Here is a 539,752-nt window from a genome sequence, read left to right as displayed (position 1 = left end):
TTTTTTAAAAAATTTTTTATAAAAAATATCCACCCACGTAGACTCCAACCATGTTATACAATCAATGGCTCACAATGTCATCACAAAGTTGTGTATTTTCCACCATGATCATTTTTAGACCATTTATATTACTCCAGAAAAAGAAATTAAAATAAAAAAAGAACTCATACATCCCATACCACTTACCCCTCACTCTCATTAACCCACAGTATTTAAAAATATATATTTTTATTGACAAATCTTTACGCACATACATTCCATAGACCCATAGTATTTCAGTCTACCCATTTTCTACCCTTAATCTTCTCCTTATTATTTATTTATTTTTTATCCTTATCATTATTATTATTATTTTTGTTCATCTGTCTGGATAAGCATCAGACACAGGCTTTCACAATCACACAGTCACATTGTAAAAGCTATATCATTATACAATCTTCTTCAAGAATCAAGGCTACTGAAACACAGTTCACTGGTTTCAGGTCCTTCCCTCTAGCCACTCCACTATACCATAAACTAAAAAGGGATATCTATATAATGCATAAGAATAACCTCCAGTATAACCTCTCAACTCTGTTTGAAATCTCTCAGCCACTGAGACTTTATTTTGTCTCACTTCTCTCTTCTCCTTTTTGGTCTAGAAAGCTTTCTCATTCCATGAAGCTGGGTCCCAGCTCATCCTCAGGAGTCAGGTCCCACATTGCCAGAGAAATTTATACCCCCTGGGAGTCATGTCCCATGTGGGGGGTAAGGGAAGGGCAGTGAGTTCACCTGCCAAGTTGGCTTAGAGAGAAAGGCCACATCTGAGCAACAAAAGAGGTTCTCTGGGGATGACTCAGGCAAAATTAAAAGTAGGCTTTTCTTCTTCTTTGTAGGAATGAGCTTTGTAGGGGTGAGCCCCAAGATTGAGGGCTAAGCTTTTTGAATTTGTTGTCCCCACTGCTTGCAAGGATATTAGGAATTCCCCAGATAGGGAAGTTGGATATTTCCTCCTTTATCCCAAGTCCCCCAAGTGGACTTTGGAAATACTTTATTATTCTCTGCCCAGATTACTCTGGATATACTGGGGGCATCACACTAACCTGTATAAGCCAACAAGATCTCATATGCTATTCAAGAGTCCATGTAATTATGGTGTTCAAGTAAACTGACCATACAAGTTAAATTAGATATTGTGCTACCAAAAATATAAATTGTGCATCAAATAAACATCTCTCACTTTGGTTTCTCATAGAGGTTCAAATGTGAAAATATGGGTCATATCATCCTTTATCTGGTATTCTGATTTACCTTAGTCCTATACAGATCAACTTCATTCATTTCTCTAAACAAAGTCTGATCACTTTTTCAGCTTTTAAACAATTGCTAAGTAGGGTAATGCTGACTTTCATAGCTTCAGTGCTCTAACTCTGAGTCTCAGGGGTCATTTAAATACCTGAAGTTTCAGAGAAATACCAGGTTATATACAAATAGCTCAGTATCTCAGAATTTAGAAATACCAGTTACAACTCTTAAATATATGTGACTGCTATTAAGTGCTTACAATCTATGAACATCTACAATAGGCCCCAACCTGATAACCCGTGCTCTTGACTTCAATTCTCTCTTTGCATATTATAGTTCATCCAAACTAATAAGGCATGATAGTATTTGTGTTTTTGTTTCAACATTTTATTCAACATACAGTTAGGGATTTGTGTGTGTGTGTGGGGGGGAGGTTGTTTGTTTTTCCATGGGCAGGCACTGGGAATCAAACCCAGGTCTCTGGCATGGCAGGTGAGAACTCTGCCACTGAGCCACCGTCGCACTGCCTTCAACATATGGTTCTTACAGTTCATTTACCTCGTTGCATGCCTCACAACTTCATTCCTTTTTGTTTTTATTTTAGAAAATAGTTTATTCTTGCTTATGTTAGGGAGCCAATATAGGCTTGATTTAATACAAGGCAGCTAATGTTATATTGCTGAAGTAAAGTTATAAAGATAACAGATCAAATATACAAACTTTTGAACACCCTTAGGAAAAGAAAAAAATTTTTTCACTCGGCAACCCCTTTCCCCAGATATGTCATGGCCCATTTCCTTAGTTTATTCAGGTCTCTTCCCCATTATTTGATTACCAGAGAAGAATTCCCTGTCAGATAAATGTACAACAATATATCCTTTATCCTGCTTTATTTTTCTTCATAATATTAGCCGACTTTGTCATTTTTTAACATTTATTTGTTTATTTTCTGTTTTTGACCGCAGAATGTCTGAGCCATGAAACAAGATATTTTATACATTTTTTTTCCCATTGTTGTTTATCCAATGCCTATGACAATGTCTACCCCAAAGTAGGAGCTTGAAAAAAAACCTAAGTGAATAAACCTTGTCATTTTTTGTGAGGAAAGAAAGGAGCTAAGAGTTTTAAAGACTCAGAATGCTTACTGTGAGAATGACAACTAAAATAAAACAAGCATCCATATTAGTGGTACATTAAATATATATATATTCATGTAATTTTATAAATTTATATAATTTGTATATATTTAAATATATATATATATATAAAATAGTCTCAAAAGACACCTAATAAACAGGGGTCTAGATTGTAAGCTTTTAGAGCAGACCCATTAAGTCCAGAGTGGTGATTATTATATCTGGATTTTGAGAGGCTATTTTATATATATATAACCTGATATTTAGAGGTAAGAATGAAACCAAACAGGTTGGGTTTTCAGAACATAATGTCTATATTTTAGAACCACACTTACTCTTTGAGACCAATGGAAAAAAGGTTTATTTAATCTGGAAGTGAAATTTTCTGTAGTGCATAATCTAATTCAACCTATCTGTATAGCTCATTTGAACAATTGAGACACAAGGAGCACTGAATAAAAAAGAAATCCTTTAATCCTGTATAGATTATTGTAATTCGTGGATACAACCTAGACTATATTAATCAGATAATCAAAAAGTATTGACAAAGTCCCCTGAGAGAGGGGAGAAAGAATATGGAACTATTAAACCTTACCACCAGGGAATCCCCTGATACTGTGTCAAACTTTAGGGACACCCAAATCAATAGGCCATGCTCTTGATCATGAGGCTTACACTTGTGAAGCTTATGTGGGTAGCAGAGAAGCTTAGACTACCTTTAGGCATGCCTAAGAGTTACTTCTGGAGAACCTCTGTTGTTGCTCAGATGTGGCTTCAGTCTCTCTAAGCCCAACTCTGCAAGTGAAATCATTGCCCTCACCCCTATGTGGGACATGACACCCAGGGGTGAAAGTCTCACTGGCAATGTGGGAGATCACTCCCAGGGATGAATCCAGACCTGGCACTGAGAGATCAACAATTCCATCCTGACCGAAAGGGGGAAAAGAAGTGTAATTAATAAAGTATCAGTGGCAGAGAGAGTTCAAATAGAGTCGAGAGGCTACTCTGGAGGTTGCTCTTACGCAAGCTTCAGGTGGACCTTGCTACCTATCATAACCTGCCAACCCCCAACCAGGACCATTCCAGCCAATCCTAAAGAACACCTAGGGCAATTTATAAGATTCCACAGGGGTTCCAGGCACTAGAGTAAGTTGCCAGAAACCTACAACCTCCAGATGGGTCCCTGGTCCAGATAGGTCCTGACAGCTAGCCCAGCCTCTCCAGAACATCAGGTAGTTCCATCTCCCTACCCCATATTAATGACAAACCCTTCCAATATCAAAAATTTAGAATTGCCATAGCCCAAACAACCCTAAGGAGAGGTATGGAAATATCAAAGGTGATGGTGGAGTTGTACAGTGAAGATAGGACTTAACAAATGAATATGAATGCTGAATCATTAAATTGATATCTCTTTTAGTCTCCAGTATTTTAGAGTAGCTAGAAGTAAAAACCTAAAATTGTGAAATTATAACCCATGTAAAAGTCTGAAATATGTTCTACAAATAATTGTGGTGCTATGCTTTGAAATTTATAGCTTTTTGTATATATGTTATCGTTCACAAAAAGAGAAGAAAAAAAGTCAATTGTGATGATAAAAAAATATTTAAGCCCTCTAACCGCCTATATTCTGGAGCACCTAGAAGAAAAAATATGAGAGGATAGTATGGTAGCCCATGACAAACTCTGGGATCTGTCCTGTAACCACTTGTTGAAGAGTACTTTGAAAACTATTGCTTTTTTATTTCTTTGCTTTGTATATACGTTATACTATACAATAAAAAAAGTTAAAAAAAAAAAAAAAAGAGAGAGAGTGAGAGACCTACCTAACACATATACTCATAATACTTTAGCAATTTAAATTTTTTTGTAAATTGATTTCTTGTTAAAAAATAAAGCTTTTTATTTATAATTCTTCACATTTGTCAATAGATAGTTTGAAGATGACACATTGGTATTTCTTTATAATAGTAAATAGAATCAATGAAAGTAATTCTTCCATTTTATACTGAAGTAATTTGGCTATGGATATTGCATAAACTGAAGCCAAGTAGCCCACCCTTTGTCGTATTTGTACCTTCTGCCATTCATCAGAGAAGTAGCTTTAAGCAGAATTTTAGCATCCCTCGGCATACCTCTGTCTCTTTCTCTGTCACACACACACACACACACACACACACACACACACACATAGACATATGCACTCACAAAGAAGCATGTTTCCCAAGGCTTAGAAAAAAAGGGAGTGAAAAAGTCAGATTATAAATGTATCATTCCTATTCTTAGAGTTTATAATTTAATATTCAAAAACAGTGATATATCGGCTTATAGGACATTCTGTACAACTTCTTTTGTATAAGTGCTTGCACATTTTCATGCCATTCCTATTTTGTATCTGTATCTCTGTTCTTAAGTGAAGTGTTGCTTCACTTCATGGTTGCATTTCCTTTTGTTTCTATTTATGATTATTCTATTTCAAATTTTGATTTTTTTTCCAATGGAGTCACACTGGATGCACTTTATTCCTCTAACAATGCACTGTGACCACATGTGTGACTTACTATCTACTGAGCAAGCTCCCTAGAGACTCAGCACCTGGAGGCTGAACAAAAAGCCCCTCTGGCAGCCCTCCAATTTTGATTTTAAAAGTATTCTCAAGCATAAGCATTCTGATTTATACTTACTTTATATTTTGTATGAGGTAAAGCCATGTCATTTACTCAGGACAAGAGTTTAATAACTAGAATTGAAATAAACTCCCTACTTTCCCAAACCCCTCATTTCCCCATCCCATCATTTGAGAGCTTGATATTCTTCATCTGTAGCTGAATGCAAAGCTTCTCCAAGTCTTAATAACATTAGAAGAGTGGATGGAGGAATACTAGGATGGCATGGGTCCTTCTGTACCCGTGAGCCTTAAATTCTCCAGGTTTCTTGAAGACTTTATTTAGTCTACAGCCAGTTAGCTTCATGGGTAAGATTTGTCTAAGCAGTGGTTTCCATAGATTGACTGTTCACACATCCAGTAGGCTGCTGTGGTCCACCATGTTGATGGGTGTGCTGGAATGATGTAAACACTGTAAATACTGACAGTGTCAGCAGGTGCTCTTGTTGGTAGCTCTAGCAAAGGCCTGCATCATCAGGGCCCGTGGATAACAGGGTTGTCCATGACTATGAGATAGTCTTGCAAAACTTAGAGCTCCTTTGAGGAGGAGATAACCATGAGGAGGGATTCTGTGAAGATAGTGAGATTGTCCATGTCTTTTAGTATGTTGGAGTCTCTCTTGACTCAAGAAAGGCCGAAAGGTCCAGAAAACCTGTCAGCTGGGAAGGGAACAGCAACATCTGCTGGCTTTCTCCCCTGGCTTCTCATTTCTTAAGGATTCCCCAGGGGTGTTCTTCTTTTACATCTTCAAAGATCTCTGGATGTGTGCCTCTCTCAGCTCTGTTGGTTCTAATTACCTTCCTTTTTGTGGCTGCTCAGCAGTCCATTGTATGTAAACACCACAGTTCCCCCTTCCATTCCTCAGTCATTGTACCCTTAAACCACCTCAATCCATGGTGAATCACAAACACTGCCACCATAACACCAGTGTGCAAATGTCCATTCCTGTCCCCACTCTCAGTTCGTCCAACATATACTGAGCAACGGGGTTGCAGGATCATATGGCAACCCCACCCCTAGCCTCCTGTAGAACCACCACACTGCCCTCCAAGGGACTGCACCTCTCAGCTTCCCCACCAATAGTAAACAGTTACATCTCTTTCTCCACACTTTCTCTAACACGTGTTTCTTTCTGTTCATTTTTTTAACATGGGCAGGTACCGGGAATCGAACCCGGGTCTCCAGTATGGCAGGTGAGAACTCTACCTGCTAAGCCACCATGGCCCGCAATCTCTGTTCATTTTTTAAACAATTTTTTTCACACATCATGCAATCCAGCCTAAGTAAACAGATATGCCTTCACCACCATAATCTATGAAGACATAGATTTCCTTTTCCTTCACAAAATGAACAAAAAGAAGAAATCAAAAGTCTGAAAAAACAAATCTCAGAACTTATTGGAATGAAAGGCACAATAGAAGAGATAATTTAAAAAAATGGAAACCTACAATGCTAGATTTCAAGAGGCAGAAGGTAGGATTAGTGAACTGGAGTACAGGACATCTGAAACTCAACAAGCAAAAGAAAATATAGGGGAAAGAATGAAAAAATATGAGCAGGGACTCAGGGAACTACTGAATGACAACATGAAGCACACCAATATATGTGTTGTTGGTGTCCCCAAAGGAGAAGAGAAGGAAAAAGGTGGAGAAAGACTAATGGAGGAAATTATCACTGAAAATTTCCCAACTCTTATGAAAGACTTAAAATTACAGATCCAAGAAGTGCAGCATACCCCAAACAGAATAGAACCAAATAGACGTTCTCCAAGACACTTACAAATCAGAATGTTAGATGTCAAAGAGAAAGAAAGAATTTTGAAAGCAGCAAGAGAAAAGCAATCCATCACATACAAGGGGAGCCGAATAAGACTATGCATAGAGTTCTTAGCAGAAACCATGGAGAAGAGAAGACAGTGGTATGATATATTTAAGATTCTAAAAGAGAAAAACTGCCAACCAAGAATTTTAAATCCAGCAAAATTGTCCTTCAAAAATGAGAGGCAAATTAAAACATTTTCAGACAAAAAAAATCACTGAGAGAATTTGTGACCAAGAGACCAGCTCTGCAAGAAATACTAAAGGGAGCACTACAGACAGATAGGAAAAGACAGGAGAGAGAGATGTGGAGAGGGTAGAAATGAAGACTATCAGTAAAGGTAAAAAGAGAAAAAAAATTAGATGTGGCATATAAAATCCAAAAGGCAAAATGGTAGAAGAAAGTACTGCCCTTACAGTAATAACACCAAATGTTAATGGATTAAACTCCCCAATCAAGACACATAGACTGGCAGAATGGATTACAAAACAGGACCCATCTATATACTGTCTACAGGAGACATATTTTAGACCCAAGGACAAACATAGGTTAAAAGTGAAAGGTTGGGAAAAGATATTTCATGCAAACACCAATCAGAAAAGAGCAGGAGTAGCTATACTAATATCCAACAAATTAAACTTCAAGTGTAAAACGAAAGAGACAAAGAAGGACACTGTGTATTGATAAAAGGAACAATTCAATAAGAAGATATAACAATCATAAATATTTATGCACTGAGCCAGAATGCTCTAAAATACATAAGGCAAACACTGAAAAGAGAAATAGACACATCTACCTTCACAAAGAATCTATATCCCCATGCTCCATGCTTGTTGACATTTTAAAACTAATTGTTGAAAAGAGAGAAAGTTCAATGTCCCTGGCCATTAGAGAAATGCAAATCAAAACCACAATGAGATATCATCTCACACCCACCAGAATGGCCATTATCAACAAAACAGAAAATGACAAGTGCTGGAGAGGATGTGGAGAAAGAGGCACACTTATTCACTGTTGGTGGGAATGTCAAATGGTGCAACCACTGTGGAAAGCAGTTTGGCGGTTCCTCAAAAAGATGAAAATAGAATTGCCATATGACCCAGCAATACCATTGCTAGGTATCTATTCAGAGTACTTAAGGGCAAAGACACAAACGGACATTTGCACACCGATGTTTATAGCAGCATTATTTACAATTGCAAGGAGATGGAAACAGCCAAAATGTCCATCAACAGAGGAGTGGCTAAACAAACTGTGGTATATACATACGATGGAATATTATGCAGCTCTAAGACAGGATAAACTTATGAAGAATGTAACAACATGGATGGACCTTGAGAACATTATGCTGAGTGAGACTAGCCAAAAACTAAAGGACAAATACTGTATGGTCTCACTGATATGAACTGACATTAGTGAATAAACTTGGAATATGTCGCTGGTAACAGAGACCATCAGGAGATAGAAATAGGGTAATATAGGGGGTAATTGGAGCTGAAGGGATACAGACTGTGCAACAGGACTGGATACAAAAACTCAGAAATAGACAGCACAATACTACCTAACTGTAATGTAATTATGTTAAAACACTGAATGAAGCTGCATGTGAGAATGATAGAGGGAGGAGGGCTGGGGACATAAATGAAATCAGAAAAAAAGATAGATGTTAAAGATCGAGATGGTATAATCTAGGAATGCCTAGAGTGTATAATAACAGTGAAATGTACAATTTGCAAATTTTAAAAATGTTTTTGCATGAGGAAAAACAAAGGAATGTCACTATTGCAGGGTGCTGAAAATAGATGATAATTAATACTTTAAAATGTCACCTTATGTGTGAGACTAAAGCAAAAAATGTTTATTTGTTACAAAATTTATATTTTGACTAGAGCATTTCCTAATGTAACTCATGTAGATAGTTTGATTGAATGTCATAAATACTTGGAATCTCAGGTAGCACATGAGATTTTGTTGGTTTGTCCAGAGTGATGCCCCGATGAATCCCAGCATGATTTGATCAGTGACTAGGAAAGTATTTGCAAGCCCCCTTCGGGGAATGGTGAGAGTGGGGAGAAATTCAACTTCCCCAAATTGAATTCTTGATATTCTCACAAGCAGTGTGGACAACCAAAGCTATAGGCTGAGCCCCCAGTGTTGGGGTTTGTTCACATGAAACTTAACCCCACAAAGGATAGGTCAAGTCTACTTAAAATTTAGGCCTAAGAGTCACCCCCAAGAGAGGCTTATTTGTTGCTCAGATGTGGCCTCTCTCTCCAGCCAACATGACAAGCAGTCTCACCACCCTCCCCCTCTCTGCGTGGGACATGACTCCCAGGGGTGTGGACCTTCCTGGCAACGTGAGACAGAGATCCTGGAATGAGCTGAGACTCAGCATCAAAGGACTGAGAAAAACCCTAGAATGAGCTGAGAATTAACATCAAGGGATTGAGAGAAACTTCTCGACCAAAGGGGGAAGAGTGAAATGAGACTAAGTGTCAATGGCTGAGAGATTCCCAACAGAGTCAAGAGGTTATCCTGGAGGTTATTCTTATGCATTAAGTAGCTATCACCTTGTTGTTCAAGATGTAGCGGAGAGACTGGAGGGAACTGCCTGAAAATGTAGAGCTGTGTTCCAGTAGCCATGTTTCTTGATGATGATTGAACAATGATATAGCTTTCACAATGAGACTCTGTGAATGTGAAAACCTTATGTCTGATGCTCCTTTTAGCTACTATATCAACAGAAGAGTAGAACATACAGAATAAAAATAAATAATAAGGGGAACAAATGCTAAAATAAATTCAGTTTGAAATGCTAGTGGTAAATGAAAGCGAGGGGTAAGGGGTATGGTATGTATAATCTTTTTTTTCTCTATTATCATTTTATTTCTTTTCCTGTTGTGTTTTTATTTCTTTTTCTAAATCGATGCAAATGTACTAAGAAATGATGAATATGCAACTATGTGATGATATTAAGAATTACTGATTTATATGTAGAATGGAATGATATCTTAATGTTTTGTTTGTTAATTTTTTTAATTAATAAAAAAATTAAAATAAATAAATAGATAAAGCCTTAATGTCTGTTCAAAAAAAAGAAAAGAGAGAAAGTTGACTATCCCAACACCCAGAGACAACAGATCTATTTTCTGCCAGTGCTGTGGTAATGTGTTCTGAGTGGGGGCAGTGGTTAGGAGGTGGTCCATGAACAGTGATGAAGAGGAGGGCAGAGCAGGAGAAATGTCAAGCCTTGGTATTATAAATCTGATAGCCTTGAGATAACAACCCCTCCCTTTCCAGAGAAGAGACTATTAAATATCGGGAGTGAAGGCACCTGTGTTTAAGTTCCGGTTCAGCAAGCCAAGCCAGTCCCATCACCTCCATGGGCCTCAATTTCCCATCTCTGGAATGAGATGTATTGGAATAACCACTGGGTTTTTTTTCCAGGTTTCAAACTTGGACAGTTCTGATCTAAAGCTGGCATGTGGACTTATTTGTTCAAAACCAAACTACTTTCTCTTATTTTCTTTAATAGCAAGTGAAGGGAAGTCGAGCCGAACCTTCCATCCCTATCAGACAACATCTCCTATTCCCCCTTCCCTCCTGTCCCCGTTGGCTTTGGAACAGCACTGGACAGTGGGAAGTTCCGCCCTGGCATTGGCTCTCACAGTCCCGGTCCTGCTTCTGGGGACCCACTGCAAATGCCGAGAGAGTGCTGGCCAAGCCTGGCACGTGAGATGTAATCAATAGAGCGTAGCGGTCATTAGGATGGCCCTGCCAACCGTTCCAGCCCTGGAAGGAAATGCCCTGCAGACCAGGCTGCCTTCTGGAGCCTTGACAGTCTCTGTTACCCTTTCCTCACTTCCAAAAGGAGCCAGTAGTGGTCCCAGGGGGGAGTAACTTGCCCAAGCAGGGCTTCGCTGGGGCAAACAACGCAGGGGTCCTGGTGCATGGCCACTCCTGGGTAGTGTGGAAGCCCAGTCCCCTCAGCCCCACCCTGCCCTGCCCTCTCCTCACCCTGGAAGAGGATTCACTTCTCCGCGCAGCTACTTCTTCGGGCCTCCATCTGCTGACTCTCCCTTCAGGGCCTCGTGCCAAGCCCTGAGGTCTGAGCTCTGTGAGGAGGTCTGTGCAGTGTGCTTTCAGGTATGCTCCCATCCCCTAAACAGGCCCCCCCCCCTCCCCGCTCACTTTTCATGCAACCCCAAAGGTGGACATTCTTCTCTGAGACTTTCTTGAGTAAAAACATGTTAAACCTTCTCAGGCACAGGGAGTAAAGTGGGAAAGATTCAGCAAAGCCCTTTCCCTAAAGCAAGCTTCTGTGGGTGAAGGAAGAACTCACGTCCAGGAAGTAGCTAGGTGTGGGCTGGAGGGGAGCTAGGAGGGGACACAAGCCCCAGAAAAGGTTTCCTGACACCCTCTGCCTCACGGCTATGCCCAAGGCCAGATCTGAGTGTGCTCTTGAGATTTTGAGAGAGAAAAACAGGGTATATGTTAATGCTCCTCCTTTGTCAATTAAAAACTCAGAAGTTTTTAGTGTGCCAAAGGAAGGTGGGATTCCAGCATCACACAGAACGGAGAGAGCATGGACTTTGTGATGAAACAAATGTGGGCCTTACATAATATGTTACCACTTCAATATGTGATGCTGGGCAAGTTAAGTCACTTTCCTAAATCTCACTTCCCTCACCCCCCACCCCGACGTCAAATGGCTTTAGGAGAAAACGAGAGACTGTGTTATAAGTGTGTAGTTCAGTGTGGGCACAAATAGGCTCGCTGGATGCTGGCCTCCTTTCTTCCTTCTCTCTCCTCCCTCTCCTCTTTTTCTTCCCCTGTCCTTCCTTCACTGACAGTGAATCATTCAGGGACATTTAGTTGAAAGCAACAGACGCTGACTGCAGCTCACTTAACAACAACAAAAAATATATATATATGGAGTTTACTGGGTAATTTACCAAAACAAAAGAAAATGTGAACACATGAGCCTGGAGAAGGAAAGGAACAAGAGACACCACAGGGATGAGTCAGGTGCTCAATGTTTTGGGGGTCGAGTATCAGAATGACTTTGTGTCATGAGCCTCCCATCAATGGGTCGCTCTGCACAAGATTCTCAGGGGAGAGCATCTGACTGACCAAGCTCAGGTCACAAGCCCAATCAAGGCCCTGGCACTGGGATTGACAGTATCTTCAGGATACATGGAATGGGGAAAATATAGCTCCCCAAAGGAAATCAGGGAGAAGAGGTGCTGCTGGTAAAAAAAAAAAAAAAAAAGAAGTGAAGAAAAGCAGCTATTAGGCTCCACAGATGGTATTTTCTGCACAGCTGACAAACTGTAGAATGTTCTTTGAATTTAGAACAGAGCAGGTTTCCAACATCGGAAGGGCAAAGAAAAAGCTAGAACTTAAGTTTGCTGCAGTCTCATTCTAAAGTGTGGGTGGCAACAGAGCAATGGAAAGCTCAGTGAATATAGAGCCCCGAGGCTTAGGGTCAAATCCCAGCTCTAGTAAGTATAGTAAATATTAAGTAAAAGTAAAGCAGGTTGCTTTAGTTTGGCTCCACTTTCTTCATCTGTAGTATGGGTTGATCCTTACAGGTTTGGGATGAGGCCTGAATGGAAGAAAAAAAGGCATGTGACAGTGTGCTTTTAAAAAATGATTTAAAAAACAAATTGTAACCTGTACTAAGAGACAGAGGTAAGGCTTATTGTTTGTTAGATCACTGAATCCAGAACCTGGGAACTCAACCCATATTTGCAGTATCTTAAATTAAATCATTACTGGTGACTTTACCTGCTGTTGAGAATGAAATCCCCTGGGAATTAGGGATATTCTCCTTCAGTCTTGGTTATATTGGAAGAATTTTAGAGGGGTCCAGAGTGAATAAGTAGCTGATCATGGAGTTCTATTAGAACTCTTAGAAGCCCAGGTTGTCCTTGGGAGACTGGGGTGCAGTGGGATGGGGAATGAAGAAGGAAGAGTCAATCCAGACTAGAAAACTCTCTTTTCTCTCTGTCTCAAAGCACTGGGCTTATAGCAGGGACTCTTTTTTTTTTTTAATGCAATTCTATTGAGATGTAATCACATACCATATAATCGTTTAAGGTATATAATCAGTGGTTCACCGTATTAGCATATAGTTGTGCATTCATCATCACAATCTATTTCTGAACATTTTCATTACTCCAAAGACAATGAAAATAAAATAAAAAAGAACACCCAATATATCTCATACCCCGTATCCCTCCCACTATTATTTATTTATTGCCTTCATTTTCTTACTCATCTGTCCATACACTGGAAAAAGAGAGTGTCAGTCATAAGGTTTTCATAATCACATGGTCATACTCAAGAGCTATATAGTTATACAATCATCTTCAAGAATCAAGAACCATGATGCAGAAATTCCAAGAAATGATAATGATGATGAATATGCAACTATGTGATGATATTGTGAATTACTGATTATGTGTATAGAACGGAATGACCACATGTTAAGAATGTTTGTGTTTGTTGTTATATATATACTTTTTAATTTAAAAATTTAATTAAAAAAAAGAATCAAGGGTCATATACTCAACACTGCCCTGCAAAGGCCTGTGCGTTCAAAGGTAGAGGTCTCCAAAGCAGCTCATGATGACTTATGGCCACAGGCTGTAGCTAATGAAGAATTTCAGTTAAAACACATAGCATGGTCTACAGCTTGAGCAAGTGCTGGCCTTTTTCAGGCTATTGATACTCACTGTCACTAACAGTAGGATTGTTTTTGAATTTGGGGAAGTTTTAGAATTGTAGGAAGAGCAAAGGTTAATTCATGTACTGGTCCTTTTCTTTTAATGTCAAGGCTTAACAATTGTAGGAATTGGAACTAGACAGCTAGACGTCCATTTCATTTTTAGTTTTAAAATTCATGCAGCTTTAACATAATAAACTTTTTAAAGTATCTCATAAAAAAAAAAGAATCAAGGGCACTGGATTAGATTTCAACAGTTTCAGGTATTTCCCTCTAGCTATTCTAATATACTAGAAACTGAAAAGGAATATCTATATAATGCATAAGAATAACCTCCTAGGCTGAGCATCCAGTCTTGGGTTTTGTTCATATGAAACTTAACCCCACAAAGGATAGGTCAAGTCTACTTAAAATTTAGGCCTAAGAGTCACCCCCAAGAGAGCCTCTTTTGTTGCTCAGATGTGGCCTCTCTCTCCAGCCAACACAACAAAGCAGACTTACCACCCTCCCCATCTACGTGGGACATGACTCCCAGGGGTGTGGACCTTCCTGGCAACATGGGACAGAAATCCTGGAATGAGCTGAGACTCAGCATCAAGGGATTGAGAAAACCTTCTTGACCAAAAGGGAGAAGAGTGAAATGAGACTAAGTGTCAGTGGCTGAGAGATTCCAAACAGAGTCGAGAGGTTAGCATGGAGGTTATTCTTAGGCATTAAGTAAATATCACCTTGTTATTCAAGATGTAGTGGAGAGGCTGGAGGGAACTGCCTGAAAATGTAGAGCTGTGTTCCAGTAGCCATGTTTCTTGATGATGACTGAATAATGATATAGCTTTCACAATGTGACTGTGTGATTGTGAAAACCTTGTGTCTGATGCTCCTTTTATCTACCATGTCAACAGACAAGTAGAACATATGGAATAAAAATAAATAATAGGGGGAACAAATGTTAAAATAAATTTAGTTTGAAATGCTAGTGATCCATGAAAGCGAGGGGTAAGGGGTATGGTATGTATAATCTTTTTTTTTTCTCTATTATCGTTTTATTTCTTTTTCTGTTGTCTTTTTGTTTCTTTTTCTGAATTGATGCAAATGTTCTAAGAAATGATGAATATGCAACTATGTGATGATATTGAGAATTACTGATTATATATATAGAACGGAATGATATGTTAATGTTTGTTCTTAATTTTTAAATTAATAAATAAATAAATTTTAAAAAAAAGAATAACCTCCAGAATAAACCCCCCTACTCTATTTGAAATCTCTCAGTCTTTGTTCCATTTCTCTTCCCCCTTTTGGTTAAGAAGTCTCTCTTAATGCCAGGGCCAGACTCATTGCTAGGAGTTCTGTCCCATGTTATCATGGAGATTTACACCCCTGGGAGTCAAGTCCCACACAGAGGGGAGGGCAGTGAGTTCACCTGCCAAGTTGGCTTAGAGAGAGAGGCCACTTCAGAGAAACAAAAGAGGTTCTCTGGGGGTGACTCTTAGGCATAATTATAAATAGGCTTAGCTTCTCCTCTGTAGGAATAAGTTTCATAAGGGCGAGCCCCAAGATCGAGGGCTTGGCCGATTAAATTTGTAGTCCCCAGTGCTTGTGAGAACATCAGACCTTCCCCTGGTGGGCAAGTTTAATATTTCCACATTTTCCTCCAGTTCCTCAAAGGAACTTAGCATTTATTTGCAAACTACTCTATCAGGGTAGATACAGTAGCAAGCTCTCATTCCCTCTTCTGCGTTCCATGTAATTATGTTTTTTAAATAAACTGTTCAGGCAGGTTAAATTAATGTGCTACCAAAAATATAAACTTTGCACCAAATAAGCTTCTCTTCCTTTGGTCTCACACAGAAGTTGATGTTTCAAATACAGTCAATATCATTCTTTACCCTGTATTCTAATTTACTTTAGTCCTACCTAGATCAGCTATCTCTAATTGAAGTCTGATCTCTTTTTCAGCTTTTTAAACAGTTGCTGTATGGAGTAATGCTGACTTTCATAGCTGGAGAATCTAGCTCTGAATCTCAGGTGTCACACAGATACCCGAAGTTCCAGGGAATGACCAGGTTATACACAAATAGCTCAGTATCTCAGCATTTAGAAGTAGCAGTTGCAAATCAGGGGAACAGATGTGACTGTTGTAAGAGCTTAGAATCTAGGAATTAGGCTTTACAATAAGCCTTCCCCTGATAACTTATACTCTCAAATTCAATTAGCACATTATAGTTAAATCCATATTAGTGAGGCATTATAATATCTGTCTCTTCTTTTCTGGCTTATTTCACTCACTTACTTTCCTCAGTGTTCCTTCCCCTAATCATATGCCTCACAACTTCATTCCTTCCTGCAGTTGCTCAATATTCCATTGTACGTATACACCACAGTTTGCCGTTGTGTTCATCAGTTGATGTGCCCTTAAGCCACTTTCATCCACTGAAAATTGTGAATACTGCCGCCATAAACACCAGTGTGCAAATCTTATTTATGTCCTTATTTCTTCCAGTTCTTCCAAATATATACCTAATAACGGAGTTACAGGATCATGTGGTACCCCTATACTTAGCCTCCTGTGGAACCACCACACTGCCCTCAAGAGGGCCTGCATCATTCTGTTTCCCTACCAACAGTGAATAGGTACATCTCTCTCTCCACATTTTCTCCAGCACTTGTACCTTTCCGCTTATTTTTAAACTGTTTCATTCACGCACCATAAAATCTATCCTAAGTAAACAATCAATAGTTCCCACTATATTCACGTAGTTTTGCATTGGCCCCCACAATCTATATGAGGACATCTCCATTTCTTCTGCAAAGAAAGAAGAGAAAAATGAATAAAAATAAAATAAAACAAAAAGGAGAAACCACAATAACACCAAGAATCCCACACCCCTCCCTTACATCCCCCTTTTACTGATATTTAGCTTTGGTATATTGCCTTTGTTACATTTGCCAGAAGCAGATTACAATGTTACTGATAGCTATAGACCGTAGTTTGCATGGATTGTATTTTTTCGGTATACCATTCAATTTTCAACACCTTGCAATGGTGACATTCATTCATTCTCCCTCATGTAAAAAAATTTTGTATTTGTATATTTAATCACCATCATTGCCCACTCTAGGTTTCTCTAAATTATGCAGTCCCAGCTTTATCTTATATCTTTTCTTCTGGTGTCATACATGCCCCTAGCCTTCCTCTTTCAACCAGGCTCACACTCAGCTTTACTTACAATATTGTGCTACCATCAGATAGTGTTGTGCTATCCATGTCTGGATCTTTACAGTCAATCCTGTTGAACATGAACTTTCTGTACTCCTTCAGCATCAACTACCCAATCTCTACCCTCTTTTTATCTTCTGATAACCTGTGTTCTTGATTTTAATTCTCAGTGTTTGCTCATTAATGCTATTTCATGTTAGTGAGACCATACAGTATTTGTCCTTTTGTTTCTGGCTAATTTTACTCAACATAATGTCCTCAGGGTTCATCCACATTGTTGCAGGTGTTATGACTTTATTTTGATATATCATATCATATTTTTCTCTCTCTCTTTTTACCCTCATCAATAGTCTTCATTTCTACACTCTTCTCCAGACCTCTCTCTCTCGTGTCTTCCTATATCCCTGAAGTGCTCCATTAGTATTTCTTGTAGAGCAGGGTTCTTGTTCACAAACTCTCTCTGTGTCTGTTTGTCTGAAAATGTTTTAAACTTTCCCTCATTTTTGAAGGACAGTTTTGCCTGATGTAGAGTTCTTGGTTGGCAATTTTTCTCTTTCAGTATCTTAAATATATCATACCACTGTCTTCTCGCCTCCATGATTTCATAGCAGCAGTTCTTTTTTTGCTCTTCTTTTTATTGAGAAATCTCCACACACATACAGTCCAACAATATTCTATATCAGTGGCTCACAATATCATCACATGGTTGTATATTCTTCACCATGATCATTTTAAGAACATTTATAGCAGTGGTTCTTAATCTTTTTGGTGATGTGGTACCCTGTGGCAGTCTGGTGAAACTTATGGCCCCTTCTTAGAATATTTTTAAATGTGTAAAATAAAATGCAGAATAGTATAAAGAAAATCAATAACTGAAATATAGTTATAAAAATATTTTAAAGGACAATTTAGAATACAATAATTGATGTGCTTCCTTATTGACACTTAAATTAACAAAATCTAGCAGTGGACATAATAAGTGCAGAGTTTTGAAAAAAAATGAGAAGTTTAATCCATCTGTTACGCCAACAAAGAATTATAATGTGATATGAAAATAACTGTGATTTCTATTAGCGAGAAAGTCGCAAGTACCGCTAATACTGCTGAGGTTTAGAGTTCAGGTAGAGGTCATCGATAAGAAATATGTCATTTTAAAAATCACCTTCAAGTGTATAACCCCCCTGATTTCCTCTACAGATCCAGATAGAAAATTTCTGGGCCCAAACACTTGCCAGGAGACCCCAGTGGCTTGGAGAGCAGACTCTCGCCTGCCAAAAGTCCTGGCCTGTTTCGCCTGGGGGAGGGGTCACCTCTGTTCTTGGAAGCTTGTCTTCTCACGTGTCACATCCCTAACAGCCAGTGCTCCTAAAACCCTCAGGCATGAGAAGGGACTCCCCCTGCCTCAGGCTGACCACAAATAAGACTCAAAACCTGGCTTCCAGTCCAGGAATCTGACCTGAAGCACTGTTGGACGTTGCGCGCTGGTTCCACGTGAAGGGTGTGGGTGTGAAGGGCTGGGGAAAAGGCTTTTACCCAATAAAATCGTTCTTTTACTTAATTCTTCTTTTGGAAGGCTTTCTTACTCTCATTACAAAAGTCAAAATACTCAATGAAGAAAATTTGGAGAACACAGAAAAACAAACACAAAATCTCCCAAGTCCCCATAATAACACTAGTAATATTTTAGAATGTGTTCTTTGGTTTTTCAATCAATACAGACATATATGTATATTTGCTTCAAAAACAAGCTCATACTATTAAAGCATTTTATCTTTTTTCCTTCAACAATATACTGTATATGCTTTCCTAGGTCCACAAATACTCCTCCCCGATGTAATTTATAATACCTTAGTGACATTTCATTGTCCGCAAGTTTGAAAATGTTATTTATCATGCTCTATAGAGTATTTAGTGTGCTTCCAGTATTTCACTAGTACAACTAGTACCACTTGTAGTTATCCTTTTACATCGTGATTTTCTTTTTTGATTGCTTCCTAGGATAAATTCCTCAATGGAATTGCTGGATCAAAGTGAAGGAAGGTACTTGAAATGACCTGTCCAGTTGTACTTGTAAAGTTTATTCCATTGTATGCCCCCCTCCCAGGAATGTTTGTGTGTCCCTATCCTCATATGCATGCTTCTTTTATGAATTGCCTATTCATACTTTATTGTCTATTGGGAGATTCATCTTCTAACTGGTATGAAAACTTCCTCAGTAAAAAGTGTTTCTCCTTATCTGTTACATGTATTGCAAATATCTTTCCCAATTTCTTATTTATTTTTCTAGTTTTGGTCATGGTGCTTTTTTTTTAGGATAGTTCAAAGTTTTGGGTGGTCAGAGCTATTAATTTGTAAGGCAAAGGGGCAGTCCTTCCCATTTTGCATTCATGCCTGGCAAGTTTGTATTGATATTTGAACCTCATATTTGTTCCCAATGGCAGCTGGGATCTCTTCTGTCTTCTCCCAGGTAGGTGATGTTCCTCCCTGTGTCTCCATCCTGGAGCTTAGCCAGGTTAAAGACACTCTCCCCACTCCCACTGCCCTAGGTCAACAACCTCAAGTTCAAATCCCCGCTTGGCAAAGATGATTCTGCTGATGTTATCAATGTTCAGGTCAGCTCCAGGAGTTCAGAGCATGTCCACCCACAGACAGCTCTGTAGCAAGTGTGGTCAAGAACAGTTCCCAGATAATCCACTGGGAACCCTGTTCCAGGCCCCAGTTTCAGGATTAACCAGTCCTCTCAGAACTCTGCCCGCGGCTCTCAGTACACTGGACTGTTCTCAAGGCCTTTCCCTGGAGCAGCTGTGTTATGAGAAAAGAAGGAAGGAAGGAAGGGAGGAAGAGGGGAAGAAAAGGTGCAATGCCTGAGTACCTAATGTATGGCAAGTGCCTTCACTCAAGTGTTTCCTTTTCAGTCTCAACAACCTTGGAATTTTTCTCCCTATTTAGGGATAAAGAAACTGAGACTCAGAGGTTGAATTATTAGCCCCAAGTCACTCAGCTAGTAAGGGGAGAACGTGGGTTTGAAACTACATTCTGTTTCAGCCTCCCAGTTTAGTGGCTGCTTACCCTAAGGCCTTGAGGCTTAAGCTATTTCTTTAGCCTGGAGAAGAATGGACCAAGGAATCTCATTCACACTAGAATGCAAATGGCTGATATAGGTGAACAGTATTCTTTCCCAGGAGGCTCTAAGGCATGGAATCTCTCTGTCTCACACACAGTCAGTTATGCCCTAGGATGGCCCTGGGCTTCAGAGAGTGGTTTAATTGATCTCTTTCTTTAGGGAATTTCCCCCAAAGCTGAGATGTTTCCCTCCTAGTCTCATTGGAATTCCTAAGACCTAGCTCCCTACTTTAGAGCCTAGCTCCCTGATCCCTCTGCCTGGTTGACCCTTAGGTCAGAGAAGAGATCAAGGCAAGGATTTGGCAACGCTGGGGCTTGCTCTGCCCTCTGATCTCCCAGCTTGATTTGTGGCCTCTGTGATACTTTAGGGATGGGGAAAGGCAGATGTTTGGTTTGGGGTGTGTGTGGGGGGTACGGGGAGGTGAGGATTCCTTTGCCAGCCTCATGCTGATGAGCATAACTTAAAGGTACCTGATTCCACAGGGTGAGGCCCTGGTGTTAACTGAATGGTAAGGGAATGAAAGCAAAGGACCCCTTCAAAGAACTATGGAGCTCTCAGGGGCTGCTGCAATGGGCTGCTGCAATGGAAATTGTCCCTCTCAAGTTCTCCAACTTTGAGGAAAAGGTGGAACCAGGCCTTGGATTCTGACAGTCTGGATTTGATCCTGGCTCTGCCACTGACCACTGAGTGCTTTGAGGGAAGTGACTTAATCTCAGAGTCTCGGCTTCTCCATCATAAATTGGGAACTACCTTAATAATGGTCAGCTTTGAGGACAGAAAGAGACAATGCATTGAAAGAGTCTAGCAACTCAGGTAGCAAGTTCAATAACTGGTAGTGGCTGTGTAACCGAGAAATTAGGATTTAAGGGATGATTTGATTACTTAATTATTATATAGATATTCTTTTTTGCTTTCTGGTATGTTGGAGTAGACAGAGGGGAATGCCTGAAATCCCTAAACGATACTTCAGCTGCCCTGGTATCTGAAATTATTGTAAAAAGCTGTTATCTTGTGCCTTTGTGATTGTAAGAGCTTTTACTTCCTTTACCCTGACATTTTCTTTTTTGGCGGGGAGGGAGCGGGTGCACGGTCTGGGAATCAAACCCGGGTCTCCCACATGGAAGTGAGTATTCTACCACTGAACCACTTGTGAACTCCCTGACAGTTTCTTAAAAGTAACTTGTAGGGCAAAGGCCCTAATGCTAACGAAGAATTTGGGTATTATTGTGCTGTCCATTTTTGAGTTCTTGTATCTAGTCCTGTTGCACAGTCTGTGTCCCTTCAGCTTCAATTACCCATTGTCTTACCCTGTTTCTAACTCCTGCTGAACTCTGTTACCAATGACATATTTCAAGTTTATTCTCGAATGTCCGTTCACATCAGTGGGACCATACAGTATTTGTCCTTTAGTTTTTGGCTAGACTCACTCAGCATAATGTTCTCTAGGTCCATCCATGTTATTACATGTTTCATAAATTTATCTTGTCTTAAAGCTGCATAATATTCCATCGTACGTATATACCACAGTTTGTTTAGCCATTCTTCTGTTGATGGACATTTTGGCTGTTTCCATCTCTTTGCAATTGTAAATAACGCTGCTATAAACATTGGTGTGCAAATGTCCATTTGTGTCTTTGCCCTTAAGTCCTTTGAGTAGATACCTAGCAATGGTATTGCTGGGTCGTATGGCAATTCTATATTTAGCTTTTTGAGGAACCGCCAAACTGCCTTCCACAGTGGTTGCACCATTTGACATTCCCACCAACAGTGGATAAGTGTGCCTCTTTCTCCGCATCCTCTCCAGCACTTGTCATTTTCTGTTTTGTTGATAATGGCCATTCTGGTGGGTGTGAGATGATATCTCATTGTGGTTTTGATTTGCATTTCTCTAATGGCCAGGGACATTGAGCATCTCTTCATGTGCCTCTTGGCCATCCGTATTTCCTCTTCTGGTAGGTGTCTGTTCAAGTCTTTTTCCCATTTTGTAATTGGGTTGGCTGTCTTTTTGTTGTTGAGTTGAACAATCTCTTTATAAATTCTGGATACTAGACCTTTATCTGATATGTCATTTCCAAATATTAGCTCCCATTGTGTAGGTTGTCTTTCTACTTTCTTGATGAAGTTCTTCGATGCACAAAAGTGTTTAATTTTGAGGAGCTCCCATTTATTTCTTTCTTTCTTCAGTGCTCTTGCTTTAGGTTTAAGGTCCATAAAACCGCCTCCAGTGGTAAGATTCATAAGATATCTCCCAACATTTTCCTCTAACTGTTTTATGGTCTTAGACCTAATGTTTAGATCTTTGATCCATTTTGAGTTAACTTTTGTATAAGGTGTGAGATACGGGTCTTCTTTCATTCTTTTACATATGGATATCCAGTTCTCTAGGCACCATTTATTGAAGAGACTGTTCTGTCCCAGGTAAGTTGGCTTGACTGCCTTATCAAAGATCAAATGTCCATAGATGAGAGGGTCTATATCTGAGCACTCTATTCGATTCCATTGGTCGATATATCTATCTTTATGCCAATACCATGCTGTTTTGACCACTGTGGCTTCATAATATGCCTTAAAGTCCGGCATTGCTAGACCTCCAGCTTCGTTTTTTTTCCTCAAGATGTTTTTAGCAATTCGGGGCACCCTGCCCTTCCAGATAAATTTGCTTATTGGTTTTTCTAATTCTGAAAAATAAGTTGTTGGGATTTTGATTGGTATTGCATTGAATCTATAGATCAGTTTAGGTAGGATTGACATCTTAATTATATTTAGTCTTCTAATCCATGAACACGGTGTGCCCTTCCATCTATTTAGGTCTTCTCTGATTTCTTTTAGCAGTTTTTTGTAGTTTTCTTCATATAGGTTTTTTGTCTCTTTGGTTCAGTTTATTCCTAGGTATTTTATTCTTTTAGTTGCGATTGTAAATGGGATTCGTTTCTTGATTTCCCCCTCAGCTTGTTCATTACTAGTGTATAGAAAAGCTACAGATTTTTGAATGTTGATCTTGTAGCCTGCTACTTTGCTTATTCATTTATTAGCTCTAGTAATTTTGTTAAGGATTTTTCTGGATTTTCTACGTATAGTATCATATCGTCTGCAAACAGTGATAGTTTTATTTCTTCCTTTCCAATTTTGATGCCTCGTATTTCTTTTTCTTGTCTAATTGCTGTGGGTAGAACTTCCAGCACAATGTTAAATAATAGTGGTGGTAGTGGACATCCTTGTCTTATTCCTGATCTTAGGGGGAAAGTTTTCAGTTTTTCCCCATTGAGGATGATATTAGCTGTGCGTTTTTCATATATGCCCTCTATCATTTTAAGGAAGTTCCCTTGTATTCCTATCTTTTGAAGTGTTTTCAACAGGAAACGATGTTGAATCTTGTCAAATGCCTTCTCTGCATCAATTGAGATGATCATGTGATGTTTCTGCTTTGATTTGTTGATGTGGTGTATTACATTAATTGATTTTCTTATGTTGAACCATCCTTGCATACCTGGGATGAATCCTACTTGGTCATGATGTATAATTCTTTTAATGTGTTGTTGGATACGATTTGCTAGAATTTTATTGAGGATTTTTGCATCTGTATTCATTAGAGAGATTGGTCTGTAGTTTTCTTTTTTTGTAATATCTTTGCCTGGTTTTGGCATGAGGGTGATGTTGGCTTCATAGAACGAATTAGGTAGTTTTCCCTCCACTTCGATTATGTTGAAGAGTTTGAGGAGAGTTGGTACTAATTCTTTCTGGAATGTTTGATAGAATTCACATGTGAAGCCGTCTGGTCCTGGACTTTTCTTTTTAGGGAGCTTCTGAATGACTAATTCAATCTCTTTACTTGTGATTGGTTTGTTGAGGTCATCTATTTCTTCTTGAGTCAAAGTTGGTTGTTCATGTCTTTCCAGGAACCCGTCCATTTCATCTAAATTGTTGTATTTATTAGCGTAAAGTTGTTCATAATATCCTGTTATTACCGCCTTTATTTCTGTGAGGTCAGTAGTTATGTCTCCTCTTCCATTTCTGATCTTATTTATTTGCATCCTCTCTCTTCTTCTTTTTGTCAATCTTGCTAAGGGCCCATCAATCTTATTGATTTTCTCATAGAACCAACTTCTGGTCTTATTGATTTTCTCTATTGTTTTCATGTTTTCAATTTCATTTATTTCTGCTCTAATCTTTGTTTTTTCTTTCCTTTTGCTTGCTTTGGGATTAGTTTGCTGTTCTTTCTCCAGTTCTTCCAAGTGGACAGTTAATTCCTGCATTTTTGCCTTTTCTTCTTTTCTGATAAAGGCATTTAGGGCAATAAATTTCTCTCTTAGCACTGCCTTTGCTGCGTCCCATAAGTTTTGATATGTTGTGTCTTCATTTTCATTCGCTTCTAGGTATTTACTAATTTCTCTTGCAATTTCTTCTTTGACCCAGTTGTTGTTTAAGAGTGTGTTGTTGAGCCTCCATGTATTTGTGAATTTTCTGGCCCTCCACCTATTATTGATTTCCAACTTCATTCCTTTATGATCCGAGAAAGTGTTGTGTATGATTTCAATCTTTTTAAATTTGTTAAGACTTGCTTTGTGACCCAGCATATGGTCTATCTTTGAGAATGATCCATGAGCACTGGAGAAAAAGGTGTATCCTGCTGTTGTGGGATGTAATGTCCTATAAATGTCTGTTAAGTCAAGCTCATTTATAGTAATATTCAGATTCTCTATTTCTTTATTGATCCTCTGTCTAGATGTTCTGTCCATTGATGAGAGTGGGGAATTGAAGTCTCCAACTATTATGGTATATGTGTCTATTTCCCTTTTCAGTGTTTGCAGTGTATTCCCCACGTATTTTGGGGCATTCTGGTTCGGTGCGTAAATATTTATGATTGTTATGTCTTCTTGTTTAATTGTTCCTTTTATTAGTATATAGTGTCCTTCTTTGTCTCTTTTAACTGTTTTACATTTGAAGTCTAATTTGTTGGATATTAGTATAGCCACTCCTGCTCTTTTCTGGTTGTTATTTGCATGAAATATCTTTTCCCAACCTTTCACTTTCAACCTATATTTATCTTTGGGTCTAAGATGTGTTTCCTGTAGACAGCATATAGAAGGATCCTGTTTTTCAATCCATTCTGCCAGTCTATGTCTTTTGGTTGGGGAATTCAGTCCATTAACATTTAGAGTTATTACTGTTTGGATAATATTTTCCTCTAACATTTTGCCTTTTGTATTATATATATCATATCTGACTTTCCTTCTTTCTACACTCTTCTCCATGCCTCTCTCTTCTGTCTTTTTGTATGTGACTCTAGTACTCCCTTAGTATTTCTTGCAGAGCTGGTCTCTTGGTCACAAATTCTCTCAGTGACTTTTTGTCTGAGAGTGTTTTAATTTCTCCCTCATTTTTGAAGGACAATTTTGCTGGATATAGGAGTCTTGGTTGGCAGTTTTTCTCTTTTAGTAACTTAAATATATCATCCCACTGTCTTCTAGCTTCCATGGTTTCTGCTGAGAAATCTACACATAGTCTTATTGGGTTTCCCTTGTATGTGATGGATTGCTTCTCTCTCCCTGCTTTCAAGATCCTCTCTTTCTCTTTGACCTCTGACATTCTAACTAGTAAGTGTCTTGGGGAACGCCTATTTGGGTCTAATCTCTTTGGGGTGTGCTGTACTTCTTGGATCTGTAATTTTAGGTCTTTCATAAGAGTTGGGAAATTTTCAGTGATAATTTCTTCCATTAGTTATTCTCCTCCTTTTCCCTTCTTTCTCCTTCTGGGACACCCACAACACGTATATTTGTGCGGTTCACATTGTCCTTGAGTTCCCTGATACCCTGTTAAAATTTTTCCATTCTTTTCCGGATAGTTTCTGTTTCTTTTTGGAATTCAGATGTTCCATCCTCCAAATCACTAATTCTATCTTCTGTCTCTTTAAATCTATCATTGTAGGTATCCATTGTTTTTTCCATCTTTTCTACTTTATCCTTCACTTCCATAAGCTCTGTGATTTGTTTTTTCAGTTTTTCTATTTCTTATTTATGTTCAGCCCATGTCTTCTTCATGTCCTCCCTCAATTTATCGATTTCGTTTTTGAAGAGGTTTTCCATTTCTGTTTGTATATTCAGCATTAGTTGTTTCAGCTCCTGTATCTCATTTGAACTATTGGTTTGTTCCTTTGACTGGGCCATATTTTCAGTTTTCTGAGCGTGATCCGTTATCTTCTGCTGGCGTCTGGGCATTTAGTCAGATTTCCCTGGGTGTTGGATCCCACAGGTTGAAAGATTTTTCTGTGAAATCTCTGTGTTCTGTTTTTCTTATCCTGCCCAGTAGGTGGCGCTCGTGGCACACGTTTGTCTACGGGATCCACCAGTGAAAGTTGCTGTGGGTCCTTTAACTCTGGAAAATTCTTGCCGTAGGGGAGGTTCGGCAGCCGAAGTGTCTTGGAAGAGTGCCAGCCGGCCCAGGGTTCCGAACGCGGGGAGGGTTGCCGGCCACCGCAGCACGGGAGAGCGTCTGGCCGAATTACCTAGTCGGCCCGGGGCGCCGAGCGTGGCGGGAGGGCGCCAGGTGTCGCAGCCCGGGAGAGTGCACCGTTCCCAGCCGGACCGGGGAGTCACGTGTTTGGAAGGGATCCCCCGGTCACTGTTCTCCGCAGTCTGGGGATTTCCGACCGAACTCTCTCAGTTGGTCCGGGGGGCCTCGCGTGGTGGGGGCGCCAGCCACCGCGGCCCAAGGGGACAGTCAGCCATTAACTAGTTCCAGCCCTTACATTTGTAAATTGTATCAGCTAGACTCTGTTATGAAAAAGATAACTCCTTTGCACTTACAAAATGATAATACTGTCTCCTTTTCTGCTTAGAATTTCCTATTTGAAATTATAATGACCTCATCTCCCCTCATTAAAACCTATAAAAACCTTGAACCCCAAAAACTCGGGGAGACAGATTTTGGGCCTCTAGGCCATCTGCTCTCCTACAAGGTGCCTAGTAATAAATTCTTTCTCTCTTTGAAACCCCGGTGTCTCAGGAATTGGTTATTGAGTGTATCAGGGAAAAGAATCCATGGCCTTTGCCTGGTAACAGCTGCCCACAGAGCCGTGTTGGAGTCAGGTGGAAAGAATGCTGAGATCAACCAGCTCTGTCTGCACAGAGTGAGACGTGGAGAACAGAGGCACAGGCAGGACCTGTTAGCCATGCCTGGCCTGGCACAGAGTAGGTCTTAGATAACTCAGACTGCCGCACCCCTGGAAAGTCGCTTCCCTGCATGTGCCTGGATGTCCCAGGTCCTTCACTGCTCCAGGCCACGAAACCACTAAGCCTCTAATAGTCAGGCTGGGTGTGAAGTTCAAGTGCCCTTCGCTGAGGCTCAGGGTTCTCAGGTCCAGTGTGGGAGATTCTGGCCCCATGGGAGCAGCTGTCTAAAGAGGATCCCTCTTCTCTGCTGACTCTGAGCTGTTGCGAGCCTAGTCCTTTGGGTGGTGCATCCTGGGATGCACCCCAGGCTTCTGTTGCCATATTCCCCACAGCTTTCCTGGGGCCTGGTGGGGGTGCTGACCCCAGGGAGCCTAACCCTACCTGTGGAAAGCTGTCCTGCCCCAGGGAAGAGTGAACCCACTGTCCTCAGACCTTGGTGAAAAGCAGCCTTGGCAACAGGAATCCTGGGGGAGAGAGAATGTGCCTGGTACTCTCCTGTGGATTCAACCTGCATCTCACTGCCAAGGATGAGGGCACTGACTGCTCCCTGCTACCAAGAATAAGATCAGAAAAGCTGGGCTGGGGCAAGGAGTCCAGAGACCTGGGGTCTAGCTCTGCCTCCACCACTAATTCTCCATGCAAACTTGGTAATATGTTACCAAGTATGTGTCAGACCCTGTGCAAGATGCTTTACACACTAAAAAATTATTTCCATTTTTTAGTGAGCAACTGGCCTGGAGAGGCTCTGTGAATTTCCCACGATTGCACAATGGGAATTTCAATTTATTTCTCTCTGGTTCTAAAACTGGTTCTTTCTTTTCCCTCTGTCTTTCTTCTTGGGATCTCTTACTTCTTTCTCTTTCTAAAAAGGGGCTAGACTTGATGAAGGGAAGAAGCAGGAAGGAAGCCACTCAACTAAATGGGCCTATCCGCACCCCCCACCAACCACAAGTTTATTGTCATTGACATCAGAGCTCCTAGGCTGAACCGTTTCCATTTCCCCTGCTCTGGGCTCCTCATGATTGCATCTGTTCTGAGGCTTCTAGCTCCCCAGTGGTCCCATCTATGCTGATTGACCTTCCCTCTCACCTCTTCCACTCCCCCTAGTCCACCCAGTGTGAGCTGCTTTTATTCTTCCTTCTTTCTCTTCCCTTCCCTTCCTTGCTTTTACCAGCTGGGGCCCAAAAATCGAGTTAAGGAGGAAAAGACAACCTACAAACAAAGAGCTTTCTCCAAGGAAACCCTGATCACAGGCGCAGCTGTGGCTGGAATCTACTTTCCACAAACTTTCAGGGATTCTGTAAGGTCTACTTTCTCTACCTGAAGTTCCCCAAACCCAGGCTCTTTCTCCCTGCTGCCACTCTTTGCTTGGAGAGTGACGACCAGCATGTCCTGTTTCTTCTGTGTGGCCTGGAGGACACTGACCCATGCTGACTCCCCACGTTTCCACAGAACTTTCCCTTTTGTTTTACTTTGCTGGATTCTGACCACAGCCCTGCATTCTTGGGAGGGAAAGGGTTCAGTGGGCACATAGTTCCGTGACCATCTGGTAGATAAGAAAACTGAGGACACACAACTAGTTGAAGGCACTTCTCCCACCTGGCCCTTTGCTTAGATGAGTGACTGGAAACTCTGATCTGGTCATTCACCAACCTCCATGGTGTTCTCCTGGTGACGCTATCTGGGGTTGGCATGCAACTTGGCTCCCAGGGTTTCCCAGGTTTATAGCAGAGGCTCCAAGGCTGGCTTTTTTTTTTAATTTATTATTTCTTTTTTGTGAAAAATGACATATAGACAAAAAAATCAATAAATTTCAAAGCACAGCACAACTATTAGTTGTAGAATGGATTTTAGAGTTTGGTATGGGTTACAATTCCACAATTTTAGGCTTTTACTTCTAGCTGCCCTAAGATACTGGAAACTAAAAGAAATACCAATTTAATGATTCAGCAATCATATTTGTTTGTTAAACCCTACCTTCTCTGTATAACTCCACCATCACCTTTGATCTTTCTATCCCACTCTTTAAGGGTATTTGGGCTATGGCCATTCTAACTTTTTCATGTTGGAAGAGGTTGTTGATAATATGGGGTAGGGAGATGGAACTAGCTGATGTTCTGGAGAGGCTGGACCCTCTAGATTTCAGGACTTATCTGGTCCAGGGACCCATTTGGAGGTTGTAGGTGTCTACAAAGTTACCCTAGTGCATAAAACCTTTGTAGAATCTTATATATTGCCCTAGGTGTCCTTTAGGATTGGCTGGAATGGTTTTGGTTGGGATTTGGCAAGTTATGATAGGTAGCAATGTCGAACTGAAGCTTGCGTAAAGTGACCTCCAGAGTAGCCTCTCAATTCTATTCGTATTCTCTCTGCTACTGATACTTTATTAGCCAAGGTTGGCTGTTTTGCAGGAATTGAAGCTACCCTCTGCAGCATTCCCAAACCTGCCAATAGGGATGCCCAGCAGCTTTGTTTCTTCCCCATATGGAATTGGAAATCCGATGGCTTACCAAGGGTTCTGTCAGAAAATACTTCCCTTCTTGATCACTTGCCCTTACTTCCTCTCACCCCGCCCCATGGTGGAAACAACTACCCATCCCCCAGGATGCATGCAGATAAAGGTTGGCAGTGGGCGCCTTAAGCCAGGGCTTTGCCACAGCCCTCGGATCAGGTGAATCAGGGAAACCAAACACTCCTGTTTTTCCAGATAAGATAAAGGTTTCACTTGTTGGGAAAGGAGCTGACCTTACCAGGTGCCAAAAATGCTAATGAGGGCCCCAGAGAGAATCCACCTGGTGGAAAGAGCACTGAACTTGGAGTCACCCCGGGCTCTGCTGATTCCCAGAGGTGTGGCCTTGGGCAAATCGGGTTGCCTCTCTGAGCCTGCCTTGTTGCTGAGAGGGTAATAAAGCAACCCTGCAATGCTCACAGCCTTAGAAAGATGCTCATAATTTATTGGCATAAAGAACAGGAAAAGGTAGGTACATAGGCAACCATTAGTGGGAAATACAGAAAAATAATTGACCGCCATATACTACACGCTAACAGAGCTTAACTGGGTGATCGAATCATGGGCATTTTACATTTCCTCCTTTTTACTTACCTACATTTTCTAATTTTTTATCTATCAGCTATTGCCACAATAATGCTACATAACAGACCAGCCCAAAACTCAGGGGCATTTGATACAAGGATTTATTCTCACGCCCACAGGTCTGCAGACCAACTGCGGTTTGGCTGATCTAGGCTGGGTATGGTGAGTTTGCTCTGGTTTAGGCTGTAGGTTGGCTGGGTCTGGCTCCTCACTGCAGGGCAGGCTCAGATCTGCTACCTGTGTCCTCATTCTGGGGCTCTGGCTAAAGTAGGTGGCAGCTATCCTGTCCTTGCTTCTCATACCAGATGTAGAGCCCAAGAGACAAACAAGCCAAACTGTCTGAGCACATACAAAGTCTCTGCTTACAATATTTCATTAATTAAAGCAAGTCACATGGCCAAGCCCAACATCAAAAGGACAGAGAAGTGGAAGGGGAATGAATATAAACTGAATAATATCCTAATTTATCACCTATTACTTTTATAGGTAAGTTTACTTTCAAAATACATGCTGTACTTTGTGAAATGTATTCATATCACCCACTAGAGAGAATCCTGTGGACTCTCCAACAATGAGACAGTGGAGGCATTTTATAATCTCATTGTTAAAAGGTGGATAAAGGTTAAAGGAATAGGCTGATTGTCTCTTTCACCATCCTCTGTTCCTTTAAGACAACCAGACACTTTCATTTATGATACAGCCTGTGTTGGTTTGAAAGGAAGTGTGCCCCCTAAGAAAAGCCATGTTTTAATATAAGTCCCATTTCATAATGTAGAATAATCCCTATTCAATACTGTAGATTTGAAACTATAATGAGATCATCTCCCTAGGTGATGTGATTTAGTCAAGAATGGTTGTTTAACTGGATTAGGGGATGACATGTCTCCACCCATTTGAGTGGGTCTTGATTGGTTTATTGGAGTCCTATAAAAGAGGAAATATTTTGGAGATTCAGAGAGATTCAGAGAGAGCAACACTACAAAGCAGAGAGTCTACCAGCCAGCGACCTTTGGAGATAAAGAAGGAAGACACCTCCCGGGGAGCTTCATGAAACCAGAAGCCAGGAGAGAAAGCTAGCAGATGATGCTGTGTTCACCATGTGCCCTTCCAGCTGAGAGAGAAACCCTGAACTTTATCAGCCTTCTTGAACCAAGGTATCTTTCCCTGGATGCCTTTGGACATTTCTATAGACTTGTTTTAATTGGGACATTTTCTCGGCCTTAGAACTGTAAACTGGCAACTCATTAAATTCCCCTTGTTAAAAGCCATTCCATTTCTGGTATATTGCATTCCAGCAGCTAGCAAACTAGAACACAGCCCAAAAAGGAAGGCAGAAAACACCAACTGGCTCATGGCCAATTATAGCCAAAGAAAAGACCCTCGCTCATTCCCATCCAAATTCCTCTGAATCTACTTCCTGCTGACTTCCTTTCTCTTGTCTTCTCTTATTTCATTCAGTCATTCATTCATATATTTCTTCAGACTCTATTATGTGCTAGCACTCTTCTGGTCATGGGATTTTGCTGGTGAACAAGGAAAGCATCAATGAACAAGGAAATATTTATTCTTATAAGGTTTACATTCCAGTGGGGAGGTGAGGCAATTGCCAGGTGAGGGGAGAAATGCTACTAAACCAGATAATATCAGGTAATGTGAACAATAAGAAGTAAATAAAATAGAGTAGTGCTTCAGAGAAAATGTTTGATAGTGAGGCCAGAGAAAGCTTCCCTTAGAAGGCGCTGTTGGAAGTTTTTGGAAGGTACCTCTTAGGACCTGACATTTGTATCTGAACTCTCCAACTCTTGACTCTTAATCCTTCTCAAGAACTTGACTTAGATTTTTCTCACCAGCTTGCCCCCCATTTTGCCCTGCCTTCAAGGTTTCTCCTTTCCTGTCTTTCAGGACCCAAGCCAGCCTTCCACTGCCTACTGGTACCCCAGTCAATTCAGCCAGTCCTCAACAAGGAGGACACCCAGAAAACCCTGTTAGACCAAGTCAAAACTTACTGAGCTCCTATTGTACACCAAACCAGCATGCATTTATTGAGCCCATTCTGTAAACCAAACCAATAGGCATTTATAGAGCAACTATTTTGTGCCAAACCAGTAGGTATTTTCATAGCATCTATTGGATACCAGACAACCATTTGTTGAGTGTTTACTGCATATCCAAGCCAACAAGTGTTTATTTACTGTATGCCTGGAATGGAGGAGAACAAAAAGTACTAGCTATTGCTTTCTAGGAAATTGTAATGAGTTGTGGAGACAAGTGTCACATGAATGCTGACCATTAGCTATAAGAGGCAGGACCTAATAAAGTACTATGTTGTACAGAACAGCCTCTAAGCCCTTTGACAGCTAAGTATCAGTCTGGGCTGGGGTAGTCACAGAAGGTTTCTTGGAGGAGGTGAGACTTGAATAGGTTTTAGAGGATAGCTAGGATTTAAACAAAAAAGAAAGGTAGGGACTGTGTGCCTCTTTGAAGCTATTATGTACCCCAGAAAAGCCATGTCCTTTAATCCTCATTCAATATTGCTGGGTGGAAGCTTTTTAATCGTTTCCATGGAGATGTGACCCACCCAATCGTGGTAACCTTTTATTAGTTGGTTTCCAGGGAGATGTGTCTCTACCTATTCAAGGTGGGGCTGCTTACTGCAGCTCTTTAAGATGAAAGCATTTTGCAAAACGCTTTAGTGCCAACAGAGTCCCTACAGCCAGAGACCTATGGAGATGAAGAAGGAAAACATCCCAAGGGGAGCCTTATGAAGCAAGAAGACTGGAGAGAAAACTAGAAGATGTTGCCATGTGCCTTTCCACCTGACAGAGGTGTTCTAGACCCGTCAGCCTTTCTTGAATCAAGGTATCGTTCCCTGGATGCCTTAGGACATTTTCATGGCCTTAGAACTATACACTTGCAATGTAATAAATTCTCCTTTTTAAAAACCATTCCATTTTCAGTATGTTGCATTCTGACAGCTTTTACAAACTAAAACAGACTGGGTGGCATGGTCTAGACATTGAGTGACCAAGGGCTAAAGTCAGCTGGCTGATGTCAGAGTGGGCACCCCTGGAGAAAGGTGTTGGTAATACTCTAGATTGATAAGGGCGTAACAACCATAAATAGTGTCCTCAGGATATCCAAGTACAGTCTATTTCTATTTGAGTCTATTTTTAATATGGGTGTCCTCTCGCCTCCTAACACAGGGGTATTTAAAAGCAATCACATTCATCTCCTCTGCCTGGAGCCTTGAGAAAGCAGCCAAGGCTATTTAGAATTCACTGGATTTGAGGGGTGAGCTCATTGGTCTAATGATATACTCTGATTTCTGGAAACTAAGTCATAGAAAATCTGAATTTTTAAATAATTCCATTAAGATTAATCACCTTTCACACTAAAAGTATTTACCTAGTACCTACTCGGTATAGGCTGGGAGAAAAAAGGAGTAAGCTACAGATTCAGGATTCTTTTAGCTAATGAATTCCTCCACCCCATGAATGTAATACTTGATTAAAATTGGGGAAAGAGCCTGTTTAATCAGCTTTTCAGGAAATTTCCTCTTTCCTCTATCTAGGGGTATCAATACCATCTGTAGGATTATTTCATTATTTATTTATTTTTCAGATTACAAGAAGTGTGCAAAGCTCAGGAGCCTTTGAATATTGTCATTGCAAGGGGATTGTTTAGACCTTGGACAAGATTAGAACTGACACTGAGAGGCAAGTGTAAAATAGGCTTGGAGATTCATTTTGAGAGGAAAATAAACCCACACAGGCTTTCTTCTCTATTGGAGTCCTGGGTAAAAGTGAGAAGCAGCAGGCAGGCACAAAGATTAATCTGCAATGACGGAATCAGCCAGTCATTCCCTTTGGAAGGAAGTGAGTGAGCTGCAGGAGGAGAGAAAACTAAGGAGCGCTTTCCTGTGCGTATTTAAAGAAAACCAGCAGCCAAGTTCCACATTATTCCTGGCTGCTTCTAATCGTGGCAGGAGGCACATGATGCAGAGTGAGTCTGGGTTGGTTTAAGCCCAGCCAGCCATTCCCCAGTTGTGTGACTATGTTAATCCAGGTCTTCTGAGATGCAGAAGCTAAGATAAGTTAGATGTGCAAGAGGGAAAATGCTTGTGTGGAGAAATGGAGAAAGAGCTGGACAGGTTGGAAGAGCCATCAGACCTCAATGCATGAGCGAAGGAGAGAGGGAAGGAAGGAAGGTTGGGGAGAAGTACTCTAGACTGCAATGCAGTTCTAAGAAAGCTCAGCAATACCATTGGGTGTTTTGAGCTAAAGCCTTCCATCAGCAGAGTCCTCTGACTTCCAGGAACAGGCCTGCCCTTGTATTCCTGTTCAGTCACTGTTTGGGACCAGCATGGAGGAAGTGTGGCCACAGAGCAAGCGCTTTGGGTGAGTTTTCTCACCTCTCTGAGCCTTGGTTTCCTCAACTGTAAAGTGAAAATTAATGTAAAGATTAAATAAAATAGCATATTTGAAGCTTCCAGAATGGAGTCAAGTTCCCAGTAAATATTCAATGGACATAAATTCCCTTCATACCCTTTCCATATCTGTGGTAGTTTGAGCTGTTATGTGCCCCTAGAAAAGGCCATGTTCTTTTAATCCATTCATATGGACCTTTTGATTAGGTTATCTCAATGAAGATGTGACTCACCTCATTCAAGGTGGGTCTTAATTCCCTTTCTGGAATCCTTCATAAGAGAATAAAATACATGCAGAAGCAGAGATGTGAAATTAAGAGAAGCTCACAGAAAAAAGCCCCAGAGAAGTTTAAAAAAAAAAAAAAGAAAGAAAGCCACAGAGAGAGAAGCCAGAAGCTGAAGCAACAAACCCAAGAGAGAATGGTGACCAGCAGACGCCACCATGTGCCTTGCTCTCTGACAGAGGAGCCCAAGCTCACTGGTAACTAGTCTTCAGAAAAGGTATCGTCCTGTTGATGCCTTGAGGTAGGACGTGTCCACGGTCTAAGAATTGTAAATTGTAAGTTAATAAATACGATTGTAAAAGCCAACTTATTTCTGATATGTTGCATTTTGTCAGCTTTAGCAAACTAAAACAATATCCCATCCTGAGGAAACTGAGCTCAGCTGCATGACCTCCATCCCTCAGCCTGTCCACCAGTCATGTCCACTGCACTCCCATCAACCATACAACAGGGAGGCATGTCTGTGTGCCCCAAAGTCCAGGGCCTAGGACTTGTGTTTTAGTTGACAGGCCCTTGAGTCTTTGTAGGAATGACACAGGATCCCATCCTTGTGCTGAGGGGAGGAGGGAGACCCCAAATAAGAGATATCACTCTTACTTAGGGGAGACTCTAGCCTAGTTGGTGGTTCATAGCCCCTCAGAACCACCCTTAGGGGGGACTCTCAGGCCATGTCTATCCAAAGTACTTTGGGCTGCAGTGTACACTGGCTGCTGCCACAGGACTAGTGGACTTCTTCCCTCAGAGGGAAGCCTTTCAGAACGGCTGTGTAACGTAGTCCCCTGCCCACTCTTTGGACCTCACCTTCTTTCACGCTCTGTGGGCTCTATGCTCCTGCCATGCTGCATATTCTCTCTCTCCATCCCCTAAATCCAGGCCTTTGTCCACAGTCAATGGCCTTCCCTTTCCCTCATCCTCTCAGTGAACATCTTCTTCCCCATCCAGCTCGGATGTCTCTTCTCTAGTCAGCGTTCCCTGACCTACTCTTCCTGCTCCTTATTCACCTCTTTGTACCCCATTTCCACATCTGGAAATGGGGGTGGTGATGACAGCACTGCCATAGCTAATCACAGTGTAGTGGTGAGAATTAAATGCAAGAATGATAAAAGCACATTATACCGTGTGAGTGCTGTAGAAACAGGCATTGTTGTCTGTGGTGGCCGTGCATGTGGCAGACAGTGGCCTACACACCACACTGTATGGGGCACACCGGACACTCGGCTGCTGTGTTGTGGGAGGTGGGAGCCCACAGCAGCAACCTGGGAAGATGGAGACCTGCTTGTGTCACCGTTGCTGACAGGCTGTATGTTCCTGAGTCAACCCTTATTCTCTCTGCATCTCATTTTCTCCCTTTTTTTTCAGTTGGAAGTGGCCACCCAAGGCCTTCCCAGGGGCCCTAGCTTGGCTCAGAGGCCCAGGTTCCTTGGTGTGGCCTGAGCTTTGGGGCCCTGCCCAGCTTCCCAACTTCGGGGCTGGCTTCGCAAGCTGGACAGCTCCTGGGGACAGGAGGACAAGGCCGGGCTTCCTACTCTCAGCATCTGGACAGCACCTGGGGACGGGAGGACAAGACTAGAACTGGTACCAGCTTGGGGCTCCAGGGCAGGGTGTAGGGCATTAGTGAGCTTCCTCCCAGAGGAGAAGGGTGGACACCAGCAGGGAGGAGCTCCAAGGGGCAGCCTCTAGCCCTTTAGCGGATTGGGGGTTTGACAAGAATCTTCAGGGCCAAGATCACCAACCAGACCTCATCAGTTAGAGTCTGATGCCTCAATTGGCCCTAATCCAGATAGGATTCTCATTTGTACTATAAAAGAAAATGTTTCCACTGTGCATGTTCTGAGTGTTGTTAGCAATCAGGGGCTCCATCCCACACACAGCAGCTTTGTCAGATCTTGGACTACAGGAAGTTTTTTCAAAAGTCCTTTAGTGTTCCTTTGATGCTAGATCCCGTAATTGGATCTTAGGTTTTAAAGGCTTGGCATTTCCACTGTGAGTCATAATTGTTCATTGACATAACTAATTTTATTGCCTAACCTATTTATAGTCCCAAGAAGATAACATGATAATGCATTTCATGAACATTTTTAAAATTACACTTATTTAAACAGATTCTATATTGCACACTGTTTTGTTAGGGCATTCATCCATTTACCCATCTATCAAATGTTCATCTATATCTCCTGTGTGCTGGGAACTGTGCCCCACAACCACACTGCAAGGCAGGGATCATTAGCCCCTTTTCACAAATGAGGCACATGGGGCCCAGAGAGTGTCTTGCTAAGGCCACAAAATAAGTGCCTTAACCAGGCTATCTCTAATTAAGACCTTGAAATCCTAATTGTGTCAAACTTCACTCCTCTTGCCTCCTCAGCCTCACAGCTCCCCACCCCAGTAATCCCCACACCTTCCCACTGTTTTGAATGAGAAAATATTGGGGGAGTTATGATTTGGTATATGGGGCTGTGGAAGTCTATTGCCCAGAGTCAATTATTCTTTCATGTTTTCATTCATTCTTTCAACACAAATCAGTGAGAACTGGCTAAACAGAGACACTTGACTTCAGCCCAGAGACATATAGGTCCTAGTAACTCACATGCCAGGATGCCTAGTGGCTCAATACTAAGTCGCTCTTACCCTGAGGAAGGGGGAGTAAAGAAAGAGAACCAATAACAGGGGCTGGCCAGTGTTGTAGGAGAGGCCCCAAAGGAATGAGAAGGAGGAGATTCCACCAATCTGAAATCAACTCTGAACTCAGGGCAGGAAGAGGAAAAGTCATCATTTCAAAAGCCCCTCTGCTCCCACTAATCTCATGAACTGTAGATTACAATGTTTTACACAGTGGCAAGACAGGGTATAAAACTATATCCTTGGAAGAAAGCATTGCAATGAGTGGAAACAGAGGCACTAATGTTGGCACAAATCAAATCCTGGGCAGTCTCTCAGACAAATAGTTTGATCTCTTCTTGCCTTTGTTTCTTTTATCTAGGAAAGAGAGAGATGCTCCTCATCTCTCAGGGCTATTGAGCATAATAAATGAGACGGCATGTATAAAGCTCTCAGTACAGTGCCTGGCATGTGGCAGCCACTTGCAAATTGGTATCTCAATTCTGTGGGGTCAATGTTTGGAGCAACTGATTCAGAGCAAAGGGGATTCAAAATTTGGGTCAAGAATTTAAGGGTTCACATAGGCTAGAGATGAGTCTTTGCAAAGGCACCCTCTTTTCTCCAAAGGTGAAGATAAGATCCCACATGCCATCATGGAATTGGTCTAAATGGAAGTGAGGAGCTCTAATTTGAGAACAGTGATAGACCTGTCATGGGCCAATGCCAGTGCTAATGATGACTGCAAAGGGTGGTGGTTTAAGTGAACATGTTTTGGTTGGGTACTTTAGGCTAAAGAAAACTAATACAATGAGGGAAATGCCATGGTGGACAGAAGCGTGGGCTTAGAGCCAGAAAACCAGATTCAAATCCCATCTTGACCTTCCAACAAGCTTTGAGCCCCTGGACAAATCACCAAATGTCCTATCTTGTTTATGAGAATGATGGTCTTTAGTATTTGCCTCCTCTCTTTCATAGAACTGTTGTCAGAAAGAAGTAGTATAATGTAGAGGAGAGCGCTTTGCAATATAGTGTGATAAACTGGTTAGGACAAGATATTTACATTTCTGTTAGAGCAACTATCAAAAATGCGCATTCATTCAGGCCTTCTACAGCTGTTTTCTAACCTGTAAAATTTCAGTAGGAGATAGATACAAAAAAGAAATGGTATCCACTAAAAGTTAAGAGTGATTCTACCAGTAAACAGGAAGCAGGAGGGTGGGACCACTCTTCTTCCTACAGTCCTTGAAGAGCTATTGGACTCTTTAAACAATGTGCATTTCGCAAAAGTAAATTCAAATTTACTTTTTTGAAGTCTGAGAAAAGAGAAAATATAAAATATTCCTGATTCATTTTTCAAATGATCCTTATTTTCTCTCTATTCTGAGTCATTGACATGTTCTATAATAAAATTGACCTTGGTCAATGAAAAAGAAGAAAATAAAAGAAAGGAAAAGAAAACAATCCCTACCCTCGTGTAGTTCATGTTTCCTGGAAAGACTCCCAGGTCTCTACCTCTGGTGGCTGGGTGGGTGAAAAGGTTGTCAACGAGATGGGACATGGGAAGAGCAGATGGTTAGGAGGGTATGCTAAGTTACATTTTAGAGGTGGTTCTTTTGAGATACTTATGAAATGATGATCAGGCAGGGGAGGACTTGAGGCTGGAGCTCAGATGAGAGGTCTAGCCTGGTGGTAGTAACATATGGATGGTCCTAAATCCAAGGGAGATAGGGAGACCATCCAGGGCAAGCAAGTACAGTGGGAAGAAGGCTTGAGAATGAACTCAAGAAACTCAGCATGTAAGAGAAGGGCAGAGTGAGAGAGACAGAGGACTGGTCAGGGAGTTGGGAGAGCCAGAAGAGTGGTTTGTTATGGAAGCCATGAAAAAGTCAGGTCTAGAAATTAAGGAAGATTGGTCAACGGTATCCAACACAGCTGCTTACTTAGAGGATTTGGCTAGAGGCTTAGCAGGTGGCAGCCCTAGGCTGCCAGGAAGGGGCAGGAGTCTTTTGTTAAGGTAAGTAGCAGGGAGACAGACCCAGTTTTCCTTCTCCACTGAAGGAAAAGACTCCTGACTTTAGCTGCCTTAATAAGCGTGAGTCTTGGTAACTTGGAGCCTGAGGCCAGTTGGATTGCACGGGGGTGAGGGTTTGTTGAGCTCTCAGAGAACCACACCAAGAAGAAGGAATTTCCTGGGGTTAGGGAATAGAGGAATTCAGGCTATAGAGGCTTCTTATAGAGTGCTTTGTACTCCGTCAGTGGATTCCGTTGACAAATGCTCTGAACCTAGGCTTTGAGGACATCCCAGTGAAGTGACTGAACGGAGGCTAGGGAATTTTTGAGAACTGCACTAAATTCAGGCTGCAAGGACTCACAGGCAACTCACTGAATTCAGGCAGAGGGGCTTTTGGGAGGTGTATTGACTCTGACAGTGAGAATGGCCAGAGGAGGCTGCTGGACTCTTCTTGGGGACTGCATTAAATTCAAATTATGGGGATTCTTGGAGAGATCAGTGAACTCAGCTAAGGATGCTTCTTGGGGAATTAACTGAACTCACCTGGCAAGGCCTGGAACTTTGCCTGCAGATTCAGAATCCACATGGCTTCCCCCGCCACACAAACCCAGACATTCGGGACCTCAGACAGACATAGACACACAGTCACTCACAGTCTCACCCCCTGACCCCCTTTACGCGCGCGTACACACACACACACACACACACACACACACACACACACACTGGCTTTTCAGGCCCCTCTCCTGGTCCTTCCACATTTTCCTCAATTCTAAACATTGGAGTATCCAAGGCACAGACCTCTCCTCCTCTTGTTTACACCCGAGGTGATCTCATCCAGCCTCATGACTTTACATCCCATCTGTTCTCTAATAATTCTTAAGTTTATAGCACCATTCCAGACCTCTTACCTCAATTCCAGACTCATTCTTATCCAATCACCTGCTTGACATGCCCACACGATTGCTAACAGGTATCTCAAACTCAGCATGTCCAAAACCAAGCTTCTGTTCTTTCTTCCCAAACTTGTTCCTCCTGCCGTCTGCCCCATCTGAATAAATGACAATGCATTCTTCTAATTGCCCAGGTCAAAAAAAAAAAAAAAAAAAAAGAGCCACTTTATCACACATCTGGGATTCCTTCTTTCCCACATCCAATCCATCAGCAAATCCTGTTTCTTCCTATAAAATATGTTCAGAATCCAACCTCATTTCACCATCTCCACCACTTCTCCCCTTGTCTAAGCCAACATTAACTCACCCGGGTTATTGCACTAGCCTCCTGGGTTATTGATATAGGTTTCCTTGTCTCTTTTCTTGGCCCCCTCTAGTTTATTTTCGACACAGCAGCCAGAGGGATCTTTGCAAAATATAACCCAGATCTGTTCAAAACCCACCAGTGGGAATTTAAATGTAACCACTATAAATGGTTAAAATGGGAAAATTTAAGTTATTTAGACACACACACACACACACACACACACACACACACACACATATTACCAAACTAAATTAAAAAAAAACTTACCAGTTATCCCCATCTCAGAGGAAAAGCCAAAGTCCTAACCTTGAGCTTCAATGCCCACATGATTCTGCTCCTCTACTTTTCCCTTCCCTTCCTCATCTCATATCACTTTGTTTCACCATCCACTCTAATCCACTCTAACCATCCTTCCTCTTTCCTGGTTCTTGACCGTGCCAAGGCCCCTCCATCTCAGGATCTGCTTTTGTACTTGCTATTCCCTCTACCAGAAAGCCTCTTTCCTCAGATATCTACATGGCTTACTCCATCACTGTTCTCAGATCCCTGCTCAAATGTCACATCACCAGAGATACATTCCCTGGTCATCTAGATAAAAGAGCACCATCCTTCTGGACACTTCTATCCAATTGTCCGTTTTATTTTCTCTGTAGCTTTTATCATCATCTGGCGCACTGCATATTTATTGCTTGTTTGTTCTTTGTCTGGCCCCCTCCACTAGAATGGAAACTTCAGGAAGGCAAAGACTATGTCCCCAGATGCTAGAATAGTGCCTGGTAAATAATGGGTGCTCAATAAATATGTGTTGAATGAATGAATGAATGAACTCGGAACCAAGTAGATACTTGCTGACTTCAATGGAACTGGACTCCACTCTTGACCTTTGTGGGTCCCTGGACCCTGCTATCTTCCTTTCCAGGTATTCTAAGAATGAAGAAAGCATTTTCTAAATCAGCTATCAAGGTTGTTAGATAGAAAAATCTAAGGGATGGAGTTAGGACCTCTAGAACACTGTGGAGTGCTTGAAGTATGACAGCTGAACGGGTAACAGAACCTATACTGGTTATGTCTAGACTGGTAACAAATACTACTTTGCATATGTAACATGGAGGCATGGTTGAGTGAAATAAGCCAGACACAAAGAGACAAATATTGCATGGTTTCTCTTATATGAAATACTTAGATTAAGCATATTCAGAGAGACAGAGAACAGAAGAGTGGTCACCAGGGGTGGGGGCGGGTGATGGGGAATTATTGCTTAATGGGTATGAGTTTCTACCTGGGGTGATGAAAATAGTCTGGAAATAGAAGTGGTGAAAATTAAACAAAATTGTCAATGTACTTCATATCACAGAATTATTCACTTAAAATTGGTTAAGATGATTTTTATGTTATGTCTATTTTGTCACAATTAAAATACTAACCAATTAAAACAAACAAAACACAAAGGCATATTAAGAAAGAGAATTGGTTAGACAAGTGATGGCTGAACCCAGAAACCACTGGGGAGAGAGATAGGGACCAACCCTACGTCCAGGTTCCATGGCCCGGGTGAGAAAGCATCTGAAGGGAAGGATAGGTTTGTGCTATTCATTCAGTGGCCTTTTGCTTCCTAACTCACTCAACATCACCGTGACCAATTCACAGCTGGCATTTAGTTATGAAAACATAACTGATGAAAACATATCAGAGAAATCATGACCCTTCAAGTTTGTCTCAAACACGGGTTTATCTCAAACTATGGGCAAATTTCCCTAGCGTAAAAGCAGGATACAGAGACTGAAACAAATGGCATGTGGCAAGTGACAGCAATTGATGGATGCACTGAAACAAGCATTCCACTTCCTCTCTGGAGACAGTGAAATTGCTGTTACCTTTACAAATGTAATTTGGTTGTTCGTGTCAAAGTGTTTTTACCTACCTAGTCCTGGTAATTCTACTTCTTAGAATCTATCCTAAAGAAATTGTTCACAAATTGAGAAACAGTTGCATGCATGTTTGCTGCCTCATTGTGTATAAAAGTTTAAAGATGGAAACATCCTAAACGTCCACCTCAAAGTCTAACATTAAGGGACTGGTTAAACAAATGACAGCACAACCATTCAGTGATATATTGTGCAGCCTTTGCTAATGATTATCATAGCAGCACAAGAAAGAGCTTGTAATACGTCTCAAGTGAAAAAAGTCAGATACAAAATGATATAATTAAAACTGTGAAAAACTGTAAATAGTAAAAAAGATAAAAAAAGAGTTACAGAAAGATCTTATTAGTGATTGTGATAGAAGAATTGTAGGTCATTTTTTCCTTCTTTTTATACATGTTCTAAGTTTTTAATTTTGTAGTTACATAACTTATTGAATAATGGTCCTTCAAAAATGCCATGTCCTAATCCTTGGAACCTCTGTTACTTTACATGGCAAAAGTGAGCCTGCGGTCCTGGGCCCCTAGTAGGGTGGCTGCTGGCCCCAGAGAAGTCCAGCAGCAAAGAGGTGGTTTGGAGAAGAGACAGCTACATCTTCCCTGGCACCACAAATATTTAGTCAGAACTCTTGGTTGCAGCTTATAGTAACCCAAGTCACAACTTAAGTGAAAAAAGTATATTTGTTGGTTCAAAAAATGGAAAGTCTAAGAGTATGTTGACTTTTCGAATAGCTAGATTCATGTGCTTAAATAATGTTGTTGGGACCCTATATCTCTCCATGACTTGGCTTTGCTTCTTTCTGTGTAGCTTCATTCTCCAGGGGGTTCTCTTCATGTAGTGGAAAGAATGGTTAACAGCGTAGTGAGGCTTCTGTGGTACTTTATAGCTTTCAATCCCAGAGGAAGGCACATATCACATATCATGCTGAGACACTGGCCTTGTATGGATCACATGTCCACTGCCTGGTTGAATCACTGTGGGTGAGGGAAAGAGGCACCATGATTGTCTGGGCCTGGGTCATGTGCCCATTGACGGAGCCAGGGATTGGGAGGAACAATACGATTTCCATGCAGTCAGAAGGAAGGGCAGCTCCTTGACTGGAAAAGAAGGGTGTTGAGTATAGGAACCATTCTTTATCCATATTTTATGTCACAAAAAATTTGTGTATTACTCCTTAGTCTTCATAATTCTCATTTTAATGGATTAAGAATTGCTAAATCATCATGCTTGCATAGCCATTGTTAACTATTTGTGGCTACTTAGTTTTTAAAATTCTTCTATTATAAATAATGCTGTAATGAACATCTTTGTGTATATAACTTTCTCTATAGTTTAATTATTTCTGTAAGATAGATTCCCTGAAGACAGGTTGCTGAGTTAAAGGTGAGAATAATGATTCATTTTGTCAAATTGCTTTCCAGAGGGTTGCACCAATGTACAAGGAATGGCAGAGCCTCTGAGGCTGAGATGTAGAGTTGAACTCGCTATTGGGCCTTGCAAACTTAGGTGGGTTGAAAGAGTATCACAAACTGGTGTGTCCTGAGGCTATGATTAAAGCAACAAACAGGAGATATACTTACCCTGTTTAAAACGGAGATAATGGTCAAATTTGCGTGTAGTTAGGAAGATGTAAATTAGAGCAGTTAAGATACCGTTTTTCATTCATCAAATTGGCAAAGCTTGAAAAGACTGAAAATATGCAGAGCTTGTGAGACTGGAGGAACAGGCACCTTCAATTCAGATGATAGATGAATTATTACAACTTTTTGGGAAAGAAATTCGGCCATAGAAATTAAAAATTTTCAATACATATAGACTTTGATCTCAGAATGCCATTCTTGTGAATCTGTCCCATAAGATGAAAGAACCAGATCTGTTTCTTGATGGTGCCAGTTTTGTCTGCTTTCACAAGTTACAGTTTCCTGCATGAATGAGGACCATCATGAGTCTTTGGCCTTCTCTCTACAAGGTGCCATGGTGATCTTTGAAACAACAAAGCATTTAATGTAGACTATGGCAGAGACAGTTGTTTCCAATAGCTATTTTCCCCTTCTTCCTTTTGGTAATAGAGACCACATCACCCAGCCTCACTTACAGCTAAGTGTTGAATTTGATTAAGTTTTGGCCAATCAAATGTGAGTGATGTCTGTAACTTCTGCAGGTGGGCTACTCAAACTTGCTCATCTGGACACTTTGCACTTTGAGAGATACTAGTAAATATCTGCTATCTCCTAAACTGAGAAGATACAAGATTCAGGACCACAGGATGGCTGCTTTCTGCCAAAGGAACACAGAAACAGGGAGAGGTGGTTTGTAGAGAGAAGAGAATGGAGCAGATGCAAGACAAAAGAGACAACATGAGATCCCAGGGTACCTCAGAGCAATTACTCTTGTCCTTGAGTCCTTTTACTAAGTTGCCCATTTTTCAGCTATTTGCAGGAAAAAGCACCTTTCCAAAGAGAGTCCTCCAGAATAATCCTTTCTATTTAATTTGATAGCCAATAAGATGTGGCAGGAAAATTTATTGAGATGTTATGTTTTGCTTTTGTTGCTATGGAAGAATTAGAAAGAAAAACAACCATTTGTTTATTTATTCTTGGGATTTTCCCTCCTTGTTCTGTAAAGGTAGTCAGGCCCTGGGTTTCCTGTCTCAGAGGTAGTTTGGGCTGCACAATCAAGAGCAGAAGTTACGAAAGGCAGCCTGCTGTCCTAGGTTTGGTTTCCAAAAGTTTGAGCTTCTGGGGAGGATTATTGTGTGGGCACAAAGGAAGTATTTTAGGGTGGGGTAAATGGAAGCAGTGAGAGTGAAGGGAGAATCGTTGTGATAGGAAGGGGCTAATCATTTGTGAATTCTGTGGTTTGGGGGATGTGTACCCTAACCTGGCTAGTCCCAGGGAGATGACAGGATCTCAGAGGGGATGAACGCCCTGGTACATCTAGAGACACTGGACTTTAGGTCTCAAAGTGGCCACAAGATTGTTTAGTAGGAGACGGAAGAGTCTACCTCCATGTTTACCATGTTTACTGCTAGAAACAAAAGCTTTGTGTGGAATTTTGAATTTATGAGACAGCCACTTACCGATTTCAAGAGACTGGTAGGTTTGGAAGATGAACAGGTCAGTGGTTACCAGAGACTGGCAGCCAGAGGAGACTTCCCTAATATCTTGCTGGGCATGAAGCCTTTGGGGCCTTTGAATAACCGAGGGTAAACCAGTGTTCTAGTTTTTATCCATGAGGATTCACAGGTAGATAGTTTATTTGGGAGGTGATCCTAAGAAACACCAGAAGTGGAGTGAGGACTTGAGACAGAAAAAAGCGGATAACCAAAAAAGGATGTATTAAGCCAGTTGCTGAACTTAATTGCACTGGGGAACTCTGGAAGTCAATGGAAAACACACATTTCTGAGTTATACCACCTGAGGTTTCGGAGGATCGAGGCATTTATAATACCAGTCCAGTTAATATTTGTTGAAGTTGCTCCCAGGGACCATTGGCCCTCAGGCTCTTCCATCTGCTTTGCACTAGAGCTGAGCAGGCTCCAACTGCCAGAGAGAACCCTGGAGCAGGCAGAAGTCAGGCTGGTTTGAACAACACTTGGTAGCCCCATCAGTCACCAGAAGTCTCTGCTAGGTGGGAAAGGAGTCCAAATAATGACTGAACTTAAATTTCCCACCCTACCAACAGGTTAGGGGACCCAAATCAGATTTTATTTGAATAAATAAATATAAATAAATAGGGCATCTTATTCTTATCCTCAAGTTTGTAGAGTGAGATTGCTCGTGTAGGCTGATGATCGGGGCTCCTTACACTTCCATCGTCTCCACTAGACTTTAAGCATTTCGAGGTCTGGGGAGTCTTGTTCATCGTTGGGTCCCCCCACTCCTTTATCTGTACTATGCCTTGTGTACTGTAGGACTGTGTCATTGTGTTTGGAATGAAACAGACTTTTACATAATATTATTTCACTAAAACTTCTCCTTATAGGACTCATGCCCTTGTTAAAACTTTGAAGAGTTCCTTTCTTCCTGTCTTAAAAGAAATGTAAGTTCCCTGGAAACCACAGATGCTTTTTTCCCTGAGGCTCTCAAAGCACTTCTTAATTAAGCTGCCGAACATCCGGTAGATCAGAAACCTATGGATTTCATTTTCTTTTATCACAGTTTTTATAGATGCTGTTAAAGTAAAGCAGTAACTATGTGCCTTTTTCCTTAGGCAAGGCTGGTATGATGTGGTATGGTGTGCAGAGCTTCTTAAAGCAAAAATGACTGACTCCAATATCAAGGAGAGATCACAGGTACAAATCAGAGCTGACACAAATACTGATGTGAACATTTATGGATCGCTATTCCCTTTAGGTGTCTGATCCCAGGCTCACACCCATACCCTCCAGGGAAGGGACACATCACTGCCTGAGGGAAGAAGTGAGGATCAATGTTCCAGAAGCCTCATTTTTCTAGTAGAATCTTCATTTCTTTCTTCTCCAGGAAGTTCTGCGTTCTCTGTGTTTGTCATCATCTGCCTGCCAACTGCTGGTACCAGATTCTTTGTTTCAGCAGGTAGCTCCAGTAGGTATCTCCTGGAGGATCTCCACAGCTCCAGGAGATGCTATCATAGATCCCTCTGAGATTTAGCTGGGTGTGGCCATGTGAGTAAAGTTGTGACCAATGAGATGTGAATGAAAGAGATGTTTGCTACTTCCAGGTCACGTCCTTGGGGGAAAAAAAGCTGTTTATCCTCCATTTCCTCTTTCCCTCTTCTCACCAGCTGGGAAATGGCAACAATTAAAGCCTCGGATCTAGGTATGAAAGCCATGTCTTGAGGTTGGCAGAAATCACCAGCCCTGTGTCATCTATGTTTAGACTGTCAATCAAGAAAAAAGCAAACTCTTATATCTTAATCATATATTAGGGATTTCTTTTTTAATGCAACTTAGCCTGTATCCCATACACTGGCCTTCTTCTTCTTTTTTTTTTTTTTCTATTACACTGTTTCCATTTGGAAACCATGCCTCTCTCCTCCTATGTCAATCACAGTATCTCACCCAACATATTACAGGGGTGATCCTCCCATCTGGATCTGATCATTAAAATAGCCCATCACCCTCTTAACAATGACTGGTTAAAATGAGCATATGACCTATGCAAAGTCAATCAGAATCCTTCCCTGAGTTTTGATACATGGATCCTGAGAGAGATTTGGCTCCTTTTGGGATCAAGAGTTATTCGGTAACAAGGAAGTTACCAAAGATTCTAAGGTCATCCCAGAAGGACTCAGGAGCCAACTTGAAGAGGCTCCCCAGTGGACAAAAATGGGGCAATTTGAACCTCAATAATAAATATGTTTAAATTCATGGATTCATAATGATATTAAAAAAGAATTAGTCACCTTTGAAGGTATATCAGAAGACTGGGTAAAGGATGATATCCTTCACATTTTGGAAACTTCAAATTCTGTGGGAGACTAAAGGGAGAGATTCTTATTTGGTGCAAAATTTATATTTTGGGTGGTGTACTTCCTAATTTAACTTGTATGGTCAGTTTAGTTGAACACCATAAGTACAGGGACTCTTGAATAGGGTGTGAGATTTTGTTGGTTTGCCCAGGTTAATGTGTTGCCCTGATAAATCCCAGAGTGATTTGAGCAGTGAATAAAGACGTATTTGCAAAGTCCCCTTGGGGGAATGGGGAGAAAGGTGGAAATGTTCAACCTCACTATTTGGAGAATTTCTGATATTCTCACAAGCAGTGGAGACAACCAAATCAATAGGCTGAGCCCTTGATCTTGGGGTTTGTCCCTATGAAACTTATTCCTGCAAAGGATAGGTTAAACTTACTTAAAATTAGGCCTAAGAGTCACCCCCAAAGAACCTCTTTTGTTGCTCGGATGTGGCCTCTCTCTCCAAGCCAACTTAGCAGGTGAACTTACTGCCCTCCCTCCTATGTGGGACATGACTTCCAGGGGTATAAATTTCCCTGGCATCGTGGGACAGAAAGCCCAGGATAAGCCAGGACCCAACATCAAGAGATTGAGAAAACCTTCTTGACCAAAAGGGGGAAGAAAAAAATGAGACAAAATAAAGTTTCAGTGCTGAGATATTTCAGAGTTGAGAGGTTATCCTGGAGGTTATTCTTATGCATTATATAGATACCCCTTTTTAGTTTATGATGTATTGGAGTGGCTAGAGGGGAGTACCTGAAACTGTTGAGCTGTGTTCCAGTAGCCTAGATTCTTGAAGACGACCATATAAAGATATAACAATTACAGTGTGAATGTGTGATTGTGAAACCCTGTGTTTGATACTCCTCATATCCAGGGTATGGACAGATGAGTAAAAAGTATGGATAAATAAATAAATAAATAAATAAACAATAGGGGAGACAAAGGGTAAAATAAATTGGGTCGATGCAAACACTAGTGGTCAATCAAAGGGAGGATTAAGGCTGTGGTTTTTTGAGTATTTTTCTTTTTTCTTTTTATCTCTTTTTCTGGAGTGATACAGATGTTCTAAAAAATAATCATGGTGATGAATACACAACTATGTGACGATGTTGTGAGCCACTGATTGTACACCATGTATAGAATGTATATGTGTGACGATTCCTTAATTAAAAAAATATATAATAAAATTTGCCATTAAAAAAAAGAATTAGTCACCTTTGGAGGATAAAAGGGAACTAATTCATCTTGAAGACTAATAGATGAAGGGAAAGAATCAAATGTTTTTCCTGACTGTCCTATATGAACTACACAATTGGGTAACCAACTAGTAATGAGGGGAAGTGTCTCTTTATAAAAGTATACCAACTAGTAAATTAAAATTAAAAAGATAGAATTAACTTCTATCAAGGGTCTGCAAACTTCTTCTGTAAATGTTCAAAGAGTAAATATTTTAGACTTTGTGGGTCTTATGGTCTCTGCCTCAGCTACTGGACTCTGCCATTATAGTGTCCAGCAGTCAAGGAAAATACATAAATGAATGGGCATAACTGTGTTCCAGTAAAACTTTATATTTATAGAAACAAGGGGAGTCTGGTAGATTTGGCCTATAGGCTATAGTTTCCAGCCTCTGAATTAGAAAATCATTTGTTATTAATATTGTTGCATGCCTCCCAGGAAGTCTAATTTAGAATGCAAACTATTTTAACTAGAGGAATGGGCACATGAACCCTTTACAATCCACTATCAAGATGGTGAAGAGTAGGAGAGGACAGATACATTTTGATAAGAAGACTGTCCTTGGGAAAAAATCTAAGCCCTCAGCAGCCAGAAGATGGTATTTAAGGTAAAGGCATGAGGTAGTTTTGAGCTGTTACGTACCCCAGAAAAGGCCATGTTCTTTTAATCCATTCCTGTGGGTGTAGGTGGGACCCTTAGGTCAATTGAGATGTAACCCACCCAATTCAAGGTTTGTCTTAATCCTTTACTGGAGTCCTTTTGAAAGGATAAAAGACAGAAAAAGCCCAGAGAGCTTAGAGGGAAATACTGAGAGAGCTTGGAGAGAAGAGCACCAAAGATGCTAAGAGAGAACCCACTAAAGCTCATAGAGGAGGCCACTGGAACCAGTAACTGAAAGCAGTGAAACCTGGGCATGAAGGGCCAGTAGATGCCAGCAATGTGCTTTGCTATCTGACAGAGAAACCCTGGATGTCAGCAGCCTTTCTTCAGAGAAGGTATTTTCCTTTGATGCCTTAATTTGGACATTTTCACAGCTAAGAATTGTAAATTTTAAGTTAATAAATCCCCACTGTAAAAGCCAATCCATTTCTGGTATATTGCATTCTGGCCACTTTAACAAACTGAAACGGAGGTGGGGGGAGATGACAATGGAGAAAAGTAGGGGAAAGAGAAGTGGCTATTATTTCATCAGTTTTCTCAGATATCAGTAGTACCTCGTGTCTTGACTATCTCTCCTTGGTAAGGAAATGGGACTTATTTTGTGTTGCAGCCTTTGAAGTCAGACAAAATTGTGTTTGAATCCCAGCTTGCTACTTATTAGCTAGTGACCTGCACCAAGTCACTTCTAAATTCTCAGCCTCAGTTTTTTTATCTATATAATGCAGAGAAGATATCTACATTCCTGGGGAGTAAATGAGATTAATATATATAAAAGTGCTCATCAGAGTGTCCAAACACATTGATTTTTCTCACTGAATGTTCCTGTCTTTGGTTAAATAAGCTCAGCCATTAGACAACATTCACATCAAAAAGATGAGATACTTCAAATGGCCCTTTAGATAAACTTTATAGGTGGGCTTTTGGGGGGGAAGTTAAAAAAAAAAACAAAACACTAGCCCATTTCCATTAATTTAACATTTCACAGCCACATTTCTTAATCTCTTACCTTCTATTTGTAATATTTTGCATCATGACCTATTTTAGTCCCTTCCAAGTCAGACCCTAACTCCTGGCTGTATGTCAGAGACAGGGAGTCATAGAGTTCTTACCTTCCATTTGTTATTGTTTTTGTTTTCTTAAAGCATTAGCCTTGAAGCCCAAGGCAATCAGGAAATATAGGGACTTTCATTTTCTGGACAATAGGCAATAAAAAATAATGATATATTAAATGCTGGTTGGGTGGCAGGCAACTGAGCTGTACATTTTACATGGGTTCTTTCATCTTTACAAGAACCCCTTAAGTAAAGATTATATCTCAGATTTATAGACCCCTATTGGGTTGTTTTGAGGATTAAATGAAATAATGTTTGAAAAGTGCTTAGAACAGCGAGACTCAATAGATGTTATCTGCCATTATTACTATTACTTTTTTTCAATGAGGAAATTGAGGCTTATGTTGGTTTGGTTGAGATGACTGCCCAAAGTCAGCCAGCTGGACAGTAGAAGAACCAGACTGGATCCCAAGTCTTGCTGTCCTTAAAGCCAATGTGAGAGATCCACTATATTTCACAACATCTTAATTGAAATGACAAAGTATTCATCAATTTGAACATGACTTAAAATTTTCAGCCCTATTTTACCACAATAGTCCAGCAAATTCCACCAAAGTTTTGGGCCAACACATTTCCTCCTTTTTCTGATATGCAACTTGATCGAGACTAACTTCAGGTCTTACCAACTCTATGTGCACAGCCTTGTAGGTCTCTACTGCCTCTTCTGACTCAGCTCCTGCTTTTTCTCATATTGTTAGCAAGCACAATGTTGCTATGTTATGACCTGCCTCTTACCTTGGCTGCCTGAGATTGGTCTAGAGATGCACTCTGACCCAAGCTTGGTAATCAGCATTTTCTCCCAGGATTTTTAAAATTGGAATTGAGAATGTTAGTTCTTTTCTAGTAGTGGGAGTAGCAAGATGTAGAACTTGGGGTGGGAAGGTGCCACATTTCCAGCTTTGTGAAGGAAGCCAGTTTGTTTTGCGAGAAACGTAAGTCAATAAAGCAAGAGAAGCAAAGGAGAAAGAGAGTTCTGGTAGTACTGAAGTTCCTGGTTCCAGAAGTTTCTGAAAACTTGACGCATCATTGTCCTCCCCTGGGTTGACTGTCAACCCCTTTTTTTGGATTCTTTCAGCTAATTCCTCTCCCCAACTTCTGCCTATGCAAGTTCAGGTTGGGTTTCTGTCACTTGCAACCAAGAAACCTGGATAACATAAGCACCACATAGCCACAGGTAAGTTAGTCTGTCTGCTGATCTTGAGCACACTTTTGTTTATGCTGTTCCTTATGCCTTGAATATTCTCTATTTCTACATGTCCAAAACCAAACAATCTTAGATCCCTATTTCTTTTTAACTGTTCCTAGTCCAACCTGCTGGAATTCAACTAGCTCTCTTTTAAGCAACTTAGTCCTTCAAAAGAGGAAAAGAGGATATCTCTGTTATTGTACTCAGAACTTTCTAATTTGTGTTATAATTATTTATATGTGCATTAAGTCTGCTATTGTCTTTCCAGAACAAAGATACGCCTTATTCATTCTGTTCCCACTGCACTGCCACAGTGTCTGGCATGGATAGCACTGTTAAAAAGTTAGTTCCCGTTCTTTTCTCATTCTCCCCGTTTTTCCCCCTGCAGCAACATTCCATTCCCTCCTGCTGAGTGAGAAAATGCTCATCTGTGTCTGCCCCAGGCATTTGTGTTTTGATGAAGAAATACCAACAAACAGTTGTAAAAATAATTTATTTAAAATGGTTTATTCATTGCAGGCTTAAGGAACAGCAAATGTGGGAAGTTGTTAATACTACTTAGGGGGTGGGTTGTTCTGTCATATATGATGCTTCCTTTAGAATATGGATATAAAATGTGAACTCTATAAGGTTTCCTTCAGCAAAAGGGACTCTATTTCCAAAAGAACTACCTGCCAATCTTGTGATTCTAATTTTAGTATCCCTGGTTCCCTTCACACTCCTTGGCAGATCAATTATCCTTTAGTAAGAAATGAAATAACAAATGCGTTCTTATATGTAGATACATTTAATAAGAATTCTGGGCAACTTTTATGATTTGGACGTTAGTGTTTTGAGAATGCATTATTATTAGAATGTGTAAACATTATTTTTAGCTGTCAGTACCCCTCGCAAACCCTATGACCTGCAAGAAGTTCTCTTTGCCCTGCAATCTCTCTTTTTTCTTCTGAGTTCTGGAAATATTTATTTTTCTGCATAGCCTCTTAGCTTGTATCACACTGCTTTTGTTGATGGCTATCTTTTGTGCAAGTCCTTGTCTTCCGGAATTAATTTTAATTGATCTTTGGGGTCCGGTCAGTTTCAAATTCTACTTGTATCAAGAAAAAATAATAACGGTTTCACTGTTTAAAGGATAGCATAGTCCAGAGGACCTACTAAAACACCTACCATAGACCTATAAACATCAAGTTACAATAAACATATTGCCTTTCCTTGGTGCGCCAGTTTGAATTGGTTGTGTATCCCAGAAAAGTCATGTCCTTTAGTCTTGACTCAATATTGCTGGGTAGGATATTCTTTATTGTTTCCACGGAGATGTGACCCATCTAATTGTAGGTGGTAACCTTTGCTTAGATCATTTCCATGTCTCCACCCATTCAAGATGGGGTTGCTTACTGGAGCCCTTAAAGAGGGAACCATTTCAGAAAAAGCTTCAGAGTCACCAGAACCGACAGAGCCAACAGAACAGACAGAGCCCTGGGGAAGCTGTTGAAGAAGCCTGGAGAGAAAGGTCACCATGTGCCCTTCCAGCTGAGAGAGAAATCCTGAATGTCATCAGCCTTCTTGAACCAAGGCATCTTTACCTGGATACCTTAGATTGGGCATTTTTATTGGCTTGCATTAATTTGAACATTTTCATGGCCTTAAAATTGTAAATTTGCAATTTAATAACTGTTCTAGTTTGCTAACTGCCAGAATGCAATATACCAGAAACTGAATGGCTTTTAAAAGGGGTGATTTAATGAGTTGCTAGTTTACAGTTCTAAGGCGGAGAAAATGTCCCCATTACAACAAGTCTATAGTAATGTCCAATCAAAGGCATCCAGGGAAAGATACCTTGGTTCAAGAAGGCCGATGAAGTTCAGGGTTTCTCTCTCATCTGGAAAGGCACATGGTGAACACGGTCAGGGCTCCTCTCTCAGCTGGAAGGGCACATGGCAAATACAGCATCATCTGCTAGCTTTCTCTCCTGGCTTCCTATTTCATGAAGCTCCCCGGGAGGCACTTTCCTTCTTCAACTCCAAAGGTTGCTGACTCGTGGACTCTGCATCGTGGTGCTGCAGCATTCTCTGCTCTCTCTGAGTCTCTCTGAATTTATTTCTCCAAAATGTTTCCTCTTTTATAGGACTCCAGTAAACCAATCAATACCCACTCAAATGGGTGGAGACATGTCATCCCCTAATCCAGTTTAACAACCATTCTTGACTAAATCACATCAACCAGGGAGATGATCTCATTACAGTGTCAAACATACAGTACTGAATAGAGATTATTCTACCTTTATGAAATGGGATTTATATTAAAACATGGCTTTTCTTAGGGGGCATAATTCCTTTCAAACCAGCACAATAACTTACCCTTTTAAAAAGCCATTCTGTTTCAGGTATATTGCCTTCTGGTAATTTGTAAACTAACATACTTGGTGTCCTATTTCTCTGAAGGAATAGTAAGGTAACCAAATTTCAGAAGTTGGGCACCCAACTTTATAATTTTACTCATATCATTAATGACAAATATAGTGGATTGGATCCACATTGTTGTGATTTAACTATCTTTTCATGGATATTTATCTCTACCTTTAATTTTCAGGACCCTAAAGGTCATAGACCTGCTATATATTATTGTTCTAGCACAATATCTAGTACACATAGTAGGCACTTAATAAATGTGAGAATTGACTGATTGACTTTTGCTAATTTTTTTTTTTTTCGCATGGGCAGTTACTGGAAATCGAACCCGGGTCTTCTGGCATGGCAGGCAAGCGTTCTTGCCTGCTGAGCCACTGTGACCTGCCCCTGATTGACTTTTATGTATATTCTCTTGGGTTTTTTTTGGGGGGGGAACATAATTAAGAATAAAATGCTAATAGCTATCTGAAAGTCTTTTTTTAGAAGCAAAATATAAATAGACACATAAATAAAAACAAGATATTGCTATCATGTTTTGGAAATGATTTTTAGGCTCTGGATCTTTAATATTACCTGGATCAGAAAGACTAACTGTAGGGGACTATTGGTGACTGAATATGTGAGGTGGAATGCATTCTTGTTCTGGTATTTAAACACAGTTGCAAGAACAAAATGTTTCTAATTAAGATACCACTGATTTTTTCCTCCATTAATTCCATCTTTCTTCAAAGCTAATGGGTATATATAATGACTCCACATCAAAGACTCCTTTCTAATGGTTTAGGAGATGCAAGTTTTATTAGAACAAATCAGAATTCACAACCCATAGCAAAGCAATTTGTTGAAGTTATTTTGGAGTTGATTTACGAATTACTCTTCATGAAATGGTTGGGATCTTCACTGTGTGTGATAGCCTAAACCTCCTTCTCCAAGAAGCCTTCAGATCTCTTTCTCTTTCCTCTAATACTCTGCTCCCAACCCCATACCCTTATCCCTTGTATTCTCCTAACATGGCATTGTAATTATCCATTTTCTCCCCATCTCTTCCTATTAAACCATGCGCTCTTTGAGGGCAGGCACTAAATCTTGCTCACCATATTTGGTACTTCACACAGTGCCTAGCTTATGATAAGCATTTAACATAGATCTGTTAATTGAATGAATGATAATCCCTCACATACATAGTGCTCTAAGCTTATGAAGTATTTACCTATGTTATTTGACTCTCATGATACTCTGAGGCTGGCAGGAAACCCATTATTACCCCTATTCACAGATGTGAGACCATCTCAGAAAGGCTATGTAATTTGGGGCAAATACGCTGCAATGCCAGGATACACTAGGACTCCTGAGGACTCCTGCTCGGGAATCTTTTCCTGTACATCACAGTTGTTTTTTTCCTGAACCTAGTGCCAAAGGCAAACAAACTTGTTCCCTGAGTTCTTTTCACCCCTCCCTCTACACTTCACCCTCTGCTGGGTCCTCACATTTCTGGTTTAGCCATAATTTTTTTTTACGAGCCACATATTTCATATATGCAGATTGCTTTAGTTTTCTAGCTACTCAAGCGAATGTCACAAAATGCATGGGCTTAAGCAATTGGAATTTATTAGCTTACAATTTTGAGGCTAAAATAAAGTCCAAATCAAGGCGTCATGAAGGTGATACTTTATTCCTTCATGTTCTGGGGCTGGTTGCTGGTAATCCTTGGCTTCTCTGTCACATGGCAGTCTTCTGGTCTCTCCCTTCTCTTCTGGGTTCTGTGATGTTGCTTATTGCTTCCTATAGCTTTCTCTCTGTCTGAATTTCATTCTCGTATCAAAAACTCTGATAATAATATTAAGACCCTTACTGACTGAGGTGGACTACACCTTAACTGAATAACTTCATCAAAAGGTCCTTCTTACAATGGATTTGCATGCAAAGGAGTGGATTAACTTTAAGAACATGTTTCTCTGGTACATACAGCTTCAAACAACCACACAGATGAAAGATGAAGTATATATATTCTTCTGTTTATTCTGCACTTCCTTTGCCTGGTACTCCTGGCTAGGGTGTGGGGCTATGGAACATGAAGCATGAGATTGGGGTGATGCGGGCGATGGGAAGATGTGGCTGATTGGCATGGCAGGAAGTGTGCTGCTCTGAGGACTTCCAGGATAAGGATCTGGAATACTGAAGCCTTGAGTTCTCCCTTTCCACCCCTCCCATCACCAACATTTTTCTCTAGGAGAAATCTGGATCAAATGAATTGGCAGAGTTGGGAGAAAGATGATGATAACAAGGCTCCAGCAAATTGCTGATGTGAATACGAGAGAGTGTTTAGAAAGGTGGTTAAGGGTGGAAAATGGTCAGGGCTTACTTAATGACACTAAGTGTATTTGATAATCGTATAGCCTTGAATTCAATTCTTTCCACACTGCCCTGAGGGTGGAAGTTGAGAGGAGTCTCTCAAGTGGTCTTTTAATGTAAGCAGAGAGAGATCTTTTCTTGAAAGAATGGGCAAAAGCAGTATAGTTTCCAAATACAGAAAGAAAAAAAAAGAAAAAAAGGAAATGTCATGGGATGTTTGTGAGTGGCATAGATGCCTACATCATCTACATGTTAAAATGAGAATGACAGGGAAGCTTGTTGGCCATGTCTCAGCGACACACACATTATCCAGTCACAAGGCACTACAATGACGGCATCACTCCCCATATATCTACTCCCTCACATCTGTTCTTGTTTACAAAGTAACCCAGAAATAGATACACATTTTATACATAGAAATTTAGTTATACACCTAATAAGACCTGCCATTAAATGAATACTTATGTGCCAGGAGCTTTACCTAACTTTTACTCATCATAAGAATGCTGGGATAAGAACTAATCTGATATGTTGACAGATGAGGAAATTGAGGCATAGAGAGGTAAAGCAACTCACTTGAGGTCACACACCTGTTAAGAAGGATTCCAGAATTCTCTCCTGTGTCCCTCTGACAGCAAAGCCATGCTCTTAACTCTTGCCCTAAATTGACTCATGACACATAAATCCAATTCTACCGAGGGTAAGCTTCCTCTTCTACCTATGCTAGAATATTTTACAACACCGGTGACAAATACATGACTTCTGAGGTTATTTGTGTATTCCTCATATGTTCCCATTTAGACGTGAACTTCTGGGAGGCAAAGACCATTTCCATTTTCTTGGCCCTATATCCTCACAGTCAGTCACACATAATTACTGCTCAATAGAATATTTGGAATGAAAGACACTAGGAAGGTGGCTAGAGAGGCGGGAGGTTAGGACTAAGAACAGGGAGGAAGGTGGGGACAGGGACATTCATTCAATGACTTATTGAGTACCTGGCCCAGTGCTAGACTCTAGGCTCTGAGGATAGAGCGATGGTCAGGCCAGTCGGGGTCCTTCCCGTTAGGGGGTTTAGCGTACAGGTTGGATATGTAATTGACCCAAAGGAAAATTTGCCGTGTGTTCCTTAACAGAAAAGAAAACGCAGGAACCAAAGGTTCTGGCGTCTTTTGGGTTCTGCCTGTCCTGCCGTGCACAAAGGTGTGACAACGCAGAAGTAGGTTAAGCGAAACGCTTTCAAGTGGTTGAACTTGTCCTGCCAGAGGTTATGGCCCAGTGTGATCAGCAATAAAGAGCGCAGAGCGCGCGGCGAGGGCCCGGGTTAAAAGGATGTGGCCGCCACCTTTCCAAGTGTCCCTACGTCCCACAGCGCCGCGGCGCAGGGCGGCAGGGTCTTCCCGGCCCACCACCCGGAAAACCGCGGCTCCGCTGGCCCTCGCCGCCCTTTGTGAAACGCCCCCAATTGTGCCTTGTCGGCGCAGTCTGGTCCCCATGGGCGGATGGGGCTGTCCTGGAGAGCTGAAAGGTGAGAGCCACGGGGCTCTGTTTTCAGGACCCAGGCTTTCTTTCCATCATTAAACCTCCTTCTCCGGCCCACCCATCCGGCAGCGTCGCTCCAGCGCTCAAGCGCTCCGTCCCCCGCCCCTTTCGCCTACCCTCCCGGGCCTGGGGGGGCGGGGCGACGGCTCCAGGCTGCGCGAGAGTTCTCCCCAAGTCCCGCGACACTCGCTTGCCGCCGCCTCTTACGTCTTTCCCTTTGACAAGTCGCCGCTGCTGCAGCAAAAATAAAGGACGCGGCCGCCGCAGCTGCTGCCGAGCAGGGCTCGGGTCGCTGGAGCCGCGCCCCACCCCCGCCAGCTCCGGAGCCGCGCACGGTAACGCCTCCTTTTCTGTTCTCTTGCCGGCCTGTGCGTGCGCCGGGTCGGCGGAGTGAGGCCGGCCAGGGCCGTTCCGGGGCCGCCGCCGAGCGGTGTCGCCGGGGTCCCAGGTGGACGGCGGGCGGAGCCTGAGGCAGCCAGTCCGGCGCGGTGCTTCGGTCAGGCCTCGGGACGCGCCGCTGCCGGTAGCCTCAGGAGCCGCGTTAGAAGCGGATTTGTCCGCCCGAGGGCGCGAAGGGACCTGTCGGTGCGTTGACTGGTTGTACCTGACCCTCGGCTCTTGGGGGTCGCGTCTGTGACCCTTTCCTTCACCCCTTTATCCGCTAACGAGCGCTCCTCCCCCCGCCGTGGCTTGGGCCCGGGCGGCCGACCGGATTCTGTCTCGCGAACCCGGGAGAGTCGCGACCCGGGTCCCCTGTTGCCGGCCGCCTCATGAGGTGTGGAGGTTGGGGCGACATGTCCGTCTTCTCTCCTTTGCCTTTAGGTTGAGGTAGTTCAATATCTGGTAAATCTTTCTCCAAATTTCCCGCCCTGATAAAATAATTTATAAAGCCTCTACTACCGGGAGGGGAGATGAGACGCATTTTTTGTCTCCAGGGTGAGATGAGGGTGGCAATGATGACTGGAGCTGTCCCAGGGAATATGGTGAAACCTTTTCTGAGATGGGTGGCAGGTTCCTGGGAGATGCGGGGACGGTAGGCGCTGGTACCAGCTTTCCCAGGAGGTTATGTAAAAGACATGCTACCCGTTCTAGGGATCCGTGAAACACACAGGGACAGAATTTGCCTTAATTTTAAAATAACGTCTGTAAGTAATACTGTCGAAAATTTGGATAATCAGAATTACAGAAATAACAAACCTGAACTAGTCCATCCTTGTAACTCCACCTACAGAAATAGCCTTTCATTGTTAACATTTTGTCCTAACAGACAATTATTTCAATTATTATGGCACTTGGTTCATCGTTGCATGGACCTTCCCCATTCTATACATGTTCCACAAATGAGTTATTTTGAATCAGTTCTCTGGCCTGCTCGATTAAAACTGGTTACTTGTTTATTATCACTGGTTCTACTCTCATCACTGACTTTCATTGGGCCCTCTTCCAGAATGATGGTTAGCCAAATGGTTTTAAAAATCAAACATAAAAAAAAATTATTTGCATCTAGTACGTATATGTTCTTACAGTTCTGCCTGTGGTGGGTGCTGAAAAGGAACAGTATTTGTAGAAACCAATGAAACTATGATATTCATGGTGGGAAGAAATCTGTTTACTTCAAGGTTTTACAAAATTGATTTCAGTTGGTTGTTTTTGGACCAAAGTTGTTATGTGGCATTGTTTGTTTCTTAGTAGTTTTTGTGATTGGATGGGATGGATATGTGCCTTTGATGATGTGTGTATGTCTCTATAGTGTATGTTTATACAAGCAAAATGAAGTGACCTTGTTGCCTATATGCATAAATACATACATTTATATTTTTTTATGTACCATTGATACATAAAAATTGATGTACCTGTACACATTGATATACCTTGGAAGGGAGTTAAAATGTGTGGTTGTATTATTTGAGAAAAAACAGATTTAGGTAGGGCAGTATTTCTCTCAAATTACAAGACAGGATTGTATGGCAGATGATGAGACATCTTAGGGAGACTTTAAAAAATAGGATAGATTATTGTCTCTTAAGTTTTTTGACATTGGCCTATTAAAGCCTCTTGTAATTCTAAACTTTTCTGAATTTTGCTTTCCCTAAGATTTTTATCACTGCTTCTTAAATTTCCAGTCATGCTGTCTGGATGTGACATTTGTCCGTTCTTTTGCAGGTCATGTATTCCACTCCCAATACCAGCATCCTGGTGATGTATGGAGGAGAAGACAAATATAAATGCGTCACTTAATCTGCTCATTAATGTAAACATCTTCTGAAAAATCCTTTCAAGGAATCCTGAAAATTCCTTAAAGGGAATTTTGGAGAAGGTGTTGATGGGGCTGGTTTTGTAAGTAGAATATGCCAATAGTAAATAGTACTACAACTCTAATGTCCCATGCATCATTTCCCCCAAAAAGTATGACTCAGTTGCTCCTTTTTAATGCTGAAAATGGAAAAAAAAGACTGCATATTGTGATCAGTTGATTACAATAAAATTGGTGGAACTGGGTATAGGGTAAAATTATGAAATTCAAATTTTCAGAACTTGACAATAATGATGACATGATTTGGGGTGTGAAGAGAAGTTAGATAAAAGCACAACTATAGACAGCTATTGACTTGTGAAACAAAACTTGGAATTTCGTAGTTGCATAACAACATATCAGTAGGTAACAAATTTTTTTTTATAATCTGTTGAGGGTTTTAAAATTGTAAATAAAACTTTACAATAGAGAGATAAAATGTATTGTTACAGACACATATTGCGGATTATTATGATGCTGAAAACATTAAAACTTGGTCAAGTCATTAAGAAAATGTGCAAAGCCAGTCAAGTCACACCAGTTAGCAGTTTTTTTTGTCTACTTCTTCCTTTTCTAACAAAAAAAAGATAAAAGGAGCATAAAATAGGTAATTTACTTTTTAAAAACTTTGTATTTTGAAATACTTTTAATCTTGCAGGGAGGTTTACAAAAATAATCCATACCCTATTCAGAGAACCTCAATATATTTCTGTCCCCACCCCATGTCCTGATCCACCAATTTTAATATTTTACCACATTTGCTCTTTCAGTCGTTCATTTTTTTTCAGTCGTTCTTTTGTTCTGTCATTCTGTTTATCAATTTATTTTCTTGAGTGTGGGTCATATGCATCATGCTCCTTGAACACCTAACACTTCCAGTTACATTTCCTAAGAATAAGAATATTCTTTTATATAACCATTTAAATGGAGTTATCAAATTCAAGGAATTTAACATTGATATAAAGCTTACAATCTGTATTCCAATTTTTTCATATGTCCCAATAATGTCCCCTTGAACTTTTTTCTTCCCTTGCTAGATCCTATCCAGGATCAGACATTGCATTTAATTGTCTCTGTCTCTTTAGTTGTTTACCCTTCCTACCTTTTCTCCTCTCCCTCCCTTCCTTTCTCATATATATAACAAACTTTCCCCATCTCAACTACTCCTAAGCTTACCATTCAATGTCATTAATCACGTTTACAATATTGATGTACTCTCACCACCTTTATTACTAAAGCTTTTCCATCTTCCAGACAGAAACCCTGTAACCATTATGCATTAACTCTCCATTATGCATTAACTCTCCATGGCACTCCCCTGCCCCAGCAATTAGCACTCTAAATTTCTGTCTCTATGAGCTTACATATTCTCTGATATTATCCTTGTTATTACCCTGGGGCTTAAATTTAACATTCTAAATCTATAACGATCTCATTTGTTTTGATCCCAACTTAGCATCAATAGTATACACAAACTATGTTCCCTTATCCTTCTGTCCCCCTACGTTTATGTAGTTGTTGTCACAAATTACATGTTTATACATTATGAGTCAAAACCCACTTATTTATCATTACATTTTATGTGTTTGCCTTTTAGATTCTGTAAGAAGTAAACAATGGAGTTACAAACCAAAAATACAATAGTAGTAGCATTTATACTTACCCATGTCATTACCTTTATTGTAGATCTTTATTTCTTCATGCAACTTTTTTTTTTTTGGCTTGGGCAGACACTGGGAATCAAACCCCAGTCTCCAGCATGGCAGGTGAGAACTCTGCCTGTTGAGCCAGCCTGGCCTGTGGCTTTGATCTGTGTTTTATTGTCTTTTCCTTTCAACTTGCAGAACTCTCTTTAGCATATCTTATAGGGCACAGTCTAGTGGTGATGAACTTCCTCAGCTTTTGTTTATCTGGAAGGTCTTAATCTCTTTCTCATTTTTGAAAGATAGTTTGGGCAGATATAGAATCCCTTGGTTCACATATTTTTCCTTTCAGCCCTTTAAATATGTTATCTCACAGCCTTCTTGCTTCCATGGTTTCTAATGAAAAATTAGCACTTAGTCTTATTGAGGCTCTGTTGTACATGAATTCTCACTGTGGCTTTCAGAATTCTCTCTTTTTCTTTGTCATTTGACGGTTTGATTATAATGTGTGTGGTGTAGATCTGTGTAGATATTTCCTGTTTGGACTTTATTGAGCATCTTGGATGTGTATATTCAAATCTTTCATTAAATTTGGGAAGTTTGCAGTTATTATTTCTTTGAGTATTCACTCTTCCACTTTCTTTCTCTCTCTCCTCTTTCTGAGAGTCCCACAAGGTGTATATTGACAGTCCTAAAGGTTCCTCAAGCTTTATTCCCTTTTCTTCATTCTTTCTGCTCCTCAGACTCAATGATTTCAATGTTTTATCTTCAGGTTCACTGATTTTTTCTTCTGCCAGCTACAGGTTACTGTTTGAATAATTTGTTACTGTAGTTGTCATCTCTGTCTGGTTCCTTAAATTTCCATCTCTCTATTGATATTCTCTTTGTGTTCACCTATCATTTTCCTGATTTACTATAGTTCTTTGTCCATGTTTTTCTTTATCTCTTTGATCATATTTAGGACTATTTTTTTGAAGTCTTTGTGTGACATGTCCCAGGTCTGGCTCTCTTTATTGATGGTTTCACATACTTTAATCTTCTCCTTTGTCTGGGCCATCACTTTTTGTTCTTTGTATGTTTTGTTGAAACCTGGCATTTTTATATTTTAATTATTATCACTGGAATTTAGACTCTGAGACATCTTTTCCTTAAGTTTGTACCCAGCTAGTGCTATGAGAGCTTTAATTGATTGCCAGAAGCTAACCCAAAAAAAAGGAAACAAACCACCTTTCCCAGTCTTTGCAGATTGATCTGTGCAAGTACTCTCCTTGAGGCTTATTTATACGTTAGAGAATAACTCCAGGCCAAAGTACAAGGGCCCTTCCCGATCATTTCTGCCCAGGAGTCTTCTCTTGGGCATGCCCCTGTGATCAAGAGGATTTCCTTGTTTACATAATTCCAAATGTCCCCTCTTCCCTAGGGAACAGTTTCATCGTGATCCTGGGTTCTTCATCATCATCATCCTGGGTTCTTCACTGTTTGTCCTTCAGTTAGAACTCTTTTGACACAAGCAGCACAACTTGATGCTCTTTAGGAAAGTTCCATTAGCTACCTTCTCCACGTAGGGCAACTTCTGGGTTAGTGAGTCCCTCAAGTCACCGACAGGCAGATTGGGCCAGACATACTTGGGATCTGCCCTGGGAGTATGGGCCAGCTCCACACTGAGCTGGTGGGGAGATGGGGGAGGGGCCAGCCTGGGCAGCAGGAGGTCTTACTGCCCTTTTTTTTTTATTTGGTATGCTGTATGATGGGGGTCACATTTCATTCTTTTTCCATGTGATTGTCCCATTATTGCAGCACCAGTTTTTGAAAAATTTTTTTTTTTTTTTTTTGGAAAGTTCATGGGCTATAAATTGAACCCATTGTCTCCTTCATGGCAGGCAAGAATTCTACCAGTGAACCTACTGCTTTTAAGTATCCTTTTTCTTGATTTGGCGCTTGCCCTGTTACTCCAGTCCTTTAATTGTTTTCTAGAGCTTTGGGAAAGATGTTTCTGTCAGTTCTTGCTGGTTGGTCAAAGCTTCTGTTGGGGGATGGGGCTCTGAAGTATCTCAGTCCTCCATCTTGAACAGGGCAGGGCTCATAATTTACTTTTGCATGCTAGATCTGCTTTTATATTTTAGTTTGTCCTGCTGTCACTTACTGGACCCTCTAAATTAATGGAGATGTTAAATTCCAAATGAGATCCTTAAGCAAGAAAATGAAAGTTGCATCAGATGACTAATTTTATTTATTTTTAATTGTTTATTGTGAAATAATGTCACATAGTATATAAAATATATAGATGATATACTATATAGATAACATAGTCTAGAGAGTTCAAAAAATGTCCTCTAATATCAGCAGTTCAAATAACCATCATACAATTATCAAACCAGGAAATTAGCATTGGTGTAATATTGTTAACTAAACTTGCCCTTAGTTTCTGTTTCAGGATTTCGCATTGCATTTGTTGTTCTGTCACCTAAGTCTCCTCCAATCCATGACAGGTATTCAGTATTTCTCTGCCTTTTATGACATTGACTCTTTTGATGATTACTGGCTAGTTATTTTATAGACCGTTTCTCAATTTGAGTTTGCTTGGTGTTTTTCTTAGGATTAGATTGAGGCTATGCATGTTTTGGTAAGAAAACTACAGAGGTGGTGTTGTGTCTATCCTTATTACTTATTACCAGTGGTGTTAACCTTCATCACTTTAAAGTAGCCCTACTGGTTTTTCTACTATAAAGTTACTGTTCCCTTTGTAATTGGTATGTATCTTGGGGAAGATACTTTGAGACTATGCAGATGTACTGTTGTTCCTCTAACTTTCTCACACTGATTTTAGCATTTGTTGGTGAATTCTGTCTGCAACAGTTATTACTGTGGTGATTCTTTAATAGTGATTTTGTATTTCCCTCATTCCTTCTTTGTTAATTGGAATTATTCTGTAAGGAAGGTGTCCCTTTCTTTCTTTTTATCAATATGATCTCATGTATATTTATTTTTACTGTGGGTTATAATCCAGTGCTATTTTATTTATTTTATTTCACAAATTGTTCCATCTTTGGCCATTGGGAGCACTTTCAGGTTGGCCCCCATTCTTGTTTGAGCACTTCAAAGAACCCAGATGTTTTATGTTCATCTTGTATTTTTTCCCTGCTGCAGCCCCAGGAGCAGCCACTTTTCCAAGGAACTCTGGTTCCTTTCATTGGAGAAGAGTTATTTAAAACCAAGATCTGGATGCTAAGTGTACTTTATTGGATTGTTATTGCTTCAAGACCCTTAGGACAGAGATAAGAAATATATGTATGTATAGTAACCCCCCATCTATATTTATATCTGTATCTATCTGTATATATATTAAAAATCATGAGTTCTGAATTGATAACTTCTTGCCAGTCCAGTACTTCTTGCCAGTCCAGTAAAATAAACAAGGTTTATTTTAACCTTTGCCCTTTCATGATTTATAATTTTTTTTCTGACAGTGAGAAACTTGGCTTTCAATATCTACTGTATACTCACTGATTTGTTTACGCCTAGAATTTGTATCAAGTAACTACAGAATTGCTAACCCGTACCCCTGGGAGACATATTTAATGACTAGAGTGCAGTGTTTGTGTACTGTTCTTTTCCCTTTAACCTTACAGTATCTAGTCAAAATGTTGTTTTCTAAGGTTATTTAGGTTAGTTGTTCTCTACCTTAGTGTTTATGTTATTAATCTGTGTTCTAGTTAGGTTCATTTGTTACTGTTTGTATTCCATTTTGACTTGTCCCCAATTTGGGCAGATTTCACCTTTACTGAATGAAACATTACTATTGTTAAACATTAATCCCTAAAAAAGTTATACTCAGAGAAGTGTCACTCTTTCTTCTTTCCTGCTACCTGTTTCCATCACCGTCCCCCTTTTTTCCACCTCTTTCTCATTTCCTGTAGGTAACCAATCTTTTTAGTTTTAGTTTCTGGTTTCTTCTTCTTTTATTATTATTGTTATTTTACATAAATGAGCAAATATGTGTTTTTTCTTATATTCCTTTTCTTCTTTTTTCCTCGTGGAATTTTTAAAAATTGAGATATAATTTACATATCATAAAACTCCTTTTAAAGTATACAATCCGGTGGTTTTTAGTATATTCACAAGGTTCTACAACCATAACCACTGTCTAATTCCAGAACATTTTTATCACCCCCAAAATAAGCCCTGTACATATTAGCAGTCACTTCCCATTCTTCCCTCTCCAGCCCCTGGGAACACTAATCTATTTTCTGTAGACATTTTATATAAATGGAATCATACAGTATGTGGCCATCTCTGCCTGGCTTCTTTCACTTAGTACAATATTTTCAAGATATGTCATGTCATAGCATATGTCAATATTCAGTACTTTTTATGATATTCCATTGTATTGATATAACACATTCTGTTTATCCATTTATCTGCTGATGGACATTTGGGTTGTTACCACCTGTGTTTATTATGAATAATGCTGCTACAAACATTTGGGTACAAAGTTTTTTATGTATACATATGTTTTCAGTTCTCTTGGGTGTATATCTAGGAGTGAAATTGCTGTGCCATATAATAACTCTATTGTTTTAGAGGCACGCCAAACTATATTCTTGTTCCCTTCTTTCTTACCTGAAGAACAACATTTTATAAATACTCTTTTTCACTTTGCTTTTTTCATTTAAATAGTGTATCCTGGAAATCACACCAAAATAGTTCACAGAGATATGCTTCATTCTTTTTCACAGCTGCATGGTACTCTACCATGTGGATGCATCTTAATTTATTCAATCACTCTTCTATGTACAGGCATTTAGGTTCTTTCCAATAATTTGCAATTTAAAGCAATGTTGCAGTAAGTGACTTTGTATGTATGTATTTTTCTATTGTTGGAGGTAAATCTTTAGGATAAACCCATAAGTAGGATGGCTGGGTCAAAAGTTAAGTGCATATGTGGTTTTGCTATGTATTGCTAAATTTTCCTCTAGAAGTATTGTACCAGTTTGCATTCCCATCAGTAGTGAAAGCACCTGTTTACCCCATAACCTCACCAAGAGAATGTGTTGTCATGCTTTTTAATATTCTGCAAGAGATAACTAACTTTAAAAAATGCTCTGTAGACGTTGCGGTGACCTCAGCCCCTTGTGGAAGGGCAGCAGTTGTGTGCTCCTGTTAGGTTTTTATACTTAAAGTGAAATACATTATACACTAACATTATACTGATACATGTGTAGGTTATTAAATGCAGGTAAAATCGTTTGAAATGCAATGTCTGTCGTACCCATCATTGTTTATTTAAAATCTTTTGCATTTAATGGAGGTGCTGCGTTGGTTCATGTGGCAGTTCGGTTCATGTGTCAACTTGGCCAGGTGAAGGTGCCTAGTTCTATTGCTGTGGACATGAGCCAATGGCATATGAACCTCATTTGTTTCTGATTACATCTGTGGTTGGCTAGGAGGCGTGCCTGCTGCAGTGAATGATGTTTGATTTAACTGGCTGGAAGCTTAAATGAGAGAGCCCAACGCAGCACAGCATACCTCATCTCAGCACTTACAGCTCAGCCCAGGCCTTTGAAGATGTGGAAAGGAAGCACCCTAGGGAAAGTTGTTGGAACGCAGAAGCCTGGAAATAAGGCCAGCAGAGATCACCCTGTGGCTTCTCATGTAAGAAAGAACCTCGGTTGAAAGTTAGCGGCCTTTCCTCTGAAGAAGTATACCTTTTTAACTAAATAAATCCCCTTTTATTAAAAGTCAAGTCAGTCTCTGGTGGGTTGCATTCCAGCAGCTAGCAAACTAGAACAGTTTATAATACCTGAGCTCTGAAATACTTGTGGAGTTTAGTAAAGGATAACTGAAATTCTAAGAAAACTATTTTTTCCTCTGGAAATATGTATGATACAGTAGCTATTTATTCACCTTGTATACTAGTTTTGAATAGTACACAAAGTATATATTGTCATTCATGGTATGGTAGTTATTTTGAAGCGTAATAGAAATGTTTGGAACCTGTCGTATTTCCATTTGGAAGAGGCTAATCCTAATGACAATGAAACTGAGGGTTTAAAGGTCTGAATTAGGACAATCTTACCAGATTTTAGTGGTGCCGAGAACTGAAGATCCATGATAACATCCCCATTTTACAGGATAACAGGAGTTCTGCATAGCAAGGCTGAAGATTTAAGTAATTTCTCAGAAAGAGCAAGAGGTCTTAGAAAAACTAATACCTACCTAGCTGCATTTCCTCAGGCAAATCATTTGACTTGAACACAGTGGTCTCAGCTATCTCTTTCAGAGGGAAGCACAGGGCATTGCACACAGCAGTTATTTCTTAATAAGTGTTTTTTAATTAATCCTGTAAAATGGAAACAATATTACCTTACTGGCCTTAGGATAAACAGCAGGATACAGTAAGCTCTTGTATATCTGACTTTTAGCAAGAAGTCAGGCTCTTTAAAGATGATATTATAGAAATCATTCTAACTAAAGAGGTGCAGAAAGTGAAGGGGCTTATTGGTGGCCAAAGGGAGGGGTCAGGACCAGAACCCAGGGCTCTCTGAAAAGACGATTTGGGAAAATACTATTTTGGAAAGATGATTCTGATAGCTGGGTATAGAGTGGACTCTGAAAATCGCAAGCCTTAATCAAAGATAATGGCAGTAGAAAGTGTGTGTGTTTCTGTCTCTTTCTGTCTGTATAATTTTGAGAAGAAATCTTACTGAACACCTGCTCTGTACCTGGCACTGTTCCAGAAACTTTAATCACATAAACAAAAATAAAAGATTCTTGTACTTAAGGAGCCTATATTCTTGTGATTTTATAATTAATTAATGTTCCCTAGAAAACAGATGTGAGTGCTAATTGTGAATGGAACCACAGTAGAAGTCTGGTATAGTCTTAAGTAAAATCATCTGTGGTACTGTAAAAACCCCAAATAACACTTGAACGTACTGTTTACAAAGTGAAGCTCATGAGAAGTCACAGGATGGTAACTTTTGTTATTCACCAATCTTTTTTCATTTTAAAACAATTTCTGCTAATGGTAGTAGTGGTAGTAGTAATAATGATAGAATAGTAATCCTTGTAGTATAGTTTTCTCAACTGGGGTTCCATAAGAGAATTAAACCCTAATGCTTTCAGACATTTATTTGCTGTTGGTAAAGGATTAATGTCACTCCAGTGCACTCCAATGCATGTAAAATGGTAGTAGTTATGTACCATCCTTGGGAAAATTGAGAAAATATTTGCTTAGATTATTTTCTGCGTTCTGTGCTTCAAATAATGAACCCCAGTTGAGTAAGGTCATGGGCCTTGTAATTAAATACGCCTGTTTTTTTTTCTTTCCAACTTTACCACTTATTAGTGGTGTGATGACAGCTAAGTCTTAACCTCTTAGTTTCAGTTTCCTGATCTATAAAATGGGAATAATAATAATTGCTACCTCATAGTGTTGTTGCAAGGATTAAATAAAATGTCTTTGCCATCTACCCTCATTCAATTCTGTCGCTTTAAACACCCAAACTAAACGTGTACAACATGGATGTTATCCTCATCCTTTCCTCCAAATCCTCTCTTATTAAACGTCGGGACCATCCGACTAGTTGCTCAGGTCATCTGTGATTCTTCTCTTTTCTTTATATCCCATAACCAGTCCATCTGCAAATCTTCTTGGCTCTGTTTTTTGAATTTCTAATCTGATCACATTTCTTCATCTCCACTTTTACTCTGATCCTATTGTCATCCCCTGCTTAGATAAATTGCAGTAATCTCTTAACTTGTTTCCTTGCTTTTTTTTTTTTTTGCTTGACCTCCTACAATTACTCCCCACATCACAGTGATCTTAAAAATGTCAGTCGGATCTGAACACTCCTGTGCTTAAAACTTTGCAGTGATTTCCTTTTACAATTAAAATAACAGCCAAATAAATTCCTAGCTATGACCTTACAAGATTACATGATCTAGCCCTTGCTTGCCTTTTGCTGTTCATTCCATTTCTGCTATAGTGGACTTCCCTAGTGTGTTCATTCCTTGAGCATCCAGGGATTCCACCAGGCTTAATACTTGATCTTGTATCTGCTTGGAGTCTCTTTGCCCAGGTCTCTACTGCTTGCTCCCTCAATCTTTCAGGTGTCTGCTTTAAGAGAGGTCCTCAGAGTTTGTTGCCGTAGAGAGATCTTCAGTGGTGGTCACACTATAGAAAATAATGATCCCCCCTTCTTGTTTCTGTTGCTAAATTTTTTATAGCACTTATGCGTCCTGAAATTAAATTACTTAATTAACTGCTTATTATCTTCCTCACTAGAATGTAATGTCCTTGAGGGCAGGAATCTTATCTATATCTTGTTTATTCCAGTGCTTAGTAAAGCCCCTGGCACCTTATATACACCAGGGTACAGCTCTAGGAAGTAGTCTGTGGAGTAAAATTGTCTCCACGTTAAATTAAGTGATTCACTCTTTTGTGTGTGTGTACGCGGTCTGGGAATCGAACCTGAAAACTCCCGCATAGAAGGCAGGTAGTCTACCACTGAACTACCTGTATACCTTTGATACACTCTTTTTAGGTTTTAAGTCAAAGGAGTTAATTATACAATGCTGTGAATTTATGCATTGGTTACTCACATGTGAGATGTTAGGATTTAGAAGTCATAGAATTATCAAGAGCATGTAATTGTATATAGGGTGTGCTAAGTAATATGTAAAAAATATGCTTGGTTTTTCATTTCTTGTTCTTATTGCAGTATTTAACATATTCTAATTTTAATGGTAGTGATGTTTAATGCAGTACTAATAGAATTTCCTTTTGCTTCTGGCAAGCTGTTTTTCCTCCCCCTAAACTCTTGATTTACTTTGATTTTTTTGGACACATTGTTGTCTGAACTTTTTTTTTTTTTTAACTTAGTACAGTAATATTTATAGAAACCTTAAAAAAATTTTTTTTTGCCATATTTAAAGATCTTTCCAGTCATTTACTATACTATAAAAGTCTTGGTCATGGGCAATTTTATATGATACAGTTTAAGTAAGCTAACTGATGAGGATGAAAATAAACAGATAACCTAATCTAGAACTAGGAAGATTATATTATCTGTGTTAATATAATTTAAAGGCATATGGGGCAACTGAGTATCTTTTATATTAGATATCATTGAACTTTCCTATACAGATATCCAGTCATATATAATGAAATTTAGTCAGTAATTATGGCCATAATTTCTGCCTTATCAATATCGCTCATTCTTTTGGAAAGAGAGAATGTGCTATTTTCATGTGTTATTTAAACCATATTTCAGCCTAGGAGGTAAAATTATTTTGCACCTAAGGAGATTGAAGCACAGAGAATTTAAGTAGCGTACATAAGATAGCACAGCTAGTAAATTATAAGGCTTGAATTAGAATTAAGGGGATATTGGCATAGACCAAGGTGGGCAGAGCATGGAAATGGTTAGCCTTGGTGTGATGGTTCTGGCTGATCTAAAATTCCAACTAAGTAGTCTTGTATGGGCAGAACCCTTTTGTATGAGCATTCGGAAACTCATAGTGACAACAAAACAGAATTTTGTGGGCTGTATATTGCTTTGATTTCTTAACGCATGTTTCTATTTCTGATCTGCCAAGAGAAGTTATAGATTTAGAAGAGAATAGTAATTGGTGTAAGGATTGGACTTTGCTAGAGAAAAGTGAATATTAGTGAGTCTTTATGCCCTGAAATCTGAAAGTTTTTCTTGGTTGACCTTGAAACCTAGTGATATAATGAGAATTGTTCTTCTTATTTTTATTATTTATATTTATTTATAGCTTATTTGGTTTACAAAGTACTTAAGTAAACATTATCTTAATTGATCTTCATAATACCTCTGTGAGATAGGCAGGGCAAATACTACTCTTCCATTTGACAAGCTTCTATAGAGGACTGGGGTCTGCCTAGGGAATGGGCTCCTGAGTAACTTCTAGTTGACAGACCCCATGTTTTATGGAAGTTCGGCAACCAGAGTTTAGAAATTGTTATTCCTTTGCAGAGCTGCCTCAGTGTGACTGTTGAATGTCTGCCTTGTATGGTGTTACTGATAAGTGATTGAAACTTGCTTACTTTGGAAGCAGTAGATACGTGGTATGAATGTACCATGATGGCTTATTATAATTGGCATGTTCTTAAATATCTTTGTTATACCCAAAGGCTAGGCATACATTTTTAGAAATGTAATTAACATTAAAACTGTAATTTTCACATCAACACTTTTGTAATATATATATTTTTTCTGTTGTAATATTTTTTGTTTTGTTTTTCTGTTTTTTCTGTTGTAATATTTTTTAAACCAGTATTTTAATTAAAACTTTCTGCCAGTTAGGCTGCAGTAATATTGATTTTGTTTTAACTACATTGTAGATAAAATAGCAGTGAAGTGCTTTAATCTTTAGAAGTCAAAAAAGAAAATTTGGTAGCTTCTAAAAAGGCAGATATAATATATATATCTGCTGGTAAAAGTTTTGTATGCTCTGTTTCCCTTGTTTTATTTTATTTTTAAAATTTTTTATATTGTATAATATAACATATTTTTTATTTTTATTTTATTTTTTTTATTATTTTTTTTATATAACATATTTAAAGCAAAGAAAGAAAAAAGCAGTAGTTTTCAAAGCACTCTTCAACAAGTGGTATAGGACAGATCCCAGAATTTGTCATGGGCTACCATACCATGATCTCAGATTTTTCTTTCTAGCTGCTCCAGTACTTTGGAGGCTAGAAGGAATAAATATTTTATCATCACACTTAACTTTTTTTTCTTTGTGAAAAATAACATATATACAAAAAAGCAATAAATTTCAAAGCTCATCACAACAATTAGTTGTACAACAGATTTTAGAGTTTGGTATGGGTTACAATTCCACAATTTTAAGTTTTTACTTCTAGCTGCTCTAAGATACTGGAGACTAAAAGAAATATCAATATAATGATTCAGCACTCATACTCGTTTGTTAAACCTTACTTTCTCTGTATAATTCTACCATAGCCTGATCTTTCTTCCACTCTTTATGAGTATTTGGGCTATACCCATTCTAACTTTTTCAGGTTGGAAGGGGCTATCAATAATATGGGATAAGGAGATGAAACTAGCTGATGTTCTGGAGAGGCTGGCCCTTCTAGGTTTCAGGATTTATCTGGTCCAGGAACCCATCTGGAGGTTGTAGGTTTCTGGAAAGTTACCCTAGTGTATGTAACCTTTGTAGAATCTTATGTATTGCCCTAGGTGTTCTTTAGGATTGGCTGAATGGTTTTGCTTGGGGGTTGGCAAGATATGGTAGGTAGCAGTGCCTAACTGAAGCTTATGTAAGAGTGACCTCCAGAGTTGCCTCTTTACTCCGTTTTAACTCTCCCAGCCACTGATACCTTATTTGTTATACTTCTTTCCCCTCTTTTGGTCAGGATGAAATTGTTGATCCCAGGGTCAGAGTCATCCCTGGGAGTCAGCTCCCATGCCTCCAGGGAGACTTTCACCCCTGGATGTCATGTGCCACATAGGGGGATGGCAATAATTTCACTTGCAGAGTTGGGCTTAGAGAGAGTGAGACTACATCTGAGCAACAAAGGAGGTCCTCCAGAAATAACTCTTAGGCATATTTATAGGTAGACTAAGCTTCTCTGCTACATACATAAGCTTCACAAGAGCAAGCCTCAAGATCAAGCTTGGCCTATTGATTTGGGTGTCCCTAATGTTTAACAGTATCAGGGGTTTCCCTGGTGGTAAAGCTTAATATTCATATTTTTTCTCCCATCCCTCAAGGAACTTTGCTAGTACTTTTTGATTACCCGCTTAATATACTCTGGGATATATCCAGGCATTACATCAAGTTATACTGGATTATTTATTCTAGGCACCCTATGTTTCAGTTGTTTAAATGAGCTATCTAGACGGTTGAGTTAGTTTATGCTACGAAAGTTAGGTTCTGGACAAAATAAACCTTTCTTCCTTAGGTCTCAAAGACTAGATGAGGTTCTAAAGTGACTTTGTTTTGCAAAAATCTAAGTACCTGCTGAATATTTTTTTTATTCCTTTAAGAAGCTTTTGGTGCACAATGTTATTTTTTTTTTCCCTTGGTGCTTTCTTCTGCCTCCTTTATCACCGTCTCTTGGTCTGTTGTCTGTTGTTTTGACTCCTTATTTCAGGGTAGGAAGGCAGGAAAGGGTTTTTGTATGCAAGATAAAGCTAGTCCTGTTTGAGCCTAGCGAGTGCTTATGCAGTAATTCTGCTAATGATAAATTCCGAAAGTACCACATTGGACTAGAAAGATAGCAGTGACTCTGCAGAATTGTCTGCAAGTTTTTTTCTATGACTTTTGCTTTCTTTAATACAAATTTAAAAATAAATCATACTTAAACTATTTTTCTTCATGGAAAGCTATAAACTGGTTAGATATTAACAGGTTTGTAGGTAAGTATAGCTAAATAGAAAAATAGAAGAGCTTATAGGTTGGTTGTTAGTGAAATTCATGTCAAATGATTTCTTAAGTTCTGTAAACAAATTTGATGACGGTAGATTTACATTCACTTATGCTAGACTGTGGATTAATCTTTTACTGAAATATGTAGAGATTATTTGTAGCTGTAGAAGTGGTTTTTTTCCTTAATTTTTAATTATAGAATATTTCAAACATATAATAATATAAAAGATTAAAGCAGGGAGAATAGTATTAAGAATACCCATGTACCCATCACTGAACCTTAAGAACTATCAGTTCATAGTCTTTTTTCGTCTTTGTTTTCGTCTACTACCACCACCCTACCCTTAACCCCTGGATTGTTTAGAATTAACTCCCCGACATATTTAGTTGGTAAATTTCATTTCAGTGTGTCTCTAAACGATAGGCACCCCTGTTAGATATAACATAACCATTTTACCATTATCACATTAAAAAAATTATAGCAAGTTCTAATATCAAATATGTAGTCAGATTTCATATTTCTTTAACTCATGTATATGCATATATATGGTTTGTTTGCTTGATGTGGTATCCAGTTAAGGGTCATAGTTTGCCATTGTTTACTGTGTTTATTAAATCACTTTTATTCTACAGACTCAGTCCGTATTTTTTCCTTGCAGTTTTTTATTAAAAGAAACCAGGTTTGGATGGTGTGAAGGTGGCTCAGTGGCAGAATTCTTGCCTGCCATGCCGGAGACCCGGGTTTGATTCCTGGTGCCTGCCCATGCAAAAAAACAAAACAAAAAAACACACGCACACACACAAAAAAACTCAGATTTTCCTGGCTATGCAACCCCCTCCCAAAACAAACCAAAAAACAAATAAAAAACTCCAATAACAACCCATACAGGCACACAGACAAAAAAAACTAGGTTGTTTGCCCTGAGAAGTTTCCTGTAATCTGATTTTGCTGATTGTATCTCTATAATGTCCTTTGACATATTCTTTGTCTCCCAAATTTCCTATACATTGATAGATTCCGTTTCAATTTTGTTATTGTTGTTAAGAGTACTTCATAGGCGTGGTTTGTGTTTCCATCAAGAGGGGGATATAGGTCTTGTTATCGCTCATTGTGATGTTAGGTAGCTATTGATGATCATTGCTTTAGAATGATGAATTCATAGGGGATAACAAAAAAGTGAAATTCTATCATTCCTTCATTTATTAGATGGTATTCTTTTGGGTTGTTCTTCAGGTTTGTAAATTGCATGCATGGATAAGGTGCTGTATTTTTGCCAGCATTGGTACTGAGATAATGTGACAAAGTTCTGTGGTATAATTGATTTAAGGGAAGAGTGCAAGTCCTTATTGAATTCAGAGAAAATGTGGCAATTTTGAATAAGTAGATTTTGTTCAAAGGACATATGGCCAATAAATAGGTTAATATCCCTATCATGAGATAAACAACTTGTGACCTAGAGTGTGTAGTCATTGGTGTTTGTTCTTTTGAGAGGTCAGTGTTCACATTCAGATATTTCAAAACTAATTTGTGCAGAACAGCTGTTATTGGTCTCTTGAGCCAGATTTCTCCACATGAACTTGAGAACAGACTTTCTGTGTGTGCATCGATCAACAAAATACTGAGTTTACATAACAGTATATTTTGTGTTAAAGGTTGGCAAAGGATGGGAGCAGCCAACACTTCCCAATGTGCTCCTTGACAGAAGGGTTCTGGGATTAAATAAATAGTATGTATTTTATTCTCTTGGAATGTCGCATGTTAACATGGAAAAGACTTAGAGTAAAGAAACCTGTTTAACATTAACCAGCATTTTCTAAATTTGTTTAATCACTGAAATTCCCTCCCCCCTCCCCCATAGCACCTTGAGGACCTAGTGGTCTGAAGAAAAATTTTGGAAAATGTTGGATTAGAGGATATGAACAAAGGGTAAGGAAAGATGTCCAGTGGTGAAGAGTGTGTATGATTCTATTCAGTTCAGTCATGTGAAGAAACTTTTGATAGGTAAATAAAATATTTTTATATTGTTTTTACTTTTATAAAAGCACAGACAAATGTTGATTGATTGTTTTGCCTTAGCCTTTTATGGTTAGCATTATACTTTTTAGAGAAGCAGTGTTGGAAGAGGACATCAGTCATTATACAGCATTTACTAAATGGTACTATTTTTTAGTACTTTACCTGTAATCTGTAAAACATTTAATCTTCACAGCGACCTTATGCAGTAGGTATGCTGTTGTTATCTCTATTTTACAGATCAGGAAACTAAGACACAGAGAGATTAAGTAAATTGTCCAAGGTTAACATTGCAGAGTTGGTGACCCAGCAAATCCAGGATCTGAAACTAGCTAGCCTGTCTCCAGAGTCCGCGTGCGTGCATAGCCCCTACTCTACACTGCAAGATACGGTGGATTGACAGCATGAAATCTAAATCAGATACAAAGGGTTTAAAAGTCTGTTAGGAGGGAACAGACATATTTTTTTTAACTTTCAGGTAATCAGAGTTGTAAGAGAAGAATGTGGAGGTCCAGCTATGTCCTAGTGAAGACAGAAAACATGGAGACTGGGAGCCATTATCCATGAAAAAAGTATACCTCAAGAAGCGGTAGATTAGATGCAGATAGAAAATTGAGTTAAATGGACACTGTTAATATCAGAATTTCAGATTTAGAAGTCAATTGGAGAGCACTTGACAAGATCCCCTCATTTAATTAATGAGCTGTGAGGTTGCACAGTTTGTTCATGGACTTGGAGTAATAATCATAGCTCACATTTGTGCATTGCATTAAAGTATTATTGATTCTCTTTTGAGCCTCTTAATGATATTGATAGGTAGGTAGGTAGGTAGGTTCTGAATCTTCCACAGCAGAGCTGAAATTTAGGTTTTCTGCATCTTAAAAGCTAATGTTTTCTATGCTGTAGCATGTTGGCTCGATTCTTGAAGAATAACACATTAAAGAAAAATAGTGCATGCTTTTGAAATGAAATAAGGATCTGGGTCAGAAAGAAAAGTAACATTTTAAGAAATGGAAATAACTCTTTCCCAGGTGTGAAAAGTAATACATGCTTGTACGAAAATAATTTTTTAGACAATATATAGAAAAAAAGTAAAAAACGTATGTATTATCACCACCCAGAATAACCACTGTTAAATTTTAATGTGTAGTTCTTCACATTTTTTCCCTATATCTATAAGATTTTTTTCAAAAATCTCTACGTATTGTTTTATAACCTGAAATACTGTATTTTTAAAAGAGGATATTATAGGTTTTTGGTCCCTTGCCTCTACCACGGTAAAAGAGCACACGCAGGGACAACAGGCATAAAATGGTACCTTCCAAGGCAAACTGGGATGTATAGTCAGTCCCCTCTCTACTTCTTACCTAGGGTTGAGATTTTATTTTGGGATTCTACAAAAGTTCATGCACTGTGATTACTTTCCAGAAAACTACAACCTTCAGATGGGTTCCTAGGCCAGATAAGTCCTGGAACACAGAGAGGCCAGCTTCTCCAGAACATCAGCTAAGTCCATCCCCCTATCTCATATTGTCAACAGCCTTTTGCAACATGAAAAAATTAGAACGGGAATAGCCCTATGAGGTGGTTAGGCTCAGGTGTCAATTTGGCCAGGTGATGGTGCCTGCTTCTGTTGCTGTGGACTTGAATCATTAGCATGCGAAATTCATGTGTGGCTGATTACATCTGCATTCAGTGAAGGAGAATGCCTTCCATAATGAATGTTCAATTTAATTAGTTGGAGGCTTAAAAGAGAGAGGTCAGAAGAGACCTCAAAGCAGCATTGCCCAAGCAGCTCAGCATACTTCATCTCAGCACTTGCAGCTCAGCGCAGACATTTGGAGATGCAGAAAGGTATCATCCTGGGGAAGGCCATTGGAACCCAGAAGGCAGGAGAGAAGGCCAACAGACATTGCTGTGTGTGCCCTCCCATGTACCGGAGAACCTCAGGTGAAAGCTGCCTTTTCTCTGAAGAACTACAGATTTTTAATTAAATAAATCCCCTTTTATTAAAAGCTGATCCATTTCTCGTGTGTTGCTTTCTGGCAGCTTTGGCAGACCGAAATGCCCCCAAACCCCTAAAAATTGGGAGAAAGATCAAAGGAGAAGATGGAGTTATAATAGAGAAGATAGTATTTAACTGCGGAATCATTATATTGATTTTTTTTTTAGTCACAAGTGTCTTGAAGCAGTTAGAAGGGAAAACCTAAAATCATGGAACTGTAACCCATACCAAACTCTGAAATTTGTTCTGTAACTAAATGTTGCAGGGTGCTTTGCGATTTATTGCTTTTATATATATATATTATTTTTCACAATTAAAAAAAAAGATGTGTGTATGAATAGCCATCTCTGGTTATCCACATAATTTGGGTGGTGGAAGGAAAAGGAACTGGTTGTGTTAATCATAAAAACACATCAAATATTCTGGCTTTGAAATGGATTCTTGTACTTGAAGTAAATTCTTAAAGAACTACCTTGCCTTGAGAGGAAACAACTGCCTTGCCTCCTGGTTTATTGACAGTATCTAGTAATTGGCTTTGTTAGTTGTGTTCTCTGTCCAGACATATTTGGGGGATGGTCTTTAAATTTTTTTTTCTTTGTCCTTTTAGGAATGGATTATATTTTATTTACATCTCTCCTTATTTCCTTGTCATTTCTTAGGAAGTAAGAAATGACAAGGAAATAGTACTTAGTTGATAGTAAGGCCTGTATTTTCCCTAATCTAATCTTTTTGCCTTCCCATGTAAATTTAAAAATAAGCTTTTCTTGGGATTTTGATAGTTACTGCATTAAACCTAAAGATCATTTTGGGGAGAACTGACATTTTCACAATATTGAGTCTTCCAAGCTAGGAGCATGGTATGCGTCTCCATTTATTTAGGTAGACTTTGATCCCTTTCCTCAGTGTTTTGTAATTTTCAGCATATAGATCCTTATATATTTTGTTAGATTTGTGCCCAGGCATTTCATTAAAAATGCTTTTAAAAGGTTTTTATCAAAATATGCATTCACAGAAATGAACATATAGTAAATGTAAAGCTTGATAAATTCCACAGGGATGGGATTATTTTAAAATTCTGCTATATTCTGTCAACCTGTGAGATTTTCAGAGAGAATTAGGTAGAGTTCAAGATGAGGAACCAAGAAAACTTTCCTGTTTCCCTTGAGACAGGTCTTCATAGTGTAGTTTCATAATTTGTTTAAAAGTGAGTTCTCTAAACTTTGGATGAGTTGTATGGTTTGTGAATATATCTCAGTAAAACTGTATTTTGAAAAAAGTGAATTATCCAGACAGTAAACATAAAAAAGAAAATTAAATGCATATACATTTCCAAATCAGTTTTGCCACATAGAGTTTCCCTGCTATAGCTTACTTCTAGTCTTGTTACCATAGAGATTTGCCTAGATGTTTTCTGATACAGAAACTCATTATATATCTTATTTTTAACTTTTTATTGTATAGTATAACATATATACAAAGCAAAGAAATAAAAAAGCAATAGTTTTCAAAGCACTCTTCAACAAGTAGTTACAGGACTGATCCCAGAGTTTGTCATGGGCTACCATACGATCCTCTCATATTTTTCCTTCTAGCTGCTCCAGAATATTAGAGGCTAGAGGGCTTAAATGCTTAAATATTTTTGTTATTATCACAATTGACTTTATTTTTTTGCATGGGCAGGCACGGGGAATTGAACCCGGGTCTCCGGCATGGCAGGCGAGAACTCTGCCTGCTGAGCCACTGCGGCCTGCCCACTATTGACTTTTTCCCTTTTTTTTTTTTTTTTTTTTGTGAAAAATAACATATACAAAAAGAAAGAAAGCTATAAATTTTAAAGCACAGCACCACAGTTAGTTGTAGAATATACTTCAGATTTTGACATGGGTCACAATTCTACAATTTTAGGTTTTTACTTCTAGCTGCTCTAAAATTCTGGAAACTGAAAGAGATCAATTTGATGATTCAGCATTCATATTCATTTGTTAAATTCTATCTTATATGTATAACTCCACCATCTCCTTTGATCTTTCCATCCCTCTCTTTAGGAAGGAGTTTGGACTATGGCAATTCTAAATTTTTCAAATTGGAAGGGTCTGTCACTCTTATGGGGTAGGGAGATGGAACTGCCTGATGTTCTGGAGAGGCTGGGCTAGGTTTCATGACTTATCTGGACCAGGGACCCATATGGAAATTGTATGTTTCTGGAAAGTTACCCTATTGCATGGAACCCTTGTGAAATCTTATGTATTGCCTTAGGTGTTCTTTAGGATTGGCTGGAATGGTCCTGGTTGGGGGTTGGCAGGTTATGATAGGTAGCAAGGTCTACCTGAAGCTTGCCTAAGAGCAGCCTCCAGAGTAGCCTCTCAACTTTATTTGAACTCTCTCTGCCACAGATACTTTATTAATTACACTCCTTTTCTCCCTTTTGGTCGGGTTGGAATTGTTGATCCCATAGTGCCAAGTCTGAATTCATCCCTGGGAGTCATCTCCCATGTTACCAGGGAGACTCACTGCTGGTGTCATGTCCCACGTAGGGGGGGAGGGCAATGATTTCACTTGCAGAGTTGGGCTTAGAGAGAGTGAGGCTACATCTGAACAACAAAAGAGGTCCTTCAGAAGTGACTCTTAGGCATACCTATAGATAATCGAAGCTTCTCCACTACCTACATAAGCTTCACAAGAGTAAGACTCAATATTTTTAGAATTTTTTAATTGATTTTTTAAAAAAATGTAACAACAAACTAACAAAAACATTCTTAACATATGATCATTTCGTTCTACGTATACAATCAGTAATTCACAGTTATCATCACGTAGTTGCATGTTCATCATCATGATCATTTCTTAGAACATTTGGATCAATTCAAAGAAATAGAAAGACAACAGTAAAAAATTCATAATACCATACCCCTTACCCCTCCCTTTCGTTGATCACTTACATTTCAATCTACTAAATTTATTTTAACATTTGTTCCCCCATTATTTATTTTTATTCCATATGTTTTACTCGTCTATTGATAAGGTAGATAAAAGGAGCATCAGACACAAGGTTTTCACAATCATACAGTCACATTGTGAAAGCTATATCATTATACAATCATCTTCAAGAAACATGGCTACTGGAACACAGCTCTGCATTTTCAGGCAGTTTCCTCCAGCCTCTCCATTACATCTTGACTAACAAGGTGATATCTATTTAATGTGTAAGAATAACCTCCAGGATAACCTCTCAACTCTGTTTGGAATCTCTCAGCCATTGATGCTTTAGTTAGTCTCATTTCACTCTTTCCCCTTTTGGTCGAGAAAGTTTTCTCAATCCCTTGATGCTGAGTTTCAGCTCATTCTAGGATTTCTGTCCCACGTTGCCAGGAATGTCTATCTCCCTGGGAGTCATGTCCCACGTAGACGGAGAGGGCGGTGAATTTGCTTGTTGTGTTGGCTAAAGAGAGAGGCCACATCTGAGCAACAAAAGAGGTTCTCTTGGGGGTGACTCTTAGACCTAATTTTAAGTAGGCTTGACCTATCCTTTGTGGGGTTATGTTTCATATGAACAAACCCCAAGATTGGGGGTTCAGCCTATTACTTTGGTTGTCCCCACCGTTTGTGAGAATATCACGGATTCTCCACTTGGGGAAGTTGAATTTTCCCCCTTTCTCACCATTACCCCAAGGGGACTTTGCAAATACTTTTTTACTCACCGGAACTCATAATATTTTAAAACAATGAAGATGTGAGTTGAAGATTTGAGATGAAAAAGTTTACCTTTCTGTCATTTTTTGTTGTTGAATCCTACCCTTTAGCCTCTTTCTCTGGACTTTGTACAAAGCACAAGCTTAAATAACCTGGTCATCTTGTTGTTGTCTGGCTTTTATCTTCCTTTGAGGAAAGGTAGGCAATTTAATGTCTGTGTTTATGGGGGAAATATTTTTCTTCTAGCTCTTTTTTTGAGTGAGAGTTACAAATTTTATTCTGAATTTATAGAGATGGTATCACTGAAATTATTTAAAGAAAAATGCATATGTCACAAGGAAATTAAAAGTGAGTTTGCTCTGTCACAATGTTACTGTGCGATTGTGAAAACCTTGTATCTGATGCTCCTTTTATCTACCTTGTCAACAAAGGAGTAGAACATATGGAATAAAAATAAATAATAAGGGGAACAAATGCCAAATCAAATTTAGTTTGAAATGCTAGTGATCGATGAAAGCGAGGGGTAAGGGGTATGGTAGGTATAATCTTTTTTTTTCTCTTTCTTTCCTGTGTTAGTTTTATTTCTTTTTCTATTGTCTTTTATTTCTTTTCCTGAATTAATGCAGATGTTCTAAGAAATGAATATGCAGCTAAGTGATGATATTGTGAATTACTGATTATGTATGTTAATGTTTGTATTAGTTAGGGTTCTCTAGAGAAACAGAATCAACAGGGAACACTTGCAAATATAAAATTCATGAAAGTGTCTCACGGGACCGTAGGAACGCAGAGTCCAAAATCCACAGGGCAGGCTGCGAAGCCGATGCCTCCGATGGGTGGCCTGGATGAACTCCACAGGAGAGGCTCACCAGCCAAAGCAGGAATGGAACCTGTCTCCTCTGAGTCCTCCTTAAAAGGCTTCCCATGATTACATTTAGCATCACTAATTGCAGAAGACGCTCCCCTTTTGCTGATTACAAATGGAATCAACTGTGGATGTAGCCGCGTGATCATGACCTAATCCTATGAAATGTCCTCATTGCAACAGACAGGCCAGCGCTTGCCCAATCAGATAAACAGGTACCACAACTTGGCCAAGTTGACACCTGTCCCTAACCATGACAATGTTTTATTTTGTTTCTTAATTTTTTAATTAATAAATTTAAAAAAAGTGAGTTTGCTTAAAACAAGCATTACTGTGAGTGTGTTTATTATATATGCTGTATCAGGAAGGACATGGTTAATAATAGAAAAAACATACCATTTAACTTCTATGTATACTTTGTAAAGGATTTTCTGTTTTCTTTCCTATGTCTTTGAAGCCAGCTGTGCCTGATTCACCTGTTTCTCTTCTTTTTCCCAACCTTTTATTTTGAAAATTTCTCAAATCTAGAGAAAAGTTGAAGATGAATATAATGAACACTCATATACTTTTCACCTACATTCATACTTTGTAATATTTTACTGCAATTACTTTTTTCTCCCCTGTAAACACACACATATTGTGCCTTAAGTGAGTGTAATTTTAGATACATTAATACTCCACTTTCCTCCCAACACTCTAGCATGTATCTCCTCAAAATGACATTCTGTGCTATAACCATAATAACCATATCACACCTATCGAAAAGAACATTAATTCAATGTCATCTAAGATACATTGTCCATATTAAAATTTTTCTAGTTTTTTCCCACATATCTTTTATTTAATTTTATTTTTTTTAGGAGCTAGTGGGAAAATCCCGTGGCTTTTTTTTATAATAAAAAAATGTATTATTTTTTCAGATTTATTTTATATATTTTTGCATTTATCATCACAATTAATTTTTTTCTTTTTGTGAAAAATAACATACAGAAAGCAACAAATTTCAAAGTGCATCACAACAATTAGTTGTAGAACAGATTTCAGAGTTTGGTATGGATTACAATTGCACAATTTTAAGTTTTTACTTCTAGCTGCTCTAAGATACTGGAGACTAAAAAAATATCAATATAATGATTCAGTAATCATGCTTGTTTGTTAAACCTTACCTTATCTGTATAACTCCACCATCACCTTTCATCTTTCTCTGAACTATTAAACTTTACCACCAGGGAAACCCCTGATACTGTGTCAAATGTTAGGGACACCCAAATCAATAGGCCAAGCCCTTGATCTTGAGGCTTGCTCCTGTGAAGCTTATATATGTAGCAGAGAAACTTAGTCTACCTATAGGTATGCCTAAGAGTTACTTCTGGAGGACCTCTTTTGTTGCTCAGATGTGGCCTTACTCTCTCTAAGCCCAACTCTGCAAGTTAAATTATTGTCTTCTCCCTATGTGGGACATGACAAACAAGGGTGAAAGTTTCCCTGGGGGTGTGGGAGATGACTCCCAGGGATGAGTCTGGTCCTGGCACCATGGGATCAACAATGCCATCCTGACAAAAAGGAGAAAAAGAAGTGTAACAAATAAAGTATCAGTGGCTGGGAGAGTTAAAACGGAGTAAAGAGGCAACTCTGGAGGTCACTCTTACATAAGCTTCAGTTAGACATTGCTACCTATCATAACTTGCTCACCCCCAACCAAAACCATTCATTCCAGGCAATCCTGAAGAACACCTGGGACAATATATAAGATTCTACAAAGGTTCCATACACTAGGGTAACTTTCCAGAAACCTACAACCTCCAGATGGGTTCCTGGACCAGATAAATCCTGAAACCTAGAAGGGCCAGCCTCTCCAGAACATCAGCTAGTTCCATCTCCCTACCCCATATTACTGACAGCCCCTTTCAACCTGAAAAAGTTAGAATGAGTATAGCCCAAATACCCCTAAAGAGTGGGAGAAAGATGAAAGTTCCATATTGTTTCTCCCATCCCTCAAGGGACTTTGTCAATACTTTTTGATTATCTGCTTAATATATTCTAGGATGTAACAACCATTACATTAAGCTATAAAGAATTAAAGGATCTCATTCTTATTCTGGGCTCTCTGTGTTTCGATTATTTAAATGAGCTAACCATACAGGTTGAGTTAGATTATGTGCTACAGAAAATTTAGATTCTGGACAAAATAAACCTTTCTTCCCTTGGTCTCAAAGAGTAGGTGAGATTCTAAAATACAGACAATATCATCCTACCCCTGTGTTCTGAATTACCTTAATTCCACCCTGATTGACTTCATTCTTATCTCTAAATGCAAGGCTATATATATATATTAAAGAGCTTCTCAAAATCCAGAAATAATAATTACCACTCTGGACTAAATATGATAACTAGCATTTCCAAGTCTTCAGAGTTGGTTGTTGGAATTTTGATTGGTATTATGTTGAATCTGTAGATTAACTTGGGTAGAATTGACATCTTAGGTATATTTAACCTTGGCATCTTAAGTATATTTAAGCATGAGCAGGAATGTCTTTCCACCTATTTAGATTGTCTTTGATTTCTTTTAGTAATGCTATATAGTTTTCTGTGTACAAGGCCTTTACGTCTCTAGTTAAGTTTGTTCTTAGGTACTTGATTCTTTCAGTTGCTATTTTAAATGGAATTTTTTCCTCAGCTGTCTCCTCAGTTAGGTCATTACTTGTATTTAGAAACATTACTGAGTTTTGCATATTAATTTTCTATCCTGCCACCTTGCTGAATTTGTTTATTAGCTCAAGTAACTTTGTTGTAAATGTCTCAGGATATTTCTAGTATCATGCCATCTGCAAATAATGATAGTTTTATTTCTTCCTTTCCAAATTGGATGCCTTTTATTTCTTTTTCCTGCCTGATTGCTCTAGCTCGAACTTCTCGTATAATGTTGAATGATAGTGATGACAGAGGGCATCCTTGTTTCGTTCTCTATCTTAGGGGAAAAACTTTCAGTCTCTCTCCATTGAGTACAATGCTGGCTATGGGTTTGTCATATATACCCATTATCATATTGAGGAATTTATCTTTGATTCCTACCTTTTGAATTTTTTTTTAAGTGTTGAATTTTGTGGGATGATTTTTCAGCATCAATTGAGATGATCATGTGATTTTCCCTTTCTGTTTGTTAATGTGCTGTATTACATTAATTGATTTTCCTGTGTTGAACTGTCCTTGCATTCCTGGTATAAATCCCACTTGGTTGTGTTGTGTTATTCTTTTTTTTTAATTTAATTTTTTATTGTGAAATATAACATATATACAAAAAAGTAATAAATTTCCAAGTACATTTTAACAAGTAATTATAGAATAAATTTTAAAGTTTGGTGTGGGTTACAGTGCCACGATTTTTTATTCTTTTCTTCTACTTGCTCCAAGACACTAAAGACTAACAGAAGTATCAATATGATGATTCCATAGTCATACTCAATTGTTAAACCTGACCTTCTCTGTATAACTCTACTATCATCTTTGATCTTTCTCCCACTCTTTAGGGGTATTTGGGCTATGCCCATTCTATCTTTTTCATATTGGAAGTGTCTGTCAGTAATATGGGGTAAGAAGATGGAACTAGCTGATGTTCTGAAGAGGCTATCCCCTCTGCATTTCAGGACTTATATGATCCAGGGACCCATCTGGAGGTTGTAGGTTTTGGAAAGTTACTGTAGTGCTTGGGACCTTTGTAGAATGTTATATAAATGCCCTAGGCATTATTTAGGGTTGGCAGGATTGGTTTTGGTTGGAGTTTGACAAATTATGATAGGTAGCAATGTCTAACTGAAGCATTTGTAAGAGTGATCTTCAGTGTAGCCTGAACTCTATTTGAGCTCTCTCAGCCACTGTTACCTTATTTGTTTCTCTTCTTTTCCTCTTTTGGTCAGGATGACATTGTTGATCCTATGGTGCCAGGGCCAGATTCATCCATGGAGGTCATCTCCTGCGCCATCAGGGAGACTTTCTTCCCTGAATATCATGTGTGACGGAGAGGGAAGGTCAGTGGTTTCACTTGCAGGGTTGGGCTTAAAGAGAGAAAGGCCACATATGAGCAACAAAAGTGATTCTCTGGAGGTGACTCTTAGGTATACCTATAGGTAGGCTAATCTTCTCTGCTACATATATAAGCTTCAAAAGAGTAAGCCTCAAGATCAAGGGCTTGGCCTCTTCATTTGGATGTCCCTAACATTTGGCACAGTATCCTGGGTTTCCCTGATGGTAAAGTTTAATAGTTCTGTAATTTTTCTCCGATTCCTCAAGGTACTTTGCCAGTACTTTTTGATTATCTGCTTATTATACTCTGGGATGTAGCCAGGTATTATTTTAAGCTGTACAGGACAAAGGGTTGTCATTCTTATTTTGGGCTCCCTGTATTTGGATTGTTTAAATGATCCATCCAAACAGGTTGAGTTAGATTATGTACTACAGAAAAGCTAAGTTTGGACATAAAAAACTTTCTTCCTTTGGTCTCAAAAAGTAGGTGAAGTGCTAAAATACAGGAAATGTCCTTAACTCTCTATTCTGAATTACTTTATCCTGACCGGACCAGCTTCATTCTTATTTCTAAATACCAAGTTTGTCGAATTCTTTTAATGTGTTGTTGGATTCAATTTGCTAATATTTTTTTGAGAATTTTTGCATTTGTGTTCATTAGGGAAATTGGCCTGTAGTTTTCCTTTCTTAATAGCATCTTTACCTGGTTTTCATATTGAAGTGATGTTAGCTTCATAAAATGAGTTAAGTGGTGTTGCTTTTTCTTCAGTTTTTTGGAAAAGTTTGAACAGGATTGCTGTTAGTTCTTTTTTGGAACATTTGATAAAATTCCTCTGTGAAGCCATCAGTCCCTGGGCTTTTCTTTGTAGGAGAATTTTTGATCACTGATTGAATCTCTTTACTTATGATTGGTTTGTTGAGATCTTCTGTTTCTTCTTGTGTCAGTGTAGCTTGTTCTTGTGTTTCTAGGCATTTGTCCATTTCATCTAAGTTGTCCAGTTGGTTAGTGTATAGTTGTTCAAAGTATCCTCTTATGATTTCCATTTCTTCAGAATCTGTGGTAATGATCCTCCTCTCATTTCTGATTCTGTTTCTTTGTATCCTTTCTCTTTTTTTCTTTGTGAACCTTGATAGTAGTCCATTGATTTTGATTTTCTCAGAGAACCAACTTTTTGTTTTATTGATTATTTCTTTTGTTGTTTTATTCTCCCATTCATTTAACTCTGCTTTAATCTTTATTATTTCTCTTCTGTTTGCTTTAGGGTTAGTTTGCTGTTCTGTCCCAAGTTCCTTGATTGAGCAGGTAAATCCTTTGATTTTTGTTCTTTCTTCTTTTTTAATATAGGCACTTAAGGCAATAAACTTCCCTCTCAGCACAGCTTTTGCCACATCACATAAGTTCTCTTATGTTGTATTCTTGTTTTCATTCTTTTCCATATAGCTACTGATTTCTCTAGTAATTTCTTCTTTGGCCCACTGTGTTATTTAAGAGTGTGTTATTTATATTTGTGTAAGTTCTCGTTCTTTGGTGATTATTGACATCCACCTTTATTCCACTGTGATCAGAGAAAGTGCTTTGAATAATTTCAGTGTTTTTAAATTTACCTGTTTTGTACCCCAGCATACTCTCTATCTTGGAGAACATTCCACGAGCACTAGAGAAATTGTATATCCTGGTGTTTTGGGGCATAACACCCTATATGTGTCTGCTAAGTGTAATTCATTTATCACATTAAGTTCTCTGTTTCCTTGTTGATCCTCTATCTGGTTGCTCTGTTTATAGAGGAGAATGGTATCTTGAAGTCTCCCACTATTACTGTTGAAACATTTATTGCTCCCTTCAGTTTTGCCAGCGTATGCCTCACGTACTTTGGAGCTCCTTGATTGGGAGCATAAACATTTATGATTGTTATTTCTTCTTGGTGAATTGTCCCTTATTAATGTATAGTGTTCTTCTATGTCTCTTGTAACATCTTTACATTTAAAGCCTATTTTGTCTGATATTAGTATAACTACTCCTGCTTTTATTTGGCTACATCTTGCTTGGAACATCTTTTTCCATCCTTTCACTTTCAATTTATTTGTAGCCTTGTGTCTTAAGATGAGTCTCTTATAAGCAGCATATAGCTTGATTATATTTCTTAACCCATTCTGCCAGTCTATATTTTTTTAATTGGTAAGGTTAGTCTGTTAACAGTCAAAATTATTACTGTAAAGGCATTTCTTGAATCCATCATCTTATCCTTTGGATTTTATTTGTGAGATTTATGTATTCTTTTTCCCTTTTCTCTTTTTATCCTTTAAATTACCTGTACCGGTACTCTTCAATTCTGTATTTCCCACCAGATCTCCCTCTCCTATCTTTTTTTTATTCTAGCCAGCCAAACTCTCTTTAGTATTTCTTGTAGGGCTGGTCTCTTGTTGACAAATTCTGTCAGTATTTGTTTTCTGTGAAAATTTTAATCTCTCCCTCAGTTTTGAAGTACATTTTGGCTTGAAATAGAATTCTTGGCTGGAAGTCTTTCTCTTTCAGGATGTTAAATATATCATACTACTGCCTTCTCACCTTTATAGTGCCAGTTGAGCAGTCTGAACTCAGTTTTATGTGGTTTCCCTTGTATGTAATAGGTTGTTTTTCTCTTGCTGCTTCAGAATTTTTCTCCTTCTCTTCAACATTTGACAGACTGATCAATATGTATCTTGGGGAAGGTCTGTTTGGATTTATTCTGTTTGGAGTTCATTGGGCTTCTTTGATTTGGGTATTTATGTCCTTTGGAAAGGTTGGAAAGTTTCTATCCATTATATCCTCAACTTATCTTCCTAGCCCTTTACTCTTCTCTTCTTCTTCTGGGACACCAATGGTTCTTACGTTAGTGCACTTAAAAAATTTTTTTATTTTTATTTAAGAAAACAAACAGTATACTTAGAACCACCAAAAATGGATCTCTTAGTCACCTTAATCATAGGCATATTTAAATAAAGTATCCATATATTCATTGTAAAGCTCGTGTTTGCACAGTAAGTTTCATAAACCAATTTAAAATTCAAGCAACAAGGAAAAAAATCTACATAAAGTTCTTAAATTCAAAGTATTTAACATTAACTTAGATACCTTTTGCTCAGCTGTCAAAACTGTGAATGTTCTCAAAATATGAAGTAGAAAGTTCTTACAAATATCTGCATTGCTATAGTAATGACCTGTGTTACTAAATATTTTCCTTATTTCGGGAAAATATGAAGATACAAATATTTTAACAATTAACATATGGAAATCTTAACCACCTAAAATGGATATCTTAGTTAGCTTATCCATAGGCAAATTTAAAAAAAATCTAATTATTGTAAAGCCTGTTTGTACAGTATGTTTCATAAACCAATTTAAAATTAAAGCAAGGAAGGAAAAAAATCTATAAATGCACATCAGAGTTACTTAAATTCTAAATATTAAACAGTATCTTAAATACAATTTGATTAACTACCATAACTGTGTGGGTTCTCAAAATATCAAGTGAAAATGATTAGAAATATCAACTTTGCTATGGTAGTGAGCTATGTTACTAAATATTTTCAAATTTTTGATTTCAGAAATTTATTTTATCTAATATTACTATAACTTCATATATATATATATTTAACAGTTTTTTAGTTGTAAAGTATAACATATATATATATATATATATATGTATATATATATATATACACAAAGAAAGGAAAGAAAAAAAGGAAAATTTTCAAAGCACACTTCAGCTTTGAAAGTGTGTTACAGAACAGTTCCCAGAGTTTGTCATGGGCTACCATGCCCTCAACTTAGATTTTTCTCTCTAGCTGCTTCAAAACGCTGGTAGCTTTATCAGAGTCATAATAATGGAATCATACAGTATATGTTCTTTTGTATCTGACTTATTTCACTCAGCATTATGTCCTCAAGGTCATCCACATTGTAATATGTTTTAGGACATCATTTTGTCTAAATGCTGCGTAATAATCCATTGTATGTATATACCACATTTTGTTTATCCACTCATCTGTTGGTGGATATCTGGATTGTTTCCATCTCTTGACAATAGTGCACTTTGTTTTGTCCAACATTTTCCTGAGATCCAGTTCAAAATTTTCCATCTGTTTTGTTTTGCCATTTGCTCTTTTGTTGTATTCAAAATCAATTGTCCTGTCCTCTTGTTTGCTTATTCTTTTGTCTACGTCTTCAAATCTGCTATTGTGTGTCTCCAATATATTTTGATTTGGTCTAAAGCATCCTTAATATCTGTGATATTTGCTATTTTTTGCATTCCTCTTTAGACTCTTCTAGTGTCTTCTTGATCTCCTTTATGGCATTTGCCATCCTACTGATTTTATTTAGTAGAATTATATAAATATCTTTGGTTAATTGTTCTAAAGTCTCTCTTTCCTCCAATGTTTTAATTTGGTCATTAGGCTGGCCTATATCTGTCTGCATCATGATATGCTTAGTAATCTCTCGCCTTTGAGGCATGTAAATATCTTGATAGGGTTACTTTGGAAGTTTATTTCCTTCAGTAGTTTAAAGATTTGTATTTGTGCAATGGATGTTGGAGCAGGTTGTGAGGCATGGGGCCGGGTACAACAGTGTGGTGATGGGTTGCAGTGCAGGTATAGGCTTGGGTCAGGGACACTGCACTGGTTCCTGTGAGTGTAAGATGCAGGACGCTGGATTGTGGAGGTGCAGTGCAGGGGACTGTGGGGTTGGTGTGAAGCTCAGGCAGGCCTTGGAGTGCAGGAGCAGGGTGTGGTGTGGGGGACACAGCTAGGGTGCAGGGGAAGGTGGATGTGGGGGGGGTGGTTATGTGGATACAGGGAGGCTATTGTGCAGGTAGGATATAGGTGGGTGTGTGGAGTTTGGGGGTTGTGGGTATCAGGGTTTCAGGTAAAGGGACACAGAGATTGAGACACAGGGAGGGCAGTGCGAGCAGTCCAGGGGTGTTGGGATGCGAATACACCAGCATGTAGGGGTAGGTCACAGGTCACGGGAGTTGCAGGCCATGGGTCAGTGGTGGGTGATGCCGAGTGGGCGGGGCCCTGGCGTGGTGTGTGTGTGTGGGGTTCAGGACACAGGTGCTCTCATGTGCAGGGCAGGTGCTGTGTATCATCGATGCACACATGAGCATCTGCCAGGTATAGGAGCAAGGTTTGTTCCGTGTGTTGGGGCAAGAGTGTGCACGTGTGCAGGGCAGGGGATTGGGGTGCAGGGGTTAAGAGGTTGGTGCATGGATACCCAGAGGTGGTACCCAGTTGGGAGATGTGGCTGTGTGCGTACACTGGTCTACGCACACTGTGTGTGTACACAACCCCTGGTGTGTGTGGGTTTTGGAGAGTGTGGCCCGGGTATGGGCTTGAGCAGAGCCCAGGAGCAGTGGGTTGGGGTTGGAACTCTGTGGGCTGGGGGTGGGTCTGGCCCGGGGACACAGGTCAGTGCTTGCCCAGAGCTGGGGTGGGTTGAGGGAGTTCTTCATGGTGAGGATGTGAGTGTGTGTGAATCTAGGGGTGGCCCTGGAGGCTGATATATGCACGTGGGCAGGGCAGGCGACTGTATGGATTGTTGGTGGGTGTGGCAGGAGCATGAAGGTGAGTGCCCAGTAGCCCTGGTGGGCTGCAGGTCAGGGAGTGGGAGGGGCAGTTGAGACTGAGTCAGAGAGGTGGGTGGGGAAGGGGCAGTCCTGTATGTGTGTGCAGGGCGGTAGTGTGGGGTGGGGATGTGGCAGAGGGGGGGTTGGGGCTGGGGTTCTTCCAGCGCAGTTGGGAAGATGTGGGGGGCATCATGGGGTGGGGGCTGCGCACATGAGGGTAGCACATTTAAGGAACAGAGCTTGGCATACTTCCTTGTCTCCCTCTCCCGGTACTCCTGAGGGCTCCGAGCTTCCGTTTTGAAAGGGGTGCATTGGGCTGTTGACTCAAGCTGAACGGTCTCCAGTTCTCCGCATCTCAATTCTTATATTAGTGTTTTTTTTATTGTGAAAAATAACATATTCAGAAAAGCTATAAATTTCAGAGCCCACTGCAACAATTAGTTATAAAACAGATTTTGTAGTTTGGTGTGGGTTACAGTTCTACAATTTTGGGTTTTTCTTTCTGGCTGCTTCAAAACACTGGAGACTAAAAGAAATATCAATATAATGATTCAGCAGTCATACTCAGTTGTTAAATCCTGTCTTGTCTGTTGTAACTCCACCTTCTCCTTTGATCTTTCTCCCAATCTTTAGGGGTATCTGGGTTTTACCCATTCTAAGTTTTTCATGTTGGAAAGAGCTATTGATAATATGGGATAGCAAGGTGGAACTAGTTGATGTTCTGAAGAGGCTGGTCCTTCTGGGTTTGAAGGAACCATCTGGAGGTCGTCGGTTTTTGGAATATACTCTTAGTGCAACCCGCCTATCTTTTATAGCTGGTTTTTTTTTTCTCACCCTGACCCAGGATCCAGTTACATTTTCAATTGGTTTTGGATTTTGCATCTCTTTTAAGGTAAAACAATTTACCTGCCTTTTTTAAAGACAATGACACTAAACTTTGTAGAAGAATTTAGGCTAATTGTCTTGTAGAAGGTTCTACAATCTCAATTTTCTCATTGTTTCTTTATGATTATATATTCAGGTTTAATTTTTTTCATGAACCCTGTATAGGTAATGTGTGTACTTACTGTATCATCTCAGGAGGTGATACTGATATGACTTAATGCCATATTCTATTGGTTTGTAATGCCAAGTTTGACCACTTGTTTAAACTGTGTTGACCATCACCAGAAGTGTTAATTGGATATATTGTTGGGAGTTCCCTTCGTAATTAATAGGGGATTTAGGGGGGTATTTATTTGAAATGATGTGAAAATCCTGTCTCCTACAACCTTTCCCCAATGGGAGGATAATCCTTGCCTGGTTAATTCTTTTTTTTTTTTTTTTTTCATAAAATTTTTAAAGGAATATATACACATGATAAGAAACCCAGATACTACAAAGGGGATTGTTTACAGCAAAATGTATATTTCCCTTTTGGTTCTTATCCTCATTTTCCTAGTTTTTCCTAAAGTTAACTGTTAACCAGTTTCTTGTGTATTCTTTCAGAGATTCTAAACCTCTCCAGTCATGCATTCTTGCATATTCCCTCTTTTTTTTCTTCTTCTTATCCACTGATGGCATATAGCAGATTGTTTTATATCTTATGTATTTTTTAACTTAATATACAGTTATCATTCCAATTCAGTACTGTCCTGATTAATATAGCTCTTCTTTATTCATTCTAATGATTGCCTTTCAATCCAGTGATTGTGTATAACTTATTTAAACAGTTATTTAGATTGTTTTCCCTTTTTTTGTTATTCTAGACAAGGCTAAAATGAATAGAGTTTTTCTTTGCCATCCATTATTCCTTGATTAGAACTACTTTGTGGAAATGTTGATGTAGCCTAGTCTCATTGACCATACCTTCTAAATATCCTTAGAATTCATCTCTTTGCATGCCTTATTGTTGCTCTTTCATTTTTGACTCTTGTCGCTCAACTCCTTTGCAGTGGCCAGTGATTGACTCTTGTGCTTCTCCTATTTTGTCCTTCCCTTCATTCCTTTAGTATTATCCGTAGCTCCTGCTGTGTAACTTTGTTATGGGACATTACATAGCATATTGAAATTGCTCACATATTCTTATGTCTTCTGGATTTTGAGTTCTTTAGGAACATTGTGGTTTGTATGTAGTAGGCCTGCCTACTATGGATAAACTTTGTACATTCTTGTTAAGTTCTTGATAGTAATAAATCTGAATATCTTTGTTAAAAACTAATATATAGTTGCAGAAGATTTTTTTTAATGTGCAAATAGGACTGACTTTAGTTAATTAGTGAATTTAAAGAAAAACTTTTTAGAGAGATGTAAAAAGGTACCTTTAAAACCAGTTAGTGGTTGGTACCATTATATATTTTTTTCCTACTCTTTCTTTTGATACCATTACATCTTTTGAAAAATTTTTGAATTTTGTTTTTTTCTCCTCCACATCATATTTACACATCCAGTTGTATGCTGGAGAAGCTAGCCATAGAACTTTCTTTCTAAGGGGATGACACAGTATTTTTCCATTCTTTATTTTCAGGGACCTCATAAGTGTGAATTCCAGTGTAAATTGGGAGTTAATATGATGAAGACTGCTGGTCTCTTCACTCCTCTAGAAAATTTACTATTTTGAAAGTCTAGTCTTTCATGGCCACTGGTGAGCTACAAATTAAGGTTTACTACATGTGGTGACATTTCTGTTTGTGTCTCTGGACTAATTGCATCTATTAACATGACAGGTTGTTGAACTTGAGAAATTGATAACTTTTTTTTTTTTACTCCTTTGCGTCCAGGGATTCTTTTGTTACAAAGTGTATTGGTGTTCTAAAACCCCCAAGGTTGAAGACAGCCATTGAGTAGAATAATTAAATTGAAAACAGAATTAATGAAAACATAGTAAATTTGCTTTAGATGGTTATCACATGTATTTTTATTTATTACTTTTAATCAATAAGAATTACCATCATTTTGGGTGGGCCACGGTGGCTCATCAGGCAAGAATGCTTGCCTGCCATGCCAGAGGACCCGGGTTCATTTCCTGGTGCCTGCCCATGTAAAAAAAAAAAAAAAAAAAAATTACTGCCATTTTAATGTTATGCTAACTTCCACGAAGGAATACAAAAGAAGAAACTTGAAGGAGCTGATGTTACTTCTCTTTGGGGGATATATGGTGAACAATTAGAGACCATACAAGGCAGTACCTAACTACAGTAATTTTGGCAGTTTTCAAAGTTAGAGACATAAAATTCCAAAATGAGAAAGATAATTGTGGGTTAAGGTTTTTAGATGGTTTAATTAAAAAAAAAAAGGATTTGAATTAGTATCTGAAGGAAGTACAGAATTTGTAGGTTGAAGAGGAAGATGTAGGCATTCCAGGGAGCAGCAGCATGACATGGTATGGTAACATTTGGTAGGTTAGAAGGGACAGTTGATTGTGAGCTTTGGGAGGCAGAATGGGGGTGTTTAAGCCTAGGGAATTGTATTAGTCTGGGTCCTGGCAGGAAATAAGTGGACTAGTAGTAGAAGTTTGGGTAGGGTTAAGATAACCAAGAACGGATTGCAAATTTCTGAAGGTTTAGCAGTATTGGAAAGCCATTAACACCTTTAAGCCCAAAAGGGCAAGATTGGGAACACTGGAGCCTATAGAGAAATGGAGCAATGAAAACATAGTTAATGGGTAGGACCTGTGGTCTTAAAGGAGAGGACACTGTGAGGTGGGGAGGAAGCCAGGGAAATAAAGACCACAATTTATTTTTCTTCCTGTTGTCTGATCTCCTGCTAGTGCCTCCCTTTGGCCTAAACCTTTGGAAACTGGAAGTGAGTTTGGCAATGTATTCCTTGAGGTTAGCCTCAAAGGGCACAAAGCAGAGCAGGAAAGGGTAGAGAATAGATTTGGTTTGGGGAGTTTGGGGGGGCAAATAGAGAGTGTTTAGCACAGGACCCATTTAAAATTATTGTAAATTTGCAGGCAGGGAAGAGTTACAATGACAATATTCTTGTAGGAAGATTTGGTTTAGTGGATTTTGAGGATCTTAAAAAAAAATTCTCTCTTTAGGCAGAGTTCCATCTTAACAACAATAAAAAAGCAGAATGCAATCTATTGTATGAGTAATGCTCATGTTACAAAGTATATTATTGTTCTAAAAACCCCAAGGTTGAGGATAGCCATTGATTAGAATAATTAAATTGAAAACAGAGTTAGTAAAAATATTATTTGATTTATGCTTATGGGCCCCACCCTGATTAATTTTATTATTTCTCTGTAGACCTGTTAGACAGGAATTAATTTGTCTTCAGGAGGGAGTTCCTGAGCCCCTGCAGCAAGAAAGGTAGGGGGCCAGAGGCTGAAAGAGATACAAGAGGAGCAGGACAGAGTTCCAGCCATGAAAAGCTTTATTTGGTTGAGGGATGAATGAGGCAGTAGTGAAGACAAGTGTACAAATAATAACAAATCAGGCAAAATATGATAAATGTCATAATATGTATAAGCAAAAGTGTTATGAGAGTTTAGAGAAGGAAGTGCTGAAATTTGTATTGGTGAGTGTATACATGAAAAAAACATGAAAGGCTATCTGGAATAAATAAACTTGGGAATAAACTTTTAAGGAGAAGTATGGATTTTGACAGATAATGATTAGGTAGGCGAGGACTGTCAGTTATAGGAAATAGCATGAACAAAGGCACAGAGGTGGTTTGTAAAAGATTGATACTTATTTAGGAGGGTTGTGGAAGATGAAGCTAGAAAGGCAGACTTCGCCTTCTCTGGATGAACTTAAACTCATGATGATGGTTTGTATTTACTTTGGTACGAAATGGAGAGCCATTTTCTTTTTTTTAAAATATCAGAATGATGTAATTGGTTAGACCTGAGCTTTAAGAAGGTTAGTCTGACAGAAGTAGATCGGATGCTTTGGAATGGGGAGACTTCTTGAGAGACCATTGCGTTTTCCCAGGTCAGGTTATGAGAACCCAGAGCAGAGTGGGGCCAGTGCAAATGTGAAAAAGAGGCTGAGGTGTAAAGAAAAGGCCTGAGTCAAGAAGGCTGCACAGTTTTGAGCTTTGGTACTGAAGAGTGATGTATTAGAGGGATCTGGTTTTGTAACGGTGTAGGAGGAGGGAGAGGGGAGTGTTAAGAGTAGGGAAGCTGGAGGAGATGTTTAAGTTAATTTTGGATATGGTGAATTGAGGCCGGAAGCATTATATAGTGAAGTCCATCAGGCATTTGGAAACATTAGGCAGGTGTTCTGCAGAGATGCTGGCCAGAAAGTATAGATTTGGGAGTGATATAACCATCACCATAAAATAGTATAGTACCTTTTCATAATCCTCAAAACATTCCCCCAAATCCTTTTGCAATTAATCCTATCTCTCTAACCCCTAGCAACCATTGTTCTGCTTTCTGTTGCTATACATTTGCCTTTTCTAGAGTTTCATATCTTTATGGAAGTGCACATTATACAGTCTTTGTGTCTGGCTTCTTTCACTTAGCATAATGTTTTTGAGATTCAATCACATTATTGCTTTTATCAGTAGTTCATTCCTTTTTATCAGGGAGTAGTTTACCATTGTATGGATATGCTACAATTTGTGTATCCATTTATCAGTTGATGGGCATTTGGATTTGTTTCCAGTTTTTGGCTATTATGAATAAACCTGCTGGGAATATTTGTGAGCAAGTCTTTATGTACCACATGTGTTTTCATTTTTCTGGGTAAAATATCTAAGGAATGGAATTGTTGGGTATATGTTGACTATATATTTAGCTTTATAATAACTACCAGTTTTCCATTTAATGTACCTACTAGCAGTCTTTTATAGTTGTAGTTGTTAGAACCATATTTGGTATCGTCTGACTCTTTAATTTTAGCCATTTTAGAGAATATGTAATATTTCATTCTGGTTGTAATTTTCCTAATGACTAATGATGTTGAGAATCTTTCATTTTCTTATTGGCCATTTATGTCTGGTGAAGCATCTGTTATGCACATTCATCTATTTTGTACATTTTTAAAATTGCATTTTCTTATTATTGGTAAGAGTTTTTAAAAATATATTCTTGGTGCAAGTCTTGTTGGGTGTATGTTTTGCAAGTAGTTTCTTTTAGTTTGGGGCTTGCCTTTCATTTTCTTAACATTATTATTATTTTTTACATGGGCAGGCACCGGGAATTGAACCCGGGTCCTCTGGCTAACATTATTTTTTAAGAAAAAAAGTCTTTAATTTTGATGAAATTCAGTGTGTCAATTCTTTTGCCCTTTTTAAAAAATCTTGACTTAATCCAAATTTTCTAATATTTTCTCCTATCTTTTCTTCTAGAAGTTTTTTAGTTTTAGCTTATATTTAGGCTGATGAGCCATTTTGAGATCATTTTTGTATATGGTATGAAATAAGGGTTGAGATCCATTTCTTTCCATGGGTATATCCAGTTTCTCTTGTACCAGTTGTTTAAAAGATTTTCCTTTGTCCATTAAACTGCCTTGGCACCTTAGTCAAAAATCAATTGGGTCCAAGGACTGAGAGGTGACTGCTAGAAAGTGTGGGCTTTTTCTTTTTGAAATAATGAAAATATGCTAAAATTGATTATGGTGATGAATGCACAACTCTGTGAACATACTGAAAGCCATTGATTGTGTACCTTGGATGGATTGTATGGTATGTGAATATATCTCAATATATTGGCCTTAAAAAAAAACAAATCAGTTGACCATATTTGTGTGGCTCCATATCTGGACTCTCATTTTTGAGCTATCTTGATTTCAATACCACATATTCTTTTTTTTTTTTTAACTTTTTTTATTAATTAAAAAAAATTAACAAACAAAACATGTAAATATCATTCCATTCTACATATACAATCAGTAATTCTTAATATCATCACATAGTTGCATATTCATCATTTCTTAGTACATTTGCATCGATTTAGAAAAAGAAATAAAAAGACAACAGAAAAAGAAATAAAATGATAATAGAGAAAAAAAAAAACTATACATACCATACCCCTTACCCCTCGTTTTCATTTACCACTGTTGCAAACTGAATTTATTTTAACATTTGTTCCTCTATTATTTATTTTTATTCCATATGTTCTACTCTCCTGTTGATAATACCACATATTCTTGATGACTGCAGTTTTATAATAAGCTTTAAAGTAAATTCTCCCAACTTTGTTTTTTTCAAGATATTTTTGCTATTCTCAGTCTTTTGCATTTCTGACCTGCACATTTCTGATGAGTACTCTAAAAGTGTTCAGTTCAGTTTGTTGTGTTTTGTTTTGTTACCTGATTGAGCTCATTTAATGATCTTGGGAGTATGCTTCGAAGCAACATGTTTTATCCTAGCAACAAGGACTGTAAGACTGAACTGAATTGGCAGTTGTTTCATTGAAAACTTTGAAACCATAGTAAGAAGCAGCATGATTTAGTGGTTGTTTTGGCTTGCTAAAACTGTCAGAATGCAATATATCAGAAATGGATTGGCTTTTCTGTTCTAAGTTCTGAGGCCATGAAAATGTCTGAATTAAGACATCGACAAGATAATACCTGGACTCTGATGAAAGGCTGCTGGCATCTAGAACTCCTCTGTTAGCTGGGAAGGCACATGGCTGACATCTGCTTCTCCTTATTCCTGGTTTGCCGTTTTCAGCTTCTGATTCCAGTGCCTTTCTTCTCTGTGTCCTCTCAGCATCTCTGGGATGTTTCTCTCTCTCCAGGTGTCTGTGGGTCCTCGCTTAGCTTTTCCAGAGCAAATTTTGGATTTCATCTCTTAGTATCTCCTGGAATATTTTCTGTCTAAAGCATTTCTCCTTTCTCCAAAATGTCTCTTTAAAAAGACTCCAGTAAATAGATTAAGACCCACTTTGAATGGGCGGGGGTAACATTTCCATGGAAACAACCTAATTAAGGAGTCCCACCCAAAATAGTTCTGCATCCACAATATTGGATTAAAAGAGCATGGCTTTTCTGGGGTACATAATAGTTTCAAACCAGCACAGTGCTTAAGAGCTCTGATGTCAGACTGCTCTGGTTTGAGTCTTTGTTAATTACTGTCATTGCAACATTGGGCAAACTGTTTAGCCTCTATGTGTGTCAGTTTCCTTACCTGGCAAATGAAGATAAGAACTTCTTTTTCATAGAGTTGTTCTGAAGATTAAATAAGGTAATAAATGTAAAGAAAGGGCTTGGCAGAGTGCCTGATACAGAAAGTGCTCAGTGAATGTTAGCTTCTATTGTTGCTCTGTTCACTTAGAGAGTGCTTTAAGGCTTCAGAATTTGGTAAACTAAATTATAGCAATATTAAATCTGTCTCTGTTCTCAAATATTTCTGCCTCCCTTAGGTCTGTTTTAGAAAGATATGGTAGTCCTAGTTGGTGTATTTTCAGTCCATTGATTGTTTTTCCAACCCTAATTTTCATTGATGAATTTGGCAGTTTATATAATTAAATTTAGGTTTGCACATTGAAGTAGGAGAGGAAAATGAACAATGACTTTTAGTAGTATAAATCATTACTGTAAATTAAAAAAAAAAACAAAACCAATAGCAGTTTTTTTTCCTTGCCAATATTTAGCTGGTTCATCAGAGTTAAAAATTGGTGATTATTCTTGAATACAAATCAAATACAAATCCGTTAGTTTGATTTGATTTCGTCTACAGTTCTTTACTTGCTGATAAGGATGTCTGCTTCCTCTTTAATTTGATTAGTTCTTATTATTGATGAGAACAAAACAATTTGCTAGCAAATTTAGCAAGTCTTTTCCTGTCCTAATTGTATTCACTTTCTAGATAGTGATAATACAAAAAAAGGTTTTTTCCTTTTTATGTTTTATTCAGAATACTTTTGAAGGTATTTCATTTTGTACAGATAAACGTTGATAGGTTTTGATAGATTGTGAGATTTAATGAGTAAAAGTGCCAAAATCAGTCAGCCTAATGAAGCCCCTCTTAGGGCAGCTGTAGGAAGAGCTGGATCACTGAATGTACTTAATTTCAGTTGCACAGCTTTGCAAACAGGCTCTCCCTGCAACTTCGAAAATATTCTGATAAAGCTCCCTATTGACTCCTTTTTTTATGAATATCTAAGCACTGTATATGTTTTGGTAGGGGGTGGGGGGTAGTTGATGGGTTCTGTTTTAAACATGTTGAATTTGAGTTTCCTCTGGGACATCTGAGTGGGTATATTGTGTTAGTGTGGATATTCAGCTTTGGAGCTTAGGAGAAAAAATTTGGACTTAAGTTCAGTATATAAAAGGTAGTGGAAAGCCTTAGGAGTGGCTGGGATTACTTAAAAAGTGTGTACATTGTGAGGAGAATATAGAAATGGACCAAAAACAGAATCCACAGGGTCTGTCCTCTGTGGTGCCACTACACTTGGAACCACTGCTTTGAAAGTGCTCCCATTATGTCAGTTTAGAGTAAGATAATTATATTTAAATTATATTCAATAAAATTAATGAATTGGGTAGACCCAGCTTGCTCAGCTTAATTCAGCAACTATTTATTGAGCTCTTTCTATGTGCCTTACCTTTGCTAGGCACTAGGGATATAATGGTAAGCAAGCTTAACACTGACTTTGACTTCATGTACTCTATAGGCTACTCTGAGAGATAGACATTAAATAATCATACAAATAGTTCTTACTTGCAAACTGTGCAAGGTGCTGTTTTGATAGAGGGACCATATCATAAGGGTGCATTCCAGGATAGCTTCCTTGAGAGAGTGACATTTAATTCAACTATTGAACACCTAATATGTACCAAGTATAAACTATTTAAATTGAGATCTTGTAATTAGACATTAACTAGATTAAGAGGGGGTAGGATGGAGAGGGTATGTTTTAAGTAGCAGAACTGCATGTGTAAAGGCCCTGAGATACAAAGGAACATGGTGCCTTGGAGGAATTGAAAGAGCTTAGATTCAGATATATACAGGAAAGCCATACATATATCTGAATATGATATATGTGATATATAAGAATTGAGGGAGAGATCAGTTCTTGGCCTTTTTGGCTGGAGCAGAGGGATTTTGTTCTTTAATGTAAAACTAAAAGAGAGCTTTTGAAAATTAAAAAAAAATTATAGAAAAAAATTAAACGTATCTATAAATGGAAAGAATATTTCCTAATATCAGTAGTAATCAACTCCTGGTCACTTTTATTTCATTTATAGCCTCATCTACTTCCCCTGCTTCTTGTATTATTTTTAAGTAAATTTCATATAGTATTTCAAAGAACTTTAAAGGAAGGGAGTCACACCATCTGTTTTGTTTTTTTAAAATGACATTCTGGCTCAGGGTGCAAAGGAGAATGCTTGGAGTCGTTTAGGAGATTATTATGATAGTCCAGATAGGAGATAATTGTAGTTTGGACTAGGGTTGTGGCAGTGAAAAATTGAGATAGAGGATAGTTTTGAGAGCTATTTAGGGAGTGATGCACATGTACAAAAACGTGTATTCTGAGCTCTGAAAATTCTAAGAGGAACAAAGGTAGATCTTGCTTATAATAGGAACAGACCAACTACAAAACAGCATGGATTAGCAGATGTTGTGGGAAAAGATAGGGCATTCTTAATGTTTTTCTTAGATGCATTTTGTTTAATCCTATGAGTATTTTTTTTAACTTTTTAATGATATAGAATAACATATATACAAAGCAAAGAAATAAAAAAGCAATAGTTTTCAAAGCACTTCAACAAGTAGTTACAGGACAGATCCCAGAGTTTGTCATGGGCTACCATATGATCCTCTCAGATTTTTCCTTCTAGCTGCTCCAGGATATAGGAGCTTGAAGGCATAAATATTTTTTTGTCATCACAATTGACTTTTTCTTTCTTTTTTGTGAAAAATAACATGTATACAAAAAAAGCAATACATTTTAAAGCACAGCACCACAGTTAGTTGTAAAACATACTTCAGAGTTTGACATGGGTTACAATTCCACAAATTTAGGTTTTTAATTCTAACTGCTTTAAGATACTGGAGACTAGAAGAGATATCAGTTTAATGATTCAGCATTCATATTCATTTTTTAAATCCTATCTTCTTTGTATAATTCCACCATCACTTTTTATCTTTCTGTCCCTTTCTTTAGGGGTGTTTAGGCTATGGCCATTCGAATTTTTCATGTTAGAAGGGTCTGCCACTAATGTAGGGTAGGGAGATGGAACTATCTAATGTTTTGGAGAGGCTGGACCTTCTAGGTTTCAGGACTTATCTGGTCCAGGGACCCATATGGAGGTTGTAGGATTCTGGAAAGTTACTCTAGTGCATTGAACCCTTGTGGAATCTTATATATTGTCCTAAGTGTTCTATAGGATTGATTGGAATGGTCCTGATTGGGGGTTAGCAGGTTATGATAGGTCACAAGGTCTACCTGAAGCTATAAGAGCAACCTTGAGAGTAGCCTCACAACTCTATTTGAACTCTCTCTGCCACTGATACTTTATTAGTTACACTTCTTTTCCCCCTTTTGGTCAGGATGGAATTGTTGATCCCATGGTGCCTGGGCTGGATTCATCCCTGGAAATCATCTCCCACGTTGCCAGAGAGACTTTCATCCCTGGATGTAATGTCTCATAATAGGGGGGAGGGCAACAATTTCACTTGCAAAGCTGGGCTTAGAGAGAGTGAGGCCACATCTGAGCAACAAAAGAGGTCCTCCAGAAGTAAGTAACTCTTAGGCAGACCTAAAGGTAGACTAAGCTTCTCCGCTACCTACATTAAGCTTTACAAGAGTAAGCCTCAGCATCAAGAGTATGGCCTATTAATTTGGGTGTCCCTAATGTATGACACAGTATCAGGGGATTTCCTGATAGTAAAGTTTAATAGTTCCAAATTTCTTCTTCCATCCCTCAAGGGACTTTCCTAATACTTGATTATCTGCTTAATATATTCTAGAATGTATCCAGGCATTACATTAAGCTATACAGGATTAAAGGACCTCTTTCTTATTTTGGGCTCCCTGTGTTTCAGTTGCTCAAATGAGCTATACAAATAGATTGAATTAGATTATGTGCTACAGAAAATTTCGGTTTCAGACCAAATAAACCTTTTCTTCCTTTGGTCTCAAAGAGTATGTGTGATTCTAAAATATAGACATGGTCTTCCTTATCCCTGTGTTCTGAATTGCTTTAACCCCAATCTGATTGACTTCATTCTTATCTCTGAATATGTGTATATGTATGTGTAAAATAGCCTCTCGAAATCCAGAAATAATAATTACCACTCTGGACTAAATGTGCCTGCTATAAAAGCTTAAATCTAGGCCCCTGTTTTCTTGTAAGCATTTTCTAAAGGGAACCATACAATAATTGTTCTTTTGTTTCTGCCTTATTTTGCCTCACCAAATGACTTAAACACTCTTTGTACACGAATCTTACCTTTGGAGTAGTTCTTGCAAGAACTTATTTGTATTTCTAGTGGTAATCAGTGGGAGAAATAGGTCTATACAACCCTTTTCAATCTTGTTCATCTTCAGTGTGGTAATATTATTTATAGACCCACTAGAGAGCCACCATCTATTCCCTTACATTGGAATTCAACCTCATTAGCTAATAGCTCACCCATCTCTATCTTATATATATCTCTCAGTCCCCTATATTCTTTATTATAAGCCTCTGATTTTACCTTTACTGTGTTCATAAAAGTGTAATCATACAGTATCTATCCTTTTTCACTCAGCATTATGTCCTCAAGGCTCATAGCTCTTGTCATGTACTTCAGGGTGTCATTTTGTCTTACTGCTACATAATATTCCATTGTATATACATACCACATTTTGTTAATCTACTTGTCTATTGATGGGCATTGTTTCCATCTTTGGCAATTGTGAATAATGCTGTTATGAGCATCGGTGTGCAAATGTCTGTTTGTGTCATTGCTTTCAGCTCTTATGAAGTAGTGCTATTGCCAGGTCATAGGACAACTCGAAATTTGATATCCTGAGGAACTGCCAAACTGTCTTCCATAGTGGCTGTGCCATTATACATTCCCATCAGCAGTGCATAAGTGTCCCAATTTCTCCATTATCCTCTCCAACAATTATGGTTTCCTCTTCTTTAATAGCAGCCATTCTTATAGGTGTGAGGTATCTTATAGGTGTGAGGTGGTATCTCAGTGTAGTCTTGATCTGCATTTCCCTTATAGCCAGTGAAAATGAACATCTCTTCATGTGCTTTTGAGCCATCTGTATTTGCTCTTCAGAAAAATGCCTATTCATATCTTTAGCCCATTTTATAATTTAGTTTGTTCTTTTGTTGTTGAGTTGTATGATTTCTTTATGTATTCAGGATATCAAACCTTTATCTGATAGATGATTTCCACAGGATATCAAACCTTTATCTGATAGATGATTTCCAAATATTTTTTCCCATTGAGTTGGCTGTCTCCTCACATTTTTGACAATGTCTTTTGAGGTGCAGAAGCATTTGAGTTTGAGGAATTCCCATTTATCTATTTTTTTCTTTTGTTGTTTGTGCTTTGGGTGTAAAGTTTAGGAAGCTATCTCCTATTACCAGGTCTTAAAGATGTTTCCCTACATTTTCTTCTAGAAGCCTTATGGTACTAGTTCTTATATTTAGGTGTTTGATCCACTTTGACTTAATTTTTGTATAGGTGTAAGGTAAGGGTCCTCTTTCATTCTTTTCACTATTGATATCCAGTTCTCCCATGCCTGTTTATTGAAAAGACTATTTTGTCCCAGTTCAGAGGATTTGGTGACCTTGTCAAAAATCAGTTGACCATAGATTTGGTGGTATATTTCTGTACTCTTGATTTGATTCCATTGGTCAGTGCTTCTAAATTTGTGACAGTACCATGCTGTTTTGACCACTGTGGTTTTATAATAGGTTTTAAAATCAGGGAATGTGAATCCTTACACTCAGTCTTCTTTTTTAGGATGCTTTTAGCTGTTTGGGGTCTCTTTCCCCTTACAGATGAATTTGGTTAAAACTAGCTTTTCCAAGCCTTCAAAATCAGTTGTTGGAATTTTGTTTGGTACTGTGTTGAATCTGTAGATCAGTTTGGGTAGAACTGACATCTTAGCTATATTTAGTTTTTCTATCCATGAGCAAGGAATGTCTTTCCACCTATTTAGATCTTCTTTGATTTCTTTTAGCAATGTTACATAGTTTTCTGCATACAAGTCCTTTATGTCCCTAGTTAAGTTCGTACCTAAGTATTCGATTCTTTTAGTTGCTATTTTGAATGGAGGTTTTTCCTCAACTGTGTCCTCATTTAGGTCATTGCTTGTTTATAGAAACGTTACTGATTTTGCACATTAATTTTCTATCCTGCCACCTTGCTGAATTTGTTTATTAGCTCAAGTAACTTTGCTGTAGATTTCTCAGGATCTTCCAAGTGTAGTATCATGTCATCTGCAAATTTTACTTCTTTCTTTCCAATTTGGATGTCTTTTATTTCTTTGTACTGCCTGATTGCTCTAGCTATAACTTCTAGCACAGTGTTGAATAATAGCGGTGACAGTGGGCATCCTTTTCTCATTCCTGATCTTAGGGGGATAGTTCTCAGTCTCTCTCCATTGAGTATGATGATGGCCATTGGTTTTTCATGTGTTCCCTTTATCATATTGAAGTAGATACCTTTGAGTCCTATCTTTTGAAGTGTTTTTTTAAATCAGAAAAGGACGTTGAATTTTGTCAATTACTTTTCCAGCATTAATCAAGATGATGATGTGATTTTTCCTTCAGTTTGTTAATGTGCTATAATACATTAATTGATATTCTTGTGTTGAACAATCCTTGCATTTTTGGTATAAACTGCACTTTAAAACACCAGAACAGACACTGGAACAACTAATCAAAGATGTTCATATAACTCCACTTAAACTAAGTGAGATGTTGTGGTATGTACTTCTTGGTTGTGGTATGTAATTCTTCTAACGTGCTGTTGGATTTGATTTGCTAATGTTTTGTTGAGAATTTTTGCATCTGTGTTCATTAGGAAGATTAGCCTGTAGTTTTCCTTGCTTACATCATCTTTTCCCAGTTTTGGTATTAAAATGATATTAGCTTAAAAAATGAGTTAGGTAGAGTTCCTTTTTCCTCAATTTTTTTTAAAAGTTTGAACAGAATTGGTGTTAGTTCTTTTTGGAATGTTTGATAAAATTCCCCTGTGAAGCCATCTGGCCCTGCACTTTTCTTTGTAGGAAGATTTTTGATGATTGATTGAATCTCTTTATTTGTGATTGGTTTGTTGAGATCCTTTGTTTCTTCCTGAATCAGTGTAGCTTGTTTGTGTGTTCCCAGGAATTTGCCCACTTCATCTAAGTTGTCTAGTTTGTTGTCATGTAGTTGTTCATAGTATCCTCTTATGATTTCTTTTATTTCTTCAGGGTCTGTTGTAATGTACCCCTTCTCATTTCTTATTTTGTTTACTTGCATCTTCTCTCTTTTATTCTTTGTCAGTCTTGTTAGTGGCCCATCAATTTTACTGATTTTCTCAAAGAACCACCTTTTGGTTTTATTGATTCTATTATTCTTTTGTTCTCCCATTCATTTAACTCTGCTTTAATTTTGTTATTTCTCCTCTTCTATTTGCTTTGGGGTTAGTTTGCTGTTCTTTCACGGATTCCTCCAGGTGAGCAGTTAAGTCCTTGATTTTTGCTTTTTTGTTTTTTAATATAGGCATTTAGGACAATATATTCCTTCTCAGCACATCCTTTGCCACATCCCATAAGTTCTGATAAGTTGTATTCTCATTTTTGTTTATCTCCAGATAGCTACTGATTTCTCTAGGAATTTCTTCCTTGACCCTTTGGTTGTTTAAGAGTATGTTATTTAATCTCCATATATTTGTGAATATTCTCGTTCTTTGGTGGTTATTGATACCCAGCTTCCATTGTGATCAGAGAATGTGCTTTGAATAATTTCAGTGTTTTTAAATTTATAAAGACCTGTTTTGTGCCCCAGTATATGATCTATCCTGGATAATGATCCATGAGCACTAGAGAAGAATGTATATCCTTGTGTTTTGGGGTGTAATGACCTGTATATGTCTGTTAGGTCTGATTCATTTATTAAGTTGTTTAACTTCTGTTTCCTTGTTGATCTTCTGTCTGGTTGTTCCTCTATAGAGGAAAGTGGTTTATTGAAGTCTCCTGTTATTGTTGAAACATCTGTCACTCCCTTTAGTTTTGGCAATGTCTGTCTCATGTGCTTTGGAGCTCCTTGACTGGGACCATATACATTTATGATTGTTAAATCTCCGTGGCGAATTGTCCCTTTAATTAATAATAGTGTTCTTTGTCCCTTATGATGGCATTACATTCAAAATCTATTTTGTCCGGTATTAGTATTGCTACTCCTGCTTTCTTTTTGTTACAACTTGTGTGGGAAATCTTTTTCCATCCTTTTACTTTCAGTGTATTTATATCCTTCTGTCTAACATGAGTCTCTTGTAAGCAGCATATAGCTGGATTATATTTCTTAATACATGCTGCCAATCTGTATTTTTTAATTGGTATGTTTAATCCATTAACATTCAAAGTTATTACTGAAAAAGAGTTTCTTGAACCCACCATCTTAACTTTTTTCTTGTATTTGTGAGATCTATATATTCTTTTCCCTCTTTCTCTAGTTATCCTTTAAGTTACACTTACTGGTACTCTTCAGTTCTGTGTCTCCTTCCAGACCTCTTTTTCCTGTTTTTTTTTTCTTTCAACTGGCAGAACTCTCTTAGTATTTCTTTTAGGGTTGGTCTCTTGTTCACAAATTCTTTCAGGATTTGTTTGTCTGTGAAAATTTTAATCTCTCCCTCAGTTTTGAAGGGCAGTTTGGCTGGGTACAGGCTTCTTGGCTGGAAGTCTTTCTCTTTCAGGATGTTAAATGTATCATACCACTGCCTTCTTGCTTCCATGGTGCCAGTTGAGTAGTCTGAACTCAGTCTCATTTGGTTTCCCTTGTGTGTAGTAGATTGCTTTTCTCTTGTTGCTTTCAGGATTTTCTGCTTCTCTTCAATATTTGGCAGACTGATTAGTATGTGCCTTGTGGAAGTCCTGTTTGCATTTATTCTGTTTGGAGTTTGTTGGACTTCTTTAACTTGTATATTTATGCCCATTATAAGGGTTGGGAAAATTTCCCCCATTATATCCTCAACTACTCTTTCTAGCCTTTTACTACTCTGTTCTCCTTCAGGGACACCAGTGATTCTACTATTTATGCACTTTGTGTTATCTGTCATTTCCCTGAGATCCAATTCAGATTTTTCCATCTTTTTTGTCATTTGCCGTTTTGAGTGTTTGAAATCAGTTATCCTGTCCTCTAGATTACTTCTTCTTTCTTCTGTCTCTTCGAATCTGGTATTGTATGCCTCTAGTATGTTTTTATTTGGTCAACAGAATCTCTGTGATATCTGCTATTTTTCTGTTTATTCTTTCAATTTCTCTTATGCTCTTCTGTCTTCTTGATCTCCTTTATGTCATTAGCCATCCCACTTAGTTTAAGTAGAGTTATATGAACATCTTTGATTAGTTGTTCCAGTGTCTGTTCTGGTGTTTTAATTTTGTCATTAGGCAGGGCTATCTCTGTCTGCATTGTGATGTGCTTAGTGATCTTCTGTTGTTTTTGTTGCATATAAATATCTTGATTGATTTATTTTGGGAGTTGATTTCCTTCAGTAGTGTAAAGTCTTGTGTTTGCGTGTGTAGAAGTATGCAGGGTATGGGATGAGACACAACAGTACGGTGATACATTGCAGCACAGTTCGGGGATGTTACACTGGTGCTTGTGAACGTGTGTGCCCAGCGGCCAGGGAAGATATAGCTGTGCAGGTGCACATGTCTGTGGAGTGTAACCTTGGTGTGCACTGGTCTAGTGCGCGGAGCTCTTTGTGTGCGTATTGCACAGAACTATGGCAGCAGGTCAGCTTTATGCCTTCATGGGCTAGGGGCAGATGTGACCAGCTGTGGATGTCAGCCTTTTCTCAGAGCTGGGAAGCATGACTGAGGGCCATGCACATGCGTGGCCTAGGAGTACCTTAGACTGATGTTCCCAGAGCTGAAGGATGTGATTGGGTATCAGGCACATATGCAGGTTTAGGAGTACCATAAACTGATGTGCAGAGCTCTGGGGGAGCGGGGTGAGGCTGTGCGACACTATGGACAGGGTTGGGGTGGGGGCAGGTGTAGCCTGGGTATGGAAGTTAGTGCCAACAGCCTTTAAGTGCTAGCAACAGCTTGCAGGAAACAGGAAGGGGGAGGTAGTTCTTGGGAGGGGTGCAAGAAAGGTGGGTTGGCTACTCTTGGGGTGGGGGTATGGGGTGGGTACACATGTGGGAGTTGGTGGGGCAGGGGTGCTTGGAGCGTGGGGAGTGGTGGCAGGTGATGGAATTCAGGTGCATGAGGTATGGGGTGAGTTGCGGGTCATGGGTCTGCACTGGTAAGGGTAGTATGTTCAAGAAACGTGGCTTGGCTTACTTCCTAGTCCCTGTCCCAGTCGCCCTCCCGTCCCTTCTCTAACTTTTCCTTGGAGCAAGGCTGAACTTGATCCACCCTATCTGGCCATCTTCCTTTAACTCAATCCTATGAGTATTTATTGATTGGAATACTGCATTATGAGTTATCTTTGATAGAGTCTCGTTTCCTAAGCATAGGATGGCCTGCTTCTTCTGTAAACTGCTGCTGCTTCGTGTTACTGGCTTACCTGTATGCTGAACAGTTGCTTGTTCTCTGCATTACTGAGAAGCAGACCTTTTCCGTTCTGGGTCACAGGATCACAGATCTGTGTCTTTTTTTTTTTTTTTTAATAGAGATTGACAGTTTAATTGAGAGACAAAGCTAAAAGATTTATACATGTTGACAATTTAAAGAAGAACAGGAGACTCTAAAGTGAACAAGCTTCTGAAGGTAACTTATACAAAAGGATGAATGTCCCCACTTTGTACAAAAACCATGATGTGAAATTTAGGAAAAGAACATTAAATATGGTATAGTAAAAAATAAAAAAGAAAGCCACGAAGAAAAGCAAATATTTTTGTACAGTATTTCTGAATGCCAAATTGTGTAATGTTTATACCATTAAAATCAACAAATATTATTTTATCTTCTGGCCTCCAGATGGAATTTTAGAAAATATTCAGCAAGAAAATAATTCTGAAAGTGCTTCCTTTTAAGTTCTTTGGTATAATTTGGTCATTTTGAGAGTCATTGATTCATGTAAGTACTTTAACGTACATGTATTCAAGAAAATGCAGTGAGGGATATAAATGTTTTGGAAAACCACAACTGAAGAATAAATTGTTATATTTTTACCTTATAGAAAACAAAGCTTTCTAAAAAATATATTTTTAATGAGAAATCTTCACATACGTACATTCCATACCTGGTGTACAATCAGTGCCTCACAATATCATCTCATAGTTGTGTATTCATTACCGTGATCATTTTTTGAACATTTGTCTCACTCCATAAAAAGAAAAAAGAAAAAACTCATATATATCATGCAATTTACCCTTCCCTTTCATTGACCACTTTTATTTCCATCTATCCAATTTATTTTACCCTTTGTCCCCCCCATCATTTATTTATTTATTTTATCCATATTTTTTTACTTATCTGTCCATACCCTGGATAAAAGGGAGCATCAAACACAATCACACAGTCATATTGTAAAAGTTTTATCTTTTTACAACCATGTTCAAGAATCAAGGCTACTGAAACACAGTTTAAGTGTTTCAGGTACTTCCTTCCAGCTGCTCCAATACACCATAAACTAAAAAGGGATATCTATATAATGCATAAAAATAACCTCCAGGATAACCTCTCGACTCTGTTTGAAATATCTCAGCTGTTGAAACTTTATTTTATCTCATTTCTTTCTTCCCCATTTTGGTCAGAAAGGCTTTCTTCATCCCTTGATGCCAGGTCCTGGCTCATCCCAGGAATTCTGTCCTGTGTTGCCAGGGAGATTTACATCCTTGGGAGTCATGTCCCATGTAGGAGGGAGGGCAGTGAGTTCATCTGCTGAGTTGGCTTAGAGAGAGAGGCCACATCAAAAGAGTCAAGAAAAGAGATTCTCTGGGGTTGACTCTTAGGCCTGATTTTAAGTAGGCTTAGCCTGTACTTTGCAGGCAGAATTTTCATGGGGGCAAATCCCAAGATCAACGACATGGCCTATTGATTTGGTTGCCCCACTACTTGTTAGAATATCGGAAATTCTCCACATGGGGAAGTTGAATATTTCCTCCTTTCTCCCTATTCCCCCAAGGGGACTTTGCAAATACTTATTTATCCACTGTCCAAATTACTCTGGGGCTCTCTATCCTTTTCTGCTAAGACTTGGCCTGGTGGAGGAGCTGTGGCTGTGGCTCCTCCTCCACAGACTCCACCACCTCCTGGGAGTGCTGCTTGGGTGAGGTACTCTAAGCCCAACCAACTGTTCATACCCTGAAACATCACCCCTTTTTTTCAGTTTACTAAAGCTGCAGGAATGCAATATACCAGAAATGGGTTGGCAATTTTTCAGTGGGAGTTTATTAGGTTACAGATTTACAATTCTAAGGCCATGAAAATGTCCAAGTCAAGGCAACAAGAGGAAGATGCTTTCTCTCAGGAAAGGCTGCTAGCATCTGGTGTTCTTTGTCTCATGGGAGGGTACATTGTGACATCAGCTGGTCCTTCTCTCCAAAATGTCTCTGTGCTTCTCTGGGCTTTTTTCTCCTGTGTTCTGGTTTCAATTCTCTGTGCTCTGTGTTGTCTATCTTTTTTGTGTTTTCTGTCTGTATTCTCCTCATAGAGGGCTCTGGTAAATGAATTAAAATCTGCTTTGAATTGGGTGGGTCGCATATCCATGGAAACGACCTACTCAGAAGGTCCCACCCACAATAAGTTTGTATCCACAGGATGGATTAAAAGAACATAGGCCTTTCTTGGGGTGCATAACAGATTCAAACCAGTATACCTCTCATTTCCAATTTTCCCTCAAATTCTATATTTTCCTTCTCTTTCTAAGTCTCTGCTTCCTCAATAATTCTGACTCCACCATTTGGAGATCCCAGCTTTCTTCCAGGGATTTTGTGGGTCACTGCCTCCTTTGAATGCTTATAGCATGAGACTGTATTACACATATAATTCAGATATACTTGAGTTCTTCTGACCTCTGCATTTGGGGATTCTTAGTCTATTTTCATATTCAGAGTTTTTTTTGAGGGTCAGGAGGATTGGGAGGTGGATGTAATGTTATGTGAATGGTAACTGTATTTATTGTGAGGAGTTATAATAGCTACCATTTTTTGAGGATTTATTATATAGCAGAACTGAGCAGAAGAAAGAAGTAGATATAAGAGGTTGTCGCTACTAAATTACAGTTTATAATTTAGTTGTACAACTCCGTGTCATTGACTGACTGATTTGAAAATCTGTCTGAAAATTGAAGTGAAATTATAACCTAATTCTGAACAGAGCTTATTTTGCATTTCTGAGATTTGTCTTGAAGAGCAAGCTCGGAGCTAATACTTACAAAAATTTGTCAATTTAGAAAAGGAATTAAATGGAATAAGATGGGGTCCCTATCAGTGAGGAGTGTATAGTCTATTAGGGGAGGTAAAAATCCTAAATCGTCATAGTTCAAGATGAGAAGTATTCCATTAGAGAATTAGAAAGCACTAGTTTTCTCTTTTCAAGTTCTGAAAAGAGAACTTGAATGATGATGTTTCAAAAAAATCTCACAGATGATTTGAAGTAAATCTTGAACCATAGAAAGGAGTTCAGGAGGTGAGGGGAAAGAGGATAGAAGCAGTGGCCTGAAGTCCTGAAAGGATTTGATGCTTTTAAGAGCTTGAAATAATTTGTTGGATGGCTATTATGTAAGGGATATGTGGTAGGGAAGAGAAGATGAAATTGGAAAAGTAGCTTAAACTAGATTGTATGGAATCTTGGTTGTTGGTGTTAAGAGATTGTCTTTTACTGTAGGTACTGAATAGCCATTTGAGGCATTAATTAAGGGAGTTCTATCAGATTTCAGTTTGTGCAAAGATGGAGGATAAATTGGAGTGGGGAGAAACTGGTTTTATGGACTGGAGAAAAGAAAGCTGCTACTGTAATGGGTCAGCAAAGAGATAATTTTTCAATTAGATTTCATCCGAAGGCACTGATTTTGGGCATGGGGAAAGAGGGGTAGTGGTGGTGGTCTCATACATCTTCAAAAGGACTGTTTTTGGTGAGGTTGGGGTGGAGAGTTGGGCATGTATATTTTGACAAGCTCTCACACTTGGATCTTATTCACGTCCGTCCTACATTTAGTTAATTTTTCCAGGAAGTGTTATTTTGGGGCACTGGATTTCAGTGTCTGGAGACCTGTGTTTAGAATCTGACTCTTCCATTTATTTATCTTTTGTATGATTTTGTCGAATTCTTTAGTCTCTTTTATTTTGTTTGATGTTGTTAGTGTTTTATGGATTATGATAATTAAGTTGAAGTGTTGGATATCTAGCAGATGACCAGTAAAGGTTTCTAAATTTGTTTTAACTTTTAATTTAATTTAAAAAATTAAAACAAATTTTGCAGTAGATACTACTAAATTTAGTCCCATTTTCAGTACTTTTGACCACATATGAAATGAAACAAATTCATTAAAAATTACAGAAGATGCGACTGTTGGAAAATGTGTTAATTGATTAATGGACTGAAGTGATGATAACCTTTCTTAGACAAAATTTAGTTTAAAAAATAATTCCTTCTGTTTTTACTGGTAGTTCAGATGGGCAAAAATGAAATATTTTCAGATTAATCTGGAATTGGGACCTATCGTGTAGTAACTATCAACACTTAATACTTAGTAAAAAAAAAATGGTTTTGTGTTCTAGTTCTTCTGAAGTTAACCATTTCTATTTGACTGAAAATAAGTTTAAATAACCTACTCTTAAATTCCAATTACATATTATATGCTAATTTTCTTATAGTAAGCTGATTTTTTTCCTGTCAATTTTTATCTCCATTTACTTTTCTAGATCTCCATCTCTCATGGTCATTTCTGTAATTTTCTGTTTATCTTGGATCTGTTATTTTAAAATTGTCTTTGCTGTTTACGTATAACAAACCCATTGTAAAAAGGGTAAATAGTCCAGCTTTTCCTTTCTCAAAGTTTTCAGACCTGTAAAGCAAAAGCTTATGCTTTAAACTTGTATTCTCACAATTTTAAGTGTTATAATTTGTGAGGGTGTCATTTAAATTTTCAAGCACATAAAAGGATTATTATTCTCTTATCATTTTTTTCTCAAACTTCTGTGGTCTGTGTGTTGGGATGGGGGGACTCTTAGCTGTTCTAGGATAAAAGTGAGGCATTTTCTGCTAGAGTCCCAGTTTTACTAGATGGTAGGTGATTTGAAATATTATTTTATAGTAAAGCCACACCATGTATTATAAAGAAGAATGTCAAAATTATAGGGATTTAAAGTAATTTAATAGGCCATTTAGTTTATAATATCCCAAGCTCCTGTAGGTACACAATTCATTCTACTCTGCCCATAGGGCTATATCCCAGAACAGTTAGAGAAATCAGCAATGTTTTTTGCACGTAATGAAGTTATTTATGTCCTTTTGGTATTCTTTTCAGAAGTGGATAAAATGTAGTGAAATCCAATGTTGAATGTTACTGAACATTTGGGTTTTATTTTGAAGAGTTAAAGACATGATTTTTTAAAACTAGAAGGGTTTTAGGAGATTATTTCATCCTAATCCCTTATTTTTTAGATGAGAGCTGGGGGTGGTAGATGATTTTTCCAAAAGTCACTTCTTGGGCATTACAACCTTAATTTCCTGATTCCATTCTAGTATTCATTGAATCATACTGATCTCCTTTGTAGTTGAGGTGGGAGGTTGATAAACTGGTTTAATATGGTAAGATTTTAAAAATGTTGCTTGATTGAATGTAAAACTATAAACTTTGTGAACCTACTGATACCTTTTTGGAATTTAAGGGAGAATTTAAAAATTAGGTCAGTTGTTGCACCTTGCCCCAACCTGACAGTTGCTTGTAAGAAGAACATTGGAAAGTAGTTGATTAAATTTGTTTTCTTTTTGGGCAATTATGGGACATTAGCTGTATCTCCCATATAGGTGAAGATACTATAGAAGCAACACTCTGAAATGGATGGTCTGAAAAATAGCTTTCATAAAATAAAGAAATATTAACAAATTTATTCTATAATTTTGTGAAGGAGAAAGTTAATTTGTTCTTATTTTTCACATTCAGAGAAGGACTTCTAATTGTAGCTAATGTGAGTGGCACTTACAGATTGAAAAGATTAGACATTCCACTTAATTTTGGTTTATTATAAGTGTTTTAGCACAGTAGTAACTAGGATTTGTAATTTGAACAACCTTGGTAACTTGTTTTCTTACTCAGTTTTGCCTATGACATAATGTGTTAAAGAAATTACTAGGCAGTACTTATCCAGAAACTCAAAGTTTTATTGGAAAGACTATTAATCTGGTGGAGTGTTTTGGTCTTTGAACCTCTCTTTGCTGATATAATTATTCTGAAAATCATCATCCCCTTAATTTTGGAAATTCTTGCTGCATTGATGACTTTTCTTTCTGTTTTGCAGAATGCATCATCAGAATATACCCATAGATGGTATTTTGATATTGATGTATAATATGTATGCAAAAATGACAAGTTATAAATAAAACTATCTCAGTGTCTGAGAGAGAAGACTGATGGATATGTCATCTATAGGGTATTTGTCCCTAGACAGATACTGTATAGATTTCCGTGTGCCTGTGGAAATGACAAACACTATTAAGCCATTGTTGTTTAATTTTGTTTTCTAAACCTTCTGTTATAGTTAGAAGAAAGATAAAATCAATCTTGTCTTACAAAAAGAAATTTATAGATATTGTTTTTAAAGTTCTGTTTATAAAAAAAGCCCATTATAAAGATATTTTTAAGATTTTATATATCCTAAGTTAAAACAACAGAACAGGGATTATAACTTTTGTTTATATTGTAATTGAAAACAATATGGTCATACTAACTTTTTTGTTTTACCTTTTCTTGAGAAAAACAAACACAACACATAAAGTGAATGTCCTCTTTGATAAACCCTTCCTCCCCAGGCAGCACTATCATAGTCTACTCATCTTAAAAGAAATATTTTTACATATGATTTCCATATATATCTAAAACAAGTATACATGAGAGATATCAATAAGAAACAAATAATGGTGATAGTATCAGCTTATATTTCTTAAGTGTGTACTGTTTTCCAGGCAGTGAGCCTAAGCACTTTATATGTATTAGCTCAGTTAACTCATGTAACAACCAAAGAGGTTCCCTTATTATCCTTCTTTTACAGATAAGGAAATTGAGTCATGGAGAAGTTAAGCAAAAGGTCAATAGCCAGTCAATGGTATAGCTTACGTTTAAACCTAGGCACTTTGTTAGACTTTGGGGCTCTTAAACTTATTTTATAAGGCATTTTCTTTCTTTTAATCTCAAGATCCTTGGTTGTCTTTAAATTAAAAAAAAAATACTGTAATATTACCATTCTTTTAAAAAGTATACATTTCAGTGGTTTTTGATATGTTCATAAAGTTGTACAATCATTGCCACTGTCTAATTCCAGAACATTTTCTTCTATCCCAAAAAGAAGGCCCATAGCCTTTAGTAGTCACTCCCGATTCCTCCCTCCCCAAAGCCCTGGCAACTGCTAATGTACTTTTTGCCTAAATTTTCCTATTCTGAATGTTTCATATAAATGGAATCATGTAATATATGGCCTTCTGTGCTCAACTTTTTTCATTGAGCATAATTTCAGGTTTCATCCATGTTGTAGCATGTATCCATACTTCATTTTTTAAAATATTGTATAACATAACATATATACATAGCAAATAAAGAAAAAAGCAATAGTTTTCAAAGAACTCTTCAACAAGCAGTTATAGGACAGATCCCAGAGTTTGTCATGGGCTACTATACCATCATCTCAGATTTTTCCTTCCAGTTACTCCAGAACATTGGAGGCTAGAAGGAGTAAATATGTTTTTTATCATCACATATGACTTTCTTTTTATTTTTTTGTGAAAAATAACATATATACAAAAAAGCAGTAAATTTCAAAGCACAGCACAACAATTAGTTGTAGAACAGATTTCAGAGTTTGGTATGGGTTACAATTCCACAATTTTAGGTTTTTACTTCTAGCTGCTCTAAGATACTGTGGGCTAAAATAAAAATATAATGATTGAAGTGGTCATACTCATTTGTGTTAAACCCTGCCTTCTCTGTATTACTCCACGATCACCTTTGATCTTTCTCCCACTCTTTAGGGGTACCGGGGAGGGCAATTATTTCACTTGCAGAGTTGGGCTTAGAGAGAGTGAGGCCACTCCTGAGCAACAAAAGGTCCTCCAGGAGTAACTCTTAGGCATGCCTATAGATAGGCTAAGCTTCTCTGCAAATATATAAGCTTCGCAAGAGCAAGCCTCAGAATCAAGGGCTTGGCCTATGGATTTGGATATCCCTAATGTTTGAAGTTTTGTTCCTACTTTTATTATGTACACATAACAGTTTTATTCTTGGGGAGGCTGAGCCCATAGCTTTCATCAGATTCTCATAGATATCTGTAGTCCACTCATAGATGGAGAACTAGTAGTTTAGAAAATCTTACTTTGCTTCATTTTTCAAATCATTAAGACTATTGTGGTTTCCACTTAATCCTGTATTTCCTTTAGTTTCTGCTTCTTTACTGTGTTTGTACATAAAAGTTCATGACAGTTGTATCTTAGTAGTGGATTATACTCATCATTACAAAGTAATAATTTTCCATTTATTGCCTCTTATTAATAGGTAATACTTTTTGTTGTTTTTGTTTGTTGTATAATTGTCTTACATTTTTCCTTTAGCCTTCCTAAATAACTTTGCTTCAGATCTCTCTCTTATAAATAGCATATATATGTAAACAATCACACTTACTGATTAGATCCTATTGTTATTGTATTTTATTTGTAGCAGAGATTATAATCTCTGATCCATATCTGTGTGCACGTGTTTTTTTCAGATAATGTATAGTTTTTTTTTTATATTGGTTTTTATCTTTTGGCTTTAAAAGGTAAGTTTTACAGAATTTGGCATGGTAGGTGTGCTTGGTCTCATAATTGACCTTTTTCTCTATTTTATTTTTTAAATACTTGGCTGTCTTCTTTTGTTTTCTGTCCTTTGCTGTATGGTATCTGTTTCTTTGATCATGCCCTGTTCTATCCTTGTATAATTTGGAAAAGTGTATGAATATAACCAGATGGCTGGATAGCATTATTTACCTAAGAAGGGAAATGGGAAAATTCCATTCATAATAGCCACAAAACAAAAATACTTAAAAATCAATTTAACGAGAAAAACAGGACTTTAAATGAAGAAAATGTAAAATAAGATCGAATTAGATAGAAAGGCATTCTGTGTTTTTGGGTGGAACAAGTTAACTTAAAAATCTCAGTTTTTTGAAAATTAAAATATAAATTCAATAGGTGTTGGAAGGGAGTGGCATGGAATTGAGTAAAATAAATTGAAAGGTCAGGGATTTTAGAACAATTATTAAGCTACTGTAACAGGTCACTGTTGGCATAAGGATGGACAAGTGAACCAAAATAGAGAATCCAGAAATAGAGCACAGTAGTGAGAGAAACGTGAACTACTTTGTTGTATAAATCTTCTATTCTTTACTTATTTTTGTTCACTTGATCATCTTGTATTTAGAGTATGTTAAAGTCTCCTATTAATGAGTTTCTATATTCCCTTGTATCTCCATAGTTTTGTTTCATAAAAGCTTGTGCTGTTTTTTGATACATACATATTTATAAGAATTTTATCTTCATTGTGAATTGTGATTTTTAGCATTAAAATGCATTAATATTTATATTTAGCATTAATAACAAAGCATGGGCGGGCCATGGTGGCTGAGCAGGCAGAGTTCTCACCTACCATGCTGGAGACCCAGGTTCGATTCCCAGTGCTTGTCCATGTTAGGAAAAAAAAAAAAACCTACAAAAAAACTGTAATTTTTTTTGGCATTTACTGCTCTGGGGCTTGAATTCTACCTTATCTGATATCAGTTTCTCTGCCCTCCTTTTGTTTCTATTTGCTTTGTGTACCTTTATGCATCCTTTTATTTTTAGCCTACTAAAATCACTTTGTTTTAGGAATGTCTTTTGCACACAGCATATACTTAGGTCTTATTTTGTGAGCCAAATTGGAAGTCTTTTCTAATAGTTGTGTTAATAAATAATAAATAGTTACTTATTACTCCATAGTTGAGTAATAAATAATAACATATTTATTATTATGACTTACTAATTTGGTCTTAACTGTGCATAATATTTTATAGTTATGTGTATATTGCTATATTTGCTGTTTTTTCTTTCTTTATTAGATGTGTGTTCTTTGCTCTTTTTTTTTCCTCTCTCTCAAACACACACATATATGTATTTAGGGAGGTTTATATTTTTGTTCTTACTTGTATCCTTTTTAAATACCCTTAGACTCTGTTTTTTTATTTAATTTTTTACTGTCTGGTTTTACCAAGATTTTTTTCAGTATCCTTTTTAATAATGACCCGTTGCCTATACAGCTATGAGCATTTTTGTGGTTTCCTCTTTCCCTTCCCGGTCTCTCATATTTTAGATGCATTGTTTCCACTTTGTTGCAATATATAACATTTTTATCTGAGCCTTCCACCTTCATCCCTACTTTTGTTTCGGTCTTAGATGTTTTAAAATGCTCACTCTTAGTTCTTTTGCTGCAGTTTTCCCAGTCATCACTTGATTGGATGAAGTTCATTCTCTAGGAGATTCCTCAAGAAAGGCTGATGAATGAGCTATTTCATTTGTTTGATTTTCTTATTCAGGAAAAACAATAATAAAAATATTATTCATTCTCTAACTCTCTTACATAAGTTTCCATTACTTTCTCTTTGACCCTTTTTATTTTTCTTTATGTCATTTTGATTTTCATAGTTGTTTTCCAGCCCTGTTTTTGACTGCCCTTATAAACGTTTTTTTTTCATGGGCAGGAACCAGGAAGCGAACCCGGGTCTTGGGCATGGCAGGCTAAAACTCTGCATGCTGAGCCGCCAGTGGCCCTATAAATGTTTTTTGAGTCTACTTTTGAGTGCTTTGTAATTTATTCTTCATTTCTGATATAATCTTATCTTAATTAATTTATTTATTTTTCTATTTCTTTTCCTGAATCCTATCAACTGTGTTCATTTTGGCATTTTTTTTCCCTTTCTTCTTTTTTGGTCTGTTTCTGCTTTTAGTTTTGGAATTTCTGATTCACAGTGGTTTTTATACCCTCAAATTAAACAAAAATATTTAATTTTGTTTGGATTAATTTATGTTTTCTTCTGCTTTGTAGCTATTGGGGAAATTTTCGTCTGTTGGCGAGTGTAAAATTTTGTGTCTCAATTTTATGCAGAAGTTCTGTATGAACTTCACTTTTTTCTTGTTCATTTTTATGATATTGAAGTGTTTTATAGTATTCCCAATTTGATGGCACCTTCATCTTTCAGTGCAAGTACTTTAGGGAGGAGGGTGTTTTGGTTTGTTTTGATTGAGGGGTGGCTTATTTTTCCAGTTTTATGGTTTCTCTTTTGTCTTGCAGTACCTTAGGCATTTCTTCTTATTCTTCTTTTACCCTTCCTCTACCCAGTTGCCAGAGTGCTTTCTCTTCCTTTTTGTCTTTTTCTCCCTCAAACCTTTTCAGATGCTCTTCATTTTCATGAGTGCCCCTTTATTTCATATCTGTCTTTTGTGACTGCCCCTTTAAATTAGACGGCTTTGAAATCTCTTCCCTCTTGTCTGTGCTGAATCTACTTTGACACTTTTCCATTATCTTTAGATTTAGTGTTTAATCTTAAGATTAAACAAAGATGGGTCTCTGGCATGGCAGGCGAAAACTTTGCCATTGAGCCACTGTTGCCTGCCCAGATTTAAATATTTTTATTGTGAGATATAACATATATACAAAAAAGCAATAAATTTCAAAGTACATTGTAAGGTAGTTATAGAACAGATATCAGAGTTTGATATGGGTTACAGTTACACAATTTTAGGTTTTTCTTTCTAGCTGCTCCAAGACATTGGAGATTCAAAGAAATGTCAATATAATGATTCAGCAATCATACTCATTTGTTAAATCCTATCTTCTCTGTTATAACTCCTCCTTCTCCTTTGATCCTTCTCCTGGTCTTTAGGGTATTTGAACTACGCCCATTCTAACTTTTTCATGTTGGAAAGGAGCGATAATATGAGATAGGTGGATGGAACTAGTTGATATTCTTGGAGAGGCTTGCCCCTCTGGGTGTCAGGACTTATCTGGCCTAGGAACCATCTGGAGGTTGTAGGTTTCTGGGAAGTAATCTTAGTGTATGAAACTTCCGGTCGAATCTCAGAGTCCTAGCTGTTCTTTAGGGTTAACAGGAATGGTTTTGTTAGGGGTTTGGCAAATCATGGTAATTAGCAATGTCTTGCTAAATAAATGTTGCATAGGAATAGCCTCCAAAATAGCCTCTTGAGTCTTACTTGAATTCTCTTAGCCACTAATACCTTATTTGGTTACATTTCTTTTCCCCCTTTTGGTTAGGAAGGCATTGTAGATCCCATGGTTCTAGGGCCAGGCTCATCCTTGGAAGTCATGTCCCATGTAGGGGGGCAGTATAATAATTTTCCTTGCAGAGTTGGGTTTAGAACGAGAGAGCAACAAAAGAGGTTCACTGGAAGTAATTTTTAGGCTTAACTATAGGTAGGCTTACCTTCTCCGCTACAGAAATAAGCTTCGTAGGAGCACATCTTAAGATCAACTTGATCTTGGGAGTCCCTGATCTTTTAAGACAGTATAGGGGTTTCCCCCATCGTAAAATTTAATAGTTCCATATTTTTTCTCCCATCCCTCAAGGGAGGACTTTTCCAATAGTTTTTAATTATTTGCTCAGCATACTCTGACATGTTTCCGGGTGTTACATTAAGCTACAGAATTACAAGCCCTCATACTTATTCTGGATTCCATGTGTTTGGGTTGTTTGAATGAGCTATCTAGATAGGTTGAATTAAATTTTATGCTACAGGGTGGGCCATGGTGGCTCAGCAGGCAGAGTTCTTGCCTGCCACACTGGAGACCGAGGTTCATTTCCCAGTGCCTGCCCTTATAAAACAAACACAAACACACACAAAAACCCACCTGATAATATGCTACAGGAAATTTAGGTGCAAAAGTTAGATTTAAAGGAAATATTTGCAATGTTGATGACAAAGTAGGATAAAATATGAAAAAGCCTTTACAAATTGACCGGATAACCCAATAGAAAAATGCAGGAATAGCAGGACATACTAAGCATTTCCCAGAACATATTCAAATAGCCCAGAACATAAGATACCTAAGTTTATGAGTTGTCAGGAAAGTGCAAATTATAGCAGCAATATCCCTTTATTGTTCAACTGTCAAGACTAAAAAAAGCAAAAATACCTATAACTTGCAGGGATGGAGGTAAATAAGGGACTTTTATACCCTATGTACAATGCTGGTGTTTAATAAATATTGAATAAAGTGTAAGAGGATCATGAGTTTTTTTCCTCCTCTCAACTGCATGCTTTCCACATATCTAATGAAGATAAATTAAGCATAATAATCTGAAGCTTGAGAAAGCGAGTGTCATTAGATTTTATATTTAGACTTTAACAGGGCATTTGAGAAATAGGAAACTACTTTTAACTAGTCTGACATCTCTATCACTGCAGTTCTTCCCTGAAGATCTACCTATATCATGAAAATAAAATTCACTTTAGTGTTTGAGGATCTCTTACCACCAACTGTTATGACTACCAGTTTGAGAATTACTTGAGAAGCAAGACTCAGTCTCCACTTAGTTCACAATATTTGCTTATGAAAACTTTCAAATGTATAACAAAATTAAAAGATTTAAAAATGAGCAGACATATACCCACCACCTAGATTCTGCCATTAATAATTAACTATACTTGTTTTATACTTGATGCATATACATAATTTTTGGTGTACTTCAGAATAAGTTACAGACATCAGTATATGTCCCCCTAAATATTTCAACATGAGTATCACTAACTAGGGTCCAGTGTTTGTTGTTGTAGTAAAATTTACATGCTTTGTACAAAATCTTAAGTGTACATTAACTTAAGTTTTGACAAATGTATATACCTGTCTAATCCAAGCCACTCTTAAGGTTTGGGGCATTACCATCACCTCAGTGTGGAAGTTCCCTCTTGCCTTCCCAGTCAATTCATGCCTCCTGCCCTCTAGAGGGAACGACTATTTTGCATTTTTCTACCATAGTTTAGTTTTGCCTATTTTAGGACATCATGTAAATGGAATCATATGCTATGCACTCCTTTTTCTGAAAGAGTTCTTTCACTCACCATAATGTTTTTGAAATTTGTCCATGTTATTGTATTATTTTTTATTGTGGAGTGTAGCCATTGTCTGAATATGCCATAGTTTATTTATCCATTCTTTTATTGATGGATATTTGGGCTGTTTACAGTTTTTGGTTATGAGTGAAGTTTCTATGTACGTTCTTCTGTAAGTCTTTTTATGAGCATATGGTTACTTTTGCATAAATCCCTAAGAGAGGAACTTCTTTCCAAAGTGGTTCCATTTTACACTCCCACAAACAGTCTATGAGTATTCTAGTTATTCGTATCCTTGTTAACATTTGTTGTTGTCAGTCTTATTAATTTTAACTGTTCTTGGGCATGTGTAATGAAATCATTGTAGGGTTTTAATTTTCATATTCCTTGATGTTTTGTTTACGTATTTTGTTCAGTTGAAAAATTGGATTGTCTTGTTATGGCTGAATTGTAATTCTTTATATATTTTAGATGCCGGTCCTTTGTGGGATATAAGTTTTGAGGATATTTTCTTCCAAAAGACTTAGTTTTAAAGTAATTCTTTTTAACAAATACTCAATATTTATTACGTGCCAGGAATATAGTAGTAAACAAAATATGCAAAACAATTTTCTGCCCTTTGGAGTTGACTTTGCTAGTGGACAAAGTCAGACAAAAGAAATAAGTGGAATATACATTGTGTCAGATGGTTATATGTACTATAGTGACAACTAAGACAGGTAAGGGATAAAGGGAGTACTTTGGTGGGATGGGGTTTGTAATTTTTAATAGGGTTTCAGGAAAGGCAATAATGATTCTGGTAAAAGAGATTTTGAGCCTGAGAGAATATCAAGAAGTCTACATTTTGAAGAAACAGTAAGAGTGTGTTAGGAGCCAAGTAAGCAAAAGAGAAGCAGGAGAGGAAATCCGAGAGATAGTAGCTTGGCTTGATTGCGTATAGGCTTATTGGCCATTCTAAGGGTTGAGCCTTTTAATCTGAGACAGGAAGCCATTTAGGGTTTTTGAGCAGGGTTTTTCTTTGGAAAAAAATGATCTGATATACATATTCATACAATTCTGGAATTTCCATTTGATTTTCTTTTTTTTCTTATATTTTTCAATTTTCCCATGAAGTTTTGCATTTTTTCATCTGCTTTTTTATCATCTCTGTTTTGGGGCATATTAATTATAATTATTTTACAGTTGCCTATTAACTTCAGTATCGGGATCATCTTTGGACTGCTTTTTTTAAAAAAAACATTTTTATTGAGATATCTTTATTCACCATACAGTACATCCAGTGTATACAATCAGTAGCTCACAACATCATCACATAGTTGTGTATTCATCATGATGATCATTTTTAGAACATTTGCATCACTCCAGAAAAAGAAACAAAAAGAAAAAAGAAAAACTCGTAGATCCCATTCCCCTTACCCCTTCCTCTCATTGACCACTAGTATTGCAATCTACCCAATTTTTTTTTTTTTACCCCTTATCTACCCCCCCCCCCCCCCCATTATTTATTTGTTTTTTTGCTCATCTGTTTTGGACTCTTTTTTTGGGGAGGATGTGGGTCGGGGGTGCATGGTCCCAGAATTGAACCTAGGTCTCCCACATGGAAGGCAGGCATTCTACCACTGAACCACCCATACACCCTGGACTGCTTTTTTGTTTCTTTCCTTTGCTTTTGGTAGGGTATTTGGTAGGGTATATCTAGGTGTGCCTAGTAGTTTTTGATTCAAAGCTGGGCATTGCATTTAAAAATTATAGTGGCCTTCTTTCCTCTGCTTGACAGAGGGAGGGTTATGTTGCATCAAGGTTGGGTTGTAGTTTTGGTAAGGCTCAGACTCCTGTTTATTTATTTGCCTTCTAGGTTCTAGCTTTTTAGGGCTTCAACTTGAGAACCTGGTGTGTTCACTGGTGACCCTTTCCCAACAGGTCCTGAACTTGAATCCCTAACTACTTGACGTGGTAGACTGCTGAAAATGCTACTCTCTTTTCAGAGGCTTTCTGTTTAGTTTCTTAGCCTTCTGTCTTATGCAGCTTTGGAATTCAGTAGATATCTTAAGGGGCAGTTCTCTACCTGTCTTCTCATTCAGATCTTAGATCCTCAGGTCTCCAATTATGTTTTTCTGGTGCATCAATACAGTCAGACCTTCTGCTGGTTTCTTTCGTCTGCATAGTTAAACTCTGATTCTCAGCCTCCTATCCTGTGCTTAGAGTTGGCAAATATCTTCAGGGGAAAAGTACTTTTCTGCAACTTCCTCCTCTTTGGAATCTTGACTGTTCTTGTCTAGGTTGCTTCAGTGGCTCTCCAGTGCCTTTAAACAGATTTAAAAAATCATCTATACTTTCTACATCTGTCCCAAGCTACTGCATCGTACTCAGTAGAAATACCTGACTTCAATTTTTTAAAGGTCTGTCCTTTTGTATTAGTGGAATAGACTTTAGTGAGGCAAAGGTTGGAAGCAAGAGAGACCAGTGAGGAGGCACCTTCAGTGATCCAAGAGATGGCATGGGCAGGAGTAGTAGCAGTGAAAAGGGTGATAACTGGTTGGACTCTGGCTATTTGTTAAGAGTAGAGCTGACTAATTGAATTTGGAATGTAGGAGTGGGAGGAATCAATTGATGACTCCAAGATTTTTGACCTAAGGGACTAGAAGGATAGAACTGCTGTTATTGAGATAAGGAAGTCTATGGGATGAGCAAGTTCGGACAGAGGGTGGGGTGAGATTATGATTTCAGTTTTGAATATGTTAAGTTTGAGATTCCCTGTTAGATATCCAAATGGAGAGGTCAAGTGGGCAATCATATATATGGAGTTCAGGGGAGAGGTCTGGATTGGAGATGCAAATTGGCAGTCCTAAGCATATAGAACATACTGACATTATTACAGTAGGCACTATTATAGTGGGCTCAGAACCTAAAGGAAAAAGGTACTCCTAAAGAAATCACTATTTTTGTAAAATAAACTTTTTATGTTAAAATAATTAGTTTACATTAACGTTGCAAAGGTAGCAGAGAGAGTTCCCCTATAACCTTCACACAGTTTCCCCTCATGTTAACATCTCATAACTGTGATACATTAATCAACACTAAAATACTAACATTAGTATATTACTGTTAACTAACCTCCAGACTTTATTTGAATTTCTCCAGTTTGAAATCACTAATTTTAATGTCAGATGAAAGTTTAGAAGCATTTTATGAATCATGCATATAAGCTTTTGACTGTTCTCTTTTTACAGAACTTAATGGCTGAAGAGTAAATCAACATGGCAACTATGGTTCCACCAGTGAAGCTGAAATGGCTTGAACACCTGAACAGCTCCTGGATTACAGAAGATAGTGAATCTGTTGCTACAAGAGAAGGAGTTGCTGTTCTGTATTCTAAACTGGTCAGCAATAAGGAAGTAGTACCTTTGCCCCAACAAGTTTTGTGCCTCAAAGGACCACAGTTGCCAGACTTTGAACGTGAATCTCTTTCAAGTGATGAACAGGACCACTATTTGGATGCTCTTCTTAGCAGCCAGCTAGCACTAGCAAAGATGGTATGTTCAGATTCCCCATTTGCTGGGGCACTTCGAAAACGACTGCTTGTACTTCAGCGTGTCTTTTATGCACTTTCTAATAAATACCATGACAAAGGCAAAGTGAAACAGCAGCAGCATTCTCCGGAGAGCAGCTCGGGTTCAGCAGATGTCCATTCTGTTAGTGAACGTCCCCGGTCAAGCACTGATGCACTTATAGAAATGGGTGTTCGAACTGGTTTAAGCTTGTTATTTGCACTCCTACGACAGAGTTGGATGATGCCTGTGTCTGGACCTGGTCTTAGTCTTTGCAATGATGTTATTCATACTGCTATTGAAGTTGTGAGCTCTTTGCCACCATTATCTTTAGCAAATGAAAGCAAGATTCCTCCTATGGGCTTGGACTGTTTATCACAAGTAACAACATTTCTTAAAGGAGTAACTATTCCCAATTCTGGGGCAGACACTTTAGGTCGTAGATTAGCTTCTGAATTGTTGCTTGGTTTAGCAGCTCAGCGAGGTTCTTTGCGGTATCTTCTTGAATGGATAGAAATGGCTTTGGGGGCTTCAGCAGTTGTAAATACCATGGAGAAAAGCAAACTACTATCAAGCCAGGAAGGAATGATCAGCTTTGACTGCTTTATGACTATATTAATGCAGATGAGACGTTCTTTGGTACGTACTGTAAATCTCAATTTTAAAGTTCTTATCTAAAAATTCTGGGAAAATCAATTCAACTTCTAATGAAAGTATAAGGTATAAAGTATATGTAATATAAAGTATACTTTATATACTTTGAGTAAAGAAATTTATGCATCTTGGTATGAATATGCAATTTGGCGACAGGCTAATTATTAGTATAGTGTTAAGACCACTGGATCAGAATTCGGGATTGTCGTTATAGCTTTATGAGTTCTGTGTGAACTTGGGAAACTCATCTAACTCTTTTGTGTTTTAGTGCACTCATGTGAAATGAGGGCCTAGGTTGTGAATGTGAGTGTGGAGTTTTTTTGAAAAAATCTCAGATTTCATTCTTCCCAATTTTTACTAAGCATTTACTATATGCCAAGTATTATTTTAGACACTGGGGATATAGCAGAAGAAAATACAGTTTCTACCACCATGGAGCTTAGAGCCTAGTGGGAGAGATATACAATAAATATATAATCTTTGGTAGTGATAAGTTCTAAGAAGAAAAATAAGGGAGGGAAAGGAAATAGTGATAGGCTCAGGGTAAGGACAGGGAAGGGTATTGTTATAGTTAGCATGGTCAGGAAAGGACTCCCTTAGTTGTGACATTAGATCAGAGGCCTGAATGATGGAAAGTGAAGAGCTAAGCAAAGATCTATGAAAAGCATGTGTTCTGGTCAGAAGAAATTAATTGCTTGAATATCATAAAGAAGTTAATCTTAGATACTCTTCTAGTTTGCTAAGGTTGCCAGATTGCAATATACCTGAAATGAATTGGCTTTTATAAATGGGGATTTAGTTACAAATTTACTAATTTGGGAAGGCGTACAGCAACATCTGCTGGGCTTTTCTCCCAGCTTCTAGGTTCAAATGACTTTCCCCTCAGGCAGTTCCTTTCTGTACCTTCAAATATCTGGGTCTGAGCTGCATTGTGCTTGGCTGTACTGAGCTGTTTCTCTTTCTTCTGGCCTCTCCTTTTAAGCCTCACTCATTGCAGAAGGTGTTCCCCTTAATGGACCACAGATGTAATCAGCCATAGATGAATTTCACATGCTGATTACTTTAGTCCACAGATACAGAACAATTGGGCACCATCATCTGGCCAAGTTGACACCTGAACCTAACCACTACAGTTACCAAATTGAAGAATAAGCAGTAAAATTAAGTGTATTATGATCAATTTCAAGAATTTGTAAGACTGTTCTGTTAGGCTACATTGATCAGTCTTTGGGCAAATTAATTACCAGCTAGCAATTAACAAGTTTATTTAGTTAAAATAACTGTAAAATTGCCACTTGCAAGTTATGCATGTATATCTCTCTCTTTTTGTTCTCCAAACAAGTGGAAATCTCTTGGATTGATAGGAATGTTTCATAAAAAAACAAGCATGTTGAATTTAGTTTCAAATTAGGGGTATTTGCATTTTCATCTGTTTTTATGTTTGTTACCTGAATGGTAAATAACATGATTTTTGACAAACAGTTTTATCATAAGACATAAGTACTTGGACATTATAGATCATAAGATCTATGAAAATTTGAATTTCTTAATGTTAAATAAAATGATAAGACAAGAAAAGTGTGCAGTGCTTATTGACATATGGAATGTTGATATGGACGCTATGATCTTCATCTGAGGTGGAAACCTAGAGCCTGGAAATGCAGTGATGTAAGTAGGAAAAGCTTGAGAAAAGAACTGAGAGAGGCAATTAGGCATCTTTGTGTGTTCTTTTCTTATTTAATATTTGAATCCTATCACTTGCATGTCTGTTTTGCTAATTTACTAATTTTACTAAACATGATAATACATTCAGTTATCATGTCAATGTATTATTCCTAATACCTTGTGGGAACATTCTCTTAATTTACAGTGCTTTCAAATGTTATGTCATTTCATGATCTAAAATGATGTACCTATTCATGGGTATGTATTAATATTTCTGTGAGAAGTCACTTAATTCTTCATTTCACTGGCTATTTATTTTGCATTGCTTTTGTTATAAAGAAGAGATGTTAGTTACTGCACAATCTAGTTATATTATTACATGCTTGCCAGTGATGTATTTCCTTTCTACACAAAATGCTAATTGCCTAAGTTGGAGGCCTTTTCCCCTTCTTCATCTCCAAGGCCATATCCTGTAATATTGCTCCTTTGAGGGAAGTGGGTACCTCCAGAAAATTAGATCGCTTTCCTTAGTATCTATCTGTTTAGTCTTATTGTTTTCTAACATGTTTGAAATAGGGTTGTTGGTATATTTACTAATTGCCTATTAGTTTAAATCTGCTCTACGAGCTTAAGCAGTCTTTATAGTAAAAATATTAACTTCCCTATGTAATATGTTTTTATTCTTCATTTAATTTACCTATCATATACCATCCCATTTCTTTTTGGCTTCTTTTATTTACAGCTCCTCTAATACCAGGAGGAAGGGGGCTTACCTTTATTGCATGCCTATTATATACCAGGTGCTTTATATACACTATCTCATTCAACTATCATGTCATTCTGTGAGGTAGATATTATTTGTGCTCATCTTAAAGATGAAACTGTGGTAATTGGCCTAGATTTATTCACTTATTAAGCAGAAAAACCAGCGGTTTAATATTTTCTACTGATTAAATGCTTCTAGGCCATCCTCTGTGTAATTCTTACAATTCTGAGTTTGTCTGCCAAGCCCATATTTTTTCTGACCACCATATGCTGTTTTATCCCATTTCTGGTAAATCAGTTTTGTCCCTCATGAAGGCCTTCCTTCAAGTGGACATAAAATATAATTTGTTTTATTGCTGGATTTCCACTTTTCTCTATACTTGGTCTCTTTCATTCCCAGAGAAAATGCTAAATACGCTTAATCGGAAGGAGCCTCTTGTCTTTCCCTGTGAGGCTCCAACCTATAATATAGTTCCTTACTGGGATGAGAGTGCCTCAGAAAATTGGATTGTTCTCCTCAGAATTTTTTTGTATATTCTGGGAAAGAATATTATGTGTTTTATTTTAATTTGGCATCCTCCAAGTCACCCCAGGCTTAGAACATATTGAATTTAAGTCTCAGATTGGTCTTGGGGAAAAGGAATGGCTATTCATTGAATTTTGTATTTCTCCTTACATAGTAAGTGATAGAGCCTGATGCTCTTGGTCTCCAGAACCCGTATTTTTATACTTAACCATGTTTTCTGGGAACTGAGAAAACAACTAGAGACTCTCCTGGGATGCTGTACCCCAATTTTACTTAATCCTCTCTGTCTTAAGTTTCTCTCTCTGTAAACAACTGGGGCAGAATTTATTTCAAGCTATAATTTAGAGGGAGAGAGACATACCATTGATTAAGTACCTGGTGCATGGCCTAACAAAAAGTTAACTACCTATTGTTATCTATAAGTTAATTAATTGCAAGTTGTATCTATAACTATAAGTTGTGTCAGTAACTGTAAACAGTCTGACCACAAGTTGTCATTATTTACTTTTCTGATTCTTAACCTCTGCTGTAATTGAGCTAGCCAGGAGGACCTATATCCCATGCTATGGGGTTTGAGACTTGATCCCATAGAAAGTGAGGAGCCATTGAAGAAATTGTAAGTAGAGTAAAACCAGATACAAGAATATAAGGAAATGTATCCAGTCTTTGTCCTCGTCTGAATATCTGAAATGGAAAAAATAAAAAAATCAAAGATATCACATTATTTTAGATGATAGATATTCAAGAGGAAAGTAAGTAAATGAAGGCCTGTGAAAGCCCCCATTTATATTATTTTAATTTCCACTTTATCACTGGACCATTGAACTTCCTGTGATATGTTAACAACATATGAAATTGTACATTTAATGAATTTTATTTTCCAAAATTTAATTTCTTTAAAAATACCTAGTTTTAACCCTACCTTTTTGCTATACCATATGTTTACAAAGTGCAATAAGAATTCTGTGTAGAATCATTTTTGTTCCTTCAAATTATATTCTTTTATTTGAATTGGATATGTATTAAGCCACAAAGTGTAATATATTTATCTGAATTATCTGGTTGTATTGTGTATTCTATGCTAATCATCTCTTAAACATAGCCTTTTTTCCTATTACCCCTCAAATTCCTAGTCTAAGCTAAATGTACATCTTATGTGTGCATGTGCTCTGTTTTCTCTCTTTTAAACATAGATATACTTTTTAAAATTAGGAATGTTGTACGGTTACAGAAAAATCATGCAGAGAATAAAGAATTCCCATATAAAACTCCCCTCTCCCCAGTGAGGATCATGTCAACAACTTGCATTAGTGTGGTGCTTTTGTTAAAATTGATGAAAGAATATTATCTAAGTTGTATTATTAATTATAGACGATAGTTTACATTAGAGGTTTTTTTTTTTTTTACACATGGGCAGGCACCGGAAATCGAACCCGGGTCCTTGGGCATGGCAGGCAAGCATTCTTGCCTGCTGAGCCACCGTGGCTCTACATTAGAGTTTTTAATCCAAACTGATGACTTATTGGAGTTAGAGTAGTCATACCCTTAACTATTGATATTTGAAGAAGAAAGGAAATGATTGCAAGGACAATCATTGCAGATAGTGTTTTCAAGGTATTTTGTTGTTTTTTGGTACTTTTGGTATTTTAAATTTAGTAAGACTATTAAAGGCTCTGTGTGTTTTCTTCTGTTTCTCAGTGTACATGGTATGAAAGAATAACAATTACTACTATTAGTTTTGTGTATTTACTGTGTATTGGGCAAGTGTATTTAATATATAATTTCATTTAGCCTTCTCAAGAGACCTAAATGGGTTGTCTAAAGAGAGGAAATTTACCCTTTACACACCAAGTGATGGAACCTAGATTTAAATGCAGGTCTGTCCATCACTGAAAACTTTATGCTTCTTTCAGCACTTTCCTTCATTCCTCAGAAAGGGATAAGAGAAGGATTGTAATGGCTTGGTGCTATTTCCTAAAGAGGTACAGCAGGCTGCCCCTCATCTGCTTTTGGCTTGGTGACCCCTAGGGGTGGCCTTGAAATAATGGAGCCACAAATTATAATTGTGTTTTTTCAGAAGTGCTACACAGCTAATTATGGGATTTGGAGAGATTGTGCCTAATCTTGTACAACACCACCTTGTGTTCTAGGGACCAGTTGTCTTTGAACACTCAGCATCTGGTATGACTCCAGACTTACAAGCAACTTCTTGAAACTTTACTACCAACTTAGCAGCTTGTTAGAAATGCAGAATCTCAGGCCCACCCACACACTGAATTAGAATCTGTATTTTAACAAGATTTCCTGGTAGTTAAAATATGAGAATCATTGCCCTAGACAATTAAAAGGAAAAAACAACAACAACAACAAAAAAAAACGAGGGGAAGGAAAAGATCAGCACCTAATGACTCAGTAATCAGTAAAATAGTCAAGTAGAGTCAAAGATCTAAAAATAATAAGTAATGTGCTGTGATTAGAGGACCTTGATTAGCTGTGTTTATAGAAAGATATGTTGAGAAGCTGAGGATCCTGAGAGCAAACAAAAGAGAATAATTAAGATTAGCAATTAGTAATGGGGTAGAGGTAACAGAAACCATGGAAACAGAAAGTGATACCTTTTAAATTGATAAGGCTAGAGAACACTGGAGGAGAGAGCCGTCAGTGGAAAAGAGACCCAAGATTGAAATTTTCTGCAGCTTTGCTGCATGAGGAGAGTGGTATAATAGGCCAAGCATCTACCTGAACTTCATTATGGAAGGTCTTGAAGGAAGAGGGGTAATTCTCAGATGACAAAAGTTCTACCACATAACACTTAACTCACTTTTCATAATGATACGTAGTAAAATGATCTGGCTGTAGCTGAGGTTTTACTGTTTTTATTTGGTTTTTTTTTTTTGCTTGGGCAGGCACTGGGAATTGAACCCTGGTCTCCAGCATGGCAGGCAAGAATTCTGCCACTGAGCTACCATCACACAGCCTGAAGTTTTACCATTTTTATTTTAAAAATATTACTAAATGGTCTGCCTTCCCAGTAGATATAATTGTTAAAAATTTCACCATATCTTATTTACTTGGTGGAGTATAAAGAGGGCAGATGAATATATAGACCGACTTAAAAAAAATACTATAAAACTTTAATGCATGATGAAACATTATAAAATTCTAAGCTTTTGTGATATAAAAACTGCATTTAAATTCTGTGGGCATTTTGTTTTAAGAAGTTGATTGGAATTTTACATTGATCCAAAATGGTTCTTTTATTATTTAGGAATCATGTTAATTAAAATAGTTTGAATTGATGAAATCATACGGTCTTAGACTTGGACAAGTATTTACAGGGCATCTAGGTCAACCTCTCCTCTACAGTAGGCGCCTTTTCTAGGGTGTATTTGCCAGGTGATCATCTAGAATATAAATATTTTTACAATACATTTTTCTTGAAATAAGGACGTCAATAATAATTTCACAATTATAAGATTAGTTAATCAAAGAATTTGACATTTGTTATCTAAAGATGTAAGGATAAGGACATTTGAGGGACAATGGAGAGTAAGTTTGCTTTCTGATTTATCATATTTCAATGAGAGAATGAGCCCTACTTTGGAGAATAGGCATTTATTCCCAAAGAGGTGCTTGATTTCTCAGCTGTGCTAGGGAAAAGGTGCTCTGTTGCTAGTATAGTCAGGTAGCTACATAAACTGACTCCTTGGGACCTTGGTTATACTGCAAGTAGGAAGAGAGACAGAACTTCTGATGCTCTGGTCAAGGTATTGATTTAGGCTTCTATATTCTGCTTACTTTTATTGTATTCTTGGGAGCTTATGGTCAAGGCCTCCCCAAGGGAGTACAAGTCTTCTAGGACTCCATTTACTGGGTATTGGTCATCCAAAGAGTGTGTAACTGGAAAAATTTCACCTTCTTAACTGTTTTCAGAGCTCTGTGATCCTGGGAACAGATTGCTAATTAATAAGGTATTAAAGGATTAGTGCTTAGTATACCATTTCCTCTATAACCTGGTCCCTTATAACACTTTTATGTAAGTGTTGATTTCATGATCTAACGCTAAGATTTGGTCTCAATGTAGAGAATCATATAGACATTTCCTCAAATAAATGTTGTTTTGTGGAATTTTAATACATATGTCTCTCTCCTTTCCACGTGGTATCCCACAATCTTTTAATTTTAGGGGTCATCTGCTGATCGGACTCAGTGGAGGGAACCAACCAGAACATCTGACGGTTTGTGCTCGCTCTACGAAGCCGCTTTATGTCTCTTTGAAGAGGTACATGGTTTTTGCATTAAAAATTACTTCTATGGCATGTTTTTATCCCTTAAAAGTAATCCACCCAATCTCTAGAAAGTGGTGTCATTGGTTCCCTCTAGAGAGTAAAGCTGTGTGTTCAGGTTTACGGATGGGAAGGAGACATAATTTCAGTGTAGACCCTTTTATTCCTTTTGAATTTTTTATCATGTGCAGAAAACTTTAATTTAAAAAAATGTATCATTAAATAAAGACACAGATATGGAAAACCACATGGCTTAATTAGAATTATTGTAAAATAAATACTTTTCTAATCTCTATCTTTGTCAAGAAATAGAGCTTTGCAGGTCACTCCAGAAGCCCTTTCATGTCCTTTTCCTTGTCCCAAAAGAAAACACTATCCTTACTTGGAAAGTATTCAATTATTTACATTTCTTTATGACTTTGTCACCTAGGTGTGCATCCCTAGACACCATAGTTCAGGCTATTCCATTAAAAAAATCGATGTCTTTTAAATATCTTAATCCCTAGATTCCTCTTCCATTCCATTCTTTTCTTAGAATGTATAGGTTTAGGAACCTGGGCTTTTTGTCTGTAGGATTTCCCGCAGTTTGGGTTTTGCTAATTTATTACTTTTGATGCAGTTCAATATTTTTTCTCTGTCCTCTGTGTTTCTTGCAAAGTAGCAGCTGGATCCAAAACCTTGATAAGTGTCAGGTTTGATCCCTTTGAGAACAGTATACATAGTGTTGTGTTCTTCCATCAGGAAAAACATACTTTACTCCATATGTCTCTTTTTGTGGTATTACCAGCCCTTGATGTGTAATGCCTAGACCTCTTAATTCATTGGTGTTTACAAAATGATAATATTCTATCATTTCTCTCTTCATTTATTAGTTGAGATATTTTTATAGAGAGATGCTTCCCTCATCGACTATTTGGTTAATTACTCTAGTACAATTCATATAAGAAAGGCAAGATAAAAGTTTGATTCCCTCCCCTTTCCTTCTGCCTCCACTTTTTTATTTACTAATTCTCAATTTAATGAATTGGTTCTCTATTATCATCCGAAGTTGACTAGTTATTTTCATTAAAAAAATGTTATGACAAACTCAGAGATTTAAGCATGTATGAGTTTCAGTCCATTGAATTAATACATGTAGTAAAGCACTTATTGTTCCATCCGTGTCCTGTGGGAATCTGTTCAGGATGGTTCCTGAGTTCTTTTGATATAAGCCTAAAAATCTTTGATAGCTTCCTTTCTATTTGATATATTGGATTGTTCCAGGCTCATTTTATACATTTTTTTCTTAGACCTGGAATCAATTAGCTGTTTCTCCAAAAAGCTTGGTTTCTTTTAGTGGGAAATGTTATTTCAGGACTGCAGTTAGGGGGCTAGAGAGTCTTATCACTACGGAGTTTGACATTGTTTCTAGGCTTTTATAGTGGATATAGCTAGAAATTGTGTGCACACATTTGTGTGTGTGTGTGTTGGTTTTTAAAGCTAAAATGTCTCATGAGTTCATACTTTCAATTCAGATTCAAACTGTAGAATTTTTACTTAATACTTTCTATATTACGTTTTATCTCTTTTTTTCTAAACTGAGATGCTGGTTCTTAAGGATAGAAGAAATGGTAGAATTAGAATATGCCATATCAACTCATTTGTTTTAATCTATGTGATTAAGCAAAATGCACACACTTTCTTTTTTAAGTATTTTCAAGAAAACAAACAATACATTTAGAACCACCAAAAATGGATATCATAGTTTAACCATAGGCATATTTAAATAAAGTATCCAAATAGTCATTCTGAAACCTGTGTTTGCACAGTAAGTTTCATAAACCAATTTAAAATTAAGAAAGCCATAAAAAATCTACAAATTCAGGTAGCAAAGTTCTTAAATTCTAAATATTGAACACTAGCTTAAATGCCGTTTGATCAGTGTCAAAACTTGGAATGTTTTCAGAATATCAAGTAGAAGGTTATTGCAAATATCTTCATTGCTATAGTAATAACCTATGTTACTAAGCATTTTCCTGATTTCAGGAAAATATGAAGATTCACATATTTTTACAATTAACATGAAAATTATAACCACCTAAAATGGATATCAGTTAGTTTATCCATAAGCATATTTAAAATATGCACAGTCTTAAAATAACAAGAGAAGTACTACCATTGAATGATTGCTGAACACATTAATTTTTTATATATGCTCTCCTATTTTATTTTTACAGTTGTATATATCTGATTAGTAAGATGTAGTTATTACACGCTCTACCTTTTAAACCCTCACTTAGTCTTAGTTCTACAAGTAACTATATGTTTAATTCTCACCACCAATCTCTATCAGTGTTTCTCTAGTCTGTTTGGTTGTCTGAAGCTCATTCTCTAGTAGATTCCTTAAGAAAGGCTTATAGAAACAAGATTTCATGAGTTCTTGCATCTTGATCACTAGCATTTCAATTTACTAAATTTATTTTAACATTTGTTCCCCCTATTATTTATTTATTTTTAATCCATATGTTTTGCTCATCTGTCCATAAGTTAGATAAAAGGAGCATTAGACACAAGGTTTTCACAATCATACAGTCATATTGTGAAAGCTGTGTCATTATACAATCATTTTCAAGAAACATGGCTCCTAGAGCACAGCTCTACATTTTCAGGAAGTTGCCTCCAGCCTCTCCATGACACCTTAACTAAACAGGTGATATCTATTTAATGTGCAAGAAAAACCTCTAGAATAACCTCTTGACTCTGGAATCTCTCAGCCATTCACAGTTTATTTTGTCTTATTTCTCTCTTCCCCTTTTTGGTCAAGAAGGTTTTCTCAGTCCCTTGATGCTGAGTTCCAGCTCATTCTAGGATTTCTATCCCGTGTTGCCAGGAAGGTACACACCCCTGGGAATATCATGTCTTGGGGATTTCTTTTAATTTAGTCATTTCTGAAATGATTTTTTCCCTATATTTCTAGTTCTTTCTTGAGTTCTGTTGCCTCATTTTTGAGTGTTTCTAATTTCAGATTTCTGTTTTTCTTTCATGTCTTATTTCCTTAATCACTTAATGTGCTTAAAATAGTTTACAATTTGATCTGTTGTAAGGGTGATTTCATTTTAGCATGTTTTTATTGTCTGTAGAAAGTTATTTTGCTCCATTTTTTTTTTCTTTCTTATAATAACTTTGTTTAGGATTTGACCTTGATACTTTCATGTTGCTTCTTTTTATGCAAAATTAGTTTGCCCAATCTTTTAAAATGGGTGGGATTCAAGGTAGCTTTTTGAACTCCAAGATTCCCTCCCTCTGTTGTTTAAGTATAATGTTAAAAATATGATGGTTTCCTGACTCATTCCCCTCCCCAACTTTTATCTTGACCTTCTCTATCTTTCACTCTGTTGTTCATGTCCTGTTCAATTTTGATTCTATTACCAGTAGTCTCTTCTCAGTGTGGGATCTGGCCTAAAAGGGGGCCATGTTGATCAGTTTTACAAATTCGCGAGAGCTAGTCTGATCTAGCTCTTTAGAACTTCTCATCATGGACTGCTTTTGCTGTCAGGGAGGTTAAAGCCCTTCCCGTTTGTAGCTCTTGTTCTCAGATTGGCTCATTGAACTTTCCAGTATGTACTTTGTTTACTCTTTTAGGCTTTTTCTGTTTTGAGGTCTGTCAGACACTGTTGTGTGTTCCTGCACAGGTGCTGATAACATGTAGGTTTTGTATTTAGTGATGATTTGTTCTTACTTGATAGATTTTGTATTTGTTGGGGCTCTCTTGTCACCTGTTTTGTTTTGAGTTTTTAGCATGGGTTTAGAGTTAGGCTTTCTAGTTGCTCTGGGTGATGAAGTGAATCAATTAGAAAATTGTGTTGCTGATGCTATTATTAGCTTCCCAGAATCCTAAACTAATCCCTACCCCTGTTTTTTTTTTTTTTAATGTATTTCGAAGCCCTACAAGTAGGTTTTTTTTTTCTGCCTCCCTTCTCTATTTCTCTCTTTTTTTTCTTGCTATGATTTTTCTTATAAGTTCTATTATGTGTATGGATCTTTACATGAAAAATTCTAACCCTCTTGGCCCCACCATCTACTTATTGTCTCAAATCTTCTATTAGGGACTGGCAACCTTCACTAGTGTATTTTGTGTGTCCTCAAAACTGTCCTTAAGTTCATTGGAAAATATTTGTTTAACATACATATTCTATTGGTTTTGGATAATATTTAAAGATTCTGACTAAAATTACCCTATTTCCTTCTGATTAATGGACTGGCAAACCAATATATTGACTTTGAGACTTTTTGTTTGTTTTTTAAAATGTAGTTTATTGAGATATATTCACACACCATACAGTCCATCCAGAGTAAACAATCAGTGGTTCACAATATCATTGCATAGTTGTGCATTCATCACCATGATCATTTTTAGAACATTGACATTACTCCAGAAAAAAAAATAAAATGAAACAGAAAACCGCAACCATCCCTTGCCTTCTTATTGACCACTCGTATTGGATTCTACCCAATTTCAAGACATAGAATAGGAATACATAAACTAAGACAGTGTAGTATTTTATTTATATATATGACATGTATATATATATGTGTGTGTGTGTGTGTGTGTGTGTGTGTCATTGTTATAGAACAGAGTATCTAGAAGCAGGTCCACACGAACACGGGCAAGTGACTTTTTTTTAAAAATAAAGTTATACAGTCATTACCAAAGACCGTTAAGCAACTTCAGATGTTTCCTTCTGAGAATCTAAAACACTAGACATTAAAAAATAATATCTATATAATAAGTCAGTAGTACAGTCATTTGTTAAATCCTAATTTCTCTGTTACAACTTCACCCTCTCATTTGCTCTTTCTCTCAGTCTTCAGGAACTGATTGATATTCTTGTAGAGACTGATATCTCTGGGTTTCAGGGCCTATGTGGCATAGGATCAATCTAGAGGCCCTAGGTTTCTGAAAGAATAAATGCACTAAGAAAAGCTTTTATAGAGACGTAGAGCCTAGGGCACTCCGTAGGGTTTTCAGGTATACTGTTGGTTGGGGCTTGGCATACTTTGGAATATCTGGCTAAACATTCAGAATTACCTCTTAACTCTATTTGAAATCTCTTATCCACTGAAACTTTATTTTGTTTCTTTTACTTAACCCCCTTTTGGTCAAGAAAGTGTTTTTAGTCCCATGATTTGAGAGCCAGACTCATTCCTGGGAGTTGTGTCCCATATAAAGGGTTGGGTAGTGAGTTTACTTACAGAATTGGTTTAAAGAGAGAGGCCACATCTGAGCAACAAAAGAGGCTCTCTGGGGGTCATTCTTAGGCATAATTATAAGCAGGCCTAGCTTCACCATTGTGAAAGTAAGTTTCATAAGGGCAAGCCTTAAGATCGAGGGCTTGACTTATTAAATTGGGAGTCCTTAATACTTGAAAGGGTATCAGGAACTCCCCAGATGGGAAAGTTTAATATCCAGTCTCTCAAGGGGGCTTTGCAAATACTTAATTTTTTCCCAACAGTACTCTGGAATGTATCTGGGTATTACGTTAGTCTTTACAGAATAATAAAATCTCAGTCCCTATCTAGGTTTCTTGTAATTAGATTGTTTAAATAAGCTGACAAGACAGTTAAATTAAATAGTGTGCTACAGAAAATTTAAATTTTGAACTAAACAATCATTTCCTCCTTTGATCTCACACAGAAGTTGAAAATTTAAAATACAGACAATACCATCATTTACCCAGTATTTTGATTTACTTTGGTCCTGACCAGGTCCATTTCATTCATATCTCTAATTGAAGTCTGATCTCTTTTTGAGCTTTTAACAGTTGCTATGTGGAATAATGCTGCCTTTCAGAGCTGTATGACTCTAACTCTGAGTCACACAGATTCCAGGGAGCAATAAGGTTATATATGAAGAGGACAGCATCTCAAAATTTAGAAATAAACTGTAAAAACTCAGGGCTAGATGTGACTGCTATAAGAGCTTACAATTTAGGAACCTTTACACAGAGCCTTGTTGAACATTCTGTACACCTTTATCATCAGTTGCCCAATCTCTGTCTGGTTTCTATCCCCTGATAATCTATGCACTTAAATTCAGTTCTCAATAGTGTACTCATTATAAGTAGTTTAATGTATTTATAAAATACATTATTTGTCCTTTTGTTTCTGTCTTATTTCATTCAACATATATCCTCAAGGTTCATTCACGTAATTGCATACCACATGACCCATGCCTTCCTGCAGCTGCTAAATATTCCGTGGTTTGCCCTTCAGATCATCAGTCGATGTACCCTTGGGCCACTTCCAACCATTGCTAATTGCTAATAATGCCACCATAAACACTAGTGGTTAAATGCCTGTTCGTATTCCTACTTTCAGTTCTTCCAAGTTTTTGTCTAATAATAGGATTGCAGGATCATGTGGTGACCCTATACTTAGTCTACTGTGGAACCACCATGCTGCCCTCCAGAGGGGCAGCATCATTCTACTTCTCTATCAACAGTGAATAGGCATATCTCTCTCTTCATATCTTCTCCAGCACTACTGTCCCTCTGTTAATTTTTTTTTTTTTTGCATGGGCAGGCACCGGGACTGAACCTGGGTCTCCGGCATGGCAGGTGAGAGCTCTGCCTGCTAAGCCACCATGGCCCGCCCCCTCTGTTAATTTTTTAACCCGTTTATTAATACACCATACAATCCATCCCAAGTGTGCAATTAGTGGTTCCTGGTATAGTCACAGAGTTATGTATTCACCACCAGAATCTATATGAGAACATTTTGACAAAGAAAGAGGAAGGGGAGAGGGAGGAAAAAAAAGAAAGGAGAAACAACAGCAAGAATCCCACACCCCTTCCTTATATCCTCTTCTTAATGACGTTTAGCTTTGGTATATTGTCTTTGTTGCAATTAATGACAGAACATTACAATATTACTGTTAACCATAGACCCTAGTTTGCATTAATTGTATTTTTTCCATATACCATCCCATTTTAACACTTTGCAATGGTGGCATTCATTTGTTCTCTGTCATGTAAAAATTTCTTATATGTACATTTAATTACCATCATTGTCCACTCTATGTTTTGCTATGCTATGGTCCAGTTTTTAGCCTCCAATTTTCCTTCTGATGTCATACATACCCCTAGCTTTCCTTTTTCAACCATACTCATATTCATACTTTGTTCATTTTACTTAAAATATTATGCAGCCATCACATAGTATCGTGCTACCCATTTTTGGATCTTTACAATCAATCCGTTTGAATGTTCTGTACTCCTTTAGCATCAAGTGCCAAAACTGTACCCTCTTTCTATCCCCTGATAACTTGTGTTTTCAACTTTAAGTCTCAGAGTTTGCTCATTGTAGTTAGTTCATATTAGTGAGATCATATAATATTTGTCCTTTTGTTCTGTCTTATTTCTCTCAACCTGATGTCCTCAGGGTTCATCCATGCTGTTGCTTGCATCATGACTTATTCTGTCTTGCAGCTGCATAATATCCCACCATTTATATATACCACGGTTCGTTTATCCACTTGTCTGTTGATTGATATTTGGGCTGTTTCCATCTCTTGACAGTCATGAATAATGCAACCATAAACATTGGTGTAAAATGACCATGAATGTCCTTGCTTTTAGTTCTTCTGAGTATTGCTGGATCATATGGCAGTTCTATACTTAGCTTCCTGAGAAACTGCCAAACCAGTCTTCCAGAGTGGTTGCACAGTTCTACATTCACCAACAGTGAATGAGTATACTCATTTCTCCACATCCTCTCCAGAACTTGTGGTCTTCTGTTTTTTTGATAATGGCCATTCTAATAGGTGTGAAATGATGTATCATTGTGGTTTTGATTTGCGTTTCGCTAGTTGCTAGTGAAATTGAACATGTTTTCATGTTTTTGAGCAATCTGTAATTCCTCCTTGGGAAAGTATCTAACCATATCTTTTGCCCATTTTTTAGTTGGATCATTGGTCTTTTTGTTGTTGAGTTGTAGGATCTCTTTATATATTCTGGATACTAAAACTTTATCTGATAATATGGTTTCCAAGTATTATCTCTCATTGTGTAGGTTGTGTTTTTACATTCCTGACAAAGTCCTTTAACATGCAAAAGTATTCACTTTTGAGCAGATCCCATTTATCTATTTCGTCTTTGATTGCTCATGCTTTGGATGTAAGATTTAGAAAACCGCCTCATACCACAAGGTCTTTAAGCTATTTCCCTACATTTTATTCTAAAAGTTTTATGGTCTTAGCTCCAATGTCTAGGTCTTTTGATACATTTTGAGTTAATTTTTTGTATAAGGTATGAGACAGGGGTCCTCTTTCATTTTGAATATGGACATCTAGTTCTCCATGCACCGTTTGTTACAGAGAATTCTCTGTCCCAGTTGAGTTGACCTGACCACCTTATCAAAGATCAGTTGGCTGTAGAAGTGAGGTTCCACCTGTACACACTCAATTTGATTCCATCAGTTGGTGTTTCTATCTTTATGCCAGTACCATGCCGTTTTGACCACTGTAGCTTTGTAATATGCTTTAAAGTCATGTAGTGTAAATCTTCCCACTTTATTTTTCTTTCTCAAGATATTTTTAGCTATTTGGAGCATCCTCACATTCCAAATGAATTTCATTATTGTTTTTTCTATTTTTGTAAAAGTAAGTTGTTGGGATTTTAATTGGTATTGTATTGAATCTATATCGATTTGGGTAGAATTGACATCTTGACTATATTTGGTCTTCCAACCCATGAACACAGTATGTCCTTTTCATTTATTTAGGTCTTGCTTGATTTCTTTTAAGAATGTTTTGTAGTTTTCTGTGTATGGGTTTTTTATGTCCTTGGTTAAGTTTGTTTCTAAATATTTGGTTCTTTTGGTTACTTCTGCAACCATTCATGGAGAATGATCCATGAGCACTTCAGAAAAATGTATATCCTGTTGTTAATGGGTGCAGTGTTCTGTTAATGTCCGTTAGGTCTAATTCATTTATCATATTATTCAAGATCTCTCTTTCCTTATTGATCCTCTGTCTAGATGTTCTGTCCATTGATGATAGTGGTGTATTGAAGTCTCCAACTATTATTGTAGAAGTGTCAATTCTCCCTTCAGTGTTGCCAGTGTTTGCCTCATGTATTTTTGGGCACTTTTCTTGGTGCGTAAATCTTTGTGATTATCATATCTTTTTGATGAGTTGTCCCTTTTATTAAAACATAGTGTCCTTCTTTGTCTCTTTTAATTGTTTTTATTTGAAGTCCAATTTTTCTAATATTGGTATAGTTATCCTTGTTCTTTCTTGTTGTTTGCACGAAATATCTATATCTAACCTTTCACTTTTAACATGTTTTTTTCCCTTGGGTCTTAAGTGAGTCTCTTGTAGACAGCATATTGATGGATCCTGTTCCATTCTGCCAATCAATATCTTTTGTTTGGGGAAGTTTAATGTGTTGATAGTTAATGTTATTACTATAAAAGCATTATTTTTCTCAACCATTTTGTCTTTTGGATTTTAGCTGTCATATTTTATTTTAGTTTTTGCTTTCTTTTTATCCTATTGGTTACCCTTATGGGTAATAATAAAATTGTAGCTCCATTCTGGAAAGCAGTTTGGTATAGTATGTTTGAAGAATCAGAAGGTTGTTGTTATTTCTTTGAATGTGAAAATCTCATTTCTGAGGCTAAGAAAATAAAAAAAAAACATAACTCATATTCTTAAAAGTGGCTCATGACAATTAAATAGAAAGACTCTAAATATCGTATTAAAGGAAAACAGTTAAATACATTGTGATTTTTACGTTAGAATGGGATATTATGTGTTCAATCATGAAGATTAGGTAAACACAAAGATAATATTGCATGATAATTTTTTGTCATTTGTTACTTTTATATATCCACTATGATAGCTATGTTCAAGATCATGTATATGAAAGATTCTATAAGATACCATTTATTGTAATAAGGTGGTAGGATTATCCATAATGTTTTTTTCCTACTTTGTTTTTCAAGCTTTTTCTATAATGCTGTTTTATGCAATAATATGCTTTTTAGTCTTTAAAGAGCCATTCCCTATTTTGCCACTGTTATTAGTATCTTTTGCTAGTTTATTCTGTAGGAGTATATACTTTAGCTGTCTGTATTTAAGACTGGATATATTGTACTTAGATTATTTTAGTAGTTGAGAATATTAGGAGAAGAAAAATAATCAGTATTTTCAGAGAATATCTATTAAAATGCCTGGTGAGAACATTGAAAGTTGATGTTTTTAATTTCTGTAGGTTTGCAGAATGGCTTCTGATTACTCAAGAACATGTGCTAGCCCAGATAGCATTCAAACTGGTGATGCTCCCATTGTCTCGGAAACCTGTGAGGTTTATGTGTGGGGGAGCAACAGCAGCCATCAGTTAGTGGAAGGCACACAGGAGAAAATCTTACAACCTAAACTGGCTCCTAGTTTCTCTGATGCTCAGACTGTGAGTTCTTTATATACCTTATGAATTGGTAAATATAGGATTTATATTTATACTTATTTGCTTTAAATAATATTGTTTTTTTAAATGAGTGAAAATTTTTGGTTGATTGTTTTCTTATCTATACTATATATCATTCTATATCAGTGTTTTGCGTTTTAATAGAAAAATATATTTTCAATTCCTTCATACTCCTGAAAGTGTTTCTAAGTTTCAAAAAAATTAAATTGAGCCCTGGATTTTTTAGAAGCATTAGGAATGGCTACAGACTAACACAAATGGTAACTCAGATTAAGTAAAACTAGAATTACCTGGTATTATGGCGTTTCATTTTTTTTATTAATGTTACATTTTTAAATTGTAGCTACCTCTTAGCTGAGATAGAACTTTGCCTCTTATTTTTTTTAAATAAATGTTTTTTTTTTTTTGGTTAGGATATACTTTATGTAGTTCTTACCATAACAAACCTTAAGGAGTTTGTAAAAAAATTTTGTTTCTTGCCTTTACCAAATTATGAGAGGAAGCTAAAACGTTTTACTTTGTTGTTTGATTCTACCGTATCTGCTAGATAGACCTGAACATATATAAGAATTTGAACTCAACGATGAAGGCAACATGAAAAAGCCATAAATAGTTTCCTTAATTTTCTGTTTGCTCATAATTCTCTGTGGAAAATCATGCCATATTTTGCTTTAAAAGAGTTCCTTTGAGACTCTGATGAAACTTGCCTTAAATATTAGACTTTAACTCTCATATGTAGATTTGATATTTACAGTTCTGTTTGTTTGCTTATAGATTGAAGCTGGACAATATTGCACTTTTGTCATTTCTACGGATGGTTCTGTCAGAGCTTGTGGTAAAGGCAGCTATGGGAGACTGGGCCTTGGAGATTCCAATAATCAGTCTACTTTAAAAAAGCTAACATTTGAGCCTCACAGGTCCATTAAAAAGGTTTCGTCTTCTAAAGGATCTGATGGTCACACTCTAGCTTTTACGGCAGAAGGAGAAGTCTTCAGTTGGGGAGATGGTGATTATGGGAAACTAGGACATGGAAATAGTTCAACACAGAAGTATCCCAAGCTTATTCAGGGTCCTCTGCAGGGAAAGGTATGTACTTGCTTTTTGGATCTAAAAGTAATTCGATGTAATGGTGCTATAATTGATGATATCTTATATTTTGATTACCCCCATCCCTTTGGCTTATGTTTTATATATCTGCTTTATAATTTACAATATATTTTCATATACATTATTTATTTTTATTTTTGTAGTAGCCTTGTGAGATAGTTAGCATCTTCATTTCATAGATAAAGATACTAAGAATATTTTTTTCAGCAAATGTTTATTTAATACTTTTTAAGTGCCAGATAGTCTTTAGGCATTAGACATATAGTAGTGAATAGGACAGAGAAGGTTTCTGTTCTTATGGTGCTTCAATCTGGTAGGTCAGAGATAGTAATAAATAAATAAGATAATTTCTGGTAGTAGTACAGAAAAAAAAAATTAGATAATCTCATAGAGACTGTGCTGGTTTGAAATGATGTATGTACCCTAGAAAAGACATGTTTTAATCAAAATCTCATTTCATAAAGACAGAATACTCCCTATTCAATACTGTATGTAATTAGATCATCTCCTTGGAGATGTAACCCAATCAAGAATGGCTGTTAGGCTGGATTAGGGGAGATGTGTCTCTGCCCATTTGGGTGGGTCTTGATTAGTTTCTGAAATCCTATAAAAGAGGAAACATTTTGGAGAATGAAAGAGATTCAGAAAGAGCAGAGAAGAATGACATAGCCACGAGAAGCAGAGAGCCCATAAGCCAGCGACCTTTGGAGATGAAGAAGTAAAATGCCTCCCGGGGAGCTTCATGAAACAGGAAGCCAGGAGAGAAAGCTAATCGATAACGCCTTGCTCGCCATGTACCCTTCCAGCCGAGGGAGAAACCCTCACTGTGTTCTCCATGTGCCTTCTACTTGAGAAAGAAACTCTGAGCTTCACTGGCCTTCTTGAACCAAGGTATCTTTCCATGGATGCCTTATTGGACATTTTTATAGACTTGCTTTAATTGGGACATTTTCTCAGCCTTAGAACTGTAAACTAGCAACTTATGAAATTCCCCCTTTTAACAGCTATTCTGTTTCTGGTATGTTGCATTCTGGCAGTTAGCAAATTAAAACAGAGACTAACTTGGGAAGGGTATAATATTAAAGAATGAAGTCAGACGGTCCTATCCAAGGAGGTGACATTTTAACAGAGACCTGAATGATGAGGCATAGTGGTTAAGTAACTTGCCCAGGGTTGTATGCTGATAACTGGCATGAGTAGGAACTGAACCTAGGTCTGACCCCTTTTTATTGTACCTTTTCTTAAAGACATGAAAGTATTCTCCTAAACTTATAAACCATTTATATGTGGTCCTTCATTTTAAGATTACATTTTTCCATGAAAATTTTTGTATTAAAATACAAATATTTGTATTTACAAAAAATATTTGTAAAGTTTAAATTTAACTTTTATATTGAAATTAAAGATGAGACACTTCTCCATAATGGGAGATTGTCTGATGGGACACTTTATTTTACTCTTTTCTAATTTATAGTATTTTAACTTAGACATCAATCCTAAAGGAATGGGCCTTGGAACATTGCACTTTTAAAACAGCAGGGGAACTGCATAAGAGACCAAACACAGGCCTCAGGTTGTTTCAACAATTTAAATGAAAACATGGGTATCAGACCCAATCATACAATTTATCTCAACGTTATATAATATATTAGCAAAAAGAATTGAAGAGATAACTGTATGCCCTGTTTTCTCAGTTTGGCAATGTGGTAAATATTGTAGCTTTAAAGACTGTATAGATAAGGGGGTTGGCCTTCATTATATTTAAGGAACTGGGCTTATCCACGAATACCTTGAGACAGTTACAAGGATTTCCATTTTATGGTAAACCAATGTGGATCCAGTATGCAAAATCAAATTCTGATATAATATCTAGAATGTGAGGCACATTTGCTGATGAAGAAAAGAAAAAAGAAGAAAAAAGCCAAAACTGTGGACAAACTGCAGCAACTACAAACAAAAAGCCTAGTCTGGGAATACCAAATTCAACTAACACCGCAGGAAATTCAACACCAAATTCTCAGGTTCCTGCTTATCCTCCAAACTGTAGTTTATTCCTTACTAATTTACTAGAAGAGACTAATGAGATGATGTTATCCATGCTGTTTAATCAATTCCCTGTGTTTTTTTTTGGCTGGGGGTGAGAGTGGGGGTGGAGATATGGTCCAGGAATCAAGCCTGGGTCTCCTGCATGGAAGGTGGGCATTCTACCACTGAACCACCCAAATTCCCTGGTTTTAAGGAAGTCTGTTTGGTACCTGGAAGACATGACATTACTTTTGTTGAATTTGAAAATGACAGGCAGGCTGATACAGCTGGAGAATACCTTACAAGGATTTAAGATCACACCATCCCATGCTATGAAGATCATCTACACCAAGAAATAACATTTGGGAGAGTCTTCTTTAAAGGACTTCATATTATTTGTAGAGTTTGTTTTAATAATATTTTGGTCAGGCCTGTTTTTTTTTTGGTACAGAAACTACATACTATTCCCCACCCTGGTCAGGCCATTTTTAATAGTCGAGGACAGGACATAGTGAAAGGAAAATTTTTATGAAGGACTTAAAAATTAGCCAGTCTTTCTTTAGCTTTAGTGTGTGGAAAAGGAAGACCTTAATTTTGCACAATAAACTTTTATTTGTATTTAAAAATAAAATCGTGATACTTGATAAGATGTTGAATGTGAGACTGTAAGAGAGTTCTGATCTGAAGTTGTATTTTCTGTTTTTTCGTACCTTCTTTTTTCCTTAATTCTAATTCTTTGTAATTTCCTTTACTTATATTCCTTTTCATGTTCCATTTTATAAGTATTGGTAATTAGAAATAACATAGTATAAGCATCATGAAGGAAAAATGTCACAAAATTTTAAGTTAATAACTTATATGCAAATTAATATGTATTAGATTCTCAGTATTTTAAGTTGAATCTAAATTTTGAATTTTCTAAAGTGAGTTCTAAATTTTGGAGACTAAAAAGACATGGAGCTTTGATGTAGACATTTTTTTCTTTGTATCATTTCTCAGTGGCCAGTGATTTTTTTCTTAATTAAAAAAAAATTTTTATTATCAAACCAAAACAACATACAAACATGAACATTCTTAACATACAAACATTCTGTGTATGGTGTACAATCAGTGGCTCACAATATTATCACATGGTAGTATTTTCATCACCATGATCATTTTTTAGAACATTTGCATCACTCCAGAAAAAGAGATAAGAAGAAAAAACTCATACATACGATACCCCTTACTCCTCCCTCTCATTGACCACTAGTATTTCCATCTACTCAGTATATTTTTAAACTTTGTTCCCCCTATTTTTTCTATACCCCTTACCACTCCCTTTCATTGTTCGCTAGTATTTCAGTCTACTCAATTTATTTTAACATTTGTTCCCCTAGTATTTATTTTTGATCCATACTTTTTTACTCATCTGTCAATATTGTAGATAAAAGGAGCATCAGACACAAGGTTTTCACACTCACATAGTCACATCGTGAAAGCTGTGTCATTATGCATTCATATTCAAGAAACATGGCTGCTGGAACACACTGTACAGTTTTAGGCACTTCCCTCTAGCCTTTTTAATACACCTTAAACTAAAAAGGGGATATCTGTAAAATGCGTAAGAATAACCTCCAGGATAACCTCTTGACTCTGAAATTACTCAGCCACTGACACTTTATTTCATCTCATATCTCTCTTCCCCCTTTTGGTTGAGAAGGTTTTCTTAATTCCTTGATACTGAGTCCCAGCTCATTCTAGGATTTCTGCCCCATCTTGCCAGGGAGGTTTACACCCCTGGGAGTCATGTCCCATGTAGACTGGGAGACAGCAGTGAGTTCACCTGCTGAGTTGGCTTAGAGAGAGAGGCTGCATTTGAGCAACAAAAGAGGTTCTCTGGGGGAGGGGGGTGACCCTTAGGCCTAATTTTGAGTAGGCTTAGTCTGTCCTTTGCGGGGATAAGTTTCAGGTGAACAAACCCCAAAATTGAGGGCTCGTTGTCAGTGATTTTGATCAATGTTAAAAGGTGTGAGTAACCCACAAATTATGTTGCTATATACCCTAACTCTCTTGATTTTAGTCATCAACTGTATAGCTACTTAAGGGTAAAGAGATACTGTCCTGAGTTTAATTAATATTAACTTATGTACCGCTTAGATCTTTCTATATTGGGATAATCAGTATATTATTAGGTAATGTATTGTTCTTGATCAGCTGGGAATGGAGTTTTTTTTTTTTTTGAGGATTTATGTTAACATTATATTTTAAAAATTGTACCCCCTTGGTCAGGTTTTCTTGTCCTAGGCACAATCTCTGCAGCTGAACGTAGCAGTTTCTGGATGAATTGTGAATATCTCTGAAGTATCTGTGTATAGGATCAAATATGGGCTATATGTTTTAGTACCTATGTGCTCATAACATTCACTTTGTGTGCAATGCAGGTAGTTGTTTGTGTATCAGCTGGATATAGACATAGTGCTGCTGTCACAGAGGATGGTGAATTATACACGTGGGGTGAAGGAGATTTTGGAAGATTAGGTAAGGTTTTTTAAAAAATTAATGTTACCTATAGAAAAAATAGAAATGATTACAGTTACTGAAAAGCAGTGATAGATTTAATTGGCGCAAGACTGTCCTTTGTTTTATTAGTTTTATCCTTAGAGGAAGATAATTTTATATAGATAACACCTAGATTCTGTTGCTGATATTTAAGAAGTAATTAAATCCAGCAGGTATTTACTGAATGCCTGCTATAGGGAGGCACTATAGGGTTTCAGACACAAGAAGGATAACATCATGGTCCTGAATTGGGTAGTGAAAATAAGTCAACATGAGCTTGATACAAGATAGCATACGGTAAGTGCTATAAGAAGGGTATAAATAGAATATTTTAATGATTCATTGAAGAAACTGGGTTTGGGAGCTCCTGGTGGATTGGTTGAGAAGGGATTAGAAATGCCTCTGTTTTTCATATTTAATTACGCTAAAAAACCCTCCAAATTCAACTCTTTAACTTATTGTGTTTACTCTACATATTAAGTAATGGTCTAGACAAAAAGAGTTAACATTGTTTCTTTGTTATTGTGTGTATTTCATTCAAGGTCATGGTGACAGTAATAGCCGTAACATTCCAACCTTAGTAAAAGATATTAGCAATGTAGGAGAGGTTTCTTGTGGCAGTTCGCATACTATTGCTTTATCTAAAGATGGAAGAACTGTATGGTCTTTTGGAGGAGGAGACAATGGTATGTAAAAACTTATTTATTGGTAGCCTTGGCCTGTATTTCTTGAGTTTTTTGTTTTGTTTTGACTTCTTTTTTTAGTTGCACATGCCTATTGTAGAAAAACTCAAATGCAGATAAACAGAGAGGAAAAAATAAAAACTGTTTCTATGAACGTTTTAATAACCATTGTTAACACTTTGGTAGTTAGATTTCTAAATACACATACATTTAATACACATACATTAAAAACCAAAGTAGACCTATCGATGTTATTTTATAGCCTGCTGGTTTTATAATCTAACAGTATTTTATGAGTACCCATCTATGTCAACAAACATGGTTCTACATCATTCTTTAAATGGCTGCAAAAATACTCTTATATGGTTATAGCACAATTCATAAAACTAGTTTCTCACTGTTGAATATCTAGATGGTTTCCAGGTTTTCTCAGTATTAAAAACAAAAGCACAGTGAATAATCTTATGGTTAAATCTTTGTCCATGTTAATTAGTCACTTGTACCAGCAAAGTGTGAGTGCCCACTTCCCAAAATCCTGCAACAAAACTGGCTGTTAAAATTAAGATAGAAAAAGTTTTAAAGTGAAAATGGTATAATTTCATTTGTATTTCTTTGATTCCAGTTGAATTTACATGTTGTAGGCCATTTGTTTTTCTTCTTTAGTGATTTGCCAAGTTTTCTATTTCATGAAATATTGAATCTTTTTTAAACTTAAAAAAATTATTTGCATAAGCATTCTTGTTTAGGATCTGTATGTTATGTCAGCAAATTTGGAGTTAAAATTATGACCTTTAATGGGGAGAAAGGCATAGAAAAATGTTTTTATGTCTTTTAAAAGACATAAAAGACTTAATTGCTTGAAAAAGTAAGATACAGAAGGCTGTTGGTTGTTACTCTCTTGTAATGAAAGTTCTATTTGTTAATATCCTTTACTCTCAGAAGCCTATGGCTTTCCTTATCTGTCAGGTAGGGCTAGAAAGATTAGAACCATTGATCATCTTCAATACTTAAAAAAAAACAACAGCAATTCTTTAAAACAAGTAAATTGATTCACTGAATATGTTTTATAGGCAAACTTGGCCATGGTGATACCAACCGAGTATATAAACCTAAAGTTATTGAAGCTTTACAAGGAATGTTTATTCGTAAAGTTTGTGCTGGCAGCCAGTCCTCACTTGCTTTGACATCAACAGGACAGGTAGGTCTAAGAGATGAACATAAAAGACTGACAAAGACTATTTCAGATGACTAGGTGACTAAAAAGTAGTAATGGTTGTTAGATTTAAGAGTTAAAGAATTTTTTTAGGTACTCTACTGAAATAAGATATTCTGTTCTGTTTGGAAAAGTAGAATATATAGAATATAAAGAACCAGGCTTTTTTGACATGGCTTGTGTGACCCTGATAAACCTTTCCTAGTCCCTATTTTTTGTATTAAGATGGTTTAATAAAACCCTTTAGCCTGCAAATCCCTTAATAAATCTTTTCCAAAAAATCATGGATAGAGGAGGAGAAATGAGTACAGATCCTGATGGAACCAGTGACATGAACTAAGAAGGCAGGAAGGTAAGCAAAAGAGAGAGAACACTTAAATATGGATAATAATCTTAAAGGTTAACTTCCTGAGAAAGGGAATCAGTCAGGCTTAGGATAGTCAGAATTTTGCTATCCCCTTATAAGCTTTTCAACTTTTACATGCGTATTTTTACCTTTGTTTTATGCCCTGTTTGTTCCCTTGTAGTTATAAACATGGTTAGAAAACTTTAATGGACATAGGGAAAGAGGTTGGCAACAGGCTGGTGTTGATGAATGAACAGGTATTTTGCAGTAATTTCCCCCTTCCGCTCACCAGTGATGACAGTGAAAAATTGAACTGGCTACTCATTTTTTCACTGCTTGTGGGAGCTCATTATGGTACCAGGCACAGGATTAGAGATGAGTATAAAAATGTTTTCTGGCTAATTACAAAGGCAGATAAGCAGCAAAGCTGAAATAAGCGTGCAATTATTCATCGAAAGACTAGAGTGTCTTGAGTCCTAAAAAATATTTAACTCAAATTATTCATTCTCTTGTATTTTGCTATATTAATTACTGTTACAACACTGGTTGATGCCCTAAAAATTAAAACTTCCCCTTTACATATTTCTCACTATTGGTTTTGTGGAAAAGACCTATGAATTGAAGTCAGAAGATGCTCTTTTATTACCTGTGTGGCCACAGGCAAATCACAGACCTCCCTTGAGCCTCACGTGCCTCTTCTGTATGAGAGGGGTGATAATTTCTGTGTTCCCTACTAATGATCATATAAAATAATTATTTGAATAGAAACTTTGTATAAATCACCAGGTACTTTCCAGCTATTAGTTAATAATAATAATAATAAATTGAATTCATTACATTGAATTCCAAGGGAATTTGTGAATTATTTGCTATAAAGAATAGTTGTAGCAAAGTTATTTGAAATAAAATGTCTATGCTTAAGAGTGAGAGAGTGAGAGAGAAAGACCCTCACGGGTAAGAGTACATTATACTTGCTGAGCATGAGAGTGAAGATAGACATCTGTTTTTCCCTTAGGGCCTCTTTAGAGCTAACTTCCCTCCAAGCTCAGTGTGATTCTCATGTTTAGACAACGTGGTCCATAAATGCAAGCCAAGTATGCCTTCATTTGTTGCTCAACTGAAGAAATATTGAAAGAGAAAACTCTAGCTATGTGGGCCTTAATGAGTGACAGTACTATTTTGTACTTTGAGTGATTTAGGAGATTTTCAATTTATATATTTTTTCACCTGACTTGTCTTTAATTTCTAACCTCTCCTAACATGTGCCTTTATTGTACAGGAATTTTGTTGTATTCTGTATTTGTTTTAAGTAAGTACTCTATTGAGCTGTTACAAGTGTTGTTGAAGAGGTTTAATTTCTTAACAGTCTTTCCTGAAATATTTGCCTGATAAAAAAATTTGCCCACATTTGATGATAACAATCTATGTAACGTTACCAGAATTCATTAAATGAAAAAAAATAATTGTTTGCTGATTATTTTAATTTTGGGTTGCCAGTTAGGCAGCCATCTATCCTATCTTCCTCTTTTTTTTTTGTCATCCTTCCCCCAGCATCTTAAATCAGTGACTGTTTTGATTTTAGTTAGTAAAAAATTAAGATGTTTAAGAGGAACTATCTTTGCTACTGCTTTAAATGGCCCTGTAAATAAATAATTAGAATTGTTATAACAATGAGGTGTGGTAGTTTTTAACTAAATCATAAACGTTAATTTTGTGAGTTTTATAGTCCATTATAAGATCACATTTCAGTCTAATCAACCAAGAAATATTTTTTTGAGTACATGCAGAGTGAGAAATGTGTAAAGAAGTTTTAAAGATAGCGACACTATTTCCAGAACTGCGATGATTGAGCAAATAAAACAAAATACAAGCCAATTAATAGCTTTGGCAGAATCTCTCAGATGTTTCTTCCATTTCTTTTATGACCAGTTCTTTTTATTTTTATCTCAGCTGCTTATCCAAACATGTGGAATGAACTGTATTAGGGACAGTGTTTAAAAACAGCAAAATAATCACAATAGTAATCTTGAAAAATGATCAAAACAGTAAACGTTATTTTAACATCAGAATGTTATTTAGAATCAAGCCATACTCTAGTTTGATAGATGATATGTATTTCTAAACAATTAAGGTGTCAATCTAATAGTCTCAGGAAATTATGTATGGTGTATTTCTGTTTGTATTTCAGGTCTATGCCTGGGGTTGTGGAGCTTGTCTAGGTTGTGGTTCTTCAGAAGCTACTGCCTTAAGACCCAAGCTTATTGAAGAACTGGCTGCCACAAGAGTAGTTGATATATCTATTGGAGACAGTCATTGTTTGGCTCTTTCTCATGGTAAATTCTTTTGTTTTTAGAGAAATAATATTAACTGTTACCTTACATAAATATATTACATTGAAATTTGGCTTTCTTTTATACTTTGTATTTTTTTTTAGATAATGAAGTTTATGCCTGGGGCAATAACTCAATGGGGCAGTGTGGCCAAGGAAATTCCACAGGTCCTATTACTAAACCAAAGAAAGTGAGTGGCTTAGATGGCATAGCAATTCAGCAGATCTCAGCTGGAACATCACATAGTCTAGCATGGACGGCTCTTCCTAGGGACAGGTAAAGGTGCCCACATTAAAAAAATTCTTGCATTTTGATAACAGCAAATACCACTAAAAACAGAAATAATTGTACTTTGTCCATAAAATGCCCTTAACATTTCTTTTTAAGACCGTTTCATGATTTTCTTGTGCTTCCTTCTAGACAAGTTGTTGCATGGCACAGACCTTATTGTGTAGATCTTGAAGAGAGTACCTTTTCACACCTACGTTCTTTTCTTGAGAGATACTGTGATAAAATAAACAGTGAGATTCCCCCACTCCCTTTCCCTTCATCAAGGTATGTTTTATTTATATAAATGAATATGTGTGTGCATGTGTATTAATTACTTGCTTCAAGTTTTGACTTAATACTACTAGTCTTTTCTTGTTTGCTTACCACCCCCCCAACCTATATGAAACTTTTTATAATTTAGGTAAAGAACTAAACTAAACTAAAACTAAAAGTTACCTATAATTTCCTAATTAAAACTTTAAAAATTACTATTGGTCATGATTTGGCAAAATTTTTACAAAGAAAAAATGTTACCCAAACTGGACAGCACATACTTTTTTGTGTTCCAAAAATTCATAGCAACTTATTTCATTTCAGGGAGCACCATAATTTCCTCAAGCTGTGCCTGAAGTTGCTTTCAAATCACCTTGCTCTTGCACTTGCTGGAGGGGTAGCTACCAGCATTCTTGGGAGGCAGGCAGGACCACTTCGAAATTTGCTGTTTAGACTGATGGACTCAACTGTCCCAGATGAAATCCAGGAGGTAAGAGAATACATGCGTGAATCTGTATCTCAAGCCACGTCTTTTTTCTGAGGTTGAAGCTCATATATTCAGCTGTGCATTGAGCAGCTTGAGTTGGATGTTCTTTCTCTTCTCTTTCTTGGTGGAAGTAGGTTTTTTGGTTAACTCATCCTTTAAGACACAGGTCAGATGTCATATTTGAGAAACCTTTCCTTCTGTGTCGTCCTACCAGTTTGGGTATCTGTATGTTTTCATAGCATCACACTGTATTGTAGTTGTCTATTTACAGACTTGTCTCTCTTTCCCACCAGAAGATGAACTCCTGGTGGCAAGGATCCAGTTTTATTTATTTTTGTGATCTTAACACCTAGTGCAGGGGTTGATCAATGGTGGTAACCAAATTACGTGAACTACGTCCTGTTCTAGAACCCCATCCAAAGCTAGGAGAGAAATGTTGGCTTTAAGTAGGAATAAGTCCTAGGATAGAATAGTAATTATGAATGAGGAGAATATAGTTTGAGAAAGATTATTTGGTATTGTAATATAATATTAAATTTGGAGAACTTAAAAAAGAAATAAACCTTTGTGTATGTGGTTCTAGTTTGCTAGCTGCTGAATGCAATATACCAGAAAGGGAAATGGCTTTTAAAAGGGGGAATTTAATAAGTTTCTAGTTTACAGTTCTAAGGCCGAGAAAATGTCCCAGTTAAAACAAGTCTATAGAAATGTCTGATCAAAGGCATCCAGGGAAAGATATCTTGGTTCAAGAAGGCCAGTAAAGTTCAGGGTTTCTCTTTCATCTGGAAGGGCACATGATGAATATGGCGTCATCTGCTAGCTTTCTCTCCTGACTTCCTGTTTAATGAAGCTCCTGGGAGGCATTTTCCTTCTTCATCTCCAAAGGTCGCTGGCTGGTGGACTCTGCTTCTTGTGGCTATATTGTTCTGCTCTGTTCTCTCTTTCTCCAAAATGTTTCCTCTCTTATAGGATTCCAGTAAACTAATGAAGACCCACCCAAATGGGTGAAGACACTTCTCCACTTAATCCAGTTTAACAGCCACTCTTGATTAAATCATATCTCCAGGGAGATGATCTGATTACAGTTTCAAACATACAAGGCCAAATAGGTATTAGAAGAAATGGCTACTTTTTCAAAATGGGATTAGGATTAAAGCATGGCTTTTCTGGGGTACATACATCATTTCAAACCAGCACAGTGGTCAAGCACAAGTAAAAGTGCTTCCTTTTACTTTATATATGTATTTCCCTTCACACTTCTAATTACTTATTCAGGGTGTTTCTCACTAGAATATATGCTTATGAAAGCAGGGCATTTGTCTTTCTTGTTCATTGATGTATCCACAGCACTTTGCACAGATCCTGGGCTCAACATTGTAAATTCAACCCTAAATATTTGTTAGATGATGATGAGCTGTCTAGTGGCAATCCAAAATTTTTATCAAATTATTTATCCTAGTCTTTAATTTATTGTTTAGAGCAGTTACAGGTTTACAGAAGAATCATGCAGAAAGTGCAGCGCTCACATAGATGTCCCCCCTCCGCCAGTTTTCTCTTATTTAGCTTTAGTGTGGCACATTTGTTATAATTGGTGAACCAATATTATTATAATTATATTAACTAAAGTCCATAGTTTTACATTAGGGTTTACTCTGTTGTCAGTTCTGCAGTTGTTTTTTTTCCTTAATTTTTATTGTGATAACATATACAACCTAAAATTTCCCATTTTAATCACTTTCAAGTATGTAATTCAGTGGTGTTAATTACATTCGCAATGTTGTGTTACCATTATATTTGCGTCGTCTTAAAGACATCCAAAGAAAAATTTGTATGCTTTCTTTCCTCTTTTTCATGTGCCAACTTCTGTAACACCTTTGTGATCTTATTAGTTAAAGGATTCATTCTGTAACTGTTTTTATTAAAAAGATAGAACCCGGCCAAAAAATCTACTTTTCTTTTTTGATATTAGGTGGTAATTGAAACTCTTTCAGTGGGAGCAACCATGCTATTGCCTCCATTACGAGAGCGGATGGAATTACTTCATTCTCTCTTACCCCAAGGACCTGACAGATGGGAAAGCTTATCTAAAGGACAGGTAAGTCTTTGAATGGAATGTAAGTAAACCAGTAATATCCCACACACATACCAATGGACTGAGAGGGAAATAAAGCTCATTGATTCTTTTTCTGGGCCAACCTACTAAATTGCATGAGTTTAAAAATATCTTTTACACTTATTTTGTTTTCTTTTAGTTATTTTTGTTAATGCTTATTATTTCAGTATCAATTTCTTCTTCCCCAAGCCATGAAATAGAAAGTGATATTATTGTTCATGCTGCCTTCTTTTGAAATAATCTGATTTTAATATGGAACAACAGTCTTAGAGAAATGTTGTGTTTTGATTTCACTGTACATATGAATTACTTGGAGGCCTAGTTAAATTGCAGTTTCTGATTCAGTCAGTCAAGCTCCTTTTACCCCCTTCCCCTTCCCACCTTTTCTCCTAAAATTCTGCATTTCCCACAAGCTCTCAGGTGATGTTTCTTGTCCTTAGACCTCAGACCACACTTTTTTTTTTTTTTTTTTTTTTTTGGCATGGGCAGGCTCCGGGAATCGAACCCGGGTCTCCAGCACAGCAGGTGAGAATTCTGCCACTGAACCACCGTTGCTCAGACCACACTTTTGAGTAGCATGGGCTGAGAATATTCACTTGTTGTTACTTTTCCATTCTATGATTATTTTGGCTACTTTAAAGAAATTTTTGTGGTAATGCAAAGATGAATCCAATGTGAATCTCATACCATGGGAACTTGTAGGCTAGTGGGGAAGATCGGCTTTGGATACAAATAAAATGTTTTCTCTGTGGCTTAATCAGTGATAAAGTATAGAATGTACTGATGATTTGGCTCATTTTAAAGTTTAATATATGTTAATTGTATTGACCGCACAAATATTTTTTTTCCCAGTGAAAACTGGTTTCTGTCTCCCCCAAATTTAGCATAAGAAAGATATAGACCTTTTGCATTTATCTTTCACTACCATTGTGTCTTTTGTAATTGAGGGTAATGTATTATACCAAGAGTTTCTTCTTTCCTGATGGGGCATAAACTACATCTTGTGAATATGATTCTTTTCAGAGAAGAATTATGGGTATATGCTGTTTTAGTTCAATAGGATTCTGCAAGGGAAAATTTATTGGCCACTAACTGACAGCCCCAAAGTATTTCAGCTGGTACAGGGTGCGAAATAAATTGCTAGTACAGATAGAACTTTATAAGGGAAGATGGGGAAATTAGTTGAAGAATGGATTTATTTAGGACTAATTATATAGTCAGAAGCCTTGGACTTGAGTGTCAGTTCCATCACTTAAGAATTGTGTTTTCTTAGACAATTTAGAAATTTCTTCAAGCCATCACCCTTGCCTACCTGCCTCATTTGGAAAGCAGAAATGATATCTGTTTTGCTCTCCTATCAAGCTTATTACCAGAGTCAAATGAGTAATTTATGTTCAAAGTTCGTTATGAACTGTGAAAAATTTTAGGAATATAAAGCAAAAAAAACCCACCAAAAATCAAAACACACAAAACCTACCAACACCCTCCATAGAACTGAAGAGATTCTGTAAGTTTGCTATAGAGCACAAGGGATAACTTTAAAAAATTAGGAGAGAATGAAAATAATAACGGGAACTTTCTATGATATGCAAAGGTAACATTCTTTAGCCATTTTTGTGTGTTAAAAGAACCAGGAATTAGATTCTTGAGCAAAAGAAAGTCACTCTGGTGAGTTAAGAAATTATCTCATGATTCAAATATAATATTTTCAATTTCTTAGATGAAAGAAATTATATAAACAATAGTAGAAATGGTATTGTAAAGCAAGTTTGATTTATTTCCCTAATAGGCCTATGTAGTGTGCCTGATAAAATGTTTGACATACAAATTACGTCCAAATAAAATTATGCATTTATTTGTGTTACATCTTCAGAAGAATTCATTTTTAGTTTTTTAAAAAATTTACAAATAATGCTGATACCGGTAAAATTGGTGATCATTTCTTAAACTGTTAGGAGCTAGTCTTTATTTTTACTTTCTTTTGAGCATAGTACTGTTTACACAATGCCAGGAAAATCAAAGATAGCTTATCACCTGTTATTTCCAATATGACTGATATGTACTAATTTGTTTGATTGTTTTTAATTATTAGCTGGAGGTGGAGGGAGGCAGGTAGCTTAGAATATTAGGTGTAGGCTTGATAAATATACTCAAGCTAAAAATGAATGTTCTTTATTACTTTTGTGGACGGGCCATGGTGGCTCAGCAGGCAGCATTCTTGCCTGCCATGGCGTAGACCTGCGTTTGATTCCTGGTGCCTGCCCATGCAAAAAAAAAAAAAAAAAAAAAAGAAATCGCTTTTTATTACTTTTACATGAAGTACTTCAGTTTTTTAATTTGTTGTTTGGTCCTAACATCACTTAGTAAGTCAAGCCAAAAATAAGTTCCCATGAATTCAAGGAGTAATGTTTGACTTGATGAGTTTGTTAAATCCACATTATTTAACAGTACCTAGATTTCTAATGATCCCTGGTAAAGCGATTGTATGGTAATTTATTAAATGATCTATTACATTTATTGAGTTATGACTCATTTTTCTAGCATCTCTTACAATGTCAAATGAGAGATGCTTTGGTTTTTTTGTTATATTCTGAATTTAAACATAAGGTACATGTTTACTGTGGTTCTGTGCCCAGAACCTTGAAAAAGTTTAAAAAGAGATGACTGTTAAGAAAAAGTATTTGATGATATGAGTATACTCATTCTTTCCAGTTTTAGTATCCTATACATGTTAAAATGAGTGCATTTTGTTCAGTCCAATAGAAAAATCAGTTGTAGAACCATAGATTTAAGGGGAAAATGGTACTTACAGGCAGTATAATATCCACAGCTGCCTTCCAGTGAGTATTTTACATTAGGTTAGATTTCAAGTAATTTATTTTAAATATTAGAGAGAATATTTGCCCTTGATAATTCTGTTGAAGAATGTATATTATAATTTATCTGCTGACATTCTTCCCTACTTACAGTGCTAAAATGATTATGCACAACATGCCATTTTAGCTTAGGAGTTTTAGGTATTGTAATGAAAAATGAAATAAAAAACTCCTTTGAGTTGTTAGGATTGAGAGTGAATTGCATTTTCCTAAATGGTACAAATTGGACAGCTTCTCTTACAATTATATATACCCTAAAAGATTATGAGGATATTAAATGCATTAGTTATCATCATAGTATAGTTATTTTCCTGGTATCCCCCTTAAAAATTTTTTTTCCTATGAATTTTAAGCTAATTATTAACTTGGTCCTATTTCATCATTGGAAATATTTTTCTTTAGAGAATGCAATTGGATATCATTCTGACAAGTTTGCAAGATCACACCCATGTGGCCTCCCTACTTGGCTATAGCTCCCCCTCTGATGCTGCTGACCTATCTTCTGTGTGTACTGGCTATGGAAGCTTGTCGGATCAACCCTATGGCATTCAGAGCTGCCATCCAGACACCCATCTGGCAGAAATTTTGATGAAGACACTCTTAAGAAATTTAGGATTTTATACAGTAAGTTACTCTTTTTCATTTTTGTAAGAAGAGAAGAGCTGGTCTTTTGGAGGGGTTGGGGATCTCTTCAGGTCAAGATATAAATAAAGCTCTGTCTCCACCTTCATCTCCCAAGTAGGAGAACATGTTAGATCATCTGAATATTGTGTGGGCCAGATGACATATAATTGAAAATTCCAAAGGGATTTATTTTAGAATTTTATGAAATATTTCTGATATTAATGTGGAAGAATAAATAGGTAAAAATAGCCAACATTTCTAAAAAGAATGATGAAGATGATTAACTTCTTCATGATTAACTGTTCCAGATTTAATATTGTAATAATGAAACAATGTGGTTGATAGTAAGAATGAATTGGTCAGTAGGAGACAATACAGTGGTCCCTATAGCTTTCCCTGTATTAGAATGCCATTGATTGCTTTGTTTTGTTTTGTATTTTTATTGTTTTTTTCTAATGAAATTTTATTGAGATATATTCACATACCATCCACCCAAAGTACACAATCAGTGGCAAATAGTATAATCATATAGTTGTGCATTCACGACAATCAATTTTAGAGCATTTTTATTATTCCAAAAAAAGAAATAAAAATAAAATGAAGACCCAGAATAACACATACCTTGTCCCCATTATTATTATTAAGATTATTGTTAATAATAGTGTTATTTGTTTTTATTTTGTTATTTATCTACCCATACACTGGCTAAAGGGAGTATCAGTCACAAGGTTTTTACAATCACATGCTCACACAATGAAAGTTATAATAGTTATACAATCGTTATCAAAGGTCAAAGCTACTGGATTACAGTTCAACAATTTCAGGTATTTCCTGCTAGCTATTCTAATACACTAGGAACTAAAAAGAAATATCTATATAATGAGTCAATAGTCATAATAATTTATTAAGTCCTAATTTCTTAGTTACTCCTCCTCCTTGTCAATTGATCATTCTCTCACTCTTCATGGATTTCTGAGCAATGACCATTTTAACATCTTTGTGCTTCATAGGGGTGTTGACATACCTTATGGGGGAGAAGAATGAAACCGGCTGATGTTCTTAGAGAGACTGGTACTTCTGGGTTTCAGGACTTTTCTGTCTCACGAACAATCTGGAGGCCTTAAGTTTCTAAAAAAACAAACTTACAAAGAAAAATGTAAAGTCTTAGAGCTCAGGATATTCTTTAGGTTTTCAGGAATACTTTTGGTTGGAGCATAGCATACTCTGGCAATTTACAATATCTGGCTTGCAATAGAGTAACCTCCAGAATGCCCTCTAGACTCTGTTTGAAATATCTTAGCCACTGAAACTTTATTTTGTTCGTTTCTTTTCCCCCCTTTGGTCAAGAAGGCCTTCTCGATCCCACGATGACAGGGCCAGGTTCATCCCTGGGAATCATGGCCCATGTTGCCAGGGAGACTTACACCCCTGGAACTCATGCCCCACATAGTAGGGAGGGTAGTGAGTTTATTTGCAGAGTTGGCCTAGAGAGAGAGGCCACATCTGAACAACAAAAGAGGTTCTCTGGGGGTGACTTTTAGGCACAATTATAAATAGGCTTAGCTTCCCTGTTGCAAAAATAAGTTTCGTAAGGGCAAGCCTCAAAATCAAGGGCGTGGCTTGTTAAACTGGGAGTCCCTAATGCTTGAGAGAGTATGAAGAGTTCCTCAGATAGGTATGTTTAATGGTTCTGCGCTTTTCTCCAGTCTCTCAAGGGAGGGAACTTTGCAAAAAATTTTTTAATTTTCTGTCCAAAATACATTGGAATGTATCTGGGCATTAACTTAACCTGTACAGAATAACAAGATCTCATTCTCCATGTAATTATGATGACTTTCAGAGCTGAGGAACTCTAGCTCTGAATTGCAAATGCCACACAGATACCCAAAATTCCAGAGAACTACCGCATTATATGTAAAGAGCACAGCATCTCAAAATTTACGAATATCAGGAATAGAGTGACTGCTGTAAGATCTTACATTCTAGGAACCTTTATAGTGAGCCTTATTGAACATTCTGTACTCCTTAATCATCAATTGCCTAGTCTCTGCCCACTTTCTATCCCCTAATAACCTATACTCTCAAATTCAAACTCTTGGAGTTTGCTTATTATAGTTAGTTTATGCTAGTGAGACCATACATTATATGTATATTCATTTCTGCGTTATTTCACTCAACATACTTTCCTCAAGGTTCATTCACCCAGTTGCATGCCTCACGACATTATTCCTTCCTACAGCTACTTAGTATTCCATCATATGTATACCCCACTGTTCACCCTTCCGTTCATTGGTCAGTATATCCTTAGACCACCATAAGCATTTCAAATCATGAATAATGCCACCATAAACACCGGTGTACAAATGTCTGTTCCTATCCCTGCTTTTAGTTCTTCCAAGTATATACCTAGTATCTGGGTTATACTTAGCCTCCTGTGGAACCACCACACTGCCCTCCTGAGGGGCTGCACCATTCTTCTCCTCTACCAACAGTGAATAGGTATATCTCTCTCTCCACATCTTCTCCAGCACTATTTTTCAGACTTTTATTCACCCACCATGCAATCCATTGTAAGTGTTCAATCAATAGCTCCTGATGTGATCACACAGTTAAGCATTCACCACCACAATTTCTATGAGAATATTTCCATTTCTTTGGCTAAGAAAAAGGAAGAGGAAAGAGGAAAAAAAAGAGAGAGAGACAACGCCAGTGAAAGAATCCCATACTCCTCCCTTATATCCCACTCTTATGGACATTTAGCTGTGCTATATTGCGTTGTACAATTAATGAACGAATATTACAATGTTATTGTTAATTATAGACCCTAGTTTGCATTAATTGTATTTTTTCCAGATATCTTCACATTTTTAACACACTGCAATTGTGAGATTCATTTGTTCTCCCACATGTAAAAACTTTCTTATATTTGTACATTTAATCACCATCATTGTCCATTCTAGGTTTCACTAAGTTACACAGTCCCAGTTTTTATCCTGGTGTCATACATGCCCCTAGCCTTCCGCTTTCAATCCTACTCACACTCAGCTTTGTTCATTATACTTACAATATGGTGCAACCATCACCCAGTATTGTGCTATACATTTCTGAATCTTCACAATCAATCCTGTTGAACATTCTGTACTCCTTTAGCATCAAATGTCCAATGTCTACCATCTTTCTGCCTCCTGATAACCTTTACTCTCAACTTTAATTCTCAGAGTTTGTGCATTATCGTTTATTCGTATTAGTGAGACCATATACTGTTTGTTCTTTTGTTTTTGGCTTATTTTGCTCAACATAATGTCCTCTGGATTCATTTTGGGCTGTTTCCATCTCTTGACAATCGTGAATAATGCCTCTTACAAACATCAGTATGCAAGTGTCCATTCGTGTCCTTGCTTTTAGTTCTTCTGAATATATACCTAATAATGGAATTGCTGGATCATATAGCAATTCTATACTTAGCTTCCTAAGGAACTGCCAAACTACCTTCCAGAGCAGCTGCATCATTCTAAATTCCCATCAGTGAGTAAGTGTACCGATTTTTCCATGTCCTCTGCAGAACGTGTAGTCTCCTGTTTTTTTGATAATGACCATTCTAGTAGATGTGAGATGATATCTGACTGTAGTTTTGATTTGCATTTCCCTAATAACCTAGTGAAGCTGAGCATCTTTTTATATGCTTTTCAGCCATTTGTTTTTCCCCTTTGGAAAAGTGTCTCTCCGTGTCTTTTTTTTTTTTTGTATGCTGTGTGGTAGGGTCACATTTTGTTCTTTTTTCCGTGGAATATCATTGCAGCACCAATTGTTGAATTTTTGTTTGTTTGTTTTTTGGTTTCTTTGCTTGGGAAGTGCATGGCCTGGGAATTGAACCCAGGTCTCTCTCATGGCAGATGAGAATTCTACCACTAAACTACTCTGGCACCCCTTTTGGCTATTTTTTATGGGATTGTTTGTCCTTTTGTTGTGGAGTTGTAGAATCTCCTTATATATTCTGCATAGTAAACCCTTAGCTGATGTATGATTCCCAAAAGTTGTCTCCCATTGTGTAGGCTGCCTTTTTACTTTCCTGACAAAGTCCTTTGATGTGCAGAAATAATCAGTTTTGCGCAGATCCCATTTATCTATTTCTTTTTTCATTGCTTGTGCTTTGGGTATAAGGTCTGGAAAACCACCTCCTATCACAAGATCTTTAGGATATTTCCCTACATTTTCTTCTAAAATTTTTGTGGTCTTAGCTCTAATGTTTAGGTCTTTGATCCATTTTGAGTTAATTTTTATATAAAGTGTGAGATGGGGTCCTCTTTCATTTGTTTGAATGTGGATATCCAGTTCTACAAGTACCATTTGTTAAAGTTGAGTTCCAGATTGACTTGTCTGCCTTATAAAAAAAACAATTGCCCTTAGATGAAAGGGTCTATTTCTGAACACCTAAAATTATACCATTGGTCAGTCTATCTGTCTTTATGCCAGTACCATGCTATTTTTTTTTTGCTTTTTTTTTATTATAAAAATTTTGTTTTGACTACTGTAGCTTTATAATATGCTTTAAAGTCAGGTGGTATGTGACCTTCCACTTCATTTTTGTTTCTCAAGATATTTTTAGTTGTTGGGGCACTCCAAATAAATTTGATTATTTGGTTTTTCTATTTCTATAAAGTAAGTTGTTGGGATTTTAATTGGTATTGCATTGAATCTAGAACAATTTGGGTAGAAATGACATCTTAATCATATTTAGTCTTCCAGTTCATAAACATGATATGTCCTTTCATTTATTTAGACCTTGCTTGACTTTTTTTAGGAATGTTTTATAGTTTTCTATGTATAGGTCTTTTATGTCCTTGGTTAAATTTATTTCTAAATATTTGATTCTTTTGGTTGCTATTATAAATGGAATTTTTTCTTGATTTCCTCCTCAGATTGCTTATTCCTATTGTATAGAAACACTACTGATTTTTGCGTGTTGATCTTGTATCCTGCCACGTTGCTGTACTCATTTATTAGCTCTAGTAGCTTTGCTGTAGATTTTTCAGGAGTTTCTACATATAGGATCATGTCCTCTGCAGACAGTAAAAGTTTTACTTATTCGTTTCTAATTTGGATGGCTTTTATTTCTTTTTCTTGCCTAATTGCTCTGGCTAGAACTTCCAGCATATTATTTAATAATAATGGTGATAGTGACATCCTTGTCTGTTCCTGATCTTAGAGGGAAAACTTTCAGTCTTTTCCCATTGAGTATGATGTTAGCTGTGCTTTTCATATATTTCCTTTATCACACTGAGGAAGTTCCCATCTATTTCTATCCTTTGAAGTGCTTTCATCAAGAGAGGATGCTGAATTTTGTCAGATGTCTTTTCTGCATCAATCAAGATGATCATGTGGTTTTTATGCTTTTATTTATTGATGTGGTGTATTGCAATAATTGATTTTCTTGTGTTGTACCATGCTTGCATACCTGGAATAAAGCCCCTTGGTCATGGTATATAATATTTTTAATGTGCTGTTGGATTTGATATGCAAGTATTTTGTTGAGGACTTGTGCATCTATATTCATTAAAGAAGATTGATCTATAAATTTATTTTTTTGTAGTATCTTTGCCTGGCTTTGGTTTTAGGGTGATGTTGGCTTTATAGAATGTATTAGGTAGCTTCCCCTCTACTTTAATTTTTTTTTGAAGAGTTTGAGCGGAATTGGTACTAATTTTTTCTTGAATGTTTGGTATAATTCACCTGGGAAGCCATTTGGTCCTGGACTTGTATTTTTTTCAGAGTTTTTTAATAACTGATTCATTCTTTTGAGATTTGTCTGTTGAGATCTTCTATTTCTTCTTGAGTCAGTGTTGGTTGTTCCTGCTTTTCTAGGAAGTTGTTCATTTCATCTACGTTGTCTAGATTGTTAGCTTATAGTTGCTCATATTATCTTCTCATTGCCTTCTTTACTTCTGCAGGGTCAGTAGTTATGTCCTCCCTCCCATACCTGACTTTATTTTGCATCCTCTCTCTTTTTTTTCTTTCTCAGCCTAGCTAAGGGGCCATCGATTGTATTGATTTTGTCAAAGAACCAACATCCGGTTTTGATAATTCTATTGTTTTCATGTTATAGAGTTATTTTTTCCTCTAACCTTTGTTATTTCTTTTCTTCTGTTTCCTTCAGTTTACTGCTTTTTCTCTGTTTCTTGAGGGGAGCTGTTAAGTCTTCCATTTTTGCTCTTTCTTCTTTTTTGATATAGGTGTTTAGGGCAATAAATTACCCTCTCAGCACTGTTTGTGTATGTCCCATAAGTTTTGATATGTTGTGTCCTCATTTTCATTTTCTTTGAGATATATACTGATTTCTCTTGCAATTTCTCCCTTGGGTTACAATTTCACAATTTTAGGTTTTTACTTTTAGCTACTCTAAAATACTGGAGACTAAAAGAGATATCAATAAAATGATTCAGCATTCATATTCATTTGTTAAGTCCTATCTTCCATGTATAATTCCACCATCACCTTTGATCTTTCCATACCTCTCATTGGGGTTGTTTGGGCTATGGCAATTCTAAATTTTTGATATTGGAAGGGTCTGTCACTAATATGGGGTAGGGAGATGGAACTGTCTGATGTTCTGGAGAAGCTGGGCAATGTTTCAGGACTTATCTGGACCAGGGACCCATCTGGAGTTTGTAGGTTTCTGGCAAGTTACGCTAGTGCCTAGAACCCTTGTGGAATCTTATAAATTGTCCTAGGTGTTCTCTGGGACTGGCTGGAATGTTCCTCATTGGGGTTGGCTGGTTATGATAGGTAGCAAGGTCTACCTGAAACTTGTGTAAGAGCAACCTCCAAAGTAGCCTCTCAACTCTATTTGAACTCTCTCTGCCACTGATACTTTATTAATTACACTTCTTTCCCCCCATTTGGTCAGGATGAAATGGTTGATCCCACAGTGCCAGGTCTGGATTCATCCCTGGATGTCATGTCCCACGTAGGGGGGAGGATAATGATTTCACTTGCAGAGTTGGGTTTAGAGAGAGTGAGGCCACATCTGAGCAACAAAAAGAGGTCCTCCAGAATATACTGTAGGATGTATCCAGGCATCACATAATCTATGCAGAATTAAAGGACCTCTTTCTTATTCTGGGCACCCTGTATTTCATTGTTCAGATGAGCTATACAGATAGGTTGAGTTAGATTATGTGCTACAGAAAATTTCAGTTCCAACCAAATAAACCTTTCTTCCATTGATCTTAAAGAATATGTGTGGTTCTAAAATATAGATAGTCTTTCTTACCCCTGCATTCTGAATTACTTTAATCCCAACCTGCTCGGCTTCATTCTTATCTGTAAATACCAGATTAAGTATATAAAACAGCCTTTCGAAATCCAGAACTAATAATCCCCATTCTGGACTTAATAACGATACTTTTTTAAAGAATATTTTTATTGAGAAATATCCACGCATGTGCAGTACAACCATATTGTACAATCAGTGGCTCACAATATCATCACATAGTTGTGTATTCTTCATCATTATCATTTTTAGAATATTTGCATCACTCCAGAAAAATAAATAAAAAGGAAAAAAAACACTCATACATCCCCTTATCCTCTCTCTCATTGACCTACAGTTCTACCAATGCTTATTTATTTATTTATTTATTTATCTTTTACTACCAATTCTTTTTAATTATCAGCCAACCATAGTCTGATGTATCTTGGCACTGCACCAAGCCGTAGAGAATTACAAAGCCTCATTCCTGTTCTGGACTCTAGGAGTCCAGGCTGTCTAAATGAGCCCTCCAGAGAGGCTGATTCAGACTACCAGTTATAGAAAATTTAGTTCTAGACATAATAAACCTCTCTGCCTTTGATCTTATATAGCAGCTAAAGGTGTAAAGTACATACACTATCATCTTTTACCCTGCACTCTAATTTGTCTTAGACCCAGCCAGATTGGCTTCATTTTGAACTGTTAATTGAGGCTTGATCTCTTTCTCGGTTACTTTGTGTTATATATAGCCATGCTAACTTTCGGGTCTGCAGCACTCCATTTCTGGGACCCAGGTATCCCAGAGCTACTCAGAAGTTCCAGGGAAATACCAGCTGATATGCATATAGCTCAGTGTCTCAGAATCCAGAAAAACATCCACAACTTCAGACCAAATGTGGCTGCTATAATGTCCCAAAATCCATGCTCTCATTTTTTTATTAGTATTTTGTGAGAGACCCTTTAGCATATTTGTTTGTTTGTTTCTGACCCATTCTGCACAGCCCATTGTCCCCAAGGTTTATTCAATTTTTTGTATGCCCCTTGATGTCACCTTAATTTTTGAAGGACAATTTTGCCATATATTGGATTCTTGGTTGGCAGTTTTTCTCTTATCATAAATATATCACTGCAGAAGGCCATACATTTTTACTCCATGGTATTTCCTAGATTCATCCTCTTTTTTTTTTTTTTTCATTTCTATGGTTCTAACCCAGGTCATTATGACCTAATGTAATAAAAATACTGTATCTGTTGTCACTATTGCTGGTCTTTCCTCAGCATCTTTCAGCTGCTGGAATAACCTTGTTGTATTAAATAACCTCATTATATTAAATTAACCTCCTTAATACACCATTTTCATCCCAGCATTGTTCCTGGTAAACCTATCTTTTCCTTGTTCTTCCTTTCTGCCAACTTGTGATTTCTAGGAAGCCTTTTTCTATTAACCCTAACTAACCACGTGACAATAGCTGCACATACTTATGCCTCTCAGCACTTTTAGGATCAAAATGTACTGTGTGGATTCACTTTGAATTGGTTGTGTATCATTTCATATTGCCCCCTAAGCCTCTTCAGGGCTGCATCTGCATATTCTTTTTCTTCTACATAAGTCTCAGTGCTCTGCTCTGCCCACATTAAAAATTTTTCACTCAAAGTGGAAATTGTTTTTGTAGAGTTGTTTTCTTTCGGACTTGAGAATGCAAATTTGATCTGATGTTTGATAGCTATAGGATGTAATGGTTGTATATGGAGTGGCAACAGTATATCTGTTTGTTAATGACTGAAACTGTTTTCCAAAGTTCTAAGGAACATTTATGCTACGTTAAAATAGTAGCTTGCTTATGTCAGGACTGAGGTAGGTATGTCCATTATATGAAAATGGAAATAATTAAAATATTTACTTCTTTTGGGATATAATAATAAATGATTGTTTTTTTATTTAATTTAAAGCAGATTAGTCATGGTCTAAATTTTAAAATAATGGTGTTTATCTGGCAAATTTTAATTGTGCTTATAAAGCAATGGCCTTAAATATGTTCTGAAATCGTAAACATAGACCAAACTTTATGCACAAAGATGTTCATTACATGATTATTCATAGGAAATAAAAAATGGAAACAACTGTTAAGTAAATTATATGTGCTAAATGGTCTATGATTTAAATTTTATATTCACATGGTTTATGGAAATGTAACAAATATATACGAATTTCTTGAAAAAAGAGCAAGATTAAAAGTAGAATATATAGTACAATGGAAACAAAAACACAAAATACCAAGAAAGAAATGCATCAAAAATTATTATTAATATTTTTCTTAGTGTGGTTGGCTAAATGGTGATTTTAACTTTCTTTTTTACATAGTTTTGGCATTTTTATACTGAACTTTTTTTTTAACTTTTTATCTTGAAATAATTTAAAATAGAGGAGTTACAAGAATTATTCAAAGAATTCTCCTGTACCTTTCACCCAGATTTGCTCTATTTTTTTTTATTCTTAATAATTTGAGAGTAAATTGCAGATATCATGCCTCCTACCTTTAAATACTTAAGCATGCAATAAGTATGTAGTTTTTTTTTTGTTTTTTTTTTTACATGGGCAGGCAAGGACAAGATCATTCTCTTATGAAATGGCAGAACAGTGATTAATGTCAGGAAATTTCACGCTGATAATAGTGCTATTATCTAATAAACACTCTATACTTGAATTTCTACAGTTGTCTCAATTATGTCCTTTATAGCAACACCTGCCTGTAATCAAGGATTCAATTCAGAATCACACATTGTATTTAGTTGTCATTTTTCTTTAGTCCAGTTATTTATTTTATCATCAGAAGAAAGTTAATTTGTAAGGATTGTGTTCTTAGAAATTCACAAACATGAAATGTTTATGCAGAAGGCCTAGAAAGCGATAGGGTCACAGTGTTGAAACATGCTATCTTTGGGTAATAGTACTATTTTGCTTTTTCTTGATTTTTGTATTTCCAAAGTTTCTATAGAGTAACGTGCATTACTTTATTAATGGAAGCCAAATTGAAATTGCTTGTCAAACCTTACCATTTATTAGGGTTATAGCCAGGATTTAAAAATTGATAGTTTGGAGAGAGAAGATAATGATTCTTAAGTCAGAATGATTTATGGTGGGGCATTACTTTCATTTTCAGATATTTCAGATATAATCTTTATATCATTTTAGGATCAAGCATTTGGGGAGCTGGAAAAGAATAGTGATAAATTTCTACTTGGAACATCATCATCGGAGAATAGTCAGCCTGCTCATCTTCATGAATTGCTGTGTTCACTACAAAAACAACTGCTGGCATTTTGCCATATCAATAACATTAGTGAGGTACATGATTCTTTGCATTTTTGGTGATGCATTGGGGTCCTCAAAAACTCAGCTATTTGGGAATTCCATGAATTTTTTTGGACCTTGAATATTTCAAAGTAGTAATTCAGGAAACTTTTTTCCCTTCAGAACTCAAGCAGTGTGGCATTACTTCATAAACATCTCCAGCTCTTGTTGCCTCATGCCACAGATATTTATTCGCGTTCTGCAAATTTGCTCAAAGAAAGCCCTTGGAATGGCAGCGTTGGAGAAAAATTAAGAGGTGTGTGTGGTATTGGGTTTCAAATTTAATCCCCGTTTGGAAAGCAAGGGTCATTATCCTTTTTAAAGCCCTAAGAGAATATGAAGCCTCTGGTAGAAGAGGAATGATTTCTTGAATCTCCTTTCAATTGAAAATCCTTTTGATTTTGGTTTGGGGGTGATAATAACAGTGAGCAATCTGATTGATCTTAAAGATTCTATTTGGAATGACAAAAGCCTAATTTGATGGTACTGGAGAATATAAACTAAAAAGATTAATTTTAAATGGTATGGAGTGAGATTTTTATTTATTTATTTCCCTCCCTTTTTTCAGTATTTGCCACTGTGTCCCTCTTTCCTTCTTGGAATGCTTTCTTTTTGGATTTCTGTGTATTCCTCATCCTATTTTGTCTCATATCTGTCTGCTATTTTTCAGTGGGCTCCTCTAGACCCCTCTTCCTTGGACATATCTTTCAATGTTGAAGATCCTCTGAATTTTGCCTTCAATCTTTTCTCCCCGAATGATCTTATCTAGTCCTAGTGCCTTTAACCTCCATTTTGTATGTTGATGACTACCAAATCTGTATTTAGTTGAGACTTCCTTTCCTGAGTACTAAAGCCTTTTCCTTGATTTGCCTACTGGATGCTTTTTCTTCATTGTCTCAAAGGCAACTAAAATGTAGTATGTCCTAAACGGAACTCTTCTCTGAAGTTCCCTCACTGAAAAAATAAAATAAACAAACTAAAAAACTGAAATCATTGCTTGCTAGGTACCTACGTTTAGCTGTTCCACAGTCAACTAAAATGTAATATGTTTAATCTAAGCTCGTCTCTGAATCATCCTCCCTGCCCCCAAACGTAAGTAAGACAATGAGCTTTCTAAAAGAAACCTGACCATTGGCTCCATTTTCTTAGTACTAGTAGTATCCTTTTTCTTTCTTCTGTGCCCTCTACTATCACTTTTATTTAGGTCTATATTGTCTTGACTGAACTACTATACCAGTCTCCTAACTGGTCTCCTTGCCTCCAGACATGCCCCGTTTTCTTGTCAGTCTTTACACTATGACCATAGGCAGTCATGGTGGTTGGGGGCGTGTTTTCCAAAATACAAATCTAATTACTCAACTCCATGTCTTAAAAAAATCTTTCTGTGATTTCCCCATTGCCAATAGGATTAAGACCCAGTTCTTTAGAATCGCATAAGTGGCTTTTTATGATCTGGCCCCAGATTTCCTTTTCATTTTCATTTACCCTCCTGTTGTTATTTTCTATCGTACCCCCACCATTCCTTCCTTTCCTACCAAACCTGCACTGTAAAATCCAACCATAGTGAACTACTTGCTGATTCTCAAAGGACTTGTTCAAACTTTTTCTTTTCTGAATCTTTTGCAGTATTGTTCATCTACCTGGAATGTACATCCTTACACACACAGCTGATTCCTATTTATTCTTTAGATCTCAGTTTAGACATTATTTTATTATCATACAGGAGAGGGACATCTTGATCTCAAAGACTAGGATGCATGGTTCACAACCTCTGGTCACCAGATTTTTCCTCTTATCTGGAGAGGTATTATAATTGCTTCACTTTAATTGTATGTCTATTCCCACTAGACTGCAAGCATCTCAGGGGCATTAACCAGGTCTTGTCCCCTCACCCGTGTCTCCAGTGCTAATACAGAGTGTGGCACATAGTGGGTGTTCAGTAATGTTTGGTAAAAATATGAATGAATAATTTGAAACTAATATGCTTTGTTATGTTATAAAGGTAATTTTAAGTAACTTACTCTTTTTTTCCTGAATTACCAGAGTGAAATATTGAAGCAAAATTGATTTGAAACCAATACAGATAATAAAAAGACATGTTTTTTAGTGTTATCTTAATAAAAAAGGAAATTAGATTTTTGAAATATCAAAGGCTTCCCTCACTAGAATGTTAGCATTATGAGGGCAGGTATTTTTGTTTGCTTTCTTCATGGCTGTATCTCTCTTTTACCTCACATAGTGTCTGGGATGTTGTAGGTACTCAACAACATTTCTTGAGTAAATTTATAAATGAGGATAAATTTGCGAATGAGAAATTCATAATACATTTTTAAGGGAAGCAGCTATAATCCTTTGAATTTGTTGGTATGGAGGATATGTGCGCTTTCCTACAAAATATTTCTTGGTGGCACTGTCAGAAAGTGAGTAAATACTAGTACCACACAAGCTACCAAGTAGGTACTCAATGAAGAGTTGTTAGATTATAAAAGTGTTCTTTCATGAATTGTAACAAATGTACCACACTAAAGCAAGGTATTAATGACAAGGTAGTATAGTATTCAGGGCTCTCTAGGGAAATAGAACCAGCAGGAGGTATCTATAAATATGAGATTTTATAAAAGTGCCTCTTGCAACTATGGGGATGTATGAGTCCAAATTCTGTAGGGTAAGCTGTGAGCTGGCAACTCTGATGAAGGTCTTTCATGAATTTCCCAGGAGAGGCTGGTTGGCTGAAGTGGAGACTCTCTCCTGGCTTTTCCTTTAAAGCCTTTGACTGATTAGATTAAACATCGCTTATTATGGAAGACACTCCTCTTAGCTGACTACACATGTAAATCAGCCATAGATGCTATCAACAGGCTTATTATGATTTAATGTAGATTTAAGTCTACAAAGTGTGCTCACAGCAGTTGATAGGCTGGTGTTTGCTTGACCAAATAACTGGATACCATCACGTGGCCAAGTTGACACATGAATCTAACTATCACGGGTAGTTTATAGGGACTGTCTATCTTAGGCATGATTTCTCTGTAAACCTACAACTTCTCTAATAATAAAAAGAAAAGTATAGTCTAAAATGGCATGTCTCAGGTTTTTTTTTTTTAAGTTTGAAATAATTGATCCATGTTATATTTCTTACCCTTCATAGATGTGATATACGTCTCAGCTGCAGGGAGTATGCTCTGCCAAATTGTTAACTCCCTGCTGTTACTCCCAGTGTCAGTGGCTCGACCTTTATTGAGTTACCTACTAGACCTGTTGCCACCTCTTGATTGCCTTAACAGACTCCTGCCTGCTGCTGCTCTTTTAGAGGACCAAGAGTTACAGTGGCCTCTTCATGGTAAGCAAAGATAGTAAAAGAATAAATAAAGCTTTTGATAAAAGTTGTTCCTCTTGTATAAATTAAGTAAATTATATCTGCATGGCGGTGTTCTGTGTGATCAAAAAGATAAAGTTGTTATCTTTTAGGATTTTAGTCTAAAGCAGGCAGAGGAGATGGACCACTTAAGTTGCTCCTCTGTGTATGTGAGAGTCATATACAAAGGGTCTTTATGGTTATTAGATTTTGACACTGTATTTCATCAATTTTAACACATTGTTTTCAGATTTTGACATGTTGAAATTGGAGTGCACTTATAATGGATGATAGGAAATCTTTGGTGTTATAGTTTAATCAGCAGCACTTTTTTTCCTTAGAAGTATTTGAAATAATGATGCATCTACCAATCAGTGGATTCTTTGATTCAGTTAAAACATTTTGTTACTTAAATACAAAGACTTAAAATTTTAAATCTCTGGCTTTAAAATATTTTGTATTTTGTTTGCATATATAGATAACTGATTGTGAAAGATGGAAACTAAAAACTATCATTCATTGTTTTTCTTTTTAGGTACTTTATAGGACATTGATTTCGATTTTAGGCATAGTGCCTGGATATATTCTTTATTTGTAAAATGTTGGTGATTATGGATAATTGAATATAGCTTAAAATGTTATGTCTGGAAGAATAAAATCAGTGTTGTTTTTTTTTTTTTTTTTTTACTGGAGTCATTCTAAGGCCATCAAAGGAGTTATCACTGAAAACTTAAAAACTTTCAGGTTTAAGTGAGGCCACTTGTTTTACTGGAAAGAATCCTGAGCTGAAGCATAAAGAGATCTAGATTTTAGTCTTGACTCTGCTAGCAACTTCTTGTGTAATCTTGGGCAAGTGACTTCGAACTTCTAAGAGCCTTGATTTTCTAGAATGCTTTAACACCGTATGATTCTGTGATCACTGAGTTTAGATGAATTTACAACTCCATTACAATGCTGATTAGGTTGATAGGGTTATTCTTCTTTTTCTAAAGAGTCAGAAGTTTCTCATATTCACTTTACTTTGTATCAGGTGAGTTTGGTGTCATTTTATTTTGGATTGCTGTGTGTGTTTTCATCACTGATATTTTTTCTGTAATGTTCCTTTTTCATGCTGTCCTTGGCAGTTTTACTACCAAAATTATACTGATCTTATATCTTGAGTTTGAGATCTTTTCTTTTTCTCTTCTATGAGATAATTTGTGTGAGATAGGGATTATCTCTTTTGGGAAGTTTATAAGAATTTACCTATAAAACTATTGACCCGGGTGGTTATTATAGATAGACTTTGGCTACTAGTTCTCTTTCTTATGGTTATTTTTCTTTTTCAGCTTTTTCAGTAGATTTCTTCTCAGATCTACTTTGGAAGTTGATATTTTTCTAGGGAATGCCATTTTGTTGGTTTTCAAATTTATTGTCATAAAATCGTTCATAATACTCACTCTTTTTTTAATCTTTATTGTATCTGCAGTTACATCCTTTTTTTTTTTAATTCCCAATTTATGCCATCTGTTTTAGTTTGCCAAAAAGCTCCTGGAATGCAGTATACTAGAAATGGGTTGGCTTTTACAATGGGGATTTATTAGTTTACAAATTTACAGTTCTAAGGTGATGGAAAAGTCCAAATTAAGGTATCAAGAAAAAGGTACCTTCTCTCAGGAAAGGCTGCTGGCCTCTGGGGTTCATCTGTCACATGGGAAAGCATATGGCCAATGTCTTCTTCACTCTGGGGTTCTGTTGTTTTCAGTGGCCTTCTCTCTCAGCTCCTGTGGGTCCTCACTTGCTTCACCTGGGGGTTGTATCTCTCTAAGCTCTCTCCAAATGTCTTTGCCTGTTATACTTTCATAAAGGACTCCAATAAAGGATAAAGACCCACCTTGAATGGGCCGGGTCACACCTCAGTTGAAATGAGCTAATCAAAAGGTCCCAGCCACGAAAGGTCTGTACCTACAAGAATGGATTAAAAAAACATGGCTTTGGGCGGGCCACAGTGGCTCAGCAGGCAGAGTTCTTGCCTGCCATGGTGTGATTCCTGGAGCCTGCCCATGTAAAAAAAAAAAAAAAAAAAACATGGCTTTTTCTCAGGTACATAACAGCTCCAAACCAGCACACCATCTTTTTATTGATTAATTTTATTAAATGTTTGTCCATTATATTAGTTTTTTCAAATGGCCAGTTTTTTTATTTATTCATCTCTATTTTTTTTAAATGAAATATTCAATATTTGTTCTTACCTTTATGGTTAAATATTGTTTCAGTGGATTATCTCTTGTGTTGATTATGTAGGAGTGAGCTGCCTCAAGTACTCACTAAAGAGGGTGAAATGGATGATCTGCATAATGAAAAGCAAGAATGGAATCCTTTGGAATAATTTTGTTGTACATTGTTTTAGTGTATATCTTAAAGTTAGTAACTTTACAAAAGACGTTTTTATTTGATAGCATAATTTCTTTGAATATATTTTAAATTATCCTGATAAGAAGAGTATATATAAAAAGTATTATAATTTTCCTTACATTATGAAATTATTTACTTCAATTTCATATTGCAGTGCAGTAGAAGACCACAAGAAGGCTTTTGAATCTTACAAGTACCAAATAAAGACATGATTACTAATGATTTTATCTTTAGGAGGGCCAGAACTGATTGATCCTGCTGGCATACCATTATCTCAGCCAGCCCAGTCCTGGGTGTGGCTGGTGGATCTGGAAAGAACAATTGCTCTGCTTATTGGACGGTGCCTTGGTGGCATGCTTCAAGGCTCCCCAGTGTCTCCAGAAGAACAGGACACTGCATATTGGATGAAAACACCGCTTTTCAGTGACGGTGTAGAAATGGACACACCTCAGTTAGGTAAAGTGCTTTTCTGCAATGTTTAAAATATATGCTTGTGCTTATACCTCTGTTGGAAATTTATTTGGGGTTGCTGGGTAGAGAACTGATAGGAAACAAATACAACATCAGCAGTGTAGTAAATGTAAGATTGCAACTTGAAGCTCTTAGGAAAAGTTAAATTCTGCTACATGGTGTAGGGAAAAAAAGCTACTGACCTAAGAAAATGTAGGTTCTGGTCCCCATTCTGTCATTATTTATCAGTAATTTGGGGAGTGTCATCTAAGTTATAATAATGGGAAAATTCTTAATTACTTATGTTTTGAGATTCAGGGTTGTGAAATTGCCTCATAGAATGGAAAGCACTGCAGGGGTGCTTACTATGACTTAAACCTACACTCTTTTCAAACACCCCTCAGATGTGAGTGGCAACCCTTCTCCCGGCCTGTCCTGCTTTCATGCTTGTGTTACATTGTGTGAGTCTGCATTTTCTTCCTCCTATTTATGGTACCATGGGGTTTCCCTTTCCTGCCTCACTCCAATGTCAACTTATTGGCTGGCTAGTTCTTAGACCAAACATGAGAACTTCTCTAATATTTTAACAAATGATCTAGTTGTCTTATTTAGGATTAGTTTTTTAATCTCTGGGCCTCTAATTTTGATTCTATAAAATGGTGGGTTGAATTGATAGGTCTTGTTGGATATAATATTTCCCTGTTAAGAGAAAGAGACTCAGAGAGTGCCCAAGAAGGAAAGTCTAAGAGAGATTAAAAGAGATAAAAGAGAAACCAAAATAAAATTGGAGAAAGAGTCTGCTTGGGGGATTTGGAGAGTGAGGGTGGAGGAATAGTTGAAGATTTCCCTCTTTTTCAAATAGAATGCACATTCATAATTTCATTTATGGACCAGAAGTAATTCTAGCTATGGCTTATTAATGCTAGACTGGTGCTTATGATACATTTATATATAAAAAAATCATAAATTTTAAAGGGATATTTAACATAAAGATGATTCTAGTTTTTTTAATCCTAGAATTAGTGATTAAATTGTCTTGACCCTGTGATGTCCCAGTGTCCTGAGAAAAAAGTATCGATCTCTTTATCTTCTCGTATTTCTGTTGTTATATTTACTAGCCTTTAATATGAATAAAATTAATTTGTTTTCAAATTATAAAATAATGAAATTATTAAAATATTGTATTTTATGTTTAACCACTTGTATATTTTAGGAAAAAGAGACTGTCCTTTGTAAAATTATGAATGTATGATAATTCATTTATATTATAGGGATTAAATTGACTTTTGGTACTAACCCAGGAATCTGACTATCATTTAGGGCATTGTTTTGTTTGATTTTTAAATGGAAAATGAATTCTGGGTGCCAAAAGTCCCACTGAAAAGTTAGGACCCCCCCCCCATACAAATATAAATATTAATTGAAAATTGTTCATGATATCTTTGATCTTTCTTAGATCATATTTACCTAATTGCTTTCCCTTAAGTCTGGAAAGAAAAAGAGATTCTTGTTTGGTGTCTTTCCCAGTGGTCCCATGTTTCTCAATGAGGCTGCCATTTCATTTCCAATAAGATAATTCTTTGTTATGTAAGACTGTGTTGACATTAGGAGATCATGATCCCTGACCCCTGTCCATCCAAATGCCAGAATAATTCCCTAGCCATGTTTCTGAACACTTTCTGGGGACAGTGAGAGTACTGGTACTGTCTTCAATTAAAGGACTTTATAGCATTTACTTAAATGGTTTGAAATATATCATTTCATATGCATTAAATAAATGTGGTAAGATTTTACTTGTAACATCAATATGAATAAGGCTTAAAATTGATAACTTGAGTAATTTATTATTATTATTTTTTTAGACAAATGTATGAGCTGCCTTTTAGAAGTGGCTCTTTCAGGTAATGAAGAACAGAAACCTTTTGACTACAAATTGCGACCTGAAGTTGCTGTCTATGTGGATTTGGCATTGGGTTGTTCAAAAGAGCCTGCCCGAAGCCTGTGGGTCAGCATGCAGGATTATGCTGTTAGTAAAGGTAAGATGAAGGACAGAAGAGGTAAATATGCAGTTAGCTCATAATGCTGATTAATAAATATGTAATAATAGATATGATTAGAAAATCACAGGTTTCACCCTATTAGTTTTTCTAGAAAAAGTTCTTATACAAAAACGTATTTCAAAAATTTGTTTTATCTCTTTGTGGCAAAGCTAGGTATTTTATTATATACATATATTCCACTTGAAGCAAACCCATTGTGTGAAAATTAATATTTATATAAAATATATATTCATAGGTGATCATTGTGCTAAAGGATTCCATGTTATGTAAATAGATCTGTTGTAAGAGTCTGTTAAATTAATTTCTTCCCTGTGCAAGCCTGGTTATAAGAATTGAAAGGATGCGTATTTAAGGGTCTAAGCTCTAAGTTTACTTATTTGCTGGTGAAGATAATATTTTGAGATGAAGTATACTATTAAGTATAGTAGTAAAGTACTATACAAGTGTGTAGTGGTATTAGTTAAAATTAATTTTACATACCAGTTTTTCAAAGGATGTACCTGATTTCTTTAGTGTGTCCATGTTTTCCTTTTTAACATTGACCTGGTTTGTTCAAAATTTTATATCCCTCGTTGTCTTTCTTCAGGTTATTTTATCTTAACCTATTTTTAGTTTCCCCCCATTTCTTTGTATTTTCTCCCTTCTATTATAAAAATGGTGAAAGTAAATACATTTTTGCTTTTGTAGTCTTTCATTTTGTATATTTGTGAAATGAAATATATATTTTTGAGATATTTTAAATATTGATGAGATGATCCCTTTGAAAGTTTTATCTCATCCCTTTTGTTTATCTTTTATTTTATTTTTTAAAATATATAATATTCTTTTTTAATTAAAAAAAATAACAACCAATGCAAACATTCTTAACTTATGATCATTCTGTTCTACATATAAAATCAGTGATTCACAATATCATCACATAGTTGCGTATTCATCATCATAATCATTTCTTAGGACATTTGCACCAATTCAGAAAAAGAAATAAAAAGACAACAGAAAAAAATTCATACATACCATACCCTTTATCCCTCCTTTTCATTAATCACTAGCATTTCAATCTAAATTTATTTTAACATTTGTTCCCCCTATTATTTATTTTTATTCTGTATGTTTTACTTGTCTGTTGATAAGGTAGATAAAAGGAGCATCAGACACAAGGTTTTCACAATCACAGTCACATTGTGAAAGCTGTATCATTATACAATCATCTTCAAGAAACATGGCTACTGGAACACAGCTCTACATTTCCCTCCAGCCTCTCCATTACATCTTGACTGACAAGGTGATATCTATTTAACGTGTAAGAATAACCTCCAGGATAACTTCTTGACTCTATTTGGAATCTCTCAGCCATTGACACTTTATTTTGTCTCATTTCACTCTTCCCCCTTTTGGTTGAATGTTTTCTCAATCCCTTGATGCTGAGTCTCAGCTTATTCTAGGGGTTTTCTCAATCCCTTGATTCTGAGTCTCAGCTCATTCTAGAATTTCTGTCCCACGTTGCCAGGAAGGTCCACATCCCTGGGAGTCATGTCCTGTGTAGACAGGGGAGAGCAGTGAGTTTGCTTGTTGTGTTGGCTGGAGAGGCCACATCTGAGCAACAAAAGAGGCTGTCTTGGGGGTGACTCTTAGGCCTAATTTTAAGTAGGCTTGATTTATCCTTTGTGGGATTAAGTTTCATATGAAGAAACCCGAAGATTCGGGGCTCACTCAGCCTTTTGCTTTGGTTGTCCACACTGCTTGAGAGAATATCAAGAATTCAACTTGAGGAAGTTGAATTTCCTCCCTTTCTCACATCATTCCCCAAAGGGGACTTTGCAAATACTTTTTTTATTCACTGTTCAAATCACTCTGGGATTTATTGGGGCATCACTCTGGATTGTTTATCTCTTATTCATTCATTCTGTTGTGTTGTCTTCTACCGGAGGTGAAAAGTTGATGGAAGAGAAAAAAAATTTACTTTCTAAAGTGTATTTTCTGATATTCTCTTATTTGTCTGATATTCTCATCATGTGCTTTAGAAGTACAATTGAGTTTTCTTTTATGTCACATTATTGCAGGTTCTATTGTAATGAGAACTTTTTAAATTTAGACAACTTTAAAAATTTAGACTTATGGTAATTAGAAACTTTCATTTGGCTCCATTTGCTGAATTGTTTGTTTACTGTGAATAGCACAGACTTTATACCTGAATAGTGAAAGCATTCTGTAGTGCTTGATGTGAACTGAAGGTTTTTAAAAGAACCTACTGCTTTAAAAATTGCATAGGAGAATAATTACTGCTAAATTTAAAACACAACAAAGTGTTTCACTTTAGTTTGCTTTTTTTTTATTTTTTTATTTTTTTATTAACGGAAAGAAAAAAAAAGAAATTAACAGAACATTTAGAAATCATACCGTTCTACATATGCACTCAGTAATTCTTAACATCATCACATAGATGCATGATCATCGTTTCTTAGTACATTTGCATCGGTTTACAGGAACTAGCAACACAACAGAAAAAGATATAAAATGTTAATATAAAGAAAAGAAATAAAAGTAGTAATAATAGTAAAAAACAACAACAAACAAACAAACAAGCAAACAAAAACAAAACAAACCCTATAGCTCAGATGCAGCTTCATTCAGTGTTTTAACATGATTACTTTACAATTAGGTATTATTGTGCTGTCCATTTTTGAGTTTTTGTATCTAGACCTGTTGCACAGTCTGTATCCCTTCAGCTTCAATTACCCATTGTCTTACCCTGTTTCTAACTCCTGCTGAACTCTGTTACCAATGACATATTTCAAGTTTATTCTCGAATGTCGTTCACATCAGTGGGACCATACAGTATTTGTCCTTTAGTTTTTGGCTGGATTCACTCAGCATAATATTCTCTAGGTCCATCCATGTTATTACATGGTTCATAAGTTTATCTTGTCTTAAAGCTGCATAATATTCCATTGTATGCATATACCACAGTTTGTTTAGCCATTCTTCTGATGGAAACATTTTGGCTGTTTCCATCTCTTTGTAATTGTAAATAACGCTGCTATAAACATTGGTGTGCAAATGTCCGTTTGTGTCTTTGCCCTTAAGTCCTTTGAGTAGATACCTAGCAATGGTATTGCTGGGTCGTATGGCAATTCTATATTCAGCTTTTTGAGGAACCGCCGAACTGCCTTCCACAGTGGTTGCACCCTTTGACATTCCCACCAACAGTGGATAAGTGTGCCTCTTTCTCCGCATCCTCTCCAGCACTTGTCATTTTCTGTTTTGTTGATAATGGCCATTCTGGTGGGTGTGAGATGATATCTCATTGTGGTTTTGATTTGCATTTCTCTAATGGCCAGGGACATTGAACATCTCTTCATATGCCTCTTGGCCATCCGTATTTCTTCTTCTGGTAGGTGTCTGTTCAAGTCTTTTTCCCATTTTGTAATTGGGTTGGCTGTCTTTTTGTTGTTGAGTTGAACAATCTCTTTATATATTCTGGATACTAGACCTTTATCTGATATGTCATTTTCAAATATTATCTCCCATTGTGTAGGCTGTCTTTCTACTTTCTTGATGAAGTTCTTTGATGCACAAAAGTGTTTAATTTTGAGGAGCTCCCATTTATTTATTTCTTTCTTCAGTGCTCTTGCTTTAGGTTTAAGGTCCATAAAACCGCCTCCAGTTGTAAGGTTCGTAAGATATCTCCCAACATTTTCCTCTAACTGTTTTATGGTCTTAGACCTAATGTTTAGATCTTTGATCCATTTTGAATTAATTTTTGTATAAGGTGTGAGATACGGGTCTTCTTTCATTCTTTTACTTATGGATATCCAGTTCTCTAGGCACCATTTATTGAAGAGACTGTTCTGTCCCAGGTGAGTTGGCTTGACTGCCTTATCAAAGATCAAATGTCCATAGATGAGAGGGTCTATATCTGAGCACTCTATTCGATTCCATTGGTCGATATATCTATCTTTATGCCAATACCATGCTGTTTTGACCACTGTGGCTTCATAATATGCCTTAAAGTCCGGCATCGCTAGACCTCCAGCTTCGCTTTTTTTTCCTCAAGATGTTTTTAGCAATTCGAGGCAACCTGCCCTTCCAGATAAATTTGCTTATTGGTTTTTCTAATTCTGAAAAATAAGTTGTTGGGATTTTGATTGGTATTGCATTGAATCTGTAGATGAGTTTAGGTAGGATTGACATCTTAATTATATTTAGTCTTCCAATCCATGAACACGGTATGCCCTTCCATCTATTTAGGTCTTCTGTGATTTCTTTTAGCAGTTTTTTGTAGTTTTCTTTATATAGGTTTTTTGTCTCTTTGGTTAAATTTATTCCTAGGTATTTTATTCTTTTAGTTGCGATTGTAAATGGGATTCGTTTCTTGATTTCCGCCTCAGCTTGTTCATTACTAGTGTATAGAAAAGCTACAGATTTTTGAATGTTGATCTTGTAGCCTGCTACTTTGCTGTACTCATTTATTAGCTCTAGTAGTTTTGTTGTGGATTTTTCTGGGTTTTCTACGTATAGTATCATATCGTCTGCAAACAGTGATAGTTTTACTTCTTCCTTTCCAATTTTGATGCCTTGTATTTCTTTTTCTTGTCTAATTGCTCTGGCTAGAACCTCCAACACAATGTTGAATAATAGTGGTGATAGTGGACATCCTTGTCTTGTTCCTGATCTTAGGGGGAAAGTTTTCAATTTTTGCCCATTGAGGATGATATTAGCTGTGGGTTTTTCATATATTCCCTCTATCATTTTAAGGAAGTTCCCTTGTATTCCTATCTTTTGAAGTGTTTTCAGCAGGAAAGGATGTTGAATCTTGTCAAATGCCTTCTCTGCATCAATTGAGATGATCATGTGATTTTTCTGCTTTGATTTGTTGATATGGTGTATTCCATTAATTGATTTTCTTATGTTGAACCATCCTTGCATTCCTGGGATGAATCCTACTTGGTCATGATGTATAATTCTTTTAATGTGTTGTTGGATACGATTTGCTAGAATTTTATTGAGGATTTTTGCATCTATATTCATTAGAGAGATTGGTCTGTAGTTTTCTTTTTTTGTAATATCTTTTCCTGGTTTTGGTATGAGGGTGATGTTGGCTTCATAGAATGAATTAGGTAGTTTTCCCTCCACTTCGATTATCTTGAAGAGTTTGAGGAGAGTTGGTACTAATTCTTTCTGGAATGTTTGATAGAATTCACATGTGAAGCCGTCTGGTCCTGGACTTTTCTTTTTAGGGAGCTTCTGAATGACTAATTCAATCTCTTTACTTGTGATTGGTTTGTTGAGGTCATCTATTTCTTCTTGAGTCAAAGTTGGTTGTTCATGTCTTTCCAGGAACCCGTCCATTTCATCTAAATTGTTGTATTTATTAGCGTAAAGTTGTTCATAGTATCCTGTTATTACCTCCTTTATTTCTGTGAGGTCAGTAGTTATGTCTCCTCTTCCATTTCTGATCTTATTTATTTGCATCCTCTCTCTTCTTCTTTTTGTCAATCTTGCTAAGGGCCCATCAATCTTGTTGATTTTCTCATAGAACCAACTTCTGGTCTTATTGATTTTCTCTGTTGTTTTCATGTTCTCAATTTCATTTATTTCTGCTCTAATCTTTGTTATTTCTTTCCTTTTGCTTGCTTTGGGATTAGTTTGCTGTTCTTTCTCCAGTTCTTCCAAGTGGACAGTTAATTCCTGCATTTTTGCCTTTTCTTCTTTTCTGATAAAGGCATTTAGGGCAATAAATTTCCCTCTTAGCACTGCCTTTGCTGCGTCCCATAAGTTTTGATATGTTGTGTCTTCATTTTCATTCGCCTCTAGGTATTTACTAATTTCTCTTGCAATTTCTTCTTTGACCCAGTTGTTGTTTGAGAGTGTGTTGTTGAGCCTCCATGTATTTATGAATTTTCTGGCACTCCACCTATTATTGATTTCCAACTTCATTCCTTTATGATCCGAGAAAGTGTTGTGTATGATTTCAATCTTTTTAAATTTGTTAAGACTTGCTTTGTGACCCAGCATATGGTCTATCTTTGAGAATGATCCATGAGCACTTGAAAAAAAGGTGTATCCTGCTGTTGTGGGATGTAATGTCCTATAAATGTCTGTTAAGTCTAGCTCATTTATAGTAATATTCAGATTCTCTATTTCTTTATTGATCCTCTGTCTAGATGTTCGGTCCATTGATGAGAGTGGTGAATTGAAGTCTCCAACTATTATGGTATATGTGTCTATTTCCCTTTTCAGTGTTTGCAGTGTATTCCTCACGTATTTTGGGGCATTCTGGTTCGGTGCGTAAATATTTATGATTGTTATGTCTTCTTGTTTAATTGTTCCTTTTAATAGTATATAGTGTCCTTCTTTGTCTCTTTTAACTGTTTTACATTTGAAGTCTAATTTTTTGGATATTAGTATAGCCACTCCTGCTCTTTTCTGGTTGTTATTTGCATGAAATATCTTTTCCCAACCTTTCACTTTCAACCTATATTTATCTTTGGGACTAAGATGTGTTTCCTGTAGACAGCATATAGAAGGATCCTGTTTTTTAATCCATTCTGCCAGTCTATGTCTTTTGATTGGGGAATTCAGTCCATTAACATTTAGAGTTATTACTGTTTGGATAATATTTTCCTCTACCATTTTGCCTTTTGTATTATATATATCATATCTGACTTTCCTTCTTTCTACACTGTTCTCCATGCCTCTCTCTTCTGTCTTTTTGTATCTGACTCTAGTGCTTCCTTTAGTATTTCTTGCAGAGCTGGTCTCTTGGTCACAAATTCTCTCAGTGACTTTTTGTCTGAGAATGTTTTAATTTCTCCCTCATTTTTGAAGGACAATTTTGCTGGATATAGGAGTCTTGGCTGGCAGTTTTTCTCTTTTAATAACTTAAATATATCATCCCACTGTCTTCTAGCTTCCATGGTTTCTGCTGAGAAATCTACACATAGTCTTATTGGGTTTCCCTTGTATGTGACAGATTGTTTTTCTCTCGCTGCTTTCAAGATCCTCTCTTTCTCATTGACCTCTGACATTCTAACTAGTAAGTGTCTTGGAGAACGCCTATTTGGGTCTAATCTCTTTGGGGTGCGCTGCACTTCTTGGATCTGTAATTTTAGGTCTTTCATAAGAGTTGGGAAATTTTCAGTGATAATTTCTTCCATTAGTTTTTCTCCTCCTTTTCCCTTCTCTTCTCCTTCTGGGACACCCACTACACGTATATTTGTACGGTTCACATTGTCCTTGAGTTCCCTGATACCTTATTCAAATTTTTCCATTCTTTTCCGGATAGTTTCTGTTTCTTTTTGGAATTCAGATGTTTCATCCTCCAAATCACTAATTCTATCTTCTGTTTCTTTAAATCTGTCATTGTAGGTATCCATTGTTTTTTCCATCTTTTCTACTTTATCTTTCACTTCCATAAGTTCTGTGATTTGTTTTTTCAGTTTTTCTATTTCTTCTTTATGTTCAGCCCATGTCTTCTTCATGTCCTCCCTCAATTTATCGATTTCGTTTTTGAAGAGGTTTTCCATTTCTGTTCGTATATTCAGCATTAGTTGTTTCAGCTCCTGTATCTCATTTGAACTATTGGTTTCTTCGTTTGACTGGGCCATATGTTCAATTTTCTGAGCGTGATCCGTTATCTTCTGCTGGCGTCTGGGCATTTAGTCAGATTTCCCCGGGTGTTCGACCCCACAGGTTGAAAGATTTTTCTGCGCAGTCTCTGGGTTCTGTTCTTCCTATCCTGCCCAGTAGGTGGCGCTCGTGGCACACGCCTGTCTGTGGGTTCCACCAGCGAAAGTTGCTGTGGGTCCCTCAACTCTGGAAAACTCTCGCCGTAGGGGAGGTTCGGCAACCGAAGCGTCTTGGAAGAATGCCAGCCGGCCCGGGGTTCCAAACGCGGGTAGGGTCGCCGGCCGTCGCAGCACAGGAGAGCGTCCGGCCAAATTAGCTAGTCGGCCCGGGGCACCAAGCGTGGCGGGAGGGCGCCAGCTGTTGCAGCCCGGGAGAATGCACTGTTCCCAGCCGACGGGGGAGTCACGTGTTTGGAAGGGATCCCCCGGTCACTGTTCTCCGCAGTCTGGGGATTTCCGACCCAACTATCTCAGTTGTTCCGGGGGGCCTCGTGTGGTGGGGGCACCAGCCGCCGCGGCCTAAGGGGACCGCCTGTCCAATTCTACCAGCTGGCCTGGGAAGGTGGAAGGGAGGGACTCCGGTCGCTTGCCGTCCCACCCAGGAAAGCCCGTGCCCCTTGGTGATCTCACCGGAGCTGGTTCTCCCAGATAGTCAGCCGTTCCAGGAAGGGGTACGCCGTCCCTTTGATCTCCCTCGTGGCTCCGGGAGCTGCTCTGTATTATCTCCACTCCCTCAGTAGCTGTTCTGGAGGAGGAAAGGTGAGGGCGGCAAGGCTGTCGAGGCTGGTGGCGGAGAAGCCGGTGAAGGCGGAAGAGGGGAGAGGAGGGTGGGCGGGTCCGCTGCTGCAGGGCGTGGGAACCGCGCGGCGGGCTGGCGGACAAAAGAGGGGAGAGGAGGGCGGGCGGGTCCGCTGCTGCGGGGCGTGGGCGCCGCGCGGCGGGCTGGTGGACAAAAGAGGGGAGAGGAGGGCGGGCGGGTCCGCTGCTGCGGGGCATGGGCGCCGCGTGGCGGGCCGGCGGACAAAAGGTGGGCCTTTAGTTTGCTTTTTAAATTAATATTAGTCTCTTTGAAATGGGGCCCTTTTTGATGGTAAGTTAAAGCAGTTTTCAGAAAAGCAAGCAGATGATTTCCCAAAAACCTGATGTTAAAAAATTTTATATGTAATACAAACTGTCATTCTAGGATTTTTTTGTAGGCTGTAAGATTTCTTACCATCTGGCATGTTCATATTGCAACTTTTTTTTAACCCGTAAAGTAGGTAATAAATTTTGACCCAGGCATACAGAAATGACTGGAAAATGAAGATGTAACATTTTAGCTCTTGAAATAGGAATTTAAGAAGGGATTAAAAACAAATAAAATTAACTTGGGGCTTAATATTTTCCAGGGGTGGTTTTTTGTTTGTTTCTGTTTTTAAGTAGCACACACATTTATTAAATCTATGAAATGAACAGAGTCTAGCAGTCTTTCTGAGGGCAAGGGTGGACAATAAACCTGCCACTCCCATTTGGAATCTACTGAATATATTTCATTTTTAAAGTATGGTTTTGATGTACTAATGTGAAATTTAAAGATGGAAAGAAAAATCACCTAACTAATCTTCATCACCTAGTGCTTTTGTTTGAATTTTCAATTGTATATACTCATCTCAGCCCAGATGTTTCATTTCTTACTCTTTCAAATTTATGTATTTTCACAATATTGATCTACTTTCATGGCATCAGATACCAAATATATATACATGACTAGTTTACTCGATAGCTCCACTAGGATGTCCAATAGGCAGTAATCAGACTCTTAATTCCAGTTCCCTGTCTCAAATAGGGAATAAAATCTGTTCTTCCTGTGGTCTTCCTTTCTCAGTAAATGCCAACCATAGTCTAAATACATTTTTAGTTGACATAATTCCTCTCAGATTCTCATATCACATATTTGATCAATCAGCAAATCCTATCAATTCTATCTTCAAAATACGTATGGAATCTGACTACTTTTCACTACTACCCTGAGCTGGGCCACCATCCTCTCTCACCTGAATCACTGTTTAATTACTTCTGCTGCTGTTGTCCCTGTAGTCCTACACTCAGTAGTCAGAGTGGACCTTTTAAAACACAAATCAGATCATGTCATATCTCTGTTCAAAGCCTTCCATGCTCAAAGTAAACCCAGAGGGCTTGCGATGGCATACAAGGCCCTGTGTGATCTGGTTCCTAGCCAGTTCTCTGTCATCACCTACTCTTGTGCAAACACTTTGATTCAGCCTCTCAGCTTCCTTGAACCCGCCTCAGAGCCTCTGCACTAGCTTTTCTTGGGAGGCGGAGGTGGGGGAGACACTGTTTTCACATGACTTTTTTTCTTCCTTTGTTTAGATCTCTGTTCAAATGTAACCTTTTATCAGGGAAGCCTTTCCAGACTACCCTACATAAAATAACAATCCCATATAGTACAATACTCCCTATTCTGCTTACCCTACTTTATTTTTATAGTATATTGATATGTTATGTAAAATATATACATATACATATGTATATATATTTATTTGTTAATTGCCTCTCCCTCATATTTGCCCTCCAACTTCCAACCCCTGGCTAGAATATAATCTCTGTGAGATCAGGAATGTAGTTTTTGTTCTCTGCTGAAATCCCCAACACCTAGAACAGTTGTTAGAATCTAGTAGGTGCATTTGTTAAATAGCTATTTAGAAAGGTGATAAAATTCAGGTGGTAGATTATTAAAGCTATTAAAATTACCTCTGAAATGTTTTCTGAGCCCTTTTAAATGCCATGCATTATTTTTATTTTCAGATTGGGACAGTGCAACTTTAAGTAATGAGTCACTGTTGGATACTGTGTCTAGATTTGTTCTTGCAGCTCTTCTGAAACACACAAATTTACTTAGTCAAGCATGTGGAGAAAGCCGGCAAGTAACTTAAAACTATCCTTAGACAAATATTTGCTCTTATGATGTTAGAAATTAGATAACCTTTAAATTTTGGTTCTTAATTAGGTATCAACCTGGTAAAAGCTTATCAGAAGTGTACCGTTGTGTATACAAAGTTCGAAGTCGTTTACTTGCTTGCAAGAACCTTGAACTTATTCAGACCAGGTCATCATCACGAGACAGATGGGTAAGATTGGAAAGGAATTAATTTTTATGTTTTTCTGCATCCCGTGAGAGATGATTCCATGTTGGTTTATGTGAGAAAAAAATGTACCTTGATTCTTGCAGATGTTCAATAAATGTTGAGTAGTACTTTTGTTAGTGAAAAAAACAAAGGGAAAGATTTGTGGTTAATTTAACTTCACATTTATCAAATGTGATGGCTCTTAAGTCTGTTTAATATTAGGCTGCATAAATAATGTAATAGTAACAAATTGAATTGTCCAAATCATAGGAAATATTGCTCCTTTTTTATGTTGATTAGACCATATTTAAATTATCTTTTTAACTTGGAGTACTATAATTTATGAGGGACATTAGCAAACTAAAGTGTAGTCAGAAGATAGTTCAGATTGGTGAGAGTTTGAAAAATCATCTTCCATGAGAACTGGAAAGTATCAAAAATGTTCAACCTAGAGAAGTGAAAACAAAGAGGGTCATATAATAGCTGCCTTAAAAATATTTAAAGAGCTTTCATGTATGAGAAGAAATAAGTGTGTTTCTTGTCATTCCAGAGGGCACAGCTAGGACCAAAGGGTAACAATTAAATGGGAATCATCTTTTGCTGAATGTAAGAAGAGAAACTTCTAATAATTTAAGCTGTTCACCATTGGAGGTGACAATTAAAACCATTTCTTAAGTATGGTCTAGAGTAATTCTAGCAGCAAAAATGAGATGACTTCTAAAGTGCCTAGTAATCCTGATAACATAATCTTTTTTTTTGCATGGGCAGGCACTAGAAATTGCACCTGGGTCTCCGGCATGGCAGTCGAGAACTCTGCCAGTGAGCCACCGTGGCCCACCCAACATAGTCATTTAATTATAAATAGTAACCTGAATAATATATCACCTTATAGAAGTACTTACTTTTAAACTTCACTTATCAGATGCTTTGCCCTCCATTATTCAGTACTTAGATTTAAAAAACCTAACTCTGTCTCCTTGTTTGTATTGTGGTAGACTTTTGGTATGCACCAGTTTTTGATGTTTGTGTAACTGACTATTTACCGAACTTCAGAGTCATGAAATGTGTTAATATGCCATTTTGTTGAGGCTCAAATTTGAAACTCACATATTATAGGAATAAATGACTATTATGTGAGTCTGATGACTCAGTGTCACCATTTCTGGAATTCTTAAGTTATTTATTGATCATGGATCACAAAAATTTTATTATGGATTTAATGAGGTCATTTGAAATTTTCATTTGTAATTTCTACTGAAATTTCTAGGGGACATTATATATTGTTATGGTATTTGTGACTCTCTTAGTACCTATCTAAGGATTCTATCCTTTGCATGATTACTAGATAGCATAACTGCTGTGGAAAATAAAGTTAACATTAGCCTTATCAGATTTCTCATTTTTCATTTCTTCAGAAGCAAGTAAATTAAAGGGGAAAAAACCCCACAAACTCGATATGGTTTTACATTTAGAATTATTAAACATTTATACAGAGTAATAATAATATCTATGACTTGAGGAAACTGAATGGAATCAAAATCCTGTTCTTTAATTACCTTTTATGCTTGGTGTTTTCTCAACATAACTCATTGTAAGTTGCAGCTCTGTAGGAGTTTATACCTGAAGGACAATATAAATGCATGTTAATCTATAGCATTACTTTTTTGTGTGAGAAAAGTTTATTGAAGAAAAAGAAAGTAGATGCTAAAGGGGTGAACACAGGCATGCTCGAGGGAGAGACATGCCTGTAGCATTACGTTTTAATCAAAATACTGAAGAAGAGAGAGCACATATGTGTATGTGTTCATTTAATGTGTATATATGCATACATTCTTTCTATTCTTTCAGACTTACCCAATATATCTTTTGGGTTTTTTAGTAGAATTTATGTGTTATTGATGTAAGCAGTATTTTCCATGGTAAAAAAAAAAGTTTTTGAAAGGTACACTCAGTGTAGGTTCTGATAATTTTTTTAAGACCTCAGAAAACCAAGACTCTGCAGATGCTGATCCTCAGGAGCATCCGTTTACCCGGACTATTGATGAAGAAGCTGAAATGGAAGAGCAGGCTGAGAGAGAGCGAGAAGAAGGGCATCCAGAGCCAGAGGATGAGGAAGAGGAGCGGGAGCATGAAGTGATGACAGCTGGCAGTGAGTACTCCCTTCCTACCCTACAGATATGTATCATGGCATTCTTTTTGGTAGGGAAACTGACTTTGGAGAGAAAGGCAAATGTTTCTCCATATTTTCTAAAAAGATCTGATATTCTGCTGATCTGAATTTACATTAGTAAGCCAGTAGGTTGTTTTTAATATACAAACATATAAAATCCTGAGATTTTAAATGAAACCTGAGAATCAGTTTAATCATGTTTTTTAATGAATTGGAATTTATTTATTATCTTTCTTCAGTTTAGTATTTGTAATTTGATAGTCTTGCCCAAGCCTGAATGTTTTAGGAGGCTTTTACTATACTAGGTCTACTCTGAAGGATTGCATGTGTAGGGCTAAAAAGCAACCATGTCAGTATCTGTGTCACTGAGCTTTGTGCATGGAATGATACCCGTGAGCTGCTAGAAAAAAGTTATTCAAAGTATGCTCTCTGGGAGTAACTGGCTGTCCATCCACTTGACAGATCTGTTTGTGATGAGGAGGGAAGCCCCCTTTTTGGCCTAATTTTAGGAGAGCCCACTTATTATTCCGTATGTAGAACTTTTCAAAGTATAAATCTCACCCACTGACTATACTGCTATTTTCAATAGGGGACAAGAGTATGCATAAGAAAACTGCTGGCTGGGTGAATAAAACTTTTTCATACTTTTATATTCCAAGGCTACAGATAGTTTTTAAAGGTAATTATTTAGTTATTTAAAGAGAAGTGTCAAAGCTTTTTAAAATTTTTTTCTAGTATCTTTTGAGTGATATGGCTATTTTAAGTTCAAGTATATATCCAACTTGAGGCCTAAAATATTATCAGTTATGCCTTTGGTCTTGGACTTGTCTGTATGTATCAGTCCACTTGACACTCACAGTATTATTGATATACTTGTGGTCTGCATACTTCTAAAAATTATTTGAGATAATCCTAGCCATGTACAGCTCACTTTGGGGGCTCTAGTCATGTACAACTCACAACAAAACCAAAAAAAAACAGCTGAAACAAGGGGGGAAAGATAAGGTCAATGGAGAAAAGTAGATTAGAGAAGGGGAGGGAGAATAATTACATTTTAAAAACCCAGGCTGGGCGATCTTTTGCAGTTGAATTTAAAACTTAGTTTAGAAATTCCTGGAAGCAAAGGCCAAAGGGAAACACACAAAGTAGCAAAATATAGCCCTCAATTACAGTAAAAGGAAGCATAATAGTCATGAAAAGAGTAAAATAATTTTTAAACTAGCTACCATTTTTGAGCACTATTATATGCTACACAGTGGGTCAGGTGCTTCATACATATTAACTCATTTAATTATCACAAAATATGAGATGAATTCTAGCAATGTCCATTTTTTTTTTGGAAAGATGGAAATATATCTTTATTAAGTTGGAGGATTAGAGGGTACATGCATTTGTCGTATTGATGAAGCTTCATTCTTTTTTTTTTTAATTAATTAATTAATTATTTTTCATATCCCATTTTAAAGGGAGGCAAATTGAGGTATAAGGCAGCAAAATTATGTGTTTAGGGGGCACAATGAGTATATTAGTGATATCTGGAATTAGGTCTAATAGTTCCCAGGTCTGTTTCAAACTCCAGTGGCCATGCTCTAAAATACTTTAATTGATTTCTAGCTCTGAACACTGAGAGAGTATGTTGCTTTGATTTTTATAGAAATAAAGGACTTTAAACAACTTAATGAAAGTATCCTAATAGTAATATTTTAAAGTACACAGAATCATTTTTAAAGTTTATACTTCCATATTAAAAGATGAATCTAGTATTTTACCAGCATTTCTGCCTGGTTCCCCATCAGGAGCACTATCTTCACTCCACATTTGAGCAGAAATTTATTTTCCTGTTGTGCAGTATCACACCATTAAAACCACGTTAATTCTGCTGACTTGTGAGCTGGGAAGGACTAACATTGAATGGGTGTTCCTGGTGATGCCACTTGGCTTTGGAGGCAATCTTGGCCATATATCATAACCAGATTTTGTTTCAGCAAAGATCTTTGGTGGTTGTCCTCGTTTAACGTGTTCAAGATTCAGCAGTTATGTGGACTTTGGAAGGGGAAAGGAGGTTTTTCACTATAACTAATGTAACTCTAAATTTTCCCTACTATTGAAATCTGACATTTTTTTACCAAAGTCATGAACATTTCAAAATTGGCAGTTATTTTTATGTAATTCAGTGCTTCTTAAACTTTAGCAGACGTCAGAATCAACTAGAGCGTTTCTTAAAATATACTCCTAGAACTTTTGATTCAATAGGTTTGGGTGGGCCCGAGAATTTGCATTTCTAGCAAGTCTCCAGATGCTGCTGATACTTCTGGTCTAGAATGAACTTTGAAAACCACCAATTTAGCTCATTATTAAGATAGAAATAAACTCATCCAAATCTAAGTTCTATAAAGGCATATGAGGGTTTTCTGTTGTGATTTTAAGGAAAAATGTAAGGTTGTACGTGCATTTTAAATACAATTCTGACTGTTACCATGCTATATTTAATATCTAAAAGATACTCTTTCCCTCTTTCAGTTAACTTTATAGTCCAAACTTTTTTACTTTTTAAATTATTTTCTTTGCTCTTTTCTCCCCATGTGTTAAGACCTTGTTTTTGTTTACATGTTACAGAAATCTTTCAGTGTTTCCTCTCAGCCCGTGAAGTAGCTCGCAGCAGAGATCGAGATAGAATGAACAGTGGGGTAGGGTCTGGGGTTCGAGCTGATGATCCACCTCCTCAGTCTCAGCAAGAGCGCAGAGTCAGCACAGACCTTCCAGAGGGTCAGGATGTGTACACTGCTGCCTGCAATTCTGTGATCCATCGGTGTGCCTTGCTAATATTAGGAGTAAGTCCTGTGATTGATGAGCTTCAGAAGCGAAGAGAAGAAGGACAGTTACAGCAACCTTCAGCAAGTACTTCTGAAGGCAGTGGACTTATGACCAGGTGGGAATGAGTAGAAACTTAAAAGACTACCCTCCTCCCTTTGTTACTTTATACCTTAGAATGGTTTATTTTTAAAGTTATGCTCTTCCTTAGAAATTAACATGGACATGTAGGAGGAAGTACAAATTGACTAGGCTGAATTTAAAGTAATGTAACAGGGATGCTGATCTATCCTGGAGTATACATTTCTGTTAAATGAGAATGCACTTTTTTTTCATACATTTAAACAACAGCATTTCAGAGATATGAAGTATTTTGCATCTGCCTGTAATTTAGTGGCATGCAAATTATTTTTATATTATTGAAAAGAGTTTTCTGTTTAGATCAGAGTCAGGATTTCCCATGCAAATAATTTTTATATTATTGAAAAGAGTTTTCTGTTTAGATCAGAGTCAGGATTTCCCATCATAGACATAATTACTCCTCATTGTGTGTGTGTGTCTATTATCTCTGTGCTGCTAGTTACATTCAATTTTATGTTTAATAACAGCCCCAAATCAAAAAACTTTTCTTTGTACATGTGAGACAGGAGTGAAAGTCTTACTGCAGAGAGCCGGCTAGTCCACGCAAGTCCAAATTATAGACTGATCAAGTCGAGGAGTGAATCTGATTTGTCTCAGCCTGAATCAGATGAGGAGGGTTATGCACTGGTAGGTATACCTAGAGTCGTAAAGAAGGATTTTTGTTTTCAAAATATAGAGACATAAGAATTTGGTTAGAGTAAGTAATCTACATTTGTTTGGACATATAAAACTTTTTTATAAAGAACTTTAAGAGAAATCAGGTAATTATATTGCATTAATATTTACCACTTATATGTTAATGATGCTCAGATTTCTATTTTTAGCCCTGACTTCTTCCTAAATTCAGATTCATATATTTGATTCTTTGATGGATATTCCACCTGAATATCAGGTTACCACAATCTTAGCTATCTAAAGATGAACTTATCTTTCTCCCAAAGCTTCTCTTTTCTTTCTCTCTTATCTCCTAGTACCTGCGTCTCCCCTACCTCCATAAATCCAATTAGTCACCAAGTCTTGAAAATTTTACTATGAATATGCTTTCTAATATGTTCTCTCCTCTTTACCTCTTTGGTCATTAATCTCTTCAGCCATTATTCCCTTTTTGCCTGGACCAGTACAGAAGCCTCCACACTGGTGGCTCCACTTCCTGTCATGTGCCCATCTTCCACATTTCACTAGAATAATATATCTAAAATACAAATCTGTTTATAGATCCTTTACTTAAAATCTTTTAGTAGCTCTCAATTACCTATCAAAAAAGCCTTAGAACCTGGACTGTAGTCATTTAGAGTAAAAATCAAATGGATAAGGTTCTAATTTATCTAAGAAGTATTATATGACAGATTAAATAAATTATAAAGTGAAACTGGCTTAAAGATTGCTTCTGTCCAGGGAACTTTGGACTTTGTAGTTGATAGCTGATTTTTTTTTTTTAAAGCAGATTTATTCACACATGATATAATCCATCCAACATGTACTGATGTACTCAATGTGTAGTGAAAATAGCTGGATTTTCATTAGATTGTTCCTTTGCCTTATGTGTGATTCTCTATGTGCCATTTGACATCTCTGAGTATTAGTGTCCAATTATATGATATGAGAATAATAAGGTCTGTTGTGTGTATGTATCAGATGTGGTTTCTGGCCCTGATTTTACTGCTGAATTGCATGAGACCTTGGTCACGTCACATGACCATTCAAACAGAAACTCAGGCTTTGTGGATTGAGTGATTTATAAGCTCCATTTTTAGCTCTGAAATTCTTCTTGTGTGAATTGAAATTGTGAATATGAAAATATAAAGTGCTACATAAACAAAAAGCTATTGTTTAAAAGAAACTTGCAAGCATAAAAGATTCCTCATCTAAGAGAAGGTGAACAGCCTTCAAGCAAGTTCATTGTATCATGATGTTTTTGTTTATCTTTCTTTTATCCCTTGTCTCCATTGGTATCTATGCTCTCAATCCTTTCCAAAAATCTTGCCATCTACTGAGATTTCTTTCTGTCCATTTATTTCTCCAGTGTAATGTCTCATTATCTAGTCTCCTAAACCTGTGATTATTTTAAAACATAAATTATGTTACTTCTCTGCTTAAAATCCTCCAGTGACTTCACTTTTTCTCAGAGTAGAAACTTAAGTCCTTACAGGAATGTGCAGGCCTTGCAAGACCGCCCATGGTCTGACACTGCTACCTCTCTGATCTCCTCTGCTGCTCTCCTTGTTGACTCTCCTTCTACCACACTGACCTCTTGGCTGTTCCATGAACATACTGGCAAGTCCTCCTGAGGGCCCATAGGGCTATTTCTTCTACCTAGAATACTCTGATCAGCATGGTTAATTCCCTCACCTTCTTGATATCTTCATTCTGATGTTATATTTTCAATGAGACCTTAAGTTCCTGTTAGCATACACTAGAATATAAACTCTTCAAGAGTAGGAATTTTTGCTGTTTTAATCACTGCTTGTCATTAGCATCTTTAATAGTACCGAGCACATAGTAGGCAGTCAATAGATATTTTATGAATGAATGAATGAATGACCATCTAATCTATTTTGGTTCCCATTGCCATTCTTTAGTTTGAGACTTTATTATCTTTCTCTGGACTGATAATTTTTTCAAATACATCTCCCTACTTTATCCAGTCTTATTCTGTTTTGGTTTGCTAATGCTACTAGAATGCAAAATATGCCAGAAATGGATTGGCTTTTATAAAGGGATTTATTAAGTTGCAAATTACAATTCTAAGGCTGTGAAAATGTCCAAATTAAGGCACCAACAGGAGGATTAACCTTTACTCAAGAAAGGCCGATCAAGTCTGGGGTTTGTCTGTCAGTTGGGAAGGCACATGGTGACGTGTCTTCTCTCAGGGCTTCTGGTTTCAAACGGTTCTCTCAGCGTCTCTAAGCATCTGTGTCTCTCTGCTCTCTGTATTGGCTCTCTAAGCATTTGTCAGCTCTCTCCAGAATGTCTCCCTTGGTGGATTAAGACCTACCTTAAATGGGCAGGGGTCACATTTCCATCTAATCAAAAGATCCCACCCACGACTGGTGGGTCACATCTCCATGGAAACAACCTAATCAAAAGGTACCCCCACAATGGGACTGTGCCCACAAGATTGGATTAAAAGAACATGGCTTTTCTGGGGTACAGAATAGTTTCAAATCAGCACACATTCCTTAGAAACTGCTTCACCATCAGAACTCTTAAAAACACATATATACAACAACAACAGCAACAAACTCTAACTGGAGAATATTGCCTCCCTGCTTTTAGGGTCAGTTTTCTCCTGCAGGATTCTGCATTTTTGCCAACCCCAAATATACCTCTTGAGTTTCTGCTCAAGCATGGTTTGCCTTAAATGACCTTCCAGGTTTCCTTGTCTTGTCTCTCCTTAAAGGACTGTCTAAAGTGTCACCTCTTCCAAAAAACTTTCTCATGTTACTTTGCTCACAGTAATCTTCCTGTTATTCCCATGGCAATTTGTAAGTACTTCTTATAAACTACTGATAGCTTGTCTTACACTGAACTGACGTATATTATTAGTACATCTGCCTGGTAGGCCTCCTAGAAGGTCTAGTCTTTATTGTTTTAAATGTTCCTGATATCACCTACATAGTGTTTTATATATTGTAATTGAGAATTACAATTTATTTGAACTGAAATGAAAATGTAAGGATGGGTGTAGTCAAAGTGACATACTTTTTGGAAACAGGCAATGAAATCTGACTTATATGCAGAATAGACCTAAGATTCCATATGGATTTTGACCTGGGGAAAGATAATTAACCTTTTTAGCCCCAGTTTCTTTATCTTTCAAATGGGAATAATGCTACCTGTTTTATTTGACTCAACTGGATTGTTGTGAAGAGCAAGTTTAGTAATCTGATTTAAAGCATTTTGAAATTGTAAATAGGGAAAATAGATCAATAGAGGGGAGGTTAAGCCAAATAGTTGGCAAGATTGTTCATGTAGTCTTTACTGATTAAAAAAAATTAACACATTTTTTAAAAAGACTGACTCTTGATTGTCTTTCCTTTTGGAATATTTAGAAGGATAATATCATAATTAGGTGGAAAAAACAAGTGCTAGAGAGAGAGCAGATTCAGTCAGAGATGAAAGGAGATTTGGGCTGCACCATGAACTTTGTAGAGCCTGGGTAGACAAAATATAGTAAGCTTTGCTTTTTTCCAGCTGAAATATGTAGCCCTTCTACACTGTATGAGGTTAAGATTCATATCCTTGATGTCTAGTAATGCCTCATTGACCTGTTAGAGAATGAAATGTTTTTTAAAATGACTGACATTAACCACTTCACTGTTAAATCTTTGTTTAGCTTTCTTCATGAAGAGAAATATGTGATGTATTATCTACTTCTCTATCTTAGTAAACAAAGAATACCAAACCTAAGTTTACATGTTTGCTGGACAGTTGTCAACCTTATCAACATTTCTTCATATTCTGCTAATGTATTCCCTAACTCCCTCATTCCACAAAGAATTTGATTCAGCTTACAAAAATATTAAAAATATTTTAAAAAGGATAAGTTAGGTGAACTAATTAGGACAGAGGAGATGAAAGCACTGAGTAGGATTTTTTACATCAGTGCATATTCTGTGGTGTCCTGTGAAATTGCTAGAGGTGGGCCGTGTATTTGGTGCTTAGTTTCTTAAAAGCAAAAGCAAACAGGAAAAACATAACGAGTAACGTGATTCATAGTGTCTAAAAGATAAGAACAAACCATTTGTTTAAGTGGAACATAGATATTTCTGAATCTGAGTGGTTCTGAGATAAATTTCCTCCATGAGCCTTCATGGCAAAGGTACTTTGTGATGAAAATGTTTTTTGCATGACACAAATGATGCCTTCAGGAGCTGTTGTGATGACCAGGCTTATTTTATTCAGCCTCAAATGGCCTGAAAATATATTTATTTATGTTGACGTATGTATGTGTGTGTGTGTGTGTATATGTATGTGTGGGTATGTGTAAAACCGAAAGTGTTTATGTGTAGTGTGAGTGTATGTGTCTATATGTGTGACCAGATAAAGATTTATTGCACTGATATTTCCATAATGGATCTATTTTGTCACTTCTGCAGCTTTTCTTTTTTGCCACTATTTTTTGATAAGTAGTGATAAGAGTATGATTGAGATTACTAAGATATCATAATAGCAAGTTTGTGCATAAATCTTTAGTCATATATAGGTTATACATAGTTGGCCTTATATGTAGGCACAGCAACCAGTTGCCTATGTAGTGAAAGAAATATATTCCATTCTGCCTGAAAGTCTTCACTGTGTTTTTTTTTGTTTTTTTTTTTAAGAAATAGTCATTTTATTATTTATTTATTTGTTTATTTATTTTTTACATGGGCAGGCACCAGGAATCGAACCCAGGTCCTCGGGCTTGGCAGGCAAGCATTCTTACCTGCTGAGCCACTGTGGCCCACCCTCTTCACTGTGTTTTATTAAGCTGCCTACAATTTCACTAATTTGAGATTTCTCTATTTTAAGTCAGGTCTTTAAAAACTTTTAAAAATCTTTTAGAATACTATCAGAAGGCTTAGGACTTGTATATTTCTGTTAGTATGAATTCATCAGATTCTTTTCCTCTAAACCCCTAACTAAGGCTAGTGGGAGTTTTGAAAATAATGAAAAGTAAGATAGAGGAAGGAGAAGTAATTTTGGAAAATGGACTTTGCTGCAGGGGCTTTAGGCACCTAGAAGGTATTATTAATAAAGTCATACCATGCCTGGAAGATGAGAGAGAAAGATCACAGAAGAAAAGAAGATGGCAACAAAAAAAACCTTTTTCTACTTTACAGTGTTAAATAATGTGGACTTTGACTTGTATTGTTTGTATTTAGTGCCTCAGAGTTATGTGCTTGGGCTTTCCTAAACCTGTTTTCAGTGGGTCTTTAGAGATATTTTGTTGTTAGCCTGACTGCTAGATAAGTAGGACATTGCTATAATTATATGGATTTTTCAGTTGTAATATTCTAATTATTAAAACTTAAAATGCTTTTCACAACTAATTTTTAGTTTTTTTTTTTACTTTTCATAGAGTGGTAGGCGAAATGTTGATTTGGACTTGACGTCATCTCATAGGAAGAGAGGTAAGTGTTAAAAACATATTAAATATCTGATTAAATTAAGTAGCTGCTTTTATATCTGATGTATATAGAGCCAACTGGTATTGAAATGTTTTTGCAAAACAAAGTTAATTTAGAAATATTTTATCAGAAGAGTTAAAAGGAAAAACGTCATCTTTAAAATATATACCCTTTTAAAATCTGAAAAAGTCTCAATAATCAGTTTTGTTTCTTATTTTTCATATTCTTTTGACTATTTAAAAATCCTAAGGAACTCCAGAAACAGTGCGATCCTTATGGGGGTATAATTTGCCATAAGTTTTAGTGCACTGATATTGTTGCTATAGTTTAAGTCGTGTTACAGGGAGAACTGTCTTCCCCACTTACTCTCCGTAAACACACACTTTAAAACTTTAAGTTTCTAGGGTTTTTTTTCCTCTTGGCTTCTTAAGGTAAAGATGAACTGATGATCTTTCTTTTTATTATGTTTCTGTTAGGAACAATTTTAGAGTGCCATCAAGAATTAAGATCTTTTGTAACAAGCTCTGTCTTATAGTTAATTCTTGGTTATATGTACAAATAAAGGGAAAGAGCAGTTTTAGATAGTGTAAATCCAAGGATAACTAAAAGCTTCCTAAATATTTTTTTCTATGAACTGGAGCTTTACTAACTGCATCTATGATGTGTTTGTGAAAATGTGAATTGTTAAAGATTGCCACTAGTGGCAGTTTCTAAAAGATTGTGGGGAAAAAAAATTCCTTGATACTAAGTCTTTTGTACTTCAGAATGCAACCCTTCTGTTGACAGTTCTGTTGGCAGAAAGTTGTGTTTTTTTTCCTACTACAGGGGAAAAACGTAAGGAATGAGAGGAAGGAATATACTCATGATTTTTTCATTTTTGTGTTAGTAACTTAAAAGAAGAAATGTTGGTTCTTCTATAGAATAAGACTGACAATATTTTATCCTTTACTAGCCCCCCAAAATGTTTTTTTTCTGAAATATTAGGAATGATAAGGACCAGAGCTGGTGCTTTTATTGACAAGTCCTTTGTGGATATGCCATATCAAAGCTGATGGGTTTCTAAAAAATTTGCAAGGCATTAGTGATACCAAAGAAATTAAATGATATTAACAATCAAGTACAATATGTATTTTATTTTATTGCATTTTAATTCTTTGAAAATTGGCAATTCTTGTGTCATAATTAACTAGAGTATCCTTTTTCTTAGCTACTTAAGAGTTAAATTAAATTGGGGAACAGATTTACTTTCCTAAGTTTGTATAGCTCAACTGAATATTATTAAAATTTCCATGTTATATAAAATCGTGTCATTTGGTGCTTAGTGAAGATGGCTCTAAACTTAGTAACATAAAGATTCCAACCTCTAATTTAAGGGTTTCCAGTATACTAATTATAAGTTTTTGTCCACTGGTTAAAATTAGTCTTCTCTCAAATCTCTCTGTCATGCTTATGGAAATATCAATTTGAAACTCAACCTATGTTAGCCATGTTAGCATATGGCAAATAATATCTTTGAAATAAACAGAAAATGGCATCTTTAACTTTTAATTAAGAGTAACCTTTAAAATAATAAAGAATAGTTTAGAATTAGAGTATGAACTTCAATTGAATGATATAGCACTTAAAATTACTGTCCTTTTTAAATATACACGAAAATAATTTTATAAAGCTATCTTGTAAGTAGATGTAGATTTCCTATAGTAGTATACCTAAAAAGATAAAAATGAATTTGGCCGTTAACCCAAATTTTGTTTATAGTTAAACCGTTTTCTCCAGAAAGTTCTGAATAAGACCAAAATCTGCTGACTTGTGAACATTTAGTTTTATTTTGTTGAAAACAGAAGAGAAAAAAAATTTTTTTTTTAACTACCCAGTTAGAAAGTTATATAAAGAAAGCAAACTAGTTATTTACATTTTCATGATATCATTTACTGTGGTATCAAGTTATTTAGTAATCATTCCATTTTAATGTTCTCAAGAGAAATTTTTTTCCTCATAGTTTTCTTCCTAGGAATGGGTCACTAGAAAGTAGAAAAGTTGTTGTTTTAGGAAAGGCAGCAAAAATGAATACTTTTTAATCTCACAAAACCTAGAGTATGTGGCTTAAATAATGAAAATGTGCACTTAATAGCTTTTATCTATTTTATTATAGTGGATTTTCTTCTTCAAAAGAAATTAATATTGAAAATGCATTTATATTTTCAAAGAAATTTTTAAAACCCTTGTATATTTAGGACATTCCTTGAACCACAGTGGTTTTTTTGTTTTTTTGCTTTAAAAGATGGTAAAATAAAGTATAATTTTTTCCTTACTTTTTGTCAATGTGGACCATATACTATAAGCCATAATATGCTTATCTTCAATTGGGCAGATGAGCCTGCCAAGTTTGAGTGCTATTTGGCCATTCAAGCCATCAAGTGTTCTGATTTTGACTTGAGCCATGAAGGACAAGGAAAGGTCTGGACAAGTGAGAATTCTATGTGCTTGTTTACCCCATTCCAGTGTTTTGAAGAAGAAATGTAAGTTTTTTCCCTCTTACATAGCTTTTCCAAAACCAACTGCATTTATCAGCCTCGGTGGTCCTGAGTTTCTAAAACCCTGGTAATAATGTTTTACTATATTCTGTTTACTGAAATTAAATGAGTGTACTAATGGTTGTATACGTGTTTTTAGGCTGTTATCATGCCTCCAAAGGTTCCTCCTTTAGAGGGCCTATTGCCTATAATCTAAGAATTTGTTTGGTATTGGGGATACCAGGATTTGTGCTGTTGAACTGTGATTGCTCCATCTACTTCCCACGATTGCTGCATCTTCTTCCCACGTTTCCAGTTAATGTTTCACAGAGTCATGCTCTTGGTCCAAGAAAGCAAATATGGTAGAAAGGGGCAGAGCAATGTGAACAAATACATCTAGGTGAGCCACCTTGCTCGGCTTTTCAGAGGCATTAAAGCTAACTTCTGAAGCCAAAAATACATCATCAAAAATAAATAACCTCAGAGATAATATAAAATTTTCTTTTATTAAACACAGACTGCTTGCTGTATGCCAACTATTGTTCTGAGCACTTCACATATATTAACTCATTTAATTCTCATAATAGCCTTTCAAAATTTGTGACAAAACCAGTCAAAATATGTTGGTATTTTGGTACTTTGGTCAATACTTAAAAAGATTTGCTTTAGTTGTGCAGAAGTGAGCTGTTCTTTCACAGAAAGACCATATACCTTCTTTACAGATACTTGATTTCAATTTACTTGTTTAAGCTGAAGCTGATACAGTGAAAAATGATGGGGATATCAAAGCAACAATTGAAGACCCAACATCAAGAATCTTATTGGTGAAAGCACTATATGACTTTATCTTTTTCCCCTGAGTCTTTAAATATAGCATTAGGGTTTTGTTGCTAAAATAATCCTGGAAACATTTATCAATATGTATGTTTTGTGGTATAACATGTATGGTGAAATGCTGTCATCTGTGCATTTCAAATTGGATTGTATAAAGAAAGAAGAGCAAATGTAAATGTCTCGTATCAAATTTCTTCTTTTGTCTTCTGATTCTTGTGTGGTAGTGTATTTACTCCTTTTTGGCCAGTTGAGCCCCAGAAAAAAGAAGAGCTTCAAGCAAGTACATGATGGCATGTTTAATTTTTTTCCCCTTTTAGCTTGCCTACATATTTTATGGTTTATAAAGTATGTATTGCAGCTCTGCCATGTTCATTTTGAAAATTCCATTTAAGAACTCAAGTTGTCAGGTCTAGTAAACAATCTCAAAAACTTGTTGCTTGACTTTGCATTGTACTTCATATAGTAGGTGACTGAATTAAGTATTAAGTAAGAATTAAGCTAATTCTTAATTACTCTGTAGAAGCTTTTGATATGTTTTTCAGACACAGCATTTTCTATATTCAGCTAAAACAATACCGAACAAAGTTATCAAATTGTTAATTTTTTAAGTTTGAGATCTTTCATCTTCCATTTCCATACTATAAGTTTTTGTTTTCCAGAATATTTTTGATGTCAACCTAAAACTTATTTTCTTCTAATGCTTTCAGATAGTGTTTTTCCTTTCTTTTATTTTTTTCATATGAAGTTTTATTTTGGTATGTACCTAACAAATTGCATCCTTTTAATTGAGAGTAAGCAAACAGTGGCCAATGGGCCAAATCCAGCCTGACAACTGTTTTTGTAAATAAGGTTTATTGCAACACAGCCATGTTCATTTATTTATGTATTCACACTTCAACTGCAGAATTGAATAGTTGCAATATATTATATATATGGCCAGCAAAGTCTAGAATATTTACTGTCTAGCCCTTTACAGGAAGAATTTGCCTGTTGTTACTTTAAATCATAGAGAGGATTTAGTTTTGGGTTTGATTGGCCGTTGTATAGGATATTTTGGAGTATATGAAGGCAATTCATTATTTGTGGATTCTTCATGATTGAACCTTTGTATAGGCAAGCAATAAAGTTTTCTGTGGATCAGAGGTTTGAGAATTGATTAATAATAGGAATATATGACTGCCCCTATCAAATTAAAAAATTTATTATTAATTTGGCATGTCAGTTTCTTTGAGCCTCCATTTCCTCAATTGAGAAAACTGTACCGATAATCATTAAGGTGTTTTTTACTTCCATGATTCTAATACTTGCTTAGTTGCATATTTTATCATTTTGAAAAGTAACTTATAAATATTGGAAAACAAGAACTTATTGTTCTGAAATTATACTATTTATAAAACAAACTCAGTGCAATGAACCATAGGCTAATCTAGGTTCTGAATTTGGGATGCTTAAGGGAATGGAAAAAGGATAATTTTTTTTTAACATTAGTAACTTTTGTTCTTTAAAATTAATTTTTTGTTAAAGACATTTAATATCCATGACATTATTCTTTGGATTTTTACTCTTTTGTTTCTATTTTATATGAAAAGTATTCATTTATGCAATTTTGGGAAATTTTCATATTGATTATTTTTCATATTTGGTAAAAGTTCAGCATTTTTTAATCTCAAGAATTCTTTTTCTAAAACATGGGAGGCAAATAAACTATATATTCTTTGCCGTTCTAAATTATTTTACTAGAATGTGCATAGATTATTTCATAGTTACCTTATAATGCTAGGTGTCTATTATGAATTTCTACCACTCAGACTTTGAAGTACTGGGGTTTCACTGACATCAATGTAATAATTGGAAAATAAGATTATTCATCCAGTATTGTGTTAGTTTTCTTTGTGTGCATTAATTAGTGCTTAAGTAGTCATCTTTACTAATCCTTTCCATCTAGTTATACAACAATACAATTTTTGTCATGCATATTTTATTGGGTGTGTTTAGATGCTTTCCCAATAAAGAAACCTGACATATTTACATAATGGAGTATTATACAGCAGTCAAAACAAATGTACCATAGCTGCATACAATAATATGGATAAATGAATGTTAACAGTGTCACAGTGAGTAAAACAGTATGTCTAGAAAGATTATATAAAGATGATGCTCTTTTTTAGTTAAAAACAACTAAAAGTAGACATTATTCATTTTAAAGAAACATTTAAGATAAAATTACATTTAACAACAGTGAAAACAAGGGAATGATAAACCCAGGATTCAGGATAATGATAATCTTTGGTTGGAGGAGACAGGGAGCACTGGTTAGAAGAAGAGCAGATAGATACAAGTTTCTGTCAGTTTTCTACTTCTTGTCTGTTAAAAAATATGTAAATATAAAAGTGGGCCATACATAGATCAGTGGATCATGAACCAAGGATTATGGTTACTCTGATTTGTATACCTGAGATCAATTAAATTAGAAAAGACAAAGCTGTGCAGGAGTTAGGCATACTTATATTATTAAAGCTAGCATTGGCAGAAGACTTGGATAGTTGTTCTTGTGCTCAATCATGTTAACGCTTTTGATATCTGATGTAAAGATTTTAGCCTAGAGAATGCCCACTGGCAGAACTAATGGTGTTATTATGTAGCAACTATTGTGATGCCACTTGTTAATTTTGTAGGAATAGGTTTCATTTTACACTAAAAATTATTTTTTCTTGCCTGTGAAACTTTGCTTCCTCCATATAGGAGTTTCACAACCTGCAGTAAATACACACATGACCCAGTCAGTCAGAGTGGTTATTTCTTACATTAATGAAACCCAAAGGGTAATGTATAGGTCTCCTTTATGTAAGTTTACTTGCCTTTCTGTATCTATTTTTTTGTAATGTTTTATTGCGGATATTATACACTCTGGGCAGTCTTAACTTACCCTTTGCAATGATAATGTAAAAATAGATAAAACCCTTATTTTACGAGTAAGTCTTACCAGGAATGTCCTAAATGCCTAGTTCCTTTTTGTTCATAAGTGATGGTTTGGTTTAATACTGCAGAGCATTTTAAGCTAAGCATTTTGGGAGCAGCTTCTGCCTTTCTTTTTCTTGTGGCAGCCTGTTGCTAAAGCGCTTACGGACAATGGTACATCAAACAGGGCTTTCCCTTTGATTTTTTACATTGCTCTAGTTTTTGTTTGTTTGTTGTTTTTACCAAAGCATTTTGTTCAGATTCACTTAATGCATGCGTGTATTCAGACGTGATTATCCATTTTTCACCTGTTGCTAGCAGCATTCAGTTCTCATCTAGTTTCAGAATGTGTACTCTACTTGGTTGCCACTGATGCATATTTATTCTGTTTGTATATAGGCCCTATGCACAGTCAGCTGGAATCCCTAAGTGACTCTTGGGCTCGCCTGAAACATAGCAGAGACTGGGTGTACAACTCCTCTTACTCCTTTGAATCTGATTTTGATCTTACCAAGTCTTTGGGAGTTCATACTTTAATTGAAAATGTTGTAAGCTTTGTGAGTGGAGATGTGGGGAATGCCCCAGGTTTTAAAGAACCAGAAGAAAGTATGTCTACAAGCCCCCAAGCCTCCATCATTGCCATGGAACAGCAGCAATTAAGAGCAGAAGTAAGTCTTTCATATTTATACCTTGTGAGGGTGTCTGGAAACAAACTGAACCACTAAGTATCCAAGTCTAGGAGAAGCTCTCCTTGCCTAATGCTTTGCTCTACTTGCACTTTTTTATTTCACTTTAACTAAAACAGAATAATATTTTGCTTGAAGAGGACATTTGTATACTTCTAAAATTATTATTACTATCTCTTAGAACAAGATACTCATAATCGTAAGTCTTTCCTTGTCACCTAGAAAGAGGCTGACTGGTGCCCACTGAGATTTGCTTCTCATAGTCTCCATTTTTGATGTATTTGTCTCATTTGAAAAAGGGCTAGATTAGAACACTACTTTCATAATTGCTGCTGGCAAGACCCACTAATAAATGCTAAAATTAGTGGACAAAATTTTAAGGAGAAACAGAATATTTACGTAGCCTCAAAGAATCTCCCCCCAGGTATTTATTAATTGCTGTGGTTTTAACATGTCCACACATTATCTGGTACACCTCTCTCTAGGAGATGGCGCTTAATTCCCCTCCCCTTGAGGGTAGGCTGGACTTAGTGATCTGCTTCTAACAAACACAGTATGGAAAGGAAAAAAAGTAACTTTACAATTTAGAAACCTGACAGATATCATCTTAATCATGTGATCAAGATTAATATCACCAGTGATAAGTCATGTTAATATATAATATACCTTCCTGATATAATGTGATAGGAAGGGTACTGAACGTCTTTGGTATTCCCCAAGATCCCTAACTCCAGTCTTGAGAAGAGATTAGATAAAAACTGTGGCATATTCTACAAAGTCCATGAATAGCTCTTCAAAAACGTATGAAAAAAGAGGAATAACTGAGAAATTGTTAGAGTCTAAAGGAGACATGACAGCTAAATGCACTATGGTATCCTGGATTGGAATCTTGGAACAAAAAAAGGGACATTATAGGAAAATTGATGAAATCTAAATAAAGTGTGTGATTTACTTAATAGTTTTATACCAGTGTTAATTTCTTAATTTTAAATGTAACATTGTCATGCATGATGTTGTCTCTAAAGGGAAGCTTAAGGGAAAGATATATGGGAACTCTTTGTGCCATCTTTACAACTTTTCTGTAAAATCTTAAATTATTTCAAAATAAAAAGTTAAAAAAAATAAGAGGGATAGGCTGATTGCAGTGATGGGTCATATCCTCCTAAGAAAGTTGGAGTGAGAAATTCAAGAGAACTGCAGAGAAACCTTTCAGATGTATTTCCTCTAATTTTTTTTCCTCTAATTTTTGAGTTTAAGAGTATTGATTTTATATAATTTTATTATAAATAAACGATAGCAAACTACTTTAGAGTTTTGAAACCTTCACATATATCTAATGAGCTTCTTATTTACTGTATGAGTAGATTAGATAAGGTACTATTAGCTTCATTTTACATGTGAAGAAACTGAGACTTAAGTCAGGTGACTTTTCCAAGTCCAAGAACTCAGGTAAGTCTGGCCCTGAGATCAGGTCTGCTACATCTGAATTTACAACTTTTCCCATTGTACTGAGTAGCTTTTGTTTAAAATATATTTTTATTTTTACTGAGAAACATCCATACACGTTCAGTCCAACCGGATCATGCAATCAATGGCTCACAACACCATCACACAGCCATGCACTCTTCACCATGATCACCTCCAGAACATATGCATCACTCCAGTAAAAGAAACAAAAAGAAAGAATAAGTATGCATACATCCCACACTTCTCATCCCTCCGTCTCATCGACCCGCAGTACCTCAGTCTACCCAACTTTCACTCCTCATCTCCCCCAACTGTTTATCCACTTTTTTCCTTATTTCTTTTTTTTTTACTCATCAGTCCATACCCTGGATAAAAGGAGTGTCAGACACAAGGTTTTCACAGCCACATAGTCACACTGCAAAAGCTATATAGCTATACAGTCTCCTTCAGGAATCAAGGCTACTGAAACAGTTTCAGGTACTTCCCTCTAGCTACTCCAATACACCATAAACTAAAAAGGTACATCTATATAATGCGTAAGAGTAACTTCCAGATAACCTCCCAATTCTGTTTGTAATCTCTCAGCCACTGAGAATTTATTTTGTCTCATTTCTCTCCTCTGCCTTCCAATTAAGAAAGCCATCTCATCCCCATGATGCCAGGTCCCAGCCCGTGTCCGGGAGCCAGGTCCCACATTGCTGGGGAGATTCATACCTCTAAAAGTCATGTCCCATGCAAGGGGGAGGGCAGTGAGTTCACCTGCCAAGCTGGCCTAGAGAAAGAAACCACATCTAAGCAATAAAAAAGGCTCTCCAGGGGTGCTGGGTAGCCTCTTTTATATGAAGTATTATGCTTCTAGAATTTTTAGAGGTATTTTGATCAAAAGCAGTAACAGTACTAAAATACTTAACAGGCTAGAGTCTTAGAAAATGTCAGAACTTTCTCTATGATAAATATATTGTTTGTGGCATACAGAGTTCCTTTGTGTCTGAGTCTGATGAACTCTAAAGCATGTTTATTTTACTTTCTTTCAAGCTTCGTTTAGAGGCACTTCACCAGATCCTTGTTCTACTGTCTGGGATGGAAGAAAAAGGTAGCATTTCACTGGTAGGAAACAGGTTGAGCTCAGGCTTCCAGTCATCTACACTGCTCACATCTGTGAGGCTGCAGTTTTTAGCAGGGTGTTTTGGTTTAGGCACTGTTGGACATACAGGAGCCAAAGGAGAGAGCGGCCGATTGCATCACTATCAGGTAGGTACCTGTCTTGTGAAGACGACACCTTGCAGCATATTCAGATTTTAACTGACTTTTAAATAAAACTGGTCTGATAATGCCAAGCTTTTTTTCTGTTTAAGATTGAGATTTAAAAAATATAAAGATGTTTAAATTACTTTGTATGATATTTCGTTGGTTTAATTTCCTAAGCTGGAATTAGTTGAAACATGGTACTATTTTACATCTAGATTCTTTTCTGGTTCAGTTTTATTAACTCTTAGCCAAATTGGATATAGATAGATCTAAGTTAGGATAGGAGTCGATGTTTGGGAGGATGAGCTTCAAGAGTTTACCTTCATTCTACTAAGTTATCTGATTCCTTTGATAATTAAAAAAAAAAAAAAAGGAAAAAAAGCATCTGTGCCTTCCATATTTAAAGAGGAAAAATTCCTTTGTGGGGAAGGAGAAAAGTTAGAAAGAATCAAATATTATCAAGCATTTAAAAATGAACTTAGAACATGATCATATACTGAAATATACTAAAAATTAAAAACAGAATAGGGCCCAAGCATAGGCTAGTGATAAAATGCTATTACTTCTTTTGTCAAGGAGGTGTTATTGTTGCTTATAGAAAATCTTTATGTGTAATTCAGGATGGGATCAGAGCAGCTAAGAGAAATATTCAGATTGAAATCCAGATGGCTGTTCATAAGATTTATCAGCAGTTATCTGCTACCTTGGAGAGAGCCCTGCAAGCCAACAAACATCACATTGGTGAGTAACTGCTCCTGTGAATACAAAATGTAGGTTACAGTTTGACCTGAGATTATACTAAGTAGTTGCATTCTCTAAGTTTTGTTTAACATTGGAAGATCAGTTTACAGATAAAGCGTAAAATATTTAAAAATGTAATAGCATTCCATATTACTATCTATAATATGGAAAATGATTATTTTGTTCACTTCAAAGATTCTTAACTCTGTCTCTTTTTTAGAAGCCCAGCAGCGTCTCCTTTTGGTTACAGTGTTTGCTCTGAGTGTGCATTATCAACCAGTGGATGTTTCTTTGGCAATTTCCACTGGTCTACTAAATGTTTTGTCGCAGTTATGTGGCACAGACACCATGCTAGGACAACCTCTGCAGTTGTTGCCAAAGACGGGCATTTCCCAGCTTAGCACAGCTTTGAAAGTAGCCAGTACAAGATTGCTCCAGATTCTAGCCATCACTACAGGGTGAGCATTTGTAGATGTCTTCGTAGAGTTGTATGGGGACCTTTCTTACCACATTTTTAAAAAAACATTTTTAAGTGTGAAATATAGCATATATACAAAACAACAAATTTCAAACTACTTTGTAACGAGTAGTTATAGAACTGATTCCAGCATTTGGTATGGCTTACAGTTCCACAATTTCTGGTTTTTCCTTCTAGCTCCTCCAAGACACTGGAGAGTAGAAGAAATATCATTATAATGATTCAGCAGTCATACTCATTTGTTAAATCCTATTTTCTCTGTTGTAACTCCTCCTTCTTCTTTGGTCCTTCTCCCTCTCTTTAGGGGTATTTGGGCTATGCCCATTCTAACTTTTTCACGCAGGAAGTGGCTGTTGATAATATGGGTCGGGGGATGAAACTAGTTGTTCTTGGAGAGGCTGGCTCCTCTGGGTTTCAGAACTAGTATGGCCTGGGAACCCACCTGGAGGTTGTTGGTTTCTGGAAAGTAATCATAGTGCATGAATCTTATGTAGAATTTCAGATGGGGTCCTAAGTGTTCTTCAGGGTTGACAGGAATGGTTTTGGTTGAGGTTTGGCAAACCATTCTCACCATATTTTATTAATTTTTTGTCCCCCTTCTACTTTATGCATTTAAAACAATGTTTGCTCTTCTGAGTCCTTGCCACTTTTTTTCTTTCATTTCACATAGTACCTATGCAGATAAACTGAGTCCCAAGGTAGTTCAGTCCTTATTGGATCTGCTGTGTAGTCAGTTGAAGAATTTGTTGTCCCAAGCTGGTGTATTACTAATGGCTTCTTTTGGAGAAGAAGAAGAAGAGGGGGAAGAAGAAGGAAAAAGAGTTGACTCTAGTGGAGAAACTGAGAAGAGAGACTTCAGAGGTATCATAAACCTTTTTCTCTGTCATTATTTGTGAGCATTTATGTAATCCCCATTATGTACATATCATTAGAATGTAGACTTCTCCTGTTATGAGATATAAGATGATTGTTATTTGCCTGTTCACTCACAGATTCCTTTTTGCTCCAAATATATATGATTTAGATGAGCTTCTGACCCTACCTCCTCTACTTTTTCTAAGCCTTTTAAAATTAGCCCTGTTGCTGTAACCATATTACTTACTTTCTAGGTTCAGCCCTGTGACTGATTCCCCTAGGTTGTGTATTGCCTCAGGAGAGACAGATGTATTTTGAGAATTTGATTCTGACAAGTCATCTCTAACAATAGTGGTGGCCTGAGTATTCCCCAAGAGCAGGAGTTTTGATTTTTGGAAACTGGATTTTATTTAGAAGAGCCAGTGTTCTTCATTAGACTGCTCTGTTCTCTTGTCACTAAGTACTTCATTATACTTAGCTGTCATAATTTTTAGTTACTGTAATATGGTCATCCACTCATAGCTTTAAAAAAATTACAGTCAATATTGTATTTCAGTAGAATTTACACTAAACAACAGTAGTATTGCTTATGTCTCTTACATAATTAAGGAAATAAAGGTCTAAAATTGATCATTTATTTTAAAAATATTGTACATCTACCATATCCCATTACTTTAATAAACTCTAGGACATAAGCAACAAAGGAAAAATAAATAAATTGGACTTCATCAAAATTTAAAACTTTTATGCATCAAGGACATTATCAAGAAAGTGAAAAGGCAACCAAGAGAATGGGAGAAAGTATTTGGAAACCATATATCTGATAAGGGTTTAATATCCAGAATATATAAAGAACTCCTACAACTCAACAACAGAGAGCCATCAACCCAATTTAAAAATGTGCTAAGAACTTTGTGCTGGTTTGAAAGGATATATGTCCCCTAGAAAGCCATGTTTTAATCTAAATCCCATTTCGTAAAGGCAGAATAATCCCTGTTCAATACTGTATGTTTGAATCTGTAATTAGATCATCTCCCTGGAGATGTAACCCAATGAAGAGTGGTTATTAAGCTGGATTAGGTGACAACATGTCTCTACCCATGTGGGTGGGTCTTGATGAGTTTCTGGAGTCCTATAAAAGAGGAAACATTTAGGAGAATAAGAGATTCAGAGAGAGCAGAGAATGCTTCAGTACCACGAAGCAGAGAGTCCATGAGCCAGCGACCTTTGGAGATGAATAAGGAAAATGCCTCCTGGGGAGTTTCATGAAACCGGAAGCCAGGAGAGAAAGCTAGCAGATGACACCACTTTCACCATGTGCCCTTCCAAATGAGAGAGAATCCCTGACTGTGTTCACCATGTGCCTTCTCACTGGAGAGAGACACCCTGAACATCGTCGGCTTTCTTGAATCAAGGTATCTTTCCCTGGGTACCTGTGAGTGGACATTTCTATAGACTTGTTTAATTGGGACATTTTCTCGGCCTTAGAACTGTAAACTAGCAACTTATTAAATTCCCCTTTCAAAAGCCATTCTGTTTCTGGTATATTGCTTTCTAGCAGCTAGCAAACTAGAACAGACTTCAATAGATATTTCTTCAAAAAAGACATATAAATGGCCAACAAGAACGTGAAAAAGTGCTCAGAATCGCTAACCACTAGATAAATATGAATCAAAACCTCAATGAAATGCTACTTTGCACCCTCTAGAATGGCTAATATTAAAGAAACAGAAAATAAGTGCTGCTGAGAATGTAGAGAAATAGGAACCCTTGTGCATTGTTGGTAGAAATGTAAAATAGTGCAATTGCTGTGAAAAAGTTTGGCAATTCCTCAAAAAGTAAACTTAGAATTACTACATGTTCTGGCAGTTCAACTTCTAGGTATATATCTGTTTTAGTTTGCAAGCTGCTGGAATGCAGTATACCAGAAACGGAACGGCTTTTTTAAAAAGGGAATTTATTAAATTGCACATTTCATGAAAATGTCCAATCTAAGGCATCCAGGGAAAAATACCTTGTTTTAAGAAGGTATCTTCTGGGTTTCTCCTCAACTGGAAGAAATGTTCACATGTGGTGAACATGGCAATGTCTGCTGGGTTTCTCTTATTTAATTAAGCTCCCCAGGGGGCATTTACCTTCTTCATCTCCAAAAGTCACAGTGGGCTGCTTGGCTCTAAAGCTTTTTCCAAAATGGTTCCGTCTTAAAGGGCTCCAGTAAGCAAACCCACCTTGAATGGGTAGAGACGTGTCTGCATGGAAACCATCTAATCAAATGTTATCACTCACAGTTAGGTGGGTCACATCTCTGTGGAAACAATCAAAAAGCTCTCATCCAGCAATATTGAATGAGGGTTGAAGGGAATGGTTTCTCTGGGGTTCACAACAGATTGAAACCAGCACAGTCTCCGAAAAAAAGTGAAAGCAAGAACTTGAACAGATATTTGTACACTAGTGTTCATGGCAGAATTATTCATGGTAGCCAAAAGGTGGAAGCATCATGATTGTGTCCATCAACAGAGGAATGGATAAACAAATACACATACAGTGAAATATTATTCAGCCTTAAAAAGGGATGAAGTTCTGATACATGCCACAAAAGGAATGATCCTTGAAGACATTGTGTTGAGTGCAATGAGCCAGACACAAAAAGACAGATATTCTGTGATTTCACTTATAAGAAACAACTAGAATATGCAGATTCATGGAAATAGAAAGTAGAATACAGGTTACCAGGTGTCTAGTTTGCTAGCTGTCAGGATGCAAAATACTGGAAACAGAGTGGCTTTTGGAAAGGGAAAGTTAGTAAGTTACAAGTTCTAAGGCCATGAAAATCTCCAAATTAAAGCAAGTGTATGAAAATGTTACTTTCACTCAAGAAAGGCTGATGAAGTTCAAGGTTTATCTCTCAACTGGAAAGGCATGTGGTGAACATGACAACATGGCAACATCTGCTAACTTTCTCTCCAGGAATCTTCTTTCATGAAGCTCCCCCAGGGGCCTTTTCCTTCTTCATCTCCAAAAGGCTCTGGCTGTGTGGCCCCTTGTAGTTATCGTGACTCTACTCTGTTGCTCTCGCATTGTTCTGAAGCTTTCTCCAAAATGCTTCCTCTTTTAAAGGATTCCAGTAAACTAATCAAGGCCCACCTGGAATGGGTGGAGTCACATCTCCCTCTAATGAAAGTTAATACCCACAATTGGGTGAGCCGCATCTCTGCAGAGATAACCTAATCAAATCTCCAACGTACATTATTGAATAGGGATTAAAATAAATGATTACTTCCACAAGTTTGGATCAGGATTAAAACATGGCTTTTCTAGGGTACATGATGCTTTCAAACCAGCACACCAGGGTGGGGGACATGGGGTGTCAATGCTTAATGGGAACAGAGTTCTCTTAGGGGCAGTGGAAAAATATTGTTTGATACTGGTTGGTAGTGATGATAGCACAGGATCATGAATGTAATTAATGTTACTGAATTGTATGCTCGAAGGTGATTAAAATGAGAAAGATTATGTAGTATATTTTTACCATAATAAAAATCAAAAGAAACAAACCAAAAAATTCTGGGAGCCCTTAAGTCTTTTCTGACTTAGATAGAGGGAGAAAGCAAATTATTTAACTCCTGTGCCTCCGTTCCAAAGTCTGTAAAATAAAGGTAACAATGGGACCGACCTCCAAAGGTTGTTGTGAGGATTAAATAACAATATATATAAAGCACTTAAAGCAGTGCTGAACATTGTGAGAGCTCAATGAATGTTAATATTAAAATATAATAAATATAAATAATATTGTTGATAACTTGGGTAGATAAATAGAGAAAATACCCTAGGAATAGAAAGATGATAAACATCATCCCTGCCCTCAGGAACCTTCTAATGTAATGATAGAGGCAAATGTATAAACAGATAATTACAATGTAATATTAGAAGTTCAAAAGAAATATCTAGATCCCTTAAGTCAGAATCTAGAAGAATATTTATCTGTTTACAGACTGGCTTTTTAGTCAGCAGTTGAACTGGTAGCAAGTTCCTTTTCCCTCTTTATATACAGAATACTGCCATTATACAAGGCACATAGGCAGACTCACACAGGTATGATGAAAACAAGTGTCTGATACTACCTCCTGTTTTCTTGTGATAAATGGAGAATAAGGGGTTGTCAAAGAAACAGTTTCTCACCACTTTTTGCTGAGTACTGTGCATATGGACTATAGCAAGGAGATAGAAGAGTTACTTCTCAATCTATAGGTCCTCCGAAAACCGGATCCTTCTGTGTATAGTAAATAGAGAAGCAGTTCTATGAGTGATTCTTAGCATGTGTGACAGCAGACATCAGGCTAAGTTCATGTCCATTCCCCTCACCTCCATTGGACCCTCTATTTATAGGAATAGCTGGGAATAATACTGGCTCTAATCAACAGTGACCATTTGGAGGTGAGCTGCCCAGGTATCAATAATCTCCTTCTAAAAAAGGTTGTATAAAAGTTGTACCTTTCATTTCAAGCATAGTATTGATACCAAAATACAAACTGTACCATCAGATTGTATTAACCAATGTTATATTTAAGGCCTTCAGGCTTTAATTAATTGTGTCTTGTTTGATAAATATTTGCTGGGGAAGGAAGCAGGATGCAGGCCTCATGCAATTGATTTTCCCAGGCACCACTACCAAAATAGATGAGGTAACTTTTGAACTGTGTCTTGAAGAAATATGTAAGAACAAGGTTGAAGTGAGGATGTGTGACTTCCCAGAGCAGGCTAATACTTTTATATTCCTCAAGTTAATATTATAATATATATATATATATGCTTAGCACTGAAGTAAAGAATAAGTAGATACTGTGTAGGAAAGGTTAGAAAAGGAGTTCTTAGTCTTTTTTTTTTCTCTAGTTGCCTAGTTCTGTCATAGACTTGCATGCCCATCTTAGAAAACAAAGGCTCCCTAGTAAACTAAAAGCACCCTCCTATGAAGATAGATTACTGACCATCTATTGTCACTCAAGCATGTCCCTTGGCAAGAGAAAGATCTCCCATCTATCACAGCTAACTTGTCTGAATTTGACTTGACATGCCGGGATCTCCTTGAAAGAAGTGCCAATGTACAAGTTTCCAAATTTTTATAATTTTCCATGTTTGAGTGCCCCATAGGGATTGACATCCTACAGTTGCTCAACTGACACACTTCTTCCCCTGTCTTAGTGGGACTTTGCCAGTCTGAGGAGGTATGAAAGGTATTATTTGATAAGAAAAGATGGTGTGTTACTGGAAGAGCAGGTTGTTCTCTGTGGACTCAAAGTGCACAGGGTAGGAGGAAACAGTGAGGCAGGGGTGGTGGAGGTGGAGGATAAGGGAGACATTGATGCTGATGGTGATAGAGAAACTGTGAAGATGGTAACATTATGTGATAGATGGTACACAGAACTTTGCCCAACCATTAGAAATGTGTTTCTTGGGAGAATCTGAAAACAAATTGTTTTTAGAGATGTGATTCTTAATTTTGTTGGGATGAGGAGGTGAGAGGAGAATGGCTGAGTCATGGACGTTTTGAGAATGTCAAATGCACACATACAACACGGTTTTTCATACAATTTTGGGAGGTTCACAGACCGTCTTTCTTGAGTTCTATCCAGTAAACCCCTGAACTTGGGAAGCGAATCCTTGCTTTAGAGAATAGCAGTAAAAAAAAGAAAGAAAAAAAACCCAGAAAATCAAGTGCATATATATTGTATTCTAGCATGCTAATTATTATACACAGATATAAAAGATGTTTTAAGTTTGGGCTTTGTTTTCTGATCTTTCCCCATTCTGTTCTTTAAGTTTTCAAAACTCAGTAGCTTATTGACAACATAGACTTCATATTAGATTTGTGCTTACTATAGTCTAAATATAAGTCATCTGATACAAGACTGTTTCCTGTTAACTTTTTGTTGCTAATGGTAACTTGTGTTTTCACTCTTCAGCTGCTCTTAGAAAACAACATGCAGCAGAACTGCATCTGGGGGATTTTTTAGTTTTTCTTCGCCGAGTTGTGTCTTCAAAAGCAATCCAATCAAAAATGGCTTCCCCAAAATGGACGGAGGTGCTTCTAAATATAGCATCTCAGAAGTGTTCTTCAGGTATACTGTCTTTACCTCTGTTTTAGAGTAGTTTTATTTATCAAATGTGGTTTTTTTTCACGTGTTAGATATTAACAACAATTGGACACTCTTAAATTCCAAGCTTCTCCTTTTATTCTGTGTACTTATTCAATCAAAAGAAATGAATTTCAGGTGTCAAGATGGGTAGTAATTAATAATAGAAAGTGATGCTGGAGAAGATCTTGGATTTAATCTAGAGAATGTCCATTGTGTTCAGATTACAATATTAAAAATAAGCAGTGTATATCCTTATTAGTATGATAATTTGCCACAGGTTTTGACATCACTTCTTTGCTTATCAGAATGCAGCTCTGAATTTGTCTATTCTCTCTTATCATGATGCCTTGATTGTATCTTCTGATTGTATGATACCTATGAAAGTTCTGTATATTGAGCTTAATTCCTGGTTCTTAGCCTGAAAAATTGGTCTGCTTATATAGATTGCTGTCAGTCTTTTCTATTTTGTTTTAAATATGTTAAAGCATTATATACTCTTCCACAGTACATATTATTTTATAGCTATACCTTCTCGATATATGTTAGTAGTTTCTCTTAACTAGTATAATTTGCAACAGCTTTTCTTTTTCCTTTATAAAATGAAGCTTATATAATATTGATTACATTCTTAGGGCAGGAAACTCAAATATCCATTTAATTTCAACTGGTTTTATTATATTAATATATATAAAAATAGATATATATTTATACATCAGTATCTATTTCTACCTTTGTTTACTTTAGCAGAGTACAAACTGCTTAATCCACATTAATCCTGAAAATCCAGGTGAGACAATCAGAGCATGGATGGGGAAGAGACAGTGAGAGAGGGTGTAATAAGCATATGTTTAGAAATATATAGATTTGTTTAAAACTGCCTCTGCATCTCCTGAGCTTTGTGGTTTTGTTCAAGTTGATTCTCTGAGGCTCAGACTCCTCATCAGTAAAATGGTGATATAATGTAGGTTTTGTGAAATTAAAAGAAGTTAGTGTATATAAAATGCATATCTGGTACCTGGCACAGATAATTATTATGGTGCTTTTCCTATAATAACAGAAGCATAAACATGTGGGTACAGGATGATTTCAGAATTCTTATGATAATAGGTAGAAATGGTGTCCTTTCTACCCACAAATGCTCGCAGTCTCATTATTTTTCTCAAGAGGTTCATTTTAACTTTGAATTTAAGGCACACTGATTAAAAAATGTCTTTTTTTTCCCCCTCAGGTATTCCTCTCGTTGGTAACTTACGAACCAGGCTCCTTGCACTTCATGTCCTTGAAGCTGTACTTCCAGCTTGTGAATCTGGTGTAGAAGATGATCAGATGGCCCAGGTTTCTATTTTTAAAGTTATTTTAAGATGTTTTTCATACCCACAACATTAGGCACCCAAAACCTAAACTTGCAGGCTCTTCATCAGTAAATATGTCATTTATTCAGCAGCATAACTTCCACTTCTAGATTGCTTTCATTATCCCTCCCCCAAGCAAGAGTAAAGAGAGATTAAGTTATAGAGTACAAGGAGTGGGAGGATAGGGAACATTTGCAAGGTTAGAAAGAAAGGAAAATCTGCAGAATTTCTTAGTAGGCTTGGGCCTCTAGAGAGCAATGTGTGAAGTTGTATAGACTAATGACATGCCCATATAGTAAGAAAACATAGGACAATGGAATCTACTTTCTAATAGGTTGATGTTCTTTCTGAAGATATTTAACATTTAACCACCAAAAGTTGGGCATAGGCAGAGTCAACTATAACCTGAGACTTAATATTACAGGTACATTATTTTTTGTAAAAATACTTCAAATTACTTTTTAAATTTCATCATTCTTTTTTCCCTGAATAAACAGGTTGTTGAACGTTTATTTTCCCTTCTATCGGATTGTATGTGGGAGACACCCATTGCGCAGGCCAAACATGTTATGCAGATAAAAGAAAAAGAACAAGAATTAAAACTACAGGTAATTGATAGAACTTCCAAAAAGATATTTTTCAACAGCATCAGTGAATATCATGTCACCTTGTCTCTAGATTCCTTTTCTTCTCTCTGCACCAATTCCTTCCCCTTAGATTATAAACATGCTTATTTTTCATTCTTCCTCTCAAATTGCCCTTTATCATGTTGAGGAAGGTTCCTTCTGTTCCTAGGATTCTAAGTGTTTTTATCAAGAAAGAGTGCTGTATTTTGTCAAATGCCTTTTCTGCATGGATTCAGATGATCATGTGTTTTTTTTTTCCCTTCATTCTGTTAATATAGTATATTAATTGATTTTCTTATATTGAACCAACTTTGCATACCAAGCATAAATCCCACTTGATCGTTGTGTATGATTCTTTTAATATGCGGTTGAATTCAGTCTGCTAGTATTTTGCTGAGGATTTTTGCATTTGTATTCATAAGGAATACTGGTCTGTAGTTTTCTTTTCTTATGGTATCTTTATCTGATTTTGGTATGAGGGTGATGTTGGCCTCAGAATGAGTTAGGGAGTGTTCCCTCCTTTTCAGTTTTTTGGGAGAGTTTAAACAGAATTCGAGATAAGTTTCCTTGGAATGTTTGGTAGAATTCCCCTGTGAACTCATCTGGTCTTGGGCTTTTCTTTGTTGAGATATTTTTGATTACTGATTAAATCTGTTTACTAGTAATTGGTTTGTTGAAATCTTCTGTTTTTTCTTGAGTCAATGTAGGTAGTTTGTATGTTTCTAAGAAATTGTCCATTCCATCTAGGTTATCTAATTTATTGATGTACAGTTCATAGTATGCACTTACAGTTCTTTTTACTTCAGGGGGTTTTCTTTTTTTTTTAACTTTTTTTATTAATTAAAAAAAATTTGAACAAACAAAACATTAAGATATCATTCCATTCTACATATACAATCAGTAATTCTTATTATCATCACATAGTTGCATATTCATCATTTCTTAGAACATTTGCATCGATTTAGAAAAAGAAATAAAAAGACAGCTGAAAAAGAAATAAAACGATAACAGAGAAAAAAAAAGATTATACATACCATACCCCTTACCCCTCACTTTCATTTACCACTAGCATTTCAAACTAAATTTATTTTAACATTTGTTCCCCCTATTATTTATTTTTATTCCATATGTTCTACTCTTCTGTTGATATAGTAGCTAAAAGGAGCATCAGACACAAGGTTTTCACATTCACAGAGTCTCATTGTGAAAGCTATATCATTGTTCAATCATCATCAAGAAACATGGCTACTGGAACACAGCTCTACATTTTCAGGCAGTTCCCTCCAGCCTCTCCGCTACATCTTGAACAACAAGGTGATATCTGCTTAATGCGTAAGAATAACCTCCAGGATAACCTCTCAACTCTGTTTGGAATCTCTCAGCCATTGACACTTAGCCTCATTTCACTCTTCCCCCTTTGGTCGAGAAGGTTCTCTCAATTTCTTGATGTTAATTCTCAGCTCATTCTAGGGTTTTTCTCAGTCCCTTGATGCTGAGTCTCAGCTCATTCCAGGATCTCTGTCCCACGTTGCCAGGAAGGTCCACATCCCTGGGAGTCATGTCCCACGCAGAGATGGGGAGGGTGGTGAGACTGCTCGTCATGTTGGCTGGAGAGAGAGGCCACATCTGAGCAACAAATGAGGCTCTCTTGGGGGTGACTCTTAGGCCTAAATTTTAAGTAGACTTGACCTATCCTTTGTGGGGTTAAGTATAATATGAACAAAACCCAAGACTGGGGGCTCAGCCTATAGCTTTGGTTGTCCACACTGCTTGTGAGAATATCAAGAATTCAACTTGGGGAAGTTAAATTTCTCCCCACTCTCATCATTCCCCGAAGGGGGCTTGCAAATACTTTCCCAGTCACTGATCAAATCATTCTGGGATTCATCAGGGCATCACTCTGGACAAACCAACAAAATCTCATGTCCTACCTGAGATTCCAAGTACTTATGACATTCAATCAAAGTATCTACATGAGTTATATTAGGAAATGCTCTAGTCAAAATATAAATTTTGTAACAAACATTTTTTGCTTTAGTTTCACACATAAGGTGACATTTTAAAGTATTAATTATCATCTATTTTCAGCACCCTGCAATAATGACATTCCTTTGTTCTTACTCATGCAAAAACATTTTTAAAATTTGTACATTGTACATTTCACTATTATTATACACTCTAAGCATTCCTGGATTATACCATCTCAATCTTTACCATCTATCTTTCTTTCTGATTTCGTTTATGTCCCCAGCCCTCCTCCCTTTAGCATTCTCACATGCTGCTTCATTCAATGTTTTAACATAATTACATTATAGTTAGGTAGTATTGTGCTGTCCATTTCTGAATTTTTATATTCAGTCCTGTTGCACGATCTGTATCCCTTCAGCTCCAATTATCCAATATCTAACCCTATTTCTATCTCCTGATGGTCTCTGTTACCAAGGAAATATTCCAAGTTTATTCACTAATGTCAGTTCATATCAGTGAGACCATACAGTATGTGTCCTTTTGTTTCTGGCTAATCACACTCAGCATAATGTCCTTAAGGTCCATTCACGTTGTTACATACTTCATAACTTTATTCTGTCTTACAGCTGCATAATATTCCATCTTATGTAAATGTCACAGTTTGTTTAGTCAACTGTCTGTTGATGGACATTTTGGCTGTTTCCATCTCTTGGTAATTGTTAATAATGCTGCTATAAACATTGGTGTGTAAATGTTCATTTGTGTCCTTGGCCTCGTGTCCTTTGAGTAGAGACAGCGTATAGATGGGTCCTGTTTTTTAATGCATTCTGCCAGACTATGTCTTTTGAGTGGAGAGTTTAATCCATTAACATTCAGTGTTATTACTGCATGGGTAGTATTTTCTTCTACTATTTTGCCTTCTGGATTTTATATGTCATATCTAATTTTCCTTCTTTTTACCTTTGCTCATAGTCTTCTTTTCTACACTCTTCTCCACACCTCTCTCTTCTGTCTTCGTATCTGTCTCTAGTGTTCCCTTTAGTATTTCTTGCAGAGCTGGTCTCTTGGTCACAAATTCTCTCAGTGATTTTTTGTCTGAAAATGTTTTAATTTCTCCCTTATTTTTGAAGGACGATTTTGCTGAATATAGAATTCTTGGTTGGCAGTTTTTCTCTTTTAATAATTTAAATGTATTTTCCTGCTGTCTTCTCGCCTCCATGGTTTCTGCTGAGAGACCTGTGCATAGTCTTATTGGGCTTCCCTTGTATGTGATGGATTGCTTTTCTCTTGCTACTTTCAAGATCTTCTCTTTCTCTTTGACCTCTGACATTCTGATTATTAAATGTCTTGAAGTATGTCTCTTTGGATCTATTCTCTTTGGGGTGTGCTGCACTTCTTGGATCTGTAATTTTAAGTCTTTCGTAAGAGTTGGGAAATTTTCGGTGATAATTTTCTCCATTAGTATTTCTCCTCCTTTTCCCTTCTCTTCTCCTGCTGGGACACCCACAACACGTATATTCATGCGCTTCATATTGTCTTTCAATTCCCTGAGTACCTGCTCATATTTTTCCATTTTTTTCCCTGTAGTTTCTGTTTCTTGTCGGATTTCAGATGTTCCGTCCTCCAGTTTTGAAATCCTATGTTCTGTCTCTTGAAATCTACCATTGTAGGTTTCCATTGTTTTTTTCTTCGCTTCTACTGTGTCTTTCATTCCCATAAGTTCTGTGATTTGTTTTTTCAGACTTTCAATTTCTTCTTTTTGTTCTTTCCTTGCCTTCTTTATATCCTCCCTCAATTCATTGATTTGGTTTTTGATGAGGTTTTCCATGTCTGTTCGTACATTCTGAATTAATTGTTTCAGCTCCTGTATGTCATTTGAATTGTTGGTTTGTTCCTTTGATTGGGCCATATCTTCAATTTTCCTAGGCGTCTAGGCATTTAATTACCTTAATTAGTTTATTCTGGAGATTGCTTTCACTTCTTTTATCTAGGGTTTTCTTGCTGGATGAATTTGTTGTCTGTCTGTTCTTTGACATTCTGTTCAGCTTTATCTGGACCTTTAGCTTAAGTTTTGTTTAACAGAGGAGAATTTTTCAGTTCTTGTTTTCTTGTTTCTTGCCCTGTTTGTGTGGTGCCTCCTCCCCCAACACACACACACTTGGGAGGGTCTACTTAGATATTATATACCCCAGCCAGATTTTCCCAGAACAAACTGGCCTCCTATCAGAAGGAAAGAGTCACCTGTGTCGGTTTTCCCTGAGGGTGAGACCCAGCAGATTGAAAGACTTTCCTGTGAAGTCTCTGGACTCTGTTTTTCTTATCCTGCCCTGTGTATGGCGCTTGTCTGACTGTAGGTCCCACCAGCATAAGGTGATGCAGTACCTTTAATTTTGGCAGACTCTCCCTGCTGGGGGCATGGTGGAGACAGAGGAGAGGTTGTAGGCTTGTTTTAATGGCTTCAAATTACCAAGCCCTGGTGTCTGAATTCCTTGATGGAGGGATTCCACCTGGGTGGACCTTCACCCCTCCCCTGAGGAAGGCACAGGCTCCAGACAGGCCCCCAAAAGAGCTCACTTCTGCCTATGCCTGGGGCAGTTCCAGCCTGAGAAGTCCTGCTGCTGTATCCAGAGACAGTCAAGCCTTTGTAGATACACAGCCACAAAAACCTCTGTTTCCTTCCTTTTTCTCCCCCTTTTCCTGTCAGTCCTGCCCTCTTGGCGCCGGGGCAAAAATGAGCAACTTCAGCTTTGATCTGGTTCACCTAAGCTGGGGGCCTATTTTTAGTAGTCAGAATTTGTTAATTAGTTCCACAATTGGTGTTTGATTGTGCCCAGTCCCTGCTGCTGGTAAAGTCCTTTCCTTTTCCCTCTGGGAAGCAGCCTTTGGGGGAGGGGTGCTGGCCACCGCAGCTTTGGGAACTCATGGTTTGGGGGGGTGCTCGCAGCCGGTCCAGCTGGTCCAGACTGGGGTACACTGTGTGTGTGGTTACTGACGTGGCCCCAGGAGCTGTTCTGTACTGTTTCTGGTTATTTAGTAGTTGTTCTGGAGGACGAACTAAAACGCGCACGTTGTTAAGCCGCCATCTTGACCACTTCAGGGGGTTTTCATTTCTGATTTTCATTATTTGTATCCTCTTGTCAGTCTAGCTAAAAGTTTGTTGATTTTATTGATCTTTTCAAGGAACCAAAGTTTTGCTTTTGTTCTCTTTATTGATTTTCTGTTTTTAATTTTATTTATCTCTACTCTAATCTTTGTTGTTTCTTTCCTTCTGTTTGTTAGGTTTATTTTGCTTTTCTTCTGCTAGTTGTTCCGATTTTGACATTAAGTCTCTGATTAGAAGTCTTTCTTCTTTTTTAATGTGTGCATTAGAGCTGTAAATTTCCCTCTCAGAACTGTTTGGTGCATCCCGTGAGTTTTGTTGTGTTTTATTTTCATTTTAATTCACCTCAAGATATTTCCTAATTTCACTTTGGATTTCTTCTTTAACCCACTGGTTGTTAAAGAATATGTTGTTTAATTTCCACGTATTTATGAATTTTTCCCTTTCTCCCTCTATTATTGATTTCTAGCTTTATTCCGTTGTGGTTGGCGAAAACACATTGTATAATTTCAATATTTTATAATTAATTGAGACTCATTTTGTGACCCAATATATGGTCTGTTCTGAAGAATGATCCATGTGCACTTGAGAAGTATATTCTGTTTTTGTGGGGTATAGTGTTCTATATATGTCTTTTAGGTCCAGTTGATTTAGTATATCATTCAAGTCCTACACTTCCTTGTTGATTGTCTGACTAGATGTTCTATCCGTTATTGAGAGTTGTGTGTTAAAACTTCTATTATTAATGTAGAACCGTCAGTTTTACTCTTCAGATCTGTCAGTATTTGCTTCCTATATTTTGGAGTTCTGTTAGGTGCATATATGTTTATAATTCTTACATCTTCCCATTGAATTGTTGCCTTAATCAAATGTAATAACCATCTTTGCCCCTTATAATGTTTTTGACTTAAAGTCTATTTTATCTGATATTTGTATAGCCACCCCATTCTATTTTGATTACTACTTGCATGATATATTTTTTTCCATCCTGTCACCCTCAGCCTACTTGTATCTTTGACTTTAAGGCCAATTTCTTGCAGACAGCATTGTAGTTGGGTCAGGTTTTTTTTTTTATCCGCTCTGCTAATGTCTGTCTTTTGATTGGAGAGTTGTTTTCCTTTTGCACTTTAATTTTTCAATCCACTGCCTTCTTGCCTTCATAATTCCTAATACGCTATAGGTGATTAGTCTAATTGGGACTCTCTTGTATGAAATACATTGCTTTTCTCTTGCAACTTTCAGAACTCTCTCCTTGTCCTTTGCATTTGATAGTGTAATCAGTATGTAACAGGATATATTTTTCTTCATATTTATCCTGTTTAGTGTTCTCTGAGCTTCTTGAATGTGCATATTCACAACTTTTGCTAAGTTTTGGAAACTCTCTATCATTATTTCTTTTGACTGTTCCTTCTGTACCTTTCTCTCTTTCTTTTCCTTCTGGGACTCCCGTAGTGCATATATTGGTGTACTTGATGGTGTCCCACAACTGGCTTAGGCTGTTTTCACTTGTAATAATTATTTTTTCTTTCTGCTCTTCAGTATGGCTTCAGGCTCACTAATTCATTCATCTGTCAGTCCAATCTGCTCCTGAAACCTTCTGGCATTTTTTGTTTCAATTGTTGTGCTCTTTAATTCCAGTAGTTCTGTTTGGTTCCTTTTTAAAATTTCTATCTCTTTACTTAGACTCTCATATTGTTTTCCTGATATCCTTTAGATTTTCCTCTGTACTTTCTTTCGTCTCCTTGAGCATTTTTAAGATGGCTTTTTAAAAGGCTTGTTCAGTATGCCCATATTCTCATCTTCTTCATTCATATTTTTTGTATTTTATTCTCTTCCTTTGGATTGGCCATCATTTATTTGTTTGTCTTGCGCTTTTTTGTTGCACACTGTATATTTTTATATTTTAAAATGTTAACTCTGGGATTTACTCCCTGGGATGGCTGTTTCTTCGTTTTGTAGCCAGTTGGTGGTAAAATAGAGATTTTCTTGAGCTTCAACCCTCCTATCAGGAAGGTCTGCCCAATGTGAACATGTATGCAGGGTTTTTCCTGTTTTTCTGGGACTCTGTCTTGTCCTGGGCTTTTACTTGTTAGCTTTGTGCAGAAGTTTGCTTTTTCTCTGTTTCCCAGGGTACAGACCTCCTTCTCCCAGGTATTTGAAGCCAGTGGGCCTTTGTCCCAGACTGTCGTCCTCTATATATTTTTTTATATTCCTTTTCTTCTTTTTGTTTTTGCCTGGAGGGTAAATTTTTGAAGGAGGGTCAGCCTGAAGACAACTTTCCCAAGTCATTCTTTTCCAGTCACAACAGGGCCAGAGGTCCTGAAAGGGGTGCAGATCAGCTCCAACTACCCTGTGAAGGTCAAGAAGGGTGTCAAAAGCTTCTGCGATGGCTCTCCAAAGCTGAGCTTCCCTGGCCTTTGCAGCAAATGCAGCCCTTTCACTAACTCTCCCCTGCAGCCGTGGAGAAGTGCTGAGTTTTAAGTCTCCATTCCCTCTACCCCTGTCTGGGGAGGGTTGAAAACAGTGGCTGCCACTGCTTTTTTTCTCATGGAGAGTTGAAACAACAGCTGCCTGCAGAGCAGGAACCTAGCGATCTGAATTTGCTAGTCAAAAACTGTGATCAGTGATTGACTGTGCCCACTCCTGTACTTTGGGAGAAGGATTTTTATTCCCTGTCTTTCACCAGCAGCTCACCAGGGAGTGGACCCCACGGTGGTTTCCTGTAATAGTGGGGGAGCTGCATGGAGAGAGCAATTTACTGTTCTTAACTGTAATTTATCAACCTCTTCCTCTTGCTTTTCTGGCTTCTGGAGTTTCAAAATAGCTCTTTCAGACAGTTCCTGCCTGTTTAATAGTTGTTTGGTGGAAGGACTCTTTTCTGGATCTTCCTACTCTGCTGTCATTCCTGGAAGTCTCAGCATCTTATTCTAAGCCACTGGCCTGTACTGTGCAGTAGTTTCCCTAACTGGTGTCTCTATTTCCATTCTTACCCTGAATAGGCTATTCTCTACACAGAATCCAGAGTGATCTTTTAAAATTGTAAATCAAAGCATGTTGACCTTCTGCTGAAGCCCCTCCAATAGTTTCTCATCATTTTTGGGATAAAAGTTTCTCCCTTGTCCTCTACCCTTTGGTCACTAGACTCTGAACAACTTGGCTTCTTTCTGATTTTGAACACAATAAGCTTGTGTTAGAGTTTTGTGTTGACTATTCTCTCTACCTGAAATACTGACTTCAGAAGTTGACTATTACTTGTCAATCAATCCTCAACTTAATAATCACGTCTTTTCCTTACCACTCAGTCTAAATAGTTGCTCCACCCTCTTCATTATATCACTTGCTTTAATTTCAGTGTAGACTTATTGCCAGATATTTTCATGTTTATTTTGTCTCCCTCTTCCAAATTGTAAGTTCTGTGAGAGCTTAGACTTTATCTATCTTATGCACTGCTTAATATACAGGACCTAGTAAAGTGTCTGGCACTGTTTTAGTTTGCTAAGGTTACCGGAATACAATATACCAGAGATGGACCAGCTTTTATAAATGGGATTTATTTACTTACAAATTTACAGTTCTTTGGAGGAGAGGCAGCTGACTTTGCTCTGGCTTTCTCTGTCACATGGAAAAGCATACAGCAACATTTGCTAGCCTTTTCTCATGGCTCCTGGGATCAAATAGCTTTCCTTGGGCCCTTTCTCTTCTGTATCTCCAAACCTCTGGGTCTGAGCTCCTTCTCTTTCTTCTGACTTTTCTTTTTACATATCCAGCTAATTAAATTAAATGTCATTCATTGTGGAAGGCAATCCCTTTAGCCAACTACAGATGTAATCAGCCACAGATGAATTTCACATGTTGCTTTTGATTTTAAGTCCATGCAACAGAAAACTGGGCACTATCACCTGGTCAGGTTGACACCTGAACCTAACTACTACACGCACATGGTAGATACTTAATAAATGCTCATTGAATGAATGAATGAATGAATTTATGCTTTCACGTTTTTTTTTACCTGAACTCTTGCAGTAGTCTCCTTATTGGTCTCTCTGCCTTCATCCTATACACCCCTGAAAAAGTGATGTTTATAAAACACAGATCTGATTACATATTCCTATATAAATTATTCCATGTAGGCACTCCTTATTGTCTATAGAGTAAAAGTTCAAACTTCTGAATATGGCATAGAAGGCCTTCTATGATTTTGTTCCTTCTTCTCCTGCTAGCCTCATTTTCTGCCAGTCTTATATTGCAGACATTTCACACTTTAAATCACTGAACTTGGTTGTTCCTCCATACTTGACATATGTTATACAAACTACCTTAATTGCCTTTTTCTGTCTTGGACAAGCTGCTTAATACCTTTTCTTTATTCATCACTTACAGCAGAAGTCATCCTGGTTTGAATGCTTACTTTGTCCTTCCCAATCATGATTAGAAACTTACACTTTTATGTTTCTCCTATACCTATCATGTAATTTCTATTATTCTCTCACTATAATACTGCATGATTTATTTACTTGTTTCTCTGTTCCCTAAGGGACCATAAGCCCTTTATGGGTAGGAATCATGCTCTGTTTATCATTGTTTTCCCATTGCTTTGAATAGTAACTGGACATAGTACGTACTTGATATATATTTGTGGGGTAAAACCAAAGAGTTTCAGAATGTGTGTATTACCTAAGAGTGTATTATTACTACAAAATACTGACCCAGTTTCTTTTCTGGTAGAAGCAGGGAGAGTTGGATGAAGAAGATGAGAATCTTCCTATACAAGAAGTATCCTTTGATCCAGAGAAAGCTCAGTGTTGCCTAGTGGAGAACGGACAGATTTTAACTCATGGCAGTGGAGGAAAAGGATATGGATTGGCATCAACTGGGGTAACTTCAGGGTGTTATCAGTGGAAGGTATGTAGAATTCCAAATAATTTTTTAAGCATATTGTCTTTTAGTCTTTTTTTCTCTAGCTTCCTCTAGAAAAAGTATAGGGAAAGCCTTTAAAAATCATTATGCAGACGTGGGAGATGACCCCTAGGGATGAATACAGACCTGGCACCGTGGCATCAACAATTCTATCCTGACCAAAAGGGGGAAAAGAAGTGTATTTAATAAAGTATTAGTGGCAGAGAGAGTTCAAATAGAGTTGAGAGACTACTCTGGGGGTTGCTCTTATGCAAGCTTCAGGTAGACTTTGCTACCTACAACCTGTAGGTACCTGTCCTCCCCCAGCCAGTACCATTCCAGCCAATCCCAGAGAACACCTAGGACAATATATAAGATTCTACAAGGCTTCTGTGCCCTAGAGTAACTTTCCAGAAACTTAGAACTTCCAGATGGGTCCCTGGTCCAGATAAGTGCTGAAACCTAGCCCAGCCTCTCCAGAACATCAGACAGGTCCATCTCCCTACCCCATATTGGTGACAGACCCTTCCAGTATCAAAAATTTAGAATTGCCATAGCCCAAACACCCCTAAAGAGAGATATGGAAAGATTAAAGATGATGGTGGAGTTATACATATGAAATAGGATTTAACAAATGAATTTGAATGCTGAATAATTGCATTGATATCTCTTTTAGTCTCCAGTATTTTAGAGCAGCTAGAAGTAAAAACCTAAAATTGTGAAATAGTAACCCATCTCAAATTCTGAAATATGTTCTGTGAGTAATTGTGGTGCTGTGCTTTGAAATTTATAGCTTTTTTTTGTATATATGTTATTTTTCACAAAAAAAAGAAGGAAAAAAAGTAGATTGTGGTGATTAAAAAAATATTTAAGCCCTCTAGCCTCCTATATTCTGAAGCAGCTACAAGGAAAAATATGAGAGGTTCGTTTGGTAGCCCATGACAAACTCTGGGATCTGTCCTGTAACCATTTGTTGAAGAGTGCTTTGAAAACTTTTGCTTTTTTATTTCTTTGCTTTGTATATATGTTATACTACACACACAAAAAAAGTTAAAATTAAAAAAATATCGCTATATGTAAATGGTCTTTCATTATGTAAGATAGTAACATAAATGGAAACTGAATAAAGGGTCTATAGGAACTCTATTTTTGTAACTCATCTGTAAGTCTAAAATTATCTCAATCTAAAAAAATTAATGGTTTAATAATCATTGTATACCCCTCCCATGAGGGATCACAAAGAGCACATTCTTTCTGTAGCAACAAAAATGTAGCAACATATGTGAGATGTTTCTCCCTAGGAAAGCCATTACAGACTCTGCACCCAAGGTTTTTACTGGGGTCTGGTCATGTAAGCACCATAACTAGCAATTCTAAAGATTCCACACTCCCAGAAGGAAAGCAGATATTCAGTATAAACCACTCTGTTCAAGCAATAGTGAGCCACCCATATCATTTAGGGAAAGGTTTATGTCAGAGTAAAGACCTGTTTACCAGTCAAGTTCCCAGACACCAGGCAAGGACAATGTTGCAAGCAAGCCAATCTAAGAGGAGCAGTCTCAGATGTGCTGTGTTAACTCTTTTTTTGCACAGAAGTATACACAGAGAGTAGTTAGAAAATCTGTATGTAAGGAATTTCCATTAATAATTTTCTGTACTAGAAACATGACTTCAGCTTCAAAATTAAATTGTGAGCTGAAATTGCTTATTTTAAAATGTTATAGTGCTCAGAGGCTATTCTAAATGCTCTGCAAGGTAAAGAATAAATCTGTTTTTAAAGCTTTACAAATTGATGGAATGCTTTCCCTTTTTTGTTTTGTAATTTTCACTTACGCTGAGAATAAACTTATATGTTTACATAAATGCATAAATATTTTCTATTAATATATTCCCTAGTATTGGTTATTGTAGTTAATAGTATAAATTGGGGTTTTTGAATATTAATGAACATTACCAATTTTATTTTAGTTTTACATTGTGAAGGAAAACAGAGGTAATGAAGGCACATGTGTTGGAGTTTCTCGCTGGCCAGTACATGACTTTAATCACCGCACTACCTCGGATATGTGGCTGTATAGGGCTTACAGTGGTAACCTCTATCACAATGGAGAACAGACTCTGACGTTGTCCAGCTTTACTCAGGGAGATTTCATTACCTGTGTATTAGACATGGAAGCCCGGACCATTTCCTTTGGGAAAAATGGAGAGGTACTAAAATTTATTCACAGGCATTGCATGTTTTCTTGTCTGTATTTCTAGTCAACTCATTATTCAGGTGCTGATTATTCAGTTTATAAGTTATCTACTGTCCTCTAGTTTTTCTTTAATATTTTTTTGTTCTTCATAGTATTTATCAGCACCAAACAAACAAGAAAAGAAAGGTAAGAAAAATCCCAGTAAGATTGTTGAAATGGATCCTTTATCTGTGGAATTTCCTTGGTTAGCAAATTTAATTGAGATTTAGCTATAGTAACTTTTTTTTTTTTTTACATGGGCAGGCACCAGGAATCGAACCTGGGTTCTCAGGCTTGGCAGGCAAGCATTCTTACCTGCTGAGCCACTGTGGCCCTAGCTATAGTAACTTTTACTCTGTCTCTTAAGAGCTTGGAATTTTACTGTGGCTGGATAGTATCGATTTTTAAAATTATTTTTGTTTCCTTTTTTTCTCCATCATGTCTCTCTAACTTTAGGAGCCCAAATTAGCCTTTGAAGATGTGGATGCAACAGAGTTGTACCCTTGTGTAATGTTCTATAGTAGCAACCCAGGGGAAAAGGTAATGAAATGTCAAATAAACATGAAGGATATTTATTTTTTATTATATTTGTTGTCATCTGGTAGAATTTATAAATAAACTGTTTCTAGATTTACAAATATCTGGTTCAGGTAATTTACTCTTTTAGAAGTTTAGATATTTTTAGGAATTGCATTTATTCTTTACTAAGGCACTGTTTGATATTCCTGGCATTTCATATATAGTGAGTTAACTTTCACGCATATATGCAATTATAGGAAGTAATTTGAAGATAATCTGGTGTGCTGGCAATTATGCACGAAAGAGAACTCTGGAAATAATCTTAAATGTAAAAAAAGACACAATTAGCTGAATAATGGTTGTTCAGTTGTGAAGGGAAAGCTCTCTTTTATTCATTCAGCTGCAGAGTTCTTAGACTTTGTAGATGGTACAAGTTTGGACCCAGAACCCTTATGAAGATAGGATTAAAAAGATACATTTTCACTAAAAACTCTTCTTTTCTCATCTAAAACCCAGACAGAAGCAAACTTCTCTGAGGTCTCCCTGCACTGGTGGACCTTTCACTTGAGAGGGCACAGTATAGTCTAGGTCTGGTCTCCAGAATTTCTAGTCATTTTTTACAGAAATATTTTTGGGTTATCTCATATATAATATTTCTGTAAGGGAAATGCTGTACCTGGTAAATCCTAACATGAAAACTGCCTTTTATTCTATGCTTTAAATGTATTTTTTTAAAAATTTAAGGAGGTAAAGACTAGCAGTCAAGAACTACTTCTTAAACAGCTAGTCCCTAAAACTGAACTGGAAATAAAGAGGCAACTCAGAGCCTGCTGTCTTCCCTTTCCTTGATACTTCTGTAGCACAGAATGGGTCCTGACATGTTCTGATTCATAATGATTTAGAGTTCCCCAACATCTAGGAATCTTGAAGAAGTCTGTTCACCTTAGACTATGTATCAATCTGTTTATTCTGCCTGGAGAACTTTTTTTTGTAAGTTTCAGAATTGAAAGAGAAAAATAATACTAATTAATAGTCAACATTTTTTGAGCATTTATGTGTGTCTGGCACTGTACCAGTAAGCACTTTATTTTCATAGTCTCATATTAATCTTTAAAATAACCATAGAAGACAGATATTATTACTAGTGTCACTTTTTCAGATTAAGAAACTAAGACTGAGAGATTAAATAATTTTCCAAGATTATGCAGAGTTAAGATTTGAACCCAAGTCTTGCTGTTGACTTAACCTCTAAGTCTTATTTGCAATGTATATCCATTGGGATTACTCCAGTTGTTTAGATTTGTGATTTTACCCATGTGCCCCTTGAACAATTTAAGGACTCGTTATTATTTTGGCTCTTGAAAATGAGAGTGAGTAGATCCCCAAAACTTTTTGGACTTAATTGGGTCAGTCAACATATACCTTGGTCTAGATCCATCTTTCAGTTGGCCCAATAGCTCTGGTATTCATAGACTCAAAGAATTTAAATTACAGGGCAGCTTATTTCAGAGGACCATAAAGCTTCTAAATTCTGTAGGTTTGTAGCATTTGCCTACTCCTTGTTGGGGGTCAATTGATATAATACACATGTATTAGGAGACCAAGCACTAGTTCAGTGGGGGTTTCTATGTGCTAAAATTGATAATGACTAATATTTTAGGAGAATTATTAATAATGTACATTTCCCACCCCCTTTTATTTTATATAGGTGAAAATTTGTGATATGCAGATGCGTGGCACACCACGAGACTTACTTCCAGGAGATCCCATTTGTAGTCCAGTAGCTGTAGTTCTGGCTGAGGCCACTATTCAGCTTATCCGTATCCTTCACCGAACAGACCGTTGGACTTACTGCATTAACAAGAAAATGATGGAAAGGCTGTACAAAATTAAAACATGTATTAAGGAGTCAGGTCAGAAGTTAAAGAAAAGCCGCTCGGTTCAGAGCCGAGAGGAAAATGAAATGAGAGAGGAGAAGGAAAACAAAGAGGAAGAGAAAGGTAAACATAATAGGCATGGCCTTGCTGACCTCTCAGAGCTGCAGCTGAGGACCCTTTGCATAGAGGTGTGGCCCGTGCTGGCAGTGATAGGAGGAGTTGATGCTGGTCTTAGAGTTGGAGGTCGATGTGTTCACAAGCAAACTGGGCGCCATGCCACGCTGCTGGGAGTTGTCAAAGAGGGCAGCACGTCTGCTAAGGTCCAATGGGATGAAGCAGAAATTACCATCAGGTATGATCTGTAGAGTTACACTTTTAGAAAACGAGTGTTTAATGGTGAAATGAGCTATATCCTTGGGACATTGAGTAATTGTATATTTTAGTTGAGCTGTCAATTAATTTTTTCTAATAATTTTTTTTCATGCAACTAGGTGGTAGTATTGTGATTTCATAAAGGAGTTGTTTCCAGACTTGTGTTCCTTGAATACTAGTGGTTTGTATAATATCGATAGTTTTTGTTTTGTTTTGTGAAGAACTGGTAAGCTCATGCATTTAGGTTTAACCGGAATCCTTTTTCCTACTTTTCATTTGGCTTCTTGCTTTTTAATCATTCCTATTGCACACTGGGATAAAGGAAGCCAGCTGGAACATGCAGATCTGTCAGTTACATTTTGTATTAGAAGGGCTTTGAGTGTAGAATGTGGACATTTGAGTGGCTAAAATTAGGTTTTGGATTATTAGCGATTCTAAGTATTCTGGTTTTGCTTTTTTTTTCTTTGTAGAGTACATATGTCTATTCCCTCAATGTATAATATTTTGTAGATATGAAAACTACATTTGCTTGACACAAATTGTGTACTTGAAAGCATTTAGAAGTGTTTGCATTCAGATTGGACTCGTGCGAAATACAAAATATATTCAGTATTTCCATTTATAAAGGGACTTACTTATCTAATGACAACATAATTGTATCATTTGAAAACAAGGATTCATTAATGATAGACTAATTTATTAATGATGCTCATTATTCTGTGTAATGTGATTCCTTTATAGTGTTAATACGACATGGAACAATATCTAAAACAGTGGTTCTTAGTGTTTTTTTGGATGTAGTATGAATTTAGAAACTAATGAAACAATGGACTCTCTCAACTGAAGAATACACATACATAAAATTTCCATACAATTTCAGGGATTAATGTAATGTACTTTACCTTTCCCTACCCCTCCAAGCTAAGAACCAATGAAAATTTTACAAAGTCGCATGAAACTACCTATCTCTTCTTTTATTCTTTACCTTGTTTCAGAAAGGATTTATGATGCGGTGTCAGAATGCATACATAATTAGTTTTAAATTTAAATTAAAACAAAAATGAAGCAAAGGGAAAATAAGATTAGGGAGGTAAGATGGAAACAGGATTTAGGTTAGTTTATGTGTGCCCCAAAACTTTGTATACTTGTTAAAATTTTCTGTCATATTTTGTGTGATTATAACATTTTTAAGCTTTAGGAAATTCTTGCCATGGGTCCGAAAATATGTGATCATGTTTTTGCATAAACTGTAAATTTTGGAAGCATTAACTGAAGACTAAATTTGTTAATGAAATAGTCTTCTCTGAAATAGGTTGTGCATGACCATTACCAACATAATGAACTAAATTAATAAACATACAAATTTTCCAAATAATTTAAATTAGGGATCAGCAAATTATGGCCCATAGGCCAAATCCAGCCCACTGCTTGTTTTCCCATAGGGCCTACAAGTTCTAAAACGTTTACTATCTAGCCATTTACAGAAAGTTTGCCAACTCCTGGCTCACATTATATAATAGTGAAAATTTTCATTTGAAAGCACATGCACATCCTCATTGCTTCTGGGCAATTCCATCTCCCCATTTTCTCATAATTGACTCATTTTTCCCTCTGTTTGTAATGACTTCTCTGGTTTGTGTGTATTATTCTCTGTACCGTATACATGATGCATCTTATTTTATCTACATTATTTTCTGTACCTTCCTCCTGTCTATCCCTCACTTGCTTCTTCCTGTGTCATTCTGATCTTTATTAAAGCTTCCCAACTTTTTGGTCGCCTAGTGATACCCCACTGTATAACCTGGAACCCTGTGAACCACTACCGTTTGATGTGGCGCGATTTCGAGGCCTGACAGCTTCTGTGCTGCTGGATCTAACTTATCTGACTGGCATTCACGAAGACATGGGGAAACAGAGCACCAAGCGACATGAAAAGAAGCACCGACATGAGTCTGAGGAGAAAGGGGATATTGAGCAGAAAACCGAGAGTGAATCTGCTTTAGAGATGCGAACAGGCTTAACATCTGATGATGTCAAAAGTCAGGGTACCCCAAGCTCCAAATCAGAAAATGAAATAGCCTCATTTTCTTTAGATCCAGCACTGCCAGGTGGGGAGTTTCAACATCAAGTAACAGAAGGAAAAAGAAAAAATCACGAACACATGTCCAAAAACCATGATATAGCCCAGTCAGAAATCAGAGCCGTCCAGCTGTCCTATCTCTACCTTGGTGCTATGAAATCACTTAGTGCTCTTCTTGGCTGTAGTAAATATGCCGAGCTGTTGCTGATTCCAAAAGTTCTGGCTGAAAATGGCCACAACTCAGATTGTGCAAGCTCACCAGTTGTTCATGAAGATGTGGAGATGCGTGCAGCCCTGCAGTTCTTGATGAGACACATGGTGAAGCGAGCAGTCATGCGGTCACCCATAAAGAGAGCTTTGGGATTAGCTGATCTGGAACGAGCTCAAGCTATGATCTATAAATTAGTCGTCCATGGGCTATTGGAAGACCAGTTTGGGGGCAAAATTAAGCAAGGTATGTTATTTGATTTTTTTTTTTTTTTTTGCTTTTGTGCTGTTGAAATTGTTTATAATTGTCAGAACTGATATATTCTTTAACTCTTCTGTAAAATTTTTTTGGCCAAGGCAATTTTCACATTTATTCTTTTAGAAGGCAAACAGTTTTGTTTCTTTTATAGTAATAATCATCTCCCTATATTTTTTTATTTTAAACCTACACAAGCATTAAAACTTGATAATTGTAATACATTTTGTAAAACAAATATAACTTATGTCACAAAAGGTACTCAAGTATTTATTGATTTGTTTCAAAAAACATAAAATGTTTCTGTTAACTTCTGAGAAGCATTTTAAAATTTAAAGTCCTCTAATTTCATATGCTATATATGTGTGTAAAAACCCTTGTTTTATTTCTTATCCTCACTTTTGCAGATAATATGAATTCTGAAATAAAATTAGGATTCAACTGGTAAATGTTTATTGAGTGACTACTATGTGCCAGGCACTCTCCTAGATTCTACGGTGTTAGCAGTGAACAAAAAAGTCCCTTTTCTTTATGGAACTTTCATTCTTTTTTCTTTCTTTCCTTCCCCGCCTTTTTCTCATGCATCCCTTTTGCCGTCTCTCACCTTCCTTCCTTAGCTTAGATAATAAATAGGCAGCGAGATAGAGGTGCATGGTGCATATAATTGGAAATTTTAAGAGCATGTTGATTATGAAGGGACACAGCCATTTAGCAAACCTAATAGAATAACTGCACCTGTAACAACTCCTATTTTGATTGTTATTTATGAAGCCCCTTACAAATAAGAAAAATATATAAATACTCTTGTAAACTTTAAAATTTTTAACCGAATAATTTTTCTTATTTTTATTTTTCATTTTTTTTTACTCTTGAGTAGTTTATTTTTTGAGATTTTATTCTTTTTAGAGCATGGAGTTTCTGTCTAGGTTTTTATTCTTCTTGTGTTTATATGTCTTTGTCTTTGCCTACTTGTAGACTAAAGATAGACATTAAAATCAAAGTACCAAGGAAACACAGTGTAATGATCAGGTATCTTTAGAGAGACTCTTATCAAACCTTACAACCAAAAGTATGAGTATTTTTTTGTTTGTTTTTAAGAGAACCATCTTCTTTAAAAAAAGAAATAAGTAATGACAAGGGTTTCTTATGTTATTGTCTGTAATAGAGTCCTAGATAATGAGTACAATAATGAATACAAGGATGTATATGTGAATAACATTTATTTTTCTGTAAATCTTTCATAGAAGTTGATACTTATAAAAGATATTTAGAAGCTTTTCAAATGAAAAGTTTTCCATTCTTATTATCACTTTGAAAAACAAATCCTTACTACTTTCTTAGCCTTTACCTTGTTTTATAGAGACTGATCAACAAGCCGAAGAAAGTGACCAAACCCAGCAGGCACAGACACCAGTTACCACCAGCCCATCGGCCTCAAGTACGACTTCCTTTATGAGCAGCTCCCTGGAGGACACAACAACTGCTACCACTCCAGTCACTGACACAGAAACAGTACCTGCGTCTGAGTCCCCAGGAGTAATGCCACTTAGTCTTCTCAGGTAGAGAAGTTGACCTTTAGAAAAGTCTACTGTACTGATATTTATGGTTCTAAAATGCAGCAGTTGTTCTCTTATGAATGGTGTGCCTGACTGAATTCTAGCATTCAAGAGCTAGACAAAACCTAAGAAGTTATATGGTCAAACCCGTTTTATTGAGGTTGAAAATGTCTCTCAGCAAAGTTTAATAACTTCCTTAAGTCTCACAGCTAGTTAGAGATAGCCTCAGGTCTACCAATACTCTTATTTCCTTATGTTCATTTCTTTTTTTTTTTTTGGTTGGACTTTTGAGTATTTTTTTTTTCCTCAAAAAGTGAATACTGGGGTGCAAGGGTAGTGCAGTGATAGTATTCTTGCCTGCCATGCAGGAGATCCTGGTTCGATTCCTGGTCCATATACTTCCCCCCCAAAAGAAGCAAACAAACAAAGCAAACAAAAATGGTGATGCAATAACAGGATACTCAAATGGAAAAAATAATGAAATGTGACCCCCACCATACAGCATACAAAAAAAAGCAAATACTTGTATTTTGAGTATTAGAATCTCAGGAAAAGTTCACCTACATGAAATCTTCTCTCCTGTGTTTATTTCCCTTTTAAGCATAATTCCTTAAGTATATCTTTATTTTTATTATAAGGTCAAACAAATCTAGTTTTCAAATGAAAAAGCATGTAATATGATGCTTCTTCAGCCAACCCTAGTTTGATTTGTAAACTCCAAATGATGGTTACTTATTTAAATTTTTTTTTTGCTTCAGTATGTCTAATATATACACAAACAAAAATCTTTGAAATAGGACCTTTAGGGAAAGACTGTTTTATGAGTTCTATTAACCAGGACTTAAGTGAAATAAAAGGAATGGTTAGCCTCCCTTTTCCTTATTTCTTTCCCCTTTGCCCTTAGTTGACAGGTCATTATTATTTGCATTGTGCTCTGCAGAGTAACAAGGAGCTAATAGCTAATATTGTAGTGGTTCTCAGTTTCTGGGGTGCACAAGAGCCACCTGAGGAGCTTTATAAAGCTCCAGGGCCAAATCCTCCATCACTTCTGATTCAGTAGGTTTGGTGTAGAGCCCATTTGATGTAGTAGTCTATAGTTCACACTCAGAATCATTGCATTACTGCTCTGGACTTGGGCAGAAGGAGCACTAGTCCTAGTTAGCTATATTGCCCAGCCCCCTTACATCTGCCCCGCTGCTCTCATTTGAATAACACAGTTCCAGGAATTGCTTCTGCTCCAGAAGGGCACACGAGAGGAATGATAGGATGTTGTAATGTGGTTTTTAATCCTTCCAGCAATTACAGAATTCAGGGTATCCACAGAGGACTAGTAGCACTGTGACTTCATATTCCTTTCAAGCTCTGGCTAGTGTAGTTGTGAGATTCAAAGATAAAATAATGACTCCTTGTTCCCCAAAGCATTCACCAGGTGTTTTTTGTTTGTTTTTGCATGGGCAGGCACTGGGAATCGAACCCGGGTCTCTGGCATGGCAGGCGAGAATTCTGCTCACCAGGTCTTTTGACTCCTCCTTTCTGTCTTCATTTCTTTCCTGTTAGCTGGAGACTCTACTGGAGTTGAAAGTGTCTCTGCCTAGCTGAAAGTCATTTAACAGGAGAAAAGTCAGTAAACTACTGCCCTCTATGTGGATACTGTTATATCATAATTATTTGACTAGTTGGGTGGACAGTGCTATTTTGATGCTTAAAACGTTTTTATCTCTGTTGGACAAATTTAAAGAGCAGCCAGTGAGGATCTTCTTGGCTTTATTTTCTAGTCAGTGTCCACCTTCTCATTTGAAAGGCTGCTTCTCCTGTTCTTTCCTCCCTTTATACAGCTGGCATATCATTATCCATAGAGTATTTTTCAGCTGTGCTGTATGACTGGGCAGTTATCTTTTCTTTCTATAATTGCCTGTAAGCCATTACTGTGAATCCATGTGAAAAATTTCATGGCTAGCTAATGAATTTATATTTGAAGTAACTGCAAGATATCTAGCTTTAAAAAATCTTTATTCTCTACACGGTGCAACAGTGGCTTAGTGACAGAATTCTTGCCTGCCATGCTGGAGACCCAGTTCGATTCCCAGAGCCTGCCCATGCCAAAAAAAAAAAAAAAAAATCTTTATTCTCTAACTACTACTGCTCTATGCCTAGCCAAACACTCCTACTATCTTGTCAGTATAGTAGAAGGAAAGCTTCATTAAGACAGGGATTTTTACCTTGTTTGTCCACTGCTGCTGTGTTACTGTCATTTGGCTGAACACATGATAAAATTTTATTGCCGGTATAGTTAAGCACCCTATGAGAAAATACTTTTCAAATTCTGGAGTCCCCTCCCTACCACTAAATTATAATAACCCGTGTAATTATTTAGGCTCATGTTCTTCTGTAAGAGGATTGTGATGTGTATACCATTTCCTAATCAGATTTTTATGCTAACCCTTGTTTTCTTAAAGGCAAATGTTCTCTAGTTACCCAACAACCACTGTACTTCCCACACGTCGTGCTCAGACTCCTCCAATATCATCATTACCAACCTCTCCTTCTGATGAAGTAGGAAGGAGGCAAAGCTTAACTTCTCCTGATTCTCAGTCAACAAGGCCAGCTAACCGCACAGGTGTGTGTACTGTCATGCATTGTGACACCCAAATGTCTTAGTGTACCCCTTGTATGGCACTTCATTATGTGGGCATTGTGCTTTGTCTTCACTGAAGGTAAAATAGTGATTTTAGCAAATCACTATTTTAGTTTGATTCACATCAAACTGAACTATCCTCTCCATTCTGAAGCTAAAAATTGAATTATGGCTATTTGGAAGCAAAATAATATATCATATATATCATTATCAGACATTTATTTTCTGATTATGTTTTAGTGCTATAAATTTCCCTTAGCTGTCCCACAAAATTTAAAATGCCCTGTTTTGATTTTCATTCAGTTTAAAGTCCTTTCTAATTTATCTTTGATAACTTCTGTGGCCTATAGAATATTTGGAAGTAGAGGTGTTACTTAGTTTCCAAATATTGGGACATTTTCCATTGTCTTTCGGTACTGATTTCTTGTTTAATTTCATTATCAGCAGAGAACATATCTTATATAGTTTGAATCCTTTTTAATTTATTGAGACTTGCTTTATGGCCCAGAGTTTGTTTTGATAAATGTTCCATTTGTACTTGAATAAAATGCTGGTTTTTTGTTCATTTTCGTGTGTATGTGAAAAAAATGACTGTCCTGTAAAACTTTATTCATCAAAACATGCAGTAGGCCAGATTAGGCATGTGGGCCAGTTGACCAACCTCCTCTGCCTCCTGGCAAATGAACACAGAATGTGGCACAGAGAAGGCACTCTGAGTTATAAAAATGTCTGTGAAATAAGTGAATAAGTAAGTGATCAAATAAATAAACGAATCATTGAGACAGATATGTACACTTATGGGCTATTAGACTAGTCGGCAAGAGTTCAGCAGTAGAGGCACTAGAAAACAAGGACTTCACCACTTTAATTTCATTGTCCTCACAATGGTCTGACAAGGAGATGTGGTATGAAGATATATTATTTGGTATGTCAGGAAATCAGCCCAAAGGAGAGGAGAGGCTATCCTCTACCAACTCACCAGCCTGCCTCAGTAGGATCACTTGGCAATAGATGTAAACTCTGACAATGCCCAGGAGATACTGGAAGCAGCAGTACAATGAGTAGGATTTACTTTATCAGAAGAAAACACCCCAGGAGCCATGTTGGCAATACAGAGGTCCTGGCAGCAGATGCCTGGGAAGCCGGTGACCACCCACAGACTATCCATGGTGGGGGAGGGCAGGGCCTGTGCTGACAGCCATGCCTCTGGGAAAGAGCCCAAAGTAAGACCAGTCTCTGCCCCAAGCTGACCCCAAGGAAAGGCTCATGTTACAATTTGCTGCTTTCTTCAAATGATACCCCTCAGGAGCTCCCTGCTGGTTCCCTGGGAGTTAATAGCTCCTGGATATGCAGGGGCAAGAGCAGAAAAAAGATGGGGAGAGGAGAGCAAATGCAGTATCATACTCTCCATAGTCAGCGATGATCGTGTTCTGCTTTGGCTTTCTGTCCTTGCTGCTGTGGGCCTCAGTCTGCCGCAGGACATCCAGGCCTTCAGTGACCTCCCCAGACACCATGTGTTTGCCATGTGCAAGCCAATCTCCCATGTCTCATGTCAGGAAGAACTGGGAGCCATTGGTGTTTGGGCCAGAGTTGGCCATGGAGAGTAGGCCTGGTCCTGTGTGTTTGAGGATAAAGCTTTCATCGTCAAACTTGTTCCCATAGATGGACTTGCCCACAGTGCCATTGTGGTTAGTGAAGTCACCGCCCTGGCACTTGAACTGAGGGATGATGCAGTGGAAGCTGCTTCCCTTGAAGCCAAAGCCCATTTAGTGGGTGCATAGGCAACAGAAATTCTCTGCTATTGCGGAAGCAATGTCTGAACTCAGAAGCATCTGGATGTGGCCAGTTGGCCTATTCCCAATCTTGGTATCCATGTACACCTGAGGATTTGATCAGGTTTCTGCTTGGTGAGGCTCTAATCCTTCTTCCTCCCTATTCTCCTCAGTAGTCTCAAATTCAACTCAAATTCAACAAAAGCAAATCCTTGGTGCTTTTCTCTTTCATAATCCAGAGGAATCTGAATATCTGTGATGTCTCCAAACAAGAAAATCAGCAAGAAGAACTTTTGTCATCTACCTCCTATGCCAGCCCACCCACATATAGTACATGCTTGGTAGTGGCCATCTTGCTCCCTATTCTGTGGTTTTTGAGTGGCATGTTCTGAACATGTCAGATCATTCATTGATAGTGTTGTTCAAGTCTTCTTTATCTTTACTGGTTTTCTGTCTACTTGTATCAGTTATTAGAGAGTAGTGTGGAAATCGCTGGCTGTGTTTGTGGATTTGTCTGTTTCTCCTTTCAGATCTAAGTTTTTGTTCATGAAGCCATTTTTAGGTTTATAAATATTTAGGATTCTTATGTCCTCTTAATGAATTTACCTCTTTTTCATTATAAAATGACCCTCTTTATACCTTGTAAAATTCTTTGCTCCAAAATCTGCTTTGTCTGATATAAGTATAGAAATGCATGTTTTCTTTTGATCAGTGTTAGAATTGTATACCTCTTCCCACCATTTTACTTTTAACCTATTTGTGTCTTTATATTTAAAGTTTCTTATAGGTCGTCTATGGTTGGATCTTGCTTTTTTAATCCAGTATAATGATCCCTCCTTTGAAATTGGGAATTGAACCCAGTAGGTCTCTGACATGGCAGGCAAGAACTCTGCCTGCTGAGCCACCGTGGCCCTAGACCGTTTACTTTTAATGTAATTATTGATATGGTTGGGTTCGAATCTACTATCTTTCTATTTGTTTTCTATTTGTCACATCTGTTCTGTTTCCTTTTTCCTCCTTTTCTGCCTTCTTTGGATTAAATAAATATGTTTTATTATTCCTTATCTCCTTTGTTGGCTTAGTAGCTGTACTTATTAGTTTTGTATTTTTAGAGATTACTTTCAGGTCTATAGTACACATCTTTAGTTATCACAGTCTACCTTTAAGTAACGTTGTACCATTTCAGAAACAGTAAAAAAATCTTATACTATGTCTTTATTTTTTTCTTCCTCAGCCATTGTACTTTTGTTGTCATACATGTATCTTCTGTATATGCTATAAGCCCCCATAATACGTTATTATTTTTGCTGTAAACTGTGAATTAGTTTTTAAATAAATTTTTTTAAAAACATGTATTTTATATTTGCTCATGTATGTTTCATTTCCAGTGTTCTTCATTCCTTTATTTGGATCCAGATTTCCATCTGATACCATTTCCTTCTGCATAAGGACTTCCTTTAAAATTTCTTGTAGCGTTATATTCCTTTAACATTTCATTGTCTACTGGTGATGAATTCTTCTGGCTTTTGTATTTCTAAAAATATTTCATCTTCATTTTTGAAAAATATTTTCATCTTTATTTTGCAAAAATATTTTCACTGAAATCAGAATTCCAAGTTGACAGGTTTTTGACCATCCACTCTCTTCTGGGTTCAATTGTTTCCATTGGGAAATCTTCTTACGTGCTTCTCTAAATGTAATGTGCCTCGCTACTTTTAAGATTTTTTTTCTCTTTACTACTGGTTTTAAGCAGTTTGATCCTGGTCTACCTTGCTGTAGTTTCTTCATGTTTCTTATATTTGGGGTTTGTTGAACTTTTTTGATCTGTGAATTTATAATTGTCATCGAATTGAAATTTTTCTGCCACTATTATTTCAAATATTTTTTTCTGTCCCATCCCTCCTCTTATTGTGGGAACTCCAAATACATCTGTGTTAGGCCGCTTGAAGTTATCCTACAGATCAATGATGTTCTGCCCTTTTCTTTTTTAGTCTTTTTTTCTCTCTGGGTTTTATTTTGAATAGTTTCTATTGCTGTATTTTCTGATTCATTAATCTTATTTTCTGCAGTGTCCAATCTGCTGTTAATCCCAAGCAGTGTAATTTAACAATTAGACATTGTAGTTTTTATCTCTCCAATTTTGATGTGGTTCTTTTATTTTTTTGTTTTTCATGTCTTTTTTTTTTTTTTTTACCATAAATTTATCATCGCTTCTGACCTTTTTCTTTTTGTGAAAAATAACACAAATATAAAAAAGCAATAAATTTCAAGGCACATTGCAACAATTAGTTGTAGAACAGATTTCAGAGTTTGGTTTGGGTTACAATTCCATGATTTTAGGTTTTTATTTCTAGTTTCTCTAAGATACTGGAGACTAAAAGAAATATCAGTGTAATGATTCTGCCATCATAGTCATTTGTTGAACTCTGACTTTTCTGTATGACTCCACCATCACCTTTGATCTTTCTCCCACTCTTTAGGGGTATTTGGGTTATGCCCATGCTGATTTTATCATGTTGGAAGGGGCTGATGATAATATGGGGTAGGGGGATAGAATCAGTTACTGTTCTGGAGAGGCTGCCCCCTTGCATTTCAGGATGTATTTGATCCAGGGACCCATCTGGAGGCTGTAGGTTTCTGGAAAGCTACCTCAGTGCGTGGAATCTTTTATTATGCCCTAGGTGTTCTTTAGGATTGGCAGAAATGGTTTTGGTTGAGTTTGGCAAGCTATGATAGGTATCAATGTCTGATTGAAGCTTGCATAAGAGTGACCTCCAGAGTAGTTACTCAACTCTATTTCAACTCTCTTAGCCACTGATACCTTATTTGTTATACTTCTTTTCCCTCTTGGTAGGGACAGCATTGTTGATCCTGCAGTGCCAGGGTTAGGCTTTTCCCTGGGGGTCATCTCCCTTGGGAGACTTTTAGCCCGGAATGTCATGTCTCACGTAGGGGAGAGAGCAATGTTTTCACTTACAGAGTTGGATTTAGAGAGAGGGAGGCCATACCTGAGCAACACAAGAGGTCCTACAGAAGTAACTCTTAGGCATACTGATAGGTAGGCTAAGCCTCTTCATTACATACGTAAGTTTCACAAGAGCAAGCCTCAAGATCAAGGGCTTGGCCTATTAATTTGGGTGTCCTTAATGTTTGACACAGTATCAGGGGTTTTGCTGGTGGTAAAGTTTAATGGTTCCGTATTATTTCTCCCAATAATCCCAAAATATTCCACAGGTTCATTCACAATGTTGCATGCTTCACAACTTCATTCCTTCTTGTAGCAGCGCAATATTCAGTCATATGTATATTGTTTGCCGATCTACTTCTCAGTCACCTTCATTCATTGGGCACCATATAGAATGTCCAAAGTCAACAGTCCATCAGCATTCTCAATTTTAGATAATTTCATTGTTCCCAGTAAACACACCCTCACCAAATAGAAAATTCAAACCTCCCCTTAACCCTTTTTCCTCCCCTCATTATTTACCCCTGGTGTGGCTGTGGTGCTGTTGATGTTTTCTTGTTAAACATAGCCTATAGTATGCAATAGCAGTTTTCCCCCTTTACCCCAAACTTACACAATCGTTGAAGATTCATGCCTTTGCAATAGTTTGGGCAAGAATTTATTTATATCTGTAGTGTTAATCAGTGGGACACATGGGTCTATACAACCCCTTTCAACCATGTTCACTTTCAATATGGTAATATTACAGACCCACTAGTGAACCGTCTTCACTTTTATCTGTTCCCTTACATTTAATTTCAATCTCATTAGCTAACTGTTCAGCCATCTCTAGCATCTATGTATCTCTAGGTCCCCTATATTATGTATTATAAGCCTCTGATTTTACCTTTCCCATGGTCATAAAAGTAGAATCATACAGTATCTGTATTTTTGTGTCTGGTTTGTTTCAGTTAGCATTATGTCCTCAAGGCTCATCCATCTTGTCATGTGCTTCAGAATGTCGTTTTCTCTTACTGCTGCATAATATTCCATCATATGTATATACCACATTTTGTTAATCACTTATCTGTTGATGGGTACAAGTAGTGGTATTGCTGGGTCATAAGGCAACTTGATATTTAGTTTCCTAAGGAACTGCCAAACTATCTTCCACAGCAGCTGTACTATTCTACATTCCCATCAGCAGTGCATAAATGTTCCAGTGTCTCCACCTCGCCAGCATTTGTAGTTTCTTTTTTGTTTAATAGCAGCCATTATTGTAGGTGTGAGGTGGTATCTCATTGTAGTCTTGATCTGCATTTCCCTTACAGTAATGAAAATGAACATCTCTTCATGTGCTTTTGAGCCATTTGTATTTGCTCTTCAGAAAAATGCCTATTCATATCTTTAGCCCATTTTATAATTGGGTTGTTTGTTCTTTTGTTGTTGAGTTGTATGATTTCTTTATGTATACAGAATATGAAACCTTTATCTAATGTGTGATTTCCAAATATTTTCTCCCATTGAGTTGGCTGCCTCTTCACTTTTTTGATAAAGTCTTTTGAGGTGCAGAAGCATTTGATTTTGAGGAATTCCCATTTATCTATTGTTTTCCTTTGGTTGCTTGTGTTTTGAGTGCAAAGTTTAGGATGCTACCTCCTATTACTTGATCTTGAAGATGTTTTCCTACATTTTCATCTAGGATCTTTATGGAATTGGTTCTTATATTTAGGTGCTTGATCCACTTTGTCTTGATTTTTGTATAATGAGTAAGGAAAGGGTTCTCTTTCATTCTTTTAGCTGTTGATACACAGTTTTCCCATGCCCGTTTATTGAAAAGACTGTTTTGTCCCAGTTCAGTGAATTTGGGGCCTTGTCAAAGATCAGTTGACCATGGATTTGGTGGTCTCTCTCGATTCTATTCTATTGGTCAGTAACTCTGTCATTGTGCCAGTACATGCTGTTTTGATCATATGACTTTATAAGAAGTTTTAAATTCAGGAAGTGTGTTAATCCTCACACTTCGTTCTTCTTTTTAAGGGTGCTTTTTAGCTATTCAGGGTCTATTTCCCTTCCAAATGAATTTGGTAAATAGCTTTTCCAAATCTTCAAAGTAGGTTGTTGGAATTTTGATTGGTATTATGTTAAATCTCTACATCAATTTGGGTGGAATTGACATCTTAGCTATGTTTAGTTTTTCTATCCATGAGCATTGACTGTCTTTCCACCTATTTAGATCTTCTTTGATTTTCAGCAATGTTATATAGTTTTCTGTATACAAGTCCTTTACATCCCTAGTTAAGTTAATGCCTAGGTACTTGATTTTTTTAGTTGCTATTTTGAATGAAATTTTTTCCTTAATTGACTCCTCAGGTCATTGCTTGTGTATAGAAACATTACTGATTTTTGAACATTAATTTTATATCCTGCCACTCTGCTGGTTTATTAGCTCACATAATTTTGTTATAGATTTCTCAGGATTTTCCAAGTATAGTATCATGTCATCTGCAAATAATGAGAGTTTTATTTCTTTCTTTCCAATTTGGGTGCCTTTTATTTCCTTTTTCCTTCCTGATTGCTCTAGCTAGAACTTCTAGTACAATGTTGAATAATAGTGGTGACGGAGGGGATCCTTGTCTCATTCCTGATCTTAGGGGAAAAGCTTTCAGTCTCTCTCCATTGAGTACGATGCTGGCTATGAGTTTATCATATATATCCTTTATCGTAGTGAGGAAGTTTCCTTTGATTCCTACCTTTTGAAGTATTTTTAAAGAAAAGGATATTGAATTTTTTTAATGCTTTTTAAACATCAATCAGATGATTAAGTAATTTGTCCCTTTGATTTTGTTAATGTCCTGTATTGTATTAATTGATTTTCTTATGTTGAACCATCCTTGCATTCTTGGTATAAATCACACTTGATCGTGGTGTATAATTCTTTTAGTATGTCATTGGATTTGATTTGCTAGTATTTTGTTGAGAATTTTTGGCATCTATATTCATTAGGGAAATTGACCTGTAGCTTTCCGTTTGTATAGTCTTTACCCAGTTTTGGTATTAAAGTGATCTTACTTCATAAAATGACTTAGATAGTGTTTCTTTTTCCTTAATTTTTTGGAAAACTTTGAGCAGAATTGGTGTTATTTCTTTTTGGAATGTTTGATAAAATTCTCCTCTGAAGCCATCTGGCCCTGGGCTTTTCTTTGTAGGAAGGTTTTTGATGCCTGATTGAATCTCTTTACTTGTGATTGGGTTGTTGAGATCTTTTGTTTCTTCTTCAGGCAGTTGTAGCTTGTTCATGTGTTTCTAGGAATTTGTCCATTTCATCTGAGTTGTTTAGTTTTTGGTATGTAGTTGTTCGTAGTATCCTCTTATGATTTTATTTTTCACTCTTTCAGGGGTGTGGTATTGACCCCCTTCATTTGCATCCTCTTTTTTTTTTTTTGACAGTCTTGCTAGTGCTCCATTGATGTTACTGATTTTCTCAAAGAACCACCTTTTGCTTTTATTGATTCTTTTTATTGTTCTTTTGTTTTCCCATCCATTTAATTTTGCTTTAATCTTTTCTTTTTTTCTTCTTCTGTTTACTGTGGGGTTAGTTTGCTGTTCTGTCTCAAGTTCCTCCAGGTGAGCAGGTAAGTCCTCAATTTTGCTCTTTCTTCTTTGTTAATATAGGCATTTAAGGCAATAAATTTCTCTCTCAACACAGTCTTTGCCACATTCCGTAAGTTCTGATATGTTGCATTCTAGTTTTCACTTGTCTCCACATAGGTATCAATTTCTCTAGCAATTTTTTCTTTGACCCACTAGTTGTTAAAGAGTATGCTATATAATCTCCATTTATTTGTGAAAGTTCTCGTTCTTTGGTGGTTATTGTTTTCCAGCTTCATTACATTGTTATCAAAGAAAGTGCTTTTAACAATTTCAGTGTTTTTAAATTTTTTTCTCTTTTTTTTTAATTAAAAAAAGAATTAACAAAACAATTAGAAATCATTCCAATCTACATGTACAATCAGTAATTCTTAATAAGATCACATAGTTGCATATTCATCATTTCTTAGTACATTTGCATCGATTTAGAAAAAGAAATAAAAAGACAACAGAATAAGAATTAAAACAATAATAGAAAGAAAAAGCAAAACAAAACAAAAAACAAAAAACCTATACCTCACATGCAGCTTCATTCAGTGTTTTAACATAATTGCATTACAATTGGGTAGTATTGTGCTGTCCATTTCTGAGTTTTTATATTCAGTCCCGTTGTACAGTCTGTATCCCTTCAGCTCCAATTACCCGTTCTCTTTTTTTTTTTTTTAATTAATGGAAAAAAAGAAATTAACCCAACATTTAGAGATCATACCATTCTACATATGCAATCAGTAATTCTTTTTTTTTTTTTTTTTTATTAATTAAAAAAAGAATTAACAAAACAATTAGAAATCATTCCAATCTACATGTACAATCAGTAATTCTTAATAACATCACATAGTTGCATATTCATCATTTCTTAGTACATTTGCATCAATTTAGAAAAAGAAATAAAAAGACAACAGAATAAGAATTAAAACAATAATAGAAAGAAAAAAAAACAAAAAAAACAAAAACAAAAAACCTATACCTCACATGCAGCTTCATTCAGTGTTTTAACATAATTGCATTACAATTGGGTAGTATTGTGCTGTCCATTTCTGAGTTTTTATATCCAGTCCCGTTGTACAGTCTGTATCCCTTCATCTCCAATTATCCCTTCTCTCTTTTTTTTTTTTTAATTAACGGAAAAAAAGAAATTAACCCAACATTTAGAGATCATACCATTCTACACATGCAATCAGTAATTCTTAACATCATCACATAGATGCATGATCATCATTTCTTAGTACATTTGCATTGGTTTAGAAGAACTAGCAACATAACCGAAAAAGATATAGAATGTTAATATAGAGAAAAAAATAAAAGTAATAATAGTAAAATCAAAACAAAACAAAACAAAACAAAAACCTATACCTCAGATGCAGCTTCATGCAGTGTTTTAACCTGATTACTTTACAATTAGGTATTATTGTGCTGTCCATTTTTGAGTTTTTGTATCTAGTCCTGTTACACCGTCTGTATCCCTTCAACTCCAATTGGCCATTATCTTACCCTGTTTCTACCTCCTGCTGGACTCTGATATCAAGGACATATTCCAAATTTATTCTTGAATGTCTGTTCACATCAGTGGGACCATACAGTATTTGTCCTTTAGTTTTTGGCTAGACTCACTCAGCATAATGTTCTCTAGGTCCATCCATGTTATTACATGCTTCATAAGTTTATCCTGTCTTAAAGCTGCATAGTATTCCATCGTATGTATATACCACAGTTTGTTTAGCCACTCTTCTGTTGATGGAGATTTCGGCTGTTTCCATCTCTTTGCAATTGTAAATAACGCTGCTATAAACATTGGTGTGCAAATGTCCGTTTGTGTCTTTGCCCTTAAGTCCTTTGAGTAGATACCCAGCAATGGTATTGCTGGGTCGTATGACAATTCTATATTCAGCTTTTTGAGGAACCGCCAAACTGCCTTCCACAGTGGTTGCACCCTTTGACATTCCCACCAACAGTGGATAAGTGTGCCTCTTTCTCCACATCCTCTCCAGCACTTGTCATTTTCTGTTTTGTTGATAATGGCCATTCTGGTGGGTGTGAGATGATATCTCATTGTGGTTTTGATTTGCATTTCTCTAATGGCCAGGGACATTGAGCATCTCTTCATGTGCCTTTTGGCCATTTGTATTTCCTCTTCTGATAGGTGTCTGTTCGAGTCTTTTTCCCATTTTGTAATTGGGTTGGCTGTCTTTTTGTTGTTGAGATGAACAATCTCTTTATAACTTCTGGATACTAGACCTTTATCTGATATATCATTTCCAAATATTGTCTCCCATTGTGTAGGCTGTCTTTCTACTTTCTTGATGAAGTTCTTTGATGCACAAAAGTGTTTAATTTTGAGGAGCTCCCATTTATTTATTTCCTTCTTCAGTGTTCTTGCTTTAGGTTTAAGGTCCATAAAACCGCCTCCAGTTGTAAGATCCATAAGATATCTCCCAACATTTTCCTCTAACTGTTTTATGGTCTTAGACCTAATGTTTAGATCTTTGATCCATTTTGAGTTAACTTTTGTATAGGGTGTGAGAGATGGGTCTTCTTTCATTCTTTTGCATATGGATATCCAGTTCTCTAGGCACCATTTATTGAAGAGACTGCTCTGTCCCAGGTGAGTTGGCTTGACTCCCTTATCAAAGATCAAATGTCCATAGATGCAAGGGTCTATATCTGAGCACTCTATTCGATTCCATTGGTCGATATATCTATCTTTATGCCAATACCATGCTGTTTTGACCACTGTGGCTTCATAATATGCCTTAGACAGGCAGCGCGAGACCTCCAGCTTCGTTTTTTTTCCTCAAGATGTTTTTAGCAATTCGGGGCAACCTGCCCTTCCAGATAAATTTGCTTATTGGTTTTTCTATTTCTGAAAAATAAGTTGTTGGGATTTTGATTGGTATTGCATTGAATCTGTAAATCAATTTAGGTAGGATTGCCATCTTAACTATATTTAGTCTTCCAATCCATGAACACGGTATGCCCTTCCATCTATTTAGGTCTTCTGTGATTTTTTTTAGCAGTTTTTTGTAGTTTTCTTTATATAGGTTTTTTGTCTCTTTAGTTAAATTTATTCCTAGGTATTTTATTCTTTTAGTTGCGATTGTAAATGGGATTCGTTTCTTGATTTCCCCCTCAGCTTGTTCATTACTAGTGTATAGAAAAGCTACAGATTTTTGAATGTTGATCTTGTAGCCTGCTACTTTGCTGTACTCATTTATTAGCTCTAGTAGTTTTGTTGTGGATTTTTCCGGGTTTTCGACGTATAGTATCATATTGTCTGCAAACAGTGATAGTTTTACTTCTTCCTTTCCAATTTTGATGCCTTGTATTTCTTTTTCTTGTCTAATTGCTCTGGCTAGAACCTCCAACACAATGTTGAATAATAGTGGTGATAGTGGACATCCTTGTCTTGTTCCTGATCTTAGGGGGAAAGTTTTCAATTTTTCCCCATTGAGGATGATATTAGCTGTGGGTTTTTCATATATTCCCTCTATCATTTTAAGGAAGTTCCCTTGTATTCCTATCTTTTGAAGTGTTTTCAACAGGAAAGGATGTTGAATCTTGTCAAATGCCTTCTCTGCATCAATTGAGATGATCATGTGATTTTTCTGCTTTGATTTGTTGATATGGTGTATTTCATTAATTGATTTTCTTATGTTGAACCATCCTTGCATACCTGGGATGAATCCTACTTGGTCATGATGTATAATTCTTTTAATGTGTTGTTGGATACAATTTGCTAGAATTTTATTGAGGATTTTTGCATCTATATTCATTAGAGAGATTGGTCTGTAGTTTTCTTTTTTTGTAATATCTTTTCCTGGTTTTGGTATGAGGGTGATGTTGGCTTCATAGAATGAATTAGGCAGTTTTCCCTCCACTTCGATTTTTTTGAAGAGTTTGAGGAGAATTGGTACTAATTCTTTCTGGAACGTTTGGTAGAATTCACATGTGAAGCCATCTGATCCTGGACTTTTCTTTTTAGGAAGCTTTTGAATGACTAATTCAATTTCTTTACTTGTGATTGGTTTGTTGAGGTCATCTATGTCTTCTTGAGTCAAAGTTGGTTGTTCATGTCTTTCCAGGAACCTGTCCATTTCATCTAAATTGTTGTATTTATTAGCGTAAAGTTGTTCATAGTATCCTGTTATTACCTCCTTTATTTCTGTGAGGTCAGTAGTTATGTCTCCTCTTCCATTTCTGATCTTATTTATTTGCATCCTCTCTCTTCTTCTTTTTGTCAATCTTGATAAGGGCCCATCTATCTTATTGATTTTCTCATAGAACCAACTTCTGGTCTTATTGATTTTCTCTACTGTTTTCATATTTTCAATTTCATTTATTTCTGCTCTGATCTTTGTTATTTCTTTCCTTTTGCTTGCTTTGGGATTAGTTTGCTGTTCTTTCTCCAGTTCTTCCAAGTGAACAGTTAATTCCTGCATTTTTGCCTTTTCTTCTTTTATGATATAGGCATTTAGGGCAATAAATTTCCCTCTTAGCACTGCCTTTGCTGCATCCCATAAGTTTTGATATGTTGTGTTTTCATTTTCATTTGCCTCGAGGTATTTACTAATTTCTCTTGCAATTTCTTCTTTGATCCACTCGTTGTTTAAGAGTGTGTTGTTGAGCCTCCAGGTATTTGTGAATTTTCTGGCATTCCGCCTATTATTGATTTCCAACTTTATTCCTTTATGATCCGAGAAAGTGTTGTGTATGATTTCAATCTTTTTAAATTTGTTAAGACTTGCTTTGTGACCCAGCATATGGTCTATCTTTGAGAATGATCCATGAGCACTTGAGAAAAAGGTGTATCCTGCTGTTGTGGGATGTAATGTCCTATAAATGTCTGTTAAGTCTAGCTCCTTTATAGTAATATTCAGATTCTCTATTTCTTTATTGATCCTCTATCTAGATGTTCTGTCCATTGATGAGAGTGGGGAATTGAAGTCTCCAACTATTATGGTATTTGTGTCTATTTCCCTTTTCAGTGTTTGCAGTGTATTCCTCACGTATTTTGGGGCATTCTGGTTCGGTGCATAAATATTTATGATTGTTATGTCTTCTTGTTTAATTGTTCCTTTTATTAGTATATAGTGTCCTTCTTTGTCTCTTTTAACTGTTTTACATTTGAAGTCTAACTTGTTGGATATTAGTATAGCCACTCCTGCTCTTTTCTGGTTGTTATTTGCATGAAATATCTTTTCCCAACCTTTCACTTTCAACCTATGTTTATCTTTGGGTCTAAGATGTGTTTCCTGTAGACAGCATATAGAAGGATCCTGTTTTTTATCCATTCTGCCATTCTATGTCTTTTGATTGGGGAATTCAGTCCATTAACATTTAGTGTTATTACTGTTTGGATAATATTTTCTTCTGCCATTTTGCCTTTTGTATTATATATATCATATCTGACTTTCCTTCTTTCTACACTCTTCTCCATACCTCTCTCTTCTGTCTTTTCGGTTCTGACTCTAGTGCTCCCTTTAGTATTTCTTGAAGAGCTGTTCTCTTGGTCACAAATTCTCTCAGTGACTTTTTGTCTGAGAATGTTTTAATTTCTCCTTCATTTTTGAATGACAATTTTGCTGGATGTAGGAGTCTTGGTTGGCAGTTTTTCTCTTTTAGTAATTTAAATATATCATCCCACTGTCTTCTAGCCTCCATGGTTTCTGCTGAGAAATCTACACATAGTCTTATTGGGTTTCCCTTGTATGTGATGGATTGTTTTTCTCTTGCTGCTTTCAAGATCCTCTCTTTCTCTTTGACCTCTGACATTCTAACTAGTAAGTGTCTTGGAGAACGCCTATTTAGGTCTAATCTCTTTGGGGTGCGCTGCACTTCTTGGATCTGTAATTTTAGGTCTTTCATAAGAGTTGGGAAATTTTCAGTGAAAATTTCTTCCATTAGTTTTTCTCCTCCTTTTCCCTTCTCTTCTCCTTCTGGGACACCCACAACACGTATATTTGTGCGTTTCATATTGTCCTTGAGTTCCCTGATACCCTGTTCAAATTTTTCCATTCTTTTCCCGATAGTTTCTGTTTGTTTTTGGAATTCAGATGTTCCATCCTCCAAATCACTAATTCTATCTTCTGTCTCTTTGAATCTATCATTGTAGGTATCCATTGTTTTTTCTATCTTTTCTACTTTGTCCTTCACTTCCATAAGTTCTATGATTTGCTTTTTCAGTTTTTCTATTTCTTCTTTATGTTCAGCCCATGTCTTCTTCATGTCCTCCCTCAGTTTATCGATTTCGTTTTTGAAGAGGTTTTCCATTTCTGTTCGTATATTCAGCATTAGTTGTCTCAGCTCCTGTATCTCATTTGAACTATTGGTTTGTTCCTTTGACTGGGCCATATTTTCAATTATTTGAGCGTGATCCGTTATCTTCTGTTGGCGTGTGTGCATTTAGACAGATTTCCCTGGGTATTGGATCCAAAAGTTTGGAAGATTTTTCTGTGAAATCTCTGGGTTCTGTTTTTCTTATCCTGCCCAGTAGGTGGCGCTCGTGGCACACGTTTGTCTGCGGGTCCCACCAGTAAAAGGTGCTGTGGGACCTTTAACTTTGGAAAACTCTCGCCGTCCGGGAGGTTCGCTAGCCGAAGCGGCTTGGAAGGGTTCGAGCCGGCCCGGGGTCTGAATGCGGGGAGGGTTGCTGGCCGCTGCAGCCCGGGAAAGCGCCCGTCCGAATTTCCTAGTCGCCCGGGCAACAAGCGTGGCGGGAGGGCGCCAGCGGCAGCGGCCCACCCGGAAGAGTGCACGTTCCCTGGGAGTCACGGGTTTGGAAGGGGCCTCCCCCACCCGTCACCGTTCTCCGCGGCCTGGGGATTTCCAATCCAATTCTCTCAGTTCGTCCGGGGGGCCGCGCGTGGTGTGGGCGCCAGCCACCGCAGTTTCAGGGGACCGCCTCTCCAATTCTCCCAGCCGGCCCGGGAAGGGGAAAGGGAGTGACTCCGGCCGCTTGCCACCCCACCCGGTGAGGCCCGCGCGCCTCGGTGATCTCACCCGAGCTGCTTCTCTCAGCCAGCCAGCTGTTCCAGGATGGGGTACGCTGTCTTTTTTATCTCTGTTGTGGCTTTGGGCGCTTTCTGTATCGTTTCTACTCCCCTAGTAGCTGTCCTGGGGAAGAAACTAAGATCCACGCGTCTTACTAAGCTGCCATCTTCTCCGGAAGTCTCAGTGTTTTTAAGTTTATGAAAACCTGTTTTGTGCCCCAGCATATGCCCTAACTCAGAGAACGTTCCACGAGCACTAGAGAAGAATGCATATGTTGGTGTGATGCCCTATATATGTCTGTTAGGTCAGTTCATTTATCAAGTTTTTTAAGTTCTCTATTTCCTTGTTGATCCTCTGTCTCGTTGTTTTATCTATAGAGGAGAATGGTGTACTGAAGTCTCTCACCATTATTGTTGAAACATGTATCACTGTACAGTTTTGCCAATGTTTGTCTCATGTACTTTGGAGCTCCTTGATTGGGAGCATAAACATTTATGATTGCTTTTTCTTCTTGGTGAATTGTCCCTTTTATTAATATATAATGTCCTTCTTTGTCTCTTATGATGTCTTTACATTTAAAGACTATTTTGTCTAATATTAGTATAGCGACTTCTGCTTTCTTTTGGTTACAGCTTGCGTGGAACATCTTTTTCCATCCTTTCACTTTCATTCTATTTGTATCCTTGTATCTAAGATGAGTCCCTTGTAAGCAGTGTATAGTTGGTTTATATTTCTTAATCCATTCTGCTAATCTGTATGTTTTAATTGCTAAGTATAGTCCATTAACATTTAAAGTTATAACTATAAAGGCATTTCTTGAATCCACCATCTTATCCTTGGGATTTTATTTGTGAGAACTATATTTTCTTTTCCCTCTTACTCTTTTCATCCTTTAAGTTATCTTTACTGGTACTCTTCAATTCTGTGCCCTCCCCCAGACCTCCCTCTCCTGTCTTTTTTTTCACCTAGCACAACTCCTTTTAGTATTCCTTGTTGGGCCGGTCTCTTGTTGACAAATTCTTTCAGGATTTGTCTATGAAATTTTTAATCTCTCCCTCAGTTTTGAAGGACAGTTTGGCTGGATATCAAATTCTTGACTGGAAGTCCTTGTCTTTCAGGATCTTAAATATATCATACAACTGCCTTCTCATCTTTGTGGTGTCAGTTGAGTTATCCAAACTCAATCTTATATGGTTTCCCTGGTATATAGTAGATTTTTTTTTCTTGCTACTTTCAGAGTTTTCTGCTTCTCTTCAACATTTGACAGACTGATTAATATGTGCCTTGGGAAAGGCCTGTTTGGATTTATTCTATTTGGAGTTCATTGGGTTTCTTTGATTGCAAATTTATGCCTTTTATAAGGGTTGGAAAGGTATAAAACCAATGATTCTTATATTTGCGTACATTGTTTTGTCTATCTTTTCCCTAAGATCCAATTAAAATTTTTCCATTTTTTTCTTTTGTGTGTTCGAAATCAGTTGCCCTGTCCTCTAGTAGGCTTATTCTTTTTTCTTCCTCTTCAGATCTACTGTTGTATGTCTCTAGTATATTTTTTATTTGGTCTACCGCATTTTAATCTCTTTCATATCTGTTCTTTCAAATTCCTCTTTATGCTCTTTTAGAGTCTTCTTGATCTCCTTTATGTTATTAGCTATCCCATTGATTTTATTTATTAGTGTTATATGAACATCTTTGATTAGTTGTTCCAAAGTCTGTGTCTCCTCCAGTGTTTTAATTTGGTCATTAGGCTAGGGTACATCTCTGCAAGTTCATATGCTTAGTAATCTTCTGTTGCCTTTGAGACACGTAAATATCTTGATAGGGTTACTTTGAAAGTTGATTTCCTTCAATAGTCTAAAGCTTTGTATTTGCAGGATAGATGTGGAGGAGGATGCATGGTGTGAAGCAGGGCTCAACAGTGCAGTGACGGGCTGTTGCACAGGTGTAGGCATGGGTCAGCAACACTACACTGGTGCCAGTTGGTGTGAGGTGCGGGGCGCGGGGTTGTGGAGGTGCGGTGCATGGGCTGTGGGGGCATGGTGCAGTGCAGCAGGCCTTGGAGTGCAGGAACAGGGTGCAGGTGTGGGAGGCACAGAGATAGGGCTCAGCAGAATGTGGATGGGGGAACTGTGTGGATGCAGCGGGGCTGATATGCAGGCAACGTGTGGGTGGGTGCATGGAACATGGGGGCCATGGGTATCACTGTGTGGGTTATGGGGTACAGAGGTCACCGCACAAGGAGGGCAGGTGCCAGTGTCTCCTTACACAGGGTGAGGGGTCTGAGGGGGCCAGGATGCAGATGTGCAAGTGTGTAGGGACGAGACATAGGTCACAAGGGTTGTAGAACGAGAGTCAGAGATGGGTGATGTTGAGTAGGCAGGGCCCTGGCATGGGTATGCAGGTATGGGGGTGTTGGAACTGGGGGGTTGTGTGTGCAGGGCAGGGGCTATGTAGCACAGACGTGCACCTGAGTACTTTCCAGGTGTTGGAGTAGAACGATTGTGCTAGGAAGTGGGGTAAGGGTGTGCATGTGTGAAAGGCAGGGTCAAGAGGTTGGTGCATGGATGTATGGGCGTCCAGGGGGGAGGATGTGACTGTGTGAATGCATGTGTCTGTGGAGCAGGGCCCTGGTGTGTGCTTGTGCAGAGCTCAGGAGCATCAGGGCAGGGTTGTACCTGTGTGGGTTGGGGGCAGGTGTAGCATGGATGCACAGGTTAACACTTGGCCAGAGCCGGGGTGGGTGTGATGGGTGTGTGCACATACACGTGCTCTGATATGGCAGGGCCAGACACTGATGTATGCATGCATAGTGCTCAGGGGATGTGGGGTGAGTTTGCACGACTGTATGTGTTGGGAGTGGGATGTGTCCCAAGCACGAAGGTGAGTGCCTGCAGCCCACCTGCAGGGGGACAAGAGAGGGAGATGGGATTCCAGGTGCTGGGAGCAGGTGCACACATCTCAGGAGGAGCAGGGTGAGACTGTACAGTTGTGTGGGAGAGGTGGATGGGAGTGGGGCAGGCAGACACAAGGCACAGGTGCTGGGAGCATGGGGTGGGGGCAGGTAACGGTTCAGGTGTGGGGGTAATTGTGGGGCGGTGGCAGTGCACATAATGGTAGCACTTTCAAAGAATGCAGCTTGGTTTACTTCCTTGTCCCCATCTTCTTTTCCATGCACTCCTCAGGGCTCCGGGCCTCCATTTGGAAAGGGGTGATTAGGCTGTTTGCACTAGCTGGACAGTTTCTGGTTCTCTGCATCTCGTTCTTTAGCTTTTGCAACCAGGGCCTCCCTATGCAAAGATCCTCCCAGGTCACTTACACTCTGGAGTTGCTGTTCCAGTAACCTTCCCTTCACTTTTCTAGCTGTTCCTTGAAGCAGGGTAAACTCAATGTGTCCTATTCTGCCATCTTTCTAGAAAGCTGGCTCCATTTTTAACTCTAATTGAGGCCTGATCTCTTTTTCAGTTACTTTAACCATTATTATATATATTGCTATGCTAACTTTCAGGGCTATAGCACTCCATTTCTGGGTCTTAGGTGCCACAGAGTTTTTCAGAGTTCCAGGGAAATAGCAGCTGATATATATATAACTGAGTTTCTCAGACTCTAGAAATGCTTTTTATATCTTCAGCCCAGTGTGACTGCTATAAGGGCCTAAAATCTAGGCTCCAATTTTCTTTCAAGTATTTCTTGAAAGAGACTTTAGCATGTCTGTTTTTTCTGTTATATTTTGTACAATACATTGTCCCCAAGGTTTATTCAGTTCGTTGCATGCCTCTCAACATCCTTCCTTTTTGTAGCTGTACCATATTCCATCATATAAATGTATCACAGTTAGCTATTTTGCTTCTCAGTCATTGTACTCTTCAGCTCCCTCAATCTATTGGGTATTATGGACAATGACCTAAATAAACAAACTATGTCTTACAATATCCTCACTTGGTTGTACAATCAGCACTCTCAGTTTTAAACAATTTACTTGTTCCATAGTGACAAAGAACCGACAAACACAATGTTACCAACTTTCAAATCAAAATTACTCCTTATTGGGGGGGTGCAAGGGTAGTTCAATGGTAGAATTCTCGCCTGCTGTGTGGGAGACCCGGGTTTGATTCCTGGTCCATCCACTTCTGAAAAAAACAAATGAACATGTGAAACAAGCAAAAATTCAACAAATGATGTTGCAATAATGGGATACTCACATGAAAAAAAAAGAATGAAATGTGACCCCACGATTCAGCATACAAAAAACAAAACAAAAAAATTTACCCCTTTTGCTTGTCCCTGCCCTCCATTAATTGCTCCTGGTATTGCTGTGATACTCTTGATGTTTTCCTGTTAACCATTGGCACACCTGGTAATTTTTGTTTGCATACCAGATATTGTGAATTTTACCTTGTTGGGCATTGGATATTTTGTATTTCTTTAAATATTCTTTGTCTTTGTTTTGGGAAACAGCTAAGTTATTTGGAAACAGTTTGATCCTTTCAAGACTTGCTTTTAGGTTTTGTTGGGTAGACCGGGCTACCCTGTCTGTTGGGTAGACAGACCAGGCTAATTTTTCCCCACTGGGCCAGTACCTTTTTTTGTGTTCTACCCAATGCCTTATATATTACAAGTTTTTTTTCACTTTGGCTGTAGTAACACAAAATATTTCTAACCTTGTGTGAACTCCAGAGATTGTTCACCCTGCTGTTTCCTTGTCCTTGGGCAGTTTCTACATCAACATCAGCTGAAGACTCAAAGGGAAGGGAGGAACCCTGTACACATTTTTGAATCTCTCTCCCTATGCAGCTGTCTCCTTTCCATATAGCTCTCTCATCTCTGATATTCTGCCCTGTAAATTCCTTTTATTTTTTTTTATTGTACATAATAAACATACAGACATTTTTGATATACGAACTTTCTATACATGGTGGATCTCAATATCAGGTTGTGTATTCATCACCATGATCTTTTTTTTTGAACATTTGCATCTCTACAGCAAAAGAAAGAAAAAAGAAAAAACTCATACATTCCATACCCTTTACTCCTCCCTCTCACTGACCACTAGTATTTCAATCTACTCAATTCATTTTAACCTTTGTTACCCCTATGATTTATTTTTTATCCATATTTGTTACTCATCTGTCCATACTGTAGATAAAAGGAGGATCAGACATGAGGTTTTTATAATTACACACAATCACATTGCAAAAGCTATATATATATATTTATTTAATTTATTTATTAAAAATAAGAAACAAAATAAAACATACATAATCAGTAATTCACAATACCATCACCTAGTTGCATATTCATCATTTCTTAGAACATTTGCATTAATTCAGAAAAAGAAACAAAAAGACAACAGAAAAAGAAATGAAACGAACACAGGAAAGAAAAAAAAAAGATTATACCTATCATACCCCTTACCCCTTGCCTTCATTGATCACTGGCATTTCAAACTAAATTTATTTTAACATTTCTTCCCCCATTATTTATTTTTATTCCATATGTTCTACTCATGTGTTGACAAGGTAGATAAAAGGAGCATCAGACACAAGGTTTTCACAATCACACAGTCACATTGTTACAGCTGTATCATTATTCAATCATCCTCAAGAAACATGGCTACTGAACACAGCTCTACGTTTTCAGGCAGTTCCCTCCAGTCTCTCCATTACATCTTGAATAACAGGATGATATCTACTTGATGCATAAGAATAACCTCCAGCATAACCTCTCCACTCTGGAATCTCTCAGCCATTGACACTTTGTCTCATTTCCCTCTTCCCTCTTTTGGTCGAGAAGGTTTTCTCAATCCCTTGATGCTAAGACTCAGCTCATTCTAGGGTTTTTCTCAATCCCTTGATGCTGAGTCTCCGCTCATTCCAAGATCTCTGTCCCACGTTGCCAGGAAGGTCCACACCCCTGGGAGTCATGTCCCACGTAGAGAGTGGGAGGGTGGTGAGTCTGCTCGTTGTGTTGGCTGGAGAGAGGGGCCACATCTGAGCAACAAAAGAGGCTCTCTTGGGGGTGACTCTTAGGCCTAATTTTAAGTAGGCTTGACCTATCCTTTGTGGGGTCAAGTTTCATATGAACAAACCCCAAGAGTGGGGGCTCTGCCTATAGCTTTGGTTGTCCACACTGTTTGTGAGAATATCAAGAATTCAACTTGGGGAAGTTGAATTTCTCCCCGTTCTCACCACTCCCTGAAGGGGGCTTTGCAGATACTTTTCCACTCACTGATCAAATCACTCTGAGACTCATTGGGGCATCACTCTGGACAAACCAACAAAATCTCATGTCCTACCTGAGATTCCAAGTACTTATGGTGTTCAATCAAACTATCTACATAAGTTATATTAGGAAATGCACTAGTCAAAATATAAATTTTCTACCAAATAAACATTTTTTGCTTTAGTCTCACACATATGTTGAAATTTTAAAATATTAATTACCATCTATTTTCAGTACCCTACAATAATGACATGCCTTTGTTCTTCCTCGTGCAAAAACATTTTTAAAATTGTACCTTGTACCTTTCACTATTATTATACACTCTAGGCATTCCTAGATTATACCATCTCAATCTTTAACATCTTTCTTTCTGATTTCAATATGTTCCCAGCCCTCCTCCCTCTATCATTCTCTCATGCAGCTTCATTCAGTGTTTTAACATGATTATATTACAGTTAGGTAGTATTGTGCTGTCCATTTCTGAGTTTTTATGTCCAGTCCTGTTGCACAGTCTATATCCCTTCAGCTCCAATTACCCAATATCTTGCCCTATTTCTATCTCTTGATGGTCTCTGTTACGAACAAAATATTCCAAGTTTATTCACTAATGTCAGTTCATATCAATGAGACCATACAGTATTTGTCCTTTAGTTTTTGGCTAGTCTCAGTAAGCATAATGTTCTCGAGGTCCATCCATATTGTTACATACTTCATAAGTTTATTCTGTCTTAAAACTGCATAGTATTCCATCATATGTATATACCATAGTTTATTTAGCCACTCATCTGTTGATGGACATTTTGGCTGTTTCCATCTCCCTGCAATTGTAAACAATGCTGCTATAAACATTGGTGTGCAAATGTCCGTTTGTGTCTTTGCCCTTATGTCCTCTGAGTAGATACCTAGCAATGGTATTGCTGGGTCCTATGGCAATTCTATATTCAGCTTTTTGAGGAACCGCCAAACTGCCTTCCACAGTGGTTGCACCATTTGACATTCCCACCAACAGTGGATAAGTGTGCCTCTTTCTCCACATCCTCTCCAGCACTTGTCATTTTCTGTTTTGTTGATAATGGCCATTCTGGTGAGTGTGAGATGATATCTCATTGTGGTTTTGATTTGCATTTCTGAGGTGGCCAGGGACGTTGAGCATCTCTTCATGTGCCTTTTGGCCATTTGTATTTCCTCTTTTGAGAAGTGTCTGTTCAAGTCTTTTTCCCATTTTGTAATTGGATTGGCTGTCTTTTTGTTGTTGAGTTGAACAATCTCTTTGTAAATTCTGGATACTAGACCTTTATCTGATATGTCGTTTCCAAATATTATCTCCCATTGTGTAGGCTGTCTTTTTACTTTCTTGATGAAGTTCTTTGATGCACAAAAGTGTTTAATTTTGAGGAGTTCCCATTTATTTATTTATTTCTTCAGTGTTCTTGCTTTAGGTGTAAGATGTATAAAACCGCCTCCAATTATAAATTTATAAGAAATTTCCCTACATTTTCCTCTAACTGTTTTATGGTCTTAGACCTGATGTTTAGATCTTTGATTGATTTTGAGTTAACTTTTGTATAGGGTGTGAGATACGGGTCCTCTTTCATTCGTTTGCATATGGATATCCAGTTCTCTAGGCACCATTTATTGAAGAGACTGTTCTGTCCCAGGTGAGTTGGCTTGACTGCCTTATCAAAGATCAAATGTCCATAGATGAGAGCGTCTATATCTGAATACTCTGTTTGAGTCCATTGGTCAATATATCTATCTTTATGCCAGTACCATGCTGTTTTGACCACTGTGGCTTCATAATATGCCTTAAAGTCAGGCAGCGTGAGACCTCCAGCTTCGTTTTTTTTCCTCCAGATACTTTTAGCAATTCCGGGCACCCTGCCCTTCCAGATAAATTTGCTTATTGGTTTTTCTGTTTCTGAAAAGTAAGTTGTTGAGATTTTGATTGGTATTGCATTGAATCTGTAAATCAATTTAGGTAGAATTGACATCTTAACTATATTTAGTCTTCCAATCTGTGAACACGGTATGCCCTTCCATCTATTTAGGTCTTCTGTGTTTTCTTTTAACCGTTTCTTGTAGTTTTCTTTGTATAGGTCTTTTGTCTCTTCAGTTAAATTTATTCCTAAGTATTTTATTCTTTTAGTTGCAATTGTAAATGGAATTTGTTTCTTGATTTCCCCCTCAGATTGTTCATTACTAGTGTATAGAAACACTACTGATTTTTGAATGTTGATCTTGTACCCTGCCACTTTGCTGTACTCGTTTATTAGCTCTAGTAGTTTTGCTGTGGATTTTTCAGGGTTTTCGACATATAGTATCATATCATCTGCAAACAGTGATAGTTTTACTTCTTCCTTTCCAATTTTGATGCCTTGTGTTTCTTTTTCTTGTCTAATTGCTCTGGCTAGAACTTCCAACACAATGTTGAATAACAGTGGTGATAGTGGACATCCTTGTCTTGTTCCTGATCTTAGAGAGAAAGTTTTCAGCTTTTCCCCATTGAGGACGATATTAGCTGTGGGTTTTTCATATATTCCCTTTATGATTTTAAGGAAATTCCCTTGTATTCCTATCTTTTGAAGTGTTTTCAACAGGAAAGGATGTTGAATTTTGTCAAATGCCTTCTCTGCATCAATTGAGATGATCATGTGATTTTTCTGCTTTGATTTGTTGATATGGTATATTACATTAATTGATTTTCTTATGTTGAACCGTCCTTGCATACCTGGAATGAATTCTACTTGGTCATGATATATAATTCTTTTAATGTATTGCTGGAATCGATTAGCTAGAATTTTGTTGAGAATTTTTGCATCTATATTCATTAGACAGATTGGTCTGTAATTTTCTTTTCTTGTAGTAGTTTTGTCTGACTTTGGTATGAGGGTGATATCGACTTCATAGAATGAGTTAAGTAGCCTTCCCTCCTCTTCAGTTTTTTTGAAGAGTTTAATTGGTACTAATTCTTTCTTGAATGCTTGGTAGAATTTACATGTGAAGCCATCTGGTCTTGGACTTTTCTTTTTGGGGAGCATCTTGATGGCTGATTCAATCTCTTTACTTGTGATTGGTTTGTTGAAGTCATCTGTTTCTTCTTAAGTCAATGTTGGTTGTTCATGCCTTTCTAGGAAGTTGTCCATTTCATTCATGTTGTCTAGTTTATTAGCATGAAGTTGCTCATAGTATCCTCTTATTACCTCCTTTATTTCTGCAGGGTTATTGGCTATGTCTCGTCTTCCATTTCTGATTTTATTTATTTGCATCCTCTCTCTTTTTCTTTTTGTCTGTTCTGTGAATTGTACCCACCATGGGCTCTTTGAATTCTCAACTCTGGTTCCTTAACTCAAAGAGCTCACCAAATTTAGTTTGTGTTCACGCTTTCTGTACTACAGCCTGAAATTCTGTCCAGGCATCAAATTGAGATAGTTGTATGGCTTACCACATTTGTTTCCCTTCTCTCAGGTATCACAGCTCTACAATGCCAGTAGTCCAATGTCTAAAGATCATATACATACATTTTTTTCTATTTTTTAAAAAAATTTTTTAAGGTGGGTGCGTAAACCTAGTCCCTATTACTCCATTATGGCCAGAAGCAGAAGTCCATCAGTCATATTGGGACAGTTATTACTGTAGCAATGGTGATATTTTCTAAGGAAAAATGTGATCCATGGCCTGCCTTTCTTTTCCTTCTATCCTTTTTATTTCTCTCCCTCCCTTTCTCCTTTTCTTCATAATTCAATACAAAAGCCATTAGGTGGTACCAAGCTAGGTCGACATTCTTACTAGCAGGGTTTGAAGGGGGGTGGGATGGTAACTCAGGTGTCAGAGCCGGATTGAGGTAAGAAAGGCTCCTTGGGTTGGGGGAGTGTGTGTGACTGGGTCCTTGACATGAAATGTTAGAGTCTGAGTGGGGTGAGAAAATGTCCGCATGACCCTGCTGTCAGAGCCGAGCAGGGTTAGGATTCACTAGCACTGCCCACTGAGAGAACCTGGGAACAGTAACACTTCAGTAGCAATAAATAACACTTAGTGCCCTTGTATTTTTTTTCTAATACTGTTCTTTACAAAAGAACCAAGTTCTCCTGGAAAAATAGCTGGTTCCAGGACTGAGTAAGAGATGAACCTGTGTTATCTTATGTAAATAATAAGGTGCTCACAGATTAATGCTCACATGCCAGAAGGATATAGAAGCCAGATTGAAGGAGTTTCCACTGGTCGAATTTGGGAGGTTTGGGGGCATCAAAATAAATAATCATTTTAGCCCTAAGTGTAAATGGAAGCTATGCCTAGTGAGTGAAATGTTGATGAGGAATGATTATCTACATATTCTCAAAGTACCTTTCCACAAATACTTATTTTTGCAAAGGGAAGGAACAATCCTTTATAGTGGAGAAACGTGGCATATACAACCTCACTTAAATGATCAAGCGTAATTAGCATCACCAGTAATGGGACAAATTGAAATTGTATACCTTCTGAAAGAATTCAGTGACGGGAACACACTTTTGTGGTATTACTGCCAAAAACCATTACCCAAATCTAATCATGAGTAAACATCAGACAAACTCAAATTCAGAGACATTCTGCTAAATAGTTGACTTGTGATCTTCAAAGTATCAAAGTGATTGAAGGAGACTGAAGACACGTGATGACTAAATGCAGTGAAGATCTTGGATAATGGACTCTAGATGAGATGATAATACTGTTAATTTCCTGACTGGTGGTTGTATTGGGGATGCAGGAGAATGTCCTTGTTTGTGATAGTTACATACTAACATATTCAGGGAAGACGAAGCATCATGCCTACTACTAACTCTCAAATGGTTCAAGGGGAAAAGTTCTTTGTATTATTATTTAACATTTTTTTAAGTGGGAAATTATTGTAAAATAAAAAAACTTTGGTCATGGGGGAGGGGTTATGCCTTTGTATATTTATTTATAAGCATAGATATCACAGTCATAAACTGGTTAAAGCATCCTCACTAAGAAGAAAAGTTTTTATAAATGATTTTTCATTAGCAGGTTTATTTTGTATTATTAGCAGTAGGTTTAGCTTATGAAAAACCTTATAAAGCTATACTCAATTTAATTACACTTTATACATTCAGTGAATTCATTAAATTTGGATAGTACTAGGAAACTTAATACATGTCCCATAAATATATTTTTTACTCATGGTATATGGTAATATTTAGGCTTTTGCTTTTCTTTCTTTTTCTTAGCTTTGTCAGACCCGAGTAGTAGACTTTCTACTTCTCCTCCTCCTCCAGCAATTGCAGTACCCTTGCTGGAAATGGGATTCTCTCTCCGGCAGATTGCTAAAGCTATGGAAGCCACAGGTAAGATATGTTCTTAAATATATCAGTATATGCAGATATGAGAAGCTATATCTTATTGAAGGCAACATATTTTTAAGAGTCCACAAAACTTGGTAACTTCTTAAATGCCGTATTTGGTTATAAGGATGTTATGGCAAACTGTCTTAAACTCACAGCATGTGTAGCTAATTACTTTGCCAAAAGTCATTATCAATCCCTACCTCATATCCTATACAAAAATTAACTTAAAGTGATCAAAGACCTAAATGTAAGAGCTGGTACCATAAAACTCCTAGAAGAAAATATAGGGAAACATCTGCAAATCTAGTGCAAGGAGGTAGCTTCTTGCATCTTACACCCACAGTGTAAGTAACACAACAAAAATAGATAAGTTGAAACTCCTCAAATTGAACACTTTTTGCTTTGAAGGGCCTTGTCAAAGAGGCAGCCAAACCAATGGGAGAGAATATTTGGTAACTATATACCTGATAAGGTTTGATATCTAGTGTATATAAAGAAATGCTACAACTCGACAATGAAAGGACAACCCAGTTATAAAATGGGCAAAAGATACGAATATACATTTTTCTAAAGACAAAATACAAATGGCTAAAAAGCACATGAAGAAATGTTCATATTCGTTAGCTATTAGGGTAATATAAATCAAAACCACAATGAGATATTATCTCACTCCTTTAAGAATGGCAGCTCTTAAACAAACAGGAAACTACGAATGTTGAAGAGGATGTAGAGAAATTGGAACACTTATGCACTGCTTGTGGGAATGTAAAATGGTACAGCCACTGTGGAAGACAGTTTGGCAGTTCCTCAGAAATGAAATATCGATTTGCCCTATGATCCAGCAATTCTGCTACTGCTATACTCAGTATATACCCATGTACTGGTTTAGAGGATTTATGTCCCATAGAAAAGCCATGTTTTAATCAAAATCCCATTTCATAAAGTTAGAATAATCCCTATTCAATACTGCATGTTTGAAACTGTAATCTGATCATCTCCCTGGATGATGTGATTTAGTCAAGAGTGGTTGTCAAACTGGATTAGGTGACAAGATGTCTCTACCCATTTGGGTGGGTCTTGATCAGTTTATTGGAGTCCTATAATAGAGGAAACATTTTGGAGAATAAGAGATTCAGAGCAGAACGACATAGCCACGAGAATCAGAGTCCACCAGCCAGCAACCTTTGGAGATGAAGAAGGAAAATGCCTCCCGGGGAGCTTGATGAAACTGGAAGCTGGAGAGAAAGCTATCATTTGATCCCATGTTCACCATGTGCCCTTCCAGCTGAGAGAGAAGCTCTGACTGTGTTCGCCATGTGCCTTCTCACTTGAGAGAGAAACTTTGAACTTCATCGGCCTTCTTGAACCAAGGTATCTTTCCCTGGATGCCTTTAATTGGACATTTCTATAGACTTGTTGTAATTGGGACATTTTCTCGGCCTTAGAACTGTAAACTAGCAACTTATTAAATTCCCCCCTTTAAAAGCCGTTCTTTTTCTGATATATTGCATTCCGGCAGCTAGCAAACTAGAACAACCCAGAAGAACAGAAAGCAGGGATATGAATGGACATTTGCACACCGGTGTTCATAGCAGCATTATTCGCAATTACCAAAAGATGGAAACAATCCAAGAGTCCTTCAACAGATGAATGGATAAACAAAATGTGGTATATAAATATGGTGGAATATTATACAGCAGAAAGTAAAATGAGGTCCTGAAGCATGTGACAACATGGATGAACCTTGAGGACATAATGCTAAGTTAAATAAACTAGACACAAAAGGGCAGATAGTTTGACTTCACTAGTATGAATTAGCTAGAACATGTAAACTCAAGAGTCTTGAAATATAGAATATAGGGTACTTAGAGATATACAGAAGCTAGAGAAGGCGGAGCAGTTATTAACAAGGTGGAATGTAGATGTTTGGGAATGGATAGATGTGATGGTAGCTTGTTATTGGGATTATAAGTAATAGTGCCATATTGTAGGTGAATTTGATTGAAAGTGGTTGTTTAATATATGTCACCAATTAACATTAGAAACAAATAGGTTCTTGCATGAACTATTATAAATGTATGACACTTGCACAAAGAGTTAATAGAGTATATATGGGAGAAAATTACCTATTGTAAGCTATGAGCTATATTTTACAGTAATACCTTAATATTCTTTCAACAGTAACAGATGTTATCACACCAATACTAGGAGTCTATAACAGCAAGGGATAAGAGATATGGGGTGTTTGGGTTTTCCTTTTTTGAATATCTATCTGTTACTTTTCTCTTTGGAGCAATGAGAATTGTCTTAAAAAAAAAAGTTGGTTTCATACTTTTTTCCCCCATCCAGGTGCTAGAGGAGAGGCTGATGCCCAAAACATCACTGTCCTTGCCATGTGGATGATAGAGCACCCTGGGCATGAGGATGAGGAAGAGCCCCAGTCAGGCAGCACAGCAGATTCAAGGCAGGGAGCAGCAGTTCTAGGCAGTGGTGGGAAGTCGAATGATCCTTGTTATTTACAATCACCAGGAGACATACCATCAGCTGATGCTGCTGAAACGGAAGAAGGCTTTAGTGAAAGGTGAAATTCCAGTTTCTGTAACTGTTTCATGTGTTAAAAATGGTGACCCTAAAAGTCACATTTATTTTTCCTCATAAATGCTTCTAATGATGTATAAAGTTGATAATTGTAGGTAAATGAAAAGGTGGGCATTTCAGTTAAAAGTTTATGCTTTTGTGAAAGTAGAAATGACATGACAGATTTTGACATGACTAGATGATTTCATGGAAAGAAAGAAATTCATACTTTTTGTGCAAAATTGAGCTGAAAAGAAACTGAAACTTGACAGTAAAATAATATAAGCATAATGATAAAGCAATTTTATGTCATATAAGTGATATAAAATGGAATATTCACTTCAATATTAGAAATTGATTTAATTAATGCATTAGCTAGAAATGGACTTTTAAATCTTTCCTGCCTTTTCCTATAATTAAATTTATATTTTTATCTCTTCTATAGTTTTTTCTTTTATTTTTTTATATTTAGATTTTTTTTAATTGTGAAAAATAGCCTATATACAAAAAAGCAATAAATTTCCAAGTACATTTTAACAAGTAGTTATACAACAAATTTTGAAGTTTGGTATGGGTTTCAGGTCCATGATTTTTCATTTTTTCTTCTAGCTGTTCCAAGACACTGGAGACCAAAAGAAATATCAATATATTGACTCAGCAGTCATATTCATTTGTTAAATCCCATCTTCTTTATTACACTCTTCCTTCTCTCTTTTTTTTTCTTTTCTTTTGTGAAAAATAACATGTATACAAAAAAGCAACAAATTTCAAAGTACATTACAATAATTACTTGTAGAACATATTTCAGAGTTTGGTATGAGTTACAATTCTACAATTTTAGGTTTTTATTTCTGCTGCTCTAAGGTACTAGAGACTAAAAGAAATCTCAGTATACTGATTTAGTACTCATACTTATTTGTTAAACCTGACCTTCTCTGTATAACTCCGTCATGTTTGATCCTTCTGTCACTCTTTGGGGGTACTTGGTCTATACCCATTCAAACTTTTTCATGTTGGAAGGGGCTGTTGACAATATGGAATAAGGGGATGGAACTAGTTGCTGTTTGGGAGAGGCTGGCCCTTCTGCATTTCAGAATTTATCTGGTCCAGGGACCCATCTGGAGATTGTAGGTTTCTGGAATGTTACCCTAGTACATGAAACCTTTGTACAATCTTATATAATATATGCCCTAGGTATTCTTTAGGATTGGCAGGAATGGTTTTGGTTGAGGTTTGGCAAGTTATGACAGTAGCAGTGTCTAACTGAAGCTTTCATAAGAGTGACTTCCAGAATAGCCTCTTGGTTCTATTTGAGCTCTCTCAGCCACTGATACCTTATTTGTTATACTTCTTTTCCTTCTTTTGGTCAGGATAACATTGTTGATCCTATGGTGCCAGGGCCAGACTCATCCCTGGGGGTCATCTTCCATGCCACCAGGGAGACTTTTCATCCCTGGATGTCATGTCCCACATAGTGGGGAGGGCAACGGTTTCACTTGCAGAGTTGGGCTTAGAGGGAGAGGCCACATCTGAGCAACAAAAGACGTCCTCCAGAAATAACTCTTAGGCATACCTACAGGTAGACTAAGTTTCTCTGCTACATATATATATAAGCTTCATGAGAGCAAGCCTCAAAATCAAGGGCTTGGCCTATTGATTTGGGTGTACCTAATGTTTGACACAGTATCGGCATTCCCTGGTGGTAAAGTTTAATAACTCCATATTGTTTCCCCCGTCCCTCAAGGGACTTTGCCAATACTTTTTAATTATTTGCTTAGTATACTCTGGGATGTATCAGGCAGTATATTATATAGTTTTTAATATACAGTATAATACTGTTTTTTAAAGACGTAAAGAGAATTGTGTGATAATACCTAGCCTAAAATGAGATATAAGAAAATATTCTGCAATTTCCCCTAAAACATTTTCCCCTTTAGCACTTCTTATGACTTTAAATCTTAGTTTTCATTTTAACTATGAAGTCACATTGTTACCAAGATTTGTGTTTTTTATCATGCAGACTTTTCTAACAAGCTCAATTAATATTTTCTTAACTGATTTTGAAATATTTGTTTCTACTAGGCAGAGATTCCCAATCATTTCAAATTATAAATACTTATTCATTTAGTATTTAGGTTAAGGACATATCTAACTCTCATTTAAGTTGAAATGTGCATTGATCATCATTTTATTGCTAACATAGTTCAAAGTCAGAAAAAATATTGTTAAGTTACCAGAATTTGACATATTTGTAACTAAGGAGTTTTACAAGGGGCAAAATATGTTTCAGTATTTGTTTATCTCAAACATTTTTTCACAGTGATATTTGTAAGAAAACTAACACATAAGCAAGATTGCACCAATGATTTCTTTTCATAATATTTTTAAAATCTATGTTGCTTTTGAACTTGAATTTGTAGCCCTGAAAATCTGGATCATACAGAGAATGCTGCTTCTGGAAGTGGACCACCAGCTAGGGGTCGCTCAACTGTAACAAGAAGGCACAAGTTTGATTTAGCTGCACGCACATTGCTAGCAAGAGCAGGTAATTATTTGTTTCATGCCCTTCTCTAGGTGAGAATATCATATATATATATACATATATATATATATATATAATCTTTTTTGCATGGGCAGGCACTGAAAATTGAACCCGGGTCTCCAACACAGCAGATGAGAACTCTGCCTGCTGAGCCACCAAGGCCTGCCCAAAATATCATATATTTTGTCTTTTATTTTAAAGTCAAGTAAGCGCAGTGCTAAAGAAGTAGGTTAATAACACTAAGTGCTCAACCCCACCACATTAATAGAACAAATATTTGCATATTTCTGCACATTAACATAATTTTACATAATTGAAATCATAGCATCTATTCGTAATTTATTTTTCAGTTTCCTCTGGGCACAGAAGGCAATACTGGTCACATGTTAGATATTGAGAAATTTTGTAAATGTTCTTTCTGCTCTCAGCCCACTTAAAATTTAAGAAGTGCTGATGCACCGGGCCATGGTGGCTCAGCAGGCAGAGTTCTCACCTGCCATGCCGGAGGCCCAGGTTTGATTCCTGGTGCCTGCCTGTGCAAAAAAAGAAGTGATGATGCATGTTTAATATTTAACATTGGTGGTGAGAAGGAGTTGGAAAGGGCACTGTGCCAAATAAGTAACTGTGCCAAATAAGTAGGCACTGGCTTTCACAGTGTACTCTGTGGGTCTGTGGGCTTCACTACTAGGTAAGGCCCCAGATAAGCAAATGTAATTTTTCTCATTATGTTAGTGAAGATTTCTAGGATTATGTTCTGGGTATATAAACTGTAAGTTATAGGGAACATAGTTTCTAAACCAAAAACCAGGATAAGTGATTTATCAAAACAGAGTTTGAATACTGAGTTATTAAACATCAGTAATGATTCAGTAATTTAGGGGAGCAGTGAAAGAAAAATTGAAATTCCTGGAAAATGGAAAATACAGTATGTAGACTTACCAGATAAAGAAAGGAGGTTCAGTTTTAGAAAATAAACCTGAGAGAATACTATAATAACTAATATTTATTGAGTGTTTTTCTATATGCCAAACATTGTCAACCATTTTACATGGATTATCTTATTTAAACTTAAAAACAGACTGGTGAGTTATGAATGCTGTTACTATCCCCATTTAACAGGTAAAGAAACACATGTGAAAGTTACAATTTAATGTTTATGGTGTGGAATCCAATAAGTCACTGAATTAGACTTTCACTTGTATGTGTGGCAGTTAGGAAGTGGTGAAATTATTCAGAAATATTTTATGCATGCAAATAAAATGCCTTTTTTGTTTTGTTCTGAGCGGGGTTATACCGCTCTGTGCAGGCTCACAGAAATCAAAGTCGGAGAGAAGGAATATCTTTGCAGCAAGACCCAGGAGCGTTGTATGACTTTAATTTAGATGAGGAATTGGAAATTGATCTTGATGATGAAGCAATGGAAGCTATGTTTGGACAAGACCTGACCAGTGACAGTGATATTCTGGGAATGTGGATCCCAGAGGTACTGGATTGGCCTACCTGGGTGTGTGTGACTGCAGCGGGGGCTGCTGTGACTTATTTTCCTGACTTCCTATTCATAAATCATACTAACAGCCTTCCCTAAGGTGGCAACACTTTATAAGAGGTCTCATCCTGAAGTTTGGAGATTTAATACTTGAAGTTTCTTTGATATCTATAAACTAATAAGAAAAAGTCGCTTGTTGCCTTCTCTATGTGATTTTATTACTTCTCACCTCAGACTAGCTGACTATGCTTATTTTAGTAATATCTGAATCTGATGTTAAAGATAGACTGCAATACAGGGATCAGACCCCAGTATACTCTGCGGGTATATAACATGGCTGCTGTGCTCACGCTGCTATTTGAATACCTGCTGTTCTCCTTCATGGTTCCATTTAATCACTGTAATACCTAACTTCATTCTAGGAACTAGTGCCCATCTAGACCTTGTAAAAACCAGGTCCTTCCAAGGACAGGGTACCCTGTAGATCTGCATATATACATTGTTTAGCATTGCACTTCTGTAGCCTGGAGACCGAAAAGCTCACATTTATAAGAACTACAGGAAAGAGAACTTGCTGTATTACATTTATAAGATAAATGAAATTTAATGACTTCTAAGAAATTCAGAAAATAGGCATTACTGTTATGATCAGATAAAAGGTAGCTATTTTCACTAGAGGATTTAAAAAAATCTTTGTGAAATGAGATGGGTTGTCATTTTTATGTAACTCTTTTCTTAGTAGGATAAGCAATTACTTTTATTGTAATTGATTGGAATGAAGGGGAACAAAGAACACTTTCAGATTGTGTGATCTGAATTCTGATTTGAAAACTTTGTAGCATTAAAGAGCATTTTGCAAATATTCCAGTATATGAAAACAAAATAATTTACTATCATAAGTAACCTGCTTACCCTAACTTAATTTTACATTGAATTGACTAAAAACTTGGTATGAAATTGTTTTGTGCAGCATGTTTGTGAATCCGAAGACAGGGAAGAAGTGGTGGTGTGTGAACTGTGTGAGTGCAGTGTCATCAGCTTCAATCAGCACATGAAGAGAAACCACCCAGGCTGCGGGCGCAGTGCAAATCGCCAAGGCTATCGCAGCAATGGCTCCTATGTGGATGGCTGGTTTGGTGGTGAATGTGGGAGTGGAAATCCATACTACCTGTTATGTGGCAGCTGCAGGGAGAAATACTTATCTCTGAAGACCAAATCCAAGACAACAAGTTCTGAAAGGTACCTTGAAACTGTGTAACTTTCCATACCTGCTGAATCAAGAGTATAAAGTGTCTCTTACACCTTAAGCATGGGGACTATAGCTTTCTTACGTGAGGAGTTAATTTTGTCCTTCCCTAAAGGCCAGTGATTGCTAAATTGGGGACAGGAAGGATGGGGCAGGGGTTTCGGGAATTTATGTTCCCCCAGACTATGTTTCCCATAAATTCTGGCAGCCTATCAGAATAGAATCTCTGAGAGTCCAGGGAGCATGTAGCAGGTCCTTCACTGAAGTTTAACAGTGTGGAACTTTGACTTGTTGGCAAAGTTGTGGTCAGACCCTTGCCCTAACATTTACGAGGCTTATGGCCAATTTTTTCATGGATGTTTTTTCACCAGATTTCTAGTATCTTAATTAAGATCTTTTTCTTGCTTTTGGTAAAATAAGATTGATTTTGATTCAGTGAGCTTCCATGGAAATATCCTCTCTTTACATCCCTGAACAACAGTTAATCCCTAGTGACCTAGTGAGTAGGTTGTTTTGCCCCGTTGTTAACTGCTAAAATATTTAAGGCTTTCTGGGATAGATTTTTTTTTTAATTTTAATTTTTTGCATGGGCAGGCACTGGGAATTGAACCTGGGTCTCTGGCATGGCAGGCTAGAACTCTGCCTGCTGAGCCACTGTGGCCCACCCTCTGGGATAGATTTTGATTAAAAGAGTTGTTGTAGGTGACTCAATATTTTGATAAAGTAGTCATTGGTTTTGTAAGGATGTTTGTGCCTACATATCAGCAGCTTTTATTACATTGTCCTGTATCATGAATGACTTTAAATTTTGTGTTGCTTTATTAATGGCCTTTTAAAATATTCTAATGACTTAATTTGCATTTTTGGGTACTAACTGTTTTTATAAAAGCACAATGTTCTTCATGTTTGGTGCAGGTACAAGGGACAAGCTCCAGATCTAATTGGCAAGCAGGACAGTGTGTATGAAGGTAGTTGTTTGTTTTGAGAGCTTATTTATTTTACATGTATTTATATATATATATGCTCTGCTTAACATCTGTTACTAAAATTTACCTTTGTGTGTGTGTGTATGTGTGTTTTATGTACATGTTGACTTAAACTTTCCCCAAAATGCTCAAAGTAATTTGATGGCAGTAGCCTTAGTTTCAAAGTCAAAGGAAAGGGGCTGGATTCAAACAGTAGTAGCCTTACTAAAGAATGTTAATTTCTGTTTGGCACTTTTTTTCTAAGTAGGGAAAGTATGTAGTATATTTCGAATTTCTGTCCTAACTGAAGAAGGTCCAAAATGAAAAGTTGATATGAGCATTAATTTATCTGGAACCATCTGAAACAACTCACTTTCTAATAATTATGGACAGGGTAGAAATTCTTTGGTGCCCCATGCCAATATTTTTTACTAGTTGAAAACTCCATTACCAGATGTAACATTTGTTATTGCTTTTAAATGTACTTGGCCACATTGACTCCCTTTTTCCTTAGGGTTCACTATGCCTCAGGAATGTAATTTGGTTGAGTCACCAGGGGATGTCATTGTAGTTCATTTTGTGGGTCCTAGACTTTCAGTCTATCTGCATCTTAGACATATCTCATAATAATTATTGCCTGCAGAGTTATGTCAGGTTTATATTCACATAACAATCATTTATTTACTTAAATTTCAGAAGACTGGGACATGTTGGATGTTGATGAAGATGAAAAGCTAACAGGTGAAGAAGAATTTGAATTGCTTGCTGGACCACTTGGTTTAAATGACCGGCGCATTGTACCAGAACCAGTTCAGTTCCCTGATAGTGACCCACTGGGAGCATCAGTGGCGATGGTCACAGCCACCAATAGTATGGAAGAGACTCTTATGCAAATAGGTAAATTGAAATGCTGATTGGCATAGATTTTATAGTCTATATTAATTTAGTTTTTAGCTAGATAAACACATAATAGTAAGGGTTCAATATTGTTCTTCTCCATTAAGTATCTTTAGCCAGTTATTTTAACATTTTGAAGGTATATATAATATTAGGTTTGATTTTTTGGTTTTTATAAGATACTGAGATGATAAAAAGAACACTTATAAAATATAAGCAATTTTAACTTTATGGTAAGTTTATGGAAACTGACTAAAAACTATTGTGTACTTTTTATTATTTGGGTAAAAGAGTATGGTAACATATTATAAAAAATCAGGGCGACAAAGTCATATGTTTTATAGTGCGTTAAACAGACGAAATGCAATATATCAGAAATGGGTTGGCTTTTACAATGGGGATTAATTAATTTATGAGTTTCTGAGGTTGTGAAAAATGTTGAAATTAAGGTATCAACAGTATGATACCTTCTCCCAGAAGACTGGCTCCCTGCAATCCTCAATTCCTCTGTTGCATGGCCAGGCACATGGCGACTTCTGTTGGTTTCTTCCTTCTCTCCTGGGTTTTGTTGCTTCTGGCTTCAGTGGCTTCCTCTCTCAGCTTCTCAGGGGCTTTTTCTGTCTTCTCTCTTTTATCCTCTCCTAAAGGACTCCAGTAAGAGGATCCAGATCCACCTTGGAGCATGACTCAACTGAAATAATCTGATCAGTAAGGGTCCTACCTACAATAGGTTTGCACTCACAGGGATGGAGTAAAAGAACATAATCTTTTCTGGGGTACAAACAGCTTCAAAACATCATACCATAGCAATCAAAACCACATGGTACTGGTATAAGGACAGACATACAGACCAATGGAATCAAATTGAGAGTTCAGAAATCAACCCTTACATTTATGGCCAACTGATTTTTTTTAGGGGGGGGTGCTAATATCCTCATTTTAATTTTCTTTATATATTTTTAAACTAAACTTACTGTTTTAGTTTGCTAAGGCTGCCAGAATGCAACACACCAGAGGTGGATTGGCTTTTAATAAAGGGGAATTTATTTAGTTAAAAACTTCTTTAGAGGAAAGGCAGCTAATTTTCATCTGAGGTTGTCTCTTAACATGGAAAAGCACAGGACAATTTCTGCTCCCAGCCTCTGGCTTCCCACAGCTTTCTCTGGGGTGATTCCTTTCTACATCTCCAAAGGTCTGGGCTGAGTTGCAAGTGCTGAGATGAGGTATGCTAAGCTGCTTGGGCTGTGCTGGGTTGAGCTCTCTCAACCAGCCGATTAAATTAAACATCATTCATTGTGGGAGGCACTACCCCCAGCCAACTACAGATACAGTCAGTGATAGATGACTTTCATATGCCAGTGACTCAGGTCCACAGCAACAGAACTAGGCACCTTCACCTAGCCAAACTGACACCCGGACCTAACTACCACACTTACTTTATGTCATAAGCCTCTTTTCTGTTTAGTGGTAATAACATAATTTTAGTTAATTATTTATAAACTTATTCAAGTCAAGTTTATCTCAGTCAACTTAGATTTTTTTTTTTATACACTGTCCGTCTCTGCAAGGTTATCTCAGAAGTCTGAGGGATGGATTATCCATGTGGAAATCTTGTCTGGATTCCCTACAAGAATCTTGCTCTTCCGGTATACTCTTCCACTAGCTCACAGTATTGGCATGTATGTATCCTTGGAACTCCTCCAAGTGCTCTCATTGCCGTCTGGTCAAGTGCCCATGAATATCACTCTGTGTCTTCCTTATCCTGATCACAGGACTTTTCATATTAGTAGATGACCTCTGATTATCGATGTGCCTCTACTGGAGAGGCCTGGCAAATTCTGGAGCACTTCAGTTTAACCATAGGTCTGCGGTAGATTTGGAGTGTTACTTCAGGCTCCCTCTATGTGGATAGACCTTGCCAACATGATCTCTTATCTGTTGGTATTGTATCATGATAGGATATGAGAAAATTCAGGAAACATTGATTTCTTCAGTAACATCAGGGAAGTGAAGCTCAAGTTTCCTATGGATTCCAAATTTTTTTTTAATTAATTTATTTTTTAAACATAGCAACATACAAACATGAACATTCTTACCAATGTGATCATTCCATTCTTCATTTTTAATCAGTAACTCACAATATCACATAGTTGTATATTCATCGTGATCATTTCTTAGAACATTTGCATCAATTCAGAAAAAGAAATAAGAAAAAACCATACACCCCATATCCCCTTCCCTTCCCCCTCAGCAATCACCAGCATTTCAATGTACTAAATTTATTTTAACATTTGTTCCCCCTATTATTTATTTATTTTTAATCCATATGTTTTACTCATCTGTTGATAAGGTAGATAAAAGGAGCATCAGACACAAGGTTTTCACAATTACACAGTCACATGGCGAAAGCTGTATCACTATACAATCATCTTCAATGGCTGCGGGAACACAGCTCTACATTTTCAGGCAGTTCCCTCCAGCCTCTCTATTACACCTTAACTAAAAAGGTGATATCTATATAATGCATAAGAATAACCTCCAGGATAACCTCTTGACTCTGGAATCTCTCAGCCATTGACATTTTATTTTGTCTCATTTTACTTTTCCACCTGTTGGTCGAGGTTTTCTCAATCCCTTGATGCTGAGTCCCAGCTCATTCTAGGATTACTGAGGCATGTTGCCAGGAAGGTCCACACCCCTGGGAGTCATGTCCCATGTAGAGAGGGGGAGGGCAGTGAGTTTGCATGTTGTGCTGGCTGAGAGAGAGAGGCCACATCTGAGCCACAAAAGAAGTTCTCTTAGGGGTGACTCTTAGATCTAACTTTAAGTAGGCTTAGCCTATCCTTTGTGGGGTTAAGTTTCATAAGAACAAACCCCAAGATTGAGGGCTCAGCCTAATGTTTTGGTTGTCCCCACTGCTTGTGAGAATATCAGAAATTTTTCACTTGGGAAAGTTGAATTTTCCCCCTTTCTTGCCATTCCCCCAAGGGGACTTTGCAAATATTTTTTCATTCATTGTTCAAATCACTCTGGGATTTATCGGGGCATCTCTCTGGACAAACCTACAAAATCTCATGCCCTACTCAAGCTTTCATGTACTTATGGTGTTCACTTAAGCTGTCTACATAAGTTATATTAGGAAATGCACTAGTCAAAATATAAATTTTGTATCAAACATTTTCTGCTTTAGTCTCACATATAAGTTATTAAAGTTTTAAAATATGAATTACCATCAATTTTCAACACCCGAGCAGTATTGACATTCCTTTGTTCTTCCTCATGCAAAAATGTTTTTAAATTTGTACATTTAGTCACTATCATTATACACTCTAAGCATTCCTAGATTATACCATCTCAGTCTTTATCGTCTATCTTTCCTTCTGATTTCATTTGTGCCCCCAGGCCTCCTCCCTCTATCATTCTCACATTCAGCTTCATTCAGTGTTCTAACATTATTGTATTAGTTAGGTAATATTGTGCTATCCATTTCTGAATTTTCATAGTCAGTCCTGTTGCACAATCTGTATCCCTTCAGTTCCAATTACCAAATAGCTACCCTATTTCTATCTCCAATGATCTCTGTTCATAACTGAAATTCTCCAAATTCATTCACTAATGTTAGTTCATATCAGTGAGATCATACAGTATTTGTCCTTTTGTTTCTGACTAATCTCACTCAGCATGGTGTCCTTAAGATCCATCCATGTTGTTACATACTTCATAACTTTATTCTGTCTTACAGCTGCATAATATTCCATCGCATGTATATACCACAGTTTGTTTAGCCACTCATCTGTTGATGGATATTTTGGCTGTTTCCATCTCTTGGCAACTGTAAATAATGCTGCTATAAACATTGGTGTGCAAATGTCCATTTGTGTCCTTGCCCTCATGTCCTCTGAGTAGATACCTAGCAATGGTATTGCTGGGTCACATGGCAATTCTATACTTACCTTCCTGAGGAACCGCCAAACTACCTTCCACAGCGGTTGTACCATTTGACACTCCTGCCAACAGTGGATAAGTTTGCCTCTTTCTCCACATCTTCTCTAGCACTTGTCATTTTCTGTTTTATTGATAATGGCCATTCTGGTGGGTGTGAGATGATATCTCATTGTGGTTTTGATTTGCATTTCCCTAGTTGCCAGGGAAGTTGAACATCTTTTCATGTGCCTTTCTGCCATTTGTATTTCCTCTTCTGAGAAGTGTCTGTTCATGTCTTTTGCCCATTTTGTAATTGGATTGTTTGTCCTTTGTTGTTGAGTTGAATAATCTCTTTATATATTCTGGGTACTAGACCTTTCTTGATGAAGTTCTTTGATGCACAAAGTGTTGAATTTTCAGGAGTTCCCATGTATTTATTTATTTCTTCAATGCTTGGGCTTTGGGTGTAAGGTCTGGGAAACCACCTCCTCTTAAAAGATTTATAAGATATTTTCCTACATTTTCTTCTTAAAGTTTTATGGTCTTAGATCTAATGTTTAGTTCTTTGATCCATTTTGAGTTAATTCTTGTATGAGGTGTGAAATATGGATCCTCTTTCATTCTCTTGCATGTGGATATCCAGTTCTCTAAGCACCATTTATTGAAGAGACTGTGCTGTCCCAGGTGAGTTGGCTTGACTGCCTTATCAAAGATCAATTGTCCATAGATGAGAGGGTCTATATCTGAATGCTTTATTTGATTCCATTGGTTAGCGTATCTGTCTGTCTTTATGCTAGTACCATGCTGTTTTGACCACTGTAGCTTTGTAATACGCTTTAAAGTCAAGTAGTGTGAGACCTCCAACTTCATTTTTCTATCTCAGGATATTTTTACCTATTCAAGGCACCCTGCCCTTCCAAATAAATTTGGCTATTGGTTTTTGTATTTCTGAAAAGTAGCTTTTTGGTATTTTAATTGATATGGCATTGAATCTGTAAATCAATTTAGGTAGAATTGACATCTTAACTATATTGAACCATTCCATTTATTTAGGTCTTCTGTGATTTCCTTTAGCAATTTCTTGTTGTTTTCTTTGTACAGGTCTTTTGTATCTTTAGTTAAATTTATTCCTAAATATTTTATTTTTTTGGTTGCAATTGTAAATGGAATTTTTTTCTTGATTTCCCCCTCATATTGTTCATTACTAGTGTATAGAAACACTACAGATTTTTGAGTGTTGATCTTGTTACCTGCCACTTTGCTGTACTCATTTATTAGCTCTAGTAGTTTTGCAGATTTTTTGGGGTTTTTGACATATAATATCATATCATCTGCAAACAGTGAGAGTTTGACTTTTTCCTTTTCAATTTTGATGCCTTGTATTTCTTTTTCTTGTCTAATTACTCTAGCTAGAACTTCCAGTACAATATTGAAAATACCAATGGTGGTAGTGGACATCCTTGTTTTGTTTCTGATCTTAGGAGGAAAGTTTTCAGTTTTTTCCCATTGCAGATAGATGTTAGCTGTGGGTTTTTCATATATTCCCTTTATCATGTTGAGGAAATTCCCTTCTATTCCTGTCCTTTGAAGTGTTTCCTAGCAGTGGGTTTTTCATATATTCCCTTTATCATGTTGAGAAAGTTCTCTTCTACTCCTACCCTTTGAAGTGTTTTCAGCAAGGAAGAATGTTGAATTTTGTCAAATGCCTTTCTGCATCAATCAAGGTGATCATGTGGTTTTCCTTGTTTGATTTGCTGATAATGGTGTATTACATTAATTGATTTTCTTATGTTGAACCATCCTTACATACTTAGGATGAATCCTACTTGGTCATGGTGTATAATTGTTTTAATGTGCTGCTGAACTTGATTTGCAAGAATTTTGTTGAGGATTTTTGCATCTATATTCATTAGAGAGATTGGTCTCTAGTTTTCTTTTCTTGCAATATCTTTGTCTGGCTTTGGTATCAGGGTGATCTTGACTTCATAGAATAAGTTAGGTAGCCTTCCCTCCTCTTCAATTTTTTTGAAGAGTTTGAGCAGGATTGACACTAATGTTTGGTAGAATTCACATGTGAAGCCATCTGATCCTGGACTTTTCTTTTTGGGGAGCTTCTTAATGACTGATTACTTGTGATTGGTTTGTTGAGGTTGTCTATTTCTTCTCAATTCAAGTTGGTTGTTCATGCCTTTCTAGGAAGTTGTTCATTTCATCTACATTGTCTAGTTTGTTAGCATAAAGTTGTTCATAATATCCTCTCATTACCTCCTTTATTTCTGTGAGGTTAGTGGTTATGTCTCTTCTTCCATTTCTGATTTTATTTATTTGCATCCTCTCTCTTCTTTCTGTCAACCTCACTAAGGGTCCATCAATCTTACTGATTTTCTCATAGAACCAACTTCTGGTTTTGTTAATTTTCTTGATTGTTTTCATGTTCTGAATTTCACTTATTTCTGCTCTAATCTTCATTATTTCTTTCCTTTTGCTTGCTTTGGGGTTAGTTTGCTGTTCTTTCTCTAGTTCTTCCACATGGACAGTTAATTCCTCGATATTTACTCTTCTTTTTTGATATAGGCATTTAGGGCAATAAATTTCACTCTTAGTACTGCCTTTGCTTCATCCCATAGATTTCGATATGTTGTATTTTCATTTTCATTTGCCTTAAGATATTTACTGATTTCTCTTGTAATTTCTTCCTTGACTCACTGGTTGTTTAAGAGTGTGTTATTGAGCCTCCATATATTTGTGAATTTTCTGGCCCTCTGCCTGTTATTGATTTCCAACTTCATTCCTTTATGATCTGAGAAAGTGTTTTGTATTATTTTAATCTTTTTAAGTTTATTGAGACTTGCTTTGTGACCCAGCATGTGTGGTCTGTCCTTAAGAATGATCCGTGAGCACTTGATAAAAAGGTGTATCCTGCTGTTGTGGGGTGTAATGTTCTATAAATGTCTGTTAAGTCTAGCTCATTTATTGTATTATTCAAATTCTCTGTTTCTTTATTGATCCTGTCTACATGTTCTGTCCATTGATGAGAGTGGGGAATTGAAGTCTCCAACTATTATGGTAGAAGTGTCTATTTCTCTTTTCAGTGTTTGCCTCATGTATTTTGGAGCATTCTGGCTCGATGCATAAATATTTATGGTTGTTATGTCTTCTTGTTGATTGCTCCTTTTGTTAATACATAGTGTCCTTCTTTGTCTCTTTTAACTGTTTTACATTTGAAGTCTAATTTGTTGGATATTAGTATAGCTACTCCTGCTCTTTTCTGATTGCTATTTGCATGAAATATCTTTTCCCAACCTTTCACTTTCAACCTATGTTTATCTTTGGATCTAAGATGCATTTCCTGCAGATAGCATATCGAGGGATCCTGTCTTTTTAATCCATTCTACCAGTGTATGTCTTTTGATTGGGGAGTTTAATCCATTAACATTTAGTGTTATCAGTGTATGGGCAGTACTTCTTCCATTTTTGCCTTTTGGATTTTATATGTCATATCTACTTTTTCTTCTTTTTACTTTTTCTAATAGTCTTCATTTCTACACTCTTCTCCTCACCTCTCTCTCCTGTCTTTTCCTATCTGTCTGTAGTGCTCCCTTTAGTATTTTTTGCAGAGCCGGTTGCTTGTCACAAATTCTCTCAGTGATTTCTTGTCTGAAAATATTTTAATTTACCCCTCATTTTTGAAAGACAGTTTTGCTGGATATAGAATTCTTGGTTGGCAGTTTTTCTCTTTTAGTAATTTAAAGATATCATCCCACTGTCTTCTCACCTTCATGGTTTCTGCTGAGAAATCTACGCATAGTCTTATTGAGCTTCCCTTGTATGTGATGGATTGCTTTTCTCTTGCTGCTTTCAAGATTTTCTCATTTTCTTTGACATCTGACGTTCTGATTAGTAAGTATCTTAGGGCATGTCTATTTGGATCTATTCTGTTTGGGGTTCTCTGAACTTCTTGGATCTGTAATTTTAAGTCTTTCATAAGAGTTGGGAAATTTTCAGTGATAATTTCCTCCCTTAGTTTTTCTCCTCCTTTTCCCTTCTCTTCTCCTTCTGGGACACCCACAACATATATATTCATGCGCTTCATGTTATCATTCAATTCCCTGAGTCCCTGCTCATATTTTCCCATCCTTTTCCCTATATTTTCTTTTGCTTTTTGGATTTCTGATGTCCCATCCTCCAGTTCACTTATCCTATATTCTGCCTCTTGAAATCTAACATTGTAAATTTCCGTTGTTTTTTTATCTCTTCTACTTTTTTCATTTCTTCTCCTGTGTCTTTCATTCCCATAAGTTCTGTGATTTGTTTTTTCAGTCTTTTGATTTCTTCTTTTTGTTCATTCCTTGCCTTCTTTATATCCTCCCTCAATTCATTGATTTGATTTTTGATGAGGTTTTCCATGTCTGTTTGAACATTCCAGATTAATTGTTTCAACTCCTGTATCTCATTGGATTTGTTCCTTTGACTAGACTATATCTTCAGTTTTCTTAGTATGATTCATTATTTTTTGCTGGTGTCTAGGCATTTAATTTCCTAAATTAGTTTATTCTGAAGATTGTTTTCATTTTTTTTACCTAGGATTTTCTTGCTGGATTACGTTGTCTGTCTGTTCTTTGACATTTAGTTCAGCCTATTCTAGACCTCTAGCTTAGGTTTTCTTTAACAGATCAGAGTTTTTCAGTTCTTGTTTTCTTGTTTCTTGCCCTGCGTGTATGGTGCATTTTTCCCCTCCCTTCGGAGTGTCTACTTAAGTATTACAGACCCCAGTCAGATTTTTCCAGACCAAACTGGCCTCCTCTTAGGAGAAAAGAGTTACCTGCATCAGTTTTCCCTGAGGATGAGCTCCAGCTTGTCTTAAGACTTTCCTATGAAGCCTCTGTACTCTGTATTTTCCTATCCTGCCCGGTATGTGCACTTGTCTGCCTGCAGGTCCCACCAGCATAAGGTGATGTGGTATCTGTAACTTCAGCAGACTCTCCCTGCTGGGGGCGTGGTTTAAACAGAGGAGAGGTTGTAGGCTGGCTTTAATTGCTTCAATTTTCCAGAACTTGGGGTCTGAATTCCTTGAGGGAGAGAGTCCACCTTAGCTGGGACTCACCCCTCTCCTGGGGAAGGCACAGGCTCCAGACAAACACTGAAATCAGCTTAATTCTACCCTTGCCTAGGGCAGTTGGAGCCTGAGAAGCACTGTGGCTCTATCCAAAGAGTGAGCAGTCAAGCGGTAGAAACACTGCCACAAAAAATAAAAGAAAAAATCTTTTTCATAGCATGGCCCCCGTTCCTCAGGTTTACCAATCAAGAGGTTAAGTTGGTACGTTGCTCTGTGTGTCTCCAGGTCCTATGTGCCCCCTCCTTTCCTTCAGGGCCCAGACCCTTTCAGGTATTTTGTGCCGTCCAATCCAAAAGACTTCTGGTTTTTGTTTTTGTTTTTGTTTTTGTTTTTTCTTTTTGTATCAGCCCTGCTTCCTCTGCGCCTGGGCAAAAACCAGCAACCTCAGCTTTTACTCAAGGTTCAGCTGAGCTGGGGCCTATTTTAGTAATCAGGATTTGTTCATTAATTCCACAGTTGGAGCTGGTGGCACTCAGCCCCTGCTGCTAGTGAAGCCTCTTTCCTTTCCCCTCTGGGAAGCATCCTATGGGGGAGAGGCACCAGTCACTCGGGGAACTCACAGTTCTGGGTGGGCTTGCAGCTGGTCCAGCTTTTCCAGACTGGGGTACGCTGTGTGTCCAGTCACTGATATGGCCCCAGCAATTGTTCTGTAGTGTTCCTGGCTATTTACTAGCTGCTCTGGAGGATGAACTAAATCCCACTCCTCACTAAGCTGTCATCTTGGCCTTCCTTGTGTTTGGATTTCAAAATTGAGTATACTGTCTTTCTTTTGGGATATTTATCTCATTGGAGATGGGCATAAGAAGTATCCAGAAATTCTTCTCAGGGAATTCCATGCACATCTAACTGATCCTCACTCTCTGCTTTGTCTTTTTTTAAAAAACACTTTTTATTGTGAAATATAACATACATACAGAGAAGCAGTAAATTTCAAGGTATACTGTAACAAATAGTTATAGAATGAATTTCAGAGTTTTATCTGGGTTACAGTTGCACTATTTTAGGTTTTCCATCTAGCTGTTCCAAGACACTGGAGACTGAAAGTAATGTCAATATAATGATCCAGCAATCATACTCATTTGTTAAATCCTATCTTCTCTGTTATAAATCCCCCTTCTTCTTTGATCCTTCTCCTAATCCTTAGGGATATTTGGGCTATGCCCATTCTAACTTTTTCATGTTGGAAAGGGCTGTCAGTAGTATGAGACGGGAGATGGAACTAGTTGATGTTCTTGGAGAGGCTGGCCTCTCTGCATTTTGGACTTATCTGGCCTAAGAACCTGTATTAGTTAGGGTTCTCTAGAGAAACAGAATCAAATACCTATAAATATAAAAATTTTAAAAGTGTCTCACATAATCGTGGGAACAGTCCAAAATCTGTAGGGCAGGCTGTGAAGCTGATGACTCCAATGGAAGGTCTGGACAAACTCCACAGGAGAGGTTCGCTGGCCGAAGCAGAAAGAGAGACTGTCTCTTCTGAATCCTCCTTAAAAGGCTTCCAGTGATTAGATTAAGCATCAGTTATTACAGAAGATACTCCCCTTGGCTGATTACAAATGGAATCAGCTGTGGATGCAGCTGACGTGATCATGATTTAATTCTATGAAATGTCCTCAAAGCAACAAACAGGTCAGCAATTGCCCAACCAGACAAACAAGTACTACCACCTGGCCAAGTTGACACATGAACCTGACCATGACAGAACGGATCTGGAAAATAATTTTAATGCATGAAAATTTGTAGAATCTCAGATAGAGCCCTAAGTGTTCTTTAGCGTTGACAGGAATGGTTTTGGGTAGGGGTTGGCAAACCCTGGTAATTAGCAGTATCTAGCTGAAGCTAATGTAACAGTAGCTTCCAGAATAGCCTCTTGACTCTGTTTGAACTCTCTTAGCCACTGATACCTTATTTGGTTACATTCTTTTCCACCTTTTGGTCAAGAAAGCCAGGCTCATCCCTCAGGGTCATGTCCCATGTTGCCTGGGAGACTTTCACCCCTGGATGTCATGTCCCATGTAGGGGGGAGGGTAATGATTTCACTTGTAAAGTTGGGCTTAGAGGGAGAGAGGCCACATCTGAGCAACAAGGGGTTTTCTGGAAGTAACTCTTAGGCATAGCTATAGGTAGACTTAGCTTCTTCACTGCAAAAATAGGCTTTATAAGAGCAAGCCTCAAGATGAAGGGCTTGGCCTATTGACTTGGGAATCCCTAATGTTTGAGACATTATCAGAGGTTTCCCTGGTGATAAAATGTAATAGTTCTATAGTTTTTCTTCTATCCCTCAAGGAACTTTGCCAATACTTTTTAATTATCTGCTCAGCATACTCTGGGATGTATCTGGGTATTACATTAAGCTATACAGAATTACAAGCTCTTTTTCCCATTTTGGGCTCCATGTACTTGGATTGTTTAAATGAGCTATACAGACAGGTTGAATTAGAGTATGTGCTATAGGAAACTTAGGTTTTGGACATCTTGAACCTCTCTTCCTTTGGTCTTACATGGTAAATGAAGTTCTAAAACCCAGAGTGTCCTCCTACCCCTGTTTTCTCATTTACCTTGGTCCCAACCAGATCGACTTCATTCTTACCTCAATTTGAGGCCTGATCTCTTTTTAGGTTTCTTTATCAGTTTTGTGTAGCAATGCCGACTTTCAGAGCTGCAGAACTCCACCTGAGTCTTAGGTGTCACAAAGGAACCCGAAGTTCCAGGGAGATACTGGGTTGTACACATATAACACAGCATCTTGAAATCTAGAAATAATGTTTACAGCTCCAGACTAAATGTGATTGCTGTAAGAGCTTGCAATCTATGTGCTAATTTTCTTGTAAGTGTTTTCTAAAAGAGATTATATAATATTCACTCTTTTATTTCTGGCTTATTTCACACCACATAATGTCCCCAAGGTTCATTCACCTTGTTGCATGCCTCACAACTTTGTTCCTTTATGTAGTCACACAATATTCCATCGTATGTATACACTGCAGTTCACCATTCTACTTCTAGGTCAATATATATATTTCAACTACCTTCTTCCATTGGTCATCATATATAATGTCCACAGTCAACACTCCCTGTCTCACATTATCTTCACTTAGTTGTACAGTCATCAGCACTCTCAATTTTAGACAGTTTTCATTGCTCCAAAGTGCAAAATAACTGATAAACACATCCTCACCAAATAGAAAATCCCTTAACTCTTGTCCTTCTCCCCCAATTTTTTATCCCTGGTATTCCTGTGGTACCATTGATGTCTTCCTGTTAATATAGACCATAGCCTGCAATAGTAGTTCTCCCCCTACAACACACTGTATTTACTATTTAAACAAGATTCATACCTTTGAAGTAGTTCATTCAAGAACTTATTTATATTTGTAGTTGTTAATCAGTGGCTTACTATAACCCTTTTCAATCATGTTCGCCTTCAATATGGTAATAGTATTTACAACCCACTAATGAACAACCTTTACTTCTGTCCATTCCCTTACATGTAAGTTCAACCTCCTTGGCTAACTGTTCATCCATCTCTAATTTCTGCGTATCTCTTGGTTCCCTTATACTCTGTATTATAAGTCTCTGAGTTTATGTTTACCAAGGTCGTAATAGTGAAATCATACAGTATATATCCTTTTGTGTCTGGCTTATTTCACTCAGTATTATGTCCTCAAGGTTTATACATGTTGTCATATGTTCATTTCATCTTACTGCTGCATAATATCCCATCATATGTATATACCACATTTTGTTTACCCACTCATCTGTTGATGGGCACTTGGATTGTTTCCATCTTTTGTCAATAGTGAATAATGCTGCTGTGAACATCGGTATGTATATGTCTGTTTGTATCACTGCTTTCAGCTCTTCTGGGCATTTACCAAGTAGTAGTATTTCTGGATCATAGGGCAACTCAACATTTAGTTTTCTATGGAACCATAAAACTGTCTTCCATGGTGGCTGTACCATTATATACATTCCCACCAGCATGCATAAGTGTTCCAATGTCTCCACCTCTCTAACATTTGTAGTTTCTTTTTTAATAGCAGCCATTCATGTAGGTGTGAGGTGATATCTCATTGTAGTCTTGATCTGCATTTCCCTTATAAGCTAATAGTGAGTATCTCTTCATGTGCTTTTTTAGCCTTCTTTATTTGCTTTTTGGAAAAATGTCTATTCGTATCTTTAGCCCATTTTATAATTGGGTTGTTTGTTCTTTTGTTGAGTTGGTACTTCTGTCTTTGTGCCAGTACCGTGCTGTTATGTGTGTGTGTGTGTTTTCTACTTTTCTCACCATCTTAATATCGCTGCCAACTATAACAGATTAAAATCTGTACACATGGGCAGGCCACCGTGGCTCAGCAGGCAAGAATGCTTGCCTGCCATGCCAGAGGACCTGGGTTCGATTCCTGGTGCCTGCCCATGTAAAAAAATAAAAATAAAATAAAAATAAAAAATCTGTATACATGACAAAGTGGAAAAATTTCCTAAATGCAATAGTTTCAGTAAAAGTGCTTACTGACTAAAAGTTACTACCTGTTCTAGTTATCTCACTGCTAGAATGCAATATACCAGAAATGGAATGGCTTTTAAAAAGGGGAATTTAGTAAGTTGCTAGTTTATAGTTCTAGGGCCAAGAAAATGTCCCAATTACAACAAGTCTATAGAAATGTCCAATCAAAGGTATCCAGGGAAAGATACTTTGGTTCAAGAAGGCCGATAAAGTTCAGGGTTTCTTTTTCAAGTGAGAAGGCACATGGCAAACACAATCACGGTTTCTCTCTTAGCTGGAAGGGCACATGGCAAACACGGCGTGATCTGCTAGTTTTCTCTCCTGGCTTCCTGTTTCATGAAGCTCTCTGGGAGGCATTTTCCTTCTTCATCTCCTAAGACCAGACTTCTTTTGCTGTTTTTCTTCTGTAAAGCATGATTCAATCATCAGGATATCACCTGAATTTCATTATCTCAAATGTTTAAAGCAGACATGAAGTTGAGGTACTGCATGCCAGAACTTTAATATGTAACTTACTTTTTTTCCTCCTTTTTAACAAAGGAGGTGATGATTGAATCATGCTTTACAGGTGCTCCAATTCCAATGTCTGACTTTAGCATCTCATGTCAGCTTAAAGTTCCCTAATACATTAGACTGTGCTAAAGAATGCTAAGATTCTGCGTGCTACTGCCATTCCCCTGGTCCCATTCATGCTTGCAGCTGCCCCACAAGATAGCAAAAGAAGTCTGGTCTCAACACTCCACATTATAATAACGTTTACTAAAGTCCACATTCCCTTAAGTTGTTTTTAATGATAGCATCAGTAACAACATCAAAAAACCCCTGCACATTCTTGGTGTCTGTGGCACAGTGAAGCAGATATAGATCTCCTTGGTGTCTTTTCTTGTGTTCAGATCGGCACTGAATGTAAGCAGCTGCCTCTTTGTATGTATTGGAATCTGTGTATTCTGGATAGTAGATAATTAGTTGACTATGCTTTTTTTTCCCCCCTCAAAAAGATCATTTTCATTGAGGAAGAGAATGATTGAAGGGTCTGTAAACCATTTGTTTTTACAAATGCCCTCAGTTTCATGCTTTGTGTGTTCTGTTTATCTCCTCATTCTTAGCAAGAACAAGGTCATAATCACTGAATGATAATCACTGAGTGATAATTGCTATCACTCTCTCAAAACAGTGAATCTACTTTTTTTTGTTCTGATCTTTGGCTACCTACATCAAACATTTTGAAGTACAGGTCTTTGAAAATGAAATGCGTTTCCACAGTGCCTGTGGTCTTCACTTTTGTCTGCAGGACATCTTGCTGGGTTGGAATATAATTGATTTGAGATATTCTATCCAAACCATTTAGGTAATATGAAACAGAATCATTGAGTTAATATTCCCTTGATCTCTTGAAGCGAGCTTGCACCCCACCATCTTGCCATAACCATTTAATCACTCCTGCTAGTTCTGAAGTCATGACTCCTTCTTCAGCACTGTCAGCTAAAACAAATAATTGCCAGACATTATCTACTCTAGCAGATCCCACAAAGTCCATATTTAGGTGGTCCCATGATTCTTGTGATTGCAATGATAGACTGTGTAGTATTGCTGTAGACAACTACTTTATGTTGTTTACATTCTTCCTCTGAATAGCCATCCTCATGAATGATTTTCATCTTTTTATGATGGTGCTTTTATCAGATTCTCCAACCTCCAGTAGCAGCAGCTTCAGTTCTTTGGCTGCATTTCCCCTGGCCTTTCTCAAGTTGTAGTCAATCATCTTGTTCCATTCCACAAGCGGCCTTGTCTTTGGCTCTCAACATGCAGCCCATGGCAGCGGTGGAAGAGGGGACTGGGCCTGGGCATATTCACCATGGTGACTGTGGCTTGAGTGGCAGAGACAGCATCTGCTGCTGGGTGGAAGCCCTCTCTTAGTTCCATGCTGTTTTGACCACTGTGGCTTTGTAATACATTTTAAAATCAGGAAACATTAATCCTCCCACTTCTTTTTTAGGATATTTTTAGCTCTCTAAGGTCTCTTTCCCCCTGAAAAATGAATTTGATAACTAGCTTTACCAAATCTTCAAAGTAGGTTGTTAGAATTTTGAGTGGTATTGTCAACCAATTTTTTGACACAGGTGCTGGGGGACAGGGTGGGAGTATGGAATAAAGAGTTAATACTTAAATTATAGTTTCTGTTTGGATTGATCATAAAGTTTTGGTAAAGAATGGTGGTAGCACAAAACTGTGAACATAATTAACAGCACTGAATCATTTATGTGAATATGATTAAAATGGGAAATTCCTAGGTTGTATGTATGTTACTAGTATAAAAATGAAAAAACAAAAAACGTAGAGCCATACAACATGAACAGCGAACCTTATTGTTAATGTTGAACTATAGTTAATAGAACAATTGTAAAAATGATCTGTAATCACTTGTAACAAATGTACCACAGTAATGCAGGATGTTAATAATAGGGTGGTATATATGGGGATTCTATTTTATGCATGATTTTTCTGTAAACTTATGACTCCTCTAATTAAAAAAAATAATAAAAAAGAATCAGGGTAGAACTTCCAGCATTTCATTACCTTGATTCTAGCTGTTTTGTTTCCTGAGATACAAAAGATATAATAAACCATGACTTTTTGGCTTCTCAACATTATTATTTATTTATTTACTTATACATGGGCAGGCACCGGGAACCGAACCTAGATCTCCGGCATGGCAGGTGTAAAACACTCTGCCACTGAGCCATGTGACCTGCCCTGGCTGCTCAACATTAAAAAGAAGGCAGTATTGGTGACTCAGCCCTTTGGTGTGTCCAAAAGCATATTTTTAAACTATTTTTTTCCTATATCTATTTATTTCAATGAAAGTGGTACATGAACAAAATGAACCAAATATAAAAATTATTTAGAAGAAAATTTCCCCTATGATTGTTTTCTTTTTTAATATTTGAGTTCCAAGCACTGTTTTGTTTTACATGCATCATTCTCATTTAGTCTTCATAATAATCCTATAAGGTAATTATTATAATCACCATAAAATGAGAAAACAGAATGAAGCACAGTGAGGTTAGTTAGTTTGCCTAAGTTCACACAGGTGGTAAGCAGGACTGGATCCCAGGCAGTGTGTCTCCAGAGCCTGGGCTCTAAGCACAGCCCTCTCAGTGCCAAGGACAGGCATTCTGTAGATAGAACTGAGTGCCAAATTTGCCTCTGAGGTTCCTAGCAGCTAAAGCCAAGAAAGAAAGGCATTCTGTTACAGAAATGATTGTGTTCATTAGAAAGAACTAATCAATTATTTGGGACAAGTGTAGCTTTTTGTGATTTTGAGTCTGAGAGAATTCATAAGGAAGACACTACTTTCCAAACTTGATACATTAGCATCACATCAATAAAAGTTGTTAACCCCCCCAATTTAGATGTATCTATAAATATCATGTGTATTATAAATATGCACTGATGAACTAATATGTAATTGGTATATCTATAAATATCATACAAATTATAAATATGCACTGATGAACTAATATGTACATCATAAAACACCAAAAAATGGAGATTAGAAAGTAAAAGAGAAAAATATAAAGCACATGGAAGTTCTGCTGGGATTCATGTTGTGTAACCCCTCAGGTATGTGCAGCCTACTCCTCAGCAAGTGAGTTCAGCAGGTGTTTCTGTAGAATGGATCCTTTCAATAGAGAGCAGTGAGGACAACACACCACTGCTGTTCTAGAGGTAGCAAAATAACACCACCTCTGGTAGGCTCATTTAATCTAATAATGATAATTATTTTAAGAAGCAACCATAGTAATCGAGACTTTTCTATATGACAGTCACTGCACTAAAAGTTTTACTTGCATTTCTTCAGTTAATCCTTTTTACAGTCCTGCAAAATGATGACTATTATAATCAGAGTTTGGCTAGCATAGAGTAGAGCTGAGATTTAAACCTGTGTTTATTGGATTCTGAATTTAATGGACCTCATCACCTTTCCAACAGCTTCAGAAAATTTGAAAACAGATGATCTTAAATGATAGTTTCTATTTACAAGAGATTTGTGAAAATGAAAGAATGATATAATGAACTGCTCTGAATGAATGGCATAATGATAAGAATCCCTAATTCAATAGTTATCAGCATTTTGCCATCTATACTTTTCCCTTCTTTCTTTTTCCCCCAACTTTTTAAAAGCAAATCTCTGGCACCTTATCATTTCATCCCTAAATTATTACACATGTATCTGAAATATTAGGACTTTCCTTATGTAACCATCATACTGTTACCACTCCTAATAAATTTAACATTAATCACTTAGTACTCTCTAATAAGAGTATTATTATGTAATAATCTAATACGCCACAGATCAAAATTACTTTAAAACCAGAAAAAACGTGAGATTGGAATTGCAGATGAAACCAGAGAAGCCAGCATCAGCCTGACAGCCCCCTTGAAGCATCTCTGAGAAACACTTGTCACTTTTCTTGATATTAGCAAGGGATGGTTACCTAATGCCTGACATTCAACTAATTGTGATTTGATTGGTAATCATATCTCCCAGGTATTGTTTCCTTAAGGTCAAGCAGTGGCATCGTTGTTTCTTTCAGTCATTTCATTAGACCTGCAAAGTGTATGTATCGTTATCCCCATTTTGCAGATAAGGAAACTGAGGGTCAGATTTGTCTAAGGATCTATAACTAGAAAGTGGAGGAACTGAAATTAAACCCAGGCTGGTCTGATTCAGAATCTGGGTTGTCATCCATCTCTCAGAAACCACCAAAGGACTCTGATGTGGTAGAGGCCTGGGACTTCATAATTCTATGTCCTATGAGATAACCAATATTCTTCAAAACATTTTAAATACTTCTCCTACGACTGTTGACTGAAATTTTCTGTATGAAAGGGTTCCAGATCAGTAAAACACGCTATGTTTTCTTGCATCATGGAAGCTAGAAAGAATGGGAAAATCTTTTGGTAATCTTTCTGTTTTTTTTTTTTTTTTTTTTTTTTAATTAGCTTGTTGAGAACTGAACAAAATTTCATGTTTTTCAGGTTGCCATGGTTCTGTAGAAAAGAGTTCCTCTGGAAGAATAACATTAGGTGAACAAGCAGCTGCCCTAGCAAACCCTCATGACCGGGTGGTAGCTCTAAGAAGAGTGACTGCAGCCGCTCAGGTCCTTCTGGCCAGAACCATGGTCATGAGAGCACTGTCTCTCCTCTCAGTCAGGTAAGTGTATTTTTGTGTCAAATGATTCCAGGCCGACTTCTAGCATATATTAGACAGATGTCTGGGTATTGTTTGGAGGAGTGAAAATTTATAGAAACTTGAATAATTTCTGTTGATTTAGACATTGTCATCAGTGTTATTCATTCATCTGATCACTTATTCAGTTAATACTTGTCTCTTTTTAGGTGGAAATAATACCAGTGTAGTAACTGGGTAAACTGCATACATTTTATTTCATGATCTGAAATGGAAATTAAGTTCATTTATTCATTTGATAGGGGTTAAAAATAAAAGGCCAAAATGTATTTTTTCCTGCAAAATTGACCAACTGTTGAGCCAAATCAAGCTGCAAATCCCATGACTTGGACTTGGTCTTGTTCATTCTGTGGTGTGTAATAGATAAAAAAGCAAGAGAGAGCAGTACAATGGTGGCTCAGTGGCAGAATTCTCACCTGCCATGCCAGAGACCTGGGTTTGATTCCTGAAGCCTGCCCATGCCAAATGAAAAAGGAAGAGAGCCATGAATGCCTAAAAGACATCAGTTTAAGAAATGGTGAAGCAGGGACATTTAACAGCAATTCAGTGAAGGCAAAATGGCACTAAAAGAAAAATTCAGAATAAATGTTACATAAATCTTGGGTTATTGACTTAAAGATAGGCAAATAGGCAAGTGAAGAAAAAGAGTACAGAAACTGACACTCTATGTATATGAGAGAGATGCTTGATTTATGACTTAATTTATGACAGTGGTTTACACCACACAGAAATGGAAAAATGAAGTCCTTTTCAATAATTGGGACTAAATCAAATAGCTATCTATATAGGAAAAAAATAAATAAATAAAAGAATCTTGGCCCTAGCCTTACACTATCTAAAGCAAATAATTCCAAGTAGACTTTAAATATAAATATGAAAGGTAAATCAATAAAGCTTGTAGACTCATACAGCAACTGTTAAAAAAGTTGAAAAAGTGATCAGACTTTGACAAGAGATATGAATAAAGCTGATCTGGATAGGATTAAGGTCAATCAGAATACAGGGTAAAGGATGGTATGGTCCACATTTTAAACCTTCAACTTCTATGTGAAACTAAATGGAGAGATATTTATTTGTGGCAAAATTTATATTTTAGGTAGTACATTATCTAATTTAACTTGGATGGTCAGTTTATTCAAACACCATAATTACTGGAATCTTGAATAGGGTGTGAGATCTTGTTGATTTGTACAGGTTGGTGTGATGTCTGAATATATCCCAGAGTAATTTAAGTAGAGAATAAAAAAGTATTTGCAAAGTTCCTGTGCCATTTGAATCTGTTGTGTACCTCAGAAAAGCCAAGTTCTTTAATCCTCATTGAATATTGCTTAGTGGGAATTTCTTGATTGATTCTATGGAGATATGACCCACCCAGTAGTGGGTGGTGACTTTTGATTAGATGGTTTCCATGGAGATGAGTCTCCATCCTTTCGAGGTGGGGTTGCTTGCTGGAGCCCTTTAAGAGGGAACCATTTTGGAAAAAGTTTTAGAGCCCAAGCACCCAGAGAACTTTGGAAATGAAGAAGGAAAACGCCCCCAGGGGAGCTTCATGAAATAAGAAGCCTGGAGATAAAGCTGCCAGATGTTGCCATGTTTGCCATGTACCTTTCCAGTTGAGAAAGAAACCCTGAACATCATTGGCCTTCTTGAATCAAGATATCATTCCCTGGATGCCTTTGATTGGGCGTTTTCATAGCCATGCCTTCATTTGGACATTTTCACAGGCTTATAATTGCAAATTTGCAACTTAATAAATTCCTCTTTTCAAAAGTCATTCAGTTTCTGTTATATTGCATTCTGGCAGCTTGCAGACTAAAACTGTCCCCTTGGGGGACTGGGGAGAAAGGAGAAGATATTCAGCTTTTCCATTTGGGGAATTCCTGATAGTCTCACAAGCAGTAGGGACAACCAATTCTACAGGCTGAGCCCTCTCTCATGGGTCTTGCCCCTATGAAACTTATTCTCGCAAAAGAGAAGCTAAGCCTACTTATAGTTATGCCTAAGAGTCACCCCCAGAGAACCTCTTTTGTTGCTCAGATGTGGCCTCTCTCTCTAAGCCGACTTGGCAGGTGAACTCACAGCACCACCCTACCCCCCTGCTATGTGGGACATGACTTCCAGGGGTGTAAATCTCCCTGACAATTTGGGACGTGACTCCCAGGGATGAGCCAGGACTGGCATCATGGGATTGAGAAAGCCTTCTTGACCAAAAGGGAGAAGAGAGAAGTGAGACAAAATAAAGTTTGACTGGCTAAGAGATTTCAAACGGAGTCGAGAGGTCATCCTGGAGGTTATTCTTATGCATTATATAGATACCCTTTTTAGTTTATGGGTGTATTGGAATGACTAGAGGAAAGTACCTGGAACTGTTGAGCTGTATTCCAGTAGCCTTGATTTTTTTTAAAATTTATTTATTAATTAAAAAAATTTAACAAACCAAATAAAACACCAACATATATAATCAGTAATTCACAATATCATCACTTAATTGCATATTCATCATTTCTTAAAACATTTGAATCAATTCAGAAAAAGAAATAAAAAGATAATAGAAAAAGAAATAAAACGAAAGCAGAAAAGAAAAAAAAAAGATTATACCTACCATGCCCCTTACCCCTCGCTTTCATCGATCACTAGCATTTCAAACTAAATTTATTTTAGCATTTGTTCCCCCTATTATTTATTTTGTTCCATATGTTCTACTTGTTTGTTGACAAGGTAGATAAAAGGAGCATCAGACACAAGGTTTTCATAATCATACAGTCACATTGTGAAAGCTCTATCATTATTCAATCCCAGTAGCCTTGATTTTTGAAGATAATTGTAAAACTATATAGCTTTTACAGTGTGACTGTGTGATTGTGAAAACCTTTTGTCTGATTCTGCTTTTATCCAGGGTATGGACAGTTGAGTAAAAAAAATAAGGATACAAATAAATATATAATTGGGGATGGGTATAAGTGGTTAAAAAAAAAAAGCTGGGTTTGATTGAAATAGTAGTGGTCAGTGAGAGGAAGGGGTAAGGTGTATGAAGTATATGAGTTTTTTTCTTTTTTCTTTTTATTTCTTTATGTGAAGTGATGCAAATGTCCTAAAAATGATCATCATGATGAATATACAACTATGTGATGATATTGTAAGCCATTGATTATATATGTGTGTGAAGACATTTCAATAAAAATATTTTAAAAATTAAAAAAAAATAGCTTTTAGAAGGTAATAAAAGAATATATTCTTGATTTTGGGATAGCAGAGATTTCTTAAGCAAGTCACGAAAGGTACATAGCATAAATGAAATGATTAATAAATTGAGCTACATTAAAATAAAGAACTTTTTTTTTTTTTGCTTAAACAATGGAAATTTATTAGCTTTTGCTTTTAAGGCTAAATGAAAGTCCAAATCAAGGCATTGTCAGGGTGGTACTTTCTCCCTTAAGACTGGTATTCTGGGACTGGCTGCCAACGATCCTTGGCTCCCTTGTCACATGGCAAGGTACATGGTCTCTCCCTTCTTTTCTGGATTCTATTGATGTTCAGCCTCTTACTTCCTGTGGATTTCTCTCTGTGTGTCTGAATTTCATTCCCCTTATAAAGGCTGCTAGTAATAGGATTAAGTCTAGCCTGATTGAGGTGGACCACACCTTCTATTTTTTTTTCCAGATTTTAATTGTTACTTTTTATTTTTTACAATATATTTCGAAAAACTACTTTACATTTGCCTTAATTGTTCTACTACACCTGCAATAAAAGAACACTTAGAACACACAAACACCAAACTGTTAAGACCTACTCCGTACTGAGCCATTATTACCAGAGGGAGGTAGTTTTTTACATAAATAGATGTGTGCAATGCAAAATAAAATATGAACTTGTTAGAACAGAAAACTTTGCCTTAGTGGTAATAGGAGGTGGTTTTGTTTTCTTTTTTCAACACATCCTGTTCTAGCAGTAAATTTTATTATGCATTTAAAGCAATATGTGCCCCAAAGAGCTTGTATTTTCAGTTTGTGCATGTCACCTGAATCAGAGCCTAGACACAGGAAAAAGTATAAACAAACTCTTGGTCTGCAAGTATTCTTCTCAGTCTATACCCCTCCTTCTAGAAGCTCGCCATGTTAGTGAACTAACACTAATGTTAGTGACTGTCATTGATAATGGTATTTTATAATAGTTTTTCCCCAATATACTAGGTGCTTTTAATTTTCTCTCAAAGAGAAGCAATGAAAACACAAAGAAACCCTTGAAGGGGTTCAATTTTTCACTTCACATTCTCCAAGTAGTAAAATAGCAGCTTTACAAGTTGATGAAAAAGAATTTCAGTTTCTTTCTTTCAGTTTTAATCATACTAGCATTAACATTTACCTGGAGGGCGGGCCACAGTGGCTCAGCGGCAAGAACGCTTGCCTGCATGCCAGAGGTCCCAGGTTCAATTCCCGGTGCCTGCCATGTAAAAAAAAAAAAATAAAGAGAGCTAGGGTTATTTAAAAAAAAAAAAAAAAATTTACCTGGATTTAGCTGCACTTCAAAAAACATATTTTTAGTGCCAAATATTTAAGAAATTTAAGAAAGCACTGCATACATGGAATTAGCTCTTATCTCCCCCAAAATATCTATTTATCTATCTATCTGTCTATTTATCTATCTGTCTGTCTGTCTATCTATCTATCTATCTATCTATCTATCTATCTATCTATCTATATCTATCAATCTTAGCTTCATTGAAGTTCTTTTTTTCTGACTGGACGTGAAAAACAAGATAAAGTGACCAATGTTGGCTTTATTTCTTTGTAATCAATAACTTGGATCTTCTTTATTCAAGACCACTGCAACATTTTCATGATAAACTCACAAAAAGGCAGTATGAGAAAACACCTAACTGAATAAATAGGCTTCTGCCAGGCAAATGTTTTGAAGTTCAAAGTGGTACTGTACATTCAGTTTGTTTTCAACTTTGTCAGTTCTTTACTCCTGTTATTTCTTCTAGTAGAGAATAGTGTGTAATCACAAAGAAAGGCCTAGAAGCCATGTACAGCTGCACGCAATATCATGCGCGATGTAACTTTCAAGAGCTGATATGTAAACTAAACCTAATGGCAGTCAACTAGAACCAAATTTGGTCACATTGAAATAGAGAGTCTCAAAAACTCTTTGGTGTTATACATTTCCTTCTTCTCAGCTGATTTTGTGTTACTCTGATTTAAATGAAAACAAAATCAGATTGCAAAGCTTTTGTATAGTAGTTATCTTTTAGGGAAATGCTATGTTAAAATGATATATTTTAATTTACAAAATGTTCTTAGCAATGTCCTTTCTATGAATATGGTTGGCAAAATGAAAAAAGGCACACAAGTAGGGTAATAAGAAATGTTTTCTATTGATTTTCAATGAAGAGTACCAAACCAAGTCTCTTTCATGAAGGAAAAAAAAGGTCAGTAATCATGTATAATTTGAGCTAAAAAAAACCTCTCTTCAGCAAGTCCCTGAAGCTTAAGAAAATTAGTTTTCCTAATCACATGCTTCACGTAAAATAAAATGTAAAGCTTCACATACACGTTTGGTTTTAACAGTGGGCCCATATGATAAAAACAAATATGAGGCAAAAAACGAAGGAAAACAAAACCCTTTGTAAATAAACAATTCTGCCTATAGCCTCTGCCAATTTTATCACTTAGTGGGGGCAAAATATCCAATAAAATGGAAAATGGAGCATATGGAATCATGTAATCTAAAAACTTCATGATAACTTTCTGCAAATTGCACTTGACAGTTCACCACACTATCAGAAGCTGGCCCCATGTTGATTCACAGTCCTTGAGCCCCAAATTTAAGTCACCAGTAAAATGATCTGGATAAAAAGTTTGCAGCTGTGCTCAACCAGCTGGTTCTACCTTCTGGATGTGAGGCAGCCCGGGACACGGCTTTATCTTTTTCCTTCATGGGATTCTCATCCTCAGAAAGGTGGTATGGAGGCTGGCAGGTCTGTTTTTGATGTGCTTCCACAGGGGTATCATGGAAGGAGACCAGCTTCTTTTCTCCACTCTCACTTTTCACAACTTGTTGTGCTTTCATAACCTTTGTTGATGCTATCCCTAATACCAAAACCTTTGCTTTCAAATCTTGATAGATTTGTACCACAAATCTCCAAACAGCCATTTGAAAAGTAAAGCTTACAACTCCTTTAATTTTTAACAAGGCTCTTCACATAGATTTCTCCAAGATGTATCAAGGCTGTCTGTAGGCAAAACCACTGTTTTGTCAATTTGTTTGTAATTCCCAGAAAAAACTGAGCTTTCCTTTGATGTGAATTCACGTCATTGAAACTTTTACCACTGCCATGTTGGAGAATTGAAGAATGTCATGGATTTCAGAGGCTAGCAGTTTTGTTTCTCCTGGAGTTATAGTCTTCTGTATAACATTTTGTTAGCTTAACATTATACCCAGTTCTTCTTTCATTTTTTTCTCTGTTAGCAAATTATTCTGCCAAATATTGAAGAGTGAGCAAAGCTGAGCAGACAACAGAAGGACAGGGATGGTCCATAAATAAAATAAGGCCAGGCAGACCTCCCTGATTCTGAACAATGGCTCTTCTGTTTAATGGGTCGACAACTAGATCCCGAAGCTGGTTGGCTACTGATAGAGCATCAAGTTCTTCATTCATGGTGGAGGAGGAAGAATTCATCTTTCATGCCATACTCTTGAATAAAATCTTCTTAAATTTGCTACATGTCCTTAGGAGTCCAGAGTCTGGCTCACCATCAAACTCACACCAGTAGGCAAAGTAGAGGGACCCAGACATGTGGAGCAGGCCCCTTGGCTCGCAGTCGTGGCCTGGTAGCACAAACAACTGGACTAAACCAAAGAGAAAAGTCTGGGCCACACTTTTTTTAACTGAAGCAACCTCATCAAAAGGTCTTACTAACAATGGATTCACACCCACAGGAATGGATTAAATTTAAGAACATCTTTTTCTGGGGTACATACAGCTTCAAATCACCACAGGTGTCCTGTTCTATTATTTGGCAGGTCTAGTTGTGAAAAAATGTGAGTTAAAAAATTTTCACTTGGTTTTATCCTTGAAATAATATAGAACAAGTTATTCCTTCCACATAACAACAGTCTTCAAATATATAAAGACATCTCTCACATCTTTATCCTTCTCTTCCTAAGGCTAAACATTATATTGTTTGTATCACTTGGTTTTCAGACTCTACAGTAGCCTGGGTGAGTAGCTTTCAAGAGACTGGGAGAAAAGGCTGGAGGTCCCATATTAATCTAGAGGGTAAAGGACTTTTGAATGCCATTTGAGATCTCTCCTAGATCTGAGAGCACTGTTAGTTCTTACCAAGTTATAGTTCTTACTAAGAACTTGGGTTGCCTTAGCATAGTTCACAAAATCCTGAACCGGGTGTTTAAGCTCGCATACTTAGTATTAGTTGTGGATTTGCTATCCGTCCTTAGAGGTCTCCAAGCAGTGAGTATGTTGAAAATGGTAGAACTATAGAGGTCGTGTGACCATTCAGGAGAAAGTAAAGAACTTTTATTCAGCATTAAGAAAGTAAAAAGGCAAGCCACAGAGTTGGAGAATATATTAGCCATGTGTATAACCAACAGAATATGTTAAGAATTCCTATAAATCAATAGAAAAAAAGATAGGAAACCCAAAAGAAAAGTGGGCAAAATGCAGTTAGAAGTGTGCGGGCCACGGTGGCTCAGCAGGCAAGAATGCTTGCCTGCAATGCCAGAGGACCCGGGTTTGTTTCCCGGTACCTGCCCATGTCAAAAAATATATATATATGCAATTAGAAGTGCCCACAAATGAGATTCTTCAGTGGCCAATAAACATGAAAAGGTAGTCAACTTCATGAATCTTCAGAGAAATTAAAATTAGAACCACAGACAGATACTGCTACATACCCATCAGAATGGCTGAAATTAATGGTTGGGAAATAAAGGGTGGGGAAAGGAAGGGAGAGGATGTAGAACAACTGGAACCCTCATCCACTGCTGGTGAGTGAATAAATTGATATAACTACTGTGGAAAACTGTTCAGTAGTATCAGCTAAAGTTGAACATAAACAAACCCTAACATCTGGTAATCTAATTCTGGACATGTATCCAACAGAAATGCTTACATATGTGCACTGAAAGGCATATTCAAGAATGTTCGTTGAAGTACTGTTCATTATAACCCCAAGCTTGAAACCACCTAATTGTCAATCTGTATGGGTAAACAACTTGTGGTGGATTTCGTTTGTACATCAATGAAAATGAATAAACTACTGCTATAATGCAACAGCATGGTTGAATCTTGCAAATATAATGTCAGATAAGATAAGCCAGAGACAAGAGTATATACTTCACTATTCCATTTATATAAGGTTCAAAAACTAGCAAAACTAATTTATGGCTATAGAATTCAGGAGAATGGTTACTTTGGGAGGCTAGTGACTGAGGTGGGCTTCTGGGGTCTGGCAACATTCTGTTTCTTGGTCTGGGTGGTTACATGGGTTTGTTCAGTTTGTGACAATTTATGACTTGTGAACATTCCTGTATGTTACTATACTTTGGTAATTCAATTATACTTCAAGTAAATGTCAGTGTTTATTAAAATGAAAAAAAAAAGTTTTGATAATAGCTCCCAACTTGTTTATATTTTGGCATATACTAGTGATAGTATACTTGCTTTTTATTCTGGTTGTTAGTATCATGGGTCATATATGGGTCTCCAGATAGTCCCTTCAGAAATCTATTTTCTTTATCTTTATCTATCTGAATGTTTTCCTTTCTTGGCAGTGGTTCTAGTTGTAGTCTGGCTGCTGGTCTTGAGTCTCTGGGGCTGACAGATATCAGAACACTAGTTCGATTAATGTGCTTGGCTGCAGCCGGGAGAGCTGGCCTCTCTACTAGCCCTTCTGCCATTGCGAGCTCCTCAGAACGCTCACGAGGTGGGCACAACAAGGCCAACAAGCCCATCTCTTGTCTGGCCTATCTGAGCACGGCAGTGGGATGTCTGGCATCGAACACCCCTAGTGCTGCAAAACTTCTGGTACAGTTGTGCACACAGGTAAGCTAGTTTCAGTGTTTTTCCTTTTACATTGCTTATTTCTGACTGAATTTTTGAAGTGGAATTGTCTACTCTTTGTTCAGAATTATACATAAAAATTAAACCTGTTTGTTCTAATTCCTCTTTAGAACTTGATTTCTGCTGCAACAGGTGTGAATCTAACCACAGTTGATGATCCAATTCAACGAAAGTTTCTACCCAGCTTTCTCCGAGGAATTGCTGAAGAGAATAAGCTTGTAACATCCCCAAACTTTGTTGTAACCCAGGCCCTTGTGGCATTACTAGCAGACAAAGGGGCCAAACTGAGACCCAACTATGATAAGTCAGAAGTTGAAAAGAAAGGTAAGTTTCATACTACTTTAATATATAGTTGTCTCATCAATTTGATTCATGTTTTTAAAAATGTGTGTTTGCATTTTGTTACATGATGAATTGCATGACATGTAAACTTCTTAATATCATAAAATAAGTACATTGATGCTTTTTCACTGTTAACGGATGCAAATATTAGAAAATGTACCAAATTAGTTTTCTTATAGATTATAGTTTGAATCACCATCAATAATAATCCGATAGGTTTCCTTAATAAAATTTAGATAAAGGAAATATTAATTTTCTTTTTGTGTTAAGAAGATAACACTTTGAAGGGACTATCATTAATGTCTACCCTTCTCTGCATCAGGGCCATTTCGCCAAGATCAGGGGTGACTTTTGGGTCCATAAGCCCAATTCCTTGATTGACTGCTAAGATCATTTTTTTTTTAATATGTTTATTGTACACAACAAACAAACATACAAACATTCTTGACATTCGAACAGTTTATACCTGGTGTACAATTGGTGGCTCATAATATCATCACATAGTTTTGTATTCATCACTGTGATCATTTTTTTGAACATTTGCGTCTCTCCAGCAAAAGAAAGAAAAAAAAACTCGTATGTGCCATACCCCTTACTCCTCCCTCTCATTGACCACTAGTATTTCAATCTGCTGAATTTATTTTAACCATTTTTCCCATTATTTATTAATTTTTTCTCCTTATTTTCTTCTCATCTGTCCACACCGTAGATAAAAGGAGCATCACACATAAGGTTTTCACAATCACACAGTCACATTACAACAGCTTTATCGTTATAGAATCATAAGATCACTTTTGAGCAGCAAAAGTCAACTCTTATTCTAAAGGGCTTGCTGCCTCTGCCCTAGCCTTAAAATTATGTCTGCTGTATTTCCAGTCTAGTGCATCCCTAGAGTAAAGGTGTATAGAAAATGTACATTTGCAGTGAAGCAGAATTATTATAGAATTCGATGTGAGATAACTGCTTTATACCTTGTATGCATAACTTTAGTGAAATGATTGCTTGCAACAGTATTAATTCTTTAGAGATGTAGGTTAACCCATTTTTGTTTGTTCATCACCACCAGCTCTTACCTGGGCATCATTTCATTGTTTTGTTTAAGCAGGTTTAATTGCCCAATTGTATGCCCATCCTTCCTATGATCCTTCTGCTGTAGGCCCTCTGGAGCTGGCTAATGCCCTGGCAGCCTGCTGCCTGTCCTCCAGGCTGTCCTCACAGCATAGGCAATGGGCTGCTCAACAGCTAGTGCGCACTCTTGCTGCACACGATCGTGACAACCAAACTACCCCGCAAACACTCGCTGATATGGGAGGAGATCTCAGAAAATGCTCCTTTATCAAGTTGGAGGCTCATCAGAACAGAGTATGTATTCTGAGCCCAAAGTCTGTGTTAATTACCTTATGTAAGGTAAACTAGTCTCTACCCTTTTCAGTGAGCTCAGCGTTTAGGGCTCTTGGTCTCTCTTGGACTAAATTTCAAGATTTGCCTAGTAATTACCAACTCTTTTTTCTTTGTATATGGGGTTGATGTCATAGTATACAAAATGAGTCGGGGGATGAGAAGAAAATCGAAGAAATAGCCTCATAAAAGATGAAAGCTATACATGCAAAAGGAAAAGAAATTTGGCTTTATTATTTTAATCTTACCCATTGGTCCTGGAGCAATGATGAGGGCAGTTTAGGAAATATAAGATTGACCTCTGTTACTTTAACAGTTTTAAAATTAATGCTTAGTCTTTGCTATTTACCTTATAGAACATTTAAATACGTAAAGTATTTTAACATATTTAATCAAGATTCTAACAGGTCTTAGATAACTCAAAAGAATTTGAGCATCGTTCTTTAAAGTTGTACTTCAAATAGGTAGATATTTACAAGCCATTTAAAAAAAAAACGGAACCATGCAGATTGCATTATAACATGGATACTTTTCTTATAGAATAGATTTTTTTTCAATATGATAGCACTTTTGAAGTCTGATTTAACCACCTAAATTAAAACTTGTTCAGATAATGTTGACTCTTTTTCAACTGTTCCAGGTAATGACATGTGTTTGGTGTAATAAAAAAGGTCTTTTGGCCACTAGTGGCAATGATGGCACTATTCGGGTATGGAATGTCACCAAGAAGCAATATTCACTGCAACAGACATGTGTGTTCAATAGACTGTAAGTGCTAACATTATCTTTATTGTTTAACATTTAAAAGTAGAGAATCGTAAATATGCCTCATCTTGTTTGTGTTCATCAGTTGTCACTGTGTAATCAATTTGTCACTAATTAAAAAAAAATTTTTAATTTAGAAAAATTATTTTTTAATTTTTAAATTTTCTCCATTGGATGGGTATTTTTAAACTCCCAGAATAGTGATTCAAGATAAATATTTTTTAACTATCTGGGTAGATCTGGGCTTACTCAAAATTAAATCAAGGTCTAATTTATTAGCAAATAAATGTTCAGTTATGTTACAGCAGGCCAATTTTCCATCAGTCTTCAAGGACTGTTTAGGAATTAGAATGGTTATATTATTTCTGTGTTAGAATGTAGCATCTTTTTATAGTTTTATAACCAGCTGTGGGTATATCTTTTCTGAGAACTTCCTTAGAGATTAAGTAAATAGAAATCATTGTGCTCTGAATAATAGCCTTATATACAACCCATACAAAATCAGAATGTCTTTGTTGACTAATTAAGTACTATATTAAATGACAAATAATCTAAGACTCACTTTTACAATTCTACCTTTTTCGCCTTATGCCAAACAATATCAAATACTGCTAGTCCACCTATTGAAACGAAAAACTATGTTATTATGTACTCTAGTCTATATGAAACACTGTTTTAAGGTTTAGGGTTTAGATTACTTTTAAAATTCCATACATAATCTGTTATATTTTAGGGAAGGGGATGCTGAAGAAAGCCTGGGATCACCCAGTGATCCAAGTTTCTCACCTGTTTCCTGGAGTATCAGTGGTAAATACCTAGCTGGGGCTTTGGAAAAGATGGTGAATATCTGGCAAGTTAATGGTAAGAGTTGTGTAAATGCAAGCCCAGTTCCTTGACTGACTGCTAAGATCATTTTTGATCAGAACTTGATTTCTACCGAAAGAAGCTTTTTAAGTAGCTGTTTACCCAGTTCTTCTGAGTCCAAACAATGGCTATTCTTTACATTGAAACTTAGCAAGCTAGTCAGCAACCAAAAATCAATGCATAGTGTGCTTTAGTTAGAGAGAAAGAGCTCAGTTCCAGACTTTCCTTTCCAGGAGATTCAGCCAACCTGGTAGTCTACGCTAAAAGTTATTTTCACATACTCCCAAGTGTTCAGAATGGGATTTGAGGAAAAGTAGTGATCATTGACTTTTAAGCTATGTATTCTTTTGAATTACTTTATATATTTCTATTAATTTTGTTTGTTTCACATATATAAGATCTTGTCAATTTTTATTGTACCTCTCTGGAAAGTAAAATAATTGTGTTCTTGGGCTTAATACTTTGTTCATTTTTATGTATCTGAGGAATAGCTGTACTATCCCACATGTTTGAGGAATAGCCATCCTTAACTGTAGGTAAATTTCTTATGTTAATTTTGCTTTCAGTAATTATTAGGAAATTACTTGTACCTTGAGTATTTTCTGTTATTCTCTCCTCTATAAAGCTACCATTTTGTTCCTATTAATAGTTATGGAAAGCTTAATAATTTGGTAATTATATGTAATAGATAAATGAAGGATCCTGCCTTCTTAGTCTTATCAGGAGGCTATTATAAAATTGGAAACTGCTTTGAGTGTCTATTAGAATTAGGTAGTATTTATTTTTGTTCTTGTTACTGTATTTAAGAATTACGTAACAGCTAGTTATTATTTTTCCACTTTTTAGGAGGAAAAGGATTAGTAGATATTCAGCCTCACTGGGTATCTGCCCTGGCTTGGCCAGAAGAGGGTCCAGCTGCAGCCTGGTCAGGAGAGTCTCCAGAATTATTGTTAGTGGGACGGATGGATGGATCTCTAGGACTTATTGAAGTTGTTGATGTGTCCACTATGCAACGTCGAGAATTGGAACATTGCTATCGAAAGGATGGTAAGTGGCTGGGCCTATGTCTAGTTGAGAACATTTCCCATCCTCCAATAAAATAGGCCTAGCTTATTTATTTATTTATTTGTTTGTTTGTTTGTATGCTGTATGGCGGGGTCACATTTCATTCTTTTTCCATGAGAGTATCCCATTACTACAATACCATTTGTTGAATTTTATGTTGTTATTGTTTGTTAGGTTTTGTTAGTTTCTTTTTTTTGTTTGCTTGTTTTGGGAACTGCATGGGTTGGGAATCTAACCCAGGTCTTCTGCATGGCAGGTGAGAATTCTACCACTGAACTATCCTCATACCCCATTAGGCCTAGCTTTTTGGTACTTGCTGTTAAAAATACTGAGTCAGTATTACTTTTGGCTTTGTTTTCTAAATTGTTAATTATCCCGTTGGTGCTTTATTTTAATTAGTTACCAAGTTGAAAGGTATTTTTTTCCTAATCCCCACCACCCATCCCTCCCAAAATGAGATCTAATAGTATTATAATGTATTGGTCATTCATCCTTTGTGTATGTAACTTAACATTTATATCAGGCTCCAAGTCTCTCTTGAAAGTTAGAGATGTCTAAGAGAGGAAAGATAATTATTGTGGAGATGTTAATAAATGTATAAATTGAGGAAACAGGCCAGCAGGGGTTGGGTGGGGTCTGGCAAGAAAAGAAGGAAGTCTGCTTTCATTCACTGTGTTCCCTTTGGATGTGTAGGCATCTTACTAGAAAAGTTTTCATTGTTTATTTTAGGGAAGTGGGGTAATTTAAAGGTCATAGTCTTTTGTTATATGCCTTCATTAATAAAATAAAGCAGACTTTTTTCAATTTAGGTGTGTGTGTGATAGGTAATGCCTTCCTATGCTTCAAAAATTTAGAAGTTTGAAAAGGTATACCATCAAGTCTTTCTCCAATCTATTTAGTTCCTACCTCCACAGATAAATACTGTTTTTTATTTCATTTTGTAACCTTTTATTTTTTTTGTAGCCTTCCAATAGTTACCCTAAAGAAGCAAATAGAATAGGACACATTTGATAGACTATGGAAGCACATTGAATAGGGAATACTAAACAAGCAGAAGGGACAGACCATTTGTTTTCTATGATCTATGTCTTTTCACTGCTGTTTCAGGGTACATTCTGGTCCAGAAGGAAAAAAATTGGTAAAACGACTTAAAATCAGCAAGGGAGTTTTCAAATAACCACCTGAAAAAAAAACATGAAAGAGAAAAAAAAATGAAGTAGTCATTAATTACTTTTAAATTATACTTCAAAAGGGTGTTACATGGAATCCCTGCCTTAAGCCTTACATTTTGTCCAAATACATTAAAGAGATGTTTGCAAAATTAGTTTCATTAGTTGCGTATAACATTTATTGTTTCAAAGTCTTTGTTAAATCCAACAATGACAAGTCTGTCTTTTCTTTATTTTTCTTTTGTTTTGTTTTAATCATATTAGTGTCTGTAACTTGTATTGCTTGGTTCAGTGAAGACAGGCCATTTGCAGTGGGATATTTTGATGGAAAGTTGTTACTGGGAACAAAAGAACCACTTGAGAAAGGAGGCATTGTTCTTATTGATGCACATAAGGTAAAGTATTTACCAAATGATTGTTCTTCCTAATTTTTATGATAGTATTGCTTGATACAAGTTTCTTAATTTTTGACAACAATCACTTAAGATTTAATATTGTATTATTAAAATATAAAGTCTTTGGACCATGTAGATACTGGAAAAGTTGATGTTAAAAAAAAATCCAGGGTAGGCCACAGTGGCTCAGCAGGCAGAGTTCTCACCTGCTATGCTGGACACCCAGGTTCAATTCCTAGTGCCTGCCCATGTTAAAAAAAAAAGAAAAGAAAACCAATAAAGAAGTAAAACCCAAAACAGTGAAATAGGAGCACTTTGGGAATGTTCCCTATTAAAACTAATCTCCCTGTTGAAATTTCTCCTGCCAGGGGTTCCATCTATGAAGAATGATTCCTTTACCTTAAATAGAAGTTGCCAATTCAGTTCCTTATAAGGCCATCGAGGCTAGTATCAGAAATTCATGAAGCCAGGAGTTAGAAGGTTTGGAGGAGACTGAAAAATAAAATAAGAACAAAAACAAACAAAAAACTCAGAAGAGTACAAAATGACAACCATAGAAACATAAAACATGTCTCAGATTCTCATTTATAAATACTGTTCTATTGTAAAGGAAGCTTTTGTATGTTTTAAAAATTTTCTTCCTTTAACTATTGTAGTGATTGCCAGTCAGTCAAAATAACTCAATAAAATATACAAATGTCAATTGAAGATAAATATCTCTCTTCTGAATTAGAATTTCATGTCATGCATTCAACTAACATTTATTGAGCTTTAACTATAGCAAATGTATATAATGCAGACTGTAGTAAATGGTGAGTGGGTCTGGTGATACTGATATGACAGTATCTGTGGTTTGCATTAAAATGTTGATTTCAGAATAATTGAGTAATAGAAATAAAGGTCATAAATAATTGAACTTAAAGTATTTTTTTGTTGTTTTTAAAGCACTGTGAAAGAAGCATTACTCTGGTTTTTTTCTTCTCCTACATTTTAAGGATACTCTTGTTAGTATGAAGTGGGACCCAACAGGTCATATTCTTATGACATGTGCCAAAGAAGAAAATGTGAAACTCTGGGGGCTGATTTCGGGATGCTGGCGCTGTCTACATTCACTCTGCCATCCATCTATTGTAAATGGCATTGCTTGGTGCAGCCTCCCAGGGAAAGGATCCAAGTTGCAGTTACTGATGGCTACGTATGTTGTAAATTTGTGTGTGTGCATTAATTTTTGTTTGTGTTGTTTTTAAGCATTTTTTATTGTGAAATATAACATACATACAAAAATGCTATAAATTTTAAGTACATTTTTTTATTATCACAATCAACTTTTTTTGTGAAAAATAACATATACGAAACAAATTTCAAAGCACGTCACAACAATTAGTTGGACAGATTTCAGAGTTTGGTATGGATTACAGTTCCACAATTTTAGTTTTTTACTTCTAGCTGCTCTAAGATTCTGGAGACTAAAAGAAGTATCAGTATAATGATTCAGCATTCATATTCATTTGTTATATTAATTTTTATATTAATATACTGTTATCTGTATTAAATGTGGCTTTCAGTAATCTTAAACAATGTATTGCCATTTACTGTTCTTATCATGTATAATACCATAAGATCACCTCAGAAGAAAAAAAAGATGTAATCTCCTTATCTGAGCATGATGTTGTTAGAACATTGGTCCCGGTTGTATTTCTTATAAAAGAGTCTAGTATATCTACTACAAATAAATTTTAAGGAGGTTGTTTTTTTTTTTTGTAGTTCTATCAGGTCTTAATTGTTTGCTTTTGAAAATACTTTGCTTGTTTTTGTGTTTTGATATGTTTCAGTTTTATGTGATCTTTTTTTTTAAAGTGGCTGTCAGAGTGGCTTAGTATGTGTTTGGCGTATTCCACAAGATACCACACCGACCAGTGTGTCTATTTCAGAAGGATGGTGGGACCAGGAATCAAAGTGCCAGGTAAATGTCCTGGTATTTTTTTTAAGACCTTATCTGAAACCATGTGTAGTATATGCCATCAAAGTTACTCTCCTGTGGTTAATAAGATACTACTGGATCCCAAAAGGCAAGAACCACTAAGGAAATGTGAATACATGTCACATGTTGTGAGCTTTCTGAGTTAGTCTAACTTTTTATAAGTCAGGGACACCATGATTTCTTGTTAAGGGAAAATAATAAATATAGTTTGATGATTATTATGATGGTAATGAATATAATCGACACTACAGATAGACCAGCCCTAAATTTAATCTTTAGTACAGTAAAATAGGAACACCTTGGGAGCAGTACAGACTAGTTGTTAGTGATACCTGATAAATAGTGATTTCTTTAAATGGAGGTTTCAAATTTAGATGTTTACCGGACCATCTGGGCAAGTAGCATAAATACATGAAGCCAGGAGTGAAAGCTGTGCTGGAGAGATTAAAAACAAACAAAAACTAAAGAGCACATGTTTTATATTAAGGGCACAGTTGCCACAGAACTGTCACCCTTCGGAAATGAGAGCCCACTGTAACCAGATTGTCTGGTTTATTTTTAAATTTTTGATAGAAGCCTGAAATCCTGTGTCTGTTACTATGCTCTGTCATAACTATAAGGAGGAGGGTGCTTAAAGGCAGAGAATGGAAGGAGGAAAAGATAGCTCTCTGATGGAGTGCACATACCACAGAAGTGGAGGTGGGAGCACTAAAGATAAATCTGGTTTGCTTTTTACTTGTGCTTGACAGTAGCCCTGTGAACAGGCCTTATCTATCTCACTTCTAAAACCTGTGGAGAAAACATGGAAATTAGATACCACGTGACAGATAGAACCATCAGCCAAAAAAAAAAGAACAGTTCATTCATATAGACTCAGCACATTCAATTCACAAATGTTAACAGCTAAAAATGAAAATTACGTAAAACTAAATTTAAAAATTAAATCCCATGTTAAAAAGTGGACGTCAAATTTTTTCAGACTCTGAGGAATAATTGGAACTTGGAAATACAATTATTTCTGCCAGTTTGCAAGGTAGGAAAATAGCTTAGAAGGATATCAAAACAAATAAAACTCAGCTTCAGCAAAAAAGAACAAGATTGATATTTTGTTATTTATTCAGTCAGACTAACTCTTATGAGAGCTATTGTCCATTCCCCTCCCTCAATTTTCTACTGAAATACAAAATTTACAAGAATGAATCATAAATCTTGATTTTAAATTGTTATAAACCTGGTTTATAAATTATATTTGAATTTCAATGTATATTAAAAATGAAAATGAATTGCAGGGTGGATATAGGAAATCAGCAGGAGCCAAATGTGTTTATCAGCTGCGAGGACACATCACACCTGTCCGGACTGTTGCCTTTAGTTCTGATGGGTTGGCCCTGGTGTCTGGTGGACTAGGTGGGCTCATGAACATTTGGTCTTTAAGGGTAAGAACATAGATTTTATTTTTATGTTAAGGAATTTTTTTTACATCAACTTAAATATATAAAATTAACCCATCCAGGGTGGGCCACAATGGCTCAGCAGGCAGACTTCTTGCCTGCCACACCGGAGACCCGGATTCGATTCCAGGTGCCTGCAAAAAAAAAAAGAAAATTAACCCAATCAATCCCGGAAATATTTTGTAAAACAATATCTTGAATACTAAAGAAGCTATTTCAGAATCTTCTGTTCTTTAATTTTTATTATTGATGAAAAATGTTTTTTAAGTCACCTTGGCCCTATGAAATTGATTAGTAGCCACACAATTGAGTGTTGCTGAATCTTGCTAAAGTATAAATTTTAAATGTAAATGATGACTAAGGTTAAGTAATGAGCTTTGGTAAATACATCTCATTTTAGGATGGCTCTGTCTTACAAACTGTCGTGATAGGCTCCGGGGCTATTCAGACTACAGTATGGATTCCGGAAATTGGGGTAGCTGCTTGTTCAAACAGATCAAAGGTAATGCTAGAGTTGTATCAAATCATAGGGTTTAAGCCTATAAAGAATCTTAGAAATCATAATCCAAACATCTAACTTTACAGAGGAGACAACTGAAAGCTAGAAGGGTTATTACTTACCCCAAATCATGCAGCTGTATTGTGGCAGAACCCATGTCCCGATTTATATTTGACTACTCTTTCTTTTGTAGCTCTTTTCTACTATAGCCTTTTGTGAAAATGCTTAATTACTGAGTGAATTCATTTCCACCAGAAGTTATAAAGTGGATTTTGACTTGATTATCAAAATTATTATGTGTTGATTGAGACATCACTAAACTGCCTCAAAAGAATTTCCACTGAAAAAAAAGAACCATCCCAAAGACGTTTAACTCAAGTATACAAAATATATTTTGGCTTTCAAATTTAATATTTGAGTAAAAAAAATACTAGTCCTCTGTTGTGAAGTAATTCTATATAACATTATCCCCTGAAGTATTTTTCTCATACACTTAAAGAGCAGAGCCAATGTACTGCTTTGGTTTACACTTTATGTCGTTAAATGATATTAAAATAAAGCTATAAACATGCATGAATAGTCCTGCTGGAGGTAAAATGTAGAATCAGACCCCATGCAATAGTGGCCTGTGTAGAATAAGCCATAGAACCAGAGTTAGAGAAGAACTGCTTTGTTTGTGTATATGTCCCTCAGTGGACAAACAGTAATGCTTCATAGTTCCTCTTGTATATCTGTGGCTATCAGATTTTTTTTTGGAAATATACTAGATACCTTGACCTACAAGCCCTGTGAAATAGCAAGTAATTAACACTGTCTCTTGAAGAAGAATCAGTTAGTCCTAGGTAGTTCACAAATTTTCTGATTATTTCTCATTCACTTGTTTTTACCAAGACAAGATTTAGGACATTTTGAAGATCCATAGGTATTAGAAGTATAGCATGTTATGTCAAAAGTAAAAAAAAAACCAGAAATGTTTAATGCTGTTACTGGAAAAAATTTCTCAAATGTGAGTGGTAATAAGGATTATACCTTTTATTTAAACAAATGGATCATATAACATGATTTATTTTCATCCAGGATGTTTTGGTCGTGAATTGTACAGCAGAATGGGCTACTGCCAATCATGTCTTAGCAACCTGTAGGACAGCACTGAAACAACAGGGTGTTCTGGGATTAAACATGGCTCCGTGCATGCGAGCATTTCTGGAAAGGCTGCCCTTGATGCTTCAGGAGCAATATGCCTATGAAAAGGTAATATTACACTCACACCTAGAGATCCACAGATGCCTGGTGCTTTGGAATTTGAATTGCAACTTTGAATTTGTCCCTCAAGAACATGAAGTCTGAAGAACGTAAGTGAGGCTAGTTAGGCAAAATCAAATGAAGATGTCATGCCTAAAATAGTTGTTCGCTAATTCTAAGTTTGTTCTCCCTTTATTTTAGTGAGAGTAAAATAAAAAGTAAACCCCAAATTTATATAGCATTTTTAGAAATCTTTTTCATCACTACCAAACTTTTTTTTCTTTTTTGGCATGGCCGGCTCTGGGAATTGAACCTAGGTCTCTGGCATGACAGGCAAGAGTTCTGCCACTGAGCCACCATTGCACCGCCCAGTCCCAAACTTCTAAAAATACTTATGCCTTGGGGGTGCATGGATAGTTCAGTGATAGAATTCTCTCCTGCCATATGGGAGACCTGGGTTCGATTCCCAGCCCATGCACTTCCCAAATGAACAAATAACCAAACAAACAAAAATTCAACAAATGATGCTGTAATAAGGGAATATTCACATGGAAAAAGAATGAAATATGACCCCTGCCATACAGCATTTACAAAAAAGAAAAATACTTACGTCTCAAAGTATTATCTGCCCTTTTCTGTACCATTTATCTATTTTTGTGTGGCTTTGGGGGTTGGAGGCGGACTTAATGTGGCAGAGTGAGCATTCTGTCCACTTACCAATGGAACCAGGAATTATGGGATTTGAACCTTAGTTGAGTACTTGTTGCCCAGATAGTGATCCTAAAGTGTCCTGTCTTTCAGCCTCAGTAGTCACAGGTGCTACCCCTAGGTAGAGCTCTTTGATTGCTTATGTTTTGTTTTTGTTTGATTATTCCTGTTTAGTCTTGCTATATTAATGTAATCAACTGTTATGCATCTGGTTAATTTCCCTGAGGCATTTACCCAGGTTTTATTTTCTGAAACACTCAGTTTCTGAGACTTGCTCCACTACCACAAGGGAGTCCCATGTAAGATGGAGAAATCTTCCTTTGATGGCTATTTGGGTTCTCTTGGCAAAGAGGAAATATATGTAATAGAGTAGGTCTCCATGGTTTGGTTATCTGTTTTTTGTTTTGTTTTGTTTTTGTGGAGAAAAACTACAATACTAAATGCAGTATGATATTCTAAATTGGGTCCTGGAACAGAAGAGAAGTATTTGCAGGAAAATTAGGGAAATCCAAATAAAACCTGTGGTTTAGTTAATCCTGTTCTGCCAATGTTAATATCTTAGTTTTGATAAATATACCATGGTTATTTAATATGTTAACATTAGAGGAAGCTGATGATGGATATACAGGAATTCTCTGTACTCTGTGCATCTCTCTGTAAATCTAAAATTATTTCAAAATAAAAAGTTTTTAAAAATAAACTTTATTATTACAGGGTGGGCAGTGGTGGCTTAGTGGCATAGTTCTCACCTGCCATGCCGGAGACCCAGGTTCACTTCCCGGTGCCTGCCCATGTAAAAAAAATACATATATATATACATATGTAATTACAGGCTTTCAGAATCCAGTAGATTAATTTAGAATATTTGGCACAGGCTCTTCAACATCATGTCCTTGCATTTCCTCTTAGCCTCATGTAGTTTGTGGTGACCAGCTTGTTCACAGCCCCTATATGCAATGTCTGGCTTCCCTTGCTGTGGGGCTTCATCTGGATCAGCTGTTGTGTAACCCTCCAGTGCCACCACACCACCAGAACTGCCTCCCTGACCCTGCATCCTGGAATCCAAATGAGTGGGCCTGGTTAGAATGTTTCTCAACCACCATAAAAGCTGCTGAAGCTCTGACCAATGGAGCACAGTTTCCAGAATCTTTTATTGTTCCTGATCTAGAGCCTGTTCCAGAGGATGAACTTGTCTTCCTAATGGTAAATGTAATATGAGTGGCTATTATTGGCAGCTGAGGTTGTAGCAGGGGTATTTGACATGTAGCATACCCTTAATAAGTATTTGCTAGCTAATAGCTAGAAGCACACTCTTAGATAAACTAGAAAAAAATATTTTGCTTTCAGATTATCACTTTCAGTCTCACAACAGCCTTCTACAGTGACAGAACTTGATATGAGAACAGTGGAGCTCTTGTAACCCTTCTGGCCCTCAAAGACATAGTCCCATATTTTCCCTGATTCCTTTGTTTTTAAGTGCCTTGTTAGTGCTTTATTTATATATACGTTATCATTTTTTCCTGGTAATCTTGTGATATTTATGCCATGAATAAGTTCTAAATTATTTGACACTTCAATCATGTCTTTAATTAGCATCAAACAAAAATATGGAAGAGCATTTCAGTTGTCATTTCTTTCTGGTTATATGTGAGTGTGTCTGGCTGTAGAAACTGATGTGGATAAAATGCTTATATACGTTAGTGCAGGCCAGCACTTGATCTTACAACCCCTTTATTTAGCTAATATTTATACAAATATTTAAATTTATAAATACAAATATAACTTAAAACAAAAAAGACAAATATGAATTAAGGAAAATTATCTACATATAGAATATTTTAACCAAGAAGTGTCCTTCAAAGCCCTTTTGACCCAACTCTGTTGTTTTGGAGATGAGGAAACTGAAGCCAGAAAGATGAAGTGACTTGCCCCAGCTACACAGCAAGTTCACAGGGGCAGTGGCCCCCTTCACTTAATTTTGTACCTCCTGTGGGTACTCAGAAAACATAAAATGGTTTGATTTGAATCATCAGTGCTATGATAGTATAGAAACTGTAAAGGGAAATATTAACAATGCATAAAATCATGTTTATCTTCATTTTAAAACTGCTCTTAATTTTTCATAATATTACCATTTGGGGTTGGGAGGAACATAGTTGTTAGTTAAGAACTGACAAATCTTGACTGCAGGATTGATCTTGATATATATCCTATCTTGCAGGATAACAGTAAATGGATTAATGGCATGGATGAGCAGATTATGTCTTGGGCAACCTCTAGACCTGAGGTCAGTAAAAATGGCAGATAATTTTATAGGGGTTGTTTTAGTTTGTGAGCCGCTGGAATGCGATACACCAGAAACAGAATGGTTTTTAAAAGGGAGAATTTATTAAGTTACAAGTGTACAGTTCTAAGGCCATGAAAATGTCCAAATTAAGGCACGGCTGTAAAAATGTCCAAATCAAGGCATCCAGAAAGAAACCTTGGTTCAAGAAAGCCGATGATGTTCGGGGTTTCTCTCTTAGCTGTAAAGGCCATGGCGACGTCTGCTAGCTTTCTTTACAGGCTACTTCAAAGCCTTCCCCAGAGTTATTTTCTTTCTTCATCTCCAATAGTCTCTGGCTGTGTGGACCCTAGTGGCTCTATAGCTTTTTCCAAAATGGTTCTGTTAAAGGGTTCCAGTAAGCAACCCCACCTTGAATGGTGGAAACACATCTCCATGAAAAACATCTAATCAAAAGTACCACCCACAATTGGGTGGGTTACATCTCCAAGGAAACAATCAAGAAGATCCCACCCAGCAATATTAAATGAGACTTAAAGGACATGGCTTTTTTGGGGTACATAATAGCTTCAAACTACCACAGGTGGCTCTCAGTAAATCCTTTGACTCTACATGTCTTTGTATACCCCATGTCTACCATACAAGCTGGAACACACTTCGTACTCAACAAAGGCTTGTTTGAATGAATGGATGAATCTAATCTAAATGATTGTGGCTTTCTAGGACTGGCACCTTGGAGGTAAATGTGATGTCTATTTATGGGGTGCTGGCAGGCATGGACAGCTGGCAGAAGCGGGAAGAAATGTAATGGTACCTGCAGCTGCACCGTCATTCTCACAGGCTCAGCAGGTAACTGGGTGAAGAACTGAAGGAGAAACTTGGGACCTGAGAGTATTCCAGTTTCCTCACTGTCATGACGTACTATGGGATGAAGCTTGTCTGTTTCATAGTCTATTATGAAGAATCACTAAACAAAGTTATGATATGTATAGCTTCCAAATAAAAGTTTTGTAAGGTTTTTATTGGACTTTAGAAGTTAGTTCCCTTAACAAATTTCTGAATTTATCTTGCTTCCAAGTTTAATGAATTACCATCACAATGCACTGGATCTGCCCAGTACATATTTATAGACATTTAGATACTCCTAATTAGTGATTCTTTCTTTGGGGCCATAAACTACCTAGGACCTTGAGCGAGATTTACTTGACATATACCCTCCCCCCCCAAATTGCTATTAATCGTGGTACTATATTTCCAAACCCTCTTGAGACTACTACTTTCTTAGACTTTCTTCTCTGTTTCTATAAGTTCCAGACTACTCTTTCCTGTGTATATCCCCTCCAGTTTCTGCTTCTTGCTGACCTCTAGATCAGTCTTTAATCTTTCCCCATCACCCTTTCTTTCTTCTTTTATCTCTTTTATTTTTGTTTTTGTTTTTTTGGGTGCATGGTCCGGGAATTGAATCCGGATCTCCCACATGAAAGGCAGGCATTCTAACCACTAGATATGTATTTTGTTTTTAATGTTATTATTTAAACTCTGCACAATTGGCTGAAATCTCTGTAGATAGCACGGTTCTAAACTATCTTAAATAGTCAATGAGTCTCATATATCTCTTGGTTGAGTAAACAATTCTATAAGAATCAAGGGCTTGTAGGAACCCCATGATAAATGGCCCCTTCCTCTTTAGTGAATGGATAAAATAATTGATAAAGGTATCCTAAGTATACATTGAATCATTTCAAATTTTGGATGTCAGAGCTATATAAAAAAAGATAATATATTTAATTGCATGTTTTTATATTAGGTCATATGTGGTCAGAATTGTACCTTTGTCATCCAGGCCAATGGCACAGTTTTGGCTTGTGGAGAAGGAAGTTATGGCAGATTAGGACAAGGAAATTCAGATGACCTTCATGTGTTGACAGTTATTTCAGCCTTACAAGGTAAAATTCTCCTTAATTAAAAACTGATCAGAAACTACAGCCTACCTATAGGAATGTTTGCTTGTATTGGAAATCAACTCAATCCTTTGCTAGATAAAGTCATATAGGGTTTTTTCACTTACATTTGAATTCTCTCAAGTATGGTATAATTTAAACTTGCATATAGCCTTTTTTTTTCCTATTTTAAGCTATATTATTTTGCAAGTTATCAAACTTCAATGGTATAAATAACTTTTAGAGATCCACTGAAGATTATAGAAAAAACTTTTTAATTGCTGTATAACAGTAATTAGTCAACTATTAATAGTGGTAGCAATTATGTACATGTTTCATTAAAATTAAAAATCAGTTTACATGGAGATATGCACATATGCGAAAGACTTTAGAGGGCATCTCTGTCAGAGTTCTCTGTGGCTTAGAGAAAGATCACCTCTGGAGAAACTACTGCAAAAGCCCCTACCTCGTTCCTTAAGCGGGCTCTTATTGATTCTGAGAACCCACAAAGAGAGCAAAGAAGGTTTTTGTAAGTAAAAGGATACAAGTAACAATGAATTCAGAATAACCTCCTGAGAAGCTCCAAATTCTCTAGAGCTCTAACCTAAGGTGCACAGCAGTGTGAATGGGAGCATGGACTGGGTTCTTACCGAGTTCTACTACATTCTGGCTCTGAACTTGCACAAGCTACTAGACCTCTTTGTGACTCAGTTTCCCCAATGTGAAAAGTAGGGATGTCTCGTGGATTCTGTGTGAAAATAGAAAAAAAGATAGTCCATTTAAAGCTTTTATTGAAGTGTCTAAAAACAGTCCTTGATGACTACAACTGATGCAATCCTCTTCCTTCTCTTCTTCCTCCTCCTCTTCTTTATCATCATTTTATGACTGTTCCAGATTTGCTAGGTTATGACTACAAAGTTGATTTAAAATTAAACAATTTTTTTTAATTTCTCTAGTGCCATTTTGGTATTTTTTTTATTCTAAGGGTATTTTGTAGCTCCTACAAGTGAAGAGAGGGGTTTTTTAACATCAGTGACTCCTGTTGGGTTTCTTTTCCATTCCAGGTTTTGTGGTGACCCAACTGGTGACTTCCTGTGGTTCTGATGGACACTCGATGGCCCTAACTGAAAGTGGGGAGGTCTTTAGCTGGGGAGATGGTGACTACGGCAAACTTGGCCATGGAAACAGTGATAGGCAGCGGCGGCCCAGGCAGATCGAGGCTTTACAAGGAGAGGAAGTGGTACAGGTCAGGCGGGATATGGGTAAACTTATCTTTGAATGTAAACACACTGATTATTGAATAGAGTTCTTAAAGTTAGGAAATGGGAGATGATAGTAAAGATATATTACACAATCATTATGAGATCCACTTTCTTTTTAAAGAATCATTCTTAAGCCTGTCAGCAAATTCAAGTGAGATTTGGTGTTAGAATAGTCTTATTTTTTTGAGTTAGCTGATTGACCTGGGCTAGGGTGCTGCAGGTAGCTGGAAGAAACACTGTGGGGTTTAGCTCCTACCAAATAGTTCTTGATACATGAATAAATGGGTTTTGCTTTCAGTCTATCATTTTTGTTTACAAAGCCTGCATTTTGTAAAATCAAATTCAGTGATTTAATTTTGGAATCAATTTGTGATCTAAAATAGTATTGTAAAATTGTATAACACCAACAAATTTTTGCATAACACCTTAGATTACAAAGAATTTCTCCAACCATTGTCTCATTTAGTTTAAATTATCTCTACACAGCTGAAGACGAGCAACAGTTCTTGCAAGATATGCAGCTTGGCTTAGTCTTCCTGAGGACAGTGGGGTAGATCAGACCTGGGGGAGCAGGAAGGCCACTTGAATAGATAGAAGATACTGGTCTTAAAGTTCCTAAGTTGTGTTCAGTGGAGTTTGTTTCAAATGTATTACTATGTTGACAACCAACAATGGCAGATTTCTTTCTTAGTAATCCTTCTTAAAACTTTTTCTGTTTGGTTCTTTCTGTAGATGTCTTGTGGCTTCAAACACTCAGCAGTAGTAACTTCAGATGGCAAACTGTTTACATTTGGGAATGGTGACTACGGTCGTCTGGGTCTTGGAAACACCTCTAACAAAAAACTTCCAGAGAGGGTGACTGCTTTGGAGGGATATCAGATTGGACAGGCATGGAATGAGTCAATAGTATTGTTCTATCTGATTATAGTGTTTTATTTCTTCTGTATGTACTTAGAAGTTTTTTTATTTCTCCTGTGTGGTCTCCTTTCAAGAAGACCAGGGTCACCAGTTGTGATTGGCTTTATATACATTTTGTTTGGCCTAATGGATATGTTTTTCCTGATGTTTCCCAATATGAAAATTCTTATTTTAGGTCAGATGTCATATAAGCAAATAAACAAACAAATCCTATAATTTAGGATGTGTGTATTTTTAAAACCCACTCCATAAAGTACTCTTACATCTTGATGTAAAACCTTTAAACAGTGCCTTTTTTTGTTTGTTTGTTTGTTTCTGTCTGGTGGCCTTGAGATAGATAGCTGAATTGAAGTAACATTAGTAATAACTCTTCTTAAGCCACAACTGTTCCTGTCCTACATGCTTTGAAAGTATCTCTTAGCAAAGAAATATTTTTATCTATTTCTATATCATTCCTTAGACTGCCTGATGATGTGAATGGGTATTTTTGAGTTATATTTACTTTTTTCTTATCTTTCGGGCTCTCTGATTCTGAGTTGGCCATAGGTATTTGAAAGATCTCAATTTGAAGAAAAAAAGTTATTTTTTTCATTTGTGGATATTAGAAATTCTTTTTGACAAATTTGGTTAAAAATTTGAAGATAGCCCTGAAGCCAATAGAATTCTTTGGAAGCATAGCCAAGTTTTTCACAAGTAGAGGTAAAAGATCCTAGAGAACAAGGTCTTGTGATTTGCCTTACTGAAAACTCTTATTTTCCCAGGTGGCCTGTGGATTAAACCACACTTTGGCAGTGTCAACAGATGGTTCCATGGTATGGGCTTTTGGAGATGGGGATTATGGAAAATTAGGCTTAGGAAATTCCACTGCAAAGTCTTCCCCTCAGGTCAGTATTCTCTTTAATCTATTTTCAGATAACATAAATAGTTTTCATGTATGTCAGTACCTCTTTTCAGTTGGAAATAATTTAACTTTAACATTTTTGGTGATTTGTAATGAAGTTTAGAAGCTCTCTTCCTTATTCTTGAATGTCCAGCATTCTAGATCTTGATTTTAATTAAGCCTTTAATAGCTACACTGGTATAAAAATTGCAAGGGGAAGCCGCTTTCTCCATGGAAGGCTGAACACTGTGGGAACATCTCCCATTTGAAGAAGTAGTGGTCAGAAACATATCTCCAGGACATCTTATAAAGGGAACCATAAACAACCCTTTGTAACTCTCTGCTTGCAGCTGCCATTTCAGCTTATTATTACCACTGAATTAAATAGATATGTTTGTTTTTACAAAAACAATATGAAGAAATCCAAGTACATAAAACAAGCTAAGAAGCTATTATTCACATGATAGAAGGTTCCTTGGCTCTGCAGAAGATTTCCTATGCAATTCTTTTATGTGAATTTTCCTAACATATTTAACGAGCAATGAGATTTACAAATATCAATTTGTATTCAACTTCAGATTTACCATCATATTTAATCTATGACAACTTGGGAGCTAGACTGGTGAATATTCAGCTAGGGATACAGAGAGCCAGGAAAGCCCTCTCTGAGGATTGTAGAAAGCAGTTTTTGTCAGCTCTGAAACCTGAAAAAATTGAACTAACAGGGAGCAAGCTTTACATGATCTTCTTTAAAAGACCAGGAGATTCTCTTTGGTCTCTTTTACCTAGAAGAATGCTTTCACTTCATATGGAGTCCAGGGCAATTTAGTCACCCCCTCCCCCAAATTCAGGTTAGTTTTATAGAAGTAGGAGAAAAGAACATTTAAGAACGTGGATTTGGATGGAAATAGGTAGGTGACTATTAGTGTTTTTATTGAAAGATAGTCCTTGAGGTAATCCTTGACCGTTTGGCTTAGGTAGGTGAATTCAAGGCTTTTTTTTTTGAAGTTTGTGCCTTACACTTTTATTTTGCAGAAAGTTGATGTCCTTTGTGGAATTGGAATAAGAAAGGTTGCCTGTGGAACTCAGTTTTCTGTTGCATTGACCAAAGATGGTCATGTATATACCTTTGGTCAAGGTAAGGCATTTTTCCAACTTATATTGCTTATTTTGTATATACGTGGATGATAGAAACTTTTGCTTACAGTTTTATAGAAAGTGCTCTGAATTGAGTCATTTTCTGTACTGGTTGGGTAGTGAGTGACCACTATGACTCTTATTTACTAGCTACTTTTCTTCTCCTCTTTCATGGATTTTGTAGGGCAAATCCCATCCTCAGCGATAGCCCCTTATGCCAGCTCCTTCAGTCTTGGCAGAAGAGTCCCTGCCAAGGGACTTCCTGCTGTCCTAGCGGCCTCTGCTACGCTGTCACAAATTCTGCCTTGACCACTGAACTCCTTTGCATCCTGCCTCACTCACCAACCCTTCTAGGGGTTTGGGTTCAAGTCTTAGGAATTAGAGGAATTCATAGGCATTCAGGGTTCAAATCTTGAATATGTTCATGACCCAAGCATACACAATGGGTCTCCGTGGCAACATTTTTTCCCTCTTAAGTGGAACTTTTTGGAAAGTGGTAATGACTGAGGCACCTGTGTGAGGAAGAGGAAAAAGTTAACATGATTTAAATTTCTAGTCTTGACTGATGCCACTAGCTGAGGACATGGAGCTGGTTTGGGGGAAGAGGTAAGGAGCTCTTAGTTTTAGTTTTAGTCATGTTGAATTGAGAGGACCTGTCTAGCAATCTACTGGGAATTTGAATCTGAAACTCCAGAGAAATTGGTTATGGAGATGTAGGTTTGGGATGCTAACTGTATATTTAAAGCCACATTAATAGGATTTTAAAAACCTAGAGGAAAGTAAAGAATGAAAAAAGAAAAAGATAGGGTAGGCCGTGGTGGCTCAGCAGGCAGAGTTCTTGCCTGCCATGCCGGAGACCTGGGTTTGAATCCTGATGCCTGCCCATGCCAGAAAAGAGAAGATAAAATTCTCAGGAATGTGAATAAAGGACAGGTGAGCACAGGAAGAGCCCTGGATGAGAGGACTTCAAAAGGTTTACTGAGTTAGGTAATCAGTGAGCCAGGATAGGATAGAGTTTCTGATGGTTCAGGAGGGTTGGGGCCATGTTATCAGGAGGCTATATGAAGTTCCTGGGGACTGGAGCCTGAGAAGAAACCATTGCAGTAGGTGTGGAAGCTAACACAAGGCTTTTGAGAGCACCGATTCAGTACAGTGAGGAGAGCAGAAGATTGGCTGCAGGGAGTGGCTGAGCCAAATGGGCCTGTAGATGTGGAGCAGCAGTGGCTGGCCTGCACTTAGAAATTTGGCAGCAAAGGTTGGGTGGTAGTTTTGAGGGCATGACAAGTTGAATGGCATCGTTTTGGGGATAGAAGGAACTTAAGGGCCTTTGTGAACTATGTGCCAATTCTTTCAAATATTAGAGTATTGGAAGAGCCACTTGGTTTGCAATAGGCTACTGATTTTCTATTTAATTTTACTTTTTTTTTTAATGAATAAAGGAGACCATGACAGCTTGCAAAGAAATAGTTTTGAACTTTTTATTCACTCAAAATGAATGAATTGCCAGAATTATAGTAGCTTTTGCCCCAGTGAGTTATGTGTGTCATTGCCATTCCGCCATAAAAAGTTAAATGCCTCATTAGGAAACATAAAAGGACTGTTCTGTGCCATCCATAACATTTCCTCCTGTTTTTTTTTTTAGATCGATTGATAGGCTTGCCTGATGGTCGTGCTCGCAATCACAACAGACCACAGCAGGTACCTGTCCTAGCTGGAGTGGTCATCGAAGACATAGCAGTTGGAGCTGAGCACACACTTGCTTTGGCATCTACTGGAGAAGTTTATGCCTGGGGGAGCAATTCAGAAGGGCAGGTAAATAGTGATCTTGCTTGCTGCTCTCTCTCCTTTTCTAGAAATCCAACAACATTTTTCATTTGGGAAAGGGATAAGTTAAGAAACTGAAGTATCTACCACAATACCAGAAGCATATCACTTTTCCGCAGGCTTGATTATATTGAGAGCCCAGTGCGGGGAGAGGTGAGACTCCGCCGAGTCCGGTCCCGCTAGGCTAGCGAGGGTCCACTCCTCCTGCCGAGGGGGTCCAGGGAGTAGAACTGCCAGGCGCAGAGGGGGCTCGAGCTCGAGGGTCTGGGTCGGAGGCGCGCGCACAGGGGACCACTGCGGGTCTAAAGGACTGGAGGCCGAGTCAATTAAGGCATGAAGCAAGGTAGCTTTATTATTGGTAGAAGCTTATGCCAGGGCCGCCAGTAGCTAAAGATCTCGAGGCTCGGTGAGCCCCGGACTATATACAGTTTGAGGAGAAGTGGAGTTAGGGCGTGGACTCCAGGGGAGGGTAGCCAATCACACAGGGAGGACGGATGGGGTGACTGTGACGTCTGTAGGCACCAGAGAGATGTTGTTTTTGAGTGTGCTTGTAGCAGCGGATGTTGGGCGGGTGGAGGGATAAGGAGGAGGCCAACGGGGTAGAGAGACAAGGCTGCGGTCTCTAGTCGCCGGGTGAGGCTTGTAATTCAGAGGTCTAGAAGAACCGGACGTGCCAAAATGGTGAGGGAGGGAATGAAAAAGACTAAGCCATCAGGCCAAGAATAAAATTATGCCACAGCCCAGTTATGCATCTCTTTCTTGGTTGTGTCCAAATAAATATTATACACATTGTTAAGTGCCTGACACATAGTAAGCAGCACTATATAAGTATTTGCTATTATCATCATCATTATGACTACAGTATTTTTCTATTCCAAGGAGCATGATTATTAGGTTTCTGGCATGAGCAACTGGGTGTTTGATAGTACAGTTTACTGAAATGGGAAAAAAAGGGAGAATATGGAGGTTTTTCTTGGGGAATGGGGGAATTGGTTTTAAAATCAAGTGTCTTGATTTTAACAAATTATATTTGAAGTGCCTTTTAGACACCAGGTAGTGATGCCAAGAGGAGCCTCAAGGCCAGAAGTAAGATTACTGCTGAGGACTCAAGATGCATATGGGAGTCCTCAGCAAATTTGTGGTACTTAAAGCTGAGATCCAGATGAGATCACCTAGAGAGAGCATAGATAGAGAATGGGGTCCAGGCCTGAGGCCTGGAGCACATGAACATCTAAATGTTGGTCAGCAGAGGCCAAGGAGGAAGGTGGACGCCAAGAAAAGCAAATGTTTTAAGAAGTAAGAAATGACACATTGTGTCAGTGCTTCCAAGAGGTAAGCTAAGATGAGGTCAAGGAAGTGACCATCAGATTTGCAATCTGGAGGCCCTTATGATGCCATTGATGATTGGTGATGCCATTGATGATGACGATGATAGTATTTCTTCAACTCAAAAATGTGAAATTATGGGAATCGGTAGGTGTTTGTTTTCATGAAATCCAAAACAAGGAAGGCCAGCAGACCAAATCTGAATCAATTAAGTATGATAGAGGTTTGCTTCCCCTAAGGTAAGGTATGTAGGGCCTGAAATATTTCGCTCTTGGAAGGAGCCACACATGAGATTAGGTTCAGGGAGCATCAGTTCTGGAAAATGGAAAGAATTAAATAATACTTTATATTTTATCATTTGATGGTGTACACACACTTGCTTTGATTGGGAAAAGACTCAAGAGATTTATATGTTCTGACTCCTGTTGTGGAGGAGGGAGAGACCTTGGTGGGAGATGTCTGAGATGACTGCAAAAGCAGTGGCTTTCAACCCCATGTTCAGAGTCACCTCCCCTTCCTACATAAATCCTCTCTGGGTCTGGTAACCCTAGAGCCAGACTCCTTAAGAATAAGGTCCAATATTATTCATAGTAGCCTCAATATGGCTTCTGTGGTCTCCTCATCACTCTGTCAGCAGATTGGGAAGCTGATCATCATTGTGATTGCACATTGTCTTAATAAGAGGAGAGTTGATGTTAATGACACCTTTGGGAGTTCCCAGACAGGACCTTGACATGATCCTTCCTGATGATGTTGAGGTGCCTATGGGTATCCCAGTTTGACCCTAAGAAGAGAAATTAAGAGATAAGAATCTGCTTCTTTGTATCTTTTTTCTGTATATAAATTTATTGTTACATAATCAGCCCATCTTTAAAATCAAGGCATCATTTTTAGATAAAAGCTCTACAGATCATTCTGTTCTTTTTTAATTTTCTAAGAATTCATTCCCTCTCAAGAAGTGGAATCCAAGGATGTGTTCAGTCATTAAGACTCATCTCCTAGATTTGGAATGGTCTCATTGCAACTTCATTTTTAAGAGGCAGACAGTCTGAGCTGTGGAGGCTGTTATGATAGAGAAAATCAGAATTTATTTCATTGTTTTGATGATGTTGCTTGCTACAGATTTCATTAACTTATATCTACTACCAAATAAGACAAATTTCATTATCTTGGCTTCCTTTCTTCCTCTTTCTAATTGAACCTCTGTTTATTTGTAATTGATTCCTAGCTTGGCCTAGGCCACACCAACCATGTCCGAGAACCAACTCTGGTAACAGTTCTACAAGGGAAAAACGTTCGGCAGATCTCTGCTGGCCGCTGCCACAGTGCCGCATGGACAGCGCCACCTGTCCCACCAAGAGCACCAGGTGAAGGATGAAATGTCATGTTCCCGCAGCCTCTTTTTCAACAGTACCCAGCTGTCCTGTCTTCTTGCCAGTTTCAGACTACATCCGGGCATCCCTAAGCCAGCAAATCTTCCCTCATACAACCAAAGCATTCTTTGTGCAACCAGCACTGTAAACACTTTCACAGCAGGCAGTTTTCCTGCTGACTTCATTATGAAGCAATCCTCTTTGCCTGCTCCCCACCCCAACTCCATCAAAGAAGAAACAGCACTTTAGCAAGCAAATATTTTTCATTTCAGAGCAGTAACTGAGCTTTTTAAAATATGTATATGTAAAAGAAGTGATACATCACAGTTTTCTAAGGCCCGCTGTTAGGAGTAAAAGATTAAAAGCCTTGAGACCAATAGTCAAATTCCTCACCCCAGTTAACCACTTGAAAACATGATATTGTCTCTATATTGACACAGCAAATAAAATTGCCATCATTTTACTCCAGCATGTAGCAGGACTGGTAGGCTATTTCTAAACCTTTTGTTGCTTGTTTTCTTTTTCACTTACTATGAAATCCTTATAGTTCTAAAAAAGATAGAGAAAAATACTGTGTGTATTTGTGTACTTAACATCCAACTGGTGTACCTTCCCTGATTGGATCCATCTCCCATTCTCCACAAATGTAACCATTACCTTAAGCGTGACATTTATCGTTCTTGTGCAGTTTTTCATATTTGGGCTATTTCTTATCTAAGGCTTCAAGCCTTTTCTCCCATCCTTTGGTATTCAAGGCTCTGGAATTTTCCATGAAGCCACCTTGTTGCTTGAGAGCTCAGCATCCTCTTTCCTTTTTGTTAATCTTTCTACTTCATAAACTCCCCATAAAGCTTTTTTCCTTTTGGATACTCTAGGAAAGTGAAATGGGACTGCTAAGTAGATTCCAGATGAGCAGGGAGATGGTTTCTAGTGAACAGAATTCAAAATGAGCAGTGCTACCTATGTTACTGACAATTTCAGGGACTCAGAGGGTCTCTTCAGCTTCCAGAGGAATTCATTTCTACTGCAGGACAGAGGCTGTACACACTGTACACACTGGTGGCTAACGGTTCAAACTCTTGCAATCACATTGCCGAGGTGAATCCTAGCTCCTCCACTTATGAACCGCGTGACCTTGAGTCTCAATTTCCTTGTCTGTAAAATGAAAGTAATAATAGCTCCTTTTGCAAAGTATTGTAGGAGCAAATGAACCAGTTCTTGTAAAACTCTTCAAATAGCATCAGGCACATAGAAAGTGTGTTCAATAAATGTTAGCCTTTGTTAACGATGGTAATATTACCTCCAGGAATTGAGTTGTACAAATCTTTATAGAAAATTCAAATGTCTTGTATCTTGAGTATCACATTTTTATTCCTTAGTGTATTTTTTAAGAAGGTAGAATGCATGGTATGTGCAGTCCTTGTAGTCTTTGCTTCTACAGAACTCTTATTCTTGCAATAAAAGCCTTCATGAATAATGTATCCATATCTTTTGTTCTATCATGGCCATTTTCTATCATATCCCTTGTAAGTGGGGAGGTGACTCTGCTAAATTTCCCACTTCCATTTTCCAGAACTGCCTATCTGGTCCAGGACAACACCTTGTGTTATTGTGAAGATAGCAGTTATCGAAAATGAAAGGAAGAATTTAGCTTTGGGGTGGGGGGAAGACAGAGGAACTGTTTAAGTCCTATACTGAATCTAGATGGTTGGTATGGGCATAATTCTTTCAACTTCCTATGTGTTTAAAATTTTTCAGAATACTAAAAATGAAAGTAATGTACTTTCTTTTATACATGCCCATTTGTTTTTGTGCCAGGTGTGTCAGTGCCTTTGCAGCTGGGCCTGCCCGATGCAGTACCTCCACAGTATGGAGCTCTGAGGGAGGTGAGCATCCACACAGTGAGGGCTCGTCTCCGGCTGCTTTACCACTTCTCTGACCTCATGTACTCATCCTGGAGGCTACTGAACCTCAGCCCCAACAACCAGGTAATATGCTGGCTTAGTAAGCACTGCCAGTGAAGTTGCTCACCAGGTCACAGGGCCTTTCTCTTGGCCTTCAGAAAATTCTTCCAGGGCCAACACTTCCTTCTTTAGCACTCAAGAGCGGTAGAAAAGGCAACAATTCTGTTTCTGTTTTATTGCTGGTTTACGGATAGTACAGATATTGGTGATCATACTGCTGGACACAACATGGTCTTCATGTACCTTTTGGTTTGTCAGAAGCTCAAAAAAGAATGGCTAACCATATATGTTCTACAAAGTCTAATCCATGATTTTCTTTTTCTTTTTGGGTGCATGGCTCTGGAATCAAATCCAGGTCTCCTGCATAGCAGGCAAACATTCTACTGTTGAACCACCCATGTACCCATAATCCATGATTTTAAAACTTCAGCACGCTAATCTGGTAGCACTACAGTCTGAGACTGTTATATAAATGAATCAAAAACATTTAGGAGACTTCTTGTCATCCATAAAAGTGAACATTCTGGGTCCTGTGGAGGGGAAAATAAGGTAAATTTGGCTGAATTTACTGTCTTTATAGAACACTCTAGTAATTTAAGATGAAGGCAAGCTGGCAATTTTTGTTTATTTGTTGAATATGTAGGCATGCCTTCCACAATGTGTATCAGTTTGTAAAACTGTTGGTCAAAAAACGTAGTCATTCCAAGGGGTATAAATCTCCCTGACAATGTGGGACAGAAATCCTAGAATGAGCTGGGACTCAGCATCAAGAGACTGAGAGAACCTTCTCAACTGAAGGGGAAGAGAGAAATGAGACAAAATAAAATGTCAGTGACTGAGAGATTTCAAATAGAATTGAGAAGTTATCCTGGAGGTTGTTCTTACACATTATTTAGATACCCCTTTTTTAGTTTAAGGTGTGTTAGAGTGGCTAGAGGGAAGTGCCTGAAACTGTAGAGCTGTGTTCCAGTAGCCTTGATTCTTGAAGAAGACTGTATAACTATATAGCTTTTATAATCTGACTGTGTGATTGTGAAAACCTTATGTCTGATGCTTCTTTTATCCAGGGCATGGACAGATGAGTAAAAAATATGGATAAAAAAATAAATAATAGGGGGAACAAATGTTAAATTGAGTAGATTGAAATACTAGTGATCAATGAAAGGGAGTGGTAAGGGATATAGAAAAAAAATAGGGGGAACAAAGGTTAAAATATATTGGATAGATGGAAATACTAGTGGTCAGTGAGCAGAAAGGGAAAGTGGTGTGGTATGTTTGAATTTTTTATTTTTTTAAATTTATTTTTCTGGAGTGATGCAAATGTGCTAAGAAATGATCATGGTGATGAATATACTACTATGTGATGATATTGTGAACCATTGATTGTACACCAAGTATGAAATGTTCCTATGTTAAGAATGTTTGTGTTTGTATGTTGTTTTGTCAATTAAAAAAAAACAAAAAAACCCCACAGTCATGGGGGCACTGTAAGAGATTTGACAGATCACTGTTGGAAATACATAATTTGCCAAGCAACAGAAAACTGTGCAACCCTAAAAAGAGTGTTAACAAATTGTAAGTAGTTGGAGAAACATTTGTGATATAAATTTAAATAAGAAAAACAGCTGAAATTGTATAACAAATTTCAAATTTCAAAAAATGTAAAAAATGTATGTATACTTACAAGGAAAAAAACTGGAAGGAAATAATCAGTGTTCATAGGCCATTTCTGTATGGTAGGCCTATGGTTGATTTTGTGCGTGTGTGTCCTTTTCTGTATTTTCCAGATGTTTTGGTAGTCATACTTTATTATCAAAAAAAATATGTATTTTTTAAAGTTACTAATAGTACTATTTAGGTTTATATTTTTAAAGTGCATTTCAAAAATAATGTATGCTCTAAAAATGAGAAGTGTCATTTCCTTTAACCCTTAGATTTTACTGTTTCTGATAACATTACTGTCTGTTACAGAACAGTACATCTCATTATAATGCTGGGACGTGGGGCATCGTACAGGGACAACTTCGGCCTTTGTTAGCCCCGAGAGTCTACACCCTCCCAATGGTGCGCTCCATAGGAAAAACCATGGTTCAGGGCAAAAACTATGGGCCTCAAATTACTGTCAAGAGGATATCAACCAGGTTAGATTATTGTGTGTATGTTTCAGTAACTAGCTGGAATTTTGTTGATGACCATTATTACTAACTAATCCCCTGAAAGCCTTAGCATCCTCATTTGTTAAGTGGGATAGTAACAGTACTTACATTAATACCCGGTGTGGTTTACAATGCCTCCGATAGAGTGTTTGGCCCTTAATAAGCAAGCTTGTTTGTTCACTGATGGGGAGATACTATCAATTGATCTTTGTAGTGATTTGGGGAAATTAGTGAGAGTTTTATTTCATTCGTTTCTCTTTTTCTTTTAAAGGGGACGAAAGTGTAAGCCTATCTTTGTCCAGATAGCAAGACAAGTTGTTAAACTGAATGCGTCAGACCTCCGACTGCCTTCCCGAGCGTGGAAGGTTAAGCTGGTTGGAGAAGGGGCTGATGACGCTGGAGGAGTATTTGATGACACAATCACAGAGATGTGCCAGGTATATTAATGCAGTGTCTCCTGCTGTGCCACTCAGGTGGTGGCTGTTTTGCTGTTTCTAGTGATCACTCTGTCAGGTGATTTTATAAATGTACCAAGGATTTGTTTGTGAGCCTCATATAAGTCAGTGCATGTATAGGTGAAATATAATAAGTGTTTGTGAAATGCTTTGTGAAGGTAATTACTGAGTAAATAAATTGTTACCCAGTGTGTAGCAATCTGTTGTGCTTTGATATTGGCAGAGGAAACAATGGTACATATTCACATTTAAGTAAGTGACATATCCAGGACCGCCCTTGTGCATGCTCAGATATCCTAGTGCTTTTGGAACAAAGTAGAACTGCTAGTCTCCAGGGGGGGTGAAAAACAAGTCTTTGGATCAGTTATAACTTTAAGATGTATAGTAGCTGCTCTGCTTCCAGATCAGCTCTGACTCTTTCAGCTTTGCCTAGTATTAGGGTTTGTTTTTTTTTTTTAAATAAATCCTGTCACTAAAATAAGTCTATTTGAAATATCACTAGGCCTTGTTTATAGATACCCCAAGTCCTGCACTGGGTTGACTTTCTCATCTTGGTTCTTTATACTGCAAAGTGACTTCCTTCCCTTCCCTTTCCTTCCTTTCCTTTCCTTTCCTTAGTATATTTCCTGTTTTTCAGGTCTTTTAAATTATTCTCAGGAATGTTTTGTACTTGTCTTTGTGTACATCTTGCACATATTTTGGTAAATTTTTCATGTTTTTATGCTATCTTAAATGGTCTTATTTTGTAATTTCAGATTTTCAATTGGTCATTGCTAGTATATAGACATAAACCTGATTCCTGTGTTGATTTGTATTCTATGACCTTGCTTAACTTGCTTATTATTTCTAGTAGCTTTTTTGTAAATTCTTTAGGCTTTTCTACATAGATCTCTTCTGTGGCTAAAGACAGATTTGTTTATTCCTTTCCAATCTCTGTGCATCGTCATTCTTGCCTTATTATACTAACTAGAACCTCTCATGAGGTTGAATAGACATGGTGAGAGTGAAGCTTTGTTCCTGGTCTCAGGGAGATTTCATTAGTCTTTTAACATTAAGTGTGCTATCAGCTATTGATTTTTTGTAGATGCCTTTATTAGATTGAGGAAGTTTCCCTTTATTTCTGCCCTCTGAAAAGTTTTATAATGAATGGATGTTCAGTTTTTTTCAAGTGTACATCAATTGAGATGATAATATAGTTTTCTTCTCTAAACTTTTCGTATGGTGAATTACATTCATTGATTTTCAAATTTTGATCCAACTTTGCATTCTGAGGATAAACCTCACATTCATAAGCACTGCTTTAGCCATATCCCACAAATTTGATAATTCATGTGCCCATTTTTATTGAATTAAAAGTATTTTCTCATTTCTCGTCTTTTAAACTTCTTTATTTTTATAAAAAAGCACTCCCCCCCCATCCCCCGTGAACCTCTAATCTACTTTCTATCTCCTTGGATTTGCTATTTCTGTTCATTGCTTATAAATGATATCATGTAATAAGTGTCCTTATGTGTCTTGCTTATTTCACTGAGCATAGTGTTTTTAGAATATTTCCCCCTTAGAGGATTTCCTAATTTAATTTTAAATTGAAACCACAAAAATAACTAAAATAGAGATGGCTGGTTGTCATTAAAGTTATAAATTCCTCAAATTATTTTCTTTTCAGCATAATAACCTTTAATGTAATTTGTTCGTTTTCATGATGCATTTGTAATTTCTCAAAAAAAAATGTTTTCTTTCTTCTACAGGAACTTGAAACTGGTATAGTTGACCTACTTATACCCTCTCCCAATGCTACTGCAGAAGTGGGTTACAATAGGGACAGGTAAGGCAGATGGCAAGTGTTTATTGAATGTCTACAACAATAATAGTAATAGCTTACATTTACTGAGTGCTTATTATATACCAGATACATTTTACTATTCTACTGAATCATTATTATAACCCTGTGGAGTAAATGCTGTTAATTATCAACTTTTTATAGATGAGAAATTGAGGCAGTATCATCATGATGTATTTATTTGGGGACCAATTCAATGGTAATATAGAGGAATAGAGGAATACTCATATTTGATCATGAAACCTGATTTTTTTGTGTGTTTCTGAAGGTCCATATGGCCTCATCTCAAATAATTTTCTCATGAAAATTCATTGAAAAGCTTTATTATGCTATCAAGTCATAGTACTTAGTATTTGCAAGCACATATTATCCTTTATATTTGCAAAATTTTGAAGTTTGGATCCTATTTCTGGACATAAATGATAAATTAAATTATTTTAGGAAATAGGGCATTCTGGAACAGGTAGTTTAAGGATTAATAAACCATTTACCTACCCTTTTATTAAATGGCCACATGTGGCTAACGACTGCCATGTTGGACAGTGCAGGTCTAGACTAACACTGAAGCTCTTGGGTAATTTGTTTCTAATAGAAATGAGGAAATTTTTGTTCAAAATATTTCCACAGGTTCCTTTTTAACCCCTCTGCCTGCCTAGATGAACACTTAATGCAGTTTAAGTTCTTAGGAATTTTAATGGGAGTTGCCATCCGCACAAAGAAACCTCTGGACCTCCACTTGGCCCCTCTGGTGTGGAAGCAGCTGTGCTGTGTCCCACTCACCCTGGAGGACCTGGAGGAGGTGGATCTGCTTTATGTGCAGACCCTCAACAGCATTCTTCACATTGAAGACAGTGGAATTACCGAGGAGAGTTTCCATGAGGTAAGTCCTGACTGGTCTTGACTTCCCATATGCACTGACTATAATTTTTCTGTGTAAAATTTAGAGATGGCCTTTCATTTGCTGTGTGGAAGCCCCCAGCGTCTACTCCTTCCCTTTTAATCCATTCATTCTCTACATTTTAGAGTAGAGAACCAAGGTAGAAAGAAAGCTCAGGATGACCAGTGGTCATCAAACCTAGTTTGGGAACAGAGAGATTCATTTTCAGTTTTCCTTTAGCATGAGTCAGCACATTCCCTACAAGTAGTCTCCTCAGTTCTACCTGTTTTGTTTGCCTTTTTTTTAATTTTTAAAATCTTGACTTTGTTGTTCTTGTGCTAATTTTTGTATGTGACATCCTTTTGGTTGTCATTTCTACCATGTAATAAAGATTCTTTTTTCTTCCATTCTAGATGATTCCTCTTGATTCTTTTGTTGGCCAGAGCGCTGATGGCAAAATGGTCCCCATAATTCCTGGTGGAAATAGTATCCCACTCACATTTTCTAATAGAAAGGAATATGTAGAGAGAGCCATTGAATATCGACTTCATGAGATGGACCGACAGGTGAGATGAAACATCTTTTGGTGGGGAGGGCGTGTATGTAAATGCTTAGGGTTGGCTCTGGATGAAAGCTAACTAGTTACTATTGAATTTTGGCATATGTATTTACTGGGTTGGTTCATTTTATCTATATTTTATACCCTACACATAGACTTTATATGCCATATTTCTGGGTCTCCCATCTCCTTTCTCAAGGCCAAGCTTTTACCCCTATATTCAGGCTCTGCGTCCATATTCCTCCTCTGTCCTGTCTATCTTCATGTCTTAAGCATCCCCATTCAAGCTGGAACCCCAAACAATAGTCTTTCAATCCCAAGTGAGTACCTCTCTCCCACCCCCCTCCTGCTGCAGTCCTTCAAGCCCCAGCTGAGAATGCATCTATTCCGCAACCCATCTTTCTTCTGGGGTCCCTAACCTGTAGAGATCTTTCTCCTTAACTTTGAAATTCCTGCATTTATCATATACTTCTATGTTATGGTCTAAGAATTAGGTTCCAGATTTGGGATCTTGTTTCTTCAGTGAGCTTTTCAGGCATTGGATGAAGAATATTTTCTATTTCTTTTGAGTTATCCTTCTGTGTAGACATGTAGTAGGTATTTAATAAATGATAGGAGCATAAATGAATGACCACAGAATTTAATAGTGTCCAAAAATGATTCTTTTGGGGGTGCATGGGTGTTTCAGTGGTAGAATGCTCACCTTCCATGCGGGAGACCCAGGTTCAATTCCCAGACCGTGCACCCCCCCCCAAAAAAAAAAAAAAAACTGAAAAATGATTCTGTCGGTTATACAATCACTAATAGCCATTTCAGGAACATTTCACTTGCAGAATACGTTGGGATCTTCTTGAGAGCTGGTCCCAGACTCTAAGGCTATGAAAGTTTTGTAATTTGAAATGTCCATATTACACAGTCCCTTCACTTCTGCTTCCTTTGACTCATGCTTTGGACCAAGTCCAGCCAGAAAACTACATCTCTTAGCTCACAGGTCAATGAGGGAGGGACCTTCCACTGATACACCCAGTGCTTATGATTTGTCTCCAGTTCTTGAATATTTTCAACTTTCAGAGAGTAAATAATCAACTAAAAATATGTTGATCACCTCTTGCAAGCCTGGCACTATGCCAGGCACTCTCACATGCACATTTTCCCCATAGTTAATGTGTGAGGTAAGAATTACTAGCAACATTTCACAGATGAAAGCAGTGAGCCTAGAAAAATGAAGTAATATGTCCATGACAGAGCCAGGATCCCAAGCCACACTTTACTGCTGTATCTAGGCTCTTCTGCTGGCCCTTCTGGGTGCTGGATTGACCCTCCACTCTCCATTGACTGTCTTCTGCTCTGCACTAGCTTTGTTCCTTTTTCAGTTACAAGGACTTCTTCTTTTATTTCCTCCATGTCTCTTAGAACCCAGTGTCATTCCCGTAGTTGTCCCAATTGTCTCCCTCCCCAGGCAACCAGGCTTAAACCTCAGCCTCATTTTTTAGGTAGCTTTTGTTTGCATTCTACCAGACATGAAAGCTAGTTTTTTTTTTTTTTTTAGCAGAGTCCAGCTGGAATGTACCCTTTAGCATGAGTAGAGATTGCCTTCACTGCCAGTCTGCAATCCTTAATTCTGGGCATAACAACCTTTGTACAATCATATCTTCAGTGTCTTTACAAGATGTGGCTCCTCTTTAGAGTTTCAGGTTTTGTTTTTTTTTTTTAATTGTAGATGGTTTTGGGTTGGCCAGGAATGAAGAATTATGAAAGAAATTTTGAACTGTGAAGACTCTGGGGGTGGGTCAGTGGCCTACTGTGCAGAGTTTGAGGAATTTGTCCAGATAGACCGTCCTGGACATTCCCTGGCAGTTTCCTCACTTGGCATTCCCCAATTTGCTTGTTCTCAGCTCTGCACTAAGAGAACAGAAGTACAATTACCCAGTAACACATACTTTCTTGTAGTTTACTCATTTAAATTTCTCATCAGAATCATGTGAGCAGCAATGAATTATTTGCCTCATTTTTCAGATGAGAAAATTAAAGCCTCAAAACATCACTCAGCTTGTAAAAGAGCTAGCTAGTAAATGGTCAAGCTGGGATTCAGAACCTAAGTCTCTTGACTGAATTATTTGACTGTTTACTATCTTCCTAAAAAAGAACTTCCCATTTTTATTTGCTTTTTTGTACTTGTCTAATTATTTTAGTTTTTTTTACAATGAGAACAATAACGCTTACAAAAAGGATATAACTGTTTTCAAAAGAAAAATATAAATTACAAAAATGGTAGGAGCCAAACAAGTCCTCATAGAGCTTCTTACTTTGATGTGGGAGGTGAAGTGCCTCCCCCAACCACCCATTCCACAGCACAGTTGAACAGCACATGGCCAATGTGATTAGAAATATAAGTGAGTGGAGTGGGCATTGGAGAGGGCCACAGTGAGCTGGAACTTTGTGGGCAAGGGAAGGCAAGCTCCTAAATGGGACTTGAATTGGGAACAGAAGACTGTAAGTGTCCCTGAAGCAGGGACTGTGGGCCACTCATGCATAGAGTTATGAGATTCAAGTAGAGGCAAGAGGTGTCCAGCCTAATCTGGCCCACAGTGGGTGCCAGTGTATGCACACATGTTGAATGAACAACCTCTCTCCTGGGAGCAGGTGGCTGCAGTCCGAGAAGGAATGTCCTGGATCATCCCCGTACCGCTCCTGTCCCTCCTCACAGCAAAGCAGCTGGAACAGATGGTGTGTGGGATGCCCGAGATCTCTGTAGAAGTGTTGAAGAAAGTGGTACGGTATCGGGAAGTGGATGAACAGCATCAGCTAGTGCAGTGGTTTTGGCACACATTGGAAGAGTTCTCCAACGAGGAACGGGTGCTTTTCATGAGGTTTGTGTCTGGAAGATCTCGACTACCAGCCAACACTGCTGACATTTCTCAGAGATTTCAAATCATGAAGGTTGATAGGGTAAGTAAGCAGTTTTTTCCTCCTTGTTAATGTCCATCCTCGTTGTTTCCTTGTTGCTTACATGTCGAGAAAGCCAGACTGTGGCTCTCAAGTAGGCTTGACAGTTCAAATATAATGCTTGGAATTTCCAGATTTTTAAAATATAAAGCTGTAAACTTTTTCAGAAACACTGCTTAATTTCAGTTATAAAAGTTCTAAATGAATGTAGAAAGTATACTGTAACCAACAACCTTCCCTAAATCTTCCAGCATCTTCTTGAATTAAAGCTGAACTTTGCAGAGGAATCATCATGTTGCTTCTGCCTCTTCTTTCCTATGCACTTTCATAGTGTACCTTGAGTAATGGGGCATGTCTTGTTTATTTTCACAAAGATACTAACCCAAACCTGGTGCACATGTTCCAGAGTGAACCTGAAGCCTTGGGGAGCAGCGATAATGTGCTCTGCAGCTACTTTTGTGGGGTTCCTCATGGAGCAAGAGGCTGTTTCTTTGCAGCCTGATGAAAGATCCCAGCTGCAGGGCTGCAGCCCAGCTGTCATTTTGACAGATGGCCTAGGAATAAAAGACTTTAGAGTCTTAAATGCGTACTGCTGCCAAAATCATCTGTCTCAAATACCAGTCTAACCATGTCATTCTCCTTTCAGATCTTTCAGGGCCCCCCTGTATTGATTCCAGGATAAATGTTAGCCCCCTTAGCCTGGCCTTCAACCTGCATAGTCTGGCCTCTGGCCCACTTTCTGATATCACCTCTTGACACTTATGTTCTGGCCATAATGGGTTGCTTGCCTTTGTCTCCAACAGACCATGCTTTAAAAAAATAAAACAAACAAAAACTTCTGTGATTTGTATAGGCTGTACCGTCTTCTGCTTTAGTAAGTTCTCCTTTACACCCTTTTCCATCTGTGCCTGGGAAGGTTCATCCTGTAAGCCCAAGGCCAATGTCATCTCCAGGAAGCCTTTCTGGATGCTTTCCTGTGTCCCCTCCCCTCTCCCTCTCCTGTTACTGGAAGCAGAGTTACTTAGACGTCCTTCTGTCCACCTCCTGAACACTGGAACCCACACTTGACTGCATTAAGTCATAAGTGTCTTACTTGTTTTCTGTCTCTGTCCGTCCTCCCTCCCCCAATTCTGTCCCCAGTGATTGGTAATTATTTGGGAAATAGTAAGGAAAATATGAGCCCTTCATATAAGGACTTTTCCTTCCATTTTGACAAGTTTCAATATCTGCCTTTCTGTTATGTGTTCCTGCAAATACTACTAGAAGCTGCTGTAGTCACAACTGTTCCTCCCCTTGAGGCTTCCTGAAGCTGCAGGCCTGTGCTCCATTGCTGGGCTAGGCTTGCTGGAGAGAACATGCATCGGAAGGGCTATGAAAAGGGCCTTTCCATAAATTTTCTATATGAGTTGACAGAAACTATAAGTTTTAAATCTGTTTTGTTGCTTCAGAGAGAGGTGGGGAAGAGGAAATGATTCACTTCCATTCAGTTCTGGAAATAACCATTGCTATATATCTACTGTATAACCCCTGCCATCCCAGGAGTTAATCCACCACTAATCCCTTGCCTGGAGGTTTTCAGCCCCGGAAAAGTGACCACTGTGGGTCTCTCCTCTGTGGCTTTTAGATGATTTTTCTAATATCCAAATTTAAGTGATCAGAATCACCTGTTGTAATTTACCCTTGAGAGTCAATTGGTAATGGCTTTGCTGTTTTCAGCTTTTCTGCATCCATCAGTATTATCACTGGCTGTGGCAGAATTGTGGACTGGGCCCCTCTCTCTCTCCCACATCTTTGAAATGCAGCTTACCTAGGTGTACACCTCTGGTTTCAAGAGGAAACTGAGCAAAAATATAGGGCAAATTCTTTTTTTAAACTAATTTTTAAATATTTACAAAAACAATGTTTTTGTCTATAACTTAGTTATAATATCATTAGAAATAGTTCAGAAAATGGTTGTGTTTATAGAGCGCCAGGGAACATATATAATCCTCTCTCTAGTAGTAGCAATTTTCACCTTTGTGTGTTTCCTCCCCATCTTTGCTTCAAGCATACATATTTTTGCATCATGTATTTAGAATTTTGTATTTTGATTTTTTTGCCTAATAATCTATTCCAAGTACTTTTCAGTTTTGCTGCAAATTGTCATAATTATCATTTTAAATGACTGTATCAAGTGAGTTAAATGGATGGACTGGGATTTAATTATGTGTTCTTTTCCTCATCTGACTCTATGCTGGCTGCCATGACAGTGTAGGATGCAGAATGCAGACTAAGAGGACAGTGGTGAAGGAGGTGGCAATGGCAGTTTCCACAGCTAGCTGTAACTCCCAATTTTTCCTTCCTTTATACCTGCCCTGTGGAGGGATCCTTGCAGCTGGCTTCAAGATTGAATCCTCTTTATGGAAGAGATTGAACTCTTATTATTTTCTATCTCTGTGCCAGGCACTGTACTAAGCACATTCTCTCAAATAATCCTGCAAGTCAGGGTTTATTCTCATTTTACATGTAAGGGTTTTGAAGAGGTGAGAAGAGGAAGCATCTTTACCAAAAGCTGTGATGGCCACAGGACGTGGAGCCTGTGCTCATGCTGCTGTGGCCTGGTCACTGCTTCTGGCTCCAGTTGTCCATACAGTTATGTGCATGGAGCCCATCCCTAAAGGCAGGAAGAGCTGATTTCCTATCTTTGGGGCATAGTATATGGGCAATCTCATTCCACCCATCCCCATGACACAACAGCTGCCCACAGTAACGGCTCTGGGTCTCTCTCTCCACAGCCTTACGACAGTCTGCCTACCTCACAGACCTGCTTCTTCCAGCTGAGGCTGCCACCCTACTCTAGCCAGCTGGTCATGGCTGAGCGCCTGCGCTATGCCATTAACAACTGCCGTTCGATCGACATGGACAACTACATGCTCTCAAGAAATGTGGATAACGCCGAGGGCTCCGACACTGACTATTGACTGCCGTGGGTGCCATCACCCCCCCTTTTTTTCTCAATAATGCTCACTTCCAATTTAACGTTGATATACTTTTATGGTAACTACATAGATGTTTTAGGAACACAAACCGACGTTATAAACAGTGGCCACACTTAGTTACTCTAAATGTAACAGAGAAATTAGATGTTTTTATTTTTCTGTGATTGTACAAAAAAAAGAGAGACAAAGTGCTTTCAGTCAGGTTTTTCCCTCCATATTTTTGGTCACTTTTGATAAGTTTGCATGGAACCATTTTGGTGCATTTTTAGTTGGGAATGGTACATTTTTTGTAAACCCACCCAGTGAACATGAAATTGTTCGTTGTGTATAATTGTTTATTAGAAAGGACAGTTTTACATGAATATTCATATATTTATTTTGTTTTAATTTGAATTGCCTGTGCAGGGTTCCATATGCAGAGAAATAAAGCAGATTCAGGAATTGGAGCATGGGCTGCTTTGTTATATCCAGTGGAGCTTCTGACTGAGAGTTGTCATCAAGGCAGATATTAGCCTAGATGAGATAGAAATAACTTTCAAGCTATTCTCACTTTGACAGCTTTTTTTGTTGTTGTTTTCATGGGCAGGCACCGGGAATTGAACCTGGGTCTCTGGCATGGCAGGCAAGAACTCTGCCTGCTGGCCCACCCAATAGCTTTTTAACCCCTTTCAGAAATATTCCTTCACATTGAGGGCAGAGATCTTTGCTTGGAAATGACATAGTAGAGGACCTTGTGGATACAGGAGCTACTGGAGGCAGGAAGCCCTCTTTTCTTTTGTTTTTCTGTTATCCTGGTTCTCTTCTCACTTTGTTTCTTCATCCCAGGTCCTTGCTTCAGTCACTCCACCTATCCTCTCAGCTCTACTCTTCTTCTCAGAGGCAGTGCTTGGGCACAGGATGCTGGATATCATGTGGTAGAAATCTTCTATGGCACATACATTCCCCGAGTGGATGGGTCCACTCCCCTTACCTCCTGCAGTCCTGTGGCCAGAGCATGCAAGAAGTATCTACCTTTGAAGGTTTCCTTTTATTAATTTGAAGACACACTTAAATTAAGGTTTGATTTTCATTTCATTTAGGGAGAACAAAATCATGGCAGTCTTAGGATTAGTGAAGAAATTAGTTAAAGCTTATCTGGCGTTAACCTCATTTTACAGATGAGGAAATTGAGGCTTATTTAGTAAGTGAAAAATCTGAGATTGTAATCCATGCAAGTCTGTCTGATTCCCGCTTCTGTGGTTTTTCTACTTGGCCACAAGGCAATTATCTGTTGTGAGATGGCCTTGGGCTATGTGGGAAGATGACTTAAACCCCCTTTGTTACAGTGGGCTTAAAATGTTATACACTAATAAGAGCCTTTCTTGAACAGCCACAACATGCCTACACTACAACCTATAATATAACCAAAGTATATTGTTCTGTCCCTGCCTGTGAAGAACTCAAGAAGACAAAAATATGCAAGTGATGGGATTAGAAAACTAAACACTTTATAATAACTTCTTACCTCTGCGGTGAATGCATCTAAGTAGGAAGAGGTACTTGAACAAGGACAGCTATTGCTAGTAGGCGCTTGGCAGTGAATGAGTAAATGTGTGAATTAACATGAGAATAATTTCATGTCTTTGAAGGATGGATGGTGGGAGTTGTGCAGGGGACTGAGGGAGGGATTATAGATATCTTGGTGCTTGAAACTAGCCCCTGTGGTCCTCCATGCTGTGCTTATTTGTTCGGGAGTATCAAAGTAAGCATGTGTTTCTGGAGAAAAGTGCCATCTTGAGAGTAGCTGTGAGGGCTCTAATTGCTGGAGGTATGAGCAGGAAGAGGGCAAACCCTTTGGGTAGTTTTTCTCCTTCATCTATAGCAAGGACATGCCACAAGCTGCTTCCAGTGCACCTCATGGACAAGGTCTTTGCTGACAGCCTGCTCAAAAGGGGTGCCAGACATAGAACCTTTCAGACAATTGTTCTCTACAAGGAAGATAGAAGGTGTGTGTTTTTGAAGAGAAATAGTGGTTTTGCCTGCTAAGATAACATGGGAAATGGATCTTTCCCCATGAGATATTTAGAACACTGACATCTTTGTTTTATTGAAGAGGCCTCTCTTGGAGTTGGGCCTCAAAGAGAGGGTATGGCTTCTGGGGAATCCTATGGGATCCATGATCTGATTGCTGTGCCAGTAATAGCATTGAAGGCTTTGAAGCCTCTGGCTTGAGGTTTTCACTCCGGGGGTGGGAAGACACTGCCCAGACCTCTGGGCTAGGAGGTAACTTCTCTTAGAAAAGATAGGCTGTCTGTGTGCTGAGATCCTGGATGGGAAGGGAGGAAAAATCTCTTAGAGCCTTTTGGGCTAGTTCTTGGTGAACAATGATTCTTCCCTTTTGCCAGACTGAAGGATACATCTTCAGTCTTAGCTTATTTTAATTAGTAAAAATGCCTCAAACTTTGTTGCTACAGTTTGCACTGACTGAAGTAGCAGGAGCACTCCCAGCAGGTGGACCCTCATGGTTCCAAGTCCTGTCATTGGAGCCTAATGATGGCTTCTCAGGAGGCCTGAGCCTGCAAGGATAACCTGCAAGATGCCTTCGCCTTTAAAGAGATGTCACATCTTTGTTGGAGTCCTGTCATTTCTTCATTTTCTTGACTTTTGGAAGCTCTGGGAGAGAAAGGGAGGCATGAGTCCCTGATCTGAGGATCTGAAATGGGCCTGGTGCAGGTGTTTGTTTTGGGTCCACTTTCACCCTCTGTAGAGGCTTGGTTTTTTGTATGTTTGCTAAAGTTACTCAGTTAACAAATACTTGAATTTTTTGACCTTTAAGCAGCCTAGAAAGAACTTTGTCAGCCTTTAAAATTAAGGGTTTCTCCAGAAGCCCTTTAGGATGTAGTTTTGTTCTGGCCCTCCAGACCCAGTGGCCCTTGTCCAGCACTGCCTGTGGATAGATAAAGGCTAGTCTGGTGGGCTTGTTTTTAATAAAAAGCAAGTCTTGGAGATAGAATCCTGAGCTGTGGGGAAAGTCTCTTGGGGTCAGATGGGTCAGGTGATCTACCCATTTACAGAACAGGAACTCCAGGTTGGGAGAGGGAATGTACTGGATCACAGGTATGTCCAGGCTGCAGGTGGGAGCTTTGGTTTCTTCTCAGCATACCCTGGTGAGGTGAAGGGGACCCAGCCAGTTCTCTCCAGACATTCAGCCTGTGCAAAAATGGGCCAGTGTGACCCTGCAAGACAAGTCTAGAGCACTACCTCCCTGCAGCAAGCTGCTGTCTCCCATGGAGAAATCCAGAGCCCCCTAACCTAAGAGTATGTGAACCTGATCCCCCTGTTGGCATTGAGGTTCCTATACAGACCTGCTAGCATGCTGTAGTGAATGGGGTCAGCCTCCAGCCGGGGCACTGCCTGGCTCCAGTGCTGAGCTTCTGTACCCTCCTCTTAGTTTTCCCTGTATGTGATCTTTGGCTGCTGGGGCCAAAACTGAGATTAAAAGAGCATTCTGAGAGCTGTGAAAAGTCTGTAATGTATTGTAGTAGAGGCTTGGGAAATCCCAAGCCAATTCAGCAGGCCTCTGGAACAGGATCGGGCTTTCCTCTCCCCTGGCTCACTCTTCCTGGGATCTTCCTTGGGCTTCCTTGATGGTTGTCTTGCCTTGAGCAATGCCTGCTGATAGAAATGTGCTCCTCAAAATCAGAACCTATGGGAGTGGGGTTCAGTCATCAAAACTCAAGAGAAAGGCTCTGTCCTCCAAGAAGCAGTCCTAGATTAACACACACAGATCCTCTGCACTTCTTTCCAGTGTCTTTGGGTTCTGCTAGGCACTTTTCTTTAACTCTCCATGGATGAGATGACCTCCCCCACCCCCTCCCTACTTTCCAGGCACTACACATAATCTTACAACATTACACATAACCTTGTAGGTTGTAACATTGATGGGAAGGTATTAGTCCCATTTTACCAATTATGAAACTAAGGCTCAGAGAGGTCATAACTTGTCAGACTCTCAGGTGGGTCCACAGTCCTCGTGTGTGCTGGTGCTGCTGCTCCTGCTGGGCCCAGGACCCCGGGCAGCCTCTGGAAAGTTGCATGTGTACCACTAGGGGCTCCTGGAGCTAGCGGGGTCACTGCAGTGTGCCAGCATCTGCCTTGGCCTACATGACCCACGGCTGTCACTGTGGCCTGGGCAGCTGCGGTCAGCCCCAAGACCCCACTGATCAGTGTTGCCATCGCCATGACTGTTGCTACAAATGTGCCAAGAAGGCTGGCTGCAGTCCCAAAATGGAGCGCTAATCCCGGCAGCATAAAGACCGGCAGATCCTTTGCAGGCCGGCAGAAAACAAATGCCAAGAATTCATCTACAAATGCAACCAGGAGGCAGCTCATTGCTTAGCAAAACTGGAGTACAACTTATGTGAGAGGGACTCAGCCAAGTATGACTGACTAACCCAACCTAACTTTTGCCCATTGAAATAAAACCCCTTTTCACTGATCAACAATGGTTCAGTTCTCTGCAGAAGGGAACTGAGGCCAAATGATAAAAGTCGCAGCACAAACATTTGCTTTTTCTCACTGGCCTGGAAGTCAGGGCTGGAAACTGTTTGGTTTCCAGTTTGATTAAGGTCAGAAGTCGTGTGCCTGTTTTATAAAACCACAACTGTTTTCATGGTATGACAGTGCTGGGTTTGGTAATATTTCTGAGATTCAAAATTTATGGAAAGGTGAGCTCTATCTTCTAACCTTTCCTGATGGTGAGAAGTCAAATATGAGTGAATATACAAGTAAGTGCCTGGTCTTTCTTTAGGTTCTGGAACCCAGCAGTAAACCAGATGGCATCATGACACCTACTCTCAGGAAGCTCAAAGTGGCATTAAGCTTGAGAAAGTATTTATTCCCCATCCCACTCTTCCTTTAATTCCAAGGCTAAAATGTATTTCTTGATTATGAAAGAAGCACATTTCATTGTTTGTTTGTTTTTAAAGAAAAATACAGAGGAATATAAAGTGGGAAAAAAATCACCTTACATCTCACAATCCAGAATAACCATTCTTAGTATTTTCATATGCTATCAGTCTTTTCTATACTTCCTTAAAACATAGTTGAGACCATACTGTATGATTTTCATAAGGCTTTCTCCGTGTCATTAAAAAAATATGTTTAGAGCCATGAGTCTCCATCATTGACTGCCTTCTGGGAACATCTCCCATGGCTCCCTTGGCTGAAGGACCCAAAGCTCTCCTGGAAGGTAGGGCAGAATGCATGCCTGTGGTAGATACAACTCAACGTATTTTCCCTTAGAAATAATGTTGTGCACAGCCATCACACAGCTTTAGTTCTGTGAGAGCTACAGTCTTGACATGTAGGTACCTGAGGGTTAGCCTGGGAATTTAACCCTTGTTTATGAAAGAACTTCACAGAAAAGGGGGGCCTCAGAGGAATTCAGGTTGAACCCACAGTGACTGCTGCTTTACAAACACAATCTCATAACCTTTACAAGAATCCTACAAGCAAGGTTCTCTTGCTGTCCCGAATAAACAGATAAGAAAACTTAAGGTTTGGAGGAGGCTGGCTTGCCCTCGGTTATAAGGCTAGAAAGTGAGGAATTCGCAATAGAAACCCAGAACCGCTAGAGCATGAAGCCCAAGATCCTCTTGCTTCACATCAACTCTTGGCAAACGGGGCCGGCTGGGAGTTGGGGCTTGTTGAAGTTAATGAAAGCAAAGCCCTGGAGTTTAAAGTCGTCCTGTTTTCAGACCAACATTTTACCTCCTGAAAACCTGAGCTTTTTCTCAATATTGTTTACAGTAGTGAGATAACAATAAAGTCCCTGCAGAGCATCTCCCCAGAATCCAGAACAATGGTTCCATCAACTAGAAGTGGCACTGTCCCACTCCACTGTAGCTGGTGGAGTGAATGTCCTGGGGCTGGGGTTCCACATGGTTACTCTGCTTCTGGGGTAAGTGCTGGCCAAGACAGGCCCAGAGGCAGCAACTGAACCCTTCAACAGTCCCAAAGGTGTCAGGAGGTGCTACTTACCTGCCCACATCTTCTGCATAGAAAAATTCCACCACCTCTGGGACTTAACCTGGATATCATCTCTGCTTGGGAGCCTAGCTCCTGCAAGGGCTGGATTGGGGTGGGGAACCTCCAGGTTGCATCTCAGCCTCATAATAACCTGTTCTTTCAGCAGCCACCCCTTATACATACTTCTGATTTCTATTTACCATCCCTACTTGCTCTTCTCCAGTCACACTGAACTCCTTGCTAGTCCACTAACACAGCAGCCATGTTCCTAGTCTAGAGCTTTTGCACTGACTGTTCTCTCAGTCTGGAATATTCTTCTCCCAGATGCTGATTCCCCTCTCTGCCTTGATATCTTTGCCCCAGTGTCACCTTTTCAATGAGGCTTACATTAGCAACCCCTCTTAATTTGCTTCCTCCTCACCCTTTGCCAACACTCCCCATCCCCCTTAGCGTATACTTCTGCCTCACTTCGTGCTCATTACCTTCTCATGTACCAATTATTTATCGTTATTCCCCCACTAGAATGTACAATCCATGGGAATAGAATTTGTCTCTTTTTCCAAGTATTTGTCCCTGAGTATAGGACAAGATCCTCTATAATTGGCCAAGGATGGGTGAAGGGACTTGCCAGAGATCATAGCAGACAATGGAGCTGGGAGTGTGGCGTCACCTATCACTGCACAGCATTCACTGCCTTCCCGACTTACCCAAGGTTTTCCCCAGGTAACCAGGATGGCTGTAATGGATGGATGGTCCCAGCACTGACCAGGAGGCTGCTGGGTGGCCGGGAGCCTTTACTTTGGTGGCTAAAGCCCTGAAATTGAGATTGAAAGTGAAGTGCCGGTGTTCAGCAAATCCAGTAGGTGAAAATCTAGCTTTGTATGAGCTGGTTATCCCATTATCAACACTTAAAAAGGGTTGCCTTTAATTTTCCAATCTTTCTGGTCTTTTATTTTTAATACTCCCCCTCCTTACCACGTGATAAGAGTAGAAAATAAGGTTAGCTATGCAGTTTATATTAAAATAACAACAGTGGGAGCAAATTTTCTAGACTTGCATGTGCAGTCACTTCTAGGAATGCACCTATCCCAGGCTGTCCTGGGCGCGCAAACAAAGCCGTGGGTGGGAACCCAGAGGCAGCAGGGCCTACGTTCCCGGAGCCATCCCTGGCAGGAGCCTTCATCACAGACTCGGCTGCTCCCCCAGGACCCCGTGCCTAAGGTTCCTGTCCTCCTCCCGCCCAGTGGGCGCAGTACAAAGGTCACTTTCCAGAGAGTCCAGGGCCTGCGCCACTGACGGTTCCTTCGTAAACGAGACCTGCCAGAGTAGCAGTGGAGGCGGCGAGGGCAGGACTCCACGACGCTGCCAGCGTCGCTCTGAGGCGACCGTGTCGCCCGCCCCCTTCCCAGGGAGCCTTGCGCGCCGCAGGTTTGGAGATCCCCGCGCCCTGGGAGTCGTCCTTCGCGCACCTCTCGCCGCTCTCCGAGCGCAGTGGGCTGCCCGGGAGAGACCCGGTCGGCGCCCCGATTGCACGAGGATAGTGTAGGCGTCTTCTGTTGCGAGAGCGCGCGGGGAAGGGAGCCGGGGGCACGACCTAGTATTTAGTAATGAGAAGCACCCGAATGTTCTCCATGCATCCGTTAATTTAATCTCCCATTCATCATATGTATAAAATCGTGATATGAGGTAGGCATCCCCATTTTGCAGGCAGGGAAACGGGCTCAGAAGAAGCAATGATTATTCTGGGAAGTGGAGGAACTAAGGTTCTAAGCCAGAATGATCTGACTTCCCGGTCCGCGCTCCCTCCGTCCCGGAGGACCTCAGCCGGGTTCCCTCCTCGTGGCCCCGCAGGTCTAGTGCAGCAGCACCTTGCGGACGGTCATACCGGGAGCTGACAGGCCGCGCGGAGGCTGGTCGGGGATCATGGTTGCGCTGTGTTCGGCCCGCAACAGGAGGCGTGGGCACGCGGCGCGCAGGCGGCGCAGGCCGGCCTCGCTCACGTTGCGGCAGAAGTCCACGTGCAGAGTCTGCAGCGCGCGCCCGTGCGCCGCCACGGCCGCCAGCGTGCGGTTGGTGACGCGTGCGCAGTTCTCCAGGCGCAGCGCGCGCAGGCGCGAGCAGGAGCGCAGCAGGCGCGCCAGGCAGTCGTCGGTGACGTGGCCGCAGCCCGCTAGCGTGACGGACACCAGGTTGGGGCACCTGTGGGGAGAGCGCGGTGACCGGAGGGGGAGGGACGTCCCAAGGCCGAGGAGGGCTAGGGTAGCGCCTTCCATGCCCCTTCCCCTCCCAGTTCAGGCCCCTTCCTTGGGCGCACTGGCTTATTACATCCATTGTAAAAGACTTGGGGGAACAAATCAGGTTATCTCAGCTTTACAGATGAGGAAGCAGGCTGAGACAAGTTAAAGGATCCCCCCCTGCTCTAGCCACACCAGCACCTCCCAACACTTGCTGGAGAGAAAAGATCTTTAGTAAAGTTAAAGTTGGCTTATTTGCAGTGTGATCTTGGCCAAGTCACTCAATTTTCGTCTGTGGAAGGTGTGTGTGTGTGTGTGTGTGTGTGTGGTTGTTGTGAGATTTGGGGTGTGCATAGGGCCTTCCGCAAGCAGTCATGACTCGCATTTTCTGGGAGTAAACTTGATAGCTTCCAGTCAAGAAGGACATGTCTCTCCTGTGGGGACCTTGGCTCCCTGAAGCCAGAGAGAGCTGGAGGCTGGCTTGGGGGTTCTCCTTTTCCCGTCAGCATTCCAATCAGCCTCTTGATTGCATGCACCTAGGGAGGGACACCTGTGCTCCCTTGTTTTTGGGGAAGGGGATAAGGAACTAAAATACACTGGTCATGGCCAGGTCTCTCACCCTGCACTCATGTTCCTAAATTAGGCGCCTTCTCCTTTCATCTGCACATCAACCCATTGCCCCCAGGTTTATGAATGAAGAAACTGGCTCAGAGAGCTCAAATGACTTGTCTGTGCTGCTCGCACTCCACTCTTCTGCTACCTTATCTCAGTTGGCCCACCCAGAGGATCAGGGTGTGGGTGATTTATTTGCTGACAGGGCATATCTGAACCTTGGTGAACCACTTCCTCATCTGTAAAGTGACAGTTTTTACCTTCGTGGAGGTCATGAGGATTAGGTGTTTAAGCCCCAAGGGTGTTAAGTTGAACCCTTCCCCCTAGAACCTTTAGAGTCTGTTGCAGGAAGAAACCAGAGAAAGTTTCCCTGCTCAGCTTCTCCAAAGAGCTGGTTGCCCAAAGAACCAGATTCCTCCATAGATACTTATGTGCTGCTGCTGCTGTTTAATCCCCTTACTCTCTGAGATAAAGGGATGTCTCCCATGTTACAAGTGAAGGAAAGAGATTGAAAGAATTTAAATTTTTGGACTTGGGTCATGTGGCCTAACAGTCACAGAGCTGGGTGACAGAACCAGAGCCCTGATATCAAAGCCTTTTGTTCTTTTTGTGACACCAGGCCCTTTGCTTGACCCAGCCAGCCAGCCAGCCTGGGAGGCAGGCCTGCTCCACATCTTGCTGATTTGGGAGCTTAACCCTTGTTCTCTCACACCAAGAATGGAGTAACTTCAGGGCAAGCCTCCAACTTTTGTTTTATACATATCACCCTCCAGTCTGATTTCTGGGCCTTGTGTAAACTGATCGAAATGACCTGGTCCATTCGTGGGCCAGTCCCAAGTCCACCTTCTGTTTTCTTTGCACCAGCACAAAAAAAGAAAGAGGGGGGCATGAGGGGTGGGAAGTGGGCACTACACGATTTTGGTACAATCCTGTCATGCTGCCAGTCAACAGCAACTCTTACACCTGGGTGGCAGCAAACTGGCTGAGTCTAGTTTTCTGTTAACAGCCAGGCCTAGCTTGTTAGTGATCAGGGGGTGTATTTCTTCAAAGTCAGGACAGGCTTGATAAAAGCACAGTAAGAGCCTGGTAAGAAGTGTTCTTGATGAGCTGCTCTAATCAGGAGGCTGTGACTGTAGAGGGAGCCTGGCCAGGTAACTCAGTCTCTGTGCTCACAGTAGCATTGCCAGATAACAGACAGAATGTATTTGGAATATAATTGTACTAAGAAGTTATTCATTGTTTATCTGAAATTCGTATGTAACTGGGGATCCTGTTTTTCTTTGCTACATCTGGCAACCCTGGACCATGGGCATATCATACAAGCTTTCAGCACCTCTGTTTACTTGTTTGAAAAATTAGGCTTAAACACACTTCCTAGTGCTACTAGCTGGTCTCTGAGGATATCATTATTTATTACCACCTTGACCCCCAGGTTGGCTGGGCTGTTAGATAACCCAGAGCACTATTTCTCCCCTTCCTGAGCACACTTCAAAGGCCTTGGGGTCTGCTTGTTAGGGAGAGTGGTGGGGTAAGCCGATTGCTGTGTCCGGAACCCCTTCTCAGAGCTTGACCTTGAAAATCCAGGCCCAGCTGGACCCACCCTGCCCTTGATGACTGCCAAAGAGGACAGCTGCCCAAGGGACAGTGACAGCTGAGGTCCCAGTTCTGTCTTTGCGGAAGCAGCTCCAGGACCTGCAAGGCAGGGAGGAGGATTACAATAGTTTCCCCACAGCCTTTGTCTGTCTTGTGTGTATTCTACTGTGATTGGGGTCTGGCTGTCTGATATGGGCCTAGTCTGAGGTGCCCCGAGATGGAGCTATCTTGGTATGAAATTTGCTCTTCCTCAGCCCCCCGAGCCTCACAGGGCTCTGGAGGCCATAGAGCCTCCTAAGCTAGTGGCGCTCTGGAGGCTGGCCTACCTGTCGCACACCTGGTGGAGGAAGTCATTGACCAAGTTCTCGTGCCGGCCGCAGATGCTCCTCTGGAAGGTGCTCTTGAACCAGTCTTCAATGCTGCACACCTGCACCCGGCTCGAGTGCCAGCAGATGGAGAGGCTTCTGAGTGCCGAGCTCAGGAGGAAGTTGTCCTTCTTGAGTTCCGTGAGGGAATGAAAATGTAACAGGGGCCACAGTGCAGGGTCCTCAAACACATCCTGGAACTGGGAGCAGGTCCTGGCGAGGTTCTTCCTGCTGTCCTTGTCCAGGAAGGAAAAGAGGTGCAGCAGGCACTCCCGGTTGAGCTGGGTTATGTGCATGGTGAGCAGCGGCCACGTTCGAGTGCTACGCTGGGGATGAGGGACCTGACCTGCCTCCTGCTCCTCCTCCCTAGCTCTGTGCTGGTGGACATATATGGTTGAGGAATGGTGTTTATTTTTGGCTAACAACTGGTGCTGAAGCTCTGAGGAGGGCTGAAAAGAAAGGCCGGAATTCAGACATACGTGCAACAGTCTGTGGTTCGGCTTATGTTCAGACGGATTGAAAATCCTGGCAAAGAGGCAGCCTATTGAAGTTAAATAGTTTCCTTAAAAGGGATTTCTTTTCCTTTTAGTTGACAGTAGTGTTTAGCAAAGAACTTTTTTTTTTTTTACTTTTCCAGAGGAATTTTCGTCAAGATGGCTGGCTGGTCCAGCTATTTGGTCTTGCAGTCTCTGTACTCACTGTGAGGGACTCTAATTGTAGATATTAACTGTTTTTATTTTATAGTACCTCAATATGGGCTTTATTATTAGAAAGAATAAAAGCTTTATTAGAAAGAACCCTGTTGATAAAAGGCTAAGGATGGCAGGGTTTTGGGTTCAGAGCTGTAAACAGAGTACATGGGTAATGCCTCTTCCCCATGTGTTTTTTCCTTTCTTTCTTTCTTTAAACTTTTTATTTTGAAATAAGTTCAAACTTAACAGGACAGCTGCAAAAATAATACAAAACCCATACAGAGAACTCCAGCATAATCTCCACCCCAGATCCTCAGATCCACCAGTTTTAACATTTAGCCACATTTGCTGTATCGTTTTGTCTATTTATCTGTTTTCTGCACATTTGAGGATAGATACATCATGCTCTTCGAACACATAATACTTCCATGTACATTTCCTAAGAATAAGGATATTCACTTACATAACCATCTTTAGTTATCAAGTTCTAGAAAGTTAATGATAAAAAGTTTACAGTCTGTATTCCAATTTTTTTCGTTTATACCAATAATGACCTTGTGAGCCTTTTCTTCTCTATTAGTAGATCTTTTCCAGATTATGTATTGCATGTAATAGTCCTTGTCTCTTTATTTTTTTTGTTTTAGTGTGGAAATATGTATGCAACATAAACTTTCCCATTTTAGCCACTCCCAAGAATACTGTGGGTTGCAGTGGGGTGATCCCATTCAGTGCTGTGCTGCCCTCCCACCATCCATTAACAGAACGTTTTCATCACCCCAAACAGAAATGGTACCCCCATTATGCATCAACTCCCCACTCCCCCCGGTAACTTGTACTCAACTGTCTGTCTCTATGAGTTTGCATATTATAACGATCATATAAGTGGAAGCATATAAATCAGACTCCTTGTGTCTGACTTACCTCACTCAACATGGCATCTTCAGGGTTCGTCTTTGTAGTGGTGCATGTCAGAAAGTATTTCTTTTTACAGCTGAGTGATAGTCCATTGTATGTATGTACCACATTTTGTTTATCTGTTCATATTTTGATGGACATTTGGGTTGCTTCTGATGGAACTAACAGAAAACAGGAAACTGGCCTGACCTGTCCAAACTGACCTAACCTTTTGCGGCTGATTGAGCTCCACCCACCCTGGCGAACTAGGGAGCCTGCCTATTCCAAACAATTTCCCAAACATACCAAACGTTTAATCACAGACATTTAACCACAGAGACATTGTTCTTTTTTTTTTTATTTTTCTCGATTTCAGCAAGCCCTGCTCTATAAATACGCCACCCTCCCTGCCGTTAGCGCACTGTCAGCCAGCCCTACAGGCTCGACTGCCCCTCGGGCTCCCCCTCAGCGATAACGCACCATGATGGGGGGTCCGGCCGCCCCTTCTGTGCGTGCTCTCCCCCCTACACCTTCACTTTCCTTTCTGCTTTCGCCTTTGGGCCACTGTGAAAGATACTGATGTGAACGCTCGTGTGCAAATATGAGTCCCTGCTTTCAGTTCTTTGCTGGGTCTCTAACTTTCTGAGGAACCGCCAAACTCCCGTTTTACATTCCCACCAGCAGTGCATGAGGTTCCTATTTCTCCACATCTCAGCCAGCACTTATTTCTCTCTTTTTAAAAAGTCGTCATTCTAGTAGGTGTCAAATAGTGTTTCATTGTGGTTTGCCTTGCATTTTCCCAATGTTAAGGATGTGCAGCATCTTTTCATGTGTGTGTGTGTGTGTTTTTCTTTTTTTGCCATTTGTATGATCTTTGGAGAAATGTCTATTCAGGTCCTTGCCCCATTTATTAGTTGGGCTGTTTTTGTTGTCGGGCTGTAAGTGTGTTATTTTTGAATAGTGGTTTCTAAGATAGACTGATCTACTTCCAAATCCTGCTGCCCTTCACTAGGCAGAGGGATTTTCTTGGCCTCCTCTAAACTCTATTTTTACTTAAAAAAAGTAAATACTTTTTCTTTTAAGAAAAACTGTTTTTTCTTAAAAGATTTAACTGAAGTGGCTTATCTTTCTTTTATGTATATATATGTGTATTGTAAACTTTACTTGGCTTTACATTTTCCAATTATATGCCCTTATACTATACCTAACCTGTATTTCTCAAAGTGTCAGGGACGGATGAGGTAGCAATTTCTTAATACAAACTGCTTGAAACAATTTTAAATTAAATTGAGTCTGTACCTGCCCTTTAAGCCAGTCAGCAACACACATCCTTTCTTTGTGACTGTTTTCATTTCCTCATTGGAGAAGCAAAGGGTCATCCTCCTGCCCCCTTTGACTTCTCTCTAAGAAAGTTTCCTGGAGATACTATCCCTTAATTTCTCCTTTTCTGAAGTACCTGAAGTTTCACAACGTGGTGTATGCATTTTCCGGTACTGCTTCACTTGTAATCCTATGACCGTATGCAGAACATAATTCCCCTGCTATGAATTCCTAGCTCTGTTTACTGGAATTGTTGGGGGTCAGGGCTGATAGAAAAGATTACATTGTGCCTGTGCATAAGTGAGTTGAGAGAACAGTTTTTCCTCTGCTAAATCAAGGAACACAACTTCAGTGGTCATCTTTGTTTCTCCTCCCCATTTAGTTGGAATTGGAGGGAATGGAAATACTTTGGTTACCGATTGTGTTGAGTGACATACTTGAATTAACTATGCTGCACCCATTTCTAAAACTAATACTTGGTCAGGCCTGGTGCAGCCTGGCCTTTATAAAAGCAAAAAGCAGCTATGGAAAGAAAAAAGATTCATTCTAGACCATTCCCTTCCTCTGAGAAGCTGGTCCTGCTTCACTTAACCCACCACCGCCAATATGAAATAGAAGTGGTGACAGTTCTTAATATAAACCAACTAAAGGACAGAAGCGTTTCTCAAGGAAGCAATAACTAGCTCTGTGACTATTTAAGCTAATCAAAGTAACTGAGCAAAATTATAGCTGAATCATCTATTTTGAGTTCTGTCTGGTTTTATTTCTCTACTCAAAAGGTAAGCTGCCACACCACAGGCAGGTTTAATGGAAAGCCTTATTATCTCCCTCAGTCCTTTCCAAATCAGTACTTTTCATGGAGGACTGACCCCTGGAAATAGGCAGTTCTGTTCAGCTTAAAAGGTAGAACAGTGTAATCATGCCTGCTGCTGGCAAGAGTCATTTTGCTAATCATGGCCTCCCAGCTGCACTGCTGTGGCCCTGCTGTAACAGCAAAAGACCTGCCTCAGGTTAAGCAGGGCCAGTGTTTAAAGCCTTTGTTTCTCCTCCAAATGGGAGAACAGTGGGGCTAGTGGTCTGCATGCTGGCGGGGTGGAGCTTGACTCATACCTAGGGGAGTTGATTAAAAGGACTTTCCCAAAGTGCCTTTTCTTTTTGCCTATCTGGAGCCATGCAGTAGCTCCAAGATACCTCTCAAGAGACCTGGAGGTAAAACAGTTTGAGCTGGGAGCACTTCTCTCTTTAATTTTAGCAGACTGATTGGAACAGGAAAATAAGTAGAACACAAAAACCATGGGTATGGAAAACAGGGCTGATCTTGTTTTTGCTGTTTGCAGGGGGACATGGGGACCAAGAGATAGTGTCTTGGCACTTACCTTAAAGCAGCCTATTTATTTTTTTAACAGTAGCCTGTTTTACTTAAAATGACCAGGGCCCAAAAACTGATCACTTGGGGTAGAGCCTAGCTCTGAAGGAGGCAGGGAAACCTCGTTTTCATAGTATCAGTAGTTGCATATAAATCTATTTGACAAGAGTGAGCAGCACCTCAGGCATTTGATCACAGGCGCTAAAGGACTTTCCTGGCTTCACCCAGCCCTTACAGGTCATTTCATCCTGGCCTGGGTGCAGCCTGAAGTCGTGGGGATTCTGCAAGAGCTTGGTACCTGTTGACTGACAGCTTAAGCAAGTTCTGTATAATTTACTTTACTCCATTGAAAGTTGTTCAAAATATTAGTCAAAAGGAAAGAGACCAGGGTTTTAATGATACTTTCCATAAAACAGTTCAAGTTGGTGAAGCAGAAAAGTGATGTGATTACAACTTAAAATGAATTTAGTTACTCTGATAATTAAACAATCCTTGGCATCATACAAACTGGGATTGGTGGAAAATGATCACATTACAGCACGGTTGATACTCCTGGAGGGCCATGTGGACTCCATCATGCTCAGACCTGAGGGGAAAGGTGCTGTACCCAGTGATGAGATGCAAAGACACCACCACGTGACAGCCTGACACATGCCCACTTCCCCTTCCTGTGCTGTGGGCATGTTCCTATGGCTACACCCAGTCCCTGGGACCCAGGCCCTGGCTGCAGACAGAGTTGACTCATGAGCCTTTCCAGGACCTGAGAGAAAGAGGCCACTTGAGCAACAGAGGGTACAGGAGAGAAAGTAGAGTAACTTCGAAGTTAAAGTGTGATAGTTATATGTAAATAGACTTAGGTACACTAAACCAATGAAGGAGAGGTTTGGCTTTAAGAAATCAATAGGCGAGTTCCGGAGAAGATGGCGGCTTAGTAAGACGCGCGGGTCTTAGTTCCTCCTCCAGAAAAGCAACTAAAGAAACAGAAACAATACGAAACAGCTCCTGGAGTCACGACAGAGACCAAAAAGACAGCGTACCCCATTCTGGAACAGCTGAACGGGCAGGGAGAATCTGCTGCGGTGAGATACCCGAGGGGTGCGCGTTTTCCCGGCCGGGGCGGCTGGCAGCTGGGGTCCCCTCCACGCACGTGGCTCCCCGGTCTGACTGGGAACGTTGGATAGCGGGGCCCTCCCGTCACGCTGGGCGTTTCGGGCCAGCTGGGCAATTAGGACCGGCACTCTCCCAAGCTGCGGTGGCCAGCGACCCCCGCCTCCACACGCTGTTTCCCGGGCCGACTGCGGTGCAGACAGACGAGCGCCACGAGCGCCACCTACTGGGCAGGAAAAGAAAAACAGAGCCCAGAGATTTCACAGAAAAACCTTTCAACCAGCTGGGTCCCACACCCAGGGAAATCTGATCAAATGCCCAGACACCATCAGAAAATAATGGATGACGCTCGGAAAATTGAAGATATGGCCCAGTCAAAGGAACAAACCAATAGTTCAGATGAGATACAGGAGCTGAGACAACTAATGCTGAATATACGAACAGAAATGGAAAAACTCTTCAAAAACCAAATCAATAAATTGAGGGAGGACATGAAGAAGACATGGGCTGAACAAAAAGAAGAAATAGAAAATCTGAAAAAACAAATCACAGAACTTATGGGAGTGAAGGACAAAGAAGAAAAAATGGAAAAAACAATGGATACCTACAATGGTAGATCTAAAGAGACAGAAGCTACAATTAGTGAACTGGAGGATGGAACATCTGAATTCCAAAAAGAAACAGAAACTATAGGGAAAAGAATGGAAAAACTGGAGCAGGGGATCAGGGAACTGAATGACAATATGAAGCGCACAAATATACGTGTTGTGGGTGTCCCAGAAGGAGAAGAGAAGGGAAAAGGAGGAGAAAAACTAATGGAAGAAATTATCACTGAAAATTTCCCAACTCTTATGAAAGACCTAAATTTGCAGATCCAAGAAGTGCAGCGCACCCCAAAGAGAATAGACCCAAATAGGTGTTCTCCAAGACACTTACTAGTTAGAATGTCAGAGGTCAAAGAGAAAGAGAGGATCTTGAAAGCAGCAAGAGAAAAACAATCTGTCACATACAAGGGAAACCCAATAAGACTATGTGTAGATTTCTCAGCAGAAACCATGGAAGCCAGAAGACAGTGGGATGATATATTTAAATTACTAAAAGAGAAAAACTGCCAACCAAGACTCCTATATCCAGCAAAATTGTCCTTCAAAAATGAAGGAGAAATTAAAACATTTATAGACAAAAAGTCACTGAGAGAATTTGTGACCAAGAGACCAGCTCTGCAAGAAATACTAAAGGGAGCACTAGAGTCAGATACGAAAAGACAGAAGAGAGAGGTATGGAGTAAAGTGTAGAAAGAAGGAAAATCAGATATGATATATATAATACAAAAGCCAAAATGGTAGAGGAAAATATTATCCAAACAGTAATAATGCTAAAAGTTAATGGACTGAATTTCCCAATCAAAAGACAGAGAATGGCAGAATGGATTACAACCCAGCAATACCACTGCTAGGTATCTACTCAAAGGACTTAAGGGCAAAGACACAGACGGACATTTGCACACCAGTGTCTATAGCAGCATTATCTACAATTGTAAAGAGATGGAAACAGCCAAAATGTCCATCAACAGACGAGTGGCTAAACAAACTGTGGCGTATACCTACGATGGAATATTATGCAGCTTTAAGACAGACTAAACTTATGAAGCATGTAATAACATGGATGGAACTAGAGAACATTATGCTGAGTGAGTCTAGCCCAAAACTAAAGGACAAATACTGTAAGGTCCCACTGATGTGAACCGACATTCGAGAATCAGCTTGGAATATATCATTGGTAACAGAGACCAGCAGGAGTTAGAAACAGGGTAAGATAATGGGTAATTGGAGCTGAAGGGATACAGACTGTGCAACAGGACTAGATACAAAAACTCAAAAATGGACAGCACAATAATACCTAAATGTAATGTAACTAGGTTGGAACACTGAATGAAGCTGCACCTGAAATATGGTTTTTTGTTTGTTTGTGTGTTTGTATCTTTTGTTTTTGTTTTTTCTTTTTCCTTTTTATATATATATATATTTTATTAGTATTATTTTAATTCTCTTCTCTATATTAACATTCTATATCTTTTTCTGCTGTTTTGCTAGTTCTTTTCCTAAATCGATGCAAATGTACTAAGAAATGATGATCATACATCTATGTGATGATACTAAGAATTACTGAGTGCATTTGTAGAATGGAATGATTTCTAAATGTTGTGTTAATTTCTTTTCTTTTTTTTGATTAATAAAAAAAATTAAAAAAAAAAAAATCAGCCATAAGAAATCAATAGGCACCCAACCCCAGAAACCAAGCTGCCGATCAGGTTCCATAGGTAAGGTACACAATTAACACTTAACAGGGGCCAGTGCACTTTACTGTTTTAATTCTATTACATTTGCCTTCACTATACACTGAGTAGAATACAGTGGATAAGCAAAGGTTTCTGCACGATGGAGAGATTTATGTTGCCTCAAACTGTTTTTATCACCCCCCATGTGGGAGGACTTCTAAGAAAGTTTTCTTGTTCCAAGGAGCCATGTGGCTCGGTGTAAGGCCCTGCCTCAGTGTAAGCTCTGGAGCAAGAAGCCACAACATGCTAGAGACAACCTGGTGCAGGGAGAAGGCTCTGAAGAGCACATAGAAATCAGTTTTTCAAATAGGTGTGATAAGACTGCAAAGTTAAATTTCTAAAATACAAATTTTACACATTAACGTCACTGGTATCCAGTGAACAATTCAAATGGATCCAGTCACTTTTTTCCATTTAGCCTTCCTGATATCATCAGCCAAACAGTTCTGCTTAACTAAAATCAAGGAGTGAACATACCACGAAAATTCAGAGATGCGTCCACTTCTTAAGCCAACAGTGTACCCAAGAAAGTAGTTTGTTGCTAAATTCCATTTGGTATAAAAAGAAACTTTCCTTCACCAGCATGAACTCTGCATGTTCAGAGAGATTAAAGATGTAAGTGCAAATGTCAGAAGTAACAATTGTCCACCTCCTAAACAAAACAAATTAGATTCACAGGAGATACTGAGTAAGATCAAAGGAGATTGCATTTCAGGTTCAATTAAATGTGCTGTTAATATATTGACATATTAGATCAAATTGTGAAATTGCCATTTTTGTAGGTCAAAAACAGTCAAATGTCAGTTTCATATGGTTCAACCTAATATAATTTGGCAATGTTCAACTATTCTGTTTCCCTGTTAATTACTGTCTAGGACTCTGTTTCCAAGGTGTAAGACGTAAACATGGATGGTAAAACATTCTTCTCAGGAGTGCTAGTTTAGACTAGCTTTGGCCAAGGAGACTCTATGTAATAGTGACAGTGACAGAAATGTTCTAGACCTGTACTATCCCTGTCACACGTGGCTGTTGAGCACTTCACATGTGGCTGGCTAGTGTGACTGTGGAGTTGAGTTAAATTATGATTTTAATTAAAATTTGCATTTGAATAGGCACAAGTGGTTAGCAGCTACTATACTGCAGTGTAAGTTAGAATTAAATCCAATTTGCTCCTTATCATTTAAAGTGTTTATCTAGCTGATGTGTTCTGCTCCCCAAAAATGTGGGGTTTTCCCAGCCAATACTAAAATGGAAAGCTTTTGCAACTTCAAATATCCAACACAGGAGTACAGCCATCAGTGGCATTGACTTTTCTTTTACATTCATACACTTAAAAAATCTTGACTGTCTTTTAATAGAAAAAACAAGATTACCAAAAAGTTTGGTTGGCTAGTTTAACATGAAATACATTCTGTCCTTTGCAACAGCTTGTGGATAATTGATAAGGGAGGAAAAGTATGATCGGGACAAGAGATGAACATGAAAACAATGTGTGGTCCTATACTTACAAGCCGATTTTGGAAATCCTGTGCATATAGGCCTGTTATCTCTATCTCTTAATGATTTACAAGTATGCCACCACCACCCCAAAATCAACGCAGTGGCTTAGATCACTTGTGGAAATCACTTTTTTTTTTCCTGGAAATGAGCTTTTTAAAATGGGATTCTGGTTCCAGATTTCAACCTGAGTAAAGTCTTAATAGCGCTTGTTGTCCATGTTGTTATTCCTGAAAACAAATTTTAAAACAAAAATGTAAAAAATTTAAGAATAGAATTTACTTACTCAAAGTGAGAATATTTTCAACTTGCTGTGCTCTCAGGCTAGGCCAGTGAGAGTTTGTATAATCCAAAGAAGCAAAGACTTGCTTTCTTGCCATGGAAGCAGGCCCAACAGTAACCACCTGAGGCACACATATGGTGGTCAAAGTCAACTCTGGAGGTTTAGCATCTCATCCTCAACTGGCCAAGCATGAAGTAACTCTAAAAAGTGGGCATACATTTATTCCAGATGCAACAACTAGTAGAGGAATTAGGTGCTGATTAAAAAAGGCAAGCAGACCCCATGATTTTATCTCACTGGATAACATCTCTACCATGTAGCTGAGTCCGATCTTTAAACACTAAAGGAATTTGGTCTTATTTGGACTTTTCTGTACTCTCATCCTATCTCTCTCATGAAAATACAAACAATACCCCCAAACCAAATGAACCAACACATTTATTTAGTTAGTGCTGAGAGGCAGCAGCCAGCAGCCTTAAGAGAGCCCAAGAGCAGCAATTATCAAGGTCTACGTAATGATGTCCTCTTAGTTATCTTTTACAGGCAAAAAGAATGATTACTGAGCCCTGAGAAATCCTGTGGGCCACAGGTCATGTGCATACATGATCCTTGATTTAGAGCTGACCTGACCTCCGTTACAGTGAAAGGCAGCAGGCAGTTGGGTATGTTGCTGTTCATGATCAGGAACGTATCTTGCTTTCGGCATGTGAGAGTAACAAAAGCATTGATGTAAATGTGTCTCAAAGTGAGAACGGAAAACATTTATATAAAAAATCAAATAGAACTAAATTCTGGAAACTAAATATAAAAATTGAATTATTACAACTAAAGCAGCAAATCAAAATGTCTGCTGAGGTTTTTAGGTAGAACTAAAAAAACAAACAAAAAAAACTAGTTGGTGCCCATGTTCAGTAAATCACTACCACTGACAAAAATAAAACAACTCAAAATAGGAAACCGAAAAGTGCATAATGAAATTAAATCTTGGATCAAGTATTTATGGAAAATTGGAAATGTTTGTCCGCTATAGTTGATGAATAATGATTTAGAGGAGGTATTAAAGTTTATCAGATCCAGCTTTGGCCTGGCGTTCCACATAAAAAAGGATGTAGGCCTTTGCCTTCACAACGGTCTCTTCATCAGTCAGTGTTACAGTACTGTCATTGAAATGGAACCAGCGACCTTCATGAGTTGCATATGCTGTGTAATGTCCAGAACCAACCCTGTAAAGAAAAGACAAAAGATCAAAGAGAAAACACGTGCAGAAATCACAAACGGATCTATACAACCATATGATCTGTTAGATATTCAAGAAATTTTCACAAGTACTAACATTAAAGAATAAATCCTAGTGACTTTCTGTTTATGACGGTTGCTTGAGCTCATATGTTCTCCTCCCCCAAATCCCCTGAAATGAGAAGGAATATATTGACAGTGGAAAAGAGGGATGAGTGCCAACAATGGACCAGAAGTACAGAATCTCATAGAAGACATAAAACTGTTGGCACTGGATTAATGGGTAAAAAAAGAGCCAAGGAACTCTCACCCCAACAGACACAGGTCTTTAAGGCCTATGGAAACATAGAAAACTGAGTACCAGATTTCCCAACAGAGTATTAGAAAAAACCCAAGTTTAAAAAAGCAGTCTTCTTCCAAGGAAACACTACCTTCCCCCCACTCCACACCACTTTGGCCCTCAAGGGCTTTTCCCTGTTAAATGATCCACTTCCTCATGTGCAAAGCCCTGAGTCATCCTGCTCAGGCAGGGAAAGGGTCTGCAGACAGAATAGACCTTCGTAACTGCTACGAAAACGCCTACCATTTATCAAACATGATCAATAACATCCTTCATTTATTACAATTCTAAATAAACCACCATGAATCATCAGACTCTTTAGGGGGTAAAAATAGTACGAAAGAGAAATGCTAGGAAGACCAAGTTAAGTAATTAATCACTGAGGAGACAATTTAATGCAGGATACCAAAGAGAACTTTTAAAATTCTAATTATAAGTACCAATGGTATCAAGAAGATAATATAACATAAATTACGAATAGCCTGTTAGGAAAAAAGTTCTCAGGAAAAAACATGATTGCCACGACAGAAATTTCATGGAGGAGGTAATCTTCAGCTTGGACTCAGCTGAGTCCCCAAGTGGGGATTTGAAAAAATAAACCATGGTGATCTTAAATAAAAATGGCAATCACTAAAGATGGATCCAGGAAATTCACTATATTTTTACTAGGGATTTTAAAAGAAAGAATAGAGGATGGAAGAGAAGAAATAACATTTCCATAAGCTAGGCAGTCAAATAAAAATGATCTGACTGCTTGGTTCCCAAGTACCAAGCAGGAATATGTCATCTGATGAAATTTAAGTCCAAAGACACAGGATCCTACAACCTTCCAAAGAGAATAAAACAAGGTGCCTGTAAAGGAATGATAATCAGACTAATGCTAGATTTCTCATTTACCACATTGTATGAATGGTGGCAGTCAGTGGAGCAATGTCTACAAAGTTCTGAGGGAAAAGGTTTTCAACATGGACAGTGGTTTGCCCAAGTGCAGTAGTACAAATTTAAAATAGTCATGCTCAGGCCAGATATCAGAAGGTACATACTCCTAATACAGACTTTCAAGAAAAACATAATCAAGAATGTTATTCAACAAAAGGCAAAATGAATCTTTAGAGCAGATGACGAGATAACTGAGCTATTCCAAATAATTTCCCAGTTTTTCCCCTCATATACATTTCAGTTAGCAAAAGAAATAAACAGCTTTGGAATAAAGACTACTTAGGATTTTGTGGGCAAACATAACTGGTTCTGAATACTGGGGTCAAATGAACTTGCTCCATTTTGCTTTTGTGTACCTTCTCTTCATGATTCACACGATCTTGTCAGGAATATTTTTCCATATCAAGATTGAAGGAATGTCCTATGTGGCCTACTTTACCGACTCTGAATCCATTTTTGTAGGAAGTTCAAGGAGAATTATTTAGTGTGTGCAGTAGTGCATTTACTGTCAGGCCCCCAGCTATTCCTGCCCCCAAGGAGCCTGCTGAAGCACTCACCCAGAGCCATGGTGCACCACCACTGCAGCCAGGTCGTAGAGGCAGTTCTCTGGGCCACTGTTCTCGGGCTGCAGAAGAAGGGAGAAGGCAGCCCCAGGACCGAGTTAGGAGCAGTGGTCAATGGAATCAGATCTCCTACCTGGATGACCTCTATCCTCTATGTGAATACTTAGTTTTACAAAAGAACCATCTTTTCACTATGCTAAGCACGGTAGTCAGCTTACCTCTAACAAGTAGCATTTCATGTCTAGACCTCTCAAAGGAAATTCTACATATATGTCAACTTTGTTTCTTAAATACGCTGTCCAGTGAAACCTTTTCAAATGTAAGCATAGCACCTGGGTGACAAAGATAAGGACAAAGTTAGTGAACAAACCCCTAATTTACCTTTCCATCAAAATTAACTACTTGGGACTATTATCTCTCAAATTATATCTTGGTCTCTTGATCCTTGACACTGCTTTCTTCCATGCAGACCTTAGGCATTCTCAAATGGTTTAGCTTTTCCTGAAAAATCATAGAAGCCAGTACAGAACACTTCACAAAGTCTGAAGTTATAAAAGTCACTTATCAGGCATAAGTATTTTTCTCTTGAAATTGCAATCATAATTTGAACCTCAACACTAACCTTGGGTAGTTTTTGAATCCAAAACTTTTTAGTGGACTTCTGTTTCTTTTTGCATTTGTGGCACATATATAACTCCGTCTCGTCAAGTTCTTCTAAGTCAGTAAAACTGCGAAGACAATCTAAAACCAAATTGATTTGGAAAGGATTAAAACAAGATACCTTTAATAGAGGTAGTGTACTATAGAATAGAGACTGAACTTTGAAGCTGAAAAAAAGCAGGTTCAAATCTCAGCTTTATTTAGCTATATGACCTCAGAAAAGTCAACCTTTCTCAGTTGAAAAATGAGAATAATGCCCACTTTAAAAACCTGCTGTGAGGAAGAGAAATAATATGTGTCAAGCCCCTGGCATTGTGCCTGATGTGGCGATTGATTACTGACAGATGGTATTATAATTGTTGTTTTTGTATTATTAAATAGTCTGGACAGTTCCTATAAAAATGGTTTCCTGACAAAATGAAAATCATAGTAGAAATTTTCTCTCAGTAATCTTACAGTATGGAGGAGAAAGCACCAGTTCATAAAAAAGCAAGTCAAATTTAATTAAAACATTTTCAGTCATAACATATTAAAAGATGAACATAGAAGGCTACCTTATCCACCTTATCTCCTACTAATACTCTAGTGAATCCTTCGTCCCAGACTTAATTCTCAATCCTCTAAATAGAATCACACTTGTATTTTCTAAAGATGGGTGTATTCTATGGGTTGGTAAACTACAGCTCTAAACCAAATCCAGCAAGCAGGGCACGCAGCCATGCCCGTTCATTTACACAGAGCCTATGGGCAGCTTACACTACAGTTACAGAGTTGACTAGTGTGTACTTGAGTGCCAGAAAGCCAAAAATATTTACAGTCTGGTCCTTTATAGAAAAAGTTCGCTATACTTTTCTCTACAGTTAATCATATAAAAGTCTTTATAAATTGTACATACTAATCAGAGAATAATTTATTATTCTGTTTAGAGAAAAATATGAACACACCATGTACCTACCACCAGGTTAACAAATAGATTCTCTCCAGCACCTGAGGAGTCAGAATGTATGTGAATGGCACTCTCCAGACTTGCGCCAGGGACGGCCATGAGCAGGAGCCCTGTTACAAGCTCCCTGTGTGCCTCTTTCCATCATAAACCCCTAGTTTCCCCATGAAGTAGCTGTTGATATTAATTACTTCTGTGTTAATCACTTGTATTAATCACTCCTTTGCTTTCCTCTATAGTGCATGTGTTATCTTTAAACAATATATTGTTTAGTTTGAAAAACTGAGTAACAAGTACAAACCTAGCTGTGTAAGGAGAGGCAGTGTTGTCCCTGCACTAAGTTTCCAGGTCACATTCAGCCTCAGCTTCCATGAGAGTATAAGAAAGAATCCTCAGCTCAGCAGGGGTGGGGTGGGGTGGGGGCAGGTCTATGGGGCTGAGGTGTTGGTGGGATACTGGACAGTCCAGGATGGGGTCAGGGGCCCATATATTCTTTTTTCTTTTAAATTAATTTTTGTTATTGTGGTAAAATACACAAGACAAAAATAAAAATCATTTTAACCATTTTCAAGTATATATTTTATGATGTTAAGTACACTGACAATTTTGTGTAACCTTCACCACTATTTCCAGAACATTTTCATATCTAAAACAGAAACTCATACCCATTAAGCAGTGACTGCCATTGCCCCCCTGCTCCTACTAACCATTATTCTGCTTTATGTCTGAATTTGCATAATCTATTTATTTTCTATCAGTGGGAACATACAATATATGTCCTTTTGTGTCTGTCTTATTGCACTCACTTGTCTTCAAAGTACATCCATGTTGTAGCATGTATCAGAACTTCATTCCTTATTATGTCTGAAAATATTCCACTGAATGTAAATACCACATTTTGTTTATCCATTCATCTGCTGATTGACCTTTTTGGCCGTTGTGAATAATGCTATTATGAACATTGATATATAGGCATCTGTCTAAGTTCCTGCTTTCCATTCTTTTGGGTGCATATCTAGAAGTGATATTGCCAGATCATATAGTAATTCTATGTTTAACCTTCTGAAGAACTGCCACTGTTTTTAATAGCAGCTGTACCATTTTACATTCCTTCCAAAAATGCAGTCTTATGTCTCCACATCCTCGCCAAATAACAAATTCTTGTTATTTTCATTTCTTTATTAATAGCCATTCTCAGGGGTAAGTGGTATCTCATTGTTTTGATTTGCACTTCCCTAATGGCTAATGATATTGGACATTTGTGTGTTTTCTTGTTGTTGAGTTGTAGGAGTTCTTCACATATTCTGGATATTAAGTCCTTTTCAAGTATTTTGTTTCAAAAAATGTGTCTGCTATTCTGTAGGTTATCTTTTTAATTTGTTGATTCTGTCCCTTAATGCAAAAAAAAATTTAATTTTGATAAGGTCTTTTTTATCTTTTTCTTTTGTTGCTTCTGCTTTTGACGCAAAATTGAAGAAGCCATTCATTACCAAATGAAAGTCCTGAGGATATTTTCCTCTAGGAGTTTTATAGTTCTAGTTTTTTTTCACTTAGGTCATTGAAACATGTTGAGTTCATTTTTATATATGATAATGAAATTTAAGGGTCCACTTTCATTCTTTTGCTTGTGGATTTCTAGTTGCCCCAGAACCATTTGTTTAAGAGACTACTTTTATCTCATAGAGTGGATTTGGAACCACAGTCAAAATCAGTTAGCCATAGATGTAAGGATTTGTTTCTGAACTCGGAATTCCATTCCATTGATCTGTACGTTTTTGTCCTTGTGTTAGTACCCAATGTTTTGATTACCCTATCTTTGTAATGAGTTTTGAAATGGAGAAGTGAAAGTCATTCAGCTTGGGTTTTATTTTTCAAAATGGTTTTGTATACTTTGGTTCCCTTATCCTTCCATGATTGGTTTTTCCATTTCTGTGAAGAATGCTGTTGGAAATTTGATCAGGATTGCACAGAATCTGTAAATTACTTTGGGTAGTAATATCTTTTAAACAATATTTGGTGTTCCAATCTGTGAAGATGGATGGGATGTCTTTCCATTTATATAGGTCTTCCATAATTTCTTTAGGCAGTGTTTTGTTGTTTTCCATGTACAAGTCCTTTACATCCTTGGTTACATTTATTTCTGGTATAAATTATTTTAGTTGCTATTGAAAATGGAATTTTCTTGATTTGGTTTTCCGAGTGTTCATTACTATTAAACAGAAACACCGCTGATTTTGTGTGTTTGTGTTGTTCCCTGCCACTTTCCTGAATTTGTTTATTGCTCTGGCAGACGTGATGTGGAGTTTTAAGGAATTTTCACATATAGGATCATGTCATCTGCAAATAGGGAAGTTTTACTTCTTCCCTTTCTATTCCATTGCTTTTTTTTTTTTTTTTTTTTTTTTGGGCAGGCACCAGGAAATGAATCCATTGCTTTTTATTACTTGTTCTTGCCTAATTGCTCTGGCAAGAATATCCAGAACAAGGTGAATAGCAATGGCCAAAATGGGGATCCTTGTCTTAAGAGATCCTGAACGTAGGGGGGAAAGCTTCCAGTCTTTCATAGCTGAGTATGCTGTTAGCTGTAAGTTTTCCATATATGCCTTTTATAACATTGAGCAAAGTTCCTTCAATTCCTAGTTTTTGCATGTTTTTATTAGGAAGGGGTGCTGGGTTTGCTCAAATTGATTATGTCTCAAGTTTGTGTCAACTGTGATGATCATGTGTTTTTCCCCTTCCATTTTATTAATGCGGTATATGACATTATTAATTTCCTGATGTTGAATCACCATTGCATTCATGGGATAAATCCTACTTGATCAGGGTGTATAATCCTCCAAATGTGCTGTTTAATTTGGTTTGCTGGTATTTTGCTGAGAAATTTTGCATTTATATTCACAAAGGATATTGGTCTATAGTTTTCTTTTTTTATCTTTACTTGGCTTTGTATGAGGGTCAAGCCTGCTTCACAGAATGTAAAGAAGTATACCCTTCTCTTATAATTTTTAGAAGAGTTTGATCAGGATTTGTCTTAATTCTTGTAATGTTTCATAAAACTAGTTAAGCCATCTACTCCTGAATTTTTCTTTTCTGGGAGGTTTTTTATTACTAATTCAATCTCTCTTGTTGTCACTGGTCTGTTGAGGTCTTCTGTTTCTTCTTGAGTCACTGTAAGTAATTTGTCCAGTTTTCTTCTAGGTTATGTAATTTATTGGTGTATCGTTTTTCAGAATATCCTTATCTTTTTTCTTAAATTTCTGTGAAGTCAGTAGTAAGATGTCCCTTCCATTTCTGATTTTAGTTATTTGCATCCTCTTTTTTTTTTCTCTATACTCCTATATCATTCATCTCTAATCTTTACTATTTCTTTCCTTCTGCTTAGTTAGGCTTTAGTTTGCTCTTCTTTTTCTAGGTCCTCTAAATGTGAGGTTAAGTTATTGATTTGAGACATTTAAGCATTCACAGCTATAAAGTTCCCTCCTAGCACTGCATCCCGTAAGTTTTAGTATGTTGTGTTTTCATTTTCATTCATCTGAAGATCTTTCCAAAATTTTCCTGAGATTTTTTTCTTTGATCCAATGGTTATTTTAGAATATTATTTAATTACCACATATTTGTGTATTTATCATTCTCCCTCTGTTACTGATTTTCAGTAACTGAAAATTGAATTTCCCTCTGAGAGAAGATACTTTGATTTAAATTTTAAGTTTATTGAGACTTGTTTTGGCATAATTTGTGGTCTATCCTAGAGAATGATCCATGTGCAAGTGAAGACAATGTAATGTCTTCACTACATTGTTGGATGACATGCTCTATATATGTTTGTTAGGTCTAGTTGGTTTATAGTAGTATTCAAGTCTTCTGTTTCCTTATTAACCTACAATCTAGATGGTCTGTATATTATTGAAAGTGGTGTATTGAAATCTTCTACTTTGAACATAGAATGTCTATTTCTATTCTGTCAGTATTTGCTTCATATATTTTGGGGCTTGCTGTTAGGTATGCACCTATCTTCTTGATGTATGGATGCTTCTATCAATGTATATTGTCCCACTTTATTTCTTGTAACCATTTTTAACTTAAAATTCTATTTTATCTGTTATTCTTATAGCCTCCCCAGCTCTCTTTTGGTTACTGTTTGCATGGTATATTTTTTTCTTCCTTTCATTTTCAACTTACTTATATGTCTTTGAATTTAAGGAGTCTCTTGAAAGCAGCATATAGTTGGGTCATACTTTTTGTGTGTGTGTGTGTAATTTTATTGAGATATATTCACATACCATAGTCATCCAAAGTATATAATCCATGGCTCACAGTATCATCAAATAGTTGTATATTCATCACCATAGTCAATTTTAGAACATTTTCATTTTCATTATGCCACTAAAACTAAAAAGGGTCATGTTTCCCCCCCCCCCCCATTCTACCAGTCTCTGCTTTCTGTCTGGAGTTTTATCCATTTACATTTAAAGTAACTACTGATAATGCACAACCTTCTCTTGCCATTTTGCTATTTGTTTTTTGTTTGTAAGTCTTATTATGTATTCTTTTTTATCTCTCAATTCTTTCATTACTGCCTATTTTTTATTTCGTGTAGCTATTGTAGTAAACCATTTAGAGTCTCTTATTTCCTTCAGTGAACATTTTGCAGACATTTTCTTTGTGGTACTATGTGGCTTAAATTTAATATCCAAAATCCATAACAATCTTGTTTAATTAGACCAACTCAACTTCAATAGCATACACAAATTATGTATGCCAGTGCCCCTTAGTCTTTCAACTTTTCTGTTGTTCTTGTCATAAATTACAACTTTATATACTGTGTCCACAACCATGGACTTACATTGCTTTTTATGCATTTTTATTTTAGATCATGAATGAAGTAAAAAGTGGACTTGCAAACCAAAATTGCAATACTGATGCATTTCTATGTATCCATGTTGTTACCATTACCAGAGATGTTTTATTTTTTTTATTCAGCTTCAGTCACTATCTAGTGTATTTCTTTTTCAATATGAACTCCCTTTAGCATTACTTATAGGGCAGGTCTAGTGGTGACACTCCCTCAGGTTTTGTTTATCTGGGAATGTCTTAATCTCTTCCTCACTTCTGAAAGACAGTTTTGCCAGGTATAGAATTCTTGCTTAGCAATTGTTTTCTTTCAGCACTTTGAATATATTGTCCCACTGCCTTACTGACTTCACAGTTTCTAATGAAAAATTAACACTTTATCTTATTATGGCTCCCCTATAAATGATGTATTTCTTCTTTCTTTCAGCTCTCAGGGTTCTCTATTTGTCTTGGCATTTAATAGTTTGATCATAGTGTGTCTAGGTGTTGATTTCTTTGATTATATTTTGTTTGTAGTTAGTTGAGCTTCTTTCTTGGGTGTATACTCCGTGTCTTTTGTTCAAATTTAGGACCTTTTCCTTTCCTTCTGGGACTCTCATAATGTGTATATTGCTACAGTTGATGGTGTCTCACAAGTCTTTTAATCTTGGTTCATTTTTCATTCTTTTTTTCTTTCTGCTCCTCAGACTGAATACTTTTTGATAATTTGTCTTATCTTTAAGTTCACTGATTCTTTTGCTAGCTTCAATCTGCTCTAGAAACCCTCTAAGGAATTTATTTCTGTTATTGTGGTCTGTAGCTCCAGTAGTTTTGTTTGGTTCCTCTTCATAATTTCTGTCTCTTGATTGAAATTCTCATTTTGTTCATAAATCATTTTCCTGATTTCTTTGTCAGTACTTTCTTTTAGCTCTTTGAGAACTTTTAAGACCATTTTTTTTGGGTGGATGTATTTTTTATTGTGAAAAATACCATGTATACAGAAAAGTAATACATCTCAAAGCACATTGTGATAATTATTTATAGAACAGATTTGAGTTTGGTATGGGTTATGGTTCCACAATTTTAGGTTTTTCCTTTTTGTTGTTTTTAATTTTATTGATAAAACCAAACAACATACAAACACGAACATTCTTAACATATGAACATTCCATACTTGGTATGTAATCAATGGCTCACAATATCATCACATAGTTGTATATTCATCACCATGATCATTTCTTAGAACATTTGTATCACTCCAGAAAGAGAAATAAAAAGAAAAAAGAAAAAACGTATACATACCATACCCCTTACCCCTCCCTCTCATTGACCACTAGTATTTCCCTATACCCAATTTATTTTAACATTTGTTCCCCCTATTTATTTATTTTTAATCCGTATTTTTTTTTACTTATCTGTCCAAACCACAGATAAAAGAAGCATCAGAGCAAGGTTTTCACAATTAAGACAATTAAAAAAAAAAGTTTTTTATATTCATTATCATGATCATTTCTTATAACAGCTGCATCAATTCAGAGAAAGCAATACAAAGAAAACAGAAAGAAATTCATACATACCATACCCCTTACCCCTCCCCTTCACCGATCACCAGCATTTCAGTCTACTATATTTATTTTAACATTTGTTCCCCCTATTATTTATTTATTTTTAATCCATACGTTTTACTTGTCCATTGATAAGTAGACAAAAGGAGCATCAGACACAAGGCTCTCACAACCAGTCATGCTGCGACAGCCATATCATCATACAATTATCTTCAAGAAACATGGCCACCTGAGCACAGCTCCACATTTTTCAGCACTTCCCTCCAGCCTCTCCATTACACCTTAACTAAACAGGTGATATCTATTTAATGCATAAGAATAACCTTTCGACTTGTTTGGAATCTCTCAGCCACTGACACTTTGTCTCATTTCACTCTTCCTCTTTTTGGTCGAGAAGATCTCCTCAATCCCTTGATGCTGAGTTCCAGCTTATTCTAGGATTTCTGTCCCATGTTGCCAGGGAGGCCCACAACCCTGGGAGTTGTGTCCCATGTAGACAGGGGGAGGGTAGTGAGTTTGCTTGCTTTGTTGGCCGAGAGAGAGAGAGAGAAGACACATCTGAGCAACAAAAGAGGTTCTCTTGGGGGTGACTCTTAGGCCTAATTTTAAGTGGGCTTAGCCTATCCTTTGCCAGATTAAGTTTCAAATGAACCAACCCCAAGATTGGAGGCTTGGCCTATTGCTTTGGCTGTCCTCACTGCCTGTGAGAATATCAAGAACTCTCCACTTGAGGAAGTTGAATTTTCCCCCTTTCTCACCATTACCTCTAGGGGACTCTGCAAATACTTCCCTAGTCACTGTTCAAATTGCTCTGGAATTTATTTGGGCATCACTCAGGACAAACCTACAAAATCTCATGCCCTATGCAAGGTTCCAAGTACTATGGTCTTTGATTAAGCTGTCCACATAAGTTATATTAGGAAATGTGCTAGTCAAAATATAAATTTTGTGCCAAATAAACATTTTTGTTAAGACCATTTTTTAAAAAGTCTTTTGGTATTTCCAAAGTTTTGTATTCTTTTTTTAACTTTGTATGCTATATGGCAGGGTCACATTTCATTCTTTTTCCATGTGATTAGCCCCTTATTGCAGTACCATTTGTTGAACTGTTTTGTTTTTGTTTTTCCATTTGTTTGTTTGTTTATTTGTTTTTGGGGAAGAGCATGGGCTGGGAATCAAACTGGGTCTCCTGCATGGCAGGTGGGAATTCTACCACTGAACTACCCTTGTACCCCCCCCCCCCCCCCAAAGTTTTATATTCTTTACTGATGATGGTTTCCGATATTTTATCTTGCTCTGGCTATCATTTCCTATTTTGTTGTATGCCTTGTACTTTTGTTGCATACTATTTTTAATATTTTAGTGTGTTAACTGTGGAATTTTAGTCCTTGATGTGTCTGTTCCTTAAGTTTATATTTAGCTAGTGATATGACAGGATTTCCTTGTATGCCAGGAACTAACAAAAATAAGAAAACAAGGAGACCTCTTTCACCGTTTTGCAGGTTGGTTCTGTGATGGTTGGAGCTCTCCTTTATAGCTTAGCCCTTCTAACAATGACCTGAAGAACTACCTGAAGCAAAAGCACAGATTCTGGTCTTCTCAGAGAATGTGTATTGTTCTGGGTATGCTTTCTTGGTCTTGATTCCCCATTTATATAAATCTGAATGCCCCAATTCTCCCTTTGAAATAGTCTTTCCTCCTGGTCCTGGCACTGTATTGTGAGTCTTAAAGATGCTAATCTTTTGCCCCAGGCCTGGGAAAGTTCTGAGATGGCAACCAGAGATAAGTGTCCTCTTTATTCAGTTCTTCAGGCTGGCACCAGATAGACTGGTACAGACAAACACGCACCCCAGTATGCACATAGGTGTTACTCTGCTTCTTTCAGAACTGGGACCAGGGACCACACTGAGAGTGAAAGCCAGCTCTGCAGCAAGCCAGGGAGGGGCTGGGGGAAGGGCCAGTAATAATAGTTACAAGGTTTTCCTACTGATTTTAAGTCACCTTTTCTTGAATTGGCTTTTGCCCCCTGTTTGCAACCCTTTAACTGGTTTTTGCCAATTTTAATTTATTTCATTAAAGAAATAATAAACTTCTGAGGAGGTTGGACTCTGGAGCATCTTATTCTGTCACCTTGGTGATAGGTCACTCTGTAGGCCATGCTATCTTTTTTGTTGTTGTTGTTACATTTTTAAAATTTTTATTGGTAAAACCAAACAACATACAAACACAAACATTCTTAACCTATGAACATTCTGTACTTGATGTGCAATCAGTGGCTCACAATATCACACAGTTGTATATTCATCACCATGATCATTTCTTAGAACATTTACATCACTCCAGAAAAAGAAACAAAAAGAAAAAAGAAACCCACATATGCCATACCCCTCACCCCTCCCTCTCATTGACCACCAGTATTTCCCTCTACCCAATTTATTTTAACATTTGTTCCCCCTATTATTTATTTTTAATCCACAGTTTTTACTCAAAGGAGCATCAGAACAAGGTTTATCACAATCACACAGTCACACTGCAAAAGTTGTATCATTATACAATCATTTTAAAGAAACATAAGTACCTTTGCTCACTGATCCTAATATCTGGCATGTGTATCCCACCACTGCCTTCCTGTTTTCCCCTCAGCCCAACTTAATTTTCACTTCTTTCTGGGAGCCTTTCCCACCCACTCCAGTTGACAGTGTCCCTTCTCCCTCTGACTTTGTCCTAATGATCCAATGAATACAACATTGCCAATTTGCTGCTTTATGTCAAGGAAGCAGGTTTCAGACAGTAAAATAAACTTGCAAACTTACTGTGATGCTCCCAATTTCCACATCTGTCTGTAACTACAAAGACCACTAACTACTCATCACAGACTGGCTGGTACTATGAAACCCTTTTCACTACGATGCTTGTAAGCTCTGAAGCTGAATACACAGGAGCTTTCACAGCAAATATTTATTGCATTTTTACATGTAAAAAGCTGTAGCCTTGGAAATGCAGATGAGGATTAGATAAGAGGAAAGAAAAACAGAATTTTCCACATAAAAAGGTCATTGTCTATTCAAAAATGTCCAGGCAAGGAAGAGAACAGGCAGTAATCACAACTCTGAGCTGCTCTGTCACTGGACCTCTCCATCTCCTTAAGGAGGTGGGTTTAAGATGCACCAGAAAACACTGTTTCCCCGTGTCAACTAGTAACAATGTGACAATGGGGATGCATTCTTTCCTATTTTAACCTGCACTGAACCACTACCTGAGGGGGCCTTTCCCATGTGTGGGAACATTCAGAGGGGGACTACTCATGAGTTAGGGGGTGATATTTTAAGTCTCCTTTGGTAATTACATGAACATCTAATTTTCAGGAATTAGATGCCCTTGGAAGCATTGCAGTTATTGAAAGAAAATTTAACATTTCCCAACAACTCATTTGCACTTTTGAGACCAAAATGCACTGCTCTCCTTTTTCTTCTCCCTGGCACAACACCAGTAGGTGCCAGTGCACCTACTCAGGACAAAATGGCAGGCCCTAGTGCATCTTATACAAGTAGCACCACAAAGTAGGTCCACAGTACTGCACCTTGGATCACCCTGCTCCTTTCCCGAATACAAAACATGTCTCCCTAGCTCCCTTCTGGTCTTTGTTCTCTTTCCAAAGCAAAGGAGGTCGTTTTGGCCTTCTCCCAGCATTTTCTTGTCTTCCAACAGTTTCTTCCTTTGCATCTGCCTTTTGTAGTTGTCTGCGTTTACAGGGTGCTATCCAGTCGTCCCCCACTCAATATAAGGTATATTGTAAGATATACAGTCCTTCCTTTTCACATGAGGCCATGTGTAAGCCAAATGGAATGAATGACATGATCAAGCCCATTAGGTGATTCATGAACATGCAAGCAAAAAGCCTTCATCTTGGTTATTCTTCACTGGTGGCCTTATACGGGAGGTTTATATTCTTCTTTGTCCTTTTCTGCATTTTCCCAAGGAATGTCAATTTCTTTGCAATAAGGAAAACCATTAATTAAACTACACACACACACACACACACACACACACACACACACACACACACACGTTGTATCTAGGCCGTCTTTATCTTAAAGAAATATCTTGATATTTCACAGATTTAATAATTACCATTTTAACTATTTGAAAAGCCTGAATGACAGTGAAATGTACTTTTGCAACAGCATGGATATGCATTTCACCTCAAAGCTCATGTGAAAGTGAGTCACATGGGCACTGAATAATACTGGTTATCCAGCATTAGCATTCACAGCATTCACATCTTGACCAAGCTTTGTTCTCTACTTACCTTCATGTCTCTCCTTAAGGAACTGAGGAAGCAGTTAAATTTTTCATTTGTACTTTATTGCATTTCATGAGAAAAATAAATATGGTGGTTTTTCAAATACTTGAGATTCTCAAAAGTTTCAGGGCCTATATTTCACAAGTATCAGTTTTCCATATTATATAAACTCAAAATAACATCCCTCTGGAGTGCAGGGAATAAAACTGATTTGTTGAAGTTACTAGATCACCTTAATATACTGTATAAATTGACCAAAGCAGTATTTGGGAAGTATGCATAATTTAATACACATTGTTTTTACCCCCAAAACAAACATTACATGATAATAAAGGTGACATACATTTAAAAAAACTCAAACAACATTAAAAGAACATGAAACTCATCCAAAGTGCTCAAAGAACCCTGAACAGTATACACCCAAACAGATCCCTACCATGGCATATTATTATCAAACTGTCAAATGCCAGAGATAAAGAGAATTTTGAAAGCTGTGAGAGAAGCAATGTGTCAAGTACGAACAAGGGAGCCTCAAAGTGATTAAGTGCCAATTTCTTACCAGAAACCACAGAGGCAAGAAGGACTCTTTGGATGGCATATTTAACGTGCTGAAAGCAAAAAAAAATTGCCAACCAAGAATTCTATATTTGGCAAAACTCTCTTTCAAAAATTAGAAGAGATTAAAACATTCCCAAATAAACAAAAGCTGAGGGAGAGCATCACCACTAGAACATTCCTACAAGAAATGTTGAAGAGAGCTCTGCAGGTTGAAAGAAAAGGACAACAGACAATACATAAAAGCTGCATGACGAAATAAAGGTCTCCAGTGAGAGAAACAACATGGGTAGATACAAATGCCAGAACTATTATTTTTTTAGTTTGTAACTCTACTTTCTACTTCTTAGAGGATCTATGATGCAGATGCATAAAATGTAATGATAAGTCAGTGGTTTTTGACTCAGTATATAAAAATGTAATTTGTGACAAGAACTACACAAGGTGGGGGGACAGAGGACTGTAACAGCATGGTTTGTATATAGCATTGAAGTTAAGTTGGGACCAAAGCAAATGTGGTTGTTATAGATTTATGTTGTTAAGTTTAAGCCCCATGATAACTACAAAGAGAATATTGGAGAATATGCAACCTCTTAGAGTCAGAAATTAGAATACAGGTTGCCTGGGGAATGAGGAGTTAATGTCTAATGGGTGTAGGGTTTCTTCTGTTTGGGGAGATTGCAAAGTTAGTAGTGGAAGTGACTATGCTTGAGAATGATTGCTTGAGAATGGTTGAGATGGGAAGGTTTATGTTTTATGTCTGTTCCCACAATTCAAAAAAACGGAAGGAAGGAAAGGGCAACTAAAGAAACAGTGACAGAGCAATACCTACTTGATCCTGGATAAGAGCTAGCAAGGGAGGAGAAAAGGCTCAAAGGTATAATACTGATATATATGGAAAAAATGGAATATAGACTGTAAGCTTTTTATCAGTGTTAATTTCTTGAATTTAAGGAGGTTGCATAAGTGAATATCTTTGTTCATAGGAAATGTACATGGCCAGTATTAAGTGTTCAAAGGGCATGAGGGATAAAACCCACACTAAATGTTTAGAAAATGGCTAGACTGATACAGCAGATTTGGCAAAATGTTAAAATGTGGGATAGGAATATGTTGGAGTTCTCTGTATGAGGTTTATATTACTTTGCACCTCTCCTGTAAATTTGAAAGTATTTCAAAATAAAAGTGTTTGAAAGTATGAAAAATATGTCACAGTTCCATAAGTCACAGTCCATTTCCTCCTGGATCCTGCTCCCCCAAGATAACCAATGTTAACCGCATGGGTGCTGTTTAAGGATTTTAATGCACATATGAATGCTTTTTGTCATATATAAATGGAATCATTGTGCACACACACCTCTAAGGGCAGTTTTTTATTCTACAATATGCTGTAGCTGTATTTCTGTGGTCATAACTATTGATCAATTGTATCTTTCTTTTTTGCTATATAGGAAAATTTATTAAACCTGTAGTATATCTAAAGGTGAGCATTTAAATTTTCTGATTTTTTGTAGTAACAGAATGTTTCAATGAACATCTTTGGAAATATATTATTGTTCACACCTGCAAGTGAAATTACTGTATCAATGTAGTTGCAAGTTAAAATGATCACTACACTCCAAAAACCTGTACCAACCAATATGAGTATGCCCACTTTCAAAACATTCACTAACAATAGACATTATCTCTTTATCATTTCACCAATCTTGTTTTATTTATATTTTCTTGAATACTAAATAAGTCTTAATTTTTTTCAGGTGTTAAATTGACCTTTTGTATTTCTTTTTTTTATTTCAGAGTCTTTGCCCAGACTCTTTTTCATATATGTTGCAAATATTTGTTTCCAATTGTTTACAGTGTCTTTCACCATTATGTGGTTAGATTTATGATTTTTTCCCCAGAACTTTATGGGTTCTGGACTTGGTGACATACTTTGAAAAATGTCCCATACACCAAGATTATTAAAATATTTTCCAGTCATCTCCTTTTAGTTTTATTTTCCAAATTTAAATCTTGAAACCTCTTGAATTAATTTGCGAAAAAATACGAGGTAGTGATATAATTCATGTTTAACCAAATTTTCATTTACTCTAATACCATTTATTGGCTAATTTTAATTTTCCCTACTGATATGAAATGTTATCTTTGCCATACATGCTGGTTTGAATTTGTTGTGTACCCCCAGAAAAGCCATGTTCTTCAATCCTCATTCAGTATTGCTGGGTGGGAGCTTTTAATTGGGTCCATAGAGATGTGACCCGCCAATTGTGTGTGGTATCTTTTGATGAGATAGTTTCCATTGAGACGTGTCTCCACCCATTCAAGGTGTGGTTTTCTTACTGAAGCCCATTAAGATGGAACTAGTTTAGAAAAAGCTTTAAGAGCCCACACAGCCAGAGACCTTTTGAGATGAAGAAAGAACAAAGCTCCTGAAACAAGAAGCCTGGAGAGAAAGGTAGCAGACGTTACCATGTTTGCCATGGGCCTTTCCAGTTGAGAAAGGAACTCTGAATGCCATCGGCCTTTCTGAACCAAGGTATTTTCTTTCCCGGGATGTCTTAGATTGGATATTTTCACAGCTTTGCCTTAATTTGGACATTTTAACAGCCTTAAAACTGTACATTTGTAACTTAATAAATTCCCCTTTTTGAAAACTGTTCTGTTTCTGGTATATTGCATTACAATAGCTTACAAATTAGAACACCATATCATTTCCATACACACGTTTTTGCTATTGTTGTGCTAGTCCCCCTATTATTTATTTCTTATCCATATTTTCTACTCATCTGTCCATGCCAAAGATAAAAGGAGCATCAGACACAAGGTTTTCATAATCACACAGTCAGACTGCGAAAGCTATACATCTTTATACATTCATCTTCAAGAAACATAACTACTGGAACACAGCTCTGCAGATTCAGGCATTTCCCTCTACCCACTCTAATGCACTCTAATACGTGGCTTCACAGTGCTTATAACATATGTGCCATAGAGAAGCCTGTCCCTCCCCCACCATAAGTTCTATTTCTACTAATTTAATTCCAGAGCAGGGTTCTCCCAACAGAACCTTCTACAGTAATGGAATTGTTCTGTATCAGCATCGTCCAGTACTATAGTCACATCTGGTTACTGAGTAACTGAAATGTGGCTAATGTGAATGAACTGAATTTTAAATTTTAATTTAATTAAATTTTAATAACCATATGTGACTAGTGGTTATCATACTGGACAGTGCAGTGTACTAGTCAGGGTCCTTTAGGGAAACAGAACAGGAGATATCTGTAAATATGAGATTTTATTAAAGAGATATTAGAACCTCTTGTGTGTTATTTTCTTAAAGATACTAAACTTATATCTATGTGGGGGAGGGTGGGGGAACAAACGTTTTCCAATTCCACAAAACCTGAATTTCAGCAATCATTTTATTCATTACAACAATATTCCTAAAAAAGCTGAAGAGGAGAAAAGTATTTTTAGTAAGCATATAATGTGGGGTAGAATTTATGTCATTTACCATCAGCGTAATGTTACTTAATGACAGAGCATCAACTAAGTCCTTTTTCTGTTTTCTCCTAGTTTCTTTTTATGGTTAGCAAGAACAACTAATAATTTTCATCATGACCTGTTGGTACATTATGGTCAAGAACAAAATTTTAAATAAGATCTTCTGTCTTGACTAAAGTCATTAATACTCATCAAGGAAAAATATAGTTCAAAATAGTCCAAAATGAGTGTGAATTTTGATAGTATTGCAATTAAAAGCAGGGTCTCAGTCTTAACCAATAGTTTCCTGTGTTATCATTAATACATTTCAGAAACTATTATTCATACAGAAGAATATATAACACCATAATTTAGGTAATTTACCATAGTTCATAAAACTGTTGACTGTTATTTCCTTTGATGGATATTAGAGGGTATCTAAATTCTGCTTCATTTGTTGGAAAAGTTTTGTCATAGACCTTCAATTTTAAAGTCAGCATTAAAAGGTGAGAAATATTTTATGTTTGACCTAATAATATCTATGGCATTCTTATTAAACAGAATTTATTGGATAAGAAAAGACATTCAGGTTTGACTTTTGTTAAATTATACCACCAATTTACTGAAAATATTAACCATTTTATAGCACATGTTAGATTGGGCTTATCAATCTATTCAGTTAATTGGGGAGAAAAAAGAATTCTGGAATATTAAGGTGTCTTTACCTCGTAGTGAACAAACTGGTCCATTTTCTTGATTCTTTGAGCGCTTATTTCTGAACTGACTTGGAATATCTAACGAAAGATCTTAAAAGAAGACAGGAGAACAGAGCTGTTAAAAAGCATGTAACTACATAATAAAAAATAATTTCAAAACCTGATATATTATCTTTTCGTTATCTTATTTTTTCAAAGGGAACATTAAAATTATTATTTTAACACAATAGTATATATGGCAAATATATCTTACCTAGGAATGGATCAAACTTTCTAGATTCTGTCCCACATATGAGGCAGTTAACCTCATTCTGGAGAATGCCTCCAAATATAGTTGTGACAACAGTAGATGCTCCATTTCTAAAGAAAATCACCACACAGGAAAATATTTCAGTAAAAAATGTTATCTTTGACATTTAAAAAGCTAAAATAAATATCTGTTAATGCTCCTATAGGTGACTCCTTTTGGGGGTACATATATATCAATTATATTTAAGTGACAAAATAATACAAAACTTCAAAGTCTTATAGATATATACAAAATAAAAAGTTAAAGTCATGGGCCTCCCCTCCCCAAGCCAGTGTTCTGATCCCACCACTTACTCCAGAAGGAACTAACCCTGGTGGTATGGCACCATCCTTTCAGACCTTTTGCTATGTATTAGCAGGTCAGGATGACCCACTGCCCCACAAATATATCCCTCAGAAGAGAGAACTACCTGCATTAGAATCTCTACAAACCCTCTCATTACAGGGAATACTCGCAATTATTTTACTTTGGATGATAACCTCAATCAGAAATGGTTTTAGATTTTTAAATATGGTCATCTGTCAGATTAGGGGGAAAAGAGGTAAACAAATATAATACTTATATTTAGCAATTATTTCTGGAGCTATGACTTCACAGTTTAAAGTGCTAACATCAACTTTTTAAAAAGCTAACTTAAAAAAATACTGTAAGTAACTTCCTTAAGATCAAGAATACACTGCTTCAAGAGCAATGAAAATTCCACCTGCCCTAATGTTCCTTAAATATCTCTGTGCCTCACAGAAGAGGAAGTGTATTTATATTAGAGACCCGGTGTGAGATGAAATGTTATATGTAAAGTGCTTTTAAAAGAGTGCTTGGCAAACAGAAAGCATTTAACGTGTTTGTCACCAAATTTTATTCACTTAAAGTTGAATCACAGCTGCCTGGCATGCTATGCTGTGGACTAGATTGGACAAGAAAAATTGAGAAAGTGCGTTAGTGAGAACATGAGTCCGTGTACAGCATTTATTACATGTCAGGCTCCATTCTAAGTACTTTTCATTTATTAAAGCAATTACTCCTCACAACAACTCTAAGAGTTACATACTGTTATCCCCATTTTACGGACAGGGAAGCGGAGGCTTAAATAACTTGGCCCAGGATCCTCAGCTAGTGGGGCCCGCGTATCTATGCTCTTAACACGCTACTTCCTCTAAGTCTAACCAGTGTAGTACTAATGAATATCAAGCTACTTCAACTGGTTGCTATCAGTAACAATGCTGCAGTGAATACTTGTATATTAACCTTTGTGCACTTATGCAGTTATTTAAGTCAGTTAACGCCCCTTTTGCTAATAGCAGTTTCAAATGGTTTCTGTTGCTTGCAGTCAAAATACTAATATATTGAACTATACTTTCTGAGCTGCTCCAAAATTAAACCTACTACAATGATGAAGCACCCGATATCTATCCAAGCAATTCTATTATTTTAAAAGTCTGCTTCCTTTTCTAGGAAAGGGTTTCCTTCCTGTACTGACAAAAGAAATAAATTGCAGCTTTTTTTTTTAAGTGTTGATCATGGCCTTCGTAAATTAAAAATGGAATATAATATAATATAAAGGCCATTTCAGGTTTTAGGTTTAACATCTGGGTCATGAACAAAGGCCATCCCAAAACAATACCGAGTGAAAAATGAAGGGACTACAACTGACCCGCTCATGCTGATGAGCACATACCATGCTGCCATTAATGAAAATGGGTACTATTTATTAAAATGCAGTATATATAAATGCGTACAGTTCTTTATATCTTCCCCTAGGAAAAGGACACTGACAAAGTTTTATCTAATTTATATCTGATCTATGTGACATTAAAGTTTTAAATGAACCATTACTTAAAACAAGGTTTGTAAATAAATTTCAAAATTGCTGTCCCTTTTATTGTAACTGCACACCAAGCATGTTTATGAACTACTTAGGCTCTTAACGCTGCTGGAGTCCTTTATATAGGCATTAGTGATGTACTATGTACTAAAAAGAACACTACCAAATTACCCTTCTCCATACACCTTCAGCAGGATTGGGTATTTGTTAAAGTAAAAACAAATACTGTACAGGAAACTTTCCCCAAGTTTTAGTGAATATGATCCTTAGATCCTGAAATGCATCCTTTAAAGAATTCAAAGGAATTTTTTAAAACCTGAATTTTGTATATATTTCTTATAAACTTTTCTTTCTGTTTCTAACTCATTAAAGGAACTCACAATTACTCATTAAAGGAACTTACAATTTAAAGAACAATTACTTATATTCTAACAGAATATTCTAACAATATTCTAACAGATGAATATTCTAACAGCAATATTCTAACAGCAATATTCTAACAGAATATTGCAGCAATATTCTAACAGATGAAGGATTACAGAACATTCAACAGGATTGACTGACTGTAAAGATCCAGAAATGGATAGCACAATACTATGTGGTGGTTGCTAAGTATAATGAATAACGCTGCAGGTGAGTATGGTTGAAAGAGGAAGGCTAGGAGCATGTATGATACCATGAGGAAAGAGAAGAGGATATAAACTGGGACATAGGTATAACAGAACCTAGAGTGGACAACGATAGTGATTAAATGTACTAATATAAGAAAATTTCTACCTGAGAGAGAGCAATTGAAGGTCACCATTGCAAGGTGTTAAAAATGGGATGGTATATTTTTTAAAATGCAATTAATGCGAACTAAGGTTTATCATTAACAGTAACATTATAGTGTTCTCTCACTAATTGTAACAAAGGCAATATATCAAAGCTAAATGTCAGTAATGAGGAAGACATAATGATAGGTATGGGATTCTTACTCTTTTTCTTTTTTTTTCCTTTACTCCTCTGTGGAAGAAATGGAAACATTCTCATATAGATTGTGTTTGTGAATGCGTAACTGTGATCACACTGTAGGGAAGTAGAACAATGCAGCCCCTCTAGAGGGCAGTGTGGTGGTTCCACAGGATAGGGGTGCCACATGACCCTGCAACCCTGCTATTAGACAAAGATTTGGAAGAACTAAAAGCAGGGACACAAATAGGTATTTGCACACTGGAGTTTATGGCAGCATTTTTCACAATTGCCAACAGATGGAGGTAACCCCAAGAGTACAGTGACTTGAAGAATGGAAGGGCAAAACATGGTGCATGCATACGACAGGATAATAATGAGCGGCTGCAGGAAGGAATGAAGTCATGTGGCATGCAACTACGTGAATGAACCTTGAGGACATTATGTTGAGTAAAATAAGCCAGAAAAAAATGGACAAATAATAGACGGTCTCACTGATATAAACTACGTATAATGAGCAAACTCTGAGAATTGAATTTGAGTGCATAGGTTATCACGGGATAGAAAGTGGGCAGAGATTGGGCAGTTAATGATTAAGGGGTACAGAATGTTCAAATAAGGCTCATTGTAAAGGTTCCCAGATTGTAAGCTGTTACTGCAGTCTCATCTGTTCCTGAGTTTTAACTGTTATTTCTAAATTCTGAGATGCTATGCTCTTTGTGAATAACCCAGTAGTTCCCTGGAACACTGGGTATCTGCGGGACACCCGAGACATAGAATTAGAATTCTGCAGCTCTGAAAGGCGGCGCTACTCCACACAGCATCTGTTAAAGAAGCTGCACAATAGGTCAGACTCCAATTTGATATGTGAATGAAATGGACCTGGTTAAACTATGGTAAATCACAATATAGGGTAAAGGATAATACTGTTTTTTAAAACTTTACCCTCTATGGGAGACCAAAGGAAGAGATGCTTATTTGGTACAAAATTTAACTTTTCTGTAGCACACCTAATTTAACCTGTCTGGTCAGTTTATTCAAACAACATAATTACATGGAACCTAAAATAGGGAATGAGATCTTATTATTCTATATAGATTAGTGAAATACCTGGATATATTCCAGAGTATTTTGGGCATAAAACAAAAGAATATTGCTTATAAGTATGTTTATATTTATATAAAAAAGTCACCTTGAAACTTTTAAGTATGTTTTTATTTATATAAAAAAGTCACCTTCACTATGGGAAAATGTGGAACTATTAAACTTCTCCATCTGAAGAATTCCTGGTATTCTCTCAGGCACGAGAGGCTTCCAGTTTAATCAGCCAAGCCCACAATCTTGAGGGCTGCCCTTATGAAACTTACTTTTGCAGTGATGAAGCTAAGCTTCCAAGTAATTATGCCTAAGAGTCACACCAGGGAGCCTCTTTTGTCACTCAGATGTGGCCTCTCTAAACCGACTCTGCTAAATTAACTACTCTCCCCACCACAACGTGGGACATGACTCCCAGGGTTATAAGTCTCCCTTGCAATGTGGGACATGACTCCCAGGAATAAGCCTGGCTCTGGTATTGTAGGATTGAGAATGACCAAAAGGGGGTAAAGAAATGGGACAAAATAAAGTTTCAGTGGCCAAGAAATTTCAGAGTCAAGAGGTCATCCTGGGGGTTACTCTTATGTAAACTTTAGCCAGATATTTCAGACTACCATGGTATGCCATGCCCCAGTAGTATTCCTGAAAACCCTAGGGAGGGCCCTGACTCTACCTAAATCTCTATAAAAGTTTTTCTTAGTAAGTTTATTTTTTTCAGAAACTTAAGGTGTCCAGATTGATCCTAGGTCAGGTAAGTCCTAAAACCCAGAGGTACTAGTTTCTCCAAGAATAACCACCAGAAGGTAAACACCCCTTTCCAGCATGAAGAAATTAAAATGGTTATTGCCTGGATATCCTTGAAGATTAAGAGAAAGATCAAATGAGAGGAAGGAGGAATAACTGAGAAATTAGGATTTAACAAATGACTGTCACTGCTGACTCATTATACAGATATTTTTTAGAGTCTGGTGTTTTGGAGTAGCCAGAAGGAAATAGCTAAGGTTGCTGAACTGTAAGCCAGTAGCCCTGGTCTTTGATAATGACTGTATAACTACTGCACAAAAAAAAAAGAAAAAAAAAATATATGTATGCATATAATCTGTCAGTACTACATTGTCTTTGTTAACTGACCTCTATTGTAAGTCTTAAAATTGAGTATAGTGGGGTACAAGACTAGTTTAGTGGTAGAATTCTCACCTGCCATATGGGAGATGTAGGTTCGATTCCCAGCCCATGCACTAGCCCTCCCCCCCAAAAAATAATTCAACAAATGGTGCTGCAATAATGGGGTAGCCACATGGAAAAAGAATGAAATGTGACCCCCATCATACAGCCTACAAAAAAAAAAAAAAATTGGGTGGATTGCAATACAACTGGTCAATAAGAGGGAGGGGTAAGGGGTATGGGATGTATGGGTTTTTTTTGTTTTTTTTTCTTAAGTAATGCAAATGTTCTAAAAGTGCTCATGGTAATGAATACTTAACTATGTGATGATATTGTCAACCACTGATCTTATACTTTGAATTGATTGTATGGTACATATCTCAAAAATACACACATATATATATATAAATCATATATAGATGTATATCTTGAAAGAGTATGGATTGATACTGAAAACTCATTAGGTACCAAAATAGCACGCTATGTGTATTAAAAAATTTGAGTCCACAAGGCATCAAATAAAATAATGACACAAATCCTCTCACTTTACAGATTATCCTTGCATATTCAATATCATTTGTGTGTGACAAGGTCATCAAAAAGTACAAAACAGGGCAGGCAATGGTGGCTCAGTGGCAGAGTTCTCACCTGCCATGCCAGAGACCTGGGTTTGTTTCCCGGTGCCTGCTCACGTAAAAAAAAAAAAGTATAAAACAGAAATCCTCACTTAATGTTGTTTTTAACTTGGTGCTACCAGGAAGAGCAATTCTACATCGTCAACAGTCTTTCCCTTTCTAAATTGGATTCTGACTGGAATCAAAGCTACTCAGACCTGGAGAGATGAACATTTCAAAAGTGATGGCAATTCATATGGGCTGCCCTTCTCTGATGTTGCCAGGTAAGCTATGAGGACGAGGGTGTGTTGCCTTGTCATTAAGAAGACCTACTCTAAATCACATTTAGGAACTGCCAGGCAATACCTCAACAATCCCTGTATATTACTTGCCCTTTTCTTTCTTTGAGGAGTATGTCTTACAAATCCCTTTCCTACACAGAGCAATACTGACAAAATTTTTCAAAAATTAGAACCAAAGGAGGCTACAAGTGACTAAAATGCAGGTCAAAATCACAGTTAATCATCCCTGCTTCAAGCAAAATAAATGTTTGGATCTGAACGCAGATTTTAGGCTATGAGTACACGGGCAAGCAATCCAATGGGTTTCTTTTGTTCCTATTGAGAAGCAAGAAAAAATTCTGAGCATTTGGAAATGCCTCAATTCCATTAAAGAACAGACATACTTTAGGAAAATTCAAGTCCAAAATGGGGCTTTAGGAAAACCCACATTCAAAATATTTTGAGTCTTTGTTTTTATGGAGCAAATATAATTATTTTGAAATATGAAAACTAAGTCTTCCACTCATTACTCAATACATTTAAAGGAAAACCTTTTAAATACTAAATTGCACAAATATCTTCTATTATTCTTTCACATTTAAAAATAATCTGTACCAAATTAAAATTAGAACTACACCAAGATGCAAATACAAGATGCTTCTGGTCTGGAAGCAAAAGGCAGGTATTAGTTTACTTGATCACAAAGCTCAAGTGCATAAAAGTTTTAGCACATGTCTGGGAAATTCCTCTACCTTCCCTTGTAAATGTAATACATAGTAACATGAATAGAATGTCTGAGATTCTCCGAAGGACCACTAAAAGGAAACTAAATCTTACATGCAACATTTGTTACTTGCAGACACAGTAGAATTCTCCTGCAGAACTGCTGAGCGGGAAACACCATTGAAACAGCCCTGGAGTTCTAGGTGTAGGTGGTCCAAAAGGTAGCGCATGAATTCATGGGCATCCTGCTGCTGGTAGCCCCTTGAAGTAAACAGAAAAACTCAGTCACTGACCAGTCAAACACGCTGGAAGGCAAAGCTCTGGAGAAGTCTGTAGCGTTGCACTCAGGAACACAGCCTTAGGGCTTCTGACTCTTCACCCCTACTAGGCCCATATTTTACACTTAAAATTTATTTTCAAGAAGAAGTTCTACCACTTAATATTAGAGCTAATCTTGGTGGAATTTTAGGGTCACTTTTGAGATGAAGAAATTGAGGAGCCAAAAAAAGGTGTGTGTGGGGGTGGGGGGTGGGGGACACATGGAGTCGTGACCTGCTCAGGGGCCAAGGACAAAAGAGTAACAGGGGTGGATCTATAACCCAAGTCTCCTGGATGGACTGTGAATCCTTCCTTTACCCCACTTGGCCTCTTCAGAAGAGGCTCAAATGTTAACATTTCCTATCTTACCCTCACTAGAAAAAACAGTCTAAACTACCACCTTTTAGAAACAGTCTGCCTAAAGTACATTAGTGAATGTTTTCAACTATACTATGATTTTCTTTTATCAAAAACACGCTATTTTCTAATGTTTCCTCTACAATTAGAAACATATTTCCTGACCTGCATGAGATCATGGAACACTTAGCTACTGTACAGAGGTAGGGTTGGGTTTCTATTTTAATTTATGCTATTTACAAAAAAAAAAAAGTTTCTGCTTCAAAGAAAGAATTTTTCTGATTCCATTTTAAAACATTTAAATATAGCATTTAATCTGCTATGTGAAAGCCTTAATAAATATTATTTCCCAATCATACAATCTGGGATTCAGTTTTTCCCCTCTAGTCAATTTAGGTTTCTCTTGTGTTGTCATCATGTGAAAGGAAACACCACTCACTTTCAGGTGTACTGTTTGTTCTCTATATAGATTACTTCAGTGGTCTCATCCAAGCCATTGTTTGTAAACTTGTGAGGAAATATATTATGTATGAGATACCAACTGCTATCACTTGTGACAGACCAAAGTGAAGAGGCAAACAAAGGGAAGTAAGAGCGGCTCCATTTTTAACACTGCTCCTTATGTTCACTTGTTTGTGACCTCAGATAACACTACTACCTTTTCTTTAATGTTTGCAGAAAGAGAAAAAGAAAATGATGTTATAAGGATACTGTGTAAAATGTTCTGTGAAGAGTACACTGAGTATATACAAAGCCTAAAAGATTATGAAGTGTTCCTTCTGAATGAGGGACCGAGAAAGAGCAACACTGCTGAAGCACAATGTATAGATATGTGGTGACAAGTGTTTCTTCATAACAATTTCGGGCAAATTTTGGCACAATGAGGACAAACCATATTTGCTTAAAGACAGAAATATTCCAAAAAGAATGCTCAAAGAAAATGTTCATTTTCCCTTGCATGAGTGTGAAAAACAGGCATTCCAAATAATGAGAGAGACACCACAGAACACAGACAGATAACAGGTACTTGTGTGATGCTGCAACATGCATAATTGTGCCAGATGCCTGTGCACTACTGACTGCTTTCTGTTTTGGCTGTGCCTGTACATAATCTGTAAAATGGAAAAGACCAATAAGGAATATGATATGCTTCCAAAGAACCACATTTTATCATTCCAGAACAAACTTCCTTGAAAATACTTAGGACACACTAGAATTTCAGGTTTTGTTCAGATTTAAAATATCTTTAACAATTATAAAGCAATTCGAAGTTATTATTTGGACCAAAATATCTACAAATCCAAAATATGTTAAATTTAGCTATTTCTTTTCAGTATCTGGCACTCAGTCATGGCTGAGTTTCTTTAAGACAAAAAGGCCAGGAAATAAAAATGAAATTTTATTAGAACATAAAAAAAAAAACCATAGAAAAGCAAGATTTCTAGTTAAAAGAACGAATATTGGGACTTCTGGGAAGAAGGCAGAATAGGATAGTCTGAGTTCACCCCTGCTCCATGGAACAACTAGGGGGACAGCAGTTCCAGGGTGCAAGTGACCAGAGAGGGTCTTTTACAGTATATAGGGAGGTCCTGGGTGAAGAAGCAGAGAAATTGGAGAGAAAGGGGTGAATATGCTTGGTTGTGACTCCATGTGGGGGCAAACAGTGGCACATGGCAGGAGCAGATTCCAAAGGAATGGGGCCAGCCTCCACAGTGAGTTGGGAGAGCTTCCCTTCAGCTCTGTAGCCGAGAGCTCCCATGGGGAACTCAGAAGCCATTCCGGCTAGCACACGGTGGCTGCCCCTAACCCCTAAGATAGCCCACTGTAGGTACCTGGTTTTGGTGCGAAGTACATGGGGGGTCCAGGGGGACACTTCTTTTGGGAGGATGGGGAGACACAGAGTAGAGCCAGTCTAACAACTGGTTGACAAAGAGACTAGTTGGGTCCCACTGCTGCTTCCCTTACCCTGTGGAGGCCTGGTGCCCTCCGGCATGCATGGACGGAGAGGTGCAGCTGAGGAAGCCAGCCAAGCTGCACCACATTGCCAGGCTTTTCTGGATTGGCTGAATTCAGGGGCAGTTGAAATACTCAGTCCCACAGCCCAAAGTCATCCCAAGTGGGAGCCTGGCAAAAAACAGATGCATCGGACCCACAAGTGGATTTTCTGCCAAGGTGCACAATGCCCACCCCCCAGCTCTAGGGTTGGCAGCTTTCAGCAGGCACCAAGGCAGCAGCCTTGGCTGAAATGTCACCGGATCTCCATCCTGCTCAGCCTGCTGCAGGTAAGAAGGTGGCCCAAGGGCACCATCTGCTGGATAGATGCAGAAAGTGCAGTATGGCAAACTGCCTATCTGCCTAGCTTTCAACAGATCTTCAAATAGAGTAGCATTTCCTGATGAGATCCAGGCCTTGGTGTGGCAGGGAATTACTGACAAACCAAGAGCATAAGGAGACATTCATTACAAACATAAGCAAATACAAAACTTTATACGAGCAAGGAAGATCGACTTTCAAAATAACCTTCCCAAGATAATCAAATGCCTCAAAGCCAACAAAAATCACTAAGCACATGAAGATTCAGGCAGATATGGCCCAGCCAAATGACCTGAGGAGAGAATTCGGACCAACTAATCAAAGACGTTCATACAAATCTCTAAATAAATTCAATGGGTTGGCTAATGGCATAAAGGATATCAAGAAGGCACTAGAAAAGTATAAAGAAGTTATTGAAACAATAAATAGAAAAATAGCTGATCTTACAGAGATGAAAGATACTGTAGACCAAATTAAAAATACACTAGTCACACATAACAGCAGATATGAAAAGACAGAAGAAAGAATAAGTGAACTAGAAGACAGGACAACTGAATTTGAATGTACAAAAGAAAAAATGGCAAAAAAGGTAGAAAAACTGGAATTGGATCTAAGGGAAATGATGGCGTGGGACTTCAGTTGCAGCTCCAAGCAGCTGGGCACCCCTACCGCTAATGGTTCCGAACACGTAGTCAATCATCTCCCAACTGATCTATCGACTGGCATTTAGATGGTGGGCCAGCGTGGGAAGTGGAGCGTCCACATGGTGGTGAGCAGAGGATGCAAGAATATGAAAAGGTCCCCGGAAACTCACAGCCTACACACCTTCAGAGAGGACTTCTACAGGGAAATGCTCAACGTGGCCATCGTTGGCTACTTCAGACCAGAAAAGAACTTTGAATCTTTAGAATCACTTATTTCAGAAATACAAAGTGATACTAAAGAAGCTAAGAAATGTTCTAGAATTATCAGAGCACTTGAAACTAAAAGAAAACAGGTTCCTAAGAGCAAAATAATGAATGCCCACTGCTGAGAAAACATCTTATTTATTCATTCACTGTTTTCTTGTATTTCACTGCTCATAATTACATACCCTCATGTTGGTGATATTTTAAAAATCAATCATTTTTCTGCAGTTGTGAATTAGTTTAAACAGTATAATGTAATTACTATATTTATGCTTCAGCTGTTAAATTAATCCCATCATGCCACAGTACTAAAAAGATTTCATTTAAAAATCAAGATTGTTTTTACGTAATATGTTAATTAAAAACTCTTCCAAAGCTTTCTAAAATATACCATTTAGAAAGGTCTTAAGTTTCTTCTGATGTAAATAAAACATATATGTGATGGGTAAAAAGCATTTCACTAGTTTGAAATGAGGCATGATTCTTAAAATATCATTACGTATGTAGGTACTTATATAGCATGTGCTGTTAAACAGAGAAGCTTGTAGAAGTAAAGGCATTAAACAGAGGCTTGGTAGTCTATTATAAACCTAAGAGGAGAAATCCAGACTTTGTATTTTTGATAACTGTACATTGATTTTTTTACATTAATATAGTCTATTATAGACATGAAGACTTGTGAAATTTCATTTCAATTATTTCCTTCATGAGGTGAAATCACGGTACTCTCTGTTCCATTTTTACAAAAAACATGCCTAAATTCTAAATGGTCTTGCCTGCCTCCTTCTGCTATTTTTTTTTTTTTGTATTTTAAGTCAAAGAAAAATCTGTAGTTCTCATTTTTGCGTTGGATAACATTTTTCTCCTTAAGAGGAGATACTCTTGTTCTTCAGCATTTTTTCTGATGGGTTCTTTCTTCGTTTAAATAATTGTCAGTGTCGAGTTTTTAATTTTGATTTTTCCATTTTGATTAGCTTACAACTGTACACTCATAGATTGAATCTACCTTTACTGTTCCATCTTTTCACTATATGAACAGTGATGGCCATGCATATCTGCACTGTACTTTCAGAAAAAAAACCTGTAGGCTTCTTCAGGATTTAGTTGAACATATAGCAGTTCATTTATATATACCAGTTTATTAAAGAGCATAAAATTCTTGGGACTTCTCTCCCCTGAATATATTTAAGAGCCAGTTCAACTATGAAAGAGCTTGAAAGCTATTTATTTTTCATGTAATTATGTGCCTGAAAAAATCTAAACTCTGTAGTTATGTATGTTCAATGCCAGACTAAAGAGTGCCTGTGGCTTGGGGGAAAAGCATAAAGAATAAAGTTCTAGTTAAATAATCTTTATCTCATACATTTTCCTTGCTGTTAACTATGTGATTTCTGGGTGTTTGAGTCTTTTTGTTTATATAGGCAGAAATTTGAAATTGATATTTGGGAAATTAAGGTTACAGATTGCTTTGGGCCTCTGAAATACTACATTGTATCCTTTTTCACTTTTGCTGAAAAGGAAGAACAATATATAGAAAGCAATTTTTAAAATGAAAACAACTCATTATAATCACTTTTCCTAATCTACATAAATGAATTAGAATAAAGTATGTAAAACATCTAACGTCCTATTGGATTATCGGGAAACATGGATAAACTCGGTTGTATTTTACTTTATGGTGTCTGACTTTGTGGCAAACGCAGTATGTGGCATTTTTCATTTCTTTATAAAAATATTTAGAAAATGTATATTAATGTTAGAAATAAAATACCCGAACAAAAGATGCCTCAATTATTTTAAAAAACAGAGTTAGTTAAACATGCAAAGTATAAAGACAGATCTGTTTATTTTGTTTGACTAGTTTGCTGCTAATTATGTCTTCATTTAAGTATATGAAAATTCTTTGATATTTTATTGTTGCCTTGTGTTTTTTAAATAGCCATTGCTTTTGAAAATCTGAGTGTCAACATTTTCAAAAGTTTTATATGAAAAGTTTATATTTATGTATTTTAAGAAATTATAGTAGTAGCATTTTAATTAGTCCAAATGTTTACAGGCATTGAAATAAATCTTGGCTAAGAGATATTTTTCAAAAAACAAAAATAAAAGTGAGGGAGAGATTAAAATTTTCACCGACAAACAAATGCTAAGAGAATTGTTAACAAGAGACATGCCTTACAAGAAACACTAACGGGAGTCCTGTCACTGAGAAAAAAAAGAGAGAGAGACAGAAGAAGGTCTGCAGAAGGGCAGAGAATTGAAGAGCATCAGTAAGGATAACGTAAATTAGATAAAAAGAGAGAGACGGAAAAGAATATATAGTTCTGACAAATAAAAACCGAAGGATAAGATAGTAGATTCAAGAACTGCCTTTACAGTGATAACTTTGAATGTTAATGGACTGACTCCCCAATTAAGGTACCTGTGAGACACCTAAGCCTCAGCTGGACTTCTTGATAACTCTGCGAGTCAGCACTGCTACATATAACAACACTGTTAAAGAAACTGAAAAAGAGACCACACTTCAATTAGAGATAAGAACAAAGTTGATCTGGCTGGGACTAAGGTAAATCAGAATATAAAGTAAAGGATGACAGGGTCTGTATTTTAGAACTTCACTACTATATGAGACCAAAGGATGAGAGCTTGATTTTGTCCAAAACCTGAATTTTCTGTAGCACACAATCTAACTCAGCCTGTCTGGATAGTTCATTTAAACAACCCAAACACAAGGGAGCCCAGAATGGAAATGAGAGTTTATAATTCTGTATAGCTTAATGTAATACCCAGATACATCCCAGAGTATGTTGGACCAATAATTTAAAAGTATTGGCAAAGTCCCTTGAGGGACTGGAGAAAAAATATGGAACTATTAAGCTTTCCCACCTGGGAAACCCCTGATAATCTCTCAAACACTAGGGAATTCCAAATCAATAGGACAAGTCCCTGATCCTGAGGCTTGCTCTTATGAAACTTATTTCTGTAACAGAGAAGCTAAGCCTACCTAGAATTATGCCTAAGAGTTATTTCCAGAGAACCTCTTTCATTGCTGAGATGCAGCCTCTCTCTCTCTCTCTCTCAGCCCAACTCTGCAAGTAAAATCATTACCCGCCCCCACTACATGGGACATGATGGCCAGGGGGTGCGTCTCCCTGGCAACGTGGGACATGCCTCTTAAAGATGAGCCTGGCCCTGGCACTGGGGGATAGACAATGCCCTCCTGACCAAAAGGGGGAAAGAAATGTAACAAAATAATGTATCCGTGACTGAGAGTTCAAATAGAGTTGAGAGGCTATCCTGGAGGCTACTCTTATGCAAGCTTCAGCTAGATATTGCTAATTGCCATGATTTACCAAACCCTAACTAATATCATTCCTGTTAACCCTAAAGAACACCCAGGTTCTATCTGAGATTCTACAAAAGTTTCATGCAATGAGTTTACTTTTCAGAAACCTAAAACCTTCAGTTGGTTCCTAGGCCAGATGAGTCCTGAAACCCAGAGGTACCAGTCTCTCCAAGAACATCCACCAGTTCCATCCCCTATCCCATATTGTCAACACCCCTTTTCAACACAAAAAAAGTTAGAATGGGCATAGCCCAAAGATCCCTAAAGACTTTTAGGGAGGAGGATCAAAGGAAAAGGAGAAGTTAGGATTTAACAAATGCATATGACTGCTGAATCAATATATTGATATTTCTTTTTAGTCTTCAATGTCTTGGAGCAGCTAGAAGGAAAAACCTGAAATTGTGGAACTGTAACCGGTACCAAACTTTGAAATATGTTCTATAACTACCTGTTAAAATGTACTTTGAAATTTATTGCTTTTTTGAACCTGTTATATTTCACACACACACAAAAAATGTTAAAAAAAAAAAAAAAGAGCCAATACTGATTAAAATATCAACAGCACAGCATTTTAAAAGTCCTTTCCTACATATTAATACCCAAAAGATTATTTTGGGTTAAAATATTGCATGCAAAGATCACATATGAAATACAAGAATTATGTTTCAGTAATTTATTCATCTATCACTTTCAAGTATTAACCACAAAATACTTGAAAGGGAGGGAGGGAGGGAGTGAGGGAAGGAAGGAGAGAGAAAAAGGTATGAAAAAGAAGAAGCTAAAGAAGGGAAGGAGGGAGGAAAAAGAAGGAGGGAGGGAGGGTGGGAGAGAAAGTAAGCAAACTAGCTCTTTTTGTAGAAGTGATGGCCAATAAATTAAATCAGATTGTACATGAAATAAAAATAGCACATAAAAGGTACATAAAACAAGGGAATAAACACCAGAACCTGAGTTGAATTATAAAGAGACTTCCCTGGAGAATGTCAGAAATAAACTGGAGAATATTATGAAAAAGAGAGGCCCACAGAGTGAATACCATTGGCAGGAAGCACATGGCATACAAAGATAAGGCAACAAGACTCTCATATTAAGGAAATCAAGACATAACAAAGACTAGCAGGAAAGACTATCAAAATTATAAAAGTAAACACCCTTTGACTCAACACCTCCTCTTTTAGACACCTGCATATCTATGTATAAGACTATTCATTACAGCACAGTTTGAAACAGCAAAAGGATTTAGATAAGTCCACTGTACTCCTAACAGAATAATTCGAAACAAACTCATTTCAAGATACATATCTAAAGGATTATGTTTTTAAAAGATATTTTTGCTGGGTACAGAATTCTAGTTGACAGTTATTTTCTTTGAGTTCTTTAAAGATGGTGTTCCACTGTTTTATGGTTTGCATTGTTTTCTGCCCAAGTTGAGAGCTTGGCAGAACAAAGAAAGTGTTGTCGGAATCAAATGTGGAGAAAGCTGTGCTATGTAGGAAACTAGTACTGGAGAAATCTCAGGGGCCTATTAGTGGAGAGAAAAGTGCTCTCTAGGGATTTCAAGAGCAAGCCACACTAGGACTAGGAAGGAAAGCCTCTTCCTCCTCCAAAGTAAGAGAAACATTTTAGATCCAAAGATACAAACAGGTTGAAAGTAAAAGGCTGGAAAAGTATATTCCATGCAAGCAGTAACCAAAAAAAAAAAAAAAAAAAAAAAAAAAGCTGAGCAGCTATACTAATATCAGACAAAATAGACTTTAAATGCAAAAATATTACAAAAGACAAAGAAGGACACTACATATTAATAAAAGAGGCAATTCACCAAGAAGAAATAACAATCATAAATACGTATACACTTAACCAAGGTGCCCCAACGTACATGAGGCAAACACAGGCAAAACTGAAGGGAGTGATAGGTGCCTCTCCAATAATACAGGGAAACTTCAACACACCACTCTCATCAATAGATAGAACACTTAGAAATAAATAAGAAAACAGAGAACCTGAATAATATAATAAATGAACTATATTTAACAGAAATAAATATATAGAACATAATACCCGAAAACAGAAGATAATACATTCTTCTCAAGTGCTTATGGGACATTCTCCAGGTCAAAGCACAATGCTGGGGCAGACAACAGGACTTAATAAATTTAAAGACTGAAATTATACAAAGCACTTTCTCTGATCATAGTGAAATGAAGCTGGAAATGAATAACAACTGGAAAATTGGAAAATTCACAAATATATGTAGGTTAAACAACATGCTCTTAAATAATCAATGGGTCAAAGAAGAAATTGCAAGAGAAATCAATATCTCAAGATGAATTGAAACAAGAATACAACCTATCAAAATTTATGGAATACAGTAAAGGCAGTGCTGAGAGGGAAACTGATAGCCCTAAATGCATACATTAAAAAGGAAGAAAAATTAAAATCAAAGACCTAACTGCATACCTGGAGAAATCAGAGGAAGAGTTACAAACTTATCCTAAAGCAAGCAGAAGGAAAGACATAAAGATTAGAGATGAAATTGAGAACAAAAAAGCAATGGATCAATAAAACCAAAAGTTGGTCCTTTGTAGGAAGATAATAAAATTGACAAACCCTCAGCTAGTCTGAGAAAGACAAAAAGAAGATGCAAATAAATAAAATAAAAAAATGAGAGGGGGCTCACCACCACTGATCCCACAGAGATAAAAAGATCATAAGAGTATACTATGAACAACTGTGTCTGCATAAAATAGACAATATAGATGAAATGGGCATATTCCTAGAAACATGTAAACACCTACACTGACTGAAGAAGAAGTAACAGACCTCAGCAGACCAATTACAAGTAAAGAGACTAAATCCATCACCAAAAATCTCCCAAAACAGAGTCAAGAGGCTACTCTTATGCAAGCTGCAGTTAGAGATTGCTACCTGTCATAATTTGCCAAACCTCAACCATAACCATCCCACCCAATCCTAAAGAACACCTAGGGCAACATAAAAGATTCTACGAAGACTCCATGTACTAGGGTAACTTTCCAGAAATCTACAACCTCCAGATGGGTCCTTAGACAAGATGAGTACTGATATCTAGAGGGGCCAGCCTCTCCAAAACATCAGCTAGAGCCATCTCCCTACCCCATATGACTGACAGTCCTTTCCAACATAAAAAAGTTAGAATGACCATAGCCCAAATATCCCTAAAGAGTGGGAGAAAGATCAAAGGTGATGGTGCAGTTATACAGAGAAGGTAGGGTTTAACAAATGAGTATGACTGCTGAATCATTTCTTTTAGTCTCCGGTTTCTTAGAGCAGTTAGAAGTAAAAACCAAAAATTGTGGAACTGTAACCCATACCAAATTCTAAAATCTGTTCTACAACTAATCATTGTGATGTGATTTGAAATTTATTGCTTTATTATATACACATTATTTTTCACAAAAAAGGAGATTGTGATGGAAAAAACATATTCCTTCTTACCTCCAATGTACTGAAACATTTAGAAGGAAAAATCTGAGACGATGGTATAGCAGCCAATAACAAACTCTGGGATCGGTCCTGTAACTACTTGTTAAATGAGTGCTTTGAAAACTGTTTTTTTCTATTTTTGCTTTGTATACAATAAAAAAAGTTCTTAAAAATTCTCCCAAAAAAGAAAGTGCAGGACCAGACAGTTTCACAGGTAAATTCTACCAATCATTTCAAGAAGAATTAAAAACCAATCCTGCTCAAACTCTTCCAAAAAACTGAAAAGGAGGGAACACTAACTCATTCTATGAAGCCAACATCACCCTAATATCAAAGCCTGGTAAAGATATATGAGAAAAAAAAAAGTACAGACCAAAATCTCTAATGAATATAGATGAAAAAATCCTCAACAAAATACTTGCAAATCAAATTCAACAGCACATTAAAAGAATGATACACCAGGACAAAGGGGATCTTATTCCAAGAAAGCAAGGGCGGCTCAACACAAGAAAGTCAGTATAATACACCACGCTGACAAACTGAAAGGGGAAAACCATGTGATCATCTCAATCAATGTAGAAAAGTCTTTTGATAAAATCCAGTATCCTTTCTTGATAAAAAGACAGGACTTGAAGGAAATTTATTCAATATAATGAAGAGCATATATGAAAAAACCCACAGTCAACATTGTACTCGATGGTGAGAGACTGAAAGCTTTCCCTCTAAGACCAGGAACAACATGAGGATGCCCACTGTCACCACTGTCATTCAACATTATGCTTGAAGTTCTAGCCAGAGCACTTAGGCAAGAAAAAGAAATAAAAGCCATCCAGACTGGAAAGGAAGATATAAATCCTTTGCTATTTGCAGATGATATGATCCTATATATAAACAGCCAAAAAAAATCTACAACAAAGCTACCAGAGCTAATAATCGAGTTCAGCGAAGTTGTAGGATAAAAGAGCAACACTCAAAAATCAACAGGGTTTCTATATACTAGTAATGAGCTATGTGAAGAGGTGATCAAGAAAAAAATTTCATTTGCAATAGCAACTAAGAGAATCAAATATCTAGGAATAAACTTAACCAAGGATGTAAAGGATCAATATTAAGAAAACTCCAAAAAGATTGCTAAAATAAGATCTAAATAATCAGAGGACATTCAGTGTTCATAGAATGAAAGGCTAAATGTCATTGTCAATTCTACTCAAATTGATCTACAGATTCAACACAATCTGAATCAAAATTCCAACAGCCTACTTTGCAGAAATGAAAATGCCAATTATCACATTTATTTGGAGGGGTAAGGGGCCTCAAATACCCAAAAATATCTTGAAAAAGAAGAATGAAGTTGGAGGCCTCATGCTTCTAACTTCAAAGCATATTACAAAGCTACAGTCAAAGCAACATGGTGCTGGTGTAAAGACAAACATACTGATCAGTGGAGTCAAACTGAGATTTCAAAAGCAGACCCTCAGATCTATGGTCAACTGAAGTCTTTTTTATATATATTATAAATAATTATTCTGCTTCTTGCTTTTTTCTCAACTTTACCATTATTTTTCCATGTTTATAACTTATCTCACTTTTCTAAAGGACTGCATAGTATTCATTTTATGATTATATATAATTTTTTAAATTATACATACCATATCCCTTACCCCTCCCTTTCATTGATCACTAGCATTTCAAACTAAATTTATTTTAACATTTGTTCCCCCTATTATTTATTTTTATTCAATATGTTCTACTCATCTGTTGACAAGGTAGATAAAAGGAGCATCAGACACAAGGGTTTCACAACCACACAGTCACACTGTGAAAGCTATATCATTATACAATCATCCTCAAGAAACATGGCTACTGGAACACAGCTCTACACTTTCAGGCAGGTCCCTCCAGCCTCTCCATTACATCTTGAATAACAAGGTGATATCTACTTAATGAGTAAGAATAACCTCCAGGATAAACTCTTGACTCTAGAATCTCTCAGCCATTGACATTTTGTCTCATTTCACTCTTCCCCCTTTTGGTTGAGAAGTTTTTCTCAATCTCTTGATGCTGAGTCTCAGCTCATTCTAGAGTTTTTCTCAATCCCTTGACGCTGAGTCTCAGCTCATTCTGGGATTTCTGTCCGACGTTGCCAGGAAGGTCCACACCCCTAGGAGTCATGTCCCATGTAGACAGGGGGAAGGGTGGTGAGTTTGCTTGCTGTGTTGGCTGGAGAGAGAGGCCACATCTGAGCAACAAAAGAGGCTCTCTTGGGGGTGATTCTTAGGCCTAATTTTAAGTAGGCTTGACCTATCCTTTGTGGGGTTAAGTTTCATATGAACAAACCCCAAGACTGGGGGCTCAGCCTATAGCTTTGATTGTCTACACTGCTTGTGAGAATATCAAGAATTCAACTTGGGGAGGTTGAATTTTCCCCCGTTCTCACCATTCCCTGAAGGGGACTTTGCAAATACTTTTCCACTCACAGATCAAATCACTCTGGGATTCATCAGGGCATCACTCTGGACAAACCAACAAAATCTCATGTCCTACCCAAGGTTCCATGTACTTACGGTGTTCAACCAAGCTATCTACATAAGCTATATTAGGAAATGTACTAATTCAACTGAGTTTTTGACAAGGCTCTCAAATAAACTCGACTGGGACAGAATAGTCTCTTCAATAAATGGTGCTGAGAGAATTAGATATTGATATCTAAAAGGATGAAAGAGGACTCCTATCTCATAACCTCTGCAAGGATTAGCTCAAAATGGATTAAAGACCTAAATATAAGAGCTAGTACCATAAAACTCTTAGAAGAAATTATAGGGAGGCATTTTCAAGATATGATAGGTGGTGGTTTCTTAGACCTTACACAGAAAGCACAAGCAACACAAGAAAAAACAGATAAATGGAACCTCCCCAAAACTGAAAACTTTTGTGCTTCAAAGGACTCATCAAAAAGGTAAAAAGACAGCCCACTCAATGGGAAAAAACATTTGGAAACCACATATCTGATAAGGGTTTGATATCCAGAATATATAGAGATATATACACAAAAAGACATATACAAAAATATATATACACAAAAAGACAACCCAATTATAAAATGGACAAAACCCAGAATAGACATTTTTCCAAAGAGAAAATATGAATGGCTAAAAATCACTTGATAAGACGCTCAATTTCACCAGCCATTAGGGAAATGCAAATCAAAACCACAATGAGATATCATTTCACACCTACCAGAATGGCCACTATTTTTAAAGCAATAGGAAATTACAAGTGTTGGAGAGGATGTAGAGAAATAAGAACATTTATTTATCGCTGCAGGTTGTTAGAGATGCTGTGGAAGACAGTTTAATGGTTCCTTAGGAAGTTAAGTACAGAACTATAGAACTGCCATATGATCCAGCAGTCCTGCTAGAAGAAGAGAAAGCAGAGACAGGAACAGACATTTGCATACCAATGTTCACAGTGGCATTATTCACAACTGCCAAAACATGGAAACAACCCAAGTGTCCATCAACTAATGAATGGATAAACAAAATGTGGTATATGAAACACATGACAACATGGATTAACCTTGAGGACATTATGTTGAGTGAAATAAGTCAGAGACAAAGGACAAATATTGTATGGATTCACTAATATGAACTAATTATAACAATCTCAGAGCTAAAATCTAGACTACAGGTTACCAGGAGATAGAATCAGGGTACAGGATGGGGAGTGGATGCTTAATGTCTACAGAATTTTTTAACTTGATTGAATTAAATGTTTGAAACTGGATAATGCTGGCAGGGTAGCACAGTATGGTGAATGTAATAAACAGCACTGAATTATGTGTTGATTGTGGTTGAAAGGGGAAGTTTAAAATAGTGAATCCTAGAAGGAAAGCTAGAAGATAAAACACGGGATCATAACACAGTGAACCCTGTGGTGTACGATGACTGGGATTAATCGTGCAGATATTAAAATGTTCTTTCATGAACTAGAACAAATGTACAACACTATTACAAGGAGCTAATAATAGAGTGGCATATAGGGAAAATAAACCTATTGCAACTATGGACTATAATTAACAGTAGTATTTTAATATTCTTTAATCAACAGCAACAAATATACCAAACCAAAGCTAGGGGTCAGTAATAGGAGGGAGGGGTTAAGGGGTATGGGATGTTTTTGTTTTGTTTTGTTCTGTTTTGAGTAATGAAAATGTTCTATAATTGATTGTGGTAATGAATGCACAACTATGTGATGATACTGTGAGCCACTAACTATATACTTTGGATAGACTGTATGGTGTGTGAATATATCTCGATACAACTGCTAAAAAAAAACCAAACAAACGTGGGAGTACATAATACAGAAAACCCTGTTGAGACGATGACTCAGGTTAATAGTACATAAATATAAGAATGTTCTTTCATGAACTAGAACAAATGTACATCACTATTACAAGGTGTTAATAATAGGGTAGAATATGGGGAAAAATGCACAGTGTAAACTATGGACTATAGTTAACAGTAATATTTTAATATTCTTTCATCAACTGTAACAAAAGTACTGTACCAATTCTAAGTGTCAAGAATTGGGGGAGAAGAGTACAGGGCTTTTCTTTTTGGAGTAATGAAAATATTCTGAGATTTATTGTGGTGCTGAATGCGCATTCTGTGATTGTACTGTGAGTCACTGATTGAACACTTTGGGTGGACTGTATGGTGTGTGAATTATCTCAATAAAATCACTTGAAAAATAATCTGTATAACCACTGGTGGGGGACTATTACATAATAATGATACAACCATAACATGGAATATTACGTAACCATAATATGGATTGAGAAAGCTATTTATATATTACAATGAAATCATCTCAAAGTAGAAAAAAAGATGACACATTACTATTTATGTTAAAAATTACACACACACACCCCTATACATACTTATCTATCTGTGTATACATACACAGAATATCCTTGGAAGGATAAATAAAAATCTGGTGACTATGGTTGCCTCCAAAACTCAGAATGAATGGCTGGGGAATAGGGGAGAAGAAAAAATTTTCACTGTATATCCTTTTTTAACCTTTGGAATTTTGAGCCATGGGTACGTATTTTACCCATTAAAAAGAATTAACTTTAAACTATTTTTTTAAAGGACAGGAAAAGCCAGGCATGCTAGGAAGTCATAAGAAGTATAGTATAGAGTTAACATATGATGGAGGGTGAAAGGTCAAAACATCAGGAAAATTTTTTCCTAAGTAACTGGCTTTTTGTTTAGTGGAAGAAGGGAAAGAATAAACTCGATTTCTGTATCTAAAGCTATAGATTACATGTAGAATATAATTTTTCTACATTCATTTAATAAATGAAAGTCATTCCTACTTATACATATGCATGTTTATATTTCAGGGTTCTCATATTTCATTCCCAGGAATGAAGTTCCCTAGATGTTTTATGTCAATCAAGTAAAATGGGCTTTTTCATTAAAAAAGAAAAAGAAAAAGAAAAAAGAATCCATTTTGGAGTTGTAAATATAGTAGAAACATAACCCGTGACAAATTGTGCTTCCATATGGGCATGTTAACAGAACTTTAGCCTGCATACCTAACAGGGATACCGGCTCTGAGAAGAAAGCCCCACCTCATTGCATCTCAGCATTTTGCAGTGACTAAAGCTTTATCCATGATATAATCTCAAGATCTAGATTTAACCAAGAGAAAAAATTATCTGATTACACAAAAATAGGGAACAGTTTCAACTAGTTGCAGAACTAAGAGAAAGTCCAGCTAAGAGTACAAAAGCATACTACTCTCATCAGGGACTGAGGGATTCTAAGAGTTCATACGGAACAGGGAACACCCAGGGAGTCCACGGAATTTCCTCAACCTGGTCACCATTTCTTAAAGTGCTTTCTCTTCATCAGTAGGAATATTAGATATTTAGCTAAAAGCTAAATCATGCTCATATAGGTGGGTTATAAAAAATAGAAAGAGCAAAACTGTGGGCAATATTTAAATCGAAAATAGCATCCTATTGAATAAACTATGGTGTTTCTAAACTCAATCAAGAATGAGAGACCTCGATGGTCATGGGGATAAGGAAAACAGTAAAAAGTGAAGTAGTAGGCCTTAGTCAAGGCATATCAACAAATCACTGTTAGCACATCTTTTATAAATCAACTCCACAAAGGCCTGGGTTCTAATTCTGATGTCATAACACCTATGTCTATGAAGACAAAAATTAATTTCCTCTGATAGGAGATTTAAATGGTATGATACAAAAAGGCAATATCCTTTAAAAACAAAGTCCAAGAGTAACAAGAGTCACTCACATCAGACCCTCCAGAGCTAGACTCTTCAACAATTCAACAAATTACAGTCCTATGAAGCTGTCACTTTTTAAATGGTTCCATACACTAACTATATACCTAAAACATTATTCGGCAATAGGGCAAGATTTACTTAAGAATGTATCTTGCAGGTTTTAAATCATGCAGGTTTTAAAAGAAAAGGATGTACTTTATGTGCTAAAAATCATGACTGGTAAGAACCAGGACTCGCTTGAAGGAAAAAATCAGGAGAAGATAGCAAGGCAAACATCTGCAGTACACCAAATCTGCTATTGCCCAAATCCTTACTGGGACACTAACCGAGGAGAAGAGGCAGGACTCCTCTGAGAGCAGGAGGGCCTTACCCTACTTAAGCGAGGCTGGAGAGAAAGCACCACCGATGGCCACTTCGGGTGTGACTCAGCTACCTTCTGTAAAGTGAGTCCTAGTGGGCATGACTACAGTCCTTGAAGAGAGTCAGAAACCCAGACGAGGAACAGTAAATATAACACAATGGATTTCTACTGCTTACATTTAGATTGTTTTTAGTTGGATTAACAAGATAGTACATGATGGTAATTATTATAAGATTTTGAAATTATTGAGGAAATTTTGTCTTGTATATTTTCCTAGATCACATAAATTATGTTTAAGGGCTTTGTTTTTATAACAACAAAATACCCTATTCTTTACAGAAGACATTTCTAATGTCTATTTTTAAATAAGCACATTTGTTTAATCAGATACATTCAACTTCTGCTCTTCTAAAAAAAAGTCTTTATTATTTAGAAGAATATTATTTCATTGTAAATTATTTCAGGAAAAGTGAAAAGATTGATATTAATGCTTTTAAATATCCCTTATTAAATTATACTTACCTAAAATTCGGCATAATCTTCCAAACAACATAAAATAAAGACTCTGGGCTAAATGCAGTCTGGCTGCCTTGCCATAAAGCACAGAGTGTCTTTCTAAATTCTTCCACCAAAGACCTGAAAAAGAGGAAGGGAAAGATGATACGCTCAGCATGAGTGAGAGGCTATAATTTCAACCCAGAATGTCCAGTTGTCAAAGTGAGTAACTGATAAATAAAAAAATGTAAACACAAAAAGGGCTTAGTCTGTTTGTTAACTAAGTCTAACAGTTAAGTAGAAGCATCTCAAAAATGTATAGAATAGTAGCAGTTGTTGAAAAAACTACCATTTTTAACCACATTGTGAACTTTGAGTAAAGTACGGTAGTCTACAAGTACTACCATACTTCAACAATCCAAATTAAAAACAAAAATAAGCAAATCAAAAACAATCAATAAAGCAGTAGATAACTCACAAGCCAAGTTACTTAAAATGTACATTTTAAAAAGTTAAAGCAGGCCCTGCCCCAATCAAGATGGTGGAGTGAGACTTCAGGGCTCGGTTGCCCCACAGGAGATCCAAACAAGCAGCAAGAATGGCAGAATCATCTTTCTCAATAATCCAAAAAAACATTTAAAGGACTACAGTAACGAGGTGTGGAGACCCTGGGCCTGGGCTCCCGATCCCTATTGATAAGTTACTGCACTCAGCTTCCTACGTGACCAGCTCAGAAGTTAAAGCTCAACAGTCCTCCTCAAGAAGAAAATAATGGGGCGGGCAATGGTGGCTCAGTGGCAGAATTCTTGCCTGCTATGCTGGAGACCTGGGTTCAATTCCCAGTGCCTGCCCACGTGAAAAAAAAAAAAAAAAACTGAAGAAGAAAAGAATGTACAGATGGTATCACAAACCACTTATCATGTAAAGAGCATTAAAACTCCTCTCCCAATCACAAACCACTTATCATGTAAAGAGCATTAAAACTCCTCTCCCCTGACCACTGTCAATAACAAATCTCCAAACCCTTGTGTCAGAAGACCTTGCTGGACTCTATTCTCATACCCCATGGAATATCCTTATCCTAAACCTTTTTAAATTACCCTTTGCGCCCCCTGTGTTTGCAGAGTGCTGACTTCCATTTCCTGAAAGCCCATCATCAGGAAATTTTCCTCCTGTTCTTATGTCCTAATACAACTCCATGCTGACTCCATGCCTAGCCCTTCAAGAGCTGGGTTGGAACAATGAGCCAGCCAGGGAACCAAAGAGCCGCTGGCCATAGCGGGCATGAGTTCTGGAAAAGGGAAATTCATGGGGGAAATCCCAAGTTGGCCTGATGTCATCCCTGTTGGGAGGGTGGCTGCCCACAGATGGCTAGGGATGGCAACAAGGGCAGGGAGATGCCCTGAAAACTCTGGTAGGGTTGCTGCTTTGCAACAGATAGCAGAACAAATAAATTCCAGCAAAAAGAAAAGAGAATGCCAACTAACTGCAGCAATAGCCTGGCCCCTCTCAGGAGCCTTACGTAGGGCTACAGTAGAACAACAGGTGGCAAAAGCAATAGCCCGCCATTTACAGGAGGACATTAAAACTAGAAAGAGATCTGCACCTTGCCCAGGTGGAAATGAAGGACTCTATCGCTGACTGCCTGTGCCAAGTAGATGGTCAGTTAGAAACTCTGGCATGCAGATATGCCTGAGTCAGAGGCTGTAAGTTGCCTTGGGCTCAAGTTCAGAGGATTTAGCTACTCCAGGAGGGATCCCAAAGTGTGGGACCCCACAAACTGTTCCCCGGAAGAGGAGGAGGAGTGGGAGGTAAAGGAGAATGAAGAGGACCCCAACAGCTGCACCCCGTAATACAACAGAAATGGAATTCGTCACAAGATCAACCCCCTGGGGTTCAGCAATTCCAAACTCCTCTACAGAAACGACATGTTACAGAAATGAGAGATTATACTGCTGCCAAATTAGGGCGATTTAGGGCAGTGGTACAGACAAAAAACTAGGAAGTCCTTACCCAACTGCCTTCTGATGTTATAGGACACCAGAACAGAGGGGGCAGTACTTCCTGGAGTGGAGAGGAGTAAACTGGTGTCTATCACAATCCACATTGGCTATGAAAAGGCTTGTATGCTACCTCAGCTGATGCAAAAACTGCCTCCTTATTTAGTATGGCTGATTGACAGGTGTAAGACTGGCCTAATGAAGGGACAGAACATGCAATACCCCCCACCGGCAAAATATAAAGGAGCAACAGGACATTTTAAGAGGGCTGGGAATGAAACGTGTCATTTATGCTGCAGTATTAATTGGTCCTGACACCACAGGAATGAAGGACACAGAACTGCATACTGCCCCTAACCATTACTATGGGCCTCTCGTGTCTATCCTAAGCCCGCCAGTAGGACAGCCGGTTTCCCTTGCCACTCAGGCTACCGCTGACCTCAGAGTGTTAGACAGGCTGCAGAAAAAGGGGGCAAGTGTAAGGGCAATGGGAAAGGGTCCCCGTGAGCATGACGGCCCTGATCCAGTATCCCGCAAGCAGATGTGGGTGGATCTCGCTGCTGCAGGCAGAGGTAAAGGTTATAGATAAGCAATCTAACATAGTCTGGGTAAAACTATGGAACAAACTGCCTAAGGACCAAAGATCTACTAAAGTGAGCTCCAAAGCTTCTGAGAAAAGAAGTCAGGAAAGAAATCATCATTCAGAGCCTGAGCCTGGAAGCCCTCCACTCTCCTGGAAGAGGCTTGACAAGCCCCTTTCCTGTTACCGTGGGGAGCAGATCAAGATCCCTAAATGCAAACAGTAGCTGGGGACTCCAAGGGTCAGAGGTCACATATAAAATTAACAATCGACTGGTCCCCTATTAACTAGCAGCAAGAACTAGCACTAGCAGATAAGAGAGTCAAATGTATCTTAATCTAGGAGAATGTGGCCTGATTCCACAGGCCAGTACTGGCTATAAATGGCTATGGGGAGAAAACGATCCAGGCAAAGCAGCACAGTCTAACTTTACAAATTGGTAGATTTTCCTCTACCTACACTACCCCACCCCCAAATGTCTCTGGTATCTATTTCCCCTATACTGGAATACATTTTAGGAACTAATTATCTACAGGATGCAACAATGTAAAACACTAAAGGGGAATTCTGCCTCCTGTTTAGAGTGATTAAGACAATACTGAGAGGACAAGCTAAATAGTCCTCTGTAAAAGTATCCCACCTGAGAGGGTCATGGCTACAAAACAATGTAAACTTCTGGAAGGATAACAAAAAATCTCAGCCACTATCAAAGAGTTGGAGCAGGTGGGGATAATAATACCCATATAGCCCTTTCAATAGTCCTGTATGAGCATGGCACATGACAGTAACTTATGGAGAGTTAAAGTAACATCACCGTTGTATGCCGCAGTTCTGAACACTGTTGGTAACATCACTGCTGTGTGCTGCAGTTCCTTACATTGCTGGTTCATTACAAGAAATTAGTGCCCAATTGTGTCTATATTATTTTGCACTAGATCCTGCTAATACAGGATTTAGTATCTCCCTAGAAAAATCAAGCCATCCCGCATTTGCCTTCACTTGAGGAGGCCGACAACAGACTTTTACTGTGATTCCCCAAGGCTATGTACTGACTATCTGACATGGTATCAAGGCAAAGGATTTGGCTAAGTGGGAAAGACCAGCAAGTTTAACTCTATTTCACTATATTGATGATGTGATGTAAATTAGTAACTGTCTTTCAAAATTAAAAAAGCCTCAGTCTCATCACTATCTCACCTTAAGAGTCAAGGATGGGCAGTCAGTTGTGACAAACTGCAAGGCCCTGGCTGTTCTGTCAAATTCTTAGGTGTTGCATAATTGGGTAAGACAAAAACTATACCTTCTACTGTAATTGACAAGGGGCAATGTTTCCCCATGCTACAAATGCCAAAAAAAACTAATGGCTTTCTTGGGGGTTGTTGGGGTATTGGAGACCTTCTGTTCCTCACTTGGCCCAAATGTTAACACGTTTGTACATTTTGATTAAAAAAGACCAGCCCAGTAGACGTTGGGCATCTACGTAAATTAAATATTTGTTTGCTACTCACCAACTCAGAAACTCAATTTCCCAACCTATAAAATGGAGATGATGATGTCTAGTTTTCAAAGTCATCATGAGGATTAAATGAGCGAAGAAGAATAGAAGAGAAAAAAGAAAAGAAAAGAGCCCATACCTGGGAATGGGATACCTCCCAACATGTTGCTTTTGAAAAGGCAGAAAGGGCATAAGCATAAGCATGGGGGGTGGAGGGTGGGGCATAAATCCAGACTTCTCCTGTAAATTGGACATAGCCAGGACTGGTATTAGTTTTGGATGAGGTCTCTAACAGAGGCAACATTATAAACAAATGCCCTTTGGCTTTTGATTACAATTATGGAAAGGGGCAGAACTAAGATACAGCCTCCTGGAAAAGCTATTGTGTGTTACATATAATGCCTACTGAAAGTGGAGGAATTGATGCAAAGATGCCCGGTCACCTTGGAAACAGTCAACACTATACCCCATACTCCTAGTAACTGGGAAATGGTTAAAGTTAGATACAGAATAAAACACTCCCTGGAAGCATTTTCCTTTAGCCACTTTGTACCAAGCGGAGTTGCAATAGTTACTGAAAAAAATGTGGCAACTAGCCAGTCACACTGCCCAACACTTAATGATACCAAAATAGTTACATCCTTGCTAAATGAAAAAAAAACACAGCTTAGAAAAGTAGTTTTACTAAACAACATGGTCTTAAATTAATTTACTGCAGCACAAAGCGGCATCGGTATCTTAATTAACATTCACACAATGTTTCACAAGCTTTATCATATGCAACAGCCCATATGTAATTCGATCAATTATCAGTAGATTCTTGTCTGAATGGTTTAATTCCCTTTCTCGGCCATAGTGGCATCTCTTTGTAATGTTATCTCTGTGTGGGGGGACTCCTAGCATTCTATGGTCTCCTATACTATTGTTATGGAGTGTGTATGCAATGTCTGTCCTATGGTCAATGTGGTCTGCTGTGTGGGGGTGGACCGTGGAGATCCAGGGCCTGGCCTCACCCTCCACGTCCAGAGTAAGTTACTGTGCATAGCTGCCTGTATGACCGGGACAGAAGTCAAAGGTCAACAAACCTCCTCAAAAAGAAAAGAATGTACAGATGGTATCATAAACCACTTATCTTGTAAAACATTAAAACTTCTCTCGCCTGACCACTGTTGATAACAAATCTCCAAACTCTTGTGTCATAAGACCCTGCTGCAACTCTATTCTCATACCCTATGGAATGTCTTTGTTATAAACCCTTATAACCTGCTCTCTTGCACACACACACACACGCCCAGCCCTGCCTCTGGAGAAAACTGACTTCCATTTCCAAAACAGCCACCATCAGGAAAAATCCTCTCTTACTCAATTAATCCTCTCCTGTTTAATTAGGTCCTAATTAAAACTCATGGCTGATCCATGCCTGGTGTGTTCTTTGGTCATGGGGCTTCGCCCATGTGAGCCCTTCAAGAGCTGGGTGGGAACACAAGGTGAGCACCAAATCAAGAAAAAGACTATGTAAAAGAGGCAAGATCTCATGGCACCCTGGTTAGCCCCTCTCCCACACCGCTCTAGCTTGGCACAGAGCCATCCCATGCTCCCAGTATGGATCCCTGGTCCTGATTTCAGAGGAAGAAGAAGAACCTTCATGCACATAGTGAGAGGATGCATGTACGTCTTGTGGGACTCACCATTCCAGAACTTGACATGTGTGTAGAAGTTTGCTCACAGAGCTCTTCTATAGGACACTGTGGAAGATCAGTTAATTCATGCTGCCTGAGTCAAGGGACTGCTGTCTGTACAACATAGAACAGTGTACAACAGTACCCAGGACCATGATGAAACTGTTCCTAGAGAAGAGGGGACATTCCCAGAGCCACAAGTGCATGGCCAAGAAAGACGTCACCCTGATAAAGGATCAGGGTGGCTGATTTGCTTTGGCCTGGAGCTATTCTCCACACTCAACTCTGAAGGAGAGCACTCGTACAGGTCAATTTGCAAAGATTAGGAAAGGTGTCTTCTTTTGTCCCTATATATTTTTGTTGTTGTTGTAAGCTCCTGGCATTCAAGGAAAGCTCTGCCATAACACTAACTGGAGATGAACTAAAGGAACAAAACCCTCAAAGTCTAAATTCCAGTGATTAAAATATCAAAATGTTTGGGTTTCAACAAAAGATTATAAAACACACTAGAAATGACGGTCCAGGCTAAGGAGAGGTTGAAAGCATCAGAAATCATCAGAGAGGAGACCTGGGACATACCAAAGGCTTGAAAAAAAAGGCCCTAAATACGCTCAAAGAGTTAAAGGAAAACATGGACAAAGAAATAAAAGAAATCAAGAAAACATAAGATGAACTCGTGGGAGCAGTGTTAGCAATTTGCGATGGATGGAAGTGGGCTAAGGGTACAACAACTGAGGGAAGGAAGAAGGAACTGCGGTGTATACATACAACAGACTACTGAGCACTGCAAGAAGGAATGAAGTTGTAGAGCATGCAAGTAAGGGAATGAAACTTAGGGACTATATGTTGAATGAAATAGCAGAAACAAAAAGATAAATATCATCATACCTCACTCATATGGACTAACTATAATGTACAAACTCAATGAACTGAAGTCGAAAGCATGGGTTATCAGGTTAGGGCCTATAGTGGAGGGTCCTAGATTGTAAGCTCTTACAGCAGTCACTTATATTCACAAGTTGTAACTGTTGTTTCTAAATTCTGAGATACTGAACTGTTTATATATAACCTGGTAATTCCCAGAAATTTCGGGTATTTATGTGACACCCGAGACTCAAAGTTAGAGCTCTGAAGCTATGAAAGTCAATATTAGCCCACACAGGAACTATTTAGAAAGTTGAAAAAGTGATCATACTTTGACTAGAGATATAAATAAAGCTGATCTAGACAGGACTTACATAAATCAAAATACAGGGTAAAGGATGATATGGTATTTTAAAACTTCAACTTCTCTGTGAGACTAAAGGGAGAGACGTTTATTTGGTGCAAAATTTGTATTTTAGGGAGCACATTACCTAATTTAACTTGTATAGGTTGAACACCATAAGTACATGGAATCTAGAACAGGGCATGAGATCTTGTTGGTTTGTACAGGTTAGTGTGATGCCCTGAGTAATTTGGGCAGTGAATAAAAAAGTATTTGCAAAGTCTCCTTGGGGGACTGGGGAGAAGGAGGAAATATTCAATTTCCCCTTCTGGGAAATTCTGATATTCTCACAAGCAGTGGAGACAATCAAATCAACAGGACGAGCCCTCAATTTTGGGGTTCACCCCCATGAAACTTATTCCTACAAAGGAGAAGCTAAGCCTATTTATAATTATGCGTAAGAGTCATCCCCAGAGAACCTCTTTTGTGGCTCAGATGTGGCCTCTCTCTCTAAGCCAACCCAGCAGTTGAACTCATTGTCCTCCCTGCTATGTGGACATAAATATCCTTGGCAACGTGGGATAGAACTCCCGGGATGAGCCAGGACCCAGCATAATGGGACTGAGAACTGTTTCTTGACCAAAGGGGGAAGAGAAAAATGAAACAAAGTTTCAGTGGCTGAAAGATTTCAAACAGAGTTGAAACGTTATCCTGGAGGTTATTCTTATGCATTATATAGATATCACCTTGTTAGTGTATGGTGAATTGGAGTGGCTGGAGGGAAATACCTAAAAATGTTGAGCTGTGTTCCAGCAGCCTTGATTGTTGAAGACGGTTATGTAACAATATAGCTTTTACAATGTGTGTGATTGTTGAAACCTTGTGTCTGATGCTCCTTTCATCCAGGGTATAGATAGATGAATAAAAATATAAGGATAAAAATAAATAAATAGGTGGAGGCTAAAGGGTAAAAAAATGGGTAGATCGAAATACTAGTGGTCAATGAGCAGGAGGGGTAAGGGGAATGGGATGTGTAAGTTTTTTCTTTTTTTCCTAGGAGTGATGTAAATGATCATGGTGAAGAATACGTAACTATGTGATGGTATTGTGAGCCATTGATTGTACACCATGGGACTGTATGTGTGTAAACATTTCTCAATAAAAATATTTTTTTAAATATGAACACGAAGAGAATATTAATGGGGATGGAAATTATGAAAAAGAACCAGAGATAACTACCACAGGAACAGAAATTTAAAATTCCCTAGAGGGGACTTTAACAGCAGCAGATTGGAGCTGACAGATGACTAACTGAACCTAAAGATAAGACAATTGAAATGATTCAGTCTGAGGAGCAGAAAGAGGAAAGAATGAAGAAAAGTTAAGAGGCTGAGGAACCTGTAGGACACCATCAAGTGGACTAATGTACACACTGTGGGAGTCCCAGAAGGAGAAGAGAGAAAAAAAGGAGAAGAGAGAATATTCAAAGAAATAATGGCTGAAAACTTTCCAAATTTAACAAAAGACAAGAACACACATGTCCACAACACTTAACAAACTCCAAATAGGATAAACTTAGATAGACCAATGCCGTGACATATAATGAAACTGCTGACTGCCAAAGATAGAGGAAGAATTCTGAAAGCTGATAGAGAAAAGCAGTGTGTCACATATAAGGGAACCCTTATAAGATTAAATGGCGATTTCTCATCAGAAACCATGGAGGCCAGACAGTAATGGGGTGGCATATTTAAAGTGCTGAAAGCAAAAAACTGTCAACCAAGAATTCTTTATCTAGCAAAACTGACTTTCAAAAATAAGGGAGGGATTAAGACATTCCCAAATAAACGATAGCTGAGGGAGTTCATTCCTACTCGACTGGCCCTACCAGAGTTGCTAAAGAGAGCTCATCTGGTTAAAAGGAGAGGACACTAGACAACAGACTGAAATCACATGAAGAAATAAGGATGCCTGGTAACAGTAATGACATGGGTAAATATAAATGCTGTACCACTGTATTTTTGGTTTGTAACTCCACCCTTTACTTCTACAGGATCTAAAAGGCAAATGCATAAATTGTAATAATAAATCAGTGGTTTTAGATTCAAAATGTATAAACATGTAAACCATGAGAAGAACTACACAAAGGTGGGGGGTTAGAGAGACATGAGAACATAGTTTGTACACACCACTGAAGTTAAGCTGGCACCAAAGCAAACAAGATTGTTATAGATTTAGGATGTTAAATTTAAGCCCATGGCTACTACAAAGACAATATCCAAGACTCTGCAATCTCATAGAGAAAGAAGTTAGAACACTGATTGCCAGAGGGCAAGGGGAATGCGGAGGTCATGCACAATGGTATAGGGGTTCTTCTGTTTGGGGAGAAGGGAAAGCTTTTTTTCCTTCTTAAATTTTTATTAATAAAACCAATCAACATACAATATGAACATTCTTTTTTTCATCACAGTTGTATATTCATCATCAAGATAATTTCTTAGAACATATGCATCAATTCAGAACAAGAAATAAAAAGAAAACAAAAAAAATCCATACATACCATACCCCTTGCCCCTCCCTTTCATTGATCACTAGCATTTCAATGTACTAAATTTATTTTAACATTTGTTCCCCCTATTATTTATTTATTTTTAATCCATATGTTTTACTCATCTGTTCATAAGGTAGATAAAAGGAGCACAGGTTTTCACAATCACACAGTCACACTCTGAAAGCTGTATCATTATACAATCATCTTCAAGAAACATGGCTACTGGAACACAGCTCTATATTTTCAGGCAGTTCCCTCCAGCCTCTCTGTTACACCTTAACTAAAAAGGTAATATCAATTTAATGCATAAGAATAACCTCCAGGATAACCTCTAGACTCTGTTTGGAATCTCTCAGCCATTGACACTTTATTTTGTCTCATTTCTGTCTTCCCCCTTTCAGTCGAGAAGGTTTTCTCAACCCATTGCTGCCAAGTCCCAGCTCATTCTAGGATTTCTGTGAGATGAGAAAGCTTTAGTAATGGAACGTGGTGAGGGTATCACCATCACATTGTGAATGTGATTAATCCCATTGAATGATATGCTTGGGAGTAGTTGATATGGAAAAGTTTATGTTGTATCAATGTTCCCACAATCTAAAATAAAAAAAAATGAAAGAAAGAGCAACTAAAGAGACAATGACAAGTAAATGCAATACATGGTCCTGGATGGGATCTAACAAGAGAGGAGAAAAAGGTTCAAAGGGACATTATTGAAACACATGAAAAAGTAGACTATAAATATAAGGTTTATATCAATATTAAATTTCTTGAACTTTATAACTACACTTAGAGGGTTACATAAGTAAACATCCTTATTCTTAGGAAATGTAATAGCAGTATTAAGTATTTCAGTACATATATACAACCTACTCTCAAGTGTTCAGAAAACGAACTTGTACACAATCAGACAAATCATCAGATGATATGTAAGTAGACACAGTGATAGACTGATGGATAGAGAGCATGATAAATGTAATTATGGCAAAATGTTAAAATTGGTGGATCTGGGTGGATGGATGAAAGTATACTGCAGTGCTGTGTTTGTGGTTTGTATTATTTTTTTAATTGCCCTGAAAGTTTGAAAGTATTTCAAAATAAAAAGTTGTTTAAAAAATTAAAACAAGTAACAAGACTTCCCTTTCCATCTTCTGCATTTTTTTTTCTTTCTTACCCCTCTCTAGGAGCACCTCCCAGACCTTACTCTGTGACCATCTGCTCACCACCACCTTAGGCCAGAATGCTTCAATGTACAACTCCACACCAGTGACTCTCAAATCCACTACTCCAGGCTAGATATTCTAATGACCACACACGGGTTTCTCTAGTTTCCAATAGGACTTTCCTATTGGATGTACTCTTGTCACTTTGCCCTCAGTGCATACTAAGCTGCTCGAGTACCTACTGTGAACTCCCCCACATACTCCCTACTGTCCTCCAAAAGCCATTCTCCTCTTCTTCCATAGTAATAGTCCTTTTTATTCACTGTGCATGTCTTCCCAGAATAAAGAACTGTGTGTCCAACCTCAAGGAAATTTACTTAAAGGAAAGACTACTTCTTATCAATCCCTTCATTCTTCCTGCTAGCTGGAATGAAGATGTCTTGGTGGAACTGAGCGCCAGCACCATCGTGGGCTATGGATGAGATCCCAACCCTAGGGCTGGTGGAAGGGAAAATTAAAAGAAACCTGATAACTTTGTGAAACAATCCTAGACAGATAACCTCCAACTTTTACATGAGACAATAAGCCATGAATGTTTTAGCTCAATACTAATTGTGGTTTTCTATGCATATAGCTAAACTGATACAACTCCTCAACTTTAATTACCATCTGTCAATATAACCACCATACTCTTGGATACTTGACTGCTATCAGAGAACCTCAGTATCTTCTTTTTCATCCACTGTTATCCAGTAGGTCTCTGGGATACAAATCATATTTTTGACTACTCAAGTACCTAAACTCTCTATCTATAATGGGGATTTTCCCACTTAACTTGGTGGATGTCAGAGTTTGCCTCACACTATAGAAGCTTAAAAGTCCACATAAGTGCTATCTTAGCCTCCCTTGCAATCAGAGCACAGGTATGTGACCTGGTCCCTGCCCATCTGAAACAGGAGTTAGTGACACAAAGAAGCAGGGACAGCACCGAATCCTCTTTGGTAGCAGTGGCAGTAATAGCTTCGTCTAGGATTCAAGGGCAGCAGTAACAGCATCCACCCAGCATCCATCTCCAGCAGTCCTGATAATGTGAATTATGGTGGTGAACAGCTCAGCGATGACAGCTGTGTCCTTACAGGACAGTTTGGGGGAGACTGTATCTGTGGTACTGGTTGCCTAGACTCATAGACCTGGTTTTCCAACCACCCAAGAATGATTAGCTCACTAACAGTCCTTCAGTAAATTCCTTTACTGCCTAAACAGGCCAGAGGCAGTTTCTGAAGTTTGTAACTAAACCCTAAATGGAGTAATACGAATTCTTCCCTTAACTTTTACACACATGCATGTATTTTGTACTCTTTGAATTGTTATTCTCCTCAGTCTTACGACTGGAAGGGAGGAAACCCTTTCCAGCTTCTATATGCTGCTACCAAAAGGAAACTCACTTAAAATACCACTTCTAGGTTAACAGTCTAGAAAGGCCTTCTGGGAAGATGACGGAATACAGACGGGCAGAATTAACTCCTCCAACAAAAGCACCTACAGAACAGACAGGAATTACCCAAAGCAGTGGTTCTGGGGCTCAGGAGACCAGGGAAAGATCACTGAAGCATAAAAGAAAGCTGGATGAAAAAATGGAGAAACTACTGAGAAATAGTGGGCCCTCTGGTATGGGGCTGTAACCCCTGCATGCGATGGTGGTGGTCCTGGTTTGGATGTGAAATACTGAGAAATCAAGTGTCAAAGGTAACTTTCAACACAAACCCAATCAACAACAAAATATTCAATGAGAGGGAAAACAACTTTCAAAATAATCTTAAAAAGATGCCCAAAACCAGCAAAAATTATAAGGCACATTAAGGAACAAGAAGATACGGTCAAACAAGATGATCAAATTAAAAAGTCTGAGGAAATGCAGAATTTAGAACAACTAATCAAAGATGGTCAAACAAATCTCCTAATTTCAATGAGATCGTTAAGAGATAAAGGATATTAAGAAAACATTAGGAGAGCATAAATAATAATTAGAAAGAATGCACACAAAAACAGCAGATCTTACAGAAACGAAAGATACTATAGAGGAAATTAAAACCATACTAGAAACAGCAGATTTGAAGAGACAGAAGAAGGATCTGCACACTAGAGGACAGAGCAAACAAACTTGAACACACAAAAGAACAAATGGGGGGAAGAAAAGGACAAATTTGACCCGTGTCTTAGGGAAATAACTGACAACACGAAGCACACAAATATACACATTATAGGTATCCCAGAAGGAGAAGAGAGGGTAAAGGGACACCAAGAATATGTGACAATATAATGGCTGAAAATTTCCCAACCCTTTCAAAAGATATAAATATGCAAATCCAAGAAGCCCAACGTACCCCAAACAGAACCCATCTCCAAACACATACCACTACTCAGACTATCAAACGCCAAAGAGAAGAAGAGAATTATAAAAGCAGCAAGAGAAAAGCAATTCATCACATACAAGGGAAGCCACATAAGGCTCAGCACTGACTTCTCATCAAACACCAGAGGCGAGAAGGCAATGTAAGATATATTTAGGATACTAAAGAAAAAAACCGTCAGCCAAGAATTCTTTATCCAACAACAGATCTGTCCTTCAGAAGTGAGGGAGAGCTTAAAATATTCACAGATAAACAAAGCTAGGAGAGTCTGTGAGCAAGACCTGCCCTGCAAGAAATACTCAAGGGAGTTCTGCTAGCTGAAAAAAAATTAAGACAGGAGAGAGTGGCTTGGAGAACAGTACAGAAGTGATGACTGTCAGTAAAGGTAAATGAAAGTATAAGCAGAGAGAAAACTAACAGACCTGACAAATAAAAGCCTAAGAGTAAAATGGTTGAAGTAAGAATGACTTTTACAGTAATAACATTGAATGTTAATGGATTAAACTTGCCAATTAAAAGACAGAGAAGGGCAGAAAGGATTAAAAAATATGCTAAAAAAATGTGATTTGCAAGAGACTCATTCTACATCCAAAGATACAAATAAGTTGAAAATGAAAAAGTGGAAAAAGATATCCCATGCAGGCAATAACCAGAAAAAAGAAAAAAAGCTGGAGTAGCTATACTAATATAGACAAAATAGACTTAAAATGCAAAAATATTATAAGAGACGAACGACACTATATATTAATAAAAGAGGCAATTCACCAAGAAGCACCTAATACAAAGTGCCCAAAGTACATAAGGCAAACACTGGCAAACTTAAAGGGAGTACTAGACGTCTCTACAATAATAGTGGAAGACTTCAACATACCACTCCGATCAAAAGAAAGAACATCTAAACAGAGAATCAGTAAGAACACAGAGAACCTAAATAATATGACAAATGAATGAGATCTAACAGACATATGTAGAACATTACACACCAAAACAGCAGGATAGACATTCTTCTCAAGTGTTCACCAGGATAGACCACATGCTGGGGTGCAAAACAGTTCTTTTTTTTTTTTAAATTGAGAAAACTTCACATATGTACAGTTCACACATGATGTACAAATCAGTGGTGCACAATATCATCACAGACTTGTGTATTCATCATAGGGGTACGGTGTATGGGATGCATGCGTTTTTTTCTTTTTTTTTTTTCTGGAGCAATGCAAATGTTCTAAAAATGATCATGGTAATGAATACACAACTCTGTGATGATATTTTGAGCAACCAATTGTCTACTGTGGATGGACTGTATGTGTGCGAAGATACATCAATAAAACATTTTTTAAAAAAAGACCAGCACCATAAAACTCCTAGAAGAAAATTTAGGGAAATTATCTTCAAGATCTAGTGATAGGAGTAAGTTTCCTAGATCTTGCACCCCTGTGCTTCAAAGGACTTTGTCAAAAGGTGAAAAGGCACCTGACTCAATGGTAAAAAATATTTGGAAACCAAGTATCTGAAAATAATTTGATATTCAGAATACATAAAGATATCCTACAACTCAATAATAAAAAGATGAACAGCCCAATTTAAAAATGGAAAAGAGATATGAACAGACATTTTCCAAAGAGGAAATATAAATGGCTAAAAAACACATGAAAAAATATTGAGCTTTACTAGCTAATAGGGCAAGGCACATCAAAACCACAATGAGATTCCACTTCATGTGATATCTCAGATGAAATATCACACAGAATAGCCACTATTAAACAAACAGGAAACTACAGAGTTGGAGAGAATGTGGAGAAATAAGAACATTTATTCTCTGCTGGTGGAAATGTAAAATGGTACAGCCGATGAAAGGTAAGTATAGAGTTGCCTTACACTCCTGTAATTCCACTACTTGGTTTACATGCAGAAGATCAGAAAGCAGGGACGTGAACAGATACTTGCACACCAATGTTCATAGTGGCATTATTCACAACTGCCAAGAGATGGAAACAATTCCAGTATCCATCAACAAATGAATGGATAAACAAAATGTGCTATATATATATATATATATACACACACACACGATGGAATATTATTTGGCAGTAAGAAGGGATGAAGTTCTGAAGCATGTAACAACATGGATGAACCTTGAGGACATTATGTTGACTGAAATAAGTCAGACACAAAAGGACAAATACTGTATGATCTCCCTAATACGAACTAATTATAACGTGTAAACTCATAGACACAAAATGTTAATACAAGTTACCAGGGGAAAGAATGAGGCCAGAGAATGGGGAGCATTTGCTTAATATGTGCAGAATATGTAAGTATGTTGAACTTAGACATTTGGAAATGGATAAAGGTGATGGCAGCACATTTTTGCGAGTATGATTAACAGTGCTGAATCGCGAGTGAACGTAGTTCAAAGGGGTAGTTTAGAGTCATGTATGTCACCAGAAGGAAAGCAAGAGGTGAAAACATGGGAATGTATACCACAGTGAGTCTTCTGGTGGATGATGACTGTGATTAATGATACAAGAATTAAAAAGTTATCTTATGAATCAGAACAAATGTATGACACTATTACAAAGAGTTAATAACAGAGAGGTACTTGGGAGTAAATGTAAGCGAAGAACTATAACTAACAGTAGTATCCTAATATTCTCTCACCAACAGTAACAAATGTTCCACATCAGTATTAAGGGTCAACAATAGGGGATTATAAAGGGTTTGGGATATTTGAGATTTTCTATTATATGTTTATTTTATATTGTGCTGTTATACTATTATTATAGTAATGAAAATGTTCTAAAATTGATGGTGGTGATAACTGCACAACTATGTGATGATACTGAGAGTCAGTAATGGTATACTTTGGATGGACTGTATGGTATGTGACTATATCTCAATAAACTTACACTTAAAAAAATAACACTTATGATGGTTGTCATTACATCCTACCCCAAAGCCTGGCTTTAGAGTTACCCCTGTATATGGTGGTTCTATCTCAGTTGCCTGCAGTTCCAACATGGTCTGTCTCACTCTCCCTCAGCCACCTAGGCAGGACAGTGCCAGGTTATAAGATAGCTTTCCAGAACGGGTAGGAAGGGGAGTGTGTGAGAGTACAGCTGGATAGTCAGGGAAAACATTCCATTAAATGCATACAGATTATGAGACATGTCTAGTAATGTTAAGATATGAAAAAAATGTGCCCCTTACAATCTTGATAATATGGTAGATCTGAATCTGGTATAGGGCCTGGATGCATTGAATATGAATACAAAGTTGGTCCTTAATATTCACTTGTCCTTTTTTTTTTCTTCCCTTTCCACATCAACTAAAAATGGGCTGCATTTTCCCATAATTACTTTTCTGACTACAAATTAATTTTACTATCCCAGACAGGTTTACCCAAAAACAGACAAATCAATTCACATGGACCAATGATATTCACGCTGGTCTACCTAGAATTATATTTCATATACAGAAGTCATCAATTTTAGAATGGTCAAATCTGCAAAGACTCAGTAAGAAAAATGCCAAACTATCCTGCCTGTAACAGTAAAAAAAAAAAAGTATAAAAGAGAATTTCAACAATTACTAAGATTACCAGCTAGACACTTAAAACACAATTTTTAGAAGAGTTTTTTAAAAATTTTATTTGTGCCTATTAGCTCATATAATACAATGAACATCACCAGTAAGAAACATTTGTTTTCTAGCTCAAAGCCAGAAAGGACACATTCTTGTAACTCACACATTGTTATCCCCTTGGCTCCTGGTGTGGTATGTTCGCCTTCCTGCTGTTTTCCCATTTCTTAATTCCACAGCAGGCAGTTCTTTGAAATAACAGCAAAACTGTTCAATGTTACTATTTTAAAAGAAAAGGAATAAAATTATATAAAAAGGAATTTAACAGGACTGTAAAGAAAGTTCTATGAAATCTATGTATGGGTTTTGAAAAAAGTGACCTTTCACATGTCTCATTTAAATTATACTCATTGCAGGGCAGGCCACCATGGCTCAGCAGGCAGAGTTCTCACCTGCCAAGCCAAGGACCTGGGTTTGATTCCCAGTGCCTGCCTATGCAAAAAAATAATATATATATATATACATATATATAGTCAATGCAATCCCTGACAGTGATTTCTTCATTAACTCCAGGACAAACAGAGTGTACTTTGTGGAGATGAACACAGAGCTTAAACAAAATCTCTACTCAAAAAAATCCTCAATTTTTCCCCATCCATAGCTTGTCACTATTTGTCTCTTTTCATAGTACTTGTTTCCAGGTATTCAACAATTTCTTCAAGTAAAATCTACCCATGGGACCAACCATATTATTTAGATGTACTATACTGAGTACAATGAGAATTCAGTAATAACTAGAATTTCTTCTTTGAGCAAGAGTACATAAGTTGAGAGGCAATAGTATCAAGGACAGATCAAATACAGTTTGTGCATTTAATTAACAATGTGACCTTGGGAAGACAATTTATTCTAGCCTTTGATGCTGTGTTAAAATCCAAAAGTACATAACTTTCAAATTAATCTTTTATACATTACTTAGGTTGGCCTTATTGGCTATTTCATTTTTGCTACTTTTCTTATTCTGAAGATCTTCTAAACATCAAATCTAATGACAATATTTAAGACTCAACTAATGATGAAAAAGCTCTCTGTAAAGGGTTCCCTGTTCCCCAGGGATCGGCAAACTACAGTTCTCATGCCAAATCTGGCCTCTAGCCTATTTCTGTACAGCCTGCTCTTTTTGTTTGGCCAGTGAGCTAAGAATGGGTTTATTTATTTATTTTTTTTAAAGTTGTTAAAAAAAGAAGTAAAGGTGAAGGATATGTGTCAGAGACAGCATGTGGCCCACAAAGACTAAAGTATTCTCTATCTGGCCTTTTAGAGAAAAAATTTAATGACCTCTACTCTAGCCTATTCAAGAAACAATAAGAAATAATAATGAAAACAGCTAATCTGTACTGCTGAGTACTGTTCTAAGCACTTTATATGAATTATATTATTAATCCTCCTCTACCTCTATGAGGTAGAACTATCAGGCCCATTTTAACTGATGAGGAAACTCGGGCACCGGGAGGTGAGGTTGCTCCAGAACATGAAGAGAGTAAGTGGAAAAGACAAAATCTGAACCCAGAGACCTTCTCTTAACCATTCCACTAGAAACTAATATTAGATATTTAAGCTCTGGCTGTAATGTTACCTGAGCGACTGAAGGATGGCATTCATGAAACATGTATTCCCCAAATTCCGGAGGCCTGTGGCACAAATGGCAGTGGTGCTTCCCTGTAAAATGGTACAGAAGAGGCTATCAGTATTGCCAACGGAAGGTCAACTGTTTCAAAAATCAAAGCAAAGCAATAGCCTATATTTGAAAGTCAAGCACTGAGCTAACATGGAATTGGTCTTTACTGTCCAATGAATATCTCAAACATTTTTTTTCTCACCTCTGTATAAGTGTATGATTATTTTTAGAAGGCTGTTTCTGATCCTGGGATTCTTCTAAATGGGAGTAATCTTATGGAGGCTTATGAGGCAATCTGCATTAGTTAAGTCCCAAGAGGTATACAATACAAAAAATAAGAGTATCTTTAAAAGAAATAAAATTTAAAATGTATTGCCATTATAACACTCTATTGATTAGAAATGGAAAAATATGAGTATTTACACCCCCAAGTATTTTTGTCCCCAAACTTTTAATTCTAAGCCATACATACCATGTTTTCCTAACAATGGGATATGAATCATGAAATATTACCTATACTTTTTTAGAGGACTAAGGCTTGGTTTTCTGATTAGCTCTATAATGCAATATGACAACCACACTTAGGAGATGATCTACCAATCTGATCAAAGCATTTATGCCCATAATTCAGATGGCTATGAGAGCACTTTAGTGCTTTCTTCCAAAAAATCGTAATACTTTTAAGTAAGAGCATGTTCAGACATAGCTAACATGACAGCAAAGGGATATACACAGTGCAAAAGTACTAGTCTATGTGAAAATAATCAGTAATCTTTAAATTATGGCTCAGACACCATTATAATAGATGCTACCAGAACGAGGAAATATATTCTTTTATAGTGAAATTGTATTAATGAAGTCCTAAGAAATAAACCCAGACCCATAAAATTTGCCTTAGGGTCATTTATAGGAAGGAAGGAAGGATCAATGGAACCCTACAGAAATGAAGTAAAAAGGTATATGAGTATCTGTTAAGAATGAATTGCTTTCTAAGGCAAAGAAGTATAGTAATGATTTTTATGGAAGGAAGGACTGACAGATGCATTCACTGGGGTATTTAGAAACATCAAGAATCATTAGTACAAGTAGCAAACATTTTGTAAACTACTACAAATCCAAGGCATCCATTTAGAAAAGTTTGTAAGCGGCAATATCAACTGTTAGAGTGGTAACAACGCAGTAGCTAGATTTCACCTAACTTTTATATTTGAATAAATTTTAATTACTTACATTTACTTTTACTAACTTGCTGTTTAATGATGAGTTTTCCAAAAGTTTTCTTTTCCTATGCCTGTCAGCTGCGAAAGCTGAGCTATTAAAACACAAACAAACAAACAGATGGTCAAAAAGACAGTAACATAACACATGCTATTCAGCATGTTCAGAAATAAATTTGAGCTGTATCCTAAGCATCTAGGGCTTAGGCTGCTTAGTTAAGCCATGAAGAGATTCCCTTGTGGCCCATATGGCCTACCAGCATTTGAAGTAACCGAGTTCCACTTCCCTAAGAAATCCCCGTCGCTTTCTGAATAGTCCACTACTCCTGCAGCTGCAGCGGAAGTCCCCAGGAGCTGCCACCACCAGGTTCTTCCCAACAAATCTGGCCCAATAGACGTAGTGTAGGAGACTCCCTCTCCACCAACACTCTATCTGCCTAATCAACTGTGAAGCTTCAAGAATGAGAAGACTCATTCCTTACAAAAAACGGTGAATCCTGATCTGATACAATTATTTCAAGATTTACATAAGTCTCCAATAATATGTTACACTTTCTTAATTTTGAGAAAGTTATAATATTATGCTCATTTGTCTTAATAGATTATGATAAAACCTGAATTGAGGGTTAATAAATTATAGGTATATAGTATCTAATTATATGAGTTTATTTGATTCAGCTATGCTACAATAAATATTCTAAAGAAAATCCTGGTTAGCACCGAAATTCTGAATTAACATTTAACAATTTTCTTGACCAAAGAGACACTTTGTTTAAATTTTATCAGAAAGTAATTTCTGTCTTTGAAAAGTCACTTTAAAATTATTATATATTAGGGGAACTAATCTTAAGGAAATGAAAACTATAGTTAAACAACACAGAATTTTAAGTCTGCTAATTATTTCCCCTCATTGAAAGTGCCAGGCTAATCCAAAGAAAATACATAATTATTTTTCTTGCCAGAATTTCCACAAGATATAGAATTTCCATGAGATATAGAATTTCTTGGAACATCAGATCTAGTGACAGTCAGTTGCTTCAAACTTAAAAATATTCATAGAAAACATTAGTTTCTCTCTGAGTTTTGGTGACTCCTTAGTAAGAGACCAGTTCCACACATTACATTATAAAGCTATTCCTTCACATATTCTATAAATGAAGGAGCTGATTCAGATGCCCAGTATATACTACTTAGTGACAAAACCTAATAGTTAACTTTCACATTCAATCTACATAAAGTATTTAACTTTTAAAAACAAAAGTTACTCAATTTTACCTTCAGTGTTTCTGAAAATGGCAGAATCCTCTGGAGCCATGCAGTCTAATATCAGAACCATTCACTAAATGTGGCTACTTATATTTTAATTAATTAAACTTAAATAAAATAAATAATTCAGTTCCTTAGTTATACTAGCCACTTTTCAAGGGTTCGATACCCACATGTATATAGTAGCTACCAAATCAGCACAGATTTTAAAACAGTTCCATCACTACAGACAGTTGTATCGGATAGTGCTGTTCTAAGTGTTCTGCAAAATAGTCTAAAATTAAGTAAAGCATAAATATAACTATAGTTCTTAAACTGCAGTTTTCATTGTAGATTAGAGTCTATATTAAAAAAATAATAAACTTCTGTAATATTTTTCAACAAAGAAAAAGATTGCACAGTAGATTTCTCAATGGGGCCAAGTAAGAATGTAGACAAGGCAGTATGTGACATCTTTTATCTAATTAAGTGCTCAATAAATATAAAAGATTTGATAACTGCATAAACACATGTGGGTTTCTGAATTATTTCTTTGCCTGTTGACTTAGTTCTGATAAATTTATTTGGAATTGAGATAGTAATATTTTCTTATAGAAAACAAAGTAGCAGAAAAAATATCCTGATGGTAGCTATCCAGATGTATAACAAACAAGTTAGTAAGATCATCACCACACCAAAGGATGATATTATATAAATTAATGCAGGAATCTCCTACTTCACGAGTAAATTGCGAACAACTTCACACTACTTTGGGTCTGTGTATTGTACCTGTGCCTGCCTCATAGCCTAGATAAAGCATGCTGCCCAATTCAAATTAAAAGAAGAGAAGAAATACTTGGAAGAAAAAGCGAAAAAGTACTTAAACCTAAAATGGTTTAATTATTTAGATTTTAAAGAAATCAATTCTGGGAGGGTCATGGTGGCTCAGCAGGCAGAGTTCTTGCCTGCCATGCCAGAGACCTGGGTTTGATTCCGGGTGCCTTCCCATGTTAAAAAAAACAAGTCAATTCTTCCCTCATCAGCTATTTAGTTAATAAGACATGCATAAAGACTGGTTAACTACAACTATACAGTATTTCATTTGAACAAGTTGGCTTTATGTTTTTCTTCTCCATTTACAATTTTAAACTATTCTATTAGCTTTACCTTTAAGTTTGTGAAGGGACCCATGGTTTTGGCATGTACTCACAATGGCTTTTATACATCAACTGCCAAAATAAATGAGATGATCTGGTGATTTGGGGTACATAGAGTCCACCATTCACATAAATAATTTCTTTATGATGACAAGGCATTTTACAGCTTCTTGTAACTTCAAGGAATACACTGGCAAGAAAAAACTGGATCCTGCACTATCATGCAGATACAAAGAGGATAATAATGAAACTTAATTTCTCTTAAAAATAATACATTAATCTTTATGTTTCTAAACAGACCTTCTGATACATTTTAAAGGGATTTTCTAACACCAAAAGTTTATAGTGATTTTAAACCATTTTCTACCCTTTCCTTGACAGATATTAAATGTAACAAATGCAGAGTATGACCACTAACTGTGAATATAGTTTCAAATATCCAAACTCCAAGTTTATCAACATTTCAATCATATTAAAAGCATGATAAAGGTATGGATATCATAAACAAAAATCCATGCAAAAATTTTAAAAGACCCCTTCACACCAACCCATTCCTTCTCTTTCCCAAGGTTGATTACTTACTTCTCCAAGTTCTGTAAGTGTTCTCTGACTTTCTGTACCAGTCCCAGCTTGGTATCATTAACCACAAAATCATCACAGCGATAACTGCAAGGAAAATATTAATCAATGTGTGTAAAGAGCTTAAGGAAACCACAGTAATGAAATCACTAAAAGGCCCAGCAACTGCCAAAATGATCACAGGGCTTTGCAGGCAGCTAGTATTGGTAGAAGTTTAAAAAAGACTTAGAATCCACAATGGAATGTTTATTAAGAGCTTTCTTAAAAAGCCATGTAGGCAATGAATACTAGCTTCTTTCCACATTTTTATTCAAAATATCTTCAATTCTTACTTCTAAAATGAAGGAAGATGATAACATATATTTCTAATGCTTTTCAAGTGGTACATAATAAACGGAAAATGAAATAAAAAGCACCAATTCTATTCACATAGTATTAAACCTAAAGCTCTAAGGCTGTAATTCTCAACAAAAATTAATGGGAAATTTAGAAGGAGAAGAGATCGAAGTGAAAAACAGGGACAGGGTAATTAATCTGTTGGGATATTTGAATTTAAAAAAACTACAAATAAAGCTCTACATTTAAGCATAATTTAATCAAATCTAATTCAGATAATGTTTTCATTTTGAGATGCTAGAAAACAAACATATACAAATTGTGGCCACATCATTTAGGAAACTGACAACTGTCTTGAAGAAAGATGTTTAAAGCTTTAAAAAATTTTGATATGGTGTGCATGTGTATTTTAGCAAGTCAATAAGCAAATAACATAAGGAATCACAATAAACTTCAATTTGTGCACTGGCGCTCAATTTTTCCTGGGATGAGGCCAATTTTCACAAAAACAACTTAGGAACTGGCACCAAGACATTCTTTTGAATATGCAGCTTTGTGTAAAGCCACTTATTACAACTACTGCAGAATAATAATAATAACACTGCTGGTCTGAGCAAACAAAACTTCGAAAGGATAGCAATTAGTAAAATTAGGTCATCTCTAGCAGAATTCAAAAACATTTCTTACATATCTAAAATAAGTCTTTAAAAAATGGTAAGAGGGAAAGTGATTTTTAAAATAAAATTATACACACAAGAATGGCTTGTGTCTTTTATCCAGAAAAGTTAAAATGTTAAATGAATGCTTTTCAAAAATCTTTAACTAAAATGTTATTTAACACTCCCTCCCAATTAATTGACCACTTATGCCTTTAACATTTCTCTAACATATTCTTCATGTTTTCAGGATCAATCCCTAACATTTCCACAAACACCAAAGCAACCTTTTACTACCTGTTTCTCTAGAACTAAGTACCAGCAATGGTAGGAGAATTCAATGTTAATACTGAGTGATTCTAAGAGTTAGTGACTTTAATTTGGAGAAACATAGTTTTGAAACTCAGATGCTGTTGCTTCAGAGTCAAATCAGTTATTCTAAAAAAATGAGTCAGTTTGGTCAATATAGACGGAAATATTAAAGAAAAAGGGACAGTTTTTTGTTACCAGATTTTTATTGGAAAGCTTTTAATAATGTTTGGAAAAGTGTGAATCTACTTTTTAACTATAATTTTACAACTTAAATACAGATCAAATATTTCTGATGAAAATTTAGCATCTGAATTGTGATGTGTTAGAAAGGGATTTGGATGTTGAAGACTTCATATGAAAAAAAGAATGCAAATTACCTCTAATAAGTTTTTATATTGATTACATGTTGACATGATAATATATTCTTTATTGGTATGCCTGCCTGCCATGTAGTTAAAAGAACTTTGTTAAGAATGGGATTTTGAGAGACTAGGTAATGAGGCTTTCCCTCTAGACTTCTCATTGAATCATCTGAATTTAAAAAATATATATTTTAAGGCATTTAAACAATAGTGCACATAATTAAGACTAAGAATATCAGCAAAAATAAAAGTCCTTCTTATCTACAAGTAAAGAGAATCTCATCACTATTCATGAAGTGTAAAGTGGCAGAAGGTTTTTGCAAGGCAATTTAGTACTATTTATCAAAATATGAAATGGACAAAGTCTGACCATGGTTTCCAATTCTAGGCTCTCAAAGATGGATACTTATTTTTTAGGATATAACATTTTTTTAGGATATAACTTTTATATTGTCTAAATTTACCACACTATACAAACGTTAATTTGGAGGGGAGGGGGGTGGTTAGAAAAGCACCAGCATCCACAGCTCAAAACTTCTAAGAGTGCCTGTCTTGTGAAAGAAGCTCAACAAATGTTAAGTTTCCTTCCTTTGTATATCATGAGCTGCATCAGAGCATAATTCTATCTGGCAAACCTAGCTGTCTGCATATCCCGTTTTGATTTCTTCTTCCTCCCTGTCCCAGCGGCCAAAAGAAAATAAGTGGCGAAGTTATGAAATAAATGAGAACTTAGATGTTGCCTGACTGCGTGAGCCTTTAGCTGCTTTCACACTGGAAATTATCCCACTAATACTGGCATTTTATAAAAAGTCCCATGAAAAACAGAAAGATTTAAGTTATAAAAATCTCTTCCCAGTTTACAACAAATTTTTTGAAGCTATTTGGTCAAAATTTTATTTAGGCTCTAATAATGTTACTTCTAACACCTCTTAAAAAAGTTAGTCGCTCCTTGTGCTGGTTTGAAGCTGTTATGTACCCAGAAAAGACACGATCTCTTTCATAATCCAATCTTGTGGGAGCAGACCTATTATTTAGGTTGTTTCCATGAAGACATGACCCACCCAACTGTGGGTGAGACCTTCTGATTAGGTGGTTCGCATAAAGATATATCTGTACCTATTCACGGTGGGTCTTAATCCACTTACTGGAGTCCTTTAAGAGGGAACCATTTCGGAAAAAGCTTCAGAGCCAACACAGACAGAGATATTTGGAGATACAGAAAGAAAATGCCCTCCCCCCACCCCCCGCCCCGGGAAGCCACTTGAAACTAGAGGCCAGGAGAGGAAGCCAGCAGTCATCCATGAGAGAGAGAAAACCTGAACACCATCGGCCTTTTCTTCAAAGTCAAGATATCTGTTCCTGAATACTTTAGTTTGGACATTTTTATGGCCCTAGAACTATAAACTTGTAACTTAATAAATCCTTTTTATAAAAGTCAACACATTTCTGGTATACTGTATTCTGGAGGATCAGCACACTAAAACAGTCCTCTTAACTTTCCCTTTAAGAAAATACATCAGAATAAGAAATTTTAAGAATTACATTAAAAAGTACATAGCTTACAGATTGTGTTTCAAAAGGTTGTAGATTGGTTCTCTGAAACTTGGAATGCATTTCCTATTTTGAAAAGTTATCAGTGATAATTAAATATTCTAGGTGAAAATAAGCCTATTTCCCAAAATGTAGCCAAAATAATACTATACAAAGTTAACTCCCCCATTTCCTCTTTATATGTTCCTGGTACTAAGAAACTGTGATTGGAGAAGGCTGGGCAGAGTATCGATAACTGATTAGTGCTTTACCAGAAGAGGAAATGCATAGTTCAGCATCTCTTCATATACATAGGACTTGAAGTATCAAACAAATACAAATCAGGAACTACATACATGCTATCACTAACTTTTAGACCATGAAATTTCTACTAAAGCAAGCTTTCATTTTCTAATTTTAGGTGATTATTCAAGTAAAGATGAGCTTTACTTCTAATTCTAGTAGGAGAAAGGTTCATTTCTGAATTTAGTAGGAAAAAAGTACTGTTTAAGAATATTTGCATTAAGTATTAAAGAGAAAAATAGTATTAAATCATATTATAGAACATATTACAGATGTTTGTTAGATAGATGAGGAAATATTCTATACAAAGACAAGGTAAGACTTTCAGTCAACAAAGATGGCAGCATAAGAGTTTCCAGGTTGCTGTACTCCACAGAATCTTTGAACAACTGCAAAAATTGGAAGAATCATCTCCCTTAAAACTATGTTAAACACTTAAAGGGTTGCAGTAACTAGGTAAGAGTGGAATCAAGAAAATACAGCTCTAAAAGCAGTAGAAGACGCAAGCAGTGTGGACAACCAAAGCTATAGGCTGAGCCCCCAGTCTTGGGGTTTGTTCATATGAAACTTAATCCCACAAAGGACAGGTCAAGCCTACTTAAAATTAGGCCTAAGAGTCACCCCCAAGAGAGCCTCTTTTGTTGCTCAGATGTGGCCTCCCTCTCCAGCCAACACAACAAACAAACTTACCACCCTCCCCCTGTCTATGTGGGACATCACTCCCAGGGGTGTGGACCTTCCTGGTAACGTGGGACAGAGATCCTAGAATGAGTTGAGACTCAGCATCAAGGGATTGAGAAAAACTCTAGAATGAGCTGAGACCCAGCATCAAGGGATTGAGAAAACCTTCTTAACCAAAAGGGGGAAGAGTGAAATGAGACAAAGCATCAATGGCTGAGAGATCCCAAACAGAGTCGAGAGGTTATCCTGGAGGTTATTCTTATGCATTAGATATCCCCTTGTTATTCAAGATGTAATAGAGAGCATAGAGGGAACTGCCTGAAAATGTAGACCTGTGTTCCAGTAGCCATGTTTCTTGATGATGAGTGAATAATGATATAGCTTTCACAATGTGACTGTGTGATTGTGAAAACCTTGTGTATGATGCTCCTTTTACCTACTTTGTCAACAGACAAGTTGGAACATATGGAACACAAATAAATAATAGGGGGAGCAAATGTTAAAATAAATTTAGTTTGAAATGCCGGTGATCAAACAAAGGGAGGTGTAAGGGGTACGGTTGTTAGGTCGGGGGAATGGGGAAAGGCACTGCAACTGGAGCTGTGGAGGCTGTGTCACCCCTCCCAACCTGACTTCTGGAACTAATGAACTGCCCCTTCCCAACATCACCTGACCTCGATCCTTAAAAGCTGCCCACGCCAAAGCCCGCGTGCGCACTCACCTCCCTCCATCTTGGGTTTGGTGAGTTCTGCCCGGGAGCGCAGAAATACACACACCGCCCACCCCCACTTTAAATTTCCTGGTCTACTTTTCTCCTTTCTCACCCTTTTGCATCCTAAACCTTCCATCTGGTGCTGGAAACCCGGGAGAGGAGTGCGGGTGCCACCTACCTGGCCAAGGGCGCCCCGGACTCCTCTCTCCTCCTTCCTCCACGTAGCCAGCGACAAGGGATCCTTCGGCCACCGCTGCATCCACCACAGATTGGGTAAGTCCCTTCCCTCCTCGCCCTGCTGTCGGGTCTCACTGTTCCGAGAGCCTGTCCGTTAATTACTCACCGAAAATCGTGAATTCACATCAGGTTTTCTTCCCAGGGCTGAGGTGAACGGGGACGCCTGCAAGCCTCACACCCTTTTTTGGGGGACTCAAAAAGCTGTGCGGACACCCCGCTTCTCGTTTCCCTCCCAAATTCAGGTCCAGGACCTGAAAGGGCCTCAAACCAGGCTGAGACACCCCCTGGGGAGACGAGCCCCTGCTCTTAAGGGCTCAGAGGACTCTCTCGGGGCGTTAGGACGCCGACACCCCCTGGGCCAGTCCTTTCTCCTTTGAGACCCGGCAGTATGGGCAGCAGGTGCTCTCGCATGGGCCTAAGGATGGGACTTTCCATTTTAATATCCTCATGAACCTCTGCAACTTTTGCCAGAGGAACGACAAATGGGCCGAAATTCCTTATGTCTAGGCTTTTTTCCTTCTGCGCTCCTGCCCCTCCCTTTGTATCCTCCTCTCTCTTGCTCTCCCCTCTCCTCCCTCCAGCGGCACTCCAGTCGCCATCATGCCTTTCCCTCCCCCCTTCTGCTTCGGTGACATCTCAGTCGCCATCTTCTCCTTCTTTTCCTCCTTCTGTTCTGGTGATGTCCCAGCCGCCATCTTGCCCTCCTCTCTCTCCTTCCGTGCCGGGGGCACTCCCGCCGCCATCTTGCCTTTCTCTTCCTCCTTCTCTACCAGTGTGGCTCCAGCCGCCATCTTATCCTCCCCTTCCATCTCCATCCAGCGCCCCACTGTCCTCAACAGCCTTGCCCTCCTCACCTATAAGCTCTCATACCCGCTCAAAGGACTCTTTACTGTCCACTACGGGAAGTGGCGGGACCTGAGGGGGGAGTTCAAGTACATATCCCTTTCTCCCTAGCTGACCTCTCTAATATTGAGAAACGACTAGGTTCATTCTCCAGCGACCTGACCGCCCATACTAAGGAATTTCAATATCTAGCTAATGTCTATGATTTAACCTGGCATAACCTTCATGTAATCTGCTCATGTAATCTAACTACAGATGAAATGGAGCGCATTTTCAATGCAGCCAGGGCTCATGCTAACCAGGTGCATATAACCGACCACACCTTGCTGGCAGGGGCCGAGGCAGTGCCAGGCCAAGAGCCCGGGTGGGACTATCAGGTTGATACTCCAGCAGGGAGGAACGGGTGGACTAGACAGGACAAAATGCTTACATGCCTCATAGCCAGCATGCAGAAAGTTTCACATAAAGTAGTAAATTTCCATAAGCTAGGGGAAATTACCCAGGGTCCTGATGAAAACCCGGCCACTTTTCTATACCGGCTCACAGAAGCCCTCTCCCAATACACCCACCTAGACCCCAACTCGGAGGCTGGTAAAACTGTTTTAGTCACACACTTTATATCCCAATTGGCTCCAGATCACAAGGCATAAACTTAGAAAACTTGAGGATGGTCCTCAGGCCCCTATCCGTGACCTGGTAAACACGGCCTTTAAACTTTTTAATATTTGTGATGAACTAGAGAGGGCAGAAAAGGAATCCTGGGACTGCTAAAATGTGAATTTATAAACCCAATCCCTGATTGCGGCTCTGTGGCCCACTGCAATGGAGAAGAAGCCGGCTACGACTAATCCACCACCAGGAAAGTGCTTCAAATGTGGCCTTGAAGGACACTGGTCCTGTCAGTGCCCCAATCCTCGACGGCCCAAGGGACCGTGCCCTCTCTGTGGTACAAAGGGACATTGGAAAAGTGACTGCCCCTCGGCGCCTGGCCATGGAGGGGCCGTCCTTCCAACCCCTAACCCACCGCTAGCAGTCCTGGGCCTGGCCACCGACGACTGACGACACCCGCGACCCCAATCACCCTCGTCGAGCCCAGGTTAGCAATCAACGTAGCAGGTAAGTCCACCTCCATTTTAGTGGACACAGGGGTTACCTTTTCCATCCTCCCCTCTTACTCAGGTCAACTCCTTCCTTCCCAGGTCATGGTTATGGGCATAGATTGTCGTCCTTCACGCCCCTTAACTACTGGACCGCTTACATGTTTAATAGAAGGGTACCCCATTATACATTCTTTCTTAGTAATGCCTTCTTGCCCCAGCCCGCTAATGGGGCAAGATCTTCTTGCCAAATTAAGAGCCTCACTACACTGGATAAAAAAACCCTCAAACAAAACTTCATAGCAAGTGCCAAACTAACGTCACTATCCACAGCACCACCCATGCCCCTAAAGAACAATATTTCTGGTGTAATGGAACTCTTACCAAGTGCCTTAACTCCACTGCCCCAGGACCATGCTTCCTGGTAACTGTTGTTCCTCAATTGACCCTCTATGGGGAGTCTGAACTAACTTGGCTACTGCCCTCTCCTCACTCAAAAACGGCTGCCTTTCTTACTATCCTGGTAGGCATCAGCCTAACTGCTTCAGTTGCAGCCTCAGCTGCAGCAGGAGGGACACTGGGACATGGTATTTAACCTCTCAAAACTTTGAGACTCGACTACAGGTAGCCCTGGAATCAACGTCAGAATCCCTCTCCTCTCTACATCGCCAACTCATCACACTAGCCCAGCTAACTCTTCAAAGTCGATGGCCCTTAGACCTGCTGACAGCTGAAAAAGGAGGAACGTGTGTATTCCTACAAGAGGAATGCTGCTATTGTGTCAACGAGTCAGGTCTGGTGGAACAAAATATTCAAACCCTAAACAAACTAAGAGACGAACTCTACTACAGAAACCAAGGAACCAACTCTGCCTTAAACTGGTTTTCTTCTCCCCTGGCAACATGGCTCCTCCCGCTACTAGGACCAGTTATCCTAATCTGTCTCTTTTTTCTCCTAGCTCCCTGCCTCCTCAACTTCCTTCAGGGATGCATGAAGGAGCTATACCAGGTAGCAGTCAACCAGATGCTCCTGCATCATTATCATCACCTGCCTTCCTCGCCAAATTCCTACAGCCAGCCTCCCCACTTCCCTGGCCATGACTGTTCCGGCCTATAACCCCACGCCACCCCATTACAGCAGGAAATAGCCAGAAAGATCTCGGTGCCCTGTTATCACAAAAAGGCTGGAATGTTAGGTCGGGGGAATGGGGAAAGGCACTGCAACTGGAGCTGTGGAGGCTGTGTCACCCCTTCCAACCTGACTTCTGGAACTAATGAACTGCCCCTTCCTGACGTCACCTGACCTCCATCCTTAAAAGCTGCCCACGCCGAAGCCCGCATGCTCACTCACCTCCCTCCATCTTGGGTTTGGTGAGCTCTGCCCGGGAGTGCAGAAATACCCCCCCCACACACTTTAAATTTCCTGGTCTACTTTTCTTCTTTCTCACCCTTTTGCTCCTAAACCTTTCAATGGTATGTATAATTTTTTTTCTTTGTTTTCTTTTTATTTTTCTGTTGTCTTTTTATTTCTTTTTCTGAATTGATGCAAATGTTCTAAGAAATAATCATGATGATGAATATGCAACTATGTGATGATATTGTGAATTACTGATTATATATGTAGAATGGAATGAGCATATGTTAAGAATGCTTGTGTTTCTTTCTTGTAATTAAAAAATAAATTAATAAAAAAAATAAATTAAAAAAAAAAAAGCAGAAGAAGAAGCTCATGGTACCCTTTGGTAGCTCCTTCACAAACTTCTTCCACTGCAGTGTACTGTCACCCTTCGTTTCTAATTATTGGTCCCTCATTGAGTAACCCTTATGCACATAACGAAGTACATGTATGTTCCTGCCAATATACTGGGTGGCAGCACGAAAGACTGAACTAGGAAATTCCTCTCAGGCTTGCTCTCCCAGAACTTGCCCTTCAAGCAGAAGCAGCTTGCTGAAGAGTTAAAGCAGTATAAGAAACAATTAAGTCCAAGTGGCTGAGGGCAAAAGATCACATACTTTAAGTCATATAACAGATCACCACTGGGGGAGGAAGTCTGTTTCACAGGGAGCAAGGGCAACGTTAAAACTTCTGTAAACAGGGGAATCCAAAGGCCTGGAAGAAGTACAAGAACAGGACAAGAACCCAGGCTCAGAACAGACAAGAGAGAATCCTGCACTTCATACCGGCCTCAGGCCAATCTTCCTGATAAGAAGGCTAAACTCTGAAGGAGAATACCAGTCAACGTAGAACCACTTTGCAAAGACTGCAAGAAATGTTTTTGTTCTTCTTTGCTTTTCTTAGTTCCTGGTACTCAAGAAATTTCTGTCATATCACTAGCTGGATATAAACTTGAAGAGCAAAGAACTTCAGGAACTAAATTCCAGAGTTAACACTTTAAAATATTAAAATGTACAAAGAAACCAGAAATGATAGCCCATCCAAAGTTACAAGATTAAAATACAGAAAAGACCAATAAAGAAGATCAGACTTCAGATGTACTGGAAAAAGACTATTAAAAATTATCCTGAATATGCTCAAGGAAATGAAGGAAAACAGAAAAAGAAATAAATGATTTCAGGAAAACAATGAGTGAATAATATGAGAATCTCAAATTTAAAAGGAACTATCAGAGTTGAATACTACAAAAATTGAAATGAAAAATTCCCTAGAGAGTTTCAAAAGTAGACAGATGGCAATTAGGGGGCCAAGATGGCGGCTTAGTAAGGTGCGCGTGTCTTAGTTCCTCCCCCAGAACAACTACTAAATAACCAGAAACAGTGTAGAACAGCTCCCGGGGCCACGGCAGGGATCAGACACACAGTGTACCCCAGTCTGGACTGGCTGGTCCAGCTGCAAGAATCCGCTGCGGTGAGCTCCCCGAGTGGCATGTGCTTCCCCGGGCCGCGGCGGCTGGCGGCCAGCGCCCCTCCCTTCCTCCTTCCGGGACGGGCTGGGAGTCTCTGAGAGGCGAGTTTCCCAAACCGCGGCGGACGGCGGCTGACACCCCTCCCTTGCGGGCGGCTTCCCTGACCGGCTACGAGCCTCGGATCGGCGAGTTTCCCAGGCCGCGGCAACCGGTGCCCCTCCCCCACAGGTGGCTTCCCGGTCCAGTGGCGAGTCTTGGATTGCGAGTTTCCCAAGCCGCAGCCAGCGACCGATGCCCCTCCCCTACAGGCGGCTACCCGGAGGGAAAGGAAAGAGTCTCCAAACAGTAGCAGGGACTGAGCCCAACCAAACGCCAATAGTGGCGTTAATGAACAAATTCTGACTACTAGAAGTAGGCCCCCAGCTCAGACGAAACTGATTAAGGCAGAAGTCGCCTATTGGGCTAACTGAAAAAGAGGAAAGGGGATGAAACAGAGCCTTCTGCGGCTGTTTCTACAGAGGCTCGGTTGCCTCTGGGCTCAGCGCCGGGATTACACAAGGTGCAACTGCCCCAAACACAGAAACAGGCTGCTTTCAGGGCTCTCTACAACATGAACCTTTCCCACGGGAGGGGTGAAACGCAACTCAGGTGGAGTCCCTGTCTCGGGGAATTCAGATCCCAGGACTTTGCAATTTGAAGCCATTAAAACCAGCCTACAACCTTTCCTCTGTCTCCACCACGCACACAGGGAGAGCCTTTCAAAGTTAAAGGAGACACAACATCTTTTGCTGGTGGGACCCACAGACAGACAAGCGCCACATACTGGGCAGGATAAGAAAAACAGAGCCCAGAGACTTCAAAGGAAAGTCTTTCAACCTGCTGGGTCTCACACTCAGGGAAATCTGATTAAATGTCCAGACGCCAGCAAAAAATAACAAATCACACCAGGAAAACTGAAGCTATGGCCCAGTCAAAGGAACAAACCAGTAGTTCAAATGAGATACAAGAGCTGAGACAACTAATTCTGAATATATGAACAGAAATGGAAAACTTCTTCAAAAACCAAATCAATAAATTGAGGGAGGACATGAGGAAGGCATGGGATGAACAAAAAGAAGAAATGGAAAGTCTGAAAAAACAAATCACAGAACTGATGGGAATGAAAAATACAGTAGAAGAGATGAAAAAACAATGGAAACCTACAATGGTAGATTTCAAGAGACAGAGGTTAGAATTAGTGAACTGGAGGATGGAACATCTGAAATCCAAAAACAAACAGAAACTATAGGGAAAAGAATGGAAAAATTTGAGCAGGGGCTCAGGGGATTGAATGATAATATGAAGCGCACAAATATACGTGTTGTGGGTGTCCCAGAAGGAGAAGAGAAGGGAAAAGGAGGAGAAAAACTAATGGAAGAAATTATCACTGAAAATTTCCCAACTCTTATGAAAGACCTAAAATTAAGATCCAAGAAGTGCAGCGCACCTCAAAGAGAATAGATCAAAATAGGCGTTCTCCAAGACACTTACTAGTTAGAATGACAGAGGTCAAAGAGAAAGAGAGGATCTTGAAAGCAGCAAGAGAAAAGCAATCCATCACATACAAGGGAAACCCAATAAGACTATGTGTAGATTGCTTGGCCGAAACCATGGAAGCAAGAAGACAATGGGATGATATATTTAAATTACTAAAAGAGAAAAACTGCCAACCGAGACTTCTATATCCAGCAAAATTGTCCTTCAAAAATGAGGGAGAAATTAAAACACTTTCAGACAAAAAGTCACTGAGAGAATTTGTGACCAAGAGACCAGCTCTGCAAGAAATACTAAAGGGAGCACGAGAGTCAGATACAAAAAGACAGAAGAGAGAGGTGTGGAGAAGAGTGTAGAAAGAAGAAAAATTAGATATGATATATATAATATAAAAGGCAAAATGGTAGAGGAAAGTATTACCAAACAGTAATAACACTAAATGTTAATGGACTGCATTCCCCAATCAAAAGACATAGACTGGCAGAATGGATTACAAAACAGGATCCTTCTATATGCTGTCTACAGGAAACACATCTTAGATCCAAAGATAAACATAGGCTGAAAGTGAAAGGTTGCGAAAAGATATTTCATGCAAATAACAACCAGAAAAGGGCAGGAGTAGCTATACTAATATCCAACAAATTAGACTTCAAATGTAAAACAGTTAAAAGAGACAAAGAAGGACACTATCTACTAATAAAAGGAACAATTAAACAAGAAGACATAACAATCATAAATATTTACGCACCGAACCAGAATGCCCCAAAATACGTGAGGAATATACTACAAATACTGAAAAGGGAAATAGACACATATACCATAATAGTTGGAGACTTCAATTCCCCACTCTCATCAATGGACAGAACATCTAGACAGAAGATCAATAAAGAAACAGAGAATTTGAATATTACAATAAATGAGCTAGACTTAACAGACATTTATAGGACATTACACCCCACAACAGCAGGATACACCTTTTTCTCAAGTGCTCATGGATCATTCTCAAAGATAGACCATATGCTGGGTCACAAAGCAAGTCTCAACAAATTTAAAAAGATTGAAATCATACACAACACTTTCTCAGATCATAAAGGAATGAAGTTGGAAATCAATAATAGGCAGAGTGCCAGAAAATTCACAAATACGTGGAGGCTCAACAACACACTCTTAAACAACGAGTGGGTCAAGGAAGAAATTACAAGAGAAATTAGTAAATATCTCGAGGCGAATGAAAATGAAAACACAACATATCAAAACCTATGGGATGCAGCAAAGGCAGTGCTAAGAGCGAAATTTATTGCCCTAAATGCCTATATCAAAAAAGAAGAAAGGGCAAAAATTCGGAAATTAACTGTCCACTTGGAAGAACTGGAGAAAGAACAGCAAACTAACCCCAAAGCAAGCAAAAGGAAAGAAATAACAAAGATTAGAGCAGAAATAAATGAAATTGAGAACATGAAAACAACAGAGAAAATCAATAAGACCAGAAGTTGGTTCTATGAGAAAATCAACAAGATTGATGGGCCCTTAGCAAGATTGACAAAAAGAAGAAGAGAGAGGACACAAATAAATAAGATCAGAAATGGAAGAGGAGACATAACCACTGACCTCACAGAAATAAAGGAGGTAATAACAGGATACTATGAACAACTTTACGCTAATAAATACAACAATTTAGATGAAATGGACGGGTTCCTGGAAAGACATGAACAACCAACTTTGACTCAAGAAGAAATAGACGACCTCAACAAACCAATCACAAGTAAAGAAATTGAATCAGTCATTCAAAAGCTTCCTAAAAAGAAAAGTCCAGGACCAGATGGCTGCACATGTGAATTCTACCAAACATTCCAGAAAGAATTAGTACCAACTCTCCTCAAACTCTTCAAAAAAATTGAAGTGGAGGGAAAGCTACCTAATTCATTCTATGAAGCCAACATCATCCTCATACCAAAACCAGGAAAAGATATTACAAAAAAAGAAAACTACAGACCAATCTCTCTAATGAATATAGATGCAAAAATCCTCAACAAAATTCTAGCAAATCGAATCCAGCAACACATTAAAAGAATTATACATCATGACCAAGTAGGATTCATCCCAGGTATGCAAGGATGGTTCAACATAAGAAAATCAATTAATGTAATACACCATATCAACAAATCAAAGCAGAAAAATCACATGACCATCTCAATTGATGCAGAGAAGGCATTTGACAAGATTCAACATCCTTTCCTGTTGAAAACACTTCAAAGGATAGGAATACAAGGGAACCTCCTTAAAATGATAGAGGGAATATATGAAAAACCCACAGCTAATATCATCCTCAATGGGGAAAAATTGAAAACTTTCCCTCTAAGATCAGGAACAAGACAAGGATGTCCATTATCACCACTGTTATTCAACACCATGTTGGAGGGTCTAGCCAGAGCAATTAGACAAGAAAAAGAAATACAAGGCATCGAAATTGGAAAGGAAGAAGTAAAACTATCACTGTTTGCAGATGATATGATACTATATGTCGAAAACCCTAAAAAATCCACAGCAAAACTACTAGAGCTAATAAATGAGTACAGCAAAGTAGCAGGTTACAAGATTAACATTCAAAAATCTGTAGTATTTCTATACACTAACAATGAACAAGCTGAGGGGGAAATCAAGAGACGAATTCCATTTACAATTGCAACTAAAAGAATAAAATACTTAGGAATAAATTTAACTAAAGAGAGAAAAGCCCTATACAAAGAAAACTACAAAGAACTGTTAAAATAAATCACAGAAGACTAAACAGATGGAAGGGCATACCGTGTTCATGGATTGGAAGACTAAATATAGTTAAGATGTCAATCCTACCTAAATTGATTTACAGATTCAACGCAATACCAATCAAAATCCCAACCACTTATTTTTCAGAAATAGAAAAACCAATAAGCAAATTTATCTGGAAGGGCAGGGTGCCCCGAATTACTAAAAGTATCTTGAGGAAAAAAAACGAAGGTGGAGGTCTCACGCTGCTGGACTTTAAGGCATATTATGAAGCCACAGTGGTCAAAACAGCATGGTACTGGCATAAAGATAGATATATCGACCAATGGAATCGAATAGAGTGCTCAGATATAGACCTTCTCATTTGTGGACATTTGATCTTTGATAGGGCAGTCAAGCCAACTCACCTGGGACAGAACAGTCTCTTCAATAAATGGTGCCTAGAGAACTGGATATCCATATGCAAAAGAATGAAAGAGGACCCGTATCTCACACCCTATACAAAAGTTAATTCAAAATGGATCAAAGATCTAAACATTAGGTCTAAGACCCTAAAAGTTAGAGGAAAATGTAGGGAGATATCTTATGAAACTTACAATTGGAGGCAGTTTTATGGACCTTAAACCTAAAGCAAGAGCACTGAAGAAGGAAATAAATAAATGGGAGCTCCTCAAAATTAAACACTTCTGTGCATCAAAGAACTTCATCAAGAAAGTAGAAAGACAGCCTACACAATGGGAGGCAACATTTGGCAATGATATATCAGATAAAGGCCTAGTATCCAGAATTTATAAAGAGATTGTTCATCTCAACAACAAAAAGACAGCCAATCCAATTACAAAATGGGAAAAAGACTTGAACAGACACCTTTCAGAAGAGGAAATACAAATGGCCAAAAGGCACATGAAGAGATGCTCAATGTCCCTGGCCATTAGAGAAATGCAAATCAAAACCACAATGAGATATCATCTCACACCCTCCAGAATGGCCATTATCAACAGAACAGAAAATGAAAAATGCTGGAGAGGATGCGGAGAAAGAGGCACACTTATCCACTGTTGGTGGGAATGTCAAATGGTGCAACCACTGTGGAAGGCAGTTTGGCGGTTCCTCAAAAAGCTGAATATAGAATTGCCATACGACCCAGCAATACCATTGCTAGGTATCTACTCAGAGGACTTAAGGGCAAAGACACAAATGGACATTTGCACACCAATGTTTATAGAAGCATTATTTATAATTGCAAAGAGATGGAAACAGCCAAAATGTCCATCAACAGACGAGTGGCTAAACAAACTGTGGTATAGACATACGATGGAATATTATGCAGCTCTAAGACAGAATAAACTTATGAAGTATGTAACAACATGGATGGACCTAGAGAACATTATGCTGGGTGAGACTAGCCAAAAACTAAAGGACAAATACTGTATGGTCCCACTGATGTGAACCGACATTAGAGAATAAACTTGGAATATGTCATTGGTAACAGAGACCATCAGGAGATAGAAATAGGGTAAGATAATGGGTAATTGGAGCTGAAGGGATACAGACTGCGCAACAAGATTGGATACAAAAACTCAGAAATGGACAGCACAATACTACCTAATTGTAATGTAATTATGTTAAAACACTGAATGAAGCTGCATCTGAGGTATAGTTTTTTTTTTTATTTTTTTAAATTTTTTTAAAAATTTTTTTCTATTATCGTTTTATTTCTTTTTCTGTTGTCTTTCTATTTCTTTTTCTAAATCGATGCAAATGTACTAAGAAATGATGAATATGCATCTATGTGATTATATTAAGAATTACTGATTGTATGTGTAGAATGGAATGATTTCTAAATGTTGTGTTAGTTAATTTTTTTTAATTAATAAAAAAAGTAGACAGATGGTAGAAGGGGAATCAACGAACTCAATATTTAATAATAGTGACAAATGCGTAAATTATGAGGTATTTCTGTCTTGTTTTTAATTTTAACGTCTTTAGCATTTCATCATTTAGTATGTTTGCTGCTATTTTGTGAATTATCACATTTTAATAATTTCCTTTTATTTCAATATTATTAGGATTATTAAGAATCAGAAATAGCTCTTTACCAAAGGGAGAGATGTTTACATGTTGCAAAATTTATATTTTGGGTAGCGCATTATCTAATTTAACTTATACGGTCAGTTTATTTGAACACCAAAATACATGGAATCTTGAATAGAGCATGAGATTTTCTTGGTGTGTACAGGTTAGTGTGATGCCCCGATACATCGAAGAGTAATTTGGGCAGATAATAAAAAAAAAGACATCTGTAAAATTCCCTTGGGGGACTGAGAGAGAGGAGGAAATTGTCAACTTCCCCATCTAGGGAATTTCTGATATTCTCGCAAGTAGTGGGAACAACCAATTTGATAGGCTGAGACCTTGGTCTTGGAGTTCAACCCTATGAAACTTATTCCTGCAAACGACAAGCTAAGCCGCTTATAATTATGCCTAAGAGGCACCTCAAGAGAACCTCTTTTGTTGCTCAGATGTGGCCCCTCTAAGCCAACTCAGCAAGTGATCTCACTGCCTTCCCTGCTACGTGGGACATGACTCCAAGGGATGTAAATCTCCCTGGCAATGTGGGACAGGACTCTCAGGATGAGCTGAGACCCAACATCATGGGACTGAAAAAGCCTTCTGGACCAAAAGGAGGAAGAGAGAAATGAGATAAAATAAAGTCTCAGTGGCTGAGAGATTTCAAACAGAGTTAAGAGGTTATCCTGGAGGTCATTTTTATAAATATATAGATAGTCCTTTTTAGTTTATGGTGCACTGGAGTAGCTAGAGGGAAGTACCTGAAACTGCTGAATTGTATTCCAGTAGCCTTGATTCTTGTAGATGATTGCATAAAGATATAGCTTTTACAATATGACCATGTGGTTGTGAAAATCTTGTGTTTGGTGCTCTTTTCATCCAGGGTATGGACAGACGAGTCAAAAAATGAGGGAAAATAAATAAATAATGGGGGGAAGGGATAAGGGGTAAAAAAAAAATTGGGTGATTGAAATACTACTGTTTGATGAGAGGGAAAGGTAAGAGGTATGAGGTGTATGAGTTTTCTCCTTTTATTTCTTTTTCTGGAGTGATGCAAATGTTCTAAAAATGATCATGGTGATAAGTACACAACTATGTGATGATATTGTGACCACTGATTATATACTTTGGATAGACTGTATGTGTGTGAAGATTTCTCAATAAAAATATTTTTTAAAAAAGAAATGGGTCTCTTTATTCATAAATATAACTTTTGCTTCCAATGGTACAATAATTTGGGGTTTATTTAATAACAAATATGTTGACATATTCCAGATGAAAGTAACCCAACTTGTTAATTATATAATTTTCTTTTTGATATATCTTATTGGATTAGATTTGCTTTAAGTTATAATTATAGTTAGCGAAATTGGCTTTCTTTTGGAATTTCATTCCGACTTTTGTGTTCAGGTTTTGAAAGTTTCATAACATTAATGTGCTTAATGTTAAATTTTAATAATTTAAGGTTGCACTTTTCAATATATAAGCCATTAGCCACACATGGCTATTTAAGTTAATATTCATTAAAATAAAATATTTGGTTTCTCATTGCTAAAGGACTAGACAGCACAAATATAGAACATGTCCATTTTCTCAAATAGTTCTAATAGACAGCACTATTAAAACTGCTATTTTGAAACAAATAGATCAAACAAATCTATTCCTCATACGTATGTTTAGGTATAGAAGGAAAAACAAAGAATGGTCTGGGAAAAGTGTATTAAGTCACGCAGGGAATTTTTCTTGTACACTTTTTGTGAGCAATTTATGCCAAAAATCACATCTGTTGCCTTCTCCAGATATTTCTATTTAAGAATCTGGAAGTAAGGCCCAGTTTAGTCTTTCTGACTTCTAAACACTTCACACTTAGAAACTTTACATTTTCTATCTGAAAAACTATAATTTCCCTCTGTTAGTTAGTTTCCCACTAAACTAATGGTACCATATTCACTCAAAAGTCCAAGATAGGGAATGACCCTTTGTGTCCCATCCTCCCCTCACATTTATCATCAAATCTTAAGTCTTCCTGAACTCAATATATAACAATTACCTCTGAGGAAGAGAAACAGTTTGAGTAGACAAAATTACAATTCTATACTGTGCATATTTACAATTTTTTCAATTAAAAATAAATATCAACGGTGGCTCAGTAGCAGAATTTTTGCTTGCCATGCCAGCAAAATTGAGACCTGGGTTCAATTACCAGTGCCTGCTCATGCAAAAAAAAAAAAAAAGGCATAAAAAAATAAATATTTAATAATCACTAGAAAGAACTTTCTAAAATACTAATCTAACCATCCTTGAGAAAGCTGTCAGTGACTATCTACTATCTACAGCCATGGGTTTCAACCACTAGACATAAAATCATATTTTAAAGTATATCCAAAATATCTTTATTATAAGTGAAATGTAGGAATATTCAATTTGCATAAGTTAGAATGTATTTAATATTATCCCTATGTGTTAGTTTAAAAATATTATGTACCCCAGAAAAGCCATGTTTTAATCCTGATCCAATCTTGTGGGGCAGTCATTTCTTTTAATCCTGATTCAATACCATAGATTGGAACCTTCTGATTAGATTATCTCCACAGAGGCATGACACACCCAATTGTGGGTGTGACCTTTGGTTAGATGGAGATGTGCCTCCATCCACTCCAGGTGCGTCTTGATTAGTTTACTGGAATCCATTAAAAGAGGAAATATTTTGGAAAAGAGCCAGAAACAACAGAAGGCTTAGAGACAACAAACTTCACAGCAGAGCTCACAAAGATGCTGACACTCAGAGAACAGAGACACAGATGTTTGGAGGTGCTTGGTGGTCAGCAGACATTGCCATGAGATGTTAAGCAAGTCAAAACCTGGAGAGAGCCAAGCGAAGCCAAGAGATGAAAGCCAGCCCTGGAGAAGTAAAGTGAGGAACCCACAGGAACAGAGGCTGAAAGCAATGGAACCCAGGAGCAAGGAACCAGAATATGCCAGGCACATGACTACCCAGCTGACAGAGCTGTTCCTGACTCATCGGCCTTTCTTAAGTGAAGGTAACCTCTTGCTGATGCCTTAATTTGGACACTTTCACTTACTTAGAACTGTAAACCTGTAACTTATTAAATTCCCCTTTATAAAAGCCGTTCATTTCTGGTAGCAAACTAGAACACCTTATGATATCAGTCTCATCTTCATTGCAACATGCTGTCTTGAGATTATGAGTTGGCTAGTGGGGAGTAAGCCAAGATTCTTGCTAAACCCTGAGTCCAGTATTTTATGTTTATGAATGGCTGGCCTTCAGAAAAATCACTAAACCTCTTGTGCCAGTCTGAATCTGTGGTGGACCCCAGAAAAGCCATGCCCTTTGATCCCCATTCCTTATTGCTGGGTGGGAGCATTTTGATTGTTTCCATGAAGATGTGACCCACCCAATTGTGGGTGGTAACTTTTGATTAGATAATTTCCATGGAGGTGTGTCTCCACCCACTGAAGGTGGAGTTGCTTGCTGGAATCCTTTAAAAGAGGAAACATTTTGGACAGAGTCCCTTTTGGTAGAGCCACGAGAAAGCCAGCAGACGCCACCATGTTCACCATGTGCCCTTCCAGCTGAGAGAGAAACGATGAACATCGTCGGCCTTCTTGAACCAGGTTATCTTTCCCTGGATGCCCTAAATTGGACATTTCTACAGACTTGTTTTAATTGGGACATTTGCTCGGCCTTAGAACTGTAAATCAGCAACTTATTAAATTTCCCTTTTAAAAAGCCCTTCTGTCTCTGGTATATTGCATTCTGCAGCTAGCAGACTAGAACACCTCTTATCAGGAACACTCTATTGCACTCCGGCAGCTAGCAGACTAGAGCACCTCTTATCAGGAACACTCTATTGCACTCCGGCAGCTAGCAGACTAGAGCACCTCTTACAAGGAACACTCTATTGCACTCTGGCAGCTAGCAGACTAGAGCACCTCTTACAAGGAACACTCTATTGCACTCTGGCAGCTAGCAGACTAGAACACCTCGTATCAGGAACACTCTATTGCACTCCAGCAGCTAGCAGACTAGAGCACCTCTTATCAGGAACACTCTATTGCACTCCGGCAGCTAGCAGACTAGAACACCTCTTACAAGGAACACTCTATTGCACTCCGGCAGCTAGCAGACTAGAACACCTCTTACAAGGAACACTCTATTGCACTCCGGCAGCTAGCAGACTAGAACACCTCTTATCAGGAACACTCTATTGCACTCCGGCAGCTAGCAGACTAGAGCACCTCTTACAAGGAACACTCTATTGCACTCCGGCAGCTAGCAGACTAGAGCACCTCTTACAAGGAACACTCTATTGCACTCCGGCAGCTAGCAGACTAGAGCACCTCTTACAAGGAACACTCTATTGCACTCCGGCAGCTAGCAGACTAGAGCACCTCTTACAAGGAACACTCTATTGCACTCCGGCAGCTAGCAGACTAGAGCACCTCTTACAAGGAACACTCTATTGCACTCCGGCAGCTAGCAGACTAGAACACCTCTTACAAGGAACACTCTATTGCACTCCGGCAGCTAGCAGACTAGAGCACCTCTTACAAGGAACACTCTATTGCACTCCGGCAGCTAGCAGACTAGAGCACCTCTTACAAGGAACACTCTATTGCACTCCGGCAGCTAGCAGACTAGAACACCTCTTACAAGGAACACTCTATTGCACTCCGGCAGCTAGCAGACCAGAACACCTCTTATCAGGAACACTCAGCCCTTCGTGATCCGGACCCTGTCTAAATTTTAGGGAGCATCAAAACTATTTTTTTTTTAAGTCTTTATCACCTATCTTTCCTTCTGATTTCATTTGTGCCCCCAGACTTCCTCCCTCTATCATTCTTTGCTAATTTTTAACATTATTACTCTTCTCTGCTTAATTTACACATACACCTTAATTTCCACTCTTACTTTAAAACCCTGTAATCCAGAAGGCAATACAAAAGAATATTTTAAATTCTATCTCAATATAAGATTAAGTTAATAAGAAATTAGTTTTGCGTTATCTATTTCAAGTTCTGGCAACTGTAATACTTTGTAAAAATATTCCTTTGTTGTGGGAAACTTTAAATTGTTGTAATAATCTGTTCTCTGAGATCTGAAAAGATTCATCCATGAAGAAATCTGAGACTGAAGCACAACAAGCAGAATTAACTCTTTGATAACTCTCTCCATTTCTTCCATGGTCATTGGTCTATAAGTTTTGGCTGAGTAACTTTTGACAATTTATATTTCTAAGAAAGTTATTCCTTTTATATAGATCTCCATATATTTATAATGAAAAATTATCCTAAGTATTAGTTTTAATTTCTTTCATAACTAAGGTTACTAATTTCAAAATTTTTTATATTTATATTTCCCCCCTTTTTTTGTTAGGCTAGACCATAATTAATTTTGTTGAAACCATTCTTTGAGTGCTTTTCTACTAGTTTACCAGTGTGTTTTCTTTTCATTAAATATCTGTTTCAGATTTATTTGTTTCTTTCATTCTGCTTTCTCTATTTCTTTCACTGTTATTCTCTAACTTCTTGAGCTAAATGTTCAGCTTACTTTCTTTTCAACAATGGAACTCTTAAAACAATTGATTATTTATTAGACCTTAAAAAGAAGGCCTCCAAAAAATCCCCAGAGCAGAAATAGTACAGGCCATATACAATAAAATTGGAAATAACAAAAGCAGAAAATCCAACAAACTTAATCACTTTGAAATACAGTCTCTCCCAATTTCTGAATAAGAAAAAAAAAATGAAACCGCAGAATATCTACAAAATAACAATAATAATAGATACCAATGTCTATGGGAGATAGTTAACTATCTTAAAAGGAAAATTCTAAGCCTTAAATTCCATTACAAATGATAAAAAACTGAAACCAGTGACCCCAGTTTTCCTTTCATTTTCTCCCTATGGCAATGGGATCATTTATCCTATGACTGCTCTTTGTATACTGGAAGCAGATAACTTGCTCTAAGTACATCGGTCTACAGCCAGAGGAGAATTTTGCCTTAAGACAGACCATGTCTATAACTGACTTTGATACGATCGTATAGTATTTTTTGAGTTGGTATTGCTTTTATATTGTTAATAAAATGATTTATGGCTTTTGTGATATTGTGAAGAAATTAATGTATTTTGTATATGGAAAGATTTAGTGCATTGAAGGCAGGGCAGATGAGCATCGTTAAGCAAAAAAAATATGTCTGCTATTGTTTTCTATTTAGAGATTAAGTATGTTTTAAGTTGCTAAACTGACAAGGGGTGGATACTATAACAGTCAGGTTCAGGCGTCAACTTGGCCAGAAGATGGTGCCCAGTTGTTCTGTTGTTGTAGATTTTTAAACCATCAGCATGCGAATTTTATCTTTTATCCCATCTTGAAGTCAGTGGCAGAGCAACCATTAGATTTTAAATTCCTTTTCATTTACTTCTATAACTTTTTTTTGTGTGTGTGATTGGCTAAGGGACATGCCTTCCTCAATGAGTGAGGCTTAAACGGAGTCAATAGAGAAAAGCTCAGAGCAGCTGAGAATTAGACGTTTGGAGATGTATAAAGGACACACCCCAAGGAAAGTTGCTAGAATCCAGAAGCCAGGAGAGAAGGCCAACAAACGTCACCATGTGCTTTCCATGTAACAGGGAAACTCAGATGAAAGCCAGCTACTTTCCTCTAAGGAACTGTAAGAAAAGCCAGTCCATTTCTGGTATATTGCATTCCAACAGCATTTTTAACTAAAACAGGAGGGTATTCTAAATCAAGGCATATTATCTATATTAATTCCAGAGGAGGGAAAAACAGATACAAAACAAGTCAAAAGAAATAATAGTTCTGTTCAAGGTAGTCTTTCACTCTTAGAAAGGCCCCTTTGCTTCAGCAGAAATGGATAGTTAGAATAAAATGAAACTAAATCAGGATAAGGTGTTTAGACAATGTTATTTATTTTATATTATATAGCTTTAGTCTTTGTTTAAAGCTTTATTTTAGGCATATCTAATTACAAATATACATACAAAAACATCCCCTAAAAGACAAATAGGTAAGATTTTTAAGTTATCTCTAACACCATTTTTCTTCCATTCAAAGAATATAAAATTGAAAGATTAATATACAAAGGTATATATTTTCATATTATACAATCAGCCTACTATTTTACTTTTCCCTAGCACGGTATGAATTGAATGTGTAACAATTAACTTCTCTTAAGAGTATTTTAAGATCATTTTGCATACCCAGTCTCTATTACCAAAAGCTTCCACTTTTCCCATTTTTATTTCTCACCCCAAATATTTCCATCTCATTGAGTATATCACACCTAAGACAAAAAAATCTCTACCTGCTTCTCAGCTTTAAAATTCTAAGGTTTTTTTTTATTCCTGTTGTCAGTGCTATTGAAGCTACCCAAGTAATAAGGTTCCACATCACATTCTTGAAGAATTAAGGAAACATTCCCAAACCAAACTATTCTTCACTCACCTGAAGATGAATAATTGTTATACAATTAACCTGACTTTTTTATGTAGCATTAAAAAAAATCTGTCTTCCCTCACAAATTCTTGAATGTACTGGCTATAAAGTTATCTTTATACAGTAAATTGTGTTTTAATACTAACCCCCAAAAACCTTTGTGCAAAACTATCCCATCAAGAAGTCAGTAGCAGATCCACCATTGGATTTTAAATTCTCTTTCATTCACTTCTATAATATTTCTTTTATTTTGAAGAATGACATATACACAAAAAAGCAGTAAGTTTCAAAGCACACCACAACAATTAGTTATAGAACAGATTTCAGAGTTTGGTGTGGATTATACAGTTCTACAATCTTCCTTCTGGCTGCTTCAAGACACTGGAGACTAAAAGAAATATCAATATAAATGATTCAGGAGTCATTCACACTCATTTCTTTAATCCTATCTTCTCTCTTATAACACCACCTTCTCCTTTGATCTTTTTCTTTAATACTTATTTTTTTATTGATATATATATATATACTGTACATTCACGTACCATGCAATCACCCAAATCACTTCTAAAACATTTTGATTCCTGAGGCAAATCTGACCTCTGGTTTATTATGAATGATGGATGCAGATACTGAAAAGAAACAAGCTAATATTCTAGTTACTTCACCCATTCCAAACCTAGAAAAGTTAAAATCCAAAAGAACTCATTCAGGAAGCAAACTTTTATGAAATTCTCTTTTATTGAATTCTGATGTATTGCCATAAAATAAGCCAATTATAGAAAATTAGAAGAACACCTGCAGAAAAAACCCATTATCTTTTGTTAAAAGCAGTCAAGAACCAATTTATTAAGGAAGTACCATTTATGTTTTCATACCACCCCTGTTAGAAAATTTATTTTTAAACTCCAAAATACCATATTTAAGTAAATAAGGGGTCTCCCTGTTCTCTAATATCTTTATAACACTGAAACATTTGTGTTCAAATTGTCTATAAGGATAGTCAACAAAAAGACTTTTTATTTTTATCAAAACCACCTTTGAAAATGATCCAGTATTAATTTAAACCCACAAGAGCTTTATTTTATTAATTTTAATTAAAATTGCTATTTATTATACATTTAAAAAAATCTGATATACTGGTCTGTTTTCCAGACCAATGAATTAATTCATGCTTCACAATATTTTTTTGTTTGAAAGGATACTTTAAAACATTACCTGTCAGGAAAGAAAAATTCTAATAATCTAGTTTTTACATCCTTATATAACTTTGCATTTTCAGAAATTCAGCTATTGTTGATAGGACTGAAGTTTCCCAGACTATGTCAGAAGTCAGAAACTTATTTGTTCAGTATTTTAAAACTATTAATGCTAAATGTCTATCTGCATAAGAAATCAAATCAAAGTTCCTAATTGTAATCTTTGTTTCTTTTCAATCACAGTAGTACATACTACACACAATTCCATTTATATTAATTGGGGAAGGAAAGTTGGGGTGTGAGGGATGGAAATACCACTTAAACAATAAATGAACCCTAGCCCTTATGTGAAAATTTTGGAGAGATTTTCATTTTTATTGCAACCTCATGTACCTCTAGCTTGGTTTCATGTTAATCTGATTTATCTCTTAAAGAAATGGATTCATGTCAAATAAAAACTATGCCTTTTGATATCGCTTTCCTTGTTTTTGAACAGTAACCCATTTTATGTTATTCTGCTTAGTTAACATGCTTCTTCTGGATTCCCTGTTTATATCAGAACTGAGGGGAGCTTCTCTGCAAGGGTATCCCTTTTGGGAAGGAAATAAAGTAGTTCACCTATGCCATGATTTAGGTCTTTTTCAGGAAATACTGTTCCATGGCTTTTCAGTCCTCCAAAATGATCAGAGGACCCAATATTATTGATTTGGTTTAATCTTCCCAAATTTCAGAAGATAATTAACAAAATTCAATCTTTCAAACATAATACTGCCTACTTTGCACAAGACACTGAGTACTATAGGAAGACACAAAGATCTGAGATATGGTCCCTTGAGGCCCCCTAGGATATTTACAACTATAAGTATCCCAAGAACTATGAGTTCGGGAAAGATTCCATCAGCTACAATTGGAGCAGGGCACAGTGCTGATAAGTGGTAACATTATAACAGATATGTAAAAATTAGATAGGGCAGGGATTCTTGATGGGGGGAAATTGAAAAATTCAGAGTATGTTACAATTTCTCTAGAGCACAGAGCACACTGGGAAAGGGGCTTTACATTAGCTGAAATCAGAATATTTTGACTACAAGCAAAACAAACCAATATTTTGTCTCTGGAGCAGATCATTCATTATAACCACAGAAGTTCATGTACAAGGAAAATTTAGAACTGAAATAGAATTACTAAAATGCACTGGAAAATACTGTACACATACACAGACACCACGCTGAAAGAAGAAATCTCTTTTTGTTTCTCAATCATAGTGAGGTGTGAAAAAATGTTTATTTAAACTACAGCTTCATCTGTTTGCAACTATCACAAATTCCTTTTAGGCTGCCAGTGTAATGTTACAAGGATGATTCCCTGTTATTCTGTTCTGAAACCCATAAATGAGACAGTAATGTGCCCAGCTGCAGTTCCTTTCCTGTATTTCAGAAACTCTGGGTGTCCGCACGCTTGCAGCTCTGTATAACTTCACACAAAAGACTGGCAATAGGCCAAGAAGCCTTTGCCGTGATTGTCTGTATATCCCAAGGTTCAAGAGCTGCCATTTAGTTCTAATTCAGCCATGAAATAGCACGTACTGTAGCACACTCTACCAGTGTAAAACAAATTAAATTCCAACTTCTATCTAATAAAATATTACCTCAAAATGCAATATATAGATATTAAAGCATATAATCTATATATTTAAATAGCCCTGTGAATATAATTCCACTCCACTAAAACAATTCTTAAGATTTCCTCAAAGAATTACCATTTCCTCATAATCTTACCAACAGTAAGAAAACCCACTGCAAACTTCTTATAGCATACAGATTTAACTGCATTTCCAAATTTCTCCATTAGGCAATTCATGCACACTGCTAACTGAAAATCAAGAAGAGTGAGTGTTCTCAACATCTGGTACACATAGGCTAACATGACCTACAACAATGATTGTGGGATACTTCGAGAATGATCTTAATTCTGCTGTTTAAAACAGAAATATGAGCACACAGAAATACACAGTTCTGTAAATCAGGTAACTATATCATTTCAGTATGTAAGTTTACTGAGGGAAGGGGAGAAAAATAAAAATTCACCAACATCCTGGCTAATGCTTGGCTTTTATAAGAAGGAATGCTTCAAACAACAATAAACTGAATACTAATCCCTGTGAAGATCTTGAAGATTTTCATTTTTATTAAAATTTACCTGTAGCTTGTCTCTTTTCCACACAAAAGACCACTGAAATAATCTTCCACACAAAAGACCACTGAAATAATAGTAACTGGAATAACTAAATCTTAAGATGGTGTTTTAGTCAATGACCAAATTTTGATAGTTACACCAGTAAAAAATTTAAAAGACCTGGAAACCACTGGCCTTTTTTCCCTTCCTTTTGTTGGCCACCTTTCTACAACTTAAGACAATAAAGAAAGAGCATACTTCATTAAAAAGTGAATCAAAAATGATATCTGCACAACTTAACAATAAAAAGACAACAGCCCAATTATAAGAGGAACAAAACATTTGAATAGACAATTTTTCCAAAGAGGAAATACAAATGGCTAAAAAGCACTTGGAAAGATGTTCAATGTCATCAGCTATTAGGGAAATGCAAATCGAAACTACAAGATATTGTTTCACACCTACTGGAATGGCCACTATGAAAAAAACAGAAAACTACGAGTGTTAGAGAGGATGTAGAGAAATAGGAACACTTACTCATTGTCGGTGGGAATGTAAAATGGTATAGCTGCTGTGGAAGACAGTTTGGTGGTTCTTTAGGAAATTAAGTATAGAACAGTGATATGATCCAGCAATCTCGCCACTAAGTATATACTCAGAAGAAATGAAAACAGGGACACGAACAGACATTTGCACACCAATGTTCATAGCAGCATTATTCACAATTACCAAAGGATGGAAGCAACCCAAGTGTCTATCAATCAATGAATGGATAAACAAAATGTGGTATATACATATGATAGAGTATTATTCAGCTGTTAAAAGGAATGAAGTCTTGAAACACCTGCAACATGGATGAACCTTGAGGGCATTATTTTGAGTGAAAGAAGCCAGACACAAAAGGACATATATTGTACAATCCCCTAATTTTAACTAACTTAATGAGCAAATTCTTGGAGTTAAAAACTAGAGTACAGGTTACCAAGAGATAGAATGAGGATAGAGAATGGGGAGCTGATGCTTAATTTGTAAATAATTTTTTATACAGCTGATTGTAAATGTTTAAAAATAGATAGAGGTGATGGTAACACATTACTATGAGTGTAATTAACATACTGAATTATGGGTGTGATTATGGTTGAAAGAAGTTCAGCAAGACGTACGTCACTTGAAGTCACTAGAAGTAAAGACTTAGGATAAAACTTTGGACTGTGTAACACAGTAAACCCTGTTGTGGACAATGACTGTGGTTAATTGTATAAATAAAAGAATGTTCTTACAAAAACTAGAACAAATGTATATCATTATTTTAAGATGTTAATAATAGGGTGGTATATGGGGAAGAATACAACTAATGCAACTATAATATTGTAATATTGTAGTATTCTTTCATAAATTGTAACAAAGGTACTATACCAATGAAAAGTATCAATAACGGGTTATAAGCGATATGGAAATTTTCTTTCTGGAGCAATGAGAATGTTCTCAAATTGACTGTGGGGATAAACGCATAAATCTGCAATTATACCAAGATCCATTGATTGTACACTTTGAATGGACTGCATGGTATATGAATAAAAATGTGCTTTGTTCATAAATTATATCTGGACTTTAAATCCTCATCCCTGTCCAGTATTGCCTTCATGTGATTTTTAAAGGCTACACAGCAAGAAAAAAAATCCCCAAAGATACCTTTTAAATTGTTACCTTGTTTTTTTTTTAATGTCAATACCCTTTTGAATTGAGGGAAAATTGATTAAAACAAGGAATTATTCATCATAATTTACTACTCAAGGAAAGAAATTTGCTTCACACTAAAGTTAAAAATTTAAAATATACTGACCTTTCGAACATACCAAATGGATATAGAGTGTTAAACATCACTCATAACCTAAATAACCCAGTTCTAAGCAATCACAAGAATAGTTATTTTATTGTCACTTTGGTGACAGAGAAATGAATATTAGAAGGCAGAGAAAACAGGGCCTCCTTTTAAAGGATGACATAGCTTTTTAAAAACAGACTGGAAGACTACACATGCAATTCTTGACATTTACCTCTAGGTTAGTAGGAGAGTAAGAGTAGAAGTTGAACTGTGCTGAGAAAAGGGAGACTGTCAAAATAATTTTTAAAATAAAAGAATATTTTGAAGCTCATATGACAATATGTTTATTGGACAGTAGAAACATGGGTTTTATCATATGATTCCTCAATTTAAAAAAAAGAAAAGGAATTATAATGAATATCTAAGAAATAGTTTTTGTTCATTTCTCTGGAGCTTACTAAGATGAACAAAGAGCAGGGAATGGGAGAGAAGAGGGTGCCTAGAAGTTGAAAGGAACAATGCCAGAAAATCTGAATGAATAGGAACAGGCATTCCTGAGGGCTCCAGTCCCCTGTGACTCATAACAAGACTGAAAAGGGGGACTCATAGCTTAGAAATTAAGGGAAGCAACAAGGAAGACAAGAGAACACTTGCACGCATAAAGTGAGGCATATCATTTCTAGAAAATATCAACTTACCAGTATGTACTGTAGCTACTGCAATCCATACACACTGTGTGCTGTGCTTTATCTTGCTTTTCTGGTTTCTTATGGTTGGTTAAGGTTATTTGTGAATCTTCATAATGTTTTTTTGCATGGCCATTCACATACCTTACAAAAACCAAATGAAAATTTATTTTAATCTAAATGTTGCTTTGGAAGTTAAAGTAGTAGGATATAAAATCAGATGTTGATAAAATCAGAATGAAAAAGAACAATCCAATAAAAGCATTCAATCATTTAATGATTTATTAAGCTGAATACTTAAAATATGCTCCTCTTTTGCAAATCAACCATTTCAGTCAAATCTTAGTTATACCTAAGACTAAGGCCAAGCAAGGAAAGACATTATCTATGCAAATCAGTTTTAATACCACTGTTGTTAACACTCATAAATTCCTTTACTGATGCTTTTGCTAGAGCTTTTTTTTTTAAAGCTTTTTCTCAGACCGCTAACCCCCAACTCAGGCTGTTATCAAAGACAAGCTTTGTAAACTAAAGTACTCAGCCATTTCCCATGAGCAGCTCAAGTTGCTGCTTAATATAAAATGTGGGAGTCAGATATGAAAATAGGATTATCTTCTATTTCTTTCTCATCAGTAGGCTTCAGATCTTTTATTTGAATGCAAGAATAATCAGCTCTACTCACTGAAAGAAGTTTGTATAGAAACAATGCAAGCAAAATACAAATCATTTTAAGCTAATACAAACTGTTGTTTTTCTTCATGGGCAAAGATAAACTAGGGTCAAATATATTCATAATACATTTGTAACACTTTCCAATTCAGCCTTAATAAATCATTGTATTACAGCAGACAAAATAAAACAAGGATTGATATGTACATGGTGTGTACTCAAATTCATCTATACTTTAACCTAAATGCTGCACATGCTGAAATCTCTTATAAGATAAAAGCTTCCCAATTTCCAGAAATAAGCCAATTTGCAGAAGGCAAGGCCTACTTGAAACTCAACAGTAGAAACAAATGTTGGTTAAATGGTACCAAAATAACAGGCTCAGGAACTTCAGATACCATTTTCATCATGAGGCATCTTAACTGTACCAGAAGCAACACTTACCTTAGGGAAAGCAGGATACTGGCAATAAGCAGGGAGGAAATATTTCAAAACCAATCTCTACACCCTAGGAAACCTGGATGCATTAAAGGCTCTACTAAACCTAGAGACTCAGAATTTGATCATGTTTTTTATCACGTTTGGGTCTACATGGGCCCTAGACCACAAAAGCAGACTAAAAGGAATTTTAAAATAAAATAATGATTAAGAGCACAAGCTCAAAAACTAGACTGCCTAGGTTCAAAAGTAGCCTTGTCATATGCTGGCCATGTGAGTTTGAATGAGTTAATTAACATTTCTATACGTCTGTTTCCTCATCTGTAAAATGGAGAGAATAGTACATATATCTCATGGACTATCAGGTAATTAAATTAAATAATCCATGGCACAAAATAAACAAATGATAGCAACAATTTTTATTGTTTTTTTTTCTTTATATGCTTAACTGTTACTTGTTTAGAATCCAAACAATAGAACTGCTTAGAAAGTGGTCATATTAAGCACTTATTTCTGTAATTGCATAAATCAGGAAATACCCGATATTTAATTAAAAAGGTAAACTCTAAGACATCATCTAGGCTCCATACCTAATTAGCTCAATTTCTTATGCATATACAAATATATATACATATTACTATACATTGAAAAACAATAGAAATATTTATAAGGAGCACCTTCAGAATCAAAGAAAATGCAATACTGAACAATAATAATAATAATAAAGGGCATTATCACTTGCTAATCTTTGAAAGCTGATCATCAGTATATAATATTTAGTTCATTTAACCACAAAACTGCAGTGTCCAAATGTACTGAATGTTTAAATAATCTCCATATAATATCAGTGATAAAGTAAGAAGCATGATTACCATTATCATTAAATTAGCAATGTTTAATTTGGCTAATACCAAACACATCAGTCTCAAGTTAATAATTTTGTATAAGCTAGCTAACATAAAAGTAAATACTTTTCTCATCTAGTTTTAGATTTTATCTAGACATTTTGATATACAGCACAAGAGGAAAAACTACACTATAATAAGTCACAGATTTCTAAAAACAATCTCAAAAATGAAAAAAAATAGCCTAAAGGGGCTGTGCCATGAAGACTAATATAATATGTAACAAACATATTACTGATAACTCGGTTTCTTTACTGAAAGAATATTTGAGTTAAGACTTCTCTGCAAAAAGGTGGTATAAACTACCAAAAAAGCAGAATGTTTGACAATCAACACTTAGGCTTACATGATAAAAGAAAATTAACCAATCAGCTATGTAAACAGGAGATCCAAATTCAAACTATTCTCATTATCTGTTTAATCTATTAACTCATATTTCTGAAACTATGTAGAATTTTTAAATTTAAGATTGCTTATAATTAGAAAGAACTACTTGTAGAATCTAGAAAAATTATCAATTTATTTTTCCAAAATTCTACTTAGAAAACTGATTCTATATAACTGAAAGAATTTCAGTTTTTGAGAATTTGTCAAGTCTTTTCATTGACTTATGACCTTTAAGATTTAGGCTGTAGAGCACTGTGAGACAAGTAGAGAACAGAACTATATAAACTGTATTACATTTTAATTCTCACCTCTCAAAATCTAGGAGAGGAATCTGTCTCTTCAAGTGCAGAATGTAAGTGCTTCTACTTTTCTTCTTTAAAAAAAAATGTTATCTGTACAAAGTATTTTCAGGTTCCCCAAATCCTAGAGATTTCAAAACCACAACAGCCACAATTAAGATACACAGTTAAACATTTTCCAAATGTACGCTTGAAGTGTACGTGGAAAAAATACTCAATTCCAGGACTAAAAATGTGAAAAATAAGTTAACTGAAAAGGATGCTCTCTTCATGCAATGATAGTTTGAAAATAATCATGGGGAATAGTTCAGATAAATTTATATTGATTTCTGCCCATGTGACTTAGTATGAGTTCCCATTTTCTTGCTGGTAAGCTGTTAACTTCTAAAGTAGATTTTCAAAGTTAAAGGAGCAGCAGAAATGAGTGTACTACTACCAAGCTAAAAGAATACAAAGGTTGATATTCATTTGAATTTGTGTTAGAAGAAAAGGGCTACTGAAGTATTTAAGGAACATCATTTTGAAGCCAAGAACTGGGAGAAATTGTTCGGGCTTGAATTGAGGGGAATGGGGTTTAAGTCAATTGGAAGCAAAATGTTTTAGTGGAAAAACAAAACGTTTAGTACATATTAGACAGGAATTAATAATGGCCTCAACAGTGATAGCAATTTCAAAGGGAATTCCTTTATCTGTACATATTTTATAGTTTTGTTTTGTTTTTTCAGAGGAATGATATACCTGAATTTGCTTCAAAATGAGCTAAAAAAAAAGAGGAGGGCTGGAGGTGAGGGTTAATAGGTAAAACAAGACTGGCCATGTGTTGATAGCTGTTGAAGTTGGGTGATGAAAGCAAGAAGTTTAATTATACTCTTTCTCTACTTTTGTGTATGCTTAAAGTTTTTAATAAAAGATTTTAAAAACTATCATTAATATAAGCTTTTATTTCAAGATTACAAAGTTCCCTCGTTTCATCTTTCGATTATCTTGACCATTACAGTAATTCTTCTGAGTATCAACATAAAAAGGTTTCCTCTAGATTTTTCCCACTGAAAATAGGGAGAGGGAAACCCCACAGAGAATTCTACACTATGTTTAAGCAATGGTACTAAATATCTTCAAATCAATAAAAGTGGCATAAAGCTCAAAAGCAAATTTTTTTTAAAGTAGGATACTAAAATTATATGTCACCTACCTTCCACAGTGGACACTTGAACAAGTCAAACAGACCCAGGGACTTTTGTTGGATCGGCACACTAATAAAAAGAAAAATACACAATATACTAGTTGCATCATGTTATTTCCCAATTTGTATTCCTTAATCTGTAAAATCATGTCCTGTGATTAAGTTATAAATATTGCCACTTTTTAGATGTACTGAAATCACAAATCCCTGCTTTGTGAGTGCAATTACACAAAATGGCTGCTTAAAGAAAGCTCTAGTGAAAAGAATTTAAAAGGATTGTCCACAATGGCTGCTCATTTTAATTGCTGACAACTCAAATCGCTTAACTACAAGTTAAACACATACACTTTTTTTCTCTTTTATTACTTATTCCCATTACCACGGTCTCAAACTAATTAACAATAGTGTGTTTTCCCACTAAAAATATTTTTTTAAGTCTATGAATCATACATCTATGCTACGCAGGCCATATACCACTATAAATTAAAACTCTGCAAGTTTATTTAGTAGGAGACATAACCTAGGGATACAACTAGGAAGATGAAGTTCAATTTTCCCAATCCCAAATTAATGCCTCGGCTGCAAAGAATACAATTCTAAATATGACAACTGCACATAATTATTGCTGAAAATATAATTGGAACATTAACTATTTTAGTTTATGTATAACAAGGGAGGGGTAGGCCAGAAGGAGTATGGGAACTTGTAAAATATCGATGACAAATTTCACTTGCTGTTCACTTATTCAATGAAAAAAGATTATTTTTAAATAGGTGGAGGGACATAAAAATCACTGCAAAGCCTTTTCAAAACATATAGAGATATTAAACTTGGGTAAGGATAGGAGAAGAAAGAACAATTATATTTTGAGAAAAGCAGCTTCCAGCTGATTCCCTAAGACAACCCCTTGTGGACCACTAATTGGCCTCCTACAAGCATGGAGTTGGCATCACAACATAACCAATACACTCAGGCACATAGTAGGCACTCAACAAATGTGCTGAAAGAAAGCTCATATTTCTTAGCATAGGATGTCAATTTCTTCCAAGGTCTGGAAGATCTCCTATATCTCTTGCTTTCTCAGTGTCAAGAAAAATTAAATAAAGCTGGAAATAAGGTGAAAGGAGAACTGCAGGTCCTTTCAATAAATAACAAAACATAGTTTAACGGGTCCCTGCAAAAATATTTAATTACAGTACCATCATGTGACTGGTTATTGACTATTGATTAGGACCCCAAATCTATGAAGTTACAGGTAAACTTGTAGATTTCTACTCGGTAGGGATCATTTCTATCTAGCAGACACCAGAAGTTATGGTTTTATTGCCCTATAGGTTATTAACCATTTTTTTGTATCTAGTCTAGCAAATTCTATTCTAACATTCTTTCTTTAGTGTCTCTACAAACTCAGTTCTTCAAATACTCTTAGAATCAGCTTTACCATCCTACTGGTTACCCCATTAATGAGTTAAAAGTTAAATAAATCTTTGACATATGTTCATTCTATATTTGTATGAGAGTCATCTTATCAAACTTTTTGAAAATTATACTTTGACAACTCCCCTATGCACTTTATTCAGCAGAACACCCTGAATGAAAATTGTTATGATACACCTAAAATCCATTATAATAGGGTTAACCAGTTGATTGCAAAGCTCATATCTTACAATCTTAATAAAGAAATTTTCAGCTGCAGAATAGTGTTCCTGAAAGGCAAATGTAAAACAAACTTCTATGTGGAAAAAATGTGTCCCTATTATTACATTTTATAACATGTGACAAAAGAATGAAACTTTTGAATCATCATAAAGAAAAAGTAATCATTTTCTAAAAAAGCTTTAGCATTATCTCTCAAAATAACATTCCATCAAATTGAAAACCAAATTTCTCTGAGGTAACTTTCCTGGAAAAGTATATACCTACGAATATACTAATAACCCAACAAAAAGTCTGATCAACTGTGATGGGTTGAATTATATACCCCAGAAAAACACATTCTTAATCCTAATCCATTCCTGTAGGGGTGAACCCATGGTAAAAAGGACTTTGTGAAGATGTGACTCAGTATGAGTCTTAATCCTATTACTGAAGGTCTTTCAGAGAAGCCCACAGGGAGAAAAAATGGAACCAGAAAGAGAAAGGAGAAAATGCCACCATGTGCATTGCCAAGTAACAGAAAATTAAAGCATGCAAGGATCGCTGACAGCCAGCCCCAAAACACCAGAGTGAGTCTTCAGGGAGATAGTACTACCTTGCTGACACCTCCATTTTGGACTTCTCCTCACCTCAAAACTGTGAGTCCTTAAATTACTATGGTTTAAGCCAACCCATTTTGTCATATTTGTGATTGCAGCTGGGAAACTAAGAAGCCAACCTAAACAACACACTGTTTAAGCAGTTAGATGTTTAAGTAGGTTAGATTCCCAGGCCTACTCTTTTAACAATATACCAGAATTAAACTTGCTCTCCAGCCTAAATCTCTTCGTGGATGGGAAGGAGAAGTGAAGGCACTCTCACATGGAAGTAGGGAGCTCAGTCAACAACAGTAAGAGCCATTTTATACAACAACTTCCACACCCACACTTCATTAGGTTTCTTAAGCTGGTCTTGTGGTACTTTGGGAGTAGAGATGTGTCCAACTTAAATATTTCTTTGGCTAAAAGTAAATCTGAATTGGTTTCAAGAGAGAATAAAGCTATTGAGTGGCTGGATTAAGATTGTCTAGGTTTAAATTCTGATTCTACTAGCTGTATAGTCTTGGGCAAATTACTTCTTCTCTCTGTACCTGATTCATAGGGTTACTGTGAAGACTGAAATAAATAACTTATACAAAATGCTCACTCAATACCTGGCACATCATAAATGTACAATAAATATTAGCTGCTATACTGACTGCATTTCTCCCTTGGACATTTTCTTGGGTCCCTTCTAATACTAAAAGATACAATTCTCTGACGTCTTACAGGGTAGGACTTCTGAAGAGCCAAACTGTGAATTAACATGAAGTTATTATTATTTTTTTTTTGCTTTAAAAGGAAATACCCTGCCACCTTACAAGTCACTACCATTTCTGGACTAGTAAAACAGAGTGAAAAAGAAAAAGGGGAGAAAAATCAAAGCGGGAGATGTGGATAAGTGGAGAAGGGACAAGAAGAAAGGAAAGAAAGAAAAGAAACAGAAAAGAAGAATGGAGGGAGGGACCCATTGACAAAACAAAATCCCACGCAATTTGTAAGAAACAGTTCTCGTTATGAAAAACATCAATTTTATGAAACGTACTAAACATTTTCCAGGCATTCAAATATGTTATGAATATTCACGAATCTGGAACTAGATCTGTTACACACAATTCATTAACAAAATTTCTTTCTCCCACTTCAGTAGCCTTAGCACACTGCTGTTAAAGAACAGTCTCTTTATGTAGAGGTGAATTTACATTGAAGAATGTCAAGATGGGATTCTACTTAAACAATTAAAATATTTCTGTGAAATGTTCTGAGGAAGCCACTTTAAAATTCTTTCTAGAAGAGAGTGGAGCTTAATTCTTTCTTAAGAGAGAGGGGGTAAGTAAATCAGTTAATCAAACTTTAAAAAGGCAAGTTAAAACTTCCCTACATACTTATTTACAGGGATGTATGCAACTTAATCCTCAATGATCATTTCAAAACAGCTTTCCTAGAGAGAGGAAAGAAAAGTTTTATGGCCAGACCACTGGCGCAAAATTTCTATCTTCTCAAACTTTTTGGACTTTGGTCTTTATATTTATATTTTTCTGAAACCTTGGACAATTTCTACCTCATCCCCACCCCCTCATTCTCAGACACTGTTTCAGAGTGTTAGCTCCTTTCCAAGTCTCACCAAAGTCAGACTATAAAACTGGAAGCTAAATCTATGGAGGAAAATGTAAAGGACAGAGGGGAGGGAAAAAAATTAAAAGACCCATGAACTTTACATACAGTTGCTTTGTTTTATTTATTCCCATAGAATAATCATGTTTGCCAGGAAAAAAAAAAAGCCCAAACCACCTAAGAAATACACACAGTAGACTGACTCCACATCTTAGAGGTAGAGGGAGTGAAGATGAATTTGTTTCCTGAAACAGCTCACTGAAAGTAAATGGCATCAACATATTTATAACACCAAAACCAGAAACATCACTAAAGGATATTCAACAAAGGTTTGTGAATTGGACAGTGAATCTGTCTAATCACATTTTACTCATTCTTGTATGTCAGTGCTTAGAATAGTGACAAGCACATGCTCAAACATCTGCTGAAGGAAGTGAATTGATAAAAATAAGAGACTGGTTTCTAACATAAGAGACTATTATGCTCAAGATTTGCACTCTTCAGTATGTTTGTTATATGTCAATTTAAAAAAATGGGATGAGTCTCTCTCTCTCTCTCTCTCTCTCTCTCTCTATATATATATATATATATATATATATATATGGTTTTGAAGAATGATCAGCTATATGAGGGGAAAAGAGGAGAGGAGAGGAGAAAAAATTGCCGAACACAGTCTACAGCAGGGGCTGAAAACCAGTGGCCGAAAGTGGCAGATAAAATAGCTAACATGGCCTTTACTAAACGACAAGCACTTTCCCAAGTACTTTATATTATCTCATTTAATCCACACAACAGCCCAAAGGTACCACTGTCATCACCCCTGTTCATTTGGAAAAGTAATGCACAGAGAAGCTAAAGTATCTCCTCCGGTCACAGAGCTAGTAAGCAAGTGGAAGCCCAGGACAGGAACTGAGCAGGGACATACTGTCTAGGGACTGACTCTACCTGTCTGGTCAGCACAGAGCTTTAACTATTTTGAATATGAAAGCTTCAAGTGGTAAAATCCATTTCTGGTTAGCCAAGGGCCTGTCCTTAGTGCATTATTCTATACACATATTCTATATACATTTACATTAACTGCCAGGGCATCCTGAAGGCATTTGATTTTGTTTTACACAATTGGATTCAATTTTGTTCTAAGTTCAAGTTAGCCACATAACAGAAAGGCTTAGAAGAATGGCTATCAAATTGTTAACGCTGATTATTTTAGGCAGATGCATGGGGAAGACTATTGTGGGAAGAGGAAACTGCTGGCTTTTTATTTGTACACCCTTGTGGTGTTTGTGTTTCCTATCAAGGTTTTATTTTTTCCCCTCACAGCTGTTAAACATACATACATTACAGGCAATTTTGTGAATTAATTTTTCCACTAACGGTATGCTGAATGCATTTCTTCATGACACTGCATTTAAAACAGTGAATTCTAAATCTAGTCTTATATATACCTCAATTATCTCACAAAGTTTTATTAATTTTTTAATTTCTCAAATTCAAACTTAAAAAAAAAAGGTACCCTTGATTTGCCTAGCACCAAACAACATCATCCCTGCTAACACTAAAGTACACCCAGGGGTGTTTACTCCTCAGAAACCGAAAACCTTCAGATGGTTCCTGGGCCAGATGAGTCCTGAAACGTAGAGGTACCAGTCTCTCCAAGAACATCAACCAGTTCCATCCCCCTGTCCCATACTGTCAACATCCCTTCTCAACATAAAAAAGTTAGACTGGGCATAATCCAAATATCCCTAAAGATTGAGAGAAGGATCAAAGGAAAAGGAGGAGTTATAACAGAGAAGTTAGGACTTAACGAATGAGTATGACTACTGAATCAATATATTGATACTTCTTTTTAGTCTCCAGTGTCTTGGAACAGCTAGAAGGAAAAACCTGAAATTGTAGAACTGTAACCCACACCAAAGTTTGAAATTGTTCTATAACTACTTGTTAAAATGTACTTTGAAATTTATTGCTTTTTTTGCATATGTTATATTTCACAATAAAAAACGTTAAATAAATAAAAGGTGTCCTAGGGCTGAGAGGAGGAGAAAATGGCATAACTGCTTACTGGGCATAGGGCTTTATTTTAGGGTGATAAAAACGTTTTGGGACTAGAAAGAGGTGGTGGTTGCACAACACTGTAAATGCCACTAAATTATTCACTTTAAAATGGTTTATATATTTTTTTATGCTATATGGTAGGGGTGGTGATGGTTGCACTTATCTATAATTATACTAAAAACCATTGTAATGTACATTGTAAATAAGTGGGACTGAATTGCATGTGAATTTTTTAAAGTAACTTTTTTTTAAAGAAAAGTTAAGTCAATGTGTGATATGACAATTGATCTTGGCTATTTAAATGACAATACTCTCAGAGGACTATACATTTACACCAAAAAACACATAAAGGCTAGGAAGATATAGAGAATGGCATGTAACAGGGAATTTTGAAGCCATTTATTACATTGCTTTGAAGAATATTCACTCTGTTTACACAAACCTTATCTAAATTAAGAAACTTTAATGTACTTAACACAATTATAAAGCAGAATTTAAAACACTGGCACCATTACACTAACTTTCAATTATCATTAAGAATAGCTAAATTTTGAGATATTGAGCTATTTGTGTATAACCTGGTGATTCCCTAAAACTTCAGGTATTTATTTTTGAAACCAGAGACATAGGCTATGAAAGTCAGCATTACCTCATACAGTAACTGTTTAAAAAGTTGAAATAGTAATCAGATTTCAACTAGGTACATGAATGAAACTGATCTAGATACGACTAAGGTAAATCAGAAAACAAGTAAAGGATGATATGGTCCATATTTTAAAACTTCAACTTCTACATGAGACCAAAGGGAGAGATGTTTATTTGGTGCAAAATTTATATTTTGGGTAGCGCATTACCTAATTTAACTTGTATAGTCAGTTTATTGGAACACCATAATTACATAGAATTTTGAATAGGGCATGAGATCTTGTTGGTTTGTTCAGGTTGGTATGATGCCCCATGTACCCCAGGGTGATTTGGGCAGAGAATAAAAGGGTGTTTGCACAGTTCCCTTGGGGGACTGTGGAGAAAGGCAGAAATGTTAAACTTCCCATCTACAGAACTCCTGATATTCTCACAAGCAGTGGGAGCAATCAATTCAACAGGCTGAGCCCTTGATATTGGGTTCAACCCTATGAAACTTACTCTTGCAAAGGAGATGCTAGGCCTGCTTAGCATTATGTCTAAGAGTTATCCCCAAAGAACCTCTTCTGTGGTTCAGACATAGCCTCTCTCTGTAAGCGAATTTGGCACATGAACTCACTGCCCTCCCCCTACATGGGACATGACTCCCAAGGGTGTAACTCTCCCTGGCAACATGGGACCTGACTTCCAGGAATGAGTGGGAACGCAGCCTCATAGAATTGAGAAAGCCTTCTTGACCAAAAGGGGGAAGAGACAAAATAAAGTTTCAGTGGCTGAGAGATTTCAAACAGAGTTGAGAGGTTATCCTGGAGGTTATTTTTATGTATTATACAGATATCCCTTTTTCGTTTCTGGTATATTGGAGTGGCTGGAGGGAAGTACCTGAAACTGTTCAACTGTATTCCAGTAGCCTTGACTCTCAAAGACAACTGTATAACTATATAGCTTTTACAAAAATGACCATGTGATTGTGAAATGAAATGATGCTTCCTTTATCCAAGGTATGGATAGATGAGTAAAAAAAAATAATAAGTAATGGGGGGGGCAGGGATAGAGGTAAAAAAAAGTTGGGTAGATTGAAATACTAGTGGTCAATTAGCAGGGCAGGGGGTATGGGATGTATGAGTTTTTTCTTATTTCTTTTTCTGGAGTGATGCAAATGTTCTAAAAATGATCATGGTGATGAGTGCACAACGATGTGATGATATTATGACCCAATGACTATAGACTTTACATGGACTGTATGTGTGTGAAGACAACTCAATAAAAATATTTTTTAAAAAAGAATAGAAGGGTGCACGGGTGGTTCAGTGGTAGAATGCTCGCCTTTCATATGTGAGACGGGTTCGATTCCCGGACCATGCACCAAAAAAAAAAAGAATAGAAGACGTCACAGCGTGAATAAATACTACAGATAATCTTAAAATCGCTTATTTTAGTTACCTTAAGGGAAAATATGTTATCATAAAAGGTAATCTCAATTTATACACAGCTGAGTTCCAAGTTTATCATTAATGTGAACACACTTTCCATAGAAACAGTACTAGCGGATTCCAGGCTATTCTATAAAATTCCACATGAAACACAATATAGCTGAAATACCACCCATATACAATAAAGCCACACATAGCAAATTAAAATACTTTTTAACTATGAATATATACCTATTCAGCAAAACACTAAAATATTAAACTTTATTTTACTTTTTAAGTTGTAAATGTTGGTACTTGAGAGAAAGCAGGTGATAAGGATAGAAACTTATAGAAGTTCAAAAAGATAAGTCTGGGAAATTACAAGGGCTCATTATTACACCTAATTATACTTCAAGGTGATATCAAGGAATAGGAAGGCATGCCATAGCAGAGTCATTTGGAATCTTATAAATAGAGTAAGCTCATCTTTTATTAGGATTATAAAATTTCCTCAAGCCAGCGTCCTCTCTCTTCTAGCAAATCTCTCCTGTTTGTTTGGCTTCTTTCAACCCCTACCCCAGTGTCTCTCCTCCTGGCCCCATGGGATTTCAGACCAGAGGTTGGTACTAGCTAGGCTTCCCTCACTTCCCACCTCCTTCAAACATGACCCAGTCCTTTTATGCCTGTTCTCACCTCAGCCTCAAGCCCTTCAAGATGGCAGAAGAGCTCCTTTACCTGGAGAGAATGCGGGCCATTCTCTAGGAGTTAGAGACCACAACAAATGCTGAGAGGGTGATGGAGCCCCCAAACCCTAAAAAATGCCCCAGACTCATGTCTTCTTCCTAAACTCCCTAAAGGCTTCAACTCTCCTGGAAGCGAGGAGGTGAGAACTGAAGAGGCATAGAGGCAGAGGGTAGGCATTCAAGTGATCTACAGACTGAAGTGGTCAGTACCAGAGAACGGTCTGTAGTAGGGAATACTCCTACTATTCCAGTAGTCTACTCCTTTCCTAAGAAAGAGTAAAATGTGGCAGAAAACTAGGGAATAATGTGCTTAAAGGGACCTATTTACACAAAAATGTTCTCAAGTTGTATTTATAAGACAGTAATTCACATGACAAATGACATATACACTGAGTATAATGTTCTTTCTACACACATAAACACCATTGGTTTTCAATATTGTCTTAGTATTCACAATATGAATCCTAATAATAAAGAGTACATTTGATATTTAAGACCTATCAACAATTTCCCTGGCCTTCTTTTTTTTTTTTACAAAATATCATGCACTATGCTACTTATGATACAACTTAGTCACTCTCTACAAACAAGACACTTCAAGCACAGCATTGACAAGTAAGCCATTCATAGTGCATCCATTGTTCAGCAGTTGCTTCAACTGGAAGAGAAAGCTCTTCATCTTTTCAAGAATTAAAAAAGGTGAGGATCTGATGACAAGGATTTTAGTCCTAGTTTTTTCATTACTAGCTATATAACTGAGAATATCACTACTATTACAGGTCTGATTCTCCACTGTAAAATGAGAAGTAGATGATGACCATGTCCTCTCTAATTATAACATTATTCAAATAGAGAACATAAGGACATGCAAAAATTAGATGATACAATCATCCCATCCTCCCCTATAGATAAAATTCTTCCACCTCCATTCTCCATCTAATGTATTTTAAAGATTTTACAAAATGATTCATTGCTAGAGGAGAAAATGCCCAAAAGGACATTATTGGGACATACAGGAAAACTGGATTATAGAATATAAGCTTTATATCAATGTTAACTTTCTGGAACTTGATAACTATTCTTAGGGTGGCTACATAAGGGATTATCCTTGTCCTTAGGAAATATATATTGATTTGTTAGGAAATTTACATGGAAGTATTAAATGTTAAAGAAGCATGGTATATACCACTTACACTCAAATGTTTGGAAGATAAATAAGTAAATGATTAGAATGATATAGCAAATGTGTCAAAATGTTAAACGCTTGTGGACCTGTGTATATGGGTAAGGGGATATACTGGAATAGGTTTTGTATTATATTTTTACAACTTTCCTGTACACGTTTGAAATTATTTCAAATAATTCATTGTAAATGCTATGTAATTTCCTAAGCTAATGTTTTTCAGTTCTTTCTCTGTCTCCCACCAAAACAAACACATTCTCACCATACTGCCCATCAGTAACAGCAACTCGCTGCAACAAGCAGAGGCAGGGAGGGATAAGAGGTCTGTGGAATCGTTTGAAACCATTATAGACAAGCATGCTGCCACAACAGTAAAACTCAGAACCCCCTTCACATATACGTCTACACCATCCCAATTTTTATGGTGTAACAACTAAAAATATTAGCAACCCTTTTGTGGCGAAACACTCCCTTTTATGGGGAAGCACTCATAATGTGGTCTTTAAAAAGCAGGTTTATTTTAATTTAATTAGTATTTATACAGTACATATTATGTGCCAGGCCCTATTATAACTATTTTATGAATATTACTTCATTTAATCCTTATAACAATCCAATGAGTTGCATACCATTACTTGGCCCATTTTATAGATGAGAAACTGAGGCACAGAGAAGTTATGTAACTTACTAAGTTTGTGAGTGGCAGAACCGAAACTCAAATCACCCAGCATTTGAAGGTACACTTACAAAACAGTATGTCCAGAAGAATGCCACTTTGTTTTAGAAAGACATTATGTTTTTTTGTATCTATGCATATACATCATATACCAATATAGAAATTTTTTTAATAACTGGAAAGTTAAATAGTCATGTAAAAGGAATAAGATGGGGGATTGAGCCCAACATAAACCTACTTTTACTTTCAACTATATGGTTTGAATTCGGTTTTTTCGCTTTTTTGTTTTTTTGCATGGGCAGGCACTAGGGATTGAACCCAGGTCTCCAGCAAGGCAGGCAAGAATTCTGCTTGCTGAGCACAGCCCACCTGAATTTGTTTTTAAAGCATTACTACTTTTATAATAAAAATTAGCTTTAAAATGTTTTAAATTTACAAATACTGGTATTATAAAGCTGCACTAATGGAGTTTCTAAATCATTAAGCATGAGTGGTAAGTTAGAAGAAAATCCAATACAATCTTATAACCAATCCAGTCCAGAAGAATTGGTTATAATCCTTTGATTGGTTATAAAATCCAATCTTATAACCCCATAAGTCTGTAAAATTATAATCAATGAAAATTTAAATTTTTTTCTTACTGTTATTCAAAACAGCATTCCATAAAAGTATCAATAGTAATTGATAAAAATAAATAAATTTTTATAATAAAAAAAAGTTCTATAAATATTCTAGTACACATAAGTAGAAATACATTCTAGGAGTGACTCAATTTATCCTCCAAATGACATAAGAAATCTGAGAGCAAGGTATATAATTTTCTTTATATCGTAAATGGTTTTTGAACTGCATACTCTCAAGCCCTAGTCTATACTAAAAACTCTGAAGTTTCTCCTGTCTTCAACTTGAGTCCTGAAACTGATGGAGGGAGGAAGTAGTAGTCAATAAATCAGAGCAGGGACCATGCCATAATGTAGTCTAGAAAATAATAAATCAAGCTATGCTAAACAACTGCCAAAGATGCCAAAGCAGCTTGAGAGTAGCCAAAATCATTGTCTGATGTGTCCACCCTCCTGCCACCATCCTATCACCACCCAAAATGTAGCTCATTTTGGCAGCAGGTATTGGGTTCTCAGTGAACAGTGCAACAGGACAGCTCTCCTAGAAAGCAATGAAATGTACCAAAAGCCTAAGGAGTGAACCATGGCATACGCTGGAGGCTAAGTAGAGGTCCAAATACAGGGGAAGGAGACCAAACATGAACCCAGATTCAAAGTGGTCAAAAGTGGCAGTTGGAGATTCAAGGCCAAGATCACAGAAACAAGAGTTCAGGGTCAAAGGAGGGAGGGCAATTATGAAGCAAAGCTTATCTTGGGTGCCTCTCCACTTCAGCCCATGAGAATCTTTTCCATCTTACTCCTTTTGGCAGCTCTCTCTTCCCTCTATTCCCCTTCTTATTCCATGTTAGCAATCAATTATTCTCTCCTGAATCATTAGGCAACTATATTGTTTCATCAATAATGTCACAGTTCAGCATTTCTCATAACCATTCTTTTTTTTTTTTTTTTAACTTTTTATACATTTATTGTTCCCCCGAGGGGGGTGCACCATTCCTGGAAGTACTGCAATACCAGGTCGATGCGTGGAGTGGACGGAGCAAGCTCCTATTCCATCTCCTAATTCCAAAAATCCATTTAATATATTGTCCTCGGATAGAGGACATATCAGATATTAAACTGATAAGAACAGATACTACACTTGATCTTAGCCAAAAGGCCGAGAAGCAATCATAACCATTCTTGATCCTTTCTGCTTACTGGCCCTGTAGTAGATTAAAGATGGCCACAAGTTCTTTGACACTCCACCCTTTGAGAAACAAGGCCTTTGTCCTAGAATTTCGGCAGGCTTTATGCCTGTCCTGACCAAACGAATACGGCAAATGTAACATTGTACCAATTCATAGTCCTAGGCCTTAAGAAAGTGACAACTGCCCCCTATTATCATTTGGAATGCTTGCCACCATGTAAGAAGTCTGATGACTCTGTGACCAACGTACTAAAAGAAGCCCAAACCACAACGGAAAGACCCTAGAGCACATGATATGAAGAGAAAGATTCACCAGGAGCCTAGAGGCACCAGACTTGTGAGTTAAAAGCCCATCTTGGAAGAGGATGCTTCAGCCTCAGGTCATCCAGCTGATATAACCTTGGCCAAGTTCTTCTTGAATTTCTGGCCCACAAAATCATAAGCAAAATTAAAAGGTTGTTTTAAGCCACTAACATGTAAGAGAGTTTATTACACAGTGATAAATAGCCAGAACACCATATGTAGAAAGAGAGGCATTAGTGACAACAGTACGACCCACTCCTATCAAACAATTCACTAGATTGACTGGTACCACTGTTTAGTAGAAATGAGGAATGGGAACCTTCAAAAGGTTCTACCCCATTAGGAATTAAAACTATGCAAAGACTATCCCCACTATGCCAGAGGTAGTGAGAAAATAAAGACATGCCAATCCAACATCAACCAAATTGCCATTGCCCTTTGGACGGGCTCTTTCTGTACCCCATCAATATTTTATTACCTCAAACCCACACATGCTGTCACTACCATAAATCTAACTAATTCTTTCTTTAACACAAACGCCAATCTAATATCGCCCTATATTGTCAAAAGAGTAACTCAGTAACAAATAGTAGGTCTTAAACCTTCAAAATACCATAGCCACTCAGTTACTCAGAAAGCTAAGTATAGAATTATATATGACCTAACAATCCCACTACCATGTATATACCCAAAAGAATTGAAAGAAGGGACTCAAACAAATATTTGCACACTACTGTTTATACTGGCACTATTCACCATTGCCAAAAAATAGAAGTAACCCAAGTGCCCAACAACAGATGAATGGATAAACAAAATGTGGTATATACATACAATGGAATATTATTCAGCATTAAAAAAGAATGAAGTAAAAAGTATTTGCAAAGTCCCCTTGAGGGAATGGTGAAAGGGGGGGAAATTCAACTTCCCCAAGTGGAGAAATTGTGATATTCTCACAAGTAGTGGGGACAACCCAAGCAATAGGCTGAGCTCCCAATCTTGGGATTTGTTCATATGATACTTAACCCCACAAAGGATAGGCTAAGACTACTTAAAGTTAGGCTTAAAAGTCACTCCCAAGAGAACCGCTTTTGTTGTTCAGATGTGGCCTCTCTCTCTCTGTCAAAACGACAAGCAAACTCACTCTCCTCCCCCTCTCCATGTGAGACATGACTTCCGGGGGTGTGGAACTTCCTGGGAATGCAGGACAGAAATCCAAGAATAAGCTGAGGCTCAGCATCAAAGGATTGAGAAAACCTTCTCAACCAAAAGGGGGAAGAGCGAAATGAGACAAAATAAAGTGTCAATGGCTGAGCAATTCCAAATAGAGTCGACAGGGTATCTTGGAGGTTATTCTTAAGAGCAACACAAACATCACCTTTTTAGTTAAGGCGTAATGGAGAGGCTGGAGGGAACTGCCTGAAAATGTAGAGCTGTCTTCCAGTAGCCATGTTACTTGAAGATGATTGTATGATATAGCTTTCTCAATGTGACTGTGTGATTGTGAAAACCTTGTGCCTGATGCTCCTTTCATCTACCTTACGGACAGATGAGTAAAACATATGGAGTAATAATAGGGGGAACAAATGTTAAAATAAATTTAGTAGATTGAAATGCTAGTGATCAATGAAAGGAAGGAGTAAGGAGTATGGTATGTATGAATTTTTGTTTTCTTTTTCTGAATTGATGCAAATGTTCTAAGAAATGATCATGATGATGAATATACAACTATATGATGATATTATATGTTACTGATTATATATCAAGAATGGAATGGTCATCTTCCTGGCAACGTGGGACAAACATCCTGGAATGAGCTGAGACTCAGCATCAAGGGAGTGAGAAAAACCCTAGAATGAGCTGAGAATTAACATCAAGAGACTGAGAGGGGGCGTAGGCGGCTACGGTGCGCGGCTGTGACGGAGGCCGCGGGTGCTCGTGGGACGGGTTCAACCGTCCCTTCCAGAGGTCCTGGGTTTCAGCGTGAGTGCCTCCCAGGCGGTGAAGCATTAGAGGACAATTGAAGACTTCCGGAGAAGATGACGGCTTAGTAAGATGCGCGGGTCTTAGTTCCTCCTCCAGAACAGCTACTAGTGAAGTAGAAACGGTACAGAACAGCTCCCGGAACCACGACAGAGACCAAGAAGACAGCGTACCCCATTCTGGAATGGCTGACTGGCTGGGAGAACCCGCTGCGGTGAGATCATCGAGGGGCGCAAGCTTCCCCGGGCCGGGGCGGCAGGCGGCCAGAGTCCCTCCCTCCCTCCTTCCCAGGCCGGCTGGAAGAATTGGACAGGTGATCCCCTCAAGCCGTGGTGGCTGGAGCCCCCCCCCCCACGCATGGCCCCCCGGACCAGCTGGGAGAATTGGATCGGAGATCCCCCAAGCCACGGAGACCGGCGACCGGGGTCTGTTCCAAACACGTGGCTTCCCGGTCTGGCTGGGAATGGTGGATAGGCACTCCCCCAAGCTGTGGCGGCCGGCGCCCCCCCCAACCATGCTTGGCACCCCGGGCCGGCAGGGAAATTTGGACAGGCGCTCCCCCAAGCCACGGAGGCCGGCGACCCTCCCGACGCGCAGATTCCCAGGCCGGCTGGGAGATTCAGATTGGCACTCCCCCAAGCCGCTTCGGCTGGCGACCCTCCCCTACAGCGAGAGTTTTCCAAAGTTAAAGGAGCCACAGCATCTTTTACTGGTGGGACCCGCAGACAGACGAGCGCCAGGAGCGCCACCTACAGGGCAGGATAAGAAAAACAGAGCCCAGAGATTTCACAGAAAAATTTTTCAACCTGCTGGGTCCCACACCCCGGGAAATCTGATTAAATGCCCAGATGCCAGCAGAAGATAATGGATCACGCTCAGAAAATTGAAGATATGGCCCAGTCAAAGGAACAAACCAATAGTTCAAATGAGATACAGGAGCTGAGACAACTAATGCTGAATATACGAACAGTAATGGAAAACCTCTTCAAAAACCAAATCAATAAATTGAGGGAGGACATGAAGAAGACATGGGCTGAACAAAAAGAAAAAATAGAAAAACTGAAAAAACAAATCATGGGAGTGAAGGACAAAGTAGAAAAGATGGAAAAAACAAAGGATACCTACAATGGTAGATTTAAAGAGACAGAAGCTAGAATTAGTGAATTGGAGGATGGAACATCTGAATTCCAAAAATTCTGTTTCAAAAAGAAACAGAAACTATAGGGAAAAGAATGGAAAAATTTGAACAGGGAATCAGGGAACTGAATGACAATATGAAGCGTACAAATATACGTGTTGTGGGTGTCCCAGAAGGAGAAGAGAAGGGAACAGGAGGAGAAAAACTAATGGAAGAAATTATCACTGAAAATTTCCCAACTCTTATGAAAGACCTAAAATTACAGATCCAAGAAGTGCAGCGCACCCCGAAGAGAATAGACCCAAATACACGTTCTCCAAGACACTTACTAGTTAGAATGTCAGAGGTCAAAGAGAAAGAGAGGATCTTGAAAGCAGCAAGAGAAAAACAATCCATCACATACAAGGGAAACCCAATAAGACTATGTGTAGATTTCTCAGCAGAAACCATGGAAGCTAGAAGACAGTGGGATGATATATTTAAATTACTAAAAGAGAAAAACTGCCAACCAAGACTTCTATATCCAGCAAAATTGTCCTTCAAAAATGAGGGAGAAATTAAAACATTTTCAGACAAAAAGTCACTGAGAGAATTTGTGACCAAGAGACCAGCTCTGCAAGAAATACTAAAGGGAGCACGAGAGTCAGATACAAAAAGACAGAAGAGAGAGGTATGGAGAAGAGTGTAGAAAGAAGGAAAATCAGATATGATATATATAATACAAAAGGCAAAATGGTAGAGGAAAATATTATCAAAACAGTAATAACACTAAATGTTAATGGACTGAATTTCCCAATCAAAAGACATAGAATGGCAGAATGGATTAAAAAACAGGATCCTTCTATATGCTGTCTACAGGAAACACATCTTAGACCCAAAGATAAACATAGGCTGAAAGTGAAAGGTTGGGAAAAGATATTTCATGCAAATAACAACCAGAAAAGAGCAGGAGTAGCTATACTAATATCCAAAAAATTAGACTTCAAATATAAAACAGTTAAAAGAGACAAAGAAGGACACTATCTACTAATAAAAGGAACAATTAAACAAGAAGATATAACAATCATAAATATTTATGCACTGAACCAGAATGCCCCAAAATATGTGAGGAATACACTGCAAACACTGAAAAGGGAAATAGACACATATACCATAATAGTTGGAGACTTCAATTCCCCACTCTCATCAATGGACAGAACATCTAGACAGAGGATCAATAAAGAAATAGAGAATTTGAATATTACTATAAATGAGCTAGACTTAACAGACATTTATAGGACATTACACCCCACAACAGCAGGATACACCTTTTTCTCAAGTGCTCATGGATCATTCTCAAAGATAGACCATATGCTGGGTCACAAAGCAAGTCTCAACAAATTTAAAAAGACTGAAATCATACACAACATTTTCTCGGATCATAAAGGAATGAAGTTGGAAATCAATAATAGGCAGAGTGCCAGAAAATTCATAAATACGTGGAGGCTCAACAACACACTCTTAAACAACGAGTGGGTCAAGGAAGAAATTACAAGAGAAATTAGTAAATATCTCGAGGCGAATGAAAACAAAAAAACAACATATCAAAACCTATGGGACACAGCAAAGGCAGTGCTAAGAGCGAAATTTATTGCCCTAAATGCCTATATCAGAAAAGAAGAAAAGGCAAAAATGCAGGAATTAACTGTCCACTTGGAAGAACTGGAGAAAGAATAGCAAACTAACCCCAAAGCAAGCAAAAGGAAAGAAATAACAAAGATTAGAGCAGAAATAAATGAAACTGAAAACAATAGAGAAAATCAATAAGACCAGAAGTTGGTTCTATGAGAAAATCAACAAGATTGATGGGCCCTTAGCAAGACTGACAAAAAGAAGAAGAGAGAGGACACAAATAAATAAGATCAGAAATGGAAGAGGAGACATAACCACTGACCTCACAGAAATAAAGGAGGTAATAACAGGATACTATGAACAACTTTACGCTAATAAATACAACAATTTAGATGAAATGGACGGGTTCCTGGAAAGACATGAACAACCAACTTTGACTCAAGAAGAAATAGATGACCTCAACAAACCAATCACAAGTAAAGAAATTGAATTAGTCATTCAAAAGCTTCCTAAAAAGAGGAGTCCAGGACCAGACAGCTTCACATATGAATTCTACCAAACATTCCAGAAAGAATTAGTACCAACTCTCCTCAAACTCTTCAAAAAAATTGAAGTGGAGGGAAAGCTACCTAATTCATTCTATGAAGCCAACATCACCCTCATACCAAAACCAGGCAAAGATATTACAAAAAAAGAAAACTACAGACCAATCTCTCTAATGAATATAGATGCAAAAATCCTCAACAAAATTCTAGCAAATCGAATCCAACAACACATTAAAAGAATTATACATCATGACCAAGTAGGATTCATCCCAGGTATGCAAGGATGGTTCAACATAAGAAAATCAATTAATGTAATACACCATATCAACAAATCAAAGCAGAAAAATCACATGACCATCTCAATTGATACAGAGAAGGCATTTGACAAGATTCAACATCCTTTCCTGTTGAAAACACTTCAAAAGATAGGAATACAAGGGAACTTCCTTAAAATAATAGAGGGAATATATGAAAAACCCACAGCTAATATCATTCTCAATGGGGAAAAATTGAAAACTTTCCCCCTAAGATCAGGAATAAGACAAGGATGTCCATTATCACCACTATTATTCAACATCATGTTGGAGGTTCTAACCAGAGCAATTAGACAAGAAAAAGAAATACAAGGCATCAAAATTGGAAAGGAAGAAGTAAAACTATCACTGTTTGCAGATGATATGATATTATACGTCAAAAACCCGGAAAAATCCACAACAAAACTATTAGAGCTAATAAATGAGTACAGCAAAGTAGCAGGTTACAAGATCAACATTCAAAAATCTGTAGCATTTCTATACACGAGCAATGAACAAGCTGAGGGGAAAATCAAGAAACGAATCCCATTTACAATTGCAACTAAAAGAATAAAATACTTAGGAATAAATTTAACTAAAGAGACAAAAAACCTATACAAAGAAAACTACAAAAAACTGTTAAAAGAAATCACAGAAGACCTAAATAGATGGAAGGGCATACCGTGTTCATGGATTGGAAGACTAAATATAGTTAAGATGTCAATCCTACCTAAACTGATTTACAGATTCAATGCAATACCAATCAAAATCCCAACAACTTATTTTTCAGAAATAGAAAAACCAATAAGCAAATTTATCTGGAAGGGCAGGATGCCCCGAATTGCTAAAAGTATCTTGAGGAAAAATAACGAAGGTGGAGGTCTCACACTGCCGGACTTTAAGGCATATTATGAAGCCACAGTGGTCAAAACAGCATGGTATTGGCATAAAGATAAATATATCGACCAATGGAATTGAACAGAGTGCTCAGATATAGACCCTCTCATCTATGGACATTTGATCTTTGATAAGGCAGTCAATCCAACTCACCTGGGACAGAACAGTCTCTTCAATAAATGGTGCCTAGAGAACTGGATATCCATATGCAAAAGAATGAAAGAGGACCCGTATCTCACACCCTATACAAAAGTTAATTCAAAATGGATCAAAGATCTAAACATTAGGTCTAAGACCCTAAAACAGTTAGAGGAAAATGTAGGGAGATATCTTATGAAACTTACAACTGGAGGCAGTTTTATGGACCTTAAACCTAAAGCAAGAGCACTGAAGAAGGAAATAAATAAATGGGAGCTCCTCAAAATTAAACACTTCTGTGCATCAAAGAACTTCATCAAGAAAGTAGAAAGACAGCCTACACAATGGGAGACAATATTTGGAAACGACATATCAGATAAAGGTCTAGTATCCAGAATTTATAAAGAGATTGTTAACTCAACAACAAAAAGACAGCCAACCCAATTACAAAATGGGAAAAAGACTTGAACAGACACCTATCAGAAGAGGAAATACAAATGGCCAAAAGGCACATGAAGAGATGCTCAATGTCCCTGGCCATTAGAGAAATGCAAATCAAAACCACAATGAGATATCATCTCACACCCACCAGAATGGCCATTATCAACAAAACAGAAAATGACAAGTGCTGGAGAGGATGCGGAGAAAGAGGCACACTTATCCACTGTTGGTGGGAATGTCAAATGGTGCAACCACTGTGGAAGGCAGTTTGGTGGTTCCTCAAAAAGCTGAATATAGAATTGCCATACGACCCAGCAATACCATTGCTAGGTATCTACTCAAAGGACTTAAGGGCAAAGACACAAACGGACATTTGCACACCAATGTTTATAGCAGCATTATTTACAATTGCAAAGAGATGGAAACAGCCAAAATGTCCATCAACAGACGAGTGGCTAAACAAACTGTGGTATATACATACGATGGAATATTATGCAGCTTTAAGACAGAATAAACTTATGAAGCATGTAATAACATGGATGGACCTAGAGAACATTATGCTGAGTGAGTCTAGCCAAAAACTAAAGGACAAATACTGTATGGTCCCACTGATGTGAACCGACATTCAAGAATAAACTTGGAATATGTCATTGGTAACAGAGTCCAGCAGGAGTTAGAAACAGGGTAAGATAATGGGTAATTGGAGCTGAAGGGATACAGACTGTGCAACAGGACTAGATACAAAAACTCAAAAATGGACAGCACAATACTACCTAATTGTAATGTAATTATGTTAAAACACTGAATGAAGCTGCATCTGAGCTATAGTTTTTTTTGTTTGTTTGTTTGTGTCTTTTTTTTATTATTATTTTTTTATTTTTTTCTCTATATTAACATTCCATATCTTTTTCTGTTGTTTTGATAGTTCTTTTCCTAAATCGATGCAAATGTACTAAGAAATGATGATCATGCATCTATGTGATGATGTTAAGAATTACTGATTGCATATGTAGAATGGAATGATTTCTAAATGTTGTGTTAATTTCTTTTTTTTTCTTTAATTAATAAAGAATAAAAAAATAAAATAAAAAAAAGAGACTGAGAGAACCTTCTCCACCAAAAAGGGAAAGACTAAAATGAGACAAAGTGTCAATGGCTGAGAGATTCCAAACAGAGTCGAGAGGTTATCCTGGAGGTTATTCTTATGCATTAAGTAGATATCACCTCGTTGTTCAAGATGTAGTGGAGAGGCTGGAGGGAATTGCCTGAAAATGTAGTGCTGTGTTCCAGTAGCCATGTTTCTTGATGATGATTGAACAATGATACAGCTTTCACAATGAGACTCTGTGAATGTGAAAATGTTATGTCTGATGCTCCTTTTAGCTACTATATCAACAGAAGAGTAGAACATATGGAATAAAAATAAAGAATAGGAGGAACAAATGTTAAAATAAATTCAGTTTGAAATAGTGGTAAATGAAAGTGAGGGGTAAGGGGTATGGTACGTATAGTTTTTTTTTTCTCTATTATTTTATTTCTTTTTCTGTTGTCTTTTTATTTCTTTTTCTAAATCGATGCAAATGTACTAAGAAATGATGAATATGCAACTATGTGATGATATTAAGAATTACTGATTATATATGTAGAATGGAACAATTTCTAAATGTTTTGTTTGTTACTTTTTTTTAATTAATAAAAAAAAGAATGGAATGGAATGGTCATATAGTAAGAATGTTTGTATTTGTATGTGGTTATGTTTAATTAATAAAGAAAGAAAGAAAGAGAGAGAGTTCTGGTTCATGCTACAATATGTATGAATCTTGAAGACATTATGTCGAGTGAAATTAGCCAGACACTAAAGGACAAATATTGTATGATATAACTGATATGAAATCATTAGAACAAGCAAATCCACAGAATTAGAACTGAGAACATAGACTACCAGGGGCAGGGCTGGTAGGAAATGTGAAGTTAACGCTTAATTTTTACAGAATTTCTATATCAGTTGATGGTAAAGTTTTGGAAATGGATGATAGTGATGGTAGCACATTAGGAGTGTATTTAATAGCACTGAATTATATATGTGAACATAGTTAAAAGGGGAAATTATAGGTCATATATGTGTTCCTAGAATACAAATTAAAAGATAGGACTGTACAACACAGAGAACCCTACTGTAAAGGATGGGTCATAGTTAATAATATAATTATAAAAACATTCTTTCATGAATTATAACATATGTACCACACCAATGCAAGATATTAATAATAGGGTGTTATATGGGAGAAAATAAACCCTAATGTAAACTATGGTCTATAGTTAATAGCACAATTACAATATTCTTTCATCAATTCTAACAAAGGTACCATACCAATACAAAGTGTTAATAGTAGGGGAGTATATGGGAACTTCGTATATTTTACATGGATTTTTCTGTAAACCTACAAGTTCTCTAATTTAAAAAAAAAAAAATTTTTTTTAATGTCCAAGACACTATTCCCATAGCAATATCAAATTCTGGGTAATCTTAAATTCATGGCACTTAAGAAAGACACATGGATGCTTAAAAGGAATTTCTTTTCTCTTTGCTTAAAAGCTACAAAGCTCTGGGTGGTGTGACGGTGGCTCAGTGGCAGAATTCTCACCTGCCATGCCAGGTTCAATTCCTGGTGCCTGCCCATGCCAAAAAAAAAAAAAAAAAGCTACACAGCTCTTATATCTCTCATCCCTTTTGCTTCCCCTTTGAAATACAGAGACTATGTTCTTTAATAAGCATTCCAGACAACTTCAGATTTTACTGAAGGCTGGATTTGAAAAACTTTACTCTGAACAAGTTAAGAACATTCTATTCCATCTGTAGTTTCAATACTATCTTTACTCTCAGAGTTCCCACATATTCCCCACCAACCTAACTTGATTCCTATCACACCCAGCAAATGCTTGGGTCCAGGTCTTTGCAGATAAGATCAACAGTCTACCACACTCTAGTCAGAATCCCAAGATTTCTGAGGAAGTACTCTTACTTTTCTTTCGAAGTTCTTAGGAAATTGTCCCAAGGCAGGCACAGGTGACCAGAACTCTGCTCCACATTCATTTTGGCTAAACCAGGCAGAGGCCTTGACTGCTTGCCCTTCACTACCAAAATAATCCCTTCCTATTCCACCACCCCAAGGCAACTCAGTTAAAATTTTTTTTCATTTAACATGGTATGAATAGTGACCCAAGTTCGTAGACTAACTTACTCTTTTAAATAGATTAATAATATTCAATGTTTAACTCTATCATAATCTATCTAACCATTTCCCTTATGATAAACATTTCCATTATTTCCAGATTTTTATCTCTAAAAACAATGCTTCATTCAATAAAATACTAGTGAACTGAATTCAACAACACATCAAAAGAATTATCATGATCAAGTGGTGTTTATCCTAGGAATGCAAGGGTGGTTCAACATAAAATCAATTAATGCCATACATCACAATTAATAGAATGCAAAAAAAAAAAGCCACATGATCACCTCAGTTGACACAAAAAAGGCATATGACAAAATCCAGCATCCCTTCTTGAAAAACACTCAGAAAATAAGGAATTGAAGGAAACTTCCTCAGCATGATAGAGGACATATATGATAAACCCACTATTAATATCTACACATAAGTGAAATACTGAAAGTTTTCCCCTTTAGATAAGGAATAAGCAAGGATGTTCACTGTCACCCCTGTTATTCAACATTGTATTGGAAGTTCTAGTCAGAGCAATTAGGCAAGAAAAAGAAATAAAAGGCATTTAGACAAAAAAGTAAAATTGTCCTTATTTGGATCTTATATATGGAAAATATTGAAAATTCCATAACAAAGCTATTATAGTTAATAAACAAATTCAGCAAAGTGGCAGAGTACAACATAAATAGGCAAAAATCAGTGGTGTTTCTATGCACTAGGAATGAACAACCTGAAAAGGAAATCAAGAAAAAAAATTCTATAAGATCAAGTATCTAAGAGTAAATTTAACCAAGGAAAAGGACTTATACATGGCAAACTAAATACCATTGCTGAAAGAAATCAAAGAAGACCTTAATAAATGGAAGACATTCTGTGTTCATGGATTAGAAGGCTAAACATTGTTTAAATGCCAATCCTACTAAATGATCTACAGATTCAACACAATCTCCAATCAAAATTCCAACAGCCTTCTTTGAGGAAATGGGAAAGCGATTCATCACATTCACAGGGGAGGCTAAGGAGCCCCACGTAGCCAAAAACATCCTGAAAAAGAAGAACAAAAACGTAGAACTAAACTTCCCAATTTTGAAACTTAATACAAAACGACAACAAATAAACAGTGTAGTACTGACACAAGGACAGACATATAGACCAAAGGAACAGCAATCAACCCTCACATTTATGGCCAACTGAATTTTTGACAAGGGTGCCAAGTTCTTTGTCTTAATGGGAAAAGAATGCCCTCTTCAACAAATGGTGCTGGGAAAACTGGATATTCACATACAAAAGAATGAAAGTGGGCCCCTACCTCACACCATATACAAAAGTTAACTCAAAATGGACCAAAGACCTAAATATAAGAATTGAAGTTATAAAATTCCTAGAAGAAAATATAGAGAAATATCTTTTGGACCTTGAGTTAGGCAATGGTTTCCTCAACTTTATACCAAAAGCATTCCTCAACTTTATAACAAAAGCAGGAGCAACAAAAGAAAAAACATGGAACTTCATCAAAACTTTAAACTACTGTGTATCAAAGGACATTATCAAGAAAGTAAAAAGGCAACCTACAGAAAAAGAAAATTTTGGAACCGATATATATGATAGGGGTTTAATATCTAAGCTATATCAAGAACTATTACTACTCAATAAAAAGACACACAACCCAATTACAAAATGGGCAAAAGACTTGAATAGACATTTCTCCAAAGAAGATATACAAATGGCCAATGACCTTATGAAAAGATGCTTAACATCATTAATCATTAGAAAAACACAAATCAAAACCACAATGAGATAACATTTCACACCCACTACAATGGCTACTATTTTAAAAATGGAAAAATGTGTTGGCAAGGATGTAGAGAAATAAGAACACTCATTCATTGGTGGGAACGTAAATGGTGCTGCCACTGTGGAAAAAAGTTTGTAATTCCTCAGAAACTTAAGTACAGAATTACCATTTAGCTCAGCAATCCCAGTTTATTTTGACACTCAAACTGTCTCAGATTTGGCCACTGGGAGACCTGTAAGATGTGATTCTCACATGTCCCCATCATTTTTTGAGCCTTTTCTTACTTTTTGGCACAATAGTATGTTCCAAGTTCCTCTTGTACTCAGTCTGCCCCAGCCTTAGAATCAACTGTATCTCCACATAGCAGTTTTTCCTTTCTCTTGGGAATAATGTTTGTAAATTAGAATCTCTCAGCAAATATCAACATACACAAGAGATACATATATATCTATATCTCTTTTGTTTATTTATATATGTATGTGTGACCATGAATTCATATTGATACTGCCAATTCCAGTTCAACACCACAGGTCTAGTCTTCCCCCTTTCCATATTTCTAATACCCTTCTCCAACAAGGAGAATCTAGTTCCCATTATCTTTAATATATGTACTTGTTTGTTCAATTCTGAAATTTATCAAACTTAGAGGTATTTAGAAGAGAGATGAAATCTTGGTTCACTAATCAATCAAAATAGAGCTTGCTGCATCTACTCAATTTAGTGCACTGTCAGTACATTTATCCGTATAACAATGAATTAAAAATGTCAAATTCAGATGAAGTAAGATGCTAAGTTCTTATGTGAATTGCTCTATTTTCCAATACCCAATTCAATGGAGTTACAGGTAAAGTCATTTTTAAACATATTTTAATTTTTGTTTTAGCAAAGAAGTAAGATAGAATGACTTCAAATCACATCACACCAGATGTAAGATAAAACCAGTAAGTTTTACTTTCTACCCTAAATAATTCAATTTTTCTTCATCCACCTTATCACCTGATTCTCTTTTAAGGTCAATGTCTTGGCCCCTACAGGCTAAGTTTGAGGGTATATTCTTGCCTACCTTCTCCACCTAAAAGCATATGCAGAAAATGATATTTGCATGGCATGTGCACATAAACTGAAAGGGCTGCTCAGGGTTTGAGGTGCTCTGCTTGGGGCTCCAGAACCCCCTAGGCAGAGGAGGTCATTATCTCAACACCATGTAAACCATTTATGACACCTCTGATGGGTAGATAATGTAGCCTATCTTTTACACCGTTATCTAGCAATGCAGGAGGTTTCCTTCTACTCCACTTCTCCGAACAAAAGACTAGCAGTTGTCAATCGTCTGAGAGGGTCAGCAGCATTATCTGGGAATCCAAGATGCCATTCCTCTGAGGATCTACAGTTTATAACACTCACAAATGCTCTGGAATCTATCTGAGAATATGGATGCCTAAATTTCTCTCTCTCTCTCTTTTTTTTTATCTTATGTATATTTGTCTTGTCCTACTGCTATAACCTCAGGAAACAGCTAATCAAACAGTACTACAGGAAGGAACCTAACGTGAATTAAATGAAAAGTAAAAGAGCAGTACCAGAAACAGCTAGGTCTGAGAAAGCAGTACTGAGGAGTATATATATACAAGCAAGTCAACTGCTTAAAATGAACCCGGACCCAGAACATACTATTAGTATGATTAGCTACTATTTGACTAAAAATGTTCCCAAGGCCACTTCCAGCTCTCTGATTTCAAGGTTTTATAGGCAGAAAAACAATTACAATAAAGTATTTCACTTCAACAGCCTTGAAACACATTTGTAAGACCACAGTACATGGAAAGATAGCAGCAGGAAAGTAAATAGCTTTCTATATTATTATAAGATCACTTATACATTACTGTTCATACAGTTAAAAAAAAAAAGGTTAAAACCCTATTCTTCTCTGAAGATTCCAATAATACAAAACTACATTTGTAAAGAGTTATTCATTGCAGCGTAGTTTGTAACTGCAAAATACTGGAAACACCCTAAATATCCACACATAGGAGATTGCATGATTTCACTATGGCACATCCACAAATAGAGTTCTATGAAGCAGTTAATTAAAAAAGAAAGGGGGAGAATTATGCCAGTTTGAATATGTGGTGGACCCCAGAAAAGTCATGCCCTTTAATCTTCATTCAATATTGCTGGGTGGGTGCATTTTGATTGTTCCCATGGAGATGTGACCCACCCAACTGTGGGTGGTAACTTTTGATTAGATGATTTCCATGGAGGTATGTCTCCATTCATTGAATGTGGAGTTGCTTATTGGAATCCTTTAAAAGAGGAAACATTTTGGAGAGAGTCCCTTTTTGTAGAGCCATCAGAAAGCCAGCAGATGCCGCCATGTTCACCATGTGCCCTTCCAGCTGAGAGAGAAACATTGAACTTGATCGGCCTTCTTGAACCAAGGTATTTTTCCCTGGATGCCTTTGATTGGACATTTCTATAGACTTGTTTTAATTGGGACATTTTCTCGGCCTTAGAACTGTAAACTAGCAACTTATTAAATTCCCCTTTTTAAAAGCCATTCTGTTTCTGGCATATTGCATTCTGGCAGCTAGCAAACTAGAACAAGGACAATTTCTACATCCATACAGAGTGATATCCAGGATATGGTGTTAAGATGAAAAAACCAAAGTCAAAGAGAGTATACATAGATTGCTTTTTTTGTGAAAGAAACAAAGAAGGAAAGAAAGAAAGGGAAATAACAAAATATTAATGCATCTGTTTATTTTTACAAAAAGAAACAAAGGAAGGATAAATCCAAAATTAATGAGATTGGGTATCTACAGAGAGTAGGCAGGAATGAGTGTAAGAGATGGGGTGGTGACATTTTTTTGGTATGCCTTTTTTGTATAGTTTTGACTTAAGGAACCCTGCTAATTTTTTATACACTCAAAAATTAAAGTGAAATCAACAAAGATAAGGTGAAAAATAATAAAATGGAAATCAAACACAAACAAATGAACCTAACTGTATATTAAATAAATAAAATAAGTGCATTTAAAGGGGGAAGGGGCTCAACCAAATAACTTTTTGTAGTGGGGTTCTCTAGGGAAACAGAACCAACAGGAGATACCTGTAAATATGAATTTTATAAAAGTGTCTCATGCAACTGTGGGGATAAACAAGACCAATTTCCACAGGGCAGGCTGCAAGCTGGCAGCAACGACGAAGTTCTTCAATGAATTCCCTAGGAGAGGCTGACTAGCTGGCTGAAGTAGAGAAGAACATTCCCTCTTCCGACTGCTGAAGTCCTCACCTCTCCCTTAAAAGTCTTCAGCTGATTGGATTCTCTCATTGCGGAAGACATTCCCCTTAGTTGACCACAGATGTAATCAGTCATAGATGCAATCAACTGACTGCTGATTTAAGTCCACAAATGTCCTCGTAATAAGGATTAGGCCAGTGCTTGTTTGACCAGACAACTGGGTACCATCATCTGGCCAAGGAGACACATGAACCCAAAACCATCACTTTTGAACATAATACTTTATATACTGTCTATAGAGAGACAAAAAGAACTGTAAACAAACACTGAACTCTAATTATAACTATCTGGGTTTTTTTCACTGTGGTATGAGTTAGCAGTTATGCAATTACTTTCTCTAATTTTAGAACTGAGTAAACAAGGACATATGTTAAAGATAACAATGTCTAGATTCTCCTTGTTGGAGAAGGGTGTTAAAAATATGGAAAGGGGGAAGACTAGACCTGTGGTGTTGAACTGGAATTGGCAGCATCAATATGAATTCATGGTACACACATACATACATAAATAAACAAAGGAGATATAGATATATATGTATCTGCTATGTATGTTTATATGTGCTGAGAGATTCTAATTTACAAACATTATTCCCAAGAGAAAGGAAAGACTGCTATGTGGAGATACAGTTGATTCTAAGGCTGGGGCAGACTGAGTACAAGAGGAACTTGGAACATTCTATTGTGCCAAAAAGTAAGAAAAGGCTCAAAAAATGATGGGGACATGTGAAAATCACATCTTACAGGTCTCCCAGTGGCCAAATCGCAGACAATTTGAGTATCAAAATAAACTATAATAATATAATCAGAATAAAACAACCTATAAATTCATACCAATTTAAGTAAATAAATGAATAAATAAACAAATGGGGGAGAAAATAAAGTTCTTTCTTACAGAATACCAACTACTATATGTAAAAGAAATAAGAGTTTAAAAATCACCATTTTGTAACCATCATGGTAATAAATGATTCAGTCAAGAATTATCAATGGATATTATATTTGGTGAAAGTCTGGTAAGGATACATAATCTCAAAGTATCACCCACAAATCACCTATTTGGAGTCTTCAAAAATGTCAAGATCATAAAAGACAAAGAAAGGCTGAGGAAGTATTTCAGATTAAAAAGAGAACTAAAGAGATACTACAACTAAATGTAACACATGATCCTGGATTAGAGCCAAGGTGGATAGGTTGGATGGGAAAAACAGATGTGTGCTTACACCACATGAAAAAGAAATGGTCATAAAATGAGAAAGAGCTCTCAGAAATTAAAAATATGAGAATAAAAATAAAAATCAATAGAATGTGCAGAAGAGAAAAATAAGGAAATATCCCAGAAAGTAGAACCAAGGATAAAGAAATAAAATTTAAAAATTGGAAGTTCTTCCCAGGATATCCAACATTCAAGTAATAGGAGTTCCAGAAAGAAAGTAAAACCAATTAGGGAATATAAGTATGTGGGAGGAGGGTGCTATCAAATTTATAATTTGATAATTTATAATTTGATAGTCTGTTCTAGTCTGCTAGCTGCCAGAATGTAATATACCAGAAACAGAATGGTTGTTAAAAAAGGGAATTTAATAAATTGCTAGTTTATAGTCCTAAGGCTGAGAAAATGTTCCAGTTAAAGCAAGTCTATAGAAATGTCCAGTCAAAGGCATCCAGGGAAAGATACCTTGGTTCAAGAGGGCTGATGAAGTTCAGGGTTTCTCTCTCAAGTGAGAAGGCACATGGTGAACACAGTTTCTCTCTCATTTGGAAGGGCACATGGCGAACACGGCATCATCTGCTAGCTTCTTCTCCTGGCTTCCTGTTTCATGAAGCTCCCGGGGAGGCATTTTCTTTTTTCATCTCCAAAGGCTGTTGGCTGGTGGACTCTGCTTCTCGTGGCTATGTCATTGTACTCTGCTCTCTCTGAATCGCTCTCATTTTCCAAAATGTTTCCTCCTTTATAGGACTTCAGAAACTAATCAAGACCCACCCAAATGGGTGGAGACATGTCGTCACCTAATCCAGCTTAACAACCACTCTTTATTAAATCACATCTCCAGGGAGATGATCTAATTACAGATTCAAACATACAGTATTGAATAGGGATTACTCTGCTTTTACAAAATGAGATTTTGATTAAAACATGGCTTTTCTAGGGGACATACATCCTTTCAAACCAGCACAAATGCAAACATTTTTATTTTAACTTAAGGATGTTAAAGATGTTAACTTGAGGACATGAATCTCTAGCTTGGAAGGTCCCCTAAGCACGCATCACAATAGAAGAAAAAATACCCACACCAAGATACATCATTTTGACATTTCAAAGCACAAACAAAAAAGAATATCCTAAAAGCTTCAAGGGAAAAAAAAACTAAAGGGTATATCTGAAGGAAAAGAAATCAGAAAGGCTTCAGGTTTCTCAACAGTTCTGGGAGCCAGATTATAAATCATAATTCTAATGAGAAATTATTTTATACCTAGTATTCTATATTTAGCCAAGCAATCAAATAAAACTAGTATAAAAGCACAAGATTTCCAAGGAATAAAAAATTTACCTCATGTGATTCCATATTCATGGACTGGATGACTAAATATTAAGATGGCAATTGTGCCCAAAGCAATAGATTCAACGCAATTTGAATCAACATTTCAACAGACTTCTTCACAGAAAATGGAAAAAGCAATCATCAAATTCACATGGAAGGAACCATCTCGAAAAGAAGAACAAAGTTGGAAGACACACATTTCCTGAATTTAAAACTTATTAAAAAATTATAATATGGGTGGGCCACAGCGGCTCAGTGGCAGAGTTCCCGCCTGCCATGCCAGAGACCTGGGTTTGATTCCCGGTGCCTGCCCATGCTAAAAGAAAAAAAAAAAGCTATAGCAGTCAAAACAGTGTGGAACTGACACAAGTAAAGACTTAAAGACCAATGGAATAGAATTAAGAGTTTAGAGATAAACCCTCACACCTTTGGCCAACTGATCTTTGACAATGGTGTTGAATCTTCAACAAATGATGCTGGGAAAACTGGATATCCACATGCAAAAGAATAAAAGAAGACCCTTACCTCACACGATATTCAAAAATTAACTCAAAATGGATCAAAGACTTAAATATAAGAACTAAAACTATAAAATTCCTAGAAGAAGAAAAAAAAACTATAGGGGAACATCTTCAGGACCTTGTGCTAGGTAGAGGTTTCTTGACTCCAGTAGCACGAGCAACAAAAGAAAAAAGATACATGGGACCTCATCAAAATTAAACATTTCGCACATCAAAAGACTTAACCATGAAAGTAAAAAGACAATGTATAGAATGGGAGAAAATATCTGGAAACAATACATCTGATCAAGATTTATTATCCAAAATATATAAAGAACTTCTACAACTCAACAACAGACAAATAAACACAGGAAAAGACTGGAACAGATATTTCTCCAAAGAAGATACACAAATGACCAATAAGCACATGAAAAGATGCTCAAAGTCATTAATCATCAGGGAAATGCAAATCAAAACAACAATGAGATACCATTTTACATCCACTAGAGAGGTTACTATTAAAAGAACAGAAAAACAAGTGTTAGCAAGGATGTCAAGAAATAGGAGCACTCGTACATTGTTGGTAGGAATGGAAAATGGTATAGCCTCAGTAGATAACAGTTTGGAGATTCCTCAGAAAAGCAGAGTATAAAATTACCATATGGTCTGGCAATTGCATTTCTAAAACCAAAAGAATTGAAAGCAGGGACTCAACAGACATTTGCACACCAATGTTCACAGAGCATTATTCACAACTGCCAAAAGGTGGAAGCAACCCAAGTGTCCCTCAACAAATGAATGGATAAACAAAACGTGATATATATACATATAATTGAATATTTTTTGGCCATAAAAAGGAATGATGCATGCCACAATATGGATGAAACTTGAAGACATCATGTTGAGTGAAATAAGCCAAAAAGGACAAATACTGTATGATCTCACATGCATGAAATAAGCAGAACACGCATATTCATAAAGTCAGAAACTAGAATATAGGGGCTGAGTAGGGCGGATAAGGGGCAGTTAATATTTAATTGGTATGGAGTTTCTGTTTATAAACTTCTTGCCAAAATAAGGGAAAAGTTTTGGCAATGTTATGGTGATAGAGGCCTGACTTTATATATATAATTAACACTAATGAATTGTATATTCAAAAAGGGAGATAAAAGGGAAACTTTAGGTTGTATGAAACTTACCACACATACATACACAAAACTCGAACACTTGTACATAAAAAAGAATGAATGATAATGTAAACAATGGGCTAAAGTTAATAGCATAATTATAGTAATATTGTTCAATGAATTTAACAAAGATACCACACTAATTTTGTACAAAATAATCCTAGAGAAAACTTTTTTGTGTGCATGATGGACAAAGTGGAACTCTGTATGTCCTGTGTGATGTTTCTGTAAACCTACAACTGCCCTAACTAAACAATTTTTTTTAATTCAACTCACATGAAAGGGTGCTAGATGATGTACTCCAGCTTAACGATGGAATAAATCAAGAAATAGGAAGACACGGCATCCAGGAAACAGAGATCTAATACAAGAGAACAGCAAAGTGAGTCACAGGGTAACAACTTTCCAGTACACCTAGAGAACAATTAGTTCAAATAGAAGCAAGAGGACAAAGGGCTCTGGGAAGGAGGTCTTCAGAAAACAGCAATACTAAGAGAACTCTAATCTGAGTAGGTGCTTGGAAAATAATATTCATAGACATCTGACAGGTGTATAGGCACATTTCAGAGAAAAGGTGTAGACAATAAACTAAATGATTTAAAAAGAGGTAATTACTAACTCAAGGAAAAACAAAGTGGTGGACAAGAAAGAAAACACCACTTTAACTAAAATTTGTGATCTAATTATATTGGGAAATGGAGGGGGAACAAAGAGGAGGGGTTGTACAGCCCTGAAGCTCTTATTTACCACAGCAAGATAGCAATGGATAATGACTAAAATTGGTAAATTAAGAAATAGCAGTGTATTATGTAGAAGCGTGCAGGTAAATATGAGAGAGAAAGCTAAAAACAACTTAAAGTGGTTGTCTCTGAAGAGCAGGCCTAAAAGTGGACAGCCAAATCATTAAGTCATTTGGTACTATGTGACTAAACTATGCATGTGTTCATGTTCCTAAAAACATGAATTAATATTTCAAAGGTAAACTGATACAACAGTTATATCAAATCTTGAAATTGTTAAAACCCCTTTTAAAATCCTTTTTAAGTATATCCAAAACTGTTAAGCAGCACAAAAATTACACTCACAATTTATCATTTGGATCCAGGTACCTACTGAATTTTCTATATACTGTGAGACTGATTTGCAGAGCTAATGGTATGTGTCCTCTACTAAATGCACTTTCAAAGCTGGCCAAAATTTGTCATCTATATGTTAACAGATCCAGATACCTACAGAGCCAGAAAAGAGAGGGCATCTGGCCCTGTTGATTTCCCACATGGAGGCAAATTCTGATCCATAAGGATGGTCCCTCACTGGCTTGAGCATTTTACCCCATTTTGAAATGGATTTCTGAAGTCAGTTTTTCAACACTAAATGGAAACAACATATGAGGAGTAACAGTCTCAGAAACTTTAATGCACTAAACAAATTTGCTGTTATCCCTTTTATCACAAACTCAGATTTGCTCAGACCTACTTTAGTGAAAAACACCTAGTGAAACAATTATACTTTATTTACTCTACCAGTTTTCATCTAAATACTGGAACCTTACCTTTACTTTCCAAATGAGGGGAAAGAGTAGTGGGAGAAGGATTAAAATTACTAAAACCAAAGCAGATTACCAAATCAGGGACAAATGGGTCCTTTTTACATTTGGAAGAACAGACACAAATAGCTACATAAAAATTACCAGGAGTTTATATTGTTTCAAATATAACTTCCTCTATGAAGCTGATTATCTCACACAAAAATATCTTTAAAGATATTTGATAAATGGAAAATGAACACCAAACACCGATTAAGATTTTCTTAATCACTTAAGAAAAACTGTGACATCTAGTATTTCCATGTATTCAACTTAACAAAATCTGATGCAATTTCATGCTTTTGCCAACAACCTAAATAAGCAAATTCATAATTAAACAGTAGTGGCATCTTCAAAAGATATGAATCTCAAGTCATAAATGTAAATACCATGCAATTATTGTTTCAAAACAATAGCAAATGAATGCAATATAAGAAAAGATTTTATATACACAAACAGAGGGAGGCTTCCCTTCCCTAAATAAATAAAATATTTATGAGACTTAAAAACTTATAAAAGACTTTACTCAGAGAATAACACATTTAATATGCATGTAATATAAGTCTCTTCCTAGTTTTTTGTGATTATATAATAAAAGTTAGCACTAAAGAAAAAAGTGCGGTAAATTACCATACTTGTAGTATTTACTGGTATAGTAGAAAATTCTTTATTCTTTTATAATCCATGGAACTATTTATGAAGAAGTGGAAAAGAAAAGATATAAACGGGACATACACTCTGCTTAAAGGGCTAGACACTCACAGTACAGAAAATAGGCAAGTGTAAACTCTAAACGTAGTTGTTTTTTAAAAAATAGTTTATTCTTATTATATAATACAAACCAAGAAATATAATGTTTTTTTACAACCAACAGGAAAGGTTTCCAAATTTGACACACATTTTTAATAAAATCTCTACAAATTATTCAATGCAAAACAAAACAAAAAACAGAAGTCCAACAAATGCCTTAAAATATATTTTTTTAAATGATGCTTTAAAAAGACTATAAACAGAAACAAAAGAGCAAATAGTTTTTGTGACACTATGACTCAGAGTAGGAGTTCTGCAGGTCTGAAAGTCAGCATTGCCACAAACAACAACTGTTAAAGAAACTGAAGAAGAGATCAGGCTTCAATTAGAGATAAGAATGGAGCTGATCAGGTCGGGACTAGGTTAAATCAGAATACGGGGGTAAGGAAGACACTGTATTTTAGAACTTCACCTACTCTTTGAGACCAAAGAAAGAGAGGTTTATTTTGTCCAAAACCTAAGTTTTCTGTAGCACATAACCTAACTCAGCCTGACTGGGTAGAGCATTTAAACAACCCAAACACATGGAGTCCAGAATGGGAACGAGGGCTTGTAATTCTGTATAGCTTACTGTAATGCCAGGATACATCCCAGAGTATGTTGAGCAGATAATTAAAAAGCACTGGCAAAGTCCCTTCAGGGATGGGAGAAAAAAATATGGAACTATTAAACTTTACCACCAAGGAAACCCCTGATATTGTCTTAAACACTAGGGACTTCCAAGACAACAGGCCAAGCCCTTGATCTTGAGGCTTGCTCTCATGAAGCTTATTTATATAGCAGAGAAACTAATCTACCTACAGTTATACCTAAAAGTTACTTCCAGAGAACCTCTTTTGTTGCTCAGATGTGGCCTCTCTCTCTCTCTCTCTGAGCCCAACTCTGCAAATAAAATCATTACCCTCCAGTCTACATGGGACATGATGTCCAGGGTTGAAAGTCTCCCTGGCAACTTGGGATATGACTCCCAGGAATGGGTCTGGCCTTGTTGCCATGGGATCAGCAATGCCTTTCTGACCAAAAGGGGGGAAAGTATTGCAACAAATAAGGTATCAGTGGCTGAGAGAGTTCAAACAGAGTCCAGAGGTTATTCTGGAGGCTACTTTTACACTAGCTTCAGATAGATACTGCTATGTAACATGGTTTACCAAACTCCAACCAAAACCATCCTGCCTGCCCTAGAAAGCACACAGGGCTTTATCTAAGGCTCTAAAGGGTTCCATGCACTATGATTACTTCCCAGAAACTTACAACCTCCAGATGGGTTCATAGGCCAGATAAGTTCTGAAACCCACAGGGGTCAGCCTCTCCAGAACATCAACTAGCTTCATCCCCCATCCCATATTATCAACAGCCTTTTCCAACATAAATAAGTTAGAAAGGGCATAGCCCCAATACCCCTTAAAGACTGAGAGAAAGATCAAAGGAGAAGATGGCATTATGATAGAAAAGACAGGATTTAACAAATGAGTATGACTGCTAAGTCATTATATTGATACTTCTTTTAGTCTCCAATGTCTTGGAGCAGCTAAAATTAAAAACCTAAAATTGTGGAACTGTAACCCATACCAAACTCTAAAATCTGTTATATAACTAATTGTTGTGCTGTCCTTCGAAATTTATTGCTCTTTTGTACATGTTATTTTTCACAATAAAAAATAGACTATAAACAAACAATATGGCAAAATGACTAAAATGTAAATGATCGGAGTTAAGCTTTCAGAATTAAATTCTCATTGCATGAATGTTGAGCTGTGGCAGCTCCCTTATATACATAAGGTAAAGCCTGAGCCCTCTAATTGTTGCAGAGTGATTTCTCCAATGATAAATTATCTCACTATTGACATTCAAGATAATTCAGACAGGAAAAAAACAGTTAATTTCAATTAAGTCAAAGGACAATTTACTGCATAAAACTAAAATTAAAAATTAGAATCAATCAATAACATACGTGTCAGTCCATCACCAAATTACACAGAAGTTCTTACTTCAGAATGTTTAATATTATAACATCTCTCTAACATATCATCTGTCGATTATTCCAGTGCAACCTCCCATCACAGAAATTTATGTTTCCTAGGAATCCAGCATGACCTTCAAAAATTTTGATCAAAATATTATCATCCCAAAACTGCGCAACAAATGTTCAAAGTAAAGGTGGGGATAGTCATCTATTATTCAAAAAAGAAAACCTGAGCATAAGCAGTAAGGACAAAAATTTAAAGAAACCAAAACAAGTTTACTATGTTATAATCATTTAAAATAAATAAATCTGTAGTGATATGACAGTTAACTGCTAGTACAATAACAGTTCATAAAATAAAAATTCTTCAGGGCAGTCAAGGAAACACAGGCAAGCAGATTTCTACAGGGCTGTCTTAAACCCAGCTAGAACAGACAAAAAATATCAGGACAGAATGTCTACTCAAGAAGGAAAACAGTGCACTGATAGAGCTATGCAATCCTAAAACAGAGCCAAAGTCTCCAGATAAAATCCAATTGGTTATAATATCTTTTAAAAGATACAAGCCAGTACATCTTAAAAATAAACAATTCCCTCCTCAAAGGGGCTACTATGTATTAACTGTGTAGCATTTGGCTAATACAAATACTTAAGACCACTGCAAACTTCACTTTTCAATGTCCATGTTTAATTTCAACAATAGTTTTCAAAATGTGAAATAGCCTTCCTATACACTTCAGGATTTTACATATATATAAACAGCACACATATATGAACTCCTGAGTGTACCTTTTTAAGATATGCTTAAGATACACTGCTTAATGGGGAAACCTGTTATAGGTACTCAGTTCCAAGACTATAACGAACTTTTATAGGAAACACAACTGGAAAAAATTTTAAATATAACTAAATGAAATTAAAAAGTATGTTGCCTTAAAGCAAAGATTCATATAACCTCCAAGCCATCAGAGGCAAAACAATATTCTTACCTTAAGAATTCTATCCCTCCCCCACCCCACAACAAACCACCTCCAAGAAGAATCTCCTCCAAAAATAAAGTGAAAAAAAAGGGGGGGTTTGGGGGTGAGCAGGGAGAGTTGGCAACCAAACACAGAATTTTAAAATGGATAATTTTCAAAATATAAAATTTAAAACTTATTTTCATGTCAAAAGTCTTCAAAATACTTATTTCAAGTATGTTTCTGTTCACTTTAAATCCGTTAAATTATCAAGCATTAAGTTACTGGATGATAAAACAAAGACCCTACTTTTTTAAAAGGTACGCTAAAAGTATAGTATTCAAATTAAATAGCATTTAAGTTTAAACTTTGGGTTATCTCTAATATAATACCAGCAGCAACTTAAACAACTCCCTTAGTCTTTTTCTCAGTTTCACAATCTGTAAAACAGGAAAAACTACAAGGATGGCTTATAATTAAATTAGGATTAAACGTTAGCAAACTGCTTTGAAGTTAGGTTATGTTGTTCTCAATTCTTCTCCTACTCAATAAAACTAATAAATGAGAAAACTTCTGGAATTACTATAAATACTAACATCTGCAGATGAACCGCAGTTAAAAGATGATCCGTATTTACGAGTCTCCAAGCCAAAATTCATTCAACAACCCAAGAAGATTTCAAGATCTGCAACGAATAATTTTTAGGTAAATTTCTTTTCAGTCTGAAAGATACCTACTCTTACCTACATTCTCAAAACTGACTATTACAAACAAACCTCAGGGCATCTTAAGGGATCTTGGCACGAAACAATTCTAGATAAGGTGAACAAGCTGTTACTGTTGTTAATGCTATTCTCAGCATTCTAAACTGTCAATCAAGGTAAGCATCACCACAAATACACCCTCCAAAAAGTACTAGCCCCTGCTGAGAACCTATCAAAGTACTTCCTTCTGAGCCATCTGTCCAGGAAAGCTTCTATTAAAACCCCTAGAATGCAGTTGCTCTCATGTCTAAAGTGGGTATGAATAAACATGAACCATCAAAATACGTTATATTTTCCACTTCAAACGTCTGTTCTGAACACATACTATTTGAACTATTTGAAATCTAGGTCCTAAACTGCAGCTTAATCAAAGGAGATCATTTTAAAAAAACAATGAAAATTACATAAAACAAGCTCAAAAAAGGGGTGGGGGAGGTTAAACTCAAAAAGAAACAAACAAAGGAGGTAAAGGGGGAAAGTACATATAAATTATTCCCTGATGGAAGAGGGACTCAAATTTTAAAACAGGAATTTAAATTATTCACGGAGCTACCAATTAAATTTCTCACTAGTCTGCTTACTGAGCTACAAACAGTATAAAAACATAGGTATTTCTGAATCTACTTTGAAAGATCCAAAATTAATCTATCATATTCCAGGAGAGAATGAAATTACATAAATTTCCACAAGGAAAATATAGGTTGTTGCAAGAGCCTAAGGCTAATGCTGTAAAAGCAAAGAATGATGAGAAAGAATTATTTTGAAGATAAATCAAGAATGAGAAACTGAATCAGAGAGTTCAAACTCTCCTTCCAAAGCCCACCCCTTCTGCTTAGGTCAGGAAGGATGTTCTTTGTATATTACTAGGTATACTATTTGGAAAATAATTTCTGATCAACGTGTCACAACTTCCTTACAAGAGCAAATGTTTGGTTGAATCCCTGGACAGCAGCCTCTTCAAACAACACATGGAGTACATACTAAATCCCAGGCCTTAAAATCCATTACCAATTATTTGGAGACTCTGGAAAGAAACAGCATGAGACTACTTTAAGGATGTGGGGGAGGAGGAAAGGAATTACTGCCAGAAAGACTAAAAAGATGATTATATTTTACTTAAGCTCACAAATTTAACAAAAAAGCTTAAATTATTCAGAAAAGGCATATCAAATTCAAATATTAATCTTCAGAATTAATATGAAAAAATTATCGACTGCCCATCATTTTTAATGGCCCCATCCACATTTTATAAAGTCCACCTGCCCATCTATAAACAGTGAAGGTCAAAAGAATACTAATTCATTGTGGTAACATGCAGAGGGTCATTTGCTTATAATCCAGCCAAAGTTTACTTTACCACAAAAAATACTGGAAGTGAAGGCTGATGAAAGCATTTGGAGGGGAAGCACACTTACTCTGCATTTATTTCATAACATAAAGTTAATAACCACTCTGGCCAGAATCTAAATGGAATTAAACAAATATTTACAGAATGCCCTATTAAGTGCGTGACACTTAAAAAAAACTTCACAGTGTTAGTAAAAAGTACTAAATGCATCTGACCTAATGATGAACAAATCACTGGTCCTATCTAGAAAATGTAGCCTCCCAGGCAAACAAGAATCTTCTCTAGAAGTAGGCTAGGAGTGAAACACAATACAAAATAAACAATCATTCCATCAAGATGATTTCTCAAGTTTATCACAGACCATTGCAAATTTGTTACCACTAACAAAGAACTAATAACCAGAACCTCACTCTATTGAATTGATCTTTAAAAAGAGGGTTTATATCCAATATTCACAAAAATTTGTAGAACATTTACTTGTTCAACATTTACTTTTCATGGGTAGAGTAACATGAAGGTAGATGTGTAGTGAAAACTTAAAGAACTTTTCTCAACTCTTTGAAAAGTTAATCAGGGAAAAATTCTCATTCCTATGCTATTAAAATATCTCCAGTTTAACTGCCCACATACCCCAAACCCCTGATCCAAATGCTTGGCATGAAAACATCAGGTCTTTTCTTTGTTATTAAGTCCGTGTGTTCAGGCGACCTTCTTAAACAATTTGTGTTTTTCTCCACTGTATTTTGCCACTGGTTCAACTCTCTCACCCACAAAAATCAGGTATGCCCAAGCCTGAATATGTACCTAAGACAAAACTTGAGAGAACATCCTTGTTTTTATCTCAAACTTTTTCATTTAAAACAAGAATGCCTTTGGCAAAGATTAAATATATTTCAGCTTGTACCTTATTAGGAGATTGCTATTCTCAACATTTACCTTAAACCATAACATAGATTTATCTTCTAACCACTTAGCTTCCTGTCTCTCCCCAACTAGATTTTTGATTGTAACTTTCTTGAAAGTAAGAGATTATTGGACTTCACCATCTACTTCCCAGTTAGTACGTTTCAAAAAAATGTCTGCAAGTCTCCACAAAGACATAATTGTTGCTAGCCTTAAACCCTTGAGGAGTTCTCTAATTTTTAAAAGCTATTTTGATAGAGCACACATCCTTTAACTGTTACTATGTTTTTATACCAGTGGGTTCTGAAACTGGGGCCCTGGAGCCCTGAGAGTTTCAAAGACCTTTCAGCGGGTCTGTGAAGCCAACATATTTTCACAAATAATACCGAGATGTCACTGTTATTGGGAGAATCATTCTCTCACAGACAAACAGAAGTTTTCTAGAGGTTACATGAGAGAGAGATCTCAACAGACTGAACACAGAAGCAGATATGTCAAATTTAGTTGTCTTCTACAAAGATAGACAACAAAAAGAGTTGCAAAATTGTAAAATAATGTCACTCTTCTCACTAAATCTTGTTTGGGAAAATATAGTTATTTCATATAAACTTATTTATGTTAACCAGTAAAGACCCATTGTTGCTATTTGTAAAAAAGTTAATAGATATATATATTTAAATCTCTTTTAATTTTTAATACAGCAAATATCAACAGATATAAGCCACACAAACTAAGGCTCACAGGGTTCTTAATTTTCAAGGGTGTAAAGGAGTACTGACGACAGTTTGAAAACTGCCGTAGTACACAATTATAAAACCTAATATACAGTGCCTTCCATAGATAAAACGCTCAAGTTAATTCTGAGATATAATTACTTCTTACACCCCCTAATCTTGTTGAGTAATATACCACCCTGTAAAGCATAATTCAGCATAAAGTGAATCTGTCCTAGGCCCAATTAAGAGGCTTTAGAGTCCTCCTGATAAAAATGTTCTGTTCATCCTAACAGTAACCTATGAAGTAAATGTTAATTAGCCTTTTCTAACAGATAATATAATGAAACTCATACGCAAATGAATCAGAACTTGTCCAAGAATGTATTGCTAGCTAGTAGAGCCCAGGATGTTGCTCTTTTGCAATTTGCTCAGCTGCCTTAAGCCTGTCTCCCTGTGGTGTAAATGCAAGCTCCCAAAGAAAACAAGGGGAGGGCATTAGTTTTACTGTCTCAGTGCCAAAATAAGGATTTTCTCCTCCTTAATAAGAACATAATTAGATTCAATACCCAGTCACAGCATTATACAAAACACTGGCTACCCTTTTGGTCCCCTACCAAAATAATAATAATAACGAAATTCAAGAATGTTGGAGAATAAATACCAGAATATATAACACCCCAAGAAAATGAGTTAGTTAAGCACTCACAGATTTACTAATCATTTGATCACTGAAAAAAAAACAAGCAGGCAAGAAAAAGATCAAGCTCAATACAATAACATAGATTATATCAACAAATGTATGCCAACCGGTTAAAATGGGAGCCCCATAGAGTGTGAACAGAAGAAAAAAAACCCACAGAGTTGTGAAACTAGCTTTATTGGTTCCACAAATCCAAGCAAATGACTAGAACCACTCTTGCAAAGCAACGTCAGAGGCAAACCTTGTTGCAAGATGCAAAGATGCCATTCCACCCCTTGGACAGAAATCATTTCTCCCTTAGGGTTAAATATACCAGTCTCTTCTTGCTATCAACACAGGTCTCTAAGTTATGCTCCATTTTTATTTACATAAATTCCTCAAGAGATGCTCAACTTTCCACATACATCTTTCCTGCAGTCAAGCAAACTACATGACTTGCATCATTTGTTTCCCTTTTTAGATGCATGTGCCCAGTGAAGCCATTTTTAAGTGTGATGCGATTTTACTTGGGGGTGGGGGTTGTTCCTGTAAATTACGGCAGATCAACATTCCTCATAAGGTGTGATTTTCTTCGTGTTCACTTGAGTCTTTCTTTTTTCTTCAAATCTTTTTTTTTTGGAGGGGGGGGAAGGCAAACGTATACCACCACAGCTACAGCTAGTCAAACCTAATGCACCACCAAACAATTTGTAAAACAATTTGTTAACACTTTATTTGTTGTTCCATACCAACCACTCACTGTTGAAGCTACACTTATAGATAAAAACTAATTTATACAAGTTTCTGTGCCCTCACAAAATAATCGCAATACTGCACGGCAAAACCAATTAACCAGTTAATCTTTAAAGCTCTTTGCAGAAAAAGATATGACTTCACAAGGGCAAGTGAAAGCACCAAACCTCTGAGGGCTCCAGGAAACTGCAGTTATTTCTATTTCTTATCCTAGAATACCTTTTCCTTTGTGCCGCTATCTATGTGTTCTCCAAGGACACAATCATCATTTAAGAAGTCAAGCAACCTGTCAAAAGTGTTAAGGTAACTTCTAATCTATCTCTCCAGCTCCAGTCCACAATGAGAAATGTCACACATTTAAATCGTTTCACTGCTGCTCTTCTCGATTTCTTCAAATGAACTTAAGATTTTTGAAATGCACAATTCAAATTTTACATTACAACTCAAGCTACCATTGATCATCTCAAAGCTAATAAACAAAGACTCTAGCGGCAGCACCAGGGCCCTACCAGGAAGTAATCAAAGCAGTGTGGCCGGTGGTGCGAACCTAAGAAGTCGCTAGAGCAGACAATGAGAGGAACTAGGGCTTCCAAGGGGACCGGCAGAAGGAGTTAAAATGCCCAAGCTACGCACCAGCATTACATAAATCTAACAACTGTTCTCCAGCCCAAGAACTCGGGAATCCCCAAAGCAATTTCAGACAACCCAAACGATCTCAAAGGCAAACTCGAGCTACCCCTCCAAAGCAGCTGTTGGCTGTCCTCAGTGTTTTTTAGCCAACAGCTTGTTTTCAAACTTCATATGCCCTGGCTGTTCAAAGACTCCGACCTCGTTCGCGGGAGCTTCCGAGCGCCCCGCGGACTGCTCCAGCCTGTGGGGAAGGGAAAGGAAGCCCGGCCGAGGCAGGCAGCAACCAACGCAGCCCAGACAAAGCTGCGCCAGGAGAGAGGCCCTTTTCCTGCCAGGTCCGCGGAAGGGACGCAGCGCGAGCCCCCGCCACACGTGCGGCTGCCGTGCCAGCGCCGGACACCCGCCCCCACAGACCCCGACCCCGAGACCTGGAGAGGACAGCCCCCGGCAGGGCGGGGCACGGGGGCGCGAGCCGCGGGCCAGTGTCCCCAGTCCGCGGTTGCCCCACGCACTCCACGACCCCACAGGCTCCCACTCCTCGCGGTCCTTCGCGGGCCTCTGCTTGCCGGCCGGGCCGTCGGGCCGCGGGAAACAAAGGAGCCGCGGCCGCCGCCGCTCCCGCCCGCCTCACAGTGCTCCCCCTCCCCAGCTCCCCGCGCCCGGCTCGCCCTCACCCCTCCCCAAGTCCGCGCGCCGCCCGCCTGCGGTGCCTAGACGGCAGGCCCGGTGGAGCCGGGGCCTCGGGTGCGCGGCCCCGCCGGCCGGGGACCGCACTCACCGCTGCAGCACCAGGACGAAGGGGAGCCGTTGGGGAACTTGGCTGAGTCCGGAGTGATGCAGACGCTGGAGCTGAGGTGCGGACACTCCATGGCCACGAGGTGTGCGGCGGGGAGGGCCGAGGCTCCGGGACCCGGCGAAGGGGGGGCTGAGGGACTCTCGAGGTTCAGTCTGCGTTAGCTCCTCGCCGGGCTCTCGGCCGACGGCGGCTGCGTCCCGAGCCCTTGCGTCAAAGAAAGCAAGGTCTTCCGGGCGCCGGGTTTTCTCGCCTGCCGCCTCCCGGAGCCCCGCTCCGGAAAATGTGAAACTCCGAGATCCGGGTTCTACTGCCACCTCTAGGCTGGGGGCTTCCTCCTTCCCAGGTCGGCCCCGCCCCTGTCAGGCCCCGCCCCTAGGAAGGCCCCGCCCCCATCCGCTCCAGCTGAGTGTGGTCCCCCAGCGCGCTGGCAGACCGCCGAGTTCGGTCGCGCTCGGAAGTGACTTTCCCAACTCCGCGGCCCCAGGCGGCTGCGGCTACCCCTGGCCCGGGGATGGACGGGGCGCCGAGCCAGTCGGCTGCGTTTACCGCTACCGGGAGAACGCTTCCAGGCAGAAAAACCTGATCTTGCGTGGTGTGTGGTGGTCTGACGGCACCGCGGCTTCGTTGTAGAAACTGGTCGCACAGAAAAGTGTAAAGAAGAATATAAGTCCCTCGGGCAGACAAGCACTTTAACCCCTATTTTTACACGCGAAGAAACGGGATCAGAGAAGTTAAGCGCCTGGCCCTACGGTGGCCCAGCGGGCTGCATAGGCTCCAGAGCAATCCTGATTTAGTGTTCTGCTTCCTGCGGCAGGTGCGATACTGACCCCGTTCTAGGTTCTGAGCACGTGGCCTTGGGCAGTCACCTGGAGCCTGAGTGGCTGTGCCTGAGCGATGCCCGAGAACCTGGGCTCAAACCTTGGCTCTGTGACTCGCCATCTGCGCTACCCACAGCACATCCCGAATTTGTTGGAAGTTTAAAACCTGGGTTTGTTGAGCGCTAGACTCCCGTGAGAGGGGACAAAAGCAGGAGGGATCTAACGTTTCTTAAACACCTTCTGCTATCTACCAGATAGGCATTTTACATACCACATCCCAGTTAAGCGTCACAACACCTTCCTAGCTGCTAACTTTTACCGAGTCTGTAACTTGTGTAATCACTGGCAAGATCGGATCCCCAGCTGTCTGACTTCTCTGTGAAAGGAGGAAGGGGCGGGGGCATGCCTCAAGGGGCTGCTTGGGCCGGCGTTCAACCAGAACCAGCCAGCGAACTCTGGGGCACCATCTTCAAGGCGTCCGGGGCTATTATAAATATTGCCTCAAAATTGCTGCTCTTTGTAAAATCCGGCGAAGGAGCAGCGAGTCCGGGAGGCTGGCAGACAGGGGTGGGGATTGTTGTGGCAATCCTGCGGGCAAGGCGAGAGGAGGAAGAAAGGTCAGGAAATGATTAACCGGGCCGGGCCGGATAGTGGTTAGAGCAGGGCACCTCCCTCCAGTGCAGTCGTGGAGCCAGAGACGCCCCATCCCTACACTCCCATCCCCCAACCCCCATGCGTGACTTGATTTCTTCCGTGCGCTCCGCTGCCTAATGATGTCCACCCATCTGGGACTATACTGCCAACCCTTTCCCCTTTTAGTGTTTCACATTCCTCTTTCAAAGCGCTTCTGTCGCTTTCCAAGTTTTATTTGATTGCCTTAACGACAAGCCTGAGTCCTAGAATTTTATGACAGTAAGGAGTTGTCAAAAGAGCACCTGCCTTGGAAGCCCGGCAAACGGGTTCAAATCCTATTTCTGCTGCCTACTAGATAGCTAACGTTAGCAAATGTCTTTAGTCTTCCCAAGACTTTTTCTTCACTTGCAAAACAGGAAAAAATCATGCTTTGCCTGGGAAGGAAGATGTGAGAACTCAGGTCAATTGCTCCCCAGAAGTAGGTGGCCTGTAAATTATAGCTTTGACTTTTTGAATGGCAGAGGATGAGGGAATAATTCCCTAGGAAGAGAGGTTTAAACAGAATAAAATCTGACCTTTGCTCAAGCTCTTTCTCTCCTCTTCTCCTATCAGCCCATTCTTGTTTCAAGGCCTAGCTCCAGCCTGACCTCCTCCACTTTCCTCTGGACATCTACCCCCATTTAGTGTCCATAAACCCTCATTTAGCCATGAGGCATGCCCTGACTCACGTAGCGTTTCATAATGATATGTAATGGTTTTTATTTCACCCTCTCAGAGACTCAGTTTTCCTATCCTCTAGAACTAAAAAAACAAAACAAAACAAAATAGCTGTACTCAGAGAGACTGTTCCTGACCCAGCTGCACCCCCATTTTACCTCCCCATCTATGATGTCCTTGTCTGCCCTCACACCCTGCCTTTTTGAAAACACTCTTCATACTACTATTTGTTTAGTGTCTGTTCTCCCTCGCAAACAAGCATGTCTGATTTCCTTCTGTATTCCAAAAAAAAGTTATAGAACATAGGGGGTGTCCAATAAATAACTGTGTGGTGAATTAATGAGTGAGTGAGTGACCAATGAAGCATTGTCCACCAAGGGCAGGAGCTCAGGAAGTGGCCTAGTAGATGCCGGGCGTTTGCACCACCTTCCCTACCCCCACCCCCGGCAGATGATCTCTAAATTTTCTTTCAGCTAGGAGATTATGTTTTTAACGGGCTCAAGAATGTGAAAGCCAATGGTAAGGCGTGAACTGTTGTGTTTTGTTTTTCTAAAATGTTTATTAGCGCCTTCTCTCCCCAAACTAGAATGAAACCCCCTCGCCTCAGAGCAGGTGCCCCAATCGGGATAGTCCGTGAGACGGCAAACTCTGGACTACCCGGCAGTCCAGAGAAGTTGGGCAAAATCAGAGAAGCCCTGCAGGGGCTTTCGCTAGTTTCCTTTAAAACACAACGAATTTTCCTGTGTCTTTGAAAGTTTTCATAGGAGGGGGAAAAAAAGTTGGCGGAAAACAAAAAGCAAAAACACAACGTAGTGAGTAAATACGTCAAACGGGGCAGACCACAGGGCACGCTGGGAATCTGCTTTTTCAGTCCCTCGCTTCTTCGGCTGCACTTATTTAACACAACGCTCGCTGTTTTGTTCTTGGCCCTCGGCCCTTTGGCACCTAGGAGCTCCGACGTACCAGCGAACCCTGGCGGTCGGGAGCGGCCTCCAGCCCCGCGCCAAGGAGCGCACCGCCGCGGGCTTCCCCGGCTCAGCCCTCCCGGGGCCGTGCGCCCAGGGCGGGGAAACCGGGGCTCGACGGGTGTGAAACCTGCCAGAAGAGGCGGGGGTGTTTCAGAAGTTTGCACTTTTCGGAGGGGAGCCATGCGCAATTGCAACCATGTTCTCAAATGGTTGCCTTCTAAAGGATATATAAATAGGTTGCCATGGGGACCATTATCAGGAAAGGTGTCTCAAGGTTGCTGCGACCTTCCTGCAGCCTGAGACTTCTGGCGGGATCTGTGGTCCTAAAGGAAGACTGACCAGACTCTGGGGAAAGCTAGCTTTGGGTACCCCCAACTCGGGCAAGACTCATTGGAAACACCCAGAGAGCTTGTTTATTTATTTACTTACTGTAAACGTTCTCTAAGCAAAGCCTTTTTGGGAAACAAAAATTAGATCAAGAGGAGGTTTGGTAAGTCTTCGGAAAGGAGGTTGAAGGGGGCGGGGGCGAGGTGGAGGCGCGGGCAGCAGCGGCTCAAGGACTTTTCTATCACCTCGTTTAACTTTTCCTAGTAGCACTTAATCAGATTTTTTTCCTTGCCTGTTTTATTGTTCTTTGTAGTCACCTCCATGAGAACAACGACTTTTCCAGTCCTTTTCATTGCCTTATTTCCAGCTTCTGGAATATAGCCTGGTACATGTCAGGCCCTCAATAACTATTTGTTGAATTAGTAAATAAGTAAAGAGAGGGTGAGTGCAAGCTTCAGCCGGCCAGCCCTCGTTTCCTCAAGCAGGAATGTCAGCTGAGTCACTGTCCCCACTTTTTTCCGTTCACCTCTTCACAGAATCTCCCTGTCCAAAAACTTTCAGGGACTCCATCCCTGGCAGGATAAAATGGAAAGCCATTGCCTGGCACATGAGAGCCATCACACTCACCTATCCTCTCTGTTACTGAAGCTTTTTAAAAAGTGTTCCAGCAGTACCTAAAATAGTTCTCTCATTTTAAAAAGGTGCCTCTTCACACCTCTGTGTCCTCCCACACCTCTTTCTGCTCTACCTGACCAACTCCTACTCCTTCCCCATTACCACTCACCCAAGCAGGCTTCTAAGCCGCCCCCGCCCCCACCCCCACACACATTATGTCCCTGCAGCTTGTCACGTGGTATTGTCATCGTTTGTTTCCATGTAAGTCTCTCTTGGGTGCAGATACTCTTCTTTGCATCCATGGTTCTTCAGCACTTTATTCAGCAATAGCAAATCATTTAAAAATATATTTATTGGTTAAATGTTGTTGGGAAGTGCCCCTTTTGAGACTGATTATGTCAATAATTATGTGTAATGGTCTGCTGGGTTTTCAGAGCAAGGACCTCAAATACTTAAGAATAGAAACTTACATTTATTGGGTCCCATTTGAGTGTCAGATACTATGTCAAGTGGTTTTCATTTCTTCTTTAATTCCTCAAACAAACCTGGGAGGTAGGTATTATCATCTCCATTTTACTGATGAGAGAACTAAAGCTCAGAGAAGGTTAAGTAATTGCACAAGGTTACACAACTGGTAGTCGCTCTCTTATCAAGGGAGGTAGAGTTTCATCCCTCATGTACCTGGTCATTTGAATGATTTTGCAATATAATATGAGGGTAACTGAAGTTCCTAATAATGGAAACACTGGTACCACAGAACATGGAAGACTTTTCTGAGTAACTAAAGAATTATTTATATTAATGCCATTTTAATAATTATTATATCATAAATATAATAATTATTATAATTTGTATTAATGCTTTTAGCACCTTCATCTTTACTATTGAACTGTGAATTTTACGGTATTTTTATGGAACAGATAAGATATTTTTCTCTTTTAGAGACCCACATTGCAGATAAAGCACTGGCAGTTGTTTCTGACACCAAACAACTCTTTGGCAGTAAACAAGTCACATTTTTCTCCGGGCCTGTCTTCTTATCTGTGAAATTAGGGAATTAGACTAACTGGTCACCAAAGGCCTTTCCAGACTGGCCATCCAGTGATCCTGTGACTCGTTCATGGCCACCAGTGACAAAGCCTGAGACAAGACCAGCCTTGTATCCTGTGGCAGAGATTGCTAACTATTCGCTTCAAATAGGTTTCCTTTTTTCTTGGGCTCACAGCTAGAAACTTCTCTGCTTCCCTTGTAGTTAGGCGTGGTCATGTTTTAGTCAGTGGCGTCTGAGATGAAATCACACGAATCAGCTTTGGCTGGCACTGTGGGCAGCTGTTCATGACAAAAATACTTCAATGCCTAGTTTTGTTTGTCAACACATGGTAGAAATGAGGGAAATATAGTAGGTTGGGTCCAGAAAGAAATGTCGATCCTCTAGGCTTCCAGTCTGCCCTTTCTATTTTCCCTCTTCAACCACTCATTTGCTCATTGAACAAATAGCTCCTCCCATGTGCCAGACGCTGAAGAGATGGGGACATACAGTTTACTGCAGTGGGGTCTTCCTCTAACAACGTCTTTCTGGCACTGTCAAGACTGAAAGCTTTGTGATTTCACTCATCTCCTCTTGTTTATTGACATCAGTGCCTCCAAGTTTCAATCAAAGACCAGGGGCTTTAAGCCTTTTAATTATGAAAATGACATCATGTATGCAAAGGGCCCAGCCTGGGGCTTGGTGTACAATAGACCCTCACCAAACGTCTGTGTCACTGAGATGTTGACAAATAGGAAATTGATGTGGGCAGTGGGGATAGGGTAGGGATGGCCTGAAGTCATTGATTCTAGTATAGCTAGCCCAGATGGTTAGGGTTTTTTGGGGGGTTTGGTTTTTGTTTTATCCTTTTAAGGGGATCTGGGCCAGATCATTCATTCAACAAAGATCACTGATATACTAGATGATTGGGGTATAAAAGTGAATAGCACACACAGTCTCATCCTCAAAGAGATGAAGGAAGGAGCAAGAGAAACAGACCAGCAAACAGGCAATTGCAACACTGTGTGATAAATGCTAGAAAGGGGAAGTACAGGAAATTGCTTAGCCACAAACAAGGGGCAGCAAACCCAGGCGTGTGGGAGTGGGTGTGTGTGGAGGGGATGGTATCATCAGGCAAGGCTTTCTGGAAGAAGTGACAAATGACCTGAGTCTTGATTGATACATAGAAGTTAGGTAATGTGAGTGCAGTGGGCATAGGGGTCTAGGCAGAGGGAACAGTATCTGCAAAGGCTCAGAGGCCTAGGAGGTTCTGGGACTGCCAGTCTGGCTGGAAAGTCATTCAAGGGATGGAAGGCTTAGAGATGAGGCTGGCACGGGAGGAAGAGGACAGATGGTGAAGGACTGCTGAAGGTTTGTAACAGAGAGCTCCCAACAGAGCAATCTGGGGCCCAAGGACTCGCATCTTTCAGGGTTGTGTTTTGCCAGGGCCTGGGAGAGTGGGTAAGGGTGTAAAGATGCAGAAATTAAGGACAGATAAGACTAAGTAAAGAAAGGAACTAACAATCATTGAACATCTGCAAAATGTTCAACTTCATTAGTCATTGGGAGATGCAAATTAAAAACAGAGTGCATACCTAACTAGAAACAGGTAGGTAGGAATTCTAATGCAGATATGACTCCCCCTACCCTAATCATGATCTGATCCCCCAGTCTTTGCCTTTGAGGAACTTATAACTCCCTGAGAGGGAGAGGGAGAGACTTACATACTTTAAGAAAGAGAACTGTGAAAAGGAAGAAACCTTTCCCTCTGCCCTCCCCCCTTCTCTCCTAATCTTAATGTAACTTGACAGTTCAGATATACAGTATATTCAGTTAACCAGAAAAAACAAATTTCACAAAAATCCAGATTTTCACAGCCTGAAGCCTTTCCTGAACCCCCTGACGCTTTGAAAAGAATGGGGTCTTTGGATCCAATCAAACTGGGGTTCTGCCTCTGCCCTGACCTGCTGTATTCCTTATGCCAGCACCCTAACCTCTCCTGAGCCTCCTCTGTGAACTGGGGGTAATGATAGTTGCTTCCAAAATGGTCACTTCCCCTCTCTGCCTCCCTTAGTCGTACTTAATGTTTAAAAAGAAAGAATGAGATTCACATGTGGTAATCAGAACCATTTTTTTAAAGTTGCCAGCCCACATGGTTTATGTATTTACGGAGTCACACCAAAAGATTATAAGCATATTTTATAATTAAATCATCAAGAAAACTCTGTGGAGGCTTACCAGGGTATAATTTACAAAAGCAAAGGAAAAAAAATGCTATTTATCATTATTACCATAAAAGAACAATGGTGGAAAAGTAAGAACAGAGCCTTAGAGCCCTTTTGGCATCTCTCATTTAAGTGTCCTAACCTGGTCCTTTCTTGGAGATAGGATTGCCCCTTCACGGGCACTTAGGGCAGAATGGTGAAAGCAGAAAGGGTTATGAATTCCAGAGAGGAGGAAACTGAAGGCAGAGCAGTGATACATTTGTCCAGCAGCACAGAGTCCTCTGGTCTGTTCCTGACACCATAATGGTCTTTGCTTGCCTGCGTCTGTGCAAAGCCAAACGGGAAGAATGGTTTTCCCTGTGCCTTTCCCTGCGTGCAGGTTCCACGCGCTGGCTCCACAGAGGAAAGAGATGGCTGCAGAGGGAAATACGATGAATGCAGCACTTAGATTCCACGTCCCTTCATAAATAACCTCCAGGTTCAAGCCAGTGAGCCGCTGTGAAGGTAGTGGTATCCCCACAATAGTGTGCCTGGCCTACATTATGTTCTCAGGGAATTACATTTATCTGGTAATAAATACACATTAAGCAGTAAAAAGCTTATGCGAAGAGGGGCTTTGAATATGCATAGAATATCTCTGGAAGGACATGCAAGAAACTGGTGCCAGTTGCTGGCTCTGGGGAGGGAAATTGTGTGGGGAGAAGGGAAAGAAGGGAGGGACATTTACTTTTCATCGTACACCCTTTTATTCCTTTTGAGTTTTGTACCATTGGTTATTATGTTTTAAGTTAAGAAGATTTTTTTTTAAGTTTATATGTGATTCCTTGTTCAGGGACATTTGCTCTGCAATGGGAGGGAGGGAGTAGGCTCTTAACGGTCAAACCAACTTGGGTTTGACTCCCAGCTAGTCCTGCTACTTCCTAGCTGTGTGTCCCAAAACAAGGTACTTACCTTCTCTGAGCCTAACTACAGGGGATATTGCATCTTCGTTGGATTGGGGTAAAGGTGAAATGTGATAACATATCCACACTTACAGAGGGTCGCTATGTGCCGCGCACACTTCTGAGTGCTTTCTGTGTATTGACTCATTTCATACTCAGGATTACCCTTCCAGAGGGATGCTATTCTTATCCCTTCTGTTTTACAGATGAGGAAATCAAGGCCTAGAGAAACTAAGAAACTCAGGTAGGGTTTTCACAGTCAGGCAGGCTGCCTCTCAAGCGTAGCGCGTCCCACCTCTACTCTGCTGCCTCGTAGTGTTAGCATTGTCCCCTTTCAAAAAGGAATTCTTAAAAATGCAAACATTTTCAAGATCCTAAAAAATGTCTTTCTAATGGTAGTCGGTTGGATATGGTGACAGACTAGTGAGGGCAGTGCTGGCTGGAGAATCAGCAGAGCAGGTAAAAAGAAAACAAGAAGTTCAGTTCTAATGAAGTTGAGAATTTTGCATGAAGAGAAAAAGGTAGTTGGATTGTGGCATGCAAGAAAGCTTTCTGTTTTACCATTTATTGTATTGTTTTTTAACATTTGAATCGTATATTATAGGAGGACACCAAGAATTCTTCAGGATTTGGGGTCTGTAAAAAACATTAACAGGGTGGAGTGAAGTTTTAGGCAGGGTTGCTTCTCCCCCACCCCTCAAATGGGATGTCACCCTCTGCTTGCATCATCGATCTGCCTGTGGCTTTCCACAGAAGGTGTTTTTACAGTTAACATCCTGATATTAACTTGTCTCTGGTCATTTGCCTCTTGTTCTTATAATTGATTCAAAAAACATTTCCAGTGAACTGAACGTCCCAGGCAAGCGGTTTCTCAATTTCATTGAGTTTTTACTGCACTTGGGGGAAAAGAATCATCTGTACTTCCTAAAAAAAAAGATTTTCAAAGTCAAGAATGGGTCTGTGTTTGTAAGGGGTTAGTACATTTATTTTGCTTTGGTGGAGGTGAAAAGACTCTCTACGCCATGTCACAGATGCATTTCCTTTCCATTTCCCCTGCTGCTACACACACACACACACACACACACACACACACCCGCCTCCCACCCCAGGACCCTCACTGTTCTCTGTGGGGCTTCCAGGAAACATCAGGCCACTCCGTCCTCTGAGCCCCTCCCATAGGCCTTGATGTGGCCCTTATGCTCAGCTTGTGCTCAAATAGGAAGTTCCTCCGACCAGCTCTTCTCTTTACCACCTTCCTGAGTGGTCAGGGGCAGCTAGCAGTGCCCAACGAAAGGAGAAACCACCCAAAAACCTCCACACCTCTCACCGCCAACCGGCAGTGAGAACTCACATCATCTTTTCCCACCTGTGCTCTTTCGGAAGCCCTCAGCAGCTTTCCACTGCCCCCAGAAGCAAGCCCAGACCCTTCCCTGGTGTTGAGACTCCCCACCTTTGATCCTGGTCAACTGCCAGCCTTGGTTCTCTCCACACTTCCACAGGGGCCTTGGTTGCTGAGCTGATGCTGAATGCTCTCTCCCTGGCTCCTCTCTCAAGCTTGTCCCCTGCCTGTTTCATTGCAGCCTGTGGAAGTCCACCAATCCCCCAAGACCCAGCCCAAACCCCATTGTTTAGACAGTGTCTTCCCAGCACCAAAGTATCATTCATATTCTCCTTCCCCTCCCATTCTGTCTCATATGTGAGATGCACTCCCAAGCACACATAAACTCTTACACTTTTTCCCATAAACATTTTTACACAGAGTATAGATTAATCTCCCTGCTTCATCCATGTTCCTATGGGTTCTGCTTGTACCTCTAAGATAGTACTCTCATTTGGGTCAACTTTAGAGTAGAGTTCTAACCACCTCCAGGTTAGAAACTGAACCCCTGAAATGCTGGAGCTCCCCATTCCTCATTCATCTGCATAGTTATCACATCATGCAGGCCCTACAGTTTTTGCACATCGGAGGCCCTCATTAGTGTTTGGCACTTGAGTGCAGTGACTTGCTAGACAGAGCCTAGACTTTGGCAATGGACAGAACTGAGTTTGAGTGTGCCTTTGCCTCCTAATAACTGTGTGACCTTGGACAGGTCACCTACCCTCTCTGAGGCTCCTTTGTCTAAAACCTATAAAGTTGGGGTTATAATTTTGCCTTCCCCATGGAATGGTGAGGATTGAATAAAATAACATGCGTAAACACTCAACTACTGCCATTCGGAAAGTAGGTGCCTGAGAAACATAAGTCACCTCCTCCTCTGCCCTCCCAACTTCATTTCTTTTCATACCTGGGAGCTTTTACTTCTGCCCTGGCCTTCCTGGAGTGGGTATCTGGTGAGACGTCTACTAGAATGTTCACACTAGAAGCCAAAGATTATCTCCATGCCAGTCTGGGCCTGTCTACAGAGCGGGTGGCAAAGTCTGAAGGAATTCTGAGGAAAGAGGGGATCACAGAGTTAGCGGCCCTGGGGCTTGTAGGAGGTGGGACCACACCCTCCCCAGATGCTACCTGGGAGAGCAGCTCCTCCAGTTTCCAGGTTGGAAATTAGCACCTATTTGAGACCCTCCCAAAGCCATCTCCCTACTTTAAGGTGAGCCAGATTACGAGTACAGAAAAGGCAGTTTGGAGCTTGGAGAAAAAGAACCTGGCCAGTGTGTCTTTGGCGCTGGGGTAAGGGGGATGGAGGTCAGGTAGGGCAAGAGAGCCAGGGAGCTGCCTCCTGTCATCAGGACACTCACATCTGCTTAACAGTCCTCTGATCTTACCTGGGTTTCCAGGAGCAGTCATTCTAGAAAGGGGCAAGGGAGGGGGCAGAGTTGTGGGGTTGAGAAGGGAGGGGTGGGGGCAGGGCAAGATCTCCTGTGTGGCAGCTGCGGTTCTCAGTGCACGTTAAGTGGCTGCTTTGATACATTTCAGTCTCTTGAGAGTTTGGGCAGGGCCACCAACTTTTTTCAAGGCTGGGCTCCGTTGAATAAACTGATCTACTTCCCTCTGCCCACCAGCCACATAAGCTTGTCCAAAATCTAGGTCCTGTGATGAAGCAGTGCTGTGGGTTAGGGGGGAGGGGCTGATCGTAGGGGCAGAGTAGTCTCCGTGGGAAGATTTGAACGCCAGATGGAAGCATCTCCCTTGGAAATAAGATCCTGAGCTAGGACCTTGGCAGTTGAATGCATTTTGGAGATCATCCTTTTACAGCACATTTGAGACCTAATGAAGTGATGCTGGGTCTCCTCATCCCCAGTCCAGGTTTCTTATCCTATTTTTCTATGACAGCCCCACAAGGACATCTTGGTGTGGTATGACGCAGGAATCATCGCATGGTTGATAAGGATGAATCTACATTTGACTAGAAAGTGCGATCCTACTTTCATTCATCTCAGGTTGGAGCCCAAACCCACTCCCTGCCTGACTTGTAGCTTCTCATTCCTGGGGACAAGTGGAGAGGACTTGTACAAACCGTATCTAAAGTTCACACTCTGTTAGAATTTTGGAGTGGAGTTAGGATAAATCCAATGTGTGAGGGTTTTAACTTGATCATCCTGCCCTTCTGAGTACTGAGCAGGCAGGCAGGCATTCAACTGTGGTTGAATGATGATATTATATACTATTTTCCTTTCTTTTCTCCACTTTCCCTATCTTGTATACTGTAGCTACATTTCTTTTATAATGGAAAAAAAAACATATTTTAGGCCCATCCTCATCTTGCGTCCCCCCAAAAGAAGAACTGTAAGAATGATAACTTACAACCTAATTTTTAAAGTCTTGTGCCATGCAAAGTATGAATTGTGAAGGCTGAGAAAACATGATCTGAATTGCATAATGCAACCAAATAAAATTTACCACCCTGTTACTCAGATGTGTTTGATGATATGCATGATCACTGTGCAGCCAGGCATAAACAACAGTTCTCATAAAACACTGTGATTAAGTATACTTTATTACTTGGACAGCCAACCTGGGCCTTTGTCAGGGTGCTGGGAGAGGGGCGGGGGGACCTGGGGCTCTGTTGCCCTGGGGAGTCCTTTGAATCTATAACCCCACCCCCACCCCGCTGGCAGAGAATGTCACCACCTGGGCAGAGCCAGCAGTAACAGGGCTGCCCAGGCTTAGCAAAGGAGTTCGAGGGTAGGAAAAGGTGCAGAAATTGGCTTTTCACCCCAACCGGAGTGGCACAACACCCCAAACTCTCCTTTCCTTCCTCTGTCACGGTTAGCCTTCTAGATATAAGGAAGCTGACAAGGATGCAGACTAAAATGTTATCAATAAGGATTTATTTGTAGTGGAACCCTTGCGTTTGGGAGGGCTAGAAGAGGGGCATATTCACGCAACACACATTTGAGAACGTACTATGCACCAAGCATAAGCACCGTTCTATACATACACGGTTTCATTTCTTCTTCGCGTCAGCCTGCTGTAGGCGTCTGTATTTCCATTGAATAGATAATGAAACAGGCTCAGCTTGATTAAGTAGCTGGCCAAGGCTCACCCATCTATGTAAGTGTAAATGGCGAGAATGGAGGGGTGTGGCTCCAAACTCAGTTCCATCAGTCTCGGAAAGCCTGTTCACCCCTCTGTGCGCATTGCAACGTAGCTGAGGTTTCCAACTTGGTGCTTAAAGCCTGTGTGACCACCAGCAGCTACTCTGGTTTCGGGCTCCGCATTTATAAAAATAAAGTTCTTGGAAAGGATGTTTCCGAGGTGTCCTTCCAGCGCTGCACACTCTGTCGCAGTGTTTCCTTTGCAAAGGCTCAGCTGGAGGAATTCTCACTTGCCATCCGCAGGCAGTTCTACACTGGGGACTTCGGCCTCTCGTGGGCTTGTCGCTTACAGGACACCAGTGGTTGTGCAGGAGGCAGGGCTCCTGGGGAGCCGCCACGCAACTCTCAGATCCCTGGCTTACCTCTTCTTAAAAAAAAAAAAAAAAAGGGATCTACAAAACATTTTCACAGCCCTCCCCACGCTCCCCAGGGCAATGCTGCTGGAACACTGAATGACCGGGAGCATTTGTAGCCAAATAAACTACTGGATCTATGAGTCATATTTTAAAATTGGATTATATATTTACTTCCTACACTTCAGTTTCTCTTAGTACCTGTGAGACCAGTTCTGATTTTGCAGGGCTGCCAAACTTGATGTGATTGTAAAATAATATATTGTATCTACTTAGTTATATTTTTAAAATAATCCATTCTAGGTGATAATATATAAATGTGATACAATATTCAAAGCCACTAATCAGTAATAATTAAGTCCCTTCTGCAGCCACCTAGCTCCCCTCCCTGAAGGCAACAACTATTCTTAGCATTCCTCACTATCCTTGTAGAGATTTTTATAGTGTGTATGTAGTGTTTACCTTATATATGTGGTTATATATTATATATTGTGTAAATATATTATATATTCATTTTCTCCCTTTTTTTTTGTACACAGATGGTCACAGCATTCTGCAACTTGCTTTATCCACTTCACAAAATATTTTGAATGGTTCCAGATCTGTACTCATTCTTTTAAATGGCTGCATAGTGTTCAGTAGTACCACAAAACACACATCATTTGGCTCAAGGACAAAAAAGTGTTAGGAGGACCCCCTACATGGGACATGACATCCAGGGGTGAAAGTCTCCCTGGCTGCGTGGGAGATGACTTCCAGGGATGAGCCTGTCCCTGGCACCGTGGGATCAATGATGTCATCCTGACCAAAAGGGAGAAAAGAAGTGTAACAAATAAGGTATCAGTGGCTGAGAGAGTTTAAATAGAGTTGAGAAGGCTACTGTCGAGCTCACTGTTACACAAGCTCTGTTAGACATTGCTACCTATCATAACTTGCCAACCCCCCACCAAAACCATTCCAGCCCATCCTAAAGAACACCTAGGGCAATGTATAAAATTCTAAAAAGGTTCCATGCACTAGGGTAACTTTCCAGAAACCTCCAACCTTCAGGTGGGTCCCTGGACCAGATAAGTCCTGAAATGCAGAGGGGCCAGCCTCTCTGGAACATCAACTAGTTCCATCCCCTTAACCCATGAAAAAATTAGAATGGAAATAGCCCAAATACCCATAAAGAGCGGGAGAAAGATCAAAGGTGATAGTGGTGTTATATAGAGAAGGTAGGGTTTAACAAATGAGTATGAGTTCCGAATCATTACATTGATATTTCTTTTGGTCTCCTAGTATCTTAGAACAGCTAGAAATAAAAAACCTAAAATGGTGGAATTGTAACCCATACCAAACTCTGAAATCTGTTGTACAACTAATTGTTGTGATGTGCTTTGAAATTTATTGCTTTTTTATATATATGTTATTTTTCACAAAAAAGAAAAAAAAGTCAATTGTGATGATTAAAAAAAAAAAAAAGAACTGAGGGCCATGCTAGAAGATGGGGAGGAGAGGGACCACAGAGGAAATCTTGAGCAAATGTTTACTTCTTGAGCCTGGTACAAAGTAGATATTCAATTAAATGGATAAATGGTACTGAAGATTGTGTGATGAAAAAAAAAGTATTAGGAGGATAAATTCCCAGGATGGAATTGCTAAGTCAAAGACTGTGTGCATTTCACATTTTAATAGAAATTGCTAAATTGCCCTTTGAAGAGCTGTACCAATTTTCACCCTCGCTAGCAGGGTGAAAGAAGGGGAGAGCTTGTTTCTGCACCCCCAACCAACATAGGGGGCTTTCAACCTTTTGATCTTTCCAAAATAAGTGAGAAATAATATCTCATTATAGTTATAATTTTGTCTTCTTATGAATGAGATTAAGCACCTTTTCAAGTGTTTAAGAGTCTATGTATTTTCTGTTTGTAGGTGCTCTTTATAAATTACCATTATTAGTTCTCAGCCAGTGATATGAATTGCAAATATTCTCCCCAGCTGTCTTTTTTAAAACATTTTTATTGTGAAGTGTAACATATATACAGAAATGTGATACATTTCAAAGTTCAGTTTAACAAGTAGTTATAGAGCAAATTTCAAAACATAGTATGAGTTACTGTCCCACAATTTCAGCTATTTCCTTAGCTGTTCTAACACACTAGAAACTAAAAAGAAATATCTATGTAGTGATTCAGCAGTCATAATCCTTTGTTAATTCCTAATTCTTCTGTGCTATGATTCCTGCCTCTCATTTGATCATTCTCGCAATCTTCAGGGATATTTGGGCAATGACCATTCTAATTTCTTCATGTTGAAAAGGAGTGTCAATATTATGGGGGAGGGGAATGCAACTAGTTGATGTTCTGGGAGAGAGTGGTACCTCTACATTTCCGGGCTTATCTGGCCTAGAACAATCTGGAGGTTTTAATTTCTGAAAAATAAACTTAATAAGTAAAACTTTTATAGAGTCTTAGAGCCCTTCCCCAACTGTCTTTTGACTTTGTGATATTTATTCTATGCAGACATTATTTTTATGTAGTTGGATTTATTAATCTTTTGTTTTATGGCTTCTCAGTCCTAAGGCTATTTAAACATAATTCCCTTCTGCAAGTTAATAAGAAGTAATTCCATGTTTTTTTCTTGCACTGTTATGGTTTCACTTTTGACGATTATTAGGTCCATTTGGAATTTTTTCTGGCATATATATTTAAAAAAAACATTTTTCCCATTTATTGAATTAGCCATTTTTCTCTACCATATTGAAATGTGATCACTATTATACAATAAGTTATCATATGCTTTTGGGATTATTTCTGGAGTTTTATTTGTGTACTATTGATCTCTTTGTCTTTTTCCATGCCAGTACCATACTATTTTAGTTAGGTAGTTTTTATAACACATTTTAATATTTGGTGATATTAATCACACACCCCCATCCAATATTACTTTTCTTTTTCAGAATTTTCCTGGATATTCTTGCCAATTTATTTTTGCATTTAACTTCAGAATCTGCTGGTCTAGTTCCAAAAATAAATACTGTTGGACTTTTTATAGGGATTTAGGCTAAGTACAATTCTGTTGTAGATTAAAACTTCATTCTCACATCCAGTTCAAAGTTTCTTCCATATCTCCATCTTAGTTCTATTCTACGGCCAGGAAAAAGAATAAGAAACAACAGAAAAGGGAAAGATGGTGTGCTGGTTTGCAAGCTGCCAGAATGTAATATACTGGAACTGGAACGGCTTTTAAAAAGGGGAATTTAATAAGTTACAAGTTTATAGTTCTAAGCCTATAAAATTGTCCAAACTAAGGCATCCAGGGAAAGATACCTTAATTCAAGGAAGGCCAATGGGTCGGGAACACCTCTGTCAGCTGGGAAAGCATGTGGCTGGCATCTGCTGGCCCCTTACCCCTGGGCTCCATTGCTTTCAGTCTCTGTTCCTGCGGGGGTTCCTCAATTTGCTTCTCCAGGGCTGGCTTTCATCTCTTGGCTTCCCGTGGCTCTCTCCAGGTTCTGGCTTGCTTAACATCTCATGGCAACGTCTGCTGGGCTCCAAGCATCTCCAAGCATCTGTCTCTGTTCTCCAAGTGTCGGCATCTGTGTCAGCTCTGTTCTTAAGTTTCTGTCGGCGCTGTCGTTTTTGTAGGCTCCTGTTGTTTCTGGCTCTCTCCAAAATGCTTCCTCTTTTAAAGGATTCCAGTAAACTAATTAAGACCCACCTGGAATGGGTGGAGTCACATCTCCATCTAATCAAAAGATCATACCTACAATGGGGTGTGTCATATCTCCGTGGAGATAATCTAATCAAAAGATCCAGTCTATATACTGAATTAAGATTAAAAGAAACAGTTGCCCCCACAATATTGGATCATAATTAAAACATGGCTTTTCTAGGTTGCATAATACTTTCAAACCTGCACAGATGGGATGGGTATTTTCTTCTACTGCTTTTCCCCTATTTCCTATGCAACTTCTGGCTCCTACTGGCTTGAGGAGGAATGAGAGGAAAAGGGCTTAAGGCTTATTAATTGCGTGTGCTGTTTATGGTTCTCACGTGGTGTTCAGCATCCTCGTATGTGGCTGGCTCTTCTTAAGGGGGCACAAGGGTGAAGTTCTCTGGTGAACTACAGCCTTCTTCCACTGCTGCCCTCTGTCTTCTCCTGGCCGCTGCAGGCTGCTCCAGTAGGCTTCTGCTCTCCCAATTCTCCAGGCAAGAAGCAGGCCCAGTTGCCAGATTCACACATGCCCCCACCCTCCAGGGTCATATGTAAAGCTCACCTCAAGATTCTCTCTTGGCTCTCTGCTCTGATACATGCCACGCTGCAGCACAGCAGGCCTGGCTGGACAGGGGAGATGCCAGCCTCCCTCCTTGCAGGAATTTCCAGAATCCACAAGGGGTTCTCTGGGAACATCCCTCTCTGGATCCACATGTATGTGGAAGCACCCTCTCCCTTCCCCTACAGAGAAGGAAAGGAGCTGCTGTATCTCAGTTACTTTCTCTGACTTCCAGTTTTCTGCTTATAAAGTCTCGATGGGGCTGGGAAGGTAAGGGTCTAAGGGCCTTCTCATAATATTGTAGGAAGTCCTTCCTGGACATGTCTAGCATCTGTCTTTAGGGCTTGGGAACATTTATCACCTACTGGCTTCAGTTGAAATTCTGAGACAACTGGCAGACATCCACTCAGCACCCCGTTACATATGAACACATAAATGTAAGTACATAAAATAGCATTGTGTTGTAAAGGCAGTTCTGTAACTGCTTTCTCTTCTTTGAGGTTTTATTGTGAGCATTTCTCCGTGTCATTAAATGTTTTTGAAAAGTATGGTATTTAATGACTGCCTAAGAGTTCACTGTACTTTATACTATAATTCATTTGATTATTTACTATTGGACATTTGCTCTCAATATTTTACTACAATATGGCATAGTTCTGAATGTCTTTAGTTATAAATGGGTTAGGGATTTCTGATTGTTTTCTCTTTTTTTATTCTTTTATTTTATTGTGGTAGCATGTATAACTGAAAATTTGTCATCACTAAAGTAATATCTGCATATGGTTAAATAAAAATAAGATCTTACAGAAATCTTGAAAAATAATTTTTTAAAAATCTTTCTTTCCCTATCCCTCAAGTTCTACATCTCAGAGAGTATCACTTTTTTCTTCGCATTCTAGAATTCTATCTCTAAATGTCTATATTTTAGATTTAAAGATGAGTATTTAAATATTTCCACTGCATTCCATGTCAAGGTTTTCAGCATTCTTTTCTGTAATTATAACTGCATCTGCTGTGCTTTGTTGATTTGCATTCATTTTCAGATAATTGTTTTGTTTTATTTATTTTTCTTTTTCCTCTCTTCTCTGGAAGCATTCAAGATGCTCTCTGTACTCTTAGTGCTCTCAAATTTCACTTGCTATATTTAGTGCTGGGACTTTTATTTATATATTTTTCATTTACCTTGAATAAATATAGGAAAAATATAGGAATAAAATTCAATGTTACTTTAAATCAACAGACTTATTTTTTCCTTCAGTTTAATGAAATTGTCTTCTTTTGAGATCCTATTATTATCAATATTTCCCTTCCATTCTCTCTCTTTTTTGTTTCTGGAACTCCACTTCATGGGTGCTGGATCTCCTAGGTCAATCTTCTATGTCTCTTGCCTTTTCCTTATATTTTTCATAATGTTGTCTTTTTTGCCCTACTTCCAGGGAAATTTCCTTGATTTTTGTTCTCTGGGTTATGAAGTCAATCTTTATCCTGATTTTTCTAATATTTCATCATCCACTGAAGCTATTTCCTCAATCGCTTCTCCCTCTAAATATTTCTATTTCAAAATAGATTGTTCTTTTTATGCATGTGCACTTCTCAAATCCCTAAGAATCTTCAATTTTTAAAATGTTTTTTCCTACCTTGAACTATTGCTTTTCCCCAGGACATCATTTCTTTGTTTTTTATCATGATCCTCTCTGATGGTAGTGGTTTTAATGAAAAGCATGATGACACTTAATTGCCAATTTATATTATAGTACCAAGGTTGAGAAGGATTAGTTAAGGGAGCTGGTGCTGATGTGTAGGTCAGTTTTCCCTTCAGGTCCCATCTGTGAATGAAGGGTGAGTGGTGGGCGCTGTAAGGGGGTGGGCTGTGTCTTCAGGGAGGCTTCCCTGAAGGATGTGAATGGGTTGGCTGCCTTGAGACCCCCTCAGCTATGTGATACTTCAGACAGTGCTTTGAAGCCTGCAGAAGACTGTAGCATTTCTCCCTCTCCTTTTCCCCCTGTTTTCTCTTCTTCATTCTCCTCCCACATAATTCCTGCAACCCATCATCATGCACAGGTTGAATTTTACTAAGGAACAGGAAAAGATCTTTCCTGGTGACAGCTATCTAGAAAATGGAAGTCAGTGCTCTACAAAAGCTCTGATTGTTTCCTTAGGTTAGTTTCCTGGAAATAGAATTTCTTAGTTGAAGGCTTGAACTCTCTTAAGGCTCTTAATACACATTAATTGTTCTCTGGAAAAGCGGTCCCTGATGAGGCTTCCACCAGCAGTACATGTGACCATACATCTCAAAGTCTTCGTGCCAGCATTGAGCTGTTATTTTGTTTTAAGTCTTTGCCAATGTACTAAGTATAATCAGCTGACCCTAAGATAAGGCGATTATCCTTATTATCCAAGTAGCCCAATATAATCACAAAGGTCCTTAGAAATGGAAGAGGGAGGAGGCAGAAGAGAGCCAGGAGATGCGACTGTGGAAGAAAAGTCAGAGGGATGCAGCGTTGCTGTCTTTGAAGATGGAGGCAGTGGGCCACCAGCCGAGAAGAAGGAAAAGGCAAGGATGTGGATTCTCCCCTAGAGCATCCAGAAGGGAAAGGCAGTTCTACCAACACCTTGATCTCAGCCTGGTGAGAACACTGCCAGTCTTTTGACATTTAAAACTGTAAGATTTTAAATTTGCATTATTTTAAGCCGTTAAGTTTATGATAATGTGTTATGGCGCCAATAGAAAGCTAATAAAGCTACAGAATGTGCCAAAGTCTGTCCCAGCAGAATCCTAGAATCACATGCTTACAGCTAAGTAAAAGGAAAACTTTTGAGTTTTTACTGCTTACCACGTTCTTCCATTGCCTGTATCAAGCTATGTGAGCAGAGGGAGATTTTGAGGTTAATTCGCCCTCCCTCCTAAGAGAGATAACCAGGGGCCTTGGGACAAGACATGGGCACATATTGGAACCACTGCCAGTTTATCCAGCACCCTCATTTTGGCCTTCAGAATTGCTTTCATTTTTGTGCCATTTCATGCCAGAGGAAATGCACATTAGCTATTTGCTTAATGGTGTCTGATTCTTCTACAGTCACATCCATAGAATTGCAATGACTACTTTAGAGTACATCAGCAACTAGCATGGAGGGATATGGTGGGATATAATAGAATTTAGTAAATTGTGAAAAGGAAGAACTGACTTCTCTGCTTAGCTATGTCTGTAACTAGATGTGAGTCTTGGATAAGTGATATTCTCTCTGGAACTCAGCTTGCTTATCTAGAAAAAAAGGAGCAGGATATAAATTGCTAATGGTCTTTGGCTCTTTTTTTCATTGGTTTGTTGGCTGTTTTCTTATTGTCCTTCAGCTTCAAGCCCAGCCTTTTATCTCTTGCTCTGTGATGTTAGGGATAGTTAGGGCTCCTTAAGGGCTGGTTTCATGTTAGGTTCTGTGGATGGGAGGCACTGTTGGAGAATGGGGAAATGGGAGGAGGGAAGAAGAGATTTTCTTCTTGTTTCCTGTTCCTTTCAGAGTCCTTCCAACAACAGAGGACAGCCTGTGCTTCAGCCTCCAGCTTCTTTAGGCTCTCCTGATACCAATTCTTCAACACACCTTGCCAGAGACTGACAGCCATGCACTAGCCTCCTGGGGTTCTTTCTCGGCAATCCTAGGTTCTTGTAACCCCACCTCTAACACTTCGCTTCACCAGCACTAAGAGTGGTAGCTACTCCCAGAAGTCACTACTATCTGGGTTATCTCAGTGTTACCTTTTTGCCATCTCATATCTGCATAACGACTTCTCTGCATTAAATTCCCACTTGAATTACCTAGCATGATTTCTGTTTTCCTGACATTGACTGATACAATTAAGTGAAGCTTTATTCTTATTGATTTGTAAGAACTCTTTGTATATTAAAGGAATTGGTCAATTTTTGGTCATATATGTTGCAATTACCTTTATTTGCTTTTTCTTTTGTTCAGAAATTTTAAAGTTTTTTTATATTCAAATTCATCAATGTTTGCCTTTATGATTTCTCTGTAATCAGTCCAAAATTATAAACATTTTCACCTATATTTACTTCCTATACTTTTATATTTTCATGTTTTACATTTAGTTTTTATTTATTTGGAATTTATTTTTGGAGTAAGGAGTGAGATAGCAATATAATTTAAATGATTTTCCCAAATAGAAAATGGTGCTTAGCCAATTGTCTCAATTGAGACAATTGAGACAATTATTGAATAATCCTTCTTTCCCCCTGTGATTTGAAATGCCAACATTATTATTATATTCTCATATATACTTGGGTGTGTTTCTAAGTATTTATTCTCTTTCATTGATCTATTTATACCTCAGCCAGCTGTACTTTGTTAACCAGAGGTCAGCACCCAACTTTATAGGCTCATCCATATAAATACCTCTGAAAGTTGAAATAGGTACTCTTGGAAGTCAAAACATAGGAAAGGGAGGGAGTCCCTGCATGTCTGAGAATCCATATTTATTCAGAAGAAAATATTGAAAAATTGATTTCCTAAAACCAAGGCTAACTGAAGAAGTTTTGGTTGACAAAGCAAATTAATCCTAAATGTCTCATTTCAACCAAAAGTTATCTTCTGTTGACTTTTGCCGAAACGAAAACATCAAAGTCTGAACCTACACATTAGTGTTCAACTTAGTTATTTATTCCCTTGTATTTCTCAAAGATCATATATGTATGAAATATCGAAACCAAGAACTCAAAGCAAGTTATTCTCCCCAGATATTCAATGTATCTCTCACTTAAGCTTAGCAGCCAAGTTGAATTACTAGTGACCAAGGCTTGTAGTCTGATCTATCAGTGCTTGCCTCAGTAGGAACTTTAATATATTTTACTCATGTTTTTAAAGGAGATATCATGAATCTTCTATGGATAGTGAAAGGAAGGATACACATAAAGGGTCAGAGATGGGGCCAGAAGTCAGTTCTCATATCTCTTTGGTTTCGTGTTACTACCTCTTTTTCCCCCTCTAGAATTAACCTTATTTGCTCTTATTTTTCTGAAATCATAACCTCCTGCAATTGCACTTCCTCTGGTTGCTATAATCATTAGGAAATGAGGGGTACCACATAAAGTGATTTTTTTTTGTTCCTTATTTCAGGTTATATATTAAATAAAGTTGATTAGGTCGTTTAATTTACTAGACATATCAAATTAGTGTAAATTTTGGACAAAATAAACATTTTTTTATTTTACACAAATGTTAAAGCTTTAAAATACAGATAACATTATTTTTTACTTCGTATATTGATTTATCTTTGTTTTAACTGTATCAGTTTCATTAAATTTTTAATTGGAGTTTGAGGGTTATAAAGAGTAAAGTACCTTAGAATGTAATGATAATAGTTAATGCTTACAATCTGGGCTTTAATCATTATAAGTATTTTTAAATGAAGCTTTTTAGAAATAAAAACATTAGACAGTTGTTTTATATTAAGAAATTATAGCAGAGGTTTTGTTCTATTATTTTTTATACATTTACCAGAGTTATGTTATTTAACAGATAAAATATAATATATATATATATTTGTTTAACTTTTTTTTTTAAGTTGAGCACATATTTTTTAGAGAAGTAATAGAGTAAAGCAGTACAACTGACAACTGGCTGTTTTTATGAGTTGTAGCCTTTTTAGGAAATAATTAAAACCATGACTAATAACATCATACCATTGCTGGGTGCACAGGTAGTTCAGTGGTTAGAATACCCGCCTTTCATGTGGGAGACCCGGGTTCGATTCCTGGACCATGCACCCCCCCCAAAAAAAATGACATCATACCATTGCTTAATATTACATAGATTAGTATTAGGATATAACATTAATAGTGAGAATATTGTTGATTTTTAGGAATTTATATAATATTCAAATATATGAATATTTTATTTATTTAAATTTAATTAGTAACAAGATAGAAAATTTTTTTAAACGTTGTAATATGTTTTAAACATTTTTTATGCAATAGGTTAAGTTATTTTAGTACCTTAGCACCTTGTTTATACAAGGTGAAAGAACAAATTATTTGTAATGGTTTATTCTTAACAGTGAGAAGACTTGTTTTCTGAAATAAAGAATAATGCCAGCATGAACATTAACACGGATATTAATTTGATGTAAAATAATAAAGTGATTTTTTTAATGGAAGAAAGTGTTTTCCTTCAAGCATTAACATACACAGACACACAGACACACATTCATTCATTCCATTTTGAATGAACTTTCCTGCTGTCTTAAACCAAGTTGTATACAGTATATAACAAGTTTTTTCTGGCCACTCAAGGTCATCACAATGAAAATGAATTGTTACACCCTGTGTGGCACAGATAATGATATGTTTCCCATGCCATTTTTTCTTCCTGGGACACACAAGTAGACTCCACTTGCCACCCTCTCTTACAGTTGGGGGGGGCCCTATGATATGGGCAGTAGACTGTGGCCAGAAATAACCCATGCCACTTCCAGTCCTGTCCTTCAAGTCCCGTTCATGATTCCCTGTTCTCTTCCCATTTGCGGTAACCTTAGAAACCGCTTATTCCAAATGGCATGGCTCCAAAATGGAGGTGGCCCCTTTCCAAACTAGCATGGACTTTGTGTGAATGAGAAACAAACCTTGATTCTATGATGCCACTGGGATTTCAAGGTTTGTTTATTTCCACCTGCAGTCTATTCTATTATGACTAATACAGAACATACTTCACTGATGTACTCAGAAGCTACTGGGAAGTTGAAATATTTATCTCAGCCCAGATGGCCTCAGGCTTCTCTGTTTTCTTTGAAAACCATTGTTTAATCAAACTAATACACATATACAGTTTTTTTAAAAATTCTTTATTAATTAAAAAAAATTACAAGAAACAAACATT

At 37.7% G+C, this 539,752-nt stretch overlaps 3 protein-coding genes, 1 long non-coding RNA gene, 1 other non-coding gene and 3 pseudogenes across 18 annotated transcripts; 2 read left to right on the top strand and 6 right to left on the bottom strand.

Moving 5' to 3' along the window:
- The first annotated feature begins 58,547 nt into the window (after nt 1–58,547).
- On the top strand, nt 58,548–350,366 carry HERC1 (HECT and RLD domain containing E3 ubiquitin protein ligase family member 1). Of its 12 annotated transcripts, XM_077128148.1 has the most exons (79): nt 58,879–59,011; nt 87,524–87,634; nt 128,804–129,760; nt 136,918–137,013; nt 147,271–147,465; nt 148,258–148,569; nt 153,039–153,135; nt 153,699–153,842; nt 154,910–155,037; nt 157,587–157,731; nt 157,833–158,004; nt 158,149–158,283; nt 158,596–158,761; nt 160,728–160,853; nt 164,150–164,371; nt 174,814–174,966; nt 175,096–175,228; nt 178,121–178,312; nt 180,956–181,177; nt 183,034–183,207; nt 193,665–193,779; nt 193,867–193,987; nt 195,962–196,133; nt 198,771–199,083; nt 199,613–199,733; nt 205,171–205,222; nt 211,924–212,192; nt 214,713–214,928; nt 215,546–215,666; nt 215,887–216,124; nt 216,815–217,005; nt 222,960–223,115; nt 224,362–224,468; nt 224,983–225,093; nt 234,905–235,081; nt 237,044–237,283; nt 237,766–237,849; nt 239,537–240,057; nt 241,836–242,611; nt 243,981–244,179; nt 246,633–246,793; nt 273,610–273,726; nt 276,076–276,307; nt 278,724–278,848; nt 280,129–280,349; nt 281,302–281,574; nt 282,497–282,545; nt 283,239–283,439; nt 302,030–302,204; nt 311,034–311,304; nt 311,433–311,646; nt 312,770–313,026; nt 313,703–313,830; nt 314,561–314,688; nt 315,538–315,738; nt 317,190–317,320; nt 318,316–318,515; nt 319,178–319,283; nt 320,591–320,737; nt 321,153–321,254; nt 322,329–322,502; nt 324,111–324,404; nt 325,423–325,488; nt 326,209–326,334; nt 327,293–327,431; nt 328,490–328,671; nt 329,420–329,575; nt 330,367–330,489; nt 331,521–331,623; nt 333,265–333,434; nt 336,001–336,139; nt 337,964–338,133; nt 340,081–340,250; nt 340,537–340,702; nt 342,469–342,545; nt 343,188–343,440; nt 343,851–344,003; nt 346,640–346,945; nt 349,717–350,366. In XM_077128148.1, the coding sequence occupies exons 3-79, from the start codon at nt 128,831–128,833 to the stop codon at nt 349,900–349,902; spliced, it is 14,634 nt and encodes a 4,877-aa protein (XP_076984263.1). In that variant the 5' UTR covers nt 58,879–59,011; nt 87,524–87,634; nt 128,804–128,830; the 3' UTR covers nt 349,903–350,366. The 12 variants fall into 12 exon arrangements, with proteins under 12 accessions (XP_076984264.1, XP_076984269.1, XP_076984272.1 ...); XM_077128149.1 differs by lacking the exons at nt 58,879–59,011; nt 87,524–87,634 and adding an exon at nt 58,548–58,662; XM_077128154.1 differs by lacking the exon at nt 87,524–87,634 and having other exon boundaries at nt 58,878–59,011; nt 234,908–235,081.
- Nucleotides 248,143–248,935, bottom strand: LOC143656538 (peptidyl-prolyl cis-trans isomerase E pseudogene; annotated as a pseudogene).
- On the bottom strand, nt 297,746–298,800 carry LOC143656227 (guanine nucleotide-binding protein G(i) subunit alpha-3 pseudogene; annotated as a pseudogene).
- On the bottom strand, nt 308,065–308,919 carry LOC143656229 (armadillo repeat-containing protein 1 pseudogene; annotated as a pseudogene).
- FBXL22 (F-box and leucine rich repeat protein 22) lies at nt 349,495–361,275 on the bottom strand. 2 transcript variants are annotated; one of them, XM_077128162.1, is made up of 3 exons: nt 360,695–361,082; nt 357,815–358,128; nt 349,495–356,743 (listed from the first exon to the last, which is right to left on the bottom strand). In XM_077128162.1, the coding sequence occupies exons 1-3, from the start codon at nt 361,027–361,029 to the stop codon at nt 356,736–356,738; spliced, it is 657 nt and encodes a 218-aa protein (XP_076984277.1). In that variant the 5' UTR covers nt 361,030–361,082; the 3' UTR covers nt 349,495–356,735. The 2 variants fall into 2 exon arrangements, with proteins under 2 accessions (XP_076984277.1, XP_076984278.1); XM_077128163.1 differs by having other exon boundaries at nt 349,495–358,128; nt 360,695–361,275.
- Nucleotides 358,057–399,206, top strand: LOC143656231 (uncharacterized). The gene is made up of 3 exons (XR_013162435.1): nt 358,057–358,118; nt 396,463–396,603; nt 398,468–399,206. It is a non-coding gene; the product is annotated as an uncharacterized LOC143656231 (long non-coding RNA).
- On the bottom strand, nt 370,651–515,639 carry USP3 (ubiquitin specific peptidase 3). Of its 2 annotated transcripts, XM_077128161.1 has the most exons (16): nt 515,438–515,639; nt 471,299–471,359; nt 470,847–470,942; nt 467,421–467,555; nt 437,746–437,829; nt 434,775–434,856; nt 433,503–433,585; nt 432,033–432,146; nt 415,232–415,345; nt 397,438–397,584; nt 390,617–390,723; nt 390,373–390,453; nt 373,931–374,049; nt 373,527–373,640; nt 373,303–373,370; nt 370,651–371,453 (listed from the first exon to the last, which is right to left on the bottom strand). In XM_077128161.1, exons 1-16 carry the CDS (start codon nt 515,526–515,528, stop codon nt 371,288–371,290), a joined length of 1,662 nt encoding a protein of 553 aa, XP_076984276.1. In that variant the 5' UTR covers nt 515,529–515,639; the 3' UTR covers nt 370,651–371,287. The 2 variants fall into 2 exon arrangements, with proteins under 2 accessions (XP_076984276.1, XP_076984275.1); XM_077128160.1 differs by lacking the exon at nt 470,847–470,942 and having other exon boundaries at nt 467,421–467,552.
- On the bottom strand, nt 483,449–483,639 carry LOC143656624 (U2 spliceosomal RNA). The gene has a single exon (XR_013162539.1). It is a non-coding gene; the product is annotated as a U2 spliceosomal RNA (small nuclear RNA).
- Nucleotides 515,640–539,752: the final 24,113 nt, after the last annotated feature.

This window comes from Tamandua tetradactyla, chromosome 14 (genome assembly GCF_023851605.1).
Source record: "Tamandua tetradactyla isolate mTamTet1 chromosome 14, mTamTet1.pri, whole genome shotgun sequence".
NCBI lineage: Eukaryota > Metazoa > Chordata > Mammalia > Pilosa > Myrmecophagidae > Tamandua > Tamandua tetradactyla.
This window is presented reverse-complemented; position numbering and strand designations above follow the sequence as displayed.

What these genes read in the sequence shown, in the direction of transcription:
- USP3 (XM_077128161.1), bottom strand. Translation starts at nt 515,528, where the DNA reads ATGGAGTGTCCGCACCTCAGCTCCAGCGTCTGCATCACTCCGGACTCA. An exon ending in GCCATCCTTCAGTCGCTCAG is followed by an intron (nt 432,147 to 433,502) that starts GTAACATTACAG and finishes CTTTTAAAATAG; the next exon opens with TAACATTGAACAGTTTTGCT. An exon ending in TGAAATGCTACTTGTTAGAG is followed by an intron (nt 373,371 to 373,526) that starts GTAAGCTGACTA and finishes CTTCTTCTGCAG; the next exon opens with CCCGAGAACAGTGGCCCAGA.
- FBXL22 (XM_077128163.1), bottom strand. Translation starts at nt 361,029, where the DNA reads ATGCACATAACCCAGCTCAACCGGGAGTGCCTGCTGCACCTCTTTTCC. An exon ending in CTCCACCAGGTGTGCGACAG is followed by an intron (nt 358,129 to 360,694) that starts GTAGGCCAGCCT and finishes CTCTCCCCACAG; the next exon opens with GTGCCCCAACCTGGTGTCCG.
- HERC1 (XM_077128149.1), top strand. Translation starts at nt 128,831, where the DNA reads ATGGCAACTATGGTTCCACCAGTGAAGCTGAAATGGCTTGAACACCTG. An exon ending in ATGCCACTTAGTCTTCTCAG is followed by an intron (nt 244,180 to 246,632) that starts GTAGAGAAGTTG and finishes GTTTTCTTAAAG; the next exon opens with GCAAATGTTCTCTAGTTACC. An exon ending in GCAGGACAGTGTGTATGAAG is followed by an intron (nt 282,546 to 283,238) that starts GTAGTTGTTTGT and finishes CTTAAATTTCAG; the next exon opens with AAGACTGGGACATGTTGGAT.